Source organism: Erpetoichthys calabaricus, chromosome 18 (genome assembly GCF_900747795.2).
Source record: "Erpetoichthys calabaricus chromosome 18, fErpCal1.3, whole genome shotgun sequence".
Taxonomy (NCBI): domain Eukaryota; kingdom Metazoa; phylum Chordata; class Cladistia; order Polypteriformes; family Polypteridae; genus Erpetoichthys; species Erpetoichthys calabaricus.
In genome coordinates, this window is record NC_041411.2 from 10916580 (window position 1) to 11339383 (window position 422804).

At 41.1% G+C, this 422804-nt stretch overlaps 5 protein-coding genes and 1 non-coding gene across 18 annotated transcripts in view; all 6 read left to right on the forward strand.

Moving 5' to 3' along the window:
• Positions 1-152374, forward strand: part of mmp17a (matrix metallopeptidase 17a) — a 180371-nt gene extending 27997 nt beyond the window's left edge. The window contains exons 2-10 of one of the 2 annotated variants that reach the window (XM_051921389.1): positions 96801-96933; positions 108363-108492; positions 122879-123162; positions 130438-130614; positions 133975-134074; positions 140908-140990; positions 145276-145428; positions 148126-148383; positions 149682-152374. In XM_051921389.1, coding sequence (XP_051777349.1) covers positions 96801-96933; positions 108363-108492; positions 122879-123162; positions 130438-130614; positions 133975-134074; positions 140908-140990; positions 145276-145428; positions 148126-148383; positions 149682-150010 — 1647 coding nt within the window. In that variant the 3' untranslated portion in view covers positions 150011-152374. The remainder of the gene's footprint in view (positions 1-96800; positions 96934-108362; positions 108493-122878; positions 123163-130437; positions 130615-133974; positions 134075-140907; positions 140991-145275; positions 145429-148125; positions 148384-149681) is intronic. The other variant, XM_051921390.1, reaches the window with a different exon arrangement.
• Positions 152375-189473: 37099 nt separating this feature from the next.
• Positions 189474-300070, forward strand: LOC114669221 (serine/threonine-protein kinase ULK1-like). Its single transcript, XM_028825415.2, has 27 exons — positions 189474-190148; positions 190659-190751; positions 190846-190887; positions 215107-215139; positions 220529-220565; positions 237900-238073; positions 241179-241252; positions 242132-242233; positions 246183-246241; positions 256397-256479; positions 258105-258155; positions 258449-258537; positions 259398-259563; positions 260300-260360; positions 266142-266267; positions 269397-269551; positions 271691-271765; positions 273799-274055; positions 276384-276574; positions 277878-277993; positions 278802-278933; positions 282084-282271; positions 285445-285620; positions 286169-286287; positions 290985-291142; positions 292845-292980; positions 296360-300070. Exons 1-27 carry the CDS (start codon positions 190059-190061, stop codon positions 296407-296409), a joined length of 3033 nt encoding a protein of 1010 aa, XP_028681248.1. The 5' UTR covers positions 189474-190058; the 3' UTR covers positions 296410-300070.
• Positions 300071-303646: 3576 nt separating this feature from the next.
• pus1 (pseudouridine synthase 1) lies at positions 303647-319995 on the forward strand. Of its 4 annotated transcripts, none has more exons than XM_051921112.1 (6): positions 303647-303750; positions 315558-315823; positions 316710-316847; positions 317910-318012; positions 318720-319417; positions 319747-319995. In XM_051921112.1, exons 2-6 carry the CDS (start codon positions 315596-315598, stop codon positions 319774-319776), a joined length of 1197 nt encoding a protein of 398 aa, XP_051777072.1. In that variant the 5' UTR covers positions 303647-303750; positions 315558-315595; the 3' UTR covers positions 319777-319995. The 4 variants fall into 4 exon arrangements, with proteins under 4 accessions (XP_051777072.1, XP_051777073.1, XP_028680538.1 ...); XM_051921113.1 differs by lacking the exon at positions 303647-303750 and adding an exon at positions 313181-313272; XM_028824705.2 differs by lacking the exon at positions 303647-303750 and adding an exon at positions 314212-314368.
• Positions 319996-323095: 3100 nt separating this feature from the next.
• ep400 (E1A binding protein p400) lies at positions 323096-390684 on the forward strand. Of its 9 annotated transcripts, none has more exons than XM_028824626.2 (52): positions 323096-323268; positions 327569-328905; positions 336916-337029; positions 337499-337586; positions 337834-337953; positions 340568-340959; positions 344169-344474; positions 345079-345264; positions 351069-351209; positions 353446-353524; positions 354222-354277; positions 354795-354849; positions 358241-358312; positions 359035-359231; positions 359944-360121; positions 360316-360452; positions 360572-360741; positions 361035-361209; positions 361753-361889; positions 362056-362242; positions 364208-364377; positions 364591-364751; positions 366196-366369; positions 366750-366911; positions 367745-367821; positions 369711-370009; positions 371597-371799; positions 371901-372070; positions 372716-372912; positions 373359-373470; positions 373783-374061; positions 374167-374244; positions 374386-374520; positions 375411-375455; positions 375953-376106; positions 377470-377705; positions 377930-378103; positions 378472-378516; positions 378604-378740; positions 379064-379120; positions 379205-379283; positions 379708-379908; positions 380427-380475; positions 380577-380686; positions 382494-382695; positions 382773-382939; positions 383219-383332; positions 384176-384353; positions 384544-384674; positions 384922-385050; positions 385161-385235; positions 388828-390684. In XM_028824626.2, the coding sequence occupies exons 2-52, from the start codon at positions 327592-327594 to the stop codon at positions 389104-389106; spliced, it is 8883 nt and encodes a 2960-aa protein (XP_028680459.2). In that variant the 5' UTR covers positions 323096-323268; positions 327569-327591; the 3' UTR covers positions 389107-390684. The 9 variants fall into 9 exon arrangements, with proteins under 9 accessions (XP_028680459.2, XP_028680461.2, XP_028680462.2 ...); XM_028824628.2 differs by having other exon boundaries at positions 380430-380475; XM_028824629.2 differs by having other exon boundaries at positions 366196-366360.
• LOC114669295 (small nucleolar RNA SNORA49) lies at positions 372116-372247 on the forward strand. Its single transcript, XR_003719014.1, has one exon. It is a non-coding gene; the product is annotated as a small nucleolar RNA SNORA49 (small nucleolar RNA).
• Positions 390685-392604: 1920 nt separating the features above from the next.
• noc4l (nucleolar complex associated 4 homolog) lies at positions 392605-414133 on the forward strand. Its single transcript, XM_028824659.2, has 15 exons — positions 392605-392777; positions 395139-395259; positions 397326-397429; positions 398962-399069; positions 399837-399986; positions 401786-401882; positions 403351-403385; positions 403478-403528; positions 405834-405945; positions 406575-406635; positions 407334-407444; positions 407567-407724; positions 411725-411807; positions 413108-413221; positions 413882-414133. Exons 1-15 carry the CDS (start codon positions 392607-392609, stop codon positions 413996-413998), a joined length of 1593 nt encoding a protein of 530 aa, XP_028680492.2. The 5' UTR covers positions 392605-392606; the 3' UTR covers positions 413999-414133.
• Positions 414134-422804: the final 8671 nt, after the last annotated feature.

The following is a 422804-nucleotide window of genomic DNA, read 5'->3' on the forward strand; positions in this document are numbered from 1 at the left end:
ATTAATATTGTTTTTATCAGCATGCTGCTGCTGGAGTATGTGAATTTCCCCTTGGGATTAATAAAGTATCTATCTATCTATCTATCTATCTATCTATCTATCTATCTATCTATCTATCTATCTATCTATCTATCTATCTATCTATCTATCTATCTATCTATCTATCTATCTATCTATCTATCTATCTATCTATCTATCTATCTATCTATCTATCTATCAAAAACTGTTTATACAACACTGTGACCATCCTGTTCCTGGGAAAGTACAATAGTATTTGCACAAAACGAGTCACTGGTTCTTCAAAACCCAGTGACTAGCGCCCTTATGGTATTATTACCCTCACACTACCCTGACTTGCTTTCTTGTAGGGCAGGGCTATTCAATTACAAATTCAGTTGGGACAGATATTCAAACCAAGAAATTTAGCTCTGCCAGACATTTTCAGCAGCCGGTAAGCAGCAAGTAAAGGCAAACTTTAAACCAACACAAATTAATGTATTGAAAAACAAGTAACATTTAGTCATTGTTTCCATTGTAAATTTGGTCACATCTGACACAGGCGCATCAAAAATACAATAAAAATCTATAACTGAACAGAATCTGAGGAAGTAGCAATACTTTCTTTCCACTTTTGAAATAAAAAAATAAACATTTTGGTCATATCTGACCTAGGCACATCTCAAAGTGCATAAAAACAAAAAAAAGGTGCACAGCATTAGCAATAACATTTGCTTCCCTTTTGAAATAAAATAAATATTTTATGTGAATTTCCCCTTGGGATTAATAAAGTATCTATCTATCTATCTATCTATCTATCTATCTATCTATCTATCTATCTATCTATCTATCTATCTATCTATCTATCTAATATAACAATTTTTTATATTTACATGCCGTTTTTCTCACTACTTAAAACACTATGCACCCCATGTGAACCCATGATTTTTTTAATGAGAGGCAGCAGCGCTATGATTGTGCCACTGCTTATATATGTGACCCAGGGCATTTAACAGAATATAAAAAAAAACTATCAGCACTATCAAGGGTATCAGTGCACAAACCCATAACAAGTGATAACAGTAACTAACACACATGAATACAACGTCTACGACACACTTACCGAACATAAGTTTGTTTTAAATCACCTCATGTGTGCTGGTATTGTGACGTGTCTCGCTACTGCGTGGGCTGTGGTGGGTGAGCACTTTGTGCAGGCTCAGGGCAACTCTCTAGAGAGAACGAAGTGATGGGATCAGGGTGAGAGGGGAACGAATGGTAAAGGGGCAGGAAGAGATTCCCCCAGACAAGCAGCTACCACCACTTATAGACACACAACAATGTGCTGCATTGTGGGTTGAATGTTGCTATGCTACATGGAGTATTGCATTCAGGGTCTGTACTACCGTAGGAATTTTCCGAGAAGTGTGTATTGCTCAGTTTTTATCTGTGTTTCTGGCTGGATCAAAGGCTGGGCCACTCGGAGGTTGCTTCTGGGTCGCATGTGGCCCACAAGCCACTGTTTGAATAGGCCGGTTATAGGTCCTAGATGCATTTTCCAGTGATAAGTGAACTGACCAGATTCATTGCCAGATTGTTGTACTCTCACACCTTAAGATTAACACACACATACACAGATATACACATACACACAGATCCTAACCACATAATTGCCACATGAATGACACAAGCACAGCCCATCACTCTCTAGAACTTTAAGTGACTTAGAATTAGCATGAACAATGTACAATGTCTTAGATATATCTCAGACCTTAATATTACTTTGGTCTCCTAGAATATATTTAAACATACAAAGGCTCAACAAATGGCTGTAGGCCATTTATCAATTAATGATGTCTTACTTTTACTGTACTTTTCCTCTTTCCTCATTCCATTGGATGAAGCCCCCCAAGCAGATTGGAGCATATGGCGCATTGTTACTGCTCCGGGTGCTCTTAATACTTACTTTATCACTTCAATTACTCTAGATATAAAGACAAAGTATAGAAATTTAAAAGCAACCTGGTGTTTATTAAAGAACAATAATACCAGTAGAAGAAAGTAAAAAAGAAAATATAGATAGCAAAGTCTGCACATATATAGCCTTATGAAGAATGTCAAGGGTTGGAAATTTCCTGGGGCGAAGGCAACATCAGTAAAAGCATCTTATGAATTACACCGATCATTAGATAAATGGGGTCTCGGTCTCCTCTTCCAACGTTGCCTTCGCTCTCTCCTGTTGCCCTTTTTGCCATTGCTGTTTTGGTCCCTTGGGAAAGCCATACTTATGTTAAAACTCCTCATGGGGCTTTGGGACATGTGATATTACAAAGATTTGATTGACTGGCTGTCCGTATGATGGATGACTTGGCTCATAGGTTTTGATCTTTTTAGTACCTCCGCACTCCTTCCTTTCGCAAGCTGTAAACTAATTTGGTAATTCCTAGTCCTACAGCATCCATTTGTTCACAGGCTATAAAGTATTTCCTAGTCTTCTGCTTCACATACACAGATTTTTAAGGTGATTGGTTACTGGTACAGTTCAGGAAGAGAAGATGCATTGATGTTAATTACCCCTGCAAGTGTTAAGTTAATCTTGTCTGTTTGAGCAAAAAATAAAATATAAGCATCTAAATTTTAACATTGAAGACCTGCCACTCCAGGACATTACACTAACCCACTTCAGCAGTGTACATACTGGATACAAATTTTGATACAGTATATTAAGCCATTTATGAATTTAATCATTGTATGAACTACGGGAAAGTTTCTTTGAATCTTAAATCAAGATGTTTTGGAGAGCAAAGGGAATGCACAGAACAAAATACTCAGTGGACGTTTTACATATTATTGCTGAAATGGACTCTGACTTATCGGACTCGGATTTTGATGCAAGTGATCTGGAGATCAAAAACGAAAGTGATGTACCACCATCAGTTGATCGGTCCCCTGTTGATCGTAGTGCTGAATGTGTTTGCGTAGCAGCCGGCAGCTGTGTGAAGACCCTAATATATGTCATTATATGTCAACATCCACCTTGAAAGAGTTAATATGTTAGGTGGTTAACCACTTCTTAGAGAAGGCCTGAGTGAAACTGACTTCTTTTACAGTGGTGTGACACATTAGTCAGGGATGTGACATCAGCCTCACTGCTCCTCACACGCCGCAATCAGCTCTCTCAAATGACCCCCTTGTGGGATCTTGATTTCCTTGCTCTTGAGCACCTTGCGCTGCACATGGCTGATTTTCCCATGAGATTGTATAACAGTATTGTGAGCCACTTTAAGGTGGTGACTACATGATTTTTGACTGTGATAACTGACTTCAGTAGTTGTGTGTTGGATGGATCAAGTCAGTGCTGTATAATGGCTTTAAAGGGGGTGAGACATATGATATGTCTGCTTATTGAGCATTTAACAGAATCTCTGGTTTTGAGCTCTGTTCTGCCCCTTGACTAAGATTTACTTGAAACTTTTGGGCTTTATTCACTATTCTGGTTTCTGGCATTATCACTGTGTTTCTCGAATTAAGACTCTCATCCTTGTGGCTTTGACCTTGGATTGTAATTTTTTAGGATCCATCTTCTTTCTTTGAAATGACTGCCGACTTGTTCAGTCAGTAACCCCACCAATCCTGTTACTCTTAATTTCTTGAGTTTTGAAGGTTCCCCAAATCCTGTCATCTGCTACACTATTTGTCCACTTATTGCATTGGACCTTTTCAGGCTGAGCCGGGCCACCAGCAGACTACCATCCTTATTTGACTTCAAGTTGTATAGATAAAAGGTATTTGATATTGCTTGTCTTACATGTACCCGCAGCGTTTCGCCTTTCCTCAGCATCCTCGTGTGTCTCAACCTCTCTTGCCCGGTGCTCTATCTCTCAATCACATTCCAGTAAAGCCTGCTTCTCAGGCTCTGTTATTTCAAGGCGCCTTGCTCACCTTACCTTGTCCGCTTTTAACTACTACCAGTGGTAGATGGGCCCCCATTACCCCCTGTGAAATCATCATTTATATCCATTGTAAATACTTCCTGTCTTTGAAGGTGAATCTGATTACACCTCGTTAATATTTAGCGACTTAACGTCACTGGTTATGTTGTTCCATTTGTTGACATTGAAATGCTGCATTTTAACACCACTTTTGTAAAAAGAAATAAAGAATTAGGAATTGAACTTTGCATCCTTAGCGTATCATGTCATCATCCCTACAAATGAGCCACCAAAGCCAAACTGACCAATCAGATTGCTCGCAGGGACTGGACACACGCACACTCACACACACACACACTCACACACAGAGCAGTGTTTTATTATATTGTAGATGTAAATGTGTTCCTCTCTCACTCTTCCTGTTTCAAACTCAAATCGACAAATTGTTTCAGATGCCCAACCGCAGAAATGTAAGCATCTTTCTAAATTTTAATAAATGTATTCATTTTCCAAGTCATGCAGAGCTCTGTGCAGGCTTTTTGTCATTTGTATCTCATTTACATTTCTCTGTTCTTAACAAAATGCCTTCAGATGCCCGACGACCAAAAGAGCTTGTGTTTTCCCTTTTGGCAGCACACTGTTTTGATGTATGATGCTGAGTAAAGTTCAACATCCAGCATACCATTAAATTCCATTTTGTTTTTGTATTTAAATTTACTTCAGTTTTCAAAATCTAAAAAGCCCAGCAAGCTCTGTGTTCTTGAAACTTTTTTCATTTAGTATTCTAAGTGTGTTATTTGAGCAGCTAAGCCTCCAGTTTGTTAAAGTTATACAGTAAGCTAAAATGAAAGCCTGTTTTCTTGTTAACTTGCTTAGGCAGAGCCCAGCAGTAGGCTAATAGCTTCATCCCTCTATCCATTTACTGAACCTGCTCAATCCAATTTAGAGTCCTGGAGATTAGAGCCTATGCTGGAAGGATGTGCCGGTCCATCACAGGATGCTGTTGACCACACTCTGTCACACAGGCCCCGGGTAGGACTGTCTGTTATCCAGATCTGCTCCTCTTTAGTATGGAGGATAAACTGGAACACCCAGTGTTGTGGTCCAGGTGCATGTAAGATTTGGCTACTGGAAAGAGTCCACCTGATGCTGCCCCCTCAGCTTGGAAACTGCCCCATCTGTTGTGCCAGGGGAGTCTTCCTCGATTGCCCAGTGAGATGAGAGACTTTCTTTGTAACCCTGTGGCTCAAGACTGGCAGGGGATGCTTAGCCGCAACACTGGAGAGCCTGATGGAGAAACCCAGAGTTACTGATGAGGATTCCAAATGGGTCCTGTCCCTCTCTGTTTCACATCCTCACAATGAGGTGCTGGCTGTCAACTTGGGGTGTGGGGGGTTCAGAAAGGACCACCTTATTCATTTGTACTAACAAGAATGGGCTTTTGCTTTCCTAACTGCATCTGCGAAGGTAGCATATTACAGAGTGGCAGAATCTGCTCCTCATTTGTTGTGTTACAGCCAGGGTTTATTCCCTGGCTTATGTTTGTTTTCCATTTTTATTGTTACTTTTATAGTTTGTGAGCTATTATGTTTAATGCTGTGTTTGTAAAATTAGTTCATATTGCTATGTTTCCTTATTATTTAGTATTAATGTATTGTGTATCTAAATTGATTCATTATGTTCCTCGTGATCTATGGCTGGAACCCCAGGTGGCGGGTCCACCCTGATATCACCACTGCTAGGACTGCCCTCCACCTTTATATTCAAAGGATTATTGATTGTTAGAGTGCTTTTAGTTTGGGGATATTGTTCTTTGCATCTTTCGATGTATACTTTCCCCTTTTCCTGTTTGCCGTATTTGTGTGTTTTTTTTTTGTTTATCTAAATACAATTTTTATTTAAGAAGATTATCGTTTCCGTTGTCTCTCAAGCTAGAGTAACAGTATACCACCGCCCTTGAAAGGCATTCTTGTTATATTTTGGGACATTTTAGATACTTTTGTTCTTCTAAAGCTAGCCTTTGATTTATTTTTTAGGCCTGTGTAGGCCAAAGCCTGTCTGTGGAGCTTGGGGTCAGTCTTCCTGAGAATGAGGTCTATCATTAGGCAAGTTAGTGAAGGTCCTGGCATGGTTTGTGACTCATTTAAGGGGGTCACACCCTTTTTGCTATTTTTGAGGGTGCTGTTCCCAACATTGTTACACTAAAAGAAAAACACATGTAGACGCAAGGAGAGTGAGAAAAAGCTAAACACAGCCAGGGATTTCACTCATGAAAGTCATTTTTCACAGTTGCTGTTTTAGCATTGTCTTTCCAGCTAAATCCTCTATTGTACGCTAAGGAGTGAGCTGGTTTGCCTTTTCTCTGAGTTGAGCTTTTGCATATTGTCTTCTGAGATTAAACCTTTAGAATTCTAAGAAGACTCCCAGGAAGACTCACTTGAGGGAATGCATGTGGTTCTTCTACACAAAGGTGAAGTGGGGTAGGTACACTGATTTCTGTCTGCCTTGCTCTGGCTTAGTGGGCGTCTTTGCTTTGATGCTTTGTGTAGTCTGTTTTGTTTTTGTTTTTATGCTATGTGCATCAGCAGTTACCTGTCGTGCTTTGCAGGAAAGCACAAAGGATTTTAAAAGGTAACCATAAGAAAAGATGTGCCCAAGAGGCATGAACAGGATGAATACCAGGAGATGTAGATTTATAGCAACCAAAATCAAAATATAAGACCAGAATCAGAGATGAAATATGTGAGAAGAAAAGTATTCAACCAGAAAAATCCTTAACATGCTGTACATAATAGCAAAGAAAGACTTGTGTTTTGAATCTATAAATTCTAAGTACAGACATAACCTTCAGGTGAACTTTTATCCCATTGTGTTTGGTGGTTTACGACCTCGGATGACATGCCCCTTACAGTGTGAGGTCAAAACTGGTGTTGAAACGCTCAAAAATATCTGACAAAAACAAAACTAGGGGAAGAACAACCCAAATTCAAATGCAAATTTCTCCAGAAAGAACCAGGGCAGGATGAAAACAATTAACTACAACAAAATACAGTCGTTGCCATTTTTGTCCGATTCAGTAATTTTAAGTTCTTCTTCATTGCATATTTTTTGGAGAAATTCAAAGATATGCTTATTGTCCCACTACATCTGTAGTAGTAGAGTGATGTACTGTGTTAGGCCGGGTTTATACTTCACACGATGCGATGCATGCTGCAGCGGATGCTCCTGCTACGCAAGCGTTTTACTGTTTATACTTGCGCGTGTACTTTACTAAATCTGGAGGAATCCAGAAGGTGGTAGTGCAAGATATTATCACGGTGAGAACAGGTTCAGCTTCTCTGTGTTGCCTGGAACACTCATTAAATTCCGATGACACCTTACCGCAATATCTCTGAAAAGGATGTTTAATGATTAAATCCATCAATCCAGGGATGTGTCCGTTCCAGCAAGCATTGAGCATGAGGCTGAAACAACACCCTACATGGGGCCTCAGCTGATCGCAAGGTGAATACAAGCACACACATACACTGGCGTCATTTTAGCGTCACCAAATCCCCAAATCTGCATATCTTTGGAAGGAAACCGGAGCACAGTGTGGAAACCCAGCAGGAAAACATGCAAACTCCAGGCAGGGAATACCAGCGATGTGACTCACTGCGAGACAGCAGTGCTACCGCTCCACCACCGTGTCACCCCCATGTGTGTAATTATTAACAGTATTCATTATTTAAATGAAATTAACAATCTATAAAATGTAACATGCATACTTTAATGCATTTCATCATGAAAGTGATATCAAGTATAAATCTAAGGATTCTAAATTTGCAAAGAGTTGGAATATCATACATGTAATGTGTTCTGTGTGGTGATCTATTGCTGCTTGCCGCTGCTGTCAGGTCCAAGAAGCTCATAGGACACTAAAAGGAGCCAGTCACCACCACTTAATGGCCTGAGTCGGGAGGAAGTGGACGAAGCTTGTGAGGAGGAGTGGACATCTGTACGCTAGTTCTGCCGAAGTGAACGGACTGTGGTGCTGTATGGACTGTGGTGTACTTTGGGGGAGCGAAGAAGAAACGCTTCAATGACTTGTAATAAATTGTGTACTGTGTGGTGAAACTTGTGTCCTGCCTGTCTGTGTTGAGCTAAGGTGGCTATACATGCCCCGGGCTTCACAATGCCTAAAAAGACCATCCAAAGCAAACTAATTCCAAGACATAATCCTAAGAGTAAAATCTAAGAACAGAAGCAAAGAATCCAAAAAACAGTCATAAAAAAGAAAAAGAAATGTTGGCAGTAATAACCTCCTACAACAATCGGTGATCCACAGAAGGGCTGACTCCACAGCTTTCTATATAATGGCTGAGGGACCTGAGGGTGGTCCCTCAGCAGGTGATGTCAAAGTGGTCCCTCCTCTAGTGTCTTCAACCCACAAAATACAAGGGATGCAAAAACATTTAAAGACATAGCACACAGATATCAAATCTTAGACAGAAGTTACATAATCACGTGAAAAATGATAATTCAAAAGCAACAACTAAAAGTAAACCAGTCACTGGCCAAGGACTGAAGCCTGGCTGTAACATAAAAACATTTACAGAAATTAGATCCGTAATTAATTTCAGCATAACCCGTTTTTATTTCAAGAAACAGGAGGACAAATTATTTTATTAGTTTCGTTCAGCAACATGCGCACAAATAAGCTCTTCACCACAGGTGGGTTATGGGATACTTGACATTTATTTAGCTCCTTGTGAGTTGATTGTCTTTCTGCCTCTGATCATAAAGTTCCCCTTAATAGCATCCACACCTACTCGTCCAGGTTTGGCACGTGCTGTCAGCCCAAAGCTGCCACAGATGCACACCACCATACCTGCCCCATGCAACTTTATACTGGATTATTAGATGAATGATAGGTGAGCGATACTATTAAATAGTAAACATATAACTATAAATATAAACATTCATTGTTCCAAACTGTGAGGAGATGGACCATCGCTTTGGTTCATCCTGTGGAAAGAGATATCAACTTCTTGATCTTCCCTCAGAATATGTTTGAGATTGGGTGCCTCAGAGAGAAAAAGGCATTTGTGGAGGGAGCACAGCAAAGTGGTGTTCAGTGGAAAGAAGGCCGGCCTCACAGTGTTTTGGTTATGTCGCAGCCTTCCCTGCGTTAAGTTGAGTTGTGATTTATAGGGAAATGATGGTAATTTGGATACGGAACCAGAGTAACGTTTTGATGCATTATTCAATGCACTTTTCCCTAACTCCCTCTGACTAAAACCATCTCTTATAAAACAGTCTGCCTCCAGCAGCAGGTGGCATTGTCATTGTGCTTTGTCACTTCTTTTCAATCAATTTTTAATACCTTGCATGGTTTGAGATTTTTCTTTCTGTATTCAAAGCACAACTCTGTTTTCAGAAGGAGCACATTTCTCTTGTGCTGTGTAATGAGAAGCAGAAGCTTAATTGGAATTTGTGTTTCTTTTTTAAATGTTTTTATTTAAGTCGCGATGCCACGGCAGTGACACTGTGGTCTATTGATTTTTAAAAGGAGTCAGTGAGATTTTTTTGTCTCTCTCTTTGCGCTAGAAAAGTCAGACTTCTCTACTATGAAACAAAAAAGCTCTGTGTTGTCCGGTGTTTCCATATCTAGATTTGGTGTGTTTTTAAAAGATCTCCAACAGTGTATTTGCCTCATTATCGAGGCTTTTTTTTTCAAATTATCATAATGTATGTGTTATGACTGTGGGGGTTTGGAATGTGCAGATTCCTGTTTCGTACATTCTTTTAAGTTTATTTTCTTTTTGAGATCGTTTTTCATTTTCCCACCATCACTTTGCATTTTTGGCCATTTTGTGCATTTTCATATGCCAGGTCGCCCATGTTGTTGTTCATGTTAGGTTCCATTGCTACCATGTTGTGGCTGATAAATAGATGTGACATGAGAAGTCATTGCCCTGACACTATTTAAGATGGCGGCATTTTATCAGCAGTACATTTTTGAATTCAGAAAACAAAACCTTGGTGTGTGTGTTTGTGTAGCTAGCATTTCAAAAGCATTCTAGGGAGTTAAGACTGTTTTGACTGTTAGTATTTTGAGCTCTGGCTGTTATAGTCAGAATCTTTACATTTTTTTCTGCATGTTTTTATTCCTTTTGCCTTTATATCAGGATTTTGAAACAGGCAGAATTCATATCTACTTTATAAATATTTTTCTGATTTGTTCTTCAAGACATCAGTATTCATTCTCGTCTTCTTTATGGGTGCTACCACTTGCTGTGCTGGCCACGATGGTAACTAGCTTGGGCAGCATGACATGTGTCAATCCAGAGAATCCCTGAGCTTTTGGACTAATCTGACTAGATTGAAAACAAAAGACTGCTTGTTTGGTGAGTTTGCATATTTAATTCGCTAAATACAGTACACACGGTAGTGCTGACATACTTCTGGTGAAATCTTGGCCAGCTCAGTCACTTCCATTGTCCATACTGTACTTGTGATTTTTGTTTAGTGGCAAGAATGTCCGAGAAAATGAAGTTTAAGTTTCAGAGTACAGAGATCTCTACAGCTGAACAGTGTTGTGCACCTTTATGTTGAGCTTCTAGTAAGTCAGTTTTCATACATTTCCCTCTGATGCAGAAACTCGATCTAAATGGATTGTCGCTATCTAGAGAGAGAGCTTTATGGTTAGTCCCCATAACTGAATTTCTAGCTGACATTTTAAGAAAGAGGATTTTTGCAAGCTAGAGTCTGAGAAAGGGCATCGACTGTTGAAGAAGGGAGTGGTTCCTGTGTTGTTTGATTGGAACAATTTCTCCATTTCACTTTCAAGACAGGGGATTTGGGAGAGGAGAAAGCTACCAACAGAGGATGACACACCATGTGAGGAGGATGATAAAATGCTTGAGGACCACGACTACAGTTTAGCACCGCATCCAGCCGTTATCGACCTAGCACTTGATGAAAACATGTCTCTCAGAGACGAGGTCCTCCAAGTGAAGAAACAAATTGAGACCCTTACAGTGAAGCAGCAGTTAGACATTCACCATTTCACTTGTTCAGACAGACATCTGCTTTTTTACAGGGTAAGATGTCCAACAGACTCGTTATTATGTATAAAGCTTACATACATATTCACCTGTCCCTGAATAAAGTTTAATGACTAATTATTGAAATTGGCATTTTTTTTTAAAGAAGCCTAATGTAATCACATATCACAAATATGTTAGGAAAATTGTGATTAACACAGACTCATAACGTTAGCGTTATCACTATGTTTGCCTTGGCTAGTACACAAACATGTGTCTCAGACTACTGTAGCAAACCCACAGTTAAAACACAAATCATATATTTAGCAAATTAAATAATGTTCTCATATATAAATGCACATTATGTTGAACAAACACTAAAACAGAGCAGTTCAAGATGGATTAACATATGTATAAGTCCAAGCATTACATTTTTTCTTGAAAAAATATGTAAAAAAGTTGCATTTTTTGGCATTGAAAAATGACATACTGTATTTACTCGTGTACCACTTGCCCTCGTGTAAGACGCGCACCCTAATTTTTACAAAGAAAATTGCAAAAAAATTTTTCCTCACGTACGACGTGCGTTGTGATTGTATAGGAAGCGTTCAGGGCACGTCTTCCGCGAAATGCACTTCTGTTTTTGTTGCATGAGGAAAGAGCGAGCGAGAGAGAGAGAGAGAGCGTGAGTGAGTGAGTGAGTGAGTGAGAGAGAGAGAGAGCGAGAACGAGCATGCGCGAGTGATCCCAAGCAGAAGAAGTAAACATTACAAGAAAAAAAATTCCTCGTGTATGATGCGCACCTGATTTTCTAATACTAATTTTCAGGAAAAAATGTGCACGTGGTACACGCGTAAATACGGTATTTATTAAATCTGCTCTTTCTACTGTAAAACCTGCAAAACACTAAAAGTATAATGTCAGAAGTGTAGAGAGTATGTTGACATACTGTCAAAATGTGTCGTTTTTGAGGTATGTCTCGAAGCACGGTGAAATACACAATCCAACATCACAGCTGGGACAACAGTAGCGTGATTCCTTGCGGATTTTCTTTTCAGGCTGATTGGCTTTGGAACAGCACACTGCACATGTGTGATTGACACGAGCGTCACTTTCGGATTCATCAGAAGTACTTTTGATTTTACTGTCCGTTTCAATTTCACTGCCTAAAGACAGATTCACTTCATCATCACTGCTCGTGTCACTGTCAAGATCGTGCAACAAAAAACGTTTCTTATGAGATGCCATTATGAGGCTAGGACAAGACATGTCTGCACTGTTGCCTGATTAACACTCTGGCCTGTCACTTACACAAAACACACCTATACTGTTTCCTGAGCAATGCTTGGCACTAACGGTGCTGGCACTTTTACAGCCCGAGTAATCCTCGGGTCTAATGCTTACATGAGGCGCTTCTATACAGTTGCCCAAGTGACGCTGCAGACTAACACTTTTAACACTTGTGATGGATGGCCAGCAGCTCAGCCCGGCCGACACATCCAGGACGCTAGATGGAGACTTCCCTGCAGCTTAGAGGTGCCCGGGATTCCCGCAGGGCACCATGGGAGATGGAGTTCGGCTTCACAGCCCTGCTGGGTGCCATGGGTGCCACCGTGTGATACTGCAGGGAGACGCGGGGATTTTTATTTCCCATATAGCTCGGAAGTACTCACTAGTCATGGGAACGGAAGAACAGAAGTACTTCCGGGCTGAAGAAAAATGTAATTCTCCATCTGACCCGGAAGTGCTGACAAGTCACGTGAACAGAAGAGTAGAAGCACTTCTGGGTCAAGGACTACATAAAGGACTAGTGGAGACACAGCGGGGAGCTGGAGTTAGGAGGGAGTGTGACAGAGCTGCTGGGAGGAGAGGAGGATATTTATTGTATTTGTGATTATTGATTTATTGTTTATTATGATGGTGGAGGTGCTTAAAAGCAGAATATTGAGAAAAGAAATAATTAAAATATTTCCTGGTGCTTTTACCTGGTGTTTTGGATGTTTGTCTGGCGGGTTTGAGGAGGGATAGAGCCCTCTAGTGTCACACACAGTTTTTACAGCCCAAGTGACACTCGGGTCTAACGCTAAGGAGGTTAACAAGAGAGTTGAGATATGGCTGGCAAAAAAACGTAGTCAGCAGCACCCCTGAAGAGAATAAACCTCTTGGGGAATGATGATTGATTTTATCAGACATGGTCACAGTTCTCTAGACCTCTGCCAACTGGGCACACAGCACCTCCTGGTTTAGTGCTGGGCAGTCCAGTCCTTTCATCCTTGGATTGTAAGGCCTCTAAAATGCCTGGTGTTTTTCCCATGGGTAGGAGTAGCAGCTGGGCAGTTTAGCAACCAGATGCTGAGGAGAAAAACGTTTATAATTATTGTCATGCTTACATTTTTTAAGGAAACGACTAACAAAGAAAGAAGACTAACAGCAGAAATGTATTCAGTAGCTCTAATGAGGGTATGCTAGACTTGAAGTAGGGAGTCTTCAGTCTGGGTTTAAGGCCGAGGGGACATCACATCTACTTGAAGCTTTTGGCCCCAGTGGCAAAAAGTTTGACCTTCTGCTCTTCTTTTATTAATCCTTAGAACACTTAATAGACCAGTATCTCGAGATCTAATGCATGCTCCCATTTGTATGTATATAATCTGTTCAGATAGGTCAGTTGGGTCAAGGTCATTTCAGAGCTAACATGTAAGAATTTTGAAATCAGCCCAAAGCCTAACTTAAGAACTGGAGTTATGTGGCCTGGACTTCCGAGTTCTAGTGATGATTCATGCAGCAGCATTTTGAATGAAATGAAAGCTCAATAAAGAACGACTTGAACAGACTGTGAATAACATATCACATAAGTCAATTCTGCTAGAAATAAATACAATATATGCATTAACTTCTCAGTATCCTTGATATTTAGGAGACCTCCCCATTTTCCTATGTATCTTACCTCTGCCACTCATTAAATTCACAGAGGGACATTCTCTGTTTGTTGCGTTCACATCCTCCATTATAAAACCAGTTTATCTTAATCAGCACATCTTTGGAATTTGGCAGGTACGGGGACTGACTGGGTCAGAAATCCGACCAAGTCCTGATAGTCGGATAGTGGGGCTGTGCTCGGTTTGGAAGGCATCACATAAAGATTACGTTTGCTTGTACAATATTTTCTCCACGCCCTTAACTTCCTTACACGATGATTACGTGACACTTGCATGAACATCTAATGTTATGCTTTGCTTTCCAGCTGCTTTGGTTGCCTGGTGACTGTTGTCTGCTTCTGGTTTTAATGAAAACTGCTCTGCAAATTGAAGATGACGGGCTGGGGCCATCACTTTATTCTGTGTGTTCACGCCGGGCAAGCCGATTTCTTTTTCATGTTTTACTTTTGGAACACCTGCACTTGAAATCGTTTAGTAAAACCACAAATGAGAACAGACCTTCAGTTAACATATAAAATCCAGCTTGCTGGCTACAAGTCCATCTTGAATCTTTCAAGGCTCTCTTGTTTTGCTTGTAGTTGTTCGAGAGGTCTTGTGTGGTGTAGAAGTGAGCCCATAGTTGACCCTCAACACTCTGCTGGAGGTGCAGATTACACCCAAGTGTGATGAATGTGCACTTAGGACTATGGATGAACTGATCTTTAGCAGTGTGATATACATCACTGTTACCAGCACAATTTCTGATCAAGTATCTCATACTATCTCAGCAAATATTTCTCCACACTTCTTTTCCAGTGTCACAATAAATATCAATCGCTGAATAATAAAGTTATCAAGTAAGTTCATCCATTTTCTGACTCCGCCATTTCATTACTGCGTTTTAAGACTAGAGCCCATAACTGCAAACGAGATGCCAGTCCATCACAGGACACACCTACAGTATACTGTGACTGGTCAATCTGAACTTGGCATTTACATGTTCCTGACACACAGGCAGAATATGCAGACTCCAGTCAGACATTAATGGGGCCAGGATTTGAATTGTGGCCATTGCAACACTGCTAATTAATCAACTGCCCATGTGAATGTAGTACTGCACTGTATGTGGATTTTATTTTATTGGCTTGCAACAGCTGCTGGAAAGAATAAACATCTGCCTTTTAAAGCATCACTCATTGCTTATCAGTGAAGACCATCTTTAGCGTAGAATTTGTTTTTTTAATCCCTCTAATCGTTGAATGCTGGGTATGTAAAATGGGACATTAATTTAAATGAGGGAGCTATGCACCAGATTACATCCTCGGGCAGCTGCTGCTAGATAAACTTTTAGGGCCTGTTTTAATCTTGCTGCTCTGACCACCGCTGGCGCTGACTCCAAATTGACCTTTTGTTGGTTTTGATTTAAACTTCTATGACTAACCTGTGTGGCCGTGCCCATTTTATTCAGCAGTTTATACGACGTCGAGCTCTTCTGAGTTGTCAATGAGAAATGTTTTGGGTGGCATGGCTCCTGGGGGTCCACGATCTGTGCCATGTTTGATTTTGTGCCATCTCTTAGACACACAGAAGGCTTAAATTCTGTCTTGAAAAATGTTTGAGCTGGCAGTGGAGGATGATGAGGTGGTCAAAGATACACTAGAATTTGCTGAGTCCCACTGCTATGAGCATACCACCCCCCTGTTTAGACAATATCAGCAGAGCAATTTGCCATATGTTCCTCAGCAATGAAAATTCCATTTCCAGTCCTGGCTGCATCCTCAGTAAGGAAAGTGAAACAATAATTAACATTTATTACTGAATGTAGTTAGTGATTAGCCTGCACTGCAGGAGGTATGCGCAAGCCATGTTTTACTGTTCACTCATTTGTTTTACAAAGCTGCTAATGCCAGGGCCTTGCTGAGCCAACGGATATCCTAGCTGCATTGTTATCAAGGTAGAAACCCACCCTGGATGTGACACTGGTCCAGCACTGAGCACTCAAACACCAAACCACAAGTGATCATGCAGGTCTTTGTGAGGTCGAAGGAAACTATCACTGAGAACTTTTAGCCAACAGAATATTTAACAGAAGTGTATCCAGAAACGCTACTGGGGCTCCTTCATAGTTTAGGCAATACGTCTTTATAATGCCTCCCTTGTTGCCTTCAGGTGCTGCTTCTACGGATTGGCAGGGATGTTTTCCCCACTTATTCCCTGAAAGGCAAATGTCTGCCGGTCTCAACGTTTCCTACAGTTGCTAAGCTGGTTCTCCAAGCTGTAGAATGTCTAGAAATGACCATATCCACAATCTGGCTGTGTCTCAAGACCAGAATGGCCATAGATTTAACATTCTATCAAATTTTATACTACAGCCCACCAATTTGTATTTGCACTACTTGTGCAGTCAGAGATATTTTCTGCTATCGAGCTGCATGCCCTTATAAGAGATATTTATTATGAATCTTTTATTGGACACTGTTACTGGGATTCAGGGTCTGTTGTGGTGGCAGTGGCTGCTGTTTTGGAAAAAAAACAAACTTTCCTCTATTTTCAAAGAAGTCATTCACGGAGACCAGATGAGAATGCAGAACATTTCTTTATTTACAGATAGATATGCACAAATGTCTCGGACCATGGAGAGGGGGCCATTAATTAATCAATTTGTCTGCTTTTGTGTTTTTCTGTTACATTACCTCATCTAATACGTCACGTCATCTGACTCATAGTATGCATAATTTGCCGAATTGTATTATTCCATCCAATCAACAAGTGGCAGCAGTATTTTCAGACTCCCGTAGACACTCCCGCTTACCCGAATTCCACCTCGTTGGAAAGGGGAGTCCAGTGGACATTTCTATTGACTTAGGGCCGCTTCACTGGAGGATCTTTAGGCTTTCCCATTAGTTTATGCTCACTTTCTAGAGGGGTGTTCATTACTCATTTACCTCGTATTAAACTTGGGAAATCAAGCTGGTGGTTTCTCTAAGACGAGGCAGACTTCACGTGCTCAAGCCATGTTTAGTTAACCCTTTAGTTACTTTCAGTCCTATTCCTCATGTTTTAATAATTCATTGTTACAACTTCATTTAGGTATATAGTTGTAACAGTTATCAGAATCAGAAAACTTTATTAATCCCGAAGGAAATTACTTATGTTACAACTTAACAACAGACAAGTAAGACACTAAGAGCAAGTATAACGTAATCATGTAAATATAAATAGAGTATAATAAATGAAAGTATCAAACTAAATTGCAGAGTGTTGCACCTTAAGTGAATATTGCACATTCTGAGAACAAATAAGGTTATTCTCATGTGAAGAGAAGACAATTTATTGCACAAGAACAGATAGTATGTTGCATATTTCAAGTACTTGAAAAATGTACCTGGATATCCAATAAAGAAAAAGGGTAATAGCTTAAAGTATGGGTGAGTGTCCGGAAAAGGAGTTATAGAGTCTGATGGCTGTGGGGAGGAAGGATTTTCTGTGACGTTCAGTGGAGCACTTGAAGCTAGTCAGTCTACTGTTGAAAATGCTCCTCTGTCCAACCATAACATGATGAAGTGAGTGATTAGCATTTTCAATAATAGACCAAAGCCTAGACACCATTCTCTGTTCTGATTCTCAGTTTCCAAGCTGTCCAGTTTCTCTCCTACCACAGAGGAAGCCTTCTGAATTAGTTTGTTTAGTCTCCTAATGTCTGCCACTTTCATGCTGCTCCCCCAGCATGCCACAGCGAAGAAAAAGGTACTGGCAACCACACTGTCATAGAACATCCACAACATAGTGCTGCTGACACTAAAAGATCTGAGCTTGCGTAGGAAATACAGCCTACTTTGACCCTTCTTGTATATGGCCAGCGAGTTCCTGGACCACTCTAGCTTATTGCTCATATGCACCCCTAGATACTTATACTCCTCAACTATCTCCACCTCCATACCCTTAAAAGACAGGGGAGTGGCTGGAGATTATATATTAACTAATAAAATCCATGCTGCAAAGATAAAATAGACTTTTCTTGGCATTTGCGTTCAACTAATGACCTTTAGATGGCAGGAGTGACACCTACAGGCCAGGCATGTTGCACACCTGCTGAAAAGCAGCTTGCTCCTCACAGTGCTACCATACCAACCCATTTAATCCAAGAAAAAGAGCTCCTACCTGTAAGGACAAATGTTTCAATCACTCAACAGTAAGCTAGACACATTTATGACATAAGGATGAAGAATGTGATGAAGATGTCACTCTAGCTGTGTCCTAAAGTGATAACGTTGTTCTCTGAGTCAGCTGGTAAGACTTAACGCTGCCTTGTTGGTAAGGTCACCGTTGCCCAGTTGTGGAAAAGGCCATTTGTGTAGGTAATGGAATGAGAAGGTATGTGTAAGGGGAAATTCAGATCCACTAAATATTAATGCAGGTCAGTCTTTTATGTATGCTAGCTATGCTCCCACAAAATAAAACAAAGGACAAATAAACCCAAAGTACTGCCTCTGCAAGGAAGCCTAATAATAATAACAGAACAATTAAACATCCAGTTGATGGATGGCATTTAAGGAATAAATCAGTCAATGAATTGTGTGCTAGCGGGAAACTTCCAGCAGATCAATAAATTTTCCTCAAAATGAGAGAAACGTAGAAGTGCCTAAAATAATGAATCATTGATTGTTTTATTAATAATGAATTAGCAATATGTCCACATATTTCTGTTAGATCTAAAACAGACCACAACACTCATGTAGTTTTACAGAACAGAATTTACCAGATACAGTGCAAATTGTTACTCTTCTTTGTAGCAGATGTCCCCTGAATGTCCACTTTATGAGGACCACCTGTCCTGCTCAGCCAGCGACTGCAACAAACCGTTTGTGACTTAAAAGATTTCTGTGGATTTTAATGTGGCACCATAGAGGGCACAATCCTTGCATTACCTGAGTATACAAAAGAACTGTACAGCCCAGCAGTTAATTCAGAATCGGCCAACATCTACTCTCCACCGCTGATGAAAGATGCCAGCTGAGGGAGACATGATGTGGGTAGAGTAATAAGTTGGCTACTGTCAGGTTATTAGCAGCGAGCACAGCATTGGTGGTGCTGGGGGGCTTTTTTTAACATATGATTTGGTGGTAACAGTCCTGGTTGCAATGGGCAATGAATCTCCAACACTGGGCCTTGAAACACTGCCTGATCTGTTGAATCCTGGGTTCCTGCTAATGGGTAAACCAGAATATGTTAAAAATCCAACAAGACACAGATCTGTTCTGCCAGGTATTAGCCATTTGGACTGGTAGCCATTTTGCGATATTTTGCACACGTGTAATTGGGGCTTGCCGTACAACTGTAGAAGAAATTTTTGCCCTAACACCCCTTTGAGTCAAAAATCAGACAGGGAGAAGCTTGTTCATGCGTCTTTAATGTCTCCTCATGAAGAAGGAGCCACCTATGACAGCAATGTTCCTGAGCAAAGTCAGAGCCCCGTTTTTATAGACAATCAAGTTTATATAACAGTGCTGAACTAATGTTTGCACAACATATGATTGGTTCACTAGCTTATACACCTAAATAAAAGTCTCATTCCACTACATTCTTGTTTTTCTCGATATTTCTTGCGTTCAGCTCTTATCCTTTTATGGAATTTCTGTGTATGTGACAAGCGTCAAGCTTTGCAGCTGCCACTTTCTTTCATCACCACCTAGAACATTCTATCTCTTTGTTGCTCACACAGCCTTCATCAGGATAGCTAATATGCTTGCTTAAACAACCACCTGTTGCAGCAGTCTCTTCAGGCTACTTCTAAGATAAGTGCTGTATTTTAATGTGGAAAGCATACCAAACGATCCATACACAATAACCATATTATCCCTTGATTGTCTTTATTTTCTTTCACACGACTTGAACAGCTTCCTCATTAATTAATATTCTTGCCTTTGTAATTGATGAATACACTACATTTATATGTGAGTACAGTACTAGCCAAGGTATCCGGCATTGCCCGGGTATTTTGCAGTTATGGAAAGAAAGCAAAGCTTTATGTGTTTTTTTTTTTTTTAAATGGTCACCCAGTAGTAATCGCTAGCTGTCCCACGCGTCATCCACACTGTGCCCCTGTGTCAATCGAGAATTTGTTCTTTTTGGGACCGATTGGATTCCAGAATTATGGTAACTCCTTCCTGGGTTGTAGCCATGAACGGTGTCATGTCAGGTCAAGGTGGACAGTTCGAAGTGCTTACATTATGAAGAACAACTGACAACGCAGGAGTTTACATTTACATTTATTTGCTTAGCAGACACTTTTATCCAAAGCTGCTTACAAAAGAGTTAAACAACCACCCTTTGATTCTTGTTTGTGTTGCGCTGAACTTCCAGTCTTGATCAAACCTCACCCAACACCCCCTGCAAAAGGCACACGATACTCCTTTTTATATTTTTATATTATTATGTGAACTTCCCCTTGGGAATTATTAAAGCTGATCTAATCTACATTTGTCAGATAGTTTGGCCTCAGAAGGCTTGGGGTGTTTCTCGTGCTCTGATCCAGTAGGTGGCAGTGGTGTGCAAATTGTAAAAACACAGGAAAAAGGGTCAAAATGTTGAGTTCTGAAGTACAGTAGTCTGTCTTGTCTGTATGATCGTAGAGAGCAACTATGCCAAATTTGGTCCAGACAGGTCAAAGGGACTGGACAGACTGAGAGACATTCTATATTTTACATATAAATAAATACAAGGTGAATCCTACCACATGCACTTCAGAACAGGTCACCCACCTGAAGCTAAGCATGTTTGGGCTCAGCAGGTACTTGAATGGAAGATCAACCAGGAAAAGCTTGGAAGAGGCATTGGCATGGCCAGTAGGGGGCGCCTACCCTGTGGTCAGTGTGTTGATCCCAATGCCCCAATGCATTGACAGGGACACCGTCCTGTTAAAATGGCGCCATCTTTCAGTCCTGACTCTGTGCGGTTATTAAAGATCTCACAGCGTCCTTCATAAAATGTGTAGGGAGTTTCCTGATGTCCTGGTTAAATTACCCACCAAGGCCTTGTCATTCTGGTTCCCCTAATCATCCCCAGTCTCCAATTAGCTAACTATCGCTCACTCCTTCACCATCTAACAGCTAATGTGTGGTAAGTGTACTGGCACAAAATGGCTGCCGTTGCATCATCCAGGTGGATACTGGTGTATCTTGTGATCTTTCTTTAATGATCCCTCTCCTTGCTTTATTGCATAATTTTTGTCATTGGTTACCGTCTTCTGAATAAGGGCAGCCTACAGAGTTGCCTGTGCCACTAAACTAAAGACTGACCACGAGCCAGAGACCTGTTGAACTGATACTTTTTAATTGTTTTTTTTTCTAAATGACGTGTGCTGCTCACCCTCTCACATCAAAAATATGTATGCAGAGTGGACGCTGAAATACCAGCCTGACTATATTTTCCATTCTCTTCATCCTGACTGTCCGAGATGTGGCTGGCATGGGCTTGTTTATCGCATCCAAGAACTCTGGCATCCCTTTCTCCCTGGCAGGCTCTGCTAATTGTGCTCAGTCCCTTTTCCCCTTGGTGTATGACACATTTTTCCAGGTAGTTTCTGAGGCAGTTTCCTAGGTGATATAGAATTAGAGATTGCAGTTTGTTGTCCTATGATTAAACAAATCCTGATTTTATAGATTAAAAAAAAAAAACAATCTGGACCTTTCTTAAAAGGTTACATAAATTGTCTGTGGTGCATTTAGCAATGAGCTCAATCTCAACCAATTAACATTTAATCTCAGTTGACAAGCAGCTGACATGTGTGTAATCTACTAATTGCATCTGCACATCTAAGCATCTCGAATGGCTTCAAATGCCTGAAAATGGAACATTTTTGATAGCCACCACAATGGTGTGGAAGTCTGTCTACATTAAAAGGCACAGGAATGCCTTTCATCTATACCAGGGGTACTCAGCTCGGGTCCTGGAAGTCCCCAGTGGATGCAGGTTTTCATGCCAACCAGTTTCATAATTAGAAGGCCCAGCAGATAATGAAACTTGGCATTTAATTATATGGCTTGATAGCGCCATCATTCTTCCAAGAGAAAAATAGTATATTTTGGTTTTCTGAGAACTTTATCCATATGTTTTGTGGTCTGTAACAGATTTGTTTCTCTTGGTCCTTCCCTTCTGTCCTGTTTATTTCAAAACGTTGTATTAACACGAATGCTTCATGATGTACATACACAGATTTAATGGAAGCAGATTAGCTGGAGGGCTGCTGGTCCCTTTGTTATTTGTATCTCATTATTAACTGATAGCTGGTTACAAAAACAGGAAACAATTAAAACTTAAATGCAGCGGTTTAAAACTAAAATGGGCAAATAATTGTAGAAAATGAGTAAACTAAAACTAAGCCAATCCAAAGTATGTATTGCATTAGTATTAAATAAACAAGATCTAATTAAGAAACTGGGTAAAGTGAAAATCTGCAACTGTGGACCTCCAAGGCCATAATTGAGTACCCCAATCTATGTTATATAGTGCCTTTCACAATTATCTGTCTTCATATTAGATAATCTATCTATCTATCTATCTATCTATCTATCTATCTATCTATCTATCTATCTATCTATCTATCTATCTATCTATTATATAGTGCCTTTCCTGTCTGTCTGTCTGTCTGTCTGTCTATCTATCTATTTATTATATAGTGCCTTTCCTATCTATCTATCTATCTATCTATCTATCTATCTATCTATCTATCTATCTATCTATCTATCTGGTGCCTTTCACATTATCTATCTATCTATTTATCTATCTTTGAATTATATTCCTTAGTATTTTTGTATGTATCTGTCATAGATGTTGCCAATTTAACATCATTCATCTAACCTCTGTTAAAAGTTTATACAGATTAATCATACTGATACAATTGTGCAAGTAGTTTAAATTTATATTGGTAAATATAAGTACTTGCTTGCCTTGCTGTACTGAAACTCCTGATACTCCTAACTAACCTACTTTGAGACATGCTGTTTGTTTAAGTATACATATGATGGCAATATTAAATGTACATGTCCAATTTTCTTTGCACATGCTAAATGTAACTTGGTTTGGAAAAATTTTCATGCACAAAGAATGAAGAGGTTTCCGTAGAATTCAGAACCAGCTTGTCTACAACGTTTGATCATTTATAAAGCTAGCTGGTAAGAGTCAGTCGTATTTGCAAAATTATCATTAATACACTGGTGACTGGGCGTCAGAGGAAATTTCGAGAGGTATTGTGTAATGATAGAACAAGACATGTTGCCAGTCATTGTGCTTGATAGCCAAAGGAACTGATCAGTTATCTTGAGCTAGGGTACCACAATCCATCTAGAAGCCTTTTTCACCTTTTGCTTAGAAAAAAAATTACAGAGAAGGATCAACAGCTGAAACTGTGAATAAATAGCTTGCTCTTACACCAGATATTTCAGCTGTGAGGATTATATCACAATAGCACCCTTGCCGCGAAGCTAACTGCTACTGTGTGGAAATTGGTGTTCACAGTCAATGTGGTAATGAATAAAACAATGTGCCTGCCAATTCACTCACTTCTGTGAACTCATAGAATGTTTCATTCATACACATCATATCACCATCATATACAGATGAATTTAACGTGTATCCTAATGAAGGCAAGAGGCTACCTGACCGTATCTGGAGCAGTGGTCCCACGAGAGCAGCCTTCAGCCTCACAGGTAACAGGTGGTATACGCAACTGACTCTACACTCTTTAAAGTAAAGAGGTAATTAGTGATAACGTTTCAATTAATATTAAAACCAGTTCTGACAAAAAATTTTATGGGACATTTTTCCTTCTGCTAGTTTTATGTTATTAAGCACAGTCTGTCTTCACAAAAGATGATTATTAATTGATCAAAAGAGACTAGCTGTAAATGACTGAAGTGATCAAGTTTGCTATCTATCTATCTATCTATCTATCTATCTATCTATCTATCTATCTATCTATCTATCTATCTATCTATCTATCTATCTATCTATCTATCTATCTATCACACATGCACATTGAGTTAACGCATTAGCCTCCATGTATAACATCAGCCTGCACATGGCACAAGGAGAATGTTCCTTTACTGCCAACATTCCTGGGATGCATGCCGTGGGTATGTTTGTCTTTTAGATCCTCTGGTGCTTCAATTGGCACACTTGTGCAGAAATATTTTGGTTTGTTTGATTTTTAGAAATACATATTCTGTTTGCAAAACCACTGGTCTTTTATTAGAAATACAGGATGAAGATGTACCTCATTTGTTGAACTTGTTTCTTGTGAGATGTGAAATAACAGCCATAAACTATGCACAATTTAAGGTGTTTGTTTTGTTAAGGTTTTAAGGATATACTAAATTTTACAAACAAAAGAGGACAGTTTGATCAATCAGGATCAATAGGTTACAGTTAACGCCTGAAGGGTTCGGAATAGACCGTGGAGGCTCCTGGTTGCCCTGAATTGGAGGGATTGTTTATAAAAAGTGTTGTATTTTACACCTGTTGCGACCAAAATGTATGTAAGTACCCTTAAATGAAAGTCTGCATTGTGCCCTTTAATCTCAGTATCTCAATTGTTTGATATATAAATCTGAACTGTGAAGCAGAGGGTGTAAATCAAGCAAAAATGTGTCTTTGTTCCAAAAATTCTGGAGGGTGCTGTCATTTTAGAAGAAGGAGCTGTAAAGCATTGTATAAAAGAGGCAGAGCATTCAATAGGAACAAAAGAGCATAACTTAATACAACTGCATACTTGGGGGTATTTATAAAAATCCATATACGAAATAATAAAATGTTCATGGCGATGAATGCTGTTGCCGGAAAAATAGGCAAGCGGAAGTACTAAATCCATTTTGCCTCCATGTGTATAGATTTAAATCTGGGATTAAATGTTGAAATATCATTAAGGGAAGCAATTCGAGGGGAAGAGAGAACTCAGCTTTCATGTTAACAAGATTTCCAAATGAGCACTTCTGAAAAAACAGAAGTTAATAAAAATAAAAAGAAGGTGAATTAGGCCCATGTTGAGTGTCCACTTACGTTCCACTCTATTTGAATTGTCAAAAGACCACCGTTACCTCAGCTGACTCAGTATTGCCACCTGGTGGTAGTCGTGCAAGGGTTTGAGCCTCGTCAGAGTAGATCTGTTTATTTGGGATTGACGACCTCTCCAAAACACTTTTAAATATACTTTTTGTCAGGTTTCTATAATTGTGCTAGGAAGCAAAAATAAAATAGTACAAAGTGTACGAGTCATTTTTGCTACTAAAATTTTACATTCCCTCGATAAGGACAAGGGGTTAAGACATTTAAAATCTATATTAATCTAATCTGATAAATTAAGAAAATGAATATTTATAAGTTCATTTGTGGGAATTGTTAATGATATGGCTGTGTGTGGGTGGCACGGTGGTGCAGTGGTGTAGCACTGCCACCTCGCAGTAAGGAGACCTGGGTTTGCATCCTGGGTCCTCCTTGTGTGGAGTTTGCATGTTCTCCTCGTGTCTTTGTGGTTTCCCCCCACAGTCCAAAAACACGCAGATTAGGTGAATTGGTGGCCCTAAATTGGCCCTAGTGTGTGTGTGTGTGATTGCCCTGCAATGGACTGTCACCCGTTCCAGGGTTTGCTCCTGTCTTGTGCCCTGTGTTAACTGTGATAAGCTCCAGCACCCCCCGTGACAAAGCGGGTTAGAAAATGACTACAAATGGCCAAGTATGCTATTGAAGGTTTTTCTCAAATGTATTTCAATTTAGAGTTAGGTTTATGCCCTGTGAATATTTTGAAGCCTAACGTGTGTATCTGTGACAATTTGTTTGTAATATTTCTCTCCTGTTTGTGATGGTGAGGCCAAATGTTTATTTTTTGCAGCTGTCATAGTGCTGGTGTTCCCGTAGGTGTAGCCCACATTAATAATGTAATGTGATAGGACGGTAATGTGCTCTCTAATACAGACCGAGTGCCCTTAAAAAGTAGTCGCGTGTCCTCAAGCACCTTTCCGATGCATGGAATAATGGCAGGTCCTAGCAGGTCCAGATCTTTGCATTGGATTCTCCAAAGCTCACTCACCAATGCCACGTCTCCCTGAGCAGGTGCCGTCTAATTCTGCCCCTCATTCAACGCCATTGATTTTGCTTTTCCCTACCTGCACACACACACACACACACGCTCACATACACTGTCCAAGATTCTTCTGGGAAAAAGTTGAAGCCATTACGTGTTTAGTTGCAAGCTTTCTGAAAGGCACATTAGGCAGTCAAGCGGCTCTTTGGAATCTGCAGGACTTGGACAGCAAGAGATAAATTGCGAGATCTTGTTACGCGATGCCCCCGTGCCAAGGAAGGCTATCTCGTTATCGGCTTTGTTCTGCCCTTGGCTTGTCACTCAAGATGGGCTGCTTCGATGTAATTATCCAAAGCCCAGCCACATATCCCCGTCCACGCCATTAGCAAAAACACCATGTCTTTTCCCAGGAGTTCTTTTTAATGCCATTTTTATTTTTTATTTTTTTTTTTTGTCAGCAGAAATGAGCAAAACTCCAGGGAGCAAACTATTTGAATGATAAATGGCTGAAATCCGTACCTTCTCCAGTAGAACTGCAGGTGGTTGGAACAGATAACATTTAGCAACAGTTAAGTCAGCTGTCTTTTGTGATTTATTAATATGATTTTATTTTGTTTCTGATTATAATCTTTCACAACTTAGACGTTGCAGAATAAGTTTTCATAGTTACTACTTGGGTCGTCCACTCTACTCTACACGCTGCTCAAGATGATAAAAAAATTGATTGTTCAGTTTCCTTTAGCCCATCCGGTCCAATTATGTGATTTTCTTTAAATATCTGGTGAACAGCATTACACTGGAATTGAATTAAAAATTGAAGTGTAATCAAGAGAGCTGTCCAAGCTGCTGCAGGCCATTTTTGAGGCTCTTCATCAACTTGTCTTCAGACCACTCAATTGAACTCTGCATTAGTTGACCTGGTGCTGCTCTCCTGGTTGTTCCTCCTTCTCTGAACCTTCAGTGGGTTTAATAACCGTGATGGGCTCTTATGAAACAAGAAATCTGACAGCGTCTTTTCTGTCAGGAAGATGAAGCATTCGTCTGGTGCTGGTCTGGCTCGACTTGATGCTGACGGCCCTGTAGGAGAAACATCGCCCACCAGACCAAAACTGTTTCTCAAAGAGTAATGAGCTCGGACTACTTGTGCGCTACTCAGAGCAGCGTGGAAATGATAAAATGACAGCTTCATGTGGATGCAGGATGGAGACTTGATGACTAAATTGGCAGAGGGAGCTCACTTAATTGACAGAAGAATGATGGTACGCAGGAACGAAAATGTCCACGTCAATTTAAGGGGGCTAATGATTTCTTTCTTGTTGATATGAAATGTGTTAATGCACATACAGAAAATTGATAAACTTTAAACTTTTTACACATTTTGATATTTTATAGCCTTGTGCTAAAATCATTGCGATTCATTTTTTCCCTCATCAAGTAACACTTGATACCCCAGAATGACAAAGCGAAAACAGGGAATTTTAGAAGCTTTTGAAAATGTATTAAAATTAAACTGAAATGTCCCATTGACACAAGTATTCGGACCCGTTATTCTGTCCTTTATTGAAGTCCCTTTGGCGGCCGTTCCAGCCTTGAGTCTTCTTGGGTTTGTCGTGAATTTGGGGATTTTCCGTCATCCTTTTTCTGCAGATCCCCTCAAGCTCTGTCAGGTTGTACGGAGACCATCAGTGGACAGCTGTTTTCAAGTCTCTCCAGAGATGCTTGATTGGATTCGATTCAAGGCTGTGCCTGGACAACTGGAGGACATTCACAGAGTTGTGCCTAAACAGCTCCTGTGTTGTCGTTATTGTGTGCTTAAGGTCATTGACCTTTTGGAAAGTGAACCTTCATCCCATTCTGAGATCCAGAGCGTTCTAGAGCAGGTTTACATTTAGGATATCTCTGTACTTTGTTCTGTTCCCCTTTCCCTCAGCCCTGACTAGTCTCCCACTCCCTGTTGCTGCCGCCATCATCCTTTACTGTTAGAAAGGCCAGTGAATCTTGTTTCTCACATCTTGATACACCTTGTGACTGTGTGGGTCATCCCCACTTGAACCCACTACCGGCGATAACGTACCTGAGGGATGAGCCAGCAGATGAGGACATAACACACGTATATAGCAAGGGGTAGCTGCATAAAGGTGTCAAAGCGCTTTTATTAAAACCATCAAAAACAAACAGTGCTCAAAACTGTGCCGTGCTCCAACAGTCAATAAATACATAATCCATAAAAACAGGATGAAAGTGAAGGTTAAAATTTCCAATAAATAAATCCATTGAAATAGGGGGTTAAAACCAGAGATAATCCATGATTAGAACTGAACCCCAATGCTTTCTTCGTAAATCCAGCATCCCCTCCCCTTATCCTGTCCGAACCTCACAGGAGGAGGAGACGCCAACCGACAGGTCAGTCAAACTTCAGATCCCGGCTCAGGTCCCCATTGCCCGGCCTTCGGCAATCTTGGGGCACCACACTCAGCCACATACGTCTTCCACCCCTTATCCATCAGTGTCCACCGCATAGCAGGCCTCTTCTACTCCCAGGTAAACACTCGTTAGGAGCGACACTTCCACAGCCGGCGGCTCCTACAGCTCCTAGACCCACACATGGACCACCTGCCTCACTCTGTTCGGCATGGACACTCTCTCTGCCTCTTTTTACTTTAACCTCCACTGTGTCTCTCCTCCCTTCTCTCTCGTTGGCCAGTCTATCCTTCATCCTTTCTTCTTTTTTTCCTTTTTCTCGTGCTGGATCTCCCTTATGTGCCTCTGTGGGTGCAGTGCCCCAATCACACAGTGCAGAAAGTTATGTAGAATTGAGAATGACCGCACCCTCATATGCAGGTGCTTCTTGCTCCAATTACAGCTGCGTGAGCACTCACACCCATGGAGATCGAGCCGGCAATTCAATGGGCTCCTAATTTCCCATCTGTGGACCCACTATACCACAGTCCTTTAGATGCCTTTTTGCAAACTCCAAGTGGGTTTCCATGTGTCTTTTACTGAGGAGAGGCTTCTGTCTGGCCACTGACTCTGTTATAAAGCCCAGATAGAGTTGTTTGAATGTTATAGTGATGGTTGTCCTTTTGGAAGTTTCTCATAGCTCCACACAGGAGAAGCTCAAGCAGAGTAACCATAACCACAATTGTTCAGTCTGGCTGGGTGGTCAGCTCTAGGAAGACTCGTAGTTGTGCCACTTAAGAATTATGAAGGCAAGCGTGCTCCTGGGAACCTTCAATGCTGAAGGAATTTTTTGCACCCTTCCCCAGATTTGTGCCTTCTGTCTCTGTAAGCTCTGCTGACAGTTCCTACGACCCCATGGTTTGGTTTTTGCTCATCTGTGGGACCTTCTGTGGACTGGTGTGTGTCTTTCCTTGTCATATACAATCCAAGGAACTTTACCATAGGTTGTCTCCGACCAAGGTGTAGAAACATTTTAACAATGATTAAAAGATGGGAATGTACCTCTCCCACATTTCAAATGTTATAGCAAAAGGTCTGAATACCTGTGTCAGTGGGAGAGTTCAGTTTGTCATTTTTTATAAATATGCAAAAATGTACACAATTCTGCTTTGTCATTTTGGTTGTCACTTTGTATGACACCAAGGATCTGCATTGGTATCTGGAAGGTTGCCAGTTCAAATTTTATTAATGCCAGAAAGGATCCTACTCCGTTGCGCCTGTTGCTGTCAGAAGGGAGCCTACTCCGTTGGCCCCTCGAGCAGGGCCCTTAACCTGAAAATCGCTGCAGGGGATGCTGTACAATGGCTGACTCTGTTCTCTTACCTACAAAGGGTCTTGCGAAAAGACAATTTCCCTTCAGGGATCAATACAATATACCAAATACCAAACATTTGAGGGTTATTGAGTGATGTTTGATGTGAGGACAAAAATGCATTTCAATAATTTTAGAATAAACAACAAAACATAAAACAATTGAAGGGGTCTGAACACTTTATGAATCCACTCAAGGTGCTGTACCGTGATGGCTTGTAGGCTTTCACTGACCACAAGGTGATGTGTTCATTTTGTTCATCGTTTCATAATACATTCCAAAGTATTCACACATTATTTTTACTGGAGGTTTGCTTTGCTTAGCAGTATTTAGGACAGGGGTTTGAGGGTGAATTTGTCATCATTCACAACCGTTAAGTCATCATAAGAAATGGTTCAACAAAGATGACTAATCGGCATCAACCTGAAGAGACCTAATCACATCTTGAAGTGTTGGAAGGCTGTAGGAAAATTCTGTGAACCTTAGGGCAGTGTGGCCTGGCCAAGACTTTTGCCTTCAGTTTCTGACACTGTGGTCATGCCCACTCTGGGCTAATGGTTGTAGTTTTTCTCTGTTTGTTCTATTGGACTACATTTTTTTTTTTACACTGTAACAATATGGAAAATTTGACATGTTTCATCAATGTTGTGTAAAAGGCAGGGGGCGCCACAGAGCTACAAAAACCCCAGGCACATCACACTGAAGAGTACCAGGTTCAAAATAAAGTTTTTCACTGCGCGAAATACCTTATTTCCAGACCAATTCATCAATCTTCCTCCTCCAACTGAGCTTTGCCTTCTGTCTCCTGACTCTGACTCGCGGAAGGAGACTGGATAGCTTGCTTTTATGTCAGCTTTTATGTTGGGGCACAGCCCATTAGGGTCACTACCAGAAGCCTCCTGAAATGGGGAATCCCTCTCCCTGTAGCACCCCCTGGTGGCACTCAAGGACCCAGACAGGAATTGTCCCTCAGGACTATGACTCCCATACACCCCTGCGGGCGTCCCTACTGCATCCATGCCAGCTGGGCACTGCCATCACTTATACTGGAAGAGGAACTTCCTTAGATGCACTAACCCCTGCACATTATCCCTTTCTATGGAATGTTGCTCCAGTTCTATCCCGGCTGGGTTATGCCTCCTGTCATACTATTCTTCCATTATGGTGTCCCGACTAGAAAAGGGTCCAGCACAGCACTCACAACTGATATTGACATGTTTTACTAAATTGTGTCATGTACTGTAGTCTGACTTATTGCAGCACACACTCACTAGAATGTTACTGTTACGAATTGGCTTCAGTTTTTTAATATTTTAAGAGGTTTCCGGGCTCCATTTATGATTTAGTACATTGGTTAACATAAACGTAGTGGGTGTTTTAGGTTCAGATTGTAGATTGTCTTTTCACATAGGCATCAGTTGTTTATTTATGTACGTAGCTATTTGGTGACTCCTTTTGCTTTTGATTGTCAGGGTGTTGCTGTGTAAGGATAACTGGGTGTTATGAATCTGGAATTTGCTCTAAGGTGAGGTAAAGTGAGGCCTTCAAAACAAACTAGAGAGCAGATCCCTGGCTGCGACAGTTGGCAGATGCTTCCTTATCCCACAGGGACACTTAAAAGACCTGCAATTTTACGAAACTTGAGCAAATTCAGCATAGTTTGCTCATTGCTACTGATGAGGGATCACTCAGTACTGTATATCATCCCTCTCTGTTTCATGTCCTCACATGAAACCTAAAGCCTCCCAATTGCGGAGGAAGAAGCCTTGTCAGTTGTATAAGTGAGCTTACTGCAGCGGGGAAGGCTTGTTGCCCTCCATCATAACAGCACCCCAAAGTTTGCAGAGGCAGGGTTAGGGCATTTGTCAGTTTTGAAATGGCCTTCAAGTTATTAATGCGTAAGTTCATGCAGCCCTCAACAGACGCGTTGTCATGAAGTTGCTTGGGTTCAAAAGCACAGTTCGAAAAACACTTCCAACATTGCTCACTAGAGGGGGAAAGACACGGTCAAAATACCCCATCTAGGAACCCAAAGGGCCAAGACAAAGCTCTGAAGAGCACAAGGAGATGCCTGAAGTGGCAAAGCAAACACCGCAAACAAAGTCCCAATACAGAATTGTGGTCAAAAACAGAGAAGTTCAAAAATATCAAACACACAGTCCCAATACGAAATATAGAAATCAAAGTCATGACAGAGCAGAGGTACAAAAAAATCAGTAAGGTCGATTCCAAAAAAGAATCCAAGGGGTATAATCAAAAACAAAGCGCAGGGTCAAAAATCCAAGAAACACAAAGCAAGGCACTCTGCACTCCCAGTGTGTTCAATGAACTGCCATGAACTATAGGAGGCTCTCCCTTAAATAGGATGGTGGGCCATTCCTAGTGGTGTCGGACAGGGGGCCCCGCCCCTTGTGGAACCATCCGCAAAGCACAAATGAAGGCAAAGAAAAATGTACATAATAAACAAAATGAACCTTAACACAAATAAATGGCATAAAATAACACAAAACAAACAAGAAACACAATTTTGAACACCAGCCAGTGGGAATTTCTTGCCTGAACCGTGACACGCAGAGTTATTAACTGCCAAAAAGTTAACAGGAGGAAAAGGAAAAAAATAAATAAAAGTTAAGTTTGACCTCCAAAGGAATAAAAGAGACCAGTCTGCTGCTCATGATTTCTTACCCTCAGTTAAGATAGGGTGGCGGGGAACTGGTGATCATCACTGCATAGCTGGGACACCTCCCAAAAGGGACGCCAGTCTATCTGAGTGTTCACCCAGTCAATTCTGAGACACCATTGAACGTAAGAGCATGTGTGTCACTTGTGGAACCAGGGGGACATCTGGAAATAAAAATCAAGGATTTGTCCACTTTTATTTACAAAAAGACTGCCCAAGTACTGCTTCTACAGTGCCATCCATATTTAAGGAGCTAATTTCTCAGGCAGGCTCCGTAGCAGCTCATGTATTATTAAAAACAAGCCGGCATGTTTGCCGTTTGCCTGGGGACCAATTGAAAAAATTACACAAAAATCAATTGGACCATTACACAAACTGTTGGTCATTCTTTTTCTTCTACTTAGTTGGTTTTTGTGGACTCTTAAACATGTTGTTAACAATTCCAGGCGGCTTTCAAGCTCTTGTCTTACAGGGTTTTATCACCAGGGGCCAGAACTCCCTCAGCTGGTGTTCATTTGCTCTCCCGCAACTGGTCACTCTATTTAAAAAAACAAAATGCTCTGTGGTAGAATGACTAAGTTAACTGGTCCCCAACATGGTTAGATATATAATAAAGTGGGCTGCATCTCTACTAGTTAACACACATGCTCGACATCGCTGTGCCATTCTTCATTTTGAATGATTATTTTTCATATTATTATGTTACTTATGATAGTTTTGTTAATTTTTTGTAAATTTAAATGTGCTGCCATTCTGGGTACTTTGTGGGTGGAGCCCTAGGAGGCGGGGCCACTCTGATATCACTGCTGCTGGGTCCTCCCTTTGGCTTCATAAGTAGCCCATTGGCAAGGATTCAGCAGTGGCTCATTGGAGTTGTTTGGCGTCAGTAGTGAGTATTGTTTTGTCTTGTGGACCTTCTGGTTTTCTGATTATTTTTCTCCTCTGATTTCTGGTTCCTGCTTATGAACTCTTTGTAGATTACCTTTTTTCGCTTCTTTGAGAATTATTTTCCATTTACTTAATTCACAAATAAAACCCCTCATTCATCAGTGTAGTTTGCCTCTAAAAGCCAGAGTTTTTATGGTTTCTCTCTCCTTTGAGCATTTTGAACTTTAAAAGTGAGTCTTTCTTTTTTGGGCAGAGTCAGGCTGAAGCTTGCAGGGAGTGGTCAGGGGTGAGCCCCTTCTGGGCTGGCCAGTCAATACAATACAATTTATTTTTGTATAGCCCAAAATCACCCAAGAAGTGCCGCAATGGGCTTTAACAGGCCCTGCCTCTTGACAGCCCCCCAGCCTTGACTCTCTAAGAAGACAAGGAAAAACTCCCAAAAAAAAAAACCTTGTAGGGAAAAATGGAAGAAACCTTGGGAAGGTCAGTTCAAAGAGAGACCCCTTTCCAGGTAGGTTGGGCATGTAGTGGGTGTCAAAAAGAAGGGTGTTAAAACAATAAAATACACAGAACAGAACAAATCCTCAATACAGTATAAAAATAAACATTTTAGAAGTACGGAGCAGAATTTAACAGTAGATGATATCACATAAGAAGATTTGGATTTGTTTAGAGTCCTGGAGAACTTCAAGCTGCCTCCCCCATTTGGCCATTCCATGGCTGAAACAGTGTTGGACCAGCCAATCCGATGAAAGGACCCCTCCTTCCCACGATTCCTGTGATCCTCCATCAGGGATGACTTTACCTTAAGCAGGCAAAACAACTTGGCAGGTGGGCCGTGGCACCAAGTGCCACATTTGAGTACCGAGAAGAGAAACAGAATAGGTGAGGGTTAGTATCCAATTCTAACTATCATGTTACTTATGTTTTAGTGCTAATGACTAACAACAGAGATGCAGTCTGTACAGTTAATCAGCAGCTCTAGTCAGGGTGTGTTAAACTGAAGTAGTGAGTCTTCAGCCGGGATTTAAAAGCTGAGACCGAAGGGGCATGGCCTGCTTTTGTGGTTATTTTTGGAGGCCTAAACCCCTGTCCACCATGTCTGATATTCCATCTCACAACATGCATGCTTACTTGGACTGGATGGCCTTGTGGGTTAGACGTGGCTCACAGAGCACGAGGAGATTGGTGCCTTTGCTCCCCCTGACTCGCTGGTTACATCTTGCATAACCTCTCGGGCTCTGGTTGTAGAAGGAATTGAACTGATGTACTGTACTTTACTTAAGATGGTGTTCACTATACAGTATGATAACACCATGTAAAGTTTGTTGGTTTTTCTTTCATTTTTTTCTGTCATCACCCCCCCTCTGCCTTTCGTTTACATAATAGTGACCCCCTCATAATAATACCGTGCCAGCATTCATCTGTTTACCAACAAAGAATCACTAGTGGTGCCAGGCTGTTGTGGTGGGGGTGACATCTCATCCAAAAATGAATGGCAGCATGTGCCCACAGTTGTTTACAGTCAGCTGACAAAATGAGCCCAAGAACGGGTGATTGAACGGCGAGGCGTAACTGAAATCCCCAAAGATGCACCACCAGAAGAGAAAAGAAGATAAAAAATGAAAGCCTCTGAGCCGTGGTTTGTTTCAGTGCCACCTTCCCTGTAGGTTATCCCGCTGGGATTCTCAGAGGACTGCACATCGATGGTAAGTTTTCTAAAGCCCCTGGCTGGCCTATCTTTTTCTTCTTTTTCTCTTTAACTTTCCTGTCTGCCTGATGAAGAAAAGTGGAAAAGCATTCTGCGCTGTTTTCAATCAAGAAACACAAACTGTGTGACGGACGTGTCACGGTCTCTAGTCATTTTGGAGTATCTTCTTGGGGTTCGCTTTCTTTTGTGCTGCCTCAGTGATGAAGTGTCACACTTTTTTGTGTTTATGGACACATGCATTTTGCTGTGCAACCAACTGATGACATCTGATGCTGTGTGCTATTTTAAGGCCAAAGCAGTGTGATGCTGGAACTTGAAAATTAAAGGAAAGACTCTTTACCTAAATCAAAAAAAGCAAAGTCTGTCTCTGTTTAAAAATTATGGCTTCATTTTCTTCAGATTATGTAGGAAAACTTGCATAATTGATGAACTTCCACTTGTCATTGAGTTCCGATTCCTGCTTTCTTCCATAACTCTGGCACCTGAGTAATTAATTAAATAAAACTGCCGCTGATAATAATGATAATAATAACTCATTATATTTATATAGCACTTTTCTCACTACTCAAAGTGCTACCACACAGGGAGGACATGGGACGCACACCCATGAGCTCCTTGCTGCCAGGCAGTAGCACTACTACTGCGCCACCTGTAGTGTCATTTCATGAGGCCGCTGTCGCTGGTCACAAGGTGAAAATGACCTGAGAACAGAGTTGTGTGGCTCGGGCCATCGACAGGAATATGTCAAAGCCAGAGGCACCAGGCTAAAGCCATAACTCCCCCTCACCGCTTCACAAGTTCATGTAATCAGCATTCAGCTTTCAAGGTGGGCATGGTTTTGATATGCCAGTTAAAGGGTTGGGGAGTGGATTTATGGGGTCTGTTTGATATTTTACTGCCCTATTCAGGTTTATTAAACAACAATGAACTGAACAGACAGGCCTCCTCTGGTCACACCTGCAGGTGGGGGTCCAGCTCAGCATGGAGATGAGAGGAAAGTCTGCCACTCGCCTTACTGAGAGCGAGATGTAAGAGAACACTGACAGACAAGCAAAATGTCGGATTTGAGCCGATGAACTTCATTTAAAGACCACACACTTGCAGACACAGCATGTGTTTGAAAACAAAAACTACAAGATTACCTACAAAATGTGAATTTGTGAATTTCCCATTGGGATTAATAAAGTTATCTATCTATCTATCTATCTATCTATCTATCTATCTATCTATCTATCTATCTATCTATCTATCTATCTATCTATCTATCTATCTATCTATCTACAAAATCATAGCCAAACAATAGCTGTAACATTTATTTATTTATTTTCATAAATGAACATAAATTAAAGGGCTTTATAATAGTGATAATATTAATAGGTAGTAATATTAATAGTATATTATCCATCCATCCATCCATCCATCCATTTACCAACCCGTTGAATCCGAACACAGGGTCACGGGGGTCTGCTGGAGCCAATCCCAGCCAACACAGGGCACAAGGCAGGAACCAATCCCGGGCAGGGTGCCAACCCACCGCAGGACACACACACAAACACACACCAAGCACACACTAGGGCCAATTTAGAATCACCAATCCACCTAACCTGCATGTCTTTGGACTGTGGGAGGAAACCGGAGCGCCCGGAGGAAACCCACGCAGACACGGGGAGAACATGCAAACTCCACGCAGGGAGGACCCGGGAAGTGAACCCAGGTCCCCAGGTCACCCAACTGCGAGGCAGCAGCGCTACCCACTGTGCCACCGTGCCGCCCCAATAGTATATTATAATAGTAATAATATTAATAGGTAGTAATATTAATAGTATAATAGTAATAATATTAATAGGTAGTAAAGATCTTAATCCTAAACAAAGGCAGTTGCCCGATGGCCAGAGAGGAGAGGAAAACAAATCTCCACCTGGGGAGGATGGTGCAGAAAATCGACCTTCACAGGTTCCAAGGCGAAACGATCTCCAAGCCCCATCGTGGCATTCTAATACACTTTCAACAGTTATTGATAACAACAATTTGAGGATAGTCTTGTGGGGTTCCATCCTTCTCCCCAGCATCATAGACAGCTGTATCATGCGCTCAGGCCAGGTGGCATCGGCATATAACTTCACCACTGAATATCAGAAGAAGAAAAGGCTCACAAAAGCAGAGTACTAGGCTGGCATGTCTGTAATGGTAAAGTGTTAAGAGGATCAAAGATTATGATTGGTCATGTGATTGTCATGTATTTGCCCGGCTGGGGTTCAAATACATGGTTTTTTTTTTTGCCTCTTTTATGCATTTTTGATTTTTTGATTTACATTATTTTTGGTTTTGTCTGTCATGTAAGTCATGTTCCATGTGTTTTGTGGGAGGTCCTACTTGCCAGTCACTGCCAGGGACTGCCGTCCACCCAATAAATCTGGCAGGTCTTCCACGGTACCTGGTGATTCATTTCGAACATGCTTGGTAGAGATGAGTTTGCGTTTTCTGTGCTTTTAGTGAATTACTGGATTTTTGACCTGTTTGCTTGCCTTGGATTTCTGTTTCGGGATATGTTGCCCTTGTTGGCAACTCTTTTTTGCTAAGTGTGCTCTATATGTTTACAGAAAAAAAAAATATTTTGTAAAAATTCAGTGATTGCCCTTATTACTAGCTGGGGGTTGACAGTGATGTCCCCCTCTAGTGGGCATTTTTTGGAAGTTATTTTGGACATCTTGGGACTTCCTAGTTCATGCTAGTCATGGGAGAGATACTCCAAAATTGAATAAGGTTCCAGACTGCGTAGTGCTTTATATACATTTAAAAGAGTATTTTAAAATCAATCCTGAAGTACACAGGCAGCAAGTGTAATGATGCCAAGACTGGTGTACAGTGTTCAGGTTTTCTTCTTTTTAATTATGATTATTGCTGATGTGTTATATTTTTAAACACTTCTAGAACCAAAAAACATCACACTGCACACTACACACATTTTATCTACAATATGATGAAGAGATGCACTTGCTCCCAACCCTTAAAACAGTAACTTTAGGCTTTCATTTTAATGTAAATGTTCCCCTCCATGAAATCAAGTTTAAAAGTGGTGGCATCAAGACAGTCCTGCCGTACTCATCTTCGCACTTTCAGCCTCATCCTTGTCTTCTGCGCTTGGCCAAGCCTCCCCGTTACAAGTTGCCAGGTAGTCACATGATCCCAGGAGTCTGGGGCTTTCAGCAGTGCCTCATTGATTTTCATGGAGTCCTCAGACTCTCTGGTTTTGAATCTTGATTTCATTTTGTCCCGATCCTGTATTTAGATTTGACATATTTCTTCCGTCTTTGTCCTAGTGTGCTTTGGGTTTTGATCTCTTTCCTGCCTCCCTTCTGACCCTGTCCATGTGTGCCCCAGTTAATGGATCAGTTTCTTTTGTTCCAGTGTTTAGATAAGGATCTTGTATTTAGTATATTTTTTTAATCGTGAGTAAACATCCTGTAGCCTGATGGCATGACCAAGGAGACTTCTCTTCTGACTGTAAATGTCACCTCCCCAGAATAAAATGCTCTCAAAAGTAAAGCTGGCCAGACCTAAGGGTATATGATGAGTGAGGTGTGCTAGGCTGTTGCAAAGCTTCTTTATTTAGGCCAGTGTATTTTCATCAGTTGGTACATTCACAGTTATGTCACCACTGAAGGTCTCATAATGCTATTTTTTTTTTCTAAAATATGTTTTGACAATCAGCTGGATTCAGTTTGCGAGGATGTTCTGAAGCCTGTCACATGATAGCCAGAATATTTTAAAATGACCTCACCCTCTCAAGTAGGAACAGATTCCCACTTAATTATCTGTCTTTTTATTTTCCAAGCCTGCTTTCTCCATTGAAGGATTGCAAGACAGCAATCATTCTGGCAGAATCCCTGGACACCATTCCCAAAATCCATGAAAATCCCTACAGATACAGGGATAAGACTATGCACCATTGATACGGGGTCCTGAGCTGGTGGGGCAGCAGTGCTACAACCCCTTTTACTTTTAGCAGGGCTTTTACATCCATTCTTTATAACACATCTTTGAAATCTGAGGTCCACTTTTGGCCTGAACTCATCTGCATGGTTTTCTTGAGGCTTTCACGATTATCAACCTGAAGGCTTTCTCTAAAATTACTTCCCTGAATGGCTTTTGTCTAGCTACAGTATTTATAGAGTCGGAGTGGATTAAGTTTTTTATTGTAAGTAGCTGCATGCCTTTTACATTTCTTCTACCAGAGATTGATTTTCCCACATTTACCGCCACAGTTAATTTGTGTTAAATCTATAAAGCTGTCCATTAATTTCACAATAACCTCTTCAGCCAGGTCAGAGTAGACACTAAAGCGCACGGTGGGTGAATTCTCTCTAGCTAACAGGATTAAAATTACCAAGTGAGTGCTCCCTAAGAAGGGCCTGCATTGACGTTATATCACTTGCGTGGTCAGTTAAAAGAAAGGAATTTCTTCCTGTGGCATGTGGCTGTGTGGTGCTGATGTCTGTCTTTTAACCCAAGTTGTGTTGCAGCTGGCACCACCCTGCACGTGGCCATGCTTCACCTCCTCATCATTAACATCCCTTTGACACTCAGGTCGTTTGTGATCACGGACAACTAAGTAGCAGTTCTTAGGGGCAGCGACGCTGATAACAAAGTTTATGGATTTTTTTTTTTTAGAGAGATAGAAATGGGAACCATGGTAGAAACTACAAATAAAGGTCTGTAATCATATTAGCGAAGTATTTAATATTGTTTTTTTGTATCAGTATGGTGCTGCTGGAGTATGTGAATTTCCCCTTGGGATTAATAAAGTATCTATCTATCTATCTATCTATCTATCTATCTATCTATCTATCTATCTATCTATCTATCTATCTATCTATCTATCTATCTATCTATCTATCTATCTATCTATCTAAATTAAGGGAGTATTTGAGTGGTAGGTCAAAGTCCAAACAGAAGGTCAGAAATTCAAAAACAGTCAGAGTCAAGACTGCAAAGCAATCAGAAACCATAAACTGCTGACTTCAACAACAAAAGCCTATTGTTAAAACTGTAAGGGCAGTTCGAAGGGCTAAGGACTGATATTAGTTAGACCCCGATGTCATATTCCTGTTAAATAACTGCAGGCAACAAGTGTCGTGGTTTTGCCAGTGCTCCATTCCTGGCATTAGTTTTATGTTTTTTTTTCTTTCTTAACATCTTCTCCTACTTTGGAAATTGTTTTATTTGTATTAATTACTTTCTTTTGTTGCCGAGTTGTGTAGCCGCAGGAGTGTAAGGCGAGATCAAGCAAGACACATTCTGAAAGAAATCTCTCAGTCCAAAAGTTCATTTTAAAAATGCTTAGTGAAAGTCAAAAGCAAATAATCCACACAAGAATAAAGAAAAAGTAGTTACACACATTGAATAAAAGGCAAAAAAAAGGAAAAATATATCTTCTCTAAACTTTAGTTATTTCTATACTTAAAGATTCTTAACGTCTTATATACTTAAAGATTCTTAGCTTCTTCTTCTATATGCTTTAAACGTTCGGCTTTGCATTTAAATAAGCCCAAATTACTTCACACACTTAAAAGCTCCATAGGCACGTGGGCACAGGCATGGGCATGGTTTAAAACTTTGTGCCCTCTACACCTTACACATGGCAAGGCTGGTCTCTAACTGAAGAATAATGTTTAGTCAAAGCAGATAGAAATGGCAAGAATATACCAATACAGTTCTACTTATGGGGGTTTTAGGAACCTCCCATAGATTATGCTTTGTCATCTAGTAAAATATTTATGAATTCTTCTATAACTAGGAAAATGGCCGTTACAAGTTGTTTTTTGTTAAAAGTTTTAATTTTCTTTATTTGGACTTTTAATTGTTCTGTGTTATTTGTGTGGTGCCCAAGGGGACAGGGCCCCCCAATGCTGCCTTTGTACAGCTAATGAGGCTGTGACTGAAGACTTTTCTGTATAAAGATTTTTGTAACCCCCAGGCCCCTTTTCTGTCTTCTCAAATTTTGCATTATTTAGCGGAAGGTTAGTTTGGTTTTGCTGTTGTTTCTTATTCTGCTCTTGTACTGCTGGACTTTGTTCTTATTATTGTATTGTTGATATTTCTTCATTATTGTATTTTTTGTAACTTGGCTTTTTGGATTTGCTTGACATTTGCCTTAATTACAGTATTTCATTTTAACCTTATTTAGGCCTTTAGTCACTTGATTACATTCAAATAAATAGTAAATAAGCAATATAAGCAATTGGCTTATCCTATTTGGAGTTCACATTTAATGTATATTTTGGTTTAATTAGATTTTTTCTTATCACATCGAATCTGTTTTTGAAGTTTTTTGATCATGAGAATTTGTTTTGTAAAAATTGTTTATTTTACTCTCATTTCTTTCTTTTCATTGTTTATGAGGGACAGTAGGATGCATCACGTGATTGCGAACGTTGTGCCGGTTATATCACGGGATACAATGATATACAGTATATGATTATCCCTCCATGGCTGAACTGTCTTGAATATCAGTCCTAGCGATTGTTAGCTTCTTGAACAAATAGTCCCCAGTGTCAGGTTTCGCTTTTGCTTTTGAATCTCTTGTTGCCTTTGACCTCTGATTCCCGTTTTATGCCTACTCGATTATTTGTCATTTTCTGCTTTGACCTGGCCTTCCCTTACTTCTTGTTACCATTTTCTGCTTATCTTTCTTGCTTACATTAATCCTTCAACACCAGCATGTCATTAGAGATCGATAGACAGAAGCTTTATTAATCCCAAAAGGTTCTCTTTTCAGTTTTATGGTGAACCTTAAATCCTAACAGCAAGCAGATGAACATTTTTCCCCAAGGGTGCGGCATGGTACAAAGTAGGTGGCCTGGCTTGGGCTAGGCAGTGTCAAGGTGAGTGTCACTCCATATGCACTTCCACTTAGTTTTAATGACATGAGCACACAGTCTTGGGCCTGATGTAACCCTTCAACATTTTATGTGTCTGAAATACTTATCACAAAATAGAAATACAAGCCCCATCTGTCTCAAAAATGGCCTTAAAATAGCAGTAAAGGAAAAGCCTATGTGAGACCGTGATAGGAAAAGGGCCCACTAGGACTTGTTTCAGTGATTTGGTGGTTTGTATTTGCCTCAAGATAATTCCCTGCATGTACTCTGGACTGTTTTGTCCCCCTAGAAGACTTGACTTTATACTACTATCCAAACTAAACATTCCACAAAATATAAAGTGGATCCTAGGCCCCACCAGAATTCCATCAAGTCCCACCTGCTCCCAAAGAAGACATTTGTATCAATAACTCAAAAGACATTACTTGAACAAGCTTGTCGTCAATGTGCTTACTTGAGACCTGAGTGGTCCGGTTCTATTTCAGCCCCCCCACCCGAGTATCCCTGTGGTGGATGTTTGAACAGAAACAGTGAAATGAGGAGCTTGCAGTAGTAGGCTGAAACATTCAGAGATCTGTACCGCAGATCTACAGCACCTCTGTGCAACAGGGTGTGCCATGCTGCATTTACAAGAATCATATTCTTGACATTAGTCTATTGGGATGGAGAGTCACAATTTATTATAGCCATCATGAATATCTCCCAGCATGCCAGAGAGAAGCCCATTTTCTAAACCAATTTTCGTCACTTTATTAGACGTAAAAAGCACAGAAATGTTGACACTCAGATTGTTTTGCTATTCGAATGTCATCATTTCATCAAATTTTATCCAAAGCAATTTTAGTGTTCTGTTGCATTTCACTTTGAGAACATTTCCCCAAGCACCTCTGCCTAATAGACAGAAGTATCGAATGCATTTTTTGAATGTTGTAACTTTGTCTAAGAGGTTTGATTTATTGAAATTAATCAATGCTAATGGACAACATGACATTTTGGCCTGTCTTTATACTACTTAGACAGGTTTAGGGGTCTAGTAGTCATTTTTGATGTATCAAAGTTTGCTTCCCTTTGTCTGAAAAACTAATGTTGTAAATGTTCTTGGAGAGCATCCTGTGCCATAAGTTTATTTTATGCACTTGATTATTTTGCACTTTCTCTAAGCACAGACCAGTTAAACTCACACGCATGTGTCGTGTACTGGGACACCCAATAAGTTCCAAAAGCACCCCCAAAAAATGGTCACTAGTGGAGGAGATCACCCTCAAACCCAAGCTAGTAATAAGGGCAGGCACCGAATCTTTATAAACTCAAAAGTGTATTCTCAAAATGCTCTGTGATAGCAGTGAAGCTCCGTGGGGCACAAGGAACAAAGGAATTTGCTCCAAAAACACAAAGGCAATCCAAGGCAAACAAAGTCCCAATACGGTAATCCAGAAACGTAGTCCAACACAGAGTATGACGGTCAAAACTCCAAAACGAACCAACGGTACAATCACCGCAAAAACACAATTAACTCACCAACGCCAGAGCAAATTCACAAGGAACCACCAGGGTCAGTGGGAGACCCTCTGGATTTATAGGGCGGAGGGCACTTCCTGACAATAATTGGCAGGTGGCCCTGCCTCTTGAGGGACCACCTACAAAACACATGGAACATAACAAAGCAAAAATAAAGAATGATGCATATAAACAATGTAAATACAAGAATAAGAATGAACAAAATGTGAATTTGAACCCCAGCCAGGGGAAGAACCTTGACTAAGACATGACAGCATGCCTTTGGGGTGTAAGATGAAAGCAGATTTGGTAAAGTTTTTAGAGGACAGCACTAAACCCTGTGCTTCACCATGACAAAATGCCATACCATCCATTCACTTTCTAAACCTTCCTCCCTAAATAAACAGAATCATCAACACTCTGCACTTTGACATGGACCACCATCACACTGTTGAGTCACACGCTTTGGTCCTTTATATCAAGTGAGGATTGAAACCATAGATAAAAATTAAGCTGAGTGTCAAAGCCAGAACTTAATTCAAAGGCGAAGTCTAAAAGAGACGAGCAGGAGTCTAAATACCGACGGGATACACACAGAGATCCTTTCTTTTAAAAAGTTATCCGAAAAGTTGAAAGATGACCAGTCTGAATCGCCATTATAGCATCTCCAATACGATGTCTGGAGCGTGACCCCTTAATACATGCCCCCAGCAACCAGCGGTGCATTTAATTAATGGTGGCTCTAATTGTGCACACTACAAATACAATGTGGTGTAGTGGTTAAGGCTTTGGACTTGAAACCGTGAGGTTGTGGGTTCAAATGGTCCTACTGACAGTGTGTGACCATGAGAAAGTCACACCAATTGGAAAAAGAAAAGAAGTGAATCTCAGTTGTATCTCAGATGTTGTAAGTCACCCTGGATGAAGGCATCAACAAAATAAGTCAATGTGAAAACAAAATGGCTTCCCAGGACTTTTTAAAGTAAGATGTTAAATAAAATCAACTTCTTTAAATTAAAAAAATATAAAAGAGATTAACCAATCCAATATGTTCCTGGGTTAGGGTTAGGGTTAGGGTTAGGTTAGGTTAACCCTAAACCAAGAAAACACCATAAATGACACTCGCTAAAAATGTATCCAAGGAAAAAAATAATTTTTAACAAACCCTATCTATTACATGTCCTGTCTATATAGGACAATGCAGCACAGCTTCTGGCATTCAAGGGTTCAGATTCACTTCTAAAACCAACAGCAAGGGTTATTGTTAGTTAGGGTTGTTGTGATTCAGACCATAAAACTTTAAAAAAGGCATTAAGGACAAACAGACTCAAAAAGCCTAAAAAAGAAAAACTCCAAAAGGTAGAGAGGAGCTGCGGAAACTCCTGACCAAATGACAAGACTGATACATTTAATTTAATAAAAGTCAAAGAACATTTCCAAAAATCTGAAAACTCCAAAACTAATACACAAAATATCTAAAATAAATTCACAAAGTCCAAAATACAAAAGCGATTAAAGAATAGCAAGAGTTGAAAACCAGAGGAACCAAAACCAAGGAAAATACAAACCTGAAAAGAGGAATCACAAAGGGATCCGACAACAAAAGGAGGCCCCACCCCCATGGGCTCAACGTACAGATTAACAGAATGTGACTAATAACTGATGTTATTAAAACACAAGAGGGAAGTTACAAAATGAGTGAACAACAGAAAGGAGCGTATGGAAAAAAGAAAGAAATGACCAAAAAACATTTCTATGAGCAAAAATAATTAGCAAATAAACAATAACTCAAGCACAAATAAAATAAAATAAAACAAGTGACAGAGCCCCAGCAAAACTGTAACAAGGGAACAATTAAAATAAATTGGCTCAAGGAGCCATTGCAGCTTTATTTTTGACTTTGACTTGGATTTGTGTCTTGGATTTGACGATCGGTTCATTTTTCAGACCTCTGCTTGCGCTGACCTTGTCCTCTGACTTCTGTCTCCTCTGAGTACCTGCTTCTCTCCGGCTGACCATAAGAAGGGGTTGGCTATGGGGTGTAATTTTGCAGATTCATTACTGTCTGAGCCAGTGATCTGTTACTGTCCCATTACTTGAGATGTGCTATTTTAGTGTCAAAATGGGCTCCGTTTTATAGATTGCTTTTGCCACGGGCTGCCCCTGTTAGAGCAGTTATGAAGAGTAGTCAAGAGACACTACAGTTTATCAGAATCGTATTGTATTGTATTTGTCTGGTGAAGGAGAATTTAAGAAGTATCTGGATGAGATATTAGGACACCTTGGCTATTTGCTAAACAGACGAGGGTAATGGACTGAATGGTCTCCTCTCGTTTGTCAAATTTCTTATTTTCGTGTTATTCATATACCCCCCAACCTCCAGACACATACAAATTATATGTTGTACGCAGCACGTTGAGCTGTAACTTTACTGGTTGTCTGTAAGGGTTGGTTTGGAGCTATGGGCCTCATTTCAAGTCATTGGCCAAATATTTCAGAATAGTTAAATACTGCATGTCGTCCACCTTCTCCTGCTGGAGTTCATAAAGTCGTCTGGTGAGTAAGGGAGGTGAGTGCCTGAGGATGAAAGAAAAAGCAGGGACACGTTTACATGGGTTAGTGGAAACCGGCTAATTTTAGAGTGTAAACAGCATGGGAGTCCAATAAACGGAGAGGTCACCTGGCTATTGGAATTCTAGCATCAGCTGTGTGCAATCTGACTCTGTCAACCTGGAGATTGTAAATGAACCAAGTGCTGGAAGATAAGGGGACTTTGTGACTTGGGAGACGTGAATGGCATGTAAAATAGGGTGCAGCAGCATTGGACATTGGTAAGATGGCTTATCAGCTGATAGTAGCTCTGAGGGGTGAGAAAAAAGACATATTGGTGGCATGGTGCCCCTGAAAAAGATCTCATATTTAGTGGAAGGCACTGAACTGTCCCAAATAATTGTCTCAGTTATTCCAAAGACAACAGGCAATCTGGCTGGTTTAAGGTCAAGTGTGGTGTGAGACATTCGTGTATCGTCTTCGCTTACCTTTCTCATCTGTATGCAGGAATCGTGAGGACTGAGGTGTTACAGGGACTCGTGAAAGCATTCAAAATTAGCTGACGTCTCGCTAACAACTTGAGGTATGCGTTTGACATTGTGTTGATAGCTACCTCAGAATCTGATTTACAAGAACTAGTAGGCCGAGGTAAATCAAGCTAGTCAATGTCACTTACATAAACATAATGGTGTCAGCGAGAGGATATCATTCAAGGAATATAATTACTGCAGAAAAGATAATGGAGTCTTCCACTTACTTCTGCTTCAGTGATAAAAGAAACTGGTAAGTGTGACCTGGACATGAGGAGGAGATTGGCTCTGCCTAGAAATGCAGTGCAGGCTTCAAAACATCTGGAGAAGCAGGGACATCACCGTGACTATTATGAACACTCGTATGGGCGATTGCACCGTATGGAAGTGAGGGGTGGACATTAAGGAAGGATCAGTATGTGTTGCTATTGGTTTTTTGAAGGTTTCTTTGATGGAACACAAAACAGATGAGTGGGTTTTACAGCAAGTTACAACAAGGAAGACAGCCAGCCACTGCTAAAGATGCAGAAACTGAAAGCGGAGTAATGTGGCCAGTCGACAGGGACACAAGTCCACTTAGAGACGAAAATTCTTTAAGGATGGGGAAGAGAAGCAGGGAAGACAGAGAAGGAGGTGGATGGATGATATCAGAGATTGGATGGGTGTGGATATCAACACTGCTGTAAGAAGAATGGAAGACGGGCAGTAAAGGGGGCTTGCCCTACTCGCCACCCACCCTGTTGGAGGTTGGCACTAGACATGACCATGTTGAAAGCCTTTTGGGCACGCAGTCTGCCACCATCTCGAGTCTAGACGTGGTCTAAATCAAAGGCTGGAAGACAAAGTAGGTGTGAGAGTTAGAGAAAGAGAGCTTATTGGTGGACATGTGCGTTTGTCACCCCTGTCACCCCCTCTTCCCCTTTCTTTTCCTTTCCCTTCCCCATATGTGCAGACAGTAGAGCCAAATTGTACTTTTCTACTTGAATATTTTTTAATTACGCTCTTGGGCTCTCATTCCGTTCCGATACAAGGAAATAAAATAGCAATTGGACATAATTTGTTTGTTTTCTTAACACACCAGATGCACCATCTCCATTAATAGAGCTCAAGTTAATAGCGCTGACATTCTGTTAAAGCACTGAAGCATTTCCCAAATATTTCTGGCCTCCTCCTGCTTTGTCTTATTCTCATGTTGTCTTCATGCCAGCTTGCGGGTCAGTAATAATTATATTTAGACCTCATTACTACACCAGCTGAAAAGCCAACTTTCTGGATCTGCTCTTGATGAATTATTTAGATCACAGTGGTGCACACCGCAGAATTCTGAATGTAACGATGCCCAAAGAAGAGCAGCGTCTCACGTCTTTAGCATATTATGGAGGCCTACATCTGTAGTCAGAAATAACACTTTCAATGGTAAATCTTTTAGAGAGCAGCCCCTTCCCTCCGACACAAATGAGCCGAAAAGCAATCAATTAGACTAATGTGTCAGAGCTATCTCTGTACCCTCTGGCCCAGGCTTAAGTTAATATTCTGATAGTTACGTGTACTTAGTCTCTGAGGTTATTTTGAAATTCATTTGAAATGCTTTTCATTATCGATCCATTTCAGGATCTTGGAGTGCTGGAGCCGATACCCACAGTTTGGAGTGAAAGGCAGGAATCAAACCATGGACGGACCACCAGTATATCACAGTGCTCACTCACCCTTGCATTTCCAGTTAAAACCTAATATATGCGTCGTTGGGGTTGCTGTAGGAAAGACCCCCATACACACGGTTTAAACGTACTGGGTCTATGACCTCCACGCCACTGTGCCACCCTACATTTTATTTTATATCAATATGTTCACCTTTCATAATAAATAATGATCATGTTCAGTCTAATTTAGTGATCTTCATAGCTGGCTTATTTTACAGGTCTGCACCATATCTGCTACTGATCACCCCCCCAATAATTGAACCCATGAGCAGAAAAGCAAGTGACGTGGCATCAGCTCAGGCTCTTCTGCAAGTGGTTTCTCCACTCTGTTACCGTATACTTCTTCTGACAAGGCTGCAGATGACATTTAATTATTAGGCATCCAAATTTCGATCATTTATTTCTGTTGCTCGTCAAAGCCTTGCTAATGCCTTTCAAGCTACCGTGAGACGGCGGAGCAGAGTGGGGCAGATGAGTATTGGCGTTCATCTCCTTTTGAAGATGCAGAGCAGTCACACTCCAACAGTGCCCTCTTGTGGCTGTCTTCTTTATTCCTGTCAGTCAAATGCAGGAGGTTGCAAATCCCTACAGTTCTTTACTGTGATGTATCAAGGCTGGCAACTATAAAATTTTAATTAATTAGCCCTGCCAAATGCAGGAGGGCCGTGTTACAGTACAAGGTCAGTTACTGACAACAGGCTGTTTCTAGTCGTCTCAATCCAAATGGCTTCGCCTGTCAGAAAAATAATGTTGCAACATTTAAAATGCGGCTAAGAAGGTAAAGAACAAAAACACTGCCAACACCAGGGTCATGATGGCAATAGTTTTGCTTAAATAGGAAGAAAAAAAAAAACACAGTAAAATCAGAAAGACGAATGGGCGTACTTCTGTTGAGTCTCACACAGCACTCCGTCGAAGTGCTGTTCTGAATACCACTGTTAGATTTCACAGCCGGCTGCATTATTACTTATTTAGTATGCTGCACCCATGCAGCTGGGCCATGAGGTCCCTGACGCGTTTCTGGCACTCATCCTCATGCATGAAGATGAAGAAAACTTTAAACACTTTCTCATTTCCTAAGGCACTCCGACAAACTGACTAATGCATTTTGGGATGCCTGAAGCAAAAAAAAAAAAATAAAGTGGTCCTTCCATCTAACAGATAACTAGGTAATATGCCGTTATGTAACCATACAGTGCTGACTGTGTTTCCATTTTGTGAACATGGGGTGGTCAGCTGAGAATGCAATGCAAGAGACAGTCCTAGAGGATATCATGGAGACCAGTGACCTGCACACCCATGCCAAGAATATTTATAATTGACAGTGAACAAATGAACGTTACAAGTCCTTGTTTTATAAAGAGACTTTGCGGGCTCAGCACCTTTAAAGTTCCTCATAACACAAAACCGTACAATTTATGCATACACCGTATGTTGTAATGTTGGACACAAAGAACGGTAAAGAGATGGGGCGCCACCTTGGTGACCCCTGAGAAAAAAAACTAAGAAAACACGCAGTAAATGTGGAGTAGTCGTTTCAGACTGGGGGTTCTCTATAGGAACTGAAACAAGATGGCTAATTTCTGGGTTATAAGTTGAAGTGGCAGGAAGGGGAGGGTGCAGGCAGACGGACATGGAAGTGATGTCAGAGATGGAGTGGCTGTCAATCTTGCATTCTGCAGAGGGAGGAGAAGAGAAGGCATTAGTAAACAGCGCCAACCCCTGGTCCGGCAGGTAATTACCATCCCCTAAGCCTTTCAGCTCTCTCGTACGTACCCCATGACGCGGGAGGAGGGTTAGAGTTGGCAGGCGGGGCTCTGTCTTGCGTGTGTGTGTATCCCATGGTCGGGCGACTTGGTGGATTATATATAGAAAAGCAGCCGAAACCGAAAAAAACAATGAAAAGTCAACGTGGCTCAGAGGTGCATGTGGACTGTAGCAGAGACGAAAGCGACTGAGGCGGTGTTTGGTGAGGTGTTGCATGCTGGGGTGGATTCGGGAGGAGGGTTACAGTTGGGCTCTGTCGTGCGTATCCCATGGCCTTAGAGTTGGTGGGCGGGGCTCTGTCGTGCGTATCCCATGGTCTCTTTCTTACGTGCCATGGTCGGCTGCTTAGTGAATTGTTGGCGGGCATGGCTCTGTCTTGCATGCGTCTTGCTTGCCATGGACTTAGTGTATTATATATATAGATATATATTGTGGAGAATCAGCCCCCAAACACAGACAAACAGACAGCAAATGTCCAAAATCACACCCGTTTATCCTTTGTGTTTACAGCACCACACAATGTACAAATCAGCTGTATCGCTCACAGTCCCTTCTTTCCTTCACTCTCCCTTAGTACTTCGGCCGCCTCCTCTCTTCATTAGTTCCGTCCTCTTCCTCCCAACTCTGGCTTGACTAATGGAGTGAGACGGCCCCTCTTATAATTCCCTGGATGTGCTCCAGGTGCTTCATGATGATCTTCCGAGTGTGGCTGCCTTCTCGTGGTCCAGGGGATTTATTGTCCCTCTCCCGGTCCTTCCAGGCGTCCCAGCTGAGCAGGATCCCCAGCAGTCTGCCACAATATATTATACAGTATACTATATGAAAATATATACTGTATTATACAGTATTACATTTTATATATATATATATATTGGAATACAGCCCGGACACAGACAGGCAGACATGTTTAAATCGCCCACAACATGTTTATTTACAAGTCAACTATATACAGATGTGCACACAAACCCCCAAAACTCCCCCAAAAGTCCAGGCCTCTCTATCCAATGGCCTCTTCAGGCCACCTCCACTCCTCTCCACTAAGCTCTGCCCTTCTCCTCACCCGACTCCAGCCATCGAACGGAGGGAGGTGGCCCCGTTTATGATCACCCGGATGTGCTCCAGGTGCCTCCCGACTATCTTCTGCCGGCACTCCCCAGTGTGGCGGAAGTACCGGCTGCACACCCGGAAGCACGCCGGATGTCCCTGGTCCTCTTCCCCCCAACACTTCCGGGTGTGGCGGAAGTGCTGAGGGCCAGGGCTTCAAAGACATTGGGGTGCCCCCTGGTGCTGACCATGGGCCCCTACAGGGTGGAGCTTCATAGCTCTGTACCCGTGGTCCCCAAAGCCACCAGGGTGGTCGCCCCCTCATGGTCTGGGGACGGTGGTTGCTGACCAGAAAGCAGGAGACAGAGCTGGAGGTGGCAGAGTTAAAGATGCTAAGATTTGCATTGGGTGTGATGAGGATGGACAGGGTTAGAAATGAGGACATTAGAGGGTCAGCTCAGGTTGGACAGTTAGGAGACAAAGTCAGAGAGGTGAGATTGTGTTGGTCTGGACATGTGCAGAGGAGAGATGCTGGGTATATTGGGAGAAGGATGCTAAGGATAGAGCTGCCAGGGAAGAGGAAAAGAGGAAGGCCTAAGAGGTTTATGGATGTGGAGAGAGAGGACATGCAGGTGATGGATGTAACAGAACAAGATGATGAGGACAAAAAGATATGGAAGAAGATGATCTGCTGTGGCGACCCCTAATGGGAGCAGCCGAAAGAAGAAGAAGAAAGAAGACTAACTGAACTCAAAAAATAATGTCATATGCAGATTCTACAACAACAACAACATTTATTTATATAGCACATTTTCATACAAACAATGTAGCTCAAAGTGCTTTACATAATGAAGAACAGAAAAATAAAAGACAAAGTAGGAAATTAAAATAAGACAACATTAATTAACATAGAATAAGAGTAAGGTCTGATGACCAGGGAGGACAGAAAAACCAAAAAAAAACTCCAGACGGCTGGAGAAAAAAATAAAATCTGCAGGGGTTCCAGGCCACGAGACCCCCCAGTCCCCTCTGGGCAAGTCCCCTCTATGTGCTTAAAGAAAAACTTTAAGGGTACAAAATAGCTTTGCTACCCTTGTTAATACCCCCCAGGCCACTAGAGGGAACTGTGGGTTAAACTGTAGAGGACAGACAGCCTGGCGATCCACCAATCACACTCAGCGGTATGGGGAGTCTGCAGACCTTTGAGTGCTGGCGGGTTACCTGGAAGTACTTGAAAAGGCTTACAATGATGGGTTTCCAGATTCAGGCTTAAAAAAGCCCCCCTGTTTAGTATATGGCAGGCTTGGAGTTGGTGAGGAAGCCATTGCTAATGGTTTGACGGGTAAAGAGATTAGAGGTAAACTAAGCAAGGTGTAAACAGGAAGGCCGGAAGGCTCGGGTTTTTGTTATTTTTAACCCCAGTATGTTTATCGGATATTTGCTTTGATTGTTGGCCTGCTTTGTCAATAAAACTCTTTTTCTTCTGTTACTTTTGTTCTTCTGGATGTTAATTGGCTTCAATGACCACCACATATGAGCGGCTCCTAGGTCCACATAATAAAATCATTTTGCTCCAGGTCGATGTCCCTCTCAGCTGCTCATCCTTCTTGAGACAGCCATTTCCCTTTAGTTCCATTGCCTTGAAGGGCTGCTTTAAAGGAGGGTCCTGCTAATGCTGCTGCTCCTCTCCAAGGGAAGGTGAGTGGCGCTGAGAAGAGAGTCTTGTCGTTCTGAGCGAATTCCTGAACAACAATATCCCACATTAGTGAATTCTGAAAGTAATACCTTTGATTAGTGGTGGCAACCATATTATGAAGACTTACAAATCCAAACCATTCTGCTGATGAAGGTGACTCAAAGATCTGAAATTCTGGTTGCTGAAGGTGAACAATGAAGTGGGTTTTGCTCACAGAGGGATTCTGTTACAACTTTGATTGTTAGGTTTTGGTAGCTTGCTTCGGCAAGTCGCGTTTCTGTTGGAATGACCCCCAAAACCGTGCTAGCACAATAATATTTGGAATTCTGGCAGAGATAGTGCAAAGGATTCTTGGGATACGGTGATAAGATTTACTCGGCTGTCCTTCTGGCTGCCAAGTACAGGCGCTCCATGCCGCGCAAAACAGTATACAACTTGTGATATGTGGCCGGTCATTCATCCCGGCCAATACCCCCAGGCCGCCAGGTGGAGCCCTCCCTGCAGCATGGAGGTGCCCCGAATGCCAGCAGGGAATTTTGGACAATGCAGTTTTTATCCCCAACCCTGCTGGATGACGTGGGGGCCACTAGGGGATGCTGCAGGGAGGAACAAGGATTATTTGCCCTACGCCCCGGAAGTACATTCAAGTCACATGGACAGGAGGAATGACGTGCTTCCGGAGTGAAGAAAGAAGGATTTTTATCTGACCTGGAAGTGTTCCAGGTCACATGGACAGAGAGGGCAAAACACTTCCGGGTCAAGGACTATAAAAAGGACTGTGAGAGACCAGAGCGTTTAGCTGAGCTGGGTGGAAGGGTGGCAACGTGTCTGGGAGTGGAGGATTGTTTATTGATTATTGATTAATAATTGTATTGGTTTATTATATGAGTATTGTGGAGTGTAGGTGCTTTGTGCACTTTAATATTGTCCAAATAAATAATTATTGGACTTTTACCTGGTGTCTGAAGAGTGGTCAGAGGGTTCAAGAGGTCGAGAGGACCGAAAACTGTCAGAAACTGTATGCTGGACCCTCTCTCTCAGTTTGCAGCATAGTGGTCGCAGACTAACAGACTCGCTCGTTTTTTCTTCTGTGAACCCAACGCCCTGGGACACAATGGCTACAGGTGGTCGATGCATGGCTGTCCCTCATTTTGTGTCTACATGGTGCAGAACAGACACAGAGAAGAGGCCTGTCCACCTGAGTGGTCTCAGGAATCACTCAACACCCTCATACAGCACCCACCTGCCAGGCTGCTCAGCTTACATGTAACACAATGTCCTCTTACTCCCCTGATTTGTAATACAAGCACAGCAGTTTCCAGTGAACGGAGGTTAGTGTGTATAATGTAGTAACGTCCGACTGCCACTTGTCTTAAAGCCGCGGCCATTTTCATGCTCTAATATTAAAGCCATTAGGTCCTAGCCTGTCACAAATTGAGTGACTATGTTTGGGCTTGGCATATTTCGGTGGGAGTTTTTTTGAATGAAGTCGGGTGTCCCAGCCAATTAAAAGAATCCCCTCAGACAAGCAAATGATTTTTGTGTATTTAACTATAGAGGGCATCCTCGATGGTGCACACACATTTAAAGTGCCATCTTTCCATGTGACAACTTCTATTCGTTTGCTTTCACTTGCTTGCTTGCATCCTGCAATAGGCTGACGTGCCGCTCAGGGCAGATTCTGGTTTTGTGTCTGCTGCTGATGCCTCATTGGGCTTTGTCCTCCCATGACCCCAAACTACATTAAGAGAGTTTGAAAATCTTGTGTTGTTTAGTTTCCTTTCCTGCTGTAATTTTAATAAAGGGACAAAACCCAAATACAAAGTCCTATATAAACCCTAATTTATAATAAAGATGGCAATGACATACCTTCAAAATGTTTCTGTTTGTGCAGCAGCCATAGTTTATGGCAGTTGATGAAATGTCACAGATGTTCAAAATGAACGCCGTTAGCTTCTGCTGACAGCGCGGAATGACTGAGTGACAAATGTTCACCGATCTATATCAGCTAGGTTGGCTGCCCACATTTCATTTCACTTGGACTGAGGCTGGCTTCTTTGCAACTCCTGTAACAGAATCCACATGGTTCCACCATGAATATAGGAACAGATGATAATGTTCCTCCCACGAATGATGACATCTGCCCACTCTCAAGTTCAAGCTGGAATGCTAAATGCACTAAGAAATTGCAAAGGCACGTTCTTCATAGTCAGACAAGCTCCAGAGGTCCTGTGGTGTGTCTGACCTAAATACTCTTCTTAGTGCAGTGTCCTTACATTGATCTAAAGTTCAAGATTCATTTGATTTTTGTAACATACATGGAGTCAATAAATATTGTCACGATCAGGAGGGGTCAGGATAGCCCCAGTAATCACTGGGGAACCAGCCGGGCAACCCCTTTTCAAGAAACTGAAGCAAAACTGTTGTGATTAAAGTGCACTAAACAGAAACTCGGCCTTAGCAATGGCTCTCAATAACAGCTTCAGGCGGCTCAGGACATCTGGGTCCAGAATGAGGCGCCCCTCTCTGGACATACCTCTTTTTAAAGTGGCCCTGGCCTTTTCTGGGATTCCACAGGTGGGGTCATTTGTCACTGAGGTTCTTCTCGGAACTGTGGGTCGAAAAGGGCACATAGCGACAGCGCCTCCTTTTGGTTTGGGGTGGTATTGCTTACCATATTTACCTGCACTTGTCAGTCAGGGCCAGATTAAGACCCCTATGGACCCCAGGATTTCAAAGCTCACAAATCCCACTCCTTACCACCAGGCACAATCATATGCTCACAAATTGTGGACATTAGTGTGAATAATAAGGCAGGTACAGGGAATGAAGTAGAAAAAAAGCCCAAAGCTTTCTGTCGGGTCAAGCTTTGTATTTCAGAGAAACAAACGGATTAACGAGTGCAGGAAGGCAAATTTTATCTCATCTCGCAGTTAACGAAATTTGATTAAACATTTTAAAAAGGACTGTGGCAGAAAGGGGATATCAAACTGACCGATTTGGGGCCAAATCAAATAAAAAGGCCAGAAACAAGACCCTTTGTTCAGGGTTTGCCGTTGTTCAGTGCCTGACCACATTGTTGGTTGTTGTCGTCTGTGTCAGTGACGCCACAGAGTTGGGCTAGAAATGGAGATGCCAGCCCTCTCCTGACGATCTGTAAGGTCACTCTCATTAGTCTCAACTGCAGCATTTATAGATTGCTCACAGTACTTGTTCAAATCATTCTTCTTCTTCTTCTTATTATTATTATTTTTAAATATCAGGTATTGAATTCAGCAAAACAGTTGTCTTTTGCTTCTATTTCTTTTTTAGTTTTTGTTTTCGCTACACCTCTCGGCTCATGTTTTGAATGGCTGAACATTCAAACAGAATGGTAACCTCGTAAAAGTCACTGTTAGACACCAACTCTGATCGTGTCCTGCCCATATCTGTCAACCAGGACCCCTAGTTCTCTTTGGAAAAGCTTTTTGTTTCTTTGGGATTGGATGAGTTTATAATCGTGAGCATTGAAGTGGGGTTAGGGGTGTGTGCGCTGGAGTGTTGTAAACGTCGGTACTGCTGGTGAAAACTGGGATGTTTACAAACTTCTCTCTCTCGCCTGTGCAAAGACCCCTTAGCGAGGAGGGCCCCAGGGCGAGGGTACAACCAGCCACGTTGTCAGTAATAACCACCACCCTAAGGCACTTTACATCAGTCATTCCATCTTTATTTTATAGATCACTTAGAATGTACAATGTGCTGGCACATTGAGAAGGGAGTTGTTTTCAGTAGAAGAGGGCCATTTGCAGATCTGTTGTCCATGTTTTCACTTATGCAGTACTTTAACTTTTTGTTAGAACAGCACGTTTTTTTATAGCACAAATTTGGTATCCGGACTGTTTATTTGCTACGTGGCACACTTCAGCCAATGCACCTATGAAAAAATTTTGGAAGTCACTCAGCGTTATGGCCACCTAACCTGGCGTGGTGCCAGCCCGTGTAGAAGCTTGTTCTCTCTCCCTCTGTCAGCCGCTAATGTGTGTGCCGCTGGCCACAATGCCCACGCACTCTGAGCTGCCTCCTGCTAGGCTTTGCCTTTATTCGCTTTGCTACAGCACACTAAATAGCTGTGTAATTTTGGAAAATGGCTCTAAATAAGTGGAATATTTTAAAGCAATTGAAAAAGTAGTGCAATTTTATTTTACATAATTTTCATTTTGCTGTGAGACGAGTCCCGGCCTTCCTTTGCGCACAGGCATATCCCGAACTTCGACTAATGTGCAGAAACATTGATCTTCATGACCTCATTAGCAGTTTGTTTATATAGGTAATTAATGCGTGAACAGCTTTTTTAATGGCCATACATTTGTTTCAATGATACAGTATTTGGGGCAGTTGTTTTTGGGTTTTCTGACAGCCGGGAATGCATTCTTATTTTTCCGTTTTCAAGGAATGGATTAGAATTGGATAATGAGCGATGACAGTAGTAGCTCAGGCCGATTAGATGAATCGATCACGCTCAGACAGCGGGTCAGTGATGGGAGCTAAACCAGCATCTTGTGATTTACACTTCAATGTCTTAAACACTAGGCCTCACTAATGAGATTCTCAGGTGATACACGCTCATCATCAGACAGTGAGTCACCCAAGGCTGAACCGACATCTTGTGCTTTCTAATCCAACACCCTGGGGATGAAGTGAACTCTTTAAGGCTAATTCTTACGTTCCGCCTATGCTGAACTGCACCCATGCACCCATGCACCCAGACTAACAATGATGTCATTTTGACGTCGGCCTGGTCCACCGGACTTATCTGGAGAGCTGTCTGTTGCCCGCATTGTCTGCCAATGTCCAAACTTTGCAGTTATCACAGAGTAGAAAATGTAGTACGTCATATGCACAGCTCATGGGCCTCAAATGGAGCCAGTGATAGCTTTGTAGAGCAACGCCTCGGCCAGTAGGGGGCATTAGAGATTAGCTCTTACTGCTTGAGGGTTACACAGTGAATCATTGGTGAGAACTGAACCCACATATTTATGCTGTAATGTTCAGCCATTAGGCCACAGTGCATCAAATAAAGGCAAACACGTGTGATATCCATTCAATTTACAATGTGGTACTGAAGATTGAATGTCAGGAAGAAATGAAGCGTGGCCCTAAACAGCTACCCTAAGCCTCGTGTTTTATTTTTGACTTGCAGCTTCATCCCGGGGTCCATCACAGTTGAGCAGGCCACTACAGTGCTTCTCCCTGTAAAGCCTTCAAGCAGCAGGCCTCGCACACCACTTGAAGGATCACCAGAGATTAATGACAATGGAGGTGCGGTAGAGCAGCAGAGAACAAAACCATTTGTGAAATAAAATCACTACGGTACATGTGTCGATTTACTAGAAGTGATTTCAAAAGTGTCGTGATTAGGCTTAGCAAATGCGCCGAGGAACCAGAAAAGCGGAACCTGCTTCCCAGCGCAACGCCAAAACAGCGTTGTCAGCCCACGCCGCAGATTTATCGATCCCCGGAGCGGCTCCTTATAGCCTGCCGCACGCGTCACACATATGATGTCTTAGTAAATGTGGCAGCCAGGCAAGCAAAGAGGAACTCAGACCCAAAGCAATCATTTTAAGGTGTTTAGTGCCATGTCGAGGTCGCACCTCTGTGTGCTACAATAATTGAAAGAAATAAACAAGAAAGGCTAAAAAGAGAGCAGTTGGGTCTCTGCAGCGCGGATGTGCTGGCTGAGCTTCCTGCACGAACGTGGAGCCTTGGGGTGCAGTGCCTGGTCTTTGTAGCTCACCGTCACTTTTGAAGCCCTCTTAGGCGTTGTTTGCCTTTTCTAAGTGCCACAAGGTTTATAAAGTCCCAGCTCTGTCCTTTGGGCTTTGTCATTATAATTGTGATATTTCATTTACTTATCTTACTACCACATCATTTTTCATCTTTCACACATTGTGCATTGTGATCAGGTGTTGGCTGTGAGACTGTTTTGCAGTGTACCCTACACCGAGTTGGGGTGCTAACGTGGCGGAGTGGTGTGCGTGATCGGTAATCCCCCAAGTGATACTGTCAAGAGTCATGTACTCCTGGTAGGGCCACCAGTGGCAGCAAAGGTCAGAGGTGAGGCCCTGACTAAGACTGACTCAACCAACCCTCCCGGTCCCACCGAGGATCCATCCAAAGTGGTGCAGCTTTCTGACATTCCTCGTCGTCCTGCACACAGCTTGCCGCATGGAGTCTCGGAAGGAATTGAAACAGTGTGGTGGAGGACGGCACCCCCTCACTACCACTGATATCAACTACTCCTTGGCGTAGGCTCTTCCTTCCATATGTCAGAGATGGACAGCCTCATCGTTGGATCGACGGGACAGCCATGAACTAAGTGTAGAATAATGATTGGCTTATTTATTTATAGGTGGAGATTGTTAGGAGTGTTTGGGTTTCTTGATTTGCTTTTACCTCGGCCCTCATTTTGAGATCCTTTTTGTTTTTGCCCATTTGGGATTTTGCTTTACATGTGCAGACTGCAGCTCCAGCTCCCCAAACCCAACACAGGCAGGCTCAGAAAGCAGTATAAAATGAATAAAGAGTTTTTACTGTGGGAAACGCTTCCTCTGTAAGTGTTTTCCACCGCATCCATAAGTACAAACACTGTAGCACAAGCACCAGCACATAGCAACTGTTTCTCTCTTTTTCCCTCTGTCTTCAGCACCTCTCTGCCTCCTCTGCTCCTCCTGGCAAGCTTTGTCCTCCTTCCTCCCGACTCTGGCTCCCCGAATGAAGGCGGTGGGCTTCTTTTATGTTACACTTGGCAGTACTTTCGGTGGCCCGTTAGCATGGTCCGGAAGCACTTGAGATGCTGAGTCAGCAAACTCCAAGTCCCATGATGCCCTGTGAGAATCCGAGGCACTGTTGCAACCCAGGGGGCTGCTGCGATCTAGGGATCCAGGGAAGATAATGCCCTTTGCACGCTTTCTACCCCGGTCCTTCCATTATGCAGGAGTCCCAGCCCGGGGCCTTTACCCGGCTGTCCGCCACATGTGCCACTTTGATACTTTTTAGATTTCCATTTTGTCCTTTGCTGCCTTTAACATGTCACCTGAAAGTCATGTCATGTGAAGTTAGTGGGTTATGGATCAACTGTATAAGGTACACCGGCTCTCTTTGTCCAAGTTTATGGATTAAAACAAAGCTAAAATCAAGTGTACTTTTGGTGATTCTGAACTTTTTCTTATTTTTGAATTTTGTTTCTTGTTAGCATTTTGAGTACTGGAGTTTTCATTATTGTTTTTTTCTATCCTTTGACCTCTGCGTTTCTCTGTTTTCTCCTGAATCATTAAATAAAAATCAGCACTTTTCTTCCGACTCTTTTCTCTGGCGGTGGACTCAAGTTTAGTTCCCTGTAAGTCTGCCTGTTGTCTCCCCTGTTTCCATGAACTGTTTTTCCAAAGAGTGTATCAGGTCCTTAAGCTGTTCTACATGCGCTTGTGTGTGAATCTATCTATCTATCTATCTATCTATCTATCTATCTATCTATCTATCTATCTATCTATCTATCTATCTATCTATCTATCTATCTATCTATCTATCTATCTATCTATCTATCTATCTATCTATCTATCTATCTATCTATCCCCTTTGCTGTTCATGTGACATAATGAGTCCTCATTCCATTGCCTGTTCAAGATGGGGTGCACAGCAGCTGATTATTTAAGTGCCTCATAATCTCTCAAAGAAACAAAAGAACATCATTGATATAGTTAGGGGAAGGAAACTGACTTACAATATGGACCTTTTGCTGTATTTCTTGACTACAACGTTTGACCTGCCTTTCCTATTTATGAAGTTTTATCTCATCCTGACTTCCATTTTTGGCAGTCTATTTGATTCTCTCCATTTTATGGTCAGTACTTCTCCTTTCAGAACTTTAAACCTTCTTCCCTGGCCAGCTCCCAACATTTGTTACATCTGTGTGCTCACCTTTTCAAACTGTTCTTTTCCTGCTGGGGACTGTGGTGCCAGCAGGCCAAGCAGTTCACCCCAGTCTTCCCTGTCCCCAGCTACAGATTCCAGCTCTTCCTGGGGAATTCCCAGGTGTTCCCAAGCCAGCTGAGAGATAGTGTCTTGGGTCTGCCTCAGGGTTGCCATCCAGGGATCATCCATAAGACATGCCCAAATCACTTCAGCTGACTCCTGTCAGTCTGAGGCTCTCAGAAATTGCGGAGTGGGATGTGCCCAGAGCAGTTCTAGTGGGAGCTGCCCAGGTGGCACCTTCATGATATGCCCAAACCACATAGAACCTTCAACATGGAAGGAAAGTAAAAGAGCTGGCATGGCTAAGTTATGTTAATCGAACACCTGGCAGATTTGGCACTGCCCGTGACACACAGCCTCCTGCTGACAGACAGCTGGATGGGAGTTCTTTCTTCATTCCGCCTCAGTGACATATACAGCGGTAGTGCAGCAGCACTCTTCATGTAGACCTCTCACTTCTTTCTGTCCCTGTCTTCTTTTGAAATGATCTTTGCCTCATATTCATTAATATTCTTTCCTATCATTTCTTTGTTAATCTTCACCAGGGACTGATAAAGTGATCTTCCCATTTAGTAACCGGTGAGCATGCTCTCCCTCTCTGCATCCTTATCACTTTCTAATATAACACGCTGATAAAATGTAAACGCCGCATGCAGCCTGTCATTCTCATCATTCCTTCTTCCTTATTATCTGCAGTGTTAGACTACACAAGCTGAATTGATGGGATCTTACAACTTTGATTTTTGTAGCTGCTATCCCCCAAAAGCATGTATCTGCCCTTCCAAAAATCTGAAAATGATGTTGGTTTAAAAGTGAGAGTGTCGGTGAGCATGAGGATGTGCCCTGTGATGGACTGGCATCCTGTCGTGTTTCCTGCCTTGCGTCCAGTGTTGTCAGGACTAACCTTCTGTGACACTACAGATTTGTGTCGAAGTGCACCGGGGAGAGATTAGCTATTGTCCTAAAGTTAAAAGATTTAAGAGTTTCAGTGTTGAGTCGAACTAACAGAAGAATCCTCTGGTGGGAAAGAATGTCATATAAATGGATACATGTTATTCAGAAATGACAGGCCTGCCCACAGGAGGTGAGGGCGGTGGTGGTCGGGCATTTAAGAGAGAATTTAAGCACAAGGCTGCTTCAGATGGGACGTGACCCACATCTTATTGAGGATATGCAGGACTGAATAGAGATCTGCAATGACAGACACTGGGAATGTGTTATAAACCCCCCATAGTGCAGCAAACAGTGGGCCCAGCGCAGAAGAAAAACCCAAGATGAGATGGCGAGTCTAGTTTGGTGTGCACTTAATTACACTCGTAATTCCTCACAATGAGTCGATGATCAGTCAAGGCTATATGTTCACTGCGTAGGTCCGTTCTAAATTGATAAAAATGGGGGAATTAGATATAAAGCGTAACGTCCTCAAACTCACTTGATCTTGGAGCCCATCCTGACATCATCGGGTGCAGGGTCGGAACAGAGGTCAAGCTTTTGCTGCAAACACACTCATATTAATGCAGGGACAATCAGGACTCGCCAACACGTTAATCGAATACTGTGAGGGACGGTCAGCCCTCGGGATGGAAGGGCAGAGGGAGGCAGCTTACACAAGGCTTTGTCTCCTCCGGGACACTAGATGGCAGCGAGCCATGGCTCAGTTCCCCACATAGATATTCTGGGTATTGTAGTCCCGAGAGACAGACTTGTTGGGTCCCACGGGGGCCACCAGCGGCAGCTGCGGGATTTGGGAATCCCTTCAGAATAGGGCTCCAACCTCACCTGGAAGTGTTTTGGACCTGCAGCATCATATCACAAGAAACGCTCCAGGGGATTTGAGAAAAGGAGCTGCCTAGCTCACATCAACGAGCCAGAGTCAAGCTTGTGAGGAGGAGTACAGGAGGCAGTGGAAGACAGCGGAGAAGACAAAGAGTTGTGCTATGATTGTGCTTAATTATACTTTGTGGCTGTGGTGGTGGGAAACACTTGTCCAAGAAGAGTTTCCCACAATTAAAGACTCTTCTGCCTTTTATACTTGTGCCCAAGCCTGTTTGCGTTGGGCGTTTGGGGAGCTGGAGAGCCTCCTGGTGTCCACAGTTATCTGTGGCAGTCTCAGTCGTGTACCAGTGGTGGAACGGGAGTCACAAATCATGTCGTACTCCAGGGGAACCATTGGCAATTAATATTCATTTGCTTTTTTTTTTTAATTATTTATTCAGTAGGTATTAGTCATCATTAACCCTTTATCCCTGTCTGACTTGCTTCTGCTGTGATGAACAGTATCTAATGAATTCCCCGGTGAGCTAATAAATTGAGACGTTACCAGTGTGCTCGCCAGCTGCCTCTGCTGCGAATCTCCCGCCTTGCTCTCTTCTATTATTAGTAGTGGTATTAGCAGAGTAATGCACCACTGTTCAAGGGGCACGGCTGCCTGCTTTGCTGTCATTCCGCTCCTTCATTATAGACCAGCGGCAAAGTAAAACGCATTAGGGTTTGTTTTCTTTTTGTTTTGTTTTGGTTTTTTTTTCCAGCCTCACAATGCAACAGTAATTAGTGAATAATAAATGTTTTGAAGATTATGAGCACAACTTAATTATTTAGTAGACAGTAATACTTTAACTCCTTAATGTCAAAATGTTATTTTTGTTATTATGTTTGGTGAGCTCTTCTGCCCATCCTTAATGGTTCAGCTGGAAGCCATTCATTGAGCCCATTACGACGCCGACACGCTACCACTGTCGGTAGTTGCATTGGTTAAACACAAATGCATGGCACCGCTACCTAACAACTCTCCACTCCTGGGCCCTCCTTTATAAAACTTTGCGTGACAGTATGCACATACCGAAAAACAAGAAAATGTGCATGCCAAATAATCAAATGTTAAGCAGAAAGCGGGGTCTAAAAGGACGTAGCGAGCAGGTTAATGTTCCCTCTCAGCTGGGGTTCTTTTGTGTCTTTGGTGTACATTTTTGAGTTATTTGTACATGTTGCTGTTTGTTTTGTTTATGATTGACACTTATGTTTTAAGTGTCTTTATCTAAGTTATGTTCCATGTGTTTTGTGGGTGGTCCCCTGTGGGGGGGGGGGAGGATACCTGCCAATCACTGCCAGGAACTGCCCCTATAAATTCAGAGGGTCTCCCACGTTTCCTGGTGGTTCGTTTTGGTCGAGATTTCAGGTTGCATTGTGCTCACTGTGATTTACTGGATTTTCGTCCTGTTCGCTCCATCTTTTCATCACTCTTTGGATTCTCGTATTGAGACTTTGTTCACCTTGGATAACCTTTGCCGTCAACTCTTTTATGCCTTTTGTGCTCTTTTGGGGCTTTACAGTGCAACAGAGCATTCTCTGAGAATAAAACATTTTATTTTATAAAGATCCTATGCTGGTCCTCTTATCTAGCTCATTGTTTAGATGGTAAATCCCCCCTTACTGGGTATTATTGGAAGTGTGTTTCGAACCTTTGGAACTCTTTAGTGCTTTGTGACATATCTATCTATTATAAAAAGAAATCCTGTCCCCTGTCCTGATAGTCTACGATACGTGATCTTTCTTGGAAGATAATTTAAAGACCCGCGAGATGAAAGAGACCTGCTGCGGTGCGTCTCACGGGAACATAGAACGAGAGTCTTGCAAGACACACCCTACTTACAAGCAATATCAAAAAAAACAAATCAGTAGTGTAAAGGCAGTCATTCAGCACACACAGCTCCAGGGCTCTCAGTGCATATAAAGTGTATAAGGTCAATACGGTAGAAATGAAATGAATAGGGTAGAAATGAAACATCGACGATTAAACGACGAAGAAAGAAAAGCATGGAGAAAAGAGACTCAAATGTGTTGGACAGAAAAAAGAGCAAAAAAGAATAATCGAGGTGCAAATTCAGAAAATAAGGAAAGTAATTATCAGCATGGAACAAGTGGAATTGAAAAAAAAAAGCACGTCCAATCCGGCTCAGAATTAAATGACAATGAGTAAAAGACAAAGTAGAACTTCATAGAGATGTTTACAAACGTTGGCGCTAAACACATGCAGAGCAGGTTAGAGACTATGAAACCAGGGAAATTAGGAAGGCTCAAAAAAAAAAAAAAACGTTGGCGCTATACACATGTGGAGAAAGTTAAAGGATATGAAAGTAGAAAAATTAGAAAATATAAAAAAATAAAGATCGCAGTAGCGCAAACAAACAAACTGCCTCATTTAACTATGTACCAGTCTAACTTTGGTTTTGCACAATAATTACTACACTATTGCACCTTAACACTTAATTCTACTTTATTCACATAATTGTACTTATTTATTATGTTCTACTATACTGTTATTTTTCAATCTGACTTTTTGTTAATCTAACTGATATTCTTCTAACTTTGCACAGTTTTTGATTAGCAGATCAGGATGCATTTCACTGCGTGTTGTCCTGTATAACTATGCATGTGACAAATAAAGAATTTTGAGAATTTCAAAAACGGAGTTTACCGCACATGCATTTATTGGTTACTTTGTTCATGTATATATTTTTATCTGTCTGCTTATTTAAAAAGCTACATTTGCCCCAGGAGTCAAAAATGTTCTGTCTAGCCCTTGTACAAAAACTTAGACAGAAGCTGGGGTGTGACCTTGGTAACCCCATGTACTTTTGGAACTGTGAGAGGAAAATAGCACGACTTTACAGATGGGAGTCCAATGCAGAACTCTACTTACTTTGTAAAAAAAAAAAATATATTAACTGCTGATGATGTAGATTGTTTTGTCTGTGCTGAAATTCCAAACAGAGAAACCTATACTGACCTCATTAAAAAGATTCAGCATATTGGGACTCGCAAGATTACAAATATTGTTTTTACAGAAGTTCTGAAATAAAAGTGAAACTAATGAAATAGCAACAATTCAAAGAAAAAACAAACTTAAAAGTGTGTATCCAGAAAACCAAACGCGGGGGTTGGCGAGTGAAGCGAGCAGGGGGTGAAGCCCCCTAGTCTATATATATATTTGTATATAAAATCCAACATCTATCTGTATGTCTGTGCGCTTTTCACGATAGAACTACTTAACGGATTTAGATTGGGTCTTTTCTATAATTAGCTTGAACATTCCAGTTGATTTTGTGACTACTCTCGTCACGTTAAGTATCATTGTTTGTTAGCGGGCCTGATTTATTTGCATGAATCCGAGAGGAGGGGGGCGGGGGCCTCCTTACTCTCGCACCTGCCTCCATTCGAGTCAGTCTAGTTCTCACCACATGTTGGAGTGCATCTTGCTTCCGCTTAGCTAGTAATACCTGTTTTGTTCAACAGACATCATTATCTAGAGATTGTTAAGGAATAACATTTGACATTTTTGAGAGAGAGATCAGAGCTACGTGTGTTTTAGAGGGTACCTGCTCATTGGCAGAGATATCACAGCCACGTGCTTTTCTCCCCTCATGGAGGATGCCTCTCCCGTCAGAGCTGAATACGATCAGTAGCAACGTTTGACGTTGGAGCGTACTTACCTTCCGCTTGGCCAGAATTACATTTTTTTAAATTTTTTTAGTTGATTTTTAAAGGGGCGGCACGGTGGCACAGTGGTTTGCTTCCCGGGTCCTCCCTGTGTGGAGTTTGCATGTTCTTCCTGTGTCTGCATGGGTTTCCTCCAGGTGCTGCAGTTTCCCCCCACAGTCCAAAGACATGCAGGTTAGGTGCATTGGCAATCCTGAATTGTCCCTAGTTTGTGCTTGGTGTGCGTGTGTATGTGCCCTGTGGTGGGCTGGCACCCTGCCTGAGGTTGGTTTCCTGCCTTGCGCCCTGTGTTGGCTGGGATTGGCTCCAGCAGACCCCTGTGACCCTGTAGTTAGGATATAGTGGGTTGAATGATGGATGGATGGATGATTTTTAAAGTTTGTCCTGTTTCACTACTATGGGGGTGGAACTGCAGCTAGTAGTTTATAAGAATTAAGAGCCATTATTAACAAATGTGAGAGGCAAGAATTGAAGTCTATAAACCAAACTGAGTCAACACAAAGTGATCCAGTGAATATAATAAGCCGCACGACAAGTTCTTACAAGTAATTTGAACATTCAGACAATTCGGAAATGCATGATGCCGACCTTTATCCTGCCACCACACGCCGCGCACCTACAATCAGTAAGCCTGCCAACTGCAAAACAACAATGGCAACGCTAATTCAAAAACAAGTGAAAAAGAAATGTTCATAGAATCAATTCAAAACAAAAATAAATTAAACCACGGAATTCCTTCAACGCTGAAACCCCCAAAATAACAGCTTAATGATTTTTGAGGCCAAGAGATGACAAAAAAGTGTAGAGTTAAATTATCACAGTAATGGAATAGGCAGCTTAAATAAATAATTGGAAGGTGAATTTAGGCAATCAAGAGGACAACCCGACTAGTGACCCCATTCAAGACCCCAGTGTTTGTGAGTATTTCACACAGTCCTGTAGCTCTCGGCAACACTGCAATTGGAAAATGGCTGTTTAGGGAGTCCAGAGGTACACAAACCCGGCACATGTCACAGGCCTGGTGAAGTCACACTCCCCGGCCGTGAGAAGGAAAGTGCTGAAGCTTTAAAAGTGCAACTGACAGGTGATAATAGACTGACTAGAGGGACAGGGTGTAGAGGACAAAGGGGGAAACGGCAGGCGGAATAAAAGGCTTTACAAGGGTTTTTAAATCACATCATTGATTAAACTCTTCTCATTTTATTCATTTAAATTAATTAATCTAAAAAAAAAAGCCATAATTCTGAAACACAGAGAAGTGATAACCATTTTTATGGGATGTAGATCAGACAATTATCATTAATTAAATTGGGCTGTCCTTTTTTACAGTTTGAGTAATACGTCCAAGAAGGATTTTTCTGTTTGCTTTTTAAACCTTTCTGTAGATTGGATATGGTACAAATAAGCAGAGTTTAGTTCAGTTTTGTCACTCTTACTGTTAACTCAGTTTCATTACAAGGCTGTTTATTGTCTTGCACCTGATGCCCCCAAAGTTAGGATGTGGCTCCTTACAAACCTGTAGTGGGAAAAGCTGTTTAGAAAAGGTCACGGGATCAAGAGGACCACCGGGCCAGTGAATGGATTCATGCTGTCATAACAAGGGCAGGTTATGAATGTCAGGCACGGACCGTGGCTGTGATGATTTGCTCTCAAGGTTAAAGGTAAGCCATTTGAGTGTTAGGGTTCATATTAGATGTAGAATTTTTTTTTTGTGTATGTTTTTTAACTATAGAACATCTGGAAAAGTTTAGATGAGAACAGGCCATTCAGCCCAACAAAGCTTGCCAGTCCTATCCGCTGAATTCCTCCAAAATAACATCAAGTCGAGTTTTGAAAGTCCTACTGAGCACCACACTACTTGGTCACTCACTCCAGGTGTCTGTGGTTCTTTGTGTCAAGAAAAACTTCCTAATGTTTGTGTGAACTTTCCCCTTCACAAGTTTCCAACTGTGCCCCCGAGTTCTTGATGAACTCATTTTAAAATCACAGTCTTGATTCACTGGACTAATTCCCTTCATAATTAAACACTTTAATGATGTCTCCTCTTAATCTGTTTAATTCAACTATAAAGGCTCAGTTCTTTTAATCTTTCTTTATAACTCATCTCCTGTAGCCCTGGAATCAGCCTAGTCGCACTTCTCTGAACCTTTTCTTGTGCTGCGATGTCCTTTTTGTAGTCTGGAGAGCCAAACTGCCCACAGTACTCCAGATGAGGCCTCACCAGTGTGTTATAAAGTTTGAGCAGAATCTCCTGTGACTTGTACTCCACACATCAGGGCGCTATATAACCTGACACTCTGTTAGCCTTCTTAATGGCTCCTGAACTCTGTCTGGCAGTTGATAGTGTCGAGTCCACTACGACTCCTAAATCCTTCTCTTAAGGTGGACTTTTGATTTTCAGACCTCCCTTTTGTGTATTCAAACTTAACACTTTTACTTCCTAAGTGCCTTGAGCATGGGTAAGGTGCTATATAAATAAAATGTATTATTATTATTTATTATTATTACTTGTAATACTTACATTTATTGACATTAAATCTCATGATGCACAAATCTACCCAAGCCTGTCTGCTGTCCAAGTTCCTCCGTGATGATTCAATGGCTTCTCAATTATCTGCCAATCCACCTATCTTGGTATCATCTGCTAACGTTAACCAGCTTCTTGCTTATATTCCTACCTATATAATTTATGTACAGTATATTAAAAATAACAGCAGCCCCAGCACTGCCCCCTGCTGGTCACCACTCTTAACACCACCAATTCTGATGAGGTTCCTCACACCATCACCCTCTGCTTCCTCTGCAAAACAACAATGGCAACGCTAATTCAAAAACAAGTGAAAAAGAAATGTTCATAGAATCAATTCAAAACAAAAATAAATTAAACCACGGGAATTCCTTCAACACTGAAACCCCCAAAAATAACAGCTTAATGATTTTTGAGGCCAAGAAATGACAAAAAAGTTAGAGTTAAATTATCACAGTAATGGAATAGGCAGCTTAAATGAATAATTGGAAGGTGAATTTAGGCAATCAAGAGGACAACCCGACTAGTGACCCCATTCAAGACCCCAGTGTTTGTGAGTATTTCACACAGTCCTGTAGCTCTCGGCAAAACTGCAATTGGAAAATGGCTGTTTAGGGAGTCCAGAGGTATACAATTCTGTGTCTGAACCAATTCTGCCTCCATCGACACCCCACACCCTGAACTGCCACTTCTTTTAGTTTGATGCCCAACCTCTCCTGTGGCACCTTATCAAATGCTCTCTGAACGTCCAGATAAATAATATCACATGCTCTACTCTGATCGTATCCTTCAGTGGCTTCCTCATAGAATTCCAGCATGTTAGTAAAACACGATCTCCGTCGCGCCCCAAGTGATTTCTTGCTGCTGACACACACTCGTTTTTCACATCGCCTCCGTCTGCAGCACGCCTGCTGTCTTATCATATTGTTTGTAGTAAATGCTAAGGTTTGTTTTGAATAAGGTCTTCCAGTTTTACTTTGTGTGGCATATTTCCTCTACAAAAGCACACAAAGTAATAGAAAGATTCCTACAAGCAGTGTGAGTGCGCCAAGCCTGGTACCACCCTTTGTGAAGGGCATCTGAGTCCAAGCTGAGAAGAACTGTTTTGTTGGCCCAGTTAGCATTTGTATGGGAAAGAAAATGAATTCCAGGCTTCTTGAGTATTCTATTTTATCATTTTTCCTTTTGAATCGACTACTTGTAGCGGAAGGGAAAGAAGTCAGAGGTGTGGAAATAAATGGACACAGCTGCAGGAGGTATTCCACTTCAGAAGTTTCATTCTTCTTTATATGTTTTTCTTCAGTGCTTTAAAGCAGGATTTTTTTTTAAAGCAAAGCAGTTTATAAAATAAAAATCACTGGATACAACCAAAAAGTACAGCAGCTAAAGCAATGGGCATTGCCTGTCAGGGATGGCCGCTGTCCACAGGTAAGAAACTTGGAGCAGCTTTCTGCAGCCTTAAGTCAAGTCCTTCAGATGTCTGCCTCACGCGCAGAGCTGCCTCCACTGGGATCACGTCGGCCGTACTGCCGGCCCTTTATCAGCCTGAAATCCTGCTGCCTGTCTGTCAGCACGGTGGTGCTTTGTGTTCTGGGGGACTCAAAAAGAAATGAACACTTTGAAAAATTCATGATACTCTGCAACTATATACGTATCGTATGAACCCATTTGCAAAGGGACTCTTGCAGTTTTTTCTTCATATTACAAATGCTCAATATGTGCGCCACGTGTCCCACGCATCAGTCCTACAGTCTAAGAGAATAAATCACTGTGAGAAAATAGGTGCTGCGATCTTTGATCTGCTGGGTGGACTTCTGTGCTCTTCCTCCTGTTTTGCTCTAGTGATGGGCAGTTCGGCGAACGAATTCTTCCTTCTGAACTTTGACTCTTTCCAATGAATCTTATGAACCGATCGATTCAGTGGAGCTCAACAGGAGTGCTAAAGCGCATGTGTGTCCTTCCTGCGTGATTTGTTTTCGCAGGTAGAGCTTTAAAGTGTATGTGCAGGAAGTGCCTTTTTTGTTTATTAATTTATTTTAAAGCAAATAAAAATGCATCCAATCAAACCAAATTTAACAAAAGCAAAATTCAACCCCCAGAAAGAAAGAGAGGAGAACCAAGCACAATAATATAAAACACAGCACTTTCCTTCTCTTCTTTAACTCCTCTGGCAAGCTTTGTCTTCTACCTGCCTACTCCCTGGCTCCTTGAATGAAGTGAGGTGGTCCCATTCATGCTGCACCCGGGAGCACTCCAGGTGGCCCATCAGCATGATCAGGAAGTACTTCATTTCTCTTGCAGCACCCCTTGGTGGCACCCATGGAACCCAATGGAGCTGTCCCAAACTCCAATTCTCACGAAGCCCTGTGGGAATCCGAGACACCGCTGCAACCCAGGGGGGGCTGCCCGGGGGAGGTAGTGCCCTGTGCAGGTCATTTCCACAGGACCTTCCACTACAGAGGCAAAGGGCCCCAGCCATCCACCATGATGTGTTATACTAGATGGTCTAGCAAAGAAATTTGAGTAGGATTGGGAGATAAGAAGTTGTCAAAATTGGATGATCGAGAATCAAAAGCCAATCACTGAAACGAGAGTCCAAAATTTAGTGGCAGAGGTTCAGTACTGAAACAAATCTTCGAAATCAATGTGATCAACAAAAAATAAGGGTTCTGATTCCACAAACTCGGACATACAAGTGCTGTGAAAATCGACCTTTTTTGCCAGGGCCGTCTTAACCTATGGGCACTGCCTGGGGGCCCACAATGTTTCTGATGCCTATGTAGGTTTCTGTTTTGCTATCAAAGTAGTGCCCTGGGGCCTTTGATGCTGGTAAGATGGCCCTGCTTTTAGCCCGTGGTGTTGTTACCAGAAGGTCTCAGCCTCAGTTGAGATGCCCCTAGTTACTCGTGTCGCTTTCCTAATGATGGGAGACCCAAAATGGTGGTGAAAACGGCAAAACGTAAGCTTTAATTCAAATAAAACGGTTTCACTGACTCGAAAAAGCCCCCAAAATTGGTACAAAAGTATGCATTTTGATAAAGAAAACCCCTACGAGTGACCCTCTTCGTAATGACACGCTTTGCTTTCTCTCCCGTTGTGGAGTGATGTGAATAGCGGTACGCGTGTGATGTGCTGTTAAACAAGTCCCTGCCACAGCACCCCCAGGATCAGGTAGGAGGGCGCTGGTTTATAATTAGGGATGGCATGACATTTCCTTCAGATGTGCTTTCCGTTTAGCATTTTGTTGTTTATTGTAGCGCAGCTCCACACACCCCTTCATCTGCTGCTCATGTTTGCTAAGTGAGTGGTGGAAGCTGCTGCAGTGGTTTTGGCTGCCCACTCGAGACGTGACCAGGGTGGCAGCACGTTGTCCTTTTCTGCCTGCCTTTCTGCTTATCTTATTATCTCATTCTTTGTTTATCTTCTGCTTTTCCTCCCCTTCACCCAAAGGACTGCCAGATTCTGGGGTGTTTTGTCTTTAATCTGCAACAAAGGCTGCGAGGGGTGACCGAAATCTGGCGCTAATCCAATGTACTAACTGTTCCAGTTGTTATCCGGGTCTTTTGATCTGTTATGTAAAGAGTTCTGCCTTTTATATGCAATGAGTTTCAGAATTATTGATAATTGAACATCTTCAAAAAAAAAAAAGGGTGGGAAACATGAAAACACGACGAGCACTAACGGGGGCTCATGTGGCCCCTCTGCAATTACATTTACTTGATATTTGCTCTGAAATCGCTCTTAAACTCCAAGTCCATGTGTTGAGCATTTTAAAAGCGTGCGGTTGCGCCGTTACCATGGGAACGCACCGCCAAGTCTAAAGCGGAGGACGGTTTCTTAGCTGCCAGCTGACCGTTTCGGTCTTCTGTCACAGCTGCACGGTGTTTTAAACAGCTCACTGTCTGTGCTAGTGAATACAAATAGAGGGGGCCACAGGTGTCCGGTGGCCTCAGAATAATGTCGTTTTTGGAAAAAAAATTAGGGAGATTTTTGGGGGAATCTCTCCACTTCACTGCTATTAAGGGGTGATAAGGAAAAAAAGTTTTGTACACATTAATGAAGGTTTGTAGTCAATTCATTTGGGCTGTTTTGGGGGATCCCGACTAGTTTATTTAGTTTGTTTCTGCAAAGACCTCCATGCATTGTTGGTTCACGTCCTAGTATGGTGGCACAGTAATTAGGGCTTGTTATGGCTTGGGTAAGGATCAGGAGAAGCTACTAGAAGAACTAGGAGATGAAAAAATCGAGAATTTCAAAGATTTAAACAAGAAAGTGTCAGAAAGTGGTTGGGATAATTGCTCAGCAAAGCCTGTTAACGCAGAAATCTAAACAAAGCCTAAAAGACCAAATGAGAGAAGATTTCAAAATACATTGAAAAGCACAGGTTTGTGTTTTTTTTTTTTAAAAATCACCAAAACGAGGACACCATCCTTGAGAGGAGGGCAATAGCATTGTGGGTCATGGGAGACATGACTCGCAGTGGGGTTGATTCCATAAAAAGCCGCACACAAAATGAAGTAAGAAAAGCCTCCATGAAATGCTGACACTGTCATGTCCTTGAAACAAGTCAAGTCAAGTTGGGGAGCATGCACTGTGTAAAAGAACAGACTCGACACACGTAAAGAAAGGTTTGGGGCAGCCACCCGTATAATGGTCCTAGCTGCAAAGGTTTTCTTTTTCATACAACAGAGTTGTTGATCGTACTGAGTCCAAGACAGAACTGATGAAGGTTGGAAAAGATGGCGGTTTTAAGTAGTCAGACAGGAAGTGATGTAGGGTAACCGGAAGTGATGTTTTTCTAGGCGCCAGAATAGGAAGTGACGTTCTTGATTCAGATAGGTTTTCCCGCGGCTGGTCTGCAGAGACAACAGGAGAAGGTTTAGTGCACCCCGCCCCCACCTGGCCTGGCGTGGAATTACCTTTACTTGGTCCACACAACGTCCCCCTACTCGCACGTGTGTAACAACTGGTACAGCGTATTGCCGCACCCACTACACAACGAAACAACTCGGGATCCCGGTTGGCAACCCCTCAGGCAGACACGCAGTCCAGTACCACCATCCGGAAATGACCCTCTATCTGCCGCAGACAGGTGTTACGTGGGCAACCCCTTGGCCTGGTCCAGCCACTCGGGTCCCCAACAATGAGGATCTTACGAGCTGGATCACCCTCGGGGAAATGCGCCACATGGCCATAGTTCTGTAACTGACGCTCCCTCACAGTGCAGGTCATGTGCCTCTTTCTGGACTCCATGAGCAACACAAAGTCAAACCAACGGTACCCAAGGATTTTCCAGAGAGACACAGTACTGAAGGAGTCCAGTCTTGGTCTCAGGTCACTGGATAGCATCTATGTCTCGCAACCATATAGCAAGACAGGAAGCACCAGCACTCTAAAGACTTGGACCTTCGTCCTTTTGCATAGATATTGGGAGCACCACACACCCCTTTCCATCGACCTCATGACCCCCCATGCTCTCCCAATCCGTCTACTGACTTTACAGGAAGAGTCACCAGAGACATGAATGTCACTGCCAAGGTAAGTCAACATCCTATCCACAAACAGACACACTGCTGATGGCTGTTCCCAAGAAACAATAATCCAAATATTTAACATGAAGAAGAAACAAAAGTGACCCGTAGGGAAGGTGCAAAAGTCCGACCTTAGTATCTCAAAACAGATTCCTATCAGGGCTTCTGTCGATGTAGGAATGCAAAGTGTGTCTAAGGATTATTGTGAGAGGCCAAGAAATGGTCGTACAAAGAACGAAATGCACTCCGGAGAAGCAAGCGGTCAAAACAAAAGATCAGAAAATGTTAAGAAGCCAAGCAAAAGGTGTGCAAGGTGTGACCCGGGAGGCAGGATCAGAGGAAACAAACCTGAATTAAGAAACGAATGATGATATGAGGAGTTTGGTAGCAGAGCGTATGTGCAATGGAAAAACCTAGTAACTGCCATATTTTTAGTTTTTGGAGTAACTAGACCTTTCCTGATGTTATAAGGTAGTGGTTATGGCCAAATATGTGTTCATTCTGGTCATAGCACGATGGAAGAAGCTCGTATGTACACAGTATTTTACATACTGCAAGACATAAACCTAGCAACTCCACGGACCAATGAGGAAAGACTGTCTACCAATGAAGACGTTGGATTACGATCACGTGATTTAAGTGCTGCGACTGCATGATTTAAATGGAAAGTGTTGTTGAATCGTGAAAAAAACAATATTGTGTAAGTGAAGCTCAAAGTGAAATCTGGAGATCATTATTTATAGGGGCAATGTCATTTTCTCTTGAAAGATATGACATACAGTAATCCCTCCTCCATCGCGGGGGTTGCGTTCCAGAGCCACCTGCGAAATAAGAAAATCTGCGAAGTAGAAACCATATGTTTATATGGTTATTTTTATATTGTCATGCTTGGGTCACAGATTTGCGCAGAAACACAGGAGGTTGTAGAGAGACAGGAACGTTATTCAAACACTGCAAACAAACATTTGTCTCTTTTTCAAAAGTTTAAACTGTGCTCCATGACAAGACAGAGATGACAGTTCTGTCTCACAATTAAAAGAATGCAAACATATCTTCCTCTTCAAAGGAGTGTGCGTCAGGAGCAGTGACTGTCATAAAGACAGAGAAAGCAAACAAATCAATAGGCTTTTAAGTATGCGAAGCACCGCGGCACAAAGCTGTTGAAGGCGGCAGCTCACACCCCCACCGACAGGAGCAGGGAGAGAGAGAGAGAGAGAGAGAGACAGAGTTTGTTTTTCAGTCAAAAATCAATACGTGCCCTTCGAGCTTTTAAAGTATGCGAAGAGCACCGTGCAGCATGTCATTTCAGGAAGCAGCTGCACAAAAGATAGCAACGTGAAGATAATCTTTCAGCATTTTTAGACGAGCGTCCGTATCGTCTAGGTGTGCGAACAGCCCCCCTGCTCAATCCCCATACGTCAGGATCAGAGAAAGTCAGCGGAAGAGAGACTGAGAAAAGTAAGTTGGGTAGCTTCTCAGCCATCTGCCAATAGCGTCCCTTGTATGAAATCAACTGGGCAAACCAACTGAGGAAGCATGTACCAGAAATTAAAAGACCCATTGTCCGCAGAAACCCACGAAGTAGCAAAAAATCCGCGATATATATTTAAATATGCTTACATATAAAATCCGCGATGGAGTGAAGCCGCGAAAGGCGAAGCGCGATATAGCAAGGGATCACTGTACTGTGTTTTTCCATAGTTTGTGAGAGTTTTACCCACCAAGAGATACTGCAAAGTGACCGCTGGGACTTTGTATTGTCGCCTTCGTGATGTCATCCAAAATGGCGGCATGTAAATAAAAAACATTAAGATAAAAATCTGAATCCTCATATAAAAAAATGAGATCTTAGTATCTTAATAGAGAGATTCACTTTATTTATACGTATATGTTAATTACTTGTGGGAGTGTTATTACTGCTTTGGGGGATATGGCTTCATTTAATAGCCTGGAGTCGGTGGATAGTTTATTTTTCGACTTCAGCGGTTAGCATCAACGAGATGTGTGATGGCTGTGATGTGGATACTCGATCAGGTCAAATAAAGCCATCCACCACCATCTATCACATGCGCAGATTAATTCACTTGTCCTTCGACATCTTCACTGCCATTTGCAATTTGGGCGGCTAAGAGTGATGTAGTGGCATTAGACAGCATCCCTAAGAAGGAGCGCTAGAAAGCAAATCGGCCCGCGCTCCCAAGGGAGACTGTAGAAACTGCCTCTCTTTAATTTCAACCAGCCGAGGCCAAAAAGAGCTCCGACATGCAGTGCTTACATTTGGATGCCGCCAGTATAGGCTGCAACCGTAATGTTAGAAGAAGCGGGATCAGTAAATGGATAAATTAAAAAACTGTAAAGCTGACAAAAGATAGCCTAGCAGCGAGACCAGCCATCAACACGCAGGCTGTGTGCTGTACTAGTGGTGACGTTAATCTACGAGGCTGCCTGTGCAGTGTGTGTCTCAAAGTGTTAATGTGTTCTGGACTTGTGAGCCTGCCAATACACAATCATAATAATAATAATAATAAATGTTGCCTCCTTTGTCGAAGTGTCCATCACTTCCCTGAGGTTGGGCTTTGTTGTATCTGCTCAGGAATTCTATCAGGGTGACATCCTCCATGAGATGGGAACAGCAGCAGGGATCAAACTCAGACTCCTAAATGACTTAGCAGCCCCTTCTGCAGCTTGCTGGTCAGCCCAATCCGTTTTTTTGGCCTTTTTTAAACTGTAGGCAGTATCCTGTGTATCACATAGTGTCCAGCAGGAGGCAATGCTCCTTGGGAATGTGTTCTTTTTAGAAGTGCAGCTCATACTTAGAACCTGCATAAATGTCCCCTTGTTTTAGTAACCATAATGGAAATATTAAGACAAGAGAAATATGGTTCAAGAGAGAGGATATATTTAATATGCTTTTAAATGCAGATTTGCTCCTAATATACTAATATTGTGTTATGTAAAAATATAGACAAAGACAAACCATTGGAACAGTTGCCTTAAAATGCAGTTTTCATTCCTATTTACATTGTAGTATAATCAGACGTACAAATACAGCCATTGGAACAGTGCTGTCGTCGTTCACGTCCTCTCTGTGTGGTCACTGATGACTGCAGTCCATTCGATAGGAGCAGACGTTTGGTTCTTGACAAAGAGTCGATGTGCCATCTGTGCCGATGAGGCTTCTGGCTTGAGACACCCTGACAAGCCTTAATTACCCAAACTATTAGCGTATTCCATGAGCTTTTTGTGACCAATACTTTTAAAGATTGCTACTAACTGTGCTACCTGCATGTGCTACGTATGGATTAGGCTCTCTGAGACCCTGATATAGCAGAGTCTTTCACTATCTGTGAACTATGCTTCTGCTCTAATCACTTAAGGTTCTGTGATATTCCATGGATGCAGCAGGATGGTGGTGAGACAAGGGAGCTGAACTTGGAGGTCCCCCACATATGCTGAGGGAGAGGAGCCAAAGGTGACTGACCACACTCGCTGGTGTTTTCGTCAGCTTCGTAGACCCAGTGGGTGAGCTAAAGAGACGGGTTCAAGAGACAGATGTACCAGGGCATAGTATCTAGAGGAAGAAAAAGATCCGGATTGTGTTTTAATCCCTGATTTTAATCTGTTTAATGTCCTAATTTATTATTACGTATTTTACCCTCCACAGTGACCACTATTTTTATCGCGGATTATGCATTTATTAAAGAACAGCTCCACACCTTATCTATTTTTCTGGAGACTTGCTTTGTTTCATTGGAATAACTGCACAATTTCCTTTGCACCACTCTCTTTATTTGTGTGTCCTCATTGCACTAGCTAATCCCGGTCATGACTATCGCTGTCCCGGGTGCCAAGCCAAACCGGGGCCTCACAGTATTTTAGAATTACATCACAGGCTGCTTTACCAGTACACCTTTAGCGAAGCTGAATAAGGATTTGCTTCTGACTCAGTGGCCTTTGGTTTACCGCCAGCCGCGCCATGTGAAGATATACAACGGGGGCGATGAGACCTTGAGTGAGTTCTCAATGGTGATTAGCAGAAGATTTTTTTTTCCATCAAAGAGAATGACATCCACTAGGGTTGACATTTACAGTTTGATTTACTGAGAACATGTTCACATTTAGAAATGTCCATAAGATGATTAACCAACAGAGAAACCAGAGACCAGGTGGAAAAGTTTGTCAGCTGTGGATACCATGGGGTTCTCCAGCTCCTCAAACACCCAACACAAGCAGGCTCAGGACACAAGTTAAAAGCACAAAGAGTCTTTTATTGTAGGAAAACTCTTCTCAGCAAGCGTTTCCCACCACCACAGCCACAAGTACAATACAGCAATGCATAGCACACGATTCTTTTCTTCCTTCTCTCACTGATCACTGCCTCCTCCACTCCTCCTTGCAACTTCCACCCAACTCTGGCTTGTCCATCTGAGGCAGGCTTCTCCTTTTATCTCCCACCCAGGAGTACCATACACGTGGACCAAAAGTACTTCCGGGTTGAACAGAAATCTCATGAAGTAGGGCTCCCAAGTCCCGGCAGCACCCCCTAGTGGCACCCACGGAACCCAACAGGTCAAAGAACTCCATTTCCCATGCTGCCCTGTGGGAATCTGAGGCACTGCTGCAACTCAGGGGGGCTGTCAGCTAGTGCTCCGGGGAAGTTAAGGCCCTGTGCACCCTGGTAATTCCATTTCATGGGCATCCCAGCCGAGTAAGTCTGCCGGCTGTCCCTTACACGCTGCACAAGCAGGGATTTGAAATACTGACCAGGCAGAAAGCAGGATTTAGGGCGCTAAGCAGGGATGAAATTGAACACCCAAAAAAAGAAAAACAAAAAAACAAAGCAAAGATCTGACGCCACGAGAGGCAGCAGATAAAGGGAAGGCCGAGAAACTCGGAGTAAATGAATGCTGGAGATGGTCAGAAGCCTATTGAAATAAAGCAGCCTAATGAGGTCAGTTGAACAACAGGGGACAGATGTATAATTAATGTCACCTTGTAATGTTACGCAGGGGCCATGGAGAGGTGTAAATGTCATGCCGGAGGTGTGCCGAGAGTGTGGACGAGGGAGAAACTTGTGTGTCCATACGTATGCCTGGGCCGCCTGCTGTTTTTGTGCTAATTACGTTATATGGGTAAGCCGTTTGAATTGGTCACTTTGTCCACTGCGGTGTGTCTGTAAACTGACAAGGAATTGATACAAAAAAAAAAAGCAAAAGGAGTCGCATTGATGTTGGCCGTTGTAGCAAGGATTTAAATAGCTCTGTTTACTTCAAAAGAGGCCACAATCTACTCCAGCATTCGAGCCTTGTAAACACTAATTAGCAATGCAACGGAGAAATCCTGGCAGTATGCGCCACTGGGGAATTTCTAAAAAGAATACATTTTTTTTTTTGCTGGCTGCCTTCATATTTTTAGCTCTAATTCTGTGTCTTGATATCTTGAGCTTCAGCTTTGTTATCCTACACCACCCTGTCCTTTAAGGAATAATTTACTGTGACAATTAACGATATTTTAGGTGTCAAAAGCTCTATGTAACAAATAAACTGCTTGACCAGCAATTGGATCTGCTGGGAAAAGGGCAGAGGTGGAAAAAGAGGCCCATTTACCTGATAGGAGACCAGCATGTCTTAACTGGTCCAGGGAGTCTGAGAAAAGTGGTCTCCTCCTGACTCCCAGGGGTCATCCATAATTATTTCTGTTGTCTACATCTCAGTCTGAAAAAAACAAGTTACCCAAACTATTCTCTAACATCTCTGTAATTGTTTACTGCTCTGATGCTGATCTTTCTGATCAAAAAATAGGTCATTATGATAACAATAGACGAGACGAATTCATCATTAATTGAGGGTATTTGAGGGTTTCTCTTGAGTGTCTCTTTCTCTTACCTGATTTGGCTCAAAAACTATTCAGCACATCGTCAACTCATAAGAGGCTTAAGTTTCGAGTTTGGCATTTTTCCGTCCAGCCTTTTTAGCTGTAGGCCATCCTCAAGAAACTGTGACACACACACACATCATTGAGATATCGATTTTTTTTGTATCAGGGGACACTAAAACGTTGAGATCTGTCGAAAACCAGAGATCGAAATTTTTGACGAATCTAAAGCTTTCACTTCTCCCCCATAGACGATGGGTGGTGGGGGGGGGGGGTTACACAGAGAAAAAAAACATTTGAGGGTAAATCTCTGAACAAAGAGCAGCAGCTAGTTGATTAGGTTGTTCACTGTTCTGGCAGTGGTGTGAAAAATGGTGGGCCGCAATGGCAGAAAAAAGGATTGTGAGGTGAAAATGAACCGTGGCCAGCTAAGGACTCTAAACTGAAACAGCAAGTGAACATACTGCATGCCAAAGCCCAGCACATTGACCAAACTTAACCAAAGAAAACTGTATAGAAGCTGGTAGTGCATTGCTGTCTTTAATACTGAAGCATGTCTGGCTTTATGCGTCGCAGCTTTCAGTCGCCGTGGGACAGCAGACAGAGCTGTTGTCTGCAACAAAATGATGGTAAGGAATAAAGCCGGGGAAAAACCCCAGGTGGAGCTCAGGACCCTAGTTGGGCTACCAGCCTCAGTGCAGGACTGCCAGCTGAGAGCTGAGCTAGGAAAGCAGCTGAAGTTTCCGGAACACATCGCAAGGACCACACTCAGGCCAGATTTGGTCTTAACATCTGACCAGTCTAAGCGAGTGATCATGATGGAACTCATTGTTCCCTGGAAAGACCGGAATAGAGGAGGCCCATGAGCGCAAGAAGGCCAAGTACCTCGAGCTGGTAGAGGAATTATTGAAGGCGAGGGTGGAAGGCCCAATGAGAGCCCATTGAGGTGGGCTGCAGGGGCTTTGCAGGGCAGGCTCTACATTGAGCACTCAGTTTCCTTGACATTAGAGGAAAGAAGAGCCGCCAAGAACATCATCGATGATGCAGAAAAATCGTCAAGGTGGTTGTGAATCAAGTGGGGCGACCCAAGGTGTAGCACGCTACTTGGACACAAGCTGGGGCCTGATCAACCCCGGTTGGGTCACCCATGTGAGGGTGTCTGATGATCTTATGATTTTATGACCCTGGGTTCGTCACTGATGATGTGTCAAAGTTACACTACTTGGTGTATGAAGAAACATGCCATCCTTAGACCAAACTGATGACCAAAATGGGAGTGAATAAATGTGAATAAATAACAATTACGTGAAATCTGGAAGTTAGCATCAAAACAAGTGAAAATCACATCAAAATAAAGGTGACACCTAACAATAGCAGACCCCATTATTCACTACACACACATACCCCTTGTGTCATCTGTCAGGCCAGCATTATTCCCCTGACTGGGGTTCAAAGTTGTGACTTGGGTCTATTTTGTCTAATTTGATTTCAGTTATTTGCATGAATGTTTATTTAATTTATTATGTATGATTTTTTGTTTGTGTGTTGGAAAAGCGGGAAGGGCCTTAGTTATGTCCCTTATGCTTTGTGGGTTGTCCCCACCTGCACATCACCACCAGGAACGGCCCTCCACCCTCTTTCAGAGGGGACCTCCCATCATTTCTGGCGGTTCATTGGACGTGTTTGGGAGTGGAGAGTTATCGTGGGTTTGCTGTGCCTTTGTTGCTGTTTTCTGGAGTTCAGAACCCCTGCAATGTCCTGACGTCACCTCTGGATTTCATATTGAGTTTGTATGAATTGATATTTTTGAACCTCTGCTTTGTTTTGACCACCGTTTGATTCTATTTTGGGACTTGTCTGCAGTGTCTGCCTGGCCTCTTCAGGCATTTCATTATTGCTCTTCGGAGCTCTGGGGCTTGCAAAGCCTTTTGGAAAATAAACCTTTCTATTTTTATAAAGATTTGCCTCGGCCCTTTAGGTATCTAGTCAGGGTGTTTGACGGTGTTTTCCCCCTCTAGTGGGCAACTTTGAAAAGTGTTTTTTGCTACCTGGTATGAGACAAGAAGCAAATGAATGTTAGAGAGAGATGTAAACATGAACTAAGTCAGCACAAAGACTGAGGTGAAGGGTGGAGGGATCGGTCTTATAAGAGCTGTGCAGGAAGAGGCGGGTTCTTAGGAGGGCGTGGTCTGGCAACTGAAGTGGGTGGAGTTCTAGCTGGGCTTCCTTTCTTGATGGTCTGTGGAAGAGGGAGAAAAAGCTTCAGTGCAGTTCATTAAACCCCCAACTCTGCGTCTTATTCCCAGTTAAGCCCCTAGACTGCCTGCCATGCACATGTGTGTGACTCTGGGCTTTCGGGACTCCTTGGGGATAAAATCGTGGGGACCGTGCTGTGTCCAGAGTAATCAGAATCCCTTCTTGAGGGAGCCTTTAGAGTGGATTTATGGTCTGTCAGCGTCTCTGGTGTTCAATGCAGAATTCACAAGCTTTTGGTGCAAATGTGGCCACGGCTCATGCTGATGCACTCCATCGGGGGCCTTTTCCTGTGGTGCACTCATACAAGTTAAAGGGTTTCCTTTAGTTCAACCTGCATTTCTTCTGAAAATGGAGGCGCTCTTGTACCTTTTTTTGATGATAATGTTGGTGTCGTGCGTCCAACTTAGATCCTGAAAGTGCAGTCATCTTGCCTGAAGAAGGGGCCTGAGTTGCCTCGAAAGCTTGCATATTGTAATCTTTTTAGTTAGCCAATAAAAGGTGTCATTTTGCTTGGCTTTTCTCTACATTCACAATGGTTAACACGGTACAACACCCTAGTACAGCAAAAGCAAAAAAAGACGACTTTTAAAAAGCTAACTCCAAAAGGGATTTAAGGGTTTATGCTGACATATTTCCACCCTCCAGGAGCTGTGCCAATGTAATTAAAAAGGCAGATGAAATGTTTAGCTTATACTGTACCTTAAAAACTGTTCAAAGCATATTATGCTGAGAATCTACTGTATATTATGCTAGTGTAATCACAACAGGATTACCATATACACTTGTGGTTGCCATGATACAAAAAAGACGTAGTAGCATGAAGCTGTGCAGAGAAGACCGACGAAGAGAATCCATGGACTAAATGATATCCTGCTGTGACAGGCTAAGAGTAAACGACCCACTGAACAGAGAAAGTGGCGCGAGGAGCTAATCCAGGCCTTCAGAATTCTCCAAGGTAGTGATAAAGTTGAGGCAGAAGAATTGTTTCAGCAATAAAAGGGGTTTACGTCCTTAAGGGAAAGCGTAATTAAAGTAAAAACCTCTTCAGACAAAGGCTTATGGGTGTTTGAAACAACCTACTGGATCATTTATTAGGAGATAAGTTTTAAAAAGTATATGGGTGGATGACTAACCTAATGAGTGTGTGTTGTGAATTGGAGACATAAATATAACAAAAAGGGGTTTTAAGCCTCCAAAATGACCAAAAAGCAGGCCAGGAGCCTCCCCAGGCCAGCCCAGAAGAGGCCCACTTCAGATCTGCTTGCCCCTGACAACTTCCAAGCCCTTAAAAGGGGATGTTGGCTTTGAAAGTCCCTAAAGACTAAAAGTCTCAGAATAAGCAGAACTGCCACACAACAGAGAGAAACCCTGAAAAATGCATGGTGGGTAAGGGAGGCAAAACTCTGCCTTGACTCAGGCTGTATTATTTACCACAGCGAAAACAAACTGGCAGCATGGTGAAGTTTACAATAAATAAATGTAACCAGGCTCAAACGTGCATTTCATAAGAAAATGAATTTGAATTCCCTACATTTCAAAATAAGAATTAAAAACCAGGTTTGCCAAAAAATGCCCATTAAAAATTTACAAAGACTCTGCAATCATAAGACCTGCCAATTATCATTTTTACAAGTCGGTTGCCTCAATGAGTCTCCTTCGTCTTTGCCGAACCTTCTCGCCCTTCTTCTTCACACCCCACACATAATCCCTGCCTCGCTTGGACGCCTCTCAGCCCGTGACAGGTCCTCTTTCAGTTATCTCCCCACCATTTCTCCTTATCACATGCGCATACCACTTCAGTCTAGCAGTTCTAACTTTCTCCCTCATCTTACTATTTCCTACCCTACCCCTAATCTCTTCACTCCTCATTTTGCCTCTAGGTGAGCCGACCAAAGCGCACCTCTCATCACTCTCACTACAGTTCTATTAGGCTCCTCTTCTTCTCTTTTCTCTGTTGCCGGTGTCTCTGCACTGTACGTTAACACTGACCTTATTGTTATCGTAAATAGATTGCTTGCCGTTTGTTCTGCTTTAGAAAGAAAACTATTTGGTACAAGGCCAAGGAGATGAGAGAGAGAGAAAGAGAGACAGAAAAATAGAGCTGTGAATACAAACCAGTCAACATCCTCAGAGTTACTAGCAGAGAGAGTAATCGGGTCTTATTACAGAGTCGCATTGTTATAACTGGGAGTCCCAAAAATCACTTCCAAAAATGTACACTTGAGGGCTAAGTCCATCAAAACCCAGCTTAATAACAGCGTAAATAGACGATCTTCAAAATATAAAAGTCTCATTGTTAACCAAAATGTGCTGATTAATTGACAGGAGTCTTTCTGGACATTTTCAACCTTACTCTACAACTTGCAATGGTCCCTGTCTGCCTCAAATCCTCCACTATTGTGCCAGTGCCCAAAAAATCAGCGGCCACCTGCCTCAATGATTACCGTTCTGTTGCTCTGACCCCAGTAATAATGAAGTGCTTTGAGAGAATCCTCCTAAAGTACATCAAGGATGCCATCCCTGCTGGATTTGACAACCATCAGTTTGCCTACAGGAGGAACAGATCTACAGAGGATGCCATCTCAATAGAACTTCACACAGACCGATGCAGAGCCCGCATTACTGTGGATGCCACACCAATCCGCCTGTCGATCTCACGCTCCATTCTTCCCTCACTCGTGAACAAGGTCCCGAGATACTTGAACTCCTCCACTTGGGGCAGGATCCTGAGAGGGCACTCCATCCTTTTCCGGCTGAGGACCATGGTCTCGGATTTGGAGGTGCTGATTACCATCCCAGCCGCTTCACACTTAGCTGCGACCGATCCAGAGAGAGCTGAAGATCTATCTATCTAAAATGTTCTGTAGCACAAGAATGAAGCTCCATAGAGCATAGCAGGCAAAATGGAGTTACCTGCAACAACAGGCAATCCAAGTGATCAAAGTAACAAATCACAGTACCAAAGCTGAAGGTCACAAAATCCTCAGCAAACACACAGAAACTCGTCAAAAACTTCTTAGCACTATGGGAACTATGGGAGACCCTCCATACTTATAGGGCTTGTAAGGCAGATATTAGCAAGTGGTCCCGTCACTTGAAGAACCAACCAAAAAACACAAGGAACATACAACAGGCATTGACAACAAGGCAGAATATAAATGCAAGTAACATTAAACATAGATAAATGGTGATGTGTAGTTTCAGGTGGCACACAGACTTGTAGTTACTTAAATGTCTCTAGTTAAGGCATCATTTGTGGTCAGCTTTCTTCAGGACAGGCCGCATGCCTGTCTCAATATGGCTGTCGAGCTGTGCTCTTCATTGTGTTGTCCTTTTCAGTTCATGGTGTGTGTGAGATGGTCTTTCATCAGTTTGGTAAGAGAGAGAGGGTGAGGTAAAGCAAGCAGATTTATAGGTTTTCTGTCCAACCCCTAGAGCCAATAGGGCGTCGTGGTACTTAAAGGCTTCTGATACAAGACAGTTCCAAACAGCCATACTTCAGACCAATGTGGGGAGAGAATACCTTCACACCTGCTCTCCAAACCATATGTTAAGGTAAAGCTTGGCAGCCTGGCTTTCCTGTGGGGGTAGACTGAGAGACTTCAGCAGAGAAATATTAGTCAGACTTGTTTGAGGCACTTCACCCAGCCCTGTTGTAAAATTACAAGGAGACTCAGTCCTAAAAGGGGGGAAGGGGTTCTTAACCAAAAAATCATTGCTGTTATTATCAATAATGTAACACTAATATTACATTGTTTTGTCTAAGTTACAAATAAAGATATACAAAATATGGGCGGCACGGTGGCGCAGTGGGTAGCGCTGCTGCCTCGCAGTTGGGAGATCTGGGGACCTGGGTTCGATTCCCGGGTCCTCCCTGCGTGGAGTTTGCCTGTTCTCCCCGTGTCTGCGTGGGTTTCCTCCGGGCGCTCCGGTTTCCTCCCACATTCCAAAGACATGCAGGTTAGGTGGATTGGCAATTCTAAATTGGCCCTAGTGTGTGCTTGGTGTGTGGGTGTGTTTGTGTGGGTCCTGCGGTGGGTTGGCACCCTGCCCAGGATTGTTTCCTGCCTTGTGCCCTGTGTTGGCTGGGATTGGCTCCAGCAGACCCTCGTGACCCTGTGTTCGGATTCAGCGGGTTGGACAATGGATGGTTGGATGGATGGATATACAAAATATTTATCAACTTGTATGCAAAATTTCACATCACAACAATTCTGCTCCCTCGCTCCCCACAACAGTACAATACAAGCACCCAGCAGCACAGTCTTTCTCTTCTTCGCCACCACTCCTCCTCCCAACTCTGGCTCCTTGACTGGAGTTGACTGTTACACCTGGGAGTGCTCCTGGTGGCTCATCAGGGTTAACTGGAACTACTCCCAGGTCTGATGGAACCCCAAAGTAGGGTTCTGCAGCTCCCCCTGGCGGCCCCCACAGAACCCAACAGGGTTGTGCCAATCTCTAACTCCCAGCGTGCCCTGCGGGAATCTGTGGTGCCACAGCCGCCCAGGAGGGCTATCCTATGGCGTCCCGAGGAAGGTAGTGCCTTATGGATGCTCTCTCCCCACCAGTCCTTCCGTCCAGCTGCCGTCCCGGCCAGGTAATGGCTGCGGCTGCCTGTCACACAGTTCTCCACCTTAGGGTCTTCTGACCTGGTGGGAATTCTACTTCTGCCTTTCCAGCTTACCCGTCTCCTTCTAGCGTTAGCGTTAATCATCCCAAAGGTGGTCTTGCACAACATTGTGAAGCAATAAAATAATCAGCTTAATTAGTGCTTTATATTCTTTTAATCCTGAGACACCTGTGTGAGTTTTTTATGCTTAATTTAGATGCATCAACTTACTGATCTCTTTACTTTCATAAAATACTTTGAATGATTTTTTTTTTTCTTATTTCCATGGTGTGTTTTAACATTTGCATTTCTGAAGCTCCATCTGGAAAGTGCTCTCTTTTATTGTTATGTTTAATAATGAGCTCTAATGTGTGCAATTCTAGCAATATATAAAGTGCAGAGGGCAGATTTGAAAGGCATTTAACACGTCTGAACTGCTGTGTCGGGGGCATCATCTGTGTGTCTGCCAGTCCAGATGCTCATTTTTAGCACCTAAACTTAAAAAAAAAATGTTTTTATGCTGTTGCGGTTGTATAGTATATATCAAATGTCCAACCTCAGAGAGTTTTGAAAGGCCCCTGGCAGTGTGTTACCCCAAATAAGATACAACAAGTGGGACCAGAACCACTTCCTTCTCGTTCTTGCCAGAACTGTTCTTTATTCAAAATGAACACAAGGCAGGGATAATCAGAATTGCTGATGCCCTTTAAAACCTGCAGCAGGACCCTTTCAATTTATTCCAGGGCCCGCCGATGCCACCCAGTTTAATTTAATAGCAGCCTCTATTGGTGGCCTACCCTAAAATAAGCCTCCTCTGGTAGCCAACCAGCTTCACCCTGCTCATGGATCCCCCTGCAGATCCCCCTAAGGCTGCCTCTTCACATTACTTCACTCTTACCGGGGCAAGCAGGCCTCTAACTCGCCTCTCCAGATGCCATCTGTGTGTAACCCTGTCTCATGTTTTTAATTCTCTGTAGTTCTTTTGTCCCCTTATATTAAAACATTATGGAGTTGGCTCATAATTTGTCTTGATATTATTAGATTTATCTACTTTAATAAGTGTGTACAGACGTAGGACTTTTCAGAGTTTGAGGCCGGCACTTGCCCCCTGCTAAGTCTGAAAGAGGTTAATGGCACCCCCTGGGGCGTCTTAAGCCTTTTCCTGACCAAAGGCATATTTTTCTTTAATTGAAAATTTATATTGTCTGTTATATTTGCCATATTCTCAAGTGGATGGTGGTCTTTGCACAGCTCAGGGCACTGGCACATGTCGTCACTGCTGAATGGACACGCTCCACATTCTCATTCAAGCTCAGAGGTTTGGATCATTATTCCGATGCAGAACAAACCCTTTATGTTTTACTTTTCTACATATCTTGAAATTGAGTTTCTTTCTTACTAGTACATTTTATATTTTCGCCATTTCTGTAATGTAGAGCCTATGTCCTCTTTTTCTATTATGAAGAACCTGTGCCTGTTGTGCTCGGATGTCGAGTTTAGATTTCTCCTCAGACTGGTCTTCCATATTAGAGCTGCGAGGATCAAAGACTTTTCTATCCAAGCCTGCGATGTCACATTTCATTTCTGTGGATCATAGCCACAAAGACGTGTCACATCTGTCCTGACTGCCCTCGAAAACAAACAAAAAAAAGAAAAAGAATTTAACCTGGGTGACACATTCCTCCACCACTGAATGCCCCGTTAACATCACTGTTAGCCTTTTGTAATGGCTGCCTCTCACTTTTGGGAATGTTAATTGTTAGTATTTTAGTAAATGTTAATTATTAAATGATTATTATTTTTTACCATCTTTACACAATGCTATTTTGTTTCTTCATTTAGATATGAAGGCTGGCATGGTGACGCGGTGACAGCGCATGAAAATCAAAAACTGGTCTGATATTCTCTAATTATGAAGCACTGCCTATGCTGTCTAACTAAATCACATGTGTAGTCCATAATATGAATTAAAATGTATGGAAAGGGCAGCATGCACAAGAAAAGAGCTACAAATATGTATTCGGTAAATTTAAATTAACAAAATAAGAATATGGGCAGCATGGTGGCTCAGCAGTAGCACGTCCCTGGTCCTCCCTGCATGTTCTCCCCGTGTCTGTGTGGGTGTCCTCCAGGTGCTCAGGTTTCCTCCCACAGTCCAAAGACATGCTGGGTAGGTGAACTGGCAATGATAAATTGGTTAAGTGTGTGTGTGAGTTTGCCTGCGATGGACTGACGCCCCCGTCCAGGGTTTGTTCCTGCCTTGTGGCCTATGCTAGCTGAGATAGGCTACAGCCCCCCATCCCCTCCATCCAGTGACCCTCGTCTGGATTAAGCGGGTTAGTCAGTGGCATGACATTTTGCCGGTTAGGATGCCAGCATGCGGAGACTTTTTAATTTGTTATCATCCATCATCAGGTGTCCAAGTTTTTGGATTAAAAAGCTACTGAGAGGCTTTCATGTATGTTGTTAGCCATTTTATTTTAGTTAGGGTTACTGAATCTTATCTTATTAACGGTTAGGACCTTTTGCTTGTAAATATTTGACCACCATATTTCAGATTATGTACAGTAATGGTCGTGCCACTCTATTTCATCCTTTGTTGTTTTTGTTTTGTTTTTTTTTAAATTAGGGTTATTCTTTGCTCATTAATTCATTGTTCCTCATATTCATTTCCCACCCAGCCTTCATACTCACACCTTCTCAGTTGCAGGCATGTGCCAGTCTGCTGCGCCCACTTTGGCAGGAGGTCACTCAGCACCGCCCGCCAGCACATTCTCCACGTCATGAGATGCCCAGTTGGCGGCCTGCAGAGTGGCGTGCAGTTGGCAGTGCAGACCTACAGCACAGTGAAAGCAAACCTGGATGAGCTGACGGTTTAAAAGCTGTGACAAACCTGTTATTAGAAAATGATCTGTCTTTTTTTTGAAAATCCATAATCCATCAACAGTAATCCAAATGACAGGCAAGAGGCCAGAAAACACAGTGTGACCGAGTGGACAGAATTGCATGAGCCGCTTCCAAATGTTGGGGTACCAACCCAGTGTCAAAATAACAAACAAAAACTGTGATGGGTGGCACTAGTAACAGAAAATCACAGCGTTTTGGCCGGCTCAACAAAAACAGGGTTCTTCGTATGGAGGGTCAGTTTTTTTGCTCTAGGCGAAGTTTCAGGCCCAGAATGCTGATGACCTCCTCTGGGACCGTTAGGTGTCCAGAGCTGCGGTCAGGTGGCTTCTCTGGGCTGTGGGTGGAAAGGAAGAAACCGTTAGCGTGAGAGCCCCCTCTAGTCTCAGCAGAGTCAGGAATGTGATCCCCAGGCACACATTTGGTACAACTGTCAAAAGTATCTGAATCACTAGAAATGAAAATAAATAAATAAATTGAAAAAAGTCAGGATCACAAGAATACTCTAGAACATAAAACACTGGGGGAACTAAGAATGGGGGCGATTGCAGAGACATAAAGGTTCATCAATCAACGGGGGATCTGAGCTCCCCTTCTTATTTCCACTGCCCCTGCCATCATGCGACTGCTACTTAACATCACGTTCACTTTGGGCTGATGGAGTGTCTGATTGGACTAGGTGTTATTTATAAGAGCAGCAGAGATGACCAAATGTTTTTCGTAGAGTAACTCCAAGCAATCGCTGCTCAAAAGCAAACAAGGATTCTTAGCCAGAAAACGTCTTCCCACATCCGTTTTCTTGTTTCGCTCGAGCACAAGTCTCTCATGAGTCTTCCCTAAGTTTTCACAAATTTGAGGCCTTTTGTTATGGCCTGCCCCTCTTTTGAATTTTAGCTTGTCGCTAGATTTTGATTTCTGTGTTGTTACTTTGGTCGCTATGGATTGGCTTTCAGGCAACGCCATTCGTCTTGAGATATTTTTTGAGTGTTTTGTTATCTTTTCCTATTCTCATCAATAAATCTGTCTTTGATAAAGATTCTTATTTTTCCTTTGTCTTACACAAGCTAGGGGTTGAAGGTAATCTCCTTCCTTGTCAGGCATTTTGAATATATTTTTTGTGACTTTGCCATTATTTTTGTACTTATGAAGCCAGGTTCGCATTTGGCCCAGCATCGGTCGACACCAGCCAGTGGAGTAAGTGCTCAGGCTGCCTCAGAGTGAACTTTACATGGGTAGGCAAGTGGGGACTAGCCCCTGCTGTTTGGAGTTTTGAAGGCCTCACAATTTTTGATATTCTTGTGTGCTTTAAAGCCCAACAGCCGTTTTATAAATCATGGCTGCAGTGATGTTGAATGGAACATGGCATGTGCATTGCTCACTTGTTGCATCCAGTTAGGATGAGAGTTGACATTACCTTAATGATGATGTGTTTTGTCTTGAAATCACACCATGTACCTTCCCAGGTTGCACATTTTAATAATAATAATAATACATTGTATTTATATGGTGCCTCTCTTGTGGCTGTCGCTGGTGGTTAGCTAAAAACGCACGACATCTGAATTACAAAGATGCAGATTCTCTAAAGCATAAGCTAAAGATTTTCGGTAAGAAAAAGAGACAAACCGGGAAAGGCATGAAAAACAAAAGAAATTAAATATAAACGAAGCATCCGATGCTTAAATGAGAGGCAAGAAGTCCAAACCAGGGCAGACACTTAGATCAACTGGCAGCTTTGTTTGTTAAGGATTTATCCCACAGATCAGATAAAGCTTGGTGCTTACTTTGACCTTTTATCCCATCATGCAGATGAACTCGAGGTTACAACCTCAGAGACTGCGCCCCTAGAAACATGAAATGTGAACCAAATGAGTTTCGCGAAATGGCATCTAATGTGGTATATCTCACTAGGACCCTAAAATTCAGCCCTTATCATGACAAGCGAAGAACTCCCCTGACTGTTCGCGCAGGGACTGATGGTAAGCAATGCAAGTGGAGTGCGTTGTGGTGGTGCCACCTGAGCTCTCCTCTCACTCAGCCACCTCCATACAGCAGTTTAAAGTTACATGGAATCAATAAAACTACAAACACGAATGGGGATCGCAAAACATCTCACAGATCAAAATTAAAGTACTAACTGAAAGTCATTGTTGAACTACAAAGTGAATGAGCAAAACCCAACCATCCATTTTCCAACCCGCTAGATCCATAACTACAGGGTCACGGGGGTCTGCTGAAGCCAATCCCAGCCAACACAGGGCGCAAGGCAGTAAACAAACCCCGCAGGGCACACACACACACACACTAGGGACAATTTAGACTCGCCAGTGCACCTAACCTGCAAGTCTTTGGACTGTGGGAGGAAACCAGAGTACCAGGAGGTAACTGGGAGAACATGCAAACAATGAGCAAAACCATAAAAACCAAATCAGAGGTACGTTACGGGAGAAATGGCACCAAAGCTACAAGAACTATAAGCTCTTCCTAACAGTGGCTCCTATTATTCATTGGCTACCAATGAGTTCTTCATGGGTGCCTTTCACTGTAGCGGTGCACTAAATTTCTTTTTCTTCACGCTTACTGTTCCAAAAAACTAAATTGAAATGTTCATTTTATTGTGGAAGACTGCTGATGTGACGCGTTGCACAGTGACCCTGGGTCACAGCTAGGAACAGACGTCAGGAAACCACATGGCAGGCTGAAACACATTATAGAGAAGACAAAAAGAAAACTGTACAAAACTAACATGGAGCCCAAAAAACCCCTGAGTGTGCCTAGCAACCTCTCACAGCATTATAGCAATGATACAGAAGCAATGGCAGCACCCATGAAATCCAGAAATACATTTACTTATTTGGCTGACGCCTTTATCCGAGGCGACTTGCAACATTTATGATACAATTTATTTCAACTCTCCAATTGGAGCACTGGTGGATGAAGTGACTTCCTCAGGGTCTCACAGTGTCAGTAGCAGGATTTGTACCCACAACCTCAGGATTTGAAGTCCCAAGTCTTAACCACTACACCATACATTAAACAAATCTTCAAAATGACAATGCAGAGATGTCACAAAAATCACGCTACAACAGTGATGTAACGCTTAATATTAGGTTCTACAGTACTTCGTCACTTACTGTTGTGTAATAAGACTTTAACAAAGGCCTCATCTGGTCTTAGTAACAATTGCAAAGCATCGATAAATTGGTTCTTTGTTTCTGTGCAGTGTGTCACACTAAAATATCCTCATGTGCCTTAGTTGTGTCTGTCAACATTTCAAATTTCAGGAAAAGACTACGATAAAGACCAAGATGGAGCTCTGTCACTCACAAATCATCTTGGCACCTTACAATGAGATGAATAACCTCTTTGTGAGGGTCTTATTACACATAGGAGGGTCCAGTGCCCAACAGTGGTCGCCTTTAACTCACGTCAGGACGTCACCCGCTGCTGTTCTCCTTTATGCGTCCCTTATGATTTTGTACCCCCCTTCACCGTCCCTCTGCTTTCTGAGTTCATTACTCCACTGAAGGCTCAACAGTAAAACATATTACGTTGTCGATGTACGTCTCATGTTTTTCAACGTGGAATTAATTTTCACCTATTTTTATCTCTTGCAGATGCACGCTAATGCCGCCCTTATTTAATTGCTTATAAGATTAACGCTAATCGGTGATTGAAGTGGAAAACAACACACAAATCTGAATGCGTTGCCTCGTAGCCAATAAACTTTAATTGTAAAATATATCTTGTTCCAAAGAGCTATTCCCATAATTTTCTACAGATACAAACACAAAACTGCAGCACGCTGTCTCAGCCGTGTCTCCGGGAAAGAAAAGCATCCTTTACAATCCTCAGCCTTGAAACCAAATTATGCATTTAATTGCCTTCAGGGCTACATTGTGAATCCTGACATTCATGGCTTTCAAGAAAGAGAAACGGGGTCAAGACTCCGGGACCCTTGACGCTTCAGTTCTCTGTTCTCACTGGTTACAAGCTTGAAGAAAACAAAACATTAAACTAAATGTCCATCTTCTCTCTGTTACAAAGCTGCTATCCGCACTGAGCCACGCTTGCCGTGTCCATCTTGTTACGCTGCCATGCCTGCTTAATTCTTTCACTGTGTGGGGAGTGGCGTTTCCCTCTGCTTGTGTATAAATCACTACAAGACTCTGATTATTGTTACTGAATGCACGTAACAGCAAATATAGGAATGAAAAGTTCACATCACACACACTCAGACTTGATTATTGAAGAAAAAATATTAGTTATGTCCTGGCCCAGACGACATTTGGGGTAATTGACCATCCTGATGTTATCTGTAGTGATCCATAACTTATTATATTGTTTACTCCGCCAGGAGTTTTTAAATCTTTGCCTGTGCTATATCCACTAACATTTTAAAGTTCAAGTTTTATTTTCCTTTTGTTTCCATCCATTTCTTTATTTTCTGGTTTCATTTTTTTTCTGTGGCGGGGTAACGGCAAGCTTGAGCCTATCATGGCAGCGTAGGGCTGAGTGCAGGGCACACTTAATCCTGCTGCATCAATTCACCTAAAGTCAATGTCACAATACGTGGCTTCTTTTAACGGGGTATATCAGCTTTGGCGACTGCAGCTGCTGCTCGCATCGCCGGAGCTTATCAATTTACTCAGCCGTGTCATATTTAGTGACTGTGTGATAACTTTCCAGGCCCCTTTTCCTGTCAGCTAATAATGGGCCGCCTGACGGAGCCAGAGCTGTACGAAGGGTTAACAGGTACGGTGAGTTCTGCCGCATTTTCGGCCGTTTCTTTTCTTTTTTCCATTCTGTTTCTGTGTGTAACAACAACAGTATTTATTTATATGGCACGTTTTCATACAAATGGCGTAACTCAAAGTGCTTTACAAGATGAAGAAAGAAAAGTTTATAAAAAAATAAAAATATAAAAATAAGATTAGGCAATACTGAGTAACAAAGAATAAAGTAAGATCTGATGGTCAGGAGGACCGAAAAAACAAAACTCCACAGGGCTGTTGAAAAAAAAAAAACAAAATCTGCAGGGTTTCTGAGGCCACAAGACCTCCGAGCCCCCAGTGGGCCACACACAAGACTGTTCTGTTCTGTTTGAAAGATTCAAAATACCCTCGTTCCTTATTCATCACCGCTGCATACTTCCCGTTGAACATTCATCGGTTGTCGGCCGTCATGCACACAAGCTCACCTCTGCGACTAAAGAGAAAGTGAAGCCTATTTGAATTTGTCGTTGAAAGTTGTACACTAACAGGAGTGAGTGGCTGGGCTTGTCACATTCGCTTACGTATGGCGCTGACTTCCTACGACTTGCTAAGATAATGTAAAGGACAGCTATGACTGAAAATCGTTTGAAAAGTCTCGTAATGTGACATAAGCTTTAGATTGCATCTTAGCATGTGGGGGACATTTACAAAGACAATGAGCCACATACGTAAAAACTGACCAGGTTTGGAGTCCATCCATCCATTATCCAACCCGCTATATCCTAACTACAGGGTCACGGGGGTCTGCTGGAGCCAATCCCAGCCAACACAGGGCACAAGGCAGGAAACAAACCAGCCAGCCCACCGCAAAGCACACCCACACACCCAGCACACACTTGGGACAATTTAGGATCGCCAGTGCACCTAACCTGCAAGTCTTTGGATTGTGGGAGAAAACCGGAGTACCCGGAGGAAACCCACGCAGACACGGGGAGAACATGCAAACTCCACGCAGGGAGGACCCGGGAAGTGAACCCAAGTCTCCTAACTGCGGAGTCCAGCCCATGTACGTGAATCTGCACAAAGCCACCCTTTAGTGGACTTGCACTTTCTTTTATAAGTCTGGTAGACAGGGCCGGCTCTAGCTGGCAAAAGTGGAAATGTCGCGCCCCAAACACAGAGTCTTGAAGGTAATTGGTTGTGTGGTTGTCCACTTTGACTCGTACATGGAGGTCATATCAAAGGTTGGTGTGCTTTCCCCCTGATGATTTTGGCTCACATACGCTTGATTGTTTGATTGGGGAGCAGTGATTGGTTAAAGGGTCCCTTCTCATCATAGGCACCTGGCTGCACACCCAGAATGCTCTGGTGCTAGATCGGTTGCTGATCGCAGTTAACTAAATGACACCTATTTTGCCGGCCCTGCTGGTGGGTCACACTTACACCTTTAACTGACTTTTAAACACCTTGAACTTCAGGTTTTTCATGGTTTTCTTTGGCCTACAATCATAACAGAACTGTAAAGTCACAGGCATATACAATGCAGAATAAAGGGAAATTTAGCAGTGCATCGCTATTGACGTACATGTGGTACTAATCATGGTGGTGGAGAGCGGCGACATGTTGGATGTTGATTAGTAAGAATCCCACTGTACTCTGAACTTGTGATATTAATGACCGTTTTTATAACCACTGGAGCCCTGGAATTCTTATTCATACCTGTTCTAACAGTAACAGAAAGACCGAGAGAGAAAGAAAATTCCATTAAACAAAAGAGTACAAGTAAACAATAAAGCAATTTACAATACCCAGTGCAGCAGACCCATCATTACTGGATAGCGCTCAGGCACTTAGGGGGGCCATTGATGTTCATGGCACACTTGTTGGTTGAAAACTCAGTCAATCTGCTCCTTTAGACATTAACTCTGAGGTGCTTTGGGGTCTGCCTGTGCAGGCCGCACTAGCACATGTCACGTCATGCCACAGGAGCATCCTCAAACCCGACTCTGCTTTTAATCTGCCTCAAGCACCATCATATGCCAGAGTTTATCCTCTTAAAACGTGTTTTTCCTTGCTGCTGTGAGCCATCCGTTGATTTTTTTATCCATGGTTTTATTATTATTATTATTTTTTTATTACCCGTAGCACACACTGAGTAGGCTGTGTACCATTCTCATCTTGGAGTCATTAATGACTCATTTTATGTGGTTGTTTTTTTAGGACTGGTTGAGCAAATTTGGCTACCTTCCACCCCCGGACCCTGCTACTGGGCAACTACAGACAAAGGAGGCTCTGACTAACGCTATTAAAGCCATGCAAAGGTTCGGAGGGCTGCAGGATACGGGAGAACTAGGTAAAATAACCTGCCTTCTAAGAGATTTACAGACTGGTGTGTGACCAAATTCAGAATTCTACGTATTTGATGATTTGTGGTACTACCTGTGCTCCTTAATTTTAATGTACTTGTACAGAAGCCATACATACAGAAGTGTTCTAGAAAGGAATGAAGAAATGCCACCAAATTGCTGGTAAAGTTTTTTTTTTAAGCAGTCAATAGTCAGTGTGGTGTAGTGGTTAAGGCTTTGGACTTCAAACCCTGAGGTTTTGGGTTCAGATCCCACTCCCGACACCAATTTGTGGCCATGAGCAAGTCGCATGACCTGCCTGTGCTCTAATTGGAAAATCAAAAAGAAATGTAGCCACTTGTATCATAAATGTTGTAAGACGCCTTGGAAAACGGTGTCAGACAAAAATGTAAACCAGTTACTGTTGCACAACCTGGCCTGTTATACTAGAGGGGTAGTGAGACTGAAATGAGGCTCCCCTTTTGGATTTACTGAGCCATTAGGGACCTTAGCTGTGTCCTTTGAGCCTCATTGCTTTTACATGTATAAGTTCATCCTGTTATAATTCTGGCTTTGTTGTTTGGAAGATCACTATCTTGTGTGCATTTGGCCAATGGTGCCTGTCATCCTCATGTGAATGATGTGTGACATCATGACAAGACCCTATATACAGTAAATGGCACAGCACAATACTCCATGTATTGGGTTCTTTAAATAAAACGTATGTCTTGCTGTAGAATTTGTCCGTAATGAATGTGTGACTTTGACTGTTTGTACCTGTGACCTCCAAGGGGGCTCTACCCCAGTTACAATCATACCAAGACACCCCCTGGATGTAAATACATGTTTTGTTTTCATTCATGATACCTTCTTTTTTCAAAGTCCACACCTCACAGGACCTCCTTCCTCTCCTCCAAGTGAGTTTTGCCCTCTGTGTCCCGACTCTGACTCAACTCTTGAAGCGAGATGCCTTCCTCTTATGATAGACCTGGGGACATGGGTTTGCATAACAGTAGCACCTCCAGGTCATACAGAAGCCTCCCGAACCAGGAAGGTATATACCCAAGGACCCTGACAGGGCCACTCTTTGAAACTACAAGTACCAGGCAACTGTAAGGTTGTCCAAACTGGGGCCAAACCAGAGGAGCATTGCCTAACCCATTCTGGGAGACGAATTGTTCAGAATCCCTCAGTGCAGTTGTATCCCGACATATGAATCAATAACCATCCCGGCCAACATGCACCACCTCATGTTGTTCTTCCATATTGGCCGGGCAAAGATTTACTTTAGATGTGAGTGGGGATGCCAGTCCATCCACCATGGCACTTACATACTTCAGACAAATGGGTCATTTTGTCTCTGGTCTTCTCTTTTAAATAAGAACTTTAAAAAACAAAATGAAGCTAAAAAAAATCAAAGTTTTTCATTGAACAAGTGTCCAAAGAACAAAATTAAATTTTTAAGCCAAAATGCTAGACAGATTTGTAGTTGAGCCAAACAGGCAAAGAATCATTAAATACCCTGAATAGGAGACGAAACTACTACAAACACCTATCTGATTTGATTTGTTTATCAAGAAGAAGTTTATCAGATATCATGTGTAGTGCGCTGCCATCTTAAATACCTATCTCATCATGATGTCAAATGTGTCTACTCAGAAAAACCACAAAGTGGCGGTGATTGCAGCACAAAACAACATATAAAATGGAGTAGTACTGTAATCACATGTGATCAAACTAAAAACATTCACAAACATGATAACAAATACGCTCAAAACGTGAAAATCATAACAGTCTCTGCCTCATTAGTCTTTTGAGCGCAACTCTGCCGGCTCCTTTTTTGTACTTCTAACCCTGGTCAGACTGTTACATTTCCACTTGTGGATGATCACTTGCAGGTTGTAACACATGCATATGTGTTGTAGCCCCTCTAGCTCTGTGGTGCTCAAAAGATTTCAGTTAAGACCCTCTTTCAAAAACTTGACACGGCAAAACATGCTGTGGAAATTCTTCAATTCTCAGCAAAGCCTCACCACGCAACTTTGTAGTGAAGTTTCAGGGCAGAACGAGTTCCCCCAGCCAGTCGGGCGCAGTAGAATTCAGTGGCTTATGTCCTCAGATCCAAAGTCAGGAGTCTCTGGCAGCTGCTTCAGGCCACAATTTGCTGCATCCTGAAAGAGAAAAAGCCCGGCAAGATGAAAACTCCCCATGAGAGCGACGGAAAGAGGCAAATGTTTTTACTTTTCTAGTACATTAGGGGTTTCTGCTTCACAGAGTTTATGCTTTGAATCCAAGCTTGGCCACCGTTGGTGAGGAGTTTACATGTGGGTCAGGTCCCTGGGTTTTCCCTCAATGAGCCAAACACGTACCTTTGAGGAGTTTAAGTTTAAGTTTGCCTTGTCTGAGTGAGTGTGTGACCGAGCAGGCCCTCTGATGGCCTGGTGTTCCTGTCCTAAATGCCAGAATTGGGATTTTAATTGTGGTATTAGATATGGTGGATTGTTAAAAAGTTATGGCTAATTCAGCATACTAGTAACATAATAACAGATGCACAATTCTGAAAAAGAGCCATCATATTGACAAGGAATATATTTGTCAAAATGTATGTAAGAGCCATTTGCCAGTTATTTAGGTCATGTGAAGTTAGTAGAAGTATTTTCTTAAATGTTTGCTTATAAATTAGTGCATATCATATGGGTGGTCCTTATAACCCCCACAAGCTGAATTGAATTGGTATATTGTAACTATTTCTTGTCCTTCTGACCACAGATTAGTCTCAGTTACTGACCTCCCTTGCCGTGGTAAGCCATGGAAGGCACACAGTTTCAAACCGTACCTTAACATGCTCAGTTGTATGTGCAGAGCCGTACGTTTAGCATAGTGTAGAGCAGGGATCGGCAACCTTTCAGCAGTGCCGTGCTAAACCTATGTTACAATGTTATTCCGCGTGCCAACATAATTCTACCAATTTTGTTAGATATAGTATCAAAATTGGTCCGGTTATAATGGGCTTCAAAAGTATATACTTATAATATTAGATCCGGTTATAATAACCGGATCTTGTATTATTGCTCATTCGAAATTTTAAAATGCATAGGATCATATGTGAAAAGAATGTTTTGTCAAATTTTTATCAAGTTTTGTCTTTTATTAGTCATTTTAGGGCAGTATATTACTTAATAATAACAAGACGTTTGTTTTAACGTTCCATGGCCGGCACTAAACACATGGTTTCCCTTTACCTGTGAGTCGCATGCGCAAAACGTAGGTTAGGGCGTGAATGCGTGCGCTGTAATTAAAATATACTTTTTTAACTATATTTCAATTACATCAGAGTGGCATTAAAAATCGTGTCGTAGGTTGCCGACCCATGGCGTAGAGCATAGAGAAATAACTCATCCTTAAGTAAAGAAACAATTGAAGTTTAACAGTAAGAAACATTTTTTTCCTTTTTTTGCCTTTTATTCTACGTGTGAAACAACTTTTTTCTATCCTTGTGTGGGCTGTTTGCTTTGAATTTTCACTAAAATAACGAACCTTTTTTGGACTGAGGGATTTCTTTTGGTACGTGTTTGACTCATGCTTGATCCTGCCTTATTTACCAGCAGCTACAATGTATAAATTGGCAGCACTGTAAACTAAAATTAAAACCAACATGATCTCCTGTTTCTTTTAGGTCCACACTTGGTTTTTTGTCACCAGCTCAGTTCTTGGCTGGCTCCTAAGGTACACCATGCTGGGTACATTCAAAGATACTCAAGAAATATGCAGTCCTAGTGTTTTCTGTCACATTCTGGGTGGTAGCATGGAGGTGCTGTTACTAGCCCTGTGGCCTCGAGAAGGTCAACTTCAAGTACCAGTGCTGTTGCTCCTTGGCCCGAGTATGGACATTTGCTTTTTACTTCTTCATGGGTGTTTCTTCAGGCATTCCATTTTCCTCCCTTCATACTCAGCTAATCCATTAGGGTTCTGATACCCAAAGGGCACCGATTCCGGGCACCTAGGGGTGCTATTTATATATTTCAAGTGGCCAATGCTCAGAAATTCAACCTCCCACCCGAACCCCTGGCTGCACTATGGACACCCACAAACGCTGTTTTAGTAACTCAAGAAGTGTCCACACCAGACACTGAGGGGAACACACATAGGCTAACGCTCCATATTAGCTTCCCTTTTTCCATAAACTTTTATTGTTAGTCCTAAATTGGCTCACCATGAGTGAGGCCTGGTCTGTATATGAGCGTGCCCTCCAATAGCCTGGTTCCCAGTCCAGAGTTGTTTCCCACTGTGCGCCTCATGCTGCCACATGATGCTTAACTTGAATTGAGCAATTTTAGAAAATGGATGGATGTTGTACTTGGTAAAAATCCATAATATGTGGCAACTGTATGGATTCTGAAACATTGAAGTGTGCTGTGGCATTTAACAAAAGTGTCGTTCAGTGCTGTGGAAAGGGGCATGGTTTAACTCCTCACAAGGTTCTGCACAAACCCCACTGCTCTGAGAGGCTCAGGTTTTGAAGTGAGTTTGTTTAGTGCCAACATCTGCAGTGCAGCGAATCAGTGTGGAAACATTAGTCTGAAAGGTTTAAATGATGTGACGAAAGGTCTTGAACCTGCCGATCTGTAGATGTGTGGGGGAATAAATCTGACAGAGCACATGTGGCATCAGCCATCTCAAGTATTAAAATGTCAGCTGGTGTGTGAACTTTCAGAGGGAAAATAAAATAGGCAGATACTTATTTTGAAAATGAGATCATTTGAAACAAAGTGGCCAAGTGCTGCTCAACAAGCACTCATGTTTTGATTCTAAACAATTTGCATTTATTACTGTTTTATAGGCAGTTGTCTTCATTTTTTATCTAGTTTAATGATCTAAAATGGGCTTCCTGTTTCTTTGGGTTATTCTAATAAAATATGGTCCTTAGAGGAAGAGTATGATTTATAATCATTGCTCTTTGAGGATCAGAACGTAAAGATATGAAAAGAAATGAAATTGTGAACAATTTGCACCTGCACACTTAGTACAACGCTGTGTAACTGGCAGCTGATGAACTCAGGGTATATTGGCTGAATGACAAGGACAGCTCAGTGGTGCAGTTTATAGTCCAGCTAACAGGCTCTTGAGACTCGAGTTCGTTTCCTGGCCTGGTCACTGTTTGTGTGGCATTTTCATGTACTTCTCATGCCAGTTGGAGTTAAACCTCCGGTCTCAACTTTGTGTGACCTTGCAGGGATTTTCATATTGGATTAATTGGTGACTCTAAATGGGCCCAATATGACTGAATGTGCGTGTCCCTTTTAGGGTTGGCTCCCGACACGTGCCTAGACCAACATACAGTAGGTAGGTTTATTTGCTGGTAGATGGTGAAGTCTGTGCCACACAGCATTTTGTAGATGCTTGATTTTTTTGTTTAATGTTAGGGATCGGGTTCTATACTTTCACGCTTGGTGCCCCCTCTGATTCAACTTATCTCATAATCACCCTAGAATCAAGCAGAAACAGCATTTGTAGGGCTGGAGAAGCTCAAACAGTGGATGTTCTTGGCCCTACTGTCCCACTAACACAAAAAACAAACAGGGTTTGGTGTAATCGAGCTGCAAGCCAAGCAAACGTACAATCATCATTAGATCTCCACAGATGTTCCATTTATACTTATTATACTGAATGTTATATAAGAGTAACTTCATATTCTCACACAACTGTTTTCAGGTTAACTCGATATATTCTAGTTGTTGGGCGTGTTAGGCTTGCCAATCTTGTTGCCGGACATGATGCCTACGTTCTCGCATATCCGTGCTCGTCCATTTTTGTTGAAGCCAATTAAGCCAATATTTGCATTTATATAGCGCTTTTCTCACTTCTCAAAGTACTCAGCAATTGCAGGTTAAGGGCCTTGCTCAAATGCCCAACAGAGCTGAGTCCCTATTGGCATTTACGGGATTCGAACCGGCAACCTTCGGATTGCCAATGCAGATCCCTAGCCTCAGAGCCACCACATAGTGTTTAATAAAACGTAGTGTTTTGTCTTGTAGAGTCCTATGGTGACCCTTTTTTCCCCCTTTATATTCTTTATTGTGTAGACTTAACCAAAACGCCTCAAATCCCATAGTCAAGTTCAGGTTCGAGCACTTTATTGTCATTGTGTAACACAATGAAATTACTTACCAGATACATTACTTCACTTCAGCACTTTCTCTCCCCTTCCCTTCTTTATCCCTATAACCTCAGGCAATTAGACTGAATGAAAGAACAGGCAGGAGAAAGATCTACACTTTAGAGTATGTACTGTATTATAGGTAATAACTTTTATTATAACTAGCAAATAGAATGTGGCTTTGTAAACCAAGACCATACAACCTAATAATGCTAGATGTGTAATTGTAATTTCAGGTTGTCCGATAATTTATAGTTGCAGTTGATTTTGTCTTGTTAGCTCATCATCTGCACAGGCCCGGGCAGCCTGCTTTCTTCAGGTCATTATCTGATCTGCTTTTGTCAGGATGCAACATGGCAGAGAGACAGCAGGGCTTTGAAAGCCTCTCTCCTTATTGTCCCTGTGTGCCTCCTGACACACTCACATACACACACACCTTCCAGGCCATTCACCAATAGAATAATTCAGGCACAGCCCCCCACCTCATATAATTTTGTTTCTTATCAGCATCCTTCAAACAAACAACCAAGAAAGGAAATACGAGTCATTAAGCGATAAAACTAGCCCTCTGTCACAGGTGGCCAGCAATTCAGTCACAAAAACCAGCATTCCTAAAGTTTTGGGAGTAGAGGAGGAAAAACAAACCCGGTTTCTCCATTTTCCTTGCTTCCTAAACATTATAACAAGTAATATATTAAATTCTACAAATAAAGACATACAAAATATTTATCAACTTATATGCAACATATCACTTCACGACAACATTCTGCCTGATGGAGTTAACAGTTACGACGTCTTCCGTCACAATCTGTGACCTTTTTTTTTTTGTTTTTCTCATTCTGTTGTTGTATGTAAAACACAAGGCACCAGACAAACAAGCTTCTTTTCTCTTTGTAAGGTCCAAAACTCCCACATTCCTTATGAGTATTCATTATTCGTCAGTTTTCACGCACACAGAGCTATAAAGAAAAAATCAAACCTGTTGGGGTTTGTCAAAGTGAGTCATGGACTAGCTGGGAATTGGTGGGCACGTCACATTACGCGACCGGCTTCATGGAGGCACGTCACTGACTGCCTTTGGCTCACTAAAATTATATAAATGTGACATGTAATGTGACATGGCCTGAAGATGACAGATAGTTCTGAGTTCATACAGATCAAGGGTGGACCTTCACCATGATAATACTTGACAAGTGAGGGGAGACGCCACACAAAAATCTCTAGCTGTTGAGCATAACTGTAAAAAAATGACATGGCTCTAAAGGAGTGGCTTAAGTCCCCTCAGTGTGCCTTCTTCTCTCTAAATGTATAGTTCATATTAACTCAGTCTCTGTAGATTTTGAATGTTGTTTGTTGCCGTGAAGACTGAAGATTTTGCCTCTTTCTCTTTTCTCTCTGTCTTCATTTTCACTTGACTTGCCTTCCCCAGTGGCGACTTGGAGGCAGGGACAGCCATCTGGTGTCACGAACATGCCGGTCCCTGCTGGCTAGGCATGTTCTTGTGGTTTCTCTCCTGCAGTTTTTGTAGTTCAGAAAGACAAATATAAACTTGACAGGAGAAAAACATTGACATAAAATGAATTTGGCAGGTTTACGTTCAATGAAATATGTCACAACAGCTGGTTCTAAGAGCGTCGCTAATATTTAGCTTATTGGCACACACACACATAAGCCCACACTTGGTTACTTCTAATTATAACAATATAGTAAAAACACATTTTTTTTATATAGCACCTTGCCCAATGAACAACAGAGAATATACAATATAGGATACAAAATAATGTCCACATAAAACACTAAATAAAAATAAATATAGGAAACAGAAAGCTCAGAATTACAATAAGGAGCAATAAACCAGAATAAAAATACTAAATACTAAAAGAAAACCCTGAACAAATAACATCAGAGCACCTGCACAGAGAAGGGGTGGTTAAACATCTTCCAGAACAACTGAGTTTTTAGTTGATTTTTAAAAGCTTGAATTGAGTCTACAGATCTTGTTAATTTAGGGAGGTTGTTTTTTATGCTGCTTTCCATTTACTTCGGATGTCAGAGCTGAAAATGACATCACACAACATTCAGAAAATCAAAATGGATGCCTGCTGGAAAACCTTTGTTGTGTTTGCTCTATCGGAAAACAACCAGAAGTTGATAACAATGCAATCTGTGGTATTTTGCATATCGAAACACCATAGCAGCATGTCCACAGACAGAGGTTGGACAGTACTGTGTGTACGACTGATTTAATGTGACAGACGTACTAATAAACAGTAAATACTACAGCTCTCACTAAAGTTCACGGTGTACGTTGCCATTTTGGATTGACGTCATATCTTGAAGATGGACAAACTCGGACTTGGAGGCAAGCTTTGAGTTAGATATCTGACGTAAGGGAGTGTTCCAGTTGAAAATTCCGAGCAGGACCTTGGAAATTTGGACTCAAAAAGGGTACAGTATAAGTTTGATTGCAATAGGGTCGAAGGCTCTGCCACTCCTGGAGTGCAGGGTAGTCTGGGGCACAAACATGGATAAGCTTCTCAGCATCACAGAACATGGGATACGCTATAGAGGTGGAAGCAGGGCTGGCACCACCATTAAGGTGACTTAGGTATTCACCAAAGATCGGGGGGGGGGGGACAACCCAGCCACACTGGTTAACTGCTGATAATTCAGTTGGCGCAGTAACAAGCTTGGCCTAGGGTGCACAATATAGCACTGGCATTGGGTGGAAGTAAGGAAGTGCCTTAATATGATTTATGTGGGAAGGATAAAAAAATGACACGAAGATTTATTGCTGAAGAAGATGGAGGTCTGATGAGATCATCACCAAGAGTGAGTGAAAAAGGAGTTCCTTTTCATAAGCTAAGCTTTACTGCCAGTCAGCATAACTTTGGTTGTGTAGCAGTTTCATTTTAAAGAGTTAAGCTCCTTCCAGGTTTTAAAATATCACAGTGGCAATGGTGAGCTGAAAGAGCAGAGGAAACATGCACTTTTACCATTGAAAAAGATCTGAGAACCATCTGCATGGAAAAGATAACCCAGTGCAAAAGTACAAATAACAGAGCCAAGGGGAAGCTTATAGGTACAGAAGAGCAGAGGGCCGAGGACAGAACCTTGAGGGACTCCTTGTGTGACCGGCACAGAGCTGGACCTGCTGTGACTAAGACTAATTTTTAATTCAAGGCTTATATTTCACTTAGAGGTGTTTCACACTGTGTAATGTATGTTTTTATTATAAATCACATTATAAGCTTTGTTGATCATGTAGCCTTATTGATTATTTGTTTGTATTACTGTTTACCCCAAAAATAGCCAAAGGCGTTCCTTCACTGAAATATAAATTGGTGCATACTGAAAAAATTGTCTGTGTCCGTAAAGGTGGTAATGCAAATCCATGGCGCCAGTCTGTCTGCTCTTTTCTATTTTGATTTTAAGGCACGGTAGAGCAGCTCATCTCACAGGCACAATTGATAATAACTTTTGCCAATATTGGCCAGCAGCATTTTTTGCTGTAGCAACCAAGACATGAGTTTATTAAAAAGTGTTGAGGGAAGTCATTTTATCCCACACTTCAAACATCACAAGGGCCTGTTAAATGATTTAATACCAGCCTTCTAGTCTCGAAATAATTATAAGAACCAGGTTAGACGTGCTGAGGCTGTCTTCATCTTAATTGGTGGCATTATAAATTAGTGATATTTTATTTAAAAAAAGGCTAAATTTATACTTTAAGTAAAATATTAAGCACCTAGACTCTGCTTTCCACAATCATTTAATAAAATAATTGGCTAAGGAAAATTAATGGGTGTAGAGGGCACAAGGTGTGGTTATTTACTGTGTCACTTTGTATTTCAAAATGAACCTAATTAGTAAGTAATAGGGATGTGTCGACATGTTGGTAAACATGGCTGATGTGTTGAGACAAGTCTTGAAAGACAGAGTGGGCTACAGGTCGAGAGAAGCTGGAAGAAGGGAAACATGGCTGTGCTCCCTGAGTACTTGTGCTCTGTTGCTGGAATAGGGTGGGCAAGGAGACCCCAGGATGTGCAATGTACTTAGGGTCCTGAGGAGTTCTTAGAGTCGACAGGGGTACACAAGAAATTGTTTGCTGTCTGCTCTGACAGAAAGCAAAGAAAAAAAAGAACACATTGGTGAAACTTACAACTGACAAGATCAATGAAAGCCAATCCACTGATGTCCGAAACGCAGAAAGAAAAAGTCTTCAAAACCACCTGACTACCGGGATTTTAATCATTCAGAAACTTGGACGAGGAGGACAGCACGATGCTGTCTTCAATGGTGAAGGCCCAATAATGTAATACGTCACAACTTAAGACCTCCATGAGATTCCAATGAGGGCCCCGTTTCCAACAACAAACAGCCGAAAATGACGGCGCCCACAAGTACACAAAAGGGTGGCATTGAAAATAGGAAATATGGTGATAAAAATGTGTAACTAGTGTGCAACAGGGCAAGGGAGCTACATAATAATAACAGAACAAAATTCTGCACCAGTCAAAATCCTGAAAGAGTCCCAACACTACCAATGCCTGCATTGTATCACTTTGGATTTTGTGGAAGACATAAGTTGAAAATATATTAAGGGAAGAGTTTTTGTCCTCAACTAGGACCTCTTTGAATATTTAAATAATCAATTATAAAGCCGAAGAACCGGGCAGGAGGAAGCTTGTTTATTGAGTCTTTAATTTCTTTTCATGATGAGGGATACACTCACAGCCTGAGAACGAATGGTCACAAAGCAAAGACGGGGAGTCATACTTATAGATAACTGAAATTACATAACAGTGCTGAATTATTGCTTACACACCATCTTGGCATTTACTCTGATTGGTTCATTGGCTTACACACCCAAATAACATACCCAAATAAAAGTCTTATTCTGCTACATTCTTGACCTTCTCCATATCTCTTAAGTTCAGCTCTTACCCTTTAATGGAAACTGTGTATGTGACAACAATCAAGTCTTACCACTTACTACTCATCAATATCTAGAACATTCTATCTCCTTGTTGCTCACACACCCTGGCTGACTTAACTTTTCATGCTACTTCTAGGATAAAGTACAGCTATATTGCCCCTAAATAACTACATTACCCCTTGATCTCCATTATTTTCTTTCACAGTTTTTTGAGCAGTTTCTATACAGTACATGTGTTGTTTTGTCCGTGATGTAGTAGTGGCTGCTGTGGATATTTAGGAGTACTTTCATTTTACTCTTTTCCATTCTGATAGTTCTTGTTTTGATATTTTGTAATTCAGATGAAGCCACGTTGCTGCTGATGAAGACCCCCCGTTGCTCCTTGCCTGACCTTATGGAGGGCGGCACAAGGCGGAGGAAAAGGACCATCACCACACCCTCCAAATGGAGCAAAAGGCACCTTTCATGGAGGTAAGAGGACAGAGGGGGTGAAGTCGAGGTTACAAAATGCAGGTCAGACGTCAGCATTGTATTGTATTTAATACAAATGCAAGAAATTATTTAAACACATCAAAAGCAGTTAAAAAGAAAAGTTAACAAGTATAAGCTTTATTTAATAATTAGACATAATTCTACAAGGGAGCAATTTTGGGTAAATTGCACCCTATGGATTAAAACAAGAAATTTGGTTGTTTTGGCCCTGGAATCAGCTGGAATTTGTTTAAATAGGATGTTGGCCTTCTCCTTGTGAACCACAGGCAGAAACACACCAGCACAGCATGCCATTATATTCTCATAGCCGCTTAATCCAATTCGGCATCGTGAGAACCTGTCCAGGCTGGATCAGGAGCAGGCAGGACCGGCCACACAATTTGGAATTTCTTGTCGACAGAGAACACGCATCTTTGGAGATGTGGGAGGGAAACCAAAGGTCTCTGGTAGAAACCCACACGAATAAAAAACTGGACATGGGACTTGAACCGACTGCGCCACCCTTAGCAAACCACCACACTTTATTTTACAATGAAATGGCATCTTGTCTAGGGCAGTTTCTTGCTTTACACCAAATAATCAGTGACCCTGACTTGGACTGAGCATATTTGTGAATGTTATGTATCTCTTTATCCTTCTGCAGAGCACATCATCCTGTGGATCGATGTGTGCACTGCTACAGTTCAGTCTTTCTCACAGTCCCACAGTGTGTGCACTGGCATGTTGCGATGCCCGGGTTTCTCGCAGCTGCCATCATTTCCCTGAACCCAGGACATTGACAGTCATGTACCAAGATGGACTGGGCAGTGAGGACACATAACACAACAAGAGCTGGTGCAAAGTGACTTGTACGTTTATTCACAAAGTGTTCAGCAAACAAAGTGCATTGCAGTCGCCTTAATAAATAAGTCAAAAGATAACTCCAGTAATAAAAAAATACACTGCCTGATGGAGGTTATAAGTTAAATAAATAAATAAAATAGTCCAGAATAAATACATTCAAACTGGTTAAAAATCAGAAGGCTAAAACACAGTCAGGATCTTCGTCTTTAAAACCAACACTGAGCCTTGAGGTCTTCATCAAAACCATGTCATTCACCCAACAAGATCTGCTCAGCCAGCAGAGACGCCTGCTGACAAGGACAGTCATCCTTCAAATCGGTGTACACCTCAGCTGGTCACCATTGGGGTCCCCCCAAGCCAGGCTCTCACTGGCATCTGCTACATGATCCTCAGCAGGAGCAACCTTGCCCTGTGAATGCCAACCGCCCACTCCCCTTGGGGGCCACTTCCCGACCGTATGCCTCTAAACTATTGTACCAGCTCAGTCCTGATCCTGACGCTCTCTTCTTTCTCTTTCCTTCCTTCTTAACCTCTCATCTCTTTTCTTCCTTTGTTCTTTCTTAATCTTTTCTTCCTGTTCGGTCTCTCCCCTCAGGCTCCTTTTATCCCTGTGGGCAAAGGCGCCTTAATTGTAAACCCCAGAGTGCTAACAAGGAAACGGGGCTGAACCACGCCATGTCTGCACATGAATTGCAAGTCCAGCCAATCTCCCCATCAACACTACAGGGCTTCTCATTGATGCTACTGTGTTTTCACCTTGCTGTACACTGCCATACAGATGAGCTAAGGAGAAAGCCGCAAGGCATTGGGAGAAGACTGTGTTGGCAACCCTGTCTTTACTGTCTCTAAGGAGACAGACAGGAGACAGCCATCCATCCTCCCTAACACAGCAGTATCACGGCTCAAATTAGGGGTCTTTGGATTCCAGAACAGCCCTGTCAGCCACTGGAGCTAAAGGAGAACTCCTTTTACAAATCAAGTTGTATTTGTGAGAGCACCTCTTATACAACAGAAGGTTTTTTGTCTCATCATTGCTCTGCTCACCATCTCCCCTGTGTGAATCACGGCACCCTTTGTCTCTGCTGAGGAGTTCACTCAGGGCGAAACCCAATCTCAGCCATTCATCCACCCCTTGAGATGGTAGTAGCAGGACTCGGAGTGGCAGAGAAGGCTGCTCTGAAATCCAAGGAGTCTGCGTTCCAGTGCCACGACAGCAGCGACATTTACAATAACGTCCGTTGTCTTACCCAACAGGCTACACTGCTTGTCTGGTAGACTTCTACATACTGTATAATGCTATTCTGCATAATTTTAAAATGAATTTCAGCATTATTTCTGAATTTGGAAGTGGTTGCAGGCCTCATGATTCACCCAGTCAGTCAGTAGTGAGGTCTGAACTGATAGCTTTACACTTTACACTCAGTCTTGCTTCTAGAAGAGGGCCATCTTAATTAGATTTTAAGTGTCTCATTCAGGTAGTCAGTGGTAAGGACTGATTGATATGACAGCTACTGTCTTAACCACTAGGCCACCATAGCCAGGCACTTTCCTGGGTTCACCAAGAGCAGGAGGCAATTCCAGCAACAATGTGCTTTAGGGACCAACAGCACTGCAATAATTATTCAAGTGCTCTGCACACAAGGTTAGCTTTGCAGTACAGTTTCTGGAATAGCCACAGGTAATCTTGCATGATAACAGTTTATGGATTTGAGACCTGAAACAAATTGGGGCAGCGTGGTGGGCCACCAAGGCTGACAGTCCTGCATAGAGGTTGCATGTTGTCCCGTAGGTTTTCTCCCACAGTCCAAAGACATGCAGGTTATGTGAACTGGCTTTGCTAAATTGGCCCCAGTCTGTGTTTGTGAGTGTGTTGACCCTGCGATGGTTTGGCCCCCTTCCCTTGCACCTGGGGCTTGCTGGGATAGTCTCCAGCGTCTCAGTGACCCTTCTCAGGATAAACAGGTTTGAAAATGGATGGGTGGATCAGTGGTTCAGTTTCTCAGGCACATTCCGTCGCTCATGGTACTTTTCATAAGAGGAGGAGGAGGAGGAGGTTAGGAACACGTGCTGATACAGCAGGTTTCCACACCCACCACAAGATCCCAGATCAGGGCCCGAGTGCTGCCATGCAATGGGCGACACCTCAGCACCACACTTGTTCAGATGGAATGAAACAGTGTGAGGTTTTTAACGGTGGCTGGAGTGCCAATGCTCCCACCAACCCCCATGTTTTCCCTGCAGGTTGGAGGGGGTGTTTAAAAGTGGGTTCGTGGTCTACTAGTAGAATCCCTGAGAGCCAACCATCTGGGAAGGTCCTTCACATTCTTCACCTTAAACAGGGAGCGTTGAGCACCAATTATCATGGACGGTAGTGGTTAAAAGAAAAAGGGATGTTTCCCTGTAATGTGAGAAACCCACCGTGTATTTTACATCGGCAGTTTCTAAGACACGTGGATGTTACCGTTGTATAAAGATCAGCTTTCTCATTGATGTCTTTGATTCGCCAAATGTTAGCACGGATCCACTGAGTGTTGTGCCTGTTTGTAAAGTGTGCCTCTCTCCCTGCTTCAACACAATAACTTACTTGTTACCTGAGTTGAAGGTCATTCTTATAGTGGGATGTTTACCTTTCTGGTTTTCAATTTGCTGCTTACCCAGGTGCCTCTGGGACTGAGTTGAGCAGCTCTCAGAACTGTGGGCCCCTCCTTCAGGTCTTCAGCACCTGACACCAGTGAGATTCACACGTGTTGAGAAGAATTTAAATGTGTTAATGATCTGACCCTTGAGATGAGAGACTATGACAAGTCTTGTGGCGTCGTGGACTTCTGTTCTGATGCTAGAAAAGTGTTGATTTACACTGTCAGGGTGCTTCCATAAGTCACAGAATAAAGAGCTGTGGTCCAGCTAGCTAAGTGATTGGCATCCCTGGAAGACAAATGTAAAACATTTACAGCAACAGTGATTGGAGTAAATGTAATGCCATTTCCCTGTAGATCAGTGGCTGTCAGAGACGAGGAGATGTGGTATTTGTCAGATTGCTTCAAGGGAAGAAGAATTTATGGAGTTCCCGAGTACACATCAAGAGAATCAAAAAAAAACAGGCTCAGAATTTTGAGTCTCTTCACTGTCATGTGCTGTAGGAAGTGGTGCGCATATTTAACAGCAGCTCCGCTCTGTACAACATAATAAACATGTGGACCCATCATCAAGTAGCATTGTGCCTCAGGATGTGGCTCTGGTTCCTGCTTACTCCTGAACAGCATCATGGGGAGGTGCTGGAGCCTATCCCAGCTAGCGCTAGGCTTAAGGCAGGAACAAACCCTGGACAGTTTGCCAGTCCATTGCAGGGCCTAAACACACACACACACCTGAAACACACACTAGGGCCAATTTACTACCATGAGTCCACCTAACCTGCATGTCTTTGGAGTCTGGGAGGAAACCCACGCAGGCACAGGGAAACATCCAAACTCCATGCAAGGGGGACACACATTACCAATCCCGGTCTCCTTACTGGGAGGCAGCAGTGCTCCCACTATGTCACCATGCTGCCCTCTTAGGCTTTGGTTCAAATACTATTTACGGGGTTGATTCAGTTTAAGATTCTGTTTTTCCTTCAGGTTTATGTACAGATTCCAGTTCTGTTTCAGGTGCTAGTTGCGTTTATTCTTTAAGTTTCGATTCTGGTTTGTGTTTTTCTTTTGGTTTACATTCAGAATTCAACTCTGGTAAATTTCCACTTCAAGCTTTGACTTTGCCTCTGTTGTGAATAAGTGCACACTAAAAAGTGGAAGGGTGATAGGCCTCTGAAAACACCCACAAACCAGGCCAACACCTTCACTGGCCTGTGTAGCAATAGGTCTTAGCCCAGGCAGCCTGACCCCAAACACCTCAGACAGGCTTCGGTCTACACAGCTTTAAAAGTTCAACAAGGACTTTAAATGTTCCAAAATACGCACACCTCTAGCTTGAGAGAAAGGTCCAAAAATAATCTTTATAAATAAGGAATGTGTTCATGAAATAATCAAGAATGAAAGAAAAGGCTAAATTAAGCAAAAAGGATTGCCCTGAAAAGGCAGAAGCATCCAAACCAGTTCTACCGGGGCCTGCAACAGCTTCTACCCGTTGGTGGTCCGGACCCTAAACTCTGTGCTATCCCTCCTGCTGCTAGTACCTCATTTTTATGCAGCACAATTTGTTACACTTGTTACTACTGTTGTTTTTATTTTTAGTTGCTATTTATTATTTATTACTATGTATTTAAATGTATTGCTATCTCTTCATTTACTTATTATTTATTTATTTCTCTGTTTATAATATAGTACAGTTCTTTACCCATCTTGCACTTATCAGGTTCTGGTCTGGGTTGTGCGTCAGGTTTATGTTCATAGTCTGGTTCTGGGTTGTTGTTTTTTATTTTAAGGGTTAAATAATATTCAAACCCGATTGTTCTTTTTGTAGGGTGTCTTTTATTAATTTAGTTTTAATAAGATCGTAGATGAGCACTGCATGAGCTGTCCTCGGTAACTAAAAAAGAAAACCAGTGAGTAAAAGACGTTCCTCGTATTTAAAGTTAAAAATAGTGTTACAAAACCCAAGCCATAAAAACAACTTTTTTATGGAAAAGAAGCGGTTAAAAAGACACATCATGATGTTTGGTCTAACTTGGCTTCTCCAGACGACTGAGTGAAAAAGTTCATAAAAAATATTTTTGTCATTTTCTTTTGCTTGTCTTTAAACAGGTAAGTCTGTCCCTGTTTTCTGGGCTCTGGGTTTAGGCTGTAGGTGAAACCGCACCTCATGTTTGAGTCTGACTTCATTGGAGTTCCATGTCAGGCTTATTCACTGGTTCAGAGTCAGGCTGTAATTTATACGGGTTATATATTTAGAGTCGGTTCAGTCAGGTTCAGTTTTATTTGCCATTTGTGAGAAATGGGGCGTCATACAAATTGTTGTATGAAAAAATAGTTGTGCAAATGCATAATATGTTTTGTCCACCCTATAGAAAAGAATATAATTACACTGAAATACTGTAGATGTTATACAATAATTAACTAATTAGAAAGTAAATGGAGCCTGGCACAGTGATAAAGTGGTGAGCACTGCAGCCCCTGCACTGTCGGATGGAAGGCTCACTAGGTGGCCTATTCACCGTCTTTTATTCTCTCCTAAATCTTAAACACATGGATAATAATAATAATAATAATAATAATAGGGCAGCACGGTGGTGCTGCTGCTTCACAGTTAGGAGACCTGGGTTCGCTTCCCAGGTCCTCCCTGCGTGGCGTTTGCATGTTCTCCCCGTGTCTGCGTGGGTTTCCGCCGGGTACTCCGGTTTCCTCCCACAGTCCAAAGACATGCAGGTTAGGTGGATTGGCGAATCTAAATTGTCCCTGGTGTGTTCTTGGTGTGTGTGTGCCCTGCAGTGGGCTGGCACCCTGCCCGGGGTTTGTTTCCTGCCTTGTGCCCTGTGTTGGCTGGGATTGGCTCCAGCAGACCCCCCTCTTTTAGGATATAGCGGGTTGGAAAATGACTGACTGACTGATAATAATAATAATAATAATACATTTTATTTTTATAGTACATTTCCCATGGATGTTGACTGACTGACTCAAAGTCAGTCCAGTATGTTTTCATGTTCCTCAATGCACTGGCACCCCATTCAGAGTTTGTTCTTGCCATGCACCTCATGCTCTTTAGATGACTTTTCCTACCCTTAAAATAAATGAATCTTTAAATTAATTGACAGATCTAGGAAAGAACAGGAGATAGTAACTGCATAAACACCAAGTAACTGTTAACTAATGAAGTGCATGTTAAGGTCAGGTCTCTGAGAAGTACTTAGGTGTTTAGAGCCCTGTTAGGGGAGTGGGGGGGTTAAAAGACTAGTTAACCCAGGGTGCCAGGTACCAAATTTTGTCCAGTTAATAAAACGTCTATAATTCATTACTTACGGGTTGATGAGCAGCTTTTATAAATAGAGACAGGGAAGGAGTTAATGCTTTTTTATACAGAGTTAGTCCCCAGATTACTTGCGTCACCAGCCATTGAACATATTAGAACAATTATCTTAGATAAACTCCAATCCAGATTTGTTTAAATGTAATAACTGCACAAAGATAATTACTGTACTATTATTTCAATTAATTACCGAAATATGCTGGTAAATTTTTATCAAACTGACGGAAAGTATTTTGTTTATGTGGGTTTTTTTTTTTTCTTCAACTTTTTTTCTCAAAGCACGGTTTTGAAAAATAGCCAAGAGTGGGCTGACTAAAGGGAAAACAGCGTAGCATCTAAAGAGCACACAGCGGGAGAATGCGTGTTGCCTCTCAGGGGCTGGCTGTACAATGGATCTTTTGCTGGCTGACTCCATGGGGCGGCTCGTGTACCATCTCACTCCATTAAAGTCTCCATTCTATCTTCGTTGTCTCTTTTCAAATCTGTCGGCCTCAATGGAATTTGCTTCCCTACTTGTCTACCACCACACTCCCTTCAAGTCTCCTTTACGCCTCCTCTGTCTTTTTTGAAATCTCTCACTGATTCTGTGGTCTGCCCACCCTTGTTGCCGATGAGCTTTTGCCCTGACACTCCTGCCCAATCCAGACTTTTTTTGCTGCTGAAAAGCAACTAACTTTAAAGTTGGCTCTGAATCAATTACAGCGTCCGTAGATCCTTGTAATGGACAGCCGGGTCTTCCTAAAGGAAGGACCGGGGGAGAGAGCTTGCACGGGGACTTACCTCCCCAGAATGGCAGAGGGCCATGGGTTTGGAGTTTGGAGCCTGTTGGGGCCTGTGGTCCCCGCCAGGGGACTCGTGGAGAACGGCAGAGCCCTTCATGGACTGCCACCACAGGCTGTTGGAAGGAGATCCCTGGACACCTGGAGCACTTCTGGGTGCTCTATAAATGGAGCCACCCTACTCCATTCTGAGAGCCAGAGTCGGGAGGGAGAGGACGACACTTTCTATTTGCTGTGTATTTGACTGTTCATTGTGCTAATACTGTGTTTAAGTGGGAAACCAAAAATGAAAGCGTTTCCCACGCTTCAATAAAAGCCTTGTGTGTGCTGGACTTGTGCCCGTGTCTGTTATGTTAGGTGTTAAGGAGTTGGCACGCCTCCTGGTGGTCACCTCCTATGAAGCTCTACGAGCACTTAGGGATCTACATCCATATTTAACATATGTAGGACCCTTCTAGTCTATTGTTGGGCAAGCCTTGAGTAACCAGCCATACTGGAGAGTACTGTAGACATACCCCCTACCTCCCATGACCTTCCTCCAGACCTAGTGTCCATAGAGAATTCCTTCTTGGGAAGACCCTGTCTGCCCACCTCTCAATGTGGGTTACTGTTTCTTTCAACACCTTCTGAAAATCTGTTCCGCATGCACGTTGCCATCTATATATCCCCTGCAACCCCTGGCAACATGAATAAAAGCCGAATAATGTTGATGATGCCGGATGACACTTTCTGAAATGCATTAATTATAGTTTGCAAACCCTGAGACAGGAAATTTAAATTTGTTCCCCTACGGGATGGCTCAAGATGACCCCCGAGATCCTTTTTAAGATGTCTGTCTTTTAATTTTAAATGGTGTTGTCTAGTGCGTAATTATTTGCTCTTGTCCTTCAAGCTTGTTTTCTTTTATTATGGTGATGACAGTCTTGTACCTTTATGCAGTTTTCCACATTACTGAAAGAACAAATTGATTTTTAATGTTTTCTTTGCTTGGATTGCTTCCTCAGAGTGTGTGCAGAGCTTCTGGCTGTTTCAGTCAATCCTGTCATTATCTACAATTTGCATGGTGAAGCCATCCCAAAGCATTTTTTCCATGAGTACTACAGGCATATTTTACAGGGATGCTTATAATTTTCATATGGGCTCAGAAAATGTGCTCATTAATGCACTTCACGGTGTTCAGCCTGTAGGCCCTGCTTCTTGCCAGCCAGTGTTGTGCTTCTAGGTGAAGAATAGGCTGGGAGCTGGTATGGTGAGCCCTTAATCACACCGGTGAATGAAAACGTATGGCATGTCGCGTGAACGTTTAATGTGCTCAGTCACAGATTATTAATATCTTCTGCCATTAGATCGGTAGTACTCAACCTTTTTGGCATCGCGACCCCCGATTCCCTATATGAGTGTGTTCGCGGCCCACTTCGTCCCCCTTGGTGACTCAAGCACCATCTTCTAGGTGAGGAGACTTGATTGGACGGTCGCCAGAGTAGAGGGTGGAGAACAAGCATGATCATCCCAGAAGCGACCCACCCATGACCCGCTTTGCTGTCCAAAGAAAAGTGCAGCAGACTAACAAAGGATTCCAGCTCACAGCTCCAGAGTTGGTTTACATTTCTGCAAAGCTATTCATTAATGAAACAGAAGTTTATAGTTGTGGGGTGTGTTTTGTCTTGGAGGGGTCTGGTGACTGCCTGCCCCTTCTCACTTTAGGACCCTTTTCTGTGTAGTGCTGAATATCCCAAACTGTTTGCCCCTACTTCTTTGTATATAGAGAGAGGTTAGGAGCATACGCTGATACAGTGCATTGCCGCACCCACCACATGACAAACCACCTCAGGATCCCAGATTAGGACCCGACTGCAGCCATGACATCTCAGGGTGATATCTCAGCACCACACTAGTTCAGATGGAATGGAACCAGTGTGAGGTTTTTTATGGTGGCCGGAGTGACAATTCTGCCACCAACCCCCAGGTTATTCACTATAGTTTGGAGGGCCTACATGCAGGGCTGGATGCAGATTAACGTCATACCCAGGACGAGTATATAGGTGTGTCCAAAAATGTTGGCCCTGCAGTACACTTCAGGTTTTTTGATTTTTGTTCTTTTGATTTCTGTTTTTTGTGCTGTCTTCAAGTTAATGCCTCCTGGTGGTTTAGTGCTCACAGTAATCCTTGGGACTTTTGTCCTTATCGCTAACTTGTCACAGTAATTTGGAATACAAATTACAATACCGTTACCAATTATTTCTTACATCTTGTAAAAAGTACCTTTTTCGGGTTCTTTGTGAAATAAGGCTAAATTGGACTTTTTTTCCTCAGGCTTTTTGTATCCTTCCAATGCAAATGAATCAAATACCTATGTTAACCCCAATCATTTTGTAATGTTCATTTAATGGAAGAACTGGTCGTTTATCTGAAAATAACTGCGACAGTGCCAATATTTTTGGCCACGGTTGCATAAAGTTACCAGCCATTTGCAGAGGTGCAGCTGCAGTCAGCAGCGCCACGTGGTCACCGTCAGAGTGAATCAGACTGGACTACACTGACAACTTCACTTGTTCTTTTGACCTGCTAGTTCCCAGGCAGTAAGACAGAACACAAAGCAAGCAGAGGAGTAAGTCCAAACTTTTATTTACTCATAGTGTTATATAGATTTCCACTTTAAATGCACCCTGAGCAAAAGCAAAGTGAAGTGGGCATGGCAGACACCCCATACAACCTGGAGGGATCACAGCTCTTCTTGCAAGAAGTCTTGAATGCCAAAGTGCTGAGATATCAGGTGGCTCCGTGAGATCTTGTATTTTTCTTCTGAGGTGGTTCAGTTCAGAGTGGTGTGTAGGTGGATATGATGGGAGTGGAGGCAGAGACCCCCCAGGAGCCGCCACAACCAAACGAGAGAAATGAAGCAGAGGTTTGAAACCGGGAAATGAGAACAGGTCAAAGCAACCATGAGCACTGAGACAGAACAAAAATAACTAAGCCAAAATCGTAGTAGAAGAAGACTCACAAGAAAATCGAAACCAGAAAATCAGAATTAAGTAGCATGACACGTTGCAAAGTTGTCTTTTTTTTATTTTTAATCAAAACAAGGTTGTGCCAAGAGGGGTCTGGCTGCAAACATTGTAAGCTGTGGAGCTCCACGGTATCCAGGAAACACATGACCTCCATGCGAGCTCACTTTGAGTCAGTTAACCCCACCGCACCCTCAGCAATAATCTTGACCATAGTGTAAGCTCGTCCATTATTTTATTCAGATAAACCCCCCCCCCACCTCCACCCCAACAAACAACCCTAAAATTAGCCACGGTGTGAGCAGGTGCACCGCAGAACAGCACCTCTAGAGTGGACTTCCACACCTTCCGGTGGATAGCGGAGATCACGGGTTTCCTGTTTAGATGCCCCAGGAGATGGTTGGGTGGCCCACTAAGGATGGAGGTGGAGTTTATCCCCAGCCGGGATGCCATAATGGAAGGATTTTCTAAATGGGGGTTATTCCCAGTTGGGGTGCCTTATCATCCCGGTCCTGGGTGGAATGCCCAAAGATTACAAGAACCATCAGGAGAGGATGGCAAGGAGCTGTTTATACCCCACTTTAATAGGTGGCAGTGCCCCTCATACAGTCCCAGTTTGGACTCCCAAAGGGCTTCATGGGAGTTGGAGTCCGGAGGAGCAGCCCTGTAGGGGTTGCTGGCAGACGACAGAGTGTGCTGCTGGATGGGGGACCTCCCTGGTTTTCTCATAACCCAGAAGTGCTTCTAACTGGCTACGTCACATCACAGGAGGTTCCCCCAGTTCCCCAATGAAAGGGACTGCACTGCCTTGTTCAGGCAAGTCGGAGATTGGAGCGGAGATGGGTAAGACTCGACTTGGAGGAGTACCAGTGCAGTGTAGAGAGGGGGAGAGAGAGAAAACAGGAGAAACACTGCGTTTACCTATTATACAAAAGGTATGTTGTAGTAAACACCCCTTTTATTTGAACCTGGGACTGTTTGTGCAGTTGTCTTTGGGTTTTGGGGCTCAGTGGCGCCCTCTAGCCTTCACACTGTCAGGCATGGAGCTGCACACCTTCTAGTAGCAGCAACAGCAAGACATGGGTCACATCGCACAACAACACACCCCCGGCAACCGGGGTTAGCGCCTTGACAACTGATTCCCAACATAGTGGGGCACACCGAAAAACAATAAATAAGGTACAGTACATAATGGAAAATAAAATACACCTCCTTTTAGAGATAGGAAATACTCCCAGAACCTCAGCCCAAGGGAACATCATTGAAAGAGTATCATTTGTACAAAAATAAAATGTAAATAAGACTCTGGGAGGTCCAGAACATCTCAACACTATCCTTCTATTGATGTTGTGTTTCATTAATGTGCCCCTTGGATCAACGGGGTGTCGAGATTTAGGAGCCAGCCTTGGTCATGCACAACCAGTGTTCTTGAACCTTCTATTGATCAGTGGCTGTGGGCGTTGGGGGGCAAAACATGACTTGTGGGTGTTAAGGTAGATAAAATATCAAGTTAGCTGATCTCTTTGGTTGTGTGTAGTGAGCAACCCAAAATATTTTACATTATGTATTAAAGTAACAGTTCTAGTGGAAATATCCCCGGAACACAGTAACATTTTTCTAATAGGTGCTTTATCGTTATAAAAATATACACAGTCTGTTCCCAAAGCCAGTGAATCTTCTAGAGTAACGAGCACTTTGATGATAAATGAACAGAACATATTGGCTAATTATTTAAAATATATCCCAGAGTCCCCACCTAATCAGACTATTTTACAAGCTAAAATGTACTTTTTTGTGCCCCTGAACCTGAAACTGCTGAGCAAAAAGATTCACAAGTCGTCTGAACACCAACTGATTGACAATACTTTCATTATATGGTGTGGTTTTTGGTCGTTTTGTGAGGTGAAATCAGGTTGCGAAATTGAATGTGAAGTAAACCTGCCATCATAATTCAATAACCACTTAAGTGAAAGCAAAGACTTAAGGACAAAATTGGACAAGTATTGTTTCTAAGGTGAACGCAAAACAAATGACAGACACTCGCTGTGAAAGCAAACCGCACTTTTCTAAAGGAGGGCTTGTTCTTCTTTTCGACAAGATTTGACAACGGACTATTGTTGCTTCGTAAAGTGCGCCGCAGACTTTCTAACAGTGAGAAGAAACAAAAGTAGGATGAGACAGTGAAAAGAATGAGTGCCTGCACATTACAGCTTAGGTCAGGCACTGACGTGTGGAGAAAAAAAAAATGTCGGGACTTTTTAAGTTTGGCCAAAAGAAAGAGCAGCAGATTTTAAAAGAGGGCCAGGACTGGAGGTGGGCAGATAACAACACTCCCCAGAGGATGAATACAGGGAATATCCAGTAAAATAAAGTGCAAACTGAGTCGTTCAATTAGAAAATGACAATGAAAACAAAATAAGCATTGCAATACCACATCAGACCAGGGGGCGGCAGGGCATACTGACTGTCTTTCTCAGTTCCTTGCAGAACCTTTCCAGGAAATCCCGCCAGGTTCTGGCGACTTTGATGGGGTCACTTCCGGTTCCGGGGTACTGGATGATGTCACTTCTGGTTCTGATGACATCACTTCCGGTATTCTGGGGCCTTTGATAACATCACTTTCTCTACTAGCCTTTAAATCCACCATCTTGCTTCTAGTTAATCAGTTCTGCTTTGGACTAGGTCTTGTGAACGACTCTGTTCTTATCTAAACCTTTTGCAGCCAGGGATATTATATGGGTGGTTGCCCCAAATGTTTATGATGTCTGGTAGCAATTATTATCACAGTATGTAAAAACGGTAGCGGTAATAGCCTGCCTGGTCTGTATGCCAGCCTGGAGTTCAACGTCTGCTCTAAGGTCAGGACTTTTTTGACATTTCTAACCTCCATCCCTTCCTGCTTGTCCTCATTTTGGTTGTAATTAAAGTGCTGAACAGCATTGCTGAGGTGGAAATCTGATGCCACCCAAGCACTTAGGACAGTCGAAGTGTGTTTTCCATATACCCTGTAAGGAGACCAGGCTGCTGGTTTGCCCATGTGCCATTTCGTATTGCTCTTTAGCTGCCATCTGAGCTTAGTGAAAGTAATAACATCTGAATTACTGTATATCTTCTCAAGTATAAATTTTAGCATGCTTAATTAAGAATTGACATGTCACAATATTTTTATGTGCTCTGTCTGGTAGCCAGTTTAAGAAACACTTAGCAATTATCGAGTAGGTCGTGGGGCACGCAGGTCACAAATGAATTAATGTGCTCCTTTAGTTACTGTGTGTTTTGTGAGACACTCATAAACGAATGATCGGTCTTAAGATGGAGTTTCTGATGGTGTTGGTGCTATGATGCTTTTGTGAACCTCACCCTGATGCATCATCTGGGGACTGTATGCTTTGTAAGTCAGCTCTCTTGGAGACTTGACTCATGAGCTTCCAGCTTTAAAAAGTCTGGATGAAAATCTAGATGGTCAGGTGGACTGTCTTCTATCCATCCATTCATTCTCCATCTTGCATATCTACTTCATGATTGTGGGGAGCCATTGTGTATCCTCAAAGCACTTAGCATAAGGTGGAAACCAGCCCTAGATGTTGCCCCAGTTCATCACAGAGCCTACAAACCCGCAGTCATCCATACTGGCCAGTTTAGATCCTTTTCTCTTTATTTAAAAAAACAGATGTTTGGATTCCAGTCTTCTGCACTACATGGACATGCTGGAGCATATGCTGTCTGTGGTTACCCATACAAAAGTTGATGAAACTCTATTTTCTTTTTTGTTTGAAGAGTGAGGACCTTCCCTAAGGAGTCACGTCTGGGCCACGACACAGTCCGAGCGCTCATGTATTACGCCCTAAAAGTGTGGAGTGACATCACACCACTCAACTTTCATGAGGTGGCAGGAACGGATGCCGACATCCAGATTGACTTCTCCAAGGCGGACCACAATGATGGCTACCCATTTGATGGACCAGGGGGAACAGTGGCCCATGCCTTCTTTCCAGGGGACCACCACACCGCAGGAGACACTCACTTCGATGATGACGAGGCTTGGATATTTCGCTCTACAGGTAGAGTAAAGTGTGTTTTTTCGTAAAAATGTGTATTTTTTCGGTGTGTGCAAATCAGACTAATTGGTGAATCTGAACCGACCAAGTATGACCTGTGGTGGGCTAGACTCTCTGCCTTATGCCTAATTCTCCTTTTTAAGCTTGTCAGGGCTTTCTGCAAGTTTCCTGTTTCAATATTAATAAACCTCCTCGTTAAAATTTGGCTAACTGGTTGCTAAACTATTTGGAATAAAGGAGAGAGTCTAACATGAATCGTACTGATTTTAAAGGTGTGCCAAGCTGGCAATGGGTTGCAAAGGACAGAATGAATCCAGAATTACTGAACGACAAGGAAAGGGCCTCACAATTCAATATGTGTAGTCAGGCGCTCCAAGGTGTGGGTGCAGGACTGACTGAGGAGAGATGGATTGTGGTTAACCCTACATTTATTTTCCAAGACATTAAAAAGCAGCAAGTAATCCAACGAGGGAATTAGAAGTTATCATGGCATCCTGACCCTTTAAAATCAGCACATCAGGATCATTATAAAGAATGAAACAGTCAAACATAAGATCAGATAGATAGATAGATAGATAGATAGATAGATAGATAGATAGATAGATAGATAGATAGATAGATAGATAGATAGATAGATAGATAGATAGATAGATAGATAGATAGATAGATAGATAGATAGATAGATAGATAGATAGATAGATAGATAGATAGATACTTTATTAATCCCAAGGGGAAATTAAATTAAAGTGTAAAAAGGCAAGGGCAGAAATGTAGCCAAAAAGTAGGTGAGGGTCAGGAAACCAGAGAATACAACAAAACCGAACCTTGAAGCTGAAATGCAAGCCAAAATAAAGTTACCAAATAAATTTCTGTTTATAACTTGATATTCTTGACCCTGACTATATTAGAAAAATCAGCTGGTATTTGCAATTGTGTTATAGCTCAAAACAAAGACACTATGAGTTGGGTGCCACCATCTTATATAGGAAAAAAGTCTTTGACATTGTCATGGAAGGTGCTACAATGGGAGACTGCTTGAGAGTTATGTAGGTGAAAGTACAGGGACAGGGAGGCTGGTCAGAATTGAAGCAGAGAGGTCCTTGAAGAAAACCTGCTGCAGAGTGCACATCACCTCAGACTGGGGAGATGGTTCACTTTTCAGCACAACGTTGACCTGTGCAGATAGCCAATAAAAAACTGGAGATGACTTTGGGACAAGTCTCTGAGTGTAAAGCTAAGACTTAGACCCCACAGACCATCAATGTAGGGACCTGAAGATGGCCGTTTACAGACGCTACCCTTCTAATCTAACAAAGCTTGAGAGGATCTGCCAGGAAGAAAAGAATAAACTGCCCAAATCAAGAGATGCAAAGCTTGTAGAAGCTTATCAAGAAGGCTCAAAGCTGGAATTGCTGCCAAAGGGGCTTCTACAAAGTACTGAATTAAAGGTTTGAATACTTACATGAAGGACAGAGTTCAGTTTTTTGATTTTAACATGACACGTTTTCACTTTTTCATTATGGGGTATTGAGGGTAGGTTGATGGGTTAAAAATGGCAAATGTATCCATTTCAGATTAAATCTACATCACAGTAAAGTGTGCAGAAAATGAAGGGGTCTGAATACTTTCTGAATCCATTGTATATAAACTGTGCACTCTAGGGGGCACCAGTTAGCCCAGAACACCAGACAAAACTACTGTACCACATACACAGCTCCAAGTTAAAACAAAGTCATTTGATTTTATAACTGTCCCTTGACAGGCTTTTAGGTCAGTCCACACAGTATAATCCAATAACTCAAACGTCTTTCTGTCTCCTTCCACCTCCACAGTGAGTGCCGTCCTATCCTCCCACCTCTGACTCACCTAAGTGAGGCAAGTTGTCTCCTTTTAGGTTGCTCCCGGCAGTACTTTTGATGTCATGATACAGCATGGAGGAAGCTCTCCAAAGTAGGGAGACCATCTCTGGGCAGTGCCCTCTGGTGGCACCCAGGGACCCCAACAGGGTTGCCCTTCCGAACTACAGCTCTCATGCAGGGGGACCATGCCACCTATTGCCCTGAACAATAAACTGTCCTCGACAATCAGTCTCCCTCAGTCTATCCATTCAGTGATCCTTCATATATTTATTCCTCTCTTATAAGATGGATAATCAATTCTACATACTTTTAAGCACTTTTGCCATTTTTACATCAGACTTGCAGTGACCCCCAGGAGGTGCACTTATGACAAGGCATATAATTAACAATACACATAACGCCTTCAGAAAAAGTGCTACTAACAAGGAGAAAGGCTCCTGGTAAAACTTCCACCACACAGTCGGATGCATCTCTGCTAAAGAATTTGACTTTACCTCTTGTGAAGGAAGACGGCAGAAATTTGCATCTCATATTTCAAACACCCAGAAGAAAGCCCAGCGGGTCTCCTGCATATGCTTCATTTTTAAAATCTGCAACGTGCAAATTTCTAATTGCATCCAGCGGCCCCTGTAGATTTACAAATCCTGTCGCTGTGATTAGAAAGACAAATGCATGGTGGTCACCACTTTTGAGTGTGTTGGTCCCTGCAAAAATTAAAAAAAAAAAAAAAAAGTAAATAAAATCAACACAGGCCGTGGTGGGGACTTTCTTAATGAGTGGGCATCTGCCATAGTCATGGCTCTTTGCCACGTAAAATTCTCCTTGAATCTGAGAGAGAAACAAAATGCAAATTTTTGGAAGAAAAAATTAACATCTCACCAATGCCAGATGTTTTAAGTGATCAAAGCCATCGGCTAGAGACAAATGCAATATACAAAAATGTATACGTTATTGGAAAGATTCCGGTGAATTCAGAGACGGCCTCCTGCTGCTTCACTTACGATGCAGTTTTACTTTCTTTAAACAGATGAAAGTAAGAGTAAATGACTGAATCCGCATAATACTCCCTAGAGCTTGATAATGGCGTAAAATATAGCATTTGCAGGTTGTGAGCATTTGAATTTAAATGACTGATGTATTCACTCGGCTTGTAAAGTGCCCCTAAAATCTTCACGAGCACGCATACAGACAAAAAGCAGAGAAAGTCGACAATGACAGGAGTGGATGTCTGCAGCTGGAGATTACGGCGCCTAAGACTCGTATCTTAAAGGTCTGCTTGTCAAACCGAGCTCCAGCCGTCTCCATAGGCAGCACCCAAGGACAGGAGCTGGACTTATCATGGAGTGACGGGGCTGGAAATGTTCAGATTTGTTAGTGTGGCCGAAGGGAAAGTCTGGGAGCCCCAAGAAACACTTGATAACGGGTTAAATGGTTAATTGCATCACAGTTATGCTGAATATATTTGTCAACTCCAATTCAGGAGTAGTCAGGCAAAAGCAGACCAACCAAGAAAACAGGCCCAAACTCACAATCGAGAGAGTCATTGATTAAGAGAACAAAGAAAAGCCCAAACTCAAAAACATAGCACTGAGTAGGTGGCTGTTATGAACCAGAAGAGAACCTTAGCAACTGCTAATACCTCAAAGTGCCCCTTAGAGGGGGAAGTACCATTAAACCCTGGCTAGTAATAAAAGGGGTAATGAATCTATACTAATAAAAGGCAAAGCCCTCACTGACTCACTCATCACTAATTCTCCAACTTCCTGTGTAGGTACAAAGCTGAAATTTGGCAGGCTCATTCTTCACAGCTTACTTACAAAAGTTAAGTAGGTTTCATTTCGAAATTCTACGCATAACAGTCGACAACTTCCGCCATGTTAAACTTTCTTATTTATGGCCCCATCTTCACGAAATTTGGTAGGCGGCTTCCCTGCGCTAACCGAAACCGATGTACGTACTTATTTCAGTGGTATGACGCCATTGTCGGCCGCCATATTGAACTTTCCAGCCGTCTTTGTTACTTATGGGCCCATCTTCAAGAAATTTGGTACGTGGGTTCCCAACGCTAACTGAATCCTACTTACGTACATATATACGTCCATAGCCTGCAGCTCGGTCACCGTGTGAGGCGGCGTTGGGTCCCCCATCCCCACGCCTCCCACGTAGTTGGCTGCCTGCCTATATAAGGCCGTCCGTTGCTCCGGTCTCTTCATTCCCTTCCTTGCTTCGCCACGGTATTCACGTCTCCCTGCTGATAACTAGAGCCTTTTTATTTAATCCACGGCTTCTCCGCTGTTTTATTGTTCATTTATTACGATTATAGTTATTATGTAGGTATTTTAGGCTTAGTTTACATTGTTCAGGTACCCATTTCCTTTATCGTTCCAACCGTACCCCCATTAACATGTCTATCGAGGTGATCACCATCGATCAAAGAACTGTCACTTACCGAGTGGTTTCCATGCCCAGAGATGGCGCCTGCCTTTTCCATTCTCTGTGTGACATATTGCATGGCCATATCAGGCTCACTCTTGATATCCGGAGGAACATTGTGTCTTACGTATTGAATGACTGGGACAGGTTCAAGGTGTGGACTGATGACGGTACAGGAGATAATTATACTACACAGGAGCACTAGAAGAGTGAAATGCTTAAGCCCTTCACCTATGGTTCTGCATGTGAGTTGATGGCTGCCGCTGAATTGTTCAGTAGTCGCTTTCAAGTGTACCGAAATGGCCAAATATTTTACACCTTTGGACAACTGCCAATGCCTCTTAAACATCTTAGATTCACAGGTGATGATATGAGTAATGGACACTTTGATGTTTATGAATGTTTAAACTCTCAAAAGCTGGATGTGAAGTTATCGATGAAACCCATTTCAATTCAAACGCCTCCAATTTCCAGTAATGCTTTGCTTCACAATGACAATTAATAAGTCTCAGGGACAGACCCTACAAAAGGTTGGCATTGATTTGAGGCGAGATTGCTTTTCACATGGCCAACTGTACGTTGCATGCTCAGGAGTAAGCTTAGCGCACAGCTTCGTCATATTACAACCAGAGGGCCGAACTGACAACGTGGTATACAAAGAGATCCTTAACAAATTATTATTGGTATATTTTCCCTCAGTTTAAAAAGGTTTACTTTTCTTCTTAATAAAAATTTTAAAGCAGTACTTCGCCGCTGCGAAGCGCAGGTATTTTGCTAGTTGTCAATAAAACACGATTATTTTTCAAAAAGCTCTTTCGCACAAAAAGAGGGAGCATAAGCAGCTGCTTGAAATAACACAGATAATCCAATGCAAACAAGTCAAAAAAACAAAGCAAGGGGCCGACAAATTTAGAAAACTCACAGAAAGCACAAAATAATCAATAATCAAAAATCTCACAAACTCAAGAGACGGGGTGCACTTTAAGCCCTGGAAAGGATTGCCAACTCAAAGACAGAATTCATTCTGCGTTACGAGTGTAAATCTGCACGACTGCCTGCACCTCTGCCTAATTAATAATTAGACATGTAATGGAGGCTAATGAGGCAGATACCTCACCGTGAGATCCAACAGGCCACCAGACCACAGCTTTGGTGATAACACTCAAGGCCCAAGGATCTTGTCTACTCCCCCATCTGGCTTGCCATCAGTCTGGAAACATAAAACAGAACAGCATTACCGTAGAAACAGAGCAGGGTTACTTTGTGCCTGGCATCTCAATGATGCACTGCAGCTTCAGCTGGCGACTTGGAAAGCCTTTTCAGAGGCAATCTATTTTAAGAAGTAGAAATTACGCTGTATGAAGCGAGGCCTTCTACAGTATATCTGTATTCATTCAGCCTATATAATGACCTTCGGTGCCTGGCTGATATAGGCCACAGGCACTTGTTGGTTTTCTTTAGTGTAGGTTTTGTTCAGAATTATTTGAACAGATAAGTCTGTCATTCACTCTTTATTCTCTATGGCAGCACACACTATGAGCAGAGCTGTAAAGTACTTTACTATTTAATTAAATTACAGTCCTAATACAATACAACAGTTGAATAGGTCTGAATGATTTGCACAGCAATTTTTTACAGCCATGATGAACTTGTGTTTTATTGTCTCTGAAATCAGTCCCAGAATTACTACATTTGTTTTTCATACTGTTAATAAATTGCATTGTTGTCATTTTGGTTTTCTTCTTTGGTGTGATCGCTGCTTTTTGTTGTTGATCCCTGCATGACCATGCCCATATCGCATAGTGTTGCTGCACCTGTTGCCAGTCCAGTGATATGGAAGTTGTGCAACAAGTTTATTATCACTTTCTGCCTATTTAAGATGGCGGCACACAGTTTCTAGCATCCTAGTGTTGGATATCTGAAAATAAGAAAAAAAAATCCAGCAGCTGTAGTTAGTGAATTATTTACGAGTCCTGAGCAATTCTACCTTTGAACACCTTTGTCAACAATGAATTTTGGCTTAGTGTTGTTGGATTTGAGTTTCTTCAGTTCTACCCTTTTCTCTACCATCTGACCATGACTATGCTTGCTCCTCCTGCTGTTATTCTGTTTTGATTTGATTCTGTTTTGTCTGCCATCTTGTGTTTTTTTGGGAGTAACACAGTTTTGTTCCCGTTGCCTGGGTGGGTTTTCCAGTTGTTAAGGGGTGCAATCAGAAGTGAAGCAAAATGACACCTTTTATGGGCTAACTGAACAAATTACAATAAGCCGGTTTTCGAGGCAGCTCAGGCCCCTTGTTCATTACTTGTGGCATGCCCTACTACACTGGAGGAGGTGATATGAAGAGGGTCCGCAGCTTTAAAGGTTTTGAGGTTACCATCACCGATGACTAGAAGTGGACACAAAGCATCTCATTTAGTCAGGAAGGCTCACCAAGACCCTTATTTCCTTAAATGTCTGAGGAGTGATAAGATGTCTCCTTCTGTTCTCACTGACATCTACAGGTGCCCAGAAAGGTCTGACCTTACTAGCTCCTGGTATGACCACAAAATACGTCAGAAGGTGGTGCAATCAGCACAGAATATTACGAGCACACGGGTCCCATCTGTCCAGGATGTATTTAACACACGCTGTCTAAAAATGGCTTACCAGATAGGTAAAGGCATCAGATCTCCTCCATGGTCATTTTCACCCTCCTCAGTTCGGGTCCATTAGCACTCGCACCAATAATTGGAGAAATGCTTTTCTTCCGCGGTTCATAAAGTTGCTCCTCAGCGATTCATATTGACAAATACTGTTCTTTTCAGGTTATTTCACCTTTATGTTATATTTGGTGTATGAATTTTGCGTCTGTGTTTGGTGCTGCACTGCTGCTGCTATTCTGAGAAGCCATGCAAGTTTGAATCTCATGTACACATGACAGTAAATCTGAACTGCAGCCAACACCACTATAAAGTGTGATATCTCTTCTTTGTCTTTATCTAAGATGCCCATGGGATGGACCTGTTTGCAGTGGCAGTGCACGAATTTGGCCACGCCATTGGGCTGGCACATACATCTGCTACTGAGTCTATAATGAGGCCTTACTACCAGGGACCAGTTGGGGACCCCCTTAAATATGACCTGCCTTATCAAGACAAAGTCCGAGCTTGGCAATTGTATGGTAAGGATTTCTATTTTTACTTTTTTTTACTAAATGACTTGTACTATCACCTTTTACAAATAATAAAGTATGACCAGACTAATAGTAAAAAAAATTCAACTTCTGCAAATTAACGCCAGTGAACGTAGTCTGTGGAGGGCTTCTCCATCAGAGACAAAAGTAATCTTTTACTGCACCACTCAGTAATCACCATCCACTTTTCATCAGTTCCTGTAGCGTGAAGGCTAAGACTTAGGCTACGTCCACACTGTGTTTAAAAATCCAGCCATTAGTCTCCATTTCCATCTTTAGTCCATACTACCCATTTTTTTAACCCCTGGAAAACTTTGAAAACTCTTTCCAAACACATACATGTCTAAAAACTGTGACTCAATGTTGCTGTGTGGATGGGTGAAAATGCAGAGCTCTGAAAACACAGACTCTAATTGCTAATTGCATCTGCCATTGGTTCATGCTTCTTACGTGGCCCTTCCCTGATTGAATCCTGCTCATTGCATTTTCTCAGCCACTTTGCTTGACTTATAACAACTCCACCTCATCGTCACCCCAAACAAAGTAATTTTTTTTGGTTTTCTGTATTTGCCATTGCTGTTCTGATGAGTGTCTAGCGTGGAGGACACTTCCTCTTCCTGGTTTAGCCGGTGCGTGAATGCTCAGTGTAGGCAAACGACTGTGTTATACTTACTATGGGGCGGAGATAGTTTTGTAAACATTGTGAAAATGCTAGTAAGGACGGAGGTTAAAGCAGGTGCAAAGGTCATAAACACATAACTCACAACACCTCGACGGAAGGTAATGTCAAGAAATGGGAGCACAGGTGTGCTGTCTCAGTCTCTGTTTGTGTCTGGTTTATGCACACCTTTTAATGGGGGGTTTTGGGGGAAGCACAAGACCACAGCAGAAATGGCATCAAATACCAAAGTATGATCAGCAGTATGTTTATCTTACAAGCAAGAAATCCTGCTTTGGCTTCTGCCCATTCTTTAATGATGCACTTGCCCTCACTAGTTTTGTCTTCTCCCCAAATCTTCCTGGGTTTGCCCGCATGGTCTCTGAAGTTCTTCTTCTTTTCTTCTGGCTGCTCCCATTAGGGGTTGCCACATGTTTTTCCATATCCTCCTGTCCTCTACATCTTCTCTCACCATATCCATAAACCTCTTAGGCCTTCCTCTTTTCCTCTTACCTGGCAGCTCCATCCATAGCATCCTTTTCCCAGTATACCGAGCATCTCTGCTCTGCACATGTCCTTGGAGTTATTTATTGCAATTTGGGATCTCAAGTTGATTGTCTCAGCTTTACACCAGCGTCACATCACATCCTGCCTGGCACTGCTTCCCTGTCGTATGTGAACCTGCATAAGTCAGGCTTTTAACAAATAACTTGTGACCGTATTTAAGAACGAGGGATTATGGTCGCTCACAGTCTGAATTTAGCATCAAATTAAAGTGAAGATGCCTGTTCACTCAAGGGTAAGCAATTCGGAAATAGCTTAAGATTTCAGGCTCCTGTCCTGACTACGATTCCTGTTCTTCCCATTAGAAAAGTCGGCATAATCAACCGATGATTACCTTTCCTGTAGTTACTGGCTCTGACTAACTTTTCAAACCCCTGCCACTACTCGTCCTAGCTAATGACACATTTTTCATAGAAAGACATACAAACTACAACAGAGCCTGGTGGAAAAGCAAGAGAATTGCGTGTCAAGATTTAAAATGAGTTTATATATACAGTATATATATATACAGTGGACCCTTGACTTACAAACTCAATTCATTCGCGAGGGCTGGTTGTAACTCCAAGTTGGTTGTAAGTCAAGACTATTTTTCCCATGAGAAATAATGGAAATGCCCTTAATGTGTTCCAAACCGACAACAGCAACACTTACTTAACTTTTTTTAATAGAAAAGGGTTGTATAATGTGCATAATTTACCAAAAACACCAATAATATTTCTAATGTACTAACCAAAAAGTTATAAAAAGTGCCTAACCTACCAGAAACAACAATTTCATACTGTACTTAGCATTTAAGTTGACATCTTTGGCTTGCAGGAAGGAAGGAGGAGGAGAATGAAATGGAAGGTGGTTATTGTTTGGAAGGAGCTTCCTTATGCAAATCTTTTCTTTGTAAAATTGTTGAGATGGTGGATTTCGACATGCTGTACATATTAGCGAGATTGGTCACACGAACACCACTCTGATATTTTTGCACAATTTCCTTCTTCGTTTCGATTGTGATCACTTTCTTTACCTTCGTTACCTTCTCTTCCTTCCTTAGCAATTATCGAAAAAAATTATATAAATCACTGCACTGACCGAAATTACGTCCACAAACACACATATCTGGGCTCCGACTGATGCTTACAAACATTCTCAGCTGTTTGTTTACAATCATGCAAGCGGATACACGTGACCTCATTCAGGTCGTAATGCAAGATGTTGGTCGTAATTCAAAACAAAAATTTTGGTCGTAAAGTAAGTTGTTCGCATGTCAGGCCGGTCGTATATCAAGGGTCGACTGTATATATTAAATGCATATAAATGAAATAAGAAAAAAATAGTTCAAGTAAATAACTCTCTGCCTGCTGCCTCACAGTCCTTGGTGTCATTTCTGTACCGGAACCACACCTCTGTGGATTTTCCAGGTCCTCCTGGAGTCTACACGTGTTTTTCTGTGGGTATTAAGGTTTTCCTCCCACATCACAAAGACTTGTAGCAGCCCCCATCTCCAAAAGCTGGGTAAGTGGTTTGGGAAATATATGGAGCCTAACTCACTCCTTTTTTTGCTGGACTTCAACTAACACCATTGTTGTAACACCACTGGCCGTCCTGTCAGTGCTTTTACTTTTCCATAGGATGAGTCCCTGTTAGGCCAAGGCAGCTCAAGAGCAGGAGTTTAAGTACATTGGGTATCTCATAATTGCATGATTCAAAGAACATGGACGAATTCTCAGTGAAACAGAAAACCCTCCTCAGTGTAGAGCACCTGTTCTTAAGGGGATTATTATGATCCACCTCAATCACCTCATTTTAAGCTTGCGTAGGAGAGCAGAGGCACCCATATACTGGCACCTCAATTGCTTATTTATTGACATCATGTCACAGTGAGTAGAGCTATTACCCAGAAGAAGTTGTCACAGCCCAAAGGGAACATGAGAACAAGCCAAAGAGGATTACGGAGCAAGAGTGCCAAAGGAATATAAAGGTTTCTCATTTCCAGTCCGACGGCGGCAAGGAGAGCTTTGCCTCACTGCGGTCTTTGTGTTTGTTTGAGTCTGTTTATTTTATCTCTCGTCTGCTTCGGCACCAGTTTGCGCATAAAAATGAGAAATGACTAAATGTTCCTGTCTCTTTGAGATCAGGTGTGAGAGAATCCGTGTCCCACACAATTCGTCCAGATGTGACCAGAACTGCTGACCCTCCAGTGTTGCCTGAGCTGCCAGAAAATCGATCTACTGTCCCGTGAGTAAGAACCTTTTTTATCTGAGTGTTTCTCTTTTTTTTTTTAAAGAGGCTAAAATTGATGACTGAAATGAAATCCAGGCTACCATAAACATCTTTACTTGTGCCACTAAATGATAGCTGTAGTACGTGTGGCATTGTCAGGTATACAGAATGCAGTGAAATTCTTACTTGCATCTCTGACCAACGTGCAAATCTGCCATCATGAGAAACAAGAGTGGATTAAAGTGCTTAAAATATGATCAATAGTATGATACATTTGCAGCACCTCTTTGTGCTGTGTCCTTGAGAGCCACTTGGAAAGCTTTCTGTCCTCAAACAGCATTGCATTTTAGCACTTCCAATGATCTTTTATCATCCACTGAGACTAATAAGAGCCAAGCAGGTTAGGATCATTGGAAGTTCCAAATCGGCCCAGTAGTGGTATTGTCATGTGTGTAGTGAAATTCGTATGAGTGCGAGTGGGCCCTGTCATTGTCTGGTGCCCCATCCTGCGTTGATTCCTACCATGCACCTCTGGTCGAACACAAACTTGAACTGCTCTAAGGTGGATTGAGAAAATTAGGCAATGCGCTTTTATCATCTCCCAAGAACTTTTTCCTAAGGTATTTAATTGTAGCAAACCAAAGGCTATTTAGATGAAAAATATCTGGTGTGCTAATTTGAAAGAGTCACAACATGCCAAGAAACTTAAAGAGACTGGAATTACTGAATATCAAGAATTGTACCAGTGAGTGAAAAACTACCAATAAGGGACTGGGGAAACAAAAATCCGGTAAAGGCAACGAAACCGAGCGAGAAAAGAAGAACAACAAAGCAGGAGTGGCGTGAAAACATAATCAATGAAAATCTAACTTCGGTTTGATTTCTCCCGCTGAAACGTTTGTTTTAATTTCAGAAGACATCTAACAGTAGGATACTGAGTATGGTGTATAGGCAGGGTGTGTTGACACAGCAGCTTATGGGACTGACAACGGGCATAACAGCCACATTTATGTGTCACGGCAAGAGAGGAATTCATCACATTTGTTATTGTCTCACACCCTGACATTCATGTACGTTCAGACAAGCACTGATTATGAGGGGTCCTTGCACAGCCTATCACTCCTCAGTACTCCACTCACTAGCTTTGGTGTGAACAGCACAAAGGAGTCTGCAACTATAAGCAAGACACAGGGCTATCTTGGTCCCCAAGAATTGTCTAGACAATTAAATGTCCCCCGATATAACATAGACCTAAAGGCGGGCACACCGGTATCCGTCAATAAGGGCGCGCACATAAAGGCGACCTTCAAAAGGGCGACCTCAATTGGGCGCGGCGAATAAAAGCGCACATAAATAAAAGCGATCTTCAAAAGGGCAACCTCAATTGAGCGCCGAATAAAGGCGCGTGCAAATAAAGGAGTGCTTCAAAAGGGTGACGTCAATTGGGCGCAGCGAATAAAGGCAAACGCAACAAAATTACAGAAAATTTATTAGATAAAGGCAATGATTGAACGTATAAAAAGGTGAAAGCAAGAATATTAAATCATCCAATTAATTAATGCATGAACTTCTAACGAACTATTTCTAAAGCTCTCTATATTTCGTTGTTTTCAAAATTACAGAAAATTCGATTAAGGCAATGACTGAATGTATAAAAAGGTGAAAGCAAGTTACACTTGAAGCTGTAGATTATGTGCAATGCCACGTAGATATTCGAGATGCGGTCTATTAGCATAATCAAGGACAATCAATTTAATTCGCTCCGAAGGTCATCCTTTTGAAGCGCTCCTTTATTTATTTATTTTTTTTTAAATATTTTTATTTTATTAATTTTCATTGTAATCGTTCCATACAAACAGATCAATTTATAACCCAACAAATTTGAAAACAAATCAAACCCCACCCCTGAGAAGGAGAGCTTAGCTAAAGGAAAATTTCTTTAAGCTTTTTAATAAGGCAACATTAGACAAAAGAAGGGGAGAAGTAAATATCTATATAAATAAGAGATGGAGAAGGGAGTTAAATGCAATAATAGTTATTTCTCTTATTCTAAAATAATATTGATTAAATCCTGCCATGTTTTGAAAAAATTTTGTACAGATCCTCTAACTGAAAATTTGATTTTTTCCAATTTCAAATAATATAAAACATCGGTTTCCCACTGACTTATAAGAGGAGAATTAGGATTCTTCCAATTTAACAAAATAAGTCTGCGTGCCAAGAGTGTAGTGAATGCAATCACCGTTTGCTTGTCCTTGTCCAATTCCAGTCCATCTGGAAGGACACCAAACACAGCTGTTAATGGGTTAGGAGGGATTGTGATACTAAGGCTGTCTGAGAAGCACTTAAAAATTTTTGTCCAAAATGATGTTAGTTTGGTGCAGGCCCAGAACATGTGACCCAGTGAGGCAGGAGCTTGGTTGCAGCGCTCGCAGGTTGGATCCTGGCCTGGAAACATTTTGGACAGTTTTAAGCGAGACAGATGAGCTCGATATATAATTTTTAGTTGAATAATTCTATGCTTTGCGCATATAGAACTTGAGTGAATTCTCTGCTTTGCTACCTTCCACTCCTTTTCTGATATATTGATTAAGAGATCTTCTTCCCAATGTCCTCTTGGATCTTTGAAAGGTAGGGACTCTAATAAGATTTTATATATTGCGGAAATAGTGTTTGTTTCCTCGGAATTGAGCAGTATTTTTTCCAGCATTGTGGAGGGTGCAAGGTGGGGGAAATCGGGCAATTTCTGTTTAACAAAATTTCTAATTTGAAGATAGTAAAAGAAATGTGTAGCTGGGAGGTTAAATTTTGAACGTAATTGTTCAAAAGATGTAAATATGTTGTCTATATAAAGATCTCTGAGCATTTTAATCCCAAAACTTTTCCAGGTATTAAAAACTGGATATACTTGCGAAGGTTGAAAGAGGTGGTTCTCTTGCAGAGGTGCCACGGATAAAAGATTTTCCATCTTAAAATGCTTTCTAAGTTGGTTCCATATTCTGAGTGAGTAAAGCACAATTGGGTTATTAGTATATTTGCGATAACTTTCATTTATTGGAGAGCAGAGCAGGGAATATAAAGAAGTACTACAGGATTTTACTTCTATTGCAGACCAAGCCTGGGCATGTGCATTTATTTGTGTCCAGGTTTTTATGGCTTGTATGTTTGCTGCCCAGTAATAAAACTGAAAATTAGGTAAAGCCATGCCACCTTCTGCCTGAGGTCTTTGTAGGGTCGCTCTTCGGATACGTGGGTGTTTTGAGTTCCAAATGAATGAGGTTATTATTGAATCTAATTGTTTAAAAAACGATTTATTGATATATATTGAAATGTTTTGAAATTAAAAGAGAAGTTTAGGAAGGATATTCAGCTTAACAATGTTAATTCTTCCAGCTAGAGTGAGATGAAGGGTTGATCATCTATGCAAGTCTTGCTTAATTTTTTCCATACAGACGCCAAAATTTTGTTGATAAAGAGCTTTATGTTTACTTGTGATATTTACCCCTAGGTATTTAAACTGATCTGCTATGGTAAAAGGTAGGGTGTCTAATCTAATATTATATGCTTGTGAGTTCACTGGAAAGAGTATACTTTTATTCAGATTAATTCTAAGACCAGATATCTTTTGAAATTCTGTTAGTGCTGTTAAAACAGCAGGGACAGTGTTTTCTGGGTCCGATATATATAAGACCATATCATCTGCATATAGAGAAATTTTCTGTTCCAGTCCTTCTCTGACAATCCCCTTTATCTGATAAGAATTTCGGCAGCGAACCGCCAGTGGTTTAATAGCGATTGCAAACAATAGTGGCGACAAGGGACATCCTTGTCTGGTACCACGTTCTAGTTTAAAGTAGTCTGAGCAAATTTTATTAATACAAACTGAAGCTTCTGGACTGGTATACAGTAGTTTGATCCAAGCACAAATATTCGGGCCAAACCCAAATTTCTCCAGTGCAGTGAAAAGGTAATTCCATTCGATCATGTCAAATGCCTTTTCTGCGTCTAATGATAGTAATATCTCTGGGGTGTTTGATTTTGCTGGTGAATATATAACATTAAACAAGCGTCGGAGATTTGAAGATAGATGTCGGCCTTTAATAAATCCAGTTTGATCTTGTGATATTACCGAGGGCAGCACTTTCTCCATCCCTCTAGCTAGGATTTTTGAGAGTATCTTAACATCATTATTCAGGAGTGAAATTGGTCTATATGATGCACATTGTAACAAGTCCTTATTTTGTTTAGGACAAGTCTTTATTTTGTTTAGCGCTCCTTTATTTGCGCGCGCATTTATTCGGCGCTCAATTGAGGTCATCCTTTTGAAGCGCTCCTTTATTTGCACGCGCATTTATTCGGCGCTCAATTGAGGTCGTCCTTTTGAAGCTCGCCTTTATTTACGCACGCCTTTATTCGGCGCTCAATTGAGGTCGCCCTTTTGAAGATCGCTTTTATTTATGTGCGCTTTTATTCTCCACGCCCAATTGAGGTCGCCCTTTTGAAGGTCGCCTTTTTGTGCGCGCCCTTATTGAATAGAACTGGGCACACTTTGATCCCTATACATGTGGAGGCTAATATAACTTGGTTCAAACCACCCAGCGATATTTTACTCTCACCGTAATGTCCGCCCTATTCGGGTATCCCCCTCTGCCAGCTAACCCTGAAGAAAAAGAGAAACTGGCACTGTCTCCTACACCAGGTGCCCTGTATTAACTTTACTAGTTCAATCACTCTAGCTGTAAAAACCAAGTATAGAAATTGAAAAGCTTTGTAGTGTTTATTAAAATAGAATAATACCAGTAGAAAAAAAATATAATCTCATTCAAGTGACAGAACTGGAACAAGTCCTGAAATAAGTTGGGGTGCCAACTGGGCTAACAACAAAAAAAAAAAAAATAAATTAAAGAAGAGCATAATGGCAGTACAATGAAAATAGGCAATCACCTCTAAGTTCGCCATGCTATGGCATCTCAGAGTAAAGGGTCAGGTTAGGGAGAGCTCCAGTCTCTTGGCTGCTCTGGTCCAAAATGCGATGCTACCTTCCAGGAATGTCTGCTCATATATCTTCAGGATTGGAAGAGGCCGGATTCTCTCACTCTGTTGCCCTCATTGGGCTTCTTCTCGGCACTGTGAGTCAAAAAAAGGAGACAAGATCGTTAGCGACGGCACCCCCTTTCGTCCTGAAGTGGTACTACATACTCAGGTGGGCCTGGAAGGCAATCCTCTGACGCGAATACCAGACAATAAGGAAGTAGTCTTAGAAAGCTTACTAAAAAATTATAAGCCATGTCAAAAGAGGATGTTGTCCCGGGCAGATTTTAGATTTAAGAGTCAGAGTTCTCCAACATCCAGAAAGAAAGGTATCTCTTTCTCCGACATATATCTGTCTCTGACATCGCTCTCTGGTCTCTCATACGGGCTATTTTTCAATGTCAAAAATTCACATGGTATTCTGGACTTTGTGATATTACACGGACCCGATTGGCTAGCTATCCTGGTGATGGATGGCTCTGCCTAAAAGCTTTGATCCTCGTTCTTATCTGTGCAATCTCTTGGTGTCCCCAGTGCTTTTACTATTAAGTTATAAATTGTCTGATCATTTTAAACTAAGAGTACCATAAATTACTTAGATAACAAGAAAGACAGAATGTACAGGAGCAGTTGGAAAAACAAGTGGAAGGAATGAGCAAATGCATTAAAGTCATAAATTATTAGTCGCAAGAAAGACAGAATTCAGATGTAGTTAGCTAAATTGCCTTCCAAAGTTCCTTAAAATTCATTGCAGTCCACGTGAATACAAACTTATAATTGAGACAAATTGCAGTTTGTTTTTAATACCATGTGAGTAGTTCCAAAATTATGATTCTTATCTCTATTACATACGTGTAAAATTCACTCCTCTGTTTATTCCAGCTCAGCTGTAACAAAGGGTTGGTGACTAGCCCGGCAACATTGGGCACAAAGCACAAAACCAGGATGCCAGCCCAGTTTAGGGCACACATTAATGTGAAGGCTAACACCAGGCCACTTTGGATTTTCCAGTCAACCTAGCATGAATGTTGAATACTGGTGCACAAGGATAAATTGAAATGGAGAGAACGGGCAGTCCCCACACTGGGCATTGCCCAGACTGGGATGAGGAACCAGGAGCCGTGAAGCCGCAGACCTGACCATTCCTTACTTGTGAAAAGGGGAAGGAAACAGAAAAGCTGCAGTTGAAAATACCAGAGCAAACTCCTTGGCAAGCCCCCCAGTTATCCCCAGAATGTTCACCCAAGCGATCGCAGTCCCATCATGAGGCCGACATACATGGCTGAGCGAAAGAAAGGCTTCTGTTGCCAGTGTGCATTTAATCTGGACAGTGCCATGAAAGGAACAGGAAAATGAAAGATAAAAAATGGTAACGAAGCCTTGGCGAGAACATGTTAGGTTAAGAGTGCACTGATGTCACCATCCTGCTTTGAAGGAAACCGACAGCAGCCTCCCAAACCAGTGCCACGGGTGGCGACTTTAAAGCTACGGTAAGCAGCGGAGTAAGTGAGCTGAAGTGACAACCTCTTACAGTAGGTCTCTGGTGATGTCACCCACCCACACAGCACCAAAGTGACAGGGACCTCACCTGCTAATGGAACACTTTTTCCTGCTCAGCTGGAGGGCAGGTAATTGCATTGTCACTGGTTCAAGTTGTGGAGCGGAACAAAGTTTACAGGGGGTGGATGTGACAGTGTCATGTACAAGCCAGACAGTCGCTGCCTGTCTTATAGAGCACCGCTCATTGTGAGTACAGTCCTATGAAGTGGGGGTGAGCCCCTCGTGGTGGTGACACCTGTTTGTTTTCTTGTTTGCAGGCCAGCCCGAGACGCCCCCGACAGATGTAATATCCACTTTGATGCAGTAGCCCAGATCCGTGGAGAAGCTTTCTTTTTTAAAGGTACTGTCTGTCTTGGCCTAGCTGAATATCCAAGGCCTTCCCCTCTATGTGTCATCAAACATCTTTTGTTTTTTTCCTGGCCTTCCTCAGACAGCTGTAGTTCTCAGTGCTGTTGCCATAGGGCTTTGTGTAATTGCCAATTGTGAGCAACATCAGCAGCCTCTGGAAAATACTGAGCGTTTTTTTTTATTTTGAAAAATAGTTTGTGTCAAGAATGTTATTCTTTCTTATGTAAGGCTTCTCTATTCCTCATTATTTAATGCACACCATCTTTTATTCACAGGCAATACATAAATGAGAGCTATAAACTCCCCCCTGCTCATTCTCATACCTGATGTTTCAAAATCGCTTGACTCATGATTTGTGTGTCACCCATGACCACTGGGATGACAATGTGGGTCTGCAACTATGCATATGCTTTGTGTCATAATTTCACATTTATTTTTAGTTTTAATAGTCATTCCGCTGCTTTGTGTTGAGGACCCGAGCAGCTGGACCAGGCCAAGGGGACACCCACGTAATACCTGGCTGCAGCAGAGGGTGGGACTGGAGTGCGTGTTTGCCTTTGGGGTTTGGGGGAGTTTACCAGCCAGGATCCTGAGCAGTTTTGTCAGGTGGTGGGTGCAGCATCATGCTGTACTAGTGCCTGCCCCCCAACCTGACCTGACCTGGCCTTTAAAAAATCACCAAGGCATTGTTTGAGGGTCAAGAGGCCAAGGAATTTAGTTGTTGCACTCATCTTTTATTTAGGGACATTTAAAAATGTATTAAAAATGATACACAATTTTGCTTTATGTCATTTTGTGTTGTGGGTGGTATATGGCATCACCAGTTCAAAGGCACAAAGGTCAGTGTCAAACACTTCCTGATCTGTGGATATTCAAAGAAAAGCTCTAGTGTTGTTTGATTTGTCATTCCTGATATTCTGGCCAGGAATTCTCTTCCATTTTGGCACTCACCCAAAATAGCCAAAGTGGTGTGAGCAGTGCAGGATTTACGTATAAGCTACACAAGCTATAGCTTAGGGCCCCCGCCTACTTGGGGGTCCCCAAAACAAATTGTCAGAGTGAGCAATTGTCATATATACTTAAATATACTACAGCATTATTTGTCCCAATCAGGCTCGGCCTTAGGCATAGGCGAAGTAGGCGACCGCCTAGGGCCCCGGCGTCCGGTGGGCCCCAGATCAACTCCTTGGTCTAATTTTCACGCATTTCACAGAGCTTCCAGGGGGGCGCCGCCCCCCTCAGGGGGCCCCTGGACCCCCCTTTCGCCTAGGGCCCCATAATACCTAAGACCGGGCCTGGGTGTGAGGTGTTTAAAAATAGCCTGGAGTTGTATCAAAAGGCAGCCTACTTAAGTGGCTGGCTTGGGCCTATACCAGGTTAAAATGCTCTGAACTCTTAAAGTTCAAAAATATACTCTGAAATGTCCCAAAAATGCATGTAAAATGTCCCACAAGGGAAGGGATAACTGTAAGCCCCTGGCTAGCATGGAGCAAGAGAAAAAAATCTTTAATTAAAGAAGAATTTATAAATCGAAAATTCAAAATGCAAAAAAAAAGAATGGAGGCAAAAAGGATTTGGCAACAAGACAATCCCAAAATATTAATGAGAAATCAGAATCCAAAAAATTAAAGGAAGAGGGTTAAAAAGCCAGTAAATTGAAAGAATAAGCAATAGCAAAAAATTAAAGCTCACCAACCACATTGCACACATACAATGTACCAGGGAATAACTTCATTTCCCATCAGCCTTTGTAGGGCTGGAGGCAGTCCCTCAACGGAAATTGACAGGTGACCCCTTATTTTAGGGAACCCCCACCAAAACACAAGGATAGAGACAGAACATGTAGTTATAAATAGAAATTAAATAGTAATCACAATTGTGAAAACAGACATAATTATACAAATAATAAACATAATTAACAATTATTCTGCCCAAAGGCGTGACCAGGACCAAGGGATGAAACGTTTATCAATGAGAAACGAATCAAAACCGTATGACTAAACTTAATATGCCAAAGCCTAATCGTACATCAGAGGAAGAGGCAATAGAATTGGAAAACAGAAAGTTGATAAAGAATACGTTTTATAGTTTTTATCAAATCACCCCTCCAGAAAGATTTTAAAGAGAAGATGCATGTGTGCCCAAGAGCCATGTTCTGATAACGGGTGGTGGCACCCGATTGTAAAACAAAATCGCAATACCGTGAATAATTAATCACTACATTCAGGAAATGTGTAACTGTGAGGAATCCACACAGAACGGCGCCAGAGAAAAAGCAGCCAAAATACCCACGTAAAACATTGTTCTAAAATGAGTGCCCAATTTATAGCAATATAAACAAAAACAATAATATTTAATGAATAAAACATGAACGAAAAAGACAAAAAAAACAGGAATTTAAAAATAAGCCAGGAGTGGAACTCTAGTTGAAACAAACTGGCTTCTGACCATTCTGGCTTCATTTTTTTTCTCTTGATTTTAGTTTAATATTTCTTTTTAACTCCCTGGTATTGCCACTTTTCCACCTGTGATTCCATCTCCCGATTTGAATATTAAATTTTTACTCCAAACAAACCCTGTGAAGTCAACACACTTTGTGATTTGATTGCTTTCCCCTATCGACAGCCAAGGCTATGTGATAATTCAACTCTGCATTGGCTTCAGATGGAGGGATTCACTGGTCCACCATGTTTGTTCCAAAAAGGACTGCTGTTATGATTTGGCAAAGAGGACATAGTGCCAGTCAGCAGAGGAGATTGCTAGCGCTGGCAAAAAATCTCAAGAACACAATGGAAATTTTTAAAAAAAAGGACCAGGACATGGAAAAGTTGGTCAAAATCAAAAAGAATGACGAGCAGGCAACTCAATCCAATAAATAATCCAAACTCAAAGTCAAGAACTAGAGTTTTAAAGACACAAAAGGTTTTGAGACTGTTTCCCCAAACTGGGACCACTGAAAACATCTGTCATTAGGGGGTGCATGACCTAGCACATGCTGTGACTTCTGGGAGATGTGGACTACCAACAGGGTTACAAAATGGCAGCACCTATAATGTAAACCAACGTTTTTCTACTTTTTTTTTGTCTCAACCCACTTTTTAGGATCTAAGTGACGTTGTGTTCGTCAGAGCGTGATGGTCTGCCTTGGTGAATTGAGCACGGGAGCAAAAATATATCGCTGGGCAATGTCGATCACTTAGGCAACCCCTGTGACCCAGACCCAGTGACTGAAGAGGCACTGCTGCAGGGCCGTCTTAATGTATTGGCATAGTGGGCACTGCCCGGGGGCCCGTGATGTTTCTGATGCCTATGTATGTTTCTGTTTTGCTATCAAAACAGGGGCCCCAGTGCACCACTTTGCCAGGGAGCTTATGAGGCTGTTAAGTTGGCCCTGTACTGCTGTAAACAAAATGGCAATGTAAAGTAAAGTTATAATAAAAAATGTTTTTAAACAAAACATTTGCTTGAAGAAGGGGCCTGAGTTGCCTCGAAAGCTTGCATATTGTAATCTTTTTAGTTAGCCAATAAAAGGGGTCATTTTGCTTGGCTTTTCTCTATAAACAAAATGGAGAAACAATATGAAAAATTCAAGTAGGACAATACCTATGGCTCAGCAAAAATGTAACAAAACCACAACAGCAGGCAGAGGGCTGACTAAAGTCAAAAATACTGAGAGGAAATCCAAAATTGTGTTTAAAAACATCATAGTCAACTTCAACATCTAAACCAGAAAGACAGCCTAAATATCACAAAATTGGTGCAAACAGAATTTGTTTTTAGAATGTAATCCCAAAACTCGGGAATCAAAACTACCACAGCACCATTTTAAATAGCCATGATGTGCTGTCATCATACGTAACGGTACCATTCATGAGGTGGATGCTGTTGCTACAAGTGAGATGCATGTGTCTATGGAACGGTGCAACAAAATGGCAGCACCCACAATAAAAGAACAGATAGAATAAGCAAAAAGGCAAATATAGATTAATGATAAGCAGCAGGTCTAGGAAGTAATGGGCCAGTTTGTGTCCACGCCAAAGATTTTGGCACATAAAGCTAAGTTGTCTCATTATGAGACGACAGGCCTCATGGCTGTTTGACTGGACAGTGAAATATTTTATGGTGAAATATGCGAGCTTGGTGCAGATTTCTTATCTCAGCCCTCGTGATTTGTCCGTCTTTGAGATTCCCTCAGCTTCTTTGATGTCTCTACTAGTATACATGTGAGTGATGATTGACTTTTAGTTACAATTCAAAACAAATCTGTGTTCCCTTAGGGAAATACTTCTGGCGCCTGACTCGGGAGAAGCATCTCGTGTCTCTCAGGCCTGCTCAGATCCATCGGTTCTGGCGAGGGTTGCCTCTCAACCTGGACAGTGTGGATGCCGTGTACGAAAGACCTGTAGACCACAAGATTGTGTTTTTCAAAGGTAACCTTTTATTCTAAATCTCTTATAAAAAAAGCAGAAAATATGGGAAACATTAGAGTTTAGTCCAGTGGTTCTTAACCTTTTTCTATCCATTTGTGTAATTTTAATGTCCACTAGCCAACGTTTTCTCCTGAATGGCATGCATTAACAAATAACATTAAATATGTATATTCAATATTTAAATGCAGTGCACTTAACAGATGAAATACACATGGTACTTATCCAAAAATCACTCAACACATGGGTGTTTAATACTAAATCGAATTTAGTGTCCATTTGTCTTTTTAACACGTAACCTGGGCTTGTTCGATTTTCACACGTTTGTAGAAATTAGGTTTAAGTGAAGAGAGTGCAAAGACGAGTATATTTTTTTCATTTCACAGGCGGCTGACCTGTCTAGAGTTTATGAGATGAGACAGGCTGTCCTGCAATGGTGTGCATTTCTTATATTTGGAAGTTTGTTGTACAACGAGATAATGCCCAGTGTGTTGTATGAACGAGCTAGAATGGTTTTTTCGTGAAGCCTTGAGGCTTTCATTTTTGCATTTAAAAAAGTCAAATGATTTTCTTCAGTAAGTAGCACACGTAGGACAAGTAGGCTTCATACTTTTATTTGGTAGTACCACACCGCAGATGACACAGAACAGCCATTGCTTGCCACTCATCACGGTAAAAGTACATCTAAACCCCAGAAGATCTGCGTTGTATGTTCTTTTAACATTCCTGTTTTCCTCACATTTTTAGGGTGAATCTTGTGAAATTCGGTGGCACAGTGGGTAGCGCTGCTGCCTCGAAGTAAGGAGACCTGGGTTCGCTTCCCGGGTCCTCCCTACGTGGAGTTTGCATGTTCTCCCCATGTCTGCATGGGTTTCCTCCCACAGTCCAAAGACACGCGGGTTGGGTGCATTGGCGATCCCAAATTGTCCCTAGTGTGTGCTTAGTGTGTGGGTGTGTGTGCCCTGCAGTGGGCTGGCACCCTGGCCAGGGTTTGTTTCCTGCCTTGCATCCTGTGTTGGCTGGGATTGGCTCCAGCAGACCCCCGTGACCCTGTAGTTAGGATATAGCAGGTTAGATAATGGATGGATGGATCTTGTCAAGTTGATATGGAACTAGAAGAGTTTGGAGCAGGTGATGCTAAGGGGCGTTTGAGGAACTTGTCCATGTTCATTATCTTTCTTACTGAAGCGTACTGTGTGGTGCGGAGTGTAACATTAGGACACTCTGGATGAGAACAGGCCATTCATCCCAACAGAGCTCACCAGTCCTGACTTGGTCACTTACTCCACATGTCTGTGGTTCTTTTTGTAAAGAAAATGTTCCTAATGTTTGTGTGACATTTCCCCTTAACAAGTTTCTAACTGTGTCCCCGTGTTCTTGATGAACTCATTTTAAAATAACTGTCTTGATCCACTGTACTAATTCCCTTCATAATTTTAAACACTTCAGTCAGGTCTTCTCTTCATCTCCTTAAGGCTCAGATCTTTTAATCTTTCCTCATAACTCGTCCTCTGTAGCCCTGGAGTCAGCCTCGTTGTTCTTCTCTGGACCTTTTCTAGTGCTGTTATGTCCTTTTTGTAGCCTGGAGACCAAAACTGCACACAGGACTCCAGATGAGGCCTCACCAGTGCATTATAAAGGTTGAGCAGAACCTCCTGTGACTTGTACTCCACACATCAGGGCACTATATAACCTGACATTCTGTTAGTCTTCTTTAATGGCTTCTGAATACTGTCTGGCAGTTGATAGCGTCGAGTCCACTATGACTCCTAATTCCTTCTCATAATGCGTACTTTTGATTTTCAGACCTCCCATTATGCATTCAAACCTAACATTTTTTCTTCCTACATGTAATACTTTACATTTACTTACATTAAATTTCTTCAGCCACAAATCTGCCCAAGCCTGTATGCTTTTCAAGTCCCACCGTGATGATTCAACATATTCTGAATTATCTGCCAATCCACCCAGCATGGTTTCATCTGCAGACTTAACCAGCTTGTTACTTATATTCCTAACGATATAAATTATATATATTAAAAATAGCCGTGGGCCCCAGGTTGTCATCTGCTCATAACTGAACTTGTGTCAGTCATGTCAATTCGCCAGTACGCAGAAGCAAAATATCCTTTTGACTGGGTGCAGAACTGAAATCTGCGCTTAGTTGCCACCTAAAACATTGAAGCAATGGCTGAGTTTATTAATTTTTTAAATTTTGAAACGATGATACATTTAGATGATCCAGTGGGTCAAGAACCAGGGGTTGAGAAACAGTGGTCTAGGCTATCCGACTTCTGAGCCCACATTCTACATTATGTGGTCTGGGGAAGGAGGAGTCGATCCCTATAGCATCTGGAGCAAGATGTGACGGCAACCCAAAATGGGATGCCAGTCCATCACGAGGCACATGCACTCTTACTCATATTGGGCTAATTTAGAGTTTAATTTTAATGTAGTAAACATGTTGAATGTTTTCAAGATACAGAAGTAGATGGAGAAAACCAAAATGGACAGGTGGAGGAGGTGTAAGCAGCACACAGACAGTGACCGGGCTGAGATCAAACCTGGAAGCAGTGTGTCACCCCCAACAAATTCAAACAATGGCCTCCATGAATCCATGACCAATTTTTATATTCCTGCTTTGTGCTTCAGAGTTTATTTCACACTTATTATGACTGCCATCTTTATTCCTGTTCTTAGGAGACAAATACTGGGTGTTCAAAGACAATAATGCTGAAGAAGGCTACCCTCGGCCAGTTACGGACTTTGGTCTACCATTGGCAGGGGTGGATGCTGCCTTTGTCTGGGCGCACAATGAGAAGACGTATTTTTTCAAAGATGGGCAGTATTGGCGGTACGATGACCACACAAGGCAAATGGATTTGGGATACCCCAAAGATACCGTGCTTTGGAAAGGAGTGCCGACATTCCTCGATGATGCGATGCGCTGGTCTGATGGTGAGTCTGCCGAGGTGGTGAAAGGTCTGAGGAGGAAGGAGTCACGCTGTACTTTTTCTTGCAATTATATCATCTTTTTCGGCTTTATTACATAGGAAACTACGCCAGTAAGTTAAGCTTCATGTACTGTACATTACCTGACGTTAATTAACGTTGATCAGGTACTCAGGTGGAAGAACACATTTAAAGAGACACCAGCACAGAAATTAAAACAAAAGTTCATCCATTTTCTATCACACAGCTTCCACAATTATAAGTGCCAGACTCCACTGTGTATGGGATGCCAGTCAGTTTTAGGGCGCACTTAACATAAAACTTGTCCGGGGAAAGCCCATGCAGACACGGGGAGAAAGCCCCTTTTCCAAATAAACTGCAACCGGGCTCAGATTTGATCCTGTGACTGTGGAAGAAAAGTGTCACAGTGGTAGCACTGCTGCCTTGCAATAAGGAGACCAGGGTTGACGTCTCGTGTCCTCCCTTTGTACTCCCCGTGTCTGCGTGGGTTTCCTCTGGGTGCTCCGGTTTCCTCCCACAGTGCAAGTTAGGTGCGTTGGCGATACTGAATTGGCCTTAGTGTGTGGTTGGGTTGTGTGTGTGTTCATCCAGCGATGGACTGGTGCCCTGCCCAGGGTTTATTCCTGCCTTGCACCCTATGCTGGCTGGAATAGGCTCCAGCACCCCTCGTGACCCTGTTCGGGACAAATAGATTTAGAAAATGATTGACTGACTGATTCTGGAACGAGGAGTAGTGGAGCTAATGACTGTGCCACCATCATGACATCCCTAAAGCCTAAAATCAGGTGATGACAGAATGAAGTGAGCAGTGCCATGTGTCCACAAACGATATTAGGAAAGTCTGATCATTAGTTTAAATATTTTTGGCCCATGTGAGCTACAGCTGATGGGAAATTAGATTTACAAGAGCAGTAAACTCTTTGTTACCCAATCAAATGAAAACATTGCGATTGTTGTGAGCCATAAAATGTTTGTGCGTGCATGGTACTGATCGGACAAAAAATATGATGTAGTGTACACCAGTGGGGTATAAATCGGACAACGGATGCAGATGTGGTAGCCACACCAAGGCTTGACTTAATGCAGCATATGGTTAAGTAGAGGGATTCTCTAATACTGTTGATCAGGGGGTCTCACCTCCTGTTCAATTTTTTTGGCCCTATTAGCCCTCAAGCTGAGTTCCATCCTCCTTCTCATGACTCATTTCTCTTACATGTCCAATGATCACTGACCAACACGCTCCTCAAATGCTAACTCAGGTGTTCTAACTTCATGCCTTACAGGAGCCTCCTATTTCTTCAAGGGCAAGGAGTACTGGCGTGTGAAGGACAGCGACGTCGAGGCAGAAGAAGGGTACCCCCGCTCCATCGGTAGAGACTGGCTTCTTTGTACAGAGATGCAGTCAGATTCTCCAGCATCTGACATCAACACCACTGAAACCCGCTTCCGGCAGGGTCAGCACCACGAGAGCCGCTCAGAGAATGGTTATGAAGTCTGCTCCTGCACATCGTCCTCAGATGGACCCTCTCCTTTGTGGACTCTCATCTTTTTGTTTGGTGTTTTACAAGTTAGCCGATGGACGTTGCCTATATTTTCAACACTTGGTGTATGATAAAGGCAGATCTGGACTGCAAACTAATAGTCATCAGGTTCTCCCGAGACGGAGGAAACGAAAAGGTGTGAGGACAGAATGCAACGTGGCCAAGATCTGATGCAGCTCTTAATGTAGTTGTGTCCGGAATGACACGCATTCGCTTCTCGAATTTTGGACGATGAGTGCGTCAAGTGGCGGTAGATCAAGTTGATCTTCATGAGGCATTCTTCCTACAACATTTGACTGTCAAAGCTATTTTTGTATGCCCCATTATGAGCTGATTTGGCTCAATAGCGCGTCAATCAATTTAGCAGCAATGTTGCTTTCTACTGATGTCCGGTGAAATTCAAGATGAAAGAAATCTAGATGCATTGTATTTGCATTAATTAGAGCCTGTTTAAAATGCACTGGAATCAACAAAAAAAAAATCTTCATTTTCTCCACAGTCACTTACGGCATGACTTCAAGCACCACATTAATCTTCGTCTGCAGGAATGTGACCAAAGTGCAGTATTATGGGCTGTTCTCCACGCTTTTTCCTTTGATTCAGGCTAATTAGACGTCTCCCATGATGGCAAGTCTGTGCATCAGTGTGGACGGCATGAGTCACATGCTTTCCCATTGGTTTTGATTTTGTTTCTCATCTTTAATTTAGAAACTTAAATGGGTGCAATTCATCTAAGCCAACCTAATTTACAGTCAAAACTTTTCACGAGGTACTCTTTTATGATATTAGAAAAGCAAATTGAACCAGTTTGCCCTAGGGCCTTATACCCAGAGCTGCGAAAAAGCAGCAGAGAGGCTTAGAAAACAGATATTACGACTAAAAGAAAAGCAAACTCAGTTATTAATTATCATTTTATTTTCATGTCTCTTTGGGTTATCTTTTTATGCATCTAGAACAATTAATATATTCACCAAAAATGATGATAAAGCTCAATATGCAGAATCATTGTAAAGGGCTGACCAGTAGAACACAAATTGTTATCTCAACCGCTTAATTCACGGTATAAATGTTGGTCCGGATCAAATGTTTCCAGATGGGATGGTAATGTAAACGCTCCTGATCAATGGTCCCTATCGTGAGGCAGTACCGGGCCGGCTCAGCATTGCAATTCTGTTTCCTTCTCACAGGGTAGGAGCCATCCAAATTAGTTTGCTGCAGTAGCAAGTCATCTGGTTTGGATCAGTGTAAACACTTGAAATTCCAGATCAACTAGACCTTCTCCTGAGCCATAGTAATACATCTCGAGGTTAGTTTGTTACAGGATAAGCACTCATGATCTGGATCAAATCTCCGCCATCATTGCGCCAGCATACTAATGGGCCTGTCTCTACTTGTAGCATTTGAGTCATATTGGAGCATAGCGAAGACACTCAGACTCTGAGTCAAATACAACACAAATACAATTCGCCATGTTTGATTTGGGCAGTAGTATTATCACTCCAAATTCAGGTCAAATATGCCAGTTTGTAAGTTACAATACAACGTGATTTGGATATGACACAATCTGAATGAAACGATCTGTATTGTGACGTAAAATGCATCTGCATCAGTCTGATTGATCAAATCATAGGGTAAGCTTTCAAATTCCATGTCACATTATACTTGCCATGAGATACAGTAGCACAGATCTAGATTGACGTACTATTGAAAAAAAATTGATTCAGGTATGATTGTAGTATAAATATGATTTGGATCAAATCTTTCTGTTATGAACCCAATCAGCACTTCCAACAGTGCCCACTAGAGAGGAAAATCCCAATAAAAACCCCAGCTAGACACAAAAAGGGCATTGCAGAACCTTTAAATAAAAAAGGTTTTCATATCAAAAAAATACTGTACAAGAACAATGAAGCTGCATGGAGCACAAAGGTAAAAGGATGTGCCCGAAACAATAAGACAATCCAAGTCAACCAGAGTCCCGACACAGTAATTCAAAAAAGCAAAGCATGTGGTCAAAAACATCCACAGAATCAAAAAGGACAGTCGAACACAAAACATAAGGGCCGACTACTCCTTTGAACATTCAAAATGAACTGCCAGGAACTGTGGAAGACCCTCCAGATTTATAGGGCTGGGGGGTGGCAGTTCCTGGTAGTGCTTGGCATGTGGCCCCCGCCTCTTGTGGGATCAGCCACCAAAAGACATGGAATATAAGAAAGGCAGCTTATATGCGTAGACAAAATCCAAAATAAAGAGTGAAACACGTTCTCAACATAAATACAAGAATCAAAAATGAACAAAGAGACAGAAAATATGAATTTGTACCCCAGCCAAGGAAGGAACTCTGGGTATGACTTAATATATACACATATACATGTGAAACAGTATCTGCCAAATAATACAAAGAGCACACAATATGCCCCCTTCCCCCTCCCGTCCCCCCCCCCCACCAGGTGTCAGGTGTACACACTTTTGCATCCCCTTACAGAGATCGAACTTCAGACGTCAACACCTGAAACCAAAACCTTTGATGGTGCGCCACAGTGGCTGGGTCACTTATTTGATAGGATGAGAATCGGAGTATTCCGTTCTCAGGTTTGAAACACAATCTGATTAATTGGGTGGTTAGCTACCAGGTAACACTTGTGATTGGTTGGCCAGTTGGAAAAACATCTGAGGTTCGATCCCCGTAAGGGGATGTAAAAGTTCAGATACCTGACGAGCCCCAATAAGGGGGGTGTCATGTTGTGTACTCTTTGCATTATTTGGCAGATACTGTGTCACATATCTATGGGCTGCTTCTCGCAACTGAGAGGACGTTGCAGATGTTTGCCGACTGGCCAACCAACCACAAGCATTACCTGGTAGGTAGGCACCTAATAATCAGATTGTGTTTCAGACCTAAGAACATACACATATATATGTCTCTTGTAGTGTTTGAGTCAGAGTGACAATGCTCAAAATCCACATCACATTCCTTCTTTCAAGTTACAGAAGTCCACATCTGGCTTGGTCTGATGCAGTAGCGTTTAATGTGGATAAGGTCATAGTGTAAATGCTCACTGTTCAAATCAAACATTTCTTCTAATAAAGTATACAGTAGTAAGGCATCTGAATCAGTCTAATGCTTTACCACAAGAGAAAGTACATGTGGTCTGAATTTCTGATGTTTCAACTTAAATCATCTCAGGGTTAAGTGCTAATGCGGTAGACTCATTTGGATCAGCATTATTATACTTTATGAAGAGCAATCCTTGAACGTTGAGCGTTTACACTTTCTGAGTCAAATGCTACAGCTTCGGATCGATTGGGATAAAATCACAAGATAGATAGATAGATAGATAGATAGATAGATAGATAGATAGATAGATAGATAGATAGATAGATAGATAGATACTTTATTAATCCCAAGGGGAAATTCACAACATTGTTATCTGTATCAAATATTCCTCTATAGTTGTACCATAGAGGTCCAGATCTTTCTGTTACAGATGTAATGCCAAGATTTAATTTGGTGAGCCTGAAGATTAAATCTGTAAATAGGCCAGGAGATGAAAGTGAAAAACAAGGTCAAGAACAAGTAGGGGTCAAAGCCAGAGAGGCAGTAAACCAAAATGCCAAAACCCAAAAACACCGTCCAGAAATTTTAGACCTAACTCCTTCATTAGAGTATAATTGAACTAACCCAATGTACGACAGAATTTCACCCACAAGTCCAGAAACCTGGAAACTAGAGGTTGCACACTGCCATCGTAAATGGCGATGGCCCAGTAATGTCACACATTGAAATTCTGTCCAATAGCAACAGGGTGATATTGTCAACAGCGTGAATGCAGCCATTTCAGAAATGCACTAAAGGGTGGAAACTGTTATGTAAGCAATCATATAAAATGGTAATACAGAAACACAACATCTGTCCACCCATCCATCTTCCAAACCCATTTATCCCGAGCAGGGGTACTGGTGCTGATCCCAATACAAACAATCTGTGCATGGGGCGCCAATCCATTGCAGGGTGAATACACACCTGCACATGCACTGGGGTCAATTTAGCAACATGTGATGATGAAAATAAATATATTAAAATTGAACAAATACATGTAATTATGAATTCTTCACGTTCTGAAACCTTGAATTCGTAGCAACAGTATTATTTGATTTGGATAGGATCAGAGTATACACTCACCAAATGGATAACGTGCTAAATGGAAAAGCCTGATGCCATACTGGAGGTCCAGGTCACAATACAACATTGGTCCATGCTCGGAGAATGAGATTTAGATAAGACTGTAGTGGAAACACACTAGAGTTGGATCATGGGTACCTTCTTCTAAGGTGGTATATATCTGGACTAGCATTGGATCTGGATAGACCTGTAGTATAAACAGTCAAATTCAGATTAAGTTTAATTCAGATTATATTTATTTAATTGTAATACTTCTTATGAGATATGGTAGGACAGACTTGGCCCAGTTCATTGTGGTAGCATTTGATTTTATGCAAGACTCTGGTGTAAATACTCCACATTCAGATCAAATCGTTCTGGTTGCGTGGCAGTACAGGTCTAGATCATTCTGCAGTAGCATTTGATTTGTCTCAGACTGTAGCGTAAGGCCAGATTGAATTGTGTGCCTGTAAGAAACAAAAACTTGTAGTCTGAAACATACCTCGATTCATGAATAAATATCGAACATATCCATTACTCACTACTGTTTAACTGAGCCTCCATGTTTCTTAAAAATGTTTAAGGAATGCAAAATATGGCAATTCGGCTCTGCTGTGATCCTGAGGGGTGTAAAATAAGAACTGGGATTTTAATAGGACCTGCTGTGCACATATGAAGTCACGAGGCTTGCTCAGGGCGATCACGCATCACAAATTCTTGCAAATTAAACTTTTCTTATTAGGTTATATTTGATCCAGATCCACCTGTAGTGTAAACCTGTCTGTAGTTGGGCCAACGTTGGCCTAAATGTGGGCCACTTGAATGTTCACCCAGAGGTTTTGTTGCAATCAGGTGTTAAAAATACTTATTTTTATAACTCTAACATTGTTAAAGCTGCCTTTCCGGCAGGTTGTGCAATAATAAAAAAATATAATCTCTGGAAAATTGGGTTGATATATGATTTTCATTTCAACCCCACTAGATTGATTTTTTTTTTTTTTTTTTTAGTCTTACCTAATTTTATAGTGCAAAATGTTGAGGTGGGCTGGAGTTTGCTAGCTAGGGTCAGGCATTAATGTTGGACAGAAAACTTTTCTACCCCTCGTTGTCAGGAGACCAAGACATCACAAAGTCACTCAAATGAGTAAGAGAAACATCAAATATACTATAGAATATACTAACAATTATAGGCCTGTAATTGATTAAAAAATTTACGCTGGCTCTTTCAGGATTGAAAAATCCTGCAGTAGTGAAGCAGATTTTACACAGCAATCTTAAAAATACAAATAGGGAGGTGAATTTTTTTTTTGTAATATTTGACTGTGTAAACGAAAACACGTCAGAGATGAGATGAGATGTGTGGCACAGAGGCTTTTGGTCCTCTGTTATTTTGATGAGTTCGCCTCTATTGATCAGAGGAAAGAAAATTAGAATATTTGCATCCCGGTAAAAGGTCATATAGCAGAGTACAGACTTCTAACACACGTCCAAAGTCCAGTGGAGCAGGCCATTGTTATAGTGGGCCATTTATTTCCATTTGTTCTGCCTTCTCTTGGTCATTTTTAGAGGTAAGACACTCTAATGGCTGATTTATACTTCCGCGTTGTGCCTGTGCGCTACCTGAAAAGCGAATGATCCATTAAAATGCAGGCCATTTTTTGCCCTCCAAAATCACCGCTCTACCTAATACACATTTTCATCTGTAGGCAAACATTTGCCCCTCTCATTTTTCTGCTTTTCATACAATTGCCCACTTCCAAACCGATGTTAGCCGATATCTCACCCAATGAATCGGCCGCCATCTGATTGTCTTTGCAGTGTTGTGATGAGGTATCATATAAATGTGTACATTTTCAAACTTTCATCTGCTCGATGTGTACCAAGAATGCCAACACGTTTCAGGAAATACGCAGGCGTAGGGGTCTGTGTAGGGTCACATTTTTGAGGAGGTGTACATCGGGCCACGCCCTAGACTTGACACTGAAGTATAAATTAGCCCTAAACAGGAATTTTTGAGGCTGTAAATTACATTTCTTTCATTAGTGTTTCTCATTTAAAGCTTACTTTTTGTTGTGTTAACTTATTTCTGCCATTTCAGCCACCATTTTGTCGAGTTATGGTCAGTGCTGTTATTGGGGTCAGTTTTGGCCTTTCTAGGGGCGTGCCTCTAGAGGTTATGACCTTTAACCGATTACTCCCCAGGGTTAAAAGTCACTCGTAAAGGCTAGCTCTTTATCCGAGTCCACGGTTTCCAAAACCCTTTTTGCCTTGTACTTTGATCTAAAAAAAAATCTTTCTCAGTATTCCGATTTTGATCTTTGCCCGTATCTTTGATTACGGTTTTTCCTTGTGTCTTTGCTTTGGCTATTAGTCTTTGACCTTATTTTTGGTTATGTCTGCTAGTTTTTCTAGCTGTACATGAGTGACTCTGAGATTAAATTTATTTTTCGTGATATGCAAGAGGTGTGGAAGGAAATGAAAGTGCTTAAGAAGCAGATGAAGGGACTGACTATACACCAAGAATCGCCAGAGTGGCCCTAGTAACAGTGCTCACCATAACTAAACGAAATGGCAGTGAACATCAGAAAAATGAATCAACACAGTAAAAAAGGAATGAAACAAACGTAATCTACGGCCTCAGAAAACCCATGTAGTGTCTAACCTGTTCAAACGATCAAAGAGAAGGGAGACAAAACCTAAATGAGATGGCCCAATGTAGCAGACACGTCAGAATGTCTTAAGTCACTGCAGCTGCCAGGAATGCTGATCTGAGAGAGGCAGGGCACATGCAGGATGTTCAGGTTGGTGGGCACGGGGCGTTGGGCTACACCCTTGCATTGCATATAGGAAATGTATTCTGTATGGTCACTTGACCTTATTACCTTTCTTCTTCTTCTTTCGGCTGCTCCTGTTAGGAGTCGCCACAGCGGATCATCTTCTTCCATATCTTTCTGTCCTCGTCATCTTGTTTTGTTACACCCATCACCTGCATGTCCTCTCTCACCACATCCATGAACCTTCTCTTAGACTTTCCTCTTTTCCTCTTCCCTGGCACATCTACCCTTAACTTCCTTCTCCCAATATCCTCAGCATCTCTCCTCTGCACGTGTCCAAACCAACACAATCTCGCCTCTCTGACTTTGTCTCCCAACTGTCTAACTTGAGCTGACCCTCTAATGTCCTCATTTCTAATCCTGTCCATCCTCATCACACGCAGTGTAAATCTTAGCATCTTTAATAATAATTACCTTCTTTTACTAAGGAACCCCACGACTGTTTACGTGCAGATGAATGGTATGGTTTGGGGTTTTTTTCGTTCCTCTAAAGCTTGGCTGCCGTGGCCTTTTTCTAGGGCAAGACACTCCAGCTTAAATTCATCAAGTGTGCTTGAGGAAATGGAAGTTTATTAGGCCCCAGTACAAGATGACCCAGTTTTTGTTCTTCTTTTTTTTTTTGTGCTTTGTATCCGTACTCTGCTTTTCCATCTGAATGCCGCCTGACACTAGGAGACGAGAAAGTGTCAGGGGCTCATAAATTGATCCAGGAAAAAAGAGAAAAGCTGCTCAGCGCCTCTTTAGAGGCTCATTTGACATAGCAATTGATTTCCTTCACACTTTTACAAACCAGAAGCTTGGTGTTTAAACAAAAAAAAAAAAGAGGTAGTTTTTTTCTAATTTCAAAGAGTTAAAAAAAAATGTAAGTGACAAGAATAATGGCATATCTCTATTTTGTTAAATGAACTGTATCGGAGAATATTTCTAAATGTTTACATTTCCAATAAAGTAAAATGCATCGCTGCATAGTGTGGGCTTTGAGTCTTTGGCAGAAGGAGGCGTCGGGTAGGTCAGATTTGACGATCTTTCATTTTCTCGATCTGCTTTCTCATTTACAGAGTCACAGAGAGCTGGAGGGTCTCCAACAGCGTGCGATGGAAGGTGAAGAGCGGTCCCGGATGGGAGGCGGGTGTAGTGCAGTCCTCTTGGGGAACCACCCACAAACCATATTGGACATAACTAAGGCATTGATACTGTCAAACACGTGTGAATAGGGGGCAGCCAACGGGCCTGGCAGAACGTAGAAGTCCACATGAGGGGGCTACTGGACAGCGCACTAATGCCTTTCTCTCTTTTTCAGCAGGAGAAACGAAACCCGACAAACCGTAAAAAGACAACTCACCAATAACGCATTTCCGCATCTGTCTACAGTCCCCCCATGATGACTTCATGTCCGGTCCTCCCGTCTGGCTCCCCATTCAGACGTCACCTTCATTACCCTGCTCCTCAGTCACCCTCATTTCCTCCATGATTGTATTATTTCTGGTTCCACCTCATAAAAACTCCCTCTGGAAACTGTCTTACTGTCTGATCATGTACTTTGTATGCCACTGACCGGTACCTCAGTGCTCCTGCTTGGTCTGAGCTGTACATACTAGACAGGGACGGTTTCCCCAACTTTTACTCGTGTTCTCTGTGTCTTCTCTGACTTCACAATACAAAGAATACAAATAAACACAAGCAATATTAATGTAAAGAAAAGAATCTAAAGTTCAGACATGAGCGTCAGTACTAGGCTTTGCGCCCTAGGAACCAAGTTAACCAAACTATTCTTTAACATTTCAGTAATTGTTTACTGCTCTGATGCTGATCTTTCTAATCATAAAATAGGTCAGCAATTGATGAGAAGAATTCATTCAGAATGACAGCATTTGAGGGTTTCTCTAAAGTGCCTCTTTCTCCTGCATGATTTGGCTCAAACACTAATCAGCATATCGTCATCTCATAACAGGCTTAAGTTTCGAGTTTGGTATTTTTTTTATGTAGCCGTTTTAGCTCTAGACCGTCCTCCAGAAACTGTGACACAAAGACACACACATATCCTTGAGATATCGATGTTTTCGGTATCCGGGGACCTGAGATCTGTCAAAAACTGGAGATTTTGAAATATTTGACAAATCTAAAGCTTTCGCTCCTCCCCATAGATGATAGGTTATGTTGGGAGGCAAAGCAAAAATGAACAAAAGGAACATAAAGTTTTGAACCACCGCCACAGAAGGAACCCTGTCTGGAACATGACAGTGAAGAGAAGAACTGTGTAGCGGTGCTGGCTAAAATGGCTACTGTGTGATCCCAAGGCCCAGAGCTCAGAGATCACGCCCTGCTGCTACAACAGAACGGGGACATCGTACTAAGGGAATTCGTCAGCAGAGGCAAATGGTGTTGGGTCATGGCTCTGTATTTTTCAAGTCAAAGCTATTTCTTCAAAAAATTGATATATATGCATTTGTCATGTGAAATTGTGTGCTACAGTTAAGTGTAAATTTTAAGAAATATCTTGCCCTCACTGGCACTTTACAATGGAGGTGACGTGGAACTAACAGAAAATAAAAGCCTAGAAACCGTCTGATGAAGTGTCAAAAGTTTCGATAGAAGAAAACATGCATTTTGTGTTTCTTTTTGTGACAATCGTTTTATCGCAAATTCCTGCTGCCTTTTTCTCTCGTGTTAAGGATACGTTTTCTATTTGCTGATGTGAGTGTTCACATGCATATCTACTCTATAAATATTAAATCCTAAGCCTAAAAGTGCAACGGTGAAGTTTCTATGTCACGTTTTTTGTCACACTTTAAATCGGGCTTATTTTAAAATCAGCATATATATGTTTTGTATCATTCTTTTCAGAGTTTATCGAACTTTAATGTGATGTTGTTAGATTTTCAGATTCTCATTCCGTTTTTAAATTATAAACTAAAAAATATCAAGAACTCGCATCCTGCGAGACGACTGTTTGTGCCGAGAGATTTAACCACACCTGGGGCTGGAAATAAAAGACAAAGAGTAGGACAGCTGCTGTACAGGCTTTTAAATGTTCGAAGCGCCATGCGAGATGTAGATCACGCGACATGGCAGCAGCAAGCAAGCAAAGAGGAGGTAAAAAAAACTAAGTGTTTCCCATTGTTTAGGAGGGGCGACTGCGTCTCCTTGGCCCCCTTCTTCACAACGCGAGCAGCAGAGATGCGAAGTGGCTGGTGAGCGAAGCAAGCAGAGGGGGAGCCCCCTAGTATAAAATATAATCGAAACAAAACCATGTGGCGCGAAAAGTTTACTGTGATTTGGTCTTTCAAGAGGAAACCACATCCTCAATGAAAGGTTGTTGCGCAGGAAGAGTAAGTGTTAAGTTATTGTGCATGGTTAGTGTAAAAGAGGGGTGCCAAGGACCTCTGGAAATGCGCTAATTCGCAGCGTTTAGCTAACAGAAAGCCGAGTGCAGGAGCCACGGTCAGATGACTGGCGATATGAGACTGTTGAATTCCAGGATTTTATATTTATTTAACGTAAAAAAACAACTGAAACAATAAACGAACAAACATGCTGTAGATAAACCAATATGGTGGAAAGAAAAGTCTGTCGTGAACAGGCAACCACTTACGGTTGAGGGCGTGACCTCATTAAACTTTCTTACAGTTAGTATTCATTTAAAATGGCAGAATCTCTCAAATTTGGTCAAAAATGACATGTACAGACTATTTTATACAATCATTGTGTAATCGCAAGGTGCGGCTCAATGCTCGACAACTGTTGTAGATGTTTTCTGTAAGTTTTTAAAGCTTTTATTTTCTGGTGATGCCTCATGATCTTTTAGCCTCGGTTGTAAATCACCAGTGAGGGTAAGATCATTTTTAAAATTTATAGCAGAAGGTTAACTTTAGAAAACAATTTTACATGGCATATACATATATACCATATTTATGAAGGAATAGCTTCCTCCAGAAAAATATCAAACTTACCCTTTAAGGCAGTGGTTCCCAAACTCGGTCCTGGGGACCCACTGTGGCTGCAGGTTTTTTTTCCAACCATTGGACTCCTAGCCTTATTAACTGAGTCATTACTTCCCAGTTTCAAAACTAAGTTTGATAGATTTTTATTAAAATGCACTAAGCAGGTATATGGGGAATACGTAATTAGTTTAGTTTTTTTTTAAGTTGTTCGCAGTTATTTTCATCCTAATTTTCACTCTGCTTTTCCAGGTGTTCTAGTTATTTAATTCATTATGTCCTAATTAGCCAGTCGGACTCTGAAGTAGTTGCAGCTTCCATCATCCCGGGTGTCTGCTCTGCTTGTTGTTAATTGTCATTATTAGGGTTAAATGAAGAGAGCAAACTACACAGGAAAAGTGGAAAAAAATCAGAAAACAACAAAAGAGACTTCAGAAGTTATAGCTTTAGAGAAAAACAGAAACATTTCTAAATGTCTTATAAATGTAAGAACCGTACTGTTGTGCTTTTTGGAAAGCAGAATAAGAGAAGAGAAAAAAAGTCCAGCTAATTAAATGAGATCAATTGTTACTGATTACTATCGCTGATTGTGAATCTGATTGGAACAAAAAACTGTAGCCACTGGGGGTCCCCAGGACCGAGTTTGGGAAGCACTGCTTTATTGAAATACGTAAAGGTGTGGAGGGCTTCACAAGTGTTTGCACTCCGTGCTCAATTCGAGGTTGCCTGCTGTGGCCGAATTGAGGAATGACAGGACAAAGACGAAAGAATGGTTGGGACACCAACCGAGCCATCCCGTTTAATCTATAGGGTCCAAAATAAAATAAATGTCTTAATGGCTTCAAAACAGCCTGTCTGGGCAAATCAATGAAAAGAAAATAGCAGGCTCTTCAGCCATCAGGTCTTTACAGGGAGCTCTGTACAAAAAGATGTCTCCTTCCGGGCGGCCCGGCTTCTTATCTCACGTGGATCGGAAGGGGCGGGGCTAAATGTCCTCACTGAGCAAGTTCTATGTGCTGCTGGGAGAGAAGGAGAAATACGCGTTAGTGACAGCGCCCTCTGTTGTCCCGGTGGGTTGTTACACACCTCGAATGAGCCCGTGAGGAGATCCTCGGGCACAAATATGCAACACTGCTTGGTTTTGCCTGTTGTAACTGAGCAGGAAAGGCAAGCGCCGCTATATTAACAACTCTCAGTGCACCCGTGTCGGTGATCGGCTGCTTAGTAAATACACCTCAAGCGGGAATAATGGCGTGGTGTCGTCTGAAAGGCACTCATCAAGAATAACGTCTTTTGAAAACATTTTAGATCATTTAAACACAGCTGGCTGTTAGTGAATTCTCACTTAGGCGATGAAGTAGAAGTGTAATCACACCAGGTGATAAAAAAATGCAGTGACTTGTCTTCACACCCCCAGACTATGACGGCGTGAAGTGTTGTTTTTTTTTTTTTATTCTTCTGGTGGTAGAATATATTTATGCTGTTACTAAAATTGATTTGGTTATGCGCCTCTGAATTCTGCTTTTGTGACATGCTTGATTAGCTTATGTCAAGTCAAGTCAAGAGTATTTATTGTCATTTCATCCATATACAGTAGTACAGCATACAGTGAAATGAAACAACGTTCCTCCAGAACCATGGTGCAACATAAAACACAAGACAATGAAGAATCCACGACACACAATATATAACAAGGTGCATGTGAGCCAAATGTGCAACACTGCAGAACTGAACACATATGTCAGATATCAGTCCGGTCCATGAGTGTTCAGGAGTCTGACTAATTGGGGGAAGAAACTGTGACACATTCTGGAGGTGAGGGCCCGAATGCTTTCGGTACCCTTTTCCCAATGGCAGGAGTGTAAACAGTGAATGTGAGGGGTGTGTTGGATCATTCACAATGCTGGTGGCTTTGCGGATGCAGTGTGTGGTGTGAATGTCCATGATGGAGGGAAGAGAGACACCGATGGTCTTCTCAGCTGTCTTCACTAACTGTTGTAGGGCTTTGCGATTCCTGACCATGGAATTTCTAAACCAGACAGTGATGCAGTTGCTCGGGATGCTCTCTATGGTTCCTCTGTAGAATGTTGTTAGAGTAGCTGGTGGAAGATGGGCTTTCCTCGGCCTACGCAGGAAGTAGAGCTGCTGGGCTTACTTGGCTAAAGAGCTGGTGTTGTGGGACCAGGTGAGGTTCTCTGCCAGGTGGACACCCAGGAATTTGGTGCTGTTGATGACCTCCACAGTTTAGTCATCAATGTTCATTGGCAGATGGTCACTCTTAGTCTTCCTAAAGTCAACAATCGTCTCCTTTGTTTTGTCTACATTCAGAGACAGGTTATTGGCTTTACACCAGTCCGTTAACCGCTGCACCTCCTTTCTGTATGCTGACTCATTGTTGTTGCTGATGAGACCCACCACAGTCGTGTCATCGGCAAATTTTATGATGTGATTAGAGCTGTGCATTGCTGCACAGTCATGAGTCAGTAGTGTGAACAGTAATGGACTGAGCACACAGCCTTGAGGGGCTCCAGTGCTCAGTGTGGTGGTTCTGGAGATGTTGTTTCAATCCGGAATCCAGTGTAAAGAGAAAACTCTAGAACAGGGGTCTCCAATTCCAGTTGCTCTTGAAGACTCAGATCCCTTAATTGTTTCTTTTTCCTTAATTAGCAGCCAGACAATAATAAGACACAAAATGGGCCAAAACAGGACCGAGGACTGTTATACTATTTTTTGTGTGTCAAAGTCAACATGAAACTGTATCCTCTTTGCCTTGTTTAGAATGGCACGACTCACCTAAGTGAGGGCCTACACATAGAGAAAGAGTATAAAGCCTTGGCACATTGCCCAGCACACCTTTGAAGCCAACGGACGGGTGATAGATAACGTCGTCCAATCCTGAAAATCCTTCCAACGCAGCAGCGAAAATGGTAGACTCTACACATCGGGCCCCCACTCCCGAACTGGGTTTTGCCATTGGCTTCCTTCATCTGTTACACAGTGTAAGCCGTCATTAAACAAAGCCAAGTTATTTCTCCTATGTGATTTTTTACTGCCGTATCACTGAGGGAGGGGTATTGCCTTTTCATATTATATCTATATAGATTTGGGTTATGCAACACATTGCAATTACAAAAGAACTCATTCCAAAAAGGGAGCTAACGCCCCCTGTTGGATACAGATTGTAGGGTCAGAATTTGGCATCAACAACATGAAAGCAGGGATCCATCCTGCCTTGTACCACTGGTTGAGGCTGGTGGTGGTGTAATGGTGTGGGGGGATATTTTCTTGGCACGCTTTGAGCCCCTTAGCACTAACTGAGCATTGTTGCTGGCCATGTCCATCCCTTTATGACCGCATCTTCTGATGGCTCCTTCCAGCAGGATAACGTGCCATGTCAGAAAGCTCAGATCATCTCCAACTGGTGTCTTGAACATGACGATGAGTTCACTGGACTCAAATGGCCTCCGCAGTCATCAGGTCTCAATCCAATAGAGCACCTTTGGGGTGTGGTGGAGAGGGAGATTGGCATCATGGATGTGCAGCCGACAAATCTGATGCAGTCATGTCAATATGGACCAAAATCCCTGAGGAATGTTTCCAGCACCTTGGTGAAACTGTGTCATGAAGAATTCAGCTCTGAAGGCAAAAGGGTGTCCAACACAATACTAGCCAGGTGTACCTAATAAAGTGGCTGGTGAGTGTATAATGAATTATATATATTATAACACATAATAAATTATATATAACGCATAATAAATTACATCTTGCCTGAAGAAGGGGCCTGAGTTGCCTTCGACAGCTTACACATTGTAATCTTTCTAGTTAGCCAATAAAACGTGTCATTTTGCTTAACTTCTCACTATATATATAATTAATCCTATTCTTATTGATAACAAATTAAATAGATATAAACAAGCATTATTATATATTTATAGACCACAAATGTACATAGATATTAAATGTACGAGTGATTTAATTATATACTTGTGTTGTGTTGCGATCGCTTGACTGGGCAGTTCGAAAGAATCGATAGAGCAGAAGGAATCGAACTGCCCATCACCCCCAGCTGACCTTTAATCCCGCGTGTACCTGTGGGTCATGACCCTAGAAGCCACACCCCTAACAATGCAGAAAACGACGCCAATGACAATAGACATAGAATTACTAGACGCCTCATGACCAGCAGCATTATACGCCAACGTCGCCGCCATATTGCTGTGGAGTGAAGTAATTAATAAAGATGCCTCACACATGTGCTGCTTGGGATTGTAGAAACCGCTGTACTCTCCAAACCAGATCACAGGGTTTACATTTCATAGGTAAAGCTGAACAATTGTTTTGGTTATATTTGGCCATTAGAAACTCCTGTTTTATAATCTTAACTTTAGCTATGCCAGGCTAAGATAGCAAAGCTATGCATTTATGTGCCCAAGTGAGTCTCCAAGCAACATTTTGGCCAAACGTATTTAGTAGATTGTTGTTAGCTGTTAACGTTTCTCAAACTTTGAAGGTTTCCCAAAGAAATCCACTTCAGGAAGCAGTGGTAGGTAGCCCTTAGACGGGATTTTGAGAATTCTGTCCTGTGATGTGTGCAGTGCTAGTTTGGTAATAGATGCTGTACCGTCATTATATGATCAAAGCCAAGACTTGCTCACATTAAAAAACAAAGAAGGTTTGATGATTCCTTCTGAGGGTACAGTCAAGGTGGTCAAAGTAGCTGAGCGTGTTATCCGACAGTCGACATTAGGACAAGCTGTCAGTGTATCTTTGATCAATCAGTTTGTTCAGGCTGAGATTGGTTCAGATGATGTGTTTTTTCACAAGGACCACATTGAGGAAACACAGTTTGAAATTGACAACCATCATTATATGCTCATGTCTTTAGTTGAGTCTGTCTTCCACAAACTAAGGCTGCACCATATTGCCAGACTGAATAAAATCTCAAATTACAGAGTGGCAACACATGGAAAAAGCTATGTAAGACAGTTCTGTTTCATGAATTTTAGATCCTATCCTGTATATATTTAAGTAACCACATTGTGTGTGTGTGAGAGAGAGAGAGAGATTGAGAGAGGAATGAGTGAAATGTTTTCAGAAATTATTAAGGCAATTTGTATACAATAAAATTGTTTATTTTTGTCCTTGAGTGTATCATTTCACTGTTAAAAGAAAGACCAGACTGCCAGTTGCAGTCTTACTGTTTTGACTTTCAGACATTGGTCAAGTTTTCGTCTCAATAATTAATAATAATAATAATACATTTTATTTAATAGGCACCTTTCTTAGCACTCAAAGACACCTTACAATAAAATTAAACAGTAAAATTAAAACAAGAGAATGATAAATCAAAAAGCAATAATTAGCAAACAAACAAAGATAACTGGCAGTAACAGTGCACGATTCACAATTGGTATGCCAGTTTGAAAAAATAAGTTTTGAGGGTAGTTTTAAAATGTGTTATTGAATTGAGCTAACGTATATGAGAGGGAAGAGAATTCCAGAGATGAGGAGCACTATGAGAGATGCTGAAACTCCCATAGAACAGAGTTTGATGTGTGGTACAGAAAGTCAAGCTGCAGATGAGGATCTGAGTGAGCGAGAGGAGTGTAAGTCTGTAGGAGATCAGTGAGGTTGTGGAGAGTTTTAAATGTTAAGAGCGGTATTTTGTATTGTATTCTGTAGTTAACAGGGAGCCAGTGAAGTTGAGAGAGAATAGGTGTGAAATGTTCAGTGGATTTAGAACAGATTATTATCCTGGCAGCAGAATTTTGAAGAAGTTGTAAGCGATGGATAAGTTTTTGTGGGATGCCAGATAGAATAGCAATACAGTAATCCATACGTGAGGTGACTCGGGCATTAACCAATACTTCAGTACTGTGTTGCGTAAGAACAGGACGAAGTCTAGAAATGTTTCGGAGATGGAAGAAGGCAGTCTGAGAAATGTTACTTATATGGGAGGAATTATTTAATAACTAGACAAAAGAGCCCGTTTCGACAACGTAAGGTGAAACGGGCACGAGTTTGTGTCAGCAGTGTATGTAGAACAAATGCTAAGTAACTAAGAAGTTGTTTTGTAATGATTGTAGTCCGCTTTACTCATTACTGTACAGGCTTGTACTGTTAGTTGATGAATTTTCCAGGCTTATAGTATAATATTGAATGATGAATGTTCCAGTACAATATGGAATAGTAATAAGTATAAGCACCATAAACCTGATATAGGTGTATTGAATGAATGCGTAATTGAATCAGAATGCGTAATTAGGCCTCGAGCTGTAGTCGAAATCACCTTTCAGGCCTCTAGAGCTTTAATCGAAGTCGCCTTTCTCTTTGAATTTCTGCGGCCGTAAGTCCGCCGCCTGCCGTGATGTTGGGGTTGGATGTTGGTCTCGTAAGGTTTTTCGGGCAGCTGCGCAGAAGGCGACTGCGCATTCGGCTTCGGACGGACGTGAGTGAGTGAGGAGGCAGGCGAATTATGTATTAAGATAATCCATCCATCCATTTTCCAACCCGCTGAATCCGAACACAGGGTCACGGGGTGTATTAAGATAATAATAATAAATAATTATTATTGTTATTTAATAATTTCCATTATTAGTGTATAAATGGATATTAATAATTGCATTTAAACGATTCGCCAAAATCTGTTGTATGTAAACGATACTGTTTTAAACGTTATTGTTTTTTCATCAGAAAACCCGGTTTCCACATCTACCTGTATTAGTTTAAAATGGCACTTTTGCCACTCGCAATATGGCGGACGCGCTAACGTATCGTGTCGACTGGGCAACACAGTGAACGCGGCGTCTCTCTATATATGTCTATGCCATGTCTTAGCTCTCAGAACGGCAGCGATAGAAGGCCCTAAAAATGGAGCTCAGCGCGATAGAAATCACCAGAGTGTAATCGCAGAGCGCAGTACCAGTTCTCGAAATACCACGCGCTGATCCTGACAGGTTGCCACGGAAAGCGAAGTGTCTGCCGCGGCAGAGCAAACACGTGTGCGAATGTCACATCAGACAGTACGGGTTGTCGGTGCGCTTCGCCGTCCTTCTCCCATTCGAGAGCAGACGGCCCGCCTCCCGTATGAAACGCGGCTAATCAGGGGTGAGCGGTGCACGGGGACATCAGTGTGGCTTCTCCTCCCAACTTCTTCTAACGTGTTACACTGACGCTAATGAGGACAATAAAGTATTAATGAAGGCAGCGGTGGCATGTAACGCAGGCGCTGCGGAGCTGCTCGGCTCTTCTCGTCATTTTCAGGTAACTCATCACTTAGCGCTCTTGTAATGACCCGGGTGTCCTATTAATAATGTACTGCAATATTTTAAATGCTGGAGTCCATTGCCTTCGTTTTATCATCTCTGGAGTAAATCCTCCAAAAACCCATTAGTGTCTCCCAGCTGCCATCCATGTCTTTTCTTTTCTGCCAAACCCCCCCCCACACGGAAGTTGGTACTGAGGCTGGACTGCGAAGCCTGTCTAGTTCTTTAGAGCTACTCGGTGAAAGTCACTGGCACTTCTTAGGGTATAAAGGCTGCTCCGTGGGCACCCAGGGGCACAGACTGGCTGTCCATTGCCATCCAGCAGTACAACTGATTTTTAATAGCGATTTGCAGCAGCCATCAAAAGCCTGGCACACAGGACGGCTCTACAATCAATGACCCCACTGTGGGCCGTGATATTGATTTTTTTTTTTCTTGTCACTCATAAAAACTGTTCAGACAAGGGGAATAAAAACGAGACACATAAAATGAGAACACACGGCCCTGCCACTACAGTAAAGCCCAAAAAAGCTTAATGCCCTTTTCCAAGACCATAAAATTCGCAAAGTAATAAAAATGCGCTGCTCACGCACCGCTTGACAAACGATCGCCGGCCTTTGCTTCTTCCCTACATCTCCGATCCACAGAGCGCACTCAAGGCTGCAGTCATTTTTTTGTTTTCCTTGTTGCCCGCCTCACTCGAGTCCCTCATTATTATCTATCAAAGATGAAAAGTGTGTTTCCAGACCAAATTAGGACAGCATTAGGACATGCAAAAGAGTCAAAAAGGAAAAACCATTTGAGTGTGCAAAACTAAGCTTTGCCAAGCCGCACCCTTGAATAGAGTGCCAGCTGGGGGCATGCTGAGGGCAGGCGAAGGCACCCGTCCTATTAAAATGGCCGCAGTGGAACCAGGATGAAAACCGAACCCAGGAGCCTGGAGCTGTGAGGCAGCAGCACTAACCACTGAGACACCCGTAAGGTGCACTTGTCCATTATGACCAGTGGGCCAACAAGCACATGCTGTGACATGAAGTGAAGGTGCCAACTCCACGCTGACAGTGGCAAGGATGAAATCTGAACGCCAATTCCTGTAGCTGTGAGGCAGCAGCACTAACCACTGTGCCACCCATAAAGTTTGTCACATTGTTTTTAAAATAAACATACGGGCACAGAGAGGACCTGCTGGCTCAGCTAATCAGGCCGAAGCTTGAACTCAGGTCTTTTGAGCTCACCCCTGTCCTGCTGATGTTACTGGCGTTTACTGCCCTTTAGAAATCCCAGCAGTGGGCATACTGGTAAAAGAGAGCAGAAGCAGACATGATGGGAGGAGCCAACCTGCACAGCAGAGACCTGAGTGCAGGTGTTACGCATTAACCGCTGTGCCCCTCATGAAGGTTACACACAGGAGCAGGTGGGGAGGAGGCTCAGGTCTGAATACCACTAAGGTAATGATGCGCCATTTGTTGGAATGACAAACATAATGCATATGTTTTTGTTATATGATATTTGGTATGAGGATTCGCAGAAGTGGTGCTCATGTTTGTGATTCTCCGCCTGTTGGAATGACAAATGCATTGCATTCCAATACTACAAATGTTTGTGATGCACCATCTTTTGAAACGGCAGATGTACTGCATTCTATTACTACAAGAGTTAGTGATGCGCCATCTGCTGGAACGACAGATGCAATGCATTCTATTACTACAAATGTTTGTGATGCGCCATCTGTTGGAATGACAAGATGCTCTGCATTCTATTACTACAAGTGTTTGTGACATGCCATCTGTTGGAATGACAAATGCAGTGGATTATGTTGATACAAATGTTTGTGATGTGCCATCTGTGAGAATGGAAAATGTAATACAAATGTCTCTATCATATTCCATTTGGTGTGGGGGTTCGTAGAAGCAGTATTCATGTTTGTGATGCGCCATCTGTTGGAATGACTGAAGCATACCAACCGGAGAGACGCACAGGCACTTATCCATTTATTAAGATGGATTATATTATACAAGACAAAGAGCCCGTTTCGACGACGTAAGATGAAACGGGCACGAGTTTGTGTCAGCAGTGTATGAAGAACAAATGATAAGTAACGAAGAAGTTGTTTTGTAATGATTGTAGTCCGCTTTACTCATTACTGTACAGGCTTGTACTGTTAGTTGATGAATTTTCCAGGCCTATAGTATAATATTGAATGATGAATGTTCCAGTACAATATGGAATAGTAATAAGTATAAGCACCACAAACCTGATATAGGTGTATTGAATGAATGCGTAATTGAATCAGAATGCGTAATTAGGCCTCGAGCTGTAGTCGAAATCGCCTTTCAGGCCTCTAGAGCTTTCTGCCACCTTCCGCGATGTTGGGGTTGGATGTCGGTCTCGTAAGGTTTTTCGGGCAGCTGCGCAGAAGGCGACTGCACATTCGGCTTCGGACGGACGTGAGTGAGTGAGTGAGTGAGGAGGCAGGCGAATTATGTGTTAAGATTACTTCTTTTGTTGCTCGTTTTCATCCTAGTTTGCCTTCAAACTAATTGTTCATTTGTAATTAAATGAATTAATTAACATTAATCTACATTCAGTCAAAGAGCGAGTGGGAGGTCCCCGGTGTAACTTTGCGCAGCACACAATGGTAAGAACAGGTGCCAGTACCCTAGGTAGAAATTAGTGTACCAGTCAGTACCGGCCCACTTGAAGCACTGCACATGTCAGTGGAGGTTGTAGTTAGGACCCCCATAGTCACTCATATTTGGCACTGAGGGTCTTCACTGGCCACATTTTACCTGAATTAGTGAGATTTGTGCATAAGCATTCTCCATGGATGAAGACATCTGCCCCACAGCCCCCCAGGTCACCCTGCAGTCAGGACCCCCGGGCATGTGTCCAGATGATGTACTCAGTGCTATTGGATTTGATGAGCTCTGCTAACGCATGTCATTCCATTCTTTTCTCACTGTTTATTTTTAAATCTGACTCACTGCTACAAAAATATTTAATAAACAGAAATGTGAGAAGCGACTCTGCCGTGGAGTAACTAAACTGAGCTGTGAAAGTGCTCTCTAAGGAGTCACCCGGACCCCCAAATACACCTGGCGGTCACGCCGGTTTGTGCTTTTCCTGATGTTTTCGTATTTGTTCAAGATGGGCGCTGATTCTGCACATTTGTGTGCTGTAAGCTTTGCATTTGTTCATGGTGGTCCGCGCGGCTTTCTTCCATTTTATCGCACAGGCCTAAATGTTGTTATTTTTGATTTTAGTTTCTAATAACTTGACAGATTTCTCTTTCGGGTGCCAAAGTACTCCCCTTCTTTGATGCTGGAGAGGATGAAGGACTGCACTGCCATGATGACACCGGCAGTGTCAAAGCTCCTCATCGTCCGTATCCCAGTTCAGACATGTGGAGGGCCCAGTGAGGGCTGCCATGCCAGTCCTTTGGCTTTTGAACCCCTGCTGGTTTCTTTTCATGGAGCGTCTTTGCCAGCGGGAGTTTTCTGTTTTTCCCTTGTTGTCCATATGTTGATTAATCTGGACGTTGACTTTTATGATTTTACAAGTGACGGATTTGTCCATTTTGCCTCTTTTTCTATTTAAAGTACTTTGAGCAAACTAGGGCATGTGCGGTGGTCAGGGGGCTGTCTAGGTGGCTCAGCATGGCATTGCTGGGGGTCCATCAGCAGTCAGGACAGCGCTTGAAGTGGGCACCGCTTGGTCATGCCACACTCCAGATCGGATGAGCACTCGTCTGACTTGATGTGCACCCCACGCTGCTTCAGTGCCTGCCTGTGTCGAGCCAAGAAGAGACCCCCGGGACCAGAGTTCAGTCAACCTGCATGATTAAATGGTGGACAGCCTTCTTCACTTCAGTCAGAATGGGACTGACGGCAAATGATTTTGTTAGACTTGAGAGCCACAGGGAATCGCCAAGCAGCGTAAGAAGCCGTGTATCTGTATTCAGCTGCCAGGTGGGCACAGATCGAGTGCCAATTCTTATTCCCCCTGTGTTCTTCTGCAACAGCCGCCTTGGCAAAAGTAAGCATCCTTAAGATCTCCGGCATGCACAGACGTGGTGATGTGCTTCATGGAAATATGGAACCCGAGGAGGTGAGGAAATGTCCAACCTGTCGACAGAGTGGCTGGTCATTCTGGTCTGCTGTTCGTGAGTGTGAGGGGCCAACAGCCTTCTTCCTCCCGTCCACCTTTCAGGATTTGCTTGCTGTAAAGGACAAAGAAGGTTCTGCAGACGGACAAGTGAAGGATATGGTGGTCAGTTGTGATTATTCATTTACAGTTCAGGATGAGCGGGACGTGGGCTCTTCAAGTTGGAAGGGTCTGTGCCAATGTCACCCTACAGGACTTGATGGCCTGACCCACTTCCCGAAAGGCTATGCTGCCCCTTTGCTCTCTTCCAGGTTGGTGTAACCCACCCTACCATTAGCGTCTTCACTTTTCTTACAGTTGGGACTAATAGGAGAGAGGTGATGTATTGCTGTGGACTCGCACCGCGACGCGTCTGTTTGCAGATTTGCACCAAGAGCCCACCTGACTCTGTGTGAGCCAATAGGAGAGCTGCCCACGCCAATGCCATCTCTGAACACTGCGAGCAGGGCGCTTTAAGGTGACATCAGCTGCTCTGTCTCTCTCGGCCCCCATTTCAACTCACGGTCCGCACTACTAATGATCCTTGGACTTGTGTCACTCAGTTCACAGAGTTGCACGGTTTTGAACTGCCGGTGGTCAGCTGGGAAGTCTCCGAAGTGATCTCTGTGTGTGACGTGAGCTAATGGGAGAGCCCCTTGCATTGGCTCACAGTGTTCAGGTGTGGTATCTGTGCTGCTGAGACCAGCAGTTATGGGCTCATGACTGACCACTGGCATTTCCCCACAGTGCCAGTCTCTGAACTGAGATGTTCCTTGGTGCGAGTCCACAGTAAAACAGATGGACAAGACCGCCGTGGTCCACTTTAGATTTACACTTCAAGATGGGACCCCACAAACTACCAGACCTACTACTCCATGGGTACCTTCTCCAAATGCCTGTTGTCCACCTTCTCTTCTTGTCCTCTTTCCTTTTGCCTTTCCCTGGCATATCTCCTCTCTGGCTGCCCTGGTGCTCACCTCCCTGTTCGTGGTCTCACAGTTTTGCCCATTTACTCTGTAAAGTGCCCTGTGCCCTGCCTTGAAACGATGACCGTGAGGTTTGCTCTTTTTGTACTGGAGCAGCCCACCCACCCATCCACACGGGCTCACACACTCCACCCGCGTTGCCACTCCTTCAGTCTCATGCCTATTTACTTCGCTTGTCACTGTGAGCCTTGACCCGACTTGTGTGGCTCACAACACTTACATAACGCTCAAACATTCCATCCCACCACCCATCTGTCAGATTACAGGACGGATCTGCACAGATAAACCTCATTCGGCCAACCCGGAAAAAAGCGAAATGGGCAGGCGCCATACAGAAGAGTGACCGGGTACTGAACCTCCGATCCCTGGAAGGGTGAGGTAGAAGTACTGCCAGCGTGTGCCAGCATGTCACCTGAAGACCAACTTGTTCATTTAGGTGAGCTGGTGTGTGGTCCTGATGTCTGTGCAGATGTGCCTCCCACTTCCCCAGGTGCCCCCTTATGAGCGGATGTGGGTGCTGTCACTTTCAGGGGTGCTTCCTGCCTTGTACCCAGTGCTGCTGGCATCGGCTCCAGGTGTCGCTGAGCTGCAGTCAGCAGACTCGAGGACGTCACATCATTTTTATGCACCCACCCATCCGCCATTTTGATGCGTAGGACCAGCAGGCCGAGAGTTTAGCCGATGTTGCTGAAGCTGTCAGGTAGCCATTACCCTCCATCGGGTTTTGGACCAGAGAAGCACATAACGAGGTGGTGATGCCAACCCCTTGTTGCCATGCTAATTCTCTCTCTCCCAGCTCGACCAGGCCCAGAGTCCAAATCTGCTCTTCTTGTTGCCCCCCTCAGTATGCCGTCAGCTTCAGAATTCTTCTCATTCGTTGCTCCATGATGGTATCTGAAGGTGCAGCAGCCGCCTTTTCATATCTCCTTCCCCGAGAGGAAAGCGAACAATTCCTTTTCTTTTTCTTTTTCTTATTTTTTTTCATACCAGAAAGTGCTTGTTGTTTTCCTGCAGGTCCTAATTATAACGTGCACCCTTGTGAGGAGCCGGCGGTGTGGCTCAGACAGGAGCGTCGGCATTCTGTGTATTCAGGTCACGCTGGAGCCAAGCAACTGTCAGAAGATGAGGGGCGCAGCACCGTCACCCGCCCGGCCCGCACTCCTCCTCGGTGGAGACGCTTACCAGAACACAGAGTATGCCTAACAACCACCCCCCCCCCCCCCCCCCCAGTGCCCCCATGAAATCCGCAATCCACACATTGTCATGCACCGGGGGGATTCTGGATTAACACGGCGGGCGGACACGGTCTGGGGATTTAAGAAGTGGCTGGCAGTGCCCACAATCTGAGCGTCTTATTAAGCCTGGCTGCTCTGCCGATAAGCACTTCAGCGACAAGAGGGTCTCGTGTCATCCGTCTCTCTGAGATTTGGGACGGGGTGGGGGTGGTGAGGTTACTCAGTGGCTGCTTTGGGGTCATTTTGCACCACTTTTGGAAATCCTGTTTGAGTGCTGTTGGTAAAGCAGGGGTCTCGAACTCGGCTGCTAGAGGGCCGTGGCAAATTGCAGCCACTTTCTAAACTAGTAGCTGTCTATGGAGCGCAAGAAGCTGAATGTCCAGCTAAAAGTAAGTACTGAGGTGGTCCAGGCCAAAAAGCATCTGTGTGGTGTATCGAGTAGCAGAATATAATAAGAGTGACGTCCAATGTGCCAGACTGAGGGCACTGCCAAGCCCAAGTCAGCTGACTGGGGACTATGAAGTGACCAAATAGGAGCGATGGGCAGAGGTGCACCCGGAGCTGCCCAGGTAGGCTCAGGCCACATCCATACCACAGCGTTTTTAAACCAAAAATGATATCCGTCCATGCTAGCATTTTCACAGCTTTCATGAAAGTTTCTCCCTCCGTAAGAAAGACGTCTGAAAACAAGTGTGACGTAGACAGTCGCCTAGAGGGGGCACCACGGGATTTAGCACAAATCTCTCGTGACTGGTAAATGATTTGCGCGCGTATTCAGCATTGACACGCTTTGTTGGAATTCCCATGAGGGGAGACCAATCGCAGAATGAGACCTGGTAATAAACACAGACAAACACGGAGCGCCATTTGTAAAAAGTGCATGGGCACCCGTTGACATTTCAGTGGTGAAGTTCTGTCGCCCAACTAGGCTATTTTTCATGGTCATTCGGGGGGAAAAAAATTGGGCTTTGGCGGGTTGAGTTTGCTTGGGCTACTTTTTTTAAAAACAATGTGGTATTTTGGGCTGTTTTTCAAGCAATGAAATTTTAACCAAGTTTGTCATCCTTCCTTCCCTGCTCTTTGCGCTTCTTTACCTTTCTAAAGTCCCCCTCCCCCTTTCGTGTGGTGGTACGTACCCATTCTGTCACTCAAAGAAGACCCCCAACCCGCCAACTCGGGCTTCAGTATGTATCTAACCCTCTTGTTCTGATACGGCCCCTCACTTTCCGGCGTGTCATTTTCTCTACCACAGGCAGTGTCGTTCTTAAGCAGTCATAGGGCTATACACTTATTAGGAACCTGGCAACCCGGGGCTGTGGCGAGCGTTTTCAGGGGTTGAAGACATTGGGGTTGTGAGGACGAAATGCGAAATCGCAGACTTTTTGAAAGAAAGCGTAGTCGTGTGGACTGAGCGCAATGGCACTTACACTGACTGGTGGACGCTGCTGTAGCGAGGAGGTGCGGAGGCCTGACCTGATGTGGTCCTGCTGCTTACTAAGGGTGACGGGCACACGAGTGGGCTCTCCTCTATATTCTTCAAGATTTTGCATATCTCTATTATAAAAGGAAATCCTGAGATGAGACTTTTTCAAAGAGATAATTTCAAGTCCCGCGAGATGAGACTTTGGCCATGAGAAGTCCTGCCCTCCTCTGCACCATTTCCGGTTAACGGCCCGCGGTCCTCTCCCCTCTCATTGGTGTGAATGCTTTTGTCAGATTCAGTTCCTGCTCTCTCAGCTCTTATAAATTTTTACGTTTTCCTCACTTTAAGTTCCCATTTAAAGAAGACTTATTATGTCCAGATCTTATTGAAAAATTTTATCATGAAGGTTTACAAACAGAAGAAATTAATACACCTATCCTAGCACCGAGAAACGATGAAGTCAAATGAAGTAACGATTCCAGTTACACGGCAAATTGGTTAAATGCATATCAATAGACTCTACTGAAACAGTTGATGGTGATGTTGCGGAAGATGAAAATATCAACTTACGATATCACAAAGAATATCTACAGGCGTTAACACCGTGTGCTCAGCCACCGGCCGAATTACCGTAGAAAGAAGGATGTATTGTAATGTAATTGTGTAATTGATGTCTGAGTGCTGGGCTATGCAATAGGACGAGATTAGTTGTATTCAAAATTGATCGAACAATTCTGACATGTAAAATTTTAGCAGGCAACAAGAAAGGTAATGCAGGTCCATCTTCAGGGGATAACATTAGAAACCAAAGGAGATCTCGATATTTCTTTCGTATTAAAACGTTTACAGTTTCCCGTTAGAATAGCTTTTGCTTTGACAATTAACAAATCACAGGGACAAAAATTTGAAAAAGTCGGTTTATTTAATAGAGAGAAAGAAACGATATTCACTCACGGGCAGTTGTACGTTGTGTTGTCATGATGTAAGTCCAAAATTCAATTCGATATTGACAAAAAGTTAATTTAAAAAATAGTTTTTACTGAAGTTTTATAGTAAAAGTGTAAGTTTAAAAAGTATTTGCGTGTTAATTTCAAATCCAAACAGAATGAAATCGTATAACGCAACAAATAACTCTAATGCAAAATAAAACATAATTTTCTTTCAATTTATTACGTTTTACTATTTTTTACTATGGTTAATTACTCGCTGTAATGTAAAATAGTTAGTTCTATTATGCATATGTAACAATTCCCATGAAAATAACAATCTATTTAAATTGTACATCCACATCTCCATATGCGAGTGGATGAACCGCAAAGTGGCTAGTTTGTAGGGCCCGCCCAGGGGTTGGCAAGCGAAGCGAGCAGGGGGCAGAGCCCCCTAGCTGAAAAAAAATAAAAAATTGGAAACCGGGAGACAAAAAATTCCATCCTTCTCCGGGGCCAGCCACCTCCATCTTGTACGCTGACTCATCATCCCCAGGAATCAGTCCAATGACGGCAGTATCATCAGCAGATTTAATAATGTTGGTGTTATGCTGGGAAGCAACGCAGTCCTGAGTGAGGAGCATGTACAGCGTGGGACTCAGAACACATCCTTGTGGGGTTCCTGTGTTTATGATTGCTGTTTTTGGACTGTTCTCTATCCTAACTAACTGGAGTCTGCCTGTTAAAAAGTCCAGGGCCCAGTTGCAGAGAATAGGTGGCACACCTAGAGAGGAAAGCTTGTTGGTAAGCTTAGTGCGTATCACAGTATTAAAAGCTAAGCCATAATCAATAAACAGCAATCGGGCATAGCTGGCAGGAAAAGCACAAAATATGGAAAGGTAGAGTCAAGGGAGAAGCTTTAGCGTAACTACAGTATAACGATCCTACTAATTTCCACATTATTTACTTATCTCATTTATCCATCCATCCATCCATCCATCCTCTTCCGCTTATCCGAGGTCGGGTTGCGGGGACAGCAGCTTGAGCAGAGATGCCCAGACTTCCCTCTCCCTGGCTACTTCTTCTAGCTCTTTTGGGAGAATCCCAAGGCGTTCCCAGGCCAGCCGAGAGACATAGTCCCTCCAGCGTGTCCTGGGTCTTCCCCGGGGCCTCCTCCCGGTTGGACGTGCCCAGAACACCTCACCAGGGAGGCGTCCAGGAGGCATCCTGATCAGATGCCCGAGTCACCTCATCTGACTCCTCTCGATGCGGAGGAGCAGCGGCTCTACTCTGAGCTCCTCCTGGATAACTGAGCTTCTCACCCTATCTTTAAGGGAGAGCCCAGACACCCTGCGGAGGAAACTCATTTCAGCCGTTTGTATTCACAATCTCGTTCTTTCGGTCACTACCCATAGCTCATGACCATAGGTGAGGGTAGGAACATAGATCGACTGGTAAATTGAGAACTTTGCCTTGTGGCTCAGCTCCTTTTTCACCACGACAGACCGATGCAATGCCCGCATTACTGCGGATGCCGCACCGATCCGCCTGTCGATCTCACGCTCCATTCTTCCCTCACTCGTGAACAAGACCCCGAGACACTTGAACTCTTCCACTTGAGGCAGGATCTCGTTCCCAACCCTGAGAGGGCACTCCACCCTTTTCCGGCTGAGGACCATGGTCTCGGATTTGGAGGTGCTGATTCCCATCCCAGCCACTTCACACTCAGCTGCGAACCGATCCAGAGAGAGCTGAAGATCACGGCCTGATGAAGTAAACAGGACAACATCATCTGCAAAAAGCAGTGACCCAAAACTGAGTCCACCAAACCGGACCCCCTCAACACCCTGGCTGCGCCTAGAAATTCTGTCCATAAAAGTGATGAACAGAATCGGTGACAGAGGGCAGCCCTGGCGGAGTCCAACTCTCACTGGAAACGGGTTCGACTTACTGCCGGCAATGAGGACCAAGCTCTGACACCGATCGTACAGGGACCGAACAGCTCTTATCAGGGGGTCCGGTACCCCATACTTTCGGAGTACCCCCCACAGGTTTCCCCGAGGGACACGGTCAAACGCCTTTTCCAAGTCCACAAAACACATGTAGACTGGTTGGGCAAACTCCCATGCACCCTCCAGGACTCTGCTAAGGGGGTAGAGCTGGTCCACTGTTCCGCAACCAGGACGAAAACCACACTGTTCCTCCTGAATCTGAGGTTCGACTATCTGACGGACCCTCCTCTCCAGGACCCCCGAATAGACTTTTCCAGGGAGGCTGAGGAGTGTGATCCTTATCTCATTTAGATGTAAAGCTTTCATCAGTCTGCGTTTTTGTGTTTCTGAATTCATATTTGATTTGATTTGATACACTTTGTTCACCTAGGGAGCTCCTGAATTTGGAATTTGACGGCCGTTTCTTTACGATTTTTCTCCTCATTCATTAAATGGAGTCTTTGCTTAGTGCCGCTTATTATTTTTCACTCTGTCTGGCTGAATTACGTCACGTAGCGCTGAATTGTTTCATCACTTATGATTCTGTCACGACGCCATCTTTGTTTTCAGATGCCATTATGGATGTGACGTCGGGCTGCTAGGGGCGCAGTATGAACCTTGGGCTGATACTTGATGACATACGCTTTTAGGCTTTGGTACTCGTTGCTCTTTGATCTCTCTGGTGTTTGTTTTGTGTCCACTTCTTCAGCCGTCTGTACAGACGTGTTTTCTTTTTTTGTTTTTTACAGGATGCTCTATTAATCCCCGAGAGGAAATTGTCATTTCACGTGACCTTTGGAGGTCAGAGCACAGGGTCAGCCATTGTCTGGAGCAGTTTTCAGGTGAAGGCCCCAACGGAGTAGGATCCCTCCTGGCAGTAACGAGATTTGAAGCAGCAACCCTCCCAATGCCAGCGTAGACCCTTAGCCTTGTAGTTCAGACTGACGGTGTGTGTGGGACGCAGCGGCACATTACAGGTCAGCCCTGTGTGCCACCTCTAGGGGGCGTCAGGCTCTATTTAGGCTTCGTAAAAATCCATGTAATCCTTAAAGTGTTTTCCAAAGTATAGGTTATGTGCTTTATCAATTGCACTCCACTTGCAAGGCTGTAATCTTGGGACGGAATTTTCTTTGCCATTTACACAATGATGGGTAAGTGCTTCAGCATCATTATATAATTTTGCTGCCATGTCTCTAAGCACAGGGAAAAAAATAAAAAAAAAATGAGAGAAAGATGTTAAAACACAGAGCGGAGGAGGAGGAGGAGGAGGAAGGAGGGGGCGAGTAAGTGGCCCTTCAGTTCTCTGCTGACATACCTGCTGCTCGGGCAGTGGCGTGTGTGTCAGTCCTCCTCTGAAAGGTGGCGGGTGCAAACTGCAGCACCAAGGGGGGGGGGGGGGCACATCTAAATGTGTGGGAATAGAATGAGGCGAGGCACACAGCCCACCCTCCACAATCAGCAGAGCTGACCCTCAAGGACTTGGCTGGGCACGGCTCTGACTCTGTGAATTGTGAGGGGCACAAATGCAGTGGTTTCTAGTCACATGACCCGCCTCTAGTGTCATGTAAATAAATAAAATAAAAGCGGGTACCCTAACAGTGGGTACCCCCATGTCGGGTCCGTTATAAAAAATCAAACCAAATCTCGCCTTGGCTTTATTTTGGTATTTGCCCCTGAAGTTCGGCATAAGGCTTTCTGGCTGTCGTTGGTCAGCTTGTCCCATGTCTTAATTTAATTAACCTTTCTCACCCCCCCCCCCCCCTCACCGAGTTTGATCTGAACACCCACCGGCTGCAGACGTTCCTCACGGGCTGGGGTCTCTCCCAGTAGCCCTGGACAGACCACCACTCCATTTCCCAGTTCCATGCCTGCTTTTGGAGGTGCGGCAGGATAAGCTAAGCAGGCCATTGGATGTGGATACATAATGCCACCCTGGGACACGTCACTCGCATGTCACCGTCACGTACTCTGTGTCCCCAGTTTGGAGTCCCACAGGCGGAAGGAATAGAGGTGGTGACCAGTGTGCCATCATGAGTACTGGACAGGCTGGGACCGACAGCCCAAATGTCTCTTTTTTATTTATTTATTTATTTTGATGACTGTGGAGACCTGAGCAGCAGACACACAAGTGCTTTTTAATTTCCGCTCTCACAACATGGCAATCGGCCCACATAAACTTTAATTAAAAATGCTTTGGGAAAAAAAACAGAACAGGCTACTTGTTGCTAATTTTAGGCCCCAGAATTTAAAATATGATAAAATAACGTATTCAAGCCCACCTAATCGGAGTCTGTCCTGGTGCCATCAAACTCAATGCAAGAACCAGTGCCCACTCGCACCAGTCAGCATAACACCATAACTAATTCTAAACCCGTAGGTGGGCTGGCTGATCTGAGTGGGGGACAGCTGCAGGGCTCTGGTGATGCCAGTTACCTGCCACTCCAACGGGTGGCGCTGTGCACTAATGCTTCTCCAGAACAGAAGACTGACTGCCATTCCACTTCCTCTGTCCGCCCCCCCTTTCCTGCCTGGAAGCCGTATGACCCAGCAGTTCGGCCATCTTGAAGTGACGACGCCTCATTTATTGCCCGTTTTCATTGTTTATTTTCTGCTTCTGATTTTATGGGGGTCACCAGGGCGGCGCCCCCAGCTCCTTCACGTTGTTCTGTCTCCTTTTACAGTGTGTTATTCTCCATTGTTTTACAAAATCTAGGGGCGAGCCCTCAGAGGTCATGACCTCCCATTACCAAAGTTGGTCTTGGGGAGCATTTGGCCCTCTGAGATTCAAAACACCCCCCTTTGCTTTCACTTCTCTGGTGTTTGACGCAACTCGGATTTTCGGCTTTCGTGATTTGTTCTCAGTAGCCATGCAACTGAAGTCTTTGCTTTCGACTATTTTTGTCAGTTTTGATTTTACCTTTTTAATACTAATGAAGTATTTTATTTATATAGCGACTTTCCTATGCTTAAGGTGCTTTTTCTTCCAGCTGCTATTCAGGTATTCCTGCTAGTTTACCCCGTGCGATTGTACACACGTTTTCCATCCCAACTAAAACCACACTCACCGTCACAAGCTGACCAGAGCGTAACTTCAACACATCATCACTCGGTCACCACTCCACTTTGGACGTCCACTGAGACACCGGCTGACGGTCACATCCTCAGGTCAGCAGCAGAGACCACCGGGACTGCACAGCACGCTCAGTTCTACCTCCCCACCCGCTCGTCTCCCTTTTCTCCACCCAGGTGAGTGTTGTCCTCACTCCATCTCTCCAAGGCCAAGACTCTCTATTAACACCTGACTCAGGAGTACTTCTGGTGCTCAAACCACTGACTCTTGGAAGCACCACCGTGTCAGGCAGGACCACCCTGGGAGCAGGGTAGTCAATTCCTGACACACCCCCCACATTTGTCATTCCAACAGATGGCACATCACAAACATTTCTTGTAATAAAACCATTTCATTTGTCATTCCAGCAGATGGCGCATCACAAACATTATGACCGCTTTTACAGATCCCATACCAAATGGCATATAACAGACATATGCATTGCATTTGTCATTCCAACAGAGGGGCCGGTGGCACGGTGGCGCAGTGGGTAGCGCTGCTGCCTCGCAGTTGGGAGACCTGGAGACCCGGGTTTGCTTCCCGGGCCCTCCCTACGTGGAGTTTGCATGTTCTCCCCGTGTCTGCGTGGGTTTCCTCCGGGCACTCCGGTTTCCACCCACAGTCCAAAGACATGCTGGTTAGGTGGATTGGCGATTCTAAATTGGCCCTAGTGTATGCTTGGTGTGTGGGTGTGTTTGTGTGTGTCCTGCGGTGGGTTGGCACCCTGCCCGGGATTGGTTCCTGCCTTGTGCCCTGTGTTGGCTGGGATTGTCTCCAGTAGACCCCCATGACCCTGTGTTCGGATTCAGCGGGTTGGAAAATGGATGGATGTACAGAGGGGCCATCACAGCCATTTATAATAATTCATTTTATTACTACAAATGTTTGTGATGAGCCATCTGTTGGAACAACAAATTCAATGCATTATATCACTACATGCACAACAAAACACATTCCAACAGAAGGTGCAGTGCAAACTTTTAACATGGAGGTCTACGTCGATTACTCAGATTTCCACCCCTCATAGATGGGTATCACCGCTTAGTGGTCCATAAGAGTGATAAGAGTGGCTGTGCAGGAAGGCTGAGCTCTTTAATTATCCAGTGAGTGTCGTGTAGGTCCTGAACAGATGGCAGCTGGGTGCCAGTCGTATTCTGTGCCACCTTCACCACCCACTACAGTGCTTTATGATCTTGATCTGAGCAGGTGCAGGACCAGGATGTGATGAGGCCAGCGAGGGTGGACTCCAATGGGCACCTGTAGAAGTCTGTCAGGACAGAAGGAGAAACATGACCCTCGGATATCTGAGGAAGGTTCACAGTGGTTGCATTTCTTGACAAGAGCTTTTCAACTCCAAGAACTTTAAAGCACTCGACCTCCTCACAGCATCCTCTCTGAAGACGATGGAGTGTGTTCAGCGTCCTCCTTCATAACATCCATGGCCATAGTGTTGGTTATTCTGACTTTAAAAGTGAGCCTGTACTCCTGGCACCACCAACTTGGCAGGTAGACTTCATCTCAGTAAGCGGCCTCCTCATTGGTGGTGGATCAGGCCTATGATGATGGGGAGTTGGAATGGGGGTCTGATTACACTGTCAGAGGTGACCATGTATTACAGAAGGGGTCTTGGCATGCTCCATTGTGGAGTGGCTGTCTAAAGGGTTAGAGATGGAGGGCTACTGCCCATCCGCATCTGCTGAGGATGGCATGTTAGGAGGTCCACAGTCCAGCTGCACAGGGTGGTGCTCTGGCCTAAGCTGTGGTGTTTGGTGGTCTGCTTTGATGGCACAAGAGTGTTCAATAAGGAGCTGTCATTCATCAACATGACTCTGGTGTAACAGTTTTGGTTATCCAACACTGCCAGCATGTTAAGTTTGAGGGGTATAGCATCACCTATGGACCAGCTGTGGTCCAGACTGTCTGGAATATTCCGTTGAATGTGTCCCAGCACCAGTCTGGAGTGAGGGCCAGTGGTCTGTGGTCACTCAGACAGCCCACCTTTGTTTTCTTATAGCTGTTGGCCTTCTGAAGCGGGTGTGGAGCACAATGAAGAAACAAGGAGTGGGGGTCTGCTGCTTGTCACAGTCCAGGTGGGTGTAGACGGCATTGAGTGAATCATGGAGCCCGATGTCCTAACAGCCCCCCAGTGTGTGCTGAGACCACTGTGGGGTGCTCATCCCCAGGGAGGAGTTTGGGTGTAAATCTAGTAATGGTCAGGCCCCCCCCCCCACCCCCAGTCCATGGCAGATTCACGTAGACACCAGTCAGACGTGTCACTTGTCACTGCTAACCAGTCACCTCCACGCTGCCCTCTAAAGCACCTGCTGGCCGTAATTTCAAATGAGGCCATTAAACAGTAATGGAGCTCATTCCATCTTTATTCTGCGGCTCTGTCGATTGCCAGCCTCATTACTCGGGGAACATAAAATATTTTCCAAATGTCTAATAATGAATTTCCTCATTAATTCACTTGCACACAGTTACACTCCAGCGCCGGTGTCTTTAAAAGGTGAGGCTCTGTGTGCCCCCGTCTCACTGCCCCCTGAATGCGGGAACAGGCAGCAAAATGTCACACGGAGGAAAGCAAAGGCCACTCAATCAATTGCAATCCTCGCGCTGAAACGCTTAACGTGATCAATGGGGGGCCGGGGGAGCGGCCAGGACGCGCAAATGTAAATTTCAAACGCCTTTATTAACGCTGCCCTGCTCAGGGTTTCTCCCTTCAGCGCACGATCGTCCCGTCTCCGTTTTATAACGTGTCATAAATGGACAGAAATTGCTTTTCGAAACACACGCGCTGCTCCTGTAGTTTGCGACGCACAGTGCCGGCCTGTCCCTGCAGTGCACACAGCCTCCACTTGGGGGCAGCAGAGACACACTCCTCTGGGACTCAACGCCGGTGGGACGCGCGTCCTGTCGCTGGGCCTTCAATATGTGACACTTTGAGCTCGTCGTCATTCCAGAGTTTTAAAAATGAACTTCCTCTTCTGAAGGCAACGGCAGTGCACATGTACAACTTATTTATTACAAGTGCTGCACAACAGGGGCAGCACAACTGCAAAAAAAAAACAACAATGCGCTCCCCCCGAATAAGCACCAACACCGACGAGAAGGTCAGCGTTTGATTTGGATTGATGAGCGCTAAGAGGCCTGCACGTCATACTCTGGGTACACTCGTCACCCCCGTGGAGGTGAGCGTCCCCAGTGCAGGTTTGGCTGGCGGGGGCCTTGCAGAGGTCTCTGCTGCATGTTTCCACGGAAGAGTAAAGTGGACACCTGAGCACCTGACATTCTCAGGACAGGCTGAGGTGCCTTCATGTGTGGCACGTTGATTTGAATATGCAAGTAAGAATCTCACTGTACTCTGCATCCGTGACAGGATACGGCTTAAAAAATACAGATATATAGATAGATAGATAATACGAAAGGTGCTATATAGTAGATAGAAAGAGAGATAGATAAATAATATGAAAGGCACTATATTATAGATAGATGGATAGATAGGTAATACAAAAAGTACTATATAATAGATAATATGAAAGGCACTATATAATAGATGGATAGATAAATAAGGGACTATATGATAGACAATATGAAAGGTGGTATATACTAGACAGATAGATAGAGATGTGAAAGGCACTATATAATAGATAGATAGATAGATAGATAGATAGATAGATAGATAGATAGATAATATGAAAGGTGCTATAATATAGCAGCTATATTATAGATAGATGGATAGATAGGTAATACAAAAGGTACTATATAATAGATAGATAGATAAATAGATAATATGAAAGGCACTATATAATAGATGGATAGATAAATAAGGGACTATATGATAGACAGACAATATGAAAGGTGGTATATACTAGACAGATAGATAGAGATGTGAAAGGCACTATATAATAGATAGATAGATAGATGTGAAAGGCACTATGTAATAGATAGATAAATAAGGGACTATATGATAGACAATACGATAGGTGGTATATAATAGATAGAGAGATAGATAATATGAAAGGCACTATATTATAGACAGATAGATAATACAAAAGGTAATATGAAACGCATTATATAATAAATAGATGTCAAAGGCATTATATGATAGATAGATAATACGAAGGTGCTATATAATAGATAGATAATGTGATAGGCACTATGTAATAGATAAATAGAAAGAAAGACAGTGTGGTCTGAGTGACAAAATTGCAAAGATTCCCAAAGAAAGATAGTGTGCTAGTAGGGCTATCCGATTTAATCCTGGTGGCTCAAGGAACAAAAGTAAATAAACAGGAGCACAACGGCATAGGAACACAAAGGATTGGCGATCACCTTGGTATTTACCTTGCCATGCTGTCTTAAAGTAAGATGGGCCAGACTTTGGGAGAGCTTGAGGCTCTTGGCTGCTCTGGTCCAAGCTGTGACCCCACTTTCCAGGGACGTCCACTTTTATACCATCTGGCTTGGAAGGGGTGGAGCTTCTCTGGCTCAGTTGCCCTCATTGGGCATCTTCTTGGCATTTTTAGGCAAGGCCTTTAGCGACAGCGCCCCCTCTCGTCCGGAAGTGGTACTACATTCCTCAGGTAAGCCTGTAACATTCATGGCCAGAGTTTCCAGAGAGAACACCCAACCATTTTCTTATCCGCCTATCGTGGGCTGGATTGTGGTGAAGTGGGAGCCTATCCCAGGATGAACACACACACACACACACACACAGGCCAATTTTAACAACACCATTTAAAAGATGCAATTCAATAGCAAAACTTTCCAAGATTATGGGTTGTCAATAAAGTGGAATTAGTAGAGGAGCAAAGTGGTGGGCACATTTTAAAACCAACAGCTGCACCTGAACCCTCACCTCCAACACACTGAGCACTCCAAGTGTTAAAAATACGCGTGAAGCATCTGTGATGTGTAACTGTGGAGCGCTGAAAGACGTCAGATCATGTAAAGGTTGTTTGTGTAATCGGCCGAATAAAGAAGTAACAGTTCCTTACACAGCGGCCTTTTTCCAGACACTCTGGGTTTCCTGTTTTTTTGCTTTTGTTTTGTTTCTGAACTTGTCTTACTAGTTAGTAGTCTTTATGAAGATTAGATTTCATCAGGCTTTTGATGGTGGCCATTACAATTGGATTTTAAATTTACTGATGATGTGCAGTCGATGCTCGTCTTGATTGACCTCACAGGAGGGGACATGAGGAGTACCAGGAGGGCACCTTATGTCTGCAACACCTGGAAATGTAAGAGACACAGAAAACAAAAGTGGGGTGTAATACGTTGTGTTGTAATGAACTACTGGCACTGTGATCACAAGCACCTAAGCTTCACTGTACCACTGGAGCTGGGGAGGGTGACGTGAGAATAAAAGGAAGGCAAGAAGGATTCCGAATTGGTATGTAAGAGAAATGTTTGATTGCTATCAAATAAAATGGACGAACTGTCTGCTGTCATCTCAGCTCATGGAGCATACAAGTACGGTGAGAGCTGCCTTAGACCTGATGTACCTGACACTGGACGCATTTCATTGTATTCAAGCAGACAGAAATTCAGCGTGAATGAGGAAGGATGTAACGGTTTGTAATTCATCCATCCATCCATCCATTTTCCAACCTGCTGAATCCGAACACAGGGTCACGGGGGTCTGCTGGAGCCAATCCCAGCCAACACAGGGCACAAGGCAGGGAACCAATCCCGGGCAGGGTGCCAACCCACCGCAGGGTTTGTAATTCAGACAATCAGAAGTCAAGCAAAATGACACCTTTTATTGGCTAACTGAACAGATTACAATATGCAAGCTTTCGAGGCAACTCAGGCCCCTTCTTCAGGCAATCAGCTGCATCCTCACCTCATCTGTAGTGAAGAGCAGGGGAGTGGGACCCGATGTATCAGATATTGCAGCAGCGTGGAGGAGCAAAACCTGCTTCGGCAATGATGGGAGAGGAAACAGGTGACCTATGACCTGTGACAGACTGCAGGAGCTACACACAGGAAAAGCTGTGGGACCAGATGGAGTCAGTCCTCGAGTTCTTAAGGCCTGTGGTGTCCTCTGTCACCTGGTCAGTCTGTCTCAAAGGCTTCAGAAAGTGACACTGCTGTGGAAAACATGCCGATTGTTCCTTTTCCAATGAAGGCAAGCACCTCTTCACCTAGTAGTGACTACAGCTCAGTGCCACTTATGTCTCACATCATGAAGACCTTTGAGAGGCTGGTCCTGGACTATATGAGCCCCCTTGCGGTAGACCACCTGGACCCCCTGCAGTGGTGGATGCAATTATCCATCTGCTGCACAAGGCTTCTTCTCAAATGGACAAAGCTGGAAGCACTGTGACGACAGAGTTTTTTGACTTCTCCAGTGATGGCCAGTGCAGTTTTCTATGGTGTGATGTGCAGGGCCAGTCCCATCACTTCAAGAGAGGCCCACCAAATCAACAAACTAATTAAAAAAGGAAGGCTCAGTTATGGGACTCTCCCCGGAGGTTGTAGTGAAGGAGAGAATGAAAACAAAACTGAGCGCCATCATGAACAATGCTGCACATCTTCTCTGTGACACACAAACACTGAGGACTTTCAGCCAACAGATGATTCAGCAGAAGTGCCTCAAGAAACACGATGGGGGTCCATAATACAATCAGCAATGTCTCTGTAAAAGACCTCACTGGGCTTGGGACTGGCAAGTCAGTTCATTTTCTTCCTTTTTTTGTCATTGTGGTGTGTGTTCAGACCATAGTGTATGCGTAAATACATTTATCTGTTTATTTATTTAATGAGCATCTGTAAAAATCCAAACTTCCCCCTGGGGAAAAACAATGGTCTATCTATCTATCTATCTATCTATCTATCTATCTATCTATCTATCTATCTATCTATTAATTATATAGTGCCTTTCACATCTATCTATTATATAGTGCCTTTCACATCTATTATATAGTCCCTTTCACATCTATTTTCCATTATATAGAGCCTTTCACATCTATCTATCTATGAACGTTGCAAGTCGTCAGATGCTGAATTGATGTTAACATGAAATTAAATCTAACAACATCAGCATTGGGTACGGCGCACTGTCCGTAGGCAGAGTGGCTCTCCTGTTTGCTCCCACGTTTCCATTATGCCGAGGTCCCTAAAGCCTAAATCTCGGCGACATTCCAGAAGTAACTCGGGATCTGCAGGATTGTTTTGTCCATTCGCCTCTCCGTTGCACGTACTAAGTGACAGCTGAACGGGAGTGTCGCTCGTCCCGCGGTCACCTCTTGTCCGGTTGACGTGAAAGGGGGCGTTACTTTATGCACCTTGACATACTTAGCATGAGACTGTCGCTTTATTACTCTTTTTACATTTTTAAAAACAGATCGAGGTGCCCCACACACTTTTCACTGTAGTACAGCTGAGTGCAGCCCGACGACGGCCATCTTCCTGCAATGAAAGGTGAGAAGTAAAATCGAAGGAGCGCGAGTTTGGCAGCAACCCTTCAAAATAAACGTGAAAGCTCCGCCTCCTAGTCCGGCGCGCATGCGCGCTGCCCTCTCCTGGCTAAGGGTTAGAGGGCTTTGTTCAGACGCCGGGACGTTGTCGTTTACAAGCGGTTGTTTTTCTAAACTCTGAAGCGAGAGCTGTTGGAGTCAGGAATATCATATACGTCGTGTTTACTTTTGTATTTTGGAAGTACTGTTTCGCTTGTGAAGACAACTTAACGGCGGCCGCTGAGATATTTCAGACTTGCTTTTTGTGTACAAACAAAAGTGGGTCCGGAGCTTCTTAAGGTGGAACTGCGCGTCTGTGGCCCCGTCGACCATGGGGAGCTCTCTGCAGTAAAATACGGCGGTCCTCTTCAGCGCCATCATGACTGACAAGCGATCGCTTTTCGCCGAGAGGCAGCCCATGGAATTGGGAGGAAACGGGCAACTTTCCAGCTGCCGGGAGCCTAGCAGCAGCGCAGCCAGGGGCTTCTTTGTAGGGGTCCCCAGATCCTGATCTAAATCGTCCATCCCTCCCTCTCTCCCACCCCACTCCTACATTCGCACCCCCAGCGTTTAGAAATTCAGTCCAGGAATAAAAGGGAAGGCTTGCCAGGCAGCGGTGTGTAAAAGCATCAAAGGGAGAGATGGAGTCCGTTGGAAAATTCGAATTCAGTCGGAAAGATCTGATCGGGCACGGCGCTTTTGCCGTGGTCTTCAAGGGAAGACACAAGGAGGTAAGCCCCGCATTCTTCGATGGGTACGTGGATTTGACGTGCCGCGTCATGGCTGGTCGATGCTTTCGTGACATCGCGGGCCTACGGGCAAGTCGTTATGGTGCCACCTTAACTCGAGGCCTGCGAAAGGTGGCAGGAGAACCGACGTGCGAGGAAAACATGACAAGGCTGATTTTGTCACCCGTTGGGGACAAAATGAATACGGGGAGGGGCGACACGCTGTGTACCTCTGGTGACTTCAGGGCACGATCTGTACTAAAGTTAATGTCGTGAGTCACTTGGCACCCGCTCCCCACATGCCCGACCGGCACCGATATGTGTCAAACGCGTTGACGAGGGGATCCCCTCCTGTGGCAAGGGACAGCGTGTCGGGTGTTAACGGTATCCCATGGCTTTGGGCATGTTGGGACATGTAGTGACAGCAGGGGCATCCATCCGAAACCATCAAATGGAGCGGCTGCTGGAGCTTGTGCCTTTGGTCTAACCGCACACCATTTGTTTTTACTCCAGAAACAAGACTGGGAGGTTGCTGTCAAGTGCATCAATAAGAAGAACCTCGCCAAGTCGCAGACGCTTTTGGGCAAGGAGATCAAAATTTTAAAAGTAAGTGTGCGGTTCGTAGCTTGATGTGTATTCAAATGTGTCCGTCACGGCCATTGTGTAACTGTTTTTGTTTTCTTTTTTCTGTCTCTCGAAGGAGCTTAAACATGAGAACATCGTGGCGTTGTACGACTTCCAGGTAATACTTTAAATATTTCATTATATGCCTCTGTTAGGACTGCCCAGCGTACTCCATTGTATTTGGGGCCAAAAAGTCTGACGGCCACCGATAAAAATGAGCCTTTATTAGGAGGACTGGCCTCGCGCCGAGTTTCTTTTATTTGTCATTTCTTTTATTTGTCAAAGTCAATGCTCTCTGCTCCACAGCCGCCGTCCCGGACGCTCAGCCTTTTGGTTTGTTTTGTTGCTGCACGCTGTCAGTCACATGACCCTGCTTTGACAGCTAGCCTTCCTTGCTGTTGATTGGCGAATGGACACTTTGCGTCATAGAGTTTGCAGCAGAGGCTCTTGGGAAGTGTAGTTGTTCATGTTTTGAAGATCCGTTTTAACGCGCTGGTCGTTTGTCCTCCTCGCCTACAATTCCCATCACGAGTAGCGATGAGCCCATAAAAGTTTTATTTGTGGAAGTTCTTCGAAGTCATTGTGGAGGTTGGATTACGTTATGTAGGTCAGTGGTTCAAATGGCGTAAGAAATATACATATATACAGTATATTATACATACGCAGCTGTGTGTATTTATACAAGCAAGAGGTGGTAATTTTGGCCTACGGTACAATTTGTGTTGTGATTCATGCCTCACGGTCCTGTTTTCCCTAAAGTAAGTTTACTGAATGTTTAGTGTTACCTTTGTTAAGACTTTAATAAAATTTGTTGTAAGCCTTTTCTTTTTTTTATTAAAATAAAAAATTTGAATTAACATAAGCCACCCTTTTTCTACCTTATGAAGAACAGTTGCATCAAATGTTTAAAACATTATAATGTGTGATTCAATTTAAATGTTTAAAATCTAAATATTCTCGAATGTAATACAAATGTGTTATTTTTCACTCTCTGATGGAGGTCCATAGGGTTCTTGATGTGTAGTAAAGGATCAAAAACATCATATTCATCATCACTGCACTTGAAATTGTCCCAAACGCTAAACCCTCATGCTTATGCTTGAAATTTGTCTTTTTTAAATTTTTGAGAGTGGCTGTTAGAGGGCAGGACCACTGGTAAATAAATACCCACAATATTATTATATTCTTCATCGGCAACCTTGACATAGCATACAATGATACTCCACGTGCCTGTATTACTGATCCCCAGGTTTTTAAAATTTTGTGAAAAGGAGCAACTTTGGCCTCTCACATCCCAGTAATGTGGAGGGGGTGGGGGGTTTGGGGGACTCGAAAAGCTCAATGTCTTGCATAACTTGACTTCAAGGTGCATTAAGTGCCATATCACATGTGAATCAGGAAGCGTTAGGCAAAAAATTAAACGTGTAGTAGTGTCAGTGATCAAATGTAATTGGTCTGAATGCGTTAAGCTACTGACGTGATGCATGCTGATTAGCGCACATGTGTAAGAATGCCACTGTGCTCTGTACATATGACAAAAAAGAGCACACAATCTATAATAAAATATTCCATAAGTGGAAACCATTAAAATTAAAATGTATCTTTTGTTTTCTGAGTTAAAAAAAAAAAAAACTCCAAAAATGGATGCCCTTTTATTGATTAAAGGCCTTACTGACCCATTGGCTGTATTTGCTGCCTAAATCTCTGAAGAATTAATGATGTTTATATTTCCTTTTAAGATAAATAGGAATATTGGTTCCGTGCTTGATGAGACTTCTCCTGCAGCGTAACCAACTCACTCACAGGTTTCAGGTGTAGCAGGGATGGAACATCTGACCAGAAAAGCAAGCACTGGGCATTTGGCTGCTTTCTCAATTCTCCCCGCTAGGCACTGCTGTTACAGGGTCCTCTGCTGTATAAATGCTGAAAACCCCCCTCAAGTTCGGAGTCTGTTTTCATAAAAGGTGCATTGATGTGTCAGGCACTCGTTCTCACAGCCACAGCTCCCAGTCCCGTTTTGTCACAAGGCCTGTATCAGTACATGGCTCCTAACCCTCCCCACCCTGCATGTTACTTTTGTGCTTTGGTGGTCCTGATCGATTTGAAAACAAGCCTAGGGATGCAGTTAAGCATTTATGGACCGATGTTGCGATTGGCTGCCCCTGAAAATGCGAATCTTGAAAGCTGCTGTCCAGTCCATGTCCACTGATCTGTGTGTTGTGCGCTGCCAGCTTTCATGTCACGATACACAAGGCAGACAGCAGTTGTGTGAAAGTGCAAGTTCTCTGCTTTCAGTGAAAGACGTTTTCTTTTGTCTTTGTGTTTCATTACCAGTACGTGGTAATGTCATACAGTAACATACAAATCCACATTTCACATTGCTAGTAAATTCGATACAACAAAAATATTGTCTCATGTCTATATGTGTATATTTAAATATTTGTATTTGTGCGTCTATAAGTTATGTAATGTATACATTTACGAGTTTGGCTCACACCTTTATCCCAGGCAGCTTATAAGCATTGGAGATACAGCTGGTTACGTTTTTTTGTTTTCCAGTTGGAGCGCAGCAGGATCCTCTTCTTTTACCACCACCACTCCTCCTCTTCCTCCCGACTCTGGCCCCTGAGTGGTGGTTGCTGGCTCCTTTTATTGGGTACCCAGAAGTGCTCCAGGTGCTTGATTGCCGACATCCGGCTGCACTTCCAGGTGGGGCGAAACTAGTGTCCAAAAGGGGCCAGCAGCTCCTGCTGCAGCACCCCCTGGTGGCGCCTGCGGAACCCAACAGGGCTGCACAGAACTCCAACCCCCATGATGCCCTGGGGCAGTCCGAGGCACCGCTGCAACCCAGGGAGGCTGCCATCTAGCGTTCAGGGGGAGATATTGGGTTTCCCACCCTTGCCCCCCTTGTATATATGGTGCAGGGGCATCCCAGCCATCTGTCACAATATATATATATATATATATATATATATATATATATATATATATATATATATATATATATATATATAATATTTTAACCAAACTTAGTTTTCTAATTTCTATATTGTTCCCAAAACACAGAATCTGGGGAATAACACATCACTTAATGAGCCCAGGAGTCCAATTAAAAACAGAAGCAGGTGGGAGCAAACACCTTCCGCCACCAGGCGTCCCCAGGACCGAGTTTGAGGCCCTCTGCCTTAGTGGGATTTGAGCCCACAGCCTCGACCCGCGCGCCACATTATCGTGTGTTTTATTTTATTTCAGCCATCCAGAACCCTGATAATGGCTCCTTGGAAACACTTCATATCTTTGAAGGAGAAGTTACTTTTGTGTCTTTCATTCAAATCCTGCATTAACTTAAATTTCTTGTTTACTGGAATCTGAATCTAAAATACGCCTGCAGTGCGTCTTCAGTCTTTCCAAATAATGAGAATTTTTTTTTTGATGGAATTAGTATCTTAATATCTCCCATTTTTTTTTTTTTTTTTTTTTTTAAATAGATGAATTTTCACAATTATGGCCCAGTCGTCGTTTGCCCCTCTCGTCTGCTCCACTGCACCGTTCATGTCTCGGTGATCTTGTCCTTGTCGGCCGTCTCTGTGTGTACCTCGCATGTCTGCGTCTGACTAGTGACCTCAACAGAAATGACCTGCAGTACATCATTCAGTATAAGCGGCTGGGCCGGCAGTAACTTGGAGCTTCCCCCGAGTTTAAATGCGCAGTGCTGACGATGGAGAGGAAGAGCAAAAGTTGATAGGGCTGGATGGCCGCGGGCCTTAGACACACGGGAGCGTCGCGGATTTAACATTCTGAGGGGATTCAGCATAAGCCCAGGCTGCCTGAGGACAGCACAGGTAACTGGGAGCACTGGACGGTGCTGAGTGAATGGATCCACATGTGTGCGGCATGCCGGCCCCTACCTGCAGGTATACATGAACTCCAACCCAGTTAACACACATGTGAATTCCTGCTGTATCCAGTAAAAATATAGCCAAACCAGTTTGTCGTTTACTGATGGTTTTAAAAAATGGACAAACCGGGAAGTTGCAAGTTATTTCATTGAGGTAGGATCCCAAAATTGGAGAAGAAGCGGGTTGGAACAAAAACCCACAGCCCCTGGGGGGGCCTAAGGGCTGAAGATGGAGGATCACTGGTGTTGACACACACTAGCCATTTGTCCCGCCAAGGCTTTGTCGGTGTGCTGAAACACAAACACAGCAGAAACACAAACACAGTGAGGTCACCCTGACCTGTTAGGTAGCACAAACGCGGCCTTAGCAGACATGCAAACCCAGTCGTTTACGTATCCGTCCCTTCCACTGTTCATGCAGTTTCTTTACTTCAACGTGTGCAGGAGCTGAGCCCTTGTGTGGCTTTGTGCACGTCACTGCGTCACTCGTTGTGCACGTCACTGTGTAACACAAGTATGCTGTGCCAGTTTACAGAATCGAGTGCTGCTTGTTTGTTTGTTTTTCTTTTTTTGTTTGCGTTAGCGTCTCTGGAGATTGTCAGCACTCATCTCTGTCACCTGTCCCTTTTGACATTGTGTTTCTACTGAGCAGCGTTTCACGTGTAACGACGTATCTTTGAAGAGTTTGTCCTCAGGCAGTTTTCTTCCTGCCTTTTAGTTTTCAACTGTATGTTTTAAGAAATAAAAAATAAGTGGCGCAGTGGTGCCATGTGTAACCGCGTCGACGTTTCATGCAGTCAGACCTCTAGACTGGCATTCAGGTCAGAGTAGGTAACACAGCAAGCGGGCCGGCCGACCGGCCGTCCAGGGCTAAAGCTGGGACTGATGGTGGAGGAGGCGCCTGGCCCTCTCAGTCCATTCATAGCACGTTTAGTGTTGGTGTTCACCTTTACGTTATTTGTGTTTTGTTGTATCAGACAGCAGTACTGCGTTTGAAAATGTCAGGAAGTCGTATTAAATATAAAATCAAAACTGACTTTTGTTTCCAAAGATGTTTTTGTGACATAGATTAATGTGCCCCGCCATCTTCTGGGAATGGCAGTTCTGTAACTGGCATTGCTGGGGTGGGCTCCAGCTCCTGAGCCTGGTTTGCTTGACTTTTTGAGGGTCCTCTTGGATTAGTTTAGGTAAACTTTATTAATCCAAAGATTTGCTTATTAGTGCCATATAATGCCTACCTGCAACAAAGTACTCCCGGGCTGACCCAGTACTAAATTAGAGTTGCTTCCTAGTTTTGTTTTTTTTTTTGAAATAATAATTTTTTCCATGCTGTTGATTATTCAAATTTTTCGTAATCTCTCTAGTCTTTCATGGGCAACACGCTGATGTGGATGTCGTTCCCGGCCCACTCACTCTCTGTGTATGTTTGCCCGCTGCAGGTGCCGTCGTGTTTCGGGGGTCTGCTCTCATCCTGCCCCACACTGGTATATTCCTGGTGCTTCCAAGATGCTCTGTGTACCCCTTCAACAGGAAAAGCTGGTTAAACAAAACTGGCTGTGTGTTCATATCCACATGTTCTCTAACTTTTAAAGAAAAACTCAGTAGGTTGTAACAGTTGTTTGGCCCTTGGTGCCCCCGGCCTGACCGGTGTGGTGCCCACCTTCCAGGGGACACACATTACAGTGTGTTCTGATTGGTTGTCATGGCAGCAGCTGATATTGCAGCCCACTTCCGTGCCCTTAGTAACCGTGAAGTGGTACGTTGGATTCACTGCCGATATGCTTCAGAGTGAACAGTGAGACGCGAGGAGAATTGAGTCATCCTCCTGCTAGCCGCCGTGTCAGGCGCGCCTCGCATGCTTCAGAGTCCGATTTCCTTTGCTTGCGCCGGCCGTCGTGTTTTACTGGTTTGGGGTGTTTTCTTTCAACTTGACTCATGACAAACGAATTTACATTTTTGTGCTGACATGATCTGCATGAGCAGTTTTCCTCGGAAGGTTCAGCGCAAGTTAGCAGAAGTGTGCATTTCTTTCTTGGGTTCAGGCTAGGAATAAACGGATGAGCAGAAGTGAAATGCTAACTTTTTCTTTGTGTAAACTTGGAAGGTTTGATTTAGTAGATGTAAACAGGTTCATCCTGTCGAGATTCAGGCTGTGTGTCTTACTGTCTGTCTGTCTGTGTGTGTATGTGGCGTGTGCTCGGCGTGGGCTGAGCGCCGTTTTAGAAGGAGTTGACGCTGAAAGTCAGGCTGGACGGAGTGGGATTACTCGCAGCAACGTCCTCATATTTTTATTTTATCTCGCCCTGCACCATTGTACTATCAGTGAACTCTGGTATTCTTGCTTTTAAGTTATTCTTTATCTTTTTTTTTTTTTTTATAACCCGTGTTTGTGTTTAGCACTATCCATTAAACGCGGCTTGGGTAGGCTTTAGCCGACTATGATTGTGTACTTGAATTAAATAAAGCCATTAATCAGGGAATGCAAAATGAAATGAAACCTGGGGGATCAGATCATGGAGTGTTGATGGCTGAAGTATTAAAAAGTAATTTGTTTGGGTCTCTTGAGGAATCTACAGTGCAAGCAAAGTGACTGGACTGCATGTGAAGCTATAAAGGATGGTGGTGCATCAAGTAAGATAAATTGAGTTTTCTATTCAGGAAAGTGAAGTTGTACAGAGAGAGTAGCAATGCCTTATGGGAGAAAAACCTGGTTAAGGAATACACGACAAGAACATTTATCTAGTCCGAGGACTTTTTATTATTTTATTTTTTTTAGTTTAACGTTTACAAGAAAAAGTAATGAAGAGGGAAAAAAAGGTGTTTGAGATGAAGTTATCTCTTTGTAATCAAGAACAAATTTAATTGCATTTTCAAGCCGGCTTAATCTCTACAACCTCTTTGGGTCAAATTTGACCCGTTTTTGTGATTTAAATCTTCTTTTATAATACGCTACCGCAGCTGTTTGTTTGTCTTTCCAGGATTTTAAATCACTTGTAGCTCAAAAACCATTTGACCTATGGACTTGAAATTTGGTACACATGTACTATATGATGTCTACTATCCGCTTTCAGGGTGATGATTGGCCTCCAAGGTTTTCCTCTGTTTATTTTTATTTTATTTTATTGTAGAATCGACTCTCGTATGTGTACAGGTGCCATTCTCATCCCTACCACCTTCGCCATCACTTCCCCTACCTCTTCATATCTTAAATAATTCTTGAGGCAGATTGAAGACTTAAGTGCCAGCTTAAATGTAAAATTAAAGAAAACGTACCAAGTAATTGCAACACAAACCCTGACTTAATCAGTTTTAATGCGAAAAGATGCAGACGAAAGAAGAGAAGAAGCGGACCACTAGGGTGGAGAAAAGAAGATCTGCTCAGGTAGCAGCAAGAGCATCAACCTCTGAGCAAACGAATGATAAACGTATAGAGAAAGAGTCTGAAAACTAGGAATACTCAAGTCGAGTGTATTCACTGCACGTTATCATGCAGTGTGTTGTTACTGGTAATAAATAAAAGCACTGTAAATATCATCTGTTAAACTGAAAAAAATAAAATAAACAACATGCTAAATGTCACCTGTTCTAAAAGTTAGGATTATTAAGATGCTCAGTCAGTAATTAAAAAGGTTTGGGTTCAGAAAATTGGGTGTCAGAATCGGGTCACAAAACACCTGTACGGTTCGGCATATGACATTGTAGAGGGTCATACCGGGCATTTTGTTGGGTTCACCAGGCTCTCCCAGCAGCATCGGGCACATGGCAGGATCTGCCCAAGGAAGGGGCACCAGACAGCTGTAGGGTCTTCTAATGAAAAAATGTTGTGGACCATCTAGTTACTAGACGCAGTTCTAAAATCTAAAAATTTGAAAGTCATTTGGACATTTAAATAAGTAGTAAAGTATTAAACGAACTGTCAAAAGAATCCCCAAGTTAGAGGCATTGGGGGGGTCTGCTGTAGCTTTTGTTAGGGTGATGCGTTTGTGCTGAATGGTCATAATTGACCTGTGGCTCTTGATTTTGAACATTTTTATTTACTTTTTTTTTTGTTTTGTTCTTTATTTCACCTTATTCAATTTCTTGTATTAGGAATTTGTTAGTTTTCGCATACCCCTTGGGGTCAGAGTGCAGGGTCAGCCATTGTACAGCGCCCCTGGAGCAATTACAGGTTAAGGGTCTTGCTCAAGGGCCCAGCAGAGTAGGATCTCTTTTGGCAGTGATGGGAATTCGAACCGGCAACCTTCTGGATACCAGAGCAGATCCTTAGCCCAAGAGCCACAGAGTATTTGTCACCTTAGTTCATAGAGCCATCCAAGTGAAGATGGCGTCACACCACAGTTACTTTGTAATGCCAAGTGAAGATCGAGTACAATGTGGAAGAGCGGCCCTGTTAGCACTAAAGTTTGTTTCCCTGGCATTCCTGGTAGTACTTTTCAGCAGACCCGACTTGAACTTTGAACTGTCCATTCTTTTTCCTGATGTTTTCTTTTCTTTTGTTTCTCTCTGTCAGCCTGATGATCAGCCTGCCTGCCAAAGTGTGTGGGAGGAAAAAGAAAACAAATCCAATTGAACAATATGGGCATTAATGCGTGAACAGGGTAGAAGTGCTTCAAAATGTCTTCTGTTATAGCGTTTGAGTTTGAAACTGTGATTCCATGCGGAAGTCCAAGTTGATGAAGCAGGCCTTGGGAGTTCTCGTTGTTAATCATTCAGGGTGCGGAACGCTGCGTGTTTTGCTTTTTTTTTTTCCTCATCCTCTTCTTTAACCTCCCTGTCCGTACAAGTGGGCTTTAATGAGCAACTCACTCCACCCAAATGGGAAAGGCCAACTCCGGCTACTAGACACAACATGGGCTAATTTGACTTGCTTTCTTTTCAGGACGTTTTCATATCTCAGATGTTGTTTGATGGAAATAATTAACTGAAGCAGAAAAGAAATATTGCCAGCTGCAGCATGGTGCCATGTTTGCCAGCTTGGTGCTTTATTCAGTTCTTTTTCCTTTGTGATTCTCATTATTTTTTCACCTGGTTGGAGGTCCTTGTAGTTTGTCGGTCTACCTGTTGAATTTTTAATCAAATATTTTGTGGAAAACAAAAGAAAGACATCAAACAAAATGAAGGATTGCAGTACCAGAAAATTAATAGATTGGCAAGTAAAATGATGTTGGTTTCCAGGGAACTACATATTTATATAACTGGATTTTCTGTTACGCAAAAGAATTGGGTTCTGATAAAGAAATGAATTGGAAAATAAAGGCCGGTAGCCCCTGGAATCACATAGCATTCACCTGGTTTGAAGGGGCATACGCACATTTGAGGTGGTCTGTAATTAGTTTTTGTCCTTGACGTGACAGTGCCTGCTCATTCACATTTTACTCTTGAATTGGCTATTAAAGTGAATGTCAGTCCAAAATGATGGGGGACATAAATAAAGGTGGTGGCTGTGAAGAATGTTTAAAAGGCATAGCCAAGTGAAAAGTGGTGACATGCGGGATGAGTAATCCTGCTAGGTCAGGTAATGTGGAGGGTGCTTAGAGACACTGGCATACTCCACGGTATGGAGATGAGAGTGGGCACCACGTGTGCGGCTGGCAGCCTTCGTCAACCGACTTCCTCCATGGATGGTGTTGAGCGTCTTATGTGCTCTTAGTGACCTCAGCTGAAATGTTAAAAGTGGAGTGGAGTGGTCCGTGTGCACTGGCTGGCTGGCTGTGTCCGTGTTAGGGGGTACTGGAAGTTGTACTTGTGACACGGTAAAGGGGCAAGATGTCTTCATTGGTAGGCCATTGTTTTTGAGAGAGTCTGAGAAGAGGCCATTATCCAGTTACGTTTTATAACTCTGCAAAGTTTCCCTTGGATTATTGACCGAGGGGGTCCCCCAGGCTGCTTGTTCAGTTCTTCCCATTGGTGACTTGCAAAGTAAACAGGAAAGTTGGTGAAGTAATTTGTGACCCTTAAATGTTTGAGTGGCACAGATCACGGCAGTTTGTCCATTCACTGTTTCTCTCTCTGACTGGCTCATGGGTAACCATAGCTTTATCTTTTGCCATTACAATCCTTTACTTGCCTCTGCTGTTGTTACTCACAGTGCTCAGTGTTGGCCACCCTGACGTTTTATTCTCCCAGTGTCGTTATCTGGTGACTCTTTGCCAAAGGCTCCTCACTGGTATCTGGAAGGTTGCTGGTTCAAATCCTCTTACTGCCACAAGTTGGGCCCTGAACTAGAGATTTGCTCCAAGGGGTGTTCGTTGTATTATGGCTGACCCTGTGCTCTGACCCCCAAAGGTCATGTGAAAAGACAATTTCCTCTTGGAGTAAATTCGAAATAAATATATGTGTTTTTTGACGATTTTGTATTTTACCCAGCTGCTAGTGGGTACTGTTTGTACATCTCTGGATGTGATAGATTTCCTGATGGGAAATTTAGCTTTCACAAAAGCTCAAGAAATAAAGAAAATCTATGATAAATGACAATAACAACCTTTTTCAGACATATACAGGAATTAAAAGAAGAAAAACATTCCTGACTTGGTTAAAAGTAAGAGAGCAGTCCCAGCAAGGCACTTAAAAGGTGCAGTGTTAGTGCTGCTGCCTCCCAGTAAGGAGCTCATGGGTTTGTGTCCCCACTGTGTGGAGAGCGAGCGCTTTGAGTCGATAAATAAATATAATTATTAATGCTGTAGATGCCCCCGTAGCAGTTCTTGACACACTTAGGTGGCATTGTCCATAACGGCCATCATTCTTCTGTTCTTTCTCTCCTCCACTTCTATCTCCACCTGGGCCTACCTTCTTAATGACCGCAATGTTTCGGTGGGCTTCTCTTGAAGTGATGTTACCAACTCAGCCCACCACAACCTGGCCATCATAGAGTTATAGAACATGGAAAGGGTGTCCCTGTCCATAGTAAAGGAAGGTCATCTCCGCCATTCATGTGTCCCAGGACCAGTCCAGCCTGTCCTTGATGTGACTCGTTGGACTCTTCTCGTCTGTGAATTCTAAGAACTGTCATGACCATCTGCATGGAGTGGTCCAGCTAAGCTCCTGGTGATTGAATCTCTCGTCTGTCTTGATGGGACATTTAGATTGTTCATGGTGATGGAAGTTTCTAGGGAGGGCCTGTGATTGGTGGAGCAGTAGCCAATGAAGGTTGACGAGCACAGAAGCTGCAGTCGTCTCTGTGCTGCGCCTCAAGTGACCTCCTCAGCCTTTTACTGAAAGTGTGGCTGCAATGGAGAGGTGGGGGTTAAGCGTCTCTCGACATCCTTTGTTTTTCTGCCTCTTTGTTATCCCTCACTCTTTTTTCACCTGTTCGGCACTCACTAAGCGTGCTTCTCCTCTGTATTGAGCCATAATGGGCGAGATGGGAGGTGGTATTTGTCTGTAAGGGGGCAGCCGTGGTGGTTCAGCTGTGTGGCATGGGGTACTATGGGTCTAACTTGAACACGTCCTTGCTGTCTATGTGCAGAGAAACGCAGGGCTGTGCTGGCTCATGTTTGAATCTTGAAAACTGTGCCATCAATGTTTGAGTCGGCTTCGTAATTTCCTCCCTTTCTGTCGTGGGAATTTGAGAGAGCAGTCCGCAGGCATCTTGCTGCCTCTTCTCTCAGAGCCCAGCCAAGTTTTCCTTTTTGTTGTTTCTGTTTTTTGACTTTCCCACTTGCCCTTTCATAGTCAGCAAATGTAAATTCGGCATGAAGAGAGCATGTTGAGTCCAGTTCATTGTAGCTTATCACGTCAACATCAGTCTGCGGGCCTGTTTCCGTTTTTATTTTTCCTTGATTCTTTGAGTTTTTAACATTTTTTTTAATGTAAGAAAGAAGAAATGGCTACAATAACACGAGCAGTGAAATGGCACTCGGCACTCCTTTTAAACACAACTATACCTTAATGCGCTTCATCACAATGGCGAAAGTGTTCTTCTAGCTTTAAGAGATTTTGTATTTAGTGTTATGTTTTTGCCAGTCTCTAATTTTAATTTTTATTTAGGTTTTTGTTCTTTTTTTTTCAGTTTTTCTGTTTCAGCAATTAACTTAGTTTTTGTCAAATTGTATTATTATTGTATTATTTTTATGTACAGTAGTCTTACATGGCCACCGTTTTCCTTTTAGCTCATCATGTTGTACCTGTCAACTTAATACGTACAATTAAACTGTCTGTGACGGAGCTCACGTTTCTGATGATAATGTGGCTGTTTGAGGCTTCCGGCATATTCAGAAAATGCCCAAATGAAATGGCAGGTGCGGTCTGATGTCATTTGTCACTTGAACCTGACAATACGTTTGAGCAAATGGGTTTATTTTATTTCAAAGATGTTTTTTTATTTTTGTGATTTCATATTCAAGCAGTAAGATCACTGCACACCTATACTTCTATTTTACAATTTTTTTGTTAGAACTTTTTTTAGGGTTTTCTAATGTTGCTCATTTTTACATACTGTTGAAGTTGCTGCGTTAATAGCAACAACAACACAGATACAGATGAGATTTTAAATGTATACAATGCATTTCTTCAGACGTCCCTTTTATAATAAATACTCATGTATATTTATATACATACACAGGGTGACTTAAAATGATGTTAATATTTGAATGGCAGAAACAATTTATTCACAAAACATACTTTATATGTTGAAGGTGATTAACAGGAAGGTCTCAACCTGTTCACCATCTTGTTCAACACACAAAAACCAACGAGCAACAGAACCATTTAAAGCCCGGATACACATCGATGATACCACAGTCTGTATTCTGTCCTTCAGGTCATTGATATCATGAACTTTCCTGCTATACACGAACTCCTTCACCATACCACATCAGCAGAAATCACAGGGTGTCAAACCAGGGGAGTGTGGAGGCCATGACAGTGGTGCACCATGGCCTATCCATCGACCTGATAAAAAGAATCCATTAGTGTTGGACTCATCCTGTGTGTGTGTGTGTGTATATAATGTATATATACAGTGCATCCAGAAAGTATTCACAGCGCATCACTTTTTCCACATTTTGTTAATGTACAGCCTTATTCCAAAATGGATTAAATTCATTTTTTTCCTCAGAATTCTACACACAACACCCCATAATGACAACGTGAAAAAAGTTTACTTGAGGTTTTTGCAAAAGTGATGTGCTGTGAATACTTTCCGGATGCACTGTATATATATAATATATATATATAATATAGAGAAAGAGATACAGTAGATAGATATAATAAATACAGCAACATCTCCAGTCATTCACCGAATGAGCAAAATGCAAAACCCGGGGAGCTCACTGTAAGCCTAAACTGGGAGGATGTTATCTAACAACATATGTAAGAGTAGACATCTTTCAACAATTGAGAGGGCTTAATAACACACTTCTAACTCCCAGCTGTAAAACAGTCTATGACATTGTGCACACTCAGTCCACATAGACATGGGGAGAACATGCAAACTCCATATAGACACGGACCAGGCTAGCAATCAGACCTGAACTCGGGGCGCTGTGTAATAATCAAAATTATTTTTTTTCTTTAAATAGCTCTTTCTCATGCTCAAGAACTTGACAAATAGTCAAAGGAATACCATAGGAATAAAAGCAAAAATTACATTAATAACACAGAATACAATATCATTAAACATTAAACACCAAATAATACATAAATATTTGAATGTCACAAGTTTTGAATTAGATTAAGAAACAATCAGGGAAAAAAAATGCAATTCAGGAACAAATAACACAATTTTTGTCCGCATACACGTAGGAACATAAATATTGACATTACAATCAACCACAAGGTTAAGGAGTAATGAATTGGATGCGAGTGGATTTCATTATGTGGTTTACAGCCGTCTGTGGTGCTGACATCAACCATTCAGTGGCTGTTTGTTTGCCAGACCACAGTGCCGCTCAGACGCATTTCGAGTTTTTGTTGTTTTGTTTGTGCGTCTTCTTCATTTTTTTCAAGCAGGGTGTCTGTCTTTACAAACGTAGCCACAGAGTCTTCCACAGACTGGCGCCTTACATGTGGCCCATGTGTTATTTCTTCTCTTGCTTGTTGCTCTTAAGAAGTCCCCCTTGTTCCTCAGATGGGTCAGAGCGAGTGTTTTTCCATATCCAATCTAAGCTGTGCTGACAAAGCTTGCTGAAAACTTGTTGTCCTGGTTCTTTGGGGTATTGTTGTGCCCCGAATTTTGCGGTTATTTTTTTTTTTTGATGTAGTTGTGGTATTTGATGCCACTCTAACGCTTTCACCGAGTACCTTTGTTAATGAGCAAACAAACATAAATATGTGCACAAACGGACAGAGGTATGACAAGATTTCTGTGAAAAAACAACAAAGTAGGCGGAGTGGTGGCTCTGAGGCTGGGGATCTACACTGGCAATCGGAAGGTTGCCGGTTCAAATCTCGTAAATGCCAATAGGGACTCTGCTCTGTTTGGCCCTTGAGCAAGATCCTTAACCTGTAATTGCTGAGCGCTTTGAGTAGTGAGAAAAGCGCTATATAAATGCAAAGAATTTTTAAAGTAGAACCTATTATTTGGATTATAGAAGGACAGAACACTCCAAAGTGTTTAGCATATTGAGTTTTAATAATAATCAGTTCTCAAAATCTCTAAATTCTCCACATTTAAGTGTTTAAATCTGAAATTAATTTTGTTGCGTTAATTTCATGATTCTGTCCTTGTCCTCCACTTTGCAGAACTCATAAGGCCGTACATCATGCGCGTCACAGTCAGGGGCCTGTGTGGAGCACCGCTCTGTCAGAGGGGAGGCGCATATCCACACTGGCCGTGCCTCTGGGCTGTGGGAGGAATACCAGTGTACCTGGAAGAAACGGCACACGTGCACTGGGAGAGTCGGCAAACTCCACAGTGGGGGTGCTGAATCTGTGAGGCAGCTGCGGTAAAGCACTGCACCATCATGAGACTTTTCAGTTAAGGAAATGCACGGCCCACACGAATGATGGCTCTCAGAGATTATTGCTTCCTGCTTCATGCCAGACAGCCTTCCCTGGGTGCCATGCTTACCCGTATGAAGGGTGAGCTCTGAGCAGGCTGGACCTGTCAGCACTTTAAAGCATCATGTGTTTACAGATCTTAAAAACAGATTAGTTTGTTTTTTTACTGTGCCTTTTGTTTGCCATCTGTGGTTTGTTCAAAGATTCATTGGGGGGGGGGGGGGAAGTATGGCGCAGTGGTTGGTCAGATCCTGTGCCAGGCTGCTATCTCTGTGAAGTCTGCTCCTTCTCTGCATGTCTCTGTTGGTTTCCCTCCCTTATGCCCAGAGTGGTGATTCTACATTGGCCTGTGTGCACCTTTTCCTTAACTGGCACCCAGAAAGGCTCCACTCCCTCTGGGTTAAGCAGGCCTGAGAAGATTCAGGTTTGGTTGCATACTAGAGAACACTTGTACATTTCATTCACTCTCTTAAGCCTTCATTTTTATTTTCAGTTTGCTCATGGCCTATCCTGTTGGTACAAGGGGCAAGAATAGACATTTGCCCATTCCAGGAATGTCGCAGTCACCTGCTGATAATCAAACACCCCCCTGGAATACAGGAACAAAAATTGGTTAAACCCTGCACACTGTAGCCATGTGGACAAGGGGAGAACAGGATAACTGCACACAACCGTCAACCGGACCAGAATTGAACTTGGGTGCCAGTTAGAGGCAGCACCCTTAGGCTTGATGATTACTGGTCACATTACTTCATTTGACGGTAATCTTTTGGGGTTTTTTTCTTCTTTTTTCTTAAAATGGCTGCCCAGTGTTTAATGTAGTGTCTTTCATACTGGGAATCAAATTGAAGTAAAACAAAAACTAGGTTGACAAAGTTATCTGAACTTTTGGAGTTGTTTGCTGGCAAGACTGCTGGGCAATATGCTTACCCCACATCATTCTGCTGCCATGTGATAAGTGGTAAGCCCCTTATGATCCTGGTAAATCATTTGTAGGCCCTTTTGAAAGTGTGGGCTGCTGCTGCTGCCGCTGCTAACAGGTCAGTGCGACTAATTGCCAAAGCCGCATGAACCAGATGGCCCATGTATCTCTTTCATCCGGACAAAAACCAACAGACAAAAAGAAAGAAAGGGTGCCTGAGCGAGTCAGCAGCTGACCCTGCTGCAGTGCTTAATTGGCCCTGAGGCCTGTGCTGCCTGGATACTAAAGGGGCTTTTCGGAATAGGCAACACCTTTGTGGTCAGTAGGATTGCATTCTGCCCAGAGATAAGGGCAGCAGGGCCTGATGAGCACCAATGAGGAGCGGTGAAGCTGCCATGTAAGGAGCCATATGGCTCAGCCTTGGGAGATAATAGACAGACGTCAGCACCTGCAGTGCATTCTCAATTCTCTCCTGGCCTGCTCTGCATATTTTTATCTCCTCTTTCATGTTTCAAATAGCTAGTTGACACCGCTTTGGGAAGTGAGATTAAATAATGTTAATCTTTATTGTTACGCGAGCTTCATCCCAAGGGTTCAGGGCCTTCTTGTGGGGAGGGACGTGTGGTTCTGTTCAACTGAGTTTTCTAGGTCTTTGTAATGTTTCAGAGATACTTTTTTTTTTACTTCAGTTTGTTTCATTTTGAAAAGGGGGCTCTAATAGCCCCTTTGAGCGTCTGCGGTGTCTGGGAGGCAGCACTCATTGTTTTAATGGCTAGATGATGAAAGGGCAAGTGGGTGCTGTTGACTCCTTATGGGCCCAGCTTGCTAGGTTTGAGCCCTGTGCCCCAATGTATTCTGGTTATATCTTCTTAGCGTGTCTGCATAGATTGGCATTTCTCCCACATCCCCCCCGAGTCCTACTAGTTTGGTTCATTCCAAACTAACCCCCGTGTAAGTGAGAGTGTAGTTGTATGAATGAATGGGCTGCGTGATGGACTAGTGGGCTGTGTGATGGACTGGTGGGCTGTTCCTGCCTTGTGCCCGCTGCTGCTGGGATATGTTCAGGCCTCACCGTAACCCAGAATTGGATTAGGCAAATGGGTTAGGGGTGATTGGAGAGAGTGTTCCCTTAAGACGAGAAAGCCAAATGCCTAATGGTGTCCTGTGAGCATCAGATTTCTTTCGAATTAGGAATAAAGGCTGACGTGCTGCTGTGACCGGGGTCTCGTGATTCAGGTTGTCAGCACTGCCAGTCGTGTAACAGCCGAAATTAGAAGCTCTTATTGAGTATGTGTGGAAAGCCGCTGAAGATTGGGAAGCGCTTTCCTCTAATTGAAAAGTCATGTCAATGGTGTAATGTGCTTTGTGACTTCTTGTCCTCAGCCTGCCATAGTAGTCGATAACTGAGACAGGGAGGTCCTCAGAAAGAACAAGACATTGTTAGTTGGCTCAGATCTAATAGCTTTGCCATCATTAGGGGTGAAAAAACTTGCAGTTAAAGAGGTGCTTCCTTTCATGGCTCAAGCTGATCCATTGTCCAGAATGTATTCTTCTGTCTCTCGCCACACACACCTGTCCGTTGTGTTTGACGGTCTGACTCCTTACCGAGCACATTGTGTTGTTGTCGTGTCGTGCGTGAGCGGTCTAGACTTTCTTCCTCTGGTTAGTGCCATTTAGGACATTACTTGACCAGATTGCCTTATTTTATTTCAAGCGTTTCCTCGAGATTCAGACAAGTGTCTGGCTGCCTGCTTGACATGCTTGCCATTTGTTTTCTGCTTTAAATTCCCAGTCTCCCCATGCTGCCAAGTTGTTTTGCCTGCCTAAGGTAAAGTCAGCTCTGATGGAGGATCGCAGGAATCGTCGGTTAGAGGGGTCCTGTCATCGGATTGGCTGGCCCAGCGCTGACTCAGCTGTGGAATGACCAATTAGGGGGGAGGCAGCTTGATAGCCGAGGTCTCCAGGACTCTCTGAACAAATCCAAATTGTATTATGGGATATCATCTATTGTTGAAGTCTGCTCTGTACTTGTAATATTTCTATTGCACTATTGTATGGTGTGAGGATGACTTGTGTTCTGTTCTGCGTATTTTATTATATTGACACCCACTGCACGCCCAACCTACCCAGAACTGCCTTTCCCAAGGTTTCTTCCATTTTTTTTTTTTTACTACAAGGGTTTTTTTTTTTTTTTTTTTTTTGGAGTTTTTCCTCGTCTTCTTAGAGAGTCAAGGCTGGGGGGCTTACAAAAGACAGGGCCCGTTATTGTGTGATTGTAGGCGATACAAAAGTGTTGTATATGTTAAAACAACTTGGCCCTGCTTTTTGTGGCCATCTTAATAAGCAGAACAAAACCAAAAGTACATTTCAAGCAGTAGCTTGATGTGAATATCCACTTCTAACACCTAACTACTATAAATCAGTGTGGTGGAGCAGCAGGGTGCATTGGCCGTGTTCTGCCACATTCCACTTCTTATCTTTTTATTTGGTGGCCTTATCCGTATAGACTTGTCTCTAGGGACGGCTGGCAGCACATTTCACCGTTCTTTTTCTTTCAGATTCATTAAATGGCTGTAAGGAGTGATTTGACTGTCACGACCACCTCCCACCCCCAATCAGCTCCATTTTTAATTTTGAGCTTCTCTCCATTGGAATAATTCAGTGGAGAGTTTTATATTCTTTCTCCTTTTAAAATTCAATCCATAAAGTGCACTGCTGGACTGCGGCCTACTGCGTTTTTTCCTTACATTCCATTTTGTTGATTAACTGCTTGTGTCTGGGAGTTTCATATGTCCTTTCCAATTTGTGCCTTTGGGTGTTTTAGGATTTCTGGGGGCCCACAGGCAAGTGAACAGTGTCATTTTTTTATTTGTACCTCATCTTTGATTGATATGCAAAACGTCCTCCATTTTGAAGGTCCTCATTGTGAATGCAATGGCAGATTTGACTTTAGCAGGCAACAGAACCAAACTGGGAAAGGTTTGAGGTGGGTATGCCAAGGTGCTGAGCCGCTGCCTACTGCTGTTTATGTAAATTGTGACTGTGTGCCTGGCTGCTTTCCAGCCCTGGAACAATGCTTTTGGAATGATGTCCTCTCTGTGTTTTTGTTTTTAAAGAGAAGGAAAGTTGCTGAGTCACAGAAGTCCAATTGTGCTCCATAGCTCTGTCATTATTACCAAACTAGCTGTGTTACATTTTATACGACAATGGACGTCCATTACAGTGCTATTGTTGGTCAGTCAGGTCTATCTGAAGTACTAAGTGCTTTTCTTATGCAATATTTGTAGGAGTTTTACCAAAGGCTAATAATACTGTGGTGTGGGCTTTGGACTGAGGACTTTTCATGTCCTGCTACTCTGACCTTGAGCAAATCATTTCACCTGCCTGTGCTGCTGCTGGAAAAACAAAAGAAATGGACACCAGTTGTGGCTCACATGTAGACAGTCACCTTGGATAAATGGACCACTTAAATCGGAATAATAACAACAACAACAACAACATTTATTTATATAGCACATTTTCATACAAAAAGTAGCTCAAAGTGCTTTACATAATGGAGAGAAGAAAAATAAAAGACAAAATAAGAAATTAAAATAAGACAACATTAATTAACATAGAAAGGAGTAAGGTCCGATGGCCAGGGTGGACAGAAAAAACAAAAAAAAAACCCCAGAAGGCTGGAGAAAAAAATAAAATCTGTAGGGGTTCCAGGCCACGAGACCGCCCAGTCCCCTTTGGGCATTCTACCTAACATAAATGAAATAGTCCTCTTTGTAGTTCGGGTTTAATATTATATTAATAATAATATTAGCTCATTGGAGCTGCTTGCTCTGAGACGGGCTACACACACAGACGGCCATGAGTGAAACCTTCCTGCATTACTTCACTTTCTCCTTTTCCTAGTGACTTGGTTTTTGTTGATGATCATAGCTAAACACAATTTTACATTAAAGTGTACTCCTTTGAACTGAAACGGGTAATCAGTGGAAATAAGATGATATTTGAGTATACATTGTTATGAACCGCTATAGTGGGTAAAGAAAATGAACATCGTGTGGAGAGAGTGACAACCTCGTTGAGAGGTTTACTTACCTTGGCAGTGACATTCATGTCTCTGATGACTCTTCCTATGAAGTCAGTTGACAGATTGGGAGAGCATGGGGGGGGGGGGGGGGTCATGAGGTCTCTAGAAAGGGGTGTGTGGCATTCCCGATATCTATGCAAAAGGACAAAGGTCCAAGTCTTTAGAGTCCTTGTGCTCTCTGAATGCGAGACATGGCTGCTATGCAGTGACCCGAGATGAAGACTGGACTCCTTTGGTACTGTGTCTCTTCGGAGAATCCTTGGGTACCTCTGGTTTGACTTTGTGTCCAATGAGTGGTTGCTCATGGAGTCCCGAATGAGACACATGACCTGCATTGTGAAGGAGCGTCAGTTACGGCACTAAGGCCATGTGGTGTGATTACCCAAGGGTGATCTAGCTCTCAGTGGCTGAACCAGGCCAAGGAGACACCCATGTAACTCCTGACTGTGGCACATAGAGGATCATTTCTGGAGGGTGGGGCTGGGTCGTATGTCTGCCTGAGGGGGATGCCAACCAGCATCCCGAGCTGTTTCATCATGTGGTGGGTGTGGCAATGCGCTGTGCCAGTGCATGCCCCCCAATCTGACCTGACCTGTTAAGATTTATTGGAGATTGAGCTAATGTTCCCTGTATTATGAATCTGGAAAAACGGTGAAGGGCTGAGAACTATTTACATCAAGTTCTTATCTTTCATTAGGGGAAGAGGAAGGTTACCACTTGGAAACTCAGGTGTTTTGGCCTTGAAGCACGCCTGAAATGCCTCTGCACAGCCCACTCCACTGTTCTGATCCCGGTACACACCACACATTCTTCCCTGTAACCTGCTCCGGTGTCTTGACCCGGGAGGAAGCCACAACCCTAGAACACAGTAATGTTAATCAGTTTAGTCTTCTCCAGTGTTTTGGCCTCTGACTACTCCTGCTTCCAGGAGACCGTTCCACCTGAGAACACAGCGGCACAATGGTGTTCCTCTTATGGTCCATAGCTTCTTTCTTCCCAGCAACAGCCTGCTTTGCACTGCTCCTTTGGAGCTCCAGGGTGGAGGCTTCGGCCTGTTCTGTGCAGTCTCCCCTGGAGGTTTCCAGCTGTCAGGAGTTTTTGGACCCCAGTATCTGCATATGTGTGAAAAGCGAGGAGTGCGGAGCAGTTCCCCTTTAGAAATTGAAGCACCTTTATTTAAGACTGGCTTAACTCACATGGAGTTTGCAGCCCCGTGAGGTGGGAGTGGGGTTGCTTTTGGGAGGTTGTGGCTGGAGGTTGACACAGCAGAAAGAAAAAGCAACATGAGCGGTGGCATCCTTTTAAAAGTGCTGGTAGTCCAAACAAAAAAAAAGCTGCACAGACTCACCCTTTAGCTTTGCAACTTCATTGAGCTTTGACAGACTTTGTGTTTTGGAATTGTAAAAATGAACACTGTGCTGATAGCCAGCATTTTCTGTTACCCGGGGGTTCACCAGGGATGCCATTAGGCCCCTTTTTGAGCATTTTAGGAGACATCTTTATGTCCTTAGGCTCAGTGTTTCTCTTTGCCCCGCTCGTTACTTTAAAGTAGCTGCCTTTGGGGATGACATGAGAGCTTTTGTATTCTTTCAATAAACACTCCTCACACTGTCTAATTGTTTTTAATAAGCTATCATTGGCAAAAATGGATTGGTCCAAAAACAGTGCCTGTTTGGTTTGGTGAATACACATGTCCTTCTCTACCTGGGACCCTCTAGTGAGGTCAAGAAGTATTTTAGATTGGCTAGGGTGGTATTACTGAAAAGAGCTGAGTGGGATAGAGAGATGGATGAGGTGTATTCAGATTAAACCATTAGAAGTGGAGTTTTAATCTCAATAGTTTAGTTGCCTCCAAGTTTTGGCACAAGCCGAGGCCTGCAGATCCACCAATGGTACTGATCCATATAGACAATTATGTTTTTTATACATTGTGTGTGTGTGTGTGTGTGTGTGTGTGTGTGTGTTTATGTATTCATATATATGACCTTGGCACCAAAAGAGGTTTGGGGCAGCCACCCGTATACTTGATTCAGGCTGCAAAAAATGAGGTTTTGGTTGCACAGAAGTGTACAGATTGAGTCCTCTTTGATGGTGGGGTTTCCTTTATGGCTGGTCGGCAGAAGTGACGTTCTTTAGGCCGGAGCCGGAAGTGATGTCATTGGGGCGGGACTGGAAGTGATGTAATCAGAATAAGGCAGAGTTTTCCATGTCTGGTCTGCAGAGTTAAAAGAGGTTTACTGCACCCCGCCACCCACTGGCCTGGCTTGGAATTACCTTCTTTTGGTCCTTTTAGCTGTGTCCTATGCCAGTCCCCCTCCCACCCCCTTAACAACGTGAGCGGCAGAGACATGAAGTGGGTAGCGTGAAGCGCGTCCCTGGGGGGTGGGCGAGCGAAGCGAGATGTAGATAGATATATAAACATAGGTATATAGGTGTGCATTTGGGATGGCATACACAGAGTTGAAAGTTGTAATAGTAAGATCGGTTGTGACTGATATAGAAGGAAAATGGGGGCCTTTAGACTCCAAACGCTGAACATTTTGCAAGAAGCTTCAGAAGACCTGCCTTGGTAGTGATCTGGCTTTTGCAACATTTCAAAAATTGGATTAGTTTTATTTTTGATAGGCATCTACTCCTGTAAGATCCATTGAAATTAACTTGAATTCTTGTCAGATTTTTGTTAGTCAATTTTGTTATGGGATAGTAAGTTTACAGAAACAACTTTTAGTTTGGATCATTTATTCTGGGATATGGAGGAGTGACTACTTTGGAATTTTTGTATTAAGATTCCCTCTGCTTTGTTCCAATCACTGTCTCTGCCCTATAAATGAAAGAACCTTAAAGATTCACCGTCTAACAGATGCCCATCCTGGTATGTGGTTCAGTCCTCGTTTCCTGGGCAGAGGCTTTAGCTAAGTTTGGTGCAAGGCTCACTGTGGGACGTCCTTTCTGCAGACCAGCATCTTTGAATCCGATGCCATAGACCTTATCATTTGTGTCAAAGCTGGGCTGATCATCCCAGCTTTAGTCTCAGATTTGGCAGCTTTTCTGATAAACCATTTGATGTGGTAGATAAGCAGACAAATTGAGAGCTTCTTTAAATACTTACCAGACACTAAACAGAGAAAGGAACAGTATCTTCACCATCGACAGCGTTTCAACATGCTGACCTTTTTATAAAGTTGCAGACGTGACTCACCAACCTACCATGGAAGACTGTTCATGCTGCTCTAGCTGCTCACTCTGTTCTAGCAGGCCTTTCTCTTGATGCACCAGACACTCGTCTATGTTTTTCTATGCTGCGAAGGTTTATTCTTCTTAGAGATATTTGTTAATTGGAGTTGCATGTATTCGTAAACATAGGAGCAAATGTGTAGCAGGGAATTTTCTTCTAGGCCAAGTAAAGCTTCCCATCCTCAAGAGAAGAAAATCCAAATAAAAGAACTCAGTGGCTGCTGACATGTTACTGCCGTTCGGGGTGCTTGTGAAAGGTTGGCTGGATTTGTGGAGTATTTTGTTCTTTCTAGGGAGCAAATTAGTAATCTAAATGGTAAGTGTATTTTACATGTAATTCATAATGCGAGTTTTTGAGAACATAGTTTGAATGGATGTGCCCAGTAGGAGTAGGGGTGTAGTGTGTAAATTCATTGAAGTACTTATTTAATAGGAAGTGATAGATAGATACTTTATTAATCCCAATGGGAAATTCACAAACAGTGTGGAGTTTAACATGAAGAATCTTTGAAAAACAAATAATGAATTCTGTAATTATTTTTCAATTAGGCATGTTAATTATATGTAAATTGTGCATAATGAGGTTTGTATTTTTATTAAATATAATAAAGATGAAAACTTCAAAGCAACACATTGCAAGTTGATTTGGTAATGTTTAGCAGATGCAATTCACTGCATGTATTTTTGGAGCATTTTTATTGATGTTTTATGTTGGCATTGCTAAAACGCTGGTTTCCTATGTGTCTTAATTATTTTTCATTGGCAGCAAATGTCTTGTTGGCTGTTACTGTTTAAAGTAGGCTCAATTTTTGTACTCGCACAGTCTTAAAATAATTAACATTTGGCAAATCTTGGTTGAAGCTGCAGTTCTGCTAAACAAGATGAACTTGCCGAGCAGTACACATTCAGATGAAACACCTCCGCCGCGCACATTATTTATGATTTGTCTTTTCTTTCAGACAGATTTTGTTTTTGTAGTCTCCTTTGGGCCTTTAAGTTTGCTTACACTGACTGCTAAAGCTGCAGGCTAATTTGCATTTAGCTTCATCCATTTCTTATCCGGCAAGTCGAAACGAGGAACTTGTACCGCTGGAGTCTCCTGAGCTGCTAAAATAAACAGCCACCAGTTGCTTCCTTTCTGCCATTGCAGCAGTCCTCTGTTTGTTTGGAATTTCAGTGCATACAAAATCTTGGGAAATGTCTGGCTTGTGTGAAATACTAATCTTTACAAATATTTATTTTTGTTTTTTTTTTTTTTTAGGAGATGGCAAGTTGTGTCTATTTAGTAATGGAGGTATGTATGTGTGTTTCTTCTTTTTTTTTTTATCTTCCCCAACTTATTTTGGAATTTTGAACTTGTGAAACTCCTCAGTAACAACAACAACATTTATTTCTATAGCACATTTTCATACAAACAATGCAGCTCAAAGTGCTTTACATGATGAAGAAAGAGGAAATAGAAGACAAAACAAATAATTAAAATTAGGGAACACTAATTAACATAGAATAAAAGTAAGGTCCAATGGCCAGGGAGGACAGAAAAGACAAAAAAACTCCAGATGGCTGGAGAAAAAAATAAAATCTGCAGGGGTTCCAGGCCACGAGACCACCCAGCCCCCTCTAGGCATTCTACCTAACATAAGTGACCTCAATCAGTCCTCATTGTATTCAGGGTTCACAGGGAAGAACTTGATGATGACGGTCATGTGGACTTCTGGCCTTTAAACCACCAATGGAGGGACATCACGGTGTTTCGATTAGGTGGTGGTGGCGCAGATCACAACAACACAGAAAACCAGAAAAAGAACAGAAGAGAAGTTAGACAAACTTAGGACCTTGCTTAAAGGAAAATATGTCTTCCAAACACAAATGATGCAGTGGCAGCAGAGAATGGTGTGGGTGGGCAATCCCATGGGACCCCAAGCCTTCAGGACCCCTCTAAGCACCTTTCTTCTTCTCCCCCTATTTCACGTTTGTCATACATGTGTGTTCAGAATCATGACCAGCGATTTGAAAGCATATGACTACAAACTGTTTCCCCCATTGACTGCTCCTGTTACGAGTTCAAACAGCGGCTCTTGCTGATCATACGGTGTAAAACAGGGGGATGCTGGGTAGCAGCATTAGTGACTGGGCAGCAAGTTTGTGCGTCTAGTGACTGAAACTCCATATGTAGGGTACGCTAAGTTCTGACTGGGTGTTTGCGCCCACAAGCTCTGTGCTAGGCAGTGTTGGGGAGAAAGTAATATGTGTTAGGTAGTCGGATTCCTTTTTAAAGTGTTGAGTAAGGTAATTAATACTTATTTTACTGGAGTAAAAGTACCTGTGTTACTCCAAAAAAAGAAAGTTTTTTTTTTTAAACGTTGAAAGGAACTTTCCCTGTCTTCAAACCTTGCTTGACTAACATTTGGCAAAATAGATAGATACTTTATTAATCCCAAGGGGAAATTCACATACTCCAGTCTGTCGCTGAAGCTGCTCTTCTGTCTGGAGATGATCCTGTTTAGTGGATGCAGTGGATTCTCCATGATTGACAGGAGTCTGCTCAGCGCCCGTCGCTCTGCCACAGATGTCAAACTGCCAGCTCCGTGCATACAATAGAGCCTGCCTTCCTCATCAGTTTGTCCAGGTGTGAGGTGTCCTTCTTCTTAATGCTGCCTCCCCAGCACACCACCACATAGAAGAGGGCGCTCGCCACAACCGTCTGATAGAACATCTGCAGCATCTTATTGCAGATGTTGAAGGACGCCAGCCTTCTAAGGAAGTATAGTTGGCTCTGTCCTTTCTTACACAGAGCATCAGTATTGGCAGTCCAGTCCAATTTATCATCCAGCTGCACTCCCAGGTATTTATAGGTCTGCACCATCTGCACACAGTCACCTCTGATGATCACAGGGTCCATGAGGGGTCTGGGCCTCCTAAAATCCACCACCAGCTCCTTGGTTTTGCTGGTGTTCAGTTGTAGGTGGTTTGAGTCGCACCATTTAACAAAGTCCTTGATTAAGTTTCTATACTCCTCTTCCTGCCCATTCCTGATGCAGCCAACGATAGCAGTGTCGTCAGCGAACTTTTGCACGTGGCAGGACTCCGAGTTGTATTGGAAGTCCGATGTATATAGGCTGAACAGGACCGGAGAAAGTACAGTCCCCTGTGGCGCTCCTGTGTTGCTGACCACAATGTCAGACCTGCAGTTCCCGAGACGCACATACTGAGGTCTGTCTGTAAGATAGTCCACGATCCATGCTACCAGGTATGAATCTTCTCCCATCTCTGTCAGCTTGTCCCTAAGGAGCAGAAGTTGGATGGTGTTGAAAGCACTAGAGAAGTCCAGAAACATAATTCTTACACCGCCACTGCCTCTGTCCAAGTGGGAGAGTGATCGGTGTAGCATATAGATGATGGCATCCTCCGCTCCCACCTTCTCCTGGTATGCGAACTGCAGAGGGTCGAGGACGTGGCGGACCTGTGGCCTTAGGTGGTGAAGCAGCAGTAATTATTGTACAATAATTATTGTAGCAATAAAAGCTACAATAGGATAAAGTGCAATAATAATTTTATATTTTCTGACATTTTAGTTAATACATTTTCTACACATGTATTTCAGAGTGGCAGTTTGACGATTGTAAAACATGGTGTGTAGCCTGCCAATGGATGTGATGCTCAGGGGTTTCTGGACTCCACTCTTTAAAGCAGGAGTGTTGAACTCTGCTTCTGGAGGGCTTTCATTTTAACCATCTTCTTCATTAGTGACCAGTTTCTACTGCTAATTACCTTCTTTTGCCTTAGTTTTAATTAACTTGACTCAGGCCCCTTAGTTGTCTCCTTTTCTTTAATTAGCAGCCCAACAATAATGAGACACAAAACAAGCAGCCACATGACCAGCTCACCTGTGCCCATCATGCAGTATCTGAAAATAAAGAAAGGTGAAGGTCTCAGTACGGCTGATCTGCTCAGGTCACCAAAACATGTTGACGATGTTCTTAGAAAAAACAGAAAATTAACAGTTTTGGAAATGTCTTCTGTGGCAGAAAGAGAGCAACAACAAGCCATGGAATTAAACTCAAGAATCAGCTTCTCGTTAAGCGATTGGTTGGAGTTTGAAATCCCAGTTAAGCTGATCATCTGTCTGCTCGTTTCACGTCTCATTTCTGTTTGGCTGTCATTTAATAAAGAAAAGAATCAATTCATAGGACTGAATCCTTAAAAACAGGGCTATTAAAATGAAGGATAAAGAAGTTAATTAGCAGTGAAAACTGGTCACTGATTAGGAGAAGGGTTAGAATGAAAACCTGTAGCCACTGCGGCCCTCCAGGCCTGGAGTTCAACACCCGTGCTATAAAGGGTCCCCTACTGGACCCCAATAAATGGATGGATCTACTGTTAAATTATGTTCTTTATGTTGCCATTTAAATTATATGCGACTCCCCTGTATGTTAAATTGTTCCGAAATACAGCATGCTGCTTCAAAGCGTCAACACAAAGAAAGGATTGTGACAGTTACTACGATTGACTCATTTCATGTTGTGGTGCCAGGCCTCCACGGTGCTCGTCGACCCCAAGTGTAGATGGCTTATTGCTCATTTACACCGTTACTTTATGTTGCTCGCCATTGCTGCACTAGTTGGAAATCTGAAGCAGTTTTGACAGGCTTGTTTCAGCTCCTCTACAGCTGGCACTGAAGTGGTTTATTTGCCAACACATGCTATGGGTGATCCCTTGGCTAGGTTAAAAAACAAAATTGTTTTTCCTTCTTTCAGCATATGAAAGTGTAAATTTTGACATTTGACAAATCTTGACAGAAGCCAGCTCTGGGCTTAGGATTTAATAACTAATGCTGGCTTATAAAATGAGCAGTTTTTCATACAGCAAGAGAAAAAGTAGCACAAAAGCAATAATGCACTGTTTGTAAGGCGTGTTCCCCAACACTGATATTAAGTATGAAGTATGTTTTGTTTTAATTGAAGGAAATTATTTTCTGATTTTGTGATTACATAACATACATACAGTATATATATATATAGAGTTCATAATACAAAGCAGGCAAAGCCTGCGGAGACACAATCAAAGTCGTGAAGTCGCTGACGTGATATTCTACAATTCATTTTGTGGTCTCAGTCACCAATATCACCAAATACATTCACGAACGTAGCATATAAAACAATCAAGTGTCCACTCAGTTAAAAATCCATGCAGCGGTAGTTAAATTCATTTTGGATTAAATGTCCTTTTAATTAAATAAATAGCCTACAAAAATTTTGTCCAGTATTCTATGTGTCCTGTGCATGTTTCTGTAATAATGTGTTTACCGTGCCGTCCTCTTAATCAAAAACGAAATATCTGACTTGTCAGAGAAACTCTATATTCAATTAAATATACCTAAATTTTATTCAGATTTTTTCTTGAAATCTTTATATATCTTTTTTTTTTTTTAATATTATAATAGGGTGTTGCGGTGGGCTGGCACCCTGCCTTGCACCCTGTGTTGGCTGGGATTGACTCCAGCAGACCCCCGTGAACCTGTGTTAGGATATAGCGGGTTGGACAATGACTGACTGACTAATAGGGCGTTCCTTCAATGTTTTTCCCCACAGGCCCCTTATGTACTAGCTATGCCACTTACACACCCTGAATGGACACTTCCTTATGTCTGGTAGAAGTTAAGGACCCCCTTTTTGCCACATAACAGCCTGAATTCTTGAAGCCTGGTGTCAACATGATTCTGGAAACCTTCTTTTTGGATTTTGGTCCATGCTGACTCGGCAGAATCATGCAGTGCATCCACACATTCATTCCAAAGAGGCTCTGTTTGTATTGAGCTCAGGTGACCGTGGGGGCTTCTGGAGTAAACTGAAGTCACTGTCACATTTGTGGAACCAGCTTGAGATAATCTGTGGCTTGTGACATAAAATTATCCACTTGAAAAAAGGGCACACTGTGGTCATGATGGGATACGCATGGTCAACAGAAATACCCAGGTATGGTGTGCCCTTCAAATTAAGAAGATGTTACTGTGGATACTATGCAGGAGGGATTTGTATATGCCTGTCATTCATTGCAAGTTTAGAGATTTATCAGACCAGGCAGCATTTTTCCACTCTTCACTTGTCCACTTTTGCAAGTCACATGCTTACAGTGATTGACTTCTGGTTCTTGGCTGACTGCCCCATTCCCTGATGTGGTTTCTTGCTGCTGTAGCCCCTTTGTTTTATGGTCTGATAACAGCTCATTTTCTGAGATGGCTTTCTGCACATCTCTGTTGCTTGTCAAGTCTGGCCATTCTCTTCTGTCTGGTGACCTTGATAATGTATTTTCAGTCTGCTGCTTGCAGGATAAGTTTTGTTTATCCCACCATTGTATGAAATCACCACTTCTGGCAGAGACAGTCATGCCTTGTAGATTGCCTATTCAAATGTTTGGTTCAACAGTAACTTCTTGACCCCGTCTACGTGTTACATATCTCAAATTTTAGCCACGTGACTGGCATTTTAGAGGAGGGCTCTATTTGTGTTAGTGAGTAGTTGGACTGAAATTAATTGCCCACAGATACAGATAGAATAGTCTAGTTTGTTTGTATAGGAATCAGTGATATGTCTTTGCACTGTCTGAAATAAATGTAAAATTTCTTAATGTAATCTTTTTTGTGTTCTGTAAAATGAGCTCTTTTCATTTACTTGTTTTTCCAGTATTGCAATGGCGGTGACCTGGCCGACTATCTCCACTGTAAGTTGACAACTGCCTGTTTTTTCCTTTAGTTTTCTGAACATTAATGCAATTGTCATGAGTTTTACCCTTCAGCTGTGCATTTAACAGTACTGATTATTTCACACTCTGTGTGTGTATATGTGTGTGTATATGTATATATGTGTGAATGTATACAGTCATATGAAAAAGTTTGGGAACCCCTCTTAATTCTTTGGATTTTTGTTTCTCATTGGCGGAGCTTTCAAAGTAGCAACTTCCTTTTAATATATGACATGCCTTATGGAAACGGTGACATTAAGTTTATTGGATTAACAGAAAATATGCAATATACATCATAACAAAATCAGACAGGTGCATAAATGTGGGCACCCCAATAGAGATATGACATCAATACTTAGTTGAGCCTCCTTTTCAAATCTAACAGCCTCTAGACGCTGTCCTCCTATAGCCTTTGATGAGTGTATGGATTCTGGATGAAGGTATTGTTGACCATTGTTCATATAAAATCTCTCCAGTTCAGTTAAACTTGATGGCTGCCGAGCATGGAAAGCCTGTTTCATATCATCCCATAGATTTGCAATGATATTCAAGTCAGGGGACTGTGACGGCCATTCCAGAACATTGTACTTCTCCCTCTCCATGAATGCCTTTGTAGATTTCGAACTGTGTTTTGGGTCATTGTCTTGTTGGAATATCCAACCCCTGCATAACTTCAACTTTGTGACTGATGCTTGAACATTATTCTGAAAAATTTGTTGATATTGGGTTGAATTCATCTGACCCTCGACTTTAACAAGGGCCCCAGTCCCTGAACTAGCCACACAGCCCCACAGCATGATGGAACCTCCACCAAATTTGACAGTAGGTAGCAGGTGTTTGTCTTCCCCCATGCAAATCGCTTTTTGTTATGACCAAATAACTCAATTTTTGTCTCATCAGTCCAAAGCACTTTGTTCTAAAATGAATCTGGCTTGTCTAAATGAGCATTTGCATACAACAAGCGACTCTGTTTGTGACGTGAGTACAGAAAGGGCTTCTTTCTCATCACCCTGCCATACAGATGTTTTTTGTGCAAATTGCTCTGAATTGTAGAACGATGTAGAGATATACCATCTGCAGCAAGATGTTCTTGGAGGTCTTTGGAGGTGATCTGTGGGTTGTCTGTCACCATTCTCACAATCCTCCTCATATGCTGCTCCTGTATTTGTCTTGGCCTGCCAGACCTGCTGAATTTAACGGCAACTGTGCCTGTGGCCTTCCATTTCCTGATTCCATTCCTTACAGTTGAAACTGACAGTTTAAACCTCTGAGATACCTTTTTGTAGCCTTCCCTTAAACCATGAGACTGAACAATCTTTGTTTTCAGATCTTTGGAGAGTTGCTTTGAGGATCCCATGCTGTCACTCTTCAGAGGAGAGTCAAAGGGAAGGAAGGACAACTTGCAATTGACCACCTTAACTACCTTTATATCTCATGATTGGACACACCTGTCTATGAAGTTCAAGGCTTAATGAGCTCATCCAACCAATTTAGTGTTGCATGTAATCAGCATTGAGCAGTGACAGGCGTTCAAATCAACAAAATTACAAGAGGACCCACATTTGTGCGCAGCCAGTTTTTCACATTTGATTTAATTTCATACAACTAAATACTGCTTCACTAAAAATCTTTGTTCGGAAAACATCGCAGTACTCAGATGTTCCTAGGAAATGAAAGACATACCACTGTTATCTTTTTTGTTGAAAGTAAATTATTATGCAAGCTGAGAGGGGGTCCCAAACTTTTTCATATGACTGTATGTGTGTGTGTATATGTGTGTGTGTATATATATATATATATATATATATATATATATAGTACTGTGCAAAAGTTTTAGGCAATATATAATATAACATTTTTCTGCCCTTTATAGTTTGTAAACATAAGATAATTTAAATATGTTTTACTAAACAGGAAGGTAGTGAGCTTTGATGATCTGTTTCCTGTGGCTCAATCTGAAGTATATTCTTAGTGGTGCAATGTTTTTTTTTGTTTTTTTTGTCAAAAGAAAATAAGAACTTGTGGTATCAAAATATTTGCTGTGCTTCCCTGTGCCATTTCGAGACATAAAAAGCTGATTACTATTTACTTGTTCAAGCAGATGTGCAAATTAAGGGTGTATTCTCAAATGGCAGCCGCACCAGCATGTGTCTGCAAACTGAAAATAAAATAACAGAAGTCAATTCCCTGCTGAAAATAACAGATAATATGTACAGTTAACTTTTATGAACTGACCACCCAATACATTATTTGTATGACTGCATGGTGCCTTGTTAATGTAGTTTTATGTGAGTGAAGTAGTGCGTTGTCGTAATTGGGTGGCATCATGTTACTGTAAATAAATTCAGTTGCTGCATTTTGGTAATATCTGACTTTTCCAGTGTGACCACAGAATGAGTGAGAACATAAGCAGAAGATGATTTTTTATATGATACCTGAGATGTCAGGTCCACTCTCAGTTGAGTGTCTGTCTTCTGACACATTCTCCTTGGTGTGTGAGCTATTCAGGCCCTCATCCAGCAGAGCAACCCCCCAATAACTTTTCTCCAATAATGCTTTACATTCGGCATCAAGTTCTTCTGGTCAAATGCTGTCTTTTTTTTTTTTTTTTTTTTTGCCTTGATTGCCCAGTGGACATTATTCCAGAAGTCTTAGTCTTTCTTTGCCTAGGTTGTCTCATCCTGATGCTCTCTCTGTGTAGTAAAGGTTTACTCCGAGCACACAGATGTAATTTGTGCAGCCTCTTTTTAATGGCTGACTTGTACAACTTGACATCATCTTTGTTCTTATGATGAAATTCTGGGCTTCTTACTGACTTTTTCAGCATCTTGAATTCTGTACTCGGGCTGAACTTGCTGGGGCCACCTGCGTTGGACAAGTTGGCAGTTATTTGAAATCTTCTCCACTTGTAGATGATCTTCTGATTTCCAGTTGCTTGGAGATCACATTAAATTCTTTCCCAGACTATAACCACCCTTGTGAAGGTCTCAGAGAGCTCTAACAGTCTTGACATGGGGATAACACACACCTCAACAATGAACAGCAAACCTAACTAGATGTCTGAGGTTTAAACAAAAGGGCCGCTCCAGACAAGAAGCTTTCTGATGACGAGCTAATCCTTTGGACCACATTCTGATTTGAGCTAGTGATAAATATAGGTGGGCGGGGGGCGGTCTTATTTTTCCACATATGAAACTTGCATTTATGTTTGATTAAATTAATTGGCATAATATTTGTTATAATACCTTTATCTAAAAATACTGTTTAAATGGAGATCAAATCTAGATATATTAACAAAAAGAAAAGAACAAACATTTCACAGAGTGGACATTTTCACACAAATCATCAGTCTGATGGACAAAGACAACGTCAACTCTGTTGACATCCTTGATGCAAATCTTCATTATCATCTTGGTTGCATCATAAATTTTCATTTTTTCAGCAATACCTTATGAAGGAGCCCCTCAGAAGATTGCACATTATAAAACACTCAGGTAGTATTTTTAACTTATGGTTTTGCTTATTATTTAAAAAAAATAAAATAGTGGACATGGAATTCCTCTGCAATTGAGAGATGGCTTAGTGGAGGTGACTCTTTGAGATCGCTGTCGCATTTGCCAGTAATCAACAGAGAGGCCTTCATTGTCACAGGAGCCCAGGCCATGGCAGATTTTCTAAATGATTTTCCTCCTCCAGCTGAGTAGATCAGTTTGCTTTGCCGCTTTACAGCGTTTGTGCACTGGCATTGTTTGTATTTTGGGTAAATCAGATGTTTTGAATACCACATTGTAAAGATGTTCTCAAGAACTAGTAAATGAGGAACACGGTTAAAGCAGTGGGTTGCTTGAAGACAATCTTGAGTTAGTCACTCAGGCAAACAGAACTTGACACCCAATAATGTACGGTTTGTGACATCAGCGGAGGTTCTGTTACAGATTGGGTCCTCTTGCAGGCCTCATTTTTTCGTTTTCATCTGATGTTAGTGTAGGCTCCTCCTGTAGTGACTGTGGACTGGATTAAGTAGCGTAAGTTGATGCTTATTACTTTGTCATCATGAAGTTTTGATTTTTGTCCCTTTTAGTTGGCCACATTTGCACAACTGAAAGTTTAGGCAGGATGACACCTTTCAATGATTATTTCAATGCTTATTGTATTTTCAAAGAATATAAGGAATGATGTGGCATGTATTCTTTGACTGTGGGGAGAACAACTTTATAGTAGAGAATGGAGACTAATGTAAGTAACTGTATCAGGTTTTAATAGTATGCCCCAGTTCCTATTTGTTTTCCATTCTGTAAGATTCATGTGGTCTTCGTTATTCTCATGGTCAATGTCTCCTCCTTTTTTGGTACTATCTCAGCATTCTGAGGTCTGCTAATTTTATTTTAATCTTTCAAAAAATTCAAACTCTGTAAAGAAAACTGCAATCCTGGGACTGACTTTACAGTGTGTGGACCTTTGCATGGCTTTCCTGAAATGATGACGACTGTGAAATTCCATAGTGAGTTCTCCCAATTATTCAGCTACCAAGTTGGGATGATGAGAAGCTGACTTGTCTGTCATTGGGGTGCAGTTCATCCTGTCCACTATGTTAGAATGATTACCTTAAGAGATGCCGATTTGCTGGGGAAGAAGAGAATCCTCCACTCCCACATGCTACATTAGTGTCATAAGACATGTTGGGAATGTGAACAGCATGATTAGACTAAAAGATGCCGGGATCTGTTATGGAGTCATTTTATTTTGTGACCTCCACTTTGTATTTCTTTAAAAAAAATATTTGCCGCCTTTTAGTTGGTGTTTTACAGTTATTCTGTATCCAGCATCGCACTTGGCTTCTTTGCCCTTCTGTGAAGTGTTACTTTGAATTCATCGAGTGATGATGTGCAAAACTGAAGAAGCGCAGTAAAGGCTCTCTGTACTTAAAAAAAGATGGAAAACAAAAAGAATCCAAAAATGATGCGCTGGTATTTTTTTCTTTGTCTAAAACCCACTTCTTAGGTCAGATACTGTTCAGGTGGTCTCTTCATTTTCTCATCCTTCGGTATGTTCAGTTGCTTCCAGCTCTAGTCCACTTAGTCTGGTGTTTAGCAGAGTAGCACATGAAGAACTGTATTCTATCAGCGCTAATTGGCACTTGTAGCTGCTCCCCGCTCCATCTCTCTCTAATCGCTCAGTTTCTGACGGCTCCTTCTGCTCTTTGTAAGACTCCAGTGGCAGGTATGTTTGGCGAGTTTTTTTGCACATCATATTTTATCGTTTACCACGTGTCATATTTTTTATTATGCCTTTTCTCTTTCTATGCCCGAAAGGACGTTTTCTTGTGTTGTAGTGTGGGCTTTAAAAATTCTTTCTCATCTTTCCTTCACTTTGTTCTGCACTTCGTGAACCTCCACACCATCTCATAAGGCTTGACTTACAGATTCTGTTTCATGGCCCTTTACTCGAGGGCAGTAACCAGCTTTACCAATTTGGTCAGGTGCACTTGATGTGTTCTCACTCGCCTATTGTGTGTTTGTTTCTTCATTCTTTATCTTCACATCTTTTTTCCTCTTTAGAATGTAGAGAAAAGCCAAGCAAATTACACCTTTTATTGGCAAACTAAAAAGATTACAATATGCAAGCTTTTGAGGCAACTCAGGCCCCTTGTAATTACATCGTGCTTGATGAAGGGGTTGCCTCGAAAGCTTGCATATTGTAATCTTTTTAGTTAGCCAATAAAAAGTGTCATTTTGCTTGACTTTTCATTGCATTCATAATGGCTAACACGGTACAACACCCTAGTACTTCTCTTTAGAAGAAATTTTTAATTCCTGTGTCCCCATATCTTTTTATTCGGTTATCCCATTTGTATTTAAATATTTCTTGGTTTCTGAAATGTTTTTAAGAATTTACTGACTAAGCCTTCTGGATTGCCCTTTTGCAAAAGTTCACCCAATCGATGGGTCCTACTTATCTCATCATGATTAAATCAGAGTTCTAATCTCAAGTGTAACCACTGAGCAGTTGTTTTCATGGAAAGCTGTGCTTACTGTTCTAAGGTGGCTTTGCTTTTGTTTAATATTTACGTCTTTCATCAGTTATCCATTGCTGAACCAATTCCGCCGTACCATTGATTTGATTAAATGATGAACTGATCACCAATTAAGCAGCTTTGAAGTGCTGTCACTCACGTGACAGTTTTGATTATTGATAACAAAAGAATATCATGTGTTAACATTCTTATAGGGTTGTTACGGCCTTGTAGAAAGTACAGTGAAATTTCTACTTATGTGTTGTATTCAGCACATATGCACACTCTGTTAACACCATCAATTACCTGGAAACATCCTAAAAATTTCCATATTGGAATGAGGTTGGCTGTTGTTTCCATACAGTGACATCTCTCTTATATATAAAATAATCCTGGGACGAGACGTGATCTTTTGAAGAGAGACACTTTCACATCTCATGAGACGAGACGTTGTGCCAAGAGATTTAACCGCACTCGGAGCTGGAAATAAAAGACAAAGAGTAGATGACAAAGTAGAACGTCGTAAAGAGGTTCAAAAACGTTGGCGCGATACACATGCAGAGCAGGTTAGAGATAATGAAAGTACTAAAATTTGAAAGTCTCAAAAAAATTATAGTAAAGATCCCATTAGCGCAAACAAATGTAAATTATTACTCGGAGAAATAACAGAATAGTAAAAAGAGATTGAATATATTGTTTGGATTTAAACTGTAAGTCGGAGACTTGTAGATCGTCTAATTCGTGTTGCCATCAGGGAAAAGTAGTGTTTCTTCCCAATGAAGAGGCGTATCCGCGAGAATTAAAAGATTTACTTGGTGAAAGTGAAATCCACATACACGAGCAGCAGAGACACGAAGGTTGGGGTGTTGGCGAGTGAAGCCCCCTAGTGTAAGAAACAAAAATCCTTCTTTTCAGGTTTGCTGCTAATGAAGAACAAGCCTTTTCTTTGACGGCTGCCCTTTTGCAATGCCGCTGATCAGACCGTATTTACATGTGAGCTCCAGTGTCTTGTCTGGCGATGCTACAATCTGATTGTGCTGACTAGTAATGCTCACTGCTTGAGTCGCGGGGTCTCTTCATCTATTATTTTCACGTTTACTCCCTCTTTCTAGTCCTGCTTGTGATGTATGTTATTGGCTAAGAGTTAAAGGAACCATTTTATACAATGCCAAAGAACTCTGGGGGGAAAGTACAGAAGCACATTGCAAACTTCGATTCATTTTTTTATTTTTAATTGTAGGGGAGTTGATCCATCTGTATTTTCTAATTTGATTTTACTAAAAATGTTTTTTAGCTCCTTCAAGTCCCTTGATTTTACATAATGGATATAGAAACCTCACTCACATCATCTCATTTACACAATGGCATTTCTTTGCACTGAATGAGTAATATTATGTACATTTGTGTCACAGAGTAGTGTTTTGTTCATAGATAAATGTTATCAGTAATTATATGTGCATTTGGCATTTGCCACTTCGGCTGCTAAGTTGAGCAGATGTATCAGGCGATTAAGAAATATCTGTCTTATCAACAGCTTTGTGTTATCTGCTCAGTTTAGAGAAGGATTTAAGTACATGTGCCAAAGTAAATGTCAAACTGGGAAAGGATTTTTACGGGATTCTTATTAGCACCAGGTCCCCCCTAGTTCTGCTTGCTCATATCAATTATTAGGCGGTTTGCCGTTCATTTCAACTCTTGGCTAATGCTGACTCATTTCCACCTTTTCTCTTTTCAGCCAGTCTTTAGTCGTTTGTTTAGTTTTACTTTGTGCTGGACATACTTGCAGTTTTTTTTGGAAATGCTCTAACGGTGCCATGGTGGAAGTCTCAAGGCACATTCTGTAACATCATGCCACAATTTCAATTCCTCAGTACATTGCAAACGCTGCAGACTCTGTAAAATGTATGGACTGTCTGGTGGTGAACTTTTGGTTGCCATTTAAACACCATCTGTGATATCGGCCGATTTAATCTCTCTATATGTAAAATCCAGCGCCTGTCTGTATGTCTGTCTGCTTTTCATGAAAGAACTACTTAACGGATTTAGATCGGGTTTTTTTTTTTCTATAATTTGCTTGAACATTCCGGTTGATTTTGCTACATCTCTCATTCCGCTAAGTATCATAGTTCGTTTGCTGCACCAATTTATTTGCGCTAATCTGAGAGGGACGCTGCAGGCTGAGGCCCTCCTCACTTGTGCGCCAGCCTCAGGGCGTACCTTACCTCCGCTTAGCTAGTCTATCAAACAGTTGTGGCGAGCGCCCTCTTCTACGCAGTGGTGTGCTGGGGAGGCAGCATTAAGAGGAAAGACGCCTCACGCCTGGACAAACTGGTGAGGAAGGCAGGCTCTATTGTTGGCATGGAGCTGGACAGTTTAATATCTGTGGCAGAGCGAAGGGCGCTCAGCAGGCTCCTATCAATTATGGAGAATCCACTGCATCCACTAAATAATGTCATCTCCAGACAGAAGAGCAGCTTCAGCGACAGACTGCTGTCACTGTCCTGCTCCACAGACAGATTGAGGAGATCGTTCCTCCCCCAAACTATGCGACTCTTTAATTCCACCAGGGGGGGTAAACGTTAATATTTAACATTATACATAGTTATTGTCTGTTTTTTTCACCTGTATTATTATCATTCTTTAATTTAATATTATTTATTGTATCAGTATGCTGCTGCTGAAGAATGTGAATTTCCCATTGGGATTAATAAAGTATCTATCTATCTATCTATCTATCTATCTATCTATCTATCTATCTATCTATCTATCTATCTATCTATCTATCTATCTATCTATCTATCTATCTATCTATCTATCTATCTAGTGAACGAGAGAACTACTTAACGTATTTAGATTCTGCAGCTTCTCACATCGTGCTAAGAATCCTAGTTCACTTGCAGGAGTGATATATTCACGCTAATCTGAGACAGAGACTGCAGGCCGAGGGGAGGGGGAAGCATGACATCAGGAGTAGGGGGCCGGGCGGGACCCTCCTCACTGTTCTGTTTCACTACTATGCGAGGGGAGCCGTTGGGGACGACTAGTCATGAATAATCGTCAAGTCTGTGCACAGAATCTTGTGCTGATTTCTTTCTGTTTTCAGTTGATTTTTGTGTCTCAAAACTTGATTACCCCTTTTTATTATTTTCTCATTCTTGGTATATTTGCTATTAGGGTGACGGATTGTTTTTTTGGCTGCAGGATGTTTATTAAGCTGCTCCCTGTGGCAGTCTTTGGCACTTTATCCATAGACCTCATTAGGGCACCACCAGTGACACAATTGAAAATACATGTAAATTATTTTTGAAATTAGGAGAACGTGTGTTATAGAACTACTGTGAGAAGGAGTTTATTTAACTAGCTGGTTGAGCTTTATTTCCTCTGCCTCTGCCTCTGATCGCAGCACTCTTCCTGTTGTCAGAGATGTCAGCTTAGATGGGCTGCCAGCATTCAGCAGCAACATCAGCAAAAGGCGAAAGGCTTCCTGTAGTTCTACCCAGACATGGTCATGTTCAGTTATTGTGATATTCAAATATTATCAGTGGCAGTTTGATCCCTGCAACCAGCAATGCTGTTCACTCGTAGGGCAAGAGAGGAATTTGAAGTCACCGCAGGGAACAGGAGAGGGTTCATTGTCAGGTTTTCAGAGCGCTAAGAAGAGCGTTCTCCTCCTTATTGATTTAACCGAGTGGTCAGTTTGGCAGATACTGCTATCTATAGAAGCACAGGAGACAACTGCAAGCCTATAAAGATCAGGTAACACATGGTAAGCATTTATAATGATCATTACGAGTGCAGCTTGAAATTTCATACAACTCAATTACACCCACTTCCTTTTTATTTTTAAACCTCAAAAAAATGTATCCACTATTTTAATTTTTTTTACATTCAATTTAATACAGTGCATCTATCCATCCATTTAAAGAAGGCAGGTGTCTATCCCAGGAGCATTTAGAGGGCACCAACTCACACATTCACACCCTGTCATTCAGAGTATCCATTTATCTTGACATCTGTGAAGATCTCACACCAACTCTGGGAGGACAAGCCCCACCAGACCCCCTTTTGGACACTTGGCAATCTGCTGGATGCCTGTGTGGTATGCTATTATCATAGTCTTGACCCTGAACCATAAGAGACATGTGTTTCATTTTCAGGTAAAGCCACAGACATGGCCGTCATTGTGAAAAGTGAAACACTACCTTGTGTTCTGCTACTGCTAGTGTAGAATTGGACATCGGGATAAGTAAGAAATGAGGATATCGCAGAATGATTTTCATTTATCTGTTAGCTTCAGCTTCTCAATTTTTAGCAACTGTTGGAATTTTTTTTCTCTTTGTTGAATATTCATCTTGGCATGTTGCTTGGCATGTGTAAAAAATGAACAATTTACAGGCTATGGGCCACGAAGGAGCCATCCTACCCAAACCAGACGGGCAGAACACAACTGTTGTCCAGCACACATGTTTTTATTTAAGTGGGCATCGCCTTTTCTTCGATCCCCACTACAGAGCACAGTACAAAATTATAATGGCACAATGCTCAGTCCCTTCTTTCTTCTTCTTCTTCCTCCTTCTCTATTTCTTAGCCATCTCCACTCCTCTCCCAGCAAACTACTCTGGCTCTCTGAATGGAGTGAGGTGGCTCCTTTTATTCTGGCCCTGGGAGTGCTCCAGGTGCCACATCAGAATTACGTGGAATCACTCCCAGGTGTGAAGGAAGTCCACTGTAGGCCTCTGCAGCTCCCCCAGGCAGCCTCCATGGAGCCCTACAGGGCTGCACTGAACTCCAGCTCCCAGCATGCCCTGTGGGAATCCGTGGTGCCACAGCCGCCCTCTAGTGTCCCAGGGGAGGTAGTGCCTTAGAGTTGCTCTCTCCCCCAGTCCTTCCATCCTGCTGACATCCCGGCTGAGGCCGCCCTTCACAAGGCATCTGATAGATTTGTGGAGCTTCATGGACTGAGTGGTTTCCTCGCAGTGGGCCACAGCCACTGCAGCATTGTTAGCTTGATATTGCTCATTTATTAAGTGGTTTCAAATTTGAGTTTTCTCATTTCCATAGTATTTTTCAGATTTCATTAGTTACATTTCGCTTCTTTGCATTGAACAACAACTTGAAGGTTGACTGCTAAGAGTCAGCAAAGTGACTTGGCTGTGTGAATTTTTTGATTATAGCCTCTAAAAAAGCATCCTTAGTGTGTTAGCATGATTGACTGCTTGTTGACTTTGATGATCTCTTCATCTTTGTAACCTTTCACCATTGACAGGTCGACTTTATTTCTGTGATGCAGCTGATGGTGGCTTACAGAAGAGTTGTGCTGCTGTAAATGGGAGAGAAGTAGAGTAGCTGTAAACGAAAGTGCCAATGAGGGCTACACGGAGTGATATACAGATATATAGTAACCCGCGGCGGGTGACCAGCAGATCTGCTGTGTTATGCACATTGACAAATATGCAACATTTTACAAGGCTTGTCTGGAATATTTTGAGTCTAAAACATCCAAAAAGCCATAAGTAATGTACTGACAGTCCTCCCAGAAGACGATTTCCAAGAATGCTCCCGGGGTAGAAGGCCAGACTTGTAAAAACACGTAATCATTTTTACAGTACAATTCTCTTTATTACCAGTTTGCTTAATTTCATGGCAGATCTGATATATATAACATTCTCAAATGCACTGAATCCACTTCAAGGATGTGGTTAGCCAGAGGTGGTCCGGGTAGCATTGGGCAGGAAGTAACCCTGATGGGTTCCAGTATAATAGACCATGTCAAACAATGCATTCAAACAAATGAGACCGTCTAAAGTTTGGAGTCTGGTTATGTTTTGCTCAGTTTTGTAGTAAAGGGTTAAAAATTGCCACAAGTATCACAATGAGACATGATGAAGGTTTGGGGCAGCCACCCGTATATTATGTCCTGGCTGCAAAACGATTTGAAATAACAACAGATTCTTACAGATTGGAGTCCACAATTGAACTACCAATATAGAGATAAGATGGCTACTTTAAAGGCCAGTATAGGAAGTGATGTCATCAGAGCTGGGGACTAGAATTGACGTCATCAAGAGGGCCCCGTGGGGAGAAAAATGGAAGTGACGTCATCAAAGGAAACGCACATGCACCCCCGCAGGCAAACGGAAGTGACGTCATCAGAGTTGCCAGAACCCTGCAGGATTTCCCGAGAATAGTCTGCATGGGATCGAGAAAGACAGTGCACCCTGCCACCCCCTGGTTGGATATGGAATTACTATTATTCAGGCCCTTTAGTTGTCTCCTAATTCGCACGTGTGTGACAACATAATGTTATGATTTAATATTTGTATGACCAAACACTCCAGTTCCATGAGTGAGATTTAGCCGTGCATTTTCTAATCCTGCTCATTGTAGATCTCGAGTTTGAACTGCAGTGTTTTGTTTAATTTGTGTTAGTGACTGCTGGTACAAGATACGCACGGCTTTTGAACATGTCATCTTTTGAACGGCTTGCATTTGACTCATTCCCTCCTAACCTCAAGTTTTCAATTGTTTTTAATAATTCTGCCATAACAACACCAACAGGTATGGAGACCAATGCATTTCATATTTTTCTCCGAGTTTTGAGTTTCTGTATCCCATTCCAGTGGTTTGGGACGCTGTTTTCTAAAGGATCTTCTTGGAAGAAAACGAAGAAGAAGCCTTTACAATAACGTCGGTTGACTTTTCCCTGAGCAGTATTGTTCACACTTTAATGATGCGTACATCACACTGCCGCTGTGAACTTTAAAGGCAAGAGAAAAGGTGACGCATTGGGAATTCTGTGCCTGCAGTGAAACCTGACATTTCTGTTTTATGAGCAGTTTCACCATAAGCTCAGCGCCATTACTCGAGAGGACAATATACAATGCTGATAGAAAAGATTTTCTTTAATCTCTAATCACACACGACTCTCTGCAGACTTGTAACAAAGCTATAATGTGAGTATAATCGGTATTAGGGTGCAGGATCCAGCACATCAACAATAGGCGTGAATTAACTCAATTTGACATTTATAGATCAAACACTTCTTTGCAGGTTTTCATAATTCAATAAGAGCCAAATATTAATAGCCTAAAGCAGTACTTCTCAGAGCCCAAATGAAGCACCTTTCAGATTTTTCCTCAAATGAGCCAAAATGGAGCAATAAAAGCACACTGCCACCACTTAACTACTATGTCTGTTTTTATAATATTATCAAGTGTCAAAGGTTTATAAATTGTGTAGCAATGTTAGCCGGTTCAATATTGGAATAAAAAGAAGTATCCACTAGTTTGCAATAAAATAACTTGCCTAATAGCTTCCATCTGTATGGCCATTTTTCTTCCTTTACTTTTCTCAGAGTGTCAGTGAAGCAGTGCTGGAGCAGCTGCTGGCCTGGTGGAGTGGAGGCAGTAATGGGCTGGCATCAAGTAGGGAATGATGGTCAGAGAAACCCGGGGTGAGAAAGAGGGGGCGATGATAGCCAAAAGGGTGGGACACACAGAATTCGGAGAAAAGCCCAGCAGACATGAAGCTTTTGAACAATCGCCTCAAAAGTTATTAGCAAGGCCAAAGATAGTGGTGATGCCCTTACACTGACTCTTGGGTACAAGTGGCCTTAAAATGATAGGCACCCATTGTATGGAAAAGAGAATGGCTCCCCGAATTGGTGTGTTGGGTCCCATCTTTAGAAAATATTTCAGGGTATGACTCTGTGAGCAGTCTGGAAAATAAAATGAGGATCTGGGACGGGTTTCTCCATGGATCTTATTTTCTTCAAATAACAGTGATATACCTGCTCTGTTCATGGGAACATTCTGAATTTTATTTAATTATCTATTTATTTACATTTTTAATAGTGTTAGAGCCTTTGCCAAGTGAGAAAGCAAACTGTCAGTGTCAAATAGCATGTGCGGTAATGCAGCCCCCCGTACACAGCAGACACGGCACCAAATGTCCAAAGCACCCACGTTTATTACCTTCTCCTCTCTTTACACGACACAATGCACTATTCAGCCCAATTCAGTCCTTTGTTTTCTCTCTCTTCTGTTTCTCTTCTATCGCTTCTACTCCCCTCCTCACAAGCTTCATCTGCTTCCTCCCAACTCCGGCTTGTTCAATGTAGTGAGGCGACCCCTTTTATCCTGCCCCGGATGTGCTCCAGGTGGTCCGTAATTACCTTCTGGCAGCACTTCCTGGTATGGCGGAAGTGCCACATGAGCACCCGGAAGCACTCCGGGCATGCCTGGAATCCTCCCTGGCAGCACTTCCCGAATGTGGCAGAAGTGCTGCATTCCAAGGCGCCATGATCCTCCGGGCACCCCAACAGAGATCTCGTGGCCCCCATGCAGACCAGGATGGCTGCCCTCTCATAGCCCAGGGGGGAGGCATTATCCCTCTCCCGGTCCTTCAAGGCATCCTGGCTGGGTAGGATCCCCATGTTAAACTCATGAGTGTGATGGACAGTATTTCATATTTCTAATGGACAGTATTTCATATTTCTAAGTAAACTTGTGGAAGGTGCTAAAAACAGGAAGCGGAGAGCACATTATATGTTTGATGTGTTACATCCATAATGATGCTATGGCTACCCTGTTGTTATCTTTTCCCCCCACTTGTGGGGCATTGCCTAGTTTATAAGCATTTGCCAATACGACATGAGATGGCACAGGAGAGGTTTAAAAAACTTTTGAAGAAGCTCTACAAATCGGTTAGTAACCATTGTGAAAGAATCGGTCTCAACACACGAAAAAGGTTTGGGGTTGCCACCCGTATATTGTCGCTGGCTACAAAAAGGGTATAGAAATAAGTCGAGATGTGCTCTCATTGAGTTCTAAACTAAACAGATTTAGCTTAGAAAAGATGACGGGTTTATAAGCCGAAACCGGAAGTGACGTCAGTCTGGGCGCCGGAACCGGAAGTGACGTCACCAATGCTGAATCAGGCCGGTTTTCCTGTCTTTGGCCTGCAGAGACAACAGAAGTAGGTTTAGTGCACCCCGCCACCCCCTGGCCTGGCGGGTAATTCCCTCCACATGGTCCACTCAGCTCCCTCCTAATCGCACGTGTGTGACACCGTGTAATATTACAGTGAAGGGTCTGTAGCAAACCTGAGCTGTCAAAGAAATAAAGAGATAAATGAATAAAGTTCAGAGCTCTCAGTCTGTGTAGTCTAATTTGTTGTAGTGTTTGGGGAGTGCTACTGAAACTGGCAGTTGAAGGACCAGCTGGATCTTCATTGAAGGTCTGAATATCGAGGCAGAGGCACCTCAATGCTGAGTGAGCCTTGGCTCAGGACGGACTAACAGGGTTTTGGACCATTTAAAAGGTCGCTGCATATTGCCTGGGACTGTCTTATACTGTAGATAAGTATGCTGGTATGTTGAAATAAAGGACGTAATAAGACTAGAGCAGAGTTTTCATTATGATTTTCTGTCTAATAGCTTCAGGACAAAATATACGAACTACCATGTGCAGTCGCAACATTCAGGCCTCACTTTTATTAGAAATGTACCAGTAGGCTAAGGATCTGTGCCGATATCCAGAAGGTTGGCGGTTCAAATCCCTGTTACTGTCAAAAGAGATCCTACTCAGCTGGGCCCTTCAGCAAGGCCCTTAACCTACAATTGCTCCAGGGGTGCGTACAATGGCTGACCCTGCGCTAAAGGGGTATGCTGAAACTAACAAATTCCTAATACAAGAAATTGCATAAGGCGAAATAAAGAACAACAAAAAAAAAGCAAACCTGATAAGGTCAGATGGTCTTAACTCTCATGATATACCCTCTGCAGTAATCTTGCTCAGCAGGTGAGCCTGAGTACATTTTGCTTAAAACTGAGGGGGAGAACAAATAGACTACTCACCGAGTGTCACATTTCTGAACCAATCCAACGCCTAAATGAAGGCAGCGCTCAAAAGTAGAGCTGATGATTGGGAGCCACGAACAGCAATGGTGCTCTCGTTAACTTGATCATCCAACAAAGAGCAAGCTTCTGATTATGACAAACTGTCTCCTGAAAAGACCCCCACATTCAAGCCTCTGTGCCATCAGAACATGGGAGATGCTGGCCACCATTTTTCTCCTCATTTCCTGCCCTCTGCCCATTTTGTTTTTTTTTTTTTTAATTTTCAACTAAATCAGAAGTTTTATGTTAAGCAAAGATGTAATGTGCTGGTTGTCCTTGAAAGATTACGGCAAACCATGCCAACAGGCGGATGGGCTTGGTGCTTTAAATATTACATGACCACATGTGCTGAATGAGGATTATCACAGTGGAGCTGCGGCCTAAACGTGTTGGAAGGCTGTGATCCTCTGGTCATCTGTGGTGTTATCGGGGCTGAGCAGGCCTTTTAGAAGGGCATTTTTTAATAAAGTACATTTTGCAGAATTTTTTGTGGTTTGTGCAGTTCTTCAATTATGTAGGTGATGCTAGGATTTTCCTTATTTAAGGGTCCATTCTCTTCTGGCATTAACATAACTTTCTGTATTCCATTATGAGCATTTTTAATTATCAAGTGAATGAATAAATATGTAAATCTGCACTTTTTGAATAATTTCATAAACTTGCAATATTATTTACTATTTGTTAATATATTTAAGTAACTTGTGGTCTTGCATACATACCAGTAGCTTTATTTTGTTTTTATTTTTTTTCTCCAGCCCTCTGGCATCTTTTTTTGTTTGTTTTTTTTTTTTTGTTTTTTCTGTCCTCCTGGCCATCAGACCTTACTTTAATTCTTTGTTACTGAATATTGCCTAATCTTATTTTTATATTTTTCTTTTTCCTTTATTCATCTTGTAAAGCACTTTGAGCTGCATCATTGGTATGAAAATGTGCTCGAGAAATAAATGGTGGTGTTTATTGAGTAAGCTCTTATATTATCGTTGTGCTCGAAATGGTCAATTGGGTTTCCAGTAAATTCAAGCTGACATTCTCATTAATGGGACTGTAGTTGAGGTAGTTGAATCATTTATTATACAACATACAGACCGGGGGGCTTAAAGCAGTTTGGTTTTGAAGGTTTTTGTCTGAGTAGTTGATTTGGACAGTGATACGGACAGAAACTGAACTTTGTAGTTTTATCTTGTACATTATGACTATATGAACCACAGAAGCCATTTAAGTTGAGGTTTATATTATAATAATGTGTAAGCTCTCAATTCACAACAAAGTAATTTAGCTGCAGTCATTTTATATTCAAACAGGTCAGTGGTTCATTAGAGGGGAAAGAAAAAGAAATTTGCCTTTGAGTATCCTGCAGTAATGTAACCGTGCCACTGACCATCGCGTGTCTTCACTTTTACAGCTAAAGGAACCTTGAGCGAAGACACCATCCGCCTCTTCCTGCAGCAGATTGCTGGAGCGATGAAGGTGTTACAAAGCAAAGGCATCATTCATCGCGACCTGAAGCCACAGAACATCCTCTTGTCTCACTCTGGAGGGCGCAAGTCAAACCCCAACAGTACCCGTATCAAGATAGGTGCGTACTCTCTTGTCTCTGCTCCCTGATGAGTTTGATTGATGCATCTTAGGTGAACCAGACTTGAAGTAGATGTCCTAGTTAAGAGCAGGAATGGCCAGGTTTTTGAGGGAAAAGACTCCTTTCTCTCTTTACTACTCTCAATAGTTGGCCTTCCTCTCTTTCTCATGGGTGGGGATTGATTTGAATTTAGTTTTGTGAAGTTTTGACTTGATTGATTGGAAGATTATGTTTTTAATAAATTCAATAAAAATTAACTTGGTCAGGTTTACTTTCTTTGTGCTGTATGATTAAGCTCGGGTAACTGCAGATTTTACATTATATTTTTGGTTGGTCCAGGCTAATTTAAATCCTGGTGACTAGCCTGCTTTTGAGATGCGTATGCTATGTCTCTTACTTCTCTTGCTTTATTCCTTCAGACTTGTTAAAGGTATTAATTATTAGTAGGCAGCCCTTGCCAACCCTACACCCTTGGCCCTTCCTCGGATTCCTGAGCTGAACCATGGGCTAGTTGTTTTTATGACTGAATGTGAATGGAACATGGTGGGTGGAGGTCTCCGGTCTTCCTCCTGATGACTAATTAAAGAACAGAGTTAGGTGTAACCACTTGCTGAATTTAAAAATAGAATCGGAGTTCGCAGAGACAAGCAACTCAGGAACAGGAAAATGGTGTTTGCCAGATTTTTCAGTTTCAGCAGGTGAACATTGTACAACATGGCCAGGTACTATAAATAGTATGATTGAAGATTTAGAAGAGAAAATCGGGCAGTTGGTGCATACACCAGTGACTTGGACCAGTAAATGAGGATCTCTGTACTGGTCAGCTGCAGTGCTACAGGTTCTCGAGTCTCTTAAATTAGTTTTCTCCCTGCAGGCTGTAGAAAAAGAAGCTCAAATTTGTCTTAGTCTGTTATTGTCTCTCAGACATACCGTAGAAGAGTTCTCACATTCCTGTGCACCTTCCTTGTCTGTTTTTTGGCAGCGGTTAATCCTTTTGTATTTTTAGGTAAATTCCAACTTGAATATAATTGGCTTAATTTGAAGGATTTCTATGCTCCAGGTGGTCTTCCAGTTTTGTTTTCTTAAGGATTCCAAATGCCCAGTATGAATATTTGTACTAGGTTTAGACAAAAGGAAGGAGCTCTTAAGAGTTCAAACAAAAAATATTTATTTCTGTAATGCTCAGCTGGCACAGCTAAACGGTTTACTGGGTAAAACTTCATCAAATCCAGATGAACATTCTTGATGTGAATTGCAAGTAACAAGCGCCCAGTCCTAACCAGTGCAACGAAAGCACAACATGCCTTCAGGTTTGCATTGTTCTTCCCAACAACAGAGTTTGTTTGTCTCTCGGATATAAAGAATGGCAGTGGTTATCTACAGCTTCCTGTTAAACTTCCTGCGCTTGATGCTCGATTCAGAGCATAGCAATTGTAATTTTTATTTTTAATTTTTGGTTTTCAAGTCCGCACGGCTTAGTGTCATGTATTTTTCTTGTATGCCTATTACCTTAATGTTACTTTATTGATAGTATTCATTTGTTTTTAGTAGTTTTCATAGCTTTGGAGCAAACATATCAAATAACACACCTTGAATGTGCAAGATGCAGTTCCTAGAAGATAAAATCATTATTTATACTAGATAGATAGATAGATAGATACTTTATTAATCCCCCGTTCTGTACAAAATGAAAGAAATGCCACGTCTGAGACGTATCATCTGACCAAGGTGTGCGTAGATTTAGCTCTGGAAAAACTGGAATGTAGCAAAGTTGCTTTGTTCATTTATTTATGCTGCCTGTGCAGACCTCTCTGAGGGGAGCATCTAATCTGAAGGCCCTTCTCAGCTTTATCTGATGTTAGAAAAACTTTGCACTTTTAGCCTAAAAATCAATCACCATTGTATTGCTTTCATTTGTAAAGTACTGTAAATTCTTTCATTTGTAAAAATAAATAAATAAAATGATTGCAGGCTAGAAAGCTGTGCCTGCAGCTTCTCCTCCAAAAATGTGTAATGCATACATCCACACAAAATTATTTCAACCTGTCTTCTTCATGGTGTTATCTTGAAGGCATCTTAGTATAGAAAATTCAGTGATTATGATGCAGGCAGTGCCACTAAGGAGACTCTTCACCCAGCTTGTTCAGTGTGATTCACTCTTTAACTTGGTGTTACCTTTGATAGTAACCTCTCTTTTGAGAAACAAGTAAATTCTGTAGTCAAGAGTTGCTTTTTCCAACTTCGTCTATTAGGTAAGATCAAGCCATTTTTATCTTCTAGGGACCTTGAGAAAGCTACTCATGCGTTTAGTTTTTCTCGCCTCGATTACTGCAACTCGCTGTATTCTGGGATTAACAAATCTCTGATACATAGGTTACAGTTGGTCCAAAATGCTGTCGCTCGCTTTCTGGTTGGGGCAAGAAAGTATGACTCTGTTTCTCCTATTTTAGCTTCTTTACACTGGCTGCCTGTCAGTTTTCGAATTGATTTTAAACTCTTGCTGGTAGTTTTTAAATCTTTATATGGGCTTGCTCCTGCCTATTTATCTGAACTGTGTGTTTTACACCAGCCATCCAGAGTGCTTAGATCCTCTGATCAGTTGTCTCTTGTTTTCCCTCGTACCAAGTGTAAAACTAAGGGGGACAGGGCTTTTGCAGCTGCTGCACCTCGCCTGTGGAACTCTTTACCTCATCATATAAAGGAGTCGTCTACAATTGAACTGTTCAAAACAAGACTAAAGACTCATTTCTATTCACTTGCATTCCATGACTTTCAGTAATGCTGATAGTTTCCTCTTTGTGATTATATAACATTACTTCAATTTATTATGTATCTTACGTTATGTTCATATATTTTTTTTTCTATTTATGTTTTTGTTAATTGTTTTGTTCTTCTTTTATTCTATAATTGTAAAGCACTTTGGCCACAGCATTACTATGTTGTTTTAAATGTGCTATATAAATAAATTGACATTGACATTGACATTTAACTTCCTCGAGTTGACTCTTTCTGACTGAAACCTTGAACTGGATTTAAATGTGCATTTTGAACACCTGATCCACCTAATTTATCATTTTGAAATGTTCTTTTATTTTTGTTATCCAGCTGACTTTGGATTTGCCCGATACCTGCAGGATAACATGATGGCAGCAACACTTTGTGGCTCTCCCATGTATATGGTGAGTTCATGTCTGTGCCAATGTCTCTTTTGTTGTCTCGTCAGACTGAATATCCATGTTGTGTGTTTGCCAAGCTCAAATGAATGCATTTTCTTACATAGTGTGTTCTATTCATATGCAATGAAGTTCACCCTTGGAGTTTTCAAATTATAATCTGGAATCTGATTGACTTGAATTAGGTTTATTTGACCTTGTTCAACCCAGAAAGCTCTCTGATGGGAAAAGTGCAAACAAAGTCTTTCTATATCCTATAAATAAGAAACTGTCTGTATTTATGTCTCCGGAACTAACATATTCACAACTAATAAGGACACCAAAATTAAACCTTTGTGACAACACTCAGAAAGTGCAATGTAAAATCTGAGCAAATAAAAACGTTTCAGAAGACAGTCAAAGTCACCTGAGCACTGCTGTAAAGGAATGGTTTGAGCAAGGTGGAATGGGAAATTTTCAGATACTGGAGCAACAGGTTATCACGGTCAAGTGTATGGTCTTGTAGAGTTCAATGCATGTCGGCCTGTAATCATTGACGAGAGAACCTGCTGAAGTTCAAACCAGGATTGGGGAAGAAAGGTGATTGAAGTGACTTTGAACATGTCATTGTTGCTAGTGCTAGACAAGCTGGTCTGAGTGTTTCAGAAACTGCTGATCTACTGGGATTTTCACACATAACCATCTCTAGGGTTTAGAGAGAATGACTCGAAAAAGAGAGATGGCATGGGCTCACTATCAGAGTGAAGTGGACAAAGTTATTCCAGAAAATGACTGAAAGTGCTTTGTTTTAACTATTGGTTAAAATAACATGTTGATGTCACATGGTTACAGCAATATTATTAATAAAAAAAAACCTAACTTAATATTGTTTTTCTTGTTTTGTAGGCACCTGAAGTCATAATGTCACAAACGTATGATGCCAAGGCAGACTTGTGGAGCATTGGAACCATTGTGTACCAGTGTCTGACAGGGAAGGCCCCATTTCAGGTCACTTTTTTATAATTATTTCCTGCATTTACAGTGCATTTTTTTCTTTATTTTGTTTGGTTAATCTGGAAAAGAAGACAGCGTAAATTTTATGAACATAAAGCAGTAAAAGAGATGTGCAGAACCATTCGATAGTGGCATTCTTGCAACTGATTGTTTTTTTTTATTAATATAAAATAATACCATCCTGTAGGTAAAGAGTCTGATAAATGTATTTGTACTGTTTTCAAAAGATGGAAATATCAACTTGGTAAGTGGGAGCAACATGCAGTTAATATACCATTAGAGAACTTCAACTAGCAGAAGGCTAGGAGTTTTAGTAGCTGAGAGGAAGAACTCGGACCCACTTGGTAATGTTCCTTGTGAAGGTATACTTGTAGGGATTCATTTTCATGCAAACAGTCAATGTCAGGAGTGCACTGGTCAACTGCTGGGCCTAGAGAAAGAGAGTACAAAGTTGGAGTCTATAGTCCTTGGAAATGCAGCCTGGCCCCATCGCAGTTTAAGGGCTTAAATCGTTTCCACAGATTTGTGGGGTTTAGAATAGCCGGGAGACAGAGCTGAAGGTGGCAGAGTTAAAGATGCTAAGATGCATTGGGTGTGACGAGGATGGATAGGATTAGAAATGAGGACATTAGAGGGTCAGCTCAAGTTGGACGGTTGGGAGACAAAGTCAGAGAGGCGAGATTGCGTTGGTTTGGACATGTGCAGAGGAGAGATGCTGGGTATATTGGAAGAAGGATGCTAAGGATAGAGCTGCCAGGGAAGAGGAAAAGAGGAAGGCCTAAGAGAAAGTTTATGGATGTGGTGAGAGAGGACATGCAGGTGATGGGTGTGACAGAACAAGATGCAGAGGATAAGGTGATATGGACAAAGATGATCCGCTGTGGTGAACCCTAACGGGGGCAACCAGAAGAAGAAGAAGCTAGGTCCAGGATGCAATGTGCATCATGACAGTTGTTACATTTTAGTTGTTGATGTAAGTAAAGCAATGATAACAACAACAGCAACATTTATTTATATAGCACATTTTCATACAAAAAAGTAGCTCAAAGTGCTTTACATAATGAAGAAAAGAAAAATAAAAGACAAAGTAAGAAATTATAAGGAGGCCTTGTGCAGTGATGAGTGGTCTGGTCCTTTCATAGGATTGAGTTTGTTTTGCAGAGTCAGCACTTTAAAAATCGTCTACAAATTGAGGGTCTGAAAAAGGGTCGTGCACAGTCCACTTAACAGATATTTTCATTTTCATAAACTGGAAGCCTTTTCCATCACCAAATTGAGTGATTAGTTTAGTTGCTGGAAAGCACCAGAAAAATTAGAAGTGTTTTTACAACATTTGTGATCTTTAAAAAAATAAATAAATCAATACTCTTTGTGTTTTAAATCTGACTTGGGCCTGATTCAGGAGGCATGTTGTCTGGACTGCCGTGTGTGACTGTGATGACCCTGGGAATTATTTGGTTGTCCTGATACATGGCAGTGAGCCACATACTGCTTTCCTGGCTTCTTTTTCTCAATGAAGTTTAGTTACATGGTTGAATATGTTAGACATACTGTAGCTAAGGTCAATCTTACAAGCAAATTGTGTATTATGCACTCTGTTCCAAGGGTACATGTTAGTGATGACCTTGTACATTGGCTATGCTTTTTTGACATGAAACCCAACCAAAAATTGACCTTCCGATGATTCCAAATAAGCCATAATTTTACCATTGCATTTACTGGACGGTTTCTTCAGTTTGCATAGCCAAGTGAAATATTTGCTAGTTTGATCGTGCCGTTTTTATAATATTCCGTAACAATGCATGCATCAGTCTTAACTTGCCTAAAGCAGGGATCAGGAAAAGGTTTACTGCTGTTTCTATGAAAATGAATATGTAACTAAAATTTTCAAAAAAACTCCGTTTGAATGTTAAAGAGAAAAAAATAAAGCAGTACAGAAATATAGAAATTGTGTCATGTGCAGCACCTGTTAGAACCTCTTTGAAGTTCTTGTGGATGATTTCCCTTACAGGGTTGCACGGAAATGCGTGAAGTTAGAGATTCACATGAGATTTCTGTCTTAACAAAGTATGAATGAAGACTAGGTTGTGTTTGTTAAAGGTCATTAGACTTAATTGTTATACTCTGTCAGTGTTCAAAAAGGAAACGAAAGCTCTCTACTATGTGATGTGCAAAGTCTGATCAGGTTTCAGTTCAAAACGCACAATACAAAGTAAAAGACTTGTTTGAGATTTGTTTCAGCTCTCATATGTCAAAGACTACAGTACAGTATAGTTTTAAATGAATGTCAGCGTCAGTCATTTAGCAGCAAAGGCTGAACTTTTGTTTTTTAAAAGCACAGTGCCCACGTTGACTGACAGTCTATCGAGCAAACCCATTAGTGCCACAAGGCTGAGTGGAGCTGCAGTGTCTATGCCAGGAATGTCGAGTTCCATTCCAACATTTTGTTCCACATTTCTATTAAAGTCGATTAGCAGTGGCCTACTCTCATTTCATTACTTGACAGGTGGCTTCAAAAATCGTCAGCCGTGCCTTATTCAACTCAAGTTTATTTTAGTCTCTGAATTTGTCTTCTTGTCTTGCTGTAGGGTCTGTTGGGTTACTTCAGGTGAAATAATGTAGTTGATGTATAATTAATTCCCAAAATAGACAGAGAATGGTCCGTGCAGCATGTGTTGTGGAGAATGGACTCCCTCTCTCTTCAGAGTAAACATTTGGAGTCTGGAGATGCAGAAGCAGGACAGACTTTACTGCAGAGATGCATAAGCCGTCTCAGTTCAATGAAGTGAGCGCCCTTTGTTGGGTGAATCTTACATTTATTACAATTCTTATCGATATCACTGTTCGATTGTCACCTGTTGCACTTGAGTCCCAATCCAGGTGGTGCGGCAACGTGTTTCCACCGCTTATCAGTTTTTCTTTTACACTTTTAACATTATCTGACTGTAAAAGCACGAATCGTTCATTCCTAACGTTTATCCATATCAACAATATTTTCTCATGCTTAATCAGAAACAATTGCTTTTCTGCCCCCTTACTTTGCCACCATTATTCTTAAAACCAAAACACAGTCCCACCTGTCCCTAGGAGTGACCTTCCCTTCTCACATTCTCGACACAAGGCTGATAAAAAATACAGACAAGAGCCTTTAGTAGTTTAACTCCGTCATAACCTAAAGCTTGCTAGTACAATGTGAAGAATACAGACATGCAAGTGTTAAACCCTGTTTTCAACCTTTAATAAGACAACATGTGTGCCTACCGTGGCTCTTCTAGCATTATCTTATTTTTTAAAACTGTTTTAGCTTAATAAAGACTCACATCGAAAAACGGGGAAACAAGAAACCTTTTTAAGCCAGCAGTTTGTTTTCTGTTTGGACAGAGCTTTTTTCTGTCGGGTAAAAGGGCTGAGCTGAAATCTATGAGACATTACATCTTTAAGTGACCTTCCATTTTTTGAACCTGAGGGAAGGCGGAAATAAGATCTCCTGTAACACTGACTAAAAGTCACTCGAGCCACCCCATCCTGGAGCAGTGTTCCTTATACAGAGGAACATTTGAGATTTGGCTATCAGAATGTTACTGAACTGCACTAGTGTCTGTCTGCTGTATTGACAACCAATCCGTAAACGTAACACCAGCAATGGCACTTGTATGAGGCTGGTCATGGTCCTGTGACAGGTTGGGAGAGTCTGCTGTGTGCCTCTAGACTTGCTGTTATCAGCCCAACCTGAAACTCCATCAGACTCCTTCCCATGAACCTGAACAAGAAGTTGCAATATTTTCAAATGGAATTTGACTCACCATTTTTTTATTTCTAATTCGGCATTTTAACAACTAAAATCATTTCTTGTTTATTGGACTAAAAGTGTTCATCAGGTAGTTTGTTGGTTTTTGCAAAATGAAACCCATTTTATGTCAACTTTTGTCTCCCCACTATGCAGGCCAGTAGCCCTCAGGATCTTCGCCACTTCTATGAGAAACATAAAAGTTTGACCCCAAAGTAAGTAATGCCTTTCTGTTGTCGTATGTAAGCAGCTTGATTTCACCACTTACTCTGCCACTGCTTGTCGTGCTGTGCTGCTCACATTTTCCAGATGTCTGCATTGACCTCTCTTAAGTGAGTCTTGTGACCTAATGTTGCATGCATCGCCAAGTTTCCAGACGACTCATATGTTGGCACCAAACCCGGGGGGCTTACGTTTGCATTGTTACCTGTCGCCCGGCAGTTTTGCTCTTTCTGCCTACCTGTCTATTTTTACTGCAGATTCTCACTTTGTTAGCCGTGTCTTTGCGCTCACTAGTTAGTTTTATTCTTTCAGCTGCTAATAAAGCTACAAATAGCTACTTCACCACACTTACGAGACTTTATTTCCTAACTATCGTACCTCCCCTTGGTAATTTCTTTTGAAAGCATCTATTCGAAGCAAGGGTTTTTTAAATTCTTAGATCACAAATGACATGTCTGTGTGGGTTTTGCTTATGCGGCTGAATGCTCCAAATGTGTCAGGATAACAGAAGACGGTTCACCTAACACTAACTATTACACAGACATGAGGCAGACCACAGGTGCCATTCCTGGTAGTACAGTTCAAAGTTAATGGAAAATATTTGAAGATGGGAGATTAATTTAGTGGCAGAAGTCATTGACTATGGCCTCTTTCTTTCATTTTTAATCTACCTCACTTTGAAGTGCTGACCTGTTACACTGAATTAATTGTCCAAACGTATCTAAATGTGTGCACACAGGTAAGCTGTCTGTCTTAAAAACAGCGCGCTCAGTTTCATAACTCAAAAAGGTTCTTAATCTGTGTGTGTGCAGCTTTAGTGGTTTGTAACCTGTGACAAACATTCACCATGGTTCTGAATTGCCAAGAATGTATCCATCAATACTTCATTTTACATCTTTTTTTTTTTACTAGCTAAATTATTAATTTTATTGGTTTTATTGGTCACACACTGAAGATTCTCCTGATGTCCTTCATGCTTCATTTGATGAGGCTGTTTGGCCAGCTCCAGAATTTGCTGCTGGATTAAAGTCAGCATTCCTTAATTTTAGGTCCCGGCTCTTTCTTGGAAATGTATTGGCTGCAGGGTGAAGGTCGTGGGGGGCTAAAGGGGTGTCCACTCATAGGGAGGTTTAAAGTGAGGGTTTAAGATCCTTAAAGAAAGAGCTAATATGCATTCAGACAGCTCGGCACTCCTGCGGCCACGTAGTAGTAGGGTGTTGTAATAAAATACAGTACAATTTATTTTTGTATAGCCCAAAATCACAGAAGTGCAGCAGTGGGCTTTAACAGGCCCTGCCTTTTGACAGACCCCCAGTGTTGACTCTCTAAGAAGACAAGGAAAAACTCTCAAAAAAAAAAACACTTGTAGGGAAAAAATGGAAGAAACCTTGCGGTTCAAAGAGAGACCCCTTTCCGGGTAGGTTGGGCATGCAGTGGGTGTCAAAAAAAAAAAAAGGGGTCAATATAATACACAAAACAGAACACAAGTAATCCTCAATACAGTATAATAGTAAAATACAAATATTATAAGCACAGTACAGAATTTAACAGTAGATGATATCACATAATAGGATTTGGATTTGTAATGAGAAGTGAAGCAATATGACAGAACAGATCTGTGGTGGGTCTTTTGAACAAATCTGCCAGGTTTCTAATTAATTGATGGCTGTGTTGTCTTTTAACTTTAGCCATCTGTGAGTAATTATCAAAAGGACAATATCTGGTTACTATAAAGAAAGGCAAGTTGCTGGGCTTTACTGCCTCTTAACGAGGTGAAGTTCTTTGAAGCCCAGGAGTCCGTGTGAGGAAAGTGCCTGTCCCTTGAGGTGCTAGGTGAGGTGCCATACTAGCTGTGAGTCGCCTTCTGTTGTGGTCCTACTGTGTACGGCTCACTGCTTCAAAAAAGATGAGGACTGTGCATGTTGCACAGGAAAGAGATTATCATCTGCCCTCCTTACGTCGTTGCCATCACAACAAGGCAAGCAATATAGAAAATGCATTGATGGATGAGCAGCTGCTAGATTACTTTGACACTGCTACCATCTGTTAAACGTACATCACACTGCTTAAAGGCCATGAGACTTTGATTGCACTGTAAGTACAAGAATAGATCTAATTATTAAAATGTGTGTAATTGGGGTCAAGGTTAGTTCAGGTAGTCAAATAGTTGGCATATTCATAGCATACATGAGAATACTCGGTCTGTATGAAACAAAGTGCAATTAGGCCTACAGTTAAATTAGTGGACTCAAGGGTATTAGTATGTTATTTTGAATTATGAAGAATTATTAGAACTCAATTTAGCATATGGTTTGTAAATAATGACCAAAACTTGTCAGATTTTCCTAATTATTCTACATTGTTTAAACTGTAAATTTCACTTTCCCTATATAATAAGAGTTTAATAATCTTTGACAGTTTCTATTTTTTAAATGCTGCAATCTAGAGTTGTTCTTATAACCCTATGAGAGTGTTTTGTGCCAAAGTTTAATAGCAGCATCTCCACATAACTGTATGCAGACTGCAGCTCACACCATGCCATTGCAGGTTCTAACATATTTTTCACCTCACCCGCAGCCTTTTCCTCATTTTGTAAAAGTTTGGGAAGATTTATTCTGGTGCAGAGCATGAAAAGTGGGGAGCAGGTAGAGCACTCGTACCTACATACGTTTTGGGGGCACTTCCTCTCTACTAAGATCATTTGGCCTGGGTACATTGCTGCTGGCAAGTCTATAGAAGGATCCTGGCTAGGATCAGCTTACAGAGTTGAGGAAAGTGAGTGCAGATGGTGTTACCTCTGACCTGAAGTGAGTGGCGTCAGGTGTGAATGTGCATGTGGTGCATGAGGCAGATGAGAGTGCATAGAGCTGTGTGGAAGGAGCTGTGGAAGGTCAGGCAGTGCAACCCTTGGGGAGCAATATTCCTTACGATTTACTTCAAACATCTTTTAAAAAACCCCTAGAAAAGAATTTTAGTGAGTTTCATGGTTGCAAAATTTCTTGCACAATTAATTTTTGGGTAACTTTTCAAATCTGCATGGATAAAGGTTTGCGGTGGTTCAGATGATTGACATGCTATTGAATTACAGAAATTAAACCCATACCTTGAGTGTTTTATGTGTAAAGTGGACAAGTATTTATTTTTTTATTATATTTATCTTTATATATAATATGCTACCGTGGCTGTTCGTTTGTCTATCCAGGATTTTAACTTACCTGTAGCTTGCAAACTGTTTGACCTATGGACCTGAAATTTGGTACACATATACAACGTGACGTCTACTATCCGCTTTCGGGGTGATGATTGACCTCCAAGGTTATTCCTCTTTTTATTTTTTGTTTTATGTTATTGTAGAATCGACTCTTGGCAGCGGCTATGCAGCGCATGCGTACAGGCACTGTTCTCATCCTTACCACCTTCTCCATCACTTCCTCTACCTTTTCATATCTAAAGTCTTCAGTCTGCCTCAAGGATGATTTAAGTGTCAACTTAAGTGAAAAATTAAAGAAAACATACCAAGTAATTACAATACAAACACTGACTTAGTCAGTTTTAACGCAAAAAGATGCCGACGAAAGAAGAGAAGAAGCGGGCTGCTAGGGTGGAGAAAAGAAGAGCTGCCCAGGGACCAGCAAGTGCATCAACCTCTGAGCAAACGAATGTTAAACGTACAGAGAAAGAGTCTGAAAACTAGGAATGCTCAAGTCAAGTGTATTCACTGTACGTTATCGTGCAGTGCGCCGTTACTGGCATGTAGATAGTTAATGTCGATCCTTTTTTGTTGCAAAAGGTAAATTTAGCTTTTTATAGCAGCTCAAGAAATATAACAAACAAACAGCAACTCCCTCCAATACGCAGAAAGAATTACAAAAAAGGAAGAAAACGTCTTAGAGCAGTCATGGCGAAACATTATAAAAACATATAGCCACAGATATGGAGGAACCTCAGTAGCATTTCTTGACACACATAAATTCCAAAGTAGAATCAGAAGTATCAGCATTAGAATGAATATGGGTTAATTTTAGACTTCTTAGTGATTGTATACTCTGTCACCTAATAAGATAATATTTGATTGCATAATGCAGCAATGTGATATTTGTAAACAGCAGCAAGACATTTGCTGGTGAAGCCATCCCATCCACTGTGCCTCTGTGATTTCTCAACAGCCTGAGATCGATGAAAGCTACTAGCACATGGTTCACATTCTGGGACATTAGCACTTGCGTTCATGTGGCATGTTTCGACACTGGATGTTGTCATATTACTCTTACGGGTCTGGTAGTAGGGAACAACTAAATATAACTTGTATCTTTCCTTTTGCTTTGTCAAAACGTTCTCAAACTAGTGTTAGGCAACGGCTTTAGTGCCTAATGAAGTGCTGTTGGATGGACTCTGCCTTCATAATCTGCAGCTTGCTTAGGCAGAGGCACTTTTGCTTTGCTGTATAATTTTTTGGAGGAGCAGTGAAAACGTTCCTAATTTCTTTTTTATGTTTGGCACCCTGGCATTAACAAAGCTTCACTAGTAGGTCACTTTAGTAGCTTATAGGATTTTGTTTCAGTAGCAAGAAAGCAAGTTGTTTCTCTGAATGGTTTTGTGGCATGAAAACAAACAGCTGCTTCAGCAGAACTAGCACTTAAAACTGAATGAAATTGCGAAGCTGCCAGTAGAGGAGCACACAGTCATTTAAAGCAACGTCCCACTTACCCTGTGTAACTCCTTGCATCCTACTGACACTTAAACCAGAGAACAATAACGCTTACTTGACATGTGAATGGGAGTGTGTCTTAGTTCAGAGTAGGCCTCCTTTGTTTTCTTTTTTTAAAGCCCAGTCCATTCAGATGCTGTCTTTCTTTGTTTTTCCTCATTATGCTTTGAATAGTTGCTTGGGATCTGTGGTCTTCTGACTTCTTTAATTTATCTGTCCACAAGGATTGGTGATCAGTCGATTTCTCTTATCTTTCTTCTATCTCGGCTTTATCAATTTCAAGCTTTTCTGATTCTATGCTTCATTTTGAAAGGGAGGATAGGTGTCTGAAAAAATTAATTAACCAGTGTATAATCTTGGTAAGTGTTTCTGGGCTACATGACCCATTAGGTATCTTTTTCCTGAAATGTGTCACTTGACAGCTTCAGAAGCATTTATTTTTATTTTAATTGGCGCTCCCCGGTGGAGAAGTGGGAGGTTTGTGTTATTCACTGCTTTGTCAAACGTTTGGCCTCCTGTGCATTTCTCACTGAGTGTGTTTTCATGCATTTTAATAAGCCATTTTCAAAAATGCCATCTTATGCCATGTGGCTGCCCAGAAGGAAGAACAAGCATCTTGACAGGGATAACAGAAGGTTTCATACCTGGCCAAGAGGCCATATGGAAAGGACTGGGAGAATGGCCTTATCAGGAGCAGGTCATTCCCCCACACATCTGGTGGCAGTGTGCCTCAGGGCTAAACTCAATTAGGACACCTGCAGGGTTGCATAGGAATTTAAGTCAGAAAACACAACCCTTATGGGGTCTTTGAGGACCGCCAGAGTGCGCTGCTGTGGGAGGACTGTACTGGTTTCTGCTCAACCTGGAAGTTGTCTGGATGACTGGGACAAGAGACCAGAAGCAATTCCTGTGTCAAGCTTAAAAGGAAGCCTGCTGCCTCAGTTTGAGGAGTCAGGGTCGGAAGGCAGTGGGCTACACTCTTGGATAAGGAAGGACAGTTGTGCTTGGTGTGTGCGTTTTTTTTCCTGTTATTCTTGTGGAGAAGGTATTGTGTCTCAATAAAACCCTTTACTTGAGTAGAAAGGGTGTTGGGGCTTTATTGAGTCTGTGGTTTGGGTCTCTGTGGCGCCCCCTTGTGGTTACAACCCTTATTCAGGTGAGAGAAACTGTGATATTGGTCTCTGACAAACTCTGCAAGTAATGTGGTCATGTAAACCCTTAACCATGTTGCAGTTTTGCACATGTCTGTTGTAAAATGGTGAAAATATCTACAAAGAAAAAATTTCCTGAGGTAAATGATCTTTAGGGAGGTATATGATCTCTGGGAATTTGTTTGTTAGAGACTGCAGCTTTACTAAACCAAATATCTATGTATTTGTATATATATTATAAAACCAGTAACAGCGCACTGCACAATAACATGCAGGGAATACCCTCGACTTGAGCATTCCTAGTTTTCCTCCTCTTCCTCTGTACATTTAGCATTCGTTTGCTCAGAGGTTGATGCGCTTGCTGCTTCCTGAGCAGCTCTTCTCTTCTCCGCCCTAGTGGCCCACTTCTTCTGTCCTTTCATCGGCATCTTTTCTTGTTTAAACTGATTAAGTCCGTGTTTGTGTTGCAATTACTTAGTACGTTTTCTGTAATTTTTCACTTAAGCTGGCACTTTAGCCTTCAATCTTTATCAAGAATGATTTAAGATATGAAGAGGTAGAGGAAGTGACCGCGAAGGTGGAAGGGAATGAGAATGGCACCCGTACGCATGCACCGCATGGCCGCCCTGCTACCGAGAGTTAACTCTAAAATAAAAAGAGGAATAACCTTGGAGGTCAATCAATACCCCGATAGCAGATAGTAGATGCTATGTAGTATATGTGTACCAAATATCAGGTCAATAGTGCAAACGGTTTGCGAGCTACAGGTGATTTAAAATCCTGGACAGACAAACGAACAGCCACAGTAGAGTATTATATATAAAGTTAAATACTATGTCCTTCCCTAGTTGTGTGCGGCAGTAATTCTAAGATGAATAAAGAAGAATTACACTAAAGAAAGGATACACTTGGCTCTTTTTAGTATCGCCTTACACTCCAAGAAATCAATAGTTGAAGGAACCTGCTGGCAAAGCCCAGTGCAGTGGTGGGGTTCCTGGCAGTCAAGTCTGTGCACTTCGAGAGTGCAGGAGGTACGGTTCTAAGCATATGCGGGAGCGACGTCTTCCATCCCGTCCATAGGGGAGCGGAAGTTTTCAGCAAAGTTGCCAGAGCTTTTTCTACTTTTCTCACATTCTTTGGTTCCTAAATAAGAACATGCAGTTGCCGAACATGGGATTCAATCTTTGCCAACACAGTTGAGTTTTAAACAGACCATTTCCAAACAGGGAGCACACCAACGCTTTTTAACAGCCTTCTTGAGCTGCTCCATTTGTCCCTCCTTATCTCTGTTTCAATCTCTTCCTGTCAACTCACTTACATTACTTAAATACTTCAAGTGTGTCATGTCCTCAGTTACCAGTTTTTAAGTTAAACTCACAGATCACAGTGGCACACTTAACACCTTTGGCTACTGGCGGTCATATTGTTCCACCCACTGGTGGGACTGATCTGTTGAGCTGAATGTGAAGCGCATATAAACAGGGTTTATTCAGGACTGTGCAGGACTTGTGCATATAGACGGGGTTTTTAAGAAAACACATTTCTGCCTTGACTGGGTTACTCGCCTTATTCCTGTTTTGTGTGTGCATGTAAACATGCTTGACTGTTAACTCCATACTTTAGATTTTGATGTGATTTTAGATGTTCTTATTGTCTTATAAAATTTTACGTTACTGATGTAATTACATAATTCTATGTTTTGAAATACATTTGTTTTGTCGTAACCAATTAATGATGCTTTTTTTTTCTTTTTTTTGAGTGCAGCATGTTTGTATAATGATCCATTTTCTGCCCAGTGGGGTCTTAACCATTCCATACCTTTTGTAGTTGCATTGCAAGTTCTGCCTGCTGTTATTAATTCTAAAAGCACTTAAGATGTGCTAAAAACAATGGGGTGTTAATGGCTTTGCATTCCATATTTAATTTAGGAGAAATGGTCTGATGCTCACTAATGTCATGGGCCGATTATTGTTATCAGATGGAGTAAAATGCAAACATCGACTAAGCTCGCGAACAAGCAAAGTCTGAGTGCACCAGCAACACAAATGTTATTATAAAATCATAACTTGATTTATTTAAGTTATCAGATTATACATCACGTCTGCCAGTAGCTTATGAGACATCCAGTGTTTTCTGTTCAGGCACCTTAAGGTTCATGTGAAGGCCAAAAAAGCCTTTCAGAGCATTCATACGATGCGTTTCTGTGCCATTTACTTGTATTTCACATCCTTTGACTCACCAATTTGCACCGATCGTCTCAAGATTAAATGAAATGCTGTCGTAACCTTGAAGATATTCTCTGAAACAGGTTATGATTGAATATAAGGAACCTGTAATTTGTTTCGTTATCAAGCAGTCATTTTTTGTTGTTTTTGTTTTTCCGAATTGCCGCTACTCTGAGTATTTCTTCACTTACCTCTTTTATAGCCTCAGAGGCAGAAGCTGGGGAGTGGAGCAGAGAATCGAGCTACTGTGTAATTTCTGGGCCAATTTTAGATTTCTCCTACAACATAATTTACTTGATGACCTAAAATCACTCAATTTGTTATATAATTAGAATTATTTACTTTTAGGTAAATGCTGTAACTCTTGTTTTTCTCACCAACCATCGATCTTCTAATCTGCTTATTCAGTTAAAGGTTATACAGAGCTGGTGCTCTGAGCCTGACTAAGCAGAACAACCCAAGGCTTGACAGGGTGCCAGTCCATTTTAGGTTATTACCTCATATTCTTTTTAAAATTTTCAACTGTTGTAGCAGTTCTTGCACTTTATCTCTTTAGTTAAAATGTGTGCTTCTTATAAAAGCCAGCACCTGTAGTAAAGTCAGATCTAATTAACACAGCACGTGTTGTCGACAAAGTGGCCTGCAGGGAAAACTAAGCCCTAGGGGAGTCTGATTTGGAAAGTGATCATTTCACCCAGCCATCCTTAATCTTCTTAATCCTGTTCAGGGTGGCAGCACTAGGTGTAGAGAAGAACTTGACACTGAGTCAGGGGGCCAATTCCTCAAAGGACAGATTCACGCTCACACCTTTAATTATCCAGTTTACAGTTAACAAATGGAGGCATGCGTCTTTGGGGTGTAGGAGGAAAGCGCTGCTGTCTCGTAGCTCACGTCACGGTTTCTGTGGGGTTTGCCTGTTGTTGTTGTGTCTGCATGTGTTCTTCTCTGCAGACTGATAATTAGAAGGGAGAGAATTATCTCTGTTAACATCTGTTGCTGCACTTTTGACACATAACACAAGCCTGTTGATCCGACAGAATCTCCTGTATGTTTAGGTTCATTGTTTGCTGTTAAGTATGGACTTTCGTGTAACCTTTGGAAACACCTTAGTAAAATATTGTGGTATTTGTTTTCGGAAGAAGGAAAAAAGCAACCTTTAAATTAGCTTTAAGTAAATCATTGCAGAAATGCTCCACATGGAGTCCCATAGGGGTCTGTCCTTGGACCTTTATTTTTTTCTGATTTATATTAATTATGTAGATTTCGGTATAGTTAGTAAACTTGTGACTCTCGCAGGTGATACTGAAATTGGCACGCACTGAGGAGGTAGCAAAATCAAATTTGAGAAGAAGGCACTTGGAAAATGTAGCTTCATGCAGGAAAGTGCAAAATGTTACATGTTGGCTGCAGGAATATCAAGATGGGAAACTCTGATCTAAGAAGCAGCCTCTGAAAAGAATTTTTGGGGTTTACGTTGAGATAACATTTTCAACATCGAAGCAATGCACTTAAGTTATTATTAAAAAGGCAAATCAAATGTTGACAAGACTGGAGTATTGTGTGAAATTCTGGTCACCACGATACAAAAAAGTCATAGAAGCACTTGAATCTGGATAAAAAAGAGCAACCAAGCGCATTCGGGTTCTTAAGGACATGTCAAACTGTCACAGATTCAGAGAATTAAACCTGTTGAGTCGCGATTAGAGTAAACTACATGGGGACCTAATCCTGTTCCTTAAAATTCTTAATGACATCGATAAAGCAAATCCAGGCGAATTTTTTTGAGTTAAATGGTTTATCACATACTCGACGACATTTGTGGAAATTAAGAGAAAGTACATTTAAGACTGAAGCCAGGAAACACATCTTTATGTATGCAAAGAGTTGTGGGAATCGGGACTTGTTTTTGAAGCAGAAAGGTTGATAACCTTTAGGTGTATCAGGATGAAATAATTGGGACGGCTTAGCAGTTCGTCAAACTAACAATCTTGATGGACTAAATTGTCTCCTCTTATTTGTCAAATTTCTTATGTTTTATGTTCTAAAATTATGTCTGTTTTGCAGCATCCCCCGGGAAACTTCTAGCCACTTGCGTAACTTGCTGCTGGGACTGCTACAGCGCAACCACAGGGACCGCATGGACTTCGGTAAGTGTTTAAGTGAACTGCAAGTAAATGTGAAGCTTTCATTTGGGTTCTTCAAAGTAAATCTGGACATGATTTACTACTTAAAAAATTGACAAGATAGTTAAGAGCATCTTGTAAAAAGTGAGTCATTTCAGTTGAAACTCCACTGATCTGCCCATTTTATTATCTTGAGAGGTAAAAAGGCCACTCGTGTATTGATTGAATAGGTAGTCTTCATCCACATCTTGCAAGTAAAATTGTCTCGTAACGTCCTCGGGAGAAGCAAGACTAACCATACATTCTGCACACATGACACATAGAAGCCGGGGTGGGCATGGGGGACATGTATTTATGATAACGTTTTATCTGGAAATGCTCTTGCTCGCTGTAATGTAAGCAGAAAGAGAGGGGTAAAATGTCAAAACTGCAAGATGTTAAGACAGTTGGGGTGCTGCTCCTCTCCAGGTCAGATAAAGTTGTGGTGCCCCAAACATTGTTGACTTAGTTGTCACATAAAATTTGCTCAAGCAATCTGATTGAAGAAGTTGCTCAACTCCAGACCCGCAGCTTTCATCAGAGGGCTTGCTGCTGCTGTCACAGATGCCCACCATTGACAGATACAGATCCTGCCACACCTGACCACTGGTTGACTTTGTCGTAATGTCGTTCCATACCCCAGAACACCATGAAGTGACAAAAATGGTCTTGGCTTGTTGAATTTTGTTGATTTTATTTAATCCATAAATAAAAATAAATTGATTTTGCCTTGGTTAGTATGAATTTAAATAAGTAGTGTTTAGGTGAAACTCTAAATTGGCTTCTCGCAGTTCAAATCAAAAAAATACTCTTCCATAATCATCATTCATTTCTTTGTGCACAACTCATTTGAAGTCACAGTTGCAAATGAAAACTATTTTTTAATAAAGTTGCACTGTTTTTGTTCAGGCTTTTCAGAGCCGCAAGTGAGCATGACCGTCCTTTCAAGGAGTGTGACGTCACTCAAGTCCTGCGGTATTTGTAGTCACAGTATGCCGCTGGTGTGCTAAAGCGCCGTTTTCATGCTGCATTTCATCTCCCAGTGCTGAATAAATTAATTTTAACTAGGAGAAAGGGGGTTTGATTTCTGTAGTGGAAAACCTAATGTAATGCATAAACATTGCAAATGATTTTATTTGGTTTGTAGAAAGCAGCATATCCACGGGTTAACCGATGCAGTTTTGTAGCATTCTGTTTATCAGTAAGTGTTTATGAAAAATTAAGGTTAAGGTTTTGCTGTTATTGAAGTAAAATGTGGATCATCAAGAGGAGAAATGTAAAGAGTGAAATGTCTGGAATTATCTCCAGTGGATTTTAAAAAATTTAAATGTGAAGGAAATGTCTTGGAGTAATGGAAAGATGCTCACCTGTTCATTTTTTTCAATCGCTGGGCTATTTTTAAAGTCTTTGTCAAAGTGTTTAATTTAGTCTGGCTGCATGTTTTGCATTCTTAACCATTACAGCAGCAAAGTGAATTATTTTGTAATTTATATATTAATTGACACAGTTTTGTAATGAGTATTTTTTTTTCTGGAAGCTTTTAGCCACCTTGACATAGATGTCATGTCCATGTATTCATTCCTTTCACTCTGTTGCTTATTTCTTTCTAGATGAGTTTTTTCAGCATCCTTTCCTAGAAGTTAACTCATCCATGAAGAAATGTAAGTAAATCATCCATGACAAGCTTCATGCTTTTTCCCCTTTTCAAAAGTAGCTTGAGAGAGTGCCCAGAAACATTTTTCCATTTAACCTTTAAACATTCATTTCCATTACTGCTGTATAGAAATGGTTGGCTTGTAATTGAAACCTCAAGGATTTCTTAATCAAACCTTTTTTTATCTTGTGGTGAAAAGTTGATTACTGTGGAAGAGTATCAGTCGCTGAGAACCCCTAGTAAGTAAGTAGGCCATGCAGTCATTCTTAACAAAAACCTCATCAAGTTGAATTTTTGCAGCTGCTCCCGTGCCAATGCCCTCCTACCCAAGCTCTGGTTCTGGCAGTTCCTGTAGCAGTTCCTCGACATCCCACTTGGCCTCTCCTCCTGTAAGTTTCTGTTATGGTCTTTGTACTCTCTTGAAAGTCCTGCCTTGTTTAGGATTAAAAGAATAGTGCCTAAACTTTTGTTTGTTTATTTGTTCATTCTAATTAGATTGTTACGGGCTCTTAGCAATATATGGACTACATGTTGTTAGTTACTGGTTCACGATGGCATCTCTTACTTGACTATGTGCACCTGAGACAGACTTCTGTGCTTAACTATTTTTGTCGGATGTCGACTTCTTAAGACATATAGTAATGTCTTCACGCAGCTGCTGGCCACTACATGAACGCATTCAGCACTGTGATCAGCCAATGCTGGTACATCACTTTCGTTTTCGATCTCCAGATCACTTGCGTCAAAATGGGTGTACAATAAGTCAGAGTCTGATTCAGCAATAATATGCAAAATGTTGTCTATAGAGTATTTTGCTTTGCACATTCGCTTCACTCTCTCTTACCAGGTCCGTGTTAAGCTCCAATGGCTGGTGCCTGCGTGAAGACCACTCTAGCGGCCAGCAGCTTCCCTGCTATGAAAAAATATTCAGCCCTCAAAGACTTAAATGTTGAAACAGACCATGGAGGGAGTTCAGGGTTATGGTCTTACCTTTGTTGGAGAAGTGCGGTTAAAGAAAAATAAATTCCAGAACTAGCTAGGCATATTCTTAACATTGAAATTTGAATGTACTTTACCATTAACAGTTTTGATGGATATACTGGATGTTGTTGAATACAACGAGTTACAAAGTTATTTTGTTCTTCTGTGCTTTACTGTTACATTATTAATGGATAGTTGTCCTTAAATACATACTCTTTGGAGATTTTTCCTTCTCCTTTAATTAAAGTGTTTTTCTTCCTTCATGTAGCAGTCGGTGGCGGAGATGCAACAGCTGAGAGTCAAAACCCTGGTTTCCCCTACCCAGGATTCAACAAGCTTCCTTCATGGATCAAAGGACTCGGGTGGCAGCAGTAATAGCAAGAACTCTTCCTGTGATACAGACGATTTTGTTATGGTGCCAGCCCAATTGCCCAGTAAGGCTGCCAATAGTTTTGAAAATCAAATATCTTGTTGGAAAGTGTTTAGCGCTGCTGTCCTAGCTTTACTGCTTATTTCTCATTTCAGTTTAGTGTGCATATTTTGGGTATTTATAATATCCATGGCTCTTAGCACTTCTGCCTTGCAGGTGCATTAACATTTTGGTTTGAATTCTTCTGTCAATGACAGTCCCCCACTCTCAGATAGGAAAACCTTCATTTGTCTCTTGTCTCAGGCCTCTTTAGTGAGTTTGGATCCATCATAAAGTTCCTGCCTTGACTCTGCGATATGTCTGAGCCCTCTGTGACCCTAAAGTTGGGTAAAGTGAGTTTAGAAAATAGATGGAAATCTTTTATTAAGGCAACACCTTTTTGTTTTCAATTTAGCTTTGGAACTGGTTTGAAGGTAAAATATTTTTGTTTTTGGATATTTAAAATAGAGTTGTTTAGGTAAACCAGCTGGTTAACTATTACAATCTTTATTCCAGCAATATCCTGATTTGTAGAACGAACAGATATTGTCTTAGATGCACCTTGGCAGCAGCATCTACTAACATGAGCCTACATAGAGCTGAATGCCTCGGGCCTAGTCTCCCTTTTGGGAAAACCATTATTAAAGGCTTCGCAGTGAGACGACTCTATGCAGCTCTATGCATCAAAGCTTCCACACAGAAATGTTTCTAGATTAGAAAATGTCATTGTGGAGAAAAAAAATGTTCCCTTTTCCTTGCAGATGATTTTGCAAGTGAAGCAGCAGGAGCGAAGCCAGTTCAGGACAGCCTCCTTTACAGTGGGTGAGTCGGCCTTTTGATCTGTAGTCTTTTCCAGTTCTCTGCTTGATCTTGAATTGTTGAAAGCTCTTGGGATGCAGAAGCAGTTAAGAATTTTTATTGATTCACATTTGCACAATTTAGAAGGTTGAGCTGGGTGACTTAGGTTGCACATATCATCAAGCTAATTCAAATGAGCTGTTGGGTTTCTGTTTTGCCTACGCTAATTAGGAGCTCTCTACTGACCTCTGGTGCACTGGGGAGTCACATAGATACATACATACATACATACATACATACATACATACATACATGCATACATGCATACATACATACATACATACATACTCACTTACTTACTTACTTACTTACTTTATTAATCCCAAGGGGAAATTCACATACTCCAGCAGCAGCATACTGATAAAAAACAATATTAAACAGTAATAAAAATGCAGGTAAAAACAGACAATTACTTTGTATAATGTTAACGTTTACCCCCCCGGGTGGAATTGAAGAGTCGCATAGTTTGGGGGAGGAACTATCTTCTCAGTCTGTCAGTGGAGTAGGATGATGACAGCAGTCTGTCGCTGAAGCTGCTCTTCTGTCTGGAGATGATCCTGTTTAGTGGATGCAGTGGATTCTCCATAATTGATAGGAGCCTGCTGAGCGCCCGTCGCTCTACCACAGATTTCAAGCTGTCCAGCTCCATGCCACCAATAGAGCCTGCCTTCCTCACCAGTTTGTCGAGGCGTGAGGTGTCCTTCTTCTTAATCAAGGCACTGTCCCCATCTCCATCCCACAAAAGCTTCCAGAGTCCTTCAGGGTAAGGATTATGCTTAGCTCAGTAGCTTGTGTGCAGTGTAGTGTATCCCAAATCCAGGTTTGGTGGGCAGCTTTATATAATATTTACTTATGCCAGTCCAACCTGCAGGTCTATAGACACTTGCGCTATTTAAACATTATATCTGCATGAGCATTTCCAAGTACTTGGCAAGGTGATGAGTTTTGCCTTAAATACAAAGTGTAGAGAGTTTACAAGCTGATAGACAGCAGACAAAATGCCCTGTGGCGACAAGAGCTGAGACGTGCTCTCTTTTCTGCAGCTCCTGTGAAACTCAAAAACAAAAAAAACATAATAGCATTTTATATATTCAAAATGGGGACATCATCCTCCAACCCCACCCCAGCTTATTGCAATAGAAGAACTAAAAAAAAATAATCCCACTTACTGTGTAATATGCTTTGTGTCCCCATGTTGCTGTTTTAAATTAATGAGAAGGCCTGGACAGTTGGTGTAGCGGGTCCACAGCTCAGATTAAAAAGGACAGTTTTTTTAAATAGATAATTGCTGCACTCCAGGCTTAAAGAGCAGGCTTGGTAGTGTGGACGGAACGTTTCCCGGGCGTCTCATGATGCGGGCTGTTGTGATGTGAGATTTTACATATAACTTGATAAATATTTTGTATGTCTTTATTTGTAATTTAAGCAAAGCAATGTCATTTAGTGTTTACCCCTCCCTCTTACGAATGGGTCTGTTTGAATTTTACGACAGGATTTGGGGGATGTGTCTTAAACCAGTTTGCGGAGTGTTTCTTTGCTAAAGTCATTTCTGCCCCGCGCAAGTAGGCTAAAGTGTACTTTAACATATGGTTTTGGAGCAGGTGTTAAAATGTTCTATTCCCCCATTGGTCTGAGGTATGACTGTTTGGAATTGGCTTGTCTCAGAGGCCTTTAAGTACCATGATGTCTTATTGGCTCTAGGGCTTGGACAGAACATTTATAAATGTACGTGCTTAACCTCACAATCTCTCTCTCTTACCAACCAACATATGATGAAGAAGTATCTCTCTCTTACTTACCAACATCTGAAAGAAGCATCTCTCTTGCTAACCTGTGATGATGAAGACAACACAATGAAGAGCACAGTTTAGCAGCCATTTTGAACAGACATATGGCTGAAAGCTGAGCACCAATGATGCCTTAACTAGAGACATATAAGTAACTACAAGTCTGTGTGCCGCCTGAACTACATATCATCATTTAATCAGGTTGTATGGTTGCCAATATTCAAATATACTTTACATTTTGTTATTATTTATGAATATTATCAATAATACATTACATTATCTTATGTGTAACTTAACTTCTGCTTGTCTTTTTACTACATCTAATTGCCTGAGGTTATAGATATAGAAGGGAAGGTGGGGATAAGTTATATACAATAATACCTTATAAACAGTACTAAGTCTGTGAGATTAGGCATTCTAAGGCTACATATTAATAATACAATAGGGGAAAGTAGAGTAATATATATTACTCTACCAAGACAAAACACAGGCGATCCTCTCTTTAGTGCACAGTTGAGGAGTTGTCCACATCCGTAATTGATGCCGGGAGCTGCTAATCGCCACACCTGTTCCACATCCCCATTATATATAATAGGAGCGTGAGTGTGGAGAGGGGGGAAGAGGAAAAAAAAGAAAAAAGTGAACGGAGTTTAAGGAAGAAGGCAACTTGGAGCAAGGGACCTGGTGCATGCGCGAGAGAGAGCGAGCGTAGACTCGTTGATGTTTGCAGGCAGCTGGGAGAGGCGAGCTGTAGCGGGGTGTTCGGCCGACACACGGGGGCCAACGGTAGTGGTCACTCCTGCTGAGCGCTGGTGTGGAGCAGGAGTGATCGAGAGAAGGTTGGCTCACCGCAGTGAAGGTAGCGGGAGTCGGAGATTTGGAGTGGAACCCCAGCATGAGCGCCCTGGCCATTGGGGGAAGCCAAGTCTCAGTCTGGCGGATGGCTGAACGAAGCCATGGATCGGGAAGCCACAAGACCAGCCAAGTGGAGAAGGTCAGTTGCAGGTTGGGGGACTCCCTTGGTGCATAGCCTGGATGGGAGAAGAAAGAAGACACCGGGCTTTGTTTTTAAAAGAACTGCTTCCAGCCATTGTTTTAACCTCGTTTTAAAAGGATCTATTTATTGGATTTTTAACCTCTACGTTTTTCACTCACTTTTAAAGAATTATTTATTTAAGGACTGTTAGACACACTGCACTATTTATTTGAACAGTGTTTTGGTTTTGCTGCTTTAAATAAAAGTACTTTGCACATTTTTGCACCATCCCCTTGTTTCGTGATGTACTCACTGATCAGCTCATCCGGTGACATTACGGACGGTGTCGGGTTCAAGAGCGCCAAAACTGGAGACGGGAGCCTGGAGCTGAACCCACATCGTCACAAGGTTACATTCTCACACACCAGGATATTTTACTTTCCTAGTGGCCTTAGATAGCTGATGAAGATGAAACTGAAAACACACCAACCATATGCAGACTGGCCACACATTTTCAACTGACCTCAAGTGACTGGAAATGAGAGACAACCTGTGATATGTTGGTGTCAGAGCCACACATCATCCTGTTCTGTATGGCACCAACCCCAAACAGTTTTGTTTAAGCCGAAACATTTTTACGTGTATAAAATGGCTTTTGGTGGAGCCTGTCCACTTATTATTTGTCTTTCTTTGTTATTCTAGTAATATTAAGAATTACTGAGTGTTTGTTCTTGTACTGCTGGTTATTTCGGTGGCATGTGGTATAGGATGTGCTCATTAAACGCCTCAAGTCATATTTCAGGCGTTATACCTCTGGCGTGGTTTCAGTCCTGTCTGTATCTAGTGGCCATGTCAAATTCTCACCTGTCCCTTTTGCACGTTGTGTTCCACAGGACTCGGTACTTGGCTCACTCTTATTTTCTTGTTTTTCCCCTATCGTTTTGTCAGAGTATTAGATAGTAGTGATGGTGATTCCACTTTAATGCCAGTGACACTCGGATTTATGTTCACGCCAAGCCATACCTCTGACTTTCCATCAGACTCACAGATCGATTTTATGGGTCATATTAAATCTTGGCTGTGTCACAACCCTTTTAAAATTTAATGGGTAGAAGAGAGACGTTTTGCTCGTCGGGAGAGTACAGAAGCCAGTTACCCGGTTGTCCTTCTTTAACATGTCATTTGAGACTTGTGTGTGAAGAGTTCAAGCAAATATTCCTTCATTCAGCTGAGGAACATATCGTGACTTTGGTCTTCTCTTTCCAGTTAGGCTGGCGGCACACTTATTCATGCTTTTCTCTCATCTTGTCTTGGTTATTATAATTAGCTTCTTCTTGGTGCTTCAGGCAAAGTACTAAACTGTCAGAACCTTGGGAATATATCCTTTGACTGGTCTCAGTTATTGTACATGTTATTCGCTTTTTTTGCTCCCTTATTAAGCCCTTCTTGGCAGTGGTCCCATCTGGATTTCACACATCTTATATTATTAAACGCCACGTCTCAATTTCAGCAGTGTGTCTGTCTTCAGAGAGAGTGTTGAGCTTGTCGAGAGGTTTACTTACCTTGGCAGTGACATTCATGTCTCTGGTGACTCCTCCTATGAAGTGAGTAGATGGATTGGGAGAGCATGGGGGGTTCATGAGGTCGCTGGAAAGGGGTGTGTGGCACTCCCGATATCTATGCAAAAGGATGAAGGGCCAAGTGACCTGAGACAAAGACTGGACTCCTTTGGTACTGCGTCTCTCCGGAAAATCCTTGGGTACCGTTGGTTTGACTTTGTGTCGAAATGAGCAGTTGCTCATGGAGTCCCGAATGAGGCACATGACCTGCATTGTGACTGAGCGTCAGTTACGGCACTACGGCCATGTGACGCATTTCCCTGAGGGTGATCCAGCTTGTAAGATCCTCATTGTTGGGGACCCGAGTAGCTGGACCAGACCAAGGGGTCGCCCATGTAACACCTGGCTGCAGCAGATAGAGGGTCATTTCGGGAGGGTGTCACTGGACCGCGTGTCTGCCTGGGGGGGGTTGCCATCTGGGATCCCGAGTTGTTTCATCATGTGGTGGGTGCGGCAATGCGCTGTACCAGTGCATGCTCCCCAACTTGACTTGATGTCTCAATTTTTGGCCTTCTCTGAACAATTGCCCATCAAACGCAAGTCATCTGGGCGACCAGGTATTTAGTGTTGCAGCTTCCAGGTGAACGGAACTCCCCTGTCCCTTTACATTTGACGCTTCTTAAACTAGCTTGAAGTTTTATTTGTTGAAACAGGTTTTAATGTGTTGATTGTATTGTGTTGCGTATGGAGAGCTTTATGTTTTTTGCTGATGATAGGCACTATGTATTATTATTATTATTATTAACACCCCAGAACACTATATAATAACATCACTGAAGTGATTTTAAAGCCCAGGGAGAGATCCCAAATGGCTGCCACAGCACAGCAATGTTTTTTTAAGGCCTGCCTCCTGTGCGTTTATCGGATACGCACTGAAGGGTTTTATCACCAGTTGTGAGAGCGGCATCTATGGAAGGGGAGTTTCTTTTGCCCATGTGAGAGCTTTAGAAATGCTCGTAAAAATAAAATTGAAATGAATTCTACTCTGTGTCATAATGGAACGAGTAAAATTCATTACAAGTTATGTGGGCAAGATCTGAGCAACATTTGTAACAGAATATCCGCCTGCAGCTACGTGACGAATAATTTGTCTTGCAAGAAGAGCTGAGAAAATGAATTTGGCTGCTGGTATGGTCACATGTGCATCACAGTTGGTGTCACTAAAGAACAGTCACGCTAATGATGCTGATGAAGAGCTGAAATTTTATGCTAGTTTACATTTGAATTTCTGTTTATTCTGGAGGTATCCTGCAATTTCAGTAAGCAAGCGGAGCCTTTCTTTAGCTCAATAGATGAGCTTGTTTGTTTACTTGTCACACACACCCTGATTATACTGTTTTGTTTTGTTTTTTTGTTTTTGCAGCAGACCAGTCGAGTTTTCAGCTACCAACTATGGACAGTCCGTGCCAATTCCAGTGCCGACTCAAATTCAAAACTTCCAACGCATCGAGCAAAACTTGCATTCCCCGAGTCAAAACAGCTCCCCAAGGTAAGAAGAAGTGGACTTCTTGGGTGGCATCATGGCCTCATCATAGACAAAGCACCAATTATTTAAAAAATAAAAAAAAAGAAGTACCTCAAAAAGTTGTTTTGTTGCTTTAGGTCCTTCCATTTTGGTTTTGTAGCCTCTTTTTCCTGATATAGTCTACCCTGTGTGAGGAGTTTGCATGTTCTTTCTATAGCTGAGTGGTGTTTTATTGTTATTCCAGATCATCTAACACAAAAGCCATCCAGTAAATCTTAAAGAGGGTAGGAAGAAATGTCAAAACAGCTATGTACCTGTTACTTACTGTACAGGGTGGTCCAGATCTAATTATGCAACTGTTCGACTGACAACCGTCTCCCCGCCAGTTTGGAATGCAGGGCAGGTGTTGCCATCTATCGGCAACAAAAAGAATTTTAAGTGAAATCTCTATATGCAGGGCAGGTGCTGTGAATTCTCTATGTAATAAACTTAAGTTATAGCATAATGAAAATTGCATAATTAGATCTGGACCATCCTATATAACCTCTAACTTGCATTGCAGGCCTTATTGTGCCCTGCATATTCATCCTTGGGGACCTCTGTGGTTGGCTGTTAGCTGACTGGGGCTGTCTTACATTTTTTACTTTTTTACTTTAACACAGTTTACCACCATGTTCTTTTGAGCCCTTAAGACACTGCAACTATGCAAGGAATTATCATTCGTAGCAATCCACTTGCTAGTAACAATTAGAGACTTCAGAATCGTGTGTTTGTTCAGCAAATGCAGGCAATAAAAAGAATTGCACAAACTGGTGGGTTCATGCAGTCTTCCTTCAGTCCCAGATGACATTTCCAAGATGGTCCTTTAATCAAAACCTGAAGAGAAAGATTTCTTGCTAGAGACAGAGCTCCTCAGAAAGTGTCAAAGAGCTAAGCTTCAATAAAACAAATAATCCTCTTTAATAAAACCCCTGTGTGCATCCATGTGTCCGTGTGTGTGTGTCTTCTGGTGAAGTGTGCATGCGCGGGGCACGGTGCGATGCTTCAATGCAGATGCTTCAAAGGCCGCCTGACGCATCACACAAGACAGAGAGGGCGGGACCTAATCGGATTTCGGTAAATGAGGTAAGACCTAAAACATAACGCACGAAAAATCAAATCAGGCACTGAGACCCGGAGACCAGCTTCCCCAAAGATGTGGGATTAGTGTTTGCTGTTGTGCAAGTGTTCACTCTGAGGATGTCAGATTTGCGATTAACAAACTTGGCCCGGTAAAGTGTCAGTTGTTGAAGGGGTTTTCCTACATATACGAATTTTCATGATATTACAATAGGATGACTTTTAAAAGTAGATTTATTTTCGTGCACATAAAATCCGTTGCTGGGGAGACGCCACACATACAATAATCAGCTGCACGCCAGCACAGATTAAAATACTTGATGGGGAACTGCATAGTACTTGCTGGAGAGACATGTTACTGCGAGAGAAAATTAAAGGCACACAATACAGTGACGCATATTACAGCCACATACAAGCCAGGATTACTGTAACAGAAAATAGACGGTCTCTTGCCATTTAATATAGACTGTTCCTACTAATGTTTATGCACTACTGTTCTAGCGCCCATTATTGTAACGGGCTTAATGTCTAGTAATAAATAAATATCCATATTCAGCTGTAAGACTCCTTGTTAATGTCTGTTTTTGCAGCTGAGCTGAGCTCTTTGCAAACATGTCAGAAAGGCAACTGAACCTTCCCTTCATGTCCAAAGTGAGCACCTGGCTTTCTTTCTGGTAGCAAAGCAGCTAACATTTTTACAGTTTCTCAAAGCACGGCAACGTTACTAAGTCATTATCGCCGGGACACGTTCGACCGCTGAGGAAATCAAAAGCTGTAATGACCAAGAATACTCTTTGGTTTTTGCTTTCCCTTTCAGTTTTTACATAATGAACTTCACTTATGTACTTGGTATATATCAAATGGCAAATCCAAATTTCCCCAATTCCAATTTTTTTGGTTTGACTTTTGCCTTGACAAACTTTTCTCTCTTCTGGACCATAGACTTTACCGCATGTCCACTGAAAACAGAATTGATGGACAGTGCTTCTTTTTTTGTAAAATAGTTGTAACTCTTTAAATGAAGGATTTGTTTTTTTTTTTTTATTTGAGGCTCAGTTTTAGTGTGTCTGCCGAAGTATGGTGTAAGTAAAGTGGAGGAAACAAGGTTCGAGTAATTGCAGATGGATACACAAAAAATGGCTAACCGTGCACTTTGGCCTCCAAAGGTCATGCGAAAATACAATTTCCCCTCGGTGATTAATAAAGTGTAACAAATTGTCCAAGTAGCATTTTCAACCGTTTTGTTTAACACCGATTGTTGCAGTGGTCATGCAAGTTGAAGTTGGGCCTCCCCTTCTGTATTTGACCAGTATGCCTAGTCTGTTAGAATATTGAATTCAGGTTCTCTGTTGGCTTTTGTTTGAGCTTAAATGTAACCATAGCTCATGGAGGCTGTCAGGTTATTGATATATAGACTGAATAATACTGGCACTGGTATTGAAGCCCGAGGTAAGGCATTTAATTGCTTTCTCTGACGACTGACATTATCCCCCATGAGAACTTCAAAGCAGAGTTCTTTTAAAAAATTGTTCAACAAATCCTGCAAACCACTAAGATCTATCTTTGGTCATTTTTTTTCCAGGAGTCCTTTGTGGTATATTATTTAGTTTGGAGCTGTTAAATCATGAAGATGGCTTCTGCTTTGGGACTTGTTTTTCAAAATGTGTCCTTCCTGTTTATAAGGGACGTGCTTTTGCGTGAAACTCACCTTAATGGCGTTAAACAGCTTTAGAGAGTTAAGTGACACTCCTCTGAGTCCTAGTTGGTCTAGAAGTGTGTTTTGGGTACTTTGGAGGCAGATGAAGAAAAGGGAAGTTTTTTTTTAATCATGTGTTCAGTAGTGTTTCATAACTCTTTGTAACTTTGTTGTATTCATTTGCTTCTTTTTAAAACATGTGCCTTATTTTATGTGGCGTGTGGCCTAAACAAAGGTTACATGATGTGTAATAAATATAGGCTGAACCAAAAATGGATATTAAAATATGGTTTGTCAGCTGGATCACCGTTCACTGTTGTCTTGCTTTCCCTGTCCAGATCTGCCCCGCCAGTTCGCCGATCTAGTAGTGGCAGCCCGCTGAATTTGGGACGGGCTGGGGCTTCCCCACCCTACTCAGCAGAGCATGCGGTAGCGTTCGGTTCCCGCAGGATGTCCACTGGAGGATCAAAACCATACCAGCCTTCTCCACAAGGTATGGAAACAGTTCTGTAAATACTTTCGAAAAGGGGTGGTGAAGTGAAAAGAATTGGGCACCACAACTCTTGAGACCAACAAAGGTTTTAAGATATGGCTTTCCACGCTTGAAGTTTTCATTTGTACATTTGGCCGCTTTGCTTGCTTATCCACTGTATTATTGTCAAACTAGGATACAGAATGCCTGCAATTCAGAGCAGCCTTGTAGGCCCATATAGCTCAGAAGTAAGTGACTCGGTGGAAAGACTGCATTATTTGTTTTTGTTCTTCTCAAAGAGCAGAGTGCAGGGGGCAGATGTGCTTTTCTTACCCTCTTGGTGGCCACTAATAAAACTATTATTGTTAAGTGGAAGATTTCAAAGGTTTATTTTTACACCCAATCTTGATACCTGTTAATTTGGAGATACTTGTGACAGAAACTGTTTTTTTTAGTTGAGTATACTTTAGTTTGAACCTTGGGGGTCACTGGGTGTGGTGGCACTTGTATGATGTGTCCTACGGTTCACTTTGGATTTTTGGCAGCCATAAAACTTCATGAACCACTGTCATTGTGACTGTCAAGCCATTGGACCATCTCGGCAGATCTGGCTTTCGGTTGTCCTACATTTACATTTGTTGTTCATGTCCTGACTTTGACAGAGTAGCATGAAGGGTTAAGTAAGCCAGGGTGTGTGAGCAACAAGGAGATGGAATGTTCTAGATGATGATGAATAATAAGAGGTAACTTGATAGTTGTCACATACACGATTTCCATAAAAGGATAAGAACTGAAGTTATGACTTAGAAATGAGACTTTTATTTAGGTGTATAAGAGGTGTGTAAGCTAACAAACCAATCTGAGTAAATGTTGTGTTGTGTAAGCTTTAATTCAGTACTAATATACAATTATTAATAAATATGGGACAGTACCTTTGCTCGGTGACCATTCTGTGGCACCTTTGCTTTGGGAACATTCAGACTGCTGTGACAGGTGGCTCCTTCTTCATGAAGAGAAATTAAAGACGCATGAACAAGCTTCCTCCTGCCTGGTCCTTTTGGTTAATTGTTTATGAATATTGTTGATGACAAGTTGTTGTCCTTTAATATATTTTCCAATGTATTTCTATCACGTAATGCAGCACCTAAATGATCATAACATCAAGCCAGAGTTATGTTTCTTTCATATTAGATGTTTATATTAATGGTGCCTTTCAGTACTGCCTAGTTTCTTGGTATGTCAGTATTGGTTTGGCCCTGCATTTACCAAACACGGTGTCAGACGCTTCTCTGGTGCAGCACACGTGGAGTATTGTGTATGAACTGAGAGTTACCCTGCCATTTCCAATTTAAGAATTTAAAGTAGGACTTGCACTGCGTTAGATTGATGTCAAAATCTAAAAGGATTTTCAAAATTGCTTCAGGCCCAGTGTGTCCCTCATTGTCTCGCAGATCGTTCTATCTTGCTGCTACACATGCCTGGAGGTAGAGTGTTTGTCTAGCAGGGTTTTAAATATTGGCAGTATTTCACGTTGGCTATATCTGAGAAGTTCTAGGGCTGCTGCTGTTTACAGTGTTGACACTTCGCTCAAGTTTAGTTTTACTGCTGTGGCTGCCAAGACGCCTTCGAGCACAAGTGTCGGCAATGCATAAATCAGAGAAAAGCAATCTCTTGTTGGATTTCCAGTAGCTCTACTTATCCTTGTACTACATTACAGCTTTACATCCAGCTGTTGAGCACCATTTAGTGTCAAACATACGTGCCTCATTGTTATTTTCATATTCGTGGTGTAGCTGCCCATTCCGCACAGGAGGTATTATACACATTTATTTATGTTAATATATATGACATTGCATTGTACAGTAGATGCATCATTTTAATATGCTGTTCTGATTAAATTCATGCTGAATACTTTTGTTTGACGGATATTTTTCTGCTTTAGCTCAGTGATGTGCCTTTTTCAGAGAATGTGTTATGTTGAGAGAGAGGAGGTTATCAGCCTTGATTAATGAGTTTACTTTTAACGCTGTTTTTTACAGTCACACCTGAGCAGATTCTAGTCACTGACAATTAAAATTAATTGCTGGCTTTTATTTATTTTATTTATTTTTATTTTTTTTCTTCTTTCCCTCTTTTCATTTTTTTCCTCTGACTGTGAAGTTGGTACCATTCCAGAACTGCCTGGCCAGATCTTCAATGTAGGAGGAGATGCTCAAAGCAGGCCTCAGAGCACTGGTATGAAAAAGCCCACTGGAGTAATGCAAATATTGAAACTGTGAGATCTGGGTAGCATGTCAGTGTCTCTGAGTGTTTCTAGGCATGTCTAAAATTAGGCGTGACTTTTTATATTACATTTGAGTCAGTAAATGCTAAAAGTTTGCATCAAATGCATGTTAGTATATACTTGCAAGCAATATTCCTTCCATTTGACTTTTAGGGTGATTTCAGCATAATATATTAAGAACGGAATTACCAAAGCTGATATAGTAAGGATATACTTTGATGTCTGCTGTCAACAACAGATTATTTAATACATTTCAGTGGCATGTTAAATGAGAACTTAGGTGCTCACTTAGCAAAGGTATTAAGACTGAGATAGACATGGAAGGATTTCTGGGAGAAAGCCTATTTTATGAAACGGCCGTTCACAAAATTAAAAAGAAAACTTTTATCTGAGTTGCCCGATGTGGCCAATGATAGCTGAACATGAAGGAGACTTCAGGATTTGAGAATGAACCTAGCAAGTACGGAGTTAAAAGAAAGGACATTTTGTGAGGAGTAACAAGATTGAATGATTTGGACATGTCCTCCAAAAGCAGAGAATGGGGTGCACGGTGATCATAATACAAGGCAGAAAGCCAAGAGGGAAGTTGAAGGTGACAGGCCACTTGTTAAGAACAGACTTGTCCTTAAGAGGGACCAGTAGTGCAGAAAGTAGAAGAACTGAATATGGCCACCATCCAGGCCAACCAGATAAAGGCCATTTAACCAGTGTGTGTATTCAGTCTCTTTTGTTAATGCTCGTTAGTGTTGCCTTTCATTCAAATAAAATGTAGTTGCCTTCTGAAAAATACTGTGCCATTATGAAATAAGCCAATGTGTCTTAAGTAAATTGTGAAGTGTAGTTAAGCATCTAATGATGAAGTGTGGGGTCCATGCACGGTAAGGTCATTTATGAGTTTGCACCAAAGTGCCGTTCTGTTATCATTTAGTCCGTTTTCACCAGGCATAAAGAAGAAAAGTTCATCAAAAGGAAAAGGATAGAATTGACATTTGTGAAAGATGCAACGTCCAATGCAGAACTTGGAAATGAGAAATTTTGACTTTAATCCCATGATTTGGATTACTTTATATAGGACAGTAACAAATTTAAATGAGGGGATTTGTGCATGATTTGTAATTTAGTAATATGGGAAACCACTATTTTATACATGTCTTTAATTTAAATGTTACGTTTGCTGCATAAAGTTTAACTCTTTGAGGGCTGAGTATTTTTGGCAAAAAACAGTTTCTGAAAAGCAATGGTTTCACACAGAAATCAACACAAAACGTCTGTTGCTGCATGCTGTGGCAGCCAGTTTGACAAGAATGTGCGGCAGGCTTGCTGCCAAGCTGTCTTCACATGGTTGAGGCAGCAGCAGCAGCGATCATGGTCGCAGTGCATTGCAATCTGGTTTCTACCTCTTATCATTGTTAAGTGGCACTCCTCTCTGGCGAACATTGATGTAGGCATATCAGCTACATGAACCCGTTCAGCACCATGATTAGCTGGGGACCAATCAACTGAAGCTGGAACCTCACATTCGTTTTCGATCACTTGTATCAAAATCGGAGTCCGAAAAGTCAAAGTCCAGTTCAGAGGTAACAGGTAAAATGTCATCCACGCAGTAGTTTGCTTTATGCATTCACTTTGATCTCTCGCGAGATGTCAGTGCCATTTTTGCTGTTGTTTGCATCTTGCTACTCACAAGAGCGCAGGAAATTTTGGTCAAAGCAATGAAACTAACTTTTCTTCTAGCAACGAGAGTCCAACTAAAACATAACAGTTGATTTTGTCACAGTGTACAGTTGATTACCATCATCAACTCATCGTTTTGATAAAAGTCGACATCAGCCCTGAAAGAGTTAAAGACCATCCACATAACTGCTTTTTAAGTGCATGTTTAATTGGTAATGGTGCCTAACCTAACGCTATCAAGAACCAGAGTGTAACATATGGAGACATACTGCTTGTCACGTCAAAGCTTTCTTTGTTGAACCATTTTCAGGCCTAACTGTTGCTGGCAACCTTTCTCATCATGGTATGGGCTCAAGGCTCCATAGTGCTCCAGACCTGTTGGAAGGCTGTAAGTCTAACAGACAAAAAATAAAGAAGCAATACTCAGAACCGGTGGTACTTCGTCAGAACAGCCAGTTCCCTCCATTCCCCACCCTACAGCAAAGTCGACAGCTGCGTTCCTCCCCAAAATTATCAGAACTTATGCAGAGGAATCCATTGCCAACCATCCTGGGCTCCCCAACCAAGGTGAGTTAGCAGAATCTTTATTGCTGGACCTTTTTTTTTCACCCAGCTGAGTATCTGCCTTTGTACTTGGTGACACATTCCTCCCTGTACTCCATTATCACATAGGTGATTGTAACATAGCGTCAAAGGACTTCCTCTTGGGGTGTCTTCCTCTCCAGGTTATTGCAACTTGGAGACAGAGATAAATGAACATAAAAAGGCTTTCTGAAAATAACAGGAGTAAGAACCCAGGGAGATCCAATATTTAAGAAAGTAAAATTGGGTCTGAGTGAGGTAGACTTCAGCATTTCTGTCTGGTGCATTTGTACACGTCTCTGTTTCAGCCTCCAGTCAGTGTATTTACACTCACATACAAAACCGGGATAAGGTGTGTAACCAGCTGAGGCAGATAGATACCTGGGTTCCTAAACACCTTAATTTACATGCGCAGGTACTCTTCTGGAGTTCTCCTTTGGTAATATACTCCAACGTCATTAAATTGCACAAAAACAGATAGATGGCATCATTGGCCACCATGAATCCAAAACCAAGTTTTGAAGCCTGTAATAATTTTCTTGTGCATTTTATAATTACACTTAGTCCTTTATGTGCTTTGAAGTAAATAACATCCATCCTCTTTTTACGTCCTCAACTCGAGCCACTGATGATTCTTGGTTTGAACGCTTGCTGCTGCGCCACCCGATCACACTTTTTTTAACATATCTATGGCAAATAGCTGGATTAAAACTAAACAGACACGTTATTAATGATTCTGTCACTGGATTGTACGCAGCTCAGTCATTTCTTCTTGGCTGTGCCACTGAGTCCTACATAGGCCTGACGTACCGATACATGTGCTTCTTGCCTTACAAATGGTGGGGCAGGGATAACAGTGCGTGTATTTTTAATTGAATTAAATGAGTATTGCAATAGATTAATTATTAATTTTAAATAAAGTAAGCTGGCTGCTTAAGGCATTTTGGTTTTTACACATTATACCACTGCTCTGAAGATCATCCTGCTGAGCTTAGCCCTGTGTGTTCAGCCCATCAACATAAATTGAGCAATTTCTGAAATATTAAAGGAATAATGAGATCACCCAAGTATTTGCTCCTTCACATTTATCTTGTGGACACTTCTACCTGTGGTTGCTGAGTACATGTGCAAAGCTAACACACCCAGAGGCTAACAGAGCACAAAGGACAAGCACAGACTACGAAGTCCTTAACTGTCACCTGGTTAAGGGTTTACTTGGTCAGATAACCGGGTTACTTGTGTGTTTACCAGGTTTCTCGGTCTCCAGTAACGTGATTTCTGTAACCGGAGTAAGCATTTAGGCATTTTAGAAATCAGGTTTCTATGAATAACTGAGTTAATCAAGCTCATGTAAACGCACGCTTTGTCTCTCTAGTTATGTGGCTTAACTATCTCCCTGTCCGCTTGCTTTCATCTCGGCCATTGTCTAGACGTCATTTGTTACTGGAAGGGAACAGCCTGGAGTTCATTTCTGAAGCCTTACTTGCAATCATGTCCAGGATCTGAGATGGGTCTTTAGAGCTCCTGGGCCACTGGGACACAGTGCCATCTGTCAAACACTGATAAACGCTTCAAGAAACAGGAGCAGTATCTTTAAACTTGACTAGTTTTATTTTATTTTTCCCCTAAAAGAGTGCATCCCTAGATGAGGTAAGGCAGTGGAATCTTAAAATGAGAATTTCACAGGATGAATGTAAGTTAGCTACTGATAGATACTCATTAGTCTGTCCAAAGCATGGACTAATTCGACTTTTAAATTGTCCATATTGCTATCTACTTGGATAGTCCAAAGCATAAGTATGTAAAGACTTAGATAGTAAATACTGTTGTCGGGCAACTGCCACACTTGATCACTTGTTTCGGAAATGTGTAATACTCAGACCTTACGGCACAAGAATCTCACTTGTCACGTTTGGATCATCAGGGACCGGTATTCCTCCTAACAGCTGTGCTTACAGTAATCTGCTGAGGGGTCTTACAGTGTAGTTAACACATCTCCTCAACGGACAAATCCTAACCCATCTAATATCATACAGTGGGAGGAGGAGGACATGTTTTACATCAAACCAGAAAAAGTCCAAGCTTTATAGTTGTGAAGGCATTTTTTAATTAAGCATGCTGAGCCTCTGTGAATCTTTAGGTCGCCTCAATATACTCGAGTGATTACTTTGTTAAATCTTTTTATTTCCTTTTTCTTTTATATGTATAAAAGTATCTGTGTGCATGTATGTATATAATATTTAAATCCTTAAAACCCTCAATGTGTGTTTTCCTGCCATTTCTAACATGGATTTGTTCTGATTATCATCACAGGCTGTGCCTCCTTTCGAGTTTTCCAAACCACCAAGCTCACAAAACCTGGTTGCTTTCCTAGCACAAAAAGGTCTTGTGCTGACACCGACCCGAAACAGGACAGTACCAGATCTGAAGAACATGAGTCAGCTTCACTGCCAGCATCCTGGCCTCGGCACAAGGCCTGCAGAAGAAGGCAAAGCTTTTGGCAGGTAAAGAAAGTGTGATGTTCCTTTTAGACATGCATTTCCTCTCCTTTTTACCTGGCTGCATGGTAGATATTGATTAGCACAGTGCCAAGAAGGGTTTTTTATAATCCATATTTTCAAAACTTGCCCAGTCAGATAACTTTGAATTGGGAGGTGCAGATTAATTTTAATTGGTGAGAGCAGTTTCTGAACAAAGTTTTTTTTTTTAGATATATATATATATATATATATATATATATATATATATATATATATATATATATAGGTTTCCTTTGTGTTGTCATTGGTATCTTAGAGTGTCTTGGAATGTTTTGGCCAATTCTGAATGTACAGTAATTGTTTAAAAGGAGGATGAAATTGTCTAAGATTCTTCCTCCTTTGACCGTCAGCATACACTGTGGCCTGTCATATTGGGCATGGCTTGGTGCTGCTTAGCTTGCAGCTGTCAAGAGCTAAAGGCCCCGTACTTAGGGGAAAAAAATAAATGATGTGGATCATAAACCTTCATTCTTAAAATAGAATCAAGCCCAGGAAAATAAACCTTGAAAACAGAAGCAATGCTGAGTGGTACAGCCATTTATAAATGATGCCCGCAGAAGGCATTTGCTAAACAGCTTAGCTGAGTAGGCTTACTAGTGTTTTTTTTTTAAATTTGGGCATGCGGACAGGATGATACTAAGCACAAACCTCTGCCCTCGATTCAAGAGAATTAATATTAGTAAGTATGCTTTGCTCACGGTTACTCTTTTCATTTTAGCAAAGTCATGCTGACTACTGAGCTATTTACATGTTGCCCTTAATCCCGTATGTTCTTGTTCTTGGTTCTTGGCCTGCACATCGGAGTTGTGTTGTCAGGACAGGATGCGTTGGTCGCACTTGTTTGTTTAATGCATTGCATTGGTACTTTTAATTTTTTGCTTTATTAATCATTTTACATGTTATAGATGTGTGTAATTGAGTAGCACTTTATCGTAACACTTTCCTGTTTAATTATTTCCCATAAAGCATTTCATTTTAGTAAGGCAGCCTTCTGTGACCTTATTAAGTTGTAAAAGCAGAAGGGTTTTGAATACAAAATAAGAGTGTATCATTCACTGTGTTATCTTATTGTTATGTTTCAGGTACCGTGTTTAGTTAGTATTTTAATATTCTTTTTTGTTCTTTTTTTCTCGGAAGATGATTAAAGTGTAGCAATCAGAAAATGGAAACTGACGTCATACTATGTATCAAGACCAACTAAAATTTTGATTACGTGAGTTGTTTTAAAAGAGAAAAAAAAGTCATCCTTGCATTCTTCTTTTTTTAGGTCTCTTAGTGCTGGAAGACTTTCCGAAATGTTGTTAAAAGCAGCTTTTGGTGGTCACATCATCGACGGTGGCAGCAATGAAAGTCTGAACACAGAGAGAGCCATGGACACAACAGGTGCAGTTCTGACTTGCTGTATTCATCTTCCTTTTTGTGTGGCACTCTTGTGGGCATGCAGCCGTCACAGTACCTCAAGGTTATTGAGGCTTTGGGGGTAACCATTATAAAGTGAAATGCTGTCAAAAACAAAATGTTGGAAGGCAATGTTTAATTTATAAGATTTTCTGTAAATTTCTGTGGGTGGGTAACAGCATAAGGTCGAAGCTGTAGGAGCATTGCAGGATATTAAGAAGGCACAACTAGGCTTCCTGCCATCTACAAGCACAGACGTTTATGAATGTTGACTCCCATTTCCACATTTTTGGTGTCAATGTCATTGCTAAGGATTTTTATTAAATATCTTATTTAATAGACTAATAAAGAGAACTTGTGCCCAGTGAAGCCATCCATCCATCCATTTTCCAACCCGCTGAATCCAAACACAGGGTCACGGGGGTCTGCTGGAGCCAATCCCAGCCAACACAGGGCACAAGGCAGGGAACCAATCCTGGGTAGGGTGCCAACCCACCGCAGGACACACACAAACACACCCACACACCAAGCACACACTAGGGCCAATTTAGAATCGCCAATCTACCTAACCTGCATGTCTTTGGACTGTGGGAGGAAACCGGAGCACCCGGAGGAAACCCACGCAGACATGGGGAGAACATGCAAACTCCACACAGGGAGGACCCGGGAAGCGAACCCGGGTCTCCTAACTGCGAGGCAGCAGTGCTACCCACTACCCCATGCCGCCCCCCAGTGAAGCCATGTTTATTATAATGTGTCTACTACACTGACTAGCTGCTCTCTGTTCTTGCAGCACCATCTGCTAGCCAGCCATATGGAGCAATGGTTGTGGGGTCTGGAAGCCCGGCTCCTGTGGTTTTTACTGTCGGATCTCCACCCAGTGGTAGCACACCACCACAAAGTCTTCGGACCAGAATGTTCTCAGGTAACCTTTTATTGAATATCTCTGCATAACCTTTTATCCCTGTGGTGAATATCAGCCACTGGATTACATGTCGTATGCCATCAACCGATATTCTCGAACAATTCACTTCATAACAGCATGTAGTGACCGGCTCCACTAAGAAGCAAGCCCACTTGTTGACTCACTCATTCTGGCATCTGGTAGACAATTGTACCGGAAAATAAGCCAAAACCTTTACTTCATAAAATGATTTGTCTCTTGAAGAATTGTTCCAGCTGCTAGAACTCCTCCACTTTGGGCGAAATTATAATTGGGGAGAAACTGAAAGCTTAGATTTGGACACCATGACTCCTTCATACTTGTCTCTCAAGCACTCAATTAGGATGAGACCATAAGGGTGGTATCGCTAGCCAACAGCAAATACGCCATTCTCATTACTTGAAGGCCCAGCTGCCTATGGATATATGGCCCAATAAAATGAAGAACAGAAGGACATCAAATAGTCATCTTTGCAGCAGAGAAGCTTTCATTTTTTGTTATTTTAATTAGTCTTAGGCTACACTTTGGACAAAGCCAATAATTGAAGAGACTTGTAAATTCTTTTTTAGAATAATTTTACTAACTTTTCTGTGTGGCCCATAGACTTGGATGAAGAAAAGGAAATCACAGTTCTTTTCATAAACAGAATAGGATAATTGCTTGTAATTAAGCATGAGACACTAGACAAAAGACAAATCACGTCAAAGCTAAACCTAGAACACAAATTTGTCTGTTTTTTCTTTGTCTGCCAGGTTTGCGTGAGGTAAATTGCTGTTGTCATTGTAGCTTTAGTGCACAATTTTGAGTGACTAACTAACAAAACATCAGCTCGTGACACAAAATCTTTGGCTTTTATGCTTTATAAGCTGGGAGTCAATTGGCCAATTTTATTACTGATGCGTTTTACAGTTTAACAGTTTACAGCGCGTGTGTGGTGGTTTGACCTTGTGCACAGGTAAAGCAGTCAATAGTAGTTTAACGTTACTGCAGTCTTGAAAACGATCCTCGGTGCTCGGTGGACTGAAGCCATCACTTTTGATCTGGTTTCCAGTGAAGAGCTCCAGTAGATGTGGAAAGCACACTTCCATCTGAATCTCATGCCCCCTTTGATTTCGGTGTAAAACATTTTATTGAATTGTTTGCTTCAATTTCTTCACTTTACCTCTCTAATACATCCTGTGATCTGTTGCTGTTTAGAGGGAGCGGCACACATCCTTTGGCACACGGACAGACTGCTTTCCATAATTTGTGAATGCGGCCCCTGCTCTTAACTGAGCCCCGTACTTTCGGACGACCAGTCAGAGGCCTCGTCTCTGGGTGCCCTCAACACGGGCGTATCCATCAGAGGTGGCGGGAAGTCCATTGGTGCTAAGGCTGTTTTTCATTCTGGATGTGCACTCAAAATTCTCGGGCAGATCAGACCGGGTTCCCAGACATTGCCATGTGTATATTGTCTTGACTGGAAAGTCCTTATCAGATGAAATTCAGAACGTTTTTTTTTTCTTTTTCATTTTTAATTTTGCCATTTTTATTTATTTACCGTACTTGAGCAAGGAAGGCTTTTAGACGAAGGAAAGGATCAAATTAATGAATTAATTAAAAGGAAATGAAAAAGACTGACCTGTTTACAAGGCTGAACAGGGCTCGGTATGTAATTCTGCTCTTAATTATGTATGTAATGGGAGGCTGTAGTTAATTTCTGTGTAAACACCAGGCCGAGTGAGCTGTGTAGTATTAACCCTTTGTTAATCAATATCAATAAAAGAGAAAGTACGTTTTGCATGATTCAGCGTTCAGACTGAAAGCTGTCACACTGCTAGACAAACAAATCAGGATGTCTCCTGGGCAGCTACATCTCTGAAAATCGACACTGAAGGATGACCCCCTTCAATTCTGTAGACGTTTGCTAGGCACATATTCTCACGGTACTTTTCCTCAGGAAGTTTTTATTGTATTTGTTCTGTCACTGAAGTTTTATTTAGTGTAGGATTTTTAAATGTTTAGTCTTTGACCTTTACAATTTCCCATCATTTATTTAAAGCATTCATCTCCTTCAGTAGACAGAACAAGTTATTTTCATCCTAAATAATATATGCATTTGCCATCTCTCAAGATCTATGAAATTTAATTTTAGCATGACAAATGGTGTATTAGGACAATGATTGATTCTACTAAGCAGTGTGAATGAGTTAAAGAACCAATATCTACCGATTGTTCACTAGCTTCATATTGATTGTCGCTATTGTTAAAAGCAGTTTGACAAAACAAGGGATTTTGGGTCAGTGGTGTATTTTGTGAAGGGTTTTTATTTAGGAACTGCAAAACCTGCAGTGGTTATTGGGATACTTAAAATTTTTTCACGATGTTAAATACAAGGGGGAGTCAAGCTAAAGTTAGAAAATGGAATGAACCTTAACAAACTTGCTAATGTCAATCCTCAGCGTAGTCTCCATCCTACTGAATGAATTTGCGCCACCTGTCTTTATGTGCCAGCAGACTCAAACGTTTTGTCTCATCCTCGCAGGCACAGATGCACCACTTTCTTCACGTTATCATCTGTCTTGAATCAACAACCACCCAGATGTGTTTGTAGTGGTCCAAAAGGTGGAAATTGCACATTGCCCAATCTGGCAAATAAGGAGGATGTGGCAATACCTCAAACTTCAGTTTCTCCAGACAAGCCTTGGTGTTCCTAGCAATGTGTGGGCGGGCGTGCGGTCATTGTCGTGCAGCAAAAGTCCCCACTGCTTGGATCGAATAGCAGGCTTCACATTGGTGTCCAGCAAGTCACAGTAACTTGCACTAGTGACTGTAGTGCCTCTTAGCTTATAGTGTTCGACAATAACTCAGGTGCATGAGTGGCTGCGAGGACAAGACAAAATCCTTTAGTCTGCTGGGACTTCCAGGCAGGTGGCGCAAATGCATTGAGAAGGGTGGAGATGACATGATCAGTTTTGTTAAGGTTTGTTCCATTTTCGAATAAATTCCATTTTCTTACTTTAGCTTGACTCCCCCTCGTATTTAAAGAGTTAACTTTAAACTGAAAGTCACTAGGCACATCAAGAGTAAAAGCTTTGTATGCATGCACTTCTCTCATTCTTTTGTGTTATTTACCACTGTGTCCCCTTGCAGCTGGATCTTCTAGCTCAGTGAGTTCTGGAGGTTCCTTTAGCAGCAGACAACTTCTGGCTGGAACATACCTGGATGGTTTTGAGAGCCCATGTAGTATTCGTTATGGCTTTACTGACCCAGCTTCCATTAACTTAGAAGGAGTGGTCACTTTTGAAGTTCCTGAGCTGCCCGAGGAAACACTGATGGAGGTGAGAGAATGGTTGAAAATAAGCAGTTGCAAAATAAAACAAGAATCTTGCACTGAACCAGAGAGCAACCCTTATTTATTTATTTATTTATTTATGTATGTATGTATTTATTTATTTAAACACTGGTCACAAAACATTTTACTTAGTTGTATGGAGCAGCTAGTGTTTGTTGTTTGTCTGCTTTGTTGGACACAACATCCTTGGTATAGGGAGATTGTTGGAAATGGGGAATCATGGAATCCATCACCACTCCTTAAGGATGTTTACAACCCTAGTGCACTTGAATGACTTAATACAGCAAAGTAAATGGTAGTAGTCCAGCTAGTGAGGTCTAGGAAGAGTGCAAGGAGGCTGCACAGGACTACCCATGGTGCATTTGGGGTTACTGCGGTGGGTTGCCAGGTAGTACAATTCACCAAGCGTGGAGCACAATACTCCTGTGTCAGTGTATATCATTTAAGAAGTGCATTATGGCACAATTAGAATTATTTAGCAAATCCAGGATACAAGTGATACATGGGTCTTTTGCTTAGTTTTTTTGTTCTGCCTAATTTCATATTTGACAAAAACTAATTTGGCAAAAATGAATAGATAATGGGCACAGTGGACCGTCTCATACGTTAGATCTGCAACAATGGTGAACCTTGAGGAACCCCATAGTGCTGGGGTTTGTTTATGTGAAATTAAGAATTGAAGGTCAGGTTTGTTATATGGTACAGTGTACGTAATTAAGTTATTTCTTGTGCATCTTCTCAGAATAGTGGCACTTATATAGATCTATGTGCTTTATATATACAATCATGCACTGATTTACTGCCAACCGAGTTAAGGACATTCATACTTAGGCAGAAAGCATAAAACAAGAAGGGCCTTACATTAATAAGGCAAGCATGGTGAGAAACGTCAGGTTATTCCCATGGGTTTTGCTTTCCAGGCTTTACAAACTCCAGTTTGTTTTTGCTTACCCCTTCATGATTTCCCACTGCTCTGAAACTGCTGTCTATAAATGTATCTATATTTTTTAGTTGTCATCCATCAAAGTGTTGAGTGGTATCTCTGTACAATAAAGGGCATGGGTAAATATTTGCAATTTTGTTGGTATTTCACAAATATTCAGACAGTATTCTATCTAATGTCCAGTTTAATAAACTCGAGTCAAGCACTCTGCAGCCTGGGTTGAAACATTTTTATATCCCCCAATCGTAATGTGCCCCATCTCTCTATTATATACAAAAATCCTTCGATGCAGTGAGACTTTTTGGAGACAAGACTTTTTGGAAGAGAGATTTCAAAGTCAAAGTGAACTTTATTGTCATCTCAACCATATACAAGTATACAGATAGACGAAATTGCGAAGCTCAGGGTCCACAGTGTAACAATATGACGTGCAAATAATAATTTAAAAATAGAATTAAAATTTAAATTAAAATTAAAACATAAACAAGACAAGTCATTGTGCAAAGACAAGACAAAGAAGTAGCAGCAATATTGATGTGTAAGATATGTAATATAATAAATAAATAATAGATATAGATAATAAAGAAATGATCAGTGTATGATAATAGTTGTTTAAGACGTGTGTAAACAATGACAGGTCAGAATGATTCACAGCAGAAGGATATCAAGACAAGACTTTTGCCTTGACATTTTTTCAAGTCGCCCTCCTCTCAAACATTTTCAAACAAGACCTCAACTCTCATTCATGTGAATTCTTTTGTCAGACACACTTCCTGCACTCAGAGCTCTTATACATTTTAACATTTTCCTCACTTTAAGTTCCCAATTAAAGAAGATGTATTATGTCCAAATCTTATTGAAGAATTTCATCACGAAGGGTTATCAACAGTAAAAACGAGTATCTTAGCACCGAGAAACGAGGAAGTCAAACAAATTAACGCCAAAAATGTCAATCGGTTACAGATCAAATTGGTTAAATGCGTCCAAAAATGTCAATTGGTTACACAGTGAATTGGTTAAATGCGTATTAATAGACTATGCTGAAACAGTTGGTGGTGATGGTGCGGAAGATGAAAACATCAACTTACAATATCTCGAAGAATATCTACAATCGTTAACACCATCCGGTCTTCCACTGCACAAATTAGAGTAGAAAGAAGGATGTATTCCAGAAAGGTAATGTAGGACATCTTCAGGGGTTAACATTAGACACCGAAGGAGATCTTGATATGCCATTCGTATTAAAACATTAACAGTTTCCTGTTAGAATTGCTTTTGCAAAGACAATTAACAAATCTCAGAGCCAAACATTCGAAAAAGTCGTTTTATTTAACAGAGAGAATACAACGATATTCACTCACGGGCAGTTATACGTTGTGTTGTCACGATGAAAGTCCAAACACAGAATCAAAATTCAATGCGATATTGACAAAAATGTAATTCAAAAAATTGTTTTTACTGAAGTTTTACAAGCATTGTAAAAGTATTTGCGTGTTAATTTCAAAGTCAAACAGAATAAAATTATATTACGCAACGAATAACTCTAACGCAACATGAAACATAATTTACTTTCAAATTATTACGTTTTAATCATTTTTAATATGGTTAATTACTTGCTGTAATGTAAAATAGTTCTATTATGCATATGTAACAATACCCACGAAAATAACAATCTGTTTAAATTGTACATCCGCATCCCCATATGCAAGCGGCAGAACCACAAAGAGTTTAAACCTAACCCTAACCCTAAACCTAAACCTAACCCCAATATTGTTTATCACCAAAGACAATTGTCTTCAGGTCACTAAGGTAAAATAAAACTATGCCCAAATTTAAACTTACATGGGAACTTATTCAATCATGGGCAGTTATACATTGCGTTGATGCATATGTAACAATTCCCATGAAAATAAAAATCTGTTTAAATTGTACATCCGCATCCCCATACGCGAGTGGCAGAACCGCAAAGAGGCTAGCGCGTAGTGCAGGCCAGGGAGTTGTCGAGCTTATTTGCTTATTTTCTTATTGAAACATTTCTGTGTTTTCATTAACAACTCATATTTCACCTAAATTTCTCATTTTAAATGGTTCTTGTTTTTGATAACATAAAAAAACAAAGAAGTCATAAGGTGCATCCCTTTTGTGCTAAATTAACACACATGCAACAAGGCCTGCTGCACTGCTTAGTGTTCATTTTTTTGCTTGCTTTTCTATAGCAAGAACACACAGAAATTCTTGGCAACTTGAGCTTCATGCTGTCCTTCGTGCAGTGTGTGATGGAGATTGCTGGTAACAAGGGCTACGTGGCTGAGACCAGCTCCGCCGCAGAGGCTTTCCAATTGCAGGAGAGCATAGTTGCTGATCAGATTAGTCTTCTGAGCCGGGAGTGGAGGTAAGTGCTGCCAGATGTCTCTTTGCTGCAGTGAGCCAGAGCACCAGTACAAAGTCAATCGCTTGATTAAATACTGATTTGATTGCTTCTACTCAAATGCTCAGAATAGGTCTAATAAATCAGGGCTTTGGTGAAAGGACGTTTTATCTGTAGTTGTTAGCTGGTTTTTAAAAGTTTTCATTCATGGAAACTTTACTGTATGTTTTATACAAGGGGTATAAATGTAGTTTATTAAAATTTAGAAAAAAAAATAACTAAGAAAGTTTGCCTTTATTGTTAGTGCAGCTTTTTATTTTTTTGGAGAATTCATTTTCATATTGTATGAGTGTAGAGGTTGCTCATAATACACACATTTTGCTCAAGTATTTTTAACATAACAAGCGACAGGTGATAAGACCTTTATTTTCAGTTTTCCATTAGTTAGTGTCAGTCTTGGCTGTTCATTCATAAACAGTTGCCATCATCATCATCCTTATCATCATAAACATTTGTTTGCCTCTGATTGTCGTTTTCTCTAACAGGCAGTTTTGTTTCTTCTGCTTTTACAGCTACGCCGAACAGCTAGTTTTATATATGAAGACAGCTGAGCTGTTGTCGGCCTCCTTACACACTGCTATGGAGCAAATTAAGCAAGGTCGGCTGTGCCCCTCGACTGCTGTTAAGCAAGGTGGGCAGACAAAAGTTGGGAGTGTGTTTTGCAAAATCTAATATGTTTTCCTTAGAATTGTTTTATGCAGTGTGATTCAAAAATATTTTGCAAGGAATTATCTGTTTTTCAACTCGCCTGTCCAGCTCTGGGTTTATGGGAAGTCACTTGACGCTTTCCAACTGCAAGAACTTTGTTTTCAAGAACCAGTGAGCTCCCGTATGATGTAGACCCTGGGCCACTTGTGGTCCCTGGCCCTGTTTTGTATTCCCACCACACAACAGGAACTGTAACTTTTATGCAGAATATGTGACACGGCAAAGTCAAGCATTTGTGAGTTCACATAGGACCCCAACCCACATTGCTTCGATGCAGCGTACCAGGAAGGTGGCTATGAAGAGTGAGGCGGTGTGAAGTGCAGCGTGATTTGAATTTCATGGAGGACCAAATTCCGCCCCCTGGAATGTGATTGCAACTTCACGGGGGAGATTATTACTTCAGTTTGGTGTGTGGTGCTGCATACCTGGGAGGTGGAGACGGCTGTAAGGAGTGATTCGGTGCAAAGTTCAGCGCTTCATTTTCACTGATAACTCTCCAAAGTCCAAACTTCTAACAGTTTTGAAAGATGACACCAGTGATTGTGGTCAATCAGTTAGCACAATTCATTGCCTAAGCCTTGCCCACGATATTTCATGGTTGAATGAAAAGTTCATAACCTGGAGCAGGAGTGGAAAAAGTACCAGGAGTTGCCTACCAGGAACTCCAAATGTCCCACGCTACCTGCAACAGGAATGCTTCAGAAGTTCCTGTGTTTCTAAAAACTTTCTGATTCCTGAAAAAGTTCCTGTGGTGGGAAAGCACTAAATCCATGTTAATTAAGAAATGAAATTTTCATATGAAGAATAGTTCAAGATTTCACCAATAGATGGCGCTAGTAATGGATAGAAATATTAAAGGAAGTGTTAAAATATTGATTACAAAATTATACTAAAACAAACCCAAGACTAAAAAGTTGAAAATAATATATACAGTGATCCCCCGCCTATCACGGAAGTTATTTCGGTGGCGCAGTGGTAGTGCTGCTGCTTTGCAGTAAGGAGACTGTGGAAGATTGTGGGTTTGTTTCCTGGTTCCTCCCTGTGTGGATAGCGCTTTGAGTACTGAGAAAAGCGCTATATAAATGTAATGAATTATTATTATTATTATTATGTTCTAGACCCATCAGCGATAGGTGAAAATCCGTGATATAGAAAGACCATATAAACATTTTTTTTTATAGTTTAAGCCTTAAAATACCCCTCCCACTCGCTTTAAACACACGTAAACTTATTAAAACACACTTTTTAAACACATATGATATGTGGATGTCGGGCTAAGGATATGAGTAACATCTCTCTATTATAAAAAAAAATCTTGGCAGGGAGGCCAGGGAGATAAGGCATGATCTTCTCTGAAGACAATTTGACATCCCGCGAGAGACATTTTAACATTACGCAAGGCAAGGCAGTGAGACAGAAGGACAGCTGCTGTACATGCTTTTAAATGATCGACGTGCAGAGCGACAAGCAGAACACACATCTTAGCAGAGGCACCACAAAGCCAGTAACTGATCCGTCTGCTTCCCCTTAGCGGGCGTTCAGCTCCCCCCCTTTCAAAACGCAAGCGGGAGAGACGCTAAGTGGCAGGATCGTAGTGCACCTCTGGGGGGGTTGAGCGAAGCAATCGAGACCAGATCATCTCGGAGAGACACTTTGACGACACACGAGACTAGACATTACAGCCTTAGGAAGCAAAACCCATGAGACGGTGACCTTTGCATGTCACGCGCTACTTACAAACAACTTAAAACAAGATCACAGACATCTAACTTAGCAGTTGTTGGAATGCTTTTGGCAGACACACTTTAGGTGCTCCCAGCTCTTAAAACAACGACAACCAGAACACGCAGCTCGCCAGAAGCAGAAATCCAGCAAGCCAACAGGTGATCCGAGTGCTTCTCCTTAGTGTGCGTTCAGCCCCCACACCCCCTTCACAACGCGAGCAGCAAAGACGCGAAGTGGCAAAAGGACAGCTGCTGTACAGGCTTTTAAATGATCGACCGACACGCAGTGCGCCAGCAGCAGCAGCAACAAGCCAGCAGATGATCCGAGTGCTTCTCCTTAGCGTGCATTCAGCCCACAGCCATCCGGTAAACCAAACCTGGGGGTGGGCAAGCAAAGCAAGTAGGGGGGCGGAGCCCCTAGTAATAATAATAATAATAATAATAATAAATCTGTGATGTACCGGGGGCGTGATAGCTGAATCGCGATATAGCGGGGGATCACTATATATAAAAAAATACTTTTTAAAAACCACACTTATATTAAGTTAAAATGTGTACTAAAAAGTAAAAAATAAGTCTCTCATACACCACTCGTAAAATAAAAGCGTGGGCACTTTTCATCAGTCTTTAAAATCTTAACAAAAGCGCCCATGCTTTTATTTTATGAGTGGTGTATGAGAGACTTATTTTTTACTTTTTAGTACACATTTTAACTTAATATAAGCGTGGTTTTTAAAAAGTATATATATATATATATATATATATATATATATATATATATATATATATATATATATTATTAATTCTGCATTTATGGATTTTAATATCTAAATACATCTATATTAATATCTAAATACAAAGTAAGGTCCTAAAGTAGTAGTAAGGTCCTGAATTATTTGATAAGCTAACCTCTGAGTAGTCATTAAGCCTCATCATTAAAGAGCAATAGAAAATAAAAAACAAAATGACATTTCAAAAAATTATGATTTTTTAAAGAGAAGGCGTGCATTGACTGTTTGTGGAAAGTGCTATTATTGACCTTGCATGTAAATATCACCATTGTGACTGAATGTGCTGTGTAATTTGTTATTTAAGAAAGGGAATTGTTTACCCCTGCTTAAGTGAGCCTGTTTAAACCTGTTGTGAAATTTACAGTAGTCTCCACACTTTGAGAATTTGGTGTGTGATGATTGAGTCAAAAGTCAGATGATGACATTATTTTCTTTGAATCGTTTGCTTATATTCTGCACACAATTGTACAGCAACGTATAACATTTACAGTTTAACTCTTTTCAGCTGGATATACCGGGAGACACATTACGTGCCTTCTAGTCATAGGGAATTTTAGACTTTGCTACTGCAGATTTAGTGATTGAGTTACGACTACAGCGCAGTCGTGCTGGCCCCTTTTTCTGGCAGCCCCTTGTGTGCTGTCTGATAGAGCTGTTACTGTACCAAGCTTTATTTTTTCTATTCTTTCGTGGTACATAAACTGTAAGACTTCAGATAGATGAGCTTCTGTTCTGTTTGCATGGTACAAACCCCCCACATTCTTTATTCATCATTACTGTATTGTGTGCGTCACACTTCTGGATGAGCACCCATTGCTTTTCAGCTCTCATGCACACATAGCCCACCTCTATGACTGTAGATGGAGTTTAACCTTTTTGATTTTGTCAGACTAATTTTAGTCAGTTCCCAGGGCATGTTGCATTATGGGACCAGCTTCACAGATTGGTACTGCCAGCTGCCGCGACTAGCTACGATTATATTAATGATGGCTACGACTTTAGGTGACTTTTACAACAATTTTATGTGACCAGGCTATGTGATTCTTTGTTGTATCAGTTACTGTATAGCTGCAGAAAGCAACAGCAGTAAATCTGACTTCTTTTTATTTTATTTTTATATCACAGTTTTTGTTTTATGAAGCCACCGTGAAGGAAGAATGAATTTTTTCTTCGGTGGCTAGTGGGTATTTGCCGGTAGACAGCATCTCATTAGTAGCAGCCTGTCTTTAAGTTCCACACTCTGCACTGTGACTTTGTCTGTTTTTAACCCCAAGTTCTTTTTATTTTATTCCCCAAACAGAAAATGCACCTTTTAGATTAATTGGGAACCAAAAAATAAAACTCATAATTCAGGTTGTGTTCCATCCAATGGGCTGTGTTTTTGCGTCCGCTGCTGGGATACGCTGCAGCTCCAAGTAACTGTACAGTGAAATAACAGCAAACATTTAATACATTTAGTTAAGAGGTGAAATGATGGTGAGAAAAGAACACAGACTATGATTTCAAGATTTCCTCATTTGCTACCCTTTAGTAAGACTGTTTGACTTCATTTTGAAGACTGTGTTGTTTTTATTGCTGAAGTTTTCATTATGATATCATGAATTGCTCTCATTTACTTGTGGACATCTGTAGTATACAAACTCTACGGTATGTGCAAGCTTTCATAGCACAGGCAGGCAAATGGCACGGTAAGAAGTCAGCTCTTGGTCTTGACGTGGGTAACTAAATAGGTTTATCTTTTAATCCTTCGTGTGAGTAGGCGGCATAATCAGAAAGCATTAATTCAATGATTTGGTCATCTCCTGCCTCCTCACAGGGACTGTTATTGACACGAGCAGTTAATAAATTAAGAAATAAATCAAAGATGCCATAAGCCCATCTTGGGGCAATATTATCTAAGGACTATGCCTTATTTATGTTACATATGTATTTATTAATGTTCTTAATCTGGTACAGCAAAATAAAGTACTTTGTAATCTTGTAGATTAACCCTGATAATCCCAGCCTGGTAGATGAAATGATGTCCTAGGCCTTTCCTTTATCTCATAGTGCCCAGCCGATTATTTTATTTCTATCTGACATCTCCTCCTCCTCCTCCTCCTCAGTGGTGAAGAAACTGAACGAATTGTACAAGTCAAGTGTGACCTCCTGTCGTGCCCTCAGTGCTCGGCTGCAGCGTTTCTTCTACGACAAGCAAAAGCTGATGGACAGGATCAACAGCTTTACGGCGGAGAGGCTCATCTACAGCCATACAATCCAGATGGTGTGTAATGATGATTTTGCATTTTTATACCTGTGGGGTTTGCGAGTTGTTGTCATTGATGGATCTTGTAAATAGATTCTCGGAGCCCATTTCTTTTCACTTGACAATCAGATTATTGAAGAACACAACTCTTATCTAAACCTAATCAAAATACTAAATAAGAACATCGGGTGAGGTGTCATGTGAATATAAATGTTTTCTCCATCAGCCTTTACGTGCCTATTACAGTATGTCAGTTATCACAGTTAAATCCATTACTGGCAAATTCAACTTCTAATACATTCTCACTCCACTGAGTCACTCGCAATATAGCAGCTCTCTGCGATCTAATTACATTTTCTGTTTAGGGCAGTAGTCGATGTCTGTGCACAGTAGTAGAAGATCCAAACATTGACAGATTAATTCTTGGCTTTTACTCACATCATTAGTTATGCTCTGTGACTTCTAAATATTGCACACCCTAGTCCGGCTATTTATTTAGATGAAATGTGAAAATATTCTGTATGCTCATGTCAAATAAAACTTGTATACCAAGTGGTGTAAATTACTTTGGGTAGAGGCGTGTGCTAAATTAATAATTATAGTTCAGTAATGGACTGCTGATTTTAACATTTTAGCTCCTGACATAATACATGGTGAGTTTTTGGTTTATTTATTTCTTGAACTGATTTGCTTCTAAGACATGGAACCCTATAAAGGAATGTTTTCAGTCCGCTGGGTGTTGGGATTGTTTGGAATTGTATTGTTGTACCTGCCTTTTTAAACTCAGTCCGTCATTTCCCAACCCACTATATCCTAACACAGGGTCCTGAGGGTCTGATGGAGCCAATCCCAGCCAGCACAGGGCGCAAGGCAGGAACAAATCCCGGGCAGGGCACCCACACACCAAGCGCACACTAGATACAATTTAGGATCACCAATGCACCTAACCTGCATGTCTTTGGACTGTGGGGGGAAACCCACGGAGACACGGGGAGAACATGCAAACTCCATGCAGGGAGGACCCAGGTCTCCTTACTGTGAGGCAGCAGCGCTACCACTGCGCCACCGTGCCGCCCTGCCTTTTTAAAGTGGCCTCCCCCAAACAAAGTTAGGACCACTGACGGGGAGGACAGTACCTGCACACTTTTGCTTCCATTCATTTATTTGGTATCGCTCTGCACTCCTGCCAGTGCACTGTTGATGTATTAGTGATTTGTGGGAAATAAAGTCAGCTTCAGATGAAATAAGTGGATGGTGATTAGGTTGGTGAAGCTTTTGTTACTTCTCTGTTCAGTGCTGGGGATATTAGCTGCTCTGTGAATGTATAATTCTTGCACAGTCATCCAGTAGCAGTAACCTGATGTGCAAAAATACGCGCAATCAAAGATCAAATTAGATAACATGAATCAGGCGGAAATGAAAATGTTGCTGATTAGAGCCAAATGCCCAGGGAGTCAACTACATAACGACTGGCTAAATTCATCTTGAAAGTCAGCACCAATGACAGATGGCGGCAAAGCAAACTTCATCCAAATTTCTTTGCTTGTGCTTGCACTCCATCTTCTAAACTTTGATAAAAAAGCTTTTTATTTCTTTATAGTAGCAAGTGTCTTATCTGGAATTGTGTTTTTTTTCCGGTTTCTACTATAACTTTATTCAAGGAACCGTTCTTGTTTTAATGTTATATTTATCTGATGTAATTATGGTGGGTTTTTATCAGGTTCAGTCTGCAGCCCTGGACGAGATGTTCCATCATGGAGAAGCATCCATTCAGAGGTACCATAAGGCTCTGCTGCTGATGGAAGGGCTGTCCCTCATTATCACGGAGCAGGCCGATATTGACAACATCAACAAGTGTAAGTCTAGAGCTTCCTGATAAGGAGTCTTGTCTCGTTTAGTCAGCAGAGCTTTTCCTGAGGTTTATAAACCACAGTATCGTTTCGATGAATGACTAAAACACAGCGTCTTGTTGAATGCTCCAAAGTCGTATTCCTTTAAATCCTATAATCTGACAAGCACTTCTACTGTCATGAACAGAATTTGTATTTGACAAGTAGCGATTATCCATAACACAGCTGCTCTCGCTTCCTGTGCAGCGTCCAGAGCACACCGTGCGGCCCCCTGCTTTGTTAAGGCTTCACATTGTGAGCGGGTTAATTGTGCTTCTGGACCTCCCTTTATTTTTCTGTACTTTGTTCTACAAATGAGAGGATATGATACACAGAAAAAAAGCAAATGTATATGAATGTGTTTTATTTATTTAGTATTTGGCTCTTAGGTGGAAGAAGCTGCATAACTTGTGTGTTCCTCCATGTAAAGAATTAGTTCACAGCTCTTTTCCACGTTAACAGTATTTTTACCTTTTAATGAAATTACATTTTTGGCAAATAAAATTTTCTAAAGTAAACTTTACGGCTGCATCAAGTATAGGTATTTCATGTAAAATCTGGATTGTCTTTTAATGTCAATTTAAAAAATCCGAGTTTGGATGAGTGTGATACATGCTAACGAAATCGCCTGCTGGATCCTTTACCTGTGGGCACCAGCATTGCTCTTTACAGTCCCTTCTGTCATTTGCTTAAATATAACAAAAGTGAGTTCCAGCCATTCATCCCTTATAGCAGTCTGAAAGCTCACTGCTTCTGGATTATTCCTCTGATGTACTGGGTAGGAGTTAAATGTAGTGTAGTTTTTAACAGAAACTAACGAATTGTGTGAAATAAAATGCAGCACCTGAATCCATAGACCTCACAGCAGAGGAGACCATTCAAAGCTGAACAGAAACAGGTGTCCGGCAGCAGCTGAACTGCAAAGCCCCACGGGAAGCAGACAGGAAAAGGATACCTCGACTGTGTCTTTCGATCAGAAGCAGACGTGAGGTCATTCTGTAGAGCAGGGGTCTCCAACACGTCACTCGCGAGATACCGGTGGTTCGCCACCCCTTTCCAAGTAGCTCGCCAAAGGGTTAATGAATCCTACATAAATTTGAAAACTTGATTAGTCAAATTAGGGGTGAACGATCTTTCCAAAAAATCATATCACGATCCACAATCTGAATTGCAATCTATCTTTTCAATGTGGCATACACTTAAGAGAATATCCGGACTCAAACTCATCAAGACCTAAGTAATACTTTATTTTAAATATCAAACAAAGTTGAATTCAGTTGTTCTCTCGTTCGCTAGCTAAGCAGAGTTAAGGAACATGCCATGAAGCTGGTGAGTGAGTAAGGAAGCCCCCATCACCCCCTCCCCTCGGCCTGCTGCATGTTTCTTGAATTCGTGCAAATAAATCGGTACTGCAAGCGAACTCTGATACATAGTGGAATGAGAGAAGAAGTCACAAAATCAACCGGAATGTTCAAGCAAATTATAGAAAAAACCCCGATCTAAATCCGTTAAGTAGTTTTCTCGTGAACAGGGGACAGACAGACATACATTGGATTTTATATACAGTGGAACCTCGAGATACGATCACCTCTGTATACGAGAAATTCAAAATACGAGGAAAGTATGAGTGAAAAATTCAGATCTAAATGCGAGCATTGGCTCGCGTAACGAGCCACGAGCCAGGCTGTGGGTATAGCTCGCGGCTTAGCGAGGGGGCGTGGTAGCAGTTGCGAGCCGCGATCTGCGGTGTCTGCGTTTCTCACTTAAGTGCACAGGTGGGAAACTGCCCACATCCATGATTGTTTCTTTGCTGATGGGCTGCAGCTGCCATGTCCTCCCCGCATATATAGAGAAGCGCGAGCCGGTTAAGGGGGGAGAAAAAGTAAAATAAAAGAGAGCGAGAGCGAGAAAGCAAGCAGGCAGGCAGGCAGTAAGTCGGTGCGGGAGAGCGAGCGAGCGAGTGCAGGCTTGCGTGTAGCTGAACAGTGAGCTGAACAGGCGAGCCAAACAGCTGAAGCAGGACGGTGTAGAGAAGGTCAGCTGCATTAAGAGTGTCTCGCATGTTGCAGAGCCCGCAGGTGAGACGCTAACAGAGAAGAAGCACCGGGGATTGTCATCTGTTTTTTAAAGCCTGCTTCCTGTTGACGTTTTAACCTCGTGTTAAAGGATTGTTATTCTTGTGTATTTTAAACCTCCATTTCACAACTGTTTTAAGGATTATTTATTTAAAGATTTATTGAATGCTCTACTGCACTTTGGACACCTGTTTTGATTCTTTTAATAATCAGTTATATTATTTACCAGTGTTATTTATTAAAGGTAGACTACAGTATATATAATTTATCAGTGTTATTTGTTAGGAAAATTGATTTTTATGTTAATATATTTGGGGTGCGGAACGGATTAACTGGATTTCCATTATTTTCAATGGGGAAGTTTGTTCTAGATACGAGAAATTTGCTATACAAGCTCAGTGCTGGAACGAATTAAACTCGTATCTAGAGGTTCCACTGTATTAATAAACCTTCAAAATAATGTGCAGTTAAAGTCTCAACAGCATTTCTGGAGCTTAGTAGAGCCAGATAACTAGAAGAATCTTCACCAAGCAGCCCTGAAAATGTGTGCTTTGTTTGGGTCTCCATACCTCAGTGAGTCTGACATGAATGTCATGAAATCAAAGTTCAGAACACGACTGACAGACGAACATTGACATGACTCCAGAAGAGTGAAGCTGAGAGGCTCCACTCCACCATACACCTCTCTTGTTGACCCCATGCAGTGACAGTCATCTGACTAACTAAAAAACACATCACACATAAAACTGGACATGTGAATAAAGTGACACAGTGACATGTGACAAAATGACAAATGAGTAAGGAATATCTGTGTATTTGAAATTGCATTGCTCTGTTTTAACAGCATTTATGTTTTAATTCAATAGTGTGAGATACACTAGAAAATGCATACAAACATACAAAATGCACTTGCAGGTGAACTAAATATTTTTGTGATGTTTTAATGCAAAATGTGAGTTGTGGACACCGACATTTTGTAAATGTTCAGGCAAAACGACCTTATTCAGTTTGTTTGGGTTGAAATAAGCTATGAGAATAAACGTTAGAAGACATGAGTAGCTCTCAGCCGTTTTCATTTTGTAAAAGTAGCTCTCAGGGGAAAAAAGTTTGGAGACCCCTGCTGTAGAGGGCTTTGGAAAAGGCGTATGTAGAAGGCAGTCCTCTGTTACTGTAATGCAGCTTCCTTTGGACCATGAGACACTGAGACTCCACCACAGCCCATCCATCGCTCTGCCACTCACTTGGTGTATTTTTTCCTTTCCTTCTTTTAGGTAAACTTTGTATTGAACGAAGGTTGTCCACTTTGCACCCGGAACCCTGAGGGTCCACCCTCCTGGCACCTTGCAGCGCTGTGATCTGCACCTGGCATTTTCTGACAGTTCCTGCTGTGACTGGATTGGTGTGACGCCGCCCTTCTGCCCCCTGCTCCTTGTCCCGTCTGGGGTTTTGGACTGCCATTTGCAGAGTGTGGCTGACGGACTTGACTTTTGGAGCCGTGGACACCTCTTTAGAGACTTTGAATTCCGCAAGGAATGAGTGGTGTGGTCCTGAACTGAAGAAATAAGTAGACACGAAGCACTTCAGGGAAATTGCTGCTTTCATGTTGATGGTAATTTACTTTCAGCCATGCCAGGAGCACTTGGAGCTTAATTCCTGTGTGAATGTATTTTAGGCAGAGAGTGGGCAAAGAATATGAAAGCAGTGCTTACTTCTGGGGACTTTTGTTTGAACACTGTGAGAAGGCAACTTTTTTGGCCAAGTAGATCCTTCTAATTGCAGTAGTGCATGAGTGACTGTCATCTCATCCAAAGCACCATGTTGCTGTTTAGAAGTGGATCCCAGGCAGAAGGTCTGAAAACACGAGACAAGAGACAGATTGTGTGTTGGCCTTCAGTCAGTAGCAGTTTGTCTGGCTTATCTTTTTAATTATTACTATTTTTTTGGTTTTATTTTTCTGTCTTGCTCCTTCTGTCTAAATTTGTCCATAGGCCTTGAAGCACTTATTTCCATACTTTAGTGTATTTTACTGAATTGCTCAAGGGTTATGAAATTGTGCAGGAGAGTCCAAAGCAGAGCTGAAAGTTTTTATTGTCAGGAGCACATTAATAATTTTCCACTACATGGTCCTGGTGGGTTACAAATTGACGATTCCAGTATTTCGACAAAATTAAGAAGCGCAAGACAACCTCTGTCATAATGTCCTAGGCTGCTGATGTTACTGAACAATCAAATCAGAAATGTTCAAAATGTAATGGCGACTAGATAGGATTTTATAAGAAAATTGAAACCCCAGTGTAGTCCCAGCGATGTCGTCCTCCTCAACAATCAAATCAGAAATGTTCAAAATGTAATGGCGACTAGATAGGATTTTATAAGAAAATCGGAACCCCAGTGTAGTCCCAGCGATGTCGTCCTCCTGTTGAGGACATCTCCGTTTGCGGCACACAGTTCATTTCCTTAAAAACCAAAAAAGAAACCCACTGAAGAGAGTGCTCCATTTGAACTAAGCAGAAGCTGTCCGCGTTAGCCAGAGAGCGACAATTGCCTGCCCGCCCGGTCACATGTGGTTACTGGTGTCATTGGTTCACAATATTGATGCACTCGTGTGATATTTTCAAGGACCTCAGATTTCCTTTGCATATCTCGACCACTCCTCACCCGTCTGCTGTCCAGAGTGAAGAAGGCAAAGAATCATGTACAGTCCACCCCCAAATTGTGATCTTTTTCTATCGACAAGCAGGTTGTACTAACTTCTGACAAACTGTGAAATGTAAAACGTAATGATGGAGTGTAGGAGAGCACTTAATCAGAACCTTTGCTCGCTATTGACAAGCTTACAACCAAACTACATCCCCATCGCCCCGGGACAGCCTGTCTGACTAGGAACACTTGGCAGTGCCGGGCCAAGGCTGCTGCTTTTTCACCCTCGTCCGAGTTTTCAGCACCTTTTCTCAATCCCTGCACACTCTTGACTATTTTTTTAAAGCTTCCTGCTCGATTGAGGCACTTCAGTGTGCAACTCCGTGACTGCTACACTTTAAAAAAACATGAGAACTTACTGGGCTTTGGTTGATTTTTGCCTTGCGAATTTGTTTCGCCGTAACCTCCACATACCAAGGGCGCTGATCATCTCCACCAATTTATCTGAATGCTTACAAAAATTCAATGATGGTGTGTAGGGGGCTTTAAAAAGCTTTTTTTTGTCTTCTTCTTTATTGCCCTTATTAACGTTAGATTTAGGAAACCATTTTGAAGGGTTCTTACGAAGGGGCCCAGAATTCAATAGCATTAACCGTGAGAGCGTTTGCCTCAGTTTTGCAGAGTGGGGGGCCTTATAAACTAAGGAACGATTACATCCACCAACTCCGCGTGCTGCGTGCTCTACAGAAGAGGGCTCAGTTGATGATTTTGCACATGGTTAGACCAGAATCGGACCCCGTTTTACCGCTTGCGGAGGGCTCAAGTGGGCGATGGAGTCACTTCTCCGGTGTTCATTCAAGTACTTTGCATTAGTCAGGCAAACTGCAAGTGCCAAGCAGTGCGGCCTTGTGACGTCTTGGGGACGTGGAGGCAGCCTGAGTCACTGAGCATGCTCTGTCCTTCGATTTTGTTGCACTACTAAAACTGTACTGTATATCAGTGTATTAATACACCGTTGGGTACGGGCACTTTGGCCAGCCTGGTTTGAGTTTGTGTCTGGGCGTCTGGCCAATCGGTATGGGAAGTGTGTTTAAAGTGAAATACGAATGTTTGAATGTTAGTAAGGTGTGTGTTTTTTTTTTTTGTTTTGAATTGTTTGCCTTTTTTTTTTTTCTTCTTCTTTTTGTGTCCGTTTTGGACAAAAATTCTAATTATATTTACTTTAGAGAGCAGAAAATGTATTCTGAGTTTATACACTGCAGAGTTTAAAAAAAAACCAAAACATTTATTTAAATAATTTCCATTTCTGTCATAAATGTGTTTTATATGTATCGTATCTCCATCAGTAGTATATGTGGCCACGTAACTAGTGATAAGGATGCAGATTGGCATGTACATATAAAGCTCGGTTTGGCTGACTCGAAGAGCTTATTTGTATGCGTGTGTTTGTTGGTTTGCATGCAAGTGTGCGTCTGGAGCGTGAGGGGCTCGACAAAAATACAGTGTTGGATATTCTACATTGTGTAACGATCCTGACAGGTATTGTTTTGTACTCTGGTGTCATTTGATTTTTTTTTTTTTTTTTCTTTACTGAGACAATTGCTAATTGAGTCTGGGATTCAAAGCATTGCCGGTAAATTGTGTTGTATCGACAGAGAGGCCAGTCGCAATGTCGAATGGCACGATTCCGTCAGCGGTCCATCCGATCCGTGTGAAATGCCGAGAAGAGATGCGGGGTGTGGGGGGGCTTCCCCCTCCTCATCGTCCCCGGTCCAGGCTCTCACGGCGTCATTTCTCTACTGAACGTGCTGGGATGAATGCGTCCGAGCTTCTCCTCTCCCTCACCAAAAAGGTATGACTGTGTTTTACAGTTTACCGCAAATATTGTATATTTTTTCACGTTACTTGAAAACTTGCTACTGTGCTTTATATATTAACGAAAGCTAATTTTTTTTTCCCTATCACTTTTTAGTCTGACGTCTTAGCTGTCCTTCCTGTTACCTTTTGTAAATAAGTGTGTAAAAGATATATTTATTGCTTCATAATTCTATTGAAAAGCAAAAACTTTATGGAAGCAGATTTTACATTTTCTTTCTGTGGCTGGTATACAGCCAGTGAGTGATAGATTCTAGAAGATGTGTGTGTGTGTGCGTGGGGGGCCGGGGGGGGTATATACTATATAAAATCTATAATCACCAATGTGCAGGTGTGTTTTGAGTGTGTGCATGTGTGATGGATGTAGAAGATGTGAGCTTTATTTTTTTTTCTACTGTCATCATTGTACCCTTTATTTCCTTTCCTTTTATTTGTGCAGCATAAATAAAGATTTTAAAACACTCAAATGACCCCCCAAGTGAGTTTCTGAGTGTTATGGTTTCTGCAACCCACATCTGAAAACACGTTCTCCCAACCGCCTGGCGGAAATGTTCATGTTTAAATGAGGCCAACCAGCCTCTGCGTTTCTCTTCAAAGTTGTATATCCGAGACCCCCCCTTTCCACACCTGTGTTTTGCATATTGAGTGTATCTGCATGTCATTTAGGTGGTTTCATTTACACCCGGCCTGTAATAGGTGCCCCCAGTGTCTAGACAGAGGTCTGATGGCAGAATTCAAATCTGCTTCCTCTCACTTTCGTGGTGGTCCTCCTTAGATACTGAAGTCATATTTCTCTAAACACACTTGTGGGAGTGTGGTAGCTGTCTGATTTTGACTAACTCGTGTGTGTTCAGGTGTGTTTGTGAAAGCGGTCAGATGCTACAACAGAAAATGACTTGAAAGTCTGGGGACTTTCCCCTTGGGATTAATAAAGTGTCTGTCTGTCTGTCTGTCTGTCTATCTATCTACAGTGCATCTGGAAAGTATTCACAGCGCATCACTTTCTCCACATTTTGTTAAGTTACAGCCTTATTCCAAAATGGATTAAATTCATTTTTTTCCTCAGAATTCTACACACAACACCCCATAATGACAACGTGAAAAAAGTTTACTTGGGTTTTTTGCAAATTTATTAAAAATAAAAAAACTGAGAAATCCCATGTCCATAAGTATTCACAGCCTTTGCTCAATACTTTGTTGATGCACCTTTGGCAGCAATTCCAGCCTCAAGTCTTGTTGAATATGATGCCACAAGCTTGGCACACCTATCCTTGGCCAGTTTCGCCCATTCTTTTTTGCAGCACCTTTCAAGCTCCATCAGGTTGGATGGGAAGCGTCGGTGCACAGCCATTTTAAGATCTCTCCAGAGATGTTCAATCGGACTCAAGTCTGGGCTCTGACTGGGCCACTCGAGGACATTCACAGAGTTGTCCTGAAGCCACTTCTTTGATATCTTGGCTGTGTGCTTAGGGTCGTTGTCCTGCTGAAAGATGAACCGTCGCCCCAGTCTGAGGTCAAGAGCGCTTTGGAGCAGGTTTTCATCCAGGAGGTCTCTGTACATTGCTGCAGTCATCTTTCCCTTTATCCTGACTAGTCTCCCAGTTCCTGCCGCTGAAAAACATCCCCACGGCATGATGCTGCCACCACCATGCTTCACTGTAGGGATGGTATTGGCCTGGTGATGAGCGGTGCCTGGTTTCCTCCAAACGTGACGCCTCGCATTCACACCAAAGAGTTCAATCTTTGTCTCATCAGACCAGAGAATTTTCTTTCTCATGGTCTGAGAGTCCTTCAGGTGCCATTTGCCAAACTCCAGGCGAGCTGCCATGTGCCTTTTACTAAGGAGTGGCTTCCGTCTGGCCACTCTACCATACAGGCCTGATTGGTGGATTGCTGCAGAGATGGTTGTCCTTCTGGAAGGTTCTCCTCTCTCCACAGAGGACCTCTGGAGCTCTGACAGAGTGACCATCGGGTTCTTGGTCACCTCCCTGACTAAGGCCCTTCTCCCCCGATCGCTCAGTTTAGATGGCCGGCCAGCTCTAGGAAGAGTCCTGGTGGTTTCGAACTTCTTCCACTTATGGATGATGGAGGCCACTGTGCTCATTGGGACCTTCAAAGCAGCAGAAATTTTTCTGTAACCTTCCCCAGATTTGTGCCTCGAGACAATCCTGTCTCGGAGATCTACAGACAATTCCTTTGACTTCATGCTTGGTTTGTGCTCTGACATGAACTGTCAAATGTGGGACCTTATATAGACAGGTGTGTGCCTTTCCAAATCATGTCCAATCAACTGAATTTACCACAGGTGGACTCCAATGAAGCTGCAGAAACATCTCAAGGATGATCAGGGGAAACAGGATGCACCTCAGCTCAATTTTGAGCTTCATGGCTAAGGCTGTGAATACTTATGTACATGTGCTTTCTCAATTTTTTTACTTTTAATAAATTTGCAAAAATCTCAAGTAAACTTTTTTCACGTTGTCATTATGGGGTGTTGTGTGTAGAATTCTGAGGGAAAAAATGAATTTAATCCATTTTGGAATAAGTCTGTAACAACAAAATGTGGAAAAAGTGAGGTGATGTGAATACTTTCCGTATTCTTTCTATCTATCTATCTATCTATCTATCTATCTATCTATCTATCTATCTATCTATCTATCTATCTATCTATCTATCTATCTATCGTTGCATTTCTCCTATTTCAGCAGCTAATTTTCCCTTTTGTTAAAAGTACAAGAAGCCGGTGAGTAAACAGACAAGACGGTAGTGTACAGGGTTCTCAGGATATGACCATCAGGTGGCGCTACTGTGTAAGAGGGGAGTGAAGCTGGCATCCAGAGCCCTTCTGCTTAGCAAGCTGAGGTTTCACGCTGTCTCTGATGCCACATTACCTTTACTCCATGACTCAACCAGAACAACAAATAATACTAACATAGTAAACCTAACCTAACCTAACCTGGTGTGTCCTGCATACATTACATAAAGTACGCTAACCTGACAGCCTTTCTTCATACTGTCGCTGCATGTCTCGCTCAACAGCAGTAGCCCCCTTAACAGAGTTAAATGAAGCCTGTGCAGAATCACCTGCCTATAAAAGAAAGTCAACCAGAAAATACTTGGCATTTCTGTACTTTTTAGCCTTCCTCACATTCCTTATAAAACACTTCCCTTATATTAATTATATATTTCTTTTGAAATATACACTAAATGTGATTAATTTCATAATATAAATAATTAGATACACAAGATGTGTCTCTTAGAGTAGCCAGGGATTAAGCTCTTCCTGGACAGGATTCCTGACCACTGAATGTTCAGTTCCAACGGTCTAGGTTTCTTTATTTAGTTATGTCTATACAAGAAAACACGAAGTGTGCCTGCTCAGTTGCATCTAATATCAGACAAAGAAATAAAACAAAGAGAGACACGAGAGGTTACGGTCAGCGCATATTTAGACAAAAATGCTCACACAGGACACGTATCAAACCTTAATCGTTTCCTCTTGACACTCCTCATTAAAAAGTCATATGGCAATAGGAAGAAATTAATTTCTTTGTTGTTGTGTACGAGAGAATTTTCTGGAAATGGTTCTCTTTCTCAACATTTTAACCAATAAAATGTGGGTGAGACTTTCTGACTCAATACCAGGCACTTGGGTTATAAGTCTGAGGTTTGCTCACGGATGATCTGAATCAGTGATGTGTGTCGCTGGCTCATGGGCAGCTGCGGAGAGTGGGGACCAAAGTTTGGGAAAGCACCTCTCGTGTGTGGGGGGGCAGAGTGACGGGGTGGGAGATAAATGCCAGAAAGAGAGAGCAGCCAAGTCCTCTGTAGTGAACACAGAGGTGTGTTAAAAGGCCACCGATAGAGAAAAGAACAGGGAGTGACGACAAAGGGCAGGCAAGAGGTTGGCAGGTTATTCTTGTGGAGGTGTCACCGCGACCGAGACAACAAGATGGTGGATACCTTAATATAGCGACATCGGATGGAAATGCCAGCTATCTGTCTGGCTTACTTCATTTGCTTCTGTTCAGATTTTTTCCCCTTTGAACCCTGAGTGTCAGAAGTTTTGTTGCCTTCATTGTCCATGAAAATATGAGATCTTTTTCTTTTCCAGCCTTCAGTACAAGCAACATGGGGTGAGTAACAGGTAAGTTTTTCTTTCCTATTTTTGACGTAACCTGTGAGTTATTTTTCTGTTTTATTTTGGATGTATCTGTAATTTTTTAGCTCTCTAATTGTTATATCACACCACACTATTATGGATGAATAAAACACTAGGGTGTTGTACCGTGTTAGCCATTATGGATGTATTGAGAAGTCAAGCAAAATGACACCTCTTATTGGCGAACTAGAAAGATTACAATATGTAGGACTGTCGAGGCAAGTCAAGCTCCTTCTTCAGGTGAGATGTCATACAGAAACTGGAGTTCCCTATGTTTATACAGACACCAGGACAGGTACAGCATTGGAAAACCTGGAAGTGAGACATCTTAGAAGGGGGCCTGAGTTGCCTTGACAGTCCTACATATTGTAATCTTTCTAGTTAGCCAATATAAAGGGTCATTTTGCTTGACTTCTCACCACATGTGGGAATAAAGAAATACTGCCTAGTTAAGAGTCCACTATTTAACAATTTCAAACCAGAAGTAATGGTGGTAATTTCTTGGGGTGGGATGCCAAGAAAGAAAGGCTGAGCATAATGTACAGTAATAGAGCATGCAGCCCGACACCAAAACGGGCAGTTTTTAGTGCAGCCGTCGTAAACAGACATCGGTCAGCCCAGCAGCCTGCTCGCATGAGAATCTGAAATGCTTATCTCTGAGCTGTCGTGGCACACTGCAGTTTAAAAAAAAAAAAAAATCGGCATGCAAACTGAGGAATGTGCAACTTCTCCATGCACGATCTGAACCCCGGTGTGCATCCCCAGTGCCACTGTGTGTAGCTCCGGCGCGGTTTTGATTTAATCCTTTAATTGATTTCCTTCTCACGTTGCGTGTTGCCTGATGTGTACACTGCAACTTACAGAGGCTCGCTCACACATAACCAAGGACATGATCTGAACCTCCTGGTCACAAAGCGCACGTCGGACCCTTATATTGCCGGCCTGCAGCCTCTCTGAGAAATGTTTATGAATGCGTTCCAGAGTCCAAGTCCAGATGTTTGTAACACTTGAAATTCTATTAATGAATGAGAACAGTGAAAAAGGGCTTAAGAGTATGAAATGACGAAGATGGTCTCACATCCTGGGATGCTTTCTGTCTGGATGCAAGCTTCTATTTTGGAGCATGCGCCGTCCGAATGGGCACCAACGTCCAGTGCCTTCACTCTTTGAATAGCTCCCAGGGTGGAAGTGGCAGGACCTCTGAGGTTGTACCACTATGGCCTGCCCTGGGACTCGTCCTCATTTCAGGCGGGGAAGAGCAAAGAGGTGGTTTAGTGATTGTGTTCACCCCGGTACAGCACTCGCTTGTCTTAACCGAAATGATCCATCCAGATGCTCCCCAAGGACATTTAGTTTTACTTGGAAAATGCACACAAAGACAAAAGAGCAAACGGTCACCTCATCTTCATGCAGAGAACCTCTTAGCTTTGGGGCAAAGTTGTTGGGTCTGTTTGTTTGTTTGTTTTTTTAATTTCTCTCTTTCCACACGTACATTGACATTAGAGCAGAATGAAGTCCATGCCTATAAGTGACACACACAATAGCACTTTCCGTTACATGCACTTGGGGGTCCATTGTTTTGGTTCATAGTGACATTTTCAGCCTAAAATGCCAACCTCTGACAAAGCCTTCCTAATAGCCAATCACAGGTAGCCTGGTCTTTGTAGCCCTATTGCATCTTCGCCATTTGCTGGTGATGGGCACAGGTTCAGGGTGGCACAGTGCAGGTAGCACTACTGCCTCACAATGTGGAGACCGGGGTGCTCTCTGTGTGGAGTTAGCATGTACTGCCTGTGGGTTTCCTCCCAAAGTCCAAAGGAATGAGGTTAGGTGGACTGGCAATGCCTAATTGACTCCAGGTTATGTTTGTGAGTGTGATGGACTGGCACTCTGTCCAGGTTTTGTTTTTTTTTACTTTGCACCCGATGCTTTCTGCGGTAGGCTGCAGCTTCTATTCTGAATAAGTGGGTTTGAAAAATGGGAGTGTGGATTTAGGTTCAAATAAAGAAACCAGCGAACCCCAGTGTGCAGGCAGTGAGTGTGTGGTGGAGTTTTGTCTTAACGCCTCGTCTCTGGCAGTGCCAGCTTTACAGCCTGGAGACCAAAGGAAAGAGGCATCAGCAGAAAATGTCAAGCTGTATTCCTGCATCCTGCAGTGCCCTCTGCTGGCCATTGTGTTAATTTGTTTAAGTTCAAAGAAGGTGTACATCTGCTCAGAAAAAGAAAAAAAGTGGGGGTGTTTCAGGGGCTGCAGAGTCCTGAGGTCACTTGGTGGGCTTACTGGGCCACTCTTGGCAAATCATTCACCCTGTTTGTATCAAGGATTAGAAAAAAATAAGAGAAAGTTGGAATGACATCCTTCCATTTTCTAAATCCGCCTTTGTCATGATGGTGTTGTGAACTGCCCGAGTCCACCTCTGCAGCATCATGAGCAAGGTAAGAGCAGGACGTTAATCCTTGATGCGGCACACTTGCCCATATTAGATACCATAGAATGCACATTGAATGCCCTAACCCCCCCGCCCTGAAAGACTGGGTGAACGTGCCACCTGTACCTTATCACGAAGCAGGCCATGCTGTGACTGAATGCGGTGACTTGTTCAGCTGCGGCAGTTAGTCTGTCCTCTTAACAGAAATGTGACACGCGTGTCTGATGGAGGGACACACAGTTTAACTGTCTTTACATGTGGGCTCGAGTGACACTTGTGCTTGAAACACCTGGCACCGGAGCACTTAGTGTAGGCCTTGGGGTCAAACGGTGTTATTAATACTAGTGTGTCTTTCATTTATCTCTCTGTCAATCATATTGTGCCTTTCATTTGTTACATAGCGATCTTTGTTGCTGTACTGTCTTTCATTATTACACAGTGCCTTTTATTTCCTTATCTATAATAATAATAATAATAATTCATTACATTTATATAGCGCTTTTCTCAGTACTCAAAGCGCTATCCACACAAGGAGGAACCGGGAAGCGAACCCACAATCTTCCACAATCTCCTTACTGCAAAGCAGCAGCACTACCACTGCGCCACCTGTTATATATAGTCTCTTTACACAGTGTCTTTCATATATCTGTCATTATACAGGGCGAGTCAAAATGATGTTAACACTAATGGTATTGCTCTGTATAGACTTCTATACAATATATGAGCCACATATGGTCCATGTGTTGAATGTGATGGTGAACAGGTTGAGACATTCCTGTAAATCAGCTTGCACATATTAAGTATGTTTTGTGAATAAATTGTTTCCGCCATTCAAATATTAACATAATTTTGACTCACCCTGTATTATGTCCATCCCGTCTTTTATACAGCGCATTTCATTATGTCCTTTGTTTCATTTCTTATATAGTTACTAGTGTGCTTTCTTTTTGTTATACTGTGACTTTCATTATCTTATATGGCGCCTTTGATTTCCATATTATATACTGTAGTGTCCTTCCTGTCTGTTCTTCAGTGCCTCTGTTAATTTCATGCATCTTGCCTGTTGATTATATAGCGCCTTTCACATCTAACTATTCTGCCTGGTGTCCTCTTGGACATTCACTCCCTACAGCTGGCTACTCACAGTATCTCTTTGAACTTGGGGTCTGTCTTCTCCATCGCGCTGCTCCCTGTGGTCAACCCCCTCCACGTTCTCTTCTTCAAGTGCACTTTGCCACTTGTGCCATTATTTCAAGCCCTTTACCGGTAGGAGTGATCAGTCTCTCTGTCCTTCCACCAGTCCATTCTTTGATTTTGCCTAATCCAGTACAGAGGAACTAGTCCAGTTTGATTCAGTAACATGCACAATGTGCCCTCTGCTATAGTGAAGTCATCATCCATATATAGCGCCTTTATGTGGTGATCACTCTATGCAGCAATGCCAGTCTACTCCTGCCCAGCCCAGCACTGCTGGCTCACTTAAGAGAGGCTCAGTGTGGCCCCCTAGTGGAGAGATGGCTGCGCTGGGTAAGCACAACAGAGTACAGAGCTCACCCGCCAGGACTGCCAGTGTTCACAACCTTCTTTATGACAAGGCGGTAGGGAGGGCACACTCCCCCACCCAGTGGTCAAAGCCTGTAGATGTTCTTATCCATCCATCCATCCATTGTCCCCCGCTTATCCGAGGTCGGGTCGCGGGGGCAGCAGCTTGAGCAGAGATGCCCAGACTTCCCTCTCCCCGGCCACTTCTTCTAGCTCTTCCGGGAGAATCCCAAGGCGTTCCCAGGCCAGTCGAGAGACATAGTCCCTCCAGCATGTCCTGGGTCTTCCCCGGGGCCTCCTCCCGGTTGGACATGCCCGGAACACCTCACCAGGGAGGTGTCCAGGAGGCATCCTGATCAGATGCCCGAGCCACCTCATCTGACTCCTCTCGATGCGGAGGAGCAGCGGCTCTACTCTGAGCCCCTCCCAGATGACTGAGCTTCTCACCCTATCTTTAAGGGAAAGCCCAGACACCCTGCGGAGGAAACTCATTTCAGCCGCTTGTATTCACAATCTCTTTCGGTCACTACCCATAGCTCATGATCATAGGTGAGGGTAGGAACATAGATCGACTGGTAAATTGAGAGCTTTGCCTTATGGCTCAGCTCCTTTTTCACCACGACAGACCGATGCAGAGCCTGCATCACTACGGACGCCACACCGATCCGCCTGTCGATCTCACGCTCCATTCTTCCCCCACTCATGAACAAGACCCCGAGATACTTGAACTCCTCCACTTGGGGCAGGATCTCGCTCCCAACCCTGAGAGGGCACTCCACCCTTTTCCAGCTGAGGACCATGGTCTCGGATTTGGAGGTGCTGATTCCCATCCCAGCCGCTTCACACTCAGCTGCGAACCGATCCAGAGAGAGCTGAAGATCATGGCCTGATGAAGTAAACAGGACAACATCATCTGCAAAAAGCAGTGACCCAAACTTGAGTACACCAAACCGGACCCCCTCAACGCCCTGGCTACGCCTAGAAATTCTGTCCATAAAAGTTATGAACAGAATCGGTGACAAAGGGCAGCCCTGGCGGAGTCCAACTCTCACTGGAAACAGGTTCGACTTACTGCCAGGATATGCGGACCAAGCTCTGACACCGGTTGTACAGGGACCGAACAGCCCTTATCAGGGGGTCCGGTACCCCATACTCCCGGAGCACCCCCCACAGGATTCCCCGAGGGACACGGTCGAACGCCTTTTCCAAGTCCACAAAACACATGTAGACTGGTTGGGCGAACTCCCATGCACCCTCCAGGACTCTGCTAAGAGTGTAGAGCTGGTCCACTGTTCCGTGACCAGGACGAAAACCACACTGTTCCTCCTGAATCCGAGGTTCAACTATCCGACGGACCCTCCTCTCCAGGACCCCCAAATAGACTTTTCCAGGGAGGCTGAGAAGTGTGATCCCTCTGTAGTTGGAACACACCCTCCGGTCCCCCTTCTTAAAGAGGGGGACCACCACCCCAGTCTGCTAAACTAGAGGCACTGTCCCTGATGTCCATGCGATGTTGCAGAGACGTGTCAACCAAGACAGTCCTACAACATCCAGAGCCTTGAGGAACTTCGGGCGTATCTCATCCAACCCCGGGGCCCTGTCACCAAGGAGTTTTTTGACCACCTCGGTGACCTCAGTCCCAGAGATGGGGGAGCCCACCTCCGAGTCCCCAGGCTCTGCTTCCTCATTGGAAGGCATGTTAGTGGGATTGAGGAGGTCTTCAAAGTACTCTCCCCACCGACCCACAATGTCCCGAGTCGAGGTCAGCAGTGCACCATCCCCACCATACACAGTGTTGACAATGCACTGCTTCCCCCTCCTGAGACGCTGGACGGTGGACCAGAATCTCCTCAAAGCTGTCTGAAAGTCGTTCTCCATGGCCTCCCCAAACTCCTCCCGTGCCCGAGTTTTTGCCTCAGCAACCACCGAAGCCGCATTCCGCTTGACCTGCCGGTACCTATTAGCTGCCTCCAGAGTCCCACAGGACAAAAGGCTCCAAGTCGGGGGCAATAAGAATGCCCACACCCGCTCGGTGCCTGTCACCGGGGGAAACTCCAGAGTGGTAGAGAGTCCAGCCCCTCTCAAGGAGATTGGTTCCAGAGTCCACGCTGTGCGTCGAGGTGAGCCCAACTATATCTAGCCGGAACCTCTTGACCTTGCGCACTAGCTCAGGCTCCTTCCCCTTCAGAGAGGTGACATTCCACGTCCCAAGAGCCAGCTTCTGTAGCTGAGGATCGGACCACCAAGGTCATCGCCTTCAGCCACCACCCGGTTCACACTGCACCCAACCTCTTTGGCCCCCGCTACAGGTGGTGAGCCCATGGGAAGGGGGAACCATGTTGCCTCTTCGGGCTGTGCCCGGCCGAGCCCCATGGGTGCAGGCCCAACCTCCAGGCCTGGCTCCAGAGGGGGGCCCTGGTGACCCGCATCCGGGCGAGGGAAAACGCCATCCAATGTTTGTATGCATCATAGGAGGTTTTCTGAACTGCTCTTTGTCACGTCCCTCGCCTAGGACCAGTTTGCCTTGGGTGACCCTACCAGGGGCATAAAGCCCCTGACAACAGAGATCCTAGGATCATTGGGACACACAAACCACTCCACCACGATAAGGTGGCTGCTCGAGGAGGGGATAAGATGGCACAGTTATCTATATAAATGCTAAGGGTTGTGAACATCTGTAACACGATTACTCACAAACCTGTGGGACTAGAACTTTCATTGTAATTGGAAACTTGTGGTGTGATAGGCACTGGTGAAGCACAAATGTTATCGAGGTTTCTGTATTTCTTAGGGTGAAATGCTTGAGGGAAAAAAAACAACAGTAACATCCCCTGAACGTGAAGCAAATTGTAGAAGCCATAAATGTGGCAGTAAGATGAATGACAAGGCCTGCGTGTGCTGCACATAACCTACAGCTACTTGAGGATTACTGAGGCTGCAACCTTGATCTTGGGACGACCAGAGGTACACGTGTTTTCTTGTTTAACGAGATTTTAGCCAAAATCCATGTGTTTGGCACGTTGTGAGCGTACAGTTGTATCTGTGACATGTGGAGTACGCAACATGAATAAACAGAAACCTTTGTCATGGCCGTTTTGATAATGTTTATTCAGCACTGGTCCCCACTTATTCTCCATAAAAACATGAGATTAAGAATTTTTACTACAAACAACATGGGGTAAGTAACATTAATAAAATCTCACTCTTGGTTGGAGTATTCCTTCAAGAAGTCCGTCCTCAATAGCAGTGGGTTTGAGTGGCCTTGGCCCGGTCCTCTGGTCTCGGCACATCATGACTTCCATCCATCCATTTTGCAACCCGCTGAATCCGAACACAGGGTCACGGGGGTCTGCTGGAGCCAATCCCAGCCAACACAGGGCACAAGGCAGGAACTAATCCTGGGCATGGTGCCAACCCACTGCAGGACACACACCCACACACCAAGCACACACTAGGGACAATTTAGAAACGCCAATGCACTTAACCTGCATGTCTTTGGACTGTGATGACTTTGTGATGTTTTATTTGGTAAGCCCTTTGCTGACCCCTGCTGACCACCTGAGGTGTACCAGCAGCTTTTCTGGGTTTTTCTCTCTCTCTCAACGATGGTGGCTACTTGTGTCTACGTCACCCCCTGCTGTTATTTTTGTAACTGTCTTTCTTTTTGTTGAATGCAGGGAGATGTAGCACCTTGAGTAACCAAACTGTCAGAGCCGGAAACTGCCTATGATCAAAGCCCAGAAGTGCCAGGCCAGAGCAGGCCCACCATTGAGGTGTCATCCCAAGAGCAGGCGGAAGCTGCTTTGAGAAGAAACATGTTGACGGCTCCCAATCCAGGACGTCTGTAGATGAGGACCAGAATAAACAAGCAAGTCTCCCTCCGGACCCCTGTAGTGCTTTCCAGTGTCATCCTGACAGTAGTTGAGCTCGTAGACATTGGGACATCATCTGCGGGGATGTGACCAGAGGGGTCTCGAAATGTTTGGCTTGGGCCGGATGAGGATGAGCAGCTGGGCATATGTATCATGTAATGGAGCAGCGAGGCCTCTGAGGGGAATGACCAGGGCTGTGACGTGACGTGAGGCACAGGAAATGAAGCTCTGATCACAGCTGCAGAGCAAACATAAAGTCCAATGTCAATGTTCACCTCCCCTGTCCAGACTTGCCCACAGTCTGGGGTGGATAAAACCCACCCGCCACTTCGCATGCCAGCAGTGCCAGTCAGCGGTTTACATGTAAGACAAGTGCTTTGTTTTTACAGATTTGAACTTTCAAAAAATTTATTAGATGCCCCTATGGTTGGGGTCAGGATGCCCTATTGATTGATTCATCACACACAGTGCCTTACACCGCCCACAAGGCTGGCATCCATCTTTATGTAGTGAATTTTGCAATTATGTGTCTGTCATTGACTGTCTCAGGCGTTATTATAAAATAAAGCCACTGTAGTCCAGTGGGGTGGGCACTGAACTTGAGATTCCCAATTCTTGAGATTGTGTATAAGGCATTTCTGGATAAAATACCAGCAAAATGAAAAGTTTAAAGAACCTCAAAACCGGGTGCAGACGTTCAGCTCCTTCAAGTTAAGGCACTAGGAGGCAGCATGGTGGGCATCAGGCAAGAAAAATCCATCCCAAGTGATGTGCTGCCCGCTGTGTGTGTGCCCCTGCCCATCCTCTGGGTGACCTGCTGCCCTTCCTGGACCTTTCCAGTTACCATATTGCAACGTGAGAGGACCCCGACCAGCTGATGAGGAGGCGGAAGTGGGGTCTTCCTTCATTGGCTTTGCACTGTGTCCACCACACCCGCTGCCAATGGGTGCGTCTTTTATTTGATGTTTTTCCTGGCAGAGGACCCCCCAATCCATCATGTACTTTACAGAAAGGTCCTAAGAGGTGGTCCCCTGCTCACATGGTGTAGTGTGGTCCCACAGGAGATCTTGCTGCGCTCATGTTGCACGCCGAGGGGATTTGCACAGGCTGACGGCTCATTTGAAGGTAAGCAATTTTTTAAAAAAGACTTCAACGCCCCCAAGATCTCATTTGTTCCATTTTTGTTACTCCACAAGATGAAATGTACGTTTACCTCCGTGGGGCAGAAGCTGCCAGCAGTTAAGCCTTCTTTAACCACTGCTGTTGCCCCACTCACCTGGCGCAGGGGCTTTTTTCTTGGCAGCACATGGCTGATCTGCTCTTTAGTCTCCTCGCCAGGCAGGACGTGACAGGACTTTCTCCAAGTGGTAACTGGTTTATGTGCGGCTTTTAAAGACTTCACTGCAAGAGACAAAAGTGCGGTGGAACAACCGATGGAAGAATTTACTTGTGATGTGGAGTTATACGGCTTGCGTCACAGCAGGAACTTAGACAGACCCCCTCCCTCTGGGCACGTGGGCACAGACCCCTGGAAGAGACCAGCTAAGTGCTGAGGTGCCGGTGGAAAGGCACAATACACAAAAAGGGCGTCTGAGTGTGTGTGTGTGTGTGAAGTCTGTAGAAAGACTGGCTGCTGTATGATGGGCTTTGTGACAGTACGCAAGGTGAAAGCCACTATATAAGGAATGGGTGCAATGTTAAAGGTTTAATAGATGGGAATTCACTATGCAGTAGATAAGAAAGGCACTAAATGAACAATGTTTAATAAATATGAAAGGCACTATATAAAGAGTGGCTGGAATGTTAAATGTTTTCTAGATATGAAATCACTATGTAATAGATAAGAACGGCGCTATATAAAATGGTAGCTTTACAAGGCACTACATTTTGAATGGTTGTCATGTTAAGTCTTTGCTAGATATACGTGCACTATATAACAGAAATGCAAGGATGAGTAAGTCACTATATAAAGAATGGCTGCAGTATGCAATGTATGACAGTTATGAAAAGCACTATATTAAGAGTGGTTGCAATGTTAAATAAATGTTAACTAGATATGAATTCACTAGATAGATATCCATCCATCCATCCATTTTCCAACCCGCTGAATCCGAACATAGGGTCACGGGGGTCTGCTGGAGCCAATCCCAGCCAACACAGGGCACAAGGCAGGAACCAATCCTGGGCAGGGTGCCAACCCACCGCAGGATGGATAGATATGTAATATTTATATCTATGTAATAGATACTAAAGGCAATATTTAATAGATGTGCGTAGGCTAGCTACTAGTTGATCAATAAATAGATACGAAAGTCAAATTCATGAAAGACACAATATAATATAGATAAGTAGATATAAAAGGCACTATAAAGTACTTCATTCGTTTTAGGATCACCGTTAACGGTAGCATCCCGGGATGCCTGAAGTGTTCAGAATTTGTTTTTTTGTTTTAAGATCAATGTATTTTCTTAACCAACTTCCTTTACCAGACCTGTTTCGTGGTGGATTTTTATTTCATCAGCCTATTAAAATTTTCCAGTCGTGGCATTTTTGTTTAGAAAGGCACATCTCCGACACCTCATATGACCTCAACTACATGGCGCTCCGCTTTAACTGGATACGCAGATCTTCAACAAGCCTCGCGATGTTTAGTAAGGGGCGGGAAAGGTGAGAGGTCATGTGAGAAGACGCACGTGGCTTGTGCTGCAACGCCGGAAGGTGTTCGTGCCACTGAATGCCACTTCAGTGCTTCGTTTGGGGGTAAAGCTGAGAGTTTGAGTTGTGACGACTTAAAGCAGCACTTTCTTGTGCTTTTATTTTTGCCTTTCGTAGTCGTTTTTGTTATATTTATTTCGTGAAGTGCACCCTGTGAACATAAGAAGACCAGGGCGTCGTTGCGACGGGATTGATTATGTTGAGGCTGCATTGTTACTGTAAGGAAAGGTGGAAAGATTGCACCCTCGTTATAGCTGACGCAAAAGCAGGAAAATGAAAGGAGCTGATGTTTCACAGAAATTGGTTTTAGTATTTTTTTTATAGTTTGTTTGGGCTTTATTATAAAGTACGCCGTCCAGGTTGCACTCGGTGAAGGAGGCGTATCCGTCATTGATGGCGAATAACCGAATGAGTCCATCGCTGGCATTCATAGAGAGACATGCTAAAAGTGTGTGCACACATGTGTAATGTGGCCAGACGGCAGGTGGTCCGCCACTCAGGTAAGTGGGCTGCTTTAGCTTAACTTCGCGGGCGCTGTGCTCGCCGGTGTAGAGGGCAGGATGATATGACCAGTTAGGTTTCCAGACCAGTTCGTGTGTGGACGGTGCCTTACTGGGCTGAACTGGCGCAAAGTCTCTGGCACGGGTTTAATTTATACTCGCCCAGAATTAGTATAGTGGTCCGAAGAATGTGCTCAGTGAGTGTAGCATCTCAGTTGCCACTTTTGATTAGACTGGACATCAAATTTTGTTCCCCAAGGGTAAATTAAATTGTGTTAATGAATAGAAATTTAAATTCTGTCTTTTGGGAAGCATCATTAATTAGCAATCACACTTGATGCTCTTAGAAACTAAGGACAGTTTTGCTGTATTGTGTGTGGTAATGTCAGGTGTTTTCAATGGAGTGAACATCATAGTTGAATTAAAAAGGCTTTATTTTCTGGTAGTTATTGTCAATCAGTAGTTTATGCCATAGCGTGTTTTTATTTTTAGATTATCTTATAGTCAAGTGTCCTTTAAAAAAAAAAAAAAAAGTCAGTTCAAATGAATATTTCTGAAATATACTTTGATTTGTTAGTTCCAGGTGAGTGTAAAAATATAGTTTTTGCACAATCCCAGGCAGCATAGTAGTTTTTATGAGCTCATATGCAGTGTTATTTTTCATAACTGGTAACAGAATATGTTTATAATTAAAAAAAAAAATGAATGTGTTAATATCTTACTGTGTTTTACAGGTTGGGCTAATAAAGGAAAGGATTTGTGGTCCATAAGAATGACATCCAAAATGAGTGAAGAACAGCATTTATCTGATTTTCAAAGCAACAGAAACGAGCCAGTAAAGCGAACCAAAGAATGTGTGCCAGAATTAGATGGAGATGGGAACAAGAGCAAAAAATTCAAAAGGGATGAAGAAGAAATTGGTGACGAGCAGAAAAAGTTCCCAAAAAGAAAGGTGGTTCTTCTTTTGGCTTATTCAGGCAAAGGATATCATGGTATGCAGGTGAGCATTGACACTTGGACAAATTCTAACCAGAACCCGTAAGGCTTTATCTGTTAGTTTTCTTAACCTGATTGGTTCAACATGGTGTCATGTTCTGTTGAATAGAATAAACGTGTCGCAGGGCTCTCCTGCTCCTAGCTGATTGGCAGATGCAAGTTAATCTAAAGTGCATGTCTTGGATTTGTGGGAGGAAGCTGGTCTGCATAAATGAAGAGCTACATCTTTAAAAACTGCACTGCCAAGGCCACCTAAAGTCTAAGGACAGAATACGGATATGTCAAGTTAAAGCTTCTTGCATTCGCAGTCTTTCTACTAAATTAGTCCGTAGGTAGTGCAGCAATATTTGCATTTTACACTTTTTTTTTATATATAATATACATCGTATTGTTCTGTTATTATCACTAAGGACACTTTTTAGAATACATTTTATAGCAAATTTAAGCAAGATGTATGAGTGAAAGACATTTGTGCCCATTTTTTCTGTTCTATGGTTTGCTCCCTCTCATGCTTTAAGTTTCTGAACTCTTTTAGGATCATGGAGACTTTGCACTAGTCCCCATCCCATGTATTTGCAGTGTCAGACTCCTCGGGCCTAATTTAGAATCTCCAAACCATCTATCACATCCAACTTTAGGATAAGGCAGGAAAAACTGTGCATATTCAGGATCTGGACCCAAGACAAGCATCCACATTCACACTTTTTGAACTAATCTTTATATATTTTTTAAATTATCAGCGGTCTTGTGTTGCCTAATTAGTATAAGATGATAATGAAAGAAAAGAATAATAAAAAAAAATCTAATTTTTAAGTGTCTTGGTTGTCGATAATTGGTTTCCTGATGAAGCCGGGCGTCTCTTTCTCACGTAACTGTTTTTCTTTTTTTAGAGAAATGTTGGCTCCTCACAATTCAAAACTATTGAGGATGACTTGATCGAAGCACTGGTAAAATCTGGGTGCATTCCAGATAATCATGGCACTGATATGAAGAAAATGTCATTCCAAAGGTGTGCAAGAACTGATAAGGTAATTCTCCATGAAATATTTTATCCTCTCCCTCTGTTAAGGAATCTGTCGTGTTGCAGCGAAATGCTTGCTGCCAGTTGCAAAGCAGAAGCCTTCTCATCTCAAGGAGCCATATGGGAGAACAACTCTCCTGTGCTTCTAAGGTTAAATAGTGCGTATCTGTGTTTGCAATATCAGGCTGGCTGTCTCTCCGTGTTCTTCCTCCTTGTAGGCTTTGACTGTTGCAGTCTTGAATAATTCTGCTTATACATGGTACTTTGGTGACAAAGGTACTAACACAAGTCATTTAGTAAAAACTAGGTACAGCAAAGGAATCACAATCCCATATTGTATAACTTTTCTGATTTTTATTTTTTTTTATTTATTTTTTTTTTCATACAGTGGCAGAAACATAATAAGCAAAGATAGACTCCTAGGACAAACAAGAAAATTGAGAGATTAATAATAAATGCGTATTGTGCAGAAATTGCAAATCAGTATAATCATTATAATAATTTAGCGTGGGATGTCAGGAGGAAGTACTGAATTGTCTATCATTATTTTAACAATACAAGATTTATTTATTAAGAATTTAATTTTATAAACTGAATGAATTCATGCCACACCAAATATGTATTACAACTGTGCCCGAGATATTTTTTGATTTTGTTATGAATATAACGGACAGAAAAAAGTCTAGTAAAGTGCCACTGTGGAATAACATGTACTGTACATCAGATAAAGATTTCAGGCTACAGAGATCACACATTGCTTACCTGATGGGTGTTTTCTCATCTTGGTTTCTATTTATTGAGTCATTTCTTTAAGGCCTGAATGCAGTTTTGTAATGTACCATACATGCTCTCATTTATATAATCAAATAAGCTATTATGTTGCTTAAATCTGTTTTTTTCATGTGCCTTTATATGTGTCATTTATTATATAATATGATTCCAGATAATCAACATTATTATGCAGGCCCTTGATTAAAACTGCAGTAAGGTTTATTCTCATGGCCGCTCAACTTTTATGTCAGTCAAAGAGACTTAATAAATGAACTCTTTATGTAAACCTTATCCACAGGGAGTTTCTGCGGCTGGTCAGATTGTCTCTCTAAAGCTGTGGCTCATTGACGACATTGTGGAAAAGATCAACAAACACCTTCCATCACAAATCCAAATATTAGGTAGGAGACGTTTGAACATGTTCTCACCATGTCTGGGTGGTCTTTCTCCTGCAGTTTCCTCCCACGTCCATTTTGACTAAATTAGCAGATCTGGTCTCAGTATTTGTTTTTTGTACTTAGTAATATTTGGATATGCTCAGTCTTTTCTCAGTTATGTAGTAGTAGTATAATCAGGGGTACAGTGAAATGCAACTCTCTGATGCCATGAGGGTTGGTTGCGGTATATGAAATGGTAGATTCATAAAATAAATGAATGCCTGGAGTTTATGTGGGTATTTTATTCAGCTGTTTTTGCAATGAAATGTGCTTTGTTTCATTTTCCTTAAATGTACCAGGCCACAAAGTTTTTGTCTTTTCAGTGATTTAAACAGAAGTCAAGCAAAATGACACCTTTTATTGGCTAACTAAGAAGATTACAATATGCAAGCTGTCGAGGCAACTCAGACCCCTTCTTCAGGCAAGATGTAATTACAAGGGGCCTGAGTTGCCTCGACAGCTTGCATATTGTGATCTTTTAGTTGGCCAATAAAAGGTGTCATTTTGCTTGATTTCTCACTACATCCATAATGGCTAACACGGTACAACACCCTAGTACTACAGTGATTTAAAGAATGAGTTTTCCACTATTTTAAATACTAGGTAAGTTATATCCGTCATAAGTAAGAATTAATAAGATTGATTGAATTGTTGTTTTTTTCTTTCTTTAGGGCTCAAAAGGGTCACTGGTGGTTTTAACTCCAAGAATAAATGTGATGCAAGAACTTACATGTATATGCTGCCCACATTTGCTTTTGCCCATAAGGACCTTGAAATACAGGATGAAAATTACAGAATAAATAAAGAAACATTAGAGAAGGTTAACAGGCTCCTTGCTTGCTACAAGGGCACTCATAACTTTCATAACTTCACCTCTCAAAAGAGGCCCCGAGACCCAAGCGCAAAACGTTACATCATGAAAATGTACTGTGACGAGCCTTTCATTCGTGAAGGCTTGGAGTTTGTCATCATCAAAGTGAAAGGACAAAGCTTCATGATGCATCAGATACGAAAGATGATTGGTTTGGTCATTGCTGTGGTCAAAGGTTATGCAGGGGAATCTATTTTGGAGAAAAGCTGGGGTGAAGAGAAAGTGGATATTCCAAAAGCGCCTGGTCTTGGTTTAGTCTTGGATAAGGTCCACTTTGAAAAATACAACAAGAGATTTGGTAGTGATGGCCTTCATGAGTCTTTGGATTGGGCAAATGAAGAGGAACGTGTGGAAGCTTTCAAAGAAGGGCATATCTATCCTACAATTATTAAGACTGAAATTGAAGAAAAGTCCATGAGGAGCTGGCTCTCCACTCTGCCTATTCATGACTTTGAAGCTTCTGCATTGGATATTCAGTCCAAGAAAGAGGAGGCCCAGGTATGGTGGATATGTCGCACAAACCCATTGTTTGAGTAAAAAGGTTGTTTGAAAAGTTGTCTCACAAATGGTGTGTTAGAGTGGTGGTGTTAGAATACACTGAATGTGAGATCACGTTATGTCAGCATTTGATGGGAGCAATTTGTATATCCACTACTCTGGATGTACGTGTTCTGTTATATTGGTTGTCAAAGGTCTGCCTGAGCATGTTTCTGGGTAGAATCCATTTACATTTTTTGTTGGTCAAAGAATGAAAGTTAGGTTTAATGATTTTGTATTTTGAACTGTTGTTCATCTTCACTTCTTTTTTTCCCCCTGCATTCCTTTAGGATGAAGAGGTAAATGGCGACTCGGACTGAAAAGTGTTGACATACTAGCTGCATGGATGATTTCTGACAACGCTCCAGAGAACCTTTTAGTCCTGGCAGAAGTGGTCGAATGAATCACTACAACCTGAGCTTTTTTTAATTATGTTCGTAAGGGGAAACCAGGATTTTTACTTTAGTATCAGTTTTATTCAAGACTTAATCCTGCAGTATTGGGGATGCAATAAACTGGTCATTTATTTTTCAATTAAATGAGTCGTGCTTTGTGTGGTTTTTTTTTTTTTTTTTTAATTTATTTTTTATTTTCATAGTCTTGCCGTTCAAAAGAATAACTGTCAAAACAAGCAGCTGTTTTAGTCAATAAATTTACAGGTGCATGCATCTGTTTCTAGATTTCCTGCTGTGCCTTAATCCTACAAAGGTATGTGCTATCTTCCCAATATTAAATTTATTATGAAAAATGTCTATCAATTGGTGTTTTGCCAAGTAAGTGTATGTAAAATTCAGTAGTATAAAAATATAATATTTTTATGTAGAGGAAGTAGTATTTGTCTGTCTGAGAATTAAGAAAAATGATTCGCACTGTATTGTTAGGTGCACGCCTATATGCAGTGAGGAGCGATTTAACACATTTACAGCTATAATATGACAGTGGTCAATTACTGAACCATATGATATCTACATGCATAAATGTGCGTGTTACACACAAGATCAAAAGTTGATGCGCCTCAGTGTCTCTTTCATCATAATCTGCTTTTAAATGGTTAAGGCCAACTCTTGTGTTCAGTCGCCTGTTAGATGAACATCTTTTGGGAGTTAAAAGGTCTTATCCTGTATTACTCGTACTTCAAAAAACTGTAGAACTTGGGGGATTATAATGGAGCAGAGTGTGCTATTCCTTCCCTTTTCACCGTATGAGCACCTGCTCATTCTTGGTAGCCATCTTGCTCACTCAATAAACGGCACTGACCAGTTGGTTTTTGCCGTTTCCTGCCATTCATGAGTTTGCTTCTTCTTCATTTGTTAAATGTGATTTTATGGTTTCAGTAAACATGGGGCAGACAGTAAAAGCATTTTTCATTACCTTTTACCGATATTTCAATGTTCAGTGAAAATGGATCAAAAATGCACTCCCTGACATACATTTAACATATTGTTAACATTCCATTAGTATTATGTGGGCTAGAAATACTTAAACAAATGAGCTCCTATTGGAATCTGTGGTGTTGTAGTAGAGGAGAAGTGATGTCTCAATTAACTTGTATCTGCTAATATAAAAAGGTGAATGACACCAGTTGTATTTAGTGGCATAAATCCAGTGTAAGAGTTGTATTGTTTGTGGTTTATTTTTATTTTTTAATTAAGACAACTTTTCAGAGCTCCTGGTCTTAATCCAATCAAATCCTCTATGTGACATTGTGTGGGAATGTTACAAGTTAGTTGTGTGTTTCACCACCACTGTGTTTCCGTATCTGACATGGAGTGCTTCGCTTAGCCTTTGGAGATGCTGTAAACTGAAACAAAGAAGGGGTCGTTTTGTTGAGTTAGCAGTAATAGATCAGTTTGTGCTGCAGTAAAGACACGTTTTGGAATCCCAGTACCACTGTTTGCTGTATTACCACCTTACCTCTGGCCTGGTTCCTGCCTCCGTTTGCCTGTCTCCTTATTGTCTTGCATGTTACCCAGAATAGTGAGTCAGGTTCATTTGTCTTGATAGTTCACGGTTAATTACTGCTTTGTGATGGATGCTGTTAACATAAGTTTCACCACCCTTTTAATAAGCAGGAAGAAGAAGCTCACTTTTTAATTTCAGCTGAGTATTGTTTAGAACACAGGAATCTGTACATTTGAACTCTGATTCTAAAACGAGGCACTATAATTTTGGAAATGCATTGTCTTAGAGTGATACTAGAGATGTGTGTTGTAGTAAAACATCCACGAAACTGTTAGTATATAGCACAACACTGAGATGTTATACTAAGATTAAACTGGGTTTTGCTTTGCTGCTTTGGGCTCACTTCTAAATGTCTAAGCATTCCCGGTGTAGTGGAGTTTGCAATGTCCTTTTGGTTGCGTTTCTTTCCTCCATTATGATGCTGTCAGTGTCTTCCGAGTGTGCCTTGCTATACCAACTCCTGATTTCTGAGACATGTTCAGCTTGGCTTTGATGTGGAACTGAGCACTTGAGAATAGTGACATGGGTGGGCTGGTGTTCCTGTATAGAAATTCAGCAAGTGTATAGTGCAGTCAATATAGAATCAGATAGCATATAACAGCAGATACTGCCAAGCAATACACAAGTGATTATTAATACTAGAATTATAAGACATTTTAAATTTTTGAAATCAAAAGTTTATAAAACAAGACTCAGCAAAATATGTCTGCTACATTTCACACAAGAATTATTTATGAACAAGCCGGGAGGCAATGTTTATCAAAAAATCAGCACTTGATATTAAAATGTTACCACTCCCTACGATGTCCAGATGTTCCTCTGATATGCAAGATGTGCAAAGCTAAAATTGACCTTAAGCTTGTCCAGCTTTGGATTTGACACCATTGCTTTATGTGTAGGTTGGATGTGCTGATTGTAAAGGACGTTGCTCATTTCATCATAAGCTGTAATGGCCTTCGAGCCCTGTATTATAGCGCAAACAATGGCCAATGTAAATACTGATTTACAGAAGAATTAGATTAACAGGGCCCTTTGGTATTGGATCAGGAATAGAAGACCTCTTCAGTATAAACATACAACACTTATCAACAGTCCACATCAATGACTTAAAGGTCCAGACAGCAGCTTCAGGTTCCTGTGTTTCCAAAAAGCGTTTAGGGTTGGAATGGTAAATTTCATTATGCTTTCGCAATGTTTGTAACATCAAAGATCTCCAATATACAATCTAATGTCTCTTCCAGTATTTTTAAAGTTGTACAATTTTGTAAGAGATTACCGCTTGCCAAGCAAGTCAAACTTTGAAGGGTGAACATACCTCTAGCACAACCGTTAACTCGAGTTCAATATAATGATTTGTATTTAAAGCCCTGCTTAGGGGTTCCACTTCCGGCTGCACTTGACATAGCATATTGGTTTGCAGTTTTGACCAATTGCACCCAGGCAGACTCTTGTAGTCCCACTCATCCGCGACAACGATTGCTTCTCTTAAATGTGATTGGCTACGCTTCCTGTCATTTACGCTAAGCCGAAACTATCGACGCCATACAACTGTCACGAATAGCATTTTCTAAGTGCGATTGGATAAACCTTCAGTCAATCACAAGACAGCCACGCCTCTGAAGCGTGACTCCGCATATAAATAGTAAGTACTTCCGGTTCTTTCAACAACAGGAGGAAAATGATCTTGCTGCCATGTTGGTTTGCGAGGTGTGTTTTATTTCCGAGGGCTGTTGCGGCTGAATGTTTGGGCCCATCCTTTACGTGTGTATTTCCAGCTTTGCTGTTACGTTTTTAAGGATTAGTCCTAGTCGATTGATGAAAGGATTACTTGGAGACTGTTCGCCTTACCGGTAAGAAGAAAGGGAGAGAAGGGGCGGGGTGGGGGTTTGCGTGCACTGGTATTGTGTGGGGACGGCGAAGGCGGGGACGCGGACGCGCGCGCGAACCGGGCCAGCGTCAGGCGCCTCTGAGCATCCTCTACGTCTCGTAAACACGGGGCTCTCTCCCGTTCAGCTCTGTGTGTTTAAACAAAAAGGCGCACAGGAATAACGTTATTTTATTCTTCAGGAACGGAAGATTTTCTGTGCGCAGCGTACTACTCCACACACTGTCAGTAGCAGCGGCGCGAGTGCCTGCCATGGCTGCTGCGGTGTGCCTTGCTTTACTTTACCTCCTTTTTTGCTTGTTATGTGCATTTACGGCTGCTCTTTATGCTTTGCACCTTAATGGAGTTCACTCTGAACGGCGCCGTATGGTAGTTAAGAGTGGATCGCTGATGTTTTCTGTTTGTATGGTCGCGCTGCCCGAGTGGAGTGGTCGGAGTGTGCACCGCTACCTGCGACCCCCGGGAAGGAGAACAAGTGGGTTAGGAAGTGTTGGAGCTTCGGCTTCGCTGCACGGCACCCGTCTGTCACTTCTTACCTGCATTCTTAGTTTTGTGCTGTCAGTTTAGGTGTCCATTTTTTGCCATTTAACAGTTTCAATAGTTTATTCTTGGATCCTCTCGTAGCCCCCAAATATTCCCCAGAGTGGCTCGTGCACGGTGATAATTGGGAGGGTCCCGTCCCTTTTTGCAGTATGCGCTAATCGTGTTGGGTTTGGGCTTTAAAACCCCTCAAAGGGAGTCGTTCGGACCCCCAGCCATGTGTAGCCGTATCTGTAACCTCAAAGAGGCTTTGTGAAGCCGCAAATTGTTAATCCACATGTCAGAATTTCTGAACGCATAGGTACAGTAGTGGCCAAAAGTTTTGACAGTGGCGCAAATGTTGGGCGATTCCCATTGCTTTTATATTATTGTGATCAGATGCATATTAATTCATAAATGCATAAAATGTTCATTTTATCACAAAAAAAAAAAAACATTTTCACTTATTACAAAATTATCAGCTAGAAGTGTCCAGCAAACACCAGGGCCGCCTCCGCCTGAGAATCGTGTTGTTGTCAGCGCAGAGCTGGCTCAGTACTGGCAGCAGGCGGCTGTGAGTGAGGCGAAGACTTTTGGACAATGGCCTGGTGTCAAGAAGCCACTTTGTTTATTTATTGATTGATTGATTGATTTAATTTTATTAAAATCAAAATTCAAATTTTAGAAAAAAATGGTTTGAAACAAATCAACCCATAAGAAGCCATTTATTTCCAAGAAAAACATCAAGTATAGATTGAAATTCTGCAGGAAGTAGAAGGATTTGACAGCAGAGAATGGATGTTTTCGGATTAATCCTTGTTCCGACTGTTTGGGACATCTGGAAAGTCAATTGTCCTGAGAAAGGAAAGGTAAACGCTACCATGAGTCCAGTGTCGTGCCAACAGTGAAGCATCCTGAGACAATCCATATGAGGGGTTACTTTGAATTCAAGGCAGTGGACCCACTCACAATCCTGCCCAAGAACACTGCCATAAATAAAGAATGGTATCAGAGCATCCTCCAAGAACAACTTGTTACAACAACCCAGGCGCAATTTAGTGGTGATCTGTGTATTTTCCAGCAAGATGGAGCACCATGTCACAAGGCTAAAGTGATGATGAAGTGGCTTGGAGATCATAGCATTCAAAGTTTGGACCTGTGGCCAGGGAACTCCCCTGATCTTAATCCCATTGAGAACCTGTGGTCATTTCTCAAAAAGCAGGTGGACAAGCTGAAGCCGACAAATTGTGATCAACTCCAAGCACTAAAAAGGCAAGAATGGATCAGCATCAGTCAGGATTTGGCCCAGAAGCTGATATCCAGCATGCCAGAGTGAAGTGCAGAAGTTAGGAAGAAGGGTCAACACGGTCGATATTGACCCTTTACATAAGTTTGATGGATTTGCCAACAAAAGCCTTTGAAAATTAAGAAAAGTTTATAATTGTTCTTCAGTGTACCATAGAAACGTAAAAAAATAATCTGAAAATGCTGAAGCAGCAAAGTTTGCAAAAACGCAACATTTGTGTCACTACTAAAACTTTTGGCCATTTCTGTGCACCTCCACAGGGAAATCTGGCTTTTTATAGAAGTTCAATAAGTAAAATTAATACAAAGAAAAAAATGTCTGCCTTGGTTTCAAATAAAAGAGCAATCACAGTGAGGTATTATAAAGGCATGTTGCCGTTAGTATGAAGGAACCCCGGTAGCATTTCTTGACGCACGTTTACATGCGCTTCAGAAACCCGATTTCTAAAAAGCGAATGAGAGAAAAACGATTGACAGAGGGATAGATGAGCATCCCGATTATGTGGCCGTGTAAACCCTTAACCAGGTTACCATTGAGGATTTTGTGGTCTGCACATGATTGTGAAACGCTGGGTAGAAACATCCCCAAGATAAGTTTCTTGAGGCAGATCTTCAGCAGTCCTATTACTCCTCCTCCTCACTGAAGTAATCCATCTCTGTGTTTCAGAAATTGCTTGATTTATGTTGATGAGCTGAATGTACAGTGCTATACTGGGTGGCTCAATCTCAAGAGCATTATTATAGAACGCTAAAAAGTAAGATGTGTTACGTAGTTTGGTTGTTTTTTTTAAAGTAATGAGTAACCTAATGCAATACTTGTTTTATTAAGCTAAAAAATACCTGCATCATTGTTATTCAAGCAGCACTGCGTCTAAGGAAAGGAGCGCGCATATCGGTACGCCGGCCTTTGCAGGGCTCAATCGCCAGCCAGGCAGAATAAGCATCACTTGATAAAAATAGTCCCAACGTTAAACAGCACACTACAGTAAGAGTGTAGAGTCTGCTAGACGACGACGATGATGATGATGATGTGAATGCTGTACACTGGAGTCCCCAACTCCAATCCTGGTGGGCTGCAGTGGCTGCAGGTTTTCATTCTAACCCTTTTCTTAATTAGTGACCTGTTAACGTCTTTTGAATTAATTGTAATTGACTTGCTCTTGAAGAGTCGGACCCCTTAATTGTTTTTCTCTTTAATTAGCAGCCAAACAATAGTGAGATACAAAATGAGCCAAAACAACTGGTGTCCATCATACAATATCTGAAAATAAAGAACGATGAAGGTCTCAGGAATGTTGGGTCTGCTCTTAGAAAAGAGAAAATGAACAATTTCAGAAATGTCTGCTATTGTACAACGAGAGCAGCGGAGTTTAATTAACCAAAAAAAGTTATTTTTGGCTATTTAAGTCTAATTGCTTTATTAATTGTAAATGTAAATCTCTTCACTTTTGACAATCAACTTTTGTTACCTGACCTATTACACTTGCTGAACAAACAGGCCCAGGCCTAATGTTACTCAACTATGTTGACCTCTTTTGTAAGTCGCTTTGGATAAAAGTGTCTGCCCTACAAATAGTGTAAATGTAATATGTAAATGACGACAGGAATCGGCATCTAATTAAGCAACTGGTTAGAGTGAAATTAGTTGGAGTTTGAGGCCCTGACTTAGTTGGTCTTCTGTTGGCTCCCTCACTTATTTTATTTCCATTTAAGGAAAGGCATGAATCAATTCAGGGGAACAAATCAAAAAAAAAAAAAAACCAGTTGAAACAAATTTCAAGTCCCATAGTTTGGGGGAGGAACGATCTCCTCAGTTAGTCAGTGGAGCAGGACATTGACAGCAGTCTGTCGCTGAAGCTGCTCCTCTGTCTGGAGATGATCCTGTTTAGTGGATGCAGTGGATTCTCCATGATTGACAGGAGTCTGCTGAGCGCCCGTCACTCTGCCACAGATGTCAAGCTGTCCAGCTCTATGCCAACAATAGAACCTGCCTTCCTCACCAGTTTGTCCAGGCGTGAGGCGTCCCTCTTCTTTATGCTGCCTCCCCAGCACACCACCACGTAGAAGACGGCGCTCGCCTCAACCGTCTGATAGAACATCTGCAGCATCTTATTGCAGATGTTGAAGGACGCCAGCCTTCTAAGGAAGTATAGTCGGCTCTGTCCTCTTGCACAGAGCATCAGCTTGTACTGAACCGTCATACCCGTACCGTGTTGGTTTGGTACGAATACATGTATTGTTACACCCTTACAGACTACACACCTGCAAATCGTGTCATGTGACAGGGCCATGAGCCGATGTGCTGGTTTTGTGGGAGGTGTAAGCAAACCTAGAAGCTCCTAGCTTTGATGTATTTTACTTTTAGTGTTGTGAAGTTTTGATTTGCTACCATATCATTTTTATGATGCTGGTTTGAGCTGATTAATGTTTTTGTTTTTTAGGTGATAGCTACACAACTGGGATAATGCACCATGGAAATGGGCCTCAGAATGTTCAGCGGCAGCTTCAGAGATCCAAGTCCATTACTACTTCAGAGCCTGAAGAGCTGCAGCCACCACCGCTGCCTACAAGTACTCTTCCTCAGTCACCAGCAACCTCCTTTGCCCCTGCAGCCAGTCCCTCCGCTCCCCAATCCCCCAATTATCAGATAATTATGAGCCGAAGTCCAGTCACTGGACAGAACATGAACATTACTCTGCAGAATGTCGGTCAGATGATGGCAGCAGCAAATCCGCAGATCACCCTGACGCCTTTGCCGCTTCCCAATCCTGGATCTCCCGGCTTCCAGCACAGTGCTCAGCAGTGGAGATTTGAGCATGCGCCACCTTCGTACATTCAAGTCACATCTCCTTTGCCGCCACAGAGTCCTTCTCCACACAGTCCAGTACCAGTGCAAAGGACGGTTGCGCCTGGCACTGGATTAACTGTTTGTGGGCAAAGTCCAACGCGAGGCTTGATGGATACAAGAATGCTTGTGCGGCAGATAAGTATCAGCAGTCCTTCTAGCACTGGTCCCTTTGTGTACCCGGATGGAGCTGGCTTGACCCAGTTAGCGTCAAGCAGTGCTGAGCAAGTACAGCTGGCTTCTCCTGGTACGCCAGGCACTGTGAGGGAGCGGAGGCTTTCTCAGCCTCACTCCCAGACTGGAGGAACTATCCATCACTTGGGCCCACAGAGTCCAGCAGCCAGTGGGGCTGCCATGCAGACCTTAGGAAGTCCTGGTCATATCACCACGTCTAATTTACCTCCACAGATCAGCAGCATCATCCAGGGTCAGCTCATTCAGCAACATCAGGTGCATCATGGCCAGCAACTGAGTAGAACAATTGGATTTGAAAGAAGTCAGCATGGCATGTTAAGCAGTGTTGGGGGAGCCACTACACAATTTGGTATGACTTCCCCACTTCCCCCACCAAGCCCATCTCGTGTTAATGTACCACAGGGTATCGTAAACCCTTCTCACACCCCAACCAGTGCTACAACATCTGTGAAGAGGCAGCACAAGAAGCTGGAGGAGATTGCTCCGGCCACAGCAGAAATCGCCCTCTTACGGAAGCAGTGTCTGGAACATCACACCAAGAAGATGGAAGGGCTGAAGGAGGTCTTCAAGGAGTACCTCATTGAGCTGTTTTTCCTGCAGCACCTTCAAGGGAACATGATGGACTTTGTGGCTTTTAAAAAGAAGCCGTGTGCATTACTGTACACCTACTTAAGACAGAATGACCTTGACTTGGAAGATGACGAAGAGGAGGAGCAGTCTGAAGTCATTAATGACGAGGTGAGCAATGTGTGTGTGTGTCTGCTAGAGGGTGGCACAACAAGCAGCAAACGGGTGCTTTTGTAATTCGTTTAAATGAACAAACCACATATTTGACATTTATTTATACTAAGGCAGGGATGTGCAAAGTCATTCCTGGAGGGCTGCAGTGGCTGCGGGTTTTTGTTCCAACCCAGTTGCTTAATTAGAAAACAATCCTTACCAATAATTACATTTCATGGCTTGTTAGTGCTTTAACTCTGCTATGTCAGGTCATTCTCAAATCCTAGATTTTTTTTTTCCATTCTAAAGATATCATCCAAATACTTTGAAGTGTAAAACAGATGGGTAATTCTCAATCCTTCACTTTTTTCTCTTCTCTTTCCTTCCAAGTATTTAATTAAACCAAATAGTGCCTGATAAATACACACAGGCGTAAAGGGTAACAAGCAAAATGGATAACTGCTGGTTTCTTTTGTCATTTGCATCTTATTGCTAATAAGGAGCAATTAAAAACCAAGAATGCAGCTGTTTAAGACTTAAATAAGCAATAAGGGTTCAAAATCTTAATGAGGGAGGTAACTAAAATGAAGCAGAAGTGTTTCTAGAGCAATAAGGGCTTCTTATTAAGCAATTGGGTTGGAACAAAAACCTGCAGCCACTGCGGCCCTCCAGGAATGACTTTGCACACCCCTGTACTAAGGCATTAACCAGTGTCATTGTAGTTCTGGGTTTGCCTTATTAAACTTGGAGGACCAGATACTTTTTCAGAGAAGCTTTTTAAACAACAATAGTATCAAATTCAGTTGTATTTATAATCCGTTAATCAATACAATAAAAATACACTGCAAACTAGTGTACACTGGGACCCTAGACAAATACACCAGAGAGTGAAAACAGATTATAGTAAGCAGAAGTTCATCCTGCCCAGTCCAATGCCACAGGATCACACTGCAACAAGTCAGAGGCAGGTGGCATCACAAATGGAAGGTGACACTGCCGGTCTTTGCTTTTCAAGTGTTAATTTTGAGTGCACATATAATTTTATTCCCTCTAATGAATGAGTTCCTCACTGACACACACACACACCCCCTTTGCCAGTTACTTTCCTGCACTGCACGTTGAGTTCCCTTCTCTGGCCGTACTGCTATACTGTGTGGTGGAGCCTCCACCGGGTTCACACTAGTGTTTGCTTATTTTCGACTGTCCCTTTCTTGCCCAATTTTCAGACTTGTAATATGCAGCAGAAACAAACTGTATCCTGCTTTTAGGAAAGACAGCATTGTAAGCATCTTAAGTTTGTGTTTTTTAGCTCTTGTGGTTGATCAACAATCAAAGGCCATTTCCACGTTAAGGTCCCATTGGCTTGTATTGTTCTTAGAAATACGTTTGCCATTGTGTGTTTATATTCATTACGTTTTGAACATCATTTGATTACTGTGAATTAGTGTCCTGATAGTTGCTGCTTTGCTTTAATTTTCAGCATTTAAAGCTGAGTTAAGGGACTGTCATTTGAGAGGTTTGTTTTAAGTTTTCTAGTTCAGGTCAAGTGCTGCCCCTTGTACAGTCTACTAACACACAAACCACAACAGTCTCACACAGGGTCAGTTAACCTAAAGGCCCTGAAACATTCTACGACTTTTCCAGCAGTTTTTCAGTTGTAGACTTAATTTACGTAATCTTAGCATGCTGAAGGCAGTCACAGCACACTCATGCAGAGGTGGGTAGTAACGAGTTACATTTACTTGAGTAACTTTTTTAAAAAATTGTACTTCTAAGAGTAGTTTTATTGCACCATACTTTTTACTTTTACTTGAGTACATTTGTGAAGAAGAAATGCTACTCTTACTCCGCTGCATTGGGTAACACTCGAATTGTTACTTTTTTTTCCATTATATACAGTATGTTATATTTTTGCCAGAGAGAAGTCACCAGTGGATCTACTGCATGACTGTTTCACCAATCAGACATAGCAACAATAACCACATGACTCCCTTTCACCAATCGGAAGTAGCCATGCAGTCACATGACCACACACAAACTTCCTGCATCTGCAGCCTGCAAGAGACTTTTAGTCATGCGGGGCTCCTGTTCACTGCTAAACGGTCACAGCAAGAACCTTGAGAGCCAACTCCTGCTGAAGCTTAGCCATCACTTCACTGAGTGAAGAACAAGCAGGTTTTAACCAAACATGCACAGACAGTCGAGGTAAAGTGAGACTTCTTGTACGTGCACAAGCTGCCTTGTTCTAATGTTATTTTCTATCAGCTGTGCTATTTGGAGGGCAAGTGTGTGACGATGCCGATCCCCTATAGACTTTTCTTTTCTCCTTTTCTTTGATTCCCCCCTTCTTTTTTTTTTTTTTTTTGCCAACCCGTATATATACACTCCTGTCTCCGTGGGCCTTAATCACGTGTTGCAGAAAGCCAATGAAGCAATTGAGAACGATTGCAGGTGCGACTCGCTCCAACTACCTCATTAACTCCCTGCAGTCTTGCAATTGTGTCCACGGAGAGTGACACGGCTTTATGGATTTGAAACTGGCCTTTTTTTTGAAGCTGCAGACCCGCTACACCACAAAGTGAATATGCAGTATTACACTGTCAGTGTACAGTATACCTTTTCACTGTATGTAGTTTGCACTGTTCAAACATACATGTTACCTACTGTAGGTATCGGCTTCAAAAGCTTTGTTGTGAAAAACTGAGATTTGGAACTTTGTGATTTTTTTGTGCATCTTTATTTTGTAAAGATGTTATTTATTTTTACTCATTTTTTATTTTATTATTTGGAAATAGCAGAATTTGCACATTATTTTATATGTTTGTCTGTCTTATTACATCATTTCTAAAAAGTAAATCATTTATTATGATCAGTTACTCAGAACTTGTAGTCTTTTCACCAAATACTTTTTTACTCAAGTAATTTTTTGGATGACTACTTTTTACTTCTGCTTGAGTAATATTATTCTGAAGTAACGCTACTCTTACTTGAGTACAATTTTTGGCTACTCTACCCACCTCTGCACTTGTGTGATTGGCAGTCACATCGTCTGACATACCCAGACACTCGGTGCAACTACTTTGTGACTCCCCATGACAAAATCAGATTAGATTTTGCCTTTAGTCATAGGGGCGGGCTATGTGTGCATGAGAACTGACAACCAATGAGTGTCCAGCTGGAATTGCAATGCATGGAGTGTAGCTACAAGGAATAATTAACTCAGTTGTTTTGTGCCTTATAAACGAACAGAGGCTTCTGTATTTGGCATCTCGTGTTTTATTTACCCCGATAGAATGGGGGCAAAAAGGAAACTAAAGATCCGGGATTGCAGCCAAAGTCGCTGTAGGTGTAACTCCTTCACATAGGAACTGGCTCAGTCAGACAGCATATTATTGTCAGGCAGTAAAAGAGGAGCGCTCACGATAGTTTGGAAATGTGAAACTGCTGGGAAGTGGTCACAGACTTGTCGGGTTTGACATGCTCGGCTATTTCTAGTTGTGTAATCTGACAAAAGTTGTCCAATAAGATCAGAGACTGTACAACTGTGCTATGCGAGTTTTGGATCTGTGATGAGTAGTTGTTTGATTGCTAGTTGTATACTTTAATAAAAATACGATTTTTGCAGTTAGTCATTAAAAGCTTGTTAGATTCTGTAGGGTGACACCAACTTAAGAGACTGTTGAATCCACAAAGTCACATCCTGCCTATCAAGTCAATACTTTTACAAAGTTAGTAATGTGGGCAGTAAGAGCTTTAGTGTTTTCACAAGCAGAAAATAGCAGAATAAAAAAAAAATCGATAAGATGAACATTTTCAAAAACTTTTTTTTTTCTTGTGGGATAAATTAAACCACACAGGTTTGCTTCCAACCCCTTCTCCAGACGTTCTGGCCATTCTGTGTATTTTTATACATTTCACCAACCGCCCACCGATTAGCCAATCCAGTTGTGCTGGTAGTACAATTTTAAAGAATAAAATTTAAAGAATAGTGGAGCTCTTTAAAGGGGTGTTTGGAAGTGGCCATGCTAGCACTCTTAGATGGGTCAGATGGTTTGGTAAAATCCAGTCTGCCAATTTTTTTTATACAAATCAGTGTTTTGTGTGGCCTCCCTTTGAAAGCTGGATTGTGCCATTTTTGTCAACTATTCCTATATTCTTGTTTCCAAGAATTTTGTAAAATTTGCTGCAACTACTCTTTTGACTGACCCTTTTTGTTTTCTCCATTCTGTTGAGGTCAGGGCTCTGAGATGGTCAATCTAATACTGTTTGGGTCTCCTCTTTGCGCTTGTGCTCCAACCAGGTTTTCATGGTGTTTTGATTGCTATCATACTAAAATATTAATTGAAATCCCTGAAAAATGACAGATTTTGTGCTTCTTATAAGGTAAAACTCCAGCCTTGGTATACTGTTTGCCAGAACTGCTCTTCTTATGATGAAGTTTTTTGGCACTATTTTTTTTCCACTCTCCCTTATAGGCCATTTGGTATGGGATTTGTAAAAGCTGTGTTAATGTTTGTCATGCAAAATCTGTTGCAACCACAGAGACATAGCAACTGGACGGACACACAGACACTTGTTCTTTTGTTAAGGTGGACGTTTATAATATTGGAATACTGTCAGTCCTGAAGAGGTGATCCAGAAGTTTGTCTGCTGGGAATTAGTCCTAATTAAAATAAAGTTTTGGGTTAAACATACATTTAAAATATTATCACTGTAATTTTACAGGATCATTCCTCCTTGAACTATTGACTGTGGTTGAAAGAGTGTGTAATGAACTGGTTTCTGCATGTCATGTGAAAGTGGTCTTTGGCTGTGGTCTAGTCTTTGTGTACCCATAACAAATTTTGTTTCAACTTTGGTTAATTATTCGGTTAATTTCCACCAAGTCAGAGTCTCACCCAGGGCTGCTGCATTCATATTCAGGTTTTAAGGGTGCTGGAATGTAAATTAATCATGTTAATATTCTGAAAGGTTAAGTTTAGAAGAATAAGAAAAGTCCTTCATCTCCAGTCATCATTGGTCAATTCTGGACACTTACATGTTTATTTTTGGATAGAAAGCTACAGTGATTTAATTTTTAGGAAGCAAGTTGCCATCTGGGCTCCATGATAGCTTAGCTTTTAATTGCAATGCTCTGAAATCTATAAACTCAACATTGTTAGAGGCGATTTAAAAAGTTCTGAGCCTCAGCTTGAAAGGGCTTCTCCAATGAAGACCTTGTAAAGCTGAACTGCAATATGATTTTGTAAATATGCAAGTAAGGTTTATCAATTATAAGTTAAATTTTTCTTTTTTTAAAATCGGATCAAATTGGATGCTGAAAAGCCCACAAGTAAAGTTCATGGTGTTGTTGCCCCATCGACGTGATGTTATCTTGGAAGAATTAATTGGAGGTTAGGACTGGAGAGCTTTGTTGGGCTGAATGGCGTGTTCTTGTGTGGATTGTTCTGCTTTGTTATCTCGCTATGGTAGTTGTGAGCTGTAAACCTGTTGTTAAAAATCATCTTTTATTTTTTTTAATCCCTTTAATAACTTTTTACACTAGGCTTACACATAGCCAGGCAGTAGAATTCTTATATTCAGTATAAAAGAGTTAACTTTGGTTGTTTTATAATTAAACTGTACACCACTGGTATTACCTGTTTGTTTTTATTGATAAGACGAAGTTTTGTGGGAATATTGTAAAGTGACAATCAAAAACTAAATAAAATTACCTCAAAATATATTTTAACTAATAAAATATGTAGTGGAAATCTTTATCCATTATACATACGACATAAAAAGAAAAAAATGTTTCGCATAATTGCAAGCTGTCATTGTTTAATTTTCTTCTGTAAAGTACTTATCTGGAACACAGTTTTCACCATTTGTATAGTTAAAAAAAAAATATGGTCACACATTGATTCAATTGATTTTGGCACTTAAACGCTGCCCTAAATGTAAATGTACATACTCTTATAGGCTTTAATAATTATTCATTAATTGCAATAACAGTTTATTTCTAAAACCAGAGTGAATAATTTCTGTGGAGTTTATTTTAAAAAAAATAACACTGTTTTCATAAGTATTCAAACCATTTACATCAGTATTCAGCAGAGCCTCATTTTGCTGCAATAATAGCCTTACATTTTTTGGTGAGTGACTGTTGTCCCGTTCTTCCTGGCAGATTTTCTGCAGATCATTTAAGGTTGGTTGGCTTGTTCAAAGAGTGCCACTACTTCTCATTGGGGTTGAGATCGGGACTTTGACTAGGATATTGTAGGGTGTTCGTATTTTTTTGTTTTTTGACCACCCTGGTGTTGACTACTTTTGATTGTTGTCTTGCTGGATGTCGATCCCTCTCTCAAGCCTGGGTTCTTGACCTGACTGGAATTTTTTTTTCTTCTAGTTTTTTGTTCCATTCATTTTTCCATCAGTCTTAAGTCTTCCAGTTCATTACGCTGCCACCACTGTATTTCACTTTAGGGATGGTGATGTTTGAGGAATGTGTGGCTTGTGTGATAGGCGCCCCACAAAACAACATCTTCAAGCACAGCTAAAGAGCGGTCTAAGTAAGCCAGTGTCATTTTCTTATGTAAAGATGAGGCTTTGCTAAAGTAAGAAAAAAGATACCAGACTGAGCCACAAACTACCAACAGTCTCAATTTAGCAAATAAAGAATTGGACATCTGGATGCCGCTCCATTGTTCCGCTGAGTTTGATGTTGTTTTCTGGCAAACACTTGTCACGCTTCTGATTCTTTTCTGGCTTTGTGTCTTCCAGGCCTGTTCCTGTCAGTTTCCAAGTTCCTTTTGTTGGTATAGAAAGCTGTACTTGCTACTTTGCTTTGCAATTGCTCTAAAGTAAAGACTTGCACTTGTAAGACTCCTTTGCAAATTGTGTTTTTCATTAAATTATGGTGGCACTGTACTACTTACTGCAGTGCACTATTGTCCAGATAAGACTTCAGAGGGTGTAGCAGCATGGTTTGTACACGCACTGCTTTTATACAGACAGAGGATTTGTAAGTAATCAACAAACGTTTGGAAACCTGTAAGAATTGCTTCTGACCATTTTCAAGGCTTAATGAAGTTTCATTGCAGCAGGAAAGCTGCATGTTGTTAATCCATTACTTGTTCCCTAAAAAAGAACTCTTTGTCCATCCATCATCCAACCCGCTATATCCTAACTACAGGGTCACGGGGGATCTGCAGGAGCAAATCCCAGCCAACACAGGGCGCAAGGCAGGAAACAAACCCTGGGCAGGGCACACACACACACACACACACACACACACCAAGCACACACTTGGGACAATTTAGGATCACCAATGCACCTAACCTGCATGTCTTTGGACTGTGGGAGGAAACCCACGCAGACATGAGGAGAACCTGCAAACTCCACGCAGGGAGGACCCGGGAAGCGAACCCAGGCCTCCTTACTGCAAGGCAGCAGCGCTACCACTGCGTCGCCAGAGCTCTTTGTATAACTTTGAAAATTAGGTTACCATAACTTAAAAAATCACAACCTGTTTTTAGCTTCTACCAGTTTACTGCTCACTTTTGTAACATTTCAGGTTATTCACTAGACTTGAACTGATTAAACTTCAATATAAGCTACAAAGTGGAGGTGGTGTAAAACTTTTCACCAGCAGACAGTGTGTGCTTTTATTTATTTTACATATAAATATTAAGAATGTCAGTTATACGTTTAGAGTATGTGTAACATTTAGCATTTAGTTTTGGAAAGGCAAGTTAAATTATTTAATATAATTTATCTTTGTGTCATTTCACCTTTACATTAGGGTAATTTAGGTACTCTATGTCAGATGTGTTTTCCAGAAGAGCATCCGTTCAAACTCTCAACATCTGATGATCCAGTAAATTAATGCAATGCTAATATTCAGTTGCATATCACTTTTAAAAATAGATGCGTAATGTTTTTTTTTAAACCTGGATTGGTTAATGAAGGTTTTAAATAATTTTGTTTTATGATATTGTGTGTCTTTTTAGAATAAATGAGAAAAAAATCAAAACATTTTATTTACAGGTCAAAGTGGTGACTGGGAAAGATGGCCAGACAGGCACTCCTGTTGCAATTGCCACACAGCTTCCTCCTAATGTGTCCGCAGTCTTTTCATCACAGCAGCAGCAGCAGTTCCAGGTATGGAGGGACAGAGCAACAGTAGCTGCACATGTGGCCTCAAATATGGTTTTTTAGTCTTGAAGGTCTTCTGCAATGACTCATCCTGTCAAAGTGTTAAGTAGACATGCTCTTTACAGTGTCACTGTGCTGGCTGGCAAATTGGTGAGGCTGTCAGCTTTTTATTTTAAGCTTGTGATTTATGTGCTCCTTTCAAGTGAGTAGTTTTAGGAAGGATGGGATACATGTCAGATTTGATACCTGTGGTACAAGTTAAGTCATTCTAGTAGTAACTGCACATCTTTTATACATTTTACTTTGTATTGAGTTACATTGTGTTTTAGATAGTTGTATCATTTAAGTGGTTAATGAGTATTTTACATCTGAAAAAAAGAAATTTATTGTTACTTGAAAAGTTGAGCCAAGTGGAAGGAGAGCTTCCAGTGTATTAGTGTTGAATGTTTTTAAACGATGATCTTGGTTCCTACAGCAGACACATCAAGGCACTCCAGTAGCTGGCACAGCAAACACAGTGGAGATTGAAGCATTCAAAAGACAGCAAGTACTGGCACAAGCAGGTAGGACTAGGGTTGTTATATTTTGTGCTATTGTGGTTGTGTTTTTCTTTGTAAATTGCTTCTGCTTCTAGAAATCCGGCATCTTCTATCGCTTCTTCTTTATGTTTGTTTGCTTATTTTGAGGAGTTCTTTATGTTTATTTTTTTATTTTTCGAAGTGATTCCGAGAAGGTGTGCGAATGGTTTGTAGAAGGTCAATGCTTTTTGCCGAGTGTTTGCGTTATCCGGGTATTGTTTTTAAATCCCAGATCAGGCTAAGAGGCCCAGGATTGAAGTTGGTCGTCATGGGATGGTTTTCCAGCATCCTGGTGTAGCACCTTTAGGATCACCTGGGGTTCCTCTTCAGCAGCTTATGCCAACCGTGCAAGGTAGGAGAGCGACTACAAGGTAGTTCTGTGTTTTGTATGGTGCTGCTGGGAGTATTTTGACCCTGAATTGGTAAAGAGAATTAACTTGCACTTTTATTAGATATTATTAGATATTACCAATGGGTTTTGTATACGACCATGCAGCATCTGACGGTATAGTTTGTTAGGTGATGAAGCAAGTGGAGGTTTAGTGGAGTGCATGAGTGGCCGAAGGGACAGATGGTATCATTAGGCTGAGAAGGACGCTGTTTATTTAAAGGTTTTTGGATTTTCAGCTTGAAACACACAGATGGGGGCTGCAGATGTAACTGGCAGTTTTTTTGTTTTGTGTTTTTGTTTTTCGCCTTTTTATTTTCTCTTTTTTTTTTTTTATTGCATAAAACTGTTGTTAACCTAGCTAGATGGTGAAGTACTGATGTGCAGGTTCAGAGAAATGTCTACAAGGAGCTTGTGCAGGGGTTAGCCATTGTATCCATCTAGTTTTGTTTTTCCCATGACATGTTTTTTGTTAAGCTCATTGTTGCGTAGCCGCTGTCATTAAACAGGAGTTGCGGTTCAGACTCTTGTTTTCTTTGATTTTTAGTTGTGTTACTCTAGAGGTGAAAACGTTTCATTAATTTACATTATCTTTTTCTTCCACTGTAGTGTTAGTGTCACCTTTTTGAGTTTGCTCACAAGCATTGTTCTGTCAAAAAAAGCTTTTTATGTTTGCAGCTCTGTCACAATGCCACAATTGTCCACAACCTGAAGTCTAAAAAATCTGCAGTGTCTGTTCTGCTGATATCATCTGCTTTGCAAAATGTATCTTGTCCACAGACATAGGAATTCTATATTTCTGGCAGGACCAAGTCTGCAAGTGCATGCCAAAATGTGTTCTAAATGTGCTGAGTGTTTCTCTTGATGATCTCCTTTGTGTTTCTGCTTTCTTCTCTAATTGCCTTTACAACTGAAAGCTTGCATGGTTTTTCTGTTGTTAACTCTAAATTTTAAGTGAATGGTGTTCATTATGTTGTGCTTTCTTTAAAAAGAGTCGTCCAGTGAACGTAAGTGATTTTAACCACTCTTCATTCTTAAACTACTTATGAAAATATTGTGTTTTGTCTTTGAATTGTAACTTGTGGTCATTTCAGTCCTTGACTTGTTTTTTCTTTTATTCTTAATCTTAATTATTCCTAATGTTATAATAATTATCAAAGCAATGTTACTTTAAAAAAAAAAGAAAAAAAAAAAAAAGTTAAGGGCTGAATTTGAAATATGATTCTATTTTGACCTGTGTGGTATATTTTAATATATTTACATTACAGTATTTTTTGTAGAGGTAGGTAAAACACTTATTGCACATAATAATCAGTCAAAACACACACGAATTTATTGTATTTTAAGGTAATAGGCTATGCATACTAAGCAACACAGTAGTTATCTTTGAAGATCTTTTCTACATTTATTTTAACAACATCAGGAGAAAGAGAAAAATGGCAACACTTGCAGAAAATGTATCCTCTTAAGAAAAGATAATTCGTTTTAAAACATTCAGCACTCCAAGTTGTACAATATAAAGGGAGCTATTAGCGTATTCAGTCTTACAAACATTCTGTTTTGTGAACACTTCATGTCATGTTTTAATAGCAGTTGTGCACTGGTGAAGCTCACTATTATGGGATGTTAATGCTTAGAATGCGTTTTTCTTTGTAACTGCATCGGTTTTATCAAAGCAGATGAGGTCGGTGCACTTGTACTTGAGGAATCCCATTTGCTTTTAAAACACTAACCTTACAAAATTAATTTTGGTTATGGGCATGGAGTTGCAGATACATTACATAGCTTGAACATGTCAGTTTGACACATTGCACAATGCCCTATCAAATATTTTGGATTTATGCCTACTTGATTTTTTTTGGAAACCAAGAATATCATTGGCCTTGTCGAATTGAACTTTAAAAATATTCTCATTTTTTAGAAATTATGATTAGGTTTCCTTACAGATATAGAGTTCCTCAGTCTGTCTTCTTGCCAAAATCAAAATATTGCACATTCATTTTAGAAGTTGGTAAAGTAGATCTTGGACTGTATGGAGTGAGTTAAACAAGAAAATATGGGAGGATAGATGGCTTGATATTTAAAATGTAGACCAACTGTTTGTTCAGATGTTTTATGGCATGTGCACCTGGGCTTAAGAACTCTCAGTACAGATAAATAGCTTCACGTCTTAAACTACAATGAACATTTCATAATGTATATATGAAATGTGCTATAGTCTAAATTTGGATTGGCTTGTAACACAGACTTTTATTTATTTTTTTCTTTTCTGACGACTGACCATAGATTTACTCTGCACAGCATACAATATGTTCAACTTCTTGCATTTTTGCGAGATTACATTTTTATCAGTAAAAATGAAATCCCACCACTTTACAGATCCATTATGAGATGCAATTAAAGGAAACAAGCTTGAACCAACATCAATTCTGAATTATTGCACCATGTGTTTTGGGTGGAATGAGGTTTTGTCTGAAAGTCTTAAGTAAATGTGCATTTCAGAGGCAGAGGAAAGAAATTGCACATCTGAAAAGATTATGTCTTTGTGGATTTTCCCCTTCCCCCATTTTATTTACAGGAGGGATGCCCCCAGCTCCTCAGAATGTTCAGATTTCTGGTCAGAAGCAGAACCAGCAACAGTATGATCCATCTAAAGGCCCCCCAGTGAAGAATGCAGCCAGTCTGCACACTCCTCCACCACAGCTGCCAAACAGACTTCAGGCCAACAGTGTGCCTTTGAACACACTTCCTCCTCAACTTCAACTGACACAGCAGCAGATGGTGGAGACACAGATGCAGCCTCAGCCTCCTGTTAAAGTGCAGCAGCAGCCACCGCTAACTCCAGTGTCAATGGTGAACAACACTCAAACACAACTCCAGACACAGCTTCAGCAGCAAATGCAGCCTGGTCCTCATTTACAAATGCAGACTTTAAAACAGTCACAGCCACAAGTGCAGCCTGTTCAAGAGGTACACAATTCATTTTGCTTTACTATTGTGCATTTTAGACCAGCGTAAAGTTACTGGAGACTAATGAATATTGTTGCATGTTCACTATGTCCGGCATCATTCCAAGTCTTGTCCGTGGTCTGTTGAGTAGGTAATAGACTTTAAGCCACAAAGTTGTTGGCTCCATTGGTCAGTGTGAGACCCTGAGCCAGTTTTAATAAAATATTTACTATACTACTCTTATATACTTGTAGAATGCTTTTAGTCATCATATTAGAGAAGAGCTATCTAAACACTCTTGGTCTTTGTATGTGTGTCAATGAGAGAGCAGTGCTTGTATAACCGCATTGAAAATAAATGGGACCATGATAAACGTACAGTACAGTCTGAAAATAATTTTGTTCCAGATGGTGGTAACAATGGATTTTTATTACACCTATGTATTCAGGAAAGGGGGGAAAATGTATCAAGTGCTGTTTCTATTCTTCAGAGCAGTCTCTTGCTTTCTATGTACAGTGCTCAGCACAAAAGTGATGGCAAGAACAATGGTGACTGCTTTCAGCTTACATCGCTTTGACAAGTGTGCAGCTTTAAGCATGTGGTTTTCTTCTACTACTTGCATACCTAGTCATGTATGTGGTGCTGCTCAGCCGTGTATGGTAAGACTGGTTTATCTCATAGTGCCACAGTCCAGAAACATGAAAACAGCAGTGGGCCAGCTGGCATTTTTGGGGGGGCGTTATGATTTTTCCTGTCTGTATTCAGTTGGCGCATGTTTCTGGGAAAGTAAAGTTCTTTTTGAGTGCTGGTGCAGGTATTCATTTGTGGCAGATTGTATTAAGTTTATTTAGAAGGAATCTTATGGTGCATTTGTCTTCAAATGTTTTCTTTCAGTAATTTTCCTCATCTGATGAGAAAGCAGTACATATTCACAAAGGGGAGAAATGTTGACTTCCACATTGTGGTATACTTCTGTCAGTTATTCAGTTATGTACTCTGCATTTCCTTCCACCTGGCATTGGACATTAATAGCAGATCCATAATTTAATAACCTTCTCTAATACTGAACGCAGTTAAATCTAGACCTTTGGTGAGGAATATATTTTAGTAGTCGGTATATTACACATTGATCTTTTGTAGTCATGAAAGCTTACAGCAGACCTTACATTAAAGATACAATATTATTAAATATGTTTGAACCACCACTACCGTTGACAATAAAAGTATGCGGTGAAATGTTTCCGGGCTAGCACTGTTGCCTGTACTCCCGCGGTGTGGGTTTCCGCCCCCATATCCCCCCACCCCCCCAGGACATAACTAGGAAGTTATGTGGCAACTCCAATATGGTGCTTTGTGTTTGAATTGGTCATGCAGTGAACTGGTCCGTAATCCAGTGTTGGTTCCTGCATGGCACTTGATTCTAGGATGGGTATATAGACGTTGGCCCCTGGGACTCTTTTTTTTGGGATGTATGTCGTTTTAGAATGTCTTTCATAAACTATACATCTCGTTTGACAACTTTATTAGATACACTTGTCCTTTCTACTTAGTTGACTGGTCAGTTGATGTGGTATCCTAACATGTGTAGGTAGGGCTGGGCGGTATGACCAAAATTCTATATCACAGTATTTTTCAAAATTATACCAGTTTCACGGTATTCAACGATATTTTTTTCCACATGCATGAGTGGATGTTAACCACATTTTCCACTGCAATTACTGCTGTAGACTGGCTAAGAATAACCTATTCCACTGTCATGAGAATTGTACAAAAAAAAATGTAATGTGCACAAAAGTGTTAATCCAGGTTTGCATGGTCCCATAAAGTGATAGTTTTCAAGGGGGTGGCACTAATGAAGAGAAGGAATCGCAATGCATGACAGTTGCAGTCAAAATATAGAACCTTTTTATTGATAAAATTTTGCAAACAACTTAAACTAAAATTTGGACATATTTTTAACCATCCAAAGAGGCATTTAGACTTAGTAAAATATTCAGAGGTGCTTGTCAGAAGTTGTATTGCACTGAACATATCTTAGAAAAGGAGTAAAGAATAAATATTTTTTGTAAACTAACTACACTTTCTGTTAATGTTAACAATCTTTGTCCACTGACACGTTAGCTATATGGATTGTAATGGGATTGGTTATCTCGATCCACCACTTGCTTTTTTTGTCGTAGGCAGTCCTCTAGCAAATGCGTCTACAAGTAACGTCTGACTCGAGTGTCCTCTAGCTTTTTCAGTTTTACCTGAGGATGTGGAGGGTGCCAATCTTAGTTCCATACATTCATGGTACTCCAAAGCATGTTTGCGGCTAAGGTAGTGCAGCAAATTGCTCGTGTTGCCGCCTCCGGCGACAACTTTAGCTCCACAGCATTTGCAGTAAATAGTTGTTTGGTCCACATCCTACCTTTTAAAACCAAAATCTCCAGACAACAGACATGGCTCCTTTTTTCAGCAAAAGTTCTTCTGTGTCATCATGTTCAACTTTATTGTCTGCTACAGCTTTAGTTTTGGAATGTTCTCTGTCCATTTTCATCGCTCAATACCTCCACTAACACGTGAAAAGGGTCCCCCCTTAAACATTTTCCCGCTGCGCCACGTTCCGAACGTTGTTTAGGCTATTTAAACCGGTATTGTGGTGTTAGAAAAATCCATATCATAACAAAAATAAAAAATGGTTTTTGGTATGAACTGGTATACCTCCCAGCACTATGTGTAGGCAATACAGAGTTGTTAGTTGTTTATAGTTAATCATGTCTGTGAAAAATGGATGATGGATTCATAGCAACCAAAAATTTTGGTTGTAAGCAGATGTTTCATGATTATTGCGATTGACTGGCATAGACGGGTTATTTACTTGAATTTGTACTAAGGATTCATGTGAGAAATGTTGACTTTTCTGTTTTATATTTATGTATTACTGCTGATAAAAACTTGGAAAATTGATTTTATTTAGTTAGATGCAATATAGCATACTTTATAGGTCAAACATGAACGTGGCACGCAATTCAGTTGGCTTTATTGCATAGGTGCTTTTTATATCTTAAACTGAAGTTAAAAGCATGGATGTTAAAAAAATTTACATTTTTTTCTGTTGTTGAATATTCAGACTTAGTCAGCTTAGATCTTTGGCTTTGTCACTTTGTAGAAACAATGTTGGAAGTCATTTTTTTAAGATGGATGCCAAACTGATTATACTCCCCTCCTGATTTTCTTCCCTTTTTCAGTCTGTAGGTTTAATAAGACCTAATTCCGACTCCTCCCAAGCCAGTCAGAGGCTGTTGCCAAATTCTGCAGCACCCTGCACCATATCTACAGCATCTCTTGGAGGAACAGTCTCATCTACGTTTAGCTTTCCACCAGTAACCAACAGAACCTCTCCAGCATCCAACATGACGGTGTCCCCAGTTTCACAGTCTAAACTTACTAATATCCCTGGTGCATCAGTGTCCAAAATATCTAACGTGAGTCATAGTGCTGCATCAGTGTCTCAGGACAACAACCAGGAAAAACAAGCTGAGCAAATTAAACTGGTGAGTGTGTTGTTTTTGCTCAGAATTAAAATTTTTTTCATTCTTTTTACAGAAAATGTTCAGCACTTGGTTGGCATAACTGTTTGCTTTGTTCAGTTTGTGTCTTGAGGTTTACTTTTACTCTTATGAAAAATGATCCTGAATCCATATTAACTTTTTTCTTCTACATGTATATTGTCAAAGCATTTGAAGAGGTACATTTGTTTTACAGTCTTTTGCTCACAATTTTGCTTTGAGACGTACTTAAGAACAACTTTGTAAAGGTAATTGAAAAAGAAATATACTGAGTGTATTTAATTATGAAAAATTCATCAAAAAACGCTGAATGGCTAGTTCAAATCCTACAGGTAATCTGAGTCTAGATAAGGGTATTAAGTAGCCAGTCCCAGATAAATTTATCAGCATTAAAATATTATGGATGAAAGTGTATTGTTGTCATAGCAACACTGGAGGATTGTGGTTGATGATTTATATACAAAAGAGTTGGGTCTTTTAAACTCTAGTCTAAAATGTTTTTAACATGTTGAATTGTATGATTTTAATTTTAAAGGCAAGCATAGCAACTGTAGCTAAGAAGCTAGCATAAAGTATGCTTTGTCTGCAGGAAAATCACGTTCATCAGCGAATAGCCGAACTGCGCAAGGAGGGCCTGTGGTCAGTGAGCAGGCTTCCTAAACTTCAGGAAGGGGCACGCCCAAAATCTCACTGGGATTATCTGTTAGAGGAGATGCAGTGGATGGCAGCTGATTTTGCCCAAGAGCGAAGGTGGAAGATGGCTGCAGCAAAAAAGGTACTTTAAAAATTTTATTTATTTATTTATTTATTTATTTATTTATTACTGAATAGGTGGAGTGTATTACATTTAACAACTGTACAGTGTGTTAAGATTAAGGTGTTTCACATTAAAGTGAGTGAAGCTTATATTGATTTTGTAGTCATAAAAATCATAATTGAGAATGGTTTTAGTCTGTCATTTTTTCTTAGGAATAACAGTCAGTTCTTATTTGTAGGTTAGATAAAAAGGTATGTGACTTTTTTGTTCCATAATAACTTTATTCTGCATGCTTAAAATTAACTCTACCCAGCCATGGCAAACATTATTTTTCTTTCTAAGTTCCAGTTTTGATAAGCATAGTTTTTATTTAACAGTTTAAGTTTCAATTGTATTTTTAACAGAAATACTAGACCACTTAAATACATGTTTAGTTTACCTGTGCCAGCTAATGCATGTTAAACATAAAATGTGTACACCTTAGTTTAGGAAGATGACTGCATCCCACTGTAATTAGAATTGATACTTCTGGTCGCATTCCAAAGGCAGTGGCCAGGGGCCTCGTGCGTAGAATTTGCACTATAACATGACGTAAGCACAAAAGCCGAAATGTGCTTACGCACAGAAAAATCCAGATGTAGGAATCTGTGCGTACGCAAACTTCCACATTCTTCCGCTACATAAATCCCGATCAGCGTGAAAAGTAACGCTTGTGCACGCACCTGCTGTCCTGCCACAACTCCTCCCAGAATTACGTCTCTTTGAATATGCAAAGCAATATAAATAGCCCTTAAGCTCAGTGTTCTGTGAAAAGACAATGGGAAAAGCAAGAGGGAAAATGGAAGAATTTCAGCGAATACCAAGTGGAGGCAAAGAAAAACTTACTATTTGTTGGTTTAAACAGTGATATAAACAACAAAAGGAAGCTAATCGACTGACATAGCGTGTCAGAGAAACTCGAAAGCTCAAGTTCACAAAGTCGCACAGTGCCCGAAATAAAAAAGTTGTCAGATATCAAAGTCGCCGTGAAAAGGCGAGACGTAGCCCACCATCCGAGTGTCATATGAAAGCCTATAAGGGTACGGAGAAAAAAAAAGGCACACAGTGGGGAAAAAGCACGAAATGTCAACTTCAGTCTCGAAATTTCCACTTTAATTACGTAGTTTATTTTGTTATTAAAGTAGAACATCATAAACTTCATCCTAAAATCGTTTAATTAACCAGTTTCTCAAATCACATTGTAATTAAAGTAGCACATTAAATGCTTTGTTTTGTATATGTTCTTCTATGTGCTCTGTGTGTGAATCACTAAGTGCTTCTTAAATCGGCTTTCTCTTTCTCTGACAGGACACAGAATCCATTACATTCATGATATTGCAGCTCTCTGAATAACTAAAATATTGAGATGTATATGTGATATCATTTTCATGATGACAGGAGTTAAAGCGCGTTATTAAACATGGGAACATGGTGGTGCAGTCATTGTGCGCGACCTTCGATGAAATAATTTCTTGCAGCAGTACTCAGGGGTGGCTGTAGGCTCGTGGCGGCCCTGGGCAGAGAAAGAATCAGTGGCCCCTTCGTCTGCCAATGTCAATATGGTATCTTATGCATGGCAGAAGGCCACATCTGTTGCTGACACTGCATAGCCGCGTCGTGCTCATAACACAAGCGTTTAACTTTTGCCGAAATTTGCCGCTGCGTTTTTACTTTGTTTTATATTCAATATATATTGGCTTGGCGTCCCCGTGCAGGTGCACAGTTTGCACATGCCTAAGGCCACCCCTGCAGTACTCTCTTTCAAACGTACTAACCTCCAATTCCTGTGCTTCCTTTTTCTTTCTCCAAGTAACCGATCGCCACACAATCAGCTCTGTAATAGATGTTAAGTCATCTGTAAGCTTATAATGATGATTCTTCAAAACTTTTAAGGAACATTGAAATATCTTTGTAGTACATGTTTAATTATTCTATCATTCACGCCTGTCCCAGTGAAGCATACAGTGCTTTTATCTGTATAATATAATCAACATGTTTTACTGCATTTCATCTTAAAAATGATATTGTCGTCATATGTAAATACGCGCTTTATAAAGTGGCTTAGGTTGTGCAATATTATAACTGTAGTGCAAGTTTACAGTGAGGTAATTGTACTTATAAGTCCAAACAGTTCTACAAGGAGCAGTTGATGGACTGAATGAGTGCATTTAGAGCTCTTGGGATGAAACTGTTTCTGAACCGTGAGGTCTGTACAGGAAAGGCTCTGAAGTGTTTGTCGTATGAGAGCAGTTCAATAGACAGCATGGCTGAAGCAGCGTGTGCTTGATGCTGTATACCGATAATTCTCTTTCCGATCAGCTGCTCCGAGTGGTGCAGTGAGAATAATATGGAAAAAGATGATCTGCTGTGGCAACCCCTAATGGGAGCAGCTGAAAGAAGAAGAAGAATTTGCAGCGAGAGTAACAATGTTAAAGCAGTTATGGTATTTGGAATAGTTTGACCATTCCGTGGACCATTATATTGTTACTGGTTAACTACAATCGGATGCATTAAACAGTAGTCATGGGGGACTGTAATTATCCAAATATTAACTGGGATAACCTTGCAAATGGAGGAGCATAAGAGCAGGAGTTTTTAGAAGTAATCAGTGACTGTTTTCTTACACAGCATGTTAAAGCACCAACAAGGGGTGAAGCCTGTCTGGATTTAGTATTTTGTAATAATCAGGATAGAATTGAGGGTGTAGAGGTAATTGAACCACTAGGGTCAAGTGACCATAATGTAATACAATTCTCAGTATATTGAACTTTGGTAGGGCTAATTTTGAGCAGATGCGACAGTGTCTAAGTAGGATACACTGGGATACGCTTTTAAGTGTGGAGACAGTCGAGGAGCTGTGGAACAGGTTTAAAAATGTTTTACATGTAATGCAGGACAGATACATACATAAATTTGGAATTAATAGGAAAGTAAAAAAAACTCCACGGTGTATTAATAAAGATTTAAAAAAGAAGTTGCAAAGGAAAAAACTGCTTTATAAGGCATATAAGACTAATGACTGCAAAGTGAACTGTAGAGCATATGAGAACATGAGGGCAACCATCAAGAAGGATATCAGGGAGGCTAAAAGACAGTTGGAGAGGAATATAGCAGATAAGGCGAAAGATGACCGTAATAGATTCTTTCAGTATTGTAGTAGTAAAAGAACAGTCAAGGGGGAGGTCAAGTGCATCAGGAATAGTAAAGGGGAATTAAAAGATACAGATAGTGAAATAGCAGATGCCCCAAACTTACATTTTTCTGAGGTGTTTACAAGCGAGCAAGTGGATAACCTCCCAGAGGTAACAGGGACTACTAAGGAGGTACTGAGGGATTTGGAAATTGTAGAGGGAGAAGTGCTACTCAGATTAAATAGGCTGAAATCAAACAAATCACCATGATTTAGATAGGAATATAAGTAAGTGGTTAAGTTTGCAGATGATCCCAAGATAGGTGGATTAGCAGATAATTTGGAATCCATCATATCATTACAGAAGGACTTGGATAGCATACAGGCTTAGGCAGATTTGTGGCAGATGAAATTTAATGTTAGTAAATGTAAAGTATTAGACATAGGAAGTAAAAATGTTAGGTTTGAATACACAATGGGTGGTCGGAAAATCGAGAGTACACCTTATGAGAAGGATTTAGGAGTCATAGTGGACTCTAAGCTATTGACTTCCCGACCAGTGTTCAGAAGCCATTAAGAAGGCTAACAGTGTTAGATTATATAGCACGATGTGTGGAGTACAAGTCTAAGGAGGTTCTGCTCAACCTTTATAATGCACTGGTGAGGCCTCATCTTGAGTACTATGTGCAGTTTTGGTGTCCAGGCTACAAAAAGGACTTAGCAGCACTAGAAAAGGTCCAGAGAAGAGCGACTAGGCTGATTCCAGGGCTATGGGGTTGAATTATGAGGAAAGATTGAAAGAGCTGAGCTTATACAGTTTAAGCAAAAGAAGATTAAGAGGTGACATGATTGAAGTGTTTAAAATTACGAAGGGAATTAATCCAGTGGATCGAGACTGTTATTTTAAAATGAGTTCATCAAGAACACGAGGACACAGCTGGAAACTTGTTAAGGGTAAATTTCAAACAAACATTAGGAAGTTTTTCTTTACACAAAGAACGATAGACACTTCGAATAAGCTACCAAGTAGTGTGGTAGACAGTAAGACTTTAGGGACTTTGAAAACGTGACTTGATGTTTTTGTGGAAGAAATAAGTGGATAGGACTGGCAAGCTTTGTTGGGCTGAATGGCCTGTTCTCGTCTAGAGTGTTCTAATGTTCTAACGTGTGCTGTGTCTACAACAATTTATGTAAATGTAGGATGACATTTCTTGCGAGGCAAGAAATATTGACCACATAACTGAAACATTTTTTTATTACTATAACATATGAAAATGTTGATGTGAAGTGTGTAATATTTGAAGACTGAAGTCCAGATATCAAATAAACACTGTAACAAAAGGAATAATAAAACAAGTATGGTTTTGTTCTAGAATAAAACTAGAAAATTTTACATGTTGTTGTTAATGTGTTGATATGAAGTAAAGACGTTTGCATGCGTGTGTGTTCATTTGCATCTTTCACAGAGGAAACACACCTGATTCACTGATACTATCTTCACTGGTTCCTAATCAAGACATTGCCAGTTCTGTCCCCAGTCCTCCCAGCATTTGACATAAGTTCAAGTCTTAACAGCCAGTGTAAAGTTTTGGTACTTGTAAAAGTAGTTTATTCAGTTTTATTCTCTGTCACATTCTCATCCCCCCTGATCTGACACTGTTTTCAAATAAAGAGATGGTATAATGAAACAAGTGTGCTTTTATGTGCAATGTTTTTTTTATTTGGTTTTTATATAGTTTAATTCTTGAATAAAGTTGCACTTGTTTCATTTATTTGTTAGAGACTCCAATCAAGTGTACGTTTTTATTATATAATATAGTAACAATACAAGCAGCCCACCACTGAAAGTGCTAAATGCAGGGAGGACCCGGGATTGATCCAGCAATTTCTCCATTACGAAGCAGCAATTCTTTCCCTTACACCAGTAAATCAATTATCAGTAAGCCAGCAGCGTTTCCTCTGTGAAAGACGCAAACCCTCACGCATGCAAACGTCTTTACTTGTATTGATTGATATTTGGGTTTCAGTTTTCTCTCATTGATCAATTTACATGTTGCTGTCAATTTTTTTTTCATCAGTTTTATTCTTGAGTAAAACCACACATGTTTGTGTTAACTTTTCTGAAAGTGTTTGATATTTGGACTTCAGTACTCATACGTTATACACTTAACGTCAAAATTTTGTTATTACTATAACATATGAAATAAAATTCTGATATAGTTGTTCAACATTTCTTGCCTCGTAAGAAATGTAATTCTACGTTTACACAGATTGTTAAAGATATTCAACACATATGAAATGTATGTATTTCAAATAGATAGATTATTTTTCTACCCAATTCCAGACACAACTCCCAGATAAACAGACTTAGGTTGTGAGAATTTGACTTCTGCTGCCATCTGGGGGATGGCATAGCAGGCTGCCTTATGACGCGGCCAATTGACACATTAGCAAAACAAAGGCACTATCGGTGCGCAGTTAGTTTACTTTATTCAAGTATTTATGTAGATTGCTTTAATTGAATTATATATCACCACCTCATTGAGATTTTTGCCATTTTTTAATATTTCATAATTAAACCATATATCCTTTTTGTGTCATTTACCCTTGTTAATTTTCCTTTTTGTGAATCTAATTATTACTCCCCACTTAGCTCGTCAGAACCTGTGCACGGTCCCATAAAGAACGGATGGAAAATGAAGAAAGAGCAAAGAAAGAAGGACCTGCTCAACTCAGGAGAATAGCTGGTAGCATTGCAAGAGAAGTAGAATATTTCTGGTCCAACATTGAACAGGTAAGGTATTAAAGTCTGCCTTAAATATAGAAGTAGTCACATTATTGTAAGAAAATGATATGCTGATCTGCAGCAAGATCTGTAGAAGGAATTAGGCTCGACTTATATACGACAGTAATGGCACCTTTTGATATTTTTATTTTTGGTTGATAAATTGCACTGGGCCTTTCATTAGCCTACCTTTATAAAGATAGTATCATATATGAGCATGTCTCTATTTTGACCAAAGTGCATGTAAGTGGGCTTTTACATTCAGTTTCTCTTTTTTGACTCCATGTCCTGGCTTAGAATTGGGTCAACATCCATTTAACATGTTGCAAAAAGGCAACTAATGGAGATTGGCTTTAGGAGGGGCCTCTAGTGCCCCAGTTTGTCAGGGCCATTAAAACATCTTGTGTGAACCTGGAAAGTGTCCACGGAAACAAACATTAGACAGAACTTTTGCAAACAAAAAGCTTTTTTTGGTTTTAAAAGGATGACCTTGAAATGATATTTTTCATATCTCATTTCTGTTTAATTTTGTGATTGTAGTTATTTAATTGTTTCATAATGTCTGATTTCTCTTATCATTTGGCTGTGTCCTATGGTAGAGAGCATTATAGAAGGTTCCACTACCATCAGGAAAGAGAGGCTGTCCTAATGCTTCACCCCACATTGTTGGCATTTCTTTTGTCGTCTAAGGGAATTGGAAAACATAAGCCGCATTAGAAATTGCAGCCACACTATAAATGAGCTTACAGCATTATTCACTTACTGGCAGCTTTTGAAGTCCCAGAGACTCCTTTTGATGTACACTACTGGCATGCTTGTTAAGTATAAGGGGAGTGATTTTTCAAATAGTCATACAGATAGATCATTGTCAACACTACTTTGCTCACAGAAGAGCATTTTTAGGTGTAAATTAATTTGTACAGCACAAAACATAGATGATATGTCTCTATTGGATGTTCCTAAAAGACTGTTTCATGACTTGGAGGATATGATTGTGAAACTGAGGTGTTCCTTCATTCCCATTTGTTAACGGAGTGCTTGCCTCTTTTCTTTCCATGCGAGAATCATCTTAGATAGTAGTCTTTGTGAAATTTCATTAAGGTGAGCAGTGTTAGTCGCTGAAGGTCTCATAACAGTTGGCCTCCATCATGGCAATTTCTTTTTGTTAATCTGTGCTGTTGTTCCTGAAATACATTGAATGTATTCTTTATTACTTTCTCATATACATAGTATAGACAGTGTGTAGGAATTATGGAAAAAATTTGACCTTCCCAACTCCAAAAATACCACTTTTGTAATTGTCTCTGTGTAAACATGATAACTCAAAAACACCTGGACCTCTGTCAATAAGATTTTGTACACCTGCGTTATATCAAAAATATCAACTTTTGGGCCACTTGCGGCAACCCAAAGTGATACTGTAACTGAATACTTTGGTGAATTTTCAGGTAAACTATGGTTATAATTGCAGATAGATGATTCAAATTTTGGATAGATATTTATAATGATAGAAAGTAAACAGGTATGAAATTTGAGAAATGTACTCAACCGTAAGTATTTTAAACAACCATCTGAATTTTTTGTATCCTAGAAATATAAATGTGTACACAATATTAAAAACTGTATTCAATATAATGCATATTCTTTCAATCACTATTATTAATTTTATTTTAATTTATACAGCATCAGTTTAACAATAGTGTGTAAACTTTGATCATGCCATGTAAATATAAAGATGTAATCGCAACGATAAGCAGCTACGTCCCTGTGTTCCTGGTAATAGATGTAATTTTTTTTTTGTTGGTTTTTTTTTGTTTTTTTTTCCATCATCATAAACATAAATTAAATCTAGCTAAATGCAGTTTTACCTCTAACATTATATTGTAATAAAAATATAAAATGAACACTTTTTCTATGTTTTTAGGTGACTATTACTCTTTACTTTGTATGTAATCTAGGTAAAGCATATATCATCATGATAAAATTCCTTCACCATTTTCAACCTCAAGTGCAAAAATATTTTAATATAAAGTTTGATTATAAATAGAGATAAATGTTTGTACATTGATATTATCAAATAGTTATGATGAGAAACAAAGAGAGATGATATATGAGAAATATTGCTCAACTGGAAGTGGTTGTGGTGGCCTTTACCTCTATCTCAGTATATGAGAACGTCAAGGGGAGCACACTCCTGATTTTACTTTACAGATTGACGTTATTTTGTTCTGTGCTGATGTTTTAGGTAGTTGAAGTAAAACTACAAATTGATGTCCTTGAGAAAAAAAGGAAGTCTATATGGTCACGAAGGAAAACAAACAAAGGTATGCATGTCTCACCAAAAGCAAGGTATTAACAACTGAATCTGTTACCAGTTGTGTTAAATGTATTTGTCCTTTTTTTATTAGTGTAATTTTTAGGAAGTGGGAGTCTTGTCTCATTCTGTGTATTTAAGCAAGTTTTAATAATTTTCTCAGTTGAAATGAGAGGGATAATCAAAGGATAATATCTCATAAGCAAATGTTTACAAAAGCATTTTTTGGTTTGTGTTTGCAAATATTACTCCTTCTCATAGATGTTTACACATACCTGGGAAGGGCTATGGGTCACTTATTACTGACAAAACCGCTTCTTTGTTACTTAATTTACATTCTGCAAGTGTTCAGAACTGCATTACAGGGATGTAACACTGTTCTGTTCACAGAATGGACAATCTATTCATATTTGTTTAAAACCTGCTTAGTTTACATTTAAGGTGGAGGAAAATATTATGTCACTCACTTATATAGAAGCTATGGCTGGGACAGTAATCCTGTATTTAAGTCATAAACTTGCCCTGACTCTTTCACTGGTAGTAAGGTGAACATAACCTTATTCTGATGGGTCATAATAACTTTTATTTGGCTGTTTACTTGCTTTAGTCCTTGGGCCTTTTTGAATCAATTACAGGCTCATGTCTTTAAAGGTGTTTTCTGAAGGTGTCAAAATCTGAATGTTTGTATTGTTATATGTTTATTTCAGACCATGATGCAAGAAATCATGAAACTACATCTAAACCAGAAAAGGATAATATTGGGGTGAGATTTTAATTTATCTTAGATTTTATTCACATAGCTGTTTTTTTATGTCTGAAGAAAATTAACAGTATTTATCCTGCACTAGTGTTTAGTACTGTTCCCAGTGTAAGATTTTGACAGTGAGCTGCAAAATTTGTAGATTCTGTTTGCATAAATGTATATTTTAATCTGTTACTTGGATACATTTTGGATTAATATATTTAAAAAAAAAAATCACACTGTCCCCCCACAGATCTGAACCTGTTTCTGGGCTTAATTGTAGCATTAGCAGGTTGTAATGAAGCAGTTACAATTATTTAGCAATTTCTAGTGTGTGTTCTTTTTTTAAACATCTTATTGTAAACTGCACGTTATCTTAAGTGTCGTTGAATTTAGAAAGCCATGGAGGTTGAAGTATAAAAATAGAAGTGAAAGTGGCAATCAAAATTTGCATTAGGTTTATGCCAATGTTATCACCTCAGATGTGAAAAGTAAACTTCTAGATAAGTCCTACATTGAATCTGTGTGTTGTTTTCAGAATGTTTCACCAGCAGGAAGGAAAAGGAAAGTAAGCACCTCATTTACCCATGAAGGTAAATCCTCTTGTATGCTTGTAAATATGTTTTCATGCCTAGTGTCTGTAATAAGAAGCAAATGCATGCACTCTTCATTAAGCGAACTGTTTAGGCAGGAATTAAGCTAGATTATTGTTACCTAATGTAGATACTTTCGTGTCACTTACAAGTTGTGCCTTTTAATTTAATGCTATAGCTATTAACCATAATCTGATTAAACATTGTCTTTAGCACCTTGAATGCACTAAATATGAAGCTATAAAAAGCAATTGCTAATGCACTAAATAGCATCAAGAAGGACCATTCCAGTCAGCAGTATACATGTAAAACTTTTAAATTGACTCTGCAGCCTTAATTGAGAAAACTTGCCAGTGGCCATGCTGTGTAGCATTTTATGTGTGCACAATAGCTTTGCCAGTAAAGCCACTCATACCCTAGTGGTATTAATCAGGTACTCAGTTAAACTGAAACTTTAAACAAGGCCCTGTTTTTCTCTTATGGGTGCTTATATCAAGTCTCTTGTATTAATTGTTCTACTACTTCATCTATATATTGTAAAAGATTTATATTGCTTGCTTCATAGAATCATTCACTTAATTCAAAATTGTATGATGTTTTAAATGACGGTAAAAACTGATAAGTACACCAGAGAGCCTGTTGTTGCTTTGTCATGGCATATCTCTCATTTTCACACCATGCTTACAGGCATATCCTAAATTCTGGTCATACAGTCAAGAGTGATTAGTACAAGAATACACAATAGAATCACCAACAGTTTAGTGTCCTGAAAACCTCTTTCTTGTGCCTTGAATTAGGTGCACTGACAAATTGAGTGTGTAATTCTTCCACAGTTGGAAGGCCTTATTAACAGCTTCTACATCATGTGATTGTGTTACACACTCGGGGGGGAATATGCATTCTTGAATCTGCATATTTGAGTTAAAGGAATTTGTATTTGTGGGGTTATTAATTGAACAATTTCAGCATTTTGGGAAAAAAACATTTTCACAGCAGACACCTCTGCTTGTTACAGAGGAGGAGGATGCTTGATCTGTTTGTTCTCCATACAAAGCAACTGACTTCATCTTGACATTGTTTCTAATCTGGAGAAAATAGGTGAAAATGTGATGGTTAAATCAATATGAAAGATAATTTACAACTTTATTTGAATTCATTCACACTCAGTCTCATGTCCTTCTATTTGAGTTTTATTTTGGTTTGTAGAATTAATAAAAATGCTTTATTTTAAATGTTAATTTTCACAAAAATTCTTAGCAGTTTAGAGCATCACAATGGTTCAGTGTATAGCATCTGTACCTTGTTTCTCAAAATTTGAGTTTAACTGTGACTCGGTCACTACCTGTGTGGTCCCCAAATGGGTTTTTCTCTGCTTCATTGTAAAGGTTTGTATGTTGGGTAGATTATTGAATCCAAATTGCACCAGCCTAAGTAACTGCGCATGTGTGAGTGAGTGTATCCTATACAGAACTTTTCCCACATTTAGATTAGGTTACTTGATGGGTCCTTAAATTAAAATGGATTCAAATTTTTTTTGAAATGGTTAAATGTCATTTTTGTTTATTTATTCATATATTTCCAGTATATGAGCTATTATCTGAAAACCAGTTAGTGAAATAAATCAGATTATTTCAGAATAATAAGAGGAGCAAGAATAAAGTTGAATGTCAGGTTTTTTGTATTAAGGTTGATACAATAACGATGGAAATGCTGATAAAATGATTTAAAGTTCAACTAAGTCATTAACAGCATGCATTGCTTGGAATAAAAGGAAGAAAACAGCTCTCTTTTAGGCATGGGACAATGTTCAAATTAGTGCAAGTTTGAAATGTGGCCTTGTATCATGTATTTTATAACATTACTGCATGACTAAAATGAAACAAAGCCCAACAAAAAGATTTTTCTTTTGAAGCCGATCATTGAAAAATGTTTGCACTTGGACAAAACTGTTATTCACAAAGAAAATATAATTTTACCATGATGAAATGAAAATGTCAAATCATATATATATAAAATGACTATGCGTACGTACGTCCGTCCGTCTCCCTTTCGTTGCTAGGTGATGATAACAATTTGTTTAAACGTGGGACTGTTTTGCGTTTCCAGGTGATTAATATTTGTTTAGAAAATAATGTTAACATTGTTGAGAACGTTTGTTTAATTTTGGTTAACATTGGACTAAATAATCGTATCGTATTCTAATGGCCCTCCGGAATACCTGTACACATGTCAAGAGTTTAGTGCCACACATTTCAGGTAAAGTACACCATTTCCTCACAATAGTGAACGAGTTATCCTAAACCTTAGACGATTATGCCTCGCAAAAGACCGCTAGATGAAGCGGTCTTTTCCGAACAGAAACGTCAATGAAACGAAAAAGATCGCAGTCGACGACCAAATACAACACAGGAGGAAGCATCCCGTCGGCGCAAAAGATGAAACCAACAAGACCGCAATCACAGAGCAAATCCAACACAGAAGGAACCATCCCGTCGGTGCGAAAGACGAAACCAACAAGACTGCAATCACAGAGCAAATCCAACACAGGAGGAACCATCCCGTCGACGTGAAAGACGAAACCAACAAGACCGCAGTCATAGAGCAACACTCACGCAATTACCTAGACCTCAGCATCTTCATGCAGCCACCGGAACATATGTTATTGAGGACAACATCAACCAACATTTTTGTGGAAATTTACAATTACGGTGCACATTCTGTGGTGCGAAACATTTCCCTGCTGAACAACCAGCAGATAAACTGTTTAACATCTGTTGCCACAAAGGAAAAGTGAGTTTACCTCCGATACGGGTATCTGCTTTACTGAAGAGCCTCATGACGGGACAACACGAACACTCAAAAAACTTCATGGACAACATAAGGTCATTTAACAGCGCATTATTAGCCTTTGCTTCAATGGGTGCTAAAATTGCTCCTCCTCCCGGATACGGGCCCTACTGCTTTCATATTCATGGACAGATTTATCACAGATCTGGGGCTCTACATCCTGAAAATGATGATCATCGTCGATTTGCTCAACTTTATATCCTTGATCTTGATGAGGCGTCTGCACAAAGAATGCAAATCAAAGAGAACTCTAAATGCAACCCCAACCTCATGACCCTGCTGAGTTCATTCATGAGCGACAATAATCGTTTTACTGAAGCATGTAAAATGCTTTATGAGGTGGAGCAGCAATGTCTCGTGAAAGCAGCATCATGGAATCTGCAAGCACCAATAGTGTCATTGGCGATCATTCATGATAGAAACCAGGACCATATAATGTAATAAAAGACCATAAAATATACATTCGCGCTTTTCAGCTAGTTTAATTATAAAAGGCTAGTTTAAATATTTATAATGAACAATACTATTGCTGTTCTTTATTTAGCTGCAGGTGAAGAGAACACGATACAAGTGGTTGAGAGATCAATGGATCATAAAACAGAGCTAACAAAAGATGGTACAGTATTCCTTTTTATACATAATAGTTAAGACTTTTATAATACAAAGAGGAAGACTTAAGTCAATGAGTTTATTTTTTAGTTAAAACACTTATGTAATTAATGAGTAATGTTTAGAAACTTTGTATTACATAGTGAAAACAGTGTCACTTTATGTACTATAGCTGCAATTTGATATTAAAGCCCAGTTGTCTGTAATGCTACATAAGCTGTTGTAACCATTGTGAAGGAATTTTTAATATATTTTATTATATGAGGCAGCAAAAATCTGTAGGCTTGTCTTTAGTCTATTTTTATTGCCTCCAGCATTGACTTTCTTTGTTGAAACAAAACAGTAGCTTGAAGCTAACAGTATGCAGCTGTATCCAATTATAGTTAGGCTCAGAGATTTCCATTATTTTCATAATTAAGCCAGTTTTTAGAATATTTTAAAAAATCCTTCGTTGATGATAAATGTCCATGAAATGTCAAGCCTGGTATAGCTTTTCATGTGTTTATTGCCCATGTTTCTTTTATTTGGTTACACTGAGTCTTGAGACATTTTGTATGAATTATTTTTATATACACATACTGCGCACACAGTCCATAAAGTCACATGATTTGAACTATGTTTTCACCTGGGAAATTACAACAAATGGCAAAGTATGCCATTTTTATTTTTCATTTTTTAAAATGGGTGCAAATTATGTTTTGATTTTTGGTTGCCTATGTTTTGTTTTAGACGTGGACTTAACTCATCCAGAGACCATATATGAAGAAATTCACATAGATTCACTGCTTAACATTGACCAGTACAGAAGTACTGAGAGACTAAATTCTTCTCAGACTGATCCAAAGAATCCAAAGAAAGATATTACGGAAGTTGCAGCAGTTGCTGAGCTTCTCCTCCCCAAGGGAAGTGCCAGGATAGTTTCTGCGGTGAGTACCTTTGGTACAAATACTTTTTCCTTCCTGTTCACTAATGGTAGCAGTATTAACCTATCAACTGGATTGCATGTTGCTACACTAGTATCACACAGTTCCTTGATTGGGCCTAACAATTGTCACTTTACAGCAGTAGGCTCTCAATTTAAGTATGTTTTATATATCTGGATTTTCTCCACATACTCTGCCTTATTAGGCTTATTGATGTATTAAAAAATAAGTATCAAGGATGGCGGTTTGTGTGTTTGAGAATGTACCCCATCATGCTGCTGGGTTGAGCAGCTTTAAACAAGTTTGAAAACGTACACTACACATGACAGAGTAAATCAGTCATTAACTGAGGTCAGAGCTTTTTTTTTGTTTGTTTTTTGAGTCTTTGAACTATAAAAAATGTGTGTAGTATGGGATATTAAAGATAGCTTAAAACATTGAATTTACCAAGAAATTTCCTTAAAAATAAATGTATCAGGTTTTAATATAAGTGGTCCACTGGGAGTAGAGCTTTTTCATATTTTTCACAATATTATTGTAATTGGTGCATTTACATTTCATACTAATGCACCTAAAAAAATGCTCACTGCTGGGATGGAAATACTTCGTGTTTCAGAAAGTCTTCAGGAGGAAATTAACTGCGAACTGTATATTTATTTAGGTTTTTAATTCAAGTGTTATGTCTGGTTTTTATGTATTTCTTTGTATCTCAAAGGTTCGCAATGCACCACCCTTTCTGCTTCATGGAAACCTTCGTGAATACCAGCAGATTGGAGTAGACTGGTTGTCAAATCTCTATAGAAATCAGTTGAATGGCATTCTAGCAGATGAAACCGGTTTGGGAAAAACTGTTCAAACAATAGCCTTCCTAGCATATTTGGCTTGTATTGAAGGTAAGCGTTTTTTTTTCTCCATATGTGTAAAATAATTTATGCTGTATGTGTAATTTATGCGTAATTTTAATTAAAATATATAATGAGTGTGTGAATATGTGCATGTGGGCTCAAGTTCATTAGTGTTGCTAATCTTCATGCAAAAAAGTTTTTAGTGTTCTCATTTGCACGCCTACTTGTTGTGTTTAATGTAGGCAACTGGGGGCCTCATCTAGTCGTTGTCCGTACTTGCAAAATCTTAAACTGGGAGATGGAACTCAAACGCTGGTGCCCTGGCTTTAAAGTCCTCTTGTATTTGGGCCACAAAAAAGAGCGTGAATTAAAGAGAAGGGTAATTAACACCAAATTTTAATTCTTTATTTTTATGCATACATATTTAAATTCTTTTTTTCCCCCACTAATAACCCCTAAAACAAACTTTTTTGTCTCATGATTTCTTTCTTTCCTCAGATATGGTCAGAGCCAAATGCTTTTCATGTATGTGTAACATCTTATAAACTGCTCTTAAGAGATCGTAGAGAATTCTTGAAGAGGAGGTGGAAATACTTAGTTTTGGATGAGGTTCAACTTAATAAAAATATGTCTGAAAAGCACTGGAATGCAATTATGTCTCTGAAAAGGTTTGTTCCTTTAAAATCTAGGGAAACTTTCCGCAAACCCAGCCACTGTTCTAGAGTGGCATTTTTCTTATTTTAAACATGTAAATGCTGCCTCACATCTGTCGTCTTGTCTGTCTTCATTTTTTTGTGTAAATTTTCAAATAATTGAAGCAGACTCTGCAGCATCACATACTATTTGTTCATCCAATAAATGCTTTTCTGTTGTATATTGAGCTTTTTTGACAAATATTGCTATTCCATGAATTTTTCCAGTTTCTCATTTGTGTTTTGTATTTTTTTTTTTTTTTTTAAAGCCAGCGGAGGGTGCTGTTGATTAACACACCTCTTCAGAATACCTTAAAGGAATTGTGGACAATGGTGCACTTTCTGATTCCTGGCATTGCTCAGAATTATCTTGACTTCCCAGTCAAAGCTGGAACAGATGAGAATCAAGAATATTGTCATAAACTTGTTATTAGATTACATAGGGTAAGCTTTTAATGTTCTGACAACTTAAGGGTGTAGGCAACAATGCGACACTTTGATCATTTTATTTAGCTCTTGTACTTCCAAGGAAACTAAACCGTGGTACTTGTATTTTAAGCACACACAGATTTAGCAGTGCAGTGATTGGAAAATGAACATCTTGGACTGACTGTCAATGTTCTTAATGTGCTTAAAATATATATAACGTTCATAATATACTAAGAGAAAAAAAAATAAAGTGGCGATAAAGAATATATTCGTGCCTGCTACTTTGCCTAGATTTTTTTTTTGATCAACTCTTTTTTTTTTTTCTTGATCCTAAAATTTCAGTTTCATTCAAATTCTGTTTACACATTTGAGATTTAAAGTTGATGACTATCTGTGATAGATGCTTGCAAGTAAAGGTACTAGTTAAAATTGATTTCTGTATATTTATAAATCCAGTATTGAGACTGAAAATCTAAAATCTTTAACAATGTTGCAGTTATCTTTTATGTGGGAATGTTCTGGTAACAACATTTTAGAACAGTATTTTTACTTTTTTAGATGATTCAGCCTTTTATATTAAGACGCACAAAAAGAGATGTGGAAAAGCAGCTTCCAAAAAAATACGAGCACATTCTAAAGTGCAGACTCTCTAAGAGACAGAAGATATTGTATGAAGATGTTATGACTCAAACTGCGTAAGCTAACTAAATTCTCTGCTGCTCTATCCATCTTTGACCTTTTATTATTGATGACAGTAAACTATTACGTTAAAAGGTCCCTATTGAAGTGTATTGTTTTATTGCAGTACTTTGTAGTCTGTCTTCTGATACAAGCTTATTATCTTTTTTTTACTGTTGGCAGAGCACAAGAAGCCCTCAAAACAGGCCACTTTGTGAGTGTTCTTCATGTACTAATGCAGCTGCAAAGAATTTGTAACCATCCGGATCTAATTCACCCTAGAACAACGCAGTCAACTTATATCTTTGATGCTCTACAGTATATTGTTCCGTCACTCATTTTAGGGGCTTTAGAATATAATCGTTGGAAGGTAAGCACAGTGTAAATTAAAATTGATGGTGGTTGTGGTGGATGAGTGGGAGGGGGTTTTTATATGGCAAATTTATACCAGAAGAGTAAACAGTAGGTGTAAACAGCATAGTATGTATGAATTCTAAATTGGATAATCTTTGACAGGGAAGACATTGTTTTAAGAAAAAATCTAGTCTAGTTTTATGTATTTTATGTAAAACAGATGTTCCAAGTTAGAATTTTATTACACTACAATGCTTTAATGATAAATTATCTATTTGTCTTCTATCAGATTATCATAGAGTATAAGTATTTGGTCTGATTCTTTCTAGTATGCTAGGTTGTTATAATGACAATTTAAGGGTAAGCCACAAAAGCGAGACTACATAATTGACACAATGCAGTTTGTGGGCTATAACATACGCTCTGATGTAATTTCTTCCTCGCGTTTCAGCAACAACAAAATAGCAGCATGCAATACTTGTCGCTTAAGTAAGCTCAACAGTTATATTGCAAGTTTAATTGGTCAAGCATGCCGCCTGTCACAAAGCTAAGGGAGAAATCTATGATGTAACAACTCTGCTTATCCAGAGCAGAGTTGCAGGGCACCTGGAGCCCACGCAAGCATTAGACACTATACAGAAACAATTTCTGGAACGAGCATCAGGACAAACTCGCATATAAACACGCTATGGCCAAGACAGAAATGCAAAGCCACTTAACCTGCAAGTATTTGAATTGTGAGAGGAAACTGAAGCACCTGAACAAAACCTACAAGGACACGGGTTGACCTACCACTGTGCCAATACAAATATTTCTAAGTGGATTTTGAATGTAAATATCACACTACAGCCTTTTTCTAAATGCAGATTGAGAGAGATGAATTAGAGATAAAACAATTCAGTAATTGTGAGTCTGGTTGGAACAAATAGGTTTTGCCACAGGGAATCTCCAGGGGCCTTATTTATAACACTTTATTTGAAATATGCGCAAACCAAAAAAAAAAAAAAAAATGGGGAAAATGCGTATGCCAAAAACTTTTTTTTTTGAAACCTGGATTTTGTAGTTTACCCTTTATAAATCATAATCACCTTGTAAATGTGCTTATATGAACATAACTCGAATGCTGCCCTGGAGCATTCATTTATGCAACTTGCTAATGAACCTTATACTTATGCAATCACGACACCCTGGAACTTGATTGGTTGGTAGAGCAGCCTCCCACCTGATGTATTGAGACATTGCCACCTGCATTTAAGAGTATCTGGCTATGCTCTGTAACTGAATGTTCAAGATCATGTTTAGCATTGTTCTCTGCTTTTGGGGATCAGGAAAGCATGTAAGGCGTCAGTGTCTGAGTGAGTACCCGCTATTACCTGGCATATGTAATGACAAAATAACCTTTTTATTTATTTATTTATTTATTTATTTATTTTTGGTACATACTTGTAAAATCTATGACACTAATCCATCTTTCTTGAGTCAATCAACTACTCTGTGACACTACTTAAGAGGTCAGTGCAGTTAAGACTAAAGCTAGGAAGTAATTCTTCATACAAGAGGTCATTAGAATCTGACACAGCTTATCAAACCATGTTATTGGCCAGAAATCTTGACACCTAATGAGATTTTTGAATATTGGCCATTGGCTAACTGAGTGATCTTGATTGATTAAATGGTCTACTGTTTGTTAAACTTGGGTTCTTAATTAAAAGAGTTTATGGTACCTCATAATGAAATATTAAGAGGTTGTAGACAAGCCTGTGCTCTTTAAATTGTAGGTAATTGTGGAAAACTGAGTTCTATCAGGTGTATTAATTTTTTAAATGGTACTTCAAAGTTTGAAGTAAAAGTATTAAGGTAGGGCCTAAAATTCTATTTATAGGTCACTTATGTAGGTATTTAGTTTTCTGTATTGCACTTCTGTTTTACTGTATAAGTTAACAGATCATTTTTGGTATATTTTGACTTTTTATTTTTGTAGACTGTGGATATGTCCATCTTTGATCTGATTGGCAGTGAGAACAGGCTGTCACGTTATGAAACTGAAGAAGTGTTACCAAAACAGAAAATTACCAGGAAATTAATTGAGGAAATTTTTAGTTCGCCAGACCCACCAAACAGGCCAAAACCAATGAAAATAAAACCCAGCAGGTGTGTTATTAATTATTTAATTTTTATCTGATTTCCAAGTCAAATGAATGTTCTGTTAGCTTTCTTTAATTTCAGGTAAATTGGTTACCAGGGTTTCGCAAACTTAGTAATTATATAAAGAAAACTAAGAGAATGCTTCTTGTATTTCTTTTTCCAGTAGATATTACTTGGCTTAGTATTGTGCTTTATTAATTTCTAATATATATTTGGCAGGTTGTTTCAGCCAGTACAGTATGGTCAGAAACCTGAAGGCAAAACTGTTGTGTTTCCTGGAGCTCAAACCTCTCACGCCACAACCACTACAACCACATCTGCTTCACAGCAGTCTCAGATAAGAGGGAGATCGCCAATCACCACTGTTCCTCCTTCTCAAGGTAATAATGTTTGCATGTTAACACCACACAGATCTTATGTGAATACTTCACAGAAAGTACCATTGTTGAAAGAGACTAAAATTTCTCTCGCGTGTAGTGTGTTTTTTTTTTTTCCTTCTCCAAACACTTTTGGGACATGACTTGTATGATCTTAGGTTTGTCACTGGTATGTTTGTCTTGGTTTAAAGAAATAAGTCAAATTTGGATAATGATTTTTTACCTGAAGAGTAATGGTTCTTTGTGGAATTTAATTCAAGCAATAATAGATGATTATCAGTTAGCCAGGAATAGTTTAGTTGCTTGTAGCAACTGAACTGTTAAGATAACTTACTCATTTAAGTGGTATTTATCTCATTTAAGTGGCACCATGCAACTTACTTTTACCAGCAAATAACTTAATGTATTACTTAAATTAACTTTTATCGGAACCTGTTTCTGGGTCACATAAGAATGGTAACATAACTAAGTGTAAACTGTGTCTATAGTGTAGTACATAAAATATTGTTACAAAAAAATAATTTTACAGAGCTGCGTGAAATATATATTTGCCTAACTGCAAAAATCAGAATTAAAATTATTCTATTTAACAACCCTAGAACCATATGAATTAACCATTCATTCAACCCATTTGTTTGCATTTGACAAAGCTGTCAGCTATCCTTAATTTTGCTTATAATTGTCCAAATCCACTTAGGGTTTGGTGCATTTACATGTAACAGATGATCACTCAAAACTGTGCTCCATGCAGTGGGTGAATCTTGGATAAAGGCATTTTTTTAACTTCGTTTTACCTGTAAGTGTAAACACAATTTTCTACTCTATTTTAAAACGGATAATGCTGGTAATTTATGCAGTGCAGCTTTCGTCAAGCAATCTTTTGGAGCAAACTAAACAGTCTTACTAGTTTACCTAAAAACAACAGGCTTCACTGTGCATTCACATTTCTACCTCAGTTTTAGTGAAAATAGGTTTTTTGGGGATCAACAGAGCTCATCAGTCCTACTCCCCAAATTTTTCTTCAAGTAATTACTTAGAGGTATTAAGAAAAAAACATCTTAATATATGATCTTGGGATTTTACATGTATGTTGACTACATGCGTTACCTATTTTCATCTTGGCGTCATTTGTGAAACATGTTCTGCTTAGAAGAAACAGATTGGCAGCTTTTCTGTGTATTTATTTCAAAATATAGACTTTTTTTGGTGATGTAGAATAATCAGTCAAGACATGATCCCAGTCAGGCTTGCTGCTACTCATTTTCTTTTCATTGCCATTTGTATATATCTTCTAGCCACTGTATTGCATGACACTTGAAAGTTGCTTGAAGCGCTGATGGTTTGGATATTAAAAATTGATTCAATGGGCTAGATGACTCTGGAGTTTGTTCATTCTTGGTAATTATTTATGGCTATTCATAGCTTTCTTTTTTATATTTATGTAAAGGTGGAGAGATAGTGAAGATTGCTCATCTCCCTTCTATTGCTGGAAGTCAAAACAGAGTGTCTCCTCAGGAAGCTCCTGTGACTCTGCAGTTTCAGGGCAATAAATTCACCCTGTCTCCAAGCCAGCTTCGCCAGCTTACTACTGGCCAGCCTTTGCAACTACAAGGTACACTCGGTAAAGTAATTTTATATTCATATATAATGTCTATATTCATGTGTATTTTTTAATTTGATGTTTTTCATGTTTGTAATTCTTTGACAGAGATGCTCATTGAGTAAATTTAAAACAAAAAATGTGGAGTTTACATAGTTCTCTGAATTTTGGGATAAACGTTTTAATATATTTTTGACAGACAATCTTTTATTTTGTGTTACTTTTTGGTTGACGAGCTTATCTAAAAACATCCAGGTTTTGCTATTAAAATGATAGTAATGGTGCACAGTGTTTTAGTTTATGAATAGAAAAAGTAAATGGCACGCCACTGGCAAGTTACATTATTAATAGGACAGAAATCGTGTAGGGTACTCAAAGTTTTGATTTGCCTGCTTTTCCAGGCAATATTCTACAGATTGTGTCCGCTCCAGGTCAACAATTGATGAGATCTCCAGGCTCGGTTGTGATGCAGACAGCCCCTCAGACCCCTGTTGTCCCAAATGCGACAACAACTCCAATCGGCCAGCACGGAGCTACAGCCCCCTTGACCTCTGCTGTTCAAGGTACAATTTAAGTTTTAAACCATTTTTACTTTTGTAGATATTCTAGGCAAAAACTTAAGAGGACATCACATAACTAGTACTTTGGTTAAGTTCATGTGTTTGATCTCTAGAAACTCTCTTCTAGAAACTGTAATAACTTGTCCATTATGCCAGATTTGTACTTTTTTCCCAGTTGACTACTACTGAATTCATTCTTTGGAGACGCTTCATATACCTACTTTTGTTTTATTTTATTTATTTTTAATATGTTTAAATTTTGCATGTTTATTTTCTAGCTCTTGTTTTTTATTTAAGTGTCTGTGAGCACTCTAAACCCATTGTATGATTTTAGAGAATAAATAAGTTTATAAGAATAAATGTAGTTAAATAGCTACAAGCTAATAGTAATTTTTCCACTTTTGAGACAGTATGCTTGATGGGTTTATTCAGGAGTGGCATAGTGATTAGGACTGCTATCTCAATGTTCCAGAGTTTTTAGTTTGAAACCATGCCTGAACATTCTATGTAAATCTCGCATGGTTTGTCACCATGTTTTCTAGTTTCCTCCTAACATCAGAAGGATGTACAGGAACATGTAAAGTTAATTAATAGCTCTATCCTTTAATTAGTTTTTCTTCTTATAAATTGTAGTTTTTTAACACACACGTTTTATGTCACTCTTGGTACTAGCACCCATAGTGTCTTTAAAGGTTTTAGTTGATTTTGAATTTAGGTAAAGGAAGCTGGATTTATATAGCCTTCATCAGTTTTGATATTAAACTAGGTCTTAGATAGTAGCTTAATGTAAGAAACCAGTCGCATAAATTTCTAACATAGTTTGTTGTTTTTTTAAGCATCATCAGCAGTTACAAGGCCTACTGTCACTGGTGCTAATTTGAAGCCTTTATGTGCTGTGGGCAATTCTACTCAGGTAAATATACATGCAAAGTACCAACAACATGTTTCTAATAGAGTAAAAAGCTATTTTTTACCTATTGATATTAGTTGCAGAAGAATACAGTGACAAATGTACTTTTAAGTATTTTTTTATAATAAGTGAATGTAATTTACATTTTCTCTGTAGTTCCCTTTTATGCTGCACATGCACTTTGGTGTTTAAATGGTATATAACCTGGCAAAGTAATATGTTTCTATAATCCAGACTGCGAGTACTCTACTTTTCATATCTGCTGGTTTACTTTCGGGCACTGCAGTCTGGATTACAGAGCTTTTCTGCTGTCTGTGTTGTATTTATAAGCACATTACAGTGCATGTGTGTATACAGTTTTCAAGTATTTTACTTCAGTTTAGCTGTTTGGCTTATATACCTGAAACAGCTGCTTCACATATATTTCTGTTATGTGCATTAATCCCAGCAGCAGCAGCTCTAAAGTAAATCACCTGTAATTTTTCAATTCTACTTCCTTGGTAAAGGTCATTATCGGTGTGATTGATATACTCATTCCAGCATATGAAGCATTTCTTGACTTAACAGAAAGGCTTAGTTCCTGGAAAATGTGCCATTTTGTGTGGTGAGTTACATACAGCCTGTGACATGTAGAGACACAGAGTGATAGCATAGCATTTGAGAACCAACTAAATTAAAAGTAATTATTTATTTTCACTAAATTAAACTATTTTGCCAGAAGCAGAATGAAGTGATGCGTGTTTTTCTGCTCAGCCAGGCCTGCCAGTGTCCTCAAAGGTGAACAGCTTGTTTAACACAGAGCATCTCCACATGGCCGTTTGGCTTCCTGTTACGTTTTTGGTGCTTATCGCTCTATTTTATGCTATTAAATATTCTTTTTAATTCCAGTACAGTGGAACCTTGGATCACAACAATAATTCGTTCCAAAAGTCTGGTCGTAACCTGATTTGTCGTGACCCGAAGTAATTTCCCCCATAGGATTGTATGTAAATACAATTAATACATTCCAGACCGTATGAACTGTATGTAAATATTTTTTTTTAAAGATTTTTAAGCACAAAAATAGTTAATTACACCATAGAATGCACAGCGTAATAGTAAACTAAATGTAAAAACATTGAGTAACACTGAGAAAACCTTGAACAGAGAAAAGTAACATTGCAAGAATTGATGCTACAGCCTTAGGAACTGCTCGCTGTAAACACTTTCTTTAATGAGTTTTAAGCACAGGGAAAAACGTGAACATTTGAAAAATCCGTAATTTAATAAACAACCAAGAAAAGTAACATTGCAACAATGCACGCTATCGCTGTAAACAGAAGTGAAGTTGAGGTTAAAATCCAATAGAAAAAAATCTTCATTAAATACAACGAGGTTAAAACAATGCTCGAATCGGTCTCTTTAAAAACAAGCCCGGTGCATTCTTTAACTGCCTTCTCTGCCTTATGCAGCCAGCCCTCTCTATCTCGCTCGCTGTTTCTCTCGTGTGTGTGTGTGTGTGTGTGCCGCTCTCTCTCTCGCAGCACAGGGAATGCACCAAGAGAGACTGAACACATGCGGAAATCATCTTTGCGCACAAACCAAAAGGGAAACTGGCTTGTTAGTATACAGTGTGTGTGTGGTCGTGAACAGATGCAAAAGTTTGGCGAACTTTTTGATCGTAACCCAATTTGAACGTGTTCAGAGACGTTCGTGAACCGAGGTTCCACTGTACTGTGATTGGGGAGAGAGCATGTATTTTTGTAGCATTAGAAATAAAACCCCAAGTAAACCAGGACAGTGTGGTGTTTGCAATATTTCAATCTTCTACCCTACTGTCCACTTGGGGGGTGTGTGTGTGTGTGTCTTTTACAATTAGTAAACAATGTGTCTCTAACTCTCTTTCTCTCAAGGAATCATCTGAGGAAAAGACCCGCTTGATCAAAGAGAAATTGGACCGGTTGTTTGAAGTAAATGAAAGACGTTGTAACCGGTCTCTTACTTATGGTACAGACCTGTTAAAAGTATGCTCGCTGTCTGGTAATCATTTACAGCCAAGGAACTTTACTGGATTTGATCATTCCTGGCGCTGGATTGGCAATGCTCACTGTGTAAATGCTCAGAACGGATCTATTCACACAGTTTCTTATCTGAAAGATGCCTGTGTAGCTTCTGAGCAGAGTCTAGCAGCATTACAAGAAGTTACAAAGAGGTAAATGTTTCTAAAAACCTAATTATTGGAGCAATTTAAAATGTACATTGTTGCTCTTAGCAGAGTGTAATTATTCTTTATGCAAAGATATGTTTTGTTTACCCCCCCCCCCCCCCCCCCCCCATTACGTAAGACTGAAAATAAGAGAATTTTAAATGCAGCAAGGAGATGCATAATATAGTTGAGAACAAAACTGATATTAAATAAATGTGCACTGTTTATGCTCAGGTTTATAGTGGAACCTTTTCTTTTAGATTCTGAATAATGAGATATAGTGAATAAAGAAGTGGCTGCTGAGCCAGTTGCTCTAAATTCTCATTTGTCAAATGTTGGCCCTTTTGTCCTCCACTGCTGTCATTTTGTAGAAGTGAGTTCAGTGATTCTAGTTTGCTTTCTGTCTGACTGTAGAGAATGGATTTTCTCTGGATCAGGGGCGACAAACTTACATCCTGTTGGGCTGCAGAGGCTGCTGGTGTTTGTTCCAACCACTTTCGTAATTAGTAACCCGTTACTGCTGCTGATTTAACATCATGCATGTGTCTTCATTCTGACGGACTTGCTTAACTTGTGCCACAAAGGGAAACAAAACAAAGCAAGCCAACAGGTGAACAGCTAAACAGCTGTTTAGCTCTTAATGAAAGATATTTTTTAATTTTTTGGCTTGTTAGTGTTTTCTTTCTGAAACTCCAGTCATTTCCATAAAGTCATTTTCTTTTTTCTGAGATCACCATTCATATTTCTCTTCAACATTTGAATAGGGATAACTTGTTGGACACATTAGTTATTACTAATTTCTCACTAAAGTGACCGCAGTCATACAGCAGATAGATGGCAATGTGCTGTTTTTAAAATGTTAGTTTTTCATGCAGAATTCTTAAAACAAGATCTGAATTATTTTCTGCATTATACTTTTAGGTGGGTGCTAAATGGTTTGACATCAATAATGAGTTGCTGGCTGTGTCAGATTGCATGCCTGTAGGTCAGAGGAGTGTGCCAGTATTGCATTCGACTCACTAAGATGTAAATGAAGTCTGTGATTGCAAATCACTGGGGAAGTAGGGCACTGTGACATCACCTTAACCAAACCTGGCAGGATGTGTTCACTTTAATTGGTTGGTAAACGATAATAAAAACTGGGCACATTGTTGTTTTTTTAGAAAATAAACCTTTGGAATGCTGTATAGTGATGAAGTGTAAAGTGTTGTTACATTGAAATTAAGGAGACTGCATTTGAATCCCTGCCCACTCTCACTGTGTAAATGTGGCAAACCCCCAAAGAAGAATCTGTCCCGATGATGTCCATGTTTAATTTTTGTTACTTGAGAGGGTGCCTTGTTTGATATGCTTAACCTAAATCAAAGCCCATCTTGGAGGCCTGTTGAATAGATCAGTTTATTAAAGTTGAGTGTGTTACAGACATTTATTTTGCCATAAACTCTCTTAAGCTTTTACTCAGTTGAGTTCCATGTTTCCAAAAAATGGTTGTATTCCCATCTTTCTAAATGTATACCCACCACCTTCAGGTCTTTAACATTGGGAATAAGTAAAATGTTGGAATAAATGTTTATTTGTAATTTTCTGTTGTAGGTTTCACCGTATTGTTCAGATTGCCATTGCATTGCCTCCCCATCTGTATGCAAGTAATCCTCCCCCACATTACAGTGTTAAAATGAAGCTTTTCAGGACGAGGCTTCAGGAAGAAGTTGCTCCGTTTACAAGGCAGCTTAAAAGCCTAACTTCAGGTTGCTTTGTAGAGATGCCTGATCTTCACTTACTGCAGATGGATTCAGGTAAGACCTTAAAACGATTCAAATGTCCAAGTATCATTTGCTATCATAGCAATTTTCTTATCAAAGGAGTTTGCCGCTTTATAAAAGGACTTTTTCTTTAGGAAAACTCGAGGCCCTCTCAGTGTTGTTGCGAAAGTTAAAATCTGAAGGTCGACGAGTGCTGATATTCACTCAGATGGTGAAAATGTTGGATATTTTAGAGTTGTTCCTGAATTATCTTCAGTTAACTTACGTCAGAATTGATGAAAATGCACCATTACAAGATCAACAGGTATATATATTTTTTCCAAGATTTGTTAATGCGTAGTGAGATGTAATCCCTTTACCTTACTCCAGGAGCTCTAACTGCAGTGTGGTTTCTGGCATTGTCTGGGGAAAAAGAAAAAGGCTCGCTTCCCTCCCTGACTGAATAGGAGATTCTTTTGGGGCCTATACGTGAGCCAACAAAAACATTTATGAAACTGAGGAACGGCTTATTTGATTATGTCAATGAAATGATTTGCCAAAAAAAAAAAATGCATGCAACTAGTGGTCTAGTTTTACCATTTCTTATAAAACACTATTTTAAAAGATGTTTATTTTAAAGAAACAACTGACTTGGCAGAGTATCTGATCCAATAATTTGATAACTTTAAAGATGACTGCATAAGTGAATTTTATGTACATTCTTATAACACACAGTATTTTCTTTTGGGATTTGTATGGTCCTAGTATGTTATCCATACACCAGGACTTAAAGCCATTGAGCAGAATGGTTTCAGTTAGCTTTGGCTATGGACTTTGTTTCAAGGTTAATTTAGTTGACATTCTGTTATTGAATTCCGCTTGCTTGCTTAATACCAGAAATACATTTTGTTCATAAACGATTGCTTTATGCCACGACTCCAATATTTTCTTTTTGTGTTTCTGAATACAGGACAAAATGAGGCAGTTCAATAGGAGGAAACAAATATTTTGTACAATTCTTTCAAATCGATGCTGTTCAGTAGTGGGCAATGTCTTTGATGCTGATACAGTAATATTCTATGACACAGACCTGAATCCAACAATGGATTCTAAAACACAGGATTGGTGTGACCGGATAGGAAGATCAAAAGACATCCACATATACAGGTAATTGCTAGATAAATTGTATTTTTGTTATGTGTAAATAAACCAACTCAATGTAAGACTTAATTAGATGTGCTATTTCACTTATTCCTGGGTATGTTTCCAGACAGTGGGTGCTCTTTTGTAGTTCTAATTCCCTTTCCTGAATTGAGCCATCTCAAATCTCTGATGCTTTGTCCTGCATTCAATAAAAGGCAAAACTGATTGTTTTAAAACCATCTTTAAAAATGTTGACAAAAGAGAAATTACCTTACACTTGATAAAGCCATATTTGTGAAGAAAAGATGAAATTATTAGTGATTGTTAGTGTTCCTCTAGTTAACAATAGGTTTGAGGTCATGTTTATAGTGAAGGACGTGATGGATTTGTCACTTAATTGGTGGAGTAGAACTATACAGTATAATCTTTGGAAAGCTAAATAGTCCTTCGATGTTCTGTCTACAACTCAGGCTTGAGAGCGGTAACTCCATTGAAGAGAAGCTGCTAAAGAATGGAACGAAGGATTTGATCAGAGAAGTGGCAGCACAAGGAACAGACTATACTCTGGCTTTTTTAACACAGGTAACAATGTGTATCTGTGTTTGCAAGTATATGTGCAGACAATTACATATGAATTAAATATTTACATTCTGAATTTAAGCAAGAAAAGGCTTTAGTTAACCCACCCCTGTACATTTTTATGTATGTGATGTGCAATTGTGTTTTTAGCACTGTTTAGGTGTGCACTTTTAGTTTTTTTGTGTTAATTTTAATTTGAAATGCAGAGCTCAGGTAACGACTTTAAATTATCATTTGGTTTTCCTGCTTAATATTTTATGTTAATTTGCCAAAAACCTAATGGATTTCTGATTTCTAATTTTACTTTCTTTTCAGCGAACAATCCAAGATTTATTTGAAGTGGAGTGTGGTTCAGGAGAAAAAGTGGAAGAATTTGTAGTTCTTCACCAAGAACCATCACCATCTGAATCAATTTCACCCAAAATTGCAAGACCTTACATTCAGGCTTTAAACAGCATAGGTGAAGAAAGCTTTTTTGAGGATCCTAAATACACTAAAGGAATATCTGAAATGAATGATGGCAGCTCCAGTGAAAGTGAATTCTATGAAAATGAGCCATCTCGGTTAGAGGAATTGGTAGCAGTCATAGAACAGGTATGAATTTGACAGTGAGAAAGTCCAACACAAAATTGTACATTTTGATACAAAAACTTGCTTTTGTGAAATAAATTTACATTACTGTGTTTTGTTCTTCTGCAGCTTACACCAATTGAAAGGTATGCCTTGCAGTACCTGGAATTTAATCACACATCATCCACAGTTCAAGAAGAGACCCGGGTGAGGCTTGCTGTAAAATGTAAAATCTGAACCATCTGGTTTGGTTTATGTAGTTTATCAATTGTATCGTTTTCATTAAGTTTTTAATATTAAAAAGAGTGATTTTTTTTTTTTATTTTATTTATTCAATTTTAATTTTAGGAAAGAAAAAGCAATGCAAAAAAACTGTGGGAGAGTGAGCAGCTGAAAAAAATTAAGATTGAGATGGATGATCAACTGATGCTGGCAGAAGAAGAGGAGCTGTTAACTTACACAAGAGAAGATGCTTATAACATGGTAAGAGAGAATGTTTTATATATTATGTAGTATTGTTGCAGTTTTCATTTTGTACACGAACATGTCAACCTACTATGTACTAAATCAGAAATATTACATGATGAAAGAAGAGACTTTTCTCTGATTCTTTGGAAAATGCTTTTTAGAACGAATGCTTTTTCCATTAATTGTGAACGTCACTCATTCAGAGTACTGAGCACTAAGCTACTGAGCCATGTGTTCTCCTCTGGGTTTTTGAAAATAATAAACCATCAAAGGTGTGGTTTTCATCTTAGGCCTCATTTGGAGTTGCTGTGTTCCCTACCATCTATATAAAATTTGTTCTTTTTGTTGTTTTTTTTTCTCCATACAATTAGATTGCTATCCTATTCGAGTTTGCCCACTCCTATGCTGTTTTCTTTGATTTTTATTTTTTTATATTTGTCTGATTATAACCCTTAGGTAGTGAGTAATTTCTTAATAATTAACCATTTTACCATTCTCACTGCAGAAGCAGCTAACAAACGGGTTTATCTGTAATTATAAGCTTGGTACTTCCATAAAAATAGCTTTAAGTTAAACCTGTTACTATAACACAGTACTAATTTTTAATATAGCAAATACCTACTTTTTTTTTGAAGTAATGAAAAATTATTCAAGATTTGTTTAGGTCTCTGTTTAATTATTCATATTTAAAAACACCAATATTTATAATAGTTTAATGTTTCATATTTGCAGGGTGTAGTCTTTCAGTGTTGGGTGATTGTGTCATGTAATATTTTGCTCCTCAAAATTTAGAATTATCGTTTAAGTTGTCATACCTTCTAGTAGAAAACTGTTGCATTATTGTTTGTTTTCTAATGCACTGTTGGAGGTCTGACGTTTATACCTATGCGTTTTTTTTTATATAGGAATATGTATATGACGGTCCTGATGGCGAGACTGAAATAATGCCGGTAAGCTTTTCTCCTCTTTTTATTCTTTTAAATTTTTTTTGTGTTCATGTGAACTCATTTCTGTAAGCAGCAGCTATGCAGAAACAACTTTTAAAGGCCTTATTTTGAATAATTGTGAGATTTCTGGTGATTTTGCTTTCTAGTCGCCGTTTTAAGCACTACTGCTTCATCTGTTACTTTATCTGGATATGAAATGGGCACCTGTTAATAAAACTAGGCAGCAGTAGTTATGTTAGAAGATTTTAAAATCTCATATTATGTGCATGGAAATGGAATAGTAGGTTCATAATTGAGAACATGTGAGAAATCCATTTTAACAGTTTCTCTTAATTTTAGAGATTAAATAAAACCACATTGAGAGAACTGTCCCATCTGTTTTTAACTTGTGCATAGTATTTGATATCACAGCCATGTCTTATTATTGAACACTTGCAAAATGCAGTTACTGTAGAGCATCACTGCTGATAAGTGATTCAATTTACCTTGGTCTGTTGTAGCTGTGGACACCACCAACCCCACCTCAAGATGACAATGACATATATATAGATTCTGTAATTTGCCTGATGTATGATATGACTCCCATGCCGGAATCGAAATTGCCTCCAATATACGTGAGAAAGGAGCACAAGCGTCTCAAGATGGATTCATCAGGTACAAGTTTGGCTAAGACACTGCTGTGAATTTTCATTTTTTCCTAGGCTTTTTTTTTTTTTAAAGCATGTTGTGTTTTTGCTCTTTCCTTGCCCAAATCTTAAACTGTGTGTCTATAGCTTGTAGTCCAGTCGACCACAACCACCAATCATATGTAAGTGTAATATATCAACAAATTGATGCATTGAACAATTTTTAGAGTGTGTATTGGCATTGTGTAATTGCCAAAAGAAGTAAACTCCCTGGTAGATCTCTGGAAGGTAATTAAGCAATTTATTTTGTTAATTTGTTGTAACACTGCATATAACATTCACTTTATTTCCATAGCAAATTCTTGTTAATAATTTAGACCTATTGTACAGATCTGCACTTCAACATGTGTTTAAATCCTAGATTGCATTATTGCTTAAAACCACAAATGCATGGTTATCATGCATCAAAATAAATGAGATTGCGATTGTCGTCAAGACCACACTGTTGGATACAGCTTGTGTGAAGCCGCCTAACCTTTGTGAATTTATTTAACCTATCTGTAGATGTATAAAAGCAGACTAAAGTCTAATCTTCGCCACTATAAAAAGTCTTAATGTACATTCCAATAGCAGTAGCTTATCTAAACTGTGAACAAGGGAAAGTGGGTTTGACCGTCTCATTAAAGTGCATTTTAAACTAAAATCAGTTCTTTTCTCACTACATTGCTGCCAGTGAGTGGATTTAATATTAGCTTGATTTCACTTGATAAAATCTTCCACTACCTCACAGTTTAGCACAACAATCACACATTAGTGTGGTAATAAACTAATTGCAGTAGTTGTGCATTAAGGTTGCAAATATGAAATTTCAGGTCACTGGCAAGTCAGTCGAAACATTTCTATTTAAAATGCAAATGTTGTATGCTACAAAGACTGAAACCTGATATTAAACATCCGGCAATTATTCAGCACAGTGTTTTCATTCTTTTAGCACTTTTCACATTTCTGTTCACAATTAGGGCTACATGTGGAAAGGGTAATTTAACAATCATTTTTTTCTGACTGTTGTTTGCTTGTTCGGTAATAATTACATTTTAATTGGCGGCAAAATCGAACAGGTTACCGTGTATTTATTTTTATGTGATTTTTTTTATCATTGTGTGCTTGTTTTCCTCTGTCTTTTGGGTATCGTTGGCTTTTGGGGTCAAAGTCTGGTGAGCTTTTAGTTGCATTTTTAGGTCTTGAATTGCTGGAATTTGAGCTTATTGAATCAAGAGCTTTGACATGCTCTGGGTCAAAGTAAACCTAGTAGGAAAGAGATCATAATACCTACTCAAAGAAGCTAGTAAAACTTATTTTGCTTTTAACCATCACTGTTTTTGTATTTTTAGCAGTAGGAAGGAAAAAGAAGCAGCGTCATGGAGAAACTGTGATTCCACCTCGCTCCCTGTTTGACAAGGCCAGCATACTAAAAGTTCGTAGAGAGGGAAAAGACCAAAAGAAAAATTTCTCCCTCAAACAGCAGGCTCCATTTCCTAGACCTTTACCTTCGCTTGTGAAGCCTACTAGCGATGTTGGGCAGGACAGTCCTGAGTGGCTTATCAGTGAAGACTGGGCTTTGCTTCAGGTATGACAAGTACTGCAGTCTGCTTAGCCTTTTATTTAAATGAAATCGAATAACCAAACTCAAAGTCAATGGATTCATATTTCAGTTTTTAAGAACTAACTCACTTTTAATGTCCAGCCTCTCTCTTTGTTTTGTTCTATATAATGTTAAGATTGGTTTTCTGTTCATTTTTGTAGCCATTTTTGTCTCATTTTGCATACATTTTGGCCATGTGTACATTTTAGGCTGTAAAGCAGTTGTTGGAGTTGCCTTTGAACCTCAGCATTATTTCACCGGCACACACGCCAAACTGGGATATGGTCAGTGATGTGGTTAACTCCTGCAGTCGCATCTACCGTTCACCTAAGCAGTGTCGAAGTCGATACGAAAATGTGATTATTCCTCGGGAAGAAGGAAAGGTAAGATTTATCCAATCTGAAGTTGCGTTTTTACCATGGTCTATCTCAGTTATGAGCTTAAAATTAAGAATTAAAAAGCTTTTATATTTTTAATTTTTTTTTTTTTTACCTTGAATCTCTTTATTTAAATCAATCTTAGTATTATCATTTGAGAGTTCCATCTGGATTATATTCAGTTTAAATCTGAAATTAGAAAATATTACAGAGACAATTGTGGAGTTTTAAGTGTTAATAATTAAAGCAGAAATAGGCTTAAATACACTAAGATGTTCTGATTTCTGAAAAAATATTTAGAATATTTACCTTTTTGTTTACCTATAATCTTTTGTATTATTTTTTTGTTACTAATATATATTTTTTTGTTGCAGTTAGTCTATGAGACTCCCAAAAAGAAAACTAAAAACCTTTACAAGGTAAAATCATTTTTATTGATACTGACCATTGTAAAAGTAAGTAATGTGTTTAGGTTGACTTTTTAAATTTTTTTTTATTTATTTTAGGCAAAAAATAACCGCCCCTTGCGCACCAGCCAGATCTACATTCAAGATGACTGTGCCACACATGTGCAGTTATATAACAGTCGCTTTGAAATGATGAAGATGATTGCTAGTAAAAGAAATCCACCTCTCAAGCCAGTGTAAGTACTAAAATAGCCAGGCAGGTGTTACTTGTTTGTCCAAAAGGGGATTTTATAACCTGACCCAAGTCAAATATCAAAAGGGGTTAAGTGCTAATTAAGTCTATTATTTACTCAGACCAAATACCTAGACACTTGAGATAAGGACCCAGGGATCTTGTATTCAGTTCTAGCTGTTTTTTATTTTAAGTCTATTTCAATGTTTTTGTTTCTTCAATTAGGTTTGCCTGGGAATTTAGAAAAATATTGTTGACGATGATATAGAACTGTTGGGATTTAGCTAAACAAGGCCTTTTATGAGCTGTTTCAACTTTTCTTCATAGGCTAGGCATGAATCCTTTCCAGAAGAACCCCAAGCATGCATCCGTATTAGCAGAGAGGTACGTAATGTAAAGAATCTTTTGACACTGCTAGTGCAGAAGTCAAGGAATGTTAATCGCTTTCTGCCTTGTTCACTTCCTCAGCGGAATAAATTATGATAAACCACTACCTCCGATTCAAGTAGCTTCTCAGCGAGCTGAAAGGATTGCCAAAGAAAAGAAGGTTAGTAGAAAATATTTGCATTACACCTTTTTTTTTTTTTAATTTGTAGGTTAAGTTGGGGGGTGGGGGTGGAGGGGGTTAATTGTGGCTTAAGTATTTGTCAAATTAATTGAGGAAGCTTTCTGTGTGGTGTCTGTTTTTGTGTATATTAGTGCTGTATTTATTTTTTGTTGGATTTATCTTGCCATCCATTCTTGGAATTCAAGAAACCAATTTAAAGTCCAACTAAAACCTACATCTGTTTTTAATGTAGTAAGTTTTTAATGTATTTACAACTACGCCAATGTCGAATACTTATTCTGGCGTTACACTCAGAATTGCATAAAGCAAGAACTGCCAGCATTGCTTATTTGCAGGATTGTGAAAGGCTTTTGCTTAAGTTGTGAATGGTAAGGAAGGGCTTCTTTGCATGTTGTGGTTTAAGGCTTTGGCAGAACAACAGAGAGCCCAGCAATTGGCTCAGCAGCAGCAGCAACAGCAGCAGCAACAACAACCGCAACAAGCAGGTACACCACAGAACCCACAGCCCACCGCCCCGCAAGCTCAAGCACAACAGCCTATCCAAGTTTCACAGGCCCAGGCTACTGTTCAGGTTGCCAATACTGTTGCCAACACAACGTTACTGGTAAGAGTAATGTTTTCTTCTTTTATTTTCTTTACCCTGTTTTCTTAAGTGAGTATACTTGATCAGTTTTAAGCTTTTGTTGATGAACAAGAATTCAAGAAATGTAATGGCAACCTTTAGGTCTGTTAGATATTTGTGTTGCTTTAGTTGCACTCTTACTGACTCCAAGAAAAGTAAAAAGTGGTAACCATTTCGCAAAATTACATGACAGGTTTTGTTTTGTTTTTTTTCCTTCCCCCTTTCGGGATGTACTCGGGGTCATCTGTTTTAGAACACTTGGTATTTATTTTTTTGTCAGTTTTGTACGGAAAAGGCAGTTTGTGTAAACAAATATTTTTACCCTCAAATGCAGTATTAGGTGGGTTATGGCTTGCTTTTAGTTGTGTGGTCTTGTTTAATTCGCTGGCTGCTTACAGTGAAAATTGACCAAGTAGTTGAAAGTCTAAATTTGTTTTTGCTTTTTTAAATTTATTAACTTGGAGGCATTTTGTTTTTCACCCTCATAATTTTCTATCCAGCAGTCTGGGACAATGAAAACGACACCTGTTGGAACAAGTCTGCAAAATGGTATGAATGCTCTGAAACTGGAGAAGAGAAATGCTACCTTTTTAGCAGAAACAATTAATAGAGTTGTGTTTTATGTTACTTTTTTTTTTCTTCTGTTCAAGCAACTGTTGGTGGAAATGTCATATTAAATACATTACCAGGAGTCGCAGCAGCCTCCTTCCCATCGAACAAACAGCGCCTGGCTTCACCAGTTATATCCAATACTTTAACTGTAAGTTTTAGGTTCAGTGTTTAATGGTCATTTTCTGTTCAGGCATTCATTAGCTGGATAAAAATGTAATCTTTGTGGTATTGAAAAGGATTCACCAATCACATTTTTTCTCTCCCATTACCACTTGTGATACCTGAACTTGAGATATCAGCATTTACAGAGACCAGATCAATTATCAGAGCTTGCTTGTCTTCATTAATTTAAAATGGGGAACTCCTTGGGATTTAATTTTATGTGTAGGGTGAAGTGAGGATGTAACTCGGCATGACATTTTAACTACCGGTATTTAAAAAAAAATTGCAAAGGATAAACTATGGAGTAATGCTACAAAAAACGTAATCGTAATTTCTGTTTAAAAATAACCAAATAAAATCTAAACATTGAAAACGGTTGTATAACAGTAATTTTTTTATTAGTGTAGACTTTTTAGTATGAAAACAAACATGAAATATAAATAGGCTAGAAATTAGCGTTAGTACTATAAGATTTCTATCTCAACATCTTAACCCTTTAAGCACGGCCCAGTCTCCTCCATGGCTGCTCCTTTGTTTTAAATTGCTGTAAGTTTTTGTTTCTCTCAATATTCATGTTTAGTATATTGAAGAGAGAGAGAGATTTTCTTCAGAATTTTTGTATCTGGAGAATGAATTATGTTGTTCATCTGTTTCATCATATTATCATTTGTTTACCCAAAACTGAACATTCTATGTTCTTCTTCTTAAGCATCTGAACACTTGGAAATGTAACAGAATTTGCAAGGAAGACCTAAAGTTGTTACATCAGACAAATGAACCCCTCTTTAGTTTGTGCAATCCAAAACCCTCGCTTTCATTCTTTCCTTGAGTCCAACTCCTCTGAATTAAGACAAAACAAAACCAAACGTGTTTGGTTTAATTGAGGCAAGATGCAGACTGGTTAGATGGAGTTGCTGGGTATGTCAGACTACTGATAGTCACAGGATTTTGCTGTCACTGCTCCCGAAAATGAAGTCTGCCACTGGAAATCACTGGAAAAGTGGCCCACTGCAGTAGACTGTAGTGTCCATTGTGTCAAGACTGTAAAGGCAATGGTAATAGTTATAGTAATGTTTGGAATACTGTATTTTAGCAAGAAAAGACTGAACTTAAAGTGAGTAAAGGAATGTTTTGTGTTTTCTTTTGGTTTGATGTTTTTTTTTAAATTTTATTTAAAGCAGTGCTGTTGTCGAGTGCCACACATGGGGCTGAGCTTAGAAGCCATATTGATTATGAATCGGTCACATCTGGCCAATACCCAATCTGCTTAGTAAGGTTAATGTTAATGCTGTTTCTGATCCAATCCATCATATTAAGTCAGTGGTCTATAATTAATTTACACTGCAAAACAAGTTGTGTTATTCACCTTTACAGTATTTGCCATTATTTGGCTAATACTAGGCAGTCATTTCTGTTATAATGAAAATCTATTAGTATTTTGAGTTGGTTTGTCATTGCTGTAGGACATTTTTCAGGTTAGTTATTTGAAACATTTGAAACAAAGTGTGGTGGGTTTTTTTCCATTGGTTACTCCTTTTAAAACTATGAGGCTGCAAGGTGGCACACCACCACCTTTAGATGTGATTGCTGCTGCCTGAACTTCCCAGTTGCTGTATGAGTATGTGAAAAGCTTTGATTCTAGTTTAGAAAAAATTAAGAAGATAGAAAATCACAAGGATCAAAACTCTTTAATACATAATGCAGAAGCGATTGAAAGATGATAAATATTCTGTAAAAAAAATTTTACTGTAACATTTTTTGTAAATGTCATGTTTTTCAACATTTTTCCATAGAATGCAGGTGCCTCCACTCCTCAAGTCTTACATGCTCAACAGAGGACTGTGACAACTCCTGCTGCTCCAACTGAGGTGGTTGCCATTGCAGCAAATCAGAGTGTCAGAACTGTCGCACCTGTGACAGCTCCAGCAGTAGTTTCAACCACTCTTGCTCCAGTACAAACTCAAACCAGGCCGGCAGTCACGCAAGTCCCATCAGGTAAAAAAAAGACTTGTTCTGTGTGATTGATGTTGTCTGGTTGATATAATATAAAATGACATAATTTGTACCTGCAGCTGCTGCACCGGGAATGCCTCTTCATGCTAATAAGCCTACACTTGCTCATGCCCAGCTCTTAATCAGACAGCAGCAGCAGCAGCAACAAGCAGCAGCACAGGTGCACATTCAAGGCCAAGTGCAGGCACCATCCACACAGATCAAGTCTCTGGGCAAGCCAACTCAGGTGTGTATAATGGAGCTCATACAGTTTACGTGAACCTTGTGCTCGATGAAGGAAGAATGTAGAGACAGTTCTCTAGTGTAGTGGCAGTTTGGAATTATTTCCAAACACTATCTTAATCTCCAGGTATACAGGTATGTTTAATTTTTTGTGAAGAATCTTCTCAGAATAGACATGGCATCCTTAACCATAAAGTTTGTGTGTATTTCTCTAATGGGTATGGACTAAAGTTAAGCACTTTTCATAAAAGCATGTATTTTAAAAATGTGTATTACTATGTAGGATCAGCTGTTAAAGCAGCAACAGACTCAGCAGCTTGCTACAATGGCGGGACCCAGAGGGGGTCCAGTCCTTACCAGTGCCGCTGCTGTCACCAGTCTACAAGTAACACGCATGGTGAGTAACTTTTTCCATTTTGTATTTACTTACTGTTAAAAACTGTAGCCTCTTAAGTCAGGGGTCCCCAACTCCATTCCTGTAGGGCTGCAGTGGCTGCAGGTTTTCATTCTAACCTTTTTAATTAGCGACCAGTTTTTGCTGCTAATGAACTTCTTTTTGCCTTAGTTGTCTTAGACACCTTAGTTTCTTCTTCCTTAATTAGAAGTTAAAGGATAATGAGACACAAAACAAGCCACCACATGACCAGCTCACCTGTGTCCATCATGCAGTATCTGAAAATAAAGAAAGGTGAAGGTCTCAGTACGGCTGATCTGCTCAGGTCACCAAAACATGTTGACGATGTTCTTAGAAAAAACAGAAAATCAACTGTTTTGGAAATATCTTCTGTGGCAGAGTGAGAGCAGCAACAAGCCATGGAATTCAATAACTTTTCATTAAGAAACTGGTTGGAGTTTGAAGCCCCCAAGTTAGCTGGTCACCTGTTGGCTCTTTTCATGTCTCATTTTTGTTTGGCTGTCATTTAATGAAGAAAAGAATCAGTTCAGAGGACTGAATCCTTAAAAACAGGGCTACCAAAATGAAGGGAAAGGAAGTTAATTATCAGTGAAAACTGGTCACTGATTAGGAAAAGGGTTAGAATGAAAACCTGCAACCACCGTCTTAGGATCACTGCAAGCAGTTTATAACTTATCTTTGTTAATTATCTGTTCAATGTGTATGTTATTTGATAGGTATTGAGTAATAATCCATTGTCAAGTCAGATTGTGTTTCACAACTTTGTGGTTTTTTTTTTTTGTCCCAAACCCCCCCCCCACCACCATATCTCTGACTGACATATAGCCGGCAAGAATGCCCACCACTCAGATTCAGTCACAAGGCCAGATCCCTACCCAGGCACCACAAACCGCTCAGGTCACATTGACCAAATCTCCAGTGGCTGTTGTGCCTTCTCCAGGAGTCACATTGCCTGTAACGATGGGAAATATCAGTGTTGCTATTGGGCAGTCACAGAAAGCAGGTAAGGTGAATGCTGCTGGGTCACAGAAGTCATTGTAGGACTCGAATCACTTGTTAGCACTTAACTAATTTTTAATTAAATCAGATAAAAGATTTTCTTGATACTGATAACTTCAGATCTTGAATTGTATTCTTCAGAGGTTTATTTAGAGTTAATGAATGTGACATGACGTGTTGTTGACTTCTCCCAGGAGGTCAGGTTGCATTCCCACCAACGCTTCAACTTCTGCAGCTGAAGAAGCAGGGAGCAGCACAGGTGGCTCCACAGCAGAAAGCCGTGCAGCCTCAAGTTGGACAAGGCCAACCTGCAGTCCAGCAGAAGGTGACTTTTTTTATTTTAATATAATACTGAAACCTTGCATATTGCTTTACAATGGTCATTTTTACATCTAGCACACAGCCTCCAGTAATCCTGATAGTTTATTATTGTTTTAAAATTGACAGCTGAACAGCCCAGTTAGTGATTTATATCATTAATTTTAAAATGTTTTTTGAAAAAAAGTGTCTTTTTAACATTTCAAATGTCATCTTTTCAGTCTTAAAACACTGTTTTGAATTTTAATCTGCAGCTTGCTGCTCAGTCTGCTCAACCCCAGCAAAAAGTGGCCTATGCAGCACTTAAAACACAGTACCTAGCGACCCCTGTTACCCAAGCACAGAAGTCAGCAGGAACGCAGCAGGTGCAGGCTCAGTTGCAGGTAACAGAACTTGTTTTGAATATGCTACACAGTATTAAGAGAGATTAGCTTCTGCGTCTTCATTGATTATAAATCCATCATTCTATAAAAATAAAAATTATTTTCAAAAGGTTGCAAAGCTTCCCCAGATTGTCCAGCAGCAAGCAATAGCGAATATCCCTCAGATGGTGCCTGCACCACAACAGGTAACAGTTCTTGGAAAAGATAATCGTTTTTTAAAATATTTGTTTAGAATATGTCTCATTAATATTTGGGATGATCACATATTTCTTGGTTTTGTTCTGCTTTTGGAATTTAATTTGTTAAAGTGTAATGTAGTCTTTTAATTATCACAAAACCTGAATTATACTAGTGGTGAAAGTGTAATGCCTACTTGTGGTTTTCGAAGGAATCTTCATACAGCAACTAATGTTGGACATTCTTCATATTGTTTATTATAATTGGCTAAATTCGGGATTAGTTCATTAACTCTGTGACAGGTGACTAAATACTAGGGTTTTTTTATTATGGGCACAGTTCACAGGGGACTTTATTATACATTATATCAGAATTGTAATAATTTGAACATGGATTGGTTCATGTACAAATCAGATCATGCCGGATAAATTAAACCTTGTAATACTCAAAATGTTTTGTTAATAAGAATCCATACACGGATTCGAAGTAGAATAAAGCAGTTAATATATGTTAAGATAACTGCCATTCCTTTAAAGTTAGTTTTGTCTTTTGTCAAATGCTGCCAAAGTAGACTACAGTAGCGCATGCTCCTCTTGTAACAAAATATGCGAATTCAGAAGTGGCCAGAATAATACTTTGTTATGTTGAATGTTAATGTGAATTGCTAATTTAGCTGTTCTTGTTTAGCCCACAAATCAGAAATTAATGTGGTTATCTTTTATGGTGAAGATCCAGAGAAAAGAAATGACACATCTCACTATGGCCAGGTTGTGAAGCCTATGGCAAGCCAACTTAACATTTAGAAATCTCTAAAATGTAATTTCGGATATCCTAAAATGAAGCTGACTAAGATGTCTGAACCTTGTTTCCAGATATCTCAAACTATGCTTGTTTATTTTCCCTTATTTGAAGAAATCTGGAAAAGTATTTGTGATAACATAAATATCTGAAAATGATGATGATAGATATGTTAAAATAATTTCATGTCTTTTTAAAGATGACAATGTTTTTTAGATATCTTGAAATCAAATTCAAGACCTCTTAATACATTTTAAGATACCTGAAAAGGTGCAGAAACCAAGAATCATGAAATTTAATTTGAGATATCTAAATGTATTTTAGATCTTCCAAACAGTCAATTTTAAGATATCTAAATTATATTTTAAGATATCTCAACACAACTTCTTGTGCACTTAGACTTCTCCAAAGGCTTTCTAGATATCTTAAAATAGCTTCCTGTCCATTTTCAGATATTCAGATAAATTTCATTGCAAGATCTATCAAAATAACTTCCTGTGCATTTTGAGATATTTGAATATCTTTTTGGGATACCTTAAAATAGGCACGGTGTTCCACATAAACAATAGGAATTTCTGCAGGAATTGATTTTGAGATCTCTCAATGTGCAGTGTGTCATTTCAAGGTAATAGGAAATGTATTTGAGATATTTGAAATTTACCCAGTTGGACAAAAACATCTGTCCATCTAAAAATGCATTTCAGATATCCGAAAGAACAACAGGTACCTGACATTGCATTTTTCCAGATGTCTTAAAGTGCATTTTGAGATCTCTCTAAATGTTACTTTGGCTTGAAATAGAAGCCATTATGTTGTGAGGATACATGACATAGGAAGTATGGAGTTGATCTCCTCTGCATTTTCACTGCTGTTGTGTTATTTCTGGATCTGTTTTATTTAAGAGCATTTTGCTATTAGCCAAGATATATTTCATACTCTCTTTAGTTTTAGAGATCTCTCTTCTCCCTAAGTGTCTTTTTTCTTTAGCCAACGTCCAACTATGGGCTGCTTGTATTAAATATTTTCCACCCACATTTGCTGTGTCAGTCTTTATGTTGAGCTGTCCAAAGAATTTATTCTTGTCAATTGAGATAGGAATAATAAATATATCTCCGTATTATAAAAGAAAATCGTGGGACGAGACTTTCTCGGAGATAATTTCAAGTCCCGCAAGAGAGAGTTGCCTGGCCCGGACCAAGTAGAATTGAAAACCTAGCAGGGTTGGGATCAGAAGACAAAGTAGAACGTCGTGAAGAGGTTCAAAAAACACTGGCACGATACACATACAGAGCAGATTAGAGATTATGTAAGTACTAAAATTCGAAAGTCTCTAAAAACTGATAGTAAAGATCACATTAGCGCAAACAAATGGAAATTATTACTTGGTGAAATAACAGAACAGCGAAGAGAACGAATATATGGATATAGATGATGTGACAGAAGTATGGAGATACTGTTCGGCTGTAAATTTGAAGTCGGAGACTTGTAGATCATCTAATTCATGTTGCCATCAGGGAAAAGTAGTGTTTCTTCCCAATGAAGAGGCGTATCCATAAGAAGTAAAAGACTTATTTGGTGAAAGTGAAATCCACAAATGCTACAGGCAAAATATCTGAATCTACAACAATCTGTTCGCATCATTCAATGCTTAAAACGTAGATTTACACAATTAAGGACCATACTCTATGAGAATCTATGGTCCTGCAACAATTAAACCTACTACACGTTTAATTTCAAAGAAAACCACAATTCAGTTAGGTTTATATTTATGATCACTGAGAAGCGATGCAACATACATTCGATCGTTTAACTCTTTCGATTCTATTAGAAATTCTACAGCCAATAATGGAAACAAATCCATATGTCCAAAAGTATCGCACTTTACACAATTTATCTGAAAAACATGGACAAAAGTTCTCTTGGATTTCTACAGTATATGAATCTGAAAGATCACACTAGCATATATAATGAACCAACATGTGACGAATTGTCAGCGATGATAATTTTGAAAGACAGATATCAGACAGAGTTGATATTCGTGTTTATCCAAAAGCACAGCATGATTTGTCGCAAACAGCAGATCTGGGAAATGCCTAACGTGTTGGTGTTGGCGAGCGATGCGAGCAGGGGGCAGATTACTCAATTTTTTCTTTTTGATTGATGCTTACTGATTTGTTGAATTTAACTTGAGCTCTCACTTGTGTTTGCCATCCCACTGTATTGTCAAGTACAGGACTGATTTGTATACCAATTATTTCCCCAAAGGGGATAGCCCCAGTGTACAGGCAGTTGTCCTAAAGGACCATTATAATGCAAGCGATGCCTTAATCGAATGGTCTAAAGTGTCCCATCATTTTCAAGACAAGCTTGTAATGCTGTTAGACTTTGACATTTCCGTCAGTGGCCCTCTTGTGAGCTACAGAGTATCGCTAGCTTCTTGGAGCTTTAACAACAGATGTTTGGCATTCCCAGAGTGTATGCAGTAAACTACATTTTGACTCTTCTCATTTGTCTTTGCCCAGACAATAGTGGTTTGTTGCATGATTGTGAGATCTATACACTGTATTCTGTATTTTCAGGTGACATTCGTGAGTTTTAATCGCTCTGGATTCCCCTGCCTGCATTTGTTGTTGTTGTATGCAGTATGCATGTTCTATTTTTGAATAGAATTGATATTAAGTAGCTTTGATCTAAGGAAATTGTTGGCAAATTACGTTTGAAGAATTAAACACGTTTACTATATGTATAAAATATACTATTAAACTATTAAACCTGGTTTCTTTTTTCATTCTTTATTCATAGATTCAACAGCCACAGACTGTGACGTTGTCCCAGGCTGCTGCCGGTGCCACCAGTTCTGGTCAGCAGCAGGTCCAGGTGATGTCTACATGTACCATGCCAACCCAGGTGGTGCAGACTAAGTTAATCCAGCAGCCCGTGGTGACTGCAACTTCCCCTCAGATTCAGACACCTCCTCCACACAGCCCAGCTCAGACGCAGGTAGCTTCTGATGCGCAGGCCAAGGTGCAGGTCAGAACTGCACAGGCTGTGCGGGGAAAGGCACCTACCAAACCTACCTAAGAATTTCCTGCCGTGCAGAAAACCTTAATACAGCATGGAATGGCAGAGGGATACTTGCAGTGAATTTATAACTGTCCGTTTCTAAAGAATGATGAGTGAAGCCCTTAATGCGGGCTTTCGTATTGGGGATTAAGTTAATGTCTTTTTCACAGTGAATTAATTCTGCTGCATATCCATAACATGACGAAGCAATCGGAACCTCTTTTCATGTCATTATGTACCAGTAAACCTTCTACTTGGTCCGTCCACGCTCTGCTCCTGTCTTGTGCTGGTTACTACCAGGTATGACTCGAGCTTCCTGCAGTCCTGATATGGAATATGCAAGTCTACAGAATGGTTGGACAGATGGATGTTGAGCTGCTGTTCGCGAGTAAAATGCTGTGAACCCTTTGCTATTTGGGACTTAATGCATATTCTTGGAGCGATGTTATTGAAAACAAACAGGCTTGGTTTTGTTGTCTGTAGTGGTCATACTTGAGTCACTGGAGTTGTTTTTGCCCAAGGCCTTCTCTTGTTGTTACAAATTATGACAGTACTTCTTACTGTACTTCACCTTTTTCTTCTGTCCTCATCTTTATCAGACGTTGTTGCTGAACTGAAGTGACTCAAGGTAGAGGTGGTCTAATAGCTACTATATATACACGCCAGCCAAAATCTTGCAACATTTGTATTGAACAGTATTTGCAAAAGTTGTAAAGTGCTGGATTGCATTCAGCTTCAGAGTCTGAGACCTTGTCCACTGGCAAATACTGAACATTCAGAGGGTGTTTTATTTGTATGCCTTTTGGTATATAATGAAGGTATCTGTGAAATGTGACCATTAGCCCTACTTGGATTGAACGGAAATAGAAATGGAAAATGGGCAATTAATAATGTCATTTAGACATGATGTGGATATGCACAGGAGTAAATTGCTTTGGGGTAATATGAGAGGGTTGGGGGGTCTTGGGACAGTTAGAATTGTGGATTATTTGAGGGTAAGGGAGACTTTACTACAAGACATGGGATATCTGTGTATGTGTTTTTTTTTGTTTTTTTCCTTTTTTATTTTACTGAAGAGTAATTCAGTTGTTGTGATAGAAACAGTTGTTAAGACATTCCAAATGTGGAAGAGTAATTTGTTTCATAATGGAATATGATTTTTTTTTCTTATTTTTAGTGACATTTGTTGTGTGTGCTTGTTCTCTCCCCTCTTTCTTCACTCCTCCATTGTCTTACAGTATTCATGCATTTCACCTTAAACAAAATATTTCTTTATTTGTATATGTTTGTATCCTGGTATTATAAACCAAACACTGTAAAGAAAAAAAAAAAAGACTATAAAGTAATGCATTTGTACTTTTTTTTGTTCTCCTTTTTAACTGTGTAAAGACTTGTCTCTGTTTTGTAAATATGTATCACTAATTGAGTTGTTTGCATTATAAAAGTATCATTATGGCTATCATTTAACTATTTTAAACCTGTAAATAACCCAGAAAAACAACAGATTTGTACTTGTAAAGCAGGCTTCAACATAGCTGTAATTCAGTTTTTTCAGCCTTGCTAAAGGCCTAATAAATTGTACATTTTTATAGTGCACTGTATTGATGTGCTTGATGTTTTTATAGCACTCCGGTTTGGAGGCTGTCACTTTACGTGCTGCACTATTTACCCCATCATTGTCTGCCTCTGATGCTACTCAGTGAATGTGCTGCTTTCCTTTTGTGGATGAAGCTCACTTTTACGGTGGCCAGCACAAATACTCTACCAAAAAAAACTGCAGGAATTTCAACAAGAATTCTGTCCATCCCAGTTAAGGCACCACTTATACTACAGTATGTGTTCTTGCATAAAAAAAGATGATAAAACAGAATACCAAAGTAGCTATCCTTGTTCTTTTGGTGTGTTCATATGCACTTTAGACATCTCCAGGGATTTGCTTTGTGTTTTCAGGGCTGGTGTGAAAGTTAAAGTTAACTAAACCAGAATGGATGAACCAATGACCACTCATCCCCTAGCCAGTTTGGCCATAGCTACCTGCTTCCTGATGTTGGACATGAATGAGCCTGCAGAGCAAAGAGCTTGAAATGAACCAGGTTATTAAAAACAAAATAAATAAAAAAGGACTTGGTTATGGGAGGTGACTTGACTGCAGATGTGTGGAAGGGAGTATCGCACATTTGAGCAATGTGAATGTTTCTGAACCTGGCAGGCTGTGCTTTGATGCTATAGGACCATAGCAATGAAAAGTCTGCCATGTCATGTTTTTGATAGAAATTGAAACCTTGTAAATTCTGATTAGCATTTAAAATGACTAAGGATAAACTAAGGGAGTGGCATTTCAAGCAACAATAATGTCTTTGTCCTGCTTTCATATGGTATTTTGGTAAAAGAGCTATTAATTTCTTTTAAAAACTTGAAACTGGGGGTTATTCCAAACATTTGACCGATAGTGTACATGATCTGCCCTGCGGTGGGCTGGCGCCCTGCCCGGGGTTTGTTTCCTGCCTTGCGCCCTGTGTTGGCCGGGATTGGCTCCAGCAGACCCCCGTGACCCTGTAGTTAGGATATAGCGGGTTGGATAATGGATGGATGTACATGATCTCTGATAATTTTAAGTACTGTAGTTCTAATGTGTCATTTATTATGAAATCTAATACGTAAAATACACAAATATATTAAATTTCCAACTCGATGTAAAAATGGCGAAACTTTTGAAAGATGAAATTAAAAAAATCTACCAATTTTGCATTAAACTGTGTCGAGGCTGTGAACTCATTGCAGAATTGGAGAGCACAGGATTTGGCCGGGGGTCCACGCTTCTGCCCAGAGTTGGAGTGACTCCACTAAATGACTTCGCTTTATGTTTTGTCTTGAGCGCAGGTTATCAAGAACAAATCAGACCAAAGCACAGCTTAATGGATCTATACAAGGGGGTTGAAATGTAATATTGTATTGCAAGAATTTCAATTTTCTGTTGTAACAAGGTCAGTCCGAATGAGGACGAGAAAGAATCCATACAGTGTTGAAGACGATGAGGGATAAAACTGGTGAGTATAAAGCGAACAAGAGGGAAAAAACCCAATATCTGTGGTGTGAGGGTCTTGCTTTTTTACGCACCTCCTTATTTCTGTCCAGAAAGTGAGGTGACGCCAGTCTCTCCCTTATCGTCACCAGAGCCATTCTGCTTGACACTAGACTTGATGGTGTAATTCAGGAGGTGCCCCCGTGTGTATCTACGTGTGTTTAATACTTTTACAGCTCATTTATCCACGTTTTCCTCAAAGCACTGCTAGGGTTCATTTCGTTTTCCTTTCGTTCTTTACTGTGCTCTGAATATTCAAAGTTGGTGTCCATCAAGCGGGAAGGCGAAGCGCTCTTCTATCACGTGTCTAATGTTGATGGGCAGTACTAAGAACGCCCGTTCCAGAGCTATGATTGGCCGCTTTACTCTTCAGCCCTTGAGAGGCAGCCAATGAGTGGCGCGATACGTTTCATAGTAGCCGACTGTGACGTAAATGATGTGCGTCGTCAGCTTCAGAGCAGTAAGCGTGAAAATGGCGCCGTCCAAAGAGCGGAACGTGGCTGCCCAGAGTGAGACGTTAAAAAAGCGTTTGGCCGAGAAAGCCGACAGTGTGTTAAACAATAAAAGACAAGCGAACGAAGTATTCGATATCTTGGAACATTTACAGGTACGAGGGCAGGGAACTCCGGCATCTTGGAGAAGCAGGGTGTGTGAAGAAAACCCAGTCGTAGTAAACATAGAGAAAGCAGCGTGGCTTGTGTCGGTAGAACCTTGTAGAATTTGTAAGGTGCAGAGAACGAGTGACCTGTGAGGACGTCTAATGTCTCAGTGACACGCAGTACGTCAGCACAATAAACAGTGTGTAGAACTTAAGTTTCACTCCCAGAAATCCACAATAAGCTACGTTGCTACTTTCGTTAATGCCCTTAAATCATAACCGGAAAATGTCCAGTTTGGTTAGACATGTGGTAGTTTCACGTCCCCCTAGTGTGTTAATTAAACATGAAATGTGTGACGTGTGTCCGTGCTGCTGAGATGTTCACCGAGTTTTATGGGTAGAACAATCGGTGCTCGGCTTCCTGCTGGCACTGTCGGTCTGTCTGTCTGTTATGTAGAGCCTTCCTTACCCCCTTATCGTATAGCGCCTTTTACATGTGTGTTTCTGTCTACTGAAATGAGGCAAAGCAAATGTCAGGCTACCATTCATGGGGTCTCGCTAAGCAAATGAGTAATTACTGTTGTATTCATATCACTATTATCCTTGCTGAAAGCTGGTCTAGTTAGTTTATGGGACATCAGAGCGCGAGCAAAGCCCCAATGGTTAGGACCCCCGTGTTACACATAAGTAGGCCATTGTGTGGAAGAAGCATTTAGAAATAACACCGGCGCCGGCCCTTAAACCTGTCCAGTGGGTGCAGACTAGGAGTAAACTTTTTTTATTGACTGCATTGCATGGGGAAACTGGTAAAGTAAGTATATGCAGAAACTACTGTACACAATACATTTGAGTCTACATACTAAAACATTGACAGTAGGTGTACAATGTACTAAAATGGAATAAAAGAGCCTTGCCTGTCTGACGGATATTTTGCTACGAGTGGGTTTGATCCAGTGGGAAATCTGGCTTTTTACAGAAGATCAGTAAATATTATTAAATTATAACAAATCTTTCTCAAGTAGACACCTGAATGACTTAAAAGAAAGCTTCCAACTTTGCAAGTCCTAGTGAGGCATTAAGCAGGCATATTACCTTTGCTATAAAGGAGCCCCAGCAGAAGTTTTTGATGCACTTCAGATAGTCCTCAGAGTTAGTGTGTCAGGGAGAGGATGTGCAGCATCATTTTAAAATGGCTCTCAGTTTTGTTTTAATTCTCAACTTTATGTACTCCTACTTCCAGTGGGTCCAGAGTGTGACCCATTAACTGAGCATGCCTTTTTTAATTAGTTTAAAGATTGGGTGGGCTTCTCCCGAATTGATGTTTCTGGACCAGCACACCAAAGTATTAAAAATCGCATTGGCTCTCACAGAGTCATAGAAGATGTAAAGGCCCGGTGTAGTTAGCTTGGAGAACAATCAACACTGAAGCCATCTGTTAATCTTAAAATTACAGTTTTCACCGGTGTAGCTGCCACTGAGACTCTCAAACATCATGCTTAAGCTAAAGCCAGTTCAGCTAATCAGTCTTTGTGTTAAATAATCCCCCGTATCCAGCCTCATCCTCTTCAGCCAAAGTAAAGAAATGGTCAAGCAGGCAACCTGTGACATGTATCAAGTACTACCATCTACACATCTGAGCTCTGTTTGTGAACGTTGCTTTTGTCAAGTCGATGCCGTACTGCTCTGCGATTTTCTGGGGTGCATGCCCTGTCACACAGAGAGCTCATTGGAGGCAGCATACATTGTGATTTCAATGGGGGTCTTATTTATCATGGCACCAGAGAGTGGTGATGTGATGCATGCTGGTCTGCACATGTGATCAGTTATTGTGCTGTTCCGCTGGTTGTCGGCTACCAAAGCATTGACACCAGTGTGTTGTTCATGAATGAATGCTACATCTTAAGTTTATAAAATGTGTAAGAATCAGAATTTATGGACAGAGTTAGAGCAGGAAGATGTGCCTAATTGGCAGCATCGGATTGGCTTTTAATTAACTTAAGTAAAAATCGGCCACCTCAAGCTTGGTTTTAGAATATCGGTAAAGTGCAACATTGGGATGGAATTGAAATGATTGTTGTGTGGAGCTATAACTACCTTATTGAACTCTTAACACATGTTTAAAAGTCAGGTAAGAGTCCTCATGTTTGGTCAGCAGTGTACTTGTGTTGTTTCTTTGAAGTGACAGAGAAGGTCATACCGTTATATAGCAGTTCTTGGGAAATGGTAGTTAATGTGATGGCTACGGTTGTAGTAAAGTGGGTGTGCATTGGTATTATTTACAGAAGATGGGCAGCAGCTTGCAGTGGTGTGCTTTGTAACACATTTGACTGTCTGTTCTCTAATACATTTTTTCTATTTTTCATTTCAAAGGTCGACAGAGAAGCCGATGTCCTTAGTGCCGTAGAGGCCTGCCAGAAAGTGTTCACTGTTTTGTTGGGTAGAGGAGAGCTGTACACAGGGCTGCTTCCCAAAGAGGATGAGACACCTGAGTGTAAGGGGCTTCTGGGTGGGGAAGTCATGTGCAGTGTCTGCAAGGATGAATTCCTGCTGGTTTGTTTCTGCCCTTGAGTAAATCGTAATAGCATGAGAGTTAGCGGGTGAAAGTGGGGTTGGGGACCATTTTTATTTGATCTCATTTCCCATTCTGTATTATTTCAAAATAAGACAAGTCCTTTGTTTGATCATAGCAAAGCTTTGGAGGACACCTGCACAAAACATTATACCTTCTTGTACCTGCATGGGTTCTCTTTAATGTAGACCACAGTCAGTCATTTTCTCACATGCTTAGTGATGAACAGCGTTGGGGGGGTGGTCTGCTGGAGCCTATCCCAGCCAGCATAGGGCACAAGGCAGGAACAAACCCTGGCAAACGCACACATACACACTAGCCACACACACGGGCCAATTTAGGACTGGCAATTCACCTAACCTGCACGTCTTTGGACTGGGTGAGGAAACCCATGCAGACACTGGGGATAACATGCCAACTCCACACAGGGAGAACCTGGGATGCAAACCCTGGTCTCCTTACTGCAAGGAAGCAGCGCTCCCACCGTGCCACCCGTGGACCTCAGTGTGATGTCTTTACTCTTGACCTTTAAATGCACTTTGGGCAATACCAACTACACTTTCTTCTGTAGCATTGCAGTTCATTAGTAAATGTCCGTCAAAGTCTTTATTTTATGTAACGCTAGTGTATTAATTCTGTTGGATGGTCCTAATCGCTCTGCTTCCCTAACACAACCCACCAAAGTAAACAGAAATATATGCCAGACAAGCACGCAGTGAACTCAATTTAATGTTATCTCTAATCTTATCCGCCATTGCGAAGCCAAGTCCAGATGTGCCAGTCCACCATACAAGCAGGTAGTGCCAGCTGTTCTGTCTACCAGGCTGTTCTCTTCGATGTCTTAACCTGATCTGTGCTGCATGTGTACTTCAGTCAGGATGGTCTTGGAAGACCCCGATTATTTCATCTTCTGATCGCATAAACCTAATCTAAGGTGTGGCTGTCATCCTGTCCCTGAGGGTCTCATAAATCTCAATCCTGCCTGTTGCCAGCTTGTCATCTACTGGCTCCAGACCGTTGGAGTTCTTAAAACTTGGACTTGTAATGTCTGAAACGGGACAATTAGAGCAAAGTACGCTTGAGTAGCATTACACTCGAGCCAGTCATTTTGCTGTTACCTGTAAACCTCTGCACAGCACTTCTCCGCCAGTTCTCATCCAAAAACAGATGCGTTACATTTGGCGTATATCATACCAGCTGTTTTTATCAAAATAAATAAATAAGGTGTCTTGTAAAAAGTCCTTCCTCACAGTTTATATTAAACTTCTTAACGTTATAAGAAATGTACTACTCTTTCGGCAGCAGGAAATGGGTGTTATGCTGCTGTGGTGTTAGGCCATGTCACGGTTCTATTTGTTTGTGCCAGTTGTTCCATTTAAGGGGCAGTTTATTTGGTTTTGTAATTATCTTTAGCAAAAAAGGTCATTTTGTACATCTCAGAAAGTTTTACCCATTCCACAGTCTTAACTCGATTTTCTCTCCTCTCCAAGTGAACAGCTGAATGTTGACAATGTTGCCTTTTACCCCCCAGTCTTTGATGAATGACTGCAGACATTTGGCTCTAATTTCCCAAACCTAATCTATCAAAATATGTGGTTAGATATGATATTAAGTACCACCATTATTCATTTTTGGTACTAGAAATTAATATTTATGTACCAGTACCCCTTCTGCTCCATCGGCATCATGCTCTTCAAAGCAATGTTTCTACATCCAGGCCCAGTGGTGGGGGGGGGGTCAATACAACATAGAGCAGGTGTGGGATTGGGTTGGAAGAAGAGGTAGCTAACTATTACTGGCTTCAGTCTTGTTTTGGAACTGGTACTGTGGTAGAAATGCTGGTATCAGTAAAGAATTCAAAATGTTATTATTAATAACCCAAATTGGTGTACATGTGATATGCTGTTATACAATCCTTTTTTTTTTTTAAAGTGTGAAAAGTGTACAAAATGTGCTGAATTGTCTCCTCACAAGTGTGATTCTTGTAGCTTTCAGTGCCGAAGAGAAGTACAAGGCATGGATGAGGCACCGCTACAATGGCTGTGTGGAACAGCTGCTGGATCTCCTAGGCCATGACGCTTATCATGTCAAAGTGAGTCACATGTGTTTCTGCAGCATGCTTACTATGTGTTAGAGACTTGTCTGGAATGGTCCCCAGTCACCCTTTAATCACACCACATAATGGTTTATCTACATGCAAGTTTAAATTATAATTAATGAAATGCTGTCACTCAGGATGTCTTTAGCATTTGCAGTAGACTGGAGCAATATCTGGGTGGCCTGGCTTAATGGAAATGTTCCTACTTAAACATTAGAACAGTCTAGACAAGAACAGGCCAGTCAGCCCAACAAAGCTCGCCAGTCCTTTCCAGTTATATCTTCCAAAAAAACATCGTCGAGTTTTGGAAGTCACTAAAGTCTTACTGTCTACTACACTACTTGGTGTCTTATTTTAAGTGTCTTATGTTTCTTTGTGTAAAAAAAAACTTCCTAATGTTTGTGAAATTTACCCTCAGTAAGTTTGTGTCCCCGTTTTCTTGATTAACTCATTTTAAAGCCACATTTTCTATCCACTGTAATAATTCCCTTCATAATTTTAAACACTTCAGTCAGGTCACCTCTTAATCTTCTTTTGCTTAAACTGCAAAGGCTCAGGTCTTTTAATCTTTCCTCATAACTAATCCCCTGGAGTCAGCCTTGTTGCTCTTCTCTGGACTTATTCCTAGCACTGCTGTGTCCACAGCACTCCAGATGAGGCCTCACCAGTGTGTTGTAAAGGTTGAGCAGAACCTCCTGTGGCTTGTACTCCACACATCAGGGCGTTACATAAGCTCAGATTGTGTTAGCCTTCTTAACAGCTTCTGAACACTGTCTGGAAGTCGATAGCTTAGACTCCACTACGACTCCTAAATCCTTCTCATAAGGTGTACTCTCGATTTTCCAACCACCCATTGTGTATTCAAACCTCACATTTTTACTTCCTATGTGTAATTCTTTACATTTACTGACATTAAATTTTATCTGCTACAAATCTGCCCAAGCCTGTATGCTAACCAAGTCCTTCTGTAATGATATAACAGATTCTAAATTATCAGCTAATCCACCTATCTTGGTATCATCAGCAAACTTAACCAGCTTGTTACTTATATTCCTATCTAAATCATTTATATATATTAAAAATAGCAGTAGCCCCAACACTGCCGCCTGCTGGTCACCACTCTTAACACCAACCAATTCTGATGAGGTTCCTCACACCATCACCCTCTCCTTCCTGTGTCTGAGCCAATTCTGCACCCATCTACATCTAGTTTGATGCCTAACCTCTCATGTGGCACCTTATCAAATGCTTTCTGACAGCCAAAATAAGTCCTATATTCTCAGCTTAGATCGTATCCTTTTGTTGCCTCATAGAATTCCAGCATGTTAGTAAAACATGACCTCCCTCTTCTGAACCCACTGTTGTGAAAAACTCCCGTTCTTGCTTAAGCTGTTAAGCTCAATTCCCTTGTCCAAGTGCCTCTCTATCATCAGCATCAGGCCCCCAAGTGGCCTGCCTCAGGTTTGTGAGTGTAGAGCCTCTGATGCCCTCCTTTCTAACCTGAGCACTGCCTGACCTTCTTTTAGGAGCCTGCCCTTTGTGCATTGATGAAGTTTGCTGAAGAGGAAGCAAAGCATCCACTATCTAAAACGGATTGGGATGAGCACTCTGTTTTTCCTAGAGAGCTGCTGAAGGTATGTCTTCATGTTTATTGTTGTGATGGTTAAAAATGAGATTAAACCAGCCGCCCCACTGATATTAAGTGATGATGGAGTAACACCAGTATATTGTTACCAAGTTTTATGTTGATTACTTGTAATGATGTGATAAAATATGAATTGTAAGCCACAGAAGCAAGACTTCTCATTGAACACCATGTTTTGGTTTTGGATAAAATGTCAACCGTGGGTTACTTATTTCCACCCTAAATATCCACAGCAACAAATCAAGTTCATTATATCATCTAAGACTACACCAAATAGAAAAATGCAATGCCCGCCTCAAAGCGGCAGTGTTAAAACCTGTAATGTCTGCTCCTTTTCCCCTGCCAGTTGAGTTGCTACTTGAGAAAGTCAAGACATTCATTCAAAAGAGTCCAAAAGTAAAATCATGTAGTCTGATAGTCTGATATAAACATGAAGTCATTAAACAATGAACAAATAAGGTCAAAAGGGTGTATAACCTTTATTTGATTTGTTCCTGATAATAAACTATTTTTTTTTCACTTAGCAAATTTGGAATTATTTAAACCATCTGCTTGTGCTGGAAGTTAGTAGCAATTTGACTATAAATGTAAAAAAAAAAAAAAAAATGCAGTACAAATATATTGTATTAAAATCTGCAAGTATGACACCATAAAGATGGGTAATTGGCCCAGAATTTGCTTATTGGTGTATCCCTAGTGGTTTCTCTTGGCTTTTGGAGAATTTCCCAGCTCCTGTTTATGTTTTTTCTATTTTAGGCTGTGGTGGACCACTTGGTTTCCACAGAAGAGGACATGTCGATGCTCATCTCCAGATTTCAGGAATACCTGGCATTTGAAGATGTGCGTTACTACGTCATGACCTCCTTGACCTCCGGCGTGGCCAGTGTAATGCAAAGAAAAGAAAAGGTAGCCTGACAACAGACAATCCTTGATGCATTTGTAATGTGAGAGACATTTGTGAGACAATGGCCGCATTAATAGGATTTGCTGGTTATTCCGTTCACTTGGGGATGATAATTAAGCTGGATCATTTTCAGCCTGTGCCTTTTTCCTTTGTTAGATTTTGAGCTGTATAAGTATATTAGAGTGACTCACAGCTGCATTTTCATTTGCAAAAGTAAGTGTTATTGTTTAAAGCGTTTAAAATGAAATTAAACTGAAAGAAAAAAATGTATGTCTGTTACGGCCCTCTCAGCGCTGAGCTTCTTTGTAAATCTTTAAAGGATGGGTCTTCAGGTTGAGTTCTGTAAAGTAGGAATGGGTAGAATGGCCTTAAATCAAAATCGCAGTAAAACTTATTAGGCATACAAGTCCATACTACCTTTAAGAGACTAATACACGTTTTGGGTTTGCATGCATGTTTAATATTTTATGTTAAAATTTGTTTGCAAGTTTTGCACTAAAAAATGGTAAAAAGGTTTAAAAAAAGCCATAACAGAAGAAGAATTTCAACTGGTATACTGGATCAACCATTGTATATTACCTACTGCAGGTTTTCCTTTTACTTTTTATTGTTGTGAACCCCTTGATTGTTCTTTTAGCCTTAAACGGTTGCATTCTCACTCTAATTATTTCCAACTTGCTGAATAATTAACAAAAAGCAAATGACAAAGGAGCCAACAGTTGACAGTCTGCCTTGGGCCATCAGTGTACGTACCTCATCAGTTATCTCATTTATTAAAATACTTGGAAGCAAATGGAAGAGCAAAAGTGAAAGATGGAGTCTTACTAGTCTACTCTGTTTTACACGTAAGTTATTCTCAGAAACGAAAAAATCACAAGAGTGACTTGACATGCAAGAATGAAAACCGCTGGATTTGATAACAGGGTTTGTTAGGCTTCAAAGTGTGCCAGATTGGGTTGGAACTAGGAATGTCACAATACCAGTAGCAGTGAAATGGAATTGGAAATCACTGCAGAAACACTTGAATTAAACATAGGAATTCCGTAACAGTAAAAGAGGGAATTTTATTATCATGGGGTTGATTCAGCATAGGGTCAATAAAGGATGATATCCTCATAAGCTACCTGATTTACCTTAACTGCATATTCCAAATTTACTAGCTTATAAATACCACTTGAAATCAATGCTAGAAACATAAATTCAATCTTTATTATATCTGTACTGTTGAATTTATGAATTCCAAAATAATTCACAACATTTTAACTTACACAAGCACTTCAAAGCTGTTTTTGTAACAATGTGGGTAAAATTTGGTTTGTTAGAAAATCACTCTTAAGTTTGTAACATTTGCTCTTGTAAGATGCAACACATTTATATTTGCCTTATAGTTAATAAAAAAATGTACTCATAAATTAATATTTAATGTAGGAGTCAAAGTGATTTCAGTTTTCAAATGTCACCAAACCCTATTGCTTTAATTTTCCAAATCTTTTCCTGTTTTTATTTACATTTCTTCAAACTGTAACATTTTGATTTCACACTGGAGCTTATTAATTTTACATTAATCCCCTGTTTCTGTAAAACCTTGTCATGCTGTTTTCAAGGTTTCTTACATAACTGATCAGACTTGGGGTTTATTTGAGTGTTGTACAGTTCCCACAGCACCATTTTAATCAAATCCTAAAATTTGTGTATATTTCATTAGCAATTATTGTAATGGCATAAGAAAAGAACTTTAAGCTAACGTTTTATTGTCTTGCATTCCTTCACTCTTCATTGAAGTCCGCTCTTTCCTTTGTAGGTCTCGATATATCAGAATAACGCTTTTGCTCTGATGTCTGCTATTGTCATGCCCAGCAGCAGCAGTGAGATGACTACCTTTTTGGTGAGACAGGGAGGTAAGTTTCTACTGCCACTTGTGTAACCCGGCATTTAAGATTAGTTTATGGCTTAATGTCTATTCCTATTTGTGTTTCAGCTCGTTAGTTTTGAAATGTTCTCTGTTAGCATGCAAGGGGCTATATGAAAATGTATGTCTTGACTAACATCCTCATTCATTTGCAGAGTTGTTTGCTACAGTTAGGCTTTTGGCTTACTTGCTATGTCAACCACGTAGCTGTAACAGCTGTTCTTACGGATGTCATACTTACTGACGGTCTTAGTGTTCTTCAGGCCCTGGTTTATGGTATCATTGGGTGGCTGCTTGGAAGCGGATTTTTATTTATTTTTTTTTTTTTAACATGCGTTCTGCTTCTTCGCAGTCTTGTTTTATTCCATGACTTTCTCTGCACATTATTAGCACATCCTTGTCATAATTCACATAAAATCATGTTTATCCTAAGTTCTTTCAGTGCATCTCCAAAGCTGATATTAAGTGTTACATTAAAAGAGGAAATTGAGAATTATGTACAGTAAGTGCAGTGCATTTTAGTTGTCTTGATTTATTAAGATGCTTCAAATAATCCAGTTAGATTTCGGCCTTTTAATTGACTGGTAACATTGAAATGAATACCAGGCCAGTGTTAGGGAGAGCACATCCACCATATTTCAGTTCTGACAGTGTTCATTTAAAAGTATTCCCTTTGTTTGGGTTATGCAGAGGTTAATATAGGTGTATTATATTTAATATACCAATAAAACAAGAAATGATTTTGCAAGCTATCACGGTTAAAACGTTCAAGTATAATGAGCTCATGTGCAAAATCCCAAGGTGCTTATCCTTTAATGCTGTCTACAAAGCTCTGTGTGCGTTTGTCGGGTATCAACATCCTCGCCATTGAATCTTTCTCCACAAAATTAAAATTTTATTCAAAAGCCAATACCATAGGCTGTTTTATTCCAAAATGTATTTGTTGCCCCTGCACTGGGCAGCACTGGGTCCGGTTCTGTAATGTGCTTTGAACATGGATTGCATTAGTTGGCATAATTTACTGAGGGACAGTCCACATTTCTTTTCTCCTTAGTTAACTTAGTTCAGTTATTTCCCACCATTTCTGCAAGTTTTGGCGTTCATTTTCATTAACATCTGGCAAATGTTCCTGTGGCAAGTGTAGCAATTTTCTGTAAAATATATTTAACTTTTTATGCTTTTGTGCATTTATGCTCAGTCTCATCAGAAACATACCCCTGTCAGCTCTGTACTCTTTCAGTTTTTTCAAAATCAATACATGAGTTTTTCCAAGTTTGTATTTTAATTGTGTATTTCTTTTAGTTAGAAGTTTTTAAAATTAATACTTTATTTACCAAACTCTATAATGTTTTAAGGTGGATTATGCATTGCTGGCACCAGGTCATGTTGTTGTCAAAGGGGTATTTTGCTTAATATTTTTTTTGAATGTTGTTTCTCCAATTCCCCACCCCACTTAGATAAACTTGAGGATTGGAAGGCAAGCAAGCTAAAGGTAAATATGTCTCCCTCATTTTTAATACACAAGTGTGTTAAAGCAGCAGAATGAACTAATTATTCCTTTACAATCTTGTCCATGTTTTGCAGGAACACAGGCGTGTTTTTGAGAAGATGTGGCTGACATTTCTGAAATACAAGGTAAGAAGACCCTTGAAAATTGAGTGGTGTGGAAATGTTTCAGCTCCCATTCTTTTGTGCTCTCCTGCTACTTAGCTGAGTTTTATGAAAGCATCTTCCAAATCTAAAATGCTAAGTAATCCCCCCACCCCATCCCCCATATTTTTACATCGGACCCACTGTATTTGATATATTTTATTAATCCCCGAGGTTTAGTTGTCTTTTCACATGACATTTGGAGGTCGGAGTGCAGGGTCCGCTTTTGTACAGTGCCCTGGAGCAATTTTCAGGTTAAGGGCCATGCTCAAGGGATTTGAACCGGAACCTTCCAAATACCAGCAACAGATACTTAGCTAAGAGCCACCACTCTGCCTTGAATATTACTTCAGTACTATATCTTACTAAATATTTTTTGACATATGAGGTTAATGGTGGACTTATTGGATATTCTGACATATTTATATTTTACAAACCAATGCTTTAGTTGTTAGGCCAAGCATTGTACATGGTAGCTGAAAAGATAATAGCTGACCTTGTTTCTGTCAGCTCACTCACAAAGCGTGTCTTTTGCCATTGGCATGTAGTGTAGAAAAGTATAAATTAAGAAGACTTTTGTAATCTCTTGAGCTCTGAGCTAGTTATTTCCTGGCATAGGTTTTTTTATGGCTTTAGATTTGAACCTCAGGTTCTTTTCTAATTGAACCCTTGTCAATTTGTGCTTGTGTGACCTTTAATACATTTGAGTATTACTGTCAAGACATGTGGCATTACTGGTATGTCATCTTCTTTGTCTTCGTATTAGACAGGTTCACTCGGGAATTCAGTTCCAGAGGAGAATTTGTTTGTCTTTACCTTAAGACTGAAATAAATCTTGATTTTTATCTGTAGTGTTTATTTCCAGAATTTCATTACTAAATGCTCTATTTGAATTTTGAGATTCACTCTTGTCAGAGGAGAGTCCCAGTGCCAACTGGAAACCTATTGTAGGAAAAACATGCTGCGTGTTACTGTTCAGCACATTAAGATGCATGTGTTTCAGAATGTGGCAAACATTACTTTCCTTTAACTATGAACCAATATATAAAATTGGAGCCAGTCAGCACTTGATAAATGTCCAATATGACAGTGTGTGAGGTGTCCCTGTTGGCAGCATTAGTTATGCAAGTCCTCTTCTTTATTGCTAATTACTTATTAATCAGCAGTGCAGGCCTTGAGTTGCCTGCTTTTATGACGCCTGGCTTGTGATTTCGCTCACTCTTAACAGGAGAGACGCTGTCCTACGCTGTATATGCATGCATCTAGTAGTGAAGGTGTGTTTAATTGACTTTAACTGACGTGGGCATAAAATGAATTGATGTGCCAGTGTGTAGGCAGTTAGGTAACAGCTTACAAAATGAAGGATGTCATGAATGTGTGCATTGTGCCTTTTCTCAAACAGTGTCAATGTTTAGGCTATTTTGATGTATTGATATTTTGTGGGATTGCTTGATGTAATCTTTGTGACTTCCTTTGTAGTTTATTTTGGATGCCGTTTTTGCCGTTGCTAGTTTTCTTCTGCTTTCCAGCTACGTCATGTTTTTGTTTTGCATATGTCGTCCTTGGGCATTATTCTCCAAATTTTTTTTTTTTTTTTTAAATGTGTTAGCAATGATCTTTATTTATATGGAAATATAACATTTTGTGTAGGTCTAATACTGGATAGGTAACGTTTTGTCACAAAACGTTTTTGAAAATGTTACTGTTACTCCATTTTTCAAAAGAAATTCTATTAGATTTAATAAAAGTATAAGATTTGTCATCACTTTTCTCAATTTCATTTAGTCGTACCAAAGTAAAGGTAATTTCTCTCAGTTTGATTAAAATGAATATGTAGTGTTTTGTGATGAAACTCTTCATTTCCTCTTTGGCACTGGGCAGAGTAGCATATCAAAGCCGTGGTGATAGCCATTGAAGGAGCCTGCAGAACAATAGGGTCTCTTTCATGTGTTGATATATTTGATTTTGATTGATTTTTTTTTTTTTTTTTTTAATTTGTAGGAGGCCTGGGCCTTGCACTCTATAACTGAAAGTAGCACTGAAATGTGTAATTTTTCAATGAATGTCTTACATGGCAAAGGTTATCACAAGCTTCTGTGCGTAATTTGAGACTGTACGTTTAAAGTTCACATCCGTTATTTAAGGTTAGCAGACATCACTGTGAGTTGTAAAGACATGTTTTATTTGTGTTTATACTGACATGTGTTGTTAAAGCACAAGTCCTGGAAAATGTCCATTAAGCTATTTATAAAGGACCTTATCTGAGTTTTTGTTATTTCTTTGAGTACAGCTGCCCAGTGACATGTACAAAAAAGTCCTAGTTATACTGCATGATGCAATCCTCCCACACATGAGCAATCCGAAATTCATGATTGACTTCTTGACTGCAGCCTATGACATTGGTGAGTAATGAGAAGCCCCAAACTTTAGGTGAAATTTTTTTTTTTTTTCCCCCACACTGTAATAATGATCTTTGTTGTTTTCCTTTCATATTATGTGTACTGTCTTGCTCTGCAACCCAGTGCTATAAATTCCAGTGGTGTTACTCTTCTGTATCTTTTCTTTTTTAAATAATTATTCTGCTAAAGAACAGGATGTTTAAATGCTCACACTCACCTCAAGTTCTTTTCACAAAAGAATCTGATGAGAATTTTTCGATAAAGAGAACATCTGGCATTCTTCTAAACGTTTGCATTATTCACTAGGTGACAGTGTAGGCATGGCACAGTACATTGTAGTGCCATCCTGTTTACAGCCTTCACTTTCTAATGTGAAATGCCATGATAGAGGTTTTATTGACTCTTGAAGCTTTCTTGGTGTTTTAGATATGGACAACAAACCTGTCTTGGTTCAGTGAAGGTGTATTCCTCCTTGTGGAGTAGCGTTCATTTTGTAATTTAATGCATGGGGGAGTTAGTTTCACTTTAGTTGGACTTTCAGATGCCTTCTGATGAGATGGGATACCCACTCTAGCTGGCATGCTCAGTGATGTTTTCTCCTGCCCTAACCCACCCCCACTCTCTTTCCGTAGGAGGAGCTATCAGCCTGCTTGCCTTAAATGGACTATTTGTTCTCATAAACCAGCACAACCTGTAAGTTGATATTTGTTAAACTAAATAAATATTTTAATTTCTTTCATTTCTTTTCTAGATATGGACAGTATAAGAATAACTTAATGTAGGGTCTTTCTGTAATGTGTTTGATTAAACAGTGCAGTTCCAATTGGCTTACCTCAGTCTAATTCAATTGCATTAAAATGTTGTATTCTTTATTTTTTTCCATGTCCTCCCTTGTAGGTGTTCACTTCACTCTTTGTATTTAGTTTTATGCAATGTTGATCTAACCTTTAGTGCAAACTTTTCATTTTGACACTAACTGCATATTGGCTATAGTCTGTATGTAGGCTTTTAAATTTTGATGGTAACAAATGTTAGGTCAACCCTGATGTGTCCAGTTAAGAGGCATACTTCTACCTCATTTTGGAAGGACTTTGTCATGTTGGGAAATTTTAGCAGACTTGTCTAAATAAGATACTTGAAGAGGTTTGTATCTAACACTGGAGTTAAGATAGCATACTGCCTCATTCTCATGTTCCTGTTCATAGTATAAGCATAGCATAATGCACAAAATCAAATAAAAAGTAAATGTTTGTGCATTTATGTCCACAGCATGTCTGGTTTAGACATTTTATTGCTACGTAGTATCAGTCTCAATAAGGCCTAGGAGTTGACCTTGCTGACTGACTGAAGAGACTAGAATGCTATAGATTGTGTTTTTTGGATTATTACAGAGACTACCCCGATTTCTACACCAAGCTGTACAGTCTGCTTGAGCCGTCAGTGTTCCATGTGAAATACAGTGCACGCTTCTTTCATCTGCTCGACTTATTCTTGTCCTCAAGGTAACAAAATTGCAAAGGCATTTCTCTCTAGCCCCTAAAACTGGTCTTTTTGCAAGCTATTTGGAGGCTGTTACACGGTCAACACTTCTGTTTCTATAAATCAAGTTTCTGTTCTTTTCAAGTCACTTACCTGCCTACCTGGTTGCTGCATTTGTGAAAAGGCTGGCAAGGCTAGCGTTGACAGCACCCCCACAGGCACTTCTAATGGTCATTCCGTTCATCTATAACCTGATCCGTAGACATCCGAGCTGCCGGGTCCTTCTTCACCGGCCTACTGCAGGTGAGCATGCAATAATGACAGTGAATGTGTTTGATGTCTTTAAATTTAGCTTGGTCCTCACAGTTGTTATTCTGTGAGTAAAAGCAGTGAGATTATGTTGTGGAGTATTTTCCAAAAGTGAAACATCAAGTATTTTTGTTGTTCTTTTTTTTTTTTTAAATTACATTGGTTTTTTTTTTTTTTGGCAAACAGTAAATACATTATGTACCTTGTCAAGACTATACTAACACAAACTAAGTAGTTCTTTGTTTTTTAAGGGCCGAAAAACAACCATAAAGAGACTGATGTGCTTTATAAGGAAAACTAAGATGCAAAATTCAGTAAGACCTGTGCATTAGAAGAAAAGGCAGTTTACCATAAAATGGAAAATTACTGCAATACTGTATTTTCTTTGTACAGCATACTGTGAAAAGCAGTATATAAGATACACAGTATAAAACGGACCGTGATTGAGTCACCAGTTGCAGTGTTTTGTTTTTTCACCTCCTCATGTCTTGTAACATAGCAGGTTTTGAGTGATAGTCCATCTCATTAAGGGCAATCGATAAATGAATACTGTCTGCTGCATAAGGGCTCGTTTATAGTTCACGCTCAGAACGCGTACGTGCACACATCATGGCTGCCATGTGTTCCAAGCGTTCATTTGACGTGTCCTCTGAGCAGGTCCTCAGAAATTAACATGACGCGTGCGTGAGTTGCATGACCAGCAAAAAGTGGCAGGGCGCAGTATGATAAAAGTTGGAAGTGCTTCCAGAAGATGATCAGGGAGCACATCCGGGTGTGGTATAAAAGAGACCGCCTCACACCATTCAAAGAGCCAGAGTCGGGAGGCAGAGGACAGAGCTTGCAGGAGAGGAGTGGAGGCGGCAGAAGGAGAGAGAAAAAGAAAGGAAGGAAATGGACTGAGTATAATTGTGGCTGATTTGTCCATTGCATGTGGTGTAAAGGGCAGAAGAAAAATAAACCGGTGTGTTTTGGGACTTCTGTGTGTCCTGTATCTATCTGTGGCCGGGCTGGTCATTTCCACATAGGGTATGGCTCTTCTGGTCATCATTTTGAAGTGTCATTCACTTTCTTGAATAAACATTTCATACAATTTGATTTAATTTCCCTTAAAATCCTTTAATCTTGTCCCACCTTGTGTTGAGCTCCCAGAATAGGCATGATGTCAGGCGATTGAGTGACTGTAGTCTGGGAGAAGCTATAGTTGTGTTCCCATAGCTACAGCCTAAATAGGTTTGACTCCAAACTGTTACAGATGAGCAAATTAGATCTGAAGAAAACTTCCGTATTTAAACTACAAAAGTGTCAAAAGGCCAGAATGTGTCGTTGTTCGACATTCTGCTTGTCTTCAGCAGTGGTCTGTGTATTGCACATTTTGCACCTCTAAGGGTAATTTGCTACTCCTACGCCCAATAGTATAAAGGAAAAGACAAACTAATAATTAGCTCTGTCACCCTTCAGTGTGTTTAGGTCGGCAGACTTTCTGCTGTACTGTACAAGCTACTCCCGTCTCACTTGAATTTTCATTGAAGACCTGGACCTTTGGTCTCACTTTCACTGTACATTTAATCTTTGGCATGAATGTCATTTACATCAATAAGATACATGCAGAGATGAATATTTGTCAAGGTCACAACTCTTGTTTATTTACTGTGTGGCTATTCAGACCCAGAAATACAATTAAGAGAGGATACAATTGCCCAGAGGGGGCTGAGTGGTCTCATGGTCTGGAACCCCTGCAGATTTTATTTTTCTGTCTCCAGCCGTCTGGAGTTTTTTTGTTTTTTCTGTCCTCCCTGGCCGTCGGACCTTACTCTTATTCTATGTTAATTAGTGTTGTCTTATTTTAATTCTTACTTTGTCTTTTTTTTCCTCTCTCTTTTCTTCATCATGTAAAGCACTTTGAGCTACATTATTTGTATGAAAATGTGGTATATAAATAAATGATGTTGTTGTTGAGGATATTGTAATAGAGTAACAATTTTAAAAACACTTTTGCCTCCTTTCTAAAAAAAAAAAAACCAACCTGTTTCTGTACAAAACAAGCCTCAGTCCTGCTTACTTGTATTTTTCCTCCGTTCTGCATGCTGAGAGTGTCTGGTTACTTCCACCCTTGTTATTGAGAAAAATCTGTTTGAATAGATTATACTGATAACTGGAGAGTTTGAATTAAGTGACCTATATTTTCACATCTTCAGGAAGACGAGTACCCCGCCCATCACTCTTGAAGGTAAACCACTTGAGACAATCCTGTTTAATACATTCACAGGTTTGAAGGCCAAGTCTTGTCACATGTACACAATGCAGGCAAATTGTTTCTTGCCGTGTGCTAATCGACACGAAACACGTCACAACTCTGTTGTCATGATCAGTGAACGTGACGAGCCTTACTTGGAAACTTGGCTTGCTTTCCTTAAAATGAACATCCTGTCAAAAACCTGCAAAAGCACTTATGTTTTGTAAACTCCTCCAGCTATCAAGCGCATTTCCTCTGTAGTATGTTATGGAAATATTGTGTTGATTTCAGAGGAGAGCATTTATTTCAAGAACTTTTCAGTTTCTAAAGGGTCAAGAACTGCATGTTGTCTTCAGGGTTTAGGGCTCAAATCCTAGAGACAACCTCCCTTTTTTGTATATAATACATAAAAATTATAACTGTAATATATATATTTATAATAAATGTATTTTTACATGACCTTTGGAGGTCAGTTGTGTAGTAAAAAGTGTAGTGACAGATTAAAAGGAGAATTTTTGATAGCTCTTGGTGAAAATATTGGTTATCACATGTCTGTCTTAGATCTGAAATACCATAACTTTGGGCTGAAATGTCCATAGACTTACTACAACAGACTAACACTAAATGGATTTTAGTAAGAAATGTCTTCTGGAAGTCCGATTCTTCTTAAATGTCTCCAAAGTTGTCTTTCTTTAAGAGCCCTTTTAACAGTTTTTATTCAGTTTGTATGTCTCTGCCTGCATTCACTTATTAATCTATGGCTTGTGGCAGGCCTGGAGTTTATCCTGCTGTAGTATACAGTGCAGACACCTGTCAAACTGCCTAAAGCAGTGAGGCATAGCTTGACGCCAGGATTTAGGTTACATCTCCACACTTATCTAACAGCTGACAAACACTTTTTAAAAACTCAAATGATTTTAATTGGGTTTTTTTTTTAATTTTTTTTTTTTAATCAGTTGACTAACACTCCCAATTGCAGGACTAAAGTGGCATACTTTGCCACAAAGACTTCAGTTGCCATTGAGTTGCCAAGTGGACCAGGCTGCTACTGTGAAAATCCTGATGTTTTCACTTCTCGTCTGGCCCTCGGACCTTACTCCTTTTCTATGTTAACTAATGTTGCCTTATTTTAATTTCTTATTTTGTCTTTTATTTTTATTTTCTTCATTATGTAAAGCACTTTGAGCTACTTTTTGTATGAAAATGTGCTATATAAATAAATGTTGTTGTTGTTGTCTGTAGCGATACACATGTCTAAATATTCTTGATGTTGCACAGTTACAGTTCCTCTAGTACAAGCAAAGATCTGTGGCATCTACATCTGTGAATTATTGCTGGTGCTGTATACCCAAGACTGTTGGAATAGATAATTTGTCAGAATTGGTTCCTCCTGCACCAACCCTAATAAGTTGGCTGTTGCATCCTAATAGTTTTGATGAGTCCCATTAAGCAACACTGCATGTGACTTAATTTATTCCATTATTACATAATATACATGTACAAAAATGTTTTAAATTAAAATGTGAGTCCAATGTAATTTTTCAACATGGATGTTTTGTATAGATTTTTGTAAAAGTTTTTTTTTTTCCTATAGTAAGCCTTCACTTGTGACACATTGCAACCAATCTTGAGGTTTATTAAAAATGGATGTGAGAATGTTTTTTCTTTTTTCCTTCTCTTTTAGTTGGCCTAACACGCAAATCCCTATGCTTGATTGACATTCATAAGTATTGAGTTTTAAATGCTTCTTGTGTTGTTCAGGTAGTTGTGAAGACCCTTACCTGATGGAGGAGAAGAATCCAGCTGATTGCCATGCACTGGAGAGCTCTCTTTGGGAACTACAGGTTAGGAAGACTTCACTTGGATCACCTTTGCTTATTTCTCAAATTTAATTTATAAATGGAGCAGGCAATGTAGCGTAGTGGTTTAAATTTTTTATTTTTTTTTTCTTGATACGCTGAGGTTGTGGGTTCAAATCCTGCTATTGACACTGTGTGACCATGAGGAAATCACTTGACCTGCCTGTGCTCCAATTAGAAAAACAAAAAACATTTAACCAGTTGTGTCTCAAAATGTTGTAAATTGCCTTGGTTAAAGGTATCAGTCAAATACGTAAATGAAAATGTAATCGCCTAATTGGTGTCAGACTTGCATAACTTACTTATGGTAGATAAGGTGTGCAGATTTTGTGCATCTTCATGCTGTTATTGTTTAGTGCACTGACTTGCCTTATTTTCAAATATCTGGGGAGTTCTTCGAGAGTGCCACACAAGCAGCAGGATTCAGAAAAGTATTATAGTGTATTTGGCTGGTGCCTTTATCCAGGGCAATTTACAAGATTATGGAACATTACCGTTGTTTCACATACTTGTTATTTTACAGTGTTGGAATAGGAAGTTTAAGTGACAAGCTCAGGGTCACAGAGAGTAATGGAATTGTGAGTTGAACTACCAGTCTTATGGTTTTGGGTCCAAAACCTTAACCACCAAATCACTGAAGACCTATAAAACTGTTAACATCAGCCTTTCAGATTATCTAACATAATCATGCATGTAAACCTGCTAGTTGTTTGTGATCATTTGGCATCATACTTCCGTCTTGGCAAGTGCTCATTTAGGTCTGTTATTTCAGATTGGTGTAAATGTATCCTTTGGTCTGTCTTTGAAGGTGTAAGTGGTTTTCATTTTAACTACTTTTTCTTCTGCCAGCAGCAACTTCATTCTCTAAGTAACTCCTCTCTACATATATCGTTCTTATCCTGCTACTCTTGCACTGTCAATGCATAATACCCATCAACCCCCTTCCATTCAGCTGAAGTGTGCTTTCCTAGGAAAGTGTTCTGCAATAGCTGGATGGTGTTGTATGGCCATTGTTGTTTTGTTTACAAAGAAAAGTATCTTGTGATTGTGTTCTCTGTGAAGCAGGATTTATTAAGTAAGGATTTGTAACATCAGTTAGTTGCCGTCCCTTTTTAAAATACTGAGGTTGCTACTTTTCGATGAGAAAATGGTTGCTAATTTTAAAGTGACTTTAGCTTTGTAAGTTTACACTGCAGTGACCCGACCAGCTTGAAAAGACAAGTGTGACACAGATTTTAGGGGCAGAGTGACTGGATTTTTATGTTGTCATTTTTGGTTTTCATAGACTCTACAGAAACACTACCATCCAGCAGTTGCCAAAGCAGCAGCGGCTGTCAAGAAGCCCTTGTCAGACCAGGAGCAAAACATCAATGAGTTGTTAGAAGTATCAGCGTTTGAGGTACGTTCCTGCTTCTGTGTAACGTTTAAAAAACCGTTCTGTGAGACAACTCGGTTTTATTTATTACTATCTTTTCCAAATGCAGTTATGTGTTGTTTTACTTTACTGCCAGATCCCAGAGCGCTAGTCCTAGCAGCTTAGTGCTTTTTTGTTTTTTTATTTTATACCCTTTTTATATCTGTAGCACTAATGAAGGTTGCTAATTGAACAAAGTTGCATTGAGTAAACCCTTCAAATCTGGGTATTTTTTCTGTTTGAGTCTGTTGCTCTAGTCATATTAATTTACTCCGCAGTACAGTTAGTTTTAGTGTTTACATCCATACTCTGCCTGGCAGCTGTAGCTTTAGTAAGGGAGCATGTATTATTTTACTACGGCATGAAGCTACAAATGACTTACCATTGCTCTGTGCTAGTAGTGACAATTACAGTTGTGTGAAAAACTACCTTCAGCTAATGAAGGCAGCTATTCATTTGACAAAAGTCAATTTTGAACTTGGTGAACCACTTGGTGCATTTGTGTAGTAATTCTTAGTATACCTTACTAGGAATTATCCTGCAAGTCTTTGCAAGTGCATAACAGGATTATAAAAATATATAAATTCCTTGTGGCCAACTGGTAAATAAGACAATGCAAAACTGACATTTTATTCACATTTTCAGATATTCGAAAGAGATATCAAGAATGTACCAAAGACCATCCCACTGGAATTTGAAAGAGTGACCACATTACTAGGAAGAAGCAATGAAGTTGTGGGTGAGCACTTTGCAATGGAGTGACAGCCAAGGACTTTTTGGATTTAGAATGCACATCTTCATGTGTCTCATTGTACAGAAGTGCACCTTTAGTTTGAACAAGTGAATTGCACTCCTGTGTTTCTCAGAACTGAAATAAAAACTCGCTGATCTGTTTCACGTGTGGCAGCTTGTGTGTTTCACTTCGTTCAGGAAGATTCAAGACAAGTTGCTCTTCTGGTAGCGTTTTTTTTTTTTTTTTTTTTTTAAAGGTGACACTTTTTTATTTATTTTTTTTTCCTTTGGCAGTGTTTGGGGGAGTTGCACAAGAAAGAAGTTTTTTTTTTTTTTTCTTAATTTTTTGGTTGATGGCATTTTGCAAGTAGCTGCTTTTTCTTCTCCCACATAGTGTTACCACTGAGAAACTTAGGCAAGCATAAATATTGAGAAATCCTACTCTGCAGTTAGAGTACTTGTACTGCACTCTTCATTAGACAAATAAACTACACAATACTTACAGAGAGTCCTGCGGTGGGTTGGCACCCTGCCCGGGATTGGTTCCTGCCTTGTGCCCTGTGTTGGCTGGGATTGGCTCCAGCAGACCCCCGTGACCCTGTGTTTGGATTCAGCGGGTTGGAAAATGGATGGATGGATACTTACAGAGAGACCAAATTTAATAAAACGTAAATGATTTAAAGAATAATCTTGGACAGTTTTATGATTCTTACGGTTTTTCTTATAAATAAATGCTGTTGTTGTTGTTGTTGTTTCTTATGTAAACTATGGAAGGTTTTTTAAACTCAACGTTTTCATTTTTGTTATTCTGCAAAACTTGACAGAAATGTTCATTTTAAGACCTTACATGTATGATATGAGGTTAACTAAGGGTTGAATAATAATTTTCTGTGACATGGTTGCTTTGCTTTAATTACATATACTTTTCTGAATGTAAAATCACTACGCCCAATTCCCTCTGCAATGGCCATTTTTAGGGATTCCAAAAGAAACAAAAGGCCAATTTAGCTTTGTTTTTGTAAAGTTCTAGATTGGCCTTCGCTTTTGAAAAACAAACTGACTTTCTCAGCAGGAGTCTCTTTGTGAAAATTGAGACTTATTTTGCACTGCTTAACCTTCTCTTGTCAGGTTTGGTTTGAATTCAGTTCATAATGTGTTTATTTTTCTTAAAGCTCTCCAATTAAGGTGTCACCTCTTGAGTTTTTCTCCACTGTCCGCAACTCATCTTTAATGTGCATTAGGACTGTTCACATGCTTTGTACTTTTCATGATGGAATTTACTTTTGGCCGCCATTATGGGACAAATGACATTGCATTTATTTATGTAAGATGCCATCTTTATGGTATGAACATGAATTTTGATTTTTAGGTGGAAATAAATATAGCCAAATTAAGTGGGATTGTACCTCAGATGAGATTGTCAGTTCTCCTGCCTCAGAGTTCAGTTACCAGTGTAAACTCCGTCTCTCCGGACTTGAAATGTTTTCCTTGTACTCGCTTGTTTTTTCCCCTCAGTTATTCTGGTGCACTCCAGCATCGCAAAGACTTGATGTTAGGTTACTGTTTGGAAAGTAACTTTTTGTGTGAGTGTGATTGTCCGACGTCCCATTCAGGTTTGAACCTTGACTTTTGGTGTAGCCTTTAGTGGATTGTGATTCTGTAATTGAATAAATATGGACAGATAATAGATCAGTGCAAAATGATGTGCTCAATCCTTAGAGAGCACGTGGTTCACTTTGTTTACGTGGGTTTGGTAACTTTAGTATATAATAATTTCTTTGGAAACATGCAGTGTAAGTTAAATAACTTGACTCCCTAAATAGCTGTAGTACATCAGGTAATTTTTATTGTCTATTAAATAAAATGAAATTATGTATTTTACATTTTTGTTTATTATAGCACCAGAGAGTGATGAAGTGTTGCTAATTGGACTGACATAAAAGTAGTAGTATTCCTGTACTTTGAACATGATACAGTACTAGAGTATTAGTACCACTGCATCTCCTTAACGAGTGTATGCCAACTCATATTACAAAATGCTACCTGGCCTACAAGTAACTGGGGCCTGTACAACTAAAATGAAAACAGATATGTGCTATCTATTCCACAAGTTCCATATAGTAATAGGTGCTCACCAAATTTTCAAAACTAGTACAGCTATTAGTGCCTCAGATGAGTCTGCAGTAAACATAAGGACTTGCGTTTGACAAATGTTGAAGAAACCATTGTGGTAGAAATTTAACATCTTATTAAAGAAAGAAACATGCTCTAACAGGACAAATTAGTTATCAGGTAGGGGAAGAGCTGTTCATGGTATCTTTTAATTATTCCTCAGCAAAATGCCTTGGAGGGAACATTCATCAAAAGCAGTCTGTTACAGCATGGTCAGAATGATCAGAGAAAGAAAGGATAGAGATTCATTTTATAAATTAGTGAATTTACATGCAGCGTCAATCAGTGCAAACATTTACTTTGGTTGGTTTACACCAAAATTACTTATATAAAATAAAAGTCTATTATATTATACCAGTAACGGCGCACTGCACAATAACATGCAGTGAATACACCTGAATTGAGCATTCCTAGTTTTCATCCACTTTCTCTGTACGTTTAGCATTCGTTTGCTCAGAGGCTGATGCACTTGCTGCTTCCTGAGCAGCTCTTCTTTTCTCTACTCTAGTGGTCCGCTTCTTCTCTTCTTTCATCGGCATCTTTTCGCGTTAAAACTGATTTAGTCAGTGTTTGTGTTGCAATTACTTATTACCTTTTCCTTAATTTTTCATTTAAGCTGGCATTTAAGTGTTCAGTCTGCTTCAAGAATGATTTAAAATGTGAAGAGGTAGGGGAAGTGACGGCAAAGGTGATAGGGAATGAGAACAGCGCCCGTACACATGTGCCGCACAGCACCCCTGCTGGCCGCTGCCGAGAGTTGATTCTACAATAAAATAAAAAGAGAAATAACCTTGGCGGTCAATCATCACCCTGAAAACGAATAGTATACGTCACATAGTATATGTGTGCCAAATTTCACGTCAATGATTCAGAAGGTTTGCGAGCTACAGGTGTTTTAAAATCCTGGACAGACAAACGGACAGCCACGGTAACATATATAAAGATTCTGGTTTTTCTTATACCTTTTGAGATGAGCTACCACCCTTGAAATTTCTGTGCATAATAACAATTGTCCATTCTGGTTGTTCACAGGACATCTGCTGATTTCTAAGTCATCTTTCAGTACATTTTGTTGTTCACTTGACCCCTATCTGGCTTCCAGATATACTTGCAAAGGTTTCTGACATTTATTAACCCTCTATGCTATTTCTTTAAGGTGAAAGCTATATTACTATAAAATTATTCTTCCATACCATTCAGTCCATCAGAATCATTTGGTTACCTTATATTGAAATTGTCCAACTATCTCATCCGGGTACTTTTTAATAGTTGTCTAGGTTTCTTGGTACTTTGTTCCTGATTTCCTTTGACGCTTTGTATCAGGATGTGTGTTTCCTTGCTTCAGTCTTAATTCCATTTCCTCTTTTTTTCCATGCTTAATTTCAAGTATGTGATTCCATATTTAACTGAAAGATATCTTTTTTATTGATGCCTTTTGAGAATTTGATGAGTTTGATTAGGTCCTTAGTCAGCCTCCTCTATTCAAGACTATGAAGGTTTAATTCTCCTTAGTCTGTAAGTTTAATTACTATCTGACCAAATATTGCTTTTCTTTTTACTTTGTTCTGTGCATTGCTATAACAGGAATATTATGTAAATGTAAACCCCAAAGTCTATTTTACACATTGCATCGCCTAGTATGATATTATAATAATTTTTTTCTGTGCATGTACAACTTAAATGTTACTGCATTTATCTGCACTTTCCAAGTGTTGTCCCAGTTTTGAACGTGTTCCCAGGTGGCCAATATAAATTGAAAATGAATTTTTGCTTAGCTCAGCATTTTGCCACAAGCGTATATGACTGAGGTTCGTGATAATACTTCAAAGTATAAATATTTTCCTCCATCCAGATAACTTAGATTGCCAAGTCAGAGCACCTTTAGATGGTTGCTCATAAAGCAGTCATGGCTGCTGTGACTAAAGAACTTCTCACTGGTGACTTTCGCTATTAAAGAACCTGTTGAACATTAGAACAGGCCTGTCAACCCAGCATGCCCCTCAATCCTATTCACCAAATTTCTCCAAAATAACATTGAGACCCGTTTTTAAGGTCTCTTCTTCTCAACTTGGCAATTTATTTTATGTCTGTAATTACCTTATAATTTGTAGTTCTTCTATCGTCTTACCTGTCTGTGTTTGCTTATACTGAAAAGGTTCAAGTCCTCCTTTTCTCTTCATAGCTCATACCTCTCAGTCCAGAATCATCCCAGTCACTCCTCTCTGGCTTTTCTCAAGTGCTTCTGTGTCTTTTTGGTAATATAAAGACTAAGACTGAACACTGTACTCCAGTTGAGGCCTCACTAGTGCATTATAAAACTTGAACATAACTTCCTTTCCCTTCACTTGTACTCCACATACCGGGGCTCTATATAACTTATAGACCGTGGACGAAATGCTGACAACAGCGCAGTCCACAAAACCGTTCCAGTAGCTCGTCTCTGGCCTTTGTGTTGCACTGCTATGGAGACCATAGCTACACACAGTATTCTAGACATGGCTTAACTATTGAGTTTTAAAACTTGAGCATAACCTCTCTTGACTTGTACTCCATGCCTCCTGCTGTATAACATAGCATCCTTTAAGCTGTCTTAATGGCTTCTCTGCAGTCTGGATTTCTCACAAAGTATATTTTAAGCTTCATGCCTCCTATTGTGTGTTTTCTTTTCAGATTTGTAATAATTTAGCTGTAGATGTTGAAGTGTGTAGCGGTGGTCACTACTGATACAGTCTACATTAAATCAAAGTAGTCTCAAAGTTTCCGTCATTGTGTGTCCCTGAGAAACAACTTGATTTGTCTATTTACTTGTCGCTTGTTTTTTGAATGTATAAATGGGCCATATAAGAAAAGTCTAGAGGGATAGACGGTTTTGTCAGAAGCATGCGTAGTATTGCTCACAAAGTATCAGACTGAAGTGTAGTTGGCTGTCTCATGTGTACCTTTACAGGAGCTTCAGCTTGTTCCATGAAAACCATAGGTGAGACCTTAGCCAGGTCATAGATAGACAGAACTAAATAAACATTTGGAGTAAAACCCAGCCGCACACTGTCACCTCTAATGAATGTGCTTTGGAGGGTTTGGGAGAGTCTAAACTGAGAGGCCTGCTGACTAGGTGTTGACTCACTAGTGTTGTTCTCGCAGTGCAATTAATGCGTTACTTTACTGATAAGCAGTTGCACATGCAGTATCCTATAAAAAAAAGCAGGTACAGTAAAAACTCTGGTCACGAACGTTTCCGAACACGTACAAATCGGGTTATGATCAAAAAGTTTGCCAAAATTTGGCATCTGTTCATAACCACACGCTCTGGTGGCGAACAAAAACACTGGCGGCCAGTTTCCCTACGTGTGTTCGTACGCGCCAATGATTTCCCATTCTCCGTTTCCCATTTTCGTTTGTTTGCGTATACAAGGCCTAACAAAGCAGCTGATGTTGCAAAAGGAGTTACAATGTTAACCAAGCAGAGGCCTCAAGTGCTGGAAGAGGTGGACAAACTGTTGCTAGTGTGGTTGAACGAGAAGCAACTTGCAAGGGATAGCGTAAGCGAGGCGATCACATGCGAGAAAGCCAGGAAGATTCATGGTGATTTGTTGGGAAAAAAAAAAAAAAAAAATCCTTCTTTGAGTGGCGAAGGTGAGGAATTTAAAGCCAGTAGAGGATGGTTTGAAAAGTTTTGCAAGAGAAGTGGCACTTAATTTTTTTTCCCTGTGCTTAAAACTGTGTGTTTACAGCGAGCGGTTCGTAAGGGTCTAGCGCAAACTCTTACAATGTTAGTTTTCTCTGTTGTTCAAGGTTTTCTCAGTGTTGTTCAGTGTTTTTACATTTAGTTTACTATTACACTGTGCATTCTATGGTATAATTAACTATTTTTGTGCTCAAAATATTTACATACAGTTTGTACGATCTGGAACGGATTAATTGTATTTACATACAATATTATGGGGAAATTACGTTCGGGTCGCGTCCAGAGTTTTGGAATGAATTACGGTCGTGACCAGAGGTACCACTGTATGTGTGACCATTTTTAAAACTCTGTATCATAAATAACTGTAAAAATTTGTACTGAGTAGCTTTGAATGCTACCTGACGTCCTCTGTATGCTACCACACTTGGTTATCGACCATTGAAGTTTGCCCTCACGCTGTTCTAACTTATTAGGCATGTTTCCAGTATGTGGAGTCAAGTGTCTGAGTGACAGTCTGCCAAAACTAAAAAAGCATTTATTTACAGTTGAGTGTGCAAGCGGAAGACATTCTTTATCTGTACTGGACCTGCAGGGTACCACAACCCCATACACACAATATAGCCTGTTAATTTTTAGATTATTTACCATGGATATCCCATTTCATCACATCGGAATATGTTTTTGGCTATGTCTAAAATGGTTGCATTTGTTCATGCACTAATCCCTTTAACTAGAAACAATTTGAGTCTTGCTTGGCAGCATCAGGAATATGGTGGGTATCAGATGAATGTGGTAGCATTCTACTGCAGGGCCCACTCATTCACTCCAGGCCAGCGTTGAGTTCCACTTCCAATCAACCCTGTGTGGCATCTGAGATGGAGTGACTGAAGAAAACCTACACAGACATGAGGAGAGCTTGCAAACTCCAAACAGGTTGTGCATTGGAATCAAAAACAATCCCAGGGTTGTGGTGCTGTCTGTCCAACTGTTCTGACACAGTGGGAAAGCTGCTGAGGTATTTTTCTGTGACTTTTATTTAGTGTTTTTGGCTTTCAGATTTAGGTTAGTAAAGGTTACACTTTGTCTTGTTTGTCTTTATAGGCCCCCTGATATTTTATTATTAAACAGTAGAACATTCTGGCATTCGTTTTCTAAGCCCCTCTCCACCCAATTTAGGGTTCTGTATATATAATTTATTATAATGATTTACAACTGTTTAAAATGTAAGAACAGACCTCATACTGTTTTTTTTTCCTTCAGGTACAGACATATCAGGAAGAATACAGAAATAAACAGCTGAAGCAGGCTTTCACCTTTATGTTTCTGTAGATGTCACACAAAGGTAAAACAGTAATGCATATCGTTCTGTAGGCCTGTTTGCTCACAGCACCTACTCCCACAATTCACACATATTCCAGTAAAAAGAAGAAGCCATTGAGGCTGACATTCTCGCCCCCATACATCTCCAACTGCCAATTTGGATAATTTAAAATTCATGTCAAGAAAATCACTCAGTCTCAGTTAATGCACTTCCATTTTATTGTCAGGTGTTGTTTCCTTAGCAAAATTTTGATTAAAAAAAAAAAGTCTTTGTTTTAGGAGGGAGCAAAAAGTTAATGCATAACAGTATAAGTAAAATCATTATAATGTCATCCTGCACATCGTGGTAGGCAGTGTCAGCCCTAGTGTAGTGTAAGTCAGAATTGCTGGTTTATTTCCTGCCTCTGACTGAATTACTTGATGTCCCAAAGACCCTTAACTACATCTATAATACGCCTTCGCTGTGAAGGACATCATAGAAACTCTTAATGGCATGGTTTATGTGATGATGAACAAGTCATTTATCACACTGTACAAAGGTTAAAACCTTTGCATGCTACTTGTAAAGTGCTCAGGGGATAATGTTACATATGTAAGGTGCTATATAAAAGCATATGGTCATGTACTTAACCTCCACAATTGTGTGATTTTTGAATAAGTCATGTCATCTCCTTATGTTCGTACTGAAGCAGTCAAACTGCACCTGTTTAACACTTTGGGATGGCAGCGGCAGTGTTTGAAATCACACATTCTGTTGCCACCAGTGACTCCTCACGTATCCCTGAGTGAATCACTTGATCTCAGAGGTGCCGTGTCCTTGAGGGATTTGGAATTCCTTGGACATGCAGGGAGGTTCAAACACTTTTGAATATCTTGTCATCAGGCAGGGCCTGTATTGGGGGAATTTGCAATCAGGTATGACTCTTATGTTATTTTGGATCTGATTCAAAAAAGTGAACCCAAAATGGTTTTGAAATAAATTGTGAAAGTAGACCATGAGCTGGATTGTAGACTAAAGGTGTATTAAATATACTTTGGTTTTTCCCTCCATAAACTTTTGATTAAATGAAATGATAGTCTAATTGTGGCAATATGACAGGTTATAAAATAATATGCATACACACACTGGCACACTGTGTCTCTGTGTATGTGTGTGTGTGTGTGTGTGTGTGTGTGTGTATATATATATATATATATATATATATAAGTTATAGTTATATAGAGTTTTGCTTTTTCTATTCTTAATGTGGTTGTCATAACTAATAAACCTTGTAGCTTCTTCTCTGTTTTGAATGAGTGCTGATTAGTTTAACAGACCCATTTGTTAAGTTATTGGGCATAAAAGCCCAAACTGGACTCTCTCATTATAGATTAATTCTGGGCCTTCGTTGTCCTAGTCTTTGATTAGAGTGGTATGAACACTTACTGTTTGTTTAAAGTGCCTCCCAGCTCTTGGCGTGTTTTTTTTTTTCTTTTAAGAGGGTGATGGATGGAAATGAAGGCCGTGTCTTTGTGAGGTAAAGGGCAAAAACATTTAGCAGGCGTGCTGCTGCTGGCCTTGACTGGGAGAAACACATTAGCGGTGACCCTGTAAATAATGTTCCTGTTAGACTGGAGGGTCTCTGATGTGAAAATAACTCACACATGCACCCAGCTTGC

Coding starts and splice junctions, on each gene's coding strand:
- LOC114669221 (XM_028825415.2), top strand. CDS start 190,059: ATGGAGTCCGTTGGAAAATTCGAATTCAGTCGGAAAGATCTGATCGGG. Junction 246,242..256,396: donor CATAAAAGTTTGACCCCAAA/GTAAGTAATGCC, acceptor TCTGTTTTGCAG/CATCCCCCGGGAAACTTCTA. Junction 266,268..269,396: donor AGTCAAAACAGCTCCCCAAG/GTAAGAAGAAGT, acceptor TTCCCTGTCCAG/ATCTGCCCCGCCAGTTCGCC.
- pus1 (XM_028824704.2), top strand. CDS start 314,763: ATGCTAAAAGTGTGTGCACACATGTGTAATGTGGCCAGACGGCAGGTG. Junction 315,824..316,709: donor AAGGATATCATGGTATGCAG/GTGAGCATTGAC, acceptor TTCTTTTTTTAG/AGAAATGTTGGCTCCTCACA. Junction 316,848..317,909: donor GGTGTGCAAGAACTGATAAG/GTAATTCTCCAT, acceptor CCTTATCCACAG/GGAGTTTCTGCGGCTGGTCA.
- ep400 (XM_028824626.2), top strand. CDS start 327,592: ATGCACCATGGAAATGGGCCTCAGAATGTTCAGCGGCAGCTTCAGAGA. Junction 362,243..364,207: donor TAGAATATAATCGTTGGAAG/GTAAGCACAGTG, acceptor TTATTTTTGTAG/ACTGTGGATATGTCCATCTT. Junction 370,010..371,596: donor TTACAAGAAGTTACAAAGAG/GTAAATGTTTCT, acceptor TTTCTGTTGTAG/GTTTCACCGTATTGTTCAGA.
- noc4l (XM_028824659.2), top strand. CDS start 392,607: ATGTGCGTCGTCAGCTTCAGAGCAGTAAGCGTGAAAATGGCGCCGTCC. Junction 403,386..403,477: donor GGAAGGCAAGCAAGCTAAAG/GTAAATATGTCT, acceptor CATGTTTTGCAG/GAACACAGGCGTGTTTTTGA. Junction 413,222..413,881: donor TAGAAGTATCAGCGTTTGAG/GTACGTTCCTGC, acceptor TCACATTTTCAG/ATATTCGAAAGAGATATCAA.